This window comes from Gopherus evgoodei, chromosome 9 (genome assembly GCF_007399415.2).
Source record: "Gopherus evgoodei ecotype Sinaloan lineage chromosome 9, rGopEvg1_v1.p, whole genome shotgun sequence".
Classification (NCBI taxonomy): domain Eukaryota; kingdom Metazoa; phylum Chordata; order Testudines; family Testudinidae; genus Gopherus; species Gopherus evgoodei.
In genome coordinates, this window is record NC_044330.1 from 35,558,324 (window position 1) to 36,066,247 (window position 507,924).

At 42.1% G+C, this 507,924-nt stretch overlaps 5 protein-coding genes and 1 long non-coding RNA gene across 22 annotated transcripts; 1 reads left to right on the forward strand and 5 right to left on the reverse strand.

Annotated features, from left to right (window-relative positions):
• Window positions 1-43,004: 43,004 nt before the first annotated feature.
• Window positions 43,005-51,432, reverse strand: MRPL44 (mitochondrial ribosomal protein L44). The gene is made up of 4 exons (XM_030575523.1): window positions 51,221-51,432; window positions 48,521-48,989; window positions 45,233-45,411; window positions 43,005-44,357 (listed from the first exon to the last, which is right to left on the reverse strand). Exons 1-4 carry the CDS (start codon window positions 51,382-51,384, stop codon window positions 44,186-44,188), a joined length of 984 nt encoding a protein of 327 aa, XP_030431383.1. The 5' UTR covers window positions 51,385-51,432; the 3' UTR covers window positions 43,005-44,185.
• Window positions 51,433-52,747: 1,315 nt separating this feature from the next.
• On the reverse strand, window positions 52,748-86,310 carry MFF (mitochondrial fission factor). Of its 5 annotated transcripts, none has more exons than XM_030574741.1 (9): window positions 86,134-86,310; window positions 83,072-83,237; window positions 80,281-80,498; window positions 78,332-78,504; window positions 75,636-75,724; window positions 66,431-66,589; window positions 58,747-58,809; window positions 54,196-54,280; window positions 52,748-53,639 (listed from the first exon to the last, which is right to left on the reverse strand). In XM_030574741.1, exons 2-9 carry the CDS (start codon window positions 83,107-83,109, stop codon window positions 53,508-53,510), a joined length of 957 nt encoding a protein of 318 aa, XP_030430601.1. In that variant the 5' UTR covers window positions 83,110-83,237; window positions 86,134-86,310; the 3' UTR covers window positions 52,748-53,507. The 5 variants fall into 5 exon arrangements, with proteins under 5 accessions (XP_030430601.1, XP_030430602.1, XP_030430603.1 ...); XM_030574742.1 differs by lacking the exon at window positions 86,134-86,310 and adding an exon at window positions 83,376-83,392; XM_030574743.1 differs by lacking the exon at window positions 83,072-83,237 and having other exon boundaries at window positions 86,134-86,309.
• Window positions 86,311-94,725: 8,415 nt separating this feature from the next.
• Window positions 94,726-202,646, reverse strand: COL4A3 (collagen type IV alpha 3 chain). 3 transcript variants are annotated; one of them, XM_030574732.1, is made up of 52 exons: window positions 202,559-202,646; window positions 176,930-176,986; window positions 175,180-175,269; window positions 169,423-169,467; window positions 168,915-168,959; window positions 168,623-168,685; window positions 167,200-167,253; window positions 166,307-166,333; window positions 164,525-164,602; window positions 161,871-161,933; window positions 161,269-161,304; window positions 161,106-161,147; window positions 156,128-156,205; window positions 153,530-153,592; window positions 153,243-153,299; window positions 151,180-151,224; window positions 150,353-150,406; window positions 150,057-150,098; window positions 148,547-148,634; window positions 147,377-147,412; window positions 142,883-143,047; window positions 141,537-141,629; window positions 140,249-140,344; window positions 136,997-137,067; window positions 134,133-134,321; window positions 132,596-132,764; window positions 131,633-131,725; window positions 130,355-130,459; window positions 128,467-128,564; window positions 126,557-126,698; window positions 126,293-126,406; window positions 124,054-124,221; window positions 122,740-122,829; window positions 121,136-121,270; window positions 120,247-120,345; window positions 118,515-118,604; window positions 115,524-115,663; window positions 114,097-114,223; window positions 113,728-113,808; window positions 112,947-113,045; window positions 111,862-111,912; window positions 110,626-110,811; window positions 109,860-109,990; window positions 108,348-108,420; window positions 106,555-106,626; window positions 106,328-106,447; window positions 103,869-103,967; window positions 102,598-102,810; window positions 101,801-101,978; window positions 99,215-99,329; window positions 97,471-97,643; window positions 94,726-96,031 (listed from the first exon to the last, which is right to left on the reverse strand). In XM_030574732.1, exons 2-52 carry the CDS (start codon window positions 176,942-176,944, stop codon window positions 95,941-95,943), a joined length of 4,887 nt encoding a protein of 1,628 aa, XP_030430592.1. In that variant the 5' UTR covers window positions 176,945-176,986; window positions 202,559-202,646; the 3' UTR covers window positions 94,726-95,940. The 3 variants fall into 3 exon arrangements, 2 of the variants coding, with proteins under 2 accessions (XP_030430592.1, XP_030430591.1); XM_030574731.1 differs by lacking the exon at window positions 202,559-202,646 and adding an exon at window positions 202,105-202,200; XR_004001929.1 differs by lacking the exons at window positions 94,726-96,031; window positions 97,471-97,643; window positions 202,559-202,646 and adding exons at window positions 100,088-100,232; window positions 202,105-202,200 and having other exon boundaries at window positions 99,271-99,329.
• On the forward strand, window positions 202,432-339,925 carry COL4A4 (collagen type IV alpha 4 chain). Of its 4 annotated transcripts, none has more exons than XM_030574727.1 (47): window positions 202,432-202,561; window positions 203,713-203,752; window positions 216,325-216,402; window positions 247,046-247,180; window positions 248,574-248,618; window positions 250,739-250,855; window positions 254,862-254,930; window positions 257,943-257,978; window positions 260,676-260,738; window positions 261,282-261,317; window positions 261,489-261,530; window positions 262,024-262,104; window positions 262,898-262,951; window positions 264,312-264,371; window positions 265,037-265,081; window positions 265,938-265,991; window positions 267,773-267,842; window positions 269,783-269,887; window positions 270,916-271,080; window positions 273,735-273,827; window positions 274,239-274,402; window positions 285,138-285,210; window positions 288,579-288,685; window positions 291,138-291,321; window positions 295,116-295,184; window positions 296,637-296,744; window positions 297,379-297,597; window positions 298,735-298,887; window positions 300,485-300,655; window positions 301,936-302,079; window positions 302,827-302,934; window positions 303,260-303,441; window positions 304,879-304,942; window positions 308,387-308,461; window positions 309,727-309,834; window positions 310,201-310,308; window positions 315,506-315,577; window positions 316,308-316,436; window positions 316,935-317,042; window positions 318,881-319,036; window positions 323,506-323,604; window positions 325,437-325,445; window positions 326,742-326,876; window positions 329,392-329,508; window positions 335,252-335,440; window positions 337,364-337,650; window positions 338,973-339,925. In XM_030574727.1, the coding sequence occupies exons 1-47, from the start codon at window positions 202,524-202,526 to the stop codon at window positions 339,234-339,236; spliced, it is 5,028 nt and encodes a 1,675-aa protein (XP_030430587.1). In that variant the 5' UTR covers window positions 202,432-202,523; the 3' UTR covers window positions 339,237-339,925. The 4 variants fall into 4 exon arrangements, with proteins under 4 accessions (XP_030430587.1, XP_030430588.1, XP_030430589.1 ...); XM_030574728.1 differs by having other exon boundaries at window positions 310,201-310,245; XM_030574729.1 differs by lacking the exon at window positions 254,862-254,930.
• Window positions 311,121-316,393, reverse strand: LOC115657240. The gene is made up of 3 exons (XR_004001931.1): window positions 315,272-316,393; window positions 312,288-312,334; window positions 311,121-311,620 (listed from the first exon to the last, which is right to left on the reverse strand). It is a non-coding gene; the product is annotated as an uncharacterized LOC115657240 (long non-coding RNA).
• On the reverse strand, window positions 327,247-452,646 carry RHBDD1 (rhomboid domain containing 1). Of its 8 annotated transcripts, XR_004001930.1 has the most exons (9): window positions 452,440-452,642; window positions 436,294-436,362; window positions 433,538-434,056; window positions 432,458-432,590; window positions 417,234-417,322; window positions 415,470-415,520; window positions 403,840-403,959; window positions 384,449-384,740; window positions 356,029-356,075 (listed from the first exon to the last, which is right to left on the reverse strand). XR_004001930.1 is itself a non-coding variant. In XM_030574739.1 (8 exons), exons 3-8 carry the CDS (start codon window positions 433,968-433,970, stop codon window positions 327,262-327,264), a joined length of 882 nt encoding a protein of 293 aa, XP_030430599.1. In that variant the 5' UTR covers window positions 433,971-434,056; window positions 436,294-436,362; window positions 452,440-452,643; the 3' UTR covers window positions 327,247-327,261. The 8 variants fall into 8 exon arrangements, 7 of the variants coding, with proteins under 7 accessions (XP_030430599.1, XP_030430595.1, XP_030430600.1 ...); XM_030574739.1 differs by lacking the exons at window positions 356,029-356,075; window positions 384,449-384,740 and adding an exon at window positions 327,247-327,317 and having other exon boundaries at window positions 452,440-452,643; XM_030574735.1 differs by lacking the exon at window positions 384,449-384,740 and having other exon boundaries at window positions 353,200-356,075; window positions 452,440-452,639.
• Between the last annotated feature and the right edge of the window lie 55,278 nt (window positions 452,647-507,924).

A 507,924-nucleotide genomic window follows, 5' to 3' on the forward strand; every position in this document is an offset into this window, starting at 1 on the left:
GCTGGCCTAAAAGGAGGTGGGCTTTCCTCCTGTGGATACTGTTGACAAAAATTACATCTTTCACATTTCCAAACACCTTTTTCAGAGTGTCAGCTTGTTGGCAAAGCATCAACAATCAAAACATTTTGGCAAACACCCCCCCTCCCCCGAGCGCGCGCACGCACGGTTTTCACGTGTTTGGCATTTTGATTGAATACCAACGTTTTCTGCAGAAATCAGATACTTTTCCCAAATGTAACATTTAGCTGAAACTCCAGCTTTCCATCAAAAAACAGTTTTGAAGGAAAATTTTCTACCAGTCAGCACTCCCCTGAATGCAACCAGCGCTTGCTGACATAAAACAGAGACAGGGCTCGCTGGAAGTTTTTCGGGAATGTGAATGTCATTGTCATGTTTGCAGTGTTGTTGGCGTCAAATGAACTGCCACAGAAAAATGATAAAAGACAAAAACACCACGTCGCTTGTGGGCAAACACTTTTCACAAAATGTTCACTCCATATCTGAATCACAGTCCTCAGGAGAAACCTACATAACATGGTTAAAAGGTGAGCCTGGGAGCTTAGGTTCACAACATTGCTAGACACTAACAATCACAGTTGTAATAAAAACACTGGATTTATGGTGTATTAAAACAATTTGTAATCCTCCTTTTTTTGTTAGACTGCAGAGGTGTTATCAGGTCACTTCACTTGTAAAACCTCTTAGGGCTTGGCTACCCATGCAAGTGTGCAGCGCTGGGAGTTACAGCTGTTCGTACAGCTGTGTAGGGATAGCGCTGGAGTGTGGCCACACTGACAGCTACCAGTGCTGCAGTGTGGCCACATTTGCAGCATTTGCAGTGGTGTTGGGAGTGGTGCATTATGGGCAGCTATCCCACAGAGATCCTTGTCCCATTTTGGCGCCGTGGGTTGTGGGAAGGGGGCAGAGGGTGCGGGTCATTCTGCTTCCTGTCCCAACGCCCCGTGATGCATCGCTTCACATCCCAGCAATCCCTGTTTTTCCGTCCACATTTGGCGCCATCTTGACTCTCTCAACGGTTTCTGTGCAGCGCAATTTCTGTGGGAAATGGAGCCCAAACTGCTGAGGAGTATGCTGACAAGTCTCACCAGCACATCACGTTTGGCAGTTGAGCTATTCCTTAAGATACAAAGTGATGAGTCCGACGATGATAGCGAGTCGCCTGACGCGTACAACACAAAATTGCTCCTGGCATTCACGGAAATGCTCAGCACCGTGGAACGCCACTTTTGGGCTTGGGAAACAAGCATTGAGTGGTGAGAATCACATTGTAATGGAAGTCTGGGATGACGAGCAGTGGCTGCAGAACTTTCAGATGAGAAAAGCCACTTTCATGGGATTGTGTGCTGAGCTCGCCCCGACCCTGCAGCGCAAGGACACGAGATTGAGAGCTGCCCTGACTGTGGAGAAGCAGGTGGCTATTGCAGTCTGGCAGCTGGCAACTCCAGACAGCTACCGATCGGTCGCGAACCAGTTTGGAGTGGGAAAGTCGACCATTGGAATCGTTTTGATGCAAGTTTGCAGGGCTATTAATCGCATCCTGCTAAGAAGAACCATGACTCTGGGGAACATGCAGGACATTGTGGATGGCTTTGCACAAATGGGTTTCCCTAACTGTGGAGGGGCGATAGATGGGACGCATATTCCTGTTCTGGCACCACCCCACCTGGCATCCAAGTACATTAATCGGAAGGGGTATTTCTCTATGGTTCTCCAGGTGCTTGTGGATCACCGTGGGTGTTTCATTGACATTAACACAGGCTGGCCTGGAAAGGTGCATGATGCACGCATCTTTTGGAACACTGGCCTGTTCGGGAAGCTGCAGGCAGGGACTTTTTTCCCAGACCGGAAGATCACAGTAGGGGACGTTGAAATGCCCATTGTGATCCTTAGAGACCCCGCTTACTCATTAATGCCTTGGCTCATGAAACCTTATACAGGGAAGCTTGACAGAAGCAAGGACCAGTTCAACTACAGACTGAGCCAGTGCTGAATGACTATGGAGTGTGCTTTTGGCCATTTAAAAGGGCGCTGGCGATCTCTGTATGGAAAGTTAGACTTAGGGGAAAGCGGCATCCCTGCGGTTATATTCGCGTGCTGTACCCTCCATAATATTTGTGAAGGGAAGGGTGAAACATTCAGTCAGGCATGGACCTCCAAGGTTCAATGCCTGGAGGCTGAATTTGCACAGCCAGAGAGCAGGGCTGCTAGAGAGGCCCAGCACAGCGCTTCAAGAATTAGGGATGCCTTGAGGGAGGAATTTGAGGCTGAAACCCAACAGTAATGTTTGGTGCCTTGCACGGGAGTGAAGTGCAGTGGTTACAATGTTAGTAGGAATCTGTTTTTCCTAAGCTGATTTGTAGTGTCTGTTTCTTTCCTGGGCTAAGGTATCTTTGACTTTCTGCAATAATAAAGACTGTTTTCAAAGCCAAGAATTCATTTATTGGAAAGAAAATAACTTTATTGACAGACACACAACATTTTGGGAACCTAAAAGGGCAGAGGGGTGTGGTGGGGAACTGTACAGTCACAGATTTGAATATGTCCTGTCTGGAGTGCTGTGCAATGACTGCTGCACTTCAGGATGCCTATACTGCATGATGATGGGGGTTGAGTGCAGAGGGTAAGGGTCGTAGTTCTCAGGGCTGGTTGGTAAACGTACGGGTGTTGGAGGCTGGTGGTGGTAAGAACCTGGATGCTGGGGAAGGGGGGTTTGAGCTGACATTGGGGCACAAGGGAAAGAGCTTTGGGGTGGGGGGGGCGGCGCGGTAGTGCTCTGCCTGCATGGCTATGAGCACCTGGATAGAGTCCGCTTGGCGCGCCAGGATGCATATCAGCTGCTTTGTGCTTTTCTTCCTGGCCCCTGCATTTCTCTGGCGGATCCTGCTTTCCCTTTCCCTCCAGGCCTGCACTTTTTGATTCTCTCTGGCAGAGTGATCCATAACTGCTTGCAGCAGGTCGTCTTTGCTTTTTCGCGGCTTCTTCCAGAGGTTTTGTAGTCTTTGAGCTGTTGATAACACGGATAGCCGAGAACTCAAGGTTGCTTGTGGAAAGGCAAAAAAGGCAACACTTAAGAGAGGCAGCATTGTTTATATCTCAGACAGTTATTCTCACATAGTGAAGGAGTTTACAGTCTTCACTTTAGCATAATTTTCCCAGACCAAAGAGAGAGTGCACAACCCACAGGAGCCCCAAAATGGTGAGTAAGGGGGACTGATTGCTTCAGGGCTGTACTGGGGTTTCTAAACTCTGCCAACATTTTCCACAGGAGTTGATCCTGGAAGATATCTCTCTGCTGCGGGTCACCTGGGAAGAGCGGGAGGGTCTTCTACAGCAATGCGGATTCCGCCCTGGCCCCTATGCAGCTTGCCTGTGTGCAGCAATGGTCCCCCCACCCCTGGCGGCACAGTGGCGTGGACGCGTTAGCCTGACTGGGACAAGGACCACAGTGGCTCTCCCTAGAAACTAGCACAAGCGCATTGTCCACGCTCTGGCTGAAACTTTTGAAAAGATTACTGAGGCCAATTACCGCGACGTGATAGACCACATCAATGGGCTGTTCCACATCTAGACATTTATGCATGCAGCCCTAACCCTCCCTCCTCTCCCGAAACATTTCCATCCCGAAAATAAAAGCCGCTTACTGGGAACCCGCACCTCTGCTTGTCCTTCACCAAGTACCGGCTGCTGCGACTGGCTTCCTTCCTCCTGGCTCGAGAAGAGCTCCTGGCTGCATGCCTCCTGGGACTCCAGGGTGTCTCCCCCCATCCCAGTACCCTCACTCTCGGTTTCCTCCTCCCTCCCCTCCTCCTCCCCTCCCCACTCTGAAGAGTCCATCGTAGTCCTCGGATTGGCGGTAGGGTCACCCCCAAGTATCACATCCAGCTCTTCGTAAAAACGGCTGGTCTTGGGGGCAGCACCGGAGCGGCGGTTTCCCTCATGGGCTTTGCAGTAGGCACTCCGCAGCTCCTTTACTTTAACCCTGCAGTGCAGCGCGTCCTGGTCATGGCCCCTTTCCAGCATGACCCTTGATATCTACCCATAGGTATCGTAATTCCTACAGCTGGAGTGCAGCTGGGACTGCACAGCTTCCTCCCCCCAAATACAGATGAGGTCCAGCAACTCGCCATTGCTCCATGCTGGGGCTCGTTTGGCGCGTGGAGGCATGGTCACCTGGAAAGATTTACTGATTGCACTCCACACCTGGCTCAGCAAACAGGAAGGGGATTTTTAAAATTCCCGGGGCATTTAAAGGGCAGGTCACCTGAGGCCAAGGCAGTAGAGTTCAAACTGATGAGCAGAGTGGCTGAACAGGCATTCTGGGATACCTCCGAATACCTCTGGAGGCCAATAACAGCGCTGCAGTTGTTATTCCTCAAGCAGAGGTAGAGTATATGTAGCACTGTAGCTAGGGAGATACAGCGCTGTATGTGCCTTGCAAGTGTGGACAGTGAGTAAGTTGAAGCGCTGTAAAGCCACCACCAGCGCTGCAACTCTCCAGTGTAGCCAAGCCCAGAGTGCCTGGCCTTTGCAGCTGGAGCGCTCCTGGTAATCCACCTTCACAAGAAGCATAAAGCTTGCTGCGCCCTGGCTGAAACGCCCAGGCATCAGTGTGGATGAAGTGTTGCATTACTGCACTGTGATTGGTCTCTGGAAATGTCCCATAATCCCCTGAAGTCAAGTGGCCACTCTTCTCATTGTTTTGAAATCGACTGCAGGCATGCGGATATCCCCTTTCAAACCTTTGTTTCTGACATCCAGAATGCTTATCTGCTCTAGGACAAAGCAAATCATTAGTGTGGAATGCTGTTGTTGGGAGTGGGGGGGGGATTGCTGCAGTCTGAACTTACAAGACAGCATGCTGACACACTCAGCCCCCCAAAACACACTGTCTCTCCCCCCACATACACACAACACACTCCCTGTCACACTCCACCCCCCCACCCCCATTTGAAAAGGACGTTGCAGCCACTCACATACTGGGATAGCTACCACAATGTACAGCTCTTCGTAGCATTGCAAGAGCTGCTAATGTGGCCATGCCAGTACGCTTGCAGCTGATAGTGTAAACACATGACAGCATTTTCCCTGTTGCAGTCTCTGAAGGCTGGTTTAACTCTCAGCGCTGTACATGTGCAAGTGTAGCCATGCCCTTATGTCAAGGTTCCTCCCCCACTCTGAACTTTAGGGTACAGATGTGGGGACCTGCATAAACACCTCTAAGCTCAACTACCAGCTTAGATCTGGTCTCACTGCCGCCATCCAGATTTCTGAGTACCTGGACACTCTCTTTCCCCCAAAAACCTTCCCCTCCCTGGGTAGCCTTGAGAGACTTCTTCACCAAGTTCCTGGTGAACACCGATCCAACCCCTTGGCTCTTGATGCAAGGAGAATTTAACCATCCCCCCTCCTTTCCCCCACCAATTCCTGGCGAGTCCAGATCCAATCCCCTTGGATCTTAAAACAAGGAAAAATCAATCAGGTTCTTAAAAAGAAGGCTTTTAATTAAAGAAAGAAAGGTAAAAATCATCTCTGTAAAATCAGGATGGAAAAAAACTTTACAAGGTAATCAGATTCATAAAGCCCAGAGAAACCCCCTCTAGACTTAGGTTCAAAATTACAGCAAACAGAGGTAAAATCCTCTCAGCAAAAAGGAACATTTACAAGTTGAGAAAACAAAAATAAGACTAACACACCTTGCCTGGCTGTTACTTACATGTTTGAAATATAAGAGACTGGTTCAGAAAGATTTGGAGAGCCTGGATTGATATCTGGTCCCTCTTAGTCCCAAGAGCAAACAACCACAAAAACAAAGAGAACAAACAAAAGCCTTCCCCCCACCAAGATTTGAAAGTATCTTGTCCCCTTATTGGTCCTTTGGGTCAGGTGTCAGCCAGGTTACCTGAGCTTTTTAACCCTTTACAGGTAAAAGGATTTTGGTGTCTCTGGCCATGAGGGATTTTACAGTATTGTACACAGGAGGGCTGTTCCCTTCTCTTTATAGTTATGACAGCTTAGAATATGCGCTAAATATTGATGCCAAAAAATCCATTCCACGGCCACCTTGTATTTAGATGTGACACTCTGACTACCTTTCCCAGAGCTGAAGAAGAACTCTGTATCTCAAAAGCTTTGTCTCTCTCACCAACAGAAGTTGATCCAATAAACAATACTATTGCACCCACTTTGTCACTCATGACATTTTCAGTTGTCAGAGTTAGACTCAGGACTCACAGTTTGTCAGACCACTCTGTTTTATTAGCACAGCGCTCTGCTAATAACACCCAGATAATGTGAGCACCATGCAAGGCACAAACTATCTTATTTATACAGATAAAAGGGCGAGCACTTAACAAAATAACAAAGGAAGCAGAATCTGATAAATTTACCTGGGCTAGGCATGCATATCTTATTTCCTTACTAACTATTACCGATCCTCTGTTAATGTTTCGCCATTAGCACCCTTGTTTATGCCTAATGTTTCTTTTCCTGGCACCTGTATTTCAACATTTCTTATTTCTGCTTAAAGGTACATACAACATTTCTTTAATCCATTCTTATTTTTACAATTTAATTCATTCTACTTTCACAGAGTCATTCAAAGGATTATAAAATGTTTGCCTTATTCAAATCTTATGGCTAAGCTTAATGCTGAAGTTTGTTCATCCTTCTCATATAAAGAAATAAGGGATACCAAAATGTGGGATTAGTAGAGTGGCACAAAATGAAAAACACGTGACAGAATGTACTAGAGATGCCTGTTTTTCAACTAGCTCTACTTTGTACACCTTACATATGCAAAGATTTTCAAATGTGTAGTTTGAATTCATGTTAGAGCTTTCCAGAGCAAGAACAAATAATTTGGGTCTTTCAAAGTAAGTCAGAATTTTCAAGCAGAAACTAAAGGAGAGAGCACACCTCCAGTGAGGAAGCTCTTTATAAGATATCTGGTTCATAACTCATATCAGCTGTAACTATTGAAGGTTTATAACAGGGGTAGGCAACCTATGATGCGTGCCGAAGGCGGCACGCGAGCTGATTTTCAGTGGCGCTCAGGTCCGGGGGCCTCTGCATTTTAATTTAATTTTAAATGAAGCTCTTAAACATTTTTAAAACCTTATTTACTTTGCATACAACAATAGTTTAGTTATTTATTATAGACATAGATATAGACCTTCTAAAAACGTTAAAATGTATTACTGGCACGTGATCTCTTAAATCAGAGTGAATAAAATGAAGACTGCACACCACTTCTGAAAGGTTGCCGACCCCTGGTTTATAATCTAAACAAATTTATGCTACCATATAAACACTTTAGCCTGTCACACTGTCTGGAGTGGTTCACAACTGTGAGTGCCAAACTCAGGGCAGACTGCCAAAAAGCAGGGCAGAGACTCAAACTGGTTGTGTTTCCTACAATTAGATTTCACCAGCCCAGTAACAAATGTGAACTCTAAAGCACCATAACAATATTACCAAGGAGTTACAGACAGTGCCCTTGGGCATTCCAGTCTGTTTTGCCATTCAGGCAAGTTGGACTTAAAGTGATAGTGGATTGCTATATACCAAAGATCGCAAAAGATTCAGGTATCTCCCATTCCCAGTCATTTACCCCAGGTCATTTTATACCTTAAATCTCTCACATCAAAGCCAACTCTTGTAGCCAATCCTGTAATAAACTAACTAAAGATTTGTTAACTAGGGGAAAAAAATAAGAGAGTTATTACAAGGTAAAGCAGGCAAACATATATACACAAATGACTTGTAGTCTATGGTTTCCAAAAAGTGACAGAGTTGTAGTAATCTGTCAGCTCTGAATGTCTTTTAGGGCTAACCCAGGTTGACCCTGGGAATTGCTGTTTCTGTTTCTGTTCTAGCTCCAGCCTGTAAGAGTCCAAACAGCAAAGAGATGAAAAAATTTCCTGTCAGCTATTTTTATTTGTAATAAAAAATAAATATAAAGTGAGCACTGTACACTTTGTATTGTGTTGTAATTTAAATCAATATATTTGAAAATGTAGAACACATCCAAAAATATTTAAATAAATAAATAAATAAATTAAATTTTGTCCTTTCAAGTGCCAAGTGCTATGTAAATAATAAGAATAATCCCTAGCTTTTTCTGGCTCTACTTGTCTCCTGCACTTTCGCTTTATCAAATATTTTTCTGTCCTCTTATCCTCAAATCCTACAGCCTCTTTGTCCCCATTTCTTCTGCAGTTTTCCTTCTTCAGGGTCAGCTTTAGGCTCCTGCAATTGGTAACATGCGGTCACCTGTTCATTTTAAAAGTACTTAATCCTATCTGCACCTGCTATGGCTTTTAAAATTATTCTTAATAGCAATAGGTAAATAAGCGATTTCTTATGCCTGTGAGTTTGCTTTTTTAAACAAAAAGCAAAATTTAAAAGCTAGTGCTGCCATAGGTCATCATTTCTGAAAGCCACACCTTTCATAATGCACAATATCAGTACATAGTACAATTTACATTCTAAAGGAATTCTTATCAAGAACAAAAGAAACAAAGATTCAAGAATTCACAGAGGCAATTGTGAGATGAAGCAAATTCTCTGTGCTTGTCACAAGAATTGAGGTCAATAACATCCATTTTAAAGCAATTAACCCAGTAGGCTAAGTGACAAGGAAAACAATCATGCTGGAAGACTAATGGGCTATTAAAACCATCCTGTCTCACTACTGACTGGCCTACAAAATTAAGTTTGGGATTAGGTATAGAGGATCCGGGGCCAACTGCACGTGCCATATTTGCATGTGAAGAATTCTTTCAAAACATAAGCAAAAATTACAGCAAGTCTCTCTGATAGCAAGGTTGCTATTATACTCCATGAAAAATTCAAACTAATAAACATAATAAGCTAATTGGTCATGTCTGGTCCCATTTGAACAGATGTGTTTACTTTTTTAAATTAATGTAAATATTCCAATGGATTATTAAATGCAGAGAAGTCATGGTAACATTTCTATAAATCATTATCAGAGTTGACCCTTTTTCAATCAAGAAAATGTAGCTACGGGAAATAGTCAAATAAAAATGATTGAATTACAATATTTGTACTTATAAGAATTTTCTTTTGATATTTCCCATGCACTGCCATGACATTAACCTAATGAAAAGGGAAAATTATTTATAGCCTTGCTTTTTCCTATAACAGGAAAGCGGACTGCATTGTAGAGACGAAGGGAGTAATCACAGCAGTTTGGTTTTCATTAATCCAAAGCCAAACTTTAACTTTTTAAAAAGAAATTTTGAATTCCTGTGCTAGGTGCTAGACTGACATCTCAGAAGACTGAAGAGCCTTGATTACCCACAGACAAAGTGCAGCACAGACATCAGAATACTACGGTTCCCAAATTTGCCCTACTAAAATATTTTAAAACGCATTCCTATAGAAATCACTTCTACTGATTGACAGGGTAATTCATTTTCCATTTCTTGTCGACCTTGGCAGAAACAAGAGTGCTAATTGAGTGCTAACAGAACTCCATAATGAATTGTTCTGAAACCCCCAATTTATTTCACATAGGCCACTTAAAAGCTGTCATGATTAAAAACTTCCAACTGGAGCTGGATTTGAACGTGAACTTTGGTTTTTCATTTTTCTGAATCATTTTGATGGAAAGGAACAGAACGCGAAAGATGTATCAGGAAAAGCAATTAACAGGAGGATACAAGATGTGTTAGTTAATGTAGGCCATCAGCTACTCCTAACATAGCTCAGTTCCTCTTCCAGCTCCTGGGTGTATAAGTTAGACTCACATAGATTTCCTTACCAATATGTAATGTATGGCCATTATTTTGAATCTGGCCCTAAGCCAAGAGAAAATATTACTTGACAGGATAAATGAATGAGCAAAAGAAAACTAGCAAGAAACCACTACCGTGAACATGTACAAGGCCAAATGTATCACCTGAGCTCACGGATGCAGTCACAGGCTGAGGCATTCAGAGCAGGAAGAATTTTTCTGTTACACTACATGGGCTGCTTATTGTGACTATGTTAGTTTGTAAAAACACCTAAAGAAAGGAGCTAGGGAAAAGAGGGGACAAGGATTAAAAGACACATAAGTAGCAAATCAGATCTTACTTCCAGATGATCTTACAAGGACTCATTTTAGATACAGAGGCCTACAGATGTCCTCTGTCCAGCCTTGAAGAAATGAGCATGGTACTTCTCTCCCTGTTAAACACCTGCTCTTGGGTGGTTCACACCAGCAGGAATGTGTGGTCTGCCCTTCTGTGTGTGGAGGATGCCAATGACCCTTGTGACATTGCACCCCATAATGCTTTATATAAATATGCTTAAGTAAATATGACATAACTGGAATATGTTTTTTGCTAGATATGCCATGTAACATATATCTGAAAAGGTTATTATCTGCTAGATATATTCATCCTATTTACATGCATGTATTTTTTTTGTATTTGAAGTTATGAATATTGGCTATGTACTTGTTTGATTTTAAGTAGCCTCAGTGAAGCAGTTGGTCAGCTTCCTGAGTAAAGACTGTTCTCAGTAAGTGCCCCATCAAGAAACACTTAAGCCAGGGGTCTGCAATCTTTGGCTCACAGCTCGCCAGGGTAAGCACCCTGGTGGGCTGGGCCCGTTTGTTTACCTGCCGCGTGCACAGGTTCCGCCGATCGCAGCTCCCACTGGCTGTCGTTTGCCGCTCCAGGCCAATGGGAGCGGTGGAAAGCGGTGCAGGCCGAGGGATGTGCTGGCTGCCTCTTCCCGCCAGCCCCATTGGCCTGGGATGGCGAACCGTGGCCAGTGGGAGCAGCGATCGGATGTACCTGCGGAAGCAGCAGGTAAACAAACCGGCCTGGCCCGCCAGGGCATTTACCCTGGCGAACCGCATGCCAAAGGTTGCCAACCCCTGACTTAAGTTAACAATGAACTTTTGAGACGCCAATCCACATCTGAGCTTTCCTGGGAACGTGATTTGTGGAGAAAGAGTCAACATGGTTTTAGTAAAGGGAAATCATGCTTCACCAATCTACTAGAATTCTTTGAAGGGGGTCAACAAGCATGTGGACCAAGAGGATCCAGTGGATATAGCTTACTTAGATTTTCAGAAAGCCTTTGACAAGGTCCATCACCAAAGGCTCTAATGCAAAGTAAGCTGCCACGGGTAAGAAGGAAGGTGCTCTCATGGATTGGTAACAGGTTAAAAGCTAGGAAACAAAAGGTAGGTATAAATGGTCAGTTTTCAGAATGGAGAGAGGTAAATAGGGTGTCCCCCAGGGGTCTGTTCTGGGACCAGGCCTATTCAACATATACATAAATGATCTGGAAAAAGGGGTAAACAGTGAAGTGGCAAAATTTGCAGATGATACAAAATTACTAAAGATAGTTAAGACCCAGGCAGACTGCAAAGAGTTACAAAAAGATCTCTCAAAACTGAGTGACTGGGCAACAAAATGGTAGATTAAATTTAATATTGATAAATGCAAAGTAATGCACATTGGAAAGCATAATTCCAACTATACATATAAAATGATGGGGTCTAAATGAGCTGTTACCACTCAAGACAGAGATTTTGGAGTCATTGTGGATAGTTCTCTGAAAACATCCACTCAATGTGGAGTGGCAGTCAAAAAAGCGAACAGAATGCTGGGAATAATTAGGAAAGGGATAGATAATAGGACAGAAAATATCATGTTGCCTCTATATAAATCTATGGTTTGCCCACATCTTGAATACTTGGTGCAGATGTAGTCACCCCATCTCAAAAAGGATATATTGGAATTGAAAAAGGTTCAGAAAAGGGCAACAAAAATTATTAGGAGTATGGAACGGCTTCTATATGAGGAGAGATAAATAAGACTGGGACTTTTTCAGCTTGGAAGAGAGACGGCTAAGTGGAGATCTGATTGAGGTCTATAAAGTCATGACCAGTGTAGAGAAAGTAGATAAGGAAGTGTGTTTACTACTTCTCATAACACATGAACTAGGGGTCACAAAATGAAATTAGTAGGCAGCAGGTTTAAAACAAATATAAGGAAGTATTTCTTCACACAATACACAGTTAACCTGTGGAACTCCTTGCCAGAGGATGTTGTGAAGGCCAACACCACTACACGGTTCAAAAAAGTATTTGATAAATTCATGGAGGATAGGTCCATCGATGGCTATTAGCCAGGATGAGCAGGAATGGTGTTCCTAGCCTCTGTTTGCCAGAAGCTAGGAATGAGTGGCAGGGGATGGATCACTTGATGATTACCTGCTCTGTTCATTCCCTCTGAGGCACCTGGCACTGGCCATTGTCGGAAGACAGGATACTGGGCTTGGTGGATCTTTGGTCTGACCCAATAGGTTCATTCTTATGGGTACAGAATGCTCAATTAGATTGGAGAGGGGAGACTCAGTGGTTGGAGAGCTGAAGCAGGGTTTTGTTAATGGGGAAGGAGTGAGTGGATTGATTCAGTGAGTCCCTATGAGGAGTGAAGGAGAAGGAGGAGTGAAAGATAATCCCAGATTCAGGCTTGCTCAAACTAGGGGTCATCCTTTGGACAGGGTCTGGGTTTTTGTTTTTAACTTAATAGCTAGAAGAAAATGCAAAAGGATGCTTGTTCTAATGCCTACAAAAGTCTTCCACAACCCTCAGCAGGGATTCAGTATTCCTTCTGGCCACCAGAGGTTAATGTGGTCTAGCACTAAGAGCAGGAGGACTGTCTTTCTCTACTCCAATGCGCCCTCTGGAGTGACAGGGGAAAATAGCAGGAAGCTAGAGGTGCCAGCGGGCAGACCCAGGGTCTTGACAGCAAGAGTGAAAGTGAACAGAAGGGGGAAGAGGCTAGAGGGTCATGGACTTCAGGCCTGATCTTCCAGTTTTTCCTAAGCATTCAGTCCTGTTATTAGTATGAATGTGATCTTCAAAAAGCAAGTCAGCCGTGGAGCCTGGCTTCCCCGGTGATTGGCTCAAGAATCTTAACCTTAAGATGTACCTCTAGTAGGTCATTTACAACCTATGCCTAGAGACCCCATAGGCAGCTTAGAGGGCACGTGTATCTTTATCTGTAGAGATCCCAACTTATCTCAAAGAAACTGTATATGAAGCTAAAGCAACTTGATAACTACCAGTAGTTACTCTCACACTCAGGTGTATGATTTGGTAACTTGGCCAAGCACCTCTAACTAAATGGAACAATTTGGACAGTTTGGGTCATTGCTACAGGACAATTATGTTGTCTTTAGGGTACCCAACTTTGTAGTAGTTGGAGTTTAGGCCCCTCCTTTATGAAAGGTTTCTTTTCACAAGGGAAACATTTACAGCAACTGCAAAATGAGGATCCAGGATTATTTGTATATTGTGCCCAACTTACATGCATGGTAGCAGGTTTTAGAACAACCTGCATTCAGCATCATCTGCTTGCAAAGGGAACTGAAAGTTAAGGGGAAATTTCAACCCTTATGCTGCCGGATACTGGAAATAGATATTTGACTTCTCACTGGCTGAGACACATGTTAAATCATCTTCATATCAGTCATCAACTGTTTCCACAATAGCAGCAGACAGACTCTCAGCTACTCTGCTACTGCTGGGTGTGGCTGTATTATTTAGGTAGAAGGGATTTTTAAAAAAAATAAAAATAAAAAACCACGCACACCACCACCACAATTAAAAGTGTAGTATTGCAAAGCTAAAACAAATGTAAATGGGTGACCCTCATATCCTCATTGATATTGCACGTGGGAAGCAATGGCTACCAAAATCAAATGACATTGCTTGTACCAACTCTTCAGTAGAACCACCATAATGCATCTACCTGTACAATACAATTCCATAGGGAATAGAGAGGGGGTATTTCTCTCCTAAATCCCTCTGCTGAGCAGTTTATGGCCAAAAGCTTTGTTATTATTATTCAGTAGCACCTAGAGTTTTCAAGTGAGATGGAGAGAGGCCCTTATGCCAGGCTCACCACATGGATAGCAAGATACATACCCTACCCGTCACATACTAAAATGAGAGCTTGTTAAAATAATCAAGACAAACAAGTGAGAAAAAGGAAAGAGACTCAGTTTCATTCTATTCTAGACAAGACCATGAAGATGTAAAGTAACTTGCCCGAAGTTGCACAAGTTTGTGCCAGTGTTGGCAAGAGTCGACATGCCTCCTGACTCCCAGCTCAGTGCTCTATGTACTAGTTCATATGCCTCTCTGGGTGGAAGCCCTTGTAAATGTTACCTTAGCTGGGCAATCAGCTAAATAGAGGCTCTTAAAAGACACAAATTCTTTGCTTTAATATCCCACAGCAGTGACTTCCACAAGTTAAAGTATGTTCTGTTAAAATTACAGATGTAACCCAGATGAAAAGAAACACTTATATCCTCTTGTACGTTAATTACTGGAATGGCTAAGTGGGATTTCCCAGCTGGCCTTCTGTATAACATTAATTATCTGATATACCTCTCACATCTCCTGTCTTCTCTTTTCCAAACTAATTAAGTCTACCCATTAAAATCTCCTCATAGAAGCACCTTCTCTCTCCCCATCCCACTCATATGCCTCTATCATTTTGATAGTCTTTTGCTGACCAGTCTTCTTTTGCCTGGTCTTTCCTTTAAAAGACAGATTAAGGAGGAAAACATAAATCAGAGCAAGGAATAGAGGAGATTGTTATTGAACTTTGAATAAATATTTTAAAACAGTCCTGTGACATACCAGGATGCAATCCAGAGCAATAGGGGCTTTAGCACCCCTGCCATGCAACAATATACAGCAGCTTACCACCTTAAATAGAAGTACCCAGCCACTTCAGATTAAACACTGGATTAAATAAAACAAGTTTATTAATAACAAAAACATTGCTTTTCATTACTTAATATCTATGAAACATAAGAGTCAGAAATGATACAAGAAAAATAAAGATAAAAATGCTTTCTAGCACCTAGTTTACCAAACTTGGCAAGTTTCTCACCACATGCTTCCAATAGCATTACTGACTAAACTCTTCAGATTCAGTGACTGCTTCTTTTGTCTTCTCAGTTGCAACAAGTGAGATGGATAGGGAGACAAAGGAGGGGCAACAGTGTTTGCTCCTCCTTTTTATAATTTCTGTCCTCTTTGAAAAGGATTTCCAGCTGAGAAGCAAGAGACAGGTGATCTGGTGGAGGAAGGATGGCAGACAATAGGTGATGGCCCATCAGCTTTGTTGACACCTAGAGGGGACATCAGTTTGCCCTTTGTCTTTGAGAAATGGCTTTAATCACTCCCCAGACTTCCCCAGAAATTTCATTTGTGATTTCAGCTTATGTTCACAATGATGTTGCTACATGCATTTTACCATGATATTACTGATGAGTTTTTTCTCCCCCAAATGATACCTCGCACCTTGCTCATAAGGCATGCCTTGTACAAACATTACTAAAATAGTATGTAGGATGTAATTAAAGGGGTGCATTCCATCACAGGTCCACAAAAGTAACCATCTAATCCTTTCCATCTTCAGAGTGTTTATAGACATTAAACTAAATGATGTCATCTTCTGAAGGCACTGGGATGAATGGCAGGGAGGGAGGGGCAAAAGCTTTTCAGGAGGCCCTGCCTACAATTTAAGTTTTATTGGCATAAAGCATACAAGTGGTGCCAACAAGTATCTTAATGAAGGAACAGATGCCATGATTTCCATGAGGAGTTCCTGAGTGTGTCTATTTTATAGTAATAGTCATTTCTGGTTCAGCAAAAGACAGTCACATATTGGGAGGGCAGTTCTGACATCTCTCTTCACTCCCAAAGCTAGGGTTTTTCTTCTTGACTTTTTAGTGAGAAATCTGTTCTTACCTATGATTGCTCAGGAGGCACTTCTCATCTGCCCCCTGCCCCTTTTGAGGTTTAGCCACTGAAGAGAAAAAGGGATCACAATTTCAGGATCTCCTCTCATGTTACAATGTCCTTGGATTTCTACCATGCCTCATGGCTCCCAGATTCTATTTACAGACTGTAATTAGAGACTGACTGTATTTTGTTGCAATAAGTTTGTCTGCAAAGGTGGAGCTTCTGCGCTGGGAACTGTACCACTAGAGGCTATTGTGTGGGGTTTATTCCCCCCCATCCATCCTTGTAGCATCTTTTCATTTTAGTATGTGACCAAACCAGTTCAGAAATGATAGTTTTGTTATGGCTCTGGATGTTCACATGGTTAAGTGTCTGAAGCAATATGATGCAGAGTGCTGCCTGTTCTCCTGACCTTTCACAAGAAGGCTGTTATGGGCTGCCTTTTAGAAAATCCTTGTGGAGACTTTTTTGGATGTGAATCCTGGAATCCTCTCCATCTGAAACAGGAGCAATTCACATTTGTTATCTTAGGCAGCAATACTAGAATAATGGGGAGCCATTAGAGGATCATTGTGCCCTCAGTGGATCTGCCATATTGGAATGTTAAGATGCAAACCAGTCTAGAGTTTTGAGGAAAGAGACAGGTATTAATAGAAATATTAGGAAATTATGTGGACTAGAGTAAAGCCCCTGATGGAAGGAAAAAGTGCCTTGTTAGGATCCCAAGATCTGAATCATAGATTTTAGAGATGGAAAAACATTTTAAGTCATCTAGTCCATCTTGCTGCTAGTCCTGAATTAAAGGGGGGAGGAGGAAGAATTGATGTTACAATTGATAAAGCTATAAAAATCAAAATCCATTTTGGGCAGTTTGTCTAAGCTATGAATACCAACGTGACAGAAACTCATCCAGTTTCTCTGGACAGGAACCACTTAATTTCCAGTACTAACATTTCTCTAAGCTAATCCATTCTATGAATTTAGGATGGGAAATTTTCTGTGTAAAGCATTTCCAAGTCTATTGCGTGGGCTCCTGGATCTTTTCCATTTGTTGATGGGCATAAAATCCATGCCATGTCAGGGGTTAGTTAAATAATGAACACTGAGGAAGTCGGATTCTCTCTCTTGTTGCAAAAATACTAGCTGGAAAAGCAAAAACAAACAATGAGAATAAAGAAAGACCTTTGTTTCCGTGTGTTAATAAATCTGTCATGTTGCCTCAGCAGCCTGATTTATGGAAACCACCAGTACCAGCTACTGTTGGGTCGCAACAGAACCAGATTTGCTGAAAAGAATTATAGATAACCTCACATACATTTTGACTGAGGGACATGTGATATCAGAATGGACAATGGGATGACGGTTTTTTAAAAACAAACAAACAAGACTCTTTATATTTATCCATATCTTACAAAAATGCATGGATCCTGTCCAAAGCCCCCCAGGATAGCTGGGCCATTCAAATGAAACTGAGCTCAGCACTCCTGTTCCAGTCCAGATGCTCCCAGTTGGGCCAGGCCTTCTTAATTGGCAACACCTAGGGAGCTATAGGTGTTGCCAATTAAGAGAAGAGAGCAAACTGAGTCAATCAGGAGTGAGACAAGAGAAGGACAGGAGAGAAGAGCTGCCATAGAGAGAAAGTGGTTCCTGGGAGAAGACTGAGGGCTCGGCTACTCTGGAGAGTTGCAGTGCTGGTGGTGGCTTTACAGCGCTGCAACTCACCACCGTCCACACTTGCAAGGCACATACAGCGCTGAATCTCCCTGGCTACAGCGCTGGCTGTACTCCACCTCGGCCTGGGGAATAACGACTGCAGCGCTGGTGATGCAGCACTGCTCCACCAGTGTGGCCACCAAAAGCGCTGTTATTGGCTTCCAGAGGTATCCCAGAATGCCTGTTCAGCCACTCTGCTCATCAGTTCGAACTCTACTGCCTTGGCCTCAGGTGACCTGCCCTTTAAATGCCCCGGGAATTTTAAAAGTCCCCTTCCTGTTTGCTCAGCCATGTATGGAGAGCAATCAGTGAATCTTTCCAGGTGACCATGCCTCCACGCGCCAAACAAGCCCCAGCATGGAGCAATGGCGAGTTGCTGGACCTCATCAGTGTTTGGGGGGAGGAAGCTGTGCAGTCCCAGCTGCGCTCCAGCCGTAGGAATTACGAAACCTATGGGCAGATATCAAGGGCCATGCTGGAAAGGGGCCAGGACCAGGACACGCTGCAGTGCAGGGTTAAAGTGAAGGAGCTGCAGAGTGCCTATTGCAAAGCCCGCAAGGGAAACCGCCGCTCCAGCGCTGCCCCCACGACCTGCCGTTTTTACAAAGAGCTGGAAGCGATACTTGGGCTCTCTCCCCACCGCCAATCGAGGACCACAATGGACACTTCAGAGCGGGGAGGGAGGGAGGAGGAAACCGAGAGAGAGCTAGTCATTGTTGAGGAGAATGTTATATGATATACAGAGAGAGCAGTTTTCAGTCTTTTCCTGGTATTCTAAACTTTTAGAAATAGGCGTGGTAATGGAAAGCTATAGCAACTTATAGTTGACACCAACATTGTTTTTCTTCACTAGAGTTTGAAATGCCATTGTCACTCCTCACTGTCCCCTCTTCAGACTGGATAGCCATGGTTACCAGGGGTACTAGTCATATCTGCTCTCAACATTTCCATCATGTTTCCTGTGCTTCCAAATGATTATTGGGACATCGTGTATCATTAATCCTTCCTATTACAATTCTATCATAAGAAACTTCTTCCTCAGCCATTCTGCTCTTCCCACCCAGAGCTCTGACAACCTCTTTGCTGGGAGTATACACCTTTTGCTGTTCCTCTCGCTCCAGCAAGGAGATGTCATCAGATAAGCTGCTCTGCTGCTCCTCCTTCCTTCAGTCCTCTCTGGCCTTTGGCTCTATAGCTTAGTCAGCAGGCTGCTCCCTCTGCTGCTGCTGCATTCAGTTCTGACCCTGGCTCTCAGGTTTGCTGGCTGATGTCCCCAAGTCATTCTTGCTTCTCTCTCTCCTATCTTTAGGGTTTGGCTACACTTGCAGGTGTGCAGCGCTGGGAGTTACAGCTGTCTTCATACAGCTGTGTAGGGAAAGCGGTGGAATGTGGCCACACTACCACAGCTACCAGCGCTGCAGTGTGGCCACATTTGCAGCATTTGCAGTGGTGTTGGGAGTGGTACATTATGGGCAGCTATCCCACAGAGCACCTTGTCCCATTTTGGCGCCGTGGGTTGTGGAAAGGGGGTGGAGGGGGCAGGTCATTCTGCTTCCTGTCCCAACGCCCCGTGATGCATCGCTTCACACCCCAGCAATCCCTGTTTTTCCGTTCACATTTGGCGCCATCTTGACTCTCTCAACAGTTTCTGTGCAGCTCGATTTCTGTGGGAAATGGAGCCCAAACTGCTGAGGAGTATGCTGACGAGTCTCACCAGCACATCATGTTTGGCAGTTGAGCTATTCCTTAAGATACAAAGTGATGAGGAGTCTGACGATGATAGCAAGTCGCCTGACGCGTATGACACTAAATTGCTTCTGGCATTCATGGAAATGCTCATCACCGTGGAACACTGCTTTTGGGCTTGGGAAACAAGCACTGAGTGGTGGGATCACATAGTCATGGAAATCTGGGATGACAAGCAGTGGCTGCAGAACTTTCAGATGAGAAAAGCCACTTTCATGGGACTGTGTGCTGAGCTCGCCCCCACCCTGCGGCGCAAGGACACGAGATTGCTGGCAACTCCAGACAGCTACCGATCAGTCTGGAACCAGTTTGGAGTGGGAAAGTTGACCGTTGGAATCTTGTTGATGCAAGTTTGCAGGGCCATTAATCGAATCCTGCTAAGAAGAACTGTGACTCTGGGGAACGTGCAGGACATTGTGGATGGCTTTGCACAAATGGGTTTACCTAACTGTGGAGGGGCGATAGATGGGACGCATATTCCTATTCTGGCATCACCCCACCCAGCATTCGAGTACGTTAATTGGAAGGGGTATTTCTCTATGGTTCTCCAGGTGCTTGTGAATCACCGTGGGCGTTTCATTGACATTAACACAGGCTGGCCTGGAAAGGTGCATGATGCACGCATCTTTTGGAACACTGGCCTGTTCAGGAAGCTGCAGGCAGGGACTTTTTTCCCAGACCGGAAGATCACAGTAGGGGAAGTTGAAATGCCCATTGTGATCCTTGGAGACCCCGCTTACCCGTTAATGCCTTGGCTCATGAAACCGTATACAGGGAAGATTGACAGGAGCAAGGACCGGTTCAACTACAGGCTGAGCCGGTACCGAATGACTGTGGAGTGTGCTTTTGGCCGTTTAAAGGGGCTCTGGCGATCTCTGTATGGGAAGTTAGACTTGGGGGAAAGCAGCATCCCCGCGGTTATATCCGCGTGCTGTATCTGCCTCCTGGCTTGAGAAAAACTCCTGGCTGCATGCCTCCAGAGACTCCAGGGTGTCTCCCCCCACCCCAGCACTCTCACTCTCGGTTTCCTCCTCCCTCCCCTCCTCCCCGCCCCCCCCCCACTCTGAAGCATCCATCGTGGTCCTCAGATTGGTGGTGAGGTCACCCCCAAGTATCGCGTCCAGCTCTTTGTAAAAACGGCAGGTCGTGGGAGCAGAGCCGGAGCAGCGGTTTCCCTCGCGGGCTTTGCAAACACTGATGAGGCCCAGCAACTCGCCATTGCTCCATGCTGGGGCTCGTTTGGCGCATGGAGGCATGGTCACCTGGAAAGATTCACTGATTGCAGTCCACACCTGGCTGAAGAAACAGGAAGGGGATTTTTAAAATTCCCGGGGCATTTAAAGGGCGGGTCACCTGAGGCCAGGGCAGTAGAGTTCGAACTGATGAGCAGAGTGGCTGAACAGGCATTCTGGGATACCTCTGGAAGCCAATAACAGCGCTTTTGGTGGCCACACTGGCGGAGCAGCGCTGCATCACCAGCACTGCAGTCGTTATTCCCCAGGCCGAGGTGGAGTACAGCCAGTGTTGTAGCCAGGGAGATACAGCGCTGTATGTGCCTTGCAAGTGTGGATGGTGAGTGAGTTGCCACCACCAGCGCTGCAACTCTCCAGTGTAGCCAAGCTCATAGACATTCCTACACTATTGGGACAGTCAGGAAAAAAGGCTCCTCCAGAAAAGCTAGGTGACAAGCAGCTAAAGGTTCACCCCCACCCTCCTTTTGGCCAAGAAAGATTTCATTCTGATTAGCTAGGCAATGAGATCTACATGAAGATCTGCTTTTTCATTAAAAATACGTATGGTGGCTTCCAAGAGGTGGGTCCACCCCCCATTATCACTTCACCAGAGAGGAGACTGTTAAAAGGAAGAAAGGTCCTTTTCCAAGAATGTGTCTGGAGTGATGACTAGTAATACTGTAACACTGAGCACAGGAAGGGAAATCAGAGGGCACAATTGTTGTATTTCAGGCTGTAGCAGAGGCCTAAATACTACTTACCAGTCACTTCTCTGGAGAAGCTGTGAACAAGACCACAACCAAACAGCCTCAGAAAAGAGGGGGATCATAAGAAAGTTAGTCTGACAAAAATCTCTTGTGGGTGCTAAACAGCCGTTCCCACATCATGTGACCATCCTGCAGCTCTGATTGATGGTGATCTCTTAACAATAAAGGCTGCCTCTCCCCTTACTGAAGCCTGGACAGAATGGCCCTTCTGAATTACAGTCACCAGCTACAGGTAGAGATCTGGATGCAGCAAAAGGCTAATCTTGGCTTGCAAAAGAATGCACTTACCAGCTGTGCTGCTCTGTGGAGCCCCACTCACTGAGGTTGGTTACTAGGGAGGAAAAGAAAACTCTCATAATACTAAGGTAGGGAAAATAAACCCACGGTCACTTTTCAGTTAGTTGCCTTAACCAGAGCCTACATCACTAGTCTGCAAGTACATCTTTCTTGTGCATGCCACAGGTGGATTCCGCACCTGGTCATGCGAGAACTAAATATTTGCTACCTGTTGGTAATGAGGTGTTTCCCATGGCTCTTTTCCAACTGAAAAGGGCCCTGAACATGCAGTGTTTTTTTAATTCTGCCAGGGAAACACTGCTTAATCCAGATGGGCAAACAAACAAATGAAATGCCAGAGACCAAAGTGCTACAATAAACTAAACATAATAGGGAAAATCCCAAAGGCCTCCTTGGTTTGAGTCAGTCCTTGTTCAGGCAGGGCCAATTCCTGAAGATGCTGAACACCTGGAGCTCATTTATTTCACCACACTACAGCCACAGCCCTCCCAGCTGCTAACCCCCCTCTTCTCCACCTCCTGCTACAGCCACATCCCATAATACTATATACAGAGTTTTGGCCCTGTAAGTGGGGGAATGGTCCCGCTATTGTGGGGAACTTTCCTGGCTTCCGCACTACCCCGGTGAAGTGGACTAGCAAAAGGATCTGAGTCCTCTCTCCCACTTCCTTTACCCAGAGGCCTCCCTGCCCTTGAGGACTCCCCTTCCACTCTCCTGTCTGGGCCCAGGATTCCTGGTGGGCTCAACCCCCAACCCTGCTGTGGTCACCCAGGACAGGAGCTAGGGTGTCCCCACTCCGGGGTACTCTGTTTGCACTGCACACCTCCCTGACCCACTGATCACATCATACAATTTAAAGCAAATACAAGTTATTTAATTAACATTTAATTTAAAAAAAGAATAAGGAAAAATGGGAAAGGTTAAAGGAAAACACATCACCCTGCTCTGTGGCAGAGAACAACACAAACAGTGTCTCTGAAATGTCAGGGCAGTTCACAGTCTGTTCCTTGTAGGTCCCAGGCCTCCTTCTCAGGCCCTGACTGTGCTGCAGGGATGCTGCGGGTTGGACACTTGCTCTGGCGGTGGCCACACACTCTCAGGCTGTGGGTGGCAGAACCCCAGCGTCACCCCCGCTCTGTCAGGGTTATGATCCCCCTCCAAGTCTGGCCTACAGGGCCTCTTGGCTGAGACATCTCCCTATGCTGGGCTCACTGCCCAGGGTCCCCCTCACTCTTCCCAGCTGCTCACCGCACCCAGCTCTGGACTGCTCCAGCCCCAGCTCCACACTGCCTCAGCACTGACTTCAGCTCCCTGGGCTGCTTCTCTGACTCCAGTTGCTACCGCTCTGCTCCCAGGGCAGGGCTGCTCTGCAGGCTGCTTCTGTGACTCTGCTCTGGGTCTCATCTGCTTCCTGGGCTGCTTGTCTGGCCGCTCTGGCTCTGGTTGTTGCAGCTCTCCTCCCAGGGCAGGTCTGCTCTCTCTGGGCTGTGCTCTGGCTTTTTGGGCTGCAGGTCCGCTCCCATCAGCTTAGCTTGGGCCTTGCTCTCTCCTTATCTCGGCCCCACTCCATCTGACTCAGACAATTCCAGCTCACAGGGAGGATGGGACCCCCTGGCCTCCTGACTCCTTGATTAGCCTGCCCACCCTGTCAATCAGGCTGACCTGGAGCATTGGCCTCTCCACATTGTTCCTAGAGACTGTCAGTCTCAGGCTCCTGATTTCCCATTGACCCCTCCCTTTTTAGTGCTGGGAGCTAGCAACCAAACACCCCCACTGAATGTTAGTAAGGGGGCAACAGTCTCCTTACATTCCCTCTTGCTAAAATTCTGCCACAGCCACAATATTCACACCAGTACAGGCCCTATGGAGAAGGGCAGTTGGGGAAGCTTTGTACATTTCAGAAGGGGTACAGACCTGTCACTGGACTGCATAGGGCAATTGCACTCACTGGAATCACTACCTTCTCCCCTTTCTCCTCCTCCTGTTGTGCTCCCTCTGACTCCCTAGGAAGGGCAAATAAAACATTTTTGATTATTATTCCAGTTTTTTATTTTAAGAGCAAAACATAAACCAAATGTGGTCATGGAGAGACACCAATGTCCTCCCTCTAACCAAGGAGCAAGCATAGCAGGGACAGCAGCAGCTCTGCAAGTTACTCCACCAGTTTAGAGGGACTTCATCAGGGGATGGTTTACACTCTGAGCCCACTTAAAACCATGACCTTTTTACTGAGCCAGCCAAGAAGAGGGGCCAGCATTCATAAGGGCAACTGCACACTTAGAAACTGTCTTTTCTCAAAGACCACTGAAGATGACTGTTTTAGTGATTGGCCAGCCAGTCACCACTTAAAGATGAAAGGATTGGAAGCATAGATTCTTTTCATTCTCTTTTAGAGAGAAAAGTCAATGGTAGGAACACTCTGATCCATGTCAGTTCCTTAAGATGTTTAGCTTTTTGAATGAGATTGCATTACAACTTGCATGCTCTTCTGTAGCTTCTGATGTGATGCATTACTGACCAGTCTCCTGTTACCAGTTCTGCCAATGCAGGAGGCAGCAGTCTGCCTGAAGTCATCCTGGTGGCAGCTATTTTCCACCTCAAGATGGAAGGAGTTTGCCTTCAGTGCCCAGAGGAACCAACAGTTAGGCTACCAACATCTACTGTTTCTCCCCCATCTGGGCTGCATCTGCAATTAGCATTTATAATTCCCTGGGCCTCCCCTCAGGTGCAACTGTGAAGGTTAATTGACCCCTCCTGGGCCATAGTAACCCTTTCACAGCTGGTGTGAGGTAAACACCCCAGCACAATGTAAAATATTATGACGCCATGATGAGTCAGTTTCCCAGATGACAAGAGCCTCAGAGAGACACATGTTTTATAAAATGGTCTGGAGGAAGCGCATGGACAGTTCTAACAGCAAGAAAGGCATTTTAAAGAGGACTCTGAAGGGACTAGGGAGCCAGTAGCTGTGCTTTCTTATATATATGTGTAAACCAAGAGATTCCTACAAAAATTTTAGCCCCTTGAGTTAGTGTTTGTAAAACATTTTGTACATGAACAGAGCACCAGAAGTGTTTAGTATGATGATGATTAGTTGAGTTTCTTTCCTGGAAGTGGGAGCTGTCAGTTTTCAGAATTTCAGAAAATTAGGCCACTTACTTAGGTGCAGACTTTGGGCATTTTTTGCTTCAGTGATGCTATGCCGATTTATATCAGATGAGATATTTCCCCTTCTCACCCTCTTTGCAGGAACTGCTAAGGTTACAGGATACAGCCTCTATCAGAGATATAAAACTGATACTATGCTTTATCTTAGCTAAAGGATCAAGAAGATACTTTTCTGGAAAGCACTATGTAATTTCTCTTCTATAAAAAAAACAGCTGTTCTAGTTGGAGACCCAGCAACAATGGTGTGCATTGGATTCTTTCAATACTTTTTGGGCATTAACTGCTGCAGCCAAACCATGACAAGTTTTGTTGTGCTAACTGACTGGGTTCCTGGCAGTAGCCATTGAGTCAGGATGAAAGTAAGGGTTTTAAGTTTGTTCTTGTCTCTTTTTTTTTAAATAACGAATGACAAAGAGACAAAGTTAAGCTGTCAAACATTGGTCATTAACAAGAGTGGTACCATGGCAGTGGCTGTGGTCCATAGTTGCTGGACCAATTAGTAGAAAATGACATGTAATAATGAGCTATGAGAGCTGAATAGTCTTGATCATTCAGTCAAGAATATAACAGTGTCAATTGCAATATTAAAAATCACATAATCACAACAAAAGAGTACAAGTTGGATAACATTTTTAAGGAAGTCATCATATTTAATCCAGCACCATAGTAAAAGATGAACTTCAGATCCAGGATGAAACTTTCTGGTGCTCAGGAAAGAGTGTTTTCAGTCAAAGGCCCCCCATCTGTAGAACTCTGATGCTACAGAGTGGAATGGACTCATAACTCACTTGGTATTATTAATTATACTTGGACTATAGTAGTGCCTTGAGGCCCCAACCCTGTTGTGCTAGGCAGTGTGCAAAAGTATAACAGACACAGTCCCTGCCCTGAAGAGTTTACAGTCTAAGGACAAGGTAAGAGAAAACAGGTGAATGTATACTCAGGGAACACAAGGTAACAATGAGAGAGATTGATCCACATGATAGAATGTGGTCATAGTACACTAGCTGCCTAACCACTGTTGATTTTTTTTTTGTTTGTTTGTTTTTTGTAGGCCCCATAGCAAAGGAAATTTTTAAGGAAGGATTTAATGGAGGACAATGTAGTGGTTCTGCAGATTTTTAAGAGCAATTCCCATGCATAAGGGGCAGTATGGGAGAAAATGCAAATGTGCTCATTAGAAAATGGTACAAATGGGCAATCATGAAATGAGGAGAAAATAGTCTGCAAGTAGACATCAGGTTATTCTTTTAATCTCTTTCATGCATTAGAATAGACGTAGGGTAAATAAACAAGAGGCAGAAATTTTGCAGTATAAGCTTTTGACATTGCTGAGCACAACATACCACTTACTTGTACAGATGCTGATAGCTGGGAAAAGGCACATGCCAAATATAAACCTTTGAGCTTTACCATCGGGAACAGAGTTAAGCCAATGTTGAGAATGTTTGAAATCCCATTCTTTAAACCCTCCCTATTTCCCTTGATTTATCAAAGCTCTTAAGCAGTTTGATGAATAGACTTACCCTAATGGGCCAGGAGCCAAAGTTTGCCAATCCCTGAAATATAGGGTTGGCTTATGAAAAGGTCATACAGTTTTTGCTATTTTTACCTAACCATCTTGAGGGGTCGGCTTATAAACGAACGGGCCAATGAACGAGTATATACAGTACTTAGATGCCTAACGTTAAGCAAATGTTTAAGTACTTTGATGAACCATAGGCCTTACTGTCATGAATAGTTAAACTTTCTATTTACTTCACTGGGAACACTCACAGTACTGAGAACTAGATTTAGGAGTAAGTACTGGCAGCACTGGGCCCTAAAGTCACATATTCAGTGGGCCTGACCCTGCAACATTGGAGCAAAAGGGATTTTTGCCATTGATTTCAAGGGGAGCAGGAATAGGCCTTAATCCTTTATATTAATTTGTGTTGTGCATCTTAATCACTTCTGGTAAATACAGGAAATCCAACTCATTTCTGAAGATATTTCTCCTCAAAACAAGCAGATATTTCTGCATTACCAAAGAAACATGCTGACACCACAAAAAGCCACATACTGGCTATTGAGCAGAAGCCAAGTAGTGAAATGCAGAAACTGTGTCACAGCACACCGCAGAGCTATAGGAGAGGAAGGGAGGATCAGCTGATTACCAGATCCAGCTAGAACTAACGGGAGGCAAAAATATATTCAAACTGGAGCTTGGTCTTACTCAAAGTTCCACAGGACCTCTAACAACTCCACGTGGAGATGAGCTTAGTAGTGTTATGAAGTCAGCAGTTCAAACTTTCATTCCATGGTAGGAAATTAGTTCAGGTCTGATTTGGAGCTTCTAGCAGTACTCATATCCCTAGATTCACCCCATCGTATTCCTGTTTAGTTTATAACAGCTAGTAAGAAAAGTATGACCTGAGCATCAGGCAATGTGTGAACGGCTTATGCTTCCTGTTCTGGTTGCAAACAGAAGTATTGGTCTGCTAAACCCAGGGTTGTGAGCTCAATCCTTGAGGGGGCATTTAGGGAACAGGGGTAACAAACAAAAAAAACGGTCTGGGAATTTGTCCTGCTTTGGGGGGTTGGACTAGATGATCTCCTGAGGTTCCTTCCAACCCTGATATTCTATTTATTCAAGAACATTCACATTCATGTCATGTATCTCCATTGCCTGAGTTCTTTTGAAAGGTTCCTGGATTACAAGCACTGGAGCCAGGGAACAGACGTGTGGATGACCTTGTAAAAAGTGGCAACAAAATTAATTCTGAAAATAATTGGAAGCATCACTCATGTCTCATCTGCAGCTTTACTAGAGATGGGCCAGTTAGTTATTTCATAGGAAAATATTACACCACCAAAAAAAGGGGGACAAATACAAAGTAGAAGAAATTTGAAGACGTATTACAGATATTTTTAATGGAATCACTATCCTTTAAAGGGGATAATTTTAGCTTTAAAATAATAGTCATGTCTCTTCATACTAATTCACAATCTACTAATAATAATATTTAGTCACATAATCCCAGAATGTTTCAACATTTACATGAAGCTAGCTATCTTGCACCATCATCTACTTTTGGTCCATTTTGTTTTTTTGATTAGACTATTTACTCAGTATGTACTTATTCTTTTTCTACTGGGCCCTAAATCCTGAAATGCTGAGCCCCACCAACTTTCAGTGAAGTCAATGGGAGGCTAGGGCTTACTCAGTGCTTTGTCAGATCAGACTGAATTTGTGTAATATTTCTTTGCAAACTCAAAATATAAGACCTAAAAGAAAGGACCTGATGAACATAGGAATGGTTAGCATCCTTTAACCTAGCTCCAGTCTGTTTCCCTGCAATATAAAAGTTAAGAAAGTTCTCAAGTGGCAGTAACTTAATCGGGGGAAGATGCGTAGTATACTGAGAACTGTGCTGGAATTGCAAACTATTGCTCTAAGGATTTATCTCGGGGTGGGCAAACTTTTTGGCCCAAGGGCCACATCTGGAAATAGAAATTGTATGGTGGACCATGAATGCTCACAAAATTGGAGTTGGAGTGTGGGAGGGGGTGAGGGCTCCTGAGTGGGGTCAGAAATGAGGAATTCAGGGTGCATACGGAGGCTCTGGGTTGGGATGGGTGAATGGGGTTGGAGGAATGAGGGCCCCAGCTGGGGAAGCAGGCTGTGGGGTGGGGCTGGGGATGAGGAGTTTGGGTTGTAGGAGGGTGTTCTGGCTGGGACCTAGGGGTTCAGAGGGTGGGAGGAAGATTGGGGGTGGGGTGCAGGGGGAGACTCAGGGGGTGCAGGCTTTGGGTGGTGCTTACCTCAAGCGGCTCCCGGAAGCAGTGGCATGTCCCTTCTATGTCTCCCAGGCAGAGGTCCAGCCAGGTGGCTTTGCACGCTGCCCTGTCTGCAGGCACTGCCCCTGAAGCTCCCATTAGCTGCAGTTCCCACACAATGGGAGCTGTGGGGGCAGCAGCTGGGGCAAGGGTAGCTTGCAGAGTGAAGCCCCCTGGCTGCCTCTACACATAGGAGCCGTAGGGGGGCCATGCTGCTGCTTCTGGGACCTGCGTGGTATGGCCCCCGACCCTGCTCCCCGAGTGGAACACCAGAGCGGGGCAAGCCCCAGACCCCACTCCCCAGCGGGAACTTAAGGGCCGGATTAAAATGGTTGGCTCGCTCGATGTGGCCTGCGGGCCGTACTTTACCCACCTCTGGTTTAGCCACGCTGCAGTTAAAAACCCATAGCTGTGCCAGCTGACAGAGGCTTGTGGGGCTCAGACTAAGGGGCTGTTTAATTAATTGCCGTGTAGACATTCAAGGTCATGCTGGAGCTGCAGTCTGGGCTCTAAGACCCTGCGAGGTGGAGGGTCCTCAACCTCAGGTTGCAGCCTGAGCCTGACTGTCTACATCACAATTAAATAGCACCAGAGCCAGAGTAAGACACCCATGGGCCAGTCATGGGTGTCTAACTGCAGTGTAGACACACTCAAAGAGCAGCGGGTGTGGGAGGGGTTCTGGGTCTGCTTGTAGGCTAAAGCAGGGGTTCTCAACCTTTTCTTTAATCTCTGTGTTTTTTCACCATGACAGCAACATAAGGGCTTGTTAGACAACAGCTAGAAACTGTTCTTAGTGTCATCAGTAAGGATGAAAAGTATCTATGTTGTTAGCTTTGACTATTTGTTCTGTGATGTCACATGCATAATAAATCAAGAGACATAACTGGTTAGCTGGAAGGGTGGAAGCACAATGACTCAGCACAATGCATCAGTGGCTGGTACCAAGGTCTTTTCCTCAGGGATTAGTGATTATATCAAGAAAGTAAAATAATATAACATGATCAGCAGTAAACGGAAAAATTCCCCAGCTGGGGCTTCTCACCCATTCTTATGACCTTTGGATGTCAGCCCCACCTTCCCCAAAGAGGCCTCCGTCCTCTGTCTCCCAAACAGCCATTCCTATGGCCCTTTTATTGAGTAGCAGTGACTGGAAAGGGGCAGCAGTGCTGGAGTTAATTGCTTGTTCACCAGCTAAACAGATGTTAGCCCCTCCATCCCCTCGCAGAGGGCTCCTTTGCCTTGAAATCAATCTGGCAAGTCAGGGGGAAACCTCAGGCTGCAAGAGTCTGAAGCCTTCCCTCTTCTTCTAGGGACTTCAAAGGTATTTGGAGGGGGACATTAAAATAAGGCTAATCAAAATTCATACTTACAGATACAAGGTCATTATTGGCATGGTTTACAAAGCACCTTTCCATACCCACTCATGTAAAGCCTCACACAAATGGTGAGGTGTACTATGTATGAGGTTTCGTTCTGTCTATTTTTTCTTAACATTGGGGTATTGACTGCTACAGAAGGCAGGAGACAAAGACTTCTTAGGGTACGTCTACACTACGGGATTATTCCGATTTTACATAAACTGGTTTTATAAAACAGATTGTATAAAGTCGAGTGCACACGGCCACACTAAGCACATTAATTCGATGGTGTGCGTCCATGGTCCGAGGCTAGCGTCAATTTCTGGAACGTTGCACTGTGGGTAGTTATCCTGTAGCTATTCCATAGTTCCCGCAGTCTCCCCGCCCCTTGGAATTCTGGGTTGAGAGCCCAGTGCCTGATGGGGCAAAAATCATTGTTGTGGGTGGTTCTGGGTACAGCCTCACCCCTCCCTTCATGAAAGCAACAGACAACCATTTCGCGCCTTTTTTCCTGGGTGAACTGTGCAAACGCCATAGCACAGCAAGCATGGACCCTGCTCAGATCAATACCGCTATAGTGGACGTTGTAAACACCTCACGCATTCTTGTGCAGTCTATGCTGAACCGAGACCTGCAAAGCCAGGCGAGGACGAGGCGGTGACTATGGCAGAGCGGCAACGAGAGTGATGAGGACATGGACACAGAATTATCTCAAACCGCGGGCCCCTGCGCTTTGGAGATCCTGCTAGTAATGGGGCAGGTTCTAGCCATTGAACGCTGATTTTGGGCCCAGGAAACAAGCACAGACTGGTGGGACCGCATAGTTTTGCAGGTGTGGGTCGATTCGCAGTGGCTGCGAAACTTTCACATGCGTAAGGGCACTTTCATGGAACTTTGTGACTTGCTTTCCCCTGCCCTGAAACGCCATAATACCAAGATGAGAGCAGCCCTCACAGTGGAGAAGTGAGTGGCAATAGCCCTCTGGAAGCTTGCAATGCCAGACAGCTACCAGTCAGTCAGGAATCAATTTGGAGTGGGAAAATCTACTGTGGGGGCTGCTGTGATGCAAGTAGCCAAAGCAATCATTAAGCTGCTGCTACGAAAGGTTGTGACTCTGGGAAACGTGCAGGTCATAGTGGATGGCTTTGCTGCAATGGGATTCCCTAACTGTAGGGGAGAGATAGATGGAACCCATATCCCTATCTTGGCTCCGGCGCACCAGGGCACCCAGTACATAAACCCGCAAGGGGTACTTTTCAATGGTGCTGCAAGCACTGGTGGATCACAAGGGACGTTTCACCAACATCCACGTGGGATGGCCAGGAAGGGTTCATGACGCTCACGTCTTCAGAAGTACTGCTCTGTTTAAACTGCTGCAGCAAGGGAATAACTTCCCATACCAGAAAATAACAGTTGGGGATGTTGAAATGCCTATAGTTATCCTGGGGGACCCAGCCTACCCCTTGATGCCGTGGCTTATGAAGCCATATACAGGCAGCCTGGACAGTGGTCAGGAGCTGTTCAACTACAGGCTGAGCAAGTGCAGGATGGTGGTAGAATGTGCATTTGGCCATTTAAAGGCGCGCTGGCGCACATTACTGACTCGCTCAGACCTCAGCCAAACCAATGTCCCCTTTGTTATTGCTGCTTGCTGTGTGCTCCACAATCTCTGTGAGAGTAAGGGGGAGACCTTCATGGCAGGGTGGGAGGCTGAGGCAAATCACCTGGCTGCTGATTACGCGCAGCCAGACACCAGGGTGATTAGAAGAGCACACCAGGAAGCGGTGCGCATCAGAGAAGCTTTGAAAATGAGTTTCATCACGGGCCAGGGTACGGTGTGACTGCTGTATTTGTTTCCCCTTCATGAACACCCCCCCCTTTATTGACTCCTTCCCTGTAAGCAACCCACCCTCCCCCTTTGATTACAGCTTGCTTAAGGAAATAAAGTCACTACGTTTAAAAATTATGTATTCTTTATTAAAAGTCATTCTCTGTAATCAACCCACCCTCCCCCTTCGATTACAGCTTGCTTAAGGAAATAAAGTCACTATCGTTTAAAAATCATGTATTCTTTATTAAAAGTCATTCCCTGTAAGCAACCCACCCTCCCCCTTTGATTACAGCTTGCTTAAGGAAATAAAGTCTCTATCGTTTAAAAATCATGTATTCATTATTAAAAAGTAATTATAAAAAGAGGCAGAGAATTGACAAGGTATCCCGGGTGTGGTTTGGGAGGAGCACAAGAGGGAAGGAAAAGGCCATTAAATACATTTCAATGTAATGACAGCCTTTTGGTTGGACTGTCCACTGGGGTGGAGTGGATGGGTGCACAAAGCCTTTCCCCACACGTTCTTACACGTCTGGGTGAGGAATATATGGAACATGGTGAGTGGTGAGGGTGGTTACACAGGGGCTGCAGCGGCACTCTGTGACCCCGCTGCTCTTCCTGAAAATCCACCAGACGTCGGAGGATATCAGTTTGCTCACGCAGCAGCTCCAGCGTTGCATCCCGCCACCGCTGGTCTTCCTGCCTACACCTCTGATCTTCCTGCCGCCACCTGTCATCTCGAGCATCTCTCCTATCCTCACGTTCGTCCTCCTATCCTCACGTTGGTCCCTCCTGTCCTCACGTTCACTGGCATCTTTCCTGTACTTTGCTACCACGTCCTTCCAGTCATTCAGATGAGCTCTTTCATTGCGGGTTACTTCCATGATTTCCAAGAACATTTCATCTCAGGTCTTCTTTTTCCTCCGCCTTATCTGAGAGAGCCTTCGGGATGGAGTAGGGAGGCTTGAAAAATGTGCAGCTGCACGAGGGAGGGAAAAAAGGGAGAGAAGTGTTTAAAAAGATACATTTTACAGAACAATGGTTAAACTCTTTCACAGTGAACAACACTATTCATCTTACATAGCACATGTGATTTCACTACAAGGTCGCATTTTGCATCTTAATATTGAGTGCCTGCGGCTCTGGTGTTACAGATCTCATAGAGGCAGGTCCGGGCATCACAATTCAGCTTGCATGCAGACATGGTAAGACATTGTCTTTCGGCTTCTCCAGCCTTCATATACACAGTGCCCTCTGATGCTTCTTCCTGTTAACATGCAGCAGCAGAAGCCAACCCCCACATCCAATTCTCTAGGATGATTGCTTTACCCCTCTCCCCACCGCTTGGCTGGTATCATGGAAGATCACTGCTAATCACCCCTTCCCCCCCCACCGCATGGCTGGTAGCTGGGATGATTCCTGCTAGCCAAACGCAAAAAAGCTTAGCGCTATCCTTCCTCCCCTCCCCCCGCTTGGCTACGTGCAAGGAAGGATTTATTTTAAGCAACAGCCCAGTAGGAAAATGTCCATCTCTGTCCCCTTAATTAAATTCCTGACTTTCAACCAGGTTACCATGAAAGATATCACTCTGCTGAGGATAACAGAGCGAGATAAAGAATGGATGTTTCTTGAATGCCAGCAATCACCGGGACCATATGCAGCTATGCTTTGTCATGCAATGATACCCAATTACTTGCTACATGCATGGCGTGGTAAAGTGTCCTACCATGGTGGACGGAACAAGGCTGCCTTGCCCAGAAACCTTCTGCAAAGGCTTTTGGAGTACCTCCAGGAGCGCTTCATGGAGATGTCCCTGGAGGATTTCCGCTCCATCCCCAGACATGTTAACAAACTTTTCCAGTAACTTTACTGGCTGCGAATGCATCCCAAGCCTTCATGGCAAATCAATCATTAAAAAACGCTTGCTTTTAAACCATGTTTTATATTTACAAAGGTACACTTACCAGAGGTCACTTCCAGGGCTTCACTGTCTGGGCTATTGGCTTGGGAGGGCTGGGAGAGTAATTCTGTCTGAGTCACAAAAAGCTCCTGGCTGTTGGGGCTAACGGAGTGCTGTGTGCTCGCTGCAAGGTCGTCCTCCTCTTCTTCCTCCTCCTCCTCATCTTCCCCCTCTGCAGAATCCTCAGCCATGTTGAGATTACAACCCCCACCTCGGAATCCACGGACAGGGGTGGGGTAGTGGTGGCACAGCCCCCTAAAATTGCATGCAGCTCAGCGTAGAAGCAGCATGTTTTTGGCCCTGACCCGGACCTTTCGTTTGCTGCTTTGGTTTTCTGGTATGCTTGTCTGAGCTCCTTAACTTTCACTCTGCACTGCACTGAGTCCCTGGTTTGGCCTTTCTCCAGCATGGCCTTGGAAATTTTTTCAAATATTTTTTCATTTCGTCTTTTGGAACGGAGTTCTGTTAGCACGGAATCCTCTCCCCATATAGCGATCAGATCCAGTACCTCCCGTGCGGTCCATGCTGGAGCTCTTTTTCGATTTTCAGGAGACTGCATTGCTATCTGTGCTGATGAGCTCTGCATGGTCACCTGTGCTGATCACAGCTCCACTCTGGCCAAACAGGAAATGATTCAAAAGTTTGCGGGCCTTTTCCTGTATACCTAGCCAGTGCATCCGAGTTCAGACTGCTGTCCAGAGCGGTCACAGTGGTGCACTGTGGGATACTGCCCGGAGGCCAATACCATCGATTTGCAGCCACACTAACCCTAATCCGATACGGTAATACTGATTTTAGCGCTACTTCTCTCGTCGAGGAGGAGTACAGAAACCGATTTAAAGAGCCCTTTATATCAATATAAAGGGCCTCGTAGTGTGGACGGGTACAGCGTTAAATCGGTTTAAAGCTGCTAAAATCGGTTTAAACGCGTAGTGTAGACCAGGCCTTAGACAGACCAATCAAACTGTAGGGATATTAAAGAAGGTACTAACAGTGATTCCCCCAAGTGACAGTGACACCCCCCCCCACCCAGTTTCACCAAGTACAAAAATCTTTTAGTTCTGTTAAAACTTGTAAGCTCCTGTCTGCAGAAAACATTAATTGTATCTGTCCTGTGAAAGATACTCTATTACTATGTAAAACTTACAAACAAGTTAATTGACTTGTAAACACTATGTTAGCTTTAAGCTGTAATTGATACAATGTAAACAAACAGATTCCTACCCTCTGTGATTACAGGACTGGGAATCTCATAGGAATTAACACACACACCAAAAGTGGTGGAGACAGTAAATTAAAATATGGTTAAGATATGGAATGCATGTTGATAAATGTTTGATGTACGTGAGTGGTTAGGGAGGCGCCAGCCTGGCAAGAATCCATCAGCCGAAGAATGTGTCAAGTGGACCACCAGACAACCCCCGGAGGGTAAACTGGGATACACCCCAAACACCTGGGAGGAATGTGCCCCTTTAGACAGTGTGGATCCTCCAGGAATGTGCCATCTGCTAATTGAGCCAACAACAGCAGGATGAAACAGTTCCCATAGACTAACATAGGAATTGATTCCTATAAAAATGGACTCTAAAAACTGAGGACTTTGATTCCCTGGTTCTGCTGCCAACCTCCAGGAGCATCAGGTGCATCTGACACAGACTTGGCTCCATCCTCATGACCAAGATACCTGGCCACTAACTTGGCATGAGCAATTTCTAGGCTGGTAACTATAACACCCATACAGAACCTGAGTGAATGATTGTGTGAATGAAATGTGTGTGTGTGTGTGTGTGTGTGTGTGTGTGTGTGTGTGTGTGTGTGTATGTGTGTGTGTGTGTGTGTGTGTGTAAGGAATAAGTAGTGATAGGAATAAGCAGTAAAACAACATTGTTTGCTTTTATCTTTTGCCTTATTATTATATTTACAATAAATGTGGCATCTTTGCCTTAACCCTCTTAATAAGATCCTGCTGATTTTTATTATATTGGTATAACAAAACCCATGGTCTGATGCAATATGGAACAGCCTGTGTTAAGATTGCCTTTTGGCACCGTTTTTGCTGGTGAAAATTGTGCAGCTCTTAAAAAGATGGCAAACTAGTGTAATCTGAAGAAGCTGAAAGCATTCTGCACTACAAAAATTTGTCTTTCCACAGTTTTGTATGAAGAAAATAGAAGATTTTCCCCAGCACTGAATATTATGCTGGGCTATCAGGAAATGTTATTAATCTAATTAAATTAGATGATAAACACCTGAATTGTTTTTTATTGCTCATGTATGTTTCAGCCTGCTAAAAGGCAGACAAGGTACTAACTCAGAGGGTAAGAGTTAGCATTGAATTCTTGAGTCTATGGTGTGGGAGGGGAGTAACAGGTGGAATATTTCAAAACTTTAGTATGTTACCCTATGAAACTGCTTTTTAGAACAGATAAAATGGATGGAGACCGAGGTGGTAAGACTAAACTGAAGGTAATAGCAGTTATCTATGTTAGACAGGAAGAAAGCATGGACTTCATCACGCTTGTTTAATGAGTGGAACTTCTTACTATATTACCAACTCCAAATGTTCAGGAATCGGGCTTCAAAATAATCAGGAGATTGGCTTTAAAATTGTAAGGGATTTTTAAAATTAAAAAAAAATTTTTTAATCCTTTGAGTTCACATATTCAAGTTTTCTCTGAAACCACAAAAACAAGACATTTACATTTTTAAAGAACGAAGGCTGAGATTTCCATGTAATCACTTAACTCCAGGAGCTGGGGCTTTAAAGGAAATACCAGCTATCATGACAGTTGGCTCCATAAATCATGCTAGCATTTTTTAAACTTCCAAGCTATAGCTCTGTAGAGGACAGAAATTCCATTTTGTGGTAGATTTTGAAATTTAGCTTCGTTCCAAATCAGAACAAAACCCAATTTTGAAACTCTCCAATATTTTTTTAAAAAGTCTTTTGACAAAAGATTTAATTTTGACTTTTTTATTCTATTCTATAATATAAAATTAGAAAATTCAAAATGAAAAGTAGTTTCAGAATGAGAAATTGAAATGTTTTATTCCAAAAAATGTTGAAACAGGATCTTTTGACATTGGTGGAAGTTTTTAGTTTTCCATTTTTTTTTCCAACAGACCTGCATTTTCTGATGGAATATAGTTCTGTCAAAGTTTTTCCAACCAGCTCTACTCTAAACCAGTCAAACAGTTAGGTGTCATTATCACACCATAAATGTGAGCACCGCTCGTTATATGTGAGAGGTGGTGGAATGGCATTGGTACACAAAGAGTAGAATCTTGTTAAGTCAGAAGGTGAGATCATGAAGTTTTTTGCAATCTGCACCTTTCTGTCTATTATTACATAAATTCCCTTACTTCCGTAACTGCTCCACAGATTCCAGATTTGGGACAACTCCTGAAGCCTCATGTCCAATAGAGTAACAAAGTGTCATGTAAAAAAAAAGGCATACGTTAAAAAAAAAGGCATATGTGCTGAGGGTATTACAGCATATAAATGCTGGAGAGTATTTGATGTCAACAATAAAACACACTAGATTATAAGTGTTCAGGGTAGGGACTGGGTCATTTTGTTTGTATGTAAATTGCTAGCATAATTTGTTTCTATAGCCATAAATCATCACAGTAATTATATTTGTCTAATATCTTCACACCTATGATGGGTTGTAAACCATAACTGAATTCTGAAAGACACGTGCCTTCAGATATCCTAGATATGGTGATGTCAGACAGAAGCAAGCAAGCGGTATGCAAGAATCATTTAATCTCAAGTTTCAGGGAATATACTGACCATCTAAAGGGATCAGGAAGAACTTCTTTTCCCACATATACAGCTCTGAAAAACTGGTTAGGTGCATTCTGTGGGTTTTTCACTTCAGGTATTGATCACTGCTGGCTGCATCAGGTTACTAGACATGATTAACAAAAAGTTTGAACCAATATTTGTCTAGGTAATATATGGCCCATCTTACTGTAGTATCTGCTACTAAATAGAACTATAGATTTTTACTAAACTAGCCTGTATTAACTTGCTGAGTTTTCTTTTCTTTTCTTTTTTTTTTAAGTAATGGTGGTGAAAACAGATTATTTTCTGTAAATTCTCAAATTTCTAGGTTTAGTAATGCTATTATGTTCATAACTGGCCCAAACTACCTTTGGGAATGCTGTTTTTACACTATACATTAATCATGTCTAGTGAATACATTCTTGTCTATTGGCCTGATTAGTTTTGGTTTGCTATCAAGTTCTAAACTGAAGTCAGAGTTAATCTAAAATCCCCATCTTTAATGCCCAGACAGCAAGAACAAGATTACATATATGAGCATTTATTCCAGCCTTAAATTAAGCCAACTGGTACAATGCAGTCAGGCAGACACGTGAGTGCCACACTGCATTCGGCCTAGGAGCATGCCATGATAAGGGTGACCAGATGTCCTGATTTTTATAGGGACAGTCCCGATTTATACACTCCTATTACCCCCACCCCGTCCCGATTTTTCACACTTCCTGTCTGGTCACCCTAGGCGTGATGGGCATCCAGAGGGAGCCTCCAGAAACACAAGGTTAAGGAGCTGAAAAGGCTTGGAATCACCCAGGACTTACATGACTGAGTGAAATCTTGGCCCCATTAAAGTTAAAGGTAAAATTCCAAATGACTTCAGTGGGACCAAGATTTCATCCTATGTATTTTCCATATTCTAATCAAATAGATAACATGTTTGAACATTTTAAAAACAGGCTCATTAATAGTAGTGAGTTTCTTTCTAAAAGCAGGCATCTGGCCTACACCAGAGATAGACATATCATTGGGTCTATACAAGTGGGAAGGAGATTATTAAATTTTACTTTCTCCCCAGGGCTGCCATTTTCCTATCCTTGCCTCTGTGTGCACTGTGAGCAGCTGCACCATCCATGTGGCTAAAGAACAATCAACAGGCTTCACTGCTCCGATTCTGTCACCAGGATTGTGAGTTCACAAAACATCTTTCTATCACAAGAGCAGACTACATTGCCTACATCACACCAGCTAGTTTTCTTTTTTTGGATCAATTTAGCAACACAAATGTCATAATTTGTTTTAGTCAGTAGCAATTCAACCAAAAACAAAACAGCAAAACCCAAAACACACTAAAATCATTAGATTGATCGAATCATTTTGGAAAGATAAAGCCATCCGCAAAGGGATGTTTATGCCTTTGCAGTAAAGCCATATCTCAGTATTAGACTTCAAAGTCTGTATGTACTTTGGGAGGCACAAATGAGGTATTTCAGAGCTTAGCACTGCAGTTAGTAAGAGCTGACAATGAGTAAAATTAGAGCTCTTCTGAATTGTAACACCTCATTTAAAAAGGAATGCCAATGCAGAACAAGATTCTTGATGCTTTGTATTCTTCATGGGGTTTAGTACAAAACAGGATGGGGCTGCAGTTTAGTTTAAGTTTTCCATTTAGCACACAAGTCCCTGATTTTAGGAATTGAAAAAAAAATCACAGCATTGCAGTGTAACTTTCAAACTCCAGTTTAACAAGAACAAATGTATAAGGCAACCATATTTTAGTCTTTAAAAAAAAAACACAGTAGCAAACATTTTATTTATTGTTTCCATGATATATTGGTGCTCCCTGCAGTGGCAATGTCTTTGGCTGCCAAAATCAGAGCAAGTTGCATCTTCAGAATAGAGGTATGTACAGAGCATAGGCTGTGATATTGAATGGTTTAAGGTGCAGCACCAGCAACTCTTGAGATCAGACATAACTTGTTAAAGGTGCACAAAGTACTGTGTGCAACAGCAATTTACTCATTTTAGATGCCCAGCCAGGACTTCAATACAAGGAAAAGTGTCTTCCCTTTTTTAAAATAATATCAGCTTCATAATATGGTGAGAGAAAGGAAGGAGAGTTTTCATGGTTACATATAAGGAGAGATGAATCACAATCAGAATATTTGATCTTAGAGATGAATTCCTGATTCCAAACAGCAAAACTTCCTACTGACTTCAGTGGATTCAAGATTTCCACCACTAATATTCAATCCACTTTGTATATTTATAAACTGACTTAAATCCACACTAAAATACATTTGCATGTTAAATATAAATAGAAAGTTCAAGGCAGAGTATTATTTATTAAAGAAACTGGAAAAGAACCAACACAGAATACTGTGCTTTAGGCAAATTTGATTGTTAAAATAGAGATGACACTGAATATTGCAGGTTATGCATACTAGAAATTATTACTGTGACCTGATGTATTAATTGTAACTGACTGTTTTATAATCCTTACTAAATGCGAGGTTTGAAAGAGTTAAAGGAAAATAAATATAAAACAGAAATCAGTCTTTATCAAATGAAAAAGAAACCATAAAAAAATTTAACAAGTTGACTCATTAGGTGATTTTAAGAGATTATATATTTCCATGAGTGCTAAGTATCTAACACGTCTTTAGTTAATGCCAAGTTAATTTAGTGGCCATGATAATTTCCATAATGAACATCAGTGATAACGGAACTGGATTGCAGTAATGGACTATTGATTTTTTTTAAAGTGACACGTATGTTTTAAAAGCTGCTTGATTTAATATCTTCTCTGCCTGTCCCATGAGAAATTATATGAGGGAGGATACATTGGCTGAATGCAACCTATGCAGTTGTGCTGAACACATGCAATCCGAATCTTTGCCAGCTAGTTACATGCTCCTTCCACAGGGCTTAATCCTGCAGCCATGGAAGTCAGTGGCAAAATTCCCACCGACTTCAGTCATGCACAATCACTTCTGTGATCTTCATTTTCAGAGGAAATGAGCATTTTTATTAGACTCTGGAGAAACTGACAAGGTCTTTTGAAAAATGTTTTAAAGATATTTTCCCCTAGATATTTCTTATGGCCTGATTTTGGCAAAACACTTAAGCATGTGATTAATTTAAAGCATGTGAATTATCCCATTCCTATAAAGTGAAGCATTTAAGCACAGGTTAGTCCCACTAAACCAAATACATTAAGCATGTACTTAACTGGTTTGCTAAATTTCAGTCGATCTCAGACTCTTGGAAACTGAAAATTATTATTTTTTTTTATACCAGAAACCCTCTTTTCTGTCATCATATATCCACACTCTAGTCTGTTATGACAGGGCTATTTTGGGTGCTGAGCTATTGACCCACATAATACAGCATAGTAACATTTGATTTGAAAAGTGTGTGGGGGGGGAATGTAAAGCTCTTGCTTTCCAAACATTAGCTACATGTGAAGTAATACATAATGGGGTGGTGTGGGCTTAAGCTTTTATTAACATGAGTTTGGGATAGCTTTTACTAGACCTGAGTTACTGCAAATTATGACACCCATGAAACCAATGAAATCATAAATAAAACAACAAACAAAAAAAACACCACCACTGGGAATTCTGTATATACCCTGGGTCCTACCCAACTACTGTCTAAATGAATAGAGACTCCTATTAACCTGAATAGGAAGCAGAACGGGCCCCATGAGTCCTACTGTCTCAGAGGAAAAGAAAAAGAACATTCTGGAAACCTCAATTACTAGAACAGCCTTTTAGACATAATAATGTTATAGTTTTAAAGTCTAATATCTCAGGATCTTCCAGAGCTAGAAACAATAACCTGTTGGAAATTTAGGCATCGTTGGTTTTCCAATGGCATAAATCTTATAATGTTAGTTCTTCACCGTAAACCTTCACTGGCCCACCGCTGAAAATTGCTTAACCTACATCTCAGATCAGTTTAACTATTTTTCTGAAGAATAAAGGAAGCCTCACTTCACCAGGTTGTTTTTAGACATACACATGTGGCATATGAGACATTGCAAAGCCAATTGAAAAGTTCTTGCTTTAATATCTTCATTTTGTTTGTTTCATTCCTTAAATCCAATGCTTCCTTCCTTCCTTAATTCTGTTTCCATTTCACTTCCTGTTCCCAAACTGTCCTTTACTCTTAAATCCAGGCTTCTGACTGGAGCAATTCTACATACTTATTACACGATAAATTAAATATACCCCGCAACATTCATTTTCTCACCTGCACTCACCCCCAAACTCATTTCTATTATGACATTATAATTTTCTGAACTGCCGGGTAGCTTCCTGCAGTACTTTTTTAAAGCCAACATGCTGGCAAAATGGTTTCTCTCTCTCTCTCTCTCTCACACACACACACACACACACATATAAAACTAGTAGGCATATTAACCTTTTGGGGGAAAAAATCCTGACAGAGTCCTTTTAAAACAGAAATACTTCTCAACTGAAAAATAGAAGCATGAATTAGTTTCCTCTTTTCAGGTGCTATCATCCATTCTGAATGGAGTGCTGCACTGTGTGTAGATGTCTATTCTTTTTCAATGGACCTCAAGTTTGTCATAGTGAGAGCAGCATTTTCTTTAGCTGTAATTTTTCAGCTAAACCTAAGGTAGGCAACCAGGCCTTTCTGAGCCCATATCTTATTACTCTCATTTCATGCTATATTGCTATATATGATGCTCTGCATTTTAGTAAGAAACTATTTTTTCCACATAAGTAAATTGCAGTACTAGAAGCAAGCAGAAAGACTACACTTATCTACTCACAAGCATTTCACATGTGCAGAAGTACATGTCGGATATTTGAATGAGGACACATTTGAACAATGACAGACCTGTGGCTTTCTTTGAATTGACTAACTAGGCTACAGTTTTATTATAACATATCTTAGGGCCAAACCTTCACCTCTGAAAAACAGCCCTGGTCAGTAGGACTTGACCAGGGAGCTCTGTGGATATTGTGGGATGGAATTCTCATGCCCAAGCTATAGAGCTGCTTCACAGTCACTACTGAAATCTCAGGACGGTGGAGGATTTTGTACCTGCTTTGCCACTGCTCCCCCACCATACACTGGGGTTTTGGCCAGCAGATACATATAGCTACTTGCCTCCTCCATCAGGCAGCACAGCCACCCGTAACTGCTCAAGCAGATTCACCTAACGAATGCATTTCTTAAGTACCATCAGCATGGTATCAGGCAAGGGAGCACCAGTGAACTGTTCTCTGAACTTCCCACACATTAGGACTCCCTCCACCAACACTACTATACTGGTTCTCTCCTTTTATGGGTGTTTCATGCATAGATCAGATTTTGGCCATAAATGTCCATTTTACCTGGAGTAGAGTCTTATTTGTGACTGAGATGAAAAGCTCCATATCACAAAACCAATCCTCAGTTATCTAGGCCTGCCTGACTACCCCTGTTCCAAACTGTAGGTAATCACAGACTTATCTGATAAAAGAAGAGAGTTAGACTAAAATGAATTCCAGATGCAAATCTTTTATTCACATTGGGAATGTACAGATGCAAACTTTCAGAGATTCAACTGCAGACAACAGATTCTGAATGTCAAACAGAAAAAAGTTATTTTCTGTATGATCAACAATACGCACTGCTAAACCATCAGACTGTACTGAGCAGCTAATGATATAGTAGCATCCTCATTAAAGCAGCTTTTTGAGCCAAATGTTTTGAGTGTTAGAAAGGGGTGGTGCAAAGGCAAATAGATTTTCATATAATCCAATATTGTGCATGCCTAGAAAACTGTTCAGTCTGAGCCGTTCAAAAGGGTGAATTCTATTGGATGGGTAAAACAAAAAATTAGCGAATATGAAGCACAAAGATCTTTTGTCAACCTAATCACCAGGCCAACAAGAAAAGAAGGTACTCTGTTGATTTTCTTTTATATCATGTAGAAACTTAAGCTCTTTCCTCCCTGACACTCCAAACACAAATTTTTCTAATTAAGAATACATTCTCTTTCAGGGTCTAGAAACAAATGGCAAATGTCTATGGCAAATGAACAGTAAATTACCAAAATTAGCAAGCAAACTGTTGGTAAGGCCTTAACAGCATCAGTGTATGCAACTGATGTCAGAGCATATCCTTTATTCTGATCTGTGGTGATACCGATGAGGTAGACATTATATTTCATACAGATTTTACCACAACTCAAGGCCAACTGAATTCAGATGCAAGTCTCATGCTAATGTTACATTTTTAATTCAATGCTGATTTGTTAATACTCTCAAAACTGGTCCAGATACCTGTACAAAAGTTTTTTTCCTATATGGAGACAGTTTGCTTTTAAAAAGCAGTCACAGATTACAATACATTTCTAAGAGTTGTGTGCTTGGACATATGATCAAGTTCTTAGATAAATAGTGGGAACTTAGTGTGGAAACCGCCCCTGCTTTGTTTACTTACAAGAAATATCACATTTTCCTCAGTTACTTTATAATAGGAAACATTTTACAGAAGGAAAATAAATCTATTCAGGTGTGGAGAATTCTAAAAGTATATGTGATGGCTGGAATTTTCAAAACATATCCTTTATACCAAAGAGCTGAATTGCTGAAGTTTGCTTTTCTGAAACACATTTTATACTTAGCATGCAGAACATGGCTTTTGTGGATAGAGAGAAGAAGTAGACTAAGTTGTTTAAGTGCTGCTAATAGCCTTTTCTGCTCTCCATCCCTCTCTTGGTTTAGAGTAGTCCCATGGTTGCCTGTTCTCAGTGTACCCATACAGTTTCCGCAGTGCCACACGGGCAGCTTCTTCCTCTGCAGCTAACACTGTTTCGCCAGGACCTTCAGCTATAAGCTTCTTATCGCTGGGAGAAAAAAAAAAATCACAATTTTCTCATTAAGACATTTACTTGAACACCACCATGCAAAGTTAATATATAAAATGAGTCCTCTAACCAGCATTTCATATTTATTGGAGGGAAAACATTTAGATTATGGTGGTCTTTTGGGCAACTGTACATGAGTGTATACTTGTTGATGGACACTCAAGTAAGAATTACACTGAATTCCTGAAGAAGTACAACTTGTGTTAATTCAGATTCACATTCCATTACCAATTGCCTGAACTATCCAATCTCTGTTAGAACTTTTAAAAAATATACAAGTACATCATCTTGATATGCCTCTCTTTTCCTGGTAAACAATCATTTTAAAGTGTCCTGTCTTGACACAGTTCAGCAATAGATTTATTCAAAAATAGTTCAATTAGCAGAGAAACAATCTTTATGGCTACATAAACGAGGCCATGATTTGGCCTTAAATACTCTAAAGTAACTCTTGTACTTCGAGAATTCTCTTGTCAATCCCACTTCCCTTTTGCATCCTCCTCCCATGGTACCCCTGAAGCATGGGACAGTTTCATTCTTTTCCAAAACTGTTCAACAACATCTGCAAGAACCCTATTAAAATTTGCACCTGCATCCAATGTACGGCATATGTCTATACTAGATTATAAACTCCTTGAGACGGGGACTGTCTCTTTATGCATTTGAAAGAGAAAAAAACATGTCAATCCTCAAACGTTTATGTAAGTCCATTGAATAAATTGCATCTTTCTTCTAAAATTATTTTTACATGGCATCTTTAACAAGGGCAACTTGTGAAAAACAGACCATTTCCTTCCTCCCTCCCTTCCCAAAAAACTGAAAGCCGTTTGACTTCGGATAAAAGTTTTACTAACCAGTACAATCCAACGAAGTACAGTGGAAGAACTGTACTGGCTCCTGACTGCCTAGTAAGTCTTGGTTCTGGAGCAGACATATTCCTCTTGGCCAGTTCCTCCACTAGCAAACCCATTGGGTTTGTAACATCCCAGATTTCAAAAAGGTCTTTTCCAATCAGCTGAGGAATTAAGAAGTCCTGAACAAAAACATTACAATTAACAGAAAGGAAGAGGAATGAATGCTCTGGTGCCTGGTGACACTGCCAACAAAAGTAATATAAGGGGGAAGGGAGGAGAGGAGAAGTTAATAGTAAGCTGTTAGCTTCGCTATGTGCAGTGCCTTTAAATTAAGTTTGATGAATTTTTATGGTACCAGAGTCTCCCATGCATTCTTATAGTGAAAGACAACACAGCTCAGCAGATCTGGTGCCAACCCATGTGCCAAAATACATACTCACGTAACTCCCTAGCTATAGTTCCTACAGAATACGCTGCTACCTCGGAATAACACGAATTCGGATATAACACGGTAAAGCAGTGCTCCGGGGGGCCAGGGCTGTGCACTCCGGTGGATCAAAGCAAGTTCAATAAAACACGGTTTCACCTATAACATGGTAAGATTTTTTGGCTCCCAAGGACAGCGTTATATTGAGGTAGAGGTGTACTTATGAACTAACCTGTAGGGATATTTTGCGTTTTCTAAATATACATGTCTGAAATAAATGGTACTTTGAGTGCTCTGTACTTGTGAGGCACTTTAGATTTTAATTCACTTTTAGCTGGGTCATGCCTTTATTCAGAATTACATTACGAAACCACCCAAAGCTAAAAATCACTGCTATATAAGGAATTCTAATTAAAGGGAGAACTGGGATCAGACCACCTGGAAAATAAAAGCCTTCACAAAATCCAGATTAAAATCACAAATATTGGAAGTGCTACTCAGGGCTTATAAAGGATGGTTGAGAACTACAATGAGACCTCTCACCATCTGAGACATTAAAATTGCTAGGACTTAACATTAAAATAGTCTTTACAAACTGTTTTGCAAAAAGATTAAAGACACTTCACTTTGTTTCTTTTCAAATATTTTCCTAAATAATAATATTAAGAAGGGGGGAAGGCTAGCTCAGTGGTTTAAGCATTGGTCTCCTAAACCCAGGGTTGTGAGCTCAATCCTTGAGGGGGCCACTTAGGGATCTGGAGCAAAAAATCAGTACTTGGTCCTGCTAGTGAGGGCAGGGGGTTGGACTTGATGACCTTTCAGGGTCCCTTCAAGCTCTATGAGATAGGTATATCTCCATATATTACATTATTTATTAAGGATAACTACAAAAAATTAATTCTTAACATGATTATGAGACCAGCAGGGCTTCCACTACCCTCCAATTAGCCTGCTACCTGTTGTCCTGTTCTGAAAGGTAGCACAAGCTGAAATTCCTAGGCAGCAACTAAATTAGCATATCTTGTAGCTCCAGTTCATCACTGGTGACAACGACAGCAGATGCTGTAGTATAGACAGGACTCGGGTGGTTTAGACAACAGTGGAAAAAAAACATGTTCAAGTCCTCTAAACACTGCAGCTTCTACCATTGCTACCACTGGAGAAACAGAACTGATGCTGAATCATGGATATAAAGCTAGCTAGTGTACCCAAGCCCTGGGCTTGACTCTGCCATTGATTTGCTGGTTGGCTTGGGCAAGGTCACATAATCTGTCCCTTTTATTTCCCCAATTATAAAATGGGAATACCACCACCTGCATTCCAGGGATGATGTGGGGATTAGCTACACAGTACTGAGTGCTTTGTAAGTGCTAACTAACTACAGAGTTCCGGTAGAAAATCCAATACAGAAATGTTGCATTATAAGATATTTTGAATGAAATTCGTGATCCCTTAAACAATGAGACAGAATTTTCTAAATAGTTGCTTTTTTCCTACAGACATATCTGAATGCTATGCAGCAGAAGTAACATGGTTTTGATTGTTTCATATTATGTCTCTTAGCTGACATTTCTCTGAGACAAAATAGAAGTAAGTAAATGGCATATACTGGAAGGATAGCAACTACTAAAATGACTTCCTTCTCACAATATATTTTAACAAGAAACCTTTTGATGTTCGATTCCAGAGAGAGACTTGTTAACAGATCTCTAAACTGATTTAACTTTCTATGTATAATGTTAAGAAATTGCAGAGTTTTTCTCGAACAGTTTCATGACTGTACTAACCATCAAATAACTGTTTAAAAAGTTATACTGTAGCCACTGATTCAGCCATAAAATAGCTAACAAACCAGGACAAAAGTAAACAGTGCTATTTAAATAAATAAGAAGTTGCTATTCCTTGAAAAGTAGGGGTTGGCTTAGGTAAAGTAGAATCATAGGACTGGAAGGGACCTCTAGGTTATCTAGTTCAGTCCCCTGCACCATGGCAGGGCTATGTATTATCTAGACCATCCCCAACAGGTGTTTGTCTATCCTGCTCTTAAAAATCTTCAATGATGGAGATTCCACAACCTCCGTAGGCAATTTATTCCAGTGCTTAAGTATCTGACAGTTAGGAAGTATTTCCTAATGTCCAACCTAAACAGCCCATGCTGTAATTTAAGCCCATTGCTTCTTTTCCTATCCTCAGAGGTTAAGGAGAACATTTTTTCTTCCTCCTCCTTCGAACAATCTTTTATGTACTTGAAAACTTATGTCCCCTCTCAGTCTTCTCTTCCCTAGACTAAACAAACTCTGTTTTTTCAATCTTCCTTCATAGGTCATCTTTTCTAGACCTTTAATTATTTTTGTTGTTCTTCCCTAGACTCTCCAATTTGTCTACATCTTTCCTGAAATGTGGTGCCCAGAACTGGACACAATATTCCAGCTGAAGGCCTAATCAGCGCAGAGTAAAATGGAAGAATTATTTCTCACGTCTTGCTTACAAAACTCCTGCTAATACATCCCAGAATGCTGTTTGCTTTTTTTGTAAGTGTTATTCTGTTGACTCATATTTAGCTTTTAATCCACTATGACCCCAGATCCCTTTCTGCAGTACTCTCTCCTAGGCAGTCATTTCCCATTTTGGATGTGCACAACAAATGGTTCCGTTCTTAAGTGAAGTATTTCTCCTAGCTCTTGCATATATTAGACCTGAATGTGGGAAATAAGTTTGTAGGGGGTCTGGCTTTTGCTGGCTGTGAGTGATAAGATACTATTTATTTTTATTTTTGGTCTTATAATTTGAGACTAGGATCCCTACAGCCTCAGAGAGGTGCCAAAGAAATAAAAATAATATCTGTAACTGGTAGTACTTACCCTGATAAATATCCCTGTTTTCTGAGGCCCACTGCTTTCAAACAATGCCCCTATTACAGCAAAGAAAGTCTGCTGCAGCACACTGGGTGGGACAGGAAATTCTGCACAAAGCGTTAAATCCTGTATGGCTAGGTTTCTGGCCACATAAGACACAAGTTCCTGGCTTGTAAGAAAATCAACGAGGGCTCGTATCCCTTCAGAGGGCATCTTTGGATAAGCATCTTCAAAGCACTGAGTGAGATAAGAGCGTGAAAGAGATAACCCTTGTTCAGAAAGTTTGTGATTATCCTGGAGATTGAGGGCAACCGCTTCTTTGTCTAGCCCAAGTTCTTGGCGTCTGGCCTCCTCACTTTTAATATAACAAGAATTAACAAATGCAGTTTTGAGGAGGTCCAAGGAAAAGGTTTCATGTAGTCGGTGGCTAAAAGCCTGTATCTCTGCATGGTAATCCCAGTTAGGCTTCTCTGAACTATAAACATACAAGAGAGAATGAACTCAAGAGTAAAACAGACCTTCCAGACAGGTAGTCATCTGTTCCACTAAACAGCTTACATATGAAACCATTTATTAAAAGGAAATGTAAAAATAAACAAAATATTTCAGACATTTTCAAGTAGGCTTATTGCTAGAGCCCTTCAAATCTGTGGATATCTGCATCCAGACAGTTTTTGCGGATTGGATGCTGATACAAATTTTGTATCCACGCAGGGCTCTACATATAGCATCTCAAAGGCTGGGAAGATGTCTGCAGCTCATAGCCTATGAGGCTGCGGTCCCTTAACCTGCCCTTATCCTTTCTTCAAAAGGCATGTCCCTGTGTGAACCCTTTTGACAGATGCCATGCAGGGCTGCCAGCACCTCCTCCCACCAGATCACATGCCCCCCAATATTATTATTATTTGTTGTTGGCATTACTATAGTCCCTAGGAGCCCTCGATCAGGATCCAGTTGTGCTAGGCCCTATACAAACACAGAAAAAAAGACAGTCACTGCCCCCACACAGCTAATAATTTAAGTATAAAATAAGAAATGATAAATAGAGAGGGGAGTAAAAGGAAACAATAAGACCATATATCTCAGCACCATAGGTCAGGGGAGGCCAAATCACTGCTTGAGAGCCAAATGCAGCTCTTTTACAGTTCAAGTGCAGCTCATGGAGCCCCCCACAACTTCCCATTCTCCATCTATCAGACGGGGGGGAGGGGCAGACTCAGGGCTTCTGCCCTGCAGCAGAGTGGTGGGACTAGGGCAGAGGTGGCCAAACTACAGCCCGCGGGTCACATCCAGCCCACAGGACCGTCCTGCCCGGCCTCCGAGCTCCTGCTATCCCACCTCCCTCACAGCCTCAACTTGCTTGCTCTGGAGCAATGCTCTGGGCGGCAGGGCTGTGAGCTCCTGGGACAGCGCAACTGCAGAGCCTGGCCTGACTCGTGCTCTGTGCTGCGTAGTGGACACCACAGCTGTAGCGCTGCCAGCCATCAGTGCTCCAGGCAGTGCGGTAAGGCAGCATGGGGGTGGGGGTGGGCGTTGGATAGAGGGCAGGGGAATTCGGTGGTCAGGGGGTAGAGATGTGGATAGGAGTCGGGGGGGGGAAACAGGGGTTGAAATAGGGGCAGGGGTCTGGAGGGGGCAGTCAGGAAGGAGAGGTGGTTGGATGGGGTGGCAAGGGGCAATCAGTGGGCAGGGAGAAGGGGCGGTTGGATGGGGCAGGGATCCTGGCATGGGGGGTCCATCAGGAATGCGAGGAGAGGTTGGATGGGGCAGCGGTGATCTGGGGGCAGTCAGGGGACAGGGAGTGGGGATGTGTGGATGGGACAGGGGTTCCAGGGGGGCCATTACGGAATGGGGAGATTGGAGGGGGCAGGAGTCCCCTGGGGGGGGAAGCGGAATAGGAAGTGGGGCCAGGCCACAACCCCCTCCCCATACCAGGCCTCCATACAATTTACAAAACCTGATGCAGCCCTCAAGCTAAAAAGTTCGCCCACCCTGGGCTAGGGAGCTTCTGCCCCATGGAGGGTGGGGGTTTCAGGCCTCAGACCCGGGGGCCCCCCCCTCCCATGCGGCGGACACGCAGAGCCTCGGCAGGCTACTCTTGCGTGATTGATGCACTGAGCAGGCGCGTGCCCCCCTCTTGAATTTCTGAAGACTGTTGTAGGCAGCTCAGAGTCAGTAAGTTTGGCCACCCCTGCCTCAGGCCAGAGTCTCAGCACTCTAAATATAGCCAAGTTTTGCGCTGGCATTATGCAAAAGGAGCCTGTGCGCCAGGATTTTGAACGAGGGGCCCGTGCACCTTGTCTGCACTAAAGCTGAGCTGCAGGGGGGTAGTGACAATAAACAACAATGTTGGTCTGGGCCAGGCGCCTCTGCGCCCTGTGCTGGTTCCCGATGGGCCGCGGGAGGCCCAGCAAGAGGAATGATGGTGATAAAGTCACGGTGCGGGGTGTGTGTGAAGGGAGGCAGAGACCCGGGACAGCCTAGCCTGGGCCTACCAATGCCCTTCCTCCACCTGCGCGCGGCCTCGGGGCCCAGGAGCGGGGGGAGGGGGCTGCCATGGCTGGGGCGACCAGCGCAGACGGGGAGAGGAAGAACGGAGCAATCGGGACCGAGGCAGGGGAAGGAGCGGGATCCTCAGAGGGGGATGGGGGCCCCCAGCACAGGGCCGGGGGGACCCAACCCGGGAGCGCTGGACCCGGCTCTTACCGGCGGGTAACGGGCGCCCGCAGCCGCTCCTGCTCCAGGTAGGCGCGGAGCCAGAGCTTCTTGTTCCGGCGCTGCTGATGCTGGAGGGAGAGCGCGGCCCGCCCGGCCCCGCCGGCAGCGGCCAGGAGGCGACGAGGCGCCCGCAGTAGCAGCCCAGTCGCCATAGCTGCTCGACGCGGACTGGGAACAGGAAGGAGTCGCCATGAGAGCAGCCGCGGGAAACAGTCCTCGGCCCTTCAGTTCCGGGGAGAAACGTTCCGGGCGCGCCTTAGCGCATGACCCCTCAGAGACAGGGCGGCTCTGGGGACTTCAACTCCCAGCAGGCGCCGCTCTAGCCACAGCCTTCCCCCCCCGCCTGCTGCATGCCGGGAGCTGTAGTGCTCTGGGCCCACCTCCCCCTGCAAGGGCGCTTGGGCCAGCCTGTGCACGGGCTGGGACAACGCCCTAGGCCACGGTAGCCCGATGCAGGGCCAGGGTCACCTATAGCCAGGGGAAGAGGAGAGACCTGCCCCTTTACATTAACCTCTTCTGGCCACTGCCCTGTCTAACAGTTGCTTAGCTTAGGGCATATGCGCCTGGGTGCCAGTTTAGGGTTGCCAACCTTCCAAGATTGTCCTACAATCTTCAGGAATTGAAGATTGTCGTGTGATGAAACTTCCAAGAATATGTCCAACCGTAATTGGCAACTCAGACCAGAAAGCTGCAGCGCAGCCTCATCCCAGCACACATCAGTCTTGCAATTGCTGCATTAATGAAAACAGCAGCACAGCACCCAGCTAACACTTCTCAGGAGCTCTAAGGCACTCACTGCTGTCCTAGATCAGCATCCTACACTACCAGTGAGGGCTGCACTCTCATCCCACCCTCTCTCAGCTGATCATACACATTTTAAGATTAAAGACTGGTGGGAGAGGCCAGGCTGTTTAAATAACTAAAAATAAACACACTAGCCAATTGCTTGTAGCACAGTGTGGATAAAACTCAAAGGGTGTGCATGAGTAGGGTGTTGATAAATATATAACATTCAACAAAATAGGATACCTGCTTCCAACCACAAGTTACTGAGAGCTAAGGTATTTTGCCTTTAATACAGACCCCTACAGATTTTCTTCCGCTTCTAAAATTTCCTTTTAGAAAATTCTTTGCCTTTTAAAGTTAAAGTTAAAGATAATTGATTTAAAATTTAAGAACTAAAAAGCACGTGCTGAATCTCAGTAAGTTTCCAAATTGGATGTTATGAATAGCAAATTCAATAAACTTCTGTTTCTACCTATGAGAGAGGTAGATGAGATATATATGAAGACACTCAACATCTCTCGTTTTACATAATGAAACGAATAAGTAAATGTGGGACAGTGATTCTGGAAATGATGACTGGCTAGAGGAAGTGAAGAGGAAGCATATTTAGCATTTTGAAGGAAGAATACATTTTTGTCTGAAAATACAGGATTCCTGCACATTTGAATGAAACAGCGTTTAAGAATTCCCAAGATAAGACCAGTAATGAAAACCTTTTAAAAACGTACATTAAATTTGTGTTGGTTTGACAGATTTATTAAATACACTACATTGGTACCTTATATTTCATAATCTTTAGATCACTTACAGACAGACTCGCTTAAAAATGTCTTTTATAGAAAAACATCTGCAAAATTAAAGCTAAAATATGAAAATACATATTACACACTGGATAATCTGCTGAATCATGTTAGCAAAGAATGCCTTTCATTCAATCTGTACATGTGCATAAACAAGGGATATATTCACGAACTAAGGTTGCTGGGGTTTTTTTGTTTTGTTTTGTTTTGAAATCTGGCACACTGCTGTAACTAGTTTGGCTAAAGGAAAACTAGTGCAATAATGTTTAACCATAAAATTACTGCATCTAACAAGAGAACAATAAAAAAAACTTCATACTTGTATTATGTACTTTGTTTACAGAGACTTTCTTTTCCAAATCCATTCTCTTCCTACCACAAGAGAGACAATGATTATTTCTGCAGATCACCATCCTTACAAAGCAGAAAAGCAAATTCCTTTCCAAAATGAGTCTATCTATATTTACATTGAGACATGCAAAGGGACAATACTGTAAGTATGTGAGTACAAACTGATAAAAATAAATATTACTGAGCAACAGAATGTCCCTTTAACACTGTAACTCTACAGCCTTTTTCTGTGGCAGAAGTTCTCAGTGCATGGATTATAAAACAGCATACCATTTAGAGAGAAAAATTTTTGCAAATTGTTTCTATTTCCAGCTATTAAATCTTTTGGAGACCTGTGTCTAGCGCCGAAACCACAGCCAACTATTGAGTAGCCAGAAAGCTACAGTGATTGAGTACATGATCATTTCTCTTTTAGTGCGCTCTTTGTTTTCTTCTTCCAGAAGCTGTAGACGGCGATTAAGTTTGATTATCTAAAAAAAGAGAAAGTCTGCTTTAGTGTCTGGTATAAGACTGCTAGATTCTCTAAAGAATATATAAAAAAGTATGTAGAATGCATTATTCTTAAAGATTAGATTGCACAACCTCACTGTTTAGGAGGTTCATTGACTGAGGACAAAATTTTCCAAATTTTCTGTTCAGTTCTTTATTAGGGAAATAACTTGCATTGATCTTGTAGAAAGCTGGGTCCCCCTCCTTTTAACTGTTACATAGTCATGCTATATTTAACTCTTTTCTTCTTTCCTCATCAATCAGTCAATCCTTCAAGACCACTATACACCATACTTGTTATTCTTCTATGAATTCCTTTGTGTTTGCCAACATCCCTCTGACACTGAGATGCCCAGAATAATAGAGTATTGTAGGTGCAGTTGCGCCAGTGAATACGGAGATGACCAATTACCACAGATGTGATGTCAGAGATATTCTGCCTTTGCAAATTATAGTGAAATCACATATCTAACCTGTTTTCCCATTTTCAGCTCTAAATCTTTTTCTTTATGTCACCAGCAAGCATATTTTAAATACCTGTCTTCTTAAGGAAGCAGCATCCACAACTGACATGTCATCTGGAGTTCCCTCAAGTGTTGTGTCCAAGTTTGAAAGACCGTACCTATCAGAGGGGGGAAAAAGTTGAGATGCGCTACATGTTCAGTGAAGAGTAACTGGTACAGTATTTGATGTTTTCTGTAAGAAACAGGAATTTTCAGAAAAAAAGCTCTTTTCCAACTTTTAAAAAAGCATCTGATGCTTTAGGCCCTAATTCAAGAAAACACTTAGACAGGGGCTCATGTCCCATTTACTTTAATATTTGCATGTGCTTAAGTGCTTGGCTGAATTGGTGCTTGGCTGAACTGGGGTTTTAATGCTTTCCAGGACTAAGTGTTTTGTAGATGCTCCACAAAAAGAGCTGGGGGAAGTAATCTTTATTGTGGCTTGGACCGTACGGTAAATCTCTCAGAATTGCTTGATTTAATATTGAAACCTGCAAAGAGCTTGAGCCAAAACCTCAAAAATATAGTTGAGGCATTTAACAGATCTGATAGATCAGATATGGTCAGATATTGAAATTCTACATGAAGGCACAACAAATAAATACAATATTCAAACTAAATGTTTATTTTAACAAAAAAATAAACCTGAGAATGTGTATTAGCTTAGAACAGGGGATCTCAAACTTCACTGCACCACAACCCCCTTCTGAGAAAAAAAATTATTACATGACCCCAGGAAGGGGGACCAAAGCCTGAGCCTGCCAAAGCCTGGCTGCCCCGGGCTGGGGTGTCAAAACTGAAGCCCATGGGCTTCAGCCCCAGACAAGGGCCCTGTATCCTAAGCGCTGCCATCCAGGGCTGAAGCACAGTTTGAGAACTGCTGGCTTAGAAACTTTGCAAACAAAGAAAAGCCGCTATCCCTGAGGTCATAATCCAACAAAGAGCCTTCTAGAGAAGAGTTCAGAAATAAATCATTTTTATATAATTCTGAAGAAGCTGGAAGAGAAGAGGGTATTTTACCCCAGGGAGCTAAGAATAATCTCCCCCAAACTGACATCTGTTGAGGCTGGAGCTCCTGATACTCTTAGCTCTCAGCCAGAGACTGGGAAGCTATTAAAGCCCTTGCCAATGAGTTCTGAATCACTGCCGCTGAATTTCATAAACCCTTAGGGTACAGCTACACTGCACACTTCTTGCAGCAGCGTTTAGAGTACATATGCTACATGCCTCCCTAGTATGAATATAAAGAACAGGATAGATGATGAGGCACTGCTTACACAAGTGAAGACTTGCCTGAACACTGTGGGTGTGTACTCTACCAGGCTTTCTACATGCTCAAGCAGTACCATCTCCATCTGAATTGCTATTTTTAGCAGTGTAGAGTCCCACTGCCGCCCTGCTGCCAGAGCAGAAAGAGAGCTCTTCACCGCCACAATCTTTGCTGCCTCTCCCCTGACAGAGTTTTTCACTGATGTAGCTACACACCAGAGCGTGAATGCAGCGTGTAGCTACATGTACCTAACTGCCGTCAGTGGCATGCAGTATAGACGTACCCTTTGGAAAATAAGTTAGTTTCCAGGCCACTTCCTGGACAGTCTGCCCAATATGGTGATTATTTTATGCTTTAAAAGAAGGACAAAGTGCACTAATTTAACTCCAGTGCAGATTTAGCTAATTAACTATACATTAAACAAGAAGGGTTTCTATCCAAATTAACCTTGATCAAAGCACATTTATTAGAGGCTGGCGTGGTGCTGACAGTTCCAGAAACCTGATAAATGAATGTGCTTTGACCATCAAAGTCTACCTCTTAATCGGATTTTCTTACAGCAAATAAGAGTTACAAGTAATCTCAGGTACTATACCTTCATCTGAGTGTCTGACTTTTTTTTTTTTTAAACTTTAAAATCACATTTTCCTGTTTTATTTATTTATTTCTCTTTCCTGTGGTGGTGATATGATGTGAGGAAAAAAATCCTGCAAACAGCATGGGAAACTGACTGCTTAAACTGGGAAAACAGCGAGCCTTACGATACAGAGTGCTGGTAAATGCAGAAAAGAAAAATTAGAAAATGAATTTTTGTACATAATCCCTCAATTATAGTACCTGTAGGTTTCACTTAATAAAAAAATCAGATTCAAGTGGGATTCTTTTAATTGGCAGTGTCCCTTTAAATAAGGGAAGTGCTTTTGCATTTAACATTCTCTTGGGCCACTTATAGTGAAACAAGTTTCTGTAGAGTGCAATTAGCTGAATACACAATTTAACTAGAATTCATCATTTCTTCTAGTTACAGATCAGTTACCCTGTAGTTTGTCAATATTTTGGTGGTTTAAAAAAATGAAATTGAAGCTTTGATAACAATGAGAACCCTGAGAGATGCTGGGTCTGAAAGAGATTGGCTGGATTATCAATTGATATGTGAAAAAACTAGTTTTTAAAAGGCAAGGAACTGCAGTGAACTTTGTTAAGGGACAACCTGATTAGGCAACCTCCTGTCAAAGAGCCACTGTCATCCTCAGTCACTAAAAAACAAACATTTCCTTACCTATAAGGACAATTAAAACAGGGGGACTTTTAAAATTCAATTTACTGTGGATTATTTATGCTGTTTACTATTTACATTTCTCTCAGCTTGGATTATATGAAAATCAATGAAGTGTTTCACTTTCAGGATCTCTCTACTGCAGCAATCAGGTTGCATATACAGCAGAGGAATGTTTAAATCTACATTTCAGTATGTTAAAAACCACTGAAGATTTCTGCTGGTCTAGGTTTTATAAAACATTGTAGAAAAAACTAAATTTTCTGCCAAATTTGAATCCAAGGATCCTTTCTCAGAGATAACCAGTATCCATAGACTTGATGAGTACAATTCTGTTTCATCTTTATTGGGCAGATTTCCTGGAGGAAAAAAAATATGAACTAGGCACAGTCCCCTAAACCAGAGAGGGAATGTATCCGTCCTGGAGCTGTTTTAAGGGGATAATCTCACAGGGCATGAAGGAAATGAATCCTCAGGTTTTACCTAACTATAGCCTGGAGACAATAAAAATACACATTCTTGATGGGCCTAACTGCCCCAATCCCTTCCAGAACTGCAGGAAGTGACACTGGCTGGAATTCAAAGACAACTCTGCATTAGTCCCCTCAGGATGGTGCTGTTATGCCAGAGGCAGAAAGTTCTATCTGGATTGGAGCAAATTTATATGTGCAGAAACTTGAAAATCCCTCGCAGCAAGGAAGACTTGATACTGAGGCCACGTGGAGGCAGCTTATATTAAATGGTTCCACATGGCATTATTTCCTAATGTTGTGATGACACAAAGGCCTTTTTCTTGCTTCCGACATAGCTGTGGCATAATACTTAAATGGTATAAATCACTCAGACTTTCCACTACAATTGCTCCAGCCATCTCCCTTTGCTTAATCTGTCACAGGTAATTTGTAATGGAGTAGGGAGCTTTTAAAGGGGCTACTGCATCAATGGCTGAAGAAAGAAAAAAAAAAAAAAGGGCATATAAAATTCCCACTAGACCACTTGCAGACCAGTCTGTTGGCACCACAATCCTAACCCTCAGAGCTGGCTGAAACTGCACTGGTTCTATCATTCTCCCCAGATGGCATATTGAAAACAGATCCATCACTCCAATGACACAGCTGCACTCCAACCTCAGACTGCAGCAGTTATGGTAAGTCTATGACAAGTGTATCATTAATCACCTCACCAACCTCCAATCCCCTTCCAAATATTAGATCCAGATTGCAATCAGCTATACTGGCAGAGCCAGAAATCACTCAGTTACGAAAGCTATAAATTCCCAAGTCAACCCAGAAGAATGATCTGTATGGATCCAGACTTGGAGATCTGTTGCGGTTATTTTTATAGACCAATTTTTCTGACTTTAAAACACTAATGTTTAGATAACTGAAAAAGGAGTTACTGTCTCTACTCAGCTTTTAAATATCTTTATAAACTTTTGTATATTCATGATGTCTACTTTGGGAAGATGGCAGGGGTGGTAAAGAGTGGGAAGTGGAAGATGTGATATTTACATAATATGCAGAAAGAAAGCTTTATTTCTCAGAGTCTCAGCCATCAGATCAGAAATTAGGTTTTTACCCACTTACATTGAAATGACACCCATCTAACAGAAAAATGGATGTGGGAAACCCCATGAAAAACAATAATAGGCACATTATTGAAAACTTCTATATTTTACTGTTCACACCAGTTTATTTACTTCCTTCAGAGAAAAGCAGAGGTCAGAAGCCCAATGGACGTACTACCACATGTGCTTCTATCATACATTAAAAGCTTCATTTGACATATTGAAACTGAATTCTAATGCTTACAACATATTTTAAGGACCTGAACCTTAATGAGAGCTTTGCTAATGACTGTGATGGGCATACGGTCATGCCCTACAGAACATCTCCATGCACAGAAAGGATGTTGATCAAGTGTTATGTTAAGCATAAGTAGCCCAAAAACTATTCTGAGATTCAGTAATCAAGAACAATTAAGTCATGAAATTTTAAAGCCTAAAATAGTGCACCCTGACTAAAAAGAAATACGTTTACCTGGTGTTTTCATGATGAAGGTTAGAGGAAGTGGCAGCAGCCGACCCACCTCGTAACACAGGCCTACGACCGGTTATTGCAGATAGGAGGCACAAGACAGAAGCAGGAAACAGCATAAACACAGAGAAAAGATACAACAAAGAAACAAGGACAAAGAAATGTCAAAATATTTTCAATTATATTGTATAGTATTTCAATACAATATAATATCTAGTTAATATTGTGTTGTAAACTGTATTTTCAAAATACCCCATATAACAGTCTTTTTATTTAATATAGCACTAACAATAAAAGTATGCAGCTATCGTAACAACCTAGTCATTCTTGATGGTATAGACTGATTTATGGGAATATATGCTGTTGAGACACAAGTCTGTGAATAAAAGCTCTTGATATAGGCTTTTTAAATGCTAATAATGAAAAACAATCTCAGCTCCTTCTCTTCTCCCCTTCACTTACTGTCTTTCTTCCCAAGTTCTTTTTTTAACTCTTTACTTTCTGTCCTCTTCCATCCCTCTCAGGAGAAATTGAAGAGCCCAGGCTTCTCAAGTTGCTACATTCGTGTCTAGTATGTTCATGGCTGCTGAACAGGTACTAAGGTCCTGATTTCCAGAACTGCTGAGCACCCAAAGCACCTCCTAACTTACTGTGGAGTTGCAGGTGTTTAGCACTTCTCAAAATGAGGCTGTAACTGACTCTAGCATCTGTCTGTTTGCTGAAATATCTATGATGTGTAATCACTTCTCCAAAGGCTTGAAGTCTCTCTTTTTCACTCTTATCTAACTTATGGGCAGCTGCAGACATCTGCACAACATGCTAGTCCCAAGTATATACTAGGCTCTATAATAAGACTAAAGTGATGACACCTAGAGCAGAAATGTGTGGGCAAGAGGCTATACACAGCCCAGAGGTCTGGTGCTGAGAAAGCTGAGAGAACACTCTCTGGGGAAGGAGCAGAGGTAGCTGCCATGTGCACAAAAGAACACACAAAAACCTCACAATTAGTAGTTTCATTTCAAGAAGATGAAGACTGAGGTGCACAAGCAGAATTGTGCAGAAACCTTGCACTGTGCTTACTTGCACTAGGCCTGGCTCTGATCAGTAATATTGGTGCTTAACTTACATCAGCAACAAACTCACCTATAAAATTAAAAATAAAAAAAGTTTGCACAACATACTCCGAACACTAGCCAGCAGAAGTGAAATCAGTGCAGAAGTAGGGTAGCCAACTTTCTGATTGCTGAAAACCAAACACCTTTGCCCTGCCCGCTTCCTCGCAGCCCCACCTCCACTCACTCCATCCCCCTCCCTTCCCTTGCTCATTTTCACTAGGCTGGGGCAATGGGTTGGGTGCAGGAGACAGCTCCGGCTGGGGGTGCAGACTCCGGGGTGGGGCTGGGTTGAGGAGTTTGGGGTGCAGGATGGGGCTCAGGGCTGGGGCAGAGGGATTGGGATGCAGGAGGGGTTGTGGGGTGCAGGCTCCAGAAGGGGGCGAGGGGAGCAAGCTCCGGGCAGCACTTATCTCAGGCAGCTCCTGGAAGCGACCGGCATATCCTTGTGGCCCCTGGATGCAGGGACGGCCAGGCAGCTCCACGTGCTGCCTCGCCTAAAGGTGCTGCCCCTGCAGCTCCCATTGGCTGTGGTTCCGAACGGGAGCCTTGGAGTTAGCACCTGCAGGTGGGGAAGAGCACTCGGAACCACCTGGTTGCCTCTACACCTAGGGGCCGCAAGGATATGCTGGCCGCTTCTGGGAGTCATGCAGAGCCAGGGCAAGCAAGCAGCCTGCCTTAGCCCCACTGCACCACCAACTGGACTTTTAGCAGTCTGGTCAGCAGTGCTGACTGGAGTTGCCAGGGTCCCTTTTTGACTGGGAGTTCCGGTCAAAAACTGGATGCCTGGAAACTCTATGCAGAAAGTTGTTTTACAAAAGAAAACAAAAAGGAACCCCACCCGCCCACATAAAAGGACAGCATTCTTGCCCAAAAGAATGAGGTCTGTTGTATTTGATAACTATCATTTGCTCCAGTTTTATAGGTGCTAACATTTCCTCTTCAGAACAGAGAGTTTATTTAACAAGTTTATAAAAGACCATAGGAACCGCCATTCCTGATCAGACCAGTGTTCCATCTAGTCCAGGATCCTGTGCTGACAGAGGCCAGAACTAGATTCTTCTGAAGAAACTGTAAGAAACCCTGTAATGGGCAACTGTGGAATAGATTGCCAAGACAGGAAGTTTCTTTCCACTCCAGACAGTTAGTGGTTAGTTTACACTATGAAGCATGAGTTTTGATAGCCCTCATTCATTTCTTATCCCACCTAATATAATTTTGGCTGTTCTCATTATCCACAATTCAAGAATTTTCAAAATCTAAGTTCTTGGCCTCCATAATAATTTGTGGCCATTTAGTTCTGTAGCATCTGCAATACCGTGTTATCTAACTGATCTCAAACACACTACCCTACTAGAGGTAGCTACATTTTCTAGGAAACAGCTATCTGGGGGCTAGAGACTGGGAGCTAGAACACCATGAGTTCTAATCCAATATTCTGATTTAATCTATGGACAAGTCTCTCAGGCCCAGATGTTTAAAACTATTTAGATGTTGCTTTGTTCAGTATTGCAACACTCAACTGCATTAGGAGTTTAAGTGCCTAAGTCACTTTTGAAAATGAGACTTCGGCCTTCTAATGCTGAGCAGAGTAATGCCTAAATACCTTTCAAAATCTGGACCTTAATTCCTCCATCCAGATCAAATTAAATGTAAAGCTGTAAGTGAATTAAGTTCCTGGGCAAACTGGATGGGTAGAACCACCAGCAGTACTTTGTCCTGCCATATCTTCGTTGATTGCATATTTCAAAAAGATAACATTCACATCAAGTACACATTCCTTATATAGCACGCAGCCGCCACTAAAATCAATACAACTAACTTTTAGGTCTCTTTGCACTTCATCTAAAACTAGCAATTAGTTTAATTTTTACAGATCTATGAGTACAACACGCAGTTAGTCTGGTTATTAGCTTTCTATATGGGTTTCCTTAATGACAGGAGTAACTTTTGTCATAAATTATTTAAAACTTTGAATTTCCTCTCCGATATCATTTTGGTCACAACATTAAGTAGATTTAATACTAATACATGATCAAAATTAAGCACATCCCTGATGCCATCTGTACGTAGCCTATCACAATATTCCATTGCAAACACAATAGAACATGGAGGAAACCATGCCGCAATATGTTGCGACACAATAGGGGAGGCGAAAACAGACAGTAGTACAGTAGCTGAAATGGTCAATCTGAGCTCATGTTCCTTTGTTTCTTGGCTTTCAGAGAGAGAGAGAGAGAGAGAGAGAGAGAGAGAAAATCATTAAAGGTTTTGGTTTGACATCCCTGGAAATCTATGTCTTCTCTTATATACAAAAAAGTAGCAGTAGTGTCAGATTCCCTATGCTGACCCACCAATGCTGACTTACAGGTCAGAGTGGCTTAAGTCTGATCTGGAAATCTTAGGGGGAGTGAGGTGAGGAGGGAATGATGCAAGGCCATAGGGGAAATGGAGGTGAGTTGGGTGAGACGCTCTGCTCTGATTAATTGCTTACAGTACATCAGAGAGGAGCTGTGAATTGACAGACTACAGGCATCGAACTAAAGCTGCTCTCCCCTGGCTCCTTTCAGCACCACCAGGAAAACCCTTAAAGTGCTAATGCCTTGGTAGAGACATTAGGGGTATGTCTACACTGCAATGTCAGCCCAGGGCTAGTAGAACTTGAGTGAGCAGAACCTGGGTTTGTTAACCCAGGGCTTGAGCACCTACAATCATCTGTAACACCGGGCTAGGAATTGCTGAATACTGGATTCCAGCCTGTGGCTCCAATATCTACACTTCATTATGCAAGCCCGAGTCCCATCACCTGTATCCCAGACTTCCTGGCACCCTCCCAAAATGTGGTCACTCTAGACCTTTGTTCATGGTGCAATGTGATAAAACTTGACTGTCCACCAAACTTGACTATCCAGAGGATAAAGAAAATAGGCCTGTGGGATACTTTTGTGAACTTCCAGAGCACAAGTCCAGTGGGGCTGCATCTGCACTGCAAAACAATAAGGTATGAACCCTGGGTCCCAGCTTGACTTTGACCCTCTCCTCCCATGAGGTGCTCGGTCCCTGGGTCTGAGTCCTGGGTTAGTGTAATTTGTATGTAGATGGAATGGGGGTTAGGCTTGAGTCTGAGTTCAAACTCTGGGTTTACACTACAGTGTAGACACACCCTAAGTTTTTACCACTTCTAGACCCTTATCCCCCTGCACCGCCATGGAACTACAACTCCCCACTCTAAATATACCACCCTCTAATCTCCATAAAACCTCTTCCTGTCAATCCAGTTTTCCCTAAACACTGCCAAATTCACAAAGCCCTTCTCAACTCATCATGCCCCACAGAACCCCATTTACTCTCCCCTCTATGGTCTCATCTCAAATCCTGTATCTGAATGGTTCTGTCAGCTAATCTTACCTTTGCTAAAAACAGTTATGCCAAATAAGGTGAGCAATTGTTTGTTTAATTCAAACATTTCAGAAGTGGCCTGTTCTGAGATGTTGAGTGAGCATGTTACATTTGTCATCTGTGGGGGACAGTGGTTATTTAGCTAGACCCTAAAGGATTCCAAAGAAGTGTGCGGAAAACAGAGCAGAACTTCGAAGAAGGAGCATTTTTAAAATGTTTCCTCTGCAAAATGTTAGTAAATATTTTACCTTAAAAATTACATAGAAAATTCAATTTCCCTCTGAAAAGTTATTGGTCCAAATGTAATGACAAAATTAACATTATTAGAGTTGGAAAGAGTTATTTTAATTCTGATGCAAATACAAATCTCAGCTCTAACTTAAATATAGAGTTGCTACCAACATTTTAGGGGGTGTTGTTATAAATGCAAGTCAACCTAAAAGGAACACTAGTTTTAGGTCCCAAGCTTAAGTTATACCAAAAAATAAAAAAAGGTTTCTCAAAACTTAATTAAAAAAATATGGTTGCACTGAAAATTTAAACATTTTCCTATAGCTTTGGAAACACAAAACAGACATTACTGCAGGAGAACCAGAAAGTGAAGACTTGTTATGAAAGAAAATGAAACGGACCTATTTTCATTGTCCAAGCTGAATAAATGCAAAAGTAAACAGGTAGTATAAATAGTGAGAATTAAATTCTATTTTCAATTTAAAAGTTTAATAGATTAGTAATACTGATAACATTCTAAGAATAATTCCTTATCTACGATAGTATAAAACTACCATCAGTAATTTTACTAGACTGGGACATCAACTGGCAATATTTTGAAACTGAAAAGCGAGCCAAAACCAAACCAAAGAGTATTTCCAGTAAACAGAATAATCAAAACTTGTTCATTTTAAAAGATCTCTTTCACTGACACCAAATGACAAGAGTATATCATTAATATTAAAGTAAGAACAGATATGCCTTGAAATACATAGGGAACACTATACTACATAAAGCAAAGAAAAACAGTAATCATGCATATTGATTATCCAAATTTCACATTCCCACTTTAGTCACAGAATAGTCTGGAAGATCTAACCATCTGAAAATATGTTTACTCAAAAAAACACAAACAAAAAGCCGCCCCCCCAAAAAACTCCCCAACCCACCCCTTTAGTCCATCAATAGTTTTATATTTGAACCCTGCCAAAATAGTAGATGGATAGTAATAGTTTACGGTTTCCTTTAGAAATTTCCATAAATAAATATGTCAAAACAAAATCCAGAAACAGTAAGGCTGTTCTCTGAAATTTTCAGGGAAGCTCGTCAGATAATCATGAGACAGGCAAACAATATTTGAAGGTTCTATTTCTTCCATAAATCCAAGAGAATATATGTGTGTGAAATCCTGCCCCATTGAAATAAAAGACAAACCTCTCATTAACCTCAATGGGGACAGTATTTTACCATATATTTTTATGGAGTCTTCTACATGCTATAAATCTTTAAATGTTATTTTTTTTCATAAGCTGAAACAGTTAACTCTGCCTTACTTGGGAGGGGCAATTTTGCAAAAGTAAAACATACTACAGTTATGTTTAACATTTTCATATCCATATCAATAAAAGGTTAAGTCATTACTATCCACCCAACTGTTGGACAAGGATCAAAATCTTGGTAAAAATTATGGGTGAGGTTTTAAAAAGACCCTAAGGGAGTCATTAGGTGCCCAACTCAGTGGAATTCAATAGGAACGAGGTATCTAATTAACTCTTTTAGACCTCTTTGAAAATCCGTCTTTGAGCATAAGACCAACAAGTCTGGAGTGCTTTAGAATTATGTGACCTTGAGAGAGAGAGAGACAGAGAGTTCTGTATGAACATGTTGACAACTCTATTAACTATAGGAGAGGTCAGTTTGAACACTGACCACATACAATAAGATTGTCTTGACAGTCACGATACAATCCCTTACCAAAATGAATGGGAAAGAAACAGTGTAACTTAAGCCTTGTCTACACCAGGGAATATTACAGAAACATTTCATTTGGGATGCTAAAATCGAGAGGGTGAGAGGCAGTATTTTAAAGAATTCCGTGATGCAGACAATTCCAGTGCTAAAATGCTATTCCAAGAAGAATTCCCCATTAATTACTCAAAAGGCTTTTGGGTCAACTCCTCAGGAACTAGAAGCAAGTTGTGTGTACCTCTCTAATGCAGCCCATTAAATTAACAGATGAAGTTTGATAAATTAACATCATCATTATTAGTCTTTATAAGTGATGTTATATTGTTGGATGCATCAATCTTACAGTACTAACAAATTAAGGATAAAGGATCAAATTCTGTGTACAATAAGTGGCACAAATGGGCTAATGCTAGCCAAATAACTACCCTTTATAAACCAGCTTATCCATAAAAGTGTAAAACATATTACAATAGTATATTTCTCAATAAGACAGTCACCAAAGAATGGCAGTACTGAACAAATGGGTCTCAGAATACCATCCAGAAAGTATTTCAATAGCAATGCAGTTAATACCTATCACTTGAGCACAACATGTAGACAAAATGACAGTCATCGGTTACATAATTAACTTATCTACTATTTGGAATAACAACTGTCACAGGTTAAAGGTCTCCTAACATTTTTTCCAAATATATTGCATGTGAATTCTCTTAGGTAAGTTTCCAACTTGCTCCTTCATATTAGGTTCCACTGAATCATGACAACGTCAACCCAGTCTTATTGATTTGTTCCAACAGTCAGCCACAGAAAGGTCAAGGATGTTATAAGAAGCCTGCAGACTTGTGATCTATCATCATTTGGATTGCCAAAAGCCACAGAAAACATCTCACAAATTAACAATTTACAAACAGCCCATAAACCAAGCCTTCCAATCACCAGATTAGCCTTTCCTATTTTGATTTTTGCATGAATGGAAACAGGAACCAAACACACACTCTTTAAATGCTATATTTGATTGAAGTAAGGTACTAGATAATGGAGCCTTTTGAAATGTGAATTTTGGACAAGTTATTTATAAACAATGAAAGCAAAAGAAAGCAAAGCAAATTAATATCATCCCATATTAATTAGTAAACAGATACCACACTCCACTAAAAAGGAGAAAAAAGCAAAAAAAGAAGCAGTAAGAGCTGGCAGAATCACTGATGGCCAATCACCTGCGATTTTCATCCAGCACATCCAAGACCTGCTGGTAAGCCCTACGAGTAGAAGACTGGATAAGCGACAAAATGCCACGAGCAGAGTAAATATTAGATCCATCTTCAGGTAACATATGAGGAGGACAGACACGAGCCTGTTGTAGTGATGATGTCACACTGTTTGTACAAGCACAGCAAATGAAGAGAAAAACACTGTTGTCAGATTTTAAATAAAGAACTTCTTCAGCCAGCCCCAGTTCCATTTGATCTTATCCCTTGCCCACCAATACCAGGTAAACACTGTCAAAAAAAAAAAAAAAAAAAAAAAAAAAAGAGTAGTGGATGGATTCACAATTACATTTGTTAACGATCTTAGGAACCAAATATAAATTACAGGCTGTGATTTTGGTACAGATATAGAGGGTGTTTTTTTTCAGAAGTCCTCAGTATTCACCAACATCAATGGGAGCAGAGTTAGGCCAACATTTGACAATCCCACCCATAATCTCTTTTGAAGTATTACTTCAAAAGAATTATGTATTACTGCAACCATGAAAACCTGTCATAAATCCATCTCTTGAAGCAAAAAAAAGTCTCTCATGTTTAACAATGAAAGAGTGAGATTAACGATAGTATTTTGATTTGATTGTGTCTGATGGTTAAAGAACCAAGGTTTAACTGTAAGAAGGTAGAATAAAACTACAAAATTCATCTACCAAAGATGACAAAGTATATGATCTGAAATTCTGACCATTCTATCAAACAAAAGTGAGCTGAGTTAAAAATGTAAGCATTACAGGGGGTTTTTTGGTACATGATTTATTTTACAAACATTTTGCTGGACACTATTAAATTCTGATCAAACATCTTTGTGTTGTACATATATTCCTCTTATTACCTTGCCATTAGCCATATAGGCCTTTACACCAGGATATTTATTTTTAAGAAAATAAAAACAAATTTCAATTAATAGCGACATGCTTGTTTAGCCTGAATTCATTCTTAAGTTGATAATTTAGTACAATAACTCCTCAGTTAAAGTCGTCTCAGTTAATGTTGTTACATTGCTGATCAGTTAGGGAACATGCTTGTTTAAAGTTGTGAAATGCTCCCATCTAGCGCCTGCTTTGTCCACTGCTTGCAAGAAGAGCAGTCCGTTGCAGCTAGCTGGTGGGGGCTTGGAAGCAGGGTGGATCAGCAGCCTCCTTATCAGCTCCCCGCTCCCCTAAGTTCCCTGTGCTGCAGCTGCTCAGAAGGTTATTAATCGGCAGTTCAGCTGTCCCTCCCCACACTGCCATATGTTGCTCCTACCGTCTGCCTTGGAGCTGCTCTCAGACACTCCTGCTTCCGGGGGGGGGAGGGTGAGGAAGAGGGGGCTAATGTCAGGTTGTCCCCCTTCCCCCTGCACCCCACTTATCCCTTCTCCATATAGAGCAGGGAGGGGACAGACGGAGAGAGCTTGGGGCAGCAGCTGCTGTCTCAACTTCCTGATCCACTTAAAAAGACAATGCACTTAAGAGTGGGTCAGCTTACTTAAAGGGGCAGTTTGCATCTCTCTCTCTCCCACGCACAAGGTGTGTGTCTGTCTGTCTGCTATGCTGTCTCCCCTCTGTCATGTTCGTGCTGCCTTGTGTGAGAGGCTACATTAACAACGTGTTAACCTTCAGGGCTCAGCCGAGTGCTAGTTCATCATTTCGCAGCAAGGCATTCCCTGGGAAATATCCCTCCCTCTTCCACCCTCTAACTTCACCACCTCACGCAAGCTACACAATCATCATCGCTGTGAACAGTATTCAATTGTTTGTTTAAAACGTATACTGTGTGTATGTCTATATAATATATAGTTTTTTGTCTGGTGAAAAAAATTTCCCTGAAACCTAACCCCCCGCATTACATTAATTCTTATGCGGAAATTGGATTTGCTTAACATCGTTTCACTTAAAGTCGCATTTTTCAGGAACATAACTACAACGTTAAGCGAGGAGTTATTGTAATTATATTTGAAAGAGTCTGACTCACTCTACTCTTTAGAATTCTGGGATGGTCTGTAACTCAAGACGATTGCTCATGACCAACACTGGATATTCCTTTGATCTTCTTTGTCTATCACTCCTGCTTTACTGCTACAATATTCTGAGTTTGAGTTCCATTCTTTCTGAGCTTTTGCCTGTGTTCCCAAGAAACAGTAATTTAAGTAAAGCATTAGCGGTGGAAATGAGTACACTTGATGTTTGGATCCCTCCTTTGCCGGATCAGAGATTTTCATTGTACAGTTATTCTTGGACTGTGGAAGGTGTGATCAGCTGATGCGGAGATTAAAATAATGGGTGGTACAAAAAACAACTATTGAAAAGGAGGGTCAGCATCACACTGGCCATCAGTCCATTCACAGCAGTGGCACAGCCAGCTTGAGGAGCAACAGGAATGCAAAAGTTAGATTTCTGACTCCCACTCCAAAGATGAAGACATAAGGATAGATGAGATGAGTGGTAACTTTTACTGCATAGTATCCTGACAGATGTGATAAGCTTAGTTCACAACTGAAGTTTTGTCCTAAAATCATGAATTACCTTGGTGCTTGACTGACAATGGCCAATATAGTGTTTATTGGGAGATACTTTCACAAGACATAAGAGATGTAGCACTTAGGCAAGAATTTACAGAAATAGAAACAAAGACTACAGCAAACATTTATTTTGCCATTTTATGGTTTTGGCTGTGTTCTTCTGTACTTGAAAAAAAAAAATCACCTGCATGTTCTTTTTCCATACTTAGGATTACTTTTGCACTGTGATTACATATTATAAATATCCAGGGTGGAAAAAAAATCAATGATTAAAAAACACAAAACAAGAACAAATAAATCAGATTTTTTAATATACATCAGATTTTTTTGATAAAATGTTTTTTGAGGAAAAAACCTATATAAAGATCGTTTTAATTAAGATACATTATAGCTCAAAGATATCTCATCATGGAACAGGGATTATAAAGTCTAATTTTATAGTATGAGACAATATATTCATGTAATGTTTAAGAAAAGTTTTGTAAATGAATTCCAATAGTTCATGGATTAGGGATCCAATCGTATGGGGTTCCAGGGGCTTCTGTACAGATTATTTAGGTTAATCTTTCTATCTACCCAATGGGACTCAGTGCTCAGTCTAGAACACACCATCGGAGATGCTTAGTTTTGCTGTTCTCAAACTGTGGATTTGTCTCTCCAGAGATAACATGCTTGTTAACAGCAAAAATGTTAAATAATAAATAAATAAATAAATAAATAAAGAGAGGCGAGAAATAAGAGACTTCAACCCTGTTGTCCCTCTGCAAACTTGTGTACACAGAGTCAATCACTTATCAAATCTCTAGAAGTGCAAAGTTTCAAAAAGTTCAGTGAACAGAAGATTGTTGGGGGCGTAATAGATCTGGGCAAGGAGAAGTCTGGAGATAAATGTGAGAAGGGACAGGCAGTAGAAACAAAAGTGAAACTGTTTGAGCAGCATATTTCAGAAGTCTTAAGATCTTTCTGAGGCCATGTCTACATCTAAAATTTTGCAGCACTGGTTGTTACAGCTGTATTAGTACAGCTGTATAGGGCCAGCGCTGCAGAGTGGCCACACTTACAGCAACCAGCGCTGCAAGTGGTGTTAGATGTGGCCACACTGCAGCGCTGTTGGGCGGCTTCAATGGGGGTTCGGGGAACGAGAGAGCAAACCGGGAAAGGAGACCAGCTTCGCCGCGGTTTGCTCTCGCGTTCCCGGAACCACCCAGCAAACCTCAGGGAAGGAGACCTGCTTGCTCGGGGGTTCGGGGAATGAGAGAGCAAACCGGGAAAGGAGACCAGCTTCGCCGCGGTTTGCTCTCGCGTTCCCCGAACCACCCTGCAAACCGCAGGGAAGGAGACCTGCTTGTTCGGGGAACGAGAGAGCAAACCGGGAAAGGAGACCAGCTTCGCCGCGGTTTGCTCTCGCGTTCCCCGAACCACCCTGCAAACCGCAGGGAAGGAGACCTGCTTGCTCGGGGGTTCGGGGAACGAGAGAGCAAACCAGGAAAGGAGACCAGCTTCGCCGCGGTTTGCTCTCGCGTTCCCCGAACCACCCTGCAAACCGCAGGGAAGGAGACCTGCTTGTTCGGGGAACGAGAGAGCAAACCAGGAAAGGAGACCAGCTTCGCCGCGGTTTGCTCTCGCGTTCCCCGAACCACCCTGCAAACCGCAGGGAAGGAGACCTGCTTGCTCGGGGGTTCGGGGAACGAGAGAGCAAACCGGAAAAGGAGACCAGCTTCGCCACGGTTTGCTCTCGTGTTCCCGGAACCACCCAGCAAACCTCAGGGAAGGAGACCTGCTTGCTCGGGGTTCGGGGAACGTGAGAGCAAGCCGGGGAAGGAGACCAGCTTGATTACCAGAGGCTTCCTCAGGTATGCTGGGATACCTGCTTATTCCACGGAGGTCAAGAAAAGCGCTGGTAAGTGTCTATACTTGATTACCAGCGCTGGATCACCAGTGCTGGATCCTCTACACCCGAGACAAAACGGGAGTACGGCCAGCGCTGCAAACAGGGAGTTGCAGCGCTGGTGGTGCCCTGCAGATGTGTACACCTCCTAAGTTGCAGCGCTGTAACTCCCTCACCAGCGCTGCAACTTTCTGATGTAGACAAGCCCTGAGTGTAGCCTTCATTGATTTGAGATCTAGCATGCAATTCTCTCACTAGAAGGGAAAACCTATAATGGCAGCAGGCAGTAAGAGAGACCCAATTTGGGAATAAGAACCATTCCATAAATATATGTTTGCTGCTGATGTTTTAAAGAAAGTCACACCAGTAGACATTTTGCATTAACAGCTGTACTGAATAAATTGACGGTTTCACAACAACTAGCTGTTTGAATTTGTATACCATCAAATTATTCTGAATTGTCTCCGAGAACATCAGTTGGCTTTACAAAGTGGGTAAATATTGTCACTCAATTTAATGGAGGAAAATGGAGGACCAGAGAGATTAAGTGACTTCCACAATATCACAGAGCAAGCTAAAGTCCAAAACGAGAATATAATCCAGAGCTACATGACTCTTAGTCCTTGATCTAATCACTAGTCCACTGTACTACATCCAGTTCAGTGAGCCCCAAACTGGCTACAAGAAAGAATTGTTTTAGAGGCTGCTTGCAAGGACAGTCTCAGAGATTATTCAAATCATAAGATTTATTTGCTTTTGGATAAGGACCGAACTATACAGGCAGAAAGAGACACAAAGGCAATTTGTTAACTTATTTGTTAACCTCTAAACTAGATAATCAGTGTAAGGGAAACCCTTCTGTTTTGGTTCTGACCAAGCTTGGGAATTATTATAGAGACACACTTGAAGTTTCTGGGGCAGAAGATGAATTGTCTGTGAAAACAAAAGTTAAGGAAAACTGAATTGAGTTAATTCCCCTTCTGTGATCTTCTCTTGGGATTCAAGAGCATACAGCTATAATTGATGCATTTGTTAAGTCTCTGAACGTACTTCTACAAAGCAATTGAACGCTTGTGGCTGGCCTGGGTCAGCTGACTGGGGCTCGCATCGCTCGGGCTACAAGGCTAAAAATTGCTGTGTAGACATTCTGGCATGGGCTGAAGCTTAGACTCTGGGACTCTGTGCTGTGGGTCTTCTATTCTAGTGTAGATGTACCCTAAAGTATTCTAAACACAAAGTTGAGTAGATAGTATGGAGAAGTGGTATATGGAGTAAACATTTCATGTACAGCTCTGCCAAGGGAATTACATACAAAGTGCTCCTACATTTCAGTGTCTCACACTTGTCATTAGTTACTCTAACTACTGTACTATCTACAAAAGCTTTTCCTGCCTCTCTTTTATCTTTTCTATTTTTGTAATTAAACATTCTTGGGATTTAATACTATTTTGCTGCAGAGATTTCACGAAAGGCATTTTCAGGAAGCATTTTAGCAGGTGTGTAACTATATACTGCTTAAACATGTGAATCAAGGATTTGCATTTGGGATGAAATTGAAGCAAGTGGGAAATTATTGAAATAATTAACTGTAGTAGAGCTCAGCAACACTGTAAAATATTTAAGGTTTATGGTTAAACAATGTTTGCAGGAAGGCCAGTTAGACAACTATGGAAGACGTAGAGGCGTCTTACTTATTATTCAAACTTGGACCTGCCTCATGCTTCTAAAGGAGCAAATTTCCAGTAAATAGATTTAGATAATCAGGGTGATTAAATAGCTTTAACACAGATTAATTAAGATGTATTAGGAGTTAAAGCATTTTCCATTTCTAAAATGTAAACTCCATCACCTCCTTCCCCCACAAGTTGCCAGAAGAACAGCATTTCTCATAGTCTCCCTGAGGAGGCACCATCCTCTTCCAGGGAAAAGGAGAGAGAGAGAGTATAGAAAAAATTAAATACTCTCCTCTGCCACATATTCTTGGTGGACCACTTGTTTTAGAATAAAAAGTAATCAATCCTTGGAATCAGTGTCAGTTGGTAATAACCAACATAAAGCTCTGTTTCCCCAACTAAGCAGAAATGGCCAAAGAATGTCCATACGTTGAACATGTTCTTCCGTTTTTTGCTTTGCAACTACGTTCTGAGTGGAAAGTCTCCCCTCTTAACTTCTGCCTCTGCTTAAATTGAGAGAGAGTTTCCACTAATGTAAGCCCAAACATTTCTTTACTCCAGTACCTTACAGGAAGAACGAGGTGTAAAGTTTGAGAAATCCTGCCACAGAATTACAGCTAGAAATCAGGTTCTCAGCATACTAAGAACTATTTCAAGTATTACGCACTGAATTACAGACACTCTGATTATAAGATTAGTAGTGCAGAGAGCTACATAATTAAAAATACTCTTGATTTTCATGTACTGTAATTAACTATTAAGCTTATGTGTAGTCCCTAGTCAAGAAGGGTGACTGGAATTGTGACATCTTATTTCTTGGGACAGTATCTGATCTGTGCCACCTTAAATAATAATTGTGATTCTCTTAAATAAGCATCCTATTAAATAAATGTAAGGTAATTTAGAGAACCATCATTACTGCTCAACAGTTAGTACCAACACGTGCCTAGTCCTTACCATGTCAACTGGTCTTACAAACATTTGAGAATCTAAGTATTACTGTCACTGTTCAACTCCCATCCAGCCACAAATTCTTATGACAGCCACTGCATGCAATAGGGTAACAAGGAGATAAATGACAACACATTCAGCAACATCCGTCAACTCCACTCCCCCCTCTCCCCCGAGACCTATACAAAATCAGGAGTAGTGCCAACTCCTTCCCTCAAATCTGGGCTGGCTCTTCCAGAAATCTTTTTATTTCTGTCACTCTCACAGCACACATACTGGAATGTCACACAACCCACCAGCCCATCTTTATTCCAAAATACTATAGCTGTTTAAAGTACATTAAATATCTGAATCTTAAGACAAAACCTCTCTACATTTTTAGCACTGTAGGGTTTGAGTGTACAATGACTCTGCAAAGTCATTTGTTTATGTGATGTTTTGGAGGAAAAGATAAAAGCCCAAGCTGCAATTTGCAAAGGAACCTGAAAGTTAGGCACTCAGCTCCCATTGACTTTCAATGGGATATGGGTGCTTAATTTCTCTTAAATTCCTTTGAAAAATCTCAGCCATAATCTGTACAGTATTATACCTATTTGAGGTACAACATGCTCCCAGAAAGCTTTAAAAAGCAGAAAACAAAAATCTTTAACTCTCCCCTTTCCTGTTTTAAAAATAGTTCCTAGAAGTGCATGAGAATCATCTTATGCCCTAGTTATGTAAGAATTATACCACGTTAGCAGGACTAGTTTAAGCATGGTATAAACAGTTTGTCTGGCCAGAGTTGATAGGGAAGAAGATTTAAAAATACAGTGTTCCAGGCTATGCTTCTGTCACCACGTTCTAGTCTAGAGAATATTTTTAAATTGTTTTGCTCCATCTGCACTAGTTATACAAACTGTATTTACAATGGATTCTGCAGATTAATCTCCAGGTTAGATAGAGCCTTGAGATGCCAGAGTGGACAGTGCACAATGATACTTGGCTGTCAGTCAAATCAGCATGTAAAGTTAGACCAAGAGGACAAGATAAGCAAGGGTTAAACATCCTAAGAGGCAAAATGCTTTGACAGGACTGTCTTTTTAATTAAAGGGTTTAATGTAACTTGAATTTAAGCTGCAAAGCATGGGCTCTTCTCCTGTTTGTGGAGGAAAGTGAATCGGACCCATCCGAGGGCAAGAATAAAAGCCTACAATGACTCAAATAAGCTTCTGTCAATAATTCACTATACCATGGAAACTGTGATCCTTACAGCTGAATAGAATGGAGAACTAGCACATATTTCATACAATATATAGGCTTATTATCCAAGTCACATTTGCTTAGATCCAGCAAACACATTCCTAATTCTAATTAGAACACAGGGGTGGAATCTTCAGACAGTAGCAGAAGGAATAAAAGGGGCAATTGCAATGATTAAAAAAGCAGCCAGCCTCTTGTGAAAAAACTTAACTGAAGTATACTCAAAATTTAAACTGTATAAATGTTCTATTAAATGTCATCAAAAGGGGATGATATGTATATGATTACATTTCAACATCCACCCACACCCAATAAAAAGGGGTGTCTGCCACTCATCCACTTCTCAACATGAAGATATAGTGATCAATTCCAAATAAATTATATTTTTATTACGTTAGAGAAAATTACTTTGCTCTTATTCAATGTATAACACAAAAGGGTGGTGACATCTTTGACACACAATGTAGAACTCAATTTCTTTGAAGAATAACCTGAAACTAGGGAGAAAGTATTGCACACAAAATCATCATCTGAAAATCACTTTCAACTTACAGGCAGACAACTAGAAGTCACATGGAAAAGCAGTTGAGCTAGAGTTGTGATTTGAAGCTCATGGCAAGAAGCAGTAAAACCACAACTGAAAAAAGATACCAAACTCTAAAGAGAACAGGGAGATTGTATCATACATGAAGTCAGCCAACTGCACAAAAAAACAAGGTTAAAGAGTTGATTATTCACGAAACATATTGCAGTTCTATAATGTTCAAACTTGTGTTACTTACCTGGGATTAAGTGTTTGAAATGAGTACACAAAACATCATCAGGAAAAGCAGACAGGAGGAAAGAGAGAGAACAAAGTACTAATCAAGTAGCCCTTAAGTCACTGCATCCCAGATCTCTACTCACATGGAATCGTTTCTAACCAATTGACCATTTTGACGAACAGCGTTTTCACTCATGGAACGTTCTCTCTTCAATCTTCCCACTGAACGAACCTGCAAAAACAAAAAGAAGTGGAAGAGGGAGACAAAGAGAGGAAGAGAGAACGTTTTTCAGGAGTGTCCCACAAGCACTGTGCTAAATGCTGTTCACCGAATCTCTCAGAAAACATTCATAGCTCTCGTTGATATCAAAGTGAGTGCCGAAGTGCACCTGATGGCAGAATCTGGCCCTGTTTACAGTATCAGAAGTGAGTTTGTAATACAGTTTATTCCAAATGACTTGGTGCTGTCCAAGACACTTGAATAAATGGAATTTTAGACAGACAAACTGAGTGAGGTAATATCTTTTACTGGACAAAAGTTTACAAAAGTTGGAGACAAAGTGGTGAGGTAATATCTCTTATTGGACAAACTTCTGGTGGGGAGAGAGACAAGCTTCCAAGTTAAGTTTCCCAGACCTGAAAAAGAGTTCTCCATAACCTCGAAAGCTTGTCTCTCCTCCACCAGAAGTTTGTCCAATAAGAGATATTACCTCACCACTTTGTCTCCAACTTTTGTGGGTGAAACAGACAAACTTTTGAGCTACATAGAGATCTTCTTCAGGCCAGGGAAAGGCATTCAGTGTCACAGCTAAATGCAAGGTAGAACAGATTGTTTAGCATAAGTAATTAACACATTCTAAAGCAGTGTTTTTCAACGATCGGTCAATGGACTGGTGCTGGTCCCCAAGAGCTCCCTGACACAGATTAGGAAAGCAGCAAGACGGTCCCTGGTATCAAACAGGTTCAGAAACTGTTACCAGGGGCTATTCAAGATGAAGTGGCCTGTTAATACCTCTGCAGTCACAGGACACCAAAAAAAAGGGGGGACGGGGGATGAAGACTAGTGAGTTACACATTGTTGTAATAAGCCATTAATCCAGCATCTCTCAAGACCATGATTTTTAGTGTCTAGAGAAGTTATGAATTTAAGCTCTCAGGCTTGTCTTTTGAAGCTGTTGTGAAGGCTTCCTTTGAAGATGAGGACAGAGGTCAGATATGGAGTGATTGTTTTGTGAAAAGTGTTCACCTGTGGATGATATAGTGTTTTTGTTTTATTTTTCTGTAAGAGTTCATTTGAGAGTGTAGCAATTGTCTGGTTTCACCCACACAGTTGCTATTGGGGCATTTAGTGCACTGGATGAAGTACACCACATGTTGTGATAGGCATGTGTAGGACCAGGGATCTTGAAAGGTGTGTTGTGGAAGGTATTGGAATTTTAGATGAATGCGGAGGCAATCCATTATGCCCATTACTGCTTCTATTAACCATCCACACAATTACTGTTAGAAAGGACAGTAGAAGCCCACCAAGTCTGAAACAATAAACAGTAATTCTGTGTTTTACATATGCAGTTTAATAACCGTTTGGCTGCTTAGAAAATTGGAGACAGAACATATCTATTAAGTCATCTTATCTATCCCTAGGCCAGTTCTGTCTTGTTCCCTGAAACATATTTTTACAGCTTTATTAACAACATTTTGCTTACTGTTGATTATATCAACAATGGATACTGGTTTTCATGAAGATCTGATACTTTTTTAATCCCACTATTCTCTTGCTCTCAATAATATCCTGTGGCAATAGTTACACTGGTTAATTATATACTGCATAAAAAAGAATTCCCTTTTATCAGTTTTAAATTAAATTAGTTGTCTTTCAGTTTCATCTGTTGTCCCCTTGTGCTAGTATTATAAAGAAAGGGTAAATAGGAGCTCCTGATTTACCCTCTCTACACTGCATTATTTTATACCTTTATCATGTCATCTCTTATTTAGCTGATCTCAAACAAAGTCCCAATTCCTTTTTAATCACTTCTATTACTGAAGTTTTACATATCTCTCTCTAATCACTTTCGTCGTCTTTTGCTGAACCCTTTCTATTTCTGCCATGTTCTATTTGAGATGAAGTGACTGGAATTGAAGTATTCAAGGTGATGATTTAAACAATCTTATGTCATTTGCCTTTTTGACTACCAAATATTTTAATTGAACTGGCTCTAAGGACACAAAGTTTCCTGAGGCTCAGATTTAATTTAGAACCTACTGATGCATTTTCAACACACTTTGACATAAAGTTCTGCATTGACCTGGACACCAACATTTTTCCTGGTGCATTTTAAATATGGCCAAGTTAAAGCTTACGCATCTGGAAAATAGGAAATAAAATGAAAATACTGACAGCCATGGCCATAAAATAGATACTTACCTATTAGTGCTGGTTAGGAAATATATTTTATTTCCCACCAAATAACTGAGATTTTTTTTTTTGCTTTCACTGAATTTTTAGGTTTTCAGTTTTTTGATAACCTGAAAAATGTCAGTGAAAACAGAATTTTCTTGTGGAAGTTTCCCTTTAATCAAAAAAGGCATTTTGATCTTTTATTTTTAAACTAGTTCTAATGATGGTATCTAGATTCTATATTCACTTCAACTGACAAATGGTTAGAAGGTTATCTTATTACTAGTAAGTGCACACAGAACTTTGTAAAACATTTTTATATCTACCCATTTTATGGTAATAAACTGATCTGGATAACAAAATGTAGGGATCATTCACCATTCCATTTTTCTTCTTCAGTAAACTTTCACAACTAGGAAAAAGTTAAAATAAAATACTAGCCTCTTCACTTTGAGGTGTCTGCGTTGGGGGTCTTTCTAAATCCAGAAAATCTAGTGGTTGCTCGCTAAGTGAGATAACCCGGGGAGGAGTTTTCAATGACAGAGGTTTGAATGGAGCAGACTGTATAAGGTCCAGATCTGATGGTCTGGAAAATGGAATGTCTTCACTATTACCTGCAACAACATAGTTGAGATTACTTTAATCAATATCAAGTAAACACATTAACAGGTGAAAAGTTAGTGAAAAAGTTCAAGAAGACAAAGACATCCCTCACACTTCCACGAATAGACCCAAAGTTTGCAAGAAAATTTATGCCATAGGAACTAAGGAAATATATCAAAATATAATCAACTCAGAAAACCAAACAATTATGAAAGAAGGCTGCTAGCAGTCCTGCAGTTAAGAATATACTGAGATTTTTTTTTTTGAAGTATTTCCCTTAACTATATTTCTGTGCTCCAAAATGTCCTTATCACAACCTGTTTCTTCTAGACCTAGCTGTTATTTGCCTCTGTATCCCCACTGAGATATATTCCTGTGAATTCCTGTTGACCATGATGAGTGTGGCCACACATTCTACAACACCTGAGGAACATAACTTCACAGTCACCTTTAAATCTGCTGCGTGATAATTACTGAGTGACTTGACAACACTCTCACCATCCAAATAACCTGTTCATACAACTCAATTTTTAGACAGTTGTTTAAAAAAAACCCCAAACATCTGAAAGGTTTCCCTTTGTTGCCTTGGCAAATTATATATAAAGATAGAAATGCAGGAGGGACATTTGACACACAATTTTAATGAGAATTTTTTTTTTTGGGGGGGGGAAAGGGGGTTAAGATAGCCATCATATACATAACACCTAACTTTAGAGAATATGATTAAGCCCACCTATCTCTCACATGGTTTTTGCTTATTACAAGCCAGGTTTATAGCCCTTCGACACACTTACAGCTTTTGTTCACTCTTACCTGTGCAGTATTCTCTGGACACATAATTCATGATCCTGGAAGCACCTGATTCACTGAGAGCATTCTCTAACCTGCAGAATTAGGTCTTACCAAAACTCTCTTTATTCAGATATAAAGATGACTAGAAATTTGAATGTCTGAGTATTTCCAACTGTGGGACAAATGCATACCAGCAACAAGCACAAGCTTTGAAAAGATGTAAGAACTGCAGATGTTCTTAAGCTTTATCATCATAGTATGATCAATGCAGATTATTATACGCCATAAACTTATTATCCATAAGGCCAACTCAGTAGCAGAGACATCATCAATATGATGTTGATGCTCCTATTAATCAGAATAATTTTGCATTATATCTAACAGGTCAGACAAAGTATACTTTTAGAATATACTGCAGCTCCTGTAGCTTATTCCTATTATATTAAGAGTCAGAATAATAAATTCCTATTATATTAAAGAGTCAGTCAGTAGGTAAGGGTGGGTGAAATTCTGTGGCCTGCATTGTGCACGAGGTCAGACTAGATCATCATGATGGTCCTTTCTGGCCTTAAAGTCTATGAGTACAATGTAAATTTTGCTGGGGTCCATTTGTAGTACTCATAATTCAGGCATGAAAGACACAGTAAAAGATTGGTGCATGTAATTATTTCAGCTTATTGTCAATATACATTCAGACACAGCACATCAAAATTATGAAACAGTGCATGTCAACATCTCACCTTAATAATTAACTCAATGTCTCTGGTCAATAAAGCATTTTTCATATTTTAAGAAACTTTAGAGGTCACAATTGATCAGCAGCTCCTATTTGGAGGATTGGGATACATTTCACAAGCATTTGTTTTTGAATAATAATTTTTTTTCCCAAAAGATCACTAAATTATTTTTTAATCCCCCAAAACAAGCTAAATTGGACACAGAGCAAATCAACATAATGCTTTAGTTGCTATTTTTACCCTACAACATACACATACCTGCCACTACAATCCTCTCTGGAACCTGCATAGTTACACTGGCATTTGGAAGTCCTTCTTGGATGCCTTGCTCAAGGTCAGCAGTTGGTGGAGCTACCTTTAATTTTTCTGGTACCCTCATTTGCTGGCTGATCCCTTCAGTGTACTCAATTTCATACTGAATTCGATTAATTTCTGCCATCTCAGCAGCTGGAGATGGGAACACTGCCCCATTCATTCTGGTGAAAGAAAACCAAAAAGCCTGAATTATTAACTGACAGCAAAACTAAACATTAGGTGGGTTTCTTTCTCGATGCACAGTAGAGTTAAGGGGATACATTTCTCCAATAACTGGGCAAGAGTCAGATCCCCTTGAGTGAGAACACACAATATTTATTGAGAATAACTTCAATGTAAATTCAAAGAGCAAAGGACTATAGCAATGCCCCATATGCTACCCAAACCCCACACTGGGGCTGTGCAGGTGATCATTTGGCTCAGTGGTGACACAGGGCTGCCTGCAACTCCTTACACAACAATGATAAGGTTTCCATGCTAGCCTGCACATAGGCTAGGACAGAAAGCTACATTGAATAAGAAGTCAGGGGCAGACATGTGTTTGTGCAACACCAGTATCCCAGGCAATGGGATAACAGGGGCTGTGGCTGCTATTTCAGCCTATAGGATGGAATAGTGACTGTAGGCTGCTGGGTGGCAGATAAAGGAAAGGGACAGGGCTGCACAGCAGCCTCACAACATGGCCCTGAGTTGGGGTGGGGGATGGGGGAGAATTCACTTACACAGAACCCAGTTTCACCAAGAAGGAAGATTCTCACCAATAAGCTGTCAAATCAGTTTCAGAAATTCAGCATTCCTACAACATTTCTATTTGATTTATTCAGTACTTCTAGTTTAAAGACAAGTTACTGTATTTTTTAAACCTACAGACCTTTTACTAATACGTAGCTGATGATCTGGACAGGCTAAAAATATATCTACAGTATACAATCGGAGTGCTCCTGAAAGTGGAAATCTTACGTTTACAGAACAGATACACCATGGGAAGAAGCAGTAAGAGTTTTCCCACACTGCCAAACCAGAGTACAGTATTTCCACCCTGAGATGGCGGGCCCGCTCTACGGGCAAGAAGGGAATTCAGTCTGCTTGACCATGCTCTCTTGCCTCTGTGATGAGACCAACAGTAATGGTGTTTTTTACAATATGGATAGTACAGATCCTAGTGGCCCAAATGAGACTACTCACTTATATCACATTCTCAATTTAACAACCTTCTGAAAGGAAAAGGTATCTGACCATTTCCATAAAGCTATCAAGCACTGGATCCAAACACACAGACATAAGATAGTTTCTCAAAAGAAACTAACATCTGTAAATCATTTGGGTACCTTTAGTTAATTTGCATATTAAACCTCATATAGAGAAGTCAGCCCATTGCTGATCTGTAATTATAGTGAAACAAAGTTATTGATATATTTACTAATAATATATAGGAGAGATGATTTCCCGCATGTCCATTCATATCCTATCACCAAAATTAATCTCTGAGTTTTGTATTTTGGGTGACTCGAAAAGATAGTTTGATTGAGTTAGTTTGATGACACAGGAGACAGGATTAAATTATGAAGTGGAAACAAATGTAAGTGTACCAAAGATAAGATCCATTTTGGAACCAATACAGGGATACTCAGGGTTGTGATGGGGATTCCCCAACACACTATACTCCTGGCAATTAGAAGGAATCCCACCAACCCGAAAACATAACACAAGAACCAGTGGTCAGGTCACCCACCCAATGAAATTAATAGGGAGTAGATTTAAAACAAATAAAAGGAAGTACTTCTTCACACAATGCGTAGTCAACCTGAGGAACTCGTTGCCAGGGGATGTTGTGAAGGCCAAACTATAACTGGATTCAGTAAAAGAATTAGATAAGTTCATGGAGGATAGGTCCATCAGTGGCTATTAGCCAAGATGGTCAGATATGCAATTCCATGCTCTAGGTGTCCCTAACCCTTTCACTGCCAGGTACTGGGACTGGACGACAGGGGATGGCTCACTTGATGACTGCCCTGTTCTGTTCATTCCCTTTGTAGCATCTGGCATTGGCCACTGTCAGCAGACAGGATACTGGGCTATCTGGACCACTGGTCTCACTCAGTATGGCCATTCTTATGTTTATCTCTTATACGTTTATATTTAAAACCTCACACCAGCAATCAGAGAAGGAAAAACACCCCGGTTTATGCAAGCTTGCAAACAAACAAACAAACACCACATTTCTTTTCCTTCATTGAGGCTGAGAACCATGCAGAGTTAGGCTGTCTGTATTAACTCCTGCAGGTTCTACAGCTCCAACAGAAGGAACTGACAGAACCCAAAAATTAGGAGCAGAAGTGAGTCCATAGCTCATTGACAGGCGCTCACCAGCTGCTCAAGCAGCTCTGCCACACTTAAATGCATAGACTTTAGCCTCTCCCTCCACCTCACCCTTTTGGTCTTATATAGCAGATTTACCCTTCTTGCTACAATAAAGTAGCCAGATGTACTGTGGCCAAAGTATATACTGCCTTCTGAGATTTCCACATCCCCAAAGGCCATGTACAGTTCAGGCAGTAGAAGCAGTAACGCACTTCAAGATCTTTTGAGCTGAGAGTCCCTATGCAAATGAAAGTATTTAATTTTAACAAGAACTTAAAAATACCAAGAGTATCCTATGGCAACAGCCTTGTTAAATGGCCACAATATATTAAGTGTTACATGTACCAGATGAGTTCTATAAGATTTCACTAACCTCCCTACAGGTGATTCACTGCTTGTTCTTTTGTTCATTTTGAAATATTTGCACAGATATAATTTTGTAATCAAATATCACTACACTGCAGCACAGTTTACTTTACAACACAGTAAAGTTTGGATCTGTTTTTGTACATAAGACAGCATGACAATAGCTTTCCCAGCTGTAAAAAAAAAATAAACAAAGAACAGCATTAGAAGAGTCAACTTCATAAATATTTAGAATCTAAATATCAGTTCCATAATGTGAGTCTGACAGTAATTACCACATATCTACAAATACAATAGTTCAATATGCTCACATGCGTCTTAGAATTCAGACATAATTTCTGGAGAATTCATTGATTTTCTAAATGGCAGAAGGGAAAAACAGTGAGATTTCAGCGGCTGAATCCTTACAATGCTGCAACTTACTAATTAAACTAGACATGTATATGTATGGGGGAAAAGAAGAGGAGGTCCATAATAAAAGATGTTGCTCCATATTAGAAAGCAGAATAGTTAGCACAGAGACCTCAGGCTGAGATCCTGCAATCTGCTCCATAGTAGGCAGATTCCTGTACCTGTGCAAAATCCTAGTGTATGTCTACATTACAGTTAAGAGTGAGCCTCCCAGCTTGGGTAGACAAACCTGTGGTAGCATGCTAAAAAGAGCTGCATGCCCCTGGGTCTGAGCCTGGATGGCTAAACTGAGCCGCCATTGGTGCTACAATGTCCACACTGTTATTTTTTAGCATGCTAGCGTGAGTCACACTAACACAAGTCTTGTTTAGGAGGCTTGTTCAGGTGCAATGTAGACAGCCTTAGTGACCCCAATAGCAGTGCACTTGTACAGAGAAGTTTGCAGGATTGAGGCTTAAGTCAGAATATGTAGATGCCCATTCCACTCCTGACTTACAGTGTGACCTTTGACCTATCTGTGCCTCAGTTTCCTGTGTAAAATAGCGATAATATTTAAACCAACTTTGTAAGCCATACTGGATCTTAAAATAACAAAAAGTTCATTACCATCAAGAGATCTCAAACTGAAAGCACAAATCAGAAAAGTAAAATTCTTAACTCTTTTATGGTAAATGAAAAGCAGAACTGTCATTATTAACTGGAAAAATCTGAGTGGTTGAACAGTATTCAAAGTCAACAGGTGAAAGGAAGTTTTAAGATGACATTTACAGAACTCAGTGGTTGTAAAGGTAGGGGACGAATGAAAGTTTGAGAAAGATAAGTCATCACAAATAAAAACATGACTAAACTATACAGAATCATGGAGAAGGGATAGAGGAGGCCAATGAGAGAGTGCATACAGGAGTGTAAATGGGAACCCAGGAGAGCTATTTTGAATGGGATTTGGAGATGAAGATTAATCAAGTAGATCGAGGAGACAATATAATATGACACTGACTTCTTGGAGACAGAAAGTAGCATGCATATCCCATTCTGGATCTCCTGAACGGGACTGTCATTGTAACGGCAGTTTGTGATTAAGGAGCATATATGGATGTGTGCATAAACTTAAACAAAGGATGAATTTGGACACCATGATACGGCAATCGCCAGACAAAGACAAGAGAGATGAGGGAGAGAAAAAGTTTGTCATAAACGACATGATAGTTTTGGGCTTTGGAAGCAAAGTTCAGAGGATGTATTACGGGACACAGAGGTTTGCTTAACTGTCAGTGCATCAGTCACGGAAGCATTTAGAATTGGAAGCTATGATGTAACAAAGCACTATCAGGGTGATTGAAGTGTGGGGAATCATATAATACCAGGGTTGGAAGGGAACTCAGGAAGTCATCTAGTCCAACCCCCTGCTCAAAGCAGGACCAATCCCCAGACAGATTTTTCCCCAAATCCCTAAATTAGCAGAGCTAAATATCATCTTCACGCAAAGGATAAATACTGAAATGCATTCATCATGATACGTGTGTCAAACCTATTTATGCACATCACCTCTTCACATCATATACATGGAAGGAATGAAAAAATGTTAGCGAGGCTTTGGGTTCCTATAATATTTAATGAATGCAAGAGAGCGAATGCCACTCTGCCAGCAGCAGCTCTGAAGCTGCAACATATAGCGAAGATCCCAATTGGGGCAAAGAGGTAGCTTTACAAGCAAACATCTTTATTTTTCTAGTAGAAGACAAGTAGTGTAAAATTAGCATGAATTAGAAAAAAAGGCTGCAGTTTGATAAGCTGCTACTTTGAAATATCCAGGTTGTCACCGAGAAGCAACACTTCAAATAATGCTGCTGACAGAGTGACAACTACTAAAGTTAAAACAGAGTAAAATGGAAATTCACTGGGCCTGAGTCTGAGCTAATATTGGTATCACTGTTTTCTGCTGAATGTGTCCTGATTTACAAGGGCATAAATGAGAGGGAAAAAACAGGCCCAGCAAGTTAGAGTATTATATAATTCTAACCATTCAGGTCTCATAACTATTTAAAAAGACATTTTAAACTATTTTGTTGATAGAGGGTGCCATGTTTAGGGTCTTTCAAAATGTGAAGTCTGGGGCATCCAGTCCCTGAGGGGGCTACCAAAAGCAGCACCCCGTATTAAGCTAATATATTAAAATAAAAGTGTGGGCAGAGAAAATGGAAACACGTGTGTGTGTGGGGGGGAGGGCATGAGAAAAAGAAAATGGCCCAGCTGGCGGTATAAAAGATAGTAGATAGGCAAAGAGGAAGTGAGAGTGGCAGAGAAGATGTGATGAGCATAAGGAAGACGGGGGGGGGGGACGCAAAGCTGGCTAGGCAGTGAATGTGAGTGGGCACAGCTGGGGGGGCAGTAACAGGCTATGGAACAAGAAATGGGGGATGGGCATAACAGAGGGCTAGAGCAGGCCGGAGTAGGGCTGGGGAGGTGTAGCTGGGAGGGGCTAGAGTAGGCGGGGGGGGGTAGAGCAGGGAGGGGCTAGAGCAGGTAGGGGTACGTCCGTGGAGTCTATAGTTGGGGGTGGGGGAGCAGAGTAGGGGGGTACTGCTGGGGAGGCAGCTGGGATCTTCCCACCCTGGCTGCCGGGGTCCGGCGGAGCAGGCCCCAGCGTTACCTACTCACCCAGAGGCCGGCGGGAAGCCGCCTGGCAGGCCCCTCTCGCGATCCGGGCACTCAAGGGCTCTCTCTCAGTGATAAGGAAGCGCAATGCAGCCCGGTCCGCTTAGAGGGGAAAATGGGCTGAATTGTCCCCATCGAACCGCCGTAGCCACCGCTCAGCAGGGAGCCACGTAACGTCACGTGACGTAAGAAAGGCGGAAGTGCCTCTCTGGCCGTTCACCCGAGAGCGAGCCATGGGGAAGCCATCTTTACTGTGGTCAGACAGCTCGTGAGCGCTGTGCGCCTTTGTGATGCTATTGCTGTAATTGCTACTACAGGCGCCTAGCGACCTTATACAGTGCTGGTCGGTAGCGCTGAGGGTGTCGTGTTAGGTGATAACCCTTAATGTCTATCACTAGTTATATTTTACTATCACCAGCCACGTGGACCCATTAACCCATTACTAGAGACCATTAATAGCGTAGTACTAACAGTGGTGCTGGAACAATTTTTATAGTGGGGATGCTGAGAGCCATTGAACCAAACTGTAAACCCTCCCCCTGCATCCATTAATTCCATCAGTTTGATACCAGGATAGTGCTTCTCGGCTACTAAGAACAAAGATGCAGCCATAGGTGCCAACTTCTGCTCCCGCTGGTGGGTGCTTGACCCCCACCCTCTGCCCCTGGCCCTGCCCCTATTCCAATTCCTGCCCCAAATCCCCACCCCAACCTGGCACTTCCCGTTCCTGCTGTGTGGCAGCCTGGTGGGAAGCGCTGGTAGGTAGGCAGAGGAGGGGGGATGCAGTGCGCTCAGGGTGAGGGGAGCTTGGTTGCAAGTGGGTGCAGAGCAACCACTAATTATTCCCCAGGGATGCTCCAGCCCCGGAGCACCCACAGAGTCAGTGCTCATAAAAGCTGCATGCCTAATGGATAGGTTCCTGCATCTATGACTAGTACTCTTAAGGTTCTAGTCCTAGCTTTGCCACCCAGCAATTGTGCAGGTCACTGCACCTTTCTCTGGGTGTTTCCCTTCCTATCCTTTATCTGTCCTGTCTGTTCAGATTGTGAGCTCTCTAGAAGGCCAGTCTTACTGAGTATATGTAGAGGGCTTAGAGCAATGGCGGCCTGATCATATTGCCACCATAATACAAATACCCATCAAAATAGCAATGTAATATTTATCGGTAATATAACAAAGTTAAGACTATATTGATATTAGTTAATATTACTACTCTAATATAACAATAATTCAGTATTAATGTTACATAGCTTTTGATCTTGCAATATAAAATCAATGGGACATCACATGTGTAGGGGACCTAGTAGTGTGCATTCCATGATCAGGGCCAAAGTAATGGTGCTGGCTGATAGCAGCCCACTCTTTAGCCAGATTTAGCTACCAACATTGGCAGCACATTCATATACTTTTGCCAATTTTCTTAGTTAAAATCATTACTTAAAATTATCATCTCAGATGTCTTAATTTCTCCATGGTGCAGACCTCATACTTCCTTATATACCAGAAAGAGACCCTAAAAAGTTGAAATTTGATTAAAAACAACTGAGTGCTCTATGATGACCTCTAATGAAAAGATCAAATTTCAGACTGTATCCAGTAGTCCTTAGAAAATGAATTTCAAAATTATACTGCAATAGGAAGATGGAAATTAATGTTGTCAGTGATCCATATACAAGCACCTGTTTATTATTAGACAATACGTAACTAATATTAGTATAACATTGATAATATCAATATTTTTATTAGTGGGGATCTTTAAATTTGCTCTTATTGTCTTTTTTCCTCAGTAGGATACTGCATATTCAATTCAAATCACTACTGTTTTCATCACTTGTACATGCCAACCTAGAAGCAGCCTCCTGTCAGGACTGATTTGTGTGGGCTGTTGTGATGCAACCTCATGTCTTGCTGATGTTGGGTCTTAATGGTTCTGCAGTACGGTATTATGCCAGTACTTGAGGACACACCGCAGCATAAAGGTGTAAACATTGCACTGTTACACTATAATGATTTTGTCTAAAAAGTAGAACACTCATACAGAAACCATTTACCTGTACCCTGCCCTAACTGCTATAACCATTGACATACTAAGAAGTACTGTATAGAAATCCAGTTGAAGCCAGAAGGGCTGCTCGTGTACAACATTTTCAGCATCTTCTCATATCTTCATGTTATGATGACTTGATGTAAGGTTGTATCGAGGAGACGTGAATATCTAACATCATCAACATTGAGATGGTTGGAATCTGGCTCCAGGTGAACATATAGAGATGATGAGACCTGGAACAGATTCTGGATCTCAGCAGAACCCCTGCGATGTCACAGGTCCAGTCATTTAGTTCACACTTTGTGTTTTATCTATTAACTGATACACATTACAAAGGAGTTTCTGTACAAAATTATATTTCTTCTTGTCTTAAGCATTTCTATAGCATTCATGACCATAGTATCAAAGCACAAAATTAAAGATGGCCACCAAATGTGATTACTAGTGCATTTACTCTCTAACCTTAAAACCCAATTTATTCAGGGGTACACAAAACATTAGCGAGACATCATTTTATTATATTGGTTTTAGTAATACCCCTGTAAGGGCCAGATTATGCAACCATTACTGAGGTTAGCAATTATTTACTCACAGCACAGGCTGCAGCTGCTCAAAGCCAGCTATTTTCTTGTGGTCTGAGTAACTCTAGGTTTGCCTGAAAACCTTGTTGCAGCATGTGCCTGTAATAGCTAAAGTTCTAAACTAATAGATACAAAAGCATCAACAGCTACTTATGAACTAAAATTGTGGTTTGGTTAATGGCCACAGCTACAACTATAGATGTCAGAGTGGGAAGAAATGCCATAAACAAGCATTGACAATTACACTGTTCCAAAATCTGGCGCTTGCTGTATTCAGTCCTGCACATGTGCCAAAAGCATTGAGACAGAGGCAGTTACAGGTATAAAATCTGATCTCTCACTAGACATCAGACTGAGCTAGAAATAAAGGTTTTAGATTATTGAAAAGCTGGAAATTTCAGCTTTCTAGATGTGAAAAGCATTTCTGTCTTACTCTGATAAGACACAGGACATTGGACCGTCAAATCACATAATTTTTACTACCATCTTGATCATCTTCCTACTTTCATTTCCAACTTGATTGTAGCAGCTGCTATCTTGAGATGTGCTACATCTAGAAACCAGTTGCAACTGTTACAATGTATAGTGCCTTAGGGCTCCATCCCATTGCCAATGCAAGATTCCCACTGATTTCAATAGAAGCTGGATTGGGCCCTTAATCTTTAACTCTAGCAGTCATGAGGATATTAGGTGTCATGGCCCAGATCCACACAGATACTTCAGGTTTCTAACTTCCATTGAAAGTTAGGAGCCTAAATACCTTTGCGGATCTGGGCCTGAAAGACTGTTGCAAAAGGGGCTTACAGTAGTTTTTGGCCCAGCTCTAATGCTTTCAGAACCAATAAACTTATCCAACCACTCGTTCTGGATTAGTTTTGAAAACACTAAAAATCAGTCCGGTTTAAACTACTGGAAAAATAGGCACTCTGAGTATTGACTGGAAGTTACTTTAAAATTTAAATACTAATTGGTACCACCTACCACTGCTTAAAGTGTGTGAAATACAGCAATCTTTGAACATTTGGTCCTCTATTTGATTATGAGGTTATGTAGTACTGGAGCTAACATTTTAAAACTATAACAGAGTAAAACCAATTCCATTCTGTTTTTCAAACAGACTCTGCAAATTAATGTTGACTTTACAAAAAGCCAGTATTTTTTTTAATTAGCTAGAAATCAGGAAAGAGAGTAAATATACAAATAACACAGGGACGATTCTTTAATTTCTGCTTACTCCTCCCACACAGCCAGTAAAAAGTATGCAGTTTCTTTTAGCAGCTTTCTTTATTTGCAAAATGCATAAAGATTTTCAATCAAAACTGAGAAGGCAACAATCTTTTCAAAAATGAATTTTAAATGAACATATGATAGCGTCTGATAGGTTATAAATTAAGGTATGTCTACACTGGCAAGTTTCTGCGCCACAAGTTATACCACTTTTATTAAAATGCTGGAATTAAATCACTGCTGCATGTCCACACTGTGCTCGTGATGCTGGAGCACATCCACATTAGCAGCTCTTGCAACAGCAAAGACGGCAGTGCATTGTGGTAGCTATCCCACTGTGCAACCAGCCGCAGGGTGCTTTGGGAAGGGTTTACAATGCCTCATGGGGCAGGCACAGCGTCACATGATGCAGGTTTCTCAATCCCATTGTTCCATCCTACTACATTGTCAGCTGCTTTTCAACTGAAGAGTGGGGGAGGAGAGAGAGAGTGTGTGTGTGTGTATGTGTATGGAGGGGGGTGAGAGAGACTGTGTTTTGGGGGACAGAGAGTGTGTCAGCATGCCATCTTGTAAGTTCAGACAGCGTCAAGAAGCAATCAGTACTGAGGCAAGGGGAAACCCCAATATCAGCTTCTGCCCCCTTCGTGCGCGCTCTCACTCCCCGCCCCCCAGGACACGCCCCTACCTCTCTACCTGCCTCTGTGTTAAACAGAATGAGCATTCCACATTAATGGTTTGCTTTGTGTCCCAGAGCAGATCAGCACAGCACACAACTTCTGTCAGAAACAACAGTGCTTTGAAAGGGGAAAGGCACGTCTCCAGGGCAGCCAAGTTCAAAACAATGAGCAGAGTGGTCACTTGAGGCATTATGGGACAGCTCTGGAGGCCAATTACAGTACAGAAAGCAATCAAGTGTCTACTACTGGCAATAGAGCGCTAGAGCCTCTGTGCAAATAGCCTTAGGACTCTCCTCAAGGTGGTTTTTTTGCAGCGCTGCAACTGAGGAGTGTCTGCGCACAAAGAGGCTTGGCAGTGTGTACACATCTGCTGTTTGAGCACAAAAAGCTGCTTTACTGCGCAGAAACTTGCCCGTGTAGACAAGCCCTGGGTTCAAGCTGGCGCAACCCATTAGGCAACCTAGGCAGTTGCCTAGGGCGCTAACATTTGGGGGGAAGCGACCGCAGCAGCCAGATCTTCGGCTGCCCTGGTCGCCATCAGTATTTCGAGGGCGGGACCTTCCGCTGCCTAGGGCGCCAAAAAAGCTGGTGGCGCTCCTGCCTGGGTTAAGTACATTTAAATGCTTTCCTGCTAAATATGTATTTCTTAGGAATCCTGAATGTTCACATGAGGCTCCAGTTAAGTCTTACATTCTGAAAGCTTCTGCGGAAGGATGTATAATTGTTCAATGCAGAGGCCAGATCCTGCACTAACTCAAGCAAATAGGAGTTTGCCACTGACTTCAAAGGGCCATATTATAACTTCACTCATACTGAATGGGTGGTCCTACTGAAGTCAACAGGACTACTTAAGGAGAAAGGTACTGTGCATTGTAAGTAACGGTATCAAAGTCTAGTTCAATGAGAGCAGGATGAAGGTGAAGCCCTACAATAGATATTAGAGCTGGATGGAAAACTAGGAGAGAGAAAAATTGCCAGCATTTTTGCAAATTTTTCTGCTTTTTGTTGAAATATAACTTAGACATTTCTACAGACAGCTACTGTAGTTCTTAATGTTGTGCCAAATTCTGCTCTCACTTTTCTGTCTTTAATCCTGTGCAACCTTAATTAAATCAATTACATTGCACAGGGTGTAAGCCACGGCAGAATTTGGCCCATTCCCTTAAGTGACACTGAAATATCAGTATACAGCAGTTTTCATTAAGCAAGGGTTACTCTACAAGGGATCTGTGACCCCCAAGAGTCCAAAGGGTAGGTGCTGAGAATGCTGGTGTAGTCAATTAAATGAGAAGCCCAAATATCTTTTATTGCCTGGTATAAGGGGAGAGAGAGAGAGAGAGTGTGAGTGAGTGTGTGTGTGTGAAAGAGAGAAAGAGAAAGAAAAACAGCTGGAAAAAATATCATTCCAGGAAAAATATTATCTTCTACATCCACATGAAGAGTAAATCTTGCCCACAAAAAAATCAAGGGGTAATTGTGCAGCGTGAAGCTCATTCAAGACAAATCATTACATGCTTTTTCATTAGTTTTCAGTAAAAAAAGACACAATTGCTCCAATGTGCAGAATAACTGGAACCTGCTATTCTCAAATCTTCACTGACTGGGAAAGTAACTGACCCCTGGGAGTCATTGATCTAATTTTATGAATCCTTCAGGGAAATATTTAAAAAGAAACTGGGAGATGGGAACAATTTTAGCTACAGTGATTTCCATGGTCAATGAAAGGTTCAATGTTTAAATGAAAGACAGCATAAATCCAACAGATACAGTGAGGGTTTGGCTTGAATTTATGGCATACATTAAATGACATGAAACTATCGAACACTGTAAAGCACCGCGACATCAAACCAACTATAAAAAACAGCCTCAAGTTAGGAAACATTAGGTTGGCTGCATTTCCTGAGGGCACTGAGACAGACAGGGCTTGAAGTATTCTTACTGTAACGGATTATACAGGTGGATGGCAGGCAAGGCTTGTTTATGTTTCTCTGCTGGTGAGATATATAGCAGACTGTGCATGTACAATAGTGGAAATGGTTTCAGAGGACTCTGCTTTGCAGGACTTTCTCTCTCTTTTTACTGTGAACATTGTTTTATTCTCCCTTCCAGATGTCTGACATGAAATAACAAAACTTCCATTGACCTCAACGGAACCAGGATTTCACCCTGTTCTAAAAGCAACCAGCACTATATTTATTTGAAATATCAGATATCATAGGTGTCACCCTTTTGTGATTTATCCTTTTTACTTTGTTGTCCCAAGCTGAACGTTGTGATTTTAAAAAGGCAGTTCAGCTCAAAAACTGGTAGAATGATATAGCCCCACTTATGGTTTTTAATCAGAAGCCAAGCTATTTTTAGATGGATATTTTTATTTTACGTATACACATTGGCAAGGAGGGAAAGAAATAAGTTTAATGAACTTTTCCCTGTACAGTCAGAGTTACTTATTTGGTTGCATTTAGTGAAAGGATTTCTTTTCCCTAGTCTTTTTGATTATTTGCTCATTATTTCTGATTGCTGGTAGTGCCACTTGCATTCTTTTAGTACACTATATTAACACTTTGCACTTCTTTAGCATCTTTTCCCCAAGGCTCTCACAGCACTTTACAGACATTAGCTAGCTAATATTCACACTGCTGAATGATAGGAAAGTGAGGCATAAAGATATTTTTAAGGCTAACATTTTCAAAAAATGGCTTTGATTGTGGGTGCCCAGTTTGAAACCTGCTGGGTTTGATTTTCAGAGGTGCTGAACACTTTCATCTCAAGTTGCAGTCAGTGAGAGCTGAGAGTGCTTGTCACTTATGAAGAGTCTGAAGCTGCGCAAAATATTTTAGCCAACGTGACTTATCCAAGGCCACACAGTGAGCGGCAGAGTCCAGAACTGTGAACAAAACCCTGATCACCTGACTTTGTCACATGCTCTAACTGCTAGAATACATTCACCATCTCTTACTGCTGAGTTTAAAACTTTGTAATAATCCAGGTAATATACATGTTACACTGTATATCATACCCTACTGTGCATCTCCAGTGGACTTAACTCTGATGGACTTAAGGTCTGGATTTTACAATTATGCTCTCAGAGAGGGACTCAGAAACTGATATAATTCCTTCATGTGCACCTGGTGATGCTGAATTTATCCTGACCCTAATAGTGAATAGTTTTCAACAGAAATGGTGGGTATTTTTCCTGTATTTACAGCAGAATTTAGTACTCGGGGGGGGGGGGGGGGGGGAACCATGACATGTGATTGTCACATTTGAAGACATAAGCAGATTTGAAGGAAAGACTTTTACACCTCACAACAGGGCCGCCCGGGGGGGGCAAGAGGGGTAATTTGCCCCAGGCCCCGGGCTCCGCAGGGGCCCCCACGAGAGTTTTTCGGGGCCCCTGGAGCGGGGTCCTTCACTCGCTCAGGGGCCCCAGAAAACTCTTGCGGGGCCGGGCCCTGGAGCTTCTTCCGCTCCTGGTCTTCGCTGGCAGGGGAGTCCTTCCGCTCCGAGGCGGAAGGACCCCCCGCCATCGCATTACCGCCAAAGCGGGACCTGCCGCCGAAGTGCAACTCGGTCTTCGGCGGTAATTCGGCGGCGGGGGGCCCTTCCGTTCAGGGACCCGCCACCGAAGTGCCCCAAAGACCCATGGCAGGGGCCCCCCGCCACCGAATTACCGCCAAAGAGCGGGCTGCACTTTGGCGGCGGGTCCCACTTTGGCAGTAATTTGCCGGCGGGGGGCCCCCGCCGCGGGTCTTCGGGGCACTTCAGCGGCGGGTCCCAGAACGGAAGGGCCCCCCGCCGCCGAACAGGGCCGGCTCTAGACATTTCGCCGTGCGGGGGCCCCCCTGCCGCTTGCTGGTCCCACGGCTTCGGTGGACCTCCCGCAGGCATGGCTGCAGAGGGTCCGCTGGTCCCGCGGCTCCGGTGGACCTCCTGCAGGCATGCCTGCAGATGCTCCACCAGAGCCGCGGGACCAGCGGACCATCCGCAGGCACGCCTGTGCGAGGTCCACCGGAGCCGCCTGCCGCCGATGGCCCCAGGCCCCCGGAATCCTCTGGGCGGCCCTGCCTCACAATGCCCTCTTATCAGCAGCATGTGTCTACTGAGAGTATTTTATAATAAGTGTTATATTTTGATTTGTGGTTTGCAAACAGAGATACTGTAATCTGTTTAAGGAAACAAAAATCTTTAATATTCATTCAATTATTGTAAATTCTGTGTTTAAATTAGCTTAAATCTGATGACCATGGCATGTTACATATGGGGAAAACTGTTTCTAGTTAAATTAACAGAAAATTCAAGTATTAAAACAAACATATTGGAAATATTTTAACAAATACATATAAAATATTTTACTTGCCAAAAAATAGGCCTCAATGAGGAATCCTTCTTACTTCAACTGATTTAAATCTAGACTCTTCAGCTGACTTCTAGACCCTACATTTAAAATGATGCATTTATTAAATTTGTCAAATTAATTATGCTTTATCTATAAAATGTAATAATTGAACTGGAATTCTGATAGTTGTGTGCAAGTATTCAAAGTTATTCACTTTTTAAATGTCAACATTACAATTTTAAATAGTGCTGCATGTGCAATGTCATAAATACCAAAATATTCAGAGCTACAGTTTATATAAATTAAATGACTAAATAAAAGTGCTTATCAAGTACTTAAATCCATTTCCAGTTTAATTCACTAGTGTAAATTAGTGCTCAGCTAATACCATTTGAATATCACTCGTAACACACATTTTATTTTAAGATACTTTCACCTGACTAGATGGAATAGGAGGTTTTATTTCTGCAGATGTTCGTGACAAATATTTAATGTTTCAAATACTTTATAAAAGATGTAGATTTTATGTATCTTTTTGCAGTGTATTTTTAAAAATAGACTTATAACTGAAGGATTGCGTTCACTCTGGAATGCCATGGAAGCTCTTAAGTCACGGACTTAACTCTACGATCCACCTAAATCCCAGACATTTTTTTACTCACCCAGAGAAGTTGGTTCAGTAAAAGATATTACATCATCATCCACCTTGCCTCGCAGTTCAGAAGATGAAGATCTGTAGTACTGCCATTACAACAGCCTTCTCCGAAAAAGTGCTTTGCAATTTGTTTAGAAAGAAGAAAATCAAAATGCTGCACTATCTCACCATAGTGCTGCACTAGCATTTTAGAGCTCATTGTCCAAAAACAGTTTGGCTTTAATAAATGCACATTCTGGAGAGTTAGGCTATTCTTTGCAATAAAAGCAAAGTTTGATGGTCTGTCAAGAATTTCTGTCTCTCTTCATGCAGACCTGACAGCGGCTGATGATGTTTTCCAATTCCCCTGCTTTTAAAATCTGTGGTAAAGGCTTCCTAAAAGGAAGAGAATAACATATTTACTTTTCTGTTTAAAATAGGAGTGAGGTGGTGGGAGTTTTCTATATTTGCACTCTTGTCTCTGTCCCCACCACCCCAGCTCTCACATAGCTCTTAGCCAGCCTCACCAGAGCATGTGTCACAAGGGCTCCCTACACTAAGCACTGATTTTGAGTCAGAGTAAGTGGGGTAAAGTACCACAATCCCATTGTTACTTAGACTGTTAAGGTCTAATCCAAAGACCAAGTCTTTATATTGGGTTTTGGATCAAGGCTTTAGATTCTCCTATTTTAAAAATCTGTTCTCATCTCCTTAAGCAAGAGGTGAAAGGTGATGTCAATGTAACCTACGCAGCTCCTGGGTGTAGTGTTCTGTTCCATCTAGTGGCACTGAGAGCACTTACAGAGAGAGAGTTAAATGAGTTTGCTCTACAGCCTTAGCTAACAGCTGGTTGGCTTTTAGCTCATGTGGTAGAGACTCTTGCACTAAGCTCCAGAAGTCCCGGATTTGATCCCGACCGACGATGACCGGGGTCTGTCGGCGTTACATCGACATTGCAACTGACAAGACTGGGGTATGACCATTAGCTGCCTTGAAGAATGAAATGTGTGTTAGTATACAGTGAGCATATGCTGACAGTGCAGCTCTCAAGAGCATAGGGATACGTACAGCAACACACAATGCATGTGCCTAGGGTTGCCCCTGAATGTGTACAAGATGACCACAAGGCACAAAGTACACACCAAGAAAAGATGGAGGGATTATAAACGACACATTCTTGAAACATCAGTGCTGTTTATGGTTGTAGGAAGAAATATAAAAAGCTTTCTGGGATATATGAACTTGAAAAATACTTTTCTCTATATCAATATTTAGCATGACGGGGCCAAATTCTGCACTAATGTACACCTTGGAAATCCCACTGAAATTGCTCGGATTGTATAGGGTAGAAATCAGTATAGAATCAGGATTGAGAAGTTCCAGTGCATTTTGGCTTACTTATAGAATCATAGAATCATAGAATATCAGGGTTGGAAGGGACCTCAGGAGGTCATCTAGTCCAACCCCTGCTCAAAGCAGGACCAATCCTGCTCTCTAGAAAATTCACCATTGACATAAGCAAGGGAAATTGCTGAAGATAATGGAATTGCACCTGCTTATATTAGTGGTGAATAGTTCCCTGTGCATTTAAAGACTTGCTTTGGGAAGGCCGAGATTTAAAGAAATAAAGGCTGTGATCCTCTGTTAGACCCCTTTGTGCTGTTCCAACACTGCAAAATGACCCTAAAGCCAACTTAGCCACTCTTGCAAGGATGACTAGCAGGATGTTAAGTTACGTGTACACTATCTGAATGCTCCTATGCTACCCCTGACTGCAGCAATGGTGGCTGGTGTGGATGAAGGCAGTGGGTCATAGCTGGGAAAGCAAAGGTTACCTGAACATTCTTCTTGGATCTAGTGAAGCCAGCCAGAAGCTGTAGGAATTTGTGTAGTAGTTGCATGTCCCTCTACCATGACATTCTATGAATGGAATGGCACGGAATTCTTCCAAGCAGGATCCAGGTGATGCCAATGCTTGGCCAGAGGCTTCTGAACCGGCACTTGTGTACTGTAACCACAAAACTATTTTTAATGAACATCTGCTAAACACCTTTTACTGAACAGAATACAAGAAATATCTTTCTAAAAAGCACTGTGTGAAGTACCATTCTAGCAAAGTACCATTGTGCAGCCGAGCTAAAACAACGATCAGCACAGATTAATTTTACTGAATGATGGATTATAATATTTTGGGCTGGTATTATTTTGACATTATTACAATTTACTACCTTGTAATTAAATCCAGTACAGAAGCTTTAGGACAATTCAAAGGACTTTGTGGTATTTCTCTAATCCCTGCAAAGGTGTTTTTCTCTGTTGGGTGAGAGGTCATGAGAACCAGGACCAGGACAAAGATAGAAATTCCCTGGAAGAGGTCTGGCACCTGCTTAGTTAAGGACCATAGTAACCTGATTTCAAATGAGCCATTTCTCCAATTTTAATCTGTGCATCGTTTTCCCTTGCATTGATTGCTTCTTTCTTCATAGAAAGTGGAGAAGGAACTTTTCTTATCTGCAGTGGGAAATGTGCTGGTAGAAATACCCATAAAATGACCCTTTACAGTAGAACACTTTGGATGGAAACCTCTTGTAGTTGATAAAAACCTGCATGTTTAAAATCAGCACATGGTAGTAACCGCACCCTAGAAACAAGCTTTCTTTCCTTTCTTCTCGAAGCAGCTTTACATTACGTAGGGACAAATCCTGGGAAGACAGCAAACCCCTCTCCATGTCAAACAGTGTTGCTCCATGTGAAAAGGTTATGGGGCAGGAGGTTGGAATTTTTAGCCTCGGTCAGTCATCCACAGCTGCTAATGTAGGGTATAAGGATTCGGAGGAGCAGCAAAGGTTGTATGATAATCCCCGCACCCTCAATATGGACACACATCTACCCCCTTACCCATCCCTCTCCATGTTAAGTCACAGAGGATGTGCTCTCCCCCTTGATGAGGTCTATGCTGCTGCTGTCCTGCTCTGCAATCAGCAAACAATTTTTAACCAGATTATGGATTTTCAATGGAGTTTGGCCCTTACGCTTAATTTACACTAACACTGCCTGGTATTGTTAAGGCTATAACTCTAGTTTCTAAAATGGTGTTGAATATGTTTTGCCCTGGGCTACACTTGCTCTGCATCTGTGTTCAGGAGCAGTTCAGCTGCACCATTGATGACACCTGCTGTCATCGTAGTCTAGACAAGTTGTGAAAAAACAGTTCATTTACTTTTCATCTGTCCACAATAACCAGAATCCCAAAGTTCTCCTTTCACTACTTCCCCTTTTCTTCTAGAGGGTTGGCACCTATTGCTGAGATAGATCTGAGACCCTTCCTGTAGCTGGTTGTTCTGGAGCTTCTGCCATTAGCATGAAAGTCAAAAGGATTAATAAAAGTCTTGCCTGTTTTTAGCAAAAAAAAAAAAATTATGGCGTTCTTAAAACAAAACAAAAAAACCCATGGGCAAATGCCAGCAATACTGAGGGGACAGAAATAGGGAGTGTTCTTTTCAGGTAGAAGAATGCATTAGCTTTCCAAGCTGCATTAGCAGCACCCAGTAATTATTTTTTGTCTATTTTCCCCCTTACCATAACAAAGGAAAAACCCTTCCAGAGAGATATCCAGCCTTGAGGACATGAAGGAACTGCAGTTGTTTGGCTGTGAACTGCTATTACCACTGCTGGTCCTTCACAAACAATACATCTGTAATACGAAACACATAAATATTGGGTGAATTATTCCAGACATTTATATACAATTCCCATCCCATTACAGGCACTGGTCTGAATTTTGGAATTTGCACTCATAACATTGCCTCCATGGAAACAGGTATGCTAGTAACCAGCTGTCAGGTACTAGACTATGCAAAATACATGACTTTACAATTTCCATCCACTGCAAGGAATTGGTGAGGCAAGGAGATTAGCCCTAGAACACTTTGATCATCCTAATGCTGCCATTACTGAAATGAAAGGTTAAACCTTGCTTGCTTTAGATGCTCACTGCTTGTGGTGTTATATATTTTTACCCTGGAATACTCAGAAACTTCATTTGCCATTATTAGAAAAATCTGTTTCATCCACTAATGAAGGAATATGGACCAAATCTTGGGGTGTGACTGAACTGCACGGAGTGCATGCAAAGGGGGATGCGTGTGTGCAAAGCTGATCTAAAGCTTGCTTTCACACCCTCTGGTCTTACTGATGCTCTGTGCAGTGCTGCTGATGTTTTAAAGTTGCCCGAGGGCTTCTCTAACTTAGGCTAGGCTGAAAAAGGCCATATGGGACCAAAAATGCAGCTGAGGACTGACACAGTACAGAAGCACCACATCGATGCTCCATTTCTTCCAGCCACATTCTCTTTTACCTGAAACTCTGATTCTCTGTTACTCTGACAGAAAGGACAGAGATCTGCTGTCAGCTATATATCTCTCAAGAATCATCTGTGCATACTGTGCTTACAATAGTGTGATTCTCCCTGGTCCAGTGAAGATGGCTTATGGGGCAGATTACATGGGTGGCATGGTACCAAGTGGCTGTGGAGAATCTGGCCCTGCAGGTGCGGGAAGTCCCCAAACACTATGGTGACAGAGTCTTGAAGATGGGTCTGTAAACAGGATAAAGGCTGTAAAATGAGACCCTACACTGCATAACTGCCTTGGGACACTGTGCACAAGAGTTCTCAGCCTTAGGGCTTGTCTATACTACCTGCCAGATCAGCGGGCAGTGATCAATTCAGCAGGGGGCACGATAAATCGACTGCTGAGCACTCTTCTGTCAACTCTGGTACTCCACCAGAACGAGGAGCGCAAGCGGAGTTGACGGCAGAGCATCAGCTGTCGACTTACCGCAGTGAAGACACCGTGGTAAGTAGATCTAAGTATGTCAACTCCAGCTACACTATTCACATAGCTGAAGTTGTGTATCTTAGATCGACCCTACACAGTAGTGAAGACAAGCCCTCAGTCTGTAATTTTCCTGCACCAATCACAGTAACTATGGTTTATTACAGTATATGTTCATTAAAGTAAATTCAACTGTAAGAAGACAACACATGCCTAATGTTGAAATGAAGTGTTTCCTTTCAGCCTGTCCAAATCTAAGAGCTTGTCTACACTGCCATGTGGGGTCGATCTAAGATACGCAACTTCAGCTATGTGTCTTCACTGCAATAAGTCAACAGCTGACACTCTGCCGCTGACTCCGCTTGCATTCCTCGTTCTGGTGGAGTACCAGAATCGACAGAAGAGCGTTCAGCAGTCAATTTATCACGTCTATACTAGACATGATAAATTGACCCCCACTGGATCGATCACTGCCTGCTGATCTGGGCCCTACTACACCTACACATGGAGCAGCTGATCATTATGTAACTATTGCTACTTCATATCATCAGGGTGAGTGAGACCTTGGGCTGTCTTTCTTATGCCAGTTATGCAAATTAAACATACCCTCGCTTTAACTAGGATACCTGAATGTTTAAATGAACATTTCCAGTGTTGTTGTAGCCATGTTTGTCTCAGGCTATTAGAGAGACAAGGTGGGTGATGTAATATCTTGTATTGGACCAACTTCTGTTGGTGGAAGAAACAAGCTTTCGAGCTACACAGAGCTCTTCTTCAGGTCAGGGAAAGGTACTCAGAGATGTCAGAGCTAAATACAAGATTGTCTAGCGTAATTAGTTAACACATATTCTAAGGGATCATTTAAGTTGAAGTGGCCCATTAACACCCCTGCAGTCATAGGATGGTAATAGGGGGTAAGTGAGTTACAGATTGTTGTGATAATTCATGGCTTATTACAATCTGGTGGAAGCTAAACCATCTGTTTCACCTTGTATTTAGCTGTGACATCCTGAGCACCTTTCCCAGACCTGAAGAAGAGTTTTGTGTAGTTCGAAAGCTTGTTTCTCTCATCAACAGCAGTTGGCACAATAGAAGATATTACCCCACCCATCTTATCTCTTTAAATGAATGTCTCAGTTTTGGTTTCAGGGTCTTCTTGATATTTGTTCATTTAGGTTCTAAATTATTCACCATTTTGGACTTTGGTACCATATATCAAATACATATTCAAACATGATCAAATATCCAGGTGGCTGAATTCAGAGCTTGTATTGGCTAAGACAGGCAGGCTGATCGGAAAAAAAACAAGATCATATTACAAAACTCACACCTGCTAATATAGGGCTGTAAGGCTCTGCCAGAGATTGGTGCCATGTCTTCTGGCATTGGTGCTGCAGTTGACAGCCAGTATGAATAGTCATTGCGAGAAGCAAAACTGCAAACGTCATTGGTGTTACAGAATAAAAATGGCATGGTGGTAAATCGCTGCAGGCAGCTACCAACTGTCCCTGAAAGACATAGGATGGCAGCCTTGTGAAAGACATGAGAGATATTTAGCATAACAAATGAACAGCCACATGATAAGATCCAATCTACAGCATTAAGAATAAATACAGATAGAGCATGTAAAGAAAAGAAGCCACTTCTCTGTACAGCAGTACCATAAGTAAGGGACTCTGATGATTATATTAAATACAAAGAGGCTACGTTAAAATAGCATGGGGGCTAAGAGCAAAATCTGTTGAAAGCAAGGAACTATTTCTTTTGATTAATTCTGCAATAATATTCTTCACCTAGTCCCTGATACTGAATGGCCATGGGGAGCAAAGGAGATGGGGATGCTGGGAAGGAACTGTCTCCCTGAGCCAGGATTCCTTCCCTGGGTCTCTCGTGAGGTACTAGAGCTACTTACTTCCCCTTTTATGGGACTGGTTGCATGAGCACTATCTAGCCCTTAGTGTACAGTGGAGCTTAGTATCTCTGACTGGTATTTTCATTTCAGGTAAATGATGAGATATCTACTGCACATTTGCCTTTCTCATCACTAGTTTAGGCTTACTGTCCTATTCAATAAGGTGGCCATGGGTTTTACAGATAATGGTTTTAAAATTCTTTCTAAGATGATACCAAGGTCTTGGCCATGTGCTTGCTCATTTCCTTGTACAAAGAGAAGAGAATAACCACTGTAGATCAGAGCTGTCCCAGATGGGCATGAAGGAATCTTTGTTGACTGGCTGTGCCGGGTAAAGATGAAGCCTCTTCTTGTTGGACCAGGTATGGAAATACCTGGGGAACCAGGTAGGCCCCGTACTCCTGGAAAGCCAATAAGCCCAGGAGGTCCTGTAAAAAAAACCAAAACACCAAAACATACATATTTTTATCCTATTACTCTTTAAACAGTATGTCTCTGATTGGTTTCTGAAGTGACTGAACCCATCCGGAAACAAAATTTTCAATAGTTCAACAATTTAAATATTGTTATTATCTGCCTTCCAGTAGCCTCTAGAGTCCCCACCAGACAAACAACCCTGTCCCAAAGAGCTTGCACTCTAAAGAGACAAGACAGACAATAGCAGGGAAGGCAAAGAGACTTGAAATGACCTGTGGAAGGTAACACAGCAGGAGAGTCGGGAATAGAAACTTGAACTCCTCACTCCCACGTGAATGTCTGATCCCCTGAAATACACTGTCTCTCTGCATCAAGCTATTGTCCCATATATATCTACATGTATCTTTCTACAAAAACTCTATTTTTAAATTCTCACCTAACTTGAGAAATTTGATAATTTCATGTACATTATACAAACAGATATTGTACAAAACCAATACATGTTTTAAATCCTGTTCACCGGAAAAGGTACGTAAATAGCTTTTGTATGGAACAAATAAAACAATATTAATTATAAAATACAATGCAATTTGATTCTATACAGCATTCTTCCCAAACGCACAGTGCTAAAAAACATGGTTTCCTTTGCAGGAGAGTGGTAAATGTAAAAACATTTTATGGTGAATGACTTAAAACAAGCAGTTCTAATTTGCTGTTCTATAATTGACTGTTATATAAGAAGTAAGGAGCCTTGGTGCTTGGTGATGGACATGGACTTCTAAATAAACAAACAACCATGGTCAATCACAGAGGGACGGAGAAGTTAAGCAGCATAACCAAGGGAGGAAAGGTATGTTTTCAAATGAGATCTGAAAAGAGATGATTTTAATGGAACTTCTCATGTGTTTAAAGTTAAGCATGTGCATAAGTGCTTTGCTGAATCTAGGCCTGAGTGAGGGTGTCATAATGTAATTTGTATCTGAAGGGAAGGATCCCCAGAAACTGGAGTCCAACTTATCTACAACTTCAGTATGATGGGACACAAAGAGCTATGTCTCCTTCACTGTACCTCTTTGTCCTTGAAATCCTTTGTCTCCTTTTGGACCAACTGGTCCAAGTATGCCTGGATTTCCACAATGGCCTGGTAGGCCTTTCACACCTTGAGGTCCTGTGTTGTATACACAAGAATATATATATGTTAACATAACAATAATTATTCTACATATGCACAATTACCAATTACAAACAAACAAACAAAACAAAACCAGCCAGCCAGACAAACAACACCTGAGTGCAGCTTCATAATAGCAGATACTGTGGCACAATTTTCTATAGAATCCAATGCTTTAAAGTCAGAATTCTATAATATTTCTGTCACCAGATTTTGCATCAAATAAATTAGGAAGATGATATAAAAATAGTAGCTATATGTAGAAAGTTTTAATTTTCACAATAGATTGTTACAAAACTAACAATAAAATTAACAGAGTCAGGCCTCGATGTACATGGGTTTTTTGCACGGTAAATTAATTGTGGCCCTTTATTTTTGTACATGGTATGGATTCTCTTTTACATGGTGTGGCGTGGTAACCAAGATGCGCAGATCAGTGGCACAGCCAGGATGGGACACTTGGGTGGGCCCTGACTTTGGGTGAGTGGGCAATGACGGGGGTAGGAGAGGATAGGCAGGAGGGAGGCTGCCTCCCCTAACCCCCTGAAGCCGTCCTTGCTGGGGGGTGATGGACATTCTGGCCAGCCCCCTCCCCCCCGTGCCCCAGGTGCACACCCGGGGGGGGATGGCACCCCACTTCACCCACCTAGCATTCCAGCTGGGGAGTAGGCAAGCCCCTGCACCCCGACCCACTCTCCGACTGGAGGGCTGGGCAGGCAGAATGGAGCAAGCACCGGGCCGGTGGAGTGGGGTCCCCTGCACCCTGACCCTGCTCCCTGGGTGCACCACTGGGGTGTAGGGGCTCCTGAGCGGAGTGTCCATTGACCCCCCACAAGGTCAGCTGAGGGGGTGAGGGGCGGAGGCCCTGATCCTTCCTGCCTACCATGCCTGCCCCCATCAATGCCCACCCACCTGAAGTTGGGGCCCACCAAAGTGTCCTGACCTGGCTATGCCACTGCTTCACGCTCCCTGGCCTCCCCAGACACCCCAGATGAACCGTCGGCATTCTGACTTAAACCGCATTATCATTATCATTATCATATCAAGTTCATCCTCAGCATCAGTAAAGGTTAGTAGCAAGTTTAAATTTCATTAAAATTTTTAAATAAAACCGTATTGGATAAATTAGGGAGGTCATCTTGCGAACCTGGAACCTAACCTCTTATTTCCCATAGACCCTTGGTATCATTTTATGCAATTTCTATTTGTACGATGTTTTTTCAAGATCGTAACCATAGTGTAAATCGAGGCCCAACTATATACCTTTTGCAGCATTTGTTGTTTTATTGAAATTTTCCAAAAGTACAATAGCAATCCAAAATGGTACGAGTTGCTGCTCTTAGATGCATAAATAATTTAGATTCCAATATAAGATAAATTTTCTTGTAAGAGACAAAAATGTTCCTTTATTCTATGCTTTTGTTAACCATCAAGTAACCGGCTAAGTCTTGGGAAGCTTACACCTTAAGGACTGGCCAGATTTCAGAGGACGACCACAGCATGAAACAGAAATTGATTTTGGTTGCTAAGAGGTGCTGGTTCAGGATTTTCAGTAGTTCTAACTGGCCTTATGTGCTTCTGCTAGGAATACCCACTTCTCTGGCATGCCTGATCTGCTCCACTTCCCTGCTGGCTGGTCTCATCCCCTCCTTCAGTCTGAGAGATATCTCAGAGGCAAGATCAGCTAAGCTAAAATGGAAAGAGATCAAAAGGCTCTCCACTCAGTGGGAGGAAGGTCTCCTTTGGAACTTTCTGACTGAAATGGTAAGAATCAGAGGTACGTTGTCGGGAGAGTGAAAACAAAAAAGGGAACAGGAGTAGAGAGGAAGTGGGATGAGTTTACTTGGCTCCTGTCTTTCATTTAAGAACCTTTGGGATGAGAATACTCATCCTGATGGGGGCCAGGATACTTCAAAAAGCAATTTCTGAGCTGACATGAAGTAGACAAAAACCCCAAACAAATGCCTCCACATGACAATCATAAACAAAAATGCTGTGAGGTCAACCCCTGAAAGAGATACACATTTCGTTATGTATTATAACAGGTATTTTTTGTCAAGATGAATCACCTTTTACAACTATAACTGTTATGAATCTGCTCAAAAGGAAATTGTGAACAGCATGACAAAAATGTTTGTGAATTGTTTTTTGCACAGGTCTATGTTAAGGGAACTGCTCACCAACCCAGTGAACTAGGGGTAAAGTTATGAACAGGAGCCTGTCAATATAACACTAAAAAACAATAAAAAAGGAAAGTGATATTAAGAGAGATAAATGTGTCTATGCAAAAATTCAGGGTGCCAGCCAACCATGAACAAGTCTCATCAAGTAGCCTAGGCAAATGGTAAAACATATACCATGTAATCCTGGTGGCCCTTGAGGCCCTGGATCTCCTGTTAGTCCTGGGCTTCCAGGTGACCCAGCAGGTCCTTGGTTTCCTGGGATATATGTTGCTTTACTAGGTGCTCCAGGCTGACCTAAAAGTGGAAATACAACAAAGAGCTGAATGCTTTATATTAACATCCCACTCCCCAAAAACAAAGTTTTGGGGCACTAGAATGAGAAGGACTGCAATAATGGTTACCAGGGGGACCCTTTGGTCCGATAGGTCCAGCTGCACCCATTGGTCCAGGGGGTCCTCGATTACCCTTTTCTCCTAAAAAGGAAGGGTAGACACATGCATGATTGTAGAAGCCAAAAGAACTGTCGGTGGTTTCAGAGATTCATTTCAGAATCCTCCAGGTACAAGATCTCACAGAGTCTTAACAAAAAAGCTACAGTGACTGTTTACTTGGTAAAAATGGCACTGTAGGGTTCCATGATTACTGATGCTCAATTATTTAGTCAATTTACAATACAGAATAAAATATACAATACAGATATTTATTTTTAACAGCTGCCAAATATGGGATGGAATCCTGGTCATTTGCCCAGGGCTGTGTTGGCAATAAAATGCATTATCCTGTATTAAAATAGCATACAGAAGCCCAACCAGGTGCTATGCAAACATAAAAGACAGTCCCTGACCCGAAGAACTGGGGTTGTGGCAAACTAAAAATGTATCCTCATCCCAACCCCCATAACATTTTTACGTAAAATCAATCAGCTATGGGTGGAATGTATCCCAAAGAATCATTTGGCAAACCTTCCCCCAAATTCTTACAGTGTTCTTGTGCATAGTGATGGATCCTGGTGGATAGGAATAGGGTAAAATTGGCTGTGCTGACTAGAAACCATGGCTGAAAGGTCTCAAACTCATAGGAGTCACCCTGTTTTGTATTATGAGTTTATTGATTGAAAAATTGCATAGAGGGAAGGCAGATGCTTTTTATCAGGTTGGGCTAAACCAGAATCTCTGCAATAAAACAACCCGGAGAGGATGAGTTGTGAGCAAACCTGGTCTTCTGGTGAACTTTCCATCTCTGACCCTTCTACAGCCACGTTTTACTAAGGGTATGGCTACACTTACAGTTGTACAGCACTGGGAGTTACAGCTGTCTTCGTACAGCTGTGTAGGGAAAGCGCTGCAGTGTGGCTACACTGACAGCTACCAGCGCTGCAGTGTGGCCACATTTGCAGCGCTGTTGGGAGTGGTGCATTGTGGGCAGCTATCCCAGCGTTCAAGTGGCTGCAATGTGCTTTTCAAAAGAGGGGGGTGAGGGGGAACGTGGGGGAGAGAGAGAGAGAGAGAGAGAGAGAGGATTTTTGCATCTGTCAGCTCCCTGCTGCAAGTTCTAAGGACTAGAACATACACATCACCAACCTGCAATCAATTTAAAAGTTTCGAGCCCTTTCCCCACCCCTCTCTTATTCACTAAATGCAAATTATGCACTCCTAAATAGCCTTCAGACCACATAAGCAGCTGCTCAACACGGACTCCCCCCTCCCCCTCTGCTGTGTGACTTCTGTCTTCAAGCAAACAGCTGTGAACCTTCCACAGCAATTCCCCTGCCTGCCTCCGCTCTCGCTGGAGCAAACAGCAGCTGTGTTTGTTTTTTAGATAAGCAGCTCGAGGAAGCTTGGAGTTCAGCCATTCTTCCGGTTTGTTGTGAGCAGGCATTCTGGGATACCTCCTAATACCCTGGAGGCCAATAACAGCGCTTCTGGTGGCCACACTTGATGAGCAGCGCTGCATCACCAGTGCTACAATTGTTACACCCCAAGCAGACCAGGTGTACAGCCAGCGCTGCAGCCAGGGAGTTGCAGCGCTGGATGTGCCTTGCAGGTGTGGACAGTTACTAAGTTGCAGCGCTGTAAACCCACCACCAGCGCTGCAACTCTCCAGTGTAGCCAAGCCCTAAGAAGGTTCCATGTCTCCAGTTATACAACTGGTACTGTGCTGTCCACAAAAGTTTGTTTAATAAATAGGTGAATACCTGTTACACCTGGAAGTCCTGGAAAGCCAGGTTCACCGCTAGGGCCTGCATTGCCTGGGATGCCTTCAACTCCCTGCAAGTCAGACAAGCATGAAGAAAAATCATAGCAGTACTCAGACATTGCAAGATATACTGTCTGGGTTTTTACTCAGAATTTGATATGTTACTGACTATGCATTTTTCAGGCAAACAGAATGACATAAAACATGTTCAATAATTTATACAACTCAACTAAAAATTGAGAGAGAATGTCCAAAGGGGAAATATCTGAGCTATTGCAAAATGGGCCTACAAACATACTATAATCAGACAACAACTGACCGTACGTGTTTGCAAGCACACTAAAAATATTCTGCCCACTGTTAAGAAGTAAACAAGTAAACAGAATTTCGTCCATCAAGAGCTACACTCAGGAATGATAAAACAGCAAAAGCAAGGAAACTACTATAAATTCATGGTGATGTGTTCTATGCTGTCAAGGCTGATTCCCCACTCTGGCACTCCAAGTGCAGAAGGTGGGGGCCTGCAAGGATTCTAACTATTAATACTGGCCACGCCAGGCTTGTATTAAACTTCCAAGGTTACAGCTTCTCTCTGATCTTGGATGGGTGGATGCTGCCACCACCCAAATGCAAAAAAAAACAACAACTTTGAACACAGGAAGTACACTTAGGAATTCCTCCCCGTGGGGTACCCTTAAAGACCTTTCACCTCTCATCTGGGGAAGAGTTGAGAAAGAAAACAAAGCAAATCACCTGTTGCCACCAGCTAATTAAACAACATATGCACAAACCTCTTAGGACACAAAAAACCCAATCCTGTTCTTAAAAAAAGATAAATTTTATTAAAAACAAAAAGAAAATACATCTGGAACTTTGGCTATTGCTAGATTTAAAAAGAGGAAACACAATAATTAAGCATCAAGAATGGTTTGCTTGAGGTCTAGCTTAAAGGTTACAAGCAAAACAAAAGCATTTGGGGATTAGCACAGAGGAGTAAATAAGCCTTACAGAAATAAGAGAGAGAAACCAAATTGCGTCTTCCTAGACATTTCCTGATCTACTTACATATCTGGGGTTTCAAATGAGTAGTTTCTAGGTATGATTTTTCATACCTGGCACAAGCTTCTTACAGCATTGCTGCTCTGTCTCCCCTCTCCAGGAGGACAACAGACAGACAGACAGACAAAGGGAAAGCTTTTTCCCCCCAAGTTTAAAAAGTTCTAGCCCTCCTATTGGCTCTTTTGGTCAGGTGCCCACTCCCTTCCTTTTACCTATGGTTTTTTTTAACCCTTTACAGGTGAAGCAAGTAGAGAACAGCTAACTGGCTGGCTGGGTGTCTATAAAAGGGAGCTACCCCCCATCCCTTCATTTATCACAGATGCCCTCTGAAGCTTATGCACAAATACTTCACCTTAATTTCTTTCTTACATCACAACTTTTTGCGGCGTAATTTTCACCAAAACTGTGAAATTAAAAAGTGAGTGAGAAAGGAGTATTCATTTTCACTTACTGTTAAACCTTGAGGACCAATATTGCCTACCAATCCTGGTGGTCCTGGTATGCCATCTATACCTCTAATACCTTTGTTTCCTTTTATGCTGTACACAGGGGTTCCAGAAGATCCTGGAATACCAGGAATACCTACATTAAAAAGTGCTGAATCAGTAAAGGCAACCAGTAGGCATATTTCATGGCAGCATTATTTACAGCACAGCTCTGCCATGGAAATTGACTCTGCAGAAGTGGCATCATGGGGCTCCACATTCATTGTCCCTCGATGATTCCAGAGCAAGAAGCATAAACGTGTATTTTTTCCAACTGCCAGCCCTGCACATACAACCTAAAGTCTGGGTTGAAAGCTGGGTTATTTCCATCCTGCACCCAGCATCAGTTACCAAACTAGGCTTTAAGTGACACCAGTGCTACCTCCTTGCCTTTAAGTAGGCTCTTGCTAATACCTGTGCAAACCCACTGGCCCAGGCCTGGTGCAGGATCCAAGGGAAAACAAGTTTATGTAGGGGTCAGGGGAGGTATTGCGATTTTAGCAAAGATGTGGTTCATGGATTGAGATCCATTATGTTATTTTGATTTTATGTTTCACTGTGTGGACGTACGTTGGGTTCTGCAGTGGGAAAGATACACCAACTGATAAAGCAATTATCTGTTTAATCATAAAGTGCATAAGCCCCCGTCACCGGTGAGTCTAGATTTGCCAAACCATCTCCACTAGATACTAAAACTTCTTTTTGCATCAATAAGAAATAAGAGCAACACACCCTGTCTCCCATCCACTCCGGCAAGACCTCTATTTCCTTTCTGGCCGGGAATCATTATGCCTGGTGCACCTGGGAATCCTGGCTTTCCATTCAATCCAGGAGGTCCAATTGGTCCTGGATCCCCCATTAGACCTTTAATACCTTCTGGTCCTGGACAACCAGGAATCCCCACATCACCTTTGATTCCTGTGAAACATAAAAAGTTGCATAATAAGTTCTGAGATAATTTTCAGGAAGGCAGCCATTACTTTCAGAATCCCCACAACCAAGAATACACACATTTATTATATGTTGAAAATGGGACTGTTGTCAGAGTAGGTGTAGGTGCCAAGTGCCCGTCTGTTACACAAGACAACTTCTTGTTGTAAGGCAATGTAGCTCAGGGCAGGCAGCACTAACTGTGGGACGGGTAACATGCTGCTGTTCCTCTGAGACTGCACTGGAGAGCTTGGCTGTGCAAAGGAGTTATTTTGACAAAGGAGTGGAAAGATTTGAGGAAGAAAGAACAGCATGGGATTCTTGGTTGCCATGATAAAAAAATGCTATAGTTTTGCAGATGGAACTGGCAAATCCTTTTAAACCAAGCCACAGCTAAAAATATCAGGATCCAGAACGGACTTATTTTGTTCATAGTGCTGTTCTTGAACTCCTTATTTTACATGTGAAGGGAAATCTTTTAATTACTGAGGGATGTTATTGGATCTCTCTCAGTACTAGAAAAACAATGCAAAATACAGAGACTGGGAACTGCTGTTGTCACGCTCAGGAAATCATTTCCCCTCTTGCAACTCCAGCCATGTAGGTACAAGAAGAGAGAGCTGAAAAAAAGTGAAAAGGAATTTACATGAAAAGAAATGGATGTGGCTTTCTTTTATTCTGGCAGACAATGGTTAGTGCACAGTAGCAACAGCTACCTGTGTTAGAACATTTCCTGGTAATCAAACTGCAATAAAAAACAAAACTGGACTCCTGTGTTTGACTACACCTTTATAAAAGCAGAAAATATGTCCCTGATTTCTCTGTATTATATAGACTTAACTGTACAGGTAAGACATCTTGAAACCTAACCAATACGGCCAGATCACTGGTTTTAACTACAGCCTCACTCTCCCTCTTTTTAAAGAGCCTAAGTGACAATTTAAGCATCCAAGTGCAGAATTTGGCTTAAAAAAGGAGCAAAAAAATCCCCAAACCTGTTTAAAAACCAAACTTATGGTATCTGAAAAGAAAACTCACCTTTAGGACCAGAAATACCTTGCGGGCCTTTAATCTGCCACCCTGGTGCACCTGCAAAATAACATTTCACGTGTGACTCAACAGACCCTAAGCACTGGTGGAAGATACATGTTATATTTGTCTAACATTCCATACATTTGTTCAATATATACTAGATCAAACATCACATTTTAATTATCTGAAAAATCTTTATTAGTTTGGATTTGTGTTATGCTGCTACTCGGAAATACGAATGAAGTACCATCTTTTTTTATGTGGGAGGCACATTTTACAGTCATATTTAAGGCTTATTTTACCAGTGCTAAAGCCTATTTTCACACACGCACGCACACACACACACACTGAAGAAAAAGCAAAAGCCAGGAAAAACACTGACTTTGTTTTAAATCAGCAGCTAAGAAAAACGAGAAAAGAAACTTGCGTATGTGAAAAGTGAAAATAATATGACAGTCATTATTAAGAACTCGATATGAAGAAAAAATACTGAATATCTGTTTTTATACTAAAACACAAACAAGAACCTTGAGGCTAAAAATATGAAAACACTTTTCTTCTGTAAATGAGGAAGAACTGTAACTTTCTGTGGCTGCTGGGGAAAAAGATGAAGAGCATCTAACTGAAGTATTTGAGAGCTGAAGGGCTGGATCCTGCAAAGATGTAGGCAGGTGAATAATTTTATTCATACGAGTAAACCCAAGATTGGCTGCTAAGCTCTTATTCCATCTAGAAGTTGAGGCTGTTGCTTCATCATAAACGTGTAAAATCTCTAACTCTTAGAGCATTTTTGAGGTCACCTAAGACGTTAGCAGCAATACTCTGACCTTTGTAGAAGCAGACATTAAAATGGACTATGTAATGATCATGATAAACCAGAAATGTCATTCAGGAGTCATGTGTATATACTGTATTTTGATGTCCTATGCAAAATCCATACAGAAAGTTCGTGAAGTGTGAAAGAAACCTTTTAGTTACCAACATAATTTTTGTACTTCAGGGATTTCTCTTTTAGCCCACAGGAGTGACAAGAATTGTGAACAGGAAAGGAAATGAGTTTAAAATACAATGAAAATATTATACTGCAGTACCTCGTTCTCCCTTTTCCCCTGGGGAGCCAGGAATACCATCCCGTCCTTGATTCCCTCTTTCCCCAACAGCTCCGTCAGCTCCAGGGGCTCCTATTGCACCTGAGAATTATAAACTGTCATTTTCATTTTTACTTATCTGACCTCTCTTATACTAGTATAAATCTAAAGTAATTTCATGGAAGTCAACAGCACTACTTCAGATTTACCTTGGTGTAAATGAGACCGGAATCTGGCCATGACAATACTCAATACTAATTTTGTTGATAATGGCTATTTCCCCCATTGTTTTCACTTCAATAAAATGTATAGTAGATACTTATACAACTCCCTCTATGTATCAGTGTTCTGATCTTGATTACTCTAGCAATGAACTGTCATGCTCTGTCTTTTTCGCTCTCTTCTCTGATAGCCAGAAGTAGAAAAGAAGCTAAATCTTGGTTTTTTCATCCACTGTGGATATCTCAATGATCTTTCATAAGGTAGAGCAGGCCTTTCTCACCACTTGTGAGGCTATTACAACTCCCTGCTATCTTTAGTGTCCGGATTTTTTAAAAATCCTTTCTCTGGGTTTAAAACTGTACTAAAACTTTATAAAACTGTACCTATAGCTTTATCATGGAAATGTTAAAAGAACCTTAGAACTCAATTTCAAAAATATATAAAAGTAATTTGCAAAAAACTCAGAAGAAACTGAAAATCTCAACTATCTCATGCCAACAGAGAAAACAAACAAGAATGCAGAGAGCTGGGAAAGAAATGAGAGAGAGGATAAAAATCCAACCTGGAGGGCCTTCAGTGCCTCTCAGTCCTGCCATCCCCTTGCAGCCTTTAGCGCCAGTATCTCCAGCACATTTAGATGGCCCTGTAAATGGGGGGAGAGTTTGGGAGAAAAAGAAGAAAAAGCTGCATCACCCTGAATTTAAGTCAATACTGGATCCAGAGTTAATGGTTTTCTAGATCTACTGTTATTTTATTTTAACCAGATTCTCAGCTGATGTAAACTAGTACAAGCTCCCTTAATTTCAATAGTCCTTTGCTAACTCTCATCAGCTGAGGAACTGGCCTAGTTATTTTTGCTGGAGGATTTGGAGGAGATTCCCTTTTGCTAAAAACATGTAAAATCTCACCATTTTCCAAAACCAAAACTCACCTGGAGCTCCTGGTTTTCCACAGTCCCCCCTGTTTCCAGTTAGTCCAGGTTCTCCTACAAGTCCTGGCTGACCTGGTGATCCTCTTTCCCCTTTTCTTCCCATTTCTCCTGGGGGACCTGGATCACCCTAAGAAGCAGCAGCCAAATACATTTTGGATAAGTGTTTCATTAAGTTAAAATGCATATTGAATTAGTAGCATTTAAAAAAATCACATCTATTAAAGCTGATGTGATATAATCATGGCTATCTGAGATGATCTGCAGACAGAAAATAATATAAAAGTAGGCATATGAAATGTTGCTCCTAAAATTTTATAATGCACCACTGATGGTTTCAAAGAGAGATCTTAGTTTCTAAAACACATGTCCAATGTATTTTAAATATCTCACAAAGCAGTTCCTTGAACCTCTGGTCTCTATTTTCCCCCACACTCAGTATCACCAGCAGCACATACACTTTATCTGCATTTACACTAGTTGGTTTAACAGCTCCTGAATATAAAACGGTCACCCTCTGTGGGGCTGGGAATTAATTTCTCCATAATATATAGTTGTACACAAATGTCCAGATGAGTTTTTTTTTTTAAATTTCCACCTTCATCTGAATTATCTGGTTTAGGCCACTGACAAAAACAAGGCTCTGAAGTAGATGGATAGTTGGTCCAACCCAATATAATTTGTATGTTCTTACATATAGGTCCAGGATAATAAGTAATGGTGCCTAGATAGAACAGGCATGATCATGGTATAAAAATCAAGACTCACAGATTGGATGGAATGCCTAAGGTATAATACAACATACAAGATGATCCACACATTTCAAATTATCTTATGCAGCAAGTAAAATAGATTACAGTTAATTTGCCTTTGAAAAAGTGGGTTTTAGCTGCTCCTGGACCTGAATATGTGATACTGAATTACAGTCACATGGCCTAAGTTTTCTAGAGAAAGTTGAACTGTTTAAAAAAAGTAACAACTCATGTTTCATCATGACATTACTACTTTGTCAAAAACCGATGCACAACTTTAAAACTGTGCTATTTTCTTTATATGTGAAAAATTGTTTTTTTTTCTGTACCACTTGATAATAGTCAGTAAACATTTTAAGAACCAGTTCTTATTCTCGAAAGGACCAGTTTTCATAAATAAAAATATGAAAATTATTCCAAAAGTTTCCATCTTTACAAATATGAAACTCTTGGACCCAAGGGAAAAAACCCAACTCATTGATTTCTCCTAAAATGTTGACAGAATAGGATTTCAATATTTCTCAACAACGGGAGATTATTTCCCTACAGCACTGAATGGGTTGGTTTGCTCCATAATAATTTTCTGCCCTTACTTATACTTCAGATTATTTCATCCGCATTCAAAGGTGCTGCCTATTGTGTCATTACCATAGCTTATCCGTTGTCTTCTTGCTGTACCTTTGGTCCTGGTTTTCCTGGAGGCCCAGATGATGAACTAGCTGGTTCTCCTTTATCACCTGGAAAACCAAGAAGGCCTGGAGGGCCTTGTGCACCGGATGGTCCTGGTAAACCTTGAGATCCTCTCTCCCCTTTAGAACCTGGAGTGATGCAAATATAGGTATCACTCTCAAAAGCATCACCCTTACATATCATACTAGATACTTCCTATGCTTTATGGCCTATTTTTTTAGTTAGCAACCCTTCATTAAAGAAAAACAAATAATTGACAGTACACTTTATTTTCTTACATACATATTAAAAGAAATGGTTGCAATTAAAAGTAGTAAGGGAAAACAGCAAAGTTGAGATAGTATAGGTTATGAGTTACAGAAGGTACATTGCATTTATTAGCTGCTATCACAAGCAATCTTAACGAGTTCTGTCTTTGTTTAACTTCAGCAAATCAAGACATTTTCCTAATACTTTAATAATAGAAGTTTGGGGGAAATATCCCTGAAATAACTCTTGGATCAATTTTCGAGCATCAGACCTGAAGTCTTTGAGATAATCCTAGAAGAGTTTTCCTCTATCATCACATTCCCCCAGCATTTTCCTGTGAATTTTGTGTCAATCATGTTTTGCAAGATTGGTGTGATGCCCTACATTTTTTAATGGCTTTAAATTCTGTGGGTGCTGTTTTGTGCCTGCTATTAATTGGATTTGCAGAAATTATAGCAGTTAGGCACAACATTAATATACATGGAAAATCAGATAGTCACACTGCTAAATTGTATCATTTATACCTCCAGTTAATTGCAGGCACACCATTTGAGGTTAAAATGAGGTCTGCTTAAAAAATAGCGCATAGAGTAATAAATTTAGCCCAAAGCGTAAAACAAAATTTTCTTCTGTAATCTTATACAAATTGGTATATCATCACATATTGGGTCAGTTGACAAAAATACATAGTGATATGAAGAGACCATAAGGCATAAGGACAAGAAAAATTAAATTTGAGCTTTCAGCTTCACCTTTTTGAATACAGTAACTCCTCACTTAAAGTCATCCTGGTTAATGTTTTTTCATTGTTATGTTGCTGATCAGAGAAATGCTAGTTTAAAGTTGTAGAATGTTCCCTTATAACATCGTTTGGCAGCCGCCTGCTTTGTCCACTGCTTGCAGAAAGAGCAGCCCGTCGGAGCTAGCTGGTACGGGCTTGGAACCACGGTGAACCAGCAGCCCCCCTAGCAGCTCCCCACTCCCCTAAATTCCCTGTGCGGCAGCCACACAGCAGACGATCAATTGCCAGGCAGTTCAGCTGTCCCTCCTCCCACTGCAGTATGCAACTCCTGCCCTCTGCCTTGGAGCTGCTCCTGGGAGCCTCTTGCTTGCTGTGTGGGAGGGCGGGGGGTAAGAGGCGTGCTAATGTCAGGGTGTCCCCCTCCCTCCGCTCCTGCCCCCTGTTCCTTTACCCCATCTCCACAGGGAGTGGGGGGACACAACAGGGCTCAGGACGGAGGGAGCTTGCTGGCAGCAGCTGCTCTCTCAATTTGCTGATCTACTAAAAAGGCAAAGTACTTAGAGTGGGATCAGCGTACTTAAAGGGGCAATGCTCATCTCACACACATGGGGTGTTTCTCTGTCTCTCTCTGCCATGTTGTCTCCCCTCCCTCCATTCGTGCTGCCTTACAGAGTGTGAGGCTGCATTAACAACCAAGTGTTAACCCTTGAGGGCTCAGCCGAATGCTAGTTCATCATTTAGTAAGGCATTCCCTGGGAAATATCCTACCCTCTTCCACCCTCTGACTTCACCATCTCAACCAAAAACCTAACCCCCCTACTTCCATTCATTCTTATGGGGAAATTGGATTAGCTTAACATCATTTCGCTTAAAGTAGCATTTTCAGGAACATAACTACAAAGTTAAGCAGAGAGTTATTGTATCTTGATTTCTGAGAGCTTATTTCTCAACTTGATCATTGCATTTTGCATGAAATTAATTGTAAATTATGTATATTTGTGTGTGTGGCTCCCAACACCCTTGTGGGATCTTGACCATGAGTTCTTTAGCCAGCCTCTTACTCTTCCACAACAGCCCAAATATCAGCACTCTGCAGCAAAATCTGAGCTGTTCCTCATCAGTGCTCACAGTGGATTCTCAGGCTTCTCTCCCTCACTTTATAGGTCTCTAAATACACTTGAGGGAATCATTTCTGCTTTCACTCCAAGCAGGAGTTCCCTCAGAGAGACCCATGAACACATGGCTGGCATGTGACTATATGTCAAGATAAAACTGCTACATATCAGCCCAATTCTAACTGCATTCTCCAGAAACACTGTACAGGTCCTGCATGGCACTTCTGCTAGTCTCCACCCATGCAGAGACATCATGCTTTTCTTCTCACCTTAGAAAAGATGAGTCAATTGGACGAAAAAAAAAAAAAAAAGGCATAGCAGGAGCCTCATATGAGTCAAATTGTACTGCTGTTGCTATAACAATATCGAATAGTGTCTCGGCACATCTTTCATAACTGATGAAAACAGTAAATGAAAGCACAGGAAAAAATTTGCAAAGTAACATTATTTAGCTGGATTTGAATCTTGTTTTCAAGTTGATCAATCTCACTTTAATACGTTGACATGTTATTCCAAAATACTAACAACATCTTCAAGCCCCGTAAGAAAGTTAACCACAGATGCATAAGAGCAGGTTTTAATTACTGATTTAGTTAAAACAGCTAAGTTAAGTTAAAATACTATTCAGTAAATTTATTACAAGATTTGCATGCTAAGTACATACGTAGAACTAAATTTAGTATAAGCATGTTCCATATATACAGATATAGGGCTCAATCCTTGCTGATTCAAATAGTCCCAATAAGGTCAATAGGTACTTCAGGGGGTAAAGATTACTTGTCTGAGTAGGTAATGCAGGATTGTGCCCACAGTAAGTGTACAGCTATTTCTATGTAGTATATGAATATGTAACAAGATTTTATGAAGACTCACCTGGCACTCCCATATCACCTCTGTCTCCTGGAGGTCCTGGTAATCCTTGTCTTCCAGGAATTCCCTGCAGACCTACAAATCCTTTGGGACCTGTCAGATGACAAAGTATCAACATTGTCTCAACATGTGTGCCTCAGATTTAGGCTACCTGGTACATTTATCATGAGCACAAAGTATCCATTCCCATGCTCACTGCCATGGCATCTCAGAAGTGTATAAATCAATTAATAGTCTAAATATAATTTCTTCCTCTGCCCAGCACATGTATAGATTTTTCATTACTACTACTATTTTTGGAAAGCTATGGCAAAGAGATGGATGTTGTATTTCAACCTGGAGACTGGCAGGTTAGCAGTCGTTCTTAGTTCCTGTGGATGGCAGTTCCATAGCTGTGATATCCCAAGTCTAGTCCATCAGGGACTTCAGAGATAAAGATCAAGATTTTGTTTTCACTTTGGATTTTTCTTCCCTTGTAGGTCTGAGACTGGTGACCTTCTGGCACATTGCAAGGGCCTACATTATCTATCCACCAAATACTTTGCAATAAGATTAGAGAGAATTTGAGAGTTTCTTGTGTGGTTTGTGGAGTTTCTTCATGACCTTATCTTGTGTCAGTGTGGACACATTTTAGTTTGGTGACTTTTCAATTTAATATAGTTCAGAATTGCCACCCATATGCCTAATGTCTCTGATAGACACAATGCATACTTTGGCTGGTTCTGCTGCATATAGAGACAGGTGAAGTTTGGTTCTGCTCTACATGAGACATTAAAAAGAGGGACAGAGCTGGAGCACCAGCATTCTTTCCTGCTAGTTACTGCCTTCTCCTATTATTGGTACTGGTCTCTTCCTGTTGCCTACTAGATATCAATAATGATATCTAACATGGACTATTTCTCACCTGGTGTGGGCTATTTTTGTGAGCACAAGTCCAGATATATTTCTACTTATTTAATTATTATGTGATTTCTAAAAAGAAATCTCAAAGACACAGTTAAAAAGAACACATGGTGATGCAGCATATGGCATCAAACTTTTATCCACATGAACCTAAGAAGACTGCGCAACTCATAAGTAGCACAGCCACAACCGAGTAAATAACTATGTCATCTCAGTCCAGGCTCAATAAACCCTTTTCAATACACCATCCCTCAACATCATGTATTGGGAGAGAAGAATTGTAATTAAAATAAGAAAACTTCTAAAGTATCTAAAATAGCTTTTCTATCAAACTTAATGCCACAATACTTTAGAAGTTTCTTACAATTGCTTTATACCACTGGGGAAACAATGGATTCCAAACATCTCTCCAATAGTACAAAGCACCCATTTCTAGCTCTGCTGGCTCATGAGGTATTTGGATCTTAGACATGTCATTGGTTCAGGACTTAATATTGCTTGTCCTGCATATCAAACCCATGTATTCTGGTGGAATTCCACATCTGGGAAGAAGGGAACCTTGGGGGGGGCAGATTTTTTTTTTGTAAATTAGCAGCTTATTGAAGCTGCTCATAATTTTGGAATGCTTGAAATAATCACAGCAGAGGTAGATTAATAGAGTTCAAGTGAAGTAATCAAAGTTTTAAGGTTATAATAAGATAAAATAAAATTATTAATAATATGGTTTTGCACTCTTCTTTGTGCTTACCACCATCTCTACAGTCTATGTAGTACTGTAAACATGCTGCTATAGAAATTTAAGCTTTTAGTTTTCATAGCAGATGCTGTATACCTGGCAGACCTGATATTCCTGATGTCCCATCAAGCCCTGCTGATCCTTGAATACCTTTATCTCCTCTTTCTCCTTTCAGACCTATTCTTCCTGGAAATCCTATAGCAGCAATTGTATGGAATAAAATTAAAAACAGTATCTCATAATATCATTAAATCATCTCTTAAAAGCAGCAGAAAAGGAAAAATGGAGCCTGATGTGATTAATTTGGAGTTATCCTCTTACAAGCCAACACATCACAAAATACAAGGGCCCTCTGTTAAAGTTTCCAGTATTTCTCACATGGAATTAAAAAAGAGTATCTGAAGATCTATAAAACACCACAAGCCTGATTGTAAAGGTTAAGTGTATGCAGCTTGTGTACATATGTGCATGGCGCTAGCAAATACCAGCGTACCTTTGCAAATCGGGTATTTGTGAGCACATTCCATCTGTTGCTCACAAATACCCAATGGGTGGGCACACATAAGTCTTTGCGTGCATGGGTTATTAAATGTTTGCAAATGCATGCATACCAAAAGCACATGACTAAACTTCATACACTACTGACATGACAGCATATCACACCTGATATAACATCACACTGATATTACTTTTTAGGATATGGATTGTAATAAGTAATTTAAAAGAGAAAATAGGTGGGGAAGCCAAAGTTCAAGGGCTTCAGCCTGAGGCAGGGGGCTGTAACCTGAACCCCACATCCAGGGCTGAAGCCCTCTGGCTCCAACTTTGGCCCTGGGCGGTGGGGCTTGGGCTTTGGCCCTGGGCCCCAGCAAATCTAAGTCAGTCCTGGCAACCCACAAGCTGTGGGTCGCTGGGCTGTTTGAATTGTAATTTGGATGATCTGTCTCTAATTGTTTTCAAACTAAATAGAAAAAAAGAGATGTACCTTTTGATCCTGGTTCTCCTTTATCCCCAGGATTCCCTGTGGTCTCTAATGGCCCAGGAAATCCTTTATCACCTGGTTCACCCTTTGCCCCTAAAAACCCTTTTTTTCCCTTCAGTCCTGGAAGGCCAGGAGAACCTGCAAAGCAATATAATGAAATATGCGGAGGAAATATGACTAGCAGACAGTAAATGGAAAAGGAACAAAAATATACTACTGTTTTCAAGAATGACTGTATGTGACTACCCTAAAGAGGTGGAAGAACAAGCTTCTTAAAAGCAGCAGTCTTCAACAAGACTCCTTTTTTCACCTTCAGCTGAGAAGACAATGGCAACTTGGTTTCTTCCATTCCCACTATTACAAGGAAATGGCAGAATGCCAGTGGCCTGATCAGTTCATCATGAGAAATTCCCATTGGTTTTAATTGGAGTTGCCTGTGCACAAGTGTGTGGCTAACCAAATGATGTTATTTAGATCATTATTTAACCAACGAATGGATTCATGGTGAATTGTTTAATGAGATTGCTGAGGTGAAATTAGAATGCCCACATCAGAAATAATTCACAAATTGTGTAAATTAAAAAAAACAACTCTCATACGAAGAGAGATTGAAAAGATTGGGATTGTTTATTTTAGGAAGGAGATGAATAAAAGGGACTTGATAACAGTATTTTTAAAAGTTGATGGTCTAGAGAAGGTAGGTGAGGAACTTCTGTTCTCCTCATCTCATAACACAAAACAAGAGGACATTCAATGAAATTAAAAGGTTTCAAATTCAAAACTGATAGAAAGAAATACTTTTTCATTCAATTTATAAGTGGACTGTGGAATTTGTTAAGGCCAAGAATTTAGCAAGATTCAAAGACTGGACATTTATCTACATAAGAAGGCATAGGTGGGTGCTCCAAACCTGGAGCACGCACAAAAAAAAATTAGTGGGTGCTTAGCACCCACTGGCAGCCAGCTCTTCCCCCTCGAGTGCCTTCCACCCACCGGCACCCTGCCAGTCAACTCCTCCCCCTCCACCCCAGATGTTTTGTGGCATACAGGAGGTGCTGGGGGTAAGGAGAGAAGCTGGGACAGGGCACACTTGGAAGAGGGGGTGGAACTGGGTGGGAAGAGGTGGAGTGGGGACAGGAAGGGGTGGGGGCAGGGTGGGAAGAGGTGAGACAGGAGGTTTCAGGGAAGGGGTGGAGTGCAGGCAGGGCCTGGGGTAGAGTGGGGATGGGAAGAGGGGGGGTGGGAGTCTGGGGGAAGGAGTGGAATGGGGCTGGGGCCTGGGGCAGAGTGGGTGCAAGGAGGAAGCTGGTGCCTGTGTAACAAAGTTATAATAGTTAATGCTAAGAAAAAGCATTCTGGAAGTGATAGAATATTACGTTTCAAGTTTTAATTAATCTCTAACTATTAGGGATAAGGATTAGACCTTCCGGGGGGGGGCAGATTATACCACATTTACCTAGTCTGGGGTTTCTTGCATCTTCTGAAACATATGATTCAAGCTAGTATGGGTGACAAGATCCTGGATTAAACAGACCACATGTCTGATCTACTATGGCAATTCCTCTGTTCTTAAATAATTAGATATGGTAAATATTATAGCAACTCACCTCTGTTTCCTGGAATGCCTGGATGTCCAAAGACACCAGGAGGTCCACGAATTCCTAAATTGCCCATTATACCTCGTTCTCCTCTTTGGCCTGGGGAAATGGAGAAATATAAAACATGTTTCTGAAGTGTTTGATTAGTAAAGTGTTCCCAGAACATTAGTTTTGAAAAATAAATGTCTGTAAATATGTATGTATGTTTGTGGCTAATTACTTGTAGTGATATGTAAATATCTAACTATGTAATCACTTTCTCTTTTATTTTCAATTATTTTCTCATTTACTTAGCATTCTTTAGGGACCAGTCTTGCAACCCTAAGTAATGTGAGTAGTCCGTACATGTATAATATCCCCAAATGTTACTGATGTGAGTATGGATTCAGCATCTGACCCTTGGCTTTTAACAGACTATATTTAATGAGATAATTTGCAGACACACTATATTTCTATAATTAATTTTATGGGTTGCATTTTACAAAAGATATGCATAATATATTTGGCATTGAAAATGAAGCATTTAGTCTGGCTGTAAATAAGAAGCAGTGCACACTTGACTTCTTCCTTTCTCCTCACAAATATTAAAACCATTAAGAATATATTCCTTATCAACCATGGTGATGCCCATTCCAAGAAACAGGGGAAGCTCTGGTTAACTCTTGGAGGGAGACAGATTCTAATCTCAGTTATGTCTTTATAAATCCATGCATCAGATGCAGTATTTGAACACATCAAAGTAAGCAGATGAATAATGGATTTCCTTTCACTGTACTGAAATTAAGAAAAAATAAGGATGATGGCATTTACAGGAGTAAATTTTATAAGGCAAAGAAGGCCTCTACCACAGCAGAAGTCGGAAGGAAGGACATATACTAGATGAAAAGCTAAACAGATAGGGAGAATTCATGTAAAACAGAAACTGTTTCTTGTACAGGGGGATGGGCCAGCAGAAAGTTAGGCTTGGCAGCATCAATATTTCAATAATTAGCAGCATACTGAATTTACAGACTGCACGATAAGTTTTGGATTACTTCCTGGGAAGATGGAGGAACACAGTTAATAGGAGGATCCTGGAACATCCTCTTGGCCAAGATTGACTGTATTGAAGCCTCCAGACATTTTGTACCAAGGACTGCTGATCAGTCTAGGTAGAACACACTCATTTGTTTTCTGTATAAATCACAACACCATCCAGAAGCATAGCTGTCAGAGTAGCTCTGTCTGTACTGGGAGGAACCATTCTTCTGTTTCTATGTGAAAGAAAATGATAGCCAAGTTATAACAAAGGGTGGTATAAACATGTATCTGGAAAATCCTTACCTGGTGCACCTGGTATTCCTGGTCTGCCAGGCTGACCCTTGAGACCAGGTGATCCTGTGTCTCCCTGGTGACCTGGCAATCCAGGCAGCCCAAATTGTCCAGGGAATCCTGGGACACCCAAGCCTGGAATACTGGGGTCTCCTTTTGATCCTAGTACACCTCTTTCTCCTAAGAAAACAAATACATGGAATACAGTAAATACCACACCAGACTGGGTCCTGTAGTCATGCCTGTGAAACTCGGCTGGAGCAGAGGCATGGCAAGTGGCCAGAAGAAAAGCTGGTGGAGGGGGTCAGAGCAGAGCCCTGTTGGGGCAACGAGCAAGTGGAAAAGGACACTGCCCAACTTACTTGGGGGTGGGTCTTTTGTTCATGGTTTGTGTTTATGAACCCTAGCTGTGATGTTTTCCCAAATTAACACTGAGTTAATTCCCTCCTTTTATTAAAAGTTTTTGCAACATTCAAACTCTGTGCTTGCGAGAGAAGTATTGCCTTTTAGAGGAGCCCAGGGGGTGGTGTGTAATTGTCCCAGGTCACTGGCTGGGGGCTTGAGCCGGTTTTGTGTTGTACTGTTGAAAAGGAACCCCTAGATACTGAATCCGGCCCTTGTTGCTGCTGTTTTAATCGCACTGTTAAACAATAGTAGAATACCAAGTTAAATTTATTATAAATATTTGTGGATGTTTTTCTACATTTTCAAATATATTGATTTCAATTAAAACACAGAATATAAAGTGTAGAGTGCTCACTTTATATTATTATTTTTGGATTACAAATATTTGCACTGTAAAAAAGATAAACAAAAGAAATAGTATTTTTCAATTCACCTCACACAAGTACTGTAGTACAATATCTTTATTGTGAAAGTGCAACTCACAAATGTAGATTTTTTTTCCACATAACTGCACTCAAAAACAAAATAATGTAAAACTTTACAGCCTACAAGTCCACTCAGTTCTACTTCTTGTTCAATTAAACAATAAGACAAACAAGTTTGTTAACATTTACAGGAGATACTACTACTCACTTTTAATTTACAATGTCACCAAGAAGTGAGAACAGGCATTTGTATGGCACTGTTGTAGCTGGCATTGCAAGATATTTGCATGCCAGATATGCTAAACATTCATATGCCCCTTCATGCTTCAACTTGTAGATTTTTTACAGTGCAAATATTTATAATAAAAATAATATAAAGTGAGTACCGTACACTTTGTATTCTGTGTTGTAATTAAAATCAATATATTTGAAAAAATTGGAAAACATCAGAAATATATATAATTTAAATTGGTATTCTCTTATTGTTTAATAGTGGGATTAAAATGGATTAATCTGAACTATTTTTTAAAATCTCACAATTAATTGGGATTATTTTTTTAATTGTTTGACAGCCCTAAAAAGTTATATATTAAAAATCTTTTGAGGTCACCTTTAAAAGGTACAGAAGAGGAGGACACATCTGCATTGCTACTTTGCCACACTGGCTCCTTTAGGAAGGGAGGTATTCTGCAATAAATGTAGCTAGGAGCCACAGGTGACAGAAACATGGATCTGGTTTCCCCCTAGCGGGACTCTTTTTCTCTGCCACTTCTGTGCCCCAACTCCCATTCTGGACAATGATATTGCTTCATTTTATTTCTAGAGTCATCTATCCACAAACCTTTCTCCATGGCACAGAGAACTATGGAAAGGGATTTGGCCCAGCAGCAGCAAATTCTATTGCTTAAAGTATTGTAATTCCCAATTAACTTCAATAAGAACATGTTTGCACAGGCTCTGTGACTCCTCACCCTAGGCATATCCCTTTCTGCCATACAAAGTTGAGCTGCATCTCATGTGCTGGGGAGGGGGACCATGTGACATTCCTTTCCCCTCTGCATGACACTCCCTCTGATCTTCTATGTAATCTGAGCTACTCTGCTCCTCTCTGTGTTGTGTAAGCAGCAGGGAGCATATGGCTGTATGTCACTAATATGTTAGGACCCAGCAGTGAAATGTGTGATCCCCTGGCCTATGTGAAATCCAATCAGACTCCATGCTGTTGTTAAGGTCTGCCTATGGAGATCATATTGCAGAATTGCAGCCTTCAACCGGTCTAATATTTTCTGCATAGTATTATATCAAATATCCATAAGACCTTTTCACCATAATTTAGGCAACTGTAGGGTAAAAATTAAACCAAAACCCACTCAGTCAACTATATATCAGGCAGATCTGGCAGGTATTCTGTGTATTCCTACCTTGTTGGCCTGTTAATCCACATGCACCTGGGAGACCTGGTGGACCAAGAAGACAATCACCAAGCTTCCCTGGAAGTCCCTTTTCTCCGGGAGCTCCGGGACAGCCAGGTTCTCCTAAGAGAGAGAAAACATTAAATTAATTATTACTTGAATTTTTGTAGGTGGAAAATAAACTTGTCCTTTCCCCCCTTTTCTTAGAGCCTCGCTTAACAAAATGGGTGTAAAGTAAAGAGTTCCTTGGCTGTTTTTTGTTAATGACAATACCTCTTGACCCATCAACACCGTTATGTCCTGGGAATCCTGGTAGACCTGGAAATCCTCTGTCACCTTTTACCCCTGGAAAGCCGCCTTCTCCTGGGGAACCTAATCCACCCTGTTGGCCAGGAATAATTAATCCAGGGTCTCCCTGAAACAGAGGAAAACCATAAATGCAGAATGTATATTACATTTTGTAAATCTGAAAATATGACTCTCTCTGTCCTGTCAATAGTTCATGTCTTCTGTCAAATTATTATCTCCACTCCCAGAGGATCTTTCACATTTATGTCAAAGCACTGAAAATACATTTCTCTCCTCCCCACCAAACATCCCTTTACACCTCTTGCTCTTGTTTTAGTATTATTCTTCTACATGAGCAGGGCTTCCCCACACAGCTGGAAGAATCATTGTTGAACAAGAGAAGATAATCCCGTCCCTGCTCTCTGCCTCTGCAGCTCTCAGATATCCTGCTGAACCTGTACTTCGGACAACTCAAGTATCTGTCAGCTGCTTGAAATCCACTTAAGTTCTACACTTAACTTCACATTACCCAGCATTCACACTAAAGGCTAAATATACATGTATAATAATGGGCCAGCAAATCAAGCAATCTCATTTAGTACTAGCCCTGCCACTAACAGAGAATGAGAACAAGGTTCAGTACATGGGTCAGCACCACGGGTCCCGTGGATTCGGCAGCAGTTCTGCGGGTGATCTGACAGTTCCATGCGTTTGTCGTACCCGCTGCTGAATTGCCGCTGAAACTGCGGGACCGGTGGACCTCTCACGGAAATGCCGCAGAAGGCTGCCTGACTGCCACCCTCACAGCGACTGGCAGTCCGTCCCCCGTGGCTTGCTGCCCCAGGCACGCACTTGCTGCACTGGTGTCTGGAGCCACCCCTGGTCAGCACTCAGATACCATGCCTCAGAAATAGCCTCACCTAACATATGTCAGGGTGTTTTCTTCAAAAGGAAAATTCTATGAAAGAAAAATTCCTGACAGGAAAGTCTGACCTGCTCTTTTTGACAAGTTGACTGAACTGCTTTGGACTGGCTTTCAAATAAGCAGGTAAATGCAACCATTTATTATTAATTATTAATTATTATTATTACCACCACCACCACCACCACCGAACCTACAAGCCCTGGTCATAGCCCAGGACCCCACTGTGCTAGATGCTGTACAAACACAATAGAAAAGGGCAGTCTCTGCCCCAGAGAGCTAAATCACATCCAGAGGAACTTAGTTTATATGCAGTTACTGACTGTGTATTTAGACCACAAAGGCCTTTCCGAAGGCTGCCATAAACCAAAGTAAGCCCTACATTACTGTGGCAGGTGGAATCTTGCTGACTAGTTCCATACCTGGACATTTTATGGCTGTATGTGTTACCTTTTTAATCTTTTACGTTCAGTTTAGGTGACTTTAAGCAATCAAACAAATAATAAGAGTAGATAGCAAAATAGGACCAAGCAGAAAAGACAGAATGCCATTCTGATGCAAAGAAATGTGTTTTATTTTCTTAAAAACAAAACCACTTTTGGGGCTTGATGACACAGCAAACAGCAAAGCCCTAAACTCACAAATGGTGTTAGTAACTGAGCTCTCATTTATCTGAAATTTTTATTACACCTGTGGCCTCTGACCTTGTTTTTTTTTTTTTAAGGTCCTGATTCAGGAGAGCACTTAAGCATATGAATGACATTTGTGCTTAAGTCCCATTTACCTGAATGGGATAATCATAAGCATGTGTTTAATTGCTGTTCCCGAACAGTGATGCTTTCAGGAATTGTGGCCTTGTAGATAGTTTTCACAATTAGAAACCAAATCCTGTGCTCCTTAGACCTCTCATTTGTTTGGAAACATGCTTGCTGACAATCAGCCCCGATTAAGCTTGGATTGTTTCTAATCAAACCTTTTCTCCTGGGTATCCAGGCTGTCCAGGCGAGCCTGGTTCTCCTGCCTTTCCTGGCAAACCTGGTGATCCTTTAGACCCTCGAAGACCTTTATCTCCTGCAAAGCAAACCAAATGGCAGATGAAAACACCCTGCTTATCCATCTATTTTGCTGAATAAGCACATAGAGATTTTTACTTTCTTGTTCGTGAGGCTCTGACTTTTGTAAGTACTAGCATAAGTTATGTGAATTGCTGGCAGCATTCTGACCCCTGACTTGAATTAGCATCCACTAAAACCTGTTCACCTTGGTATTCAGTCAAACATTGATTGTCACACTGCCTAGTTTTAGGGCTCATTTAATTAGCTCTCTTTTAGTTGCCTTTACAAGTTAAATTGATGCTAGGTAGAAAAGAACTTGAGTTATTTTGCCCAATTTCTGTTTGCACTCATCTAATTTTAAATGAGGCATTTCTATGGTCAATTTCTTGGTCATTCACTACAGAAAGTGCACTTATGATTTCAGTATCAATGCTCTGAATGGGTTTTCTTTAACTATGGAGGGGGGAACACAAAGGGCCAAGGGCGTCTAATATTTCTGGAATGGTATCTGGAGATATTTTAGAAGTGGAGCTTACATTTGCATGGAGAAGGACTAAATTCATGGTAAACAAAACACCGTCTATTCCCTTTACCAAGAGAGCTGGTATGGCATGAACACAACTATATACCTTATAACTAAAGTACTGGTACTTACGAAGGCCCTATCAATGTAATATGTAAGTACCTCAATGATACAATAGTATTAGCCATCATAGAATCAGAAATTAGGGTTGGAAGAGACCTCAGAAGATCATCTAGTCCAATCCCCTGCTCAAAGCAGGACCAACACCAACTAAATCATCCCAGCTAGGGCTTTGTCAAGCCGGGCCTAAAAACTTCTAAGGATGGAGATTCCAGCACCTCCCTCGGTATTCCATTCCAGTGCTACAGCACCCTCCTAGTGAAATAGTGTTTCCTAATATCCAACCTAGACCTCCCCCACTGCAACTTGAAACCATTACTTGTTCTGTCATTTACCACCCCTGAGAGCAGCCTAGCTCCATCCTCTTTGGAACCACCCTTCAGGTAGTTGAAGGCTGCTATCAAAACCCCCCTCACGCTTCTCTTCTGCAGACTAAACAAGCCCAGTTCCTTCAGCCTCTCCTCGTAAGTCATGTGCCCCAGCTCCCTAATCATTTTCGCTGCTCTCTGCTGGACTCTCTCCAATTTGTCCACATCCCTTCGGTAGTGGGGGGACCAAAACTGGATGCAATACTCCAGGCATAGCCTCACCAGTCGTGAATAGAGGGGAATAATCACTTTCCTCTATCTGCTGGCAATGCTCCTACTAATACAGCCTAATATGCCATTGGCTTTCTTGGCAACAAAGGCACACTGCTGACTCATATCCAGCTTCTCGTCCACTATAATCCCCAGGTCCTTTTCTGCAGAGTATCTAAGCGCTGCACAGAGAAATTAGATCTGTGTGGCAAGTGTTTTAGTCTCCCTCTCCTTATAGGAAGTTTTATATTATATGTTTGGTATGTCTCTATATGCATTTTCAAGATGTTATAGTAAGGCAAATTGTCCAGCTAAATCCTTGTGCACATCTTTCCAAACGTACTCCATTTTTTCAGTTTTGATGCCTGACTTTTGGAAAATATAAAATAATATTTTCATCTATTTGCAATGTATATATACTTTAATGTAGACAACCATATGAGTACTGCAATACAGACCTTTTCAAGAGTTATTTGCCTGAACTGTGTATGGTTTAAAATAGTTTTTTTTGTCAGTTTCTCAAATGATTTTATTCTCCAAAACAACTAAAAAAGAATTATAAAAAATCGTAAAGGAGCATTCTACCTTTTGGCCCAGGATCGCCAGGAAATCCAGTCCCTGAAAATCCTGGAGCACCATCAGACCCAGGTAATCCTAAATCACCATATCGTCCTCTAGATCCAACATTACCTACCAGAAGAAAACAAACAAACTCACTCTCAGATATTTTCCATAGATCTGCATTTAGCAATTTGGTGTTTGCCACCTTAACATACCCCATAATAATGTCCTAGACAATTGGTTTATTAGAACTCAGACACCATTTCTACTTCTCACTCTAACACTTTCTTCTAAGTGAGCTTTTCCCAGATAAAATGCTAAATGTCAATCACAGGGGCATGAGTCTGCAAGTCAGGCATATGCAAAGCCTTCTGTATGTGCACAGGTCTGGGATGCATCTGTGTAGCTATGTGCATATACAAATCTTCGACTTTCATGTTCTTACTGACCACATATGAACATGCATTATGTGTGTGTGCGTGTGTTGGGGGGGGGGAAGATGAGAGAGCTATGCTGCCTGCCTCTATGTCAGCCGAGGATTCCCCTATGCTGTTTAGGGGCTGCTTTAACGTCCCTTTGTACCATGGGAGCAATGCAAAGGGACTTTAAGATGGACAAGAATCTGGGCCCACAGTCTTTGAAATCATTTTGTGTAACCTATAAAGCATAACATTTTATAAAAAAGTAACAGTGGAGCAAAACCCCCAGCAACAATATAGAACTATGTTACATAAACAAACACTTAAAACAAAAAGAAGCTAGAAGCTTTGTTACAAATCTGTTCTTTTCAGCAAGCTCAGAAACAGTAGGTGAGGTTCTGTGCTATGCTTCTTTACCTTTACCTCCCAGTCCAGGGCATGGGGGCAGAGGGAAAGGGGGATAGCCAAAGGTGGCTCAATTACTGCCTTCAATTACTGCTTTCTCTGGGGGCTGGAACATCCTCAGTGTAATTCAGACAGTGCTGGGAACCAGTCTCCCCAGACTGCCTTATGAATGGCAACATTGCCCAGAATCTCCACAGCACTAAGTGTTCCGGACACCCCCCAGAATGATGTTCTTGACCCCACCTACGCCCCTACACCAGGGCTTGTAAGGGGATCCTCGGAAGCCAATCTTATGGCTGTCTCTACACTGCCAGTGCTGAGGGAATTCACTCAGCTGGACCCAGAACTTTTAGGGTACCTGTACACTCCTTTGGCCCTTTCACCCAGCATAAAGAAGCCAGACTGGGGGTTAGAATTTCATGTAGAATCTCTCTGATGTGCTTAGTTTTATTGCATTTAACCTAGAAGATGCTCTCACCCATTGCTCCTGGGGGTCCTGGAAAACCCTCTGGCCCCCGAGGTCCTGGTGGTCCAGGTATTGTATTTACTGCACTAAGTTCTCCTTTTGGACCTTCAGAAAGTATATATAACAAAAGGTTAAGAAGGTTTGTGGAGATACAGTGTGTGCTCTTGTGCTTTTTAAAACAATAATCATGGAAAATTCTGTTCAGTTAAAAAATACTGTGTTGCAGGAGTTTCTAAAGCTTAGAAGTTCCAACAAGCCCATAGAAATGGGCTACATAACAATTAGAGAGCATTTTACTGCCAACAAAAAATCCCCTAGACACTTCTTCAAATATTAGAAAGTATGGAGTTGTGCACCAGGGGGACACAGCAAAGGAAGCACGCAAGCAATAGGACAGCTTAGAGATGCTTAATCCTCAGATCAATTCCAAAAAGATCTAACTGTCTCTCTGGCTGCATTGATTCTGAAACCTCCAGGAATAATTCCCAGGTTTGTCTTGGAGATTTCAAGCCAACGAATAAGAGTTATCATCAGCATGGATGTTGAAGTCCACCAGGACAATAAATATTGAAAAAGCCAATGCAAGACCAAAAGAGACTCATTTAGACTGGGTACAACTCATGATGTGCTAGTCTGTTCATTACAAGGATTCTCAAATGTATCTCATCCCCAGGATCAACAACCAAATTGATACTATCAAATAATTTCATTTCTGGGAGAGGAAACCTATGCCTGATAGAGTCAAAGTATCTTCTGGACATCAGCTAGCTATTAAATCTTTTTACTGCTAGGGTCCTGGGAGTTTAGTGTCTATTAACTTATCTCAGAAACGTTGACTATCTTTCTATTGTAAACTACTTTGCATCCTTCCAAATCACATCACTTGCCACCATACAGGTCGGTTCATCAGTGTGTTTAAATGAAAGTCAAACACTTTAAAAAGCGAAGCTAGTGATAAGATATTAAATTACAAACCAATTGCTCCAGGCAATCCAGGCAATCCAGATACTCCCTTAGCGCCTTTGGGACCTATCATTCCTTGTGGTCCATATCCTGGTGGTCCAGTGAGTCCCATTTCTCCAGGAAGACCTGGGTTACCAGGCAATCCTGATAACCCTCTGTCCCCTTTCGAACCATCCATTCCCTATTAATAGTCAGACACATTTGCATAATGTACATTACTTATTTTTCCCTGTTAGTTCCGGCAGCAATGAATTTTGATACATTGGACTGATTATGATCTCACGCTATTTAACAAAAGAGTAACTCCATCATCTTAATCAAAGTACTCCTGACTTACATAGCTTGAGACACAACATTGTCTGTTTATTGTATCCTTATCTAATCCTGTGCCTTTGTAAGATGCTAAAAAAAAAAAAAAATGCAGTAGTACTGTAAGAATACAGGAGGTATTTGCCCATTCTGGGATACTGCCTTCTGATCCTCCCAGGGAACCTACTTCTTCCAGTCCAAATTCTTAGAGACATTCCAGCAGTGAAAATTAATGAATAGGACCTTTCATGCTCCAATTTATGTATATGTAACAGAGACTATAAAAATGATTTGCTCAATGCTTTGATTTGACTAAATTTGCCCATGTATAATGGAAGCTGCCCACACAATTCCACGCAAAATGCAAATGAGTAAGTGTAATCAAAGCTTTACCACTTTGCCACCATTTTAAGCCACACAGAAACCTGTAAACAACACTATGTAAAACATTAGTCAAAAATAAAAATTTCTGTCCTATAGGAAATTCTGGTACTTTAATATTTTTGTCCAAATTGGGATGAAAAGTTGAAATATCAACATTTTTTGCAGAACAAAAAGTGCTGAAAAAGTTTGCTTCTCCTACCCTTGTAGCTACAGAGCAATCAGCGTTAATGCCTGGATATCTTTTGTAATGTATACATTTTAAGACCAGAAGGGACTGTTTGATTATCTCATCTAAACTCCTGCAAACATACACCAGAGAATATTACCCAGTAACTCCTGCATCAAGACTATATCCTGTGGTTGGGTTAGAGCAGAGATTCTCAACCTTTTTCTTTCTGAGGCCCACTCAACATGCTATAAAATCTCCATGGCCTACCTGGGCCACAAAACTGGTTTTCTGCATATAAAAGTCAGGGCTGGCATTGGGGGATAGTAAGAAGGGCAATTGCCAGGGGGCCCTGCAAAGCTACATTGCTCAGGCTTTCGCTTCAGCCCTGGGTAGTGGGGCAGGGCCCCAGGCATCAGCCCCATGTGGTGGGACTTTGGCTTTCTGCCTTGGGCCCAAGTGAGTCTAATGCTGGCCCTGCTTGGCAGACCCCTTGAAGCCTTCTCGTTGCCCCCTAGGGGGCCCTGGACCCCTTGTTCAAAACCACTGGGTTAGAGCATGTTTAAGTTTACTCAGCTATCTTTACAGATGTTACAGTGTTTTAATTCTAATGAACAGGGCTGTGAAATGTACAATTATTTACTTAGCTTTCTGTTACTTCTAAAATAATTGAAAATAATGTATACCAACCCGTTCGCCTTTAGAACCTTTTGAGCCTTTTGAACCATGTTTTTTGTGCAATCCATCTGAACCTTTCCTCCCTGGATCTCCTCTGATCCCTGGATCTCCTCTGTTTCCTTTTTGACCTTCTGGATACACATATCCTGGTTCACCAGTTGGCCCTTTCAGTCCTTGATCTCCTGGAAAACCTGGAAGTCCCTAGGACACAGCAGTTAAGAATTTCCATGTTAGATTTATGTCAAGTAGTTTCTTTATATGACTAAATGACTAAGTTTCTTTCTTTCTTAGGCAATTCTTTAGAGGGCCCCAGGATTTTAATTGCATTTTGTCTTCACTAATTTCACTAGTCAAATAAGAATTATTATTTTCATTTGCTTGTTGTCCCTGAGGCTGATACTTTAAGTTAGGGGGTCCTATCCTTGGCCCCGCTCCTTCCCCTTTGCACTGCTTTGGTGGTGGAAAGGGATCACAGAAAGATGGCTTAAACCACTAACGGTATGTCTACACTACCCACTGGATTGGCGGGCAGCTATCGATCCAGCAGAGATCGATTTATGGCATCTACACACAATAAATCGATCCCCAATCCCTCTCCCATCGACTCCTGTACTCCAGCGCTGCGAGAGGCGCAGGCAGAGTCGACAGGGGAGTGGCAGCAGTTGATTCACCGCAGAGAAGACAACACAGTAAGTTGATCTAAGTACGTCGACTTCAGCTACGATATTCACATAACTGAAGTTGCTTAACTTAGATCGATTGCCCCCCCCCACCCGGGTAAACCAGGGCTAAGATGGGAATTTCCTGTTGCATGCTAATGCTGACACAGATGGCTCTATGTCACTCACTATGGGTCCCCCAGTGTAAGGGACATTTGGGGACTGGAGCACACTGTATTCTGGTGATCCTGGGCTGGTGAACTGATGATTGTATGCAATTTGGGACAGAGATGATCAATTTGTTCAGTGTTATATTTAGGGCCCTACCAAATTCATGGTCCATTTTGGTCGATTTCATGGGAATAGGGTTTTAAAAACCGTCAGTTTCATGATTACATGGTGTTGTAATTGTTGGGGTCCTGACCCAAAACAGAGTTGTGTGTGTCTGGGGGGGGGGGGGGGGGTTGGAAGGTTATTGTGACAGGGGTAATACTGTTACCTTTACTTCTGTGCTGCCTTCAGAGCTTGGCGGCTGGAAAGTGGTGGCTGCTGTTTGGGAGCCCAGCTATGAAGGCAGAGTTGCTGCCAGCAGCAGCACAGAAGTAAGGATGGCATGGTATGGTATTGCCAATCTTAATTCTGTGCTGCTGCAGGTGGGGTGCTGCCTTCAGAGCTGGGTGCACGGCCAACAGCTGCTGCTCTCAGCCACCCAGCTCTGAAGGCAGCACAGAAGTAAGCATGGCAATACCCATACCCCACTAAAATAACCTTGTGACCCCCTGCAACTCCCTTTTGGATCAGGGTCCCCAATTTGAGAAATGGTGGTCTCCCCTGTGAAATCTGTATGATATAGGGTAAAAGTACACAAAAGACCAGATGCCATCGGAGAAGACTAGATTTCATGGTCCGTGACGCACTTTTCATGGCTGTGAATTTGGTAGGGCCCTAGTTATAACTGAGTCCAGCAAAGGGAGTCCTGGTTTATGACTGGGGCTCCTGGGCACTACTGTAATATGTATAATAATAAAATAATATTAATTAATTAATAGGGAGCCACTACTGCTGGTGCAAGTTGAAGCAGACACAAGGCAGATCCCTTGAAGATGCTTTGAAGGAATCTTTGTCTCTTGCCCCAGCCAATGGAGCTAGGGTTTTACACCCTCTGAAAGGGCAGCATAAAGTTAGCTTCGCCTGCACTTTCTGGGGCTTGAGGAGCCACTGTGCCTGCTTGAGGGAACAAAGCATCCCAGAATTCCTAAGAATCAGAGCTGCCCTTAGCATTTTGGGGTGAGCCAGTCAAACATTTCCAGTGCTTTGTAGGGGAAATGGAACCTCATGGGCTTGCACTGGGGTCTAGGGATAATCACCAGCATTAAGAACAGGTTTATAAAGGACAATTATCTGAATAAATTTGTGGTTTGGAGTGCATGCAGTGAATTTTAACATACACACAATACTTTAAACACATTAACTAATTAGTCTCCACAACCACCTTTGACTGTGAGATAGGTATCATTGTCATTACCATCTTTATTTCATAGCTGAGGACACTAAGATAGAGAGATTTGACTAAGATGATAGAGGAAATCAGGGTCAAGCCTAAATTTGAACACAGGAGGCTCTTGCTCTTAGTTCCCTTTAAAATTCAATAGGTCATGCTGCCTCTGACATTACCTAGATAAGTCATTATAGCCTCTGGTAATGGGTTTCAGGAGATGGTCTATAGGTGGTTATCTGGGAGAGGACCATATAACAGACATAGTACCATGAATGACAATGGGCAGCACTGCCCCTATAAACATGCACTGATCTGGAGAACTTCTAAAAATCAAAGGACCAGTGAGCATGTATTTCCTGAAGCTCAGTGGCCAGACCAGGCATTGTAGTATTCATGGTGATGTGTTATTTCCTTGTGATATTCAGGAAAAATGTATGTTACACTTTTCACCCTACTGATTGGTTTACACTGGTTCATATTTCTGAGTATATCTTTACAAGGAAAAAAGCTAAAGCACATTTTTTCCACATCCTTCCCCATTTTTAATTAAAACTGAAATTAGCCCTAATTCTAGACTCTGAAAGTACCACCTTCCTGGAACCATGAAGCTAAAATAGTAACAGTATATCCTGCATATGGCAATACAGCTAGACACCACAATTCTCAGCCCACGAAAATTCAATATTGCAACTGAAAGATCCATTTAACTTAAATCTTACTTGAGGACCTGAAGGCCCTTGTGCCCCTGGAGAACCTCGAGATCCTTTGGGACCACTTATTCCTTGTCTACCTGTGACAGGTGAAAGATTAAAGGAATGAAGAACTGATTTGACAGGCTATGGTACTAACATACAATACAGAGAATTGCTGCCTTTCGGATACAACGCACATCAACAAACCACCTTGGAAGAGACGTTGATGAATTGCTGGCTGGTGGGTGTATAAAGAAATCCCTCTTGTATACTTGTTTAGGAATTTCTTCCTCCCCATTATTAATTTCCTAGAAAAATTATAATACAGGCTCCCTACTAAACATTTTCTAGGTAAACGTTTTCCCTGCCAGAAAAACATTTTCATGTATTGACAACTTCCCTGAGTTTCTCACTCCCTGATACTGAATTAATTGCATATACTTCCCCAGTGTTCTCAAGGAACTGAACTCCTTCAAGATGCAATACTCTTCCTCTTGGGGTAGTTTCCTTCTAATTGTTCCACTGGAGAAACTGTGTGCGTGACGATGGTGGGCAGAGAGTTCACCCTCTGTGGAGATTAAAAAGGACTGGAGTTTGCCCCCCTAAATCAGCAGCTTATTCTAAGATCGAAAGGCTCCACATTCAGCTCCAATCTGTAGCGCATTCATAGAATCTAAAGCCAGAAGGAACCACTGTGATCATCTAGTCTGACCTCCTGTATAGTACAGTCCACAAAACTTCCCCAAATTAATTCCCAGAGCAGGTCTCTTAGAAAAACATCCAGTCTTGATTTACAAATTGTCAGCCATAGAGAATCTACCATGACCCTTAGTAAATTTATTTACAGCTGCCTTAAATTTACTTTTAAATCAGGTTTGTTTTTTAACCAGCAGAACTTTCTTCCTCTATTGTGGGTTTTTGGGCATCTAGTAAAGCAGGGTGGGCAAACTTTTTGGCTCTAGGGCCACATCAGGTACAGAAATTATATGGCGGGCCAGGTAGGGAAGGCTGGGGGAGGCTATGCCTCCTCAAACAGTGAGGTGTGGTGTGGCCTTGCCCCCGCCTCCTATCCAACCCCTGGATCTCTCACCCCCATCCAACTCCACCCGACTGCCCCCGGGGACTCCCAAATCCTATTGAAACATTCCATCTCTCTGCCCTGACCATCTCCTCAGGACGCCCGTCCCCTATCCAATCCCCCCTGCTCCCCACCCTCTGACCACCCCACCTCTATCCAATCCCCCTTGCTCCCCCACCCTTTGACCACCCCCGGGACCCCCACTCTAGCCAATCTCCCCTTCTCCCCACCCCTTGACAGGCCCCCTGGGGCCTCCCCACTCCCTATCCAGTTCTCCCTGCTCTCCCCACCCCACATTACCTGTCGGGTGAGGGAAAGGGCAGCTCCATCGTTTCCTTGTGCATTTCCTCATTTGGTTGCTCTACCTGGCAGTCAGGCAGGGCTCACTCCCTTTCTGGGCTTGGCTGCTGGGGACAGGGTCCAAGATTGTTGGGGGCAGAGGGGAGCCATGGCAGCAGCAGGGCTCAGGCCCCTTAACTTCCCCGCTGCAACCCTGCTCTCCTCCCCACCCCCACCCCCAGGAACTCTCCCCGCTCCCCACTCCCTGAAGCACTAGGTCTGGTGGCGTGTATAGCTGTGTGGCCTGGCCAGAGCGGAAGCCATGCTGCCCAGCCGCTGGGGGAACTGTGACTGCAAGGGAGCAGAATGGGAGAAGCCAGGGGCTAGCCTTCACCCTGCTCACTGTGCTGCCAGGGAGTTGGGGTGGCTCTTCACATGCCCATCCTGACACTGCTCCCTTGCGGGAGCTCAGGTCTCTCTCTCTCTCTTTTTTTTTTTTTTTAAAACAAAGGAGCCAAGAAATCTGCGGAAGGTATGATTTCAACACAGATTTCCCCCAGGACTAATACATAAGCTACCATTAACTTTTAGTTGTGTGATCAGTTCCACTTTATCTATTAAGACAAGGTCTAATAAAGAATTCCCCATGTGTTGGCTGCAAAGCTTTATTAGGAAATTGTCATCCATAATGTTTATAAATTCAAAGGATGTTTTAGTACTAGCAGCATAAGACCTCCAGCATATGTCACTTAAATGGAAGTCTCCCATGATCACACAGTTTTCCCCCATGAACATTATAGATAGGTGTGTAAGGAGGCAGGCATCTTGTTCCCTCGTGTGATATGTTGGTCTGTAGCAGACACCAATAACCCATCTTGTGCTTTATCTCTTAGGACAGTGGTTCTAACCCAGGGGCTGGGGGGGACTTGCAAGCAGGTTTCAGATGGTCCAAGCAGGGCCAGCATTAGACTCGCTGGGGCCAGGGCAGAAAGTCAAAGCACCACTGCAAGGGGCTGAAGCCTATGGCCCTGAGCCCTGCCATCTGGGGCTGAAGCCAAAGCCTGAGCAACGTAGCTTTGTGGAGGCTCATGTGGCATGGGGCCCTATCCCCTAACACTGGCTCTGACTTTTATATAGAGAAAACCAGTTGTTGTGACATAGATGGGCCATGGAGTTTTTAAAGCGGGGGGTAGTAGGGCTTGGAAAGAAAAAGGTTGAGAACCCCTGTGTTAGGACATTGATCCATAAGCATGAAAGTTTATTTTCTTCTGTGTTAACAGTGACTTGGAAACAGGTAATGACAGAGTGCCACTCCCTCTCCTCTTTTCCCCACACAATCCTTCCTAAATAGGTTATAACCATTGATGTGGGAATCATCCCACCAGGTTTCAGTGATACCACCTAAATCAAATTTATGCTCATAAATGAACAATTCCAGTTCCTCTTGTTTGTTACCAGGCTCCTAGCATTAGTGTACAGTATAGGCAATTGAAGAAGTCTTGTTTTCATGTTCTCTGGTTTCTTGATTTTGTTGTCAACATCTCAGTTTTGTGCAGAGTGCTCATATCCTTCCTCTTTTTTTACCTTCTCCTTTTGCTCTCAGTGTAACCCCTCCTGACTACCTTAGCCAACCTATCCCCAAGGAGACTGGTTCCCCTGTTATGGAGATGGAGGCTATCTAAAAACTGTACAGCCTGCTCTTCCCATAGAAAGTGAACCAGTGGCCACAAAATCAAAGCCCTTCATCCTGGATATACAGTCCCTGGCCCCAAACCTCCAGTGTCAGACAGTTTTGAGTATTGTTTAAAAGAAGCATCTCATTGTAATTGAGTAAATGCTGTTGGATTTGTGCAGCTAAAGATAGTGCATGAAGAAACACTGGCATTTCCCAATAACAATTTAGTAAAGCCAAGATATTTTACCAGTAACTCCTTCTTGACCATCTTGTCCAGGAGCACCAGGAAGTCCAGGTCCTCCTGGTATATAACTGCATTGATTACAAGGACTTGCTTCTTCACCTGGAACAAAATTATGCCTTCATTAACTGTTATAGTGGGAAATTACTTCCGTATTCAATGAATAGCTTGCATCAGGCCCACTCAACTACCTAACATATCTCCTGAGTTAAAGAGGTGCGAAAACACTGGGAATACAGCTTCATTTTAGTCATTATTCATCAATAATCAAGGATTTACAGATCCTTTTAAATACAGTCTGGTTTATCTCTTGGCACCAGAGACTATAACACTATCAATTAAAAGACAAGATCACCCAATTACAATAGCTTGGTTTTTGTTCACTATTTTAGTATTCTGCTGAGAACACACTGTCATTTTAAACAATAAGCCAAATCCTATTACGCAGGAGGAAAGCATGCCCAGGCCTTTAACTCCTGTGCATGGTGGTTCCACCATAGGCTGGCTGACCCTAGAAGTTGTCATCATGAGCATGTTGGAAAATACAGAGCTGCAGTGGTCCCTGTGGTGCAATCTGCAAGGAGACACAGACAGGCCCAGGCATGGGGACCTCATTTCCAGCCTCCTCTCTCACATGGCAGGAAGAGGTGAGGATTGTGGGATGTGTGACTCTTCCTTCCCCAGACTGTCCTGAGAGGAATTGCCCTTTGTCTCACTGGAGCAGTCATCTGGCTCCAGTATCTTGGCAGAGCAAGGGGGAACTTGGCCCTCTTGCTTTTCCAAAAAGAAGACATGGAGAAGTCCTGCTAACACAAATTAATTCATTAATTAATCTCTAATTGGTAATTCCCAAGGAGTAGCCAGAATCAGCATAATAATTTTTAATCCCTCTACAGATCTTGTTTTTTAGCTGAAAATAAATGATCAGTTCATGTCAATCACAACATAGCCCAATCCTGATCTCACACGTGTGGGTGTATTGCAGAAACCCTGCTGCACTCAGTGGAGTTACACTCACATGAAAATGAGGTACAGCAGAATCGGATGCAATTATTTAGTCTGACAAATAGTAGAATGATCACATTCAGTTCTGTACTGAATCTTGACTGAATCTGACTTTTCAGCTCAGTTGTTTTCTGTAATTTACAGCAGCTTTCTTGAACATGGAACAGTTTGTTGTTCGATAGAAAGGTTAAATGAAATTTCTGCATCTCGTTGCTCCATATGAATCAATAGTAAATTAATTCTAGGAACATATTTTCACACAGACACAGACACACACACAATTGCTGACCTTTCACTCCACTATCTCCTGGAGGTCCTGCAGGTCCCACACATCCAGGGTTTCCTGGAACTCCTGGTGGGTGCGTTTCAAACGTTACTTTACCTGATGATAGGATGAGTATGACAACATTAATTTAGCAGACTGTTCAAAGAGTTTTAGTTTTTGCAAAGAGAAAGAACAATAGACACCACCATGATGGGTTGTAGAGGATATTCAGGCTCAAAGGAAGAACAATCATATGATAAATACATCTGAAATCTTGGAGAAAGAACGACAAGCCCTTGTACATGGAAGTACAAGAGGAAAAATCTGGTAAAGCAGCAGAAAATCTCATTTGGTCTGGTGGATATGTTTGTGCTAATGGGGTGATGACCTTTAAAGAACACAGTTCTGTGACTCCAGACAAAGATTTTGTACTTTTATTTTGAATGAGAAGTAAATAAATTAAAGCTCCAGGTATGAAAGGGGAAACTTTGAACCCCAAATTTATTTGCTCATGTCTCTTCATCAGCGCTGCTTTTGGCATTCTCAGCTACCTCAAAACAGAAAAAGCCTTTAGAAATAGCACAATGTATTACCATCAGTAACACTTGGGTTAATACAAATTGCAAAGCCCCAATGTTTATAATACAAAGTAGGCTTTATTTGGCTTTACTATGAATGGCTACTTTGAATAAAAAATTGGTTCTGTTGCACACCCATTTGAATCCCACTGAGTCTGCATCTTCCTCAAATTTTATAACCTGCACTTAGCTGATCACCCCATTTCTCACTTACCACTTACCAGCATTGCAAGGGGCGTATTCTCACACAGAATTACTGTCTCAAAGCCCACTGTAGTCAGTAAGAACTTTGCCATTGATTTCAATGGGGTTTCAATTGGGCCCTGTTGAATTTACTGTTCCAGATTTACAGAAATTTTGGAAAGGTCAGCCACATAAATAGGCTTTCCTTTAACATAGCCAGAATATTCTTCATGATTATTATTTCTTACTCACTGTGCAGCAGATGTGTCACTCTTGTACAGAAAGTCCAACTCCTCTGTAATGCTGGAAAGTCCTTACATTTTTCATACAGAATCTCAGAATAATGATGGATCCCAGCACTTTGTTTCATGCACTGTTTCTGTTAATAATGTACATAATGTTTGCTCTTTGGAAATCCCAGTCAACCAGGCTATTCAGAGTATTCTCAAGAAGTCACTTCTCATGAAGTGTTAAGACACTGGCCCACCTTTCTGATCTCTGTGATACCAGCCAATTCCACACATGTTGAAATTACTCTGGATTTGTGCCAGAGTAATTGAGACCATATTGTGGCCCATTATATACAGTCACATAAGATTTATGCTGTACCTGGCTGTCCTGGAGGACCTGGTGATCCTACAGAGCCAGGTCTGCCTGGAAACCCATGAAGTCCTGGAGACCCCACAGCATTCATGCCAGGCTGTCCTCTCTCTCCCTTAATTCCTTTCAGTCCTGGATATCCTTGGGGGCCATTTACGCCAGGTCTCGATACACCTAACAAAAGATAAAACTGTTATTTAATTTCAAGGATCCTAGATGACCTTAAGAGTTTTTTAAAAGTGTGTTCTCTAACAAGGGAAGTGGGCCACGTTAGAACTTTTGTTTCCACCATTCACATGTGTGTTGAGTTTTGGCCATTTAGAGTATATGTACACTGCTGACTTTACATGTATCCAGGAGTGAGAATATGCCCTACCCTCCCCACCCCACCTTGTCCACACTCAAAACACCTGAAACCTGCATCTCAGGATGGGTAGATTCCGAGCTAGTTATCTTGTCTTGTGTGGGTTTGTGTTCGGGTCAGCTGTAACCACCCAACTTTGCTGGCTGATGTGGCAAAGGCGTGGTAACTAGGTCTCAAATCTCACTAGTTATCCACTCCCATGCCCACAATTCCCTATACCCATATCTTTCTAGGACCCTAGAATTTTAATAAATATCTGGCAGAAGTACAGCTGGCAGCACAGTTTTACCTGGCGCAGCAAGGACAGCCCCATAAACACTCATGTTTCTAGAAGGCTGGTGGAGTATGGCATTGACTATTCTGCTGCTCTGTGCCGAAAAAGAACGAAGCACTTAAAACAGCAGTACAGGAAAGTCTGGGACTTGAGCAAGGGTAAAAATTTTACAAATATTTACTATATTATCAATCAAAGGCAAAAAATGAGAAATTTTGTAATTTCTTTATTACACTTCAGGCAAGTCACAAGCAAAATCCAAACAATCCTCAATGACGATAACTGTCCCCAGCATCAATTCCACCCCATATTACAAACACATTTCAGGAAATCTGTTTAGATGGGTTCAGTAGTGGGTGAATTGGGGCAAGCACTTACGTGGTTACAAACTGAACAATCATGCAATTATTTCAACTGCCCCATCCCAAAGAGTAAACACATCACAGGAAAACTGTTAAAAAGGATTACATACTAGCATGAACTGTGACAAGCACAAACAGTGACAATCCCAGTAAGTGCAAATCAGATCAAACTAAAATAATAAAAAGCCACTTGTGGCCAATACCAATATTGGCATGTACCTTCATTTAAGGTTAAATCAGATTTACGAAAGGCTATCAAAGTGTTCCCCGGTGGCAGCACAAGTCAGACATCATCCTCTTTCTCCCAGCACTGCTAGAACCCATCAACTCTTATTTTCCTTGCCAATCTGGACCCAGCACCACTTTGGAACTGGTTGCCTGCACTGGGCTTGCATACAAACAATGTCCTGAGCCTACTCCAGGTGGAAATACTTGCCTTTTGCCTCACTGATATTGTGCAGCAGCCACGACTATATAAATGGCATTGAGCACACTGGCATCCAGACGTGTTGGAAGGCTGGGCACACTCCACTACCATCCTGCAGCTGCTGAGCTCGAAATTGAATTCTCTTTTCCCAGAGCCCTGACGTCACTATACAGTTTCATGAGTAAGGCTACCTTTTAATCACGGGTAAAAAGTAAAAGTCATGGAGAGGTCACAAGCAATAAACAAAAATTCACAGCCTGTGACCTGTTCATGACTTTTACTAAAAATACCCATGACTAAATCTTAGGAGCTCTGGGGGGTTCTGAGGTGCTGCTGTTGCTGCTAGGGGAAGGATGCTGCTCAGGGTCCCATGGCTGCTCCGTGGGGTGGTCCAGGGCCATGCCTGGGACCACTGCTGCTTCGGCAGCCCCCAGGGCAAGCTGCCTGGGGCTGCCTGAGCAGCGGCCCATGCAGCTGGTCCTGGGGCTGCCCCAGCTGCTCAGGCAGCCCTGGGATCAGTCGCACTGCCGCTCTAGAAGTCACGTAGGTCCCGGAAATTCATGGAATCTGTGACCTCTGTGACCTCCATGACAGACTTTCAGCCTTATTCATAAGCCATGGCAGGAGTTGGTATGTGGAGTTCCCCATAATAACTATTGGCACAGATACACTTTTATAACAATATTGTTTGTTTGGGAATAAAGTATCTGCTTCCTCCTTCAAGTACCAGTCAAATCTCCTCAGCCCCCTAGCATCGTGAACCTTTGTGGTTCACATACTCACTAGACCCCTTTGTCGGGCAAACTATGGGCATCTGAGTGCCACTGATGGACCTAGTGGAATTTGAATGCCCCAGCGTAGTTTCAGTCCCCCATCCTCTGAAAGCCAGCTATTATTTAAGGAACATTTATGTCCGCCACCAGTGAGTAAACCACACCATTAATTGCTTCACAAACCTCCATTCTCACAACCCCAACAGATGACTTGCCAACACCAAAGCAGTTTGCTATGTACCTCTAGTTGTCTGTACCACTAAGCTGGGGTTCTCAACATTCATTGCATCGCAGCCCCCTTCTGACAATAAAAATTACTACATAACCCCAGGAGGGGGAACTGAAGCCTGAGCCTGCCCAAGCCCCAACCCCGTCTGTGTGGGACAAACGCCAAAGCCCAAACCCGACCGCTCAGAGTGGAGAGCCAAAGCAGAAGCCCAAGGGTTTAAGCCCCAGGCAGGTGATCTGTAACCTGAGCCCCTAACCAGGACTTTTTGGCCCCAGCTGGTGGGGCTCAGGCTTCAGGCCCAGGCCCCAGCAAGTCTAATGCCAGTCTGGGTGACCCAACTAAAATGGGGTTGTGACCCACTTTGGGATCCCGATCCATAGTTTGAGAACCATCACGCTAAAACTTTCCTCATCCAGTGGTCAGGCACTAGAGGTCTGGTGCTAGTTCCTCACATGGCCCCATGAAGGTCTGTTTCCTCATTCACAAGTTCTGGAGCCACTGCTGGTTTCCCCAAGTCTGCAAGATGATGTGATCATGCCACACTGTGCTACTTCTCCTGCACCAGAAGTGTTGGTAAACCAAAGGGATTTCATGGCAATAGCAGCATTGTTCATGTCTTTTCCAGTCTGCCATGAATTAATTGGTCTCATCTCCCAAGTCCTGCTGTTTCTGACATCTCAGAAAATTCTCCTGAAATGCAATCCAGCATCTCGCTGAGCACCTATTCCACTGCATAAACGTTTCACCCACAGAAGGAGCAGGAGCAGTCCTCCAATGGATCCATGACTTTGACCAGACAGAAGTGAGAGGTGACATGACCTGAAAGTGCCACTGGTAAATGTAAGAAGGCGGGGAAAAACGTCTTCTGCACAGGGGTTTAGGAAGGAAAGGAACATGGTACCAAGAACTCACCACAGATCAGTTCCTGGAGTGGCTCTATCTGATGCAAAGAATACTGGAATACGACCCCTGAAATGGTAGCACTAAACTCGGGTACCTAGGGCAGCAGTGTGGATGTGGTTTTCTACGTGTGACCAGCACAACAAAGGTGCACTCTCAGGGTGGATTTGCCTGGATTACACCTGCGTGCACATGATCTAGTACAATAACTCCCCACTTAAAGTCATCCGAGTTAACGTTGCTTCGTTGTTATATTGCTGATCAATTAGAGAACATGCTCATTTAGAGTTGCGCAGTGCTCCCTTATAATGTTGTTTGTCAGCTGCTTGCTTTGTCCATTGCTTGCAGAAAGAGCATCCTATTGCAGCTAGCTGGTGGGGGCTTGGAACCAGGGTTGACCAGCAGCTCCCCTATTAGCTCCCTGCTCCCCTAAGTTCCGTGTGCCGCAGCTGCCCAGCAGGCTATCAATTGCTAGCAGTGCAGTTGTCCCTCCCCGCACTGCCATGTGCTGCTCCTGCCCTCTGCCTTGGAGCTGCTCCTGGGAGCTTCCTGATTGCTGTGCATGGTGGGGATGCAGGGGGCTAATGTCAGGGTGTCCCCCTCCCCTCTGCTCCTGTCCCTCACCTACCCCATCTCCATAGAGCAGTGGTGGACACAACAGAGCTCAGGACAGAGGGAGCTTACTGGCAACAGCTGCTGTCTCAATTTGCTGATTTACTTAAAAAGGCAATGTACTTAGAGTGGGGTCAGTGTGCTTAAAGGGGAAATGCGCATCTCTCTCTCTCTTACAGGGTGTGTGTCTCTGTCTGCCATGCTGTCTCCCCTCCCTCCATTTGTGCTACCTTGCAGAGTGTGAGGCTATGTTAACAACAAGTGTTAACTCTTGAGGGCTCAGCCAAATGCTAGTTCATCATTTAGCAGTAGGGCATTCCCTGGGAAATATCCCACCCTCTTCCACCCTCTGACTTCACCAGCTCAACCAACCTTCACAATCATCATTGCGAGGAGTTACTGTACTCAGGTATGCACATCAGTGTAGACATACCCCTAGAGACGTCCATTTTCAAGCATGAGAAATGATCACTGCCTTCATAATACTAAGTAAGTAATACTAAGTAAGCAAAATGAATACTGCATTAGACTTTTTAGTGTGCTGTAGGTTCATGACACATACCTGGTCTTCCTGTCCCACCCAGAGGGCCTCTTGGCCCTGCAAAAGCAATATATTAAAAATCTGAATTAAACCACTGTATAATTGGATTTTCACTATTCAAAATACCTGCGCTGGTGTTTTTAACTACATGCTGGATTGTATAATAAGGCTGAACAACAATTTTGACTTAAAAACCAAAATGTTACACATATTTAAACTTTGAGTTTTAATCTGATTTTGTTTAATAGGGATTTGTCACTTATCCAGTCCTGCAATTGGTACATAAAGAACTGCCATTGACATCCAATGACAGCTTTATGTGCACAACAGTTGTGGGATCAGACCATTACAATAGGCCGAGTGTTGAGCACCCCCACAAGGTATTGGGTGCCCTCACTTCTCACTGGCTTCCATAACATGAGTAACTATATACAGGTGAGTAGCCCCCATTGAACTCTATGAGACCACTTGTATATATAAAGGTTTACAGGATTGGGGCTCTAAAGAATAAAGTCAGGGTTGGTGAGGATGGATATGAGGCAAACAAACTGCATCTACTGTGTCAAAGTTAAACACACAAACCCTTCACTGCACTGTGATGTGTCCTGTATGACAAACTGATCAGGGTTTGTTTTTGATTTTTGGCAGTATGTTTTCATTTTATAGCATTACCAAATTAAAAAAAAAACAAAACACTTAAAATCCATGTTGATGCCTTTATCATTTCTGAACAGCATGCATTAAAATCAGGAAGAAAGGGGAGAAATTAGTGTGAAATAAATGTTCTTTCTAGGGACTGATTACGGCCTTCATCTTTCAATTCCTTGCCTGGTGTGTGGCAAAGATGTGTTGATGTTGATGATGATGTGTTCCAGTGAGAGTGTGAGCAGGGGCACACAAGTAAGGGTGAAAAGAACAGAAGTAAGTGTCAGGGTCCTTGTGTCCCTTCTCCCATAGTCTGAATATGGCCTTCATGGTGATGCTCAAAATACAAGTCAGGCACTTAGCTCTGAGCCTCTTCAGTCTCACTTCTACACTTGATGGCAGTAATTTGATGGCTGCACAGTGGCACTCTCATGAGTGCAGGCTCAGGTTCCATGTGACAGCTCTTCCTCCCTGTGCTGTGCATGATCAAGCCCTTGGCATAGATTTCTTTTTCTGTTATGTTTATAGTTTTCAGAGCACTCTCACCAGGTATGCCAGGTTGACCTTTAAGTCCTGGGGGTCCTGGGTATCCTTCATCTCCTTTTTCACCAGCCACCTCATCATAATACTTTGTCTTAAAAAAAGAGACGGCAAGAGAGAGAGAGAGAGAGAGAAAGAAAGAAAGAATAGTAACAATGAAGAGAAAAGCAGTCTTCCATAATGAGTGCTTGACGTGAGTAATTTGCTTTTAGATACACCTGATTTCTTCCATTAACTCTCAAACCCCAGGTCATGTAGGCCGAGGGAGGTTCCTGTATGTCAGGATCCTTTGGTTTACTTGCAAGACACAGGGTCCGGAGAGGCTGTGTGATGCTAAACAGCAGCTAAACCAATACTGATTATTCCTAGACTGGCTGTTCTGTTGGGAGAAATATTGGGACCTAGCCCATTCTTTTGACCTTATGACATCACGAGACCTGGTATTTGCTCATTGCTAATTCCAGAATAATTGTTCACAAGCCACCATATTTGAAGTTAGGATCTATATATGTGTAATGATCTATGGCCACATACACGCAGACAGTCCTGGGACTTTCAGCACTACTTGCATTGAAGGAGAAATTTCTCACCTGTGAGTATAGTCACTAGGGCAAGCTGCAAGGTGGAGACATTCACAAACATTAAGCCAGTGTATTATATGTTCATAAAGGATGGATGTTCCCATAAAATAATATTACAGTGCTACCAAGTTTGCATGAAACATGTGCACGAGCAAAAGTGGAACTTGGAGAGAACAATAAGTTATTGCTCCTTTGTGGATTATTTTCCAGGTGAATAAATCAAGTTGACCATCAGCCACCTTTCAAACCATTGTATGTATTTCATTCAACAGTGGCCAGGTAATAATGATCACCATTGCCTAACCACATGCAGTATAGTGTGGCACATATAAATCAAACAACATAACATGAACGTTAGCCCTGAAATTAAAGAAATGTCAAAGACTGAACTTGAAGCTCACAAACAGTTTTCATTTACTAATTTCTTTATTTTGTACAAAGCTCTTGCTAAGTCAGATGCTACAAACAGGTTAGTGTTTTAAAAAAAGGACTGCGTGTAAGCAACTGGGGTCAAAGGTTGCCCTCAGATATGTACATGGGCTTCAAGGAAAGTCAGAAACCGCATGCATGCAATGAGATGATTTTGCTTCTAGTTTACAAAGTCTTTTGGTATTTAAAAACTAGCAGCAATTGTTCTAGACATAATTATGGTTTCACTTCAGAAATTTAACTATTGTGAACTTTCATGACTGTTTCATGACAATTAACTCTCCAGTTGAAATGAATGAGGTGGGTGCTTCTTATGGCCCATTCTTGCAATGAGCTCTGCCCATGGGGGGAGAGCCCCACCGACTCCATATTTTGACACAGCAGTGCTTTAGCCATGGCACCATGGTGATTTCACTGTGGCAGCCTTCAGTCAAAATGGCATTACTTTATGTGAACATTTAAAAAAATGACATTACAAGGTTAATCTAAGCACAATTTGCACTTACGGGACCAGGAAATCCTGGTGGGCCAATGTCTCCTTTGCTCCCCTGCATGAGAAAACAGAAATGGGCCATCAGTTAGATAAAAACAACATACTCAGAAAACTTCACAGACTATGTTAATCAGACAGATCTCTTAGACGAACTTCATATTAAGTAGAGCTGAGTGGATTGCTGTTTATGGTGTTTATTAAATGATTTCACTTATGAGGAACACTGTATGTCTAGTGATATATGAGCCAGAATCCAATAAACAAACAAGAAAACCCAACCCCAAAATAACAAGTATTTTATGTAATTACCTTAGTGCCTGCTATTCCAGGTGATCCTGGGTAGCCACGTTCACCCTTCTCTCCCTGTAGAGGAGAACATAGAATTATTATTAGGGGTTAGTCTTCTACCTATTTCATAATAAAATCAACATTAAAAGCTTAGATCATTCCTACTGATGGAAAAAAAAGAGAGTGTGTCTCAGGGGAAGGAAATCCCTGTGAGAATTCCTGTATGGAGATCTCCCCATATCATCCTATTGAGGGTGGGGTTTACATGCCTATAAGCCCAACCTTCAAATCTGGCAGATCAAAGGATATCTTCAGGAGGACAAGTACATCTGCATGGAGGCCCTCTATCCCAAACTGGCTATAGCCACCTCAGGGCCTCCTCTCAGTGCACTGCAGCCCATTTGAAGCTTTGCTACTTGGACATCTCAGATTGTGGTTGTCCCCATGACTCCCAAAAGTTTTGAAGCAGAAAAAATAATGCATTATCAGCTGTATTTTCTTTTCTGACTCATTTTAACAGAGCTGGATGGGGGACAATGTGAATCTCCCCAGCCCAGCCACTCCTCCCTAGAGACTTCCCAGGTCTGTGAAGGGTCTGGAAGGGAAAGAAGGCTACAGAGGCAGCCAGTCCCCTTGTCTGCATGGAAGGCTGCATGCAAAGCATCCCCTCTGTGCTTGGATCTCTGGCCCAAAGCTTGGTGTATACAAATACAGTTTCAAAATGTATTCAGATATACATTTCAAGTGCAAATCGAAGTAGAGAAGAGCTGTAACACAGAGATGCAGTTCTGTCACACTTACACAGCTCTTATTAATATAACAGAACAATTAAAAGGTGTCTTCATTACCAGAAAGCCATGTGGACCGGGGGTACCATCTTTTCCAGGTTTACCCTACCAAAAAAACAAACAAACCCCACATGCACAATCACAAAAGGTAATGAGTGATGCTGCATTCTGGAGAACAAATGGCCAAATTCTGCACTCATGTTTGTGCTTTCTACCCTTACAGCTCTAGGACAGAGATTTAAGTTATTTTAAAACGTACATTATTGCTGCTTATCACTTATAGCTCTGCCAATGTACACAGAGATTTACAATACATGGAGCAAGACATTCCTCTGACTAAAGAGCTAATAGTCCTACAAAGCGGTGGTAAATGCAGCCTCTTTCACCAGCAGAGTCCCACTGACCTGCAGGATGCTCTTTGAAGTGAGGTAAACAAAAGACAAGATAGTAAACAAGACAACAGCTCTAATAAAGGAGACAGCTCAGGAAATAAGGTAGAAAAGACTCATGCAGGAAATGGGTTTAAGGAATGATTTGAAAAGGAGAAAAGTGAGAGCAGCCATTTGGTGAAAAAGAATTGGGAGACTGTTCTGAATGTAGCGCAAGCAGGAAATAAAATGTAAAAGTAAGAGTGGAAGAAGACGATGACTAAACTCTTTGGGGCAGAGACTGTAATTTATTGTGTGTAGGTACAGAGTTTGGCACAACAAAGCCCTGGCTTGGTTGGTCTCTAGTTTGTACTGCAGTATAAATATCAAAAATATTAACAATAATTAAAAAGAGAGGCCTAGGAAGGAGAGTGTGTGTGCAGAAGGAGAAGAGGAGGAAACAGGAAGGCAATGAGATGAAGGCAATGAGATGAAGGCAAATGAGAGATTATTTAGCACTTTGAAGGTGAGCATGAGGAACTCAAATTTGATGCAAGAAAGACAGGAGTCAGTGAAAAAATACGAGATGGGTGGAAAGTGAGTCAGTCAGAGCAGTAGGGGAGGAAGTTGAGTTTAGCAGCAGCTTTTGGATATACTGAAGAGGGGAAAAGATTACATGGCAAAAGATGGCCAAGGCATGAGCACTTGCAATAGAGAGAAGAGGGGAATACTGAAAGAATGACACGACTTAACAAGAGATAGTTCAAGCCTCACTGTGCTGGCCAAGAGGGTAGCCATCACAAATGCACTTGAGAAGAAGCAGTGGAGGCTGAGGAGGAATCATGAGAAGCTCTGCCATGTTGGGCAACATAAATATTGACTATTTTGCACTAAGAAGTCAAACAGAAAAGAGATTTTTTGTAATTTACCTTTTTATAAAAATAGCCCAGTTTTGCAATTGTTACTCGTATGAATAAACTATTGTAGCCTTTGATGTGAGGAAGGGCTGCTGGATCACACCATAAGTAAGTGGTACAAAATTAGCAGGCTCAAAGGCTGAAAACTGATTCTTTGAATACATTTCCTGTTTCTTTCCAAATCTATATGCTTCCTACAAAGATTATAAAAACTAGTATTCGCACCTGTCTATTAAACTCTTTTCAAAATGTGCAGAGATAAAATTAACCTCTCATACCTTCATTGCTACCAGTCTTATTATTTATATGCAATATTTTGAACACTGGAATCAGTCCTTTGAAACTGCATGAAATACCGATATGGCAAGAAAAGTAACTAAAGATGGCTCCTTGCTCCACAGACCTGTTGGATTGGAGTGTATTCAGACTCATGTCTTCTGCCTTCATTGACAAAAATAGGTCTACTTAAAATATCTTTACTCCTGCTAGCACTGCACAGTCATTACAACTATTGGAGAGCGAGCAGGATTCCTTTCTGGCTCATGCATCATAACAGAACTGTTCACCAAGTTCCAATCAGAGAACCTTTGCCCTACGATATGCAGAAGTGCACCCTCAACTGAGCTTTAAGTACAGCTGGGGAAGCATGTGCCAGAAAGAACACTCACTTGACTTTCAGATTCCAGGTTGAGTTCATTGGACAAAAATCTCTTTTCACCTATAAGACTAGTAAATTTGCTCTCCAAGTCATTGAAAGACAAAGCTGGAACTCCACAATAACTCAGAAATGTTTTCAGAGAAGAATGACACTTTAAAAGATTTAATTTTTCACACGTACCTGCAGGCCAGGCTCTCCTGGGTCACCTTTTTCACTTTGAAAATCTCCAGGAAAACCCTGTAACAAATCCACACATATTTTCAGATTCACATTTTTGCATCTTAATCCATTTTGTATTATTTTATTACCTTGTACAATAAAGTCTGATTACAGCCACTGTTAACAGATCTTAAATTGATGTCTAGACGAAGTAGTATAAATATGGACTCCAAATAGCAATGTTTTCAGTGTGACTGTGATGCTCTATGAAGGTCCTGGATTTTGAGAGATTTACTTTGATCACTTACCAATGACCCAACTGGTCCTGGGAGACCCCTTGATCCTCTCTCTCCTTTATCTCCTTTCAAGCCCTGTCACAACAAAATAAAAGATTTATTTAGTCTTTCAGATTTTTCAGTGCCTCCAAAAAACACTCTACGTGTTTTATACATAGGGAAACCCAAATTACAAACGAGTTTTAATAATTAAGTAAATTAAAAGCTTTATCTGGGTAAGGCAGAGATAATGTTAGTAGCTTGATTAAGCAGGTAGAAAAATTGGCAATTTTTTATCACTATCTGTGACTGAGGTGATTTCCCATTTGCAAATCAAGGGATCAATCATTTTCTCAGATGTTTGCCTCTTGGACTGAAATTTTCCAGGTTTGTTCTTAACCTGAGTAAAATATTTTTGAGAAGTTTGAACAAAAACAGTTTAATCGTTTTCAAGTGAAAAAGGGGGAAAAATCCTTTTACCCGTATAAAAATATTTTTGTGAGCCTTTTTGGAACAGCTCTAGTGACTCAGGCAGCTAGATACCTTTGAAGATCTGAGCCTAACTCCCATTGATTTCAAAGGAATATCAGTGCCTAAATAAACACCTTGGAGGATCTGGGCCTCAGTGATTTGGGACAAAAATTTGAAATTTATCAGGGACATGGGCTATGTGTCAACACAGCTTTTCGCAGTCTACTGAAAATCCATTCGGTTTGGCCAAATTGAAAGCGTTCTACTTTGCACATACCCACTGGTTTTTATTTCCACAACAGGTTTTTTACAAATGATCACTAACATCCCACTGGCACTCTGCACATGTGCACATTGGTATCATTGCCTCATCTTTGACAACTGTATGAACATATAATAAGAGTTTGCTATCTAAATAGAGAAGATAAAGGGTGGGAGAAATACATTATTATTATCCCCATTTTCCAGATATGGAAAAGAGGCATTAAAGGACAGATTTTCAAAACTATTTAGGCACCTAGTGGGATTTTCAAAAGTGCCTAAGCAAGTTAGGCACCTAACTCTGAACTGAGTTTAAGTGACTTGCCCAAGGTCACGCAGGAAGTCTGTGGCAAAACTGGGAACTGAACCTAAATTTCCTGAGTCCCAGACTAGTGACTCAGTCACAGACTGTCCTTTCAATTGCCAAGATAGTCTCATTCAATTCATAACCTCTCAATGTTCTATTGGTTTGGCACATTTATTCTTATAGATAAACTAGGAAAGTACAATTTAGACGGGGCTACTATAAAGGTGGGTGCATAACTGGCTGGATAACCGTACTCAGAGAGTAGTTGTTAATGGCTCCCAATCCTGCTGGAAAGGTATAACAAGTGGGGTTCCGCAGGGGTCTGTTTTGGGACCGGTTCTGTTCAATATCTTCATCAACGATTTAGATGTTGGCATAGAAAGTACGCTTATTAAGTTTGCGGACGATACCAAACTGGGAGGGATTACAACTGCTTTGGAGGACAGGGTCAAAATTCAAAATGATCTGGACAAATTGGAGAAATGGTCTGAGGTAAACAGGATGAAGTTCAATAAAGATAAATGCAAAGTGCTCCACTTAGGAAGGAACAATCAGTTTCACACATACAGAATGGGAAGAGACTGTCTAGGAAGGAGTATGGCAGAAAGAGATCAAGGGGTCATAGTGGACCACAAGCTTAATATGAGTCAACAGTGTGATACTGTTGCAAAAAAAGCAAACGTGATTCTGGGATGCATTAACAGGTGTGTTGTAAACAAGACACGAGAAGTCATTCTTCCGCTTTACTCTGCACTGGTTAGGCCTCACCTGGAGTATTGTGTCCAGTTCTGGGCACCGCATTTCAAGAAAGATGTGGAGAAATTGGAGAGGGTCCAGAGAAGAGCAACAAGAATGATTAAAGGTCTTGAGAACATGACCTATGAAGGAAGGCTGAAGGAATTGGGTTTGTTTAGTTTGGAAAAGAGAAGACTGAGAGGGGACATGATAGCAGTTTTCAGGTATCTAAAAGGGTGTCATCAGGAGGAGGGAGAAAACTTGTTCACCTTAGCCTCCAATGATAGAACAAGAAGCAATGGGCTTAAACTGCAGCAAGGGAGACTTAGGTTGGACATTAGGAAAAAGTTCCTAACTGTCATGGTAGTTAAACACTGGAATAGATTGCCTAGGGAAGTTGTGGAATCTCCATCTCTGGAGATATTTAAGAGTAGGTTAGATAAATGTCTATTAGGGATGGTCTAGACAGTATTTGGTCCTGCCATGAGGGCAGGGGACTGGACTCGATGACCTCTCAAGGTCCCTTCCAGTCTAGAGTCTATGAGTCTATGTGTGTGCCAGAAAGTTGAGTGGAATTTCATTTTTAATGTGTGGGGGTGTGTGCAATATAAGGATGTGGATGGAAAGAGGCCGTACGTCTAAGCTGCCCTTCATCATTCTATATGACATATGAAGGTGTGCCTAGGAGGCGGCTGGACTCTGAAGGAGAAAAAAGAATAAACATAAAACATCAAAAGTATAAATTCTGAGAAACTTCTGTCTTGTGAGCCAGAGCAAAGCAACTGTATATATGACCCACAGTAAATGTGGCCCAAGGTAAAACACACAAATTAGTTTATAAATGATTATTTTACTACCTTCATATTATCTGGTCCGCTTAATGTCACAATAACTGTTCCTGGAAGCCCAGGGGGTCCTGTTGATCCAGGATCACCCTGAAAATAAAAAGAAAGATGATTCAAATAAAGTTAATTTTCTGCATTCAAAATCCCTAAAATCTGATTTCCAAATTAAATAAATTTGCATGACAATGGTTATTTATTCACCCACCCCTCCATTTAAAAAGGCACACAAAAAGCATATGACTTTGAATGCTATTTCTATCTTTTCTACATGCAGAAGAATAGAGATGTGTATGCTTATTTACATTACAGTACCGAGAAATAGCTCACCGATATAACTGTTGTTTCCAATGCAGTTTCTACAAAACCGATATAGCATCATTTTCTCCTTAATCGTTTTTTAAAGAATCTCTCCTCATAGCAGTTGGAGTTCTTCTCCCACTCTAACAAAGTTAACCTGTCAGTAAAATACATAGTCCCTTTGCTAAATTCTTTTCAAGATTGCACCCCAATATAATACAGATAGATGCTTGTAATAGATTGCTGCCTGACACAATCGACTTTCACGTTTGACCTAAAATGTGGGAATTTTAGTGCACTCTTTCACTGAGGGCTGCTGAGAAGAGAAAAAATCCTAAAAACTGTCAGCAGTCATTTTAAACAGCCATTCATATGTTATTTTGCATATGTTATCAGTAACAATTTACAACAAATATAGTAATGTCTTCTGTGAGGCTAGCTAGCTAGAATTTGGAAGAGTCAAGGTCTCCTGAGGCCATCAGTTCCATTTATAGGAATTTAGCCAAGACAATTTCAATAAATATGTTTACCAGCTAGGTGATTACATAAAAACGGCTACTCACTTTCTCGTAACTGTTGTTCTTCGAGATGTGTTGTTCATGTCCATTCCAACCAGGTGTGTGTACACCAGCCGGAAGATTTTTCCCTTAGCAGAGTCCATAGGGTCAGCCTGGGCCAATATAGTGCCCCGTCGACCCCCCACCCCCTCAGTTCCTTCTTGCCAGCTACTCCGACAGAGGTGTAGGAGGGTGGGTATTGGAATGGACATGAACAACACATCTCGAAGAACAACAGTTACGAGAAGGTGAGTAACCATTTTTTCTTCTTCGAGTGCTTGTTCATGTCCATTCCAACCAGGTGACTCACAAGACAAAGTTCTGGAGGTAGGGTCGGAGTCATCCACAGACTGGAGCATGGCTCGCCCAAAGGCTGCATCGTCTCTGGCCTGCTTTGTGATTGCATAGTGTGTTGTAAGCGATTGTATCAAGGACCATGTCGCTGCTCTGCAGATCTTCTGGGTGGGGACCTGCGCCAGGAATGCAGCTGAGGAGGTCTGAGCCTTGGTGGAGTGAGCGGTGATTGGCAGAGCTAGCACCTTCATTAGGCCATAACACTCCCGAATGCAAGGTGTGATCCACCACAAGATGCACTGGGATGAGACAGAGGGGCCCTTCATCCTGTCTGCCACTGCTATGAATAACTGGATGGACTTTTGGAATGGCTTAGTTCTCTCTGTATAGAAGGACAGTGCTCTGCTGATATCCAATGAGTGAAGCCTTCGCTCCCTGTTGCAGGAATGTGGCTTAGGATAAAAACACTAGGAGGAAGATGTCCTGGTTCATGTGAAAGTGGGAGACAACTTTAGGGAGAAATGCCAGGTGTGGTCAGAGCTGAACTTTGTCTTTATGAAATACTGTGTAAGGGGGCTCAGATGTAAGTGCCCTGAGCTCTGATACTCTCCTAGCTGAGGTTATTGCCACCAGGAATGCCAGCCTGGAAGAGAGATAAAGGAGGGACTATATCACCATTGGCTCAAATGGGGGGCCCGTAAGTCTGGCGAAGAGCAGGTTAAGGTCCCAGGTTGGGACAGGCTGATGATTTTGCAGGCAGAGCCTGTTGAGGCCTTTGAGGAAATGGGTAACAATAGGGTTCACGAAGACCGAGAAACTGTCTGTGCCCGGCTGGAAGGTGGAGATAGTGGCCAAGTGGACCCTTATTGATGACAAGGACAGAGCCTGTTTAAGATGGAGGATGTAGTCCAGTATGAAAGTGACCGGGGCAAACATCGGTGACTGATGGTGCTGCTCCGACCAGAGAGGGAACCTCTTCCACTTGGCAAGGTACGTTGCCCTTGTAGAGAGCTTCCTACTGCCAAGGAGAACTTGTTTGACTTGATCAGAATTGGACAGTTCCATGACATTTAGCCATGGAGCATCCAAGCTGTGAGGTGGAGCGACTCTAGGTTTGGGTGCCAGAGGTGGCCGTGATCCTGCATGATCCGGTTCGGGATCAACGGTAAGGTGACCCGGGCTTGCCACAGACATTTCCAGGAGCGACGTGAACCAGTGCTGGCATGGCCATGCCAGAGCTATCAATATGACCCTGTCCCTGTGGGCCTTGAAGACCAGCTTGTGGACCAGCGGTATTGGTGGGAACACAGAGCAGACGGTCTCCCCACGGAAGAAGGAAGGCATCCGTGATGGAACCCAGACTGTGATTCATGAAGGAGCAAAACAGTTCACATTCCTGTTACTGTGTGTGGTAAACAGGTCTATCTGGGGAAAGCCCCAGAGATGGAAAATTGAGCCACTTGTGGCCATAAAAAGTTCAGCTGAGGCTGTCCGCCAGCTTGTTCTACATCCTGGGAAAGTATGAAGCCTGCAGGTGTATTGAGTGCTCTACTGAGAAGTACCAGAGGGCTTCCTGGCACAGGGGAGAGGAGTGTGCACCCCCATTTGTGGATATAAAACATTGCCGTGGTGTTGTCTGTGAGTATTGATACCCATCTGCTTATATATGGGTTCTGAAAACCTGGCACACCAGACGCTCCGCTCTCAGCTCTCTGATGTTCACATGCTGAGCAAGGTCTGCCTAAGACCAGAGGCCCTGAGTTCTGAAGTCTCCCAAATGTGCTCCCCTGCCCAGATCCGAGGCATTTGTCACTAATGAGAGGGATGGCTAGGAGCTGGCGAAAGATACTCCCACACAAACCACCTCTGGGTCGAGCCATCACCAGAAGGAGTTTAGTACAGGGCGGGGCAGGGTTACAATGCCGTCCAGAGCGTCCCAGGCCAGTTGATAAACCAATGCCAGCCATGACCGAAGTGGGTGAAGTCCGAGTCTGGCATGCTGTACTGTATAGGTACACACAGGCACGTGCCCTAGCAGTTTCAAGCAATTCCTTGCTGCAGTTGTAGGGAACTGTCCGAGGCCCATATGATGTCCCCTCTGGACTGAAACCTAGTTTCCGAGAGGTACGCCCTGGCTTGGGTCGAGTCCAGCACTGCGCCTGTAAACTCCATCCTCTGCACTGGGGACAGAGTGGATTTGGCCTCCTTGAGAAGTAGACCTAGTCCAAGGAAGGTCCTTCTTATGAAGCCAACCTGCTCCTCCACTTGGGATCTGGAGTGGCCTTTGATCAGCCAGTCGTCAAGATAAGGGAAAACCTGAATCTGGCGCTTGCGCAGGAACGCCACAATGACTGACGCATTTGGTGAAAATACAAGGTGCTGCTGGAGAACCCGATCATCCTCCAGAGCTGGGGCCACTGACGTCCCCGTGACTGCTTCATCTGGTGAGGATGATGAGGAGAGAACTGGCAGCAGACCTTGCTCTCACTGCCTTCAATGGTCTTTGGGTCTCTCGGAACGCAGTGTTCGATGGGATGTGGCAGGGCCATTGGAGGTGGGAGCCTCAGTGCTGCGGTTGGTGTGAGAGCCACTAGATCCGGCGGTGCCGACCTTGTTGACACCAGTGGAGTCAGAGCTGAAGCAGTCGTCAGTGTTATTGAAGGAAGGGTTGGTGCTGGAGCTGTTTTGTAATAGCGGGGTAGGCATTTTGGTCAGCAGTGCCACTGTAGGTGGTGCCGGCATTGCTGGCAGTGTAAAAAAAAGATGCCAAAAACACCGATGCCGACTAGGACCTTAGGCTTGACCCTGGCTCTTGTGGTACGCCCAGGATGTCAAGAGGGCCATTGGGATGATGGCTGCCACTGCTGTGGCCACGATGTGCCAAAGCGCTTGCCACAAGAGTGAACAATGTTCCAGCTAGCCATCACCAGCGGTAAGAAGGAACTGAGGGCGTGGGGAGTCGGCAGGGCACTATAATGTGCACCATGAAGGCGCGACTCCAGGGGGCACCCAAGCCGACCCTACGGACACTGCTAAAAGGAAAAATCTTCCGGCTGGCATGCACACAGCGTGCACACTCCTAATTGGAATGGACATGAACAAGCACTCAAAGAATTAACATTAATTTCAGTGTACCCAACTCCTGTAATCAGATCTGCACACAGACAAAATATTGCATTCATGAGGACTCCAATGACTAAACTAGGACTCTGCAAGGATGAACAGATCCACTTGCCTGGATCCAATTGCAAGATTGGAGTCTACGAGACAATACATTTGCTTATGGTCAACTGCAATGTGCATTGAGACACACTTGATCATGGGGTGATATAACAGTGAAAGTGACAAAATATCCTATTTTTATGGTATAACATTGGAGGTTTTCTTGGAAGATATTCTTGGAGTTTCAGATAGCATCATGAACACTTAAAAAGGCAGGATCAGAGCATCTAAGACTGAAGTCTATAGCAGCTATTATTAGTTTATTTATTATTCAACTCCTTGGCTAGTAGAGGAACAGCATTTCCAAACACTGTATGCTAATGTAATGTAAACCACATTTCTGCTTTCTATTAGTAAATACTGATGCCTGGCTATAAGAAGTTAAGCTTCCTCTTAAACTGTTAGTCTGCTTCTATCTTTCACTGTTATGTGAATACAGTTTGTCCTTTGATGTCACCTTGTCCCCTATTCTAGTGAAAGTCACCTGCAAAGATACTTCATTAATATATGTAGCACAAATTATTTTTGCTTCACAGTACTTCCTCTTCAAAAGATTTCACCATAGTAAGAAGAAATCTGAAGCAAAACTTTCTAATGTCATAATTATATTACATAGTTACCTGTATTCCTTTGGTTCCTATGATCTTAATCCCCATGACACCCTACAAAAGAGTTTTAAAAACATTACTTTTTTCTTGTTTTAAAAAGCACCCACAAATAATGAATGAAAAAATGTTACATGAGATTTAAAAGTTTTAATTTTTATAGCAAATCTCAAGCTACCTTACGTCCTGGAAGTCCCATTCTCCCTGGAACACCCTAGAGAAAACGAAATTAAATGAAAAGGAAAAAAACAGCACAGTAAAATAACAGTAGAATTCTCAGTCCTGACATACAGTCTTATTCAAAGCCCACTGAAGTCAATGGGAGTATTTCCGTTGACTTCAATGGGTTTTGGATCAAGCTTCTAGTGCCAGATTTTCAGCCAGGTCTTGCCATGGTTTATTTTTTGTGCCTGCAATTCATTGTGGATACAAATATCTGTAGTATGTCTAAACACCTGATTTGCAAGTGCAAACACTATGTGTATAACTAGAATTTAATGCAAATTAAAAAAATATATGTGCAATTATTTGAAGATGCAAAATTATGCCCACACAAATTGAAGCTACTCTTGAAAATCTATACTTTAATTAGCAAACATAAAAAAAAATAAAAACAAATCTGTCAGACACATGAATTCACAGATTTTATAAACTCAAGGAATTTTCAAACTATCTATGGAGTCAGTGGCCCATATTCTTGGGAGATGGGTGCCTAACTCCCTTAGGCTCCTTGGAAACTCCCAGCCTTAAATCATAAAAATATACTGATTTTATACTCACTGAAGAGCCTGGAGGGCCTTGTGGTCCAACTAGCCCTTGGAGTCCTCGAGGACCTGGTTCACCCTTTATATTAAACAAGAAATGAGAATAAATTTCCTGATGGTAAGAAAATGCAAGAATATAAATGATCCACTATGCATTGAAATATCTGGGCACTAGAAGGTGAGTTACAGAAATAGAAGTAATGTTATCTCTGAATTTCCTTCTTTTCATGTCTCAGTGCAGTGTTATTTAATCCAGGCTTTTGTTTTTAATGTCTTTATATTAATGATAAAAATCACCTTTTAAATATAGGTTTTTATAACTATGGAACCAAAAACGCTCAATGGAAAAATTACAGTTTTTCCATAGAAATCATTACTGCTATTTCACAGATATTACTTGTTCAAATTTGCGATAAGTTGGGCAGGTCCACTTATGAACAAAAGAATTGCCATCCTGGACTAGACCAGTAGTCTTCCTAATAATCCTGAATCCTGTCTGTGAACACAGTCATATCCACAGGAAGGTGCCATAAATCCTTTAGAGTATGTCTACGCTGCAATGTCAGCCCAGAGCTAGTAGAACTTGAGTTAGCAGATCTCAGGTTTGTTAGCCTAGGCCTTGAGCATCTACACTCATTTGTAATCCCAGGCTAGGAATTGTTGGACTCTGGGACCCAACCTGGGGCTCCAGGATCTGCACTGCATTATGTGGGCCTTAGTCCAACCACTATTATTACAGACTTCCTAGTGTCCCTCTCAATATGTAGCCACTCTAGCCCTTTGCTAGCAGTATGAGAAAAATCTGTCTACCAAACTTGACTGTCCAGACCACAAAGAAAGTCAGCCCATGGGATTGTGGGATACTTTTGGTGGACTCCCAGAACATGAGTCCAGTGGGACTGCATCTACACTGCAAAGCAATAGGGTTTGAACCCTGACTCCTGGCTTGACTGAAGCTCAAATCCTTCACCCCTGGAGGTCTTGGCACCCTGGGTCCGTGACCTAGGTTAGTGCAATTTGTATGCAGAGGGAAGAGAGAACAGGCTTTAGCCCATCGAACCCTGAGTTTACCTTGCAGTTTAGACATATCCTCTGCAGACACTTATGGAACAACCACTCAAATGGAACATTTCTTCCTAACTCCATCAGTTACTGGTTGGCTTGTGCCTTGTAACATGAGGCTATACACCTTTGTATACCATTACTATATTCTCTCTATTTATTCTTCTCTCTAAACAGTCAGGATCTTTTCAGTCTCTCTTCATATGGAAATTTCTCTAAGCATTTTTGTTGCCCATCTCTCTATTTCTAATATATCCCTTCTGAGATTGGGTGACCAGAGCTAAATAAAGTAATCCAGGTTAGAGCATCTCTTTGAATCACAGAAAGGCTTAAATAATGGATTTGAAAATATCAAGTACCATAACATTTTGTTTGCTTCTTGACCTCCACTGCAGACTGAATAAAGGTCTTTATCAAGCTGTCCACAATGTTGTCCAGATGTTTTCCCCCAGTGGTTATTTAATTTATAAACCATCAATGTATATCAGTAGATCAAATTATTCCATCCAAAGTGCATTCATCAACAATGAATTTTATTTATTATAATGCTGCCTATTCAAGAACCTTTATTAGATAATTTGGAAGTACCCTACACTCTTCTCCAGCTTCAGTTACCCTAATTCAGAGGTTCTCAAACTGTGGTCCGCAGACCACCAGCAGTTTGCAAGCTTCATTCAGATGCTGCAGATAGTTCCCTCTAAGGTATGTGCCTGGGTGGCCACACACAAAAGAGAATGAAGGGCCATCCACCTAATTAGTGGAGCTGCACAGGTGTGGCTCTACGAATTAGGTGCCTGGACCCTGGAGAAGACTCACATGTAAGGTGAGGTGGTGGCCTTGAGGGGAATAGGGGGTGGCTGGGAGGAGTCAGTGGGGTGAGAAGAAGGGATGGAGAAATTTGGAATGTGCAGGGCTGCAGCAGCCAGAGAAAAAGGCGATTTTCCCCAGTTCCTGGGCTGCGGCTGCCAGGGAGAGACAGCCTTCCTTCCCAGTCTCGGCTCTGTGGCTGCTGTGCAGAGGGAGAGACCATGCCTCTCCTTCCCAGCCCAGCTTGGTTGCTGCCATAGTGGGGGAGAGAGGGCACATCCACTGCATTAGAAAGGTGCAACTACTGATATTAATATGAGTTGTGTGCTTTTATTTATAGAACAAATAAAGTTAATAATTAAGGTTTTTTATATAGTGCTTTTACCCAAAGCGCTTTACAACAGTTAGCTAATGGTACAAACATTTGGAAAGATCAATGAGTGGTCCACCGAGACCCTTCAGCAATTTTCAAGTGGTCCGCAAAAAAAAAAACAAAAAAAAGTTTGAGAACCGCTGCCCTAATTAATGCTGTCTCATCTGCAAATACTGCCACCTCACTGTTGACCCCGTCCCGTATACTTAACAAATATAATAAACACTACCAGTCCTAGTAAGCAAAACTAACCCCTATTGACTTGGGGAAATTTGAATTTTGAAGGGGATAAAAAGAACTTTATATCTCTCACTTTTATAAAATAAACCCAATATCACATTGAGAACTGAAGTTATTTTCTGATTTAAGAACAATATATTACTTTTTAAAAAATATATACATAACACCATGTAAGTTCTTTTAATTACCTGGCGTCCAGGTACTCCTGGTAATCCAGGGTCACCTCTTCCATCATATCCTGGGTTATAGCCACTTGCAGGGCACCCCTTGACAATAAGTAATTAAAAAAGCCTCATCGACTGTTATATTATGAAACTCGTTTGTATAAAGCTCACAATAAGACATACAGTGGAGAAATCCAACATCAGAAATCTCCTAATGCTGGCTATTGTTCATTATGGACAATTCTACCAAAAAATCATTGTTCAATACATACTACATGATATGTACATATGATCTGTACTTCTTGGTCCTTATGAACCTCCTTCTTTTTAGACCTACACATACTTCCTTCACACACATACCTGGTTTTATCTAAAGTTTTCTTTTAATGATATGTTTATTGGATTCTATTACAAGAGTTCTACTATTGGCATTTTGCATGATCTCCAACAGAATACAGAGAGCCTCTTTCTGACCTGATCTGAGTTACACCTCACTTCACTAGAGTTACTGTGGACTTACACTGGGGTAACTAAGATCAGAATCTGGCCTAAAAGGAATTGCATCATGTAACTGATGGTGTCAAGTTCTCTACATAAGAACAGTTCCTAGAGTAAAACATTCAAGCAGGGGCCAAAATATCTTGTTTTATTTCTTTATATCACTTACATCAAAGTCATCTTTGCTTTATTGTTTATTTATTTGTGTCTTTGTTCCCACCAGGGTAAGAGTGCTGCTAACAGGATGAAAGCAATTCAGACCACATTATCATGGTCATCTGCAAAGTCTTTGTACAACACTGCTGCATTTTTTAAAAATTGTGAGAACTTCTTAAAGGAAAAAGGTCTGATTCACTGCTGTGTTACTCTGGTTTTCATCTGGTGCAACTGCACTGAAATCAGATTTACACTGATGTGAAATGAGTATAATGTAGTGAAGAATCAGAACCAAAATATTCAGATTCATGTTGTGTTCAACCACTTCACTAGGGTACATGAAAGGTGGAGGGCTCAAGGAGCTCCCTTTGATAATCTGTGCAGCAGTCAGGCATATTTGCCTGAACTCCATGGAGTGTGCAGATTGCTATCTCCAGGTAAGCGGGGCTGAAAGACACCTTCAAGGAGGTGCAGCAGGAAAAAAAGAGTCATGGCCTTGGTCCCTGTGCACAGAAGAGAGTACTGCATTTTCATAAAGCCATGTAGCAGAACGGGCATTCTGCAGGCTACGTGCTTGGCTATTCTGGGAAGAATTCTGCCTCAAGGAAGATTTCTTCCTGTAGCAACCCCTGGGGTGGGCAACATACAGCTATGTCTAAATGAAATAGAGCCCATATTAACTAGACTCAGAACTTGACTTTTCACAGTAACTCATCTTCATGCCTCATTTCTTCCTGCCCCTGTAGTTAGAATGATCTTCCTCTTCAAACACACTCTTCTGAAGCTTTCAGAAAATGACCTTCCTGATCATTTCTGAACTCCTTTGATCTGAACTCTTATCCAGTGTCTGCATGGCACTTACAAGCTCTTTGGGAGAGGGACCTGGTCCTTGGTGTGTTTGTAAAGAATACTCTTACAACACTCAGTAAGAGTAACCACAGAAAAAAAGAAATATTGAATTGTAACCAAGGATGAACGTGGCAATCATATACTAAGTTCTGGTGTAAACTGCATTGCTCTTCTTCTGAGGAAATAAACTCTCTAGCTTCAGTGGAGGAAGATAGCTATTATAGATCTTTTACCAACAGCTGTACAAATTCAAAGTTTTGCTCTTCAAAGAATATTCAATACAACATACTGTGAATAACTTACCTTATCTCCTTTGAGGCCACCAATACCCTAGGGACAGTAAAAATAATGAAAAAAACATATTGTTAAAAATGGCAACTGGTAACATAGGTGATAAGGGCAGTCAAGATGTTTAGTAGAGGCAAACTTAAGAAAAATGACTTATTTTCATGAATGCATGGGTGAGTAACCTTGGTTGGTTCTGATGCACAAGGATGAATTTCACGCCTTGTGCACCAGACTTCAATCTCAGAAGAGTGGACTACTTGCTGGAAAGTGGCCCAGCCTACCAGCTGAGATTTCAAAATTATTGTAAATTTGATTTGTGCAGCTGACTCTTTTTGGGGTGTAGGAGGACTTTTAAAAATAGAAAAATATATACATCTTTAGAGGGATTTTGTGCCAACAACAGTGCTCCATTTTTATTTCTTGTTTATAGTTTACCTTTGATATAATTTCTGTAGAGCAAACCAAGCTCTAGTGGTTAAAGCAAGAATCCTGGGTTCTGCTTCTGTCATTGACTTACCTTAGGTAAATCACTTAGGTGTACACTTTTAAAGAGTATTTTCTAATGTTGGGTGCCTCCTGTTTTTGGATGCCCAGCTTGAGACACCCAAAGCCTGATATGTAGAAAGTACTGAGCATCCACAACTTCAATCAAAGCCAGCAAGAACTGCAGGTGTCCATCACCTGTGAAGCTCAGAGCCAGTGTGTTTCAAATTGGGCCCCCAAAATCAGGTCACTTTTGAAAATGTTCTCTTAACCTTTTCACTGTTTTCCAGCCAGTGGGGATACTAACATTATTCCACCTCACAGGTGTATTGTGGGGCTTAATTAATTAACAACTGTTTTAAGCTTTAAGGAATTAAGGGCTTTATATGGTAGAAATGCACATTATGTTTAATGTTACCACTTACCGGTTTGCCTGGAGCACCTCCTGGCCCTGGAGGCCCTGGAAATCCTTGTTCACCCTGACAGTAATAAACATTGTAACTTGTACAAAAGCCACTGATGCATTTTCTTTATTTATCAATGATTAACTAGTCCTTTCCTGTGCTCCTAGAGTATTACAGAATATTCAGTTTCCTTTACTGTAAGCATAGGTGCAATTTGACTGTTATATTTGGGTGGGCAAAGTGAGCCCCGGCACACGTGCATACTGAAGCCACTCCCCTGGGTTCACTGGCTGTCTCCCCCCACCTACAGTGGTACGTAGGCTGCCAGTGCTGGGTGGTGAGGGGGGATGGCATAAAGGGGAAGCCCCAGCTGCTGCTGGCGGCCATCCGGCACTGGCTGCTGCAGCGATGTCTCTGCTCTGGTGCTGCTGCGATTGTATTGGGGCTGGGACTGGGGCTGGGGCTGGGGCTGCCCAGGGTCCACCACATGCCGGGTTCCTGCTTCCTCCTGCTCATTCCCATATCCCTTTCTCTTCCCCATCCCCTCCTCCTTCCTCTCCCCTTCTCATCCCCTGCTTCATTCCATCCCCCTTTCCCACTGCCTCTTCTCCTCACACATACACACACACACACACACACACACACACACACCCCCCACCCCTGTGGGCACTCATGGTTGCAGAGGAAAGAGGTAGACACTAGGACACAGGAGGCGGCGCCCACCTGCTGATGGAGGGCCGGGAGTACAGGGGAAAAGTGCTGGTGGGGTGGGGCTGGGGGGCAGAAGGGGAAGTACAGCATGGGAATGACAAATCCACCTTCTCCCTCTACCCCAGACTGATCAACGCAAGCCCTGCAGGGCAGAGCAACTCAGTGCTCGCAGAAATGGAGGGAGGGGAGCGACGCATAACCCCCCCCCCATGCCTCCCATCTATTTGAGGAGGGGCAATGCCCCCCGGCACCAACCAAACTACGCCTATGACTGTAAGACTAGATGAAAGCGATTTTGGGGTCAAATAAAATGAAAACTTAAATTACTTTATTTCAACTACAAACTAACTTTTCCTCAGGCTGCATCCAGACTCATACTCATACCAAGAATAGAGGCTCAAAGCACAACACAGAACACAGAATTTCAAACTGCTGAGTGAAATTGCTTATGATTATTCCACTTCCCATTATCCTGCATCTTCGGGGTAGGTAAAACAATATAGAAGACAAAGAAAAGATTGCCACACTAGTACTTGCAATACTTTTGCTTTCCATGCTATTCTTGTGAACATAATTTCTCTCCGATCAATCAGTGAAGTTGCAAGCTGCAACAAAAGAACTCTGCCGTGCATTTGAGAAAATGTTTGAGAATACTTTTGGGCAGTATCCCCACTAATTTTTAAGCTTAGCTCCTGGCAATCCCCATTGTCATCACATTCTACTTGATCCCTACCTTTAGGCCATTGCATCCTGGAATTCCTGGACCTCCAGGAGGACCAATGTTTCCTGGTTCACCCTAAACAAATTCAAAATTGACACAGTTTTGTTACTGAACATTTATATTTTCCTGTTACTACACTGAAATAGTTTACGTGGATACAGTATGGTGAATAAGAATTGCTGATACCAAGATTATTACCTCTAGGTTAATTGACAGAGACAATGCTGATATTGACACTGGGTTGGGAAATACTGAGATGCTGTATAAGTAGAGGACTTGGTTTATCTAGTTTTATTTTACTTACTGGAAGACCTGGGAGACCTGAAAAACCAGGTAATCCTAGCATTCCCTAATGATACAAAAAGAAACAGAGAAAGAATAATACAAATTAATAGAGTAAAAAAAATTTATTGCATGCATTTTTCCTATTGGGGGATTTTCATTTGACTACTACACTTTACCTAACCAACTATTCCACGGGCACACTTCATATGACTGCAAACTGTTACATGGAGATTAACAGATTTTAAGGCCAGAAGAGACCATTATGATCTAGTCTGACCCCTACATAAAACAGGCCAATACTTCATAAACACATGCATGAAATCTCATATATGCAGCACAGCAAATTGAAAAACAGCAGCTATCGTTCTAAAAAAGGAAAAAATGGGAGTTCAGTGCCACCTCTTTCAAAAATATAGCAACATGATATGGTGTTTTTATATGATTTTATAGAAAAGGCAGTTATTAAATCACTTTAATAATAAACAGGATACATAATACATTAGAAGATTGCTTAAATATATATTTACCCTTTCACCTTTGGGTCCAACTAAACCTATCCGCCCTGGAAAACCCTAAACACCAAACAGAAAAAAAGCATGTATTAAATCTTTGTGCAATCTTTATAATGCCAAGATCAGAACATACAACTCATTTATTTTGTTTATTTATATTGTTCACATCTGTGCATTACAGAAATTAACATGAACAAAATTCATAACAGTTGGCACAAACCCCAGCCTCTACCATTCCCTCTAATTATTCAAAAGGTATGTATCCCATTACAGGTACAAAAAAACCCCAATAAAAACAACAGTGCTATTCGGGGAGGTGTTCACTGACAGAGTTAAGTTTCAAGTCATTTAGGATTTTATAGACAATAACCAGCACCTTCCATTGCACCCAAAAAGGAACCGAAAGACTGAAAAGGCTAGAATACTGGAGCATGTGTGTTTATACATTACTTTGAGGCCTTAAAGTATAAGTAAACAGAATGCATTACAACAGTCCACCGAACGGATAGCAAAGGAATGCATAACAGCAGAGCGGTCCATGTTGGATAAGACCATCCTTATTCACAAACATTCCTACTGAAGTTAATATTTGTACTTTTGAGTCACTTCCCCTTTGATAAAAGTACATTGGTTCCACTTAACATTTTTTTAACCAGTTGAACAAAATACTTTTGCAACATTCTTGTAAACACAGCATGGATTTATATCAAATATTGAAACAGTATCGAAACAAAAATTACAAGCAGGATTTATTTACACAAAGTAATTTGTTGTTTGAGGAGGTGCTTTCCTGATAACAGAACTCTTTGTCTGAGACAAATTTGAATAAAATGAATTCGTAATGAACTAATTAAATATTGCAAATGTTTCTTTCTACACTTCCAGGACACAGTGCAAATCCCTATGCAGCTTGACAGTTCCTATGAATCAATAAGAAGAGATCATTGCAGAGGCTTCCTTCTCCTTTTCCCCATTTTCTTTTATTATTTGTCGCAGTACGAATTTGGTTTTATCCATTTCTAATGATGATAGACAAAGTTCTTGGATAGCAAATTGTTAAGAAATCACTCCACATCACAATCTATGGCTCAATGTTATTGTGTTTGTCTTTTATGGATAGTCTTTACAAACACATTGCTCTATTGCGTTGAAAATAAAATTAAAATATTACATATAAAAACATTCTGGTTAAATGACAGGCTGCAATAATGCCAACTGTAAATACAGAGGGCAAAATTTAGATGTGACAGATGCAATAAATGCTATTGTGGTATTCGGGGAATGTGCCCATACAACTTATGTATTCCGGTTAATATTGTGAAGTTGTTATGAAAATTATTGTACCATGGAATGAATGCCTCTATGCCTATGTGTATCCACCATGGGCTGACAGGACCTGTAGCAAATACATACCAAACTAAGCACAATGGAGAGTACTTAACTTTAATGACTGCACTCTGACCTATGTGCTACCTCCTCCAGCTTGTCTGTTTCAGGTATTGGTGGTGGGACATATATAGAAACTCACAGGGCCACAAAAGAAGCTTTGAGCAGGAGGAAGGAAGGAGACAGACCAGCCAAAGTCAGAGAAGCCTAGCTGGGGAGAGAAGGCTCCATGTTTCAGAATACAAGTGTAAGCAAAGTCAGGATGAACTCTACCCTGACATCTGGTGGTGAATTATGGGAAGTGTGGAAAGAATTTCAGGAAGTGTGAAATCTCAGATATTTGCATGGGCACGCCCAGCATAGCCCAAGGCAGCCTGGGATGGTTATTTTGATAGCTCTGGGATCCCCAATTTCTTTGTTATTGGGGCAGGATAAATAAAGTGTTGCCATCTGATTATGTGAATGAGGAACTACGAGACTGCTTTATGACAGAGATGTCTCAATATAAATTAAGTGACACGGGTTCCAAAACCCAGTGAATTGAGAGGGGTTGGGGACTGGTGTGTGTACCTGATGGCATGGGCCCCTTTTGAGGGCCTGGAATACCAACTGCACATCCTCCTCTCTCCACTGTAAAAAAGAGTAGAGCTAATTTTGATTCTATTAGGAGTCCATCTAGAGACTGCTGAGCTGAATTCATGTTAGGCCAATGGTGCACCAGCATGAGGGCTCCCCTACTAAGAGCTGAAATCACTGACAGAGCTGAGCTGAGATCACTGAGTGCTGTGTTAACTAGTGGGGGAACCTGAAGACCTATCGTTAAGTGGCTGGTAGAGCGGAGCAGTTTGCAGCATGTTGGAGCAGCCCATGGGACAGTGAGCGGAGTGGAGCGGTTTGCAGGGACGGCTGGAAGAGTGGCACAGCTGGTGTAGTGGAGCTGGTCGTGGTGAAGGCTGCAGCAGAACTCCACAGAGAGGCGGAGCAGTTGGCCCTGGCCCACATAAGGTGCCCCGTAACACCTTATGTGGACTCCCCCGCCCCATTTCCACCCAGGCTTGGGGAGTGAAACTCTGCAGATAAACTTCTGAATTCTGGGGTGGCACTGACCAGATACTTTCGGATTGTTGGGCTTTGGAGTGATTGGGCTTAAGACCCTAAGGGGGAAAAGACATTGCCAAACGTGTTGGAGGTGGGGTTTTGCTTATGGTTTGCGTTATAATCCTGTTTGTGGTGCTTCTCCAATGGGATGCCGCATTGTTTCCTTCCTTTATTAAAAGGATTTTGCTACACTCAGACTCCGTGCTTGTGAGAGGGGAAGTATTGCCTCCTAGAGGCGCCCAGGGGGGTGTGGTATGTAAGTGTCCCAGGTCACTGGGTGGGGGCTCGAGCCGGTTATGCTTGTGTTATTGAAACAGACCCCCTGGATACTGAACCTGGCCCTTGTTGCTGCCAACTCAGAGGGGCAGAAGGATTACACAAGCCATGCACTGCAGCAGAAAAATCCTGGATGCCCCTGATCACTGTGACCAGAGCACAAAGAATGTGCTGGAGTGGTGAGGAAACTGAAGCAGGGAAACTCATGTAGGGTTTATTGTTTTGGTATAGACCTGTGTATTTCTCATGCAGTTAAGTGCAATGGTATTAGAATCCTGTGCAAAGCTTGTGTGCACTGTACGTGTAACACCTACCATGTATCCCTTGAAGTGGTAAACTGTGGGTTCAGAACTCCACAGGGCTGAATCTCTGGGAAAGGGCGTGTTTAAACGACAAGGGAGTCTGAGTGGGCTTAGCAGTGGGCTGTGTGGTTGCATCTCTCAGGATGGGGTGCTAGACAAAGGATCTGTACCCCAAGAGTGTGTCCAGAGGCCTCAAGACCGGAACAGTATATGGGTTCTGTTCAGAATTTAGAAGCTAAAACACACACAGGATCTTGTGGCTGTACCCCTCTCTGCAGTCTGGTGAGTGTTCAGCAGCGGGAGCTTGACTGGACCTGTGACAGCCCTCTTGCTGTTGTAAACTCCCTTACACTCGGACTTCTTTATATCTCTTTAAACCTCTTAATGTTGTGTAAGTTGAACTTACACAATGAGGAGGTGGAAGAAGGTGTAAGTCCCAGCAGGAGATGATCTACTTCAGAGACATTATGGCACATTCCTGTTAATTGTTTTGCTCCATCCCTCTCTGCTAGCCTCTTGGCATGAATGTTACTTATGGTAGTTACACTGAAGGAGCCTGATCAATAAAATCAATCAGTCAATCCTCTCATAGAAAATTTTGAGCAAAAAAAATACCCTTTGATTGACATTTTCCACAGATAGTTGAGTTTTCTGCCAAGAACTCAAAACCCAAAAGTTTTCAGCAGAAAGCTACAGATTCTATAGAAAGCAGTCACTTCTTGCAAAAAAAAATTGTTCAGTATAGAAAATCAAATTTTCTGTCAAAAAACATCTTTGATAGAAAATTTCAGCTGAGCCGTATCCCTCTATTACACCCTGGATATATGTCTACACTGAAAAAAACAAACAAACAAAACCCTGCAGCGGTGTCTCAAAATCTGAGTCAACTGACTTGGGGTCTTGGGGCTTGCATCATGGGTCTACAAATAGCAGTATGGGTGTTCCCACTTGGACTGGAGTCCAGGCTCTGAGACCCTCCCCTATTGCAGAGTCTCAGAGCCCGGACTCCAGTCTTAGTGGGAACATCTACACTACTATCTTTAGACCCCCAAGTGAATCCCATGAGTTGACTGGGCTCAGAGACTTGCTGCCACAGGTTCTTTTTTGCAGTGTAGACGTACCCTCAGTATAAGAAATTCAGAGATGATGTATGCAGTGGGGACATGTAAATGATACAGTGGTGCAATCAGCGGGTAAGAGTCAAAGGGCTTGTCTATACTTAAAGTGCTAAAGCTGAGTCACAGGTGCCAGCTTCCTCCAGGCCATGGGGGTGCTCAACCCCCCTGCTCCTCCCCAGGCCCTGTCCGAACCCCTCCCCCCAAGCCCCCACACTGCCCAGTCTCTTCCCACTCCCACTCCACCCCCACTTCTTCCTGCCCAGTTCCAACCCCTCCCCCAAGCATGTTATAGAGGGGTGGTCACCCTACTACAGCCTCAGCAAGGGTTAAAAGCCAGCCCCTGGAGAGGGCTGGGGCTGAGAGCCAGCCAATCAGGGCCAGACTCGGCCCTATAAAAGGGCTGTATGGCCAGAAGGAAAAGAGAGTCTCTTCTCTCTCTCAGTCTGGAGGGAGAAGGGCCTAGCTGCCTGGGAGCAGGCTACTGGACACAGCAGTGCTGGGGAAAGGCAAGAGGAGGTAGGGAGCTCCAGCCTGGCAAATCTACAGGATGCAGGCCTTGTTAAAGGCCAAAGCAGATACTGGGATTGCAGAGGTGCAGCCTGAGGTTAGGCAGAGGCCGTTGGTCCAACCCCCCTTGCCAATGATGAGAGGCCATTACACTGCAGTCTGCCCCAGTGAATGGGAGCTAGATGATGACTGACGGTAGCCACTGAGGCGAGGTGGGCTTAAAGGGTTCCCCTGGGAGGGGAGACCCAGAGGGTGGGAGTACTGCAGGGCAGAACCCCGAGGTAAAGGATCCAGGAGGGACACAGGGCCTAAGGCAAGTGAGACACCGGCCAGAAGCAGGTTCTCTGTCAGGTGGAGAGCTAATTCCCGAGATGACCAGCAGGAGGTGCCACACTGATGAGTCTCGACCTCGCTACACATGCCTTGTCACTGCTCCTCCCTCTCCCCTCCCCCCGCACATCACAGAACAGCTGATTGCATTGGTCAGGAGGAGCTTGGGAAGGGGGGAAAGCTGGAGCATCCACAGAGTAGGCGCCTATGAGCTGAGCTGCGGTAGCACTTCAGTATAGACCCTACTAATGCTGATGAGAGGTTCTCCCATCAGAGTAGGTAATCCACCTTCCCGAGAGGTGGTAACTAAGTTGATGGAAGAATTCTTCCATTGACCTAGTGCTGTCTACATGGGGACTTAGGATGGCCTAACTACATCGCGTGGCATGTGGATTTTTCATACCTCGGAGCAATGTAGCTGGGTCAATCTAATTTTTGAGTGTAGACCAGCCCCAAGTGAGGCTAAGTAAATAAGTCTATGAAGCAATTATCAGAGGGATAGCTGTGTTAGTCTGTATCCACAAAAACAACTAGGAGTCCAGTGGTACCTTAAAGACTAAGGGCTTGGCTACACTTGCAGATGTAGAGCGCTGGGGGTTGAACCAGCAGAATGTTATTCCAGTGCTCTCATCAATTACTTTCAGTAATTAGCCAAGCAGCAACTCTGTAGATCCTGACTAAGTACATTTTACAACATCTTTGAGCAAAATTGTGAACTCTGAAATCACATACACACACGCAGGTCAGCAACCTACCGTGGGTCCTTGTGGCCCTGGAGGTCCCTCAGGGCCACAGAAACCTGTCTGGCCAGGTACACCTTGAGCACCAGGAAATCCTTTTTCACCCTTCAAAAAGCATAACAAACAAGCCCTTAGAACCATCCCTGTGTTTTCCTTCTGATCATTTATTTCAGAGATACTAATTATTTGGGGCATCACTTAGCTTTTATTTGCCCATCTCGGTGCAAGATGATGATTTACCCTTGTTCACACTGAATAGTTCCTCATCCCATGAGTAGTCCCACTGAAGTCAATGGGACTGCAAGAGATATTTAATGCGAGTATGGGTATCAGAATTGGCACCTTTGTGTTTAATCTTATTGTAAAGCACATAGATTAGCTGGCAGAAGATGTGGTCTTAACAATGCAGCTGACACACATTTCTTGCAAACAACTCTATAATTTGCTTAGCCTCCACCAGCCCCAGAATTCTGATCCTACTGAAAAACTCCAAAGTCCCAGCTGGCAGATCTGATAGCTGCTGCCGTGTTATTGGGTCGGCAAACCATTCTACTCCACTCTATCCCCATATGCGAACCATGTAAAGAAACAAAGTGATAGTGAAATATAATGTAGCTGTTTAGGTACAGTAAAATAGCAGTTTGCTTTAAAAAGTGATGTTTTTATTGTTCCAAGTCACATAGATTAAGTGACACAGCCAGTTTAAATGCAAATTTTGACCGAAAACTTTCAGATTAGCCTAAGGCCAAGTTCAGACTACTCCAGGAAACACAGGAGGCTAAAACTATATGAGCAGAACATTTCTTTGTTGAATATGCTGGAGTTGTGAGGTGGACCACTGGCTGAACACAGCACTCCAAGGAGCACCAGTACTATTCCAGCAGCAGTTTAGAGCCTTTAGGCTTGTTCTACACCAGCTTGAGAGGTGGCCATTTCCATCCACTTTTAGGCCCCTTTACTCTGCCAGAGCAGCATTACACGGCCTCAGGGCAATGAAGAACTAAGCCACATAGTATAAAACTATTTGACATTGTCATCTATAGATAACATGGGCCATTCACTGTCATACAACACAAGACAACTGCTAGACCATAGATAAAAGAAAGTCAAAAAAAACTTAGACATGCATGTAAAAATACTCCCAGTCAGTTCCTTTTCAATACCACTTTACATGAGTGTAGGTTGCTTGCAGTGCTGGATAATTTCAGAACCAGATACGGAGCTAAAAGTAGTTATGTGATTTTTTTAAAGGAGCCTTGGAGGATTAATTTGGCTGGGTAAAGCTATTTAATACATTCTTGATCTGAAACATTTGGTCTCTTTGGATATGTTTACACAGCGACTGGTAGCGAGTCTCAGAGCCCAGCCCAACAGACTCAGGCTCATGAGGCTAATGTTACAGCACTGGAAGTAGCTGTGTAGACAATGTGGCTTGGGCTGGAGCTTGGGCTCTGAAGTACTGGAGTTGCGACTACACAGCCACAGGTAAAGCTCCCCTGCAGCAGCGCTTTAACATCGGCTGTGTAGCCACTTCCATTTAGTTAGGGTTAGTTTTTAAAACTTTTACATTCTTCCTAGTTAAACAGAGTGTACAGAGTTATTCTGAGAGATGAATGTGAGGTAGTGAATCCATCTGAGGGTTGTCTTTATCAGAAATATATTTGTACCATCACCCAGTAAATGCATTCTGTCTATCATTCATTTCCACCAATGATTTATCTTGGGAGGGGAGGGTAGGAACAGGGTAACATATTTAGTCTCTTACCTTATTACCTTTCATTCCATCACAGTAGCAGTGGCTTTTACCTTTGCAGACACAAATCTGGAAAAAAAAAAAAAAGATAGAACTTTACAATAAAGGGAATTAATTATTTCAATATGCTGTCTCACGAAGGACAATTGCCTTGAAAATATTAGATCTATGAGGTATTTAAATGAAGTAAAATAAGTAAGTATCAGGGCTGGGACTGAAATTCAAGAGTTTCTGGCTCACAGGCATGGGCTGTGACCATTCCTGGTAGATCCTTTAGAAACTGAACATAGAACCAGAGCACAAGTACCGACATTCCAAAGTGCTGCGGGTGCTCGACCCCTGGCTCTGTCCCAGGTCCTGCCCCCACTTCACCCCTCCCTCAAGGCCCCATTCCACCTCTTCCCACCCTTGCTCCACCCGACCCACCTCTTCCTGTCCCCACCCTGCCTCTTCCCACCCAGTTCGGGCCCCTTCCCCAGAGTGTGCTGTGTCCTCGCTCCTCCCTCTTCCCCCAGCCTTCTGCACACCACAAAACAGCTGTTTGCGGCCAGTGGGAGGTGCAGGGAGGGAGGAGGCGGCATTGATCTGCAAGGCCTGCCGGCAGGTGGGACACACTGGAGGGTGGGGAGAACAGATAGAGGGGCTGCCCGTGAGTGCTCAGCATCCACCATTTTTCCCTGTGGTGCTCCAGTCCTGGAGCACCCACAGAGTCAGTGCCTATGAACCAGAGAAAGAGTAAGCCCCAGTCTACACTACAGAGTTGCGTCAACATAAGGTAGCTTACACTGACCTAACTCTGTAAGCATCTGCACTAAAATGCAGCTCCCACCAATGCAACTTGCACACTACACCGACTTAACTTCACCTCCACAAGAGGCATAGCTCTTAAGTCAATGTAATTAGGTTGATGCAGTGTCAGTGTAGACATTGAGCTGCTTACACTGATTGCTGCAGCTTTTCAGAAGCCATCCCACAATGTCCCACTCTGGCAGTTAAATCAGTTCAAGCGCTCCTGGTGAGGACACACACTGCTGGAACAAGGAGCGTAGTGTGGACATGCAAAAGCATTTTAACTATCATGGTGTCTGTACATCTACGTAACTTAGGTCGACTTAATTTTGTAATGTAGACTTGCCTTGAGAGAGAGAGAGAGAGAGAGAGCGTGTGTGATGGGGGAAGATGGAACATGGTTCTAGGTTACAATGGTATTTTTTTTCCCTTTTGGCTCAATCTAGTTACAAATACTTTTTTCTGACTTCCTCATGTTGCACCTACCTATCCCCAGACCTATGTACATCATAATAACCAAGGACCTGATCAGTAAGTGCTGAAGCCAATTGAAAGATTTTCACTGACTTCAACGAGTGTTGAATCAGATCCAAAATGCCCAATCACTTCTGTTGGAGAGATGGACACTGTCCAATACCGATATAATGAATACACAGTATACATTCTGCTGCTTATAAAACACACAAAATACACCTATAATTTCAGCCTTTGGTCTTCTTTAATCAACTAGGCTCTAAATACAGTACACTCTACAAAAAATAGTTTTCAATCATGAATTACGGCTAGAAATTAAAACCAAAATTTATTTTTTTAAAAAGGACTGTGCTTCAAACTGGCTTAGAATAACTTGAAAACTTTAAATTCTTGTTGAGATTAGCAGGTGCGTAATAAATTATGATTGCAATCCATGGAAGCACATTTAGTCTTGGTTACAGATTGCTATGTCTCTTCATTTTAAACTCAGTTTTATAGCTAATTTTTAAGCTATACAAAATAGTGATTTCTAGTAGAAAAACAATGAAGATCATCTCACTTTTGACAGACAATAAACAATATCTGTTAGATAACTGCAACAGTAGTTTTTTATATAAGTATAATGAAAAGCAGAGGGAAGACTAAGCTTAATTTTTTTTGTCTTATAAATTTGTACTTGGACAGCAAGTATTTGGAAAGCTATAGAGTTATTATTGTTATGAGATGGTTACAGTGGAGCAAAAGGGAACAAACAGAGAATCAGCATATCAGAATATTTTAATGGACAGCTTTACACTGGAGACAGGGGATGTCATAAACATACAGCTAAGGGTAGCATAAAATCTCTTATTTACCTGTAAAAGGTTCAGAAGCTCAAATAATCTGGTTGGCACCTAACCAAAAGGACCAATGAAGGGAGAAGATACTTTCAGATCTGTGGGAGAAGGTTTTTGTTTTGTCTCTCTTTGTGTTGTTCTGTCCAGGTCAGTGAGGAATCAGGGCAGGGAAAATACATCTCCCAAAGCCATATCTAAACTAAGCATCTAAGATTACAAACTGTAAGTAATAGGAAAAAAAATGTGTTAGATTATCTTTTGTTGTATCTTGTAAATTTTCCCTATGCTAAGAGGGAGGTTTATTCCTGTTTTTTTTTGTAACTTTGAAGTTTTGCCTAAAGGGGAATCCTCTGTGTTATAAATCTTATTACTCTGAAAATTACCTTCCATCCTGATTTTATAGAGATGCTTCTTTTACTTTTCTTCTTTATAATAAAGTTCTGCTTTTAATAACCTGATGGGTTTTTAGTGTCCTAAAAACCCAAGGGCTGGTCTGTGCCTACTTTGTTAACCTATTTGGTTGGTATATTATTCTCAAGACTCCCCAGAAAAGTGGGTGAAGGGGTTGGGGGCATATTGGGGAAAACAAGAACTCCAAGTGGTTCTTTTCCTTAAATCTTTGTCTAACTCACTTGGTGGTGGCAGCAGTACTCATCCAAGGACAAGGAAGGATTTGTGCCTGGGGGAAGTTTTAACCTAAGCTGGTAAAAATAAGCTTAGGGGGTCTTTCATGTGGCTCCCCACATCTGTACTCCAGAATTCGGAGTGGGGAGGGAACCCTACCAGGGGGTAATTAATATTAGCAAGCACGGCATTCCAATATCATGATGAGTGCAAGCTGGTTAGACAGGTGCCTTTATTCTCCATTTGACAGATGCTGTCTCTTCCTAGGATTTTTTATTTTCTTTTTCAAATATGTTTAAATTCCATCAGTCAGATTTTCTTATAATTTATACTGCCTAGAATTTTAATCAATTAGGATTCATGATTTTGAGAATATCAAGGTCTAAGATTTCCACCCATGATATTAGAACTGTTCCTGAATTCCATACCAATTCTACTAACTTTAAACTACAAAAATTAAAACAAAAAGTGTTTCTCATACTGCATTTCAGTCATATTCCAAACTGGCATTACATTAAAATTACTACAGTCGGGCCTCGATTTACACAGTGGTTATGTTCTCGAAGAAACACTGCGCAAATAGAAATTGCGTAAAAAGATACAAAGAGTCTATGGGAAATAAGGGTTTAGGTTCCAGGCTCACAAGATGACCTCCCTAATATATCCAATACAGGTTTTCTTAAAAAAAATAATGAAATTTAAACTTGCTACTGACCTTTCCTGATGTTGAGGGTGAACTTGATAGGATAATAATGCTGATGTTGTTGAAGTCAGAACTCCGAGGGGTAATCTGGGGAGGCCAGGGAGTGTGGCGCAGTGGCATAGACAGGATGGGACACTTGAGTGGGGCCCCACTTCGGGTGGGTGGGAAGGGGTGGGGGAGATGAGACAGGCAGGATTTGTACCGCCTCCCCTCACCCTCTCCAGCCGACCATGTGCAGGGCGATGGACACTCTGGCCAGGGCTCCCCCCGGGCCCCAGGTGCGCACCCAGGGAGCAGGGCCAGGGCATGAGGGCATGCCCGCTTCCAAGCTGGAATGCTGGGCGAGCAGAGTGGGGTAAGCACCCGTGCCCGGACTCCACTCCCTGGCTGGAATACCGGGCGGGCAGGGCACACCCCCAATCCCCTCCCAGGCAGGAGCGCCAGGTGCAGCAGGGCTTGGGGCATGGGGGCTTACCCATGCCCCAACCCCATTCCCTGTTTGGAATGCTGGGCAGGCAGAGTGGGGGAAGCCCTCGACCCCGCTGGCCGGCTGGAGCCTGGGGTAAGCGGGCCGAGCAGGGCAAGCACTAGGGCTGGAGCATAGCTGGAGCTGGGTGGGCCTGGATGCTAAGGGCCAGTCCCACCCATGGCTATGGAGTGGAGTTGGTGGCAGAAGACGTGAAGAAAAAAAAAAAGCAAACAAAAAAAAAACTTGATTATGGTCAATCGTTTGGCTTTCTTCTGCATGTCTTTGTAAATTTCCCTGTAAGGAGTCAACACACCCTCAAGCTCTCTCTTGAATTTCAAGCTACGTTCCATGAATGGATCCTCAGCACAAAAAAAAATAAAAAAGGTCTCCCAAGTTCCTTGGCCAGTCAAAAAGCCTTATCCAAACTCTCCATTGTCAACTGCAGCTTTGGGGCCGCCTCCTCACTGTCCTTGTCACTGGTGCTTGACTGAATCAGCTCCTCCAGCTCTTCCTTGCTGAGCTTGGTAGTGTGGGACTCCAGTAGCTTCTCTATCTCCATTGCCTGGAGACTGTCAAATCCCTGCCCTCCCACATGACAACACAGCTCTGTAATTTCTTCCACCTCACATCACATTTCGGGGAAGCCACAAAAATCATTCACTGTCTTTCGACACAAGTTTTTCTACTGAAGAACAGCTAGCCAAAACCTCAAAAGGTAATAAAATGTTTAAGTACATCAGAAGCAGGAACCCTGCTAAGCAACCAGTGGGGCCCCTGGATGATCAAGATACAAAAGGAGCACTTAAAGGTGATAAAGTCATCGTGGAGAAAGTAAATTAATTCTTTGCTTCAGTCTTCAAGGCTGAGGATGTTAGGGAGATTGCCAAACCTGAGCTGGCTTTTGCAGGTGACAAATCTGAGGAATTGTTACAGATTAAGGTGTCACTAGAGGAGGTTTTGGAATTAATTGATAAACTTAACAGTAATAAGTCACCAAGACCAGGCATTCTGAAAGAACTCTAATATGAAATTGCAGAACTATGGTTTGTAACCTGTCCTTTAAATTGGTTTCTGTACTCAATGACTGGAAGATAGCTAATGTAACGCCAATATTTAAAAAGGGCTCTAGAGGCGATCCTGGCAACTACAGACCGGTAAGTTTAACGTCGGTACCGGGCAAATTAGTTGAAACAATCGTAAAGAATAAAATTGTCAGACACCTAGAAGAACATAAACTGTTCGGCAAAAGTCAACATGATTTCTGTAAAGGGAAATCATGTCTTACTAATCTATTAGAGTTCTCTGAAGGAGTCAAACATGTGGACAAGGGGGAATCCAGTGGATGTAGTGTACTTAGATTTCCAGAAAGCCTTGACAAGGTCCCTCACCAAAGGCTCTTTTGTAAAATAAGTTGTCATGGGATAAGAGGGAAGATCCTTTCATGGATTGAGAACTGGTTAAAAGACAGGGAACAAATGGTAGGAATAAATGGTAAATTTTCAGAATGGAGGGGCGTAACTAGTGGTGTTCCCCAAGGTCAGTCCTAGGACCAATCCAATTAAACTTATTCATAAATGATCTGGAGAAAGGGGTAAACTGAGGTGGCAAACTTTGCAGATGATACTAAACTGCTCAAGATAGTTAAGACCAAAGCAGATTGTGACGAACTTCAAAAAGATCTCACAAAACTAAGCGATTGGGCAACAAAATGGCAAAGTAAATGTAATGTGGATAAATGTAAAGTAATGCACATTGGGAAAAAATAACCCCAACTATACATACAATATGATGGGGGCTAATTTAGCTACGACGAATCAGGAAAAAGATCTTGGAGTCACCGTGGATAGTTCTCTGAAGACATCCACACAGTGTGCAGCGGCAGACAAAAAAGCAAACAGGATGTTAGGAATCATTAAAAAGGGGATAGAGAATAAGATGGAGAATATCTTATTGCCCTTATATAAATCCATGGTACACCCACATCTTAAATACTGTGCACAGATGTGGTCTCCTCATCTCAAAAAAGATATACTGGCATTAGAAAAGGTTCAGAGAAGGGCAACTAAAATGATTAGGGGTTTGGAATGGGTCCCATATGAGGAGAGATTAAAGAGGCTAGGACTTTTCAGCTGGGAAAAGGGGGGATGGGGGGATATGATAGAGGTATATAAAATCATGAGTGACGTGGAGAAAGTGAATAAGGAAAAGTTATTTACTTGTTCCCATAATAGAAGAACTAGAAGCCACCAAATGAAATGAATTGGCAGAAGGGTTAAAACAAATAAAAGGAAGTTCTTCTTCACACAGCGCACAGTCAACCTGTGGAGCTCCTTGCCTGAGGAGGTTGTGAAGGCTAGCACTATAACAGGGTTTAAAAGATAACCTCCATGAATTTATCCAGTTAAGTCCATTAATGGCTATTAGCCAGGATGGGTAAGGAATGCCGTCCCTAGCCTCTGTTTGTCAGAGGGTGGTGTTGGACGGCAGCAGAGAAATCACTTGATCATCACCTGTTACGTTCACTCCCTCTGGGGCACCTGGCATTGGTCACTGTCGGTAGACAGGATTCTGGGCTGGATGGACCTTTGGTCTGACCCAGAATGGCCATTCTTATATTCTTAACATGCACTGATTGATGATGAAGGCTTTATTTCATCCAGATACTCTTTTATATTTTTAACACACTCTACTATGGTGTAATCCTTCCAGCACTGTGTCACTGTTAAGCCTGGATCACTGTCTATAGTGTCTAGGATGTGGCGAAAGGTATGTGGAGTAATAAACTTTAAAAGTTGTGATGATACCTTGGTTAAGGAGCTGGAGGGAGTGATGTGGTGTTTGGAGGCAGAAAATCCACCTTTTATTTGGGCTGCACAGCCTGAAGGCTTGCAGTGTGGCCTGGACCATTATCAAGGATCCGTAGGACCTTAAATGCCAGGTTCTTTGATGCCAGGTAGTATTCTACTTCATGCACAAAACAATTATGAAACTAGTCCATAAAAAGAACTGAAGTGACCCACACATGCCGATTAAACCTCCAAAACACTGGTAGCTGATATTTATCTTTGGCCTTGAGTGCACGGGGGTTTGGGGCTCGATAAAGGAGCATTGGCTTTACCATAAAATCCTTCATTGCATTTCCACACATGAGAAGGGTAAGTCAGTCTTTCGCAGCCTTGTAACCTGGAGCAGATTTCTCATCTTTTGAAAGAAAGGTTCTCTTTGGCATCTGTTTCCAAAATAAGCCAGTTTCATCTGCGTCAATAACTTGCCCTGGCTTGTAACCTTTCTCCTCAATGAGTTCGGCCAGCTCGGGTGGAAACCTTGCTGTCGCTTCATGTTCTGCAGATGCACCTTCACTGATCAATTTAACATTATGCAGCCCATACCTCCTTTTGAACTTCTCAAACCATCTCTTGCTGGCTATAAAAGTATATTCCTTGCTCCACCGCTCTTCCCCAAAGTTGACACAGCATCCTGTTTTAAGTGATCATACAATTTTTTTGCTTTTTATCTAATCACTGGCCCATCCAATGGAACTCTTTTCTGTGTTTTGGTCCCCAAACCATATGTTCATTGCTTTCTCCATCTTATGTATGGTAATATCATAAGTATAGAATGACATTTTAGCAGCTTTAGGTGCATTTGCAGCAACACTTGCTCTAATTTTTGCCTCATTTCTCTTCACTATATGCACAGTCGACTCATTAAGGCCATAAGCCCTAGCTACAGATGATGAACCTTCACCCTTAGCGAGCTTATACAACATTTCCATTTCTGTACTAAAGACAACCCTTTTTTCTGCTTCTTCGCATGTGATGTATCACTTTTTGAGTCACTTTCTTTCAATTTTCTCTTTGAGCTTACGCTAAACACTTATTAAGGGTGATAAATAGCAGGCAAAGGCAAATGGACAATGTGATGTTTACGAGACAATATCCGATCACACAGAGCAGCGTGGTGGTGGGGGGGGGTACGAAGCACCCAGCTGATTCTAGACTCATCTGCTCATCTTGGCGACCGTGCTGCACCATGTAAAAGTGAATCCATACCACGTACAAAAAGAAAGGGTCACAATTAATTGACCATGCATAACTGAAACCATGCAAAAAAATACCATGTAAATCGAGGCGCGACTGTAATCAAAATTCAGTGCAGAGCTCTGGATAAGAGAACAAACTGACACTTTGTAGCACTTTCTGAACTGACATAGGGGCCACAATGCAGGCTATTAAGTGTGCTGTGACAAAAGTTTGCACATAAGGAACATTTGGAGCATGAGTTGGATTTTTCATTTTATACCGTTTGGGTGGCTTTAATATTTTCCTTTTATCAAAATGTTCAGCCTGCAGCTAACTAATATATGTCAAATTCTGATGTCAAGAACAGAACTCCTTCTTGGTGGTAACGTCAAATTAGGAAAGTCTAATAATAAATCACGTATTGTACAGGCTTACAAAGTATGTAAGAGTGTGATCCTGACTGCTGTTCAATACCTGTAATTCCTACTGAAGCCAATGGAATTGGAGGGTGCTCAGCACCTAGTAGGACCAACCTCTAAGGTACCTTGGTGAAGCTAGGAGGATACACTGTATATTTATAAGATAATTGCACATTTGGAATGTAGACGTATTCCCAGCATAGTTCTCTCTCTGATTCACACACAGAGATAAAAGAAACTACAGATTGTTATGTTAAAACTCACAAAATCATAAAATGTAGGGCTGGATGGGACCTGAAGAGGTCATCTAGTCCACTCCCCTTTGCCAGACCAAGCATACCTACACCATCCCTGACAGGTGTTTGTACTATCTGTTCTCAGAAACCTTCAATGAGGGGGATTCCATAACCTTCCTTGGTAACCTATTCCAGTACTTAACTAACCTTATCATTAGAAAGTTTTTTCTAATTCTAACCTAAATTTCCCCTGTTGCAAATTAAGCTGATTACTTCTTATACTACCTTCAGTGGATATGGAGAACAACAGATCATTATCTTCTTAGTAGCCCTTAACATATCTCAGGACTTTTCAGGTCCTCCCCTTTTGTCTTCGTTTTTCAGGACTAAACATGCCCAGTTTTTTTCCCCACCTTTCATCATAGGGCAGGTTTTCTCAATATTTTAATCATTTTTGTTGCTCTCCTCCAAATTATCTCCAGTTTGTCCACATTCTTCTTAAAGTGCGGTGCCCACAACTGGACACAATAGTCCAGCTGAGGCGCCTCACCAATGCTGAGTAGAGTGAAACATTTACTTCCCATGTCTTTATTATACTACTCCTGTTGATATACCCCAGAATGACATTAGCCTTATATATTTTTACCTCTACCACAGTAAGGAAAACAAAATAATCTATTATATATAATATACATACTACTAACATTATACACTTCATATAATACAACTATAGGGTTAAACTGCATTTATCATGCTCCTTTGACCACTTCACTTCTTACCCTTATTTATCCACTAAAAGCTTTTAGTGCATTTTCTTTTATTCTACTCTTTGAGAAAAGGTATTTTTACTGTATCCTTTATTCGTAATTTAAAAAAAATGCTATGTACCTTTCATTATGGAAGATGTTGTGGATTGGTTTTTCAGAGACAATAAAAGGAGAGAATGTCACATAGAACGTTTCTAAATTGTGCAAAACTCAAAAAGTGAAGCAAGTATTTTTTCTTAAGAGATACAGGCATTTAAGACTTAGTAATATAAAATTTCCATTCGGATTTTGAAAAGAGAATTAGGCTATGTCTACACTACACAGTTTTGTCGATGAAAGTCAGCTTTCGCTGAAAAAACAGTGGTGTATACACATTGCATTTAACTCTCCTGCTACGCTGACATAATGAAGTCACCTGGGTGAGAAGCAAAGAGCATGTGCGACAAAGTCAGAGTGACGTAGTGTCAGTGTAGACAGTGTGTTGCTTATGTCACCTCCAGGAGGTGTCCCACAATGCTCTGGTCACCAGTTTGAACTTCACTGCCCTGAAGCCAGGTACACAGGAATGCACACCTCCCCACATAAAGGCTGGGAATTTTTGAAATTCCTCTTCCTGTTCACTAAGCATGGACAGCTCACACTGCATCTTCCCAGCTGACCCTGCCAGGTCCCCGCAGGAAAAACGCTCCCGCCTGGAGTACACCAGAGTTGTTGGATCTTCTAGGTCTGTGGGGAGAGTAGGCTGTGCAGTCACAGCTCCGCTCCAGCTGTAGGAACTTTGATACCTACCTTTGGTCCAAAGGCAGGAAATTTTGTGAGAGTAGCTAATTTCATGAGATCATCATGAGACTGGCCAAGCACTGGGCTGCCCAAGAGACAGTCCTGGCAGCTCTAAATTGTCCCCTTCTGAACAATCACACTCTGAAATAAAGACATGCATATTAAGTGACTCTGATGAATGCTTGAGCAATGGTTGGGAAGGGATTTTCTGACAGTATCTGATTTTGTCACAGAAATAGTGAGTACTGGAATTAGCTAACTGATTATTTAGAAAAAGTATGATATTTTAAAATTGCCACATGGATGCTTGCTGATCCTATACACAGTCAGTTACTGAAGATTTAACACAACTTTTTAGAAGGTGATTATTTTTATGTTTGGTGCAAAGTGACTTTTGTAAAGAAATCTGCAAAGTAAATTGACATCAATGATGAATGACTGGTACAGAAATATGACAGAAGTTTTTGCAGATTGAGTAGTTAGGGTCAGATTTACACACTTTTTTACTGATGTCAAATCAATGAGTATACTAAAAGCTCTTTTTAATATCAGATGCTCAGTAAATACCTTTAGGAGTGTACTTTTCATTTTCTAAAGTAAAATTCACTATGTGGCAACAATCTTGCAATCCTCTGGCCAACTGTCTTTATTCTAACTATTAACAACTATTGTAAGAAAGGAAGTAAACTGTAGAGTCTCTAAAATGAAATAAAATAGAAGACAACAAAGTCTTCAGCAGATTCCTATCTCGTACATAAATATTGTAAAAAGAGGCAAGTTATGGCCTACAATGAGTATATACAAACCTCAACAACAAACTTGGTCTCAATCCTGCAATGTACGATATGTGAGGGAATTGCTGCTTCTGCATGCCACATGCTGCAGGATCAGGGCCTTTGTCTTGTAAAACTATTGTAAATAATAACTGCACAGTACATCACTTTCATTAAATGCCTTTTCACAACATTTCATACACACCTGCTCCAATCTACACCTGGAATTAATTTTTAAAATACCCTTTAAGTTGGTGCCATTCAAGCCAGTCTCTTTTGGTAAACATGATGAGGGCATTTCTTAACTGCAGTATTAACCTGAGTTATCAACACTCGAGTTAGCCTAACTCAAGTGAGAGTGGCCACACTGTAAAATAACACTCGCTGCTGTATCCATGCTGTGTTCACTCAGATGAGGAGGTAAGACTTTTGGGGGCATATCCCAGGCTTCTTTACATTGTAGTAAACTAGAAATTCTTTCCCAGTGAATTGTAGGAGAACTTGTCTCTCATTTCTGCACACACGGGTAAGTGCGGGAAGGGACCTGAATGGCTAGCAGCACTTGCCTGGAGCTAGCCCTTATATTGTAAGCTCTTAGGGGCAGAGACTGTCCATTGCTCTGTTCGTACAGTGCCTACCACTACAGGGTCCAACTCTTCTCCCCATGCACTTCAGTAACAAACTTGATTAATAATAATAATAGGCTGCGTTACTACAGAGTGGTTGTGTTAGCAGCAGACAAGCTCTGCTAACTCTAGCCTTTACCCCCACTAGACCAGCCCACTTGAGATACAAGTTCTACCATATTCAATAGTGTTAGTGTGTGGACAAGACATGAATTTGAGGCAAAACTCAAGTTATAACTCAGAAGTTAACCTTGCAGTGAAGAAAAGTCCTTCGGGCCTGATTAACCACTACATTACTTCAGCTTTAACCAGTGCGATACATGGATATCACCTAGACCCACAAACCATTAATAATCACTTGTGGAAGCCTCGATATTTTAGTGAAAATGATAAATAATCCTTTCTTAGCCCTGCATGGGAAGTACATTAGAGATCCCTTGTACGAAACTAGGACTTGGGGAAACCATGAAAAAGCAATTAAGTAATTTGCCCGCTGCTCAAGGAGTCAGCATCAGGATTAGTACAGAGTTCCCATGTCAGTTCTCACACCATTAGACTAGACCACACTTCTTTGCAAAGAGCGGTAGAACTGTGACTGTCAAAATAGAAACAGAAACCCTGACTTTTTACTACCATCACTAAATCTTCTCTCAAAGGATAAAACAACTCCCAGTGTAATCAATGCCAGTTAACATACCCTGATTGGGGTGAGGGGCAAGCAGACAAAATGATGGTCTATTATAGTTATTTTTTCTCCTAACACTTGCATGATTAGTTATTTTCAATGTTCATACCACTACCATAGCCCCACATTCTTGGATCTTGTGACTATTAAATGGATAGATTTGGGCTTATTTGACATTATTTATTAATCTGATGTTTTCATGAACTCTGTGGTTTGTGTTCCACTGTACTGACTGAAATTTTAAAAAAAACGAACTATAAACACATGAAACTCTATAGCAATACAAAATTGTATTTGCATAAGATTTTTCAGCACTACCTCCATGGCCAATGCAATTTTTATAGCATTGATCCTGGAATATAGAGGTAATAAGTACAATTATTTTTCCTATATATTGTATAATTATAGCGTTAACAAATCTAGGTCATGAGAATTAATGAAGTTTAGTCATCAGCTAACCATATGGAATAAAGTGGTGGAAATGTCTAAACCTTAGTCTTAGGGATGCTACGTATAAACTGAAAAGTGTTTGTTTAGCATGTATGCAGATTTTGTTATGTTTTTCTGATAATCTTCTTACCCCAAATAAAATGTCGTATGATCAGATATATCAGGTTTCAGTGGTGTATGTATTAATACCATAGCAAATATGTGTTTGTTATATATTACCATAGCAAAATATTGCTAGGTATACCTAATTTTTCTCTTGATAACCCCACTCCATCTTCCCAGTCATTAATATTTGTGCTTTATGGTGACGCTTATTACATAAGATGACACTAAGGGAAATAGGAACTGCAAATTGTGTTGGTCTACCGCTAGAAACACTCTGCCTCAAACATATGGTGTTTAAATCTATTTCTTTCTCTCTAATGAAATCCAAGGTCAATTCCCAAGGAGAAATCACATTTGATGGGGGTCCTCCTGGTGATATCTTTTTATACAGGTATTTGTATATACAGGATCTGAATCTGCTCAAATTTAAACTGGGTTTATACTTGTGCAACTCCATTACTACTGATATACACCAGTACAGGAACAGAATCAGGCTCGGGATGTTTAACTGTGCGGTTGGAGAACACCCAACACTCTCTCTTTCTCTCAGATTTTGCCTGGAGTTCATGTGTGTGTGCAGTGGAGTCAGAGGAGGGCACAATGATCCTTCTTCCCAATTTACACAATCCTCACAAGGACATGATAGAATTGCCATTGCTGTACCTGGAGGATGTCAGGGACCGTTCCCCAAATGGCCACAGAAGAAGCAAGCCTATGGCTCTATACACCCAGTTCTTCTCTATGAACCAGCTCATGGAGCTGGCTGTCTGGCCTAGAGATACTGAGCTATACCACACACACAGATGTAGCATCAAGGCAATTCACAGCACACTATACACCTGTTAGGCTTGGTGTCCAGCTCTGGCGTGGGTGTCAGTTAACCCTGATAAAAATGATTAACATAGTTTGCATGTCTTCAGTCTCAGAGATGCAAAGAGACATTTCCCTAGGTTCTACAGGGCCTAGCCTGTATAACATAATATGAAATGAGCATGGTATTAGACCATGTTATTGTAAATTAAATTTAAATAGTAACCGTACATCTACTCCACTTAGCCCAAGAACATGAAGATCATGTTGTCTTAATCTTTGTTTGAATAACACGTACTCCTTCAGAAAGTTGAGTTTGCCAAGTATATTAATTGAAGACATAATCCCATTTAATTAACATTATGTACATCAAAGTTCACACTATCTTGATTTAAAAAGCAGAATCCCATTCTGGAATTTCCTAAACATGTTTTACATATTATGATGCATGCCTGGAACCAAGTATCTAAGAGGCACAAAATTAAGCTAACTGCAGTATATAAAAATACTCAAAAAAATATAATTGTCTCTGTTGTGCTACTTTATTGCTAAAATCTAATACTTCTCATTTTTTAGTGGTTTTCCCACTTCAATTTCCATTTATCCTAATTTATCATAAAATTAAATAGTAGTTACTGTTCCTTTAAGGTTTAGGAGTGAAACCATCCTCATTCAGTACTACCACAGCAGGTTTCCTAGATTAATACTGTGGCAGTAGGGGGAGCAATCACAGAGCGGGAGGGAGGGTTTGGGTAAAGCAGTCTGGGAACTTCTAAAGAAACAGATGGTGCTGACTGATCTCAGGACCCCAGGCTGGAGTTTCATGAGTAATAGGCTAGAACCTCCTGCTCCTCCCTATGGTAAGAGCTCAAGTGGGCAATTCTGAGGGGTTACAGCCAGCCTCTTTTTCAGAATCAGAAGAGCAAAGCACTGGACATTAAGGGGTCTTTATAAATAAGAGCCTTCCCGAAAAAGGAAGCAGGTTGGGACTATGGGTCTCTCCAACAGGCAATTGTGTATTTTATTCTATTGTGTATTCTTTGCAAAGACTTTCAGGCAGATCTCTCTGACAATGGTCTCTGATATAGTTTTATTATTGAGGGGAAAATGAACTGAAGCCCAGAGCAGGAGGAATTTTGTTACAAATCCCAGAGATGTGCTTTTTATTTTCATGCCGCGCCTGACACAAGCAGTAACAAATCAAAAGGAGACAGTGTGTGTGAAGTTAAGTGTAATATACATATTTCAGTTTCTATTCTCCTTAATAAAGTCCATAATAGATTTCCTGGTAGCACCTGAAGTTCACATATTAAGGATCCTACTCATGCCCATCCTGCTGCATTTAATATGATGGGAATTGTATATTATATTTAAATCAAGGCAAGATAGAATGTGCAGATAGTCCTGGAGTTTTACTAGTGGTGCTATTGATAATGCACCCCGCAGTAGTGCCTAGGGGTGCCAGTTATGGATCAAGGCCCCATTGTGTTAGGAGCTGCACAAACATATAACAAAGACAGACCTCGGCCCAAGGAGCTTACAATCTAAGTAGGTGTGCCGCTTCTCACTCTCATGTCTATTACAGAAACAGGAGGTGAATTCATGCATCAGTTGATGACGCTGTCAGAATGGCTTAAGCGTTTGTTGGACAAAAGTTTCTTATTTAAACTCACTGTAGAGCTTTTCTGGTGAGAGTGAGCCTGCTTGTCAGAGAGTGAATGGGCACTGCTGTAAATAAATAAATAAATAAATAAATAAATAAAATCACACTTTTATTCTTCTCTCACAATATTATATATATTTCCAAATATCCTTTAATTAAACCAGCTTAGTACCTAATCAATTTCAAAATTTGCTTTCATTGTTACCAAAAGTTCAAAAAAATCTCTAAATTGAAAAAGCAAATTCACATGCTTCAAAATATATATCAAGCTAAAAAAAATGCCTTTCATACAGCTTATAAAGTATAATACATTATGCTTTGTAACCAAAACTGTACAACAACCTCATCATATTATTGCTATAAAAATATTATTGCTTGCATCGTTATTAGTTAAAAATTATGTTATTGTTGTTATAAAAAACATAATAATAGTAATACCTTTCATGTCCATGCTAATCATGTATTGTCATTACATCCAGTAAAAATCCCTAAAATTAAAACATCTAATATAAAATCAAAAATCCATGGCTTAATGCAAATAAAAATTTTAAAATATCCATTGTACTAAAAGTACAAAAGGGGAGAGTGTGGAAGAAGGGAAAGAATTGACAAGGATTTGTAGGGGATCTTAATGCATGTCAGTCTGTTAGCAAGAGTTAGGCCAGCTGTAACCCTAATAACGTGAAATTTGTAAAAGCAAAAATAGTGTGAGGCAAGTAAAAAGGAATGTGATAACTTCTCACACAGAGCTTGCACTGATAATCAAATATGTAAACTGGCTCCCAAAAGTAAAAAAAATAAAATAGCAAAATAGCCCATGTATAAACAAAATGCAGCTGTTGCTCATTATTGTCTGTATTATTGCTTGTTATTGTCTGTAACAAAGGTATAAATGCTTGCTGTAATTGTTTACCTGTTGAGAGACCTGTCCGGGACTGCGGTGACCCAGTGTCCTAGGGCACTCCCTCCCTCTATTGCAATTGCTGGAGAAATAATAAGGTATTTAATTTTGCTGCACCCAAACAAAAAAGCAAGAACTAAGTTTTTCTCCGACAGTACTATTCAGTGTAATTAAGGGTATCAGAATCTGGCCCAAAGTGTTTAAATTGTCAAGCTGGCAGAGTTTCCAAAGGCTGTTCAGTAGCCATGTATCCCTGGGAGTTCCTTCTCCAAGGCTTTTGTCCTTGAAATCATTCAAAGCAGAAAGTCCCATTAGGCTAAATAAATGTAATCTTCAATAAGAACTATGTTGGAAAGTGTTCAAATAAATCCTCCTTCCTGGATTAGCCAAAACAGTCTTAGAGAATTTGGTTTTGTGGAGAAACTTTGAAGAGGTTTTGATTAGGTTGTTCTGCTGCCAACCTTTGTGCCGCTTTACCTCCTCACTCCTTTCCTAACAGGGAGTCATTTTAATAGAGCAACCTAATAACCAGGAACTATATTATCCAACTGGTGAGATGCAAAATTTTACTAACAAGTGCCATGCATAACATCACCTCAAACACTGTGCTCGTATATGGCATCCCCTTACTCCCCCATCCATTGTCCAGTGGACACAGGGGGTATTAATTTATATTGTAGGTCTTCTGGTTCAAGGACCTGTTTTTCTGCATGTTTATACAATTCCTACCATGCTTCTGGACACTATATAAATAACATTTTAAAAATCAGTTCCTAAAGGCCACACATAAGGAAAAAAGAGGCTATGCAATAGCATGCCATACCACTGAACAGCCAAAAACCTTCCCTTCCACAAGACATAACTGGTGGAAATGCAATGTAGGAAAAAGGGTGCTGGCCTTCTGAAAATAGATGGAGTCAGGGAACCACCACTATATGTAGCATGATCCCCTTGCAATGCGACGCAAGTTCTGACATAATGATAAACAGTGCTAGAAACTGACTATAACAATATTAGCTTTCTCAGAACAAGCCCACAATACACATCTTGATTTCTGTTATTACCAATAGTTCTGGAAGCGCCAAAGATGTGCAGGTTACTTTTTTTTTAAAAATGGCCACTAATATTGTGTGAGTCTCAAGTTGGGCTCCCAAAATTAGAGACCACTTTTACAAATTTTTGCCATAGATCAGTTGATTTTGTGGCAGTCTGTTTGGTATGCAGATGTTAAGGAATGATATAATGCAACCTACTGCTCCAAATTCCAGTAGATTTTGTTATGTCAGCTTTCTATATGTTGTTCTGTGTAAAAGTGGAGCACACATGGCCACAGTTGGTGAATTTTCATTTGAACAGTGGGAAAGAAAGGCAAATAAATTAGAAAGTTAGCCTCTCTGTGTCAGTTTTGACAGAAGCTTCCCTACCCTATTACAGAATTGGTAGGTAAAAAAAAAAAAAAAGAAACAAACTACAAATATAAAGCTGAAAAAATACAAAAACATAATATAAATGATCAGGCAAAATGGAATCTTTTCAATGTATTTAAGAACTGTTGTGGTTTTAAACAGTTAAGAAGAAAACCAACAGCAATTGAGTTTTGCACCTGATTTCTGGAATCATGTAATCTATGCCAACATACTGAGTTTATTATTATTACTTTGTTAAATGAGGATGGCAGAGTGAAAAGGTGCCATTAAAACAGATAACCAGATATCCTGTAATACTTGCATTCAACAGCTGAGTATTGTGTGTCAAAGCCATGTTATGATAAGACATCCTTAGGTCTAAGTAGCCACTGTAGTTCTTCCACAATAAAATCTGAGTATGTTTGTGACTATCTAAGCTGCAAAGCAGTGGAGAATATGACCAAATTTTTGCTCCGCAAGTGTAATAATTTTAATAATCTCTAATAAGATTAACTTGGATTATAGCTTTGTTTTAACATATACCTTGTGTATTTGTAAGAACAAGACTATAAGTCAAGAGCTGACAATTCGTCTGTTATGAATTGTATCATGGCACAGTAATTCATTTGAGTGTCTTACTGCAATTATAAAATGCATCACAGACAGGATTTTTAAATTATATCCCTGTTAATATAATCGGTTCTGAGCAGGGAATTACCGTAGTTGTAGTGATGTAATAGTTTTGAATTCCAGATTTCCAGGCAGAATACTTAATTTCTCTTGGCCAAGAGATAATAATAGGTCAGATGTCAGCTGGTGTAAATAGGCATAACTCCGCTGTTTCAATACGTTGACTTCAGTGTAATCATTGATTAACACCACATGATCTGGGCCAATAAGAGTAATTTCACACTCCAGCACTCAACATCCTACACAAGTTGTAATCAGCATTTGCTACACCTAGCACTATACCTGTTGCTTTTTATGTGGTTTGTGGTGGACTGGTGACAGCTAATTATAGAGACAATCAATACCAGTGCAAGCCAGCCCCTGGAAGACAACCACATTTAGATGCCGATCCTGCATATCATAAATAGGTAACATTCCTGCTTACCTCAGGAATGAATTATATAAGAATTAACCAACCCAACAACACACTTAACCAAGAGTGTATTATTATAGATTGGTTGATTAACTGTTATACATTTTCAAATGTACTCTCAATGTCAAATGAGGCAACTATGCAAACCAGGGTAGATAATTCACAGTACCTAAGTGTTCCCAAAAGAATGTCTAAGGGCAAGTGTTATAACTTTGACAACACTTTGCCCCTCCCACAGCTTGGCTCATTGTCAAAGCATATCATTCTGCATGATATTTCTAGCAGACATTGGTATAAGTTTGCTTACGGACCAATTACAACATAATTGTGTTAATTTTTTTCTTCTGATATAAAACTTTCCTGTTTCATATTTTGAGACATATTTTATACTATCAACTTTATTTCCAAAAAAGACAAGTCATCATCAGAAAGAATCATAGAAACGTAGGACTGAAAGGGACCTCAAGAGGTCATCTAGTCTAGTCTGCTCCGCTCATGGCAAGACTAGGTATTATCTAGAAGACCATCCATGACCAGTATTTGTCCAGCCTACTCTTAAAGATCTCCAATGATGGAGATTCCATAAGATCTCAAACATTTGTTTTTCAATGCTGATGTAGTAAAAATTGAATTAAAAGGGAAATATAAGCCTACTATACTAATTTAGCTCAGTTACAGATGATACACATAGCTGGCCAGGAACATGATGTTAAAAAGACCTTTCTAAGCTGACCCTAGGGCTGTAAACGAAAGAACTAGAGCCAGTATTAATTTCAATGGGCTTCTTGTGCAGGATCAAAGTGGAAATAAAATTTAGTTGTTTTTAATTATTTTAAATTAAAAATTAAAGCTTCAGCAGCAGTCTTTTACAAGATTTACATCTCTCCATTTCTTTTAAGCAGAGATTTTTCTGAGCTAGAAGAACTGGACTAATAAATATTGAGTATTCTGTTGACAAAACTTTTGTTGGCATCTGCCATGAATGGATTAATTTTGTATTTATGTTATATTATGTTATGAATACACAGTGTGAAGTGTTTGTCTTCAGCAACTGGATCAGCTAATATGTCTTAAGCAGGCCAGTCACAGTCTGAATGGAAAGCATGACAGTTAGTCCCTGGTCACCCCTTTGCTCCAGGGAGAAGTTATCTGCATCAGCCCTTCACCTGGTGCGTATTACCTTCCCATTTGCATCTGCTCTGAAAGCACTTTAGGGGGCTGAGTAAAGTTTCTACTCACTGCACACCTTTACCAGCCTACCTGCACAGGGAGGAGAGAAGGCTGCTATCCTCCCACACAGTAGCCCACAATGTAGTTAGCACACACATGGAACTAGGGAGTGATTTTATTTTTCTTATGCAAGCGTCTAAGGCATCTATGAAGTTGTAGGCATCAATCATGGAAATGTGTGCAAAGTAACCTACTCATACTTTGCTTAGTCCTTGCCCCAAGGAACTCATAGCCTATCTTTTTTGTTCTATGTTGCACAGTGCCTAGCGCTATGGGGCTTTGATCCATAACTAGTTCTCCTATGTACTATTGCAAATACAAATACTACACTTTAGTTAGTTAACTTACTATCGTCATTTTGATATAGAAAATCATGAGTTGCTTAGATTCTTGTGCAATTTTAGAGTGCATATTAACTGTGAAACAATTAAGAGGCAAGTGCACTAATAATTACTTTAAGAACAGGACTCACAGTACTATAAACAAGCCTTCTAACTTTCAAGTATTATCTGAGCAGATAAAGTAAAATCATTCTGAATGTTTCTGGAAGTAGATATTTCACAAGTGAATTAACAGGGAAACTTGGTTATCTATGCCAGCCAAGCTTAATCTTAAGCAACAGGAGCTTCAGTTTCCACTTGCAGAGAAGAATAAATTCTTTAAAAAAGATTTTCTACACAAACTGACCTCTGAAGGACAAATGCACTGAATTAATGAGATTTCATTTCACAGTATAAAATATGCTTAAGGCAATAATTTGACATCAAAGATACTGTACATAAACTGAGTGTACAGATTGCTACTCATATCTGACTTTGGTGTATCATATGACTCTGGTCTGATCTGCTACTGTTTCACTGAGCAAAATTTGACCCTCAAATTTCTTCAACACAATGGAAAAAAAACTACACACATTTTTGGTTACAGTAAGACACAAAGAATGAAACATCGTGGACCCACATAATTTTGCAGCCTACTTACAGATGTTAGGGACATAAACACTCTGGAAAAATCCCACCAGATGCCTATCTGCATCTTTAAGGCCATAAATATCTGGCACTTATATACCACGATGATGAACATAGTACAAGAGCCTAGAAAGACAAATTAAGTTTTCTGAAAATTGATATATATAAGTGCAGATAACACTGTTGTATTAACTACTTAAAAAAAACAACAGAACTGGTATTTACTTCTAGAACTATTTGATAAAGTATGGAAGTAGATTAATAAGGCATAAGAGTGCCATTTATTGAAAACATTAAAAAAATGAAAAATTAGCTGTTTTATTCTTAAGGACTTTATTATATTCTCCACAGGAGTTCATCACTCAGTACTCCCAGATTCTAAAGCTTTCTATCTTAGGGCTTTATCCTGCCTCTCATTACCATAATATCAGAGCAGCTTCCATGTAAAATTGGTAGCTATAGTGAAATCTGTAGTGGACTTCATGGAGTCTCTAGTACTTCTCCTGTCTTGGGGTCAAAACACTGCTTTCGGTTGGAGATTTGGTTTTGATTTTTTAGACTGTACTAATTTCCTCTTTGGGTTTTAGAGGTTTATTGGGTAACAAGGGTTTCAGTACTGAGAATTTCATTCTTATAGTAGAAAGGCTTTTTCGACAGGCACGGTTTTGCAGCATTTGCTAAAGATGCTCAGACTCCAGATTCACCTCATCTCCTCTGGAAGTTTGTTCCATAGCCAGATGCCCTCACCCTACTCTCACATGCTTTGTCTACTGTTTATGTTCTGCATTGTCCCACAGGAGCACAGTGGTTCATAGGTCAAAATTTGGTTTTTAACACAGCAGGGGACTGATCCACTAATTGCGCTGAAAATTAGTAGCAAGGCCTTGAACTGGCATCAGAAGGTAACAAGGACGGACTTGAACATGGGTTTGATGCAGGGACGGCTCCAGACACCACTTAAGCAAGTGCTTGGGGCGGCAACTCCGGAGAGGGGCGGCACTTTCACGTATTCCACGGCAATTCGGCAGAGGGTCCCTCACTCCTGCTGGGAGCAAAGGACCTCCCGCTGAATTGCCGCAGATTGCGATCACGGGGTTTTTTTGTTGGTTTTTTTTTTGGCTGCTTGGGACAGTCAACCCCCTGGAGCCGGCCCTGGTCTGATGTGCTCACAAAGGCCTAAGCCATGGAGAAGGTGGGCTGCCTTATTCTGTACCAGCTGAAGCTTGTGCATCAGCTTCATATTCTTAGGATCTGGGGACCATTTTTTTGTCACATTTTTGTACAGTTACCTCCACAATGGGGTCCAGACATAGACCCCCTAAAAAACATTTGAGGCAAAGAATGCAAACAACAACATTACAGAAAATGAGAAAACTCCCCAACACATTCCAGAAAGCTCAAGCTCCTCAGGGCAGGGATTGTGGCCTCCTACTTATTGCAAAGAGCTGTGAACATCACTACTGCCACATAAACAATAAATGAATACCACCACCACCCATTATAGTTTTCACTCCTATCTCTGGATAAACTGTTTACTGACATACTAAAAGAAACAAACCCGCAAATCCTTCTATTAACATTTTACAGCTTACGTCTACAAGAACAAAATGTTCACAAGTAGTTGAACATTGTTCACTAAATAAGTTAAATATTTTACTTTTAAAATGTAAACAAGGATTTGTCATAATAACAGCCCAATCAAGATGAGATGGTTCACTGATAAACAAGCTCATACCAGTTGATATTAGCAACTAAAATCAAATTATTATTATTTTTAATAATCTCAGGTTAGGGTGTCTCACTTTTGATACAAATTGTCATCAGCTGGAAATATCTACGTAGAACTGATTTCCTCACTTTAGACAATACTGGCATGCACATAAAAGAACAGCAATTGAGGTGACTTTGGGAAGGAACCTGATCTCAATTAACCTGCTGTAAACCAAAAATAAATCTATTATAGGTCTCTCTCACACAAACAAAGTTGAAATCAACTGAACTGCCAAAGAAATATTGAACCTAGTAGAGTTCTGAACAGATCTATGACAGGTTTGAAACAAGTCTGCAGAAAAATGTGTAATGTATTGAAAATACAAATACAACTGCGATGCTGGATCTTCACTAAAGCAATTATTAAGTATGTCAATCTTGATTAAATGGTTAAAATTTGTCTGCAAGTTCCTTGTGTCAGAGAAGAAATAACTGAATATGTAGAAAAAGTCACCTGAGAGTCATTTATTTAATTTTACATACTTTATCCAGAATGGTTTAACAATAAAATAGCCAGAATATTTTAAGATAGAAGCAATGACTAAACAATCTTGTGCTAGGAATCTTTATACCAGAAACTGTTTAAATCAATGAAAAATAAAAGGAACAACATATTTTTATTTACATAATGGACTGCTGAATATTTTGTAATTCCATCACAACTATAAAGCATTACTACTTCTCCACTGAAGAACTAAAAGATAATTGTGACTGTTTTTTAAAAGGGAAAATAAACTGATTACTATAATGCAAGAAATTTAATATGGAAATTCAACAGAAATCGCTAATTTCATCAGTTTACAATTTGACATACAGCAGAAATGCTGCTGGCTAGCCACACCTAGGGTTACATAGTAGCATCCACCCGCAAAGTAGTTACCTCCTGCTCCACTGTCAGAACAGATGCATTTGCAGGGATTAATGGCCAACCAGAGAGGACTGGAAATCCCTCTAGTCAGCTTGCTCTCAAGGGAAAGTTGTGTACTAAATTGCAGAGTAGGGTAATGCAGATGGTACCAGGGTTAAAATAAGACTCAAATAAGCAAACTGTATATTATAAAAAGTTCAAACTGAGGCTGATGTAGATCGTAAATGGTTGTGTGTGTGTGTGTGTGTGTGTGTGTGTGTGTGTGTGTGTGTGTGTGTGTGTGTGTGTGTGTGTGTAGACAGATATGTAGCTATGAATATACCACAAAAGGAAGAAGAATTACTATTATTAACTAAATAGTCCTGTACCGCAACCAGATTGATGCTGTCCAGGTAAAACTCCGCACTGGAAACAGAATTAAGGCTCTTGGTCTTTCTGGTGAAGAAAGCTGATTACTCAAATATTGAAGAAATAACAATACTGAGTCTCTCAACAGGTACAAATTGCATTATTTGTGAAATCTTGGGAAATGAGTGGATTATTAATGCAATCAAATTTGTTCTGGGTCTCTTATTTTTTTATTTTTAATATTTAGTATTATGTATCTGAAATAGCCTGAAATAAAATACTGACATTTAGGTGCTTAGACATTAGGCTGTTTTACATATTACAAGTTTTATCCCATGGCTGCCCTTGTGCATTTTATGTAACAATGTTTCACGTGTGTGTGTGGGGGGGAGTATCTGAACTATGAGTGCTTGAAGCAATATTTTATTTTAATAAAATGCCAATTCTGAACTGTAAAACCATTGTATTTTGACAAAGAGAACATTTTGTTTTAATAATTAGGTCAGATCCTGCATTCCTTACCATAAATCAAGGTGGCCTTCAGTGACATGTTTAATTCTGATACATACACATCCCCAAAATAAAAAGTCCTGGTGGATTTCATCTCTGTTTTCTCTGCATAAGGCCATGATTCAGGAAAGCGTCTCTATCCAGGAAGGGCATTTAAGTACGTTTAAAGCAAAGCATGTGCTGAAGTGGCTTTACAGAATGAAGCTCTAAATTACAAATTAATTACCTCCTCTATATTGGTTACTTCCCTTAAGCAAAAGCCCCAGGTTGCTGCCACTGAAGTTAGCGCTTCCATTGCCGTCAGTGGCAAAGGTATCCAGGCCAGCACCAGTTCCTTTCCACTGCATATACCAGTAACTTTGCCTATGACAAAAATGTCGGGTTTTTGCAAGACACTAGTTGAAAGGCCAGGGTCGGCAGGGTCGGATCGCAAAGGCTCGCAGACCGGGCCAAGAGAAAACAATATCCAGCGGGGCTGCTGAGTGGCGCCCTTGCAACACGGTTTGAACCAAATTTCTGACCCTAGAGTCCGACAGCGGCTGTCAAACAGCCGCCTCCTCCCGTCACTTTTTTTCAGATCACTCTGAGCGCTGCTTCAGCACAAACAACAGCTACAACCAAGGGCTGGCTGCTTTTTCGCTTGCAAAAAATAAGCCACAGCGAAATCGCCGGCACCTTCTCCGTCACTTCTGGCCCTCCGCACCCCCATCATTACAACACGTGCACAGCCGGGGCCAGGCACTGACTGGGGTGGGTGGGTGAAATATCACCCCCTGGCACCACCTCGAGCCCGCACACAGCAGGTCACAGCCCAGCGCCAGGGACAGGTTCCCCCGCGCGCCCCGACCCTCACCTTGGCGGCGGCGAAGCCGTCGGGCCCGCGCAGGCTGCAGAGCAGGGCGAAGAGCAGCAGCAGCCGCAGGCAGCCCCAGCGGGTCATTTCAGCACCAGCGCGCCCGGCCAGGCTGCCCCGCGTCCAGCAGCGGCCGCTCCGGGGCCGGGGTCTCTCGGGGGAGCCGGGGCGGGGCCGGCGAGCCCCCCTCGGCGAAGGGGGCGGTGGCTGCCGCGGAGGGAGGCCGGGCCGGGCCGGGCGGGGAGCCAGCCGGGGGTTGGTCGCCCCCGCGGCGCCGGGGGCAGACGAGCCAAGCGAAGGGGCGGGGGCAGAGGCTAGCGGGTATCTCTGGCGTCTTTCCCGCAGCAGCGACTCTGCCTCCACCTGGAGTCCCTCCACAGCAGCCCTGCCAGCGGGCCCGGGAGAGCCGCACCCGCGCCATGCCCAGCGCAGGGCTTCGTCTAAATGCTCCTACCTGGTGGGTACCGTAGCACACAGGGCGTGGCGCCGCCGCCGGGGGTTCGCGGGGACCAAGCCCTGAGTGGCTTCTTTAGCCTCAGTGCGCCTTGCTGCGTGCTAAACGGCACAGTGTGTGAGGGGACAGCAGGGTGGGAGGTAATATCTTGTGTGGACCAGCTTCTCTGGTGCCCCACGGAGATCTCGCCTTCAGGCTGAGGACCAATAGCAGCCTGTGGGAACAGTAATGGTCATGCTTTGGTCTGAGTGATAAGGAAGAGCAGAATGCCAATAGTTTTGCCAGTGGTCACCACTGTGGTTTAATTACTTGATAACTTCACCTTGCTTAACCATTTACTTGTTTCTAATGCAGCCAATGGCAGTATAGTTTGTCTTTTCCTGTGCTCACTATTCCTTTAATTCTTTCCACAGAATTTTTGGTTATATACACAACCTGTGTAGTACTCGTGCATAGCTACTCCCAAGCATAAAGGCTTGAAGGATCTGGGCCATATTGTGTATTGTAGTTGTTGGTCAAGAACTTTTCCCTCTAATTTTACTTAACTTTTCATTTGTGCACGTCCAAGTCATTAAGGGCTGGGTTGTAACTTTATAATTCAGCGCCAGCAAGGTCCAGCATGTAGCCGTGCTGCCTCAGGAGCAGGGCAGGAACCAGATTGTTAGTGCCTGCTAATCTGGCCCCTGCTGCTTTCTTGTTCTGGGGGAAACTAAATTGCTCTAGGTGTCTTGATGGTGTAATATCGCACTGCACAGGTGCCATTGTGCTAGATGGTGCATTGTGGGGGCAGATGCAAGGCTCTCCCTATTCCCCCCTCTTCTTGCTCACCTGAGCATGATGGGGAGTAGCAGTGGGGGTGGTGGCAGCTGCTCTTCTCACATTCTAACTTTGGAGATGGGGGGGGTGCATTGAACTCCTTACCTGCCCCCTGTAAACAGGTAGCCAGGGTCACTGCTGAGTCTAAACTGATGAAATTACACAGTACAGTGGCAATTACCTGATGGCATGTAACCCATTAGATATATTCCTTTTCAGTTGATAGTCATTTCAAACCTATCTGAATATTTAAACCTTTACCACTTTTTAGAGTTTGTGTTTTGTAGTGGGTTTGGTACTGACGTTTTAAATTAATGTAGCCCTTTTCTTTCTACCAGGTGGCTAGTGACAGTTTTTTCAGTGCAACAAATTTATGGGGTAAGTGTCTAAAATTAGCATCCAAATCAATCAGTCAATGTTGCACACTTCAACCAGGTGGCATTCCCTACCAAGATGAATATAGCTGTTTAGTAGTACAGAGCTGAATCTCTCCCCACATCCAAGCTGTGGCCAAACCCTATTACTTGCCCCTCCACATTATTTCTAACTCCTCTCTTTCCTTTCAGGCCTGTGGTCAAGTTGCTTGTCTATGCCATAACTATAGTAATCATCTGCTGTCCAGTATCATTAATCTTGACCTTGGTGCCCCACCCCTGCCACATCCATCCAAACCCTGCTATCCAAATCATCCTTCTTACCTTTTGCTTCAAGTATGTCACCTGCCTTTTCTAATCACATCAGCAGTCCCCGATCTTCCCTCTAATTTTTCCCATGCACGTGCAGAATTAATTTTATGTGCACCAATATGGAGGTGATGCGATGAGGGGTTTGGAGTGTGGGAGGGGGCTCAGGGCAGGGGGTTGGAGCACGTGGGGGAGGAGGAGGCTCCGACTGGGGTGCAGGGTGTGGGAGAGGGCTGGGGCAGAGGTATGGTGGTGTGAGGGCTCCAGATGGGGGTGTAGGCTCTGGGCTGGGGCCAGGGATGAGGGGTTTGGGGTGAAGGCTGCCCCCGGGCTGCAGCAGGGAGAGAGGACTCCCCCCAGCCCTCTCTCACGTCAGCAGCTCCGGAGCTGGGGGAAAGCGCGTCTCCCCTGCCGCCATAGCTCCGGAGCTGGGGCCAAGGGGAGGTGTGATGCCCTTGATAGGCTGCTTATGTTTGGAATGCACTTGATAGGCTGCTTACCTTTGGAATGCCCTTTCCTTTGGAATGCCCATCTGAATATTTTTGCCAACTCGTGTGCTTTACCTCATTTGAATACCAACTAAAAACTCACTTTTGCCATGAAATGGGGAAGATATGTAACCCAAAAAAAGAGCAGGACCCAAACTATCAAGGCATATATATGCCTTACTGAGTAATCATGGGACAACCCTGCTACTCTAGTCCTTCCTTTCACTTTTCATTTCCTGTCCTATTAAATATAGGCTGTATGGGTAACCCACTAAAGCAGAGTATCTACCTTTTTCCCTTTCTAGAAGCTTGTTCACATAAGTTAAAAGCTTATTACTTCTACTTGCTAGAAGAGTATTCCTTTAGCTCAAGTGATAGCTCAGGCTTTTAGTGCTGAAAGACTTAGCATCAGACCCTGTCGAGAACCAAATGTGGGGTTATTATATATGCGTCCTGGGGAAAGGAACATGTCCACTATATTTTGAAGCGATTGGTACATTTTTGGGTACTAAAAGTAAAAAAAATTGTTTAAGGAAACAATTTTAAATCTTTTTATCCCAAAGACTATAATATTTTGATAGAATCCTTATTTAGAGCAAATTTGAGAAGAGCTTACAAAAATATTTTATTGTAATTTGATCTTGATACGGAAAGCCAGAGAAAATTGAAGGAATTAACTTGGTAGTTAGCAGAATGAGTTCAAAATTGCCAAACCACAGTTAGTCATTACCATTAAGATATCAATATTAACAATTTGAGATACTACATTAGGATTTTTTATGAAATAGGAAATAAAGAAACACTTAAAGCTACAAAGTGAAGCACTCAAAAGTTTGTAAATGCTAGAATTAAGATAGGCTTTGCAACTTTAATTCTGCCCCACATGCTTTATAATGTAGTCGTACATTATCTCATACTTTTTTTCCTCACAGCATTCCTCCCTTATGGAGTTAGAATCATAGAATATTAGGGTTGGAAGAGACCTCAGGAAGTTATCTAGTCCAATCCCCTGCTCAAAGCAGGACCAATACCAACTAAATCATCCCAGCCAAGGCTTTGTCTCTTCAGGCCTTAAAGACCTGTAAGGATGGAGTTTCCACCACCTCCCTAGGTAACCCATTCCAGTGCTTTACCACCCTCCTAGTGAAATAGTGTTTCCTAATATCCAATCTAGACCTCCCCCACTGCAACGTAAGAACATTGCTTCTTGTTCTGTCATCTGTCATCACTGAGAATAGCCCAGCTCCATCCTCTTTGGAACCCCCCTTCAGGTAGTTGAAGGCTGCTATCAAATCCCCCCTTACTCTTCTTTTCTGTAGACTAAATAACCCCAGTTCCCTGAGCCTCTCCTTTTAAGTCATGTGCCCCAGCCCCCAAATCATTTTTGTTGCCCTCTGCTGGACTCTGTCCAATTTGTTCACATCCCTTCTGTAGTCGGGGCACCAAACTGGATGCAGTACTACTCCAGGTGTGGCCTTACCAGCGTCAAATAGGGGGGAATAATCACTTCCCTTGATCTGCTGGCAACGCCCCTGCTAATACAGCCCAATATGCCGTTGGCTTTCTTGGCAATGAGGGCACACTGCTGACTCATATCCAGCTTCTTGTCCACTGTAATCCCCAGGTCCTTTTCTGCGGAACTGCTGCTTAGTCAGTCGGTCCCCAGCCTGTAGTGGTGTGTGGGATTCTTTCCTCCTAAGTGCAGGACTCTGCACTTGTCCTTGTTGAACCTCATCAGATTTCTTTTGGCCCAATCCTCCAATTTGTCTAGGTCACTTCTGGACCCTCTCCCTACCCTCCAGTGTATCTACCTCTCCCCCTGCTTAGTGTCATCTGCAGGCTTGCTGAGGATGCAGTTAATCCCATCATCCAGATCATTAATGAAGATGTTGAACAAAATTGGCCTCAGGACAAACCCCGGGGCACTCCGCTTGATACCGGCTGCCAACTAGACATTGAGTTATTGATGACTACCCGTTGAGCCTGACAGTCTAGCTGGCTTTTTAGCCACCTTATAGTCTATTCATCGAATCTGTACTTCTTTAACTTGCTGTAAAGAATACTCTTGGAGATCATATCAAAAGCTTTGCTAAAGTCAAGATGTATCATGTCCCCTGCTTTCCCCATATCCACCAAGCTAGTTATCTCAGCATAGAAGGCAATCATGTTGGTCAGGCATGACCTGTCCTTGGTGAATCCATGTTGACTGTTCCTGATCACCTCTCTCTCCTCTAAGTGCTTTAAAATGGATTCCTCAAGGACCTACTCCATGATTTTGCCAGGGACTGAAGTGAGGCTGACTGTTTCCCCAGTTTCTCTTTCTTCCCTTTTTAAATATAGGCACTATATTTTCCTTTTTCCAATTGTCCAGGACCTTCCCCGATCACCATACATTTTCAAAGATAACGGCCAATGGCTCTGCAATCACCTCAGCCAACTCCCTCAGTTCCATTGGATGCATTAGATCTGGACCCATGGACTTGTGCACGTCCAGCTTTTCTAAATAGTACTTAACATGTTCTTTCAATACTGAGGGCTGCTCACCTCCTCCCCATACTGTGTTGCCCAGTACTGGAAGCTGACTTTGTCTGGGAAGACCGAGGCAAAGAAAGCATTGAATACTTCAGTTTTTTCCACATCATCTGATACTATGTTGCCTCCCTCATTCAGTAAGGGTCCCACATTTTCCCAGACCACCTTTTTGTTGCTAACATACATGTAGAAACCCTTCTTGTTACCCTTCTTATCCCTTGCTAGCTGCAACTCCAGTTGTGCTTTGGCCTTCCTGATTAACCCCTGCATGCTCTAACAATGTTTTTATACTCCTGCCTAGTCATCTGTCCAAATTTCTACTTTGAGTTTAAGCTCACCGAAGATTTCACTGGTAAGCCAAGCTGGTGCCTACCATATTTGCTATTTTTTCTGCACATCAGGATGGTTTGTTCCTGCATCTTCAGTAAGGCTTCTTTAAGTTCACTTGCTCAGTGAATGAGGCAGCAGTTCAATATTTCTTTTTAGCTTCATCCTCCAGTATATGCCTTCATTCATTATCTAGGCTGCAGTTCAGCAAGGTGCTGAAGCAGGTGTCTAACTTCAAGTGCATAAATAGTCCCACTGAAGTCACTGGAACTAATCATGTGCTTAAAAAGTTAGGTATATATTTCAGGTACCTTGCAGAGTTGGGGTCTTACTGCACATCATCCAAACCCCTCTGAGTAAGAATTTGTTAATTTATTCTTTACTATGGCACTCTTCTTTGTAGACTGAGTTCCTCAAATATTATTAAATTTTCATAATTCCTCTGAGAGGTTGGGAAGTATTATTATTACCATTTGTTATCCCCATTTTACAGATAGGCAACTGAGCCACAAAGATTAAGGCCCAACTTTGCAAAAGAGGACACTAATTTTGGGTGCCCAACTCAAAACATTTGAGGTCTGATCTTTTCTCCCCAGAGGTGCTGAGCATTCACACTTCCCATTTAGTTCAGTTGGATGTGAGTGCTCACATTGGGTATCCAGAAAATGAGAAACACCGAATTAGTGGCTACTTCCAAAATATTTACCTTACATTACATTGAAAGTAATGTAGAGAGCCAGGATGCAACCTAGTTCTCACAAGTTCCCATAAAACATCATTTCTCTTCTAGCATCCCCTACCACATAGCGGGAGGGATAGCTCAGTGGTTTGAGCATTGGCCTGCTAAACTCAGGGTTGAGTTCAATCCTTGAGGGGATCATTTATGCATCTGGGGCAAAAATCTGTCTAGGGATGGGTCCTGCTTTGAACAGGGGGTTGGACTAGATGACCTCCTGAGGTTCCTTCCAACCCTGATATTCTAGGATACTCATTGATTTCAACAGTGGGACTAAGTATAGAGTAAAGTACTTCTCAGCTGGGGTTAAGGTGGCAGAATCTAATCCTAGGTTATTAAATCTGCTGCTCCAGGTCTCCAAAGGAGTCAAAAATAACTGCAAAGATGTCATTTTTCTAATATATATAAAATATTAGTAAGAAGGAAAATTTTAATAGTTTAAGTTGTTTAAATAAAGGAAATTTGCAGATATCCTGCTCATGATAGAGGTAACATTGAAAAAAGGTATCTTGTATATAAAAAAAGGGCACCTGTGAGATGTCTGTAACTATTGGTGTAGTGCACTCTCAATGTTCTAAAAGTCTGGTCACTACAGAAGGCAGCTGTCATTTTCTGAGGGCAGAAGTTGATACAAAATGTTATAGAGAAGACACATACTGTTCTGTCACAGAGGCTTTACTTTTGTTGTTCTATGTTTGTTATAAACTATGTATGTTTTAAAATTTAAACATAATGAAAGGATTTAGTTGTTCTTTGACTTTGGAAAAGTGTAACAATTAGAAAAGTGGTTCCCAAACTTGTTCCACTGCTTGTGCGGGGAAAGCCCCTGGCGGGCCAGGCTCCATTGGCCTGGAGCAGCGAACCACGGCCACTGAGAGCTGCGATCGGCCCAGCCTGCGGACGTAGCAGGTAAACAAACTGGCCTGGCCTGCCAGAGGCTTTCCCTACACAAGCGGCGGAATAAGTTTGGGAACCACTGAATTAGAACATTTTGTTTCAAGGGAGAAAAAAACAAACAATGTTCAAAATTCAGGAAATTTGTATCTGCACCCACCTTTTATTTAATGAAGACAAGGATGTTACAAACTACAGATGAAAGCGCCTCTCTCGGTCCTTGACTTTTCTGCCCAGAAAATAGTAAGGTCTGAGCCCGTCTTGGTGAACATGTACTCGAGCATGTGTAGAATGGAAGAGATTAAGCTGAATCATCTGAGTTCTAGCTGTTCGATGGGGGCCTCTCAATTGTATCAGTGTGGTAATTAAGTTAAACACTGAGGTTTCAGTAAAGCATTTACAAACACAAAATATCCTCATCACACCCAAGAATCTGGCTAAGTAATTATCTGTATTAGAATACTAAATCTCATGCAGTGAAGTTTGAATAAATAGGTACTTAAACTTTAGCTATATGGTACTCATGATCTAACAGCTGCTAGTCACTAAGGTTTCAAAATAAAGACTGATTGTCTCCTTTAGAAAGGATGTCCCTAAAAATAGGGAAATGCTGGAACGTTGAAAATGTGGTTAATTTGAATAGAAGAAGGTGCAGTGAGTGCTACTATAGAAGTACATATTTATGTAAGTTTTATCATTTTATATGCACAGATTGGCCATCTGCACTTAATATTCAGATCTACAAATGGTTATTTGTGTGCATAAATCCATTTACGATTTTTGCCGGTACAGGGAATGTTTTCATTAGTTTTGCGGGTGCAACTGTTGTCTGTCCTTGAAAGGTTAATTTTCAGACATTCCACAATTCTGTCTATACATCTTTGTTTAAAGTTAAAAAGAACGGAACCAAATAGTCTTTATTCACAAAGGCTATTTCATATGAAAACCATAATTATTTATGACACTGTTAAGGTAAATTTCTTCCAACATCCATCCAGTAAATTAATCAGATGACACTTTGCACAGTGGCTTATCAATATGGAAGAGAAAGACCATAAAATTCAGAGCCATTGGCATAATTGTTGTACCATACCTGGTTTGCTGTCATGACCATGACAACAACTGAAAAGGTGGAGTAAATCTGAAGTATTAAGATACTATTCTTATCTCATGAGAAAATGACCACAAAATAGGACACTAAATCTCTGTGAACTTAATAAATTAGTGTTAGAGAAGCAATGTTAAGACAGTTTTACTATGAGGCAGATTATGCTAATTTCTAATAAGTAGGGCTGTTGATTAATTGCAGTTAACTCATGCAATTAACTCAAATTAATTGCAATTTTAAAAAATTGCAATTAATTCCAGTTCTAATTGCACTGTTAAACAATAGAATATCAGTTGAAATTTATTAAATATTTTTGGATATTTTTCTGCATTTTCATATATTGATTTCAATTACACAGTATACAAAGTACACAGTGCTCATTTGTTTTTTTATTACAAATATTTGCATTGTAAAAATGGCAGACAAATAGTATTTTTCAGTTCACTTCATACATGTATTGTAGTGCAATCTCTTTATGGTGAACTTACAAATGTCAATTTTTTTGTGTTACATAACTGCACTCAAAAACAAAACAATGTAAAACTTCAGAGCCTACAAGTTCACTCAGTCCTACTTCTTGTTCAGCCAATCATTAAGAAAAACAAGTTTGTTTACATTTGCAGAAGATAATACTGCCTGCTTCTTATTTACGTCACCTGAAAATGAGAACAGAGTTCGCATGGCATTTTTTTAGCTGGCATTGCAAGTTATTTAGCATGTCTGACACGTAAACATTTATATGCCCCTTCGTACTTCAGCCAACATTCCAGAGGACATGCTTCCGTGCTGATGACGCTCATTAAAAATAATGCATTAATTAAATTTGTGGCTGAACTCCTTGGAGAATACAATATCTCCTGTTCTGTTTTACCTGCATTCTGCCATATATTCCATGTTATAGCAGTCTCGGCTGATGACCCAGCACATGTTGTTCATTTTAAGAATACTTTCACCGTAGATTTGACAAAATGCAAAGAAGGTACCAATGTGAGATTTCTAAAGATAGCTACATCACTCGACCCAAGGTTTAAGAATCTGAAGTGCCTTCCCCCCAAAAAATCGGTGAGGAACAAGGTGTGGAACACGCTTTCAGAAGTCTTAAAAGAGCAACACTCTGATGCGGAAATTACAGAACTGAAACACCAAAAAAGAAAATCAAACTTCTGCTGATGGCATCTGACTCAGATGATGAAAATGAACATGCGTCAGTCCGCACTGCTTTGGATGGTTATCAAGCAGAACCTGTTATCAGCATGGACACGTCCTCTGGAATGGTAGCTGAAGCAGGAAGGGATATATGAATAGTTAGTGTATCTGGCACATAAATATCTTGTGATGCCTCTGCAACAGTGCCATGCAAACGCCAGTTCTCACTTTTCAGGTGATATTGTAAACAAGAAGTGGGCAGCATTATCTCCTGCAAATGCCAACAAACTTGTTTGTCTGAGAGACTGGCTGAACAAGAATTATGACTGAGTGGACTCTTAGGCTCTGAAGTTTTATATTGTTTTGTTTTTGAGTGCAGTTATGTAACAAAAAAATCTACATTTAGTTGAAGTTGCACTTCCACCATAAAGAGATTGTATTACAGTACTTGTATGAAGTGAATTGAAAAACACTTTTTTTATACAGTGCAAATATTTGTAATAAAAAATATAAAGCGAGCACTGTATAGTTTGTATTCTGTGTTGTAACTGAAATCAATATATTTGAAAATTTAGGAAGTATTCAAAACTATTTAAATAAATGGTATTCTATTATTCTTTAACAGCCCTACTAATAAGGTTTATAAAGCAGCTATTTTGTTAATCTATGTGGTGATTGCAGACATATTAGCATCTTTGGTACGAGGTTAAATGCTGAACTAATTATTTAAATAAATACTTTTCCTAGTGTGATAAAGAAATGTTAGTGGAAGCTTGCAGTCCTTTGACATTCCAGAAGAGTCAAGTTTTTAATAACAAGGAAAAGGACTAACGTGGAACAGATATGTATTCTCAGGGGAAATTTAGTGCATGATAGAGAAGAAGTCTGTCAGCAATTCCTTCTTGTTCTGAAGTTCAGTATCACCAGACGTTTTGAAAATATTTGAGATAAAACAAACTGACTCCTCCTCCTCATCTAAAGTTTGATTAATTTTGTCCTTGAAAAAAATGAAATATGAGCCCTATTGTTGTCTCCCTCTTACTGAAACCAATGGCAAAACTTAAGCTGATTTCTATGGAATCGGGATCAGGCACTGAATCAGTGTATTTCATGCTGTCATTTTTTGAATTCATTTATCTACATTATAGTTTATCAGCCTTTTTAATATTATGCCTATTTTTTCAAGGCCACCTATGGCATTTGGACACTCATTTCTAATTTAAATTAATGGAAACTGGGTGTTCAAATTACCTAAGCAGCTTTGCAAATTTTATTCTTAATCTGCATCTTATATAGGCATAGTCAGTCATTGACCTAATACTGCTCATTTGCTGGCAATGTTGTCACAAAATTAAATACCGTAAAAGTTACCATTATGGGACACAAACTAAAAAGAATGTTTGTTCTACTTATTACATTGTAAATCAGTTGAATGTATGTGTCCTGATATATTAGGCTCCTATTAAACATACACTTCTATCCCGATATAGTCCTCAGGAGACAAGAAATCTCACCGTGTTATAAGTGAGACTGCATTATATCAAACTTGCTTTGGCCCCCTCCCGTTCCTTGTTCCCTGACCGGGCATCCCCTCGAGAGACCCCTGTCCCTAATCACCCACAGGACCCCACCTCCTGCCCAACCCCTCTGGTCCCTGTCACCTGACCTCTCCGACCCCTATTCACACCCCCTACCGCTTGACAGGCACTCACTGGCAGCGGCGGGAAGCGGAGCAACGTGGCCCCAGCCCACTCCACTCCGCCACCTCCCAGCCGCGGAGCTCCGCTTCCCACCGCCGGTGCGTGCGGGGAGGTTGGGGAAAGGACGCCCTCCGCACTCACTGGCAGCAGGAAATGGAGCAACATGTCCCCAGCCTGCTCTGCTTCCCTTGCCCTGGCCCCAGCCATGTCGCTGGGTGAGAGGAGGGGGTTTGGGAAAGGTCCCAAACTCACCTGTGGTGGGAAGCAGAGCACCGTGGCTGGGAGCTGGCAGAGCGAAGCGGGCTGGGGCTGGGCTGCTCTGCTTCTGCCACTACCGGTGAGTGTGGGGGGCGATGGGGGGGGGAAGGGGAAGATCCCTTCCCCCAAGCTCCCTCCCCTGAGTGACACGGCTGGGGCCGGGGTAAGGGAAGTGGAACGGGCTGCTCCCGGCCCCCCCGCTAATCCCCTAGGCCACTCTGGGACCTCCAAAAGTGCCCCCCAAGCTCCTGCCTCCCAGACCTTTGGGGAGAGAGCCCCTGACCACCCCCTGAGACGCTTTGCCCCTTATCCAACCCCTCGGTCTTGGGCCTGGCCCAGCCCGGCACCCTTAACACGCTGCTCAGAGCAGCATGTCAGAGCTTTACGGCGTTGAATGCGAACCCATCATATTGGGTTGCATTATGTCAGGGTAGAGGTGTATTTGTTTTCAACATTACATCAGCGTCATGGAAAGTCTTTCACCTCCTTGTTACTAACAATATAATTTTATTTATATTTTTATTATTATAAATATTATATTTATTAGAAAGGAAAGAGCTCCATTATGTCAGTCTGTCCCCAATTCTATGTAATGCAGTATTGCTTTTTGCGGACACTTAAAAAGTGCTTAAGGCCCAGATCCTCAAAGGTATTGGTGCTTAATTCCTACCGTGGAGTGACTTGCCTAAATACCTTTCTAGATCTCAGCCTAAGTTTTAATTTTGACTGGCCTAGGCCTGAATACTTATTGTAGCAAAATTTTTCCTGACATTTAGCATAGATTTTGTATTCCTTAATTACATCCAATAATACCTAGTTAATAACCACCTGATACTGCTTGTCACAGGGTCACTCACCACACTGGTGTCTCATGCTGGGCCTTTCGGGAATTAGCTCAGTCCCAGTGGGTGCGTCCTCGGGTGGTGGTGGCTTTCCTGTCCTCACCTGCAGACTTGTTACAGCTCCTTCCTCTGGGCATCTGCTTCATGGCACAGTCCTCCGACTGTGTCACCATCTCGTTCACCCCCTTCCAGGGGACTCCTCCAATAAGAGTCCAACCACTCCTTGCAGCAGCTTGGCAGGCTTGGCTGGGTGGGGGCACCCACTACTCTGGGCCCCAGCCCAGGGACCCTGCAAACAGCAACTTCCTGAGGCCTCTTCCTTCCAGCTCACTGTCTTTATTCCCTGGGCCACTTCCCCACAGCCTCAGTTCCTTCCGCTCCTGCCTCTGGCTCCAACTCCCTTTGCTCTCTTCCCAGGGCCTTGAACCTGCAAGTCATGGTGTAACACCGACAGACCCAGGTTGTTGGCAGGTGGGATCCAACCGGGGACCTCTGGAGCTTAGTGCATGAGCCTCTACAGCATGAACTAAAAAGCCAGTACCTCTTAGCTAAGGCCGTAGTGCAGACTCATTTTCTCTCTCTCTCTAAGTGGTCTTGGTGCCACTAAATGGGACAGAACAGCACAGCCACAAGGTGTGTGGGTTACATACTTCCCCTAGCTGAGGAAGCGTGTCCTGAGCTTCAGAGACTTCCCAGCTGAAATCCTGGATGAGCCCCACTTGTAAAACCAACAGGCCCTGGTCGGCGGTGGCTGGGATCGAATCTGGGATCTCTGGCGCTTATGCACAGCTGCATTGCCCTCAAAACAGTCTGGAGAATTAATTGAGGTTCTGAGTCCCCTTTGCTCTGGAGAGGAAATTCTTCACCCCTTTTTCTGGAGTGGCTTTATTTCCCCCCTATGTGCAGCCAACCAACTACTCTAACCAATGAATAGAGGGGCGGAGCCTAGACTTCTACCACCCCTCTCCACCACTTCCTGGCCACCTGCTTAACAGGGGAGTATCAATCAAGTAGGTTCTGCTCTCTCACCTGTGGCTGGAGTCACAGGCAGAGCAGGGTCGAGCAGGAGAGAAAAGGGCCTTATTTTTCCACACTTCCCTGTGTAACTGAGAAAGGGTTGTGACAACAGAGCTCTCCAGAGGCTCATTTTAATAATTCTGCATTTTCAACTATTCTGTAAAATGCACCTTCAGGCAGACACCAAGCCTGGCACATTTCAGCCTCATAAGTGAATGCTGTAAACATTTCAGAGAAGCAGGTCTTACAGAAAACTTTACTTGCACTAACCATGTTAAAGAATAGTAATCTGTTGTACAGTACAGAAGCTGTACTGAACTGCTCACTCTAGCTAGTCTCCTATCTAATGATAGGAAAGGCTTGCTTTGAAATTTGGTAAGCTATAGCATTTTAAAGATTATTTATTTGAATTACTGTAGTGCCTAGAGGCTTTGATTGAGAAAACAGCCCCCTTTTCCTAGGCACTGTATAAACTCCTAGTAAGAGATGGACCCTGACCCAAAAAGCTGACAATTTACATTAAAAAAAATGGAGAAAGCGAGAGGGGAAACAGAGGCACAAAAAAGTGAAGTTACTTGCTGGAGGTCACACAGGAAGTCAGTGGTGGAGCTGGGATTAGAATCCAGGGCTCTTGATTTCCAGTACAATGCCCTATACACCAAGCCATGCTGCTTCTCCTATTTCTATTCTGCTATGAAAACATTTATCTTTTCCTGTTCTTGGTTGTGATAGGTCCCAGGTATAACACTGCAGAATCTAAGGTAGTGGTGGTCTTCCCCAAGATCAAAAATATTGTTCCTTTAATATGTCATTTTATACCACATTCTCAAGATTGCTCCTAAACCTTGTTTTTGTGCGTTGGGAAATCACTGTTGACATAACATCAGCATAGCTGAATTGTGTCTATAGAGGTTGGGTATCAAAATCCACTAGTAAGACATTTGGACCAATGAGAGAGCTCCGTTTTTTCTCTGTTATTTAAGAATTAATAACAGCTTTTTTTGAAAAAAATGTTTGTATAGAATCCAGGAATCTTCATTAAATTATTAGCATTGGTTCATGTAATTAAATAATAGTTTCTTCTTTATATTATGGTTTACATCTCTACTTCCATGAAATCTGGAGCTGTTCATTGATGTTGTTTCATTAAAATGTGTTATATTGGATAACAAGTATACTGTATATAAATAAACTAAACTAATAACCTCTTAATTTTTAGGGCAGATATTCATATATTGGTCCATGTGGAGGACAAGACTGTTCAGTTTGCCAGTGCTTTCCTGAAAAGGGATCAAGAGTAAGTGATTTAATATAACAATAATTGTTATTGCAAAATATTGCTCATTTTGTGTACATCTCTCATTTAAAATCATTAGGGCTGTTGAGCATTGGGACCTCAAAAAAGCAAGTCCCAACGTGGCAAGATAGGAAACAGATCTAAATCTGCCTATTGGTGTGAAGTACAAGCACTTGCAATATCAAAGACCATAGGTCTGCCCAAAAACCTAGACAGATTAGCACACAGAGAAGGTAGGGTCGTAACAGCATAACTTTCATTTTAAAGCGATTAGAGACTTTTCAGGATGAGCAGGACAATTAGAAAAATGTCATTTTAAGGGATCTTCAGTTTGGAATCTGTCCACCTTCTCAGATGTCCTCTGAATGGCCAGTCAAAGGAGACTGTCTTTGCCATTTTATAATGTATTTTTGCAGAAACTTAGGTTCTTTTTTATCTTCATGTTGATCTGAAATTTGTTTTGCTTCTCCTACTCTTTTATTGCCTTTTCATGATTTTCAGAGCACTGGATAAGTGTCCTAGGTATAAGAAAATTTGAGCTATTTCATTGTATTGGAATTAAAATGTGAAATTCAGCAGGTGTGGTTTTTTAGCTAATATTGGTTAGGACTAGTAATTTAAGTATCTTCTTAGAGATGTTACATAGTACTCACTGGGTATGAATATTGAAATGCTACCGGTTTTTGGCAGTTTATACAAGTTGCTATTTGTTTATAAGTATGTGGGCCTGCTGTTACTGGTTTGATAAAGACAAGGTAGGTGAGGTCAATTTTTTATTGGATGCACTTCTGTTGGTGGAAGGTATACTTCTCCGTATACTATATAGAAATAGTTATAATATGATTATAGCATATCTAAAATATATTTTATGCAAGATGGGTCTTGTGCGGTATCATTGGAAAGGTTATGGTTTATTGAATATTATCCTATTTGTACACATGTATCTTTTTTGTATCTGAAGTTAGGAATATTGATTATACATCTGTACTACAGAAGTGTTTGCATCTGGGAAACACCCACCAGACAAAATACAATCAGTCTGGCTGGTTAGCTGGGGACAAGTCACTGAACCACTAGGGAGGACAATAGGTCTTTGAAGATGCTAATGTCCCACCTTCCTGAGAAGTTTCCTGGGATGCTCCAAACAGCCTTTGACGCATGTCTGCTTTGACACTGCAGGATCATGTGATCATGTCACCTGGTACTGGACTCCATGATAGAATACCAGTATTTTTCCACTTGGGGAAGGGGGGAAAACAAAGGATTCCTGCCATATGTAAATCCTTTTTAAGACGGGGGTGAGTTGATCGGGGTTCATTCTTCACTGAATCCCTGCCCAGGATGACTGCTGGAAACATCTAAGAAACAAAAACAAGGTTGGGGATGGGGAAGGACTGAGCCCAGTCTGGAAAAAGTGTCTGGCCTGTGAAAGAAATACCTAGAGTTTTAAGCTGCAAGCAAGAGCAGCCTGTCTTCAAGAACCACGGCAATCTGCTACAAACACTTAGCATGAGAAATGACTACTCGTAGCCAGTTTCTTTAGTGTATTAAGCTTAGTTTGCGTGTTTGTTTTATTTGCTCAGTAATCTGCTTTGATCCGTTTACTATCCCTTATAATTACTGAAAATATATTTTTTGTAGTTAATAGATTTGTTTTTGTTTTCTCTAAAACAAGTTTGTGGAATTCATAATTGGTAGGGGGAGGGAAAGCTGTGCATATCTTCCTGCACATTGACGGAGGGGACGAATTTCATGAGCTTATGCTGTACAGTTCTCTGTGCAGTGCAAGACAATATAGTTCTGGATTTGCATCCCAGAGGGCGTATGCACTTCAGTGATGGGCAATTCCCTAGTTGAGTCTTCCCATGCAGAGCTGATTTCAGTGTCTGTGTCTTTCTGCAGCTGAATGTGGCCCTAACTGTGTGTGTGCTGGAGGAGGCTTGAGGGCCTGGCTCAGCAGGACAGTGTAAGGGAGCCCAGGCTGGTGGAACATGCAGGCTCAGTGGTACCCCAGTATATTAGATGGCACACTGGAATGGGGGGCAACCTGTCACAGAAGGTACAAGTTTTCAAGCTACACAGAAGCTTTTCTTCAGATCTGGGGAAGGAAGTGGAGTATCTGAACTAAGTACACATTGGGACAGCTTGTTAAGCAGAAAGGGTAACACATTTGAGTTGAACACTTGAAATGAAGTTGGCAGTGGGGGCTAGATTTTTATACAGAAAAGGTGTGAAGTGGGCAAATAAGAGTAGCAGGCAGTGTAGTGTGTTACAAATTGTTGTAAAGAGCTAAAAAACCAGGGTTCCTGTTAAGTCCATGGATTTTGGTGTCTAGGAGAGTTATGAAGTAAATTCCCAGGCTTGCCTTTTGAAGGTATTGTGCAGGTTTCGTTTGAGGACAAGTATTGAAAGATCAGATATGGAGTGATTGCTTTGTGAAAAATGTTTGCCTGTGGTTTTTGTTTTTTATCATTTTTCTGTATGAGTTCATTAAAGAGCATAGTGATTGTCTGGTTTCATCTGCATAGTTGTTACTGAGATACCCCATGTGATGTGATAAACATGTATAGGACCCAGGAATCATGAAAGGTGTGATGTGGGGACTATTGGTCTTCGTAGTCATGGAGATATGTTCACAGGTTCTGCATCTGTTGTTCAGGCAGGGTCTGGTGTTGCTTAGAGGTGGTGTGTCCCAGTTGGTGAGGAGCTTTCTTCTGATGATGAGCTTAGCAGAGTTGGGAGTTTGTTTGAAGGCCAGAAAGTGGGGGGAAAAGATTTCTTTTAGGATGTGGTCCCCATCAAGTATGGGTTACAATTGTTTGTTACCTATATGGGTTCCAGTGTGGTATGGTAGGTAACAGCTAAGGGTGTGCAATCCGTAGTTTTTGGTTTTTTTTCTTGGTCTGTCTGGGGTGGTTGCTCTAGCTGTGGAGGTAAGTGCTATCATCGGTGGGTTTCTTGTAAACAGCTGTCTGCATTGTTCCATTGTTTAAGATAATTGTGATGTCTAGGAAGTTAATGCTGGTATGGGAGTTTAATGGATGGGTGGTGGTGGTTGAAGTTGTGGTGGAAATCTGTGAGGGAGTTTAGGTTGCCTGTCCAGAGGATGAAAATTTCATCAATGTAGCTCAGGTACATCTTTGGTTGATGGTGCATTTTCCCAGAAATTCTTCCTGGAGGTGGCTATGAAAAGGATGGCATAGTGGGGCAACATCCTAGTACTCCTGGCTGTTCCCATGGTTTGGACAAAGGGTTTATTGTTGAATGTGAGATTGTTGTGGATGAGAATAAAATGGATAAGTTTGGCAATGTATTTTGACAATGTAAAGCATAAGTTAGGAGTGTGATTGAGTTAGGCAATTCAGAGAGTAATACCCATGCTGTTGTGCAATACAGTATACTTAATATGCTTCAGTGTAACTGTAGCTATATACTTTATTTCTATCACAAGTCAATTGTGGCAGAGCTCCGACCTTGTCCCCATAGGTCCAATGCTTCTAGGTGGCATATGCTAGGCTCAGTGGCTTACTGCAACCCTCCACATATCCCTTCTCTCTCTAGGGCCAGAGATACAGTCTACTGAGCCTTCTTCCTCATAAGCCAGCAAGGAGGTTGGTGAGAGAACTCCCACAGTCTCTGTTGTCCCTGGGGGCTTGTTTCAGAACAGTTTAGCCCCCTGTCCTGACAGGGGCCTGACTTCCCCTCCTAGAAGGTGTTCCTCTAGTGATGGGTTGGGGGGAACCCAGGCCCACCCTCTGCTCTGGGTTCCAGCACAGGGACCCTAATGGTAGCAGCTGTTGGTAGCCAACCTTTCACTGCCAGAGTTGCTATATTTCCCTGGGCCACTTCCCCACAGCTCTCCTGCTTCTCCCTTCTTTACTCTTACCTTAAGGTTCCCTTATCAATGACTTGAGGGTGTCTTCATTAACCAGCCCTTCAGCTGCACTTCCTCTCCTCTGGCTCCCCGGCACTTCTCTGCCTGACTGGAGTGAGCCCTTTTATAGTATCAGAGGGGCCTTAATTAGAGTCAGGTGGTCACATTATCTTAATAGCCTTACCTGACTCTTTGCTGGTTAATTGGAGTCAGGTGTTTTCATTAGCCTGGAGCAGCCCCTGCTCTGGTCAGTTAGGGAACAGAAAACTGTTAATCCAGTGGCCAGTATATCTACCTTCTGCTACTCTGCTGTACCCAACTGTCCTGGGTCTATCACACAATATTATATGCAAATTGTGTAATTTAAGCCAGCACACACACTGAAAGATGCAAACTGTACTAGGAAATGCCAGGAGGAATCTCAGCTAGAATCTCAGAGAATGCATGCTACAGCACTAACATTACTATCCTTTCAGCTCTTGCTCCTTTCTGCTTCCAGCAAGCTCTGCTAGCCAATGTGGAAGGGGTTCACTATCCTTTCCCTGTGTCTCCCTATGCCCTTAAGGGCTCAGACCAACTTCCATTAAAAGAAGGACTCTCACTTCCTGCTCCCCCATACACCAGCATAAGGACAGGTACAGTTGAACTCTAGGGACCATTTGAGGATCCCACTCCATATTTTGAATTTTATGGAGTAATTATTTAAATACTTATGAGAAAAAAATAAAACCACAACTGACATGAACGACTGGCCTTGCAGGCAACCTCAGCAGTGTGACTAAGGATTGAATGAGCATGGAGTCTGAACTCTTCCTCTCTGACTCATACAGATAGTCCCCAGGATTAAGGCTCATTCACAGGATGATGCAAGGAAACATTCACTGCCACTTTCCACACTTGTACTTATTCAGAAGACTTCAGCCTCCTGAGTTGTCAATCTCAGATCTTTCCATGTTTTTTAAAATAAAATATAACATTTAATCCATTTCTGTTTCTTTCCCAGAAAGGTTTTACCTCATTCTCTTCTAACATCTAAAACAGTCAGGTCGAGACATTTCTAAACTGGAAAGGAAATAAAACATTGCAAATGAGCTCTAATTAATATAAGAAAACATCATAAGAAGAGCTACCACTGTAATGACTAAATAATTATTTATTCAGAAGTTACTGGAAGGGCACATCCTCCTTTTCACTATAAATATTATACAATAGTGGATTAAAACGACGTTGTTCCCAAGTCTACCAGAGCAGTCACCGTGCTTGCTAGTCGCACCAGCTGGGTCAATCCCACTGCTCCAAGCTATTGCCTATCTCTTTTTTAGGTTCATGTTGCAAATTAAGGCAGACACCAGAGAATCAGAATGCACCTTCTTGGGTGCTGTACTGATATCAGTGAGCTTACATGCTCTGCTGCCTGATGATCACTGATGCTCTGACCCTGGATTCTACCCTGATCCATTCTAGACTGTGTCTGTACTATTGTCCTCTGTGCTATAGGATTTTCATAATATGGGAGCTAACATATTTCATACTTCAGTAATAGTATGATAACTTTGAGTTACCCCAGAAGATCTATTTATGGGGATTAACGGCATCCACAGTATCTCTTAGTGTTACTGAGTATCATGGTTTGGATAAAATAAAGACTGATTTGAAACGTCATTTAAAAACCAAACTTTGTCAAAATACCATGGGAGAAGATTCTTTGACTGTGTCTGCTAGAAGCTAGAAGTTGTACTAATTCTCTCTCAAGAACCTGTCCAAAGTTTTTGTCCATACCAAACCTCTGAACCTTTTAGGGGCATACTCAGCACTAGTACCAAGGTTTCTAGATATTCAGTGATGTTGCTGTCACTATGTTCCATATTGAATATATTGTAAACAATAGACATTTTAAAAAGAAAATTGAATACAATTAAGCAGCTGTAAATCTGTGAGAATTGCATTATGTGATGTAACAACTTTGAAATCTATATACTACTTGAAGGATTCCCTCAAATGTAATAAACTTATATTTCATATAGCTATTACTGTTAACCTTTATGCAGGCAGCAAAAGCATCCACTTTATGGACGATAGCTACAGTAAACATCAGTTGAGACAGACAATGTATTGGAAGAATGAGATCCTGATATATGTACATATTTTCTGAAATAACATATTGCATAGATTTATATTGTGCGGAATAATTTCAAATCTTCCCCTCTCCCCAACGTACAGTCCTACTTATTTTGGGAGATATGTCACTGCATACAGTAAACCAACAAACCTTTATGTTTTTCTCTTTAAACTTTGGCACACTGACTGTGTTTGGTGCCTGTTTGGATTTTGTGAAGGCTGCTGATTATAAAGTAACAAAAACATATATCTTATTTCTGAAGTTTGCTCTCCAGAAGCCAAAACATCAAATTTTATTTACATTTCACTCTGAATTTGCTGGAGATACCATCTGTTGTTCTTCCTCAGTCCTTCTACTGGGATGCAAAAACAAGAGATGAACATTGAAATCCCTTAGTGTGGTACAGTAGGTAACCCTCTCCAAAACTAACCAAAATGTACATGCCAGAAGTAAACATCTTATCAAATATGTCTATTTATTCCAGTTTAGTTCGGGGCAACACAGTAGAGCTCAATTGTTTATCACAAATTTTTTCCATCTTCAGTATCGCACCTGAGACAGACTGTCTGGTAAAGACAAAGATATTTTTCAGTTTCAGAGTCCTAAGTTAACCAGTATTAAATATATCAGCTTTTCACAGGAGCTTAGATTTCACTTAGCCCACAAAGACACCAGGCTTTTTTCAATCTCTGTTTTGCTCTAACACCCATTGTATATATTGACAAAACAGTGGGTCAAACTCACCACTGATGTAAGCAGGTATAACTCCTTTTTAGCCAATAAAGTTGTACCTATTTACACTAGTGATGATTTTTGGGTTAGTTTATATTTTCTAAAACTAAACTGAACCAAAACTAAGATTCAGGGGGTACCAAATTGAACCACCAACTTAAGACTGTTATAATTAACCCTACTTTACTAACAGGAAAAATAGTTCTTTGACCCAGCTAAATGAAATGGTAAATAATGCATCCTAGTGCTGAAGGCGGGTCCTTGACCTGAATTGGCTTATGCAATATAGACCTGCTGACAATGCCCATTTGGATGTTTTTGTTTTGTTTTGTTTTTGTAATCTATGGAGGTGATATAACCAATCCCAAGTAAGGTTCCAGTTTCAAAGTAGAATTTCAAAGGATTCACTACACTTTTCAGTTCACTTGGTATGCAGATCTCAGTACTCATTCTATATCCCTAAGTAAGGGATCTATCCTGAAAGAAGGCAAAAAATAGGAATCACGTCTTTACTTTGGAGGAAATTGTCTGGTTATTTACTAAAACATTTCCAGGCTTTACTTTGACCCCTTTGTCTTGGCATGACTTTCTTCTGGTTATTACAGTATATGTTGAAATATTTAATGATTTCTCAGTTTGATAGTCTGGTTACAACTCTATACTTCATTGTTTTCTAATACTTTCCGAGTGGCTACCTATTGCTATAAAAAGAAGGCACAATACTTAAGGTTTCATACCTTATCTTTGGTAAAACATACGGAAGAACAGATGGCCTAGAAAATTCTGTATCATTCATTTTATGTAGAGTCCTTTTAAATTCTCAACTTGAGGAGAGGGAATTCGGGGACTGCAGAGAGTGCAGGTGCTGCAGCCTCTAAAGCTTGTGGATCCCAGGATTGATATTGGCCTTTCTCTAGTACCAGTTGCACTCCTCCAAGGCTATATGAATTCCTTATGATTTGTGCTGCCATGGTCTTAAACCTTCATGACCCCACCAGATTTGCTCATCTCACTGCAGAGCATGCCATGGAGTTAATGTGGTCCCCCTGCCCAAGACATCCTGTTTCCCAGAGCCCCAGTTATCTGTTTTTAAATGCCGGTTGGGGCTCAGAACTCTGGGTGGGAAAGCAATAGCCTAGTTGCTGATGTTTGTTTACAAATCATAAATAGGCTTGAATTTAGAGAGACAAATGATCAAAGTTCATGTGTGAGATAAAGGCTGTGTTTATTTGACTTATTCTCCATTAAACAGCATGGTATAGTTTGCAAGAAAACAGGTTTTTCATGGAAAGCTATCAGTTAAATGTGTTGTATTTTAGCCTGTTTTCATTAAGTAGTTAGTTTGTAAACCAGTACAATCTGAAGCAAACTTTAAAATTTAACTGTAGAATTAGGAAGGGTAGAGTTTAGAGAATATCAAGAAATGATTTTCCTGTGTTCATTACTGACTTTCTGGTTGACTAGTCTGAAAAAAAACAAATGCTTGATCCAAAGTCCATTGAAATCCATGGAAAGATTTTCACCGACTTCAGAAGTGTTTTGGATGAGGCCCATACATAGTAAAATGTTATTGTAGTTACATGGATTTTGCACAGAGATTTAGCAGGCTTTTGGGGTTCAGCTAAGGATTCAAGGACTGACTGTCTTTAACTGGACTTTCAAGACATCTCTAGATGATTAGTGTCTAGTGAAAAGTCTGGCCTGGTCCTTGGTTCTTGCAGAATCAGTTTTTAAACACAAGGTATCTGTGAGTAAACTTCTCTGATGATCTACTTTTTCTTTGTGCTCTGCACAGTTAGGGCTGTTTGTCATGTGGTAAGAACACACATGGCTTTTTACATCTCATGCTCCACAAGTAAGACAACCCTGTACTTGATTAATTAATGTTATTTGCATTCAGTAATGTATTTTAGGTTATAGGTTACATTGATTTGACTAACTAGTGCTTAAGCTTGTTAGCTAGTGCCATTGATCTATCACAGTGGTTTTCAAACTTTTTTATTTGCAGACCCCTAAAAAATTTCAAAGGTGCCGACCCTTTTGGAAATCTTAGACATAGTTTTCGGACCCCAGGTTGAAAACCACTGTTCTCTGTAGTGACAACCTTTTGTGGACATTTTAGACATAGTCCATAGACCCCCAGGGGTCTGCAGACTGCAAGTTGAAAACCACTGATTGATCATAAAAAGGTGCATTGGGGTGAAAACATACTTTCTGAAAGTGCACTATTAGTGATACACTTTCTTGAATGCATAGGAATGATTTTTTGCAGAAAAGATGTTACTTCTGTCATTGTGGTGACTTTGAGTCCAAACCCATCATTGTTTTATACTTGTCCTTGGGCCAAACAATGTTTAAGTGTTAGCTGTACATCTGACTGAGTCTGAACAGTTATCACATGATTAATCAACTCTAGTACGTGAGGACAGGTGTTCTAGCTGAATGCAGTGTGCTCAGACTGCTGTCATTCCTGAGTTAGTGCATTTTGTTAAAGGGATTTTCCATGTGTAATCCAATTCTTAGCTTGAATAACTGTCAACAAAAATAGCTGCTATTTTCCTTTAAGGGAGTTTTTTGTGGCTATTTAAAATAAAGCACAGTAAATGGAATATATAAAGCACTGGTGGCATTATAAACTTCAGAATGTAGCCTGTTTTAGACTTTCTTCAGTAAACTCTCACTATAATGTGTTTTGCTAATTAGATGACGAGACAGTAGAGCATTTTTGACATATACTCAGTACAGGGCTGTTGCACTTTTATTAGAAAACTGCTTCCATTAAAAGCAGCAAAGAGTCCTGTGGCACCTTATAGACAAACCGATGTATTGGAGCATGTGCTTTCGTGGGTGAATACCCACTTCGTCGGATGCATGTGACATGCTCATGCTCCAGTACGTCGGTTAGTCTATAAGGTGTCACAGGACTCTTTGCTGCTTTTACAGATCCAGACTAACACTGGATACTCCAGACTAACACAGAGCCTACCTCTCTGATACTTGCTTCCATTAAGCAATCACTATTAAAATGGAGATAACAGACTTGTACTCATTACATTTGGAAATAGTTCTGAATGGTTCTTCAAGACAGGCAGTTGGCTAATAAGAGTGGTCTCTGTGACTAATAAATCCCTCCAGAACACTGACAATGCAGTCTCCCATCACACTTAGGGAAAAAGCCTGAGTAAACAGAGGAGTCTTTCAACCATGTCCTCAAGGTGAAAAGGCATAGGCTTCATCCGATCAACATGGGAGTAAATACTATCAGGCTGGTTTTCCCCAGGCTCCAAGAACTCCAAGTTTGAGTAGTCACCGAAGACAGGTTTGCTATGTTTGTATGTGCGCTCAGAGACTTGGGGCTTGTCTATGCTGTGCATTAGCCCGCATAGAGGGGTGTAAATTCTAGTATACGCACACTAACTAAGCCATATCTGGGTACTAACTGACCCTGCTGGCACTCACTAAAAGTCCCCTAGTCCATATTAATGTAGTACTTTTGGGGTCGCAGCAGGGTCCCCATGGGACAGTTAATGTACGTGTGATGTAAGTCACTGAAAAGATAGAATTTTAACACTCTCTTTCTCTCTCACACACACACATGCTAGAATTAAACTAATAGAGGGTAGAGACTAAATAATTATTAATTAAATAATATTGGCCCAATTCTCCACTTTGTCATACCCGCTACTTCAGTGTAATGAAATGGTGAATTGGGGCTAATGCTTTTAGGATCTAACTTTACTTTACATTTCTAAAACTGAAGTGCATCTGCTCATAGAGATGTCATTGTTGAATTACAGGTATTTTCTATGCTTCCTTAAAACATGTTTTAATTTGATTTGTGACTTTTCTTACTGCACACAAGTGTAGATCAACATGATTTAATTGCAATTAATAGTGACAGGTGAAATATATTTAACTTTGTAAAATTAAGATTGAAGTGAAGCTATCTTCATGCACTGTATGATAGCCTAAAGAAAAGACTAAGGTAACATTTTAGAAGAGAATAGGAGCTTGAAATTAGGCTCCTCCATGTTTAGGTTACTGATATAAGTGGCCTGATTTTTCAGAAGTGCTGAGCACCTGGAAGTTCCCATTGATTTCAAAATCTTTATCTTACTGTTTTTGACATAACATTTACTGGGTATTTATCTCATTTTTATACAGTGCACCTACTATTAATTATGGCTGGGATTTTCAGAGGTTTCTAAAGGAGTTAGGCACCCAACTCTCATTGGAAATCAAAGGGAGTTGGGCCACTACCACCATTTTTGCCTGTGAAAAGAAAATCTCCCCCATAAGATGACAAGTTAGGAAGGGTTCTCCTCTGGACAAGGATATCTTGAGAAGTGGGAGCTGAATAAAGGAAAGATGAGCCAAGCAATACCATGGTAATCAAGAATGGAAACAGTGATGGGCACGCTTGAATTAATAGAAACTATGCTAGGTCGAAGAAAAGAACAGAGAAGTGCATACATGTTAAAGTTCAGATAAAATAGAAGCAGATGGACAAATATCTTGACAGCCTAGTTGCCAAACAGTCTTTTAACAGAGCACGAAAAAACACCAGTATATCCTCCTGCTCCTTGATAGACGAGACCTACTCACAATGTCCAGACTGTAATCCCTCACTGGTCTTAAAGCCATGAATTGTGGTACAGATCAGCATGCTGAGTAGATCCACCAATTCTTACATCAGGAGAATGGGCCAAATCACAGGAAAACTTCAAGGTCTGCTCAGGAGACGTACTGGTCTACTAGTGTGTAGGAATTACTCTTCCTTTATAGCAACCAGATGTTAAACTTCTGCCTGAGTTTAGAAGGCCTCTTTTCTCCGGAGGGCCTTGTCTGACAGTGCCATTTAATCCCTCTGCAAGTACTGTCTGGTATGGTGTATACGCATCTAATGACTGTGATGCAAATAAACACAGGAAAAGAAAAGTCACTAGTACAAGTAAATAAGCAGCTAAGCAGCACGTTGCACATTACAGGGATGGAATGTGTACTGCACTCACTTGTATAGTACAAGTAAAGAAAAGTTTGTGAATTTTATATATATAATATATATCTAATATATATAATGGTCCTTTTAGTGACGCTATGCAATAACCATACAATCATGATTGATATATATTAGGGCCGCAGTCAGGAGTCTAATTTTAGGTTAGATTAAAATGTTTTTTAAATCCAGTTCCTGATTAGATTAAATTGACTTTTAAAGACACATTTCTCTTTTATTGTCACCACAGGGCAAAGTTAAGGTTGTTTGGATGTCTCTTAACTGCATTTTCATACCTCAGCATGTTCAGATTTCTTTTAAGGTAACCTTACTTGAATTTCATGGATTTGCAGTGTTTATTTTAGGGATGATTACTGTAGTCCATAGCCTTTATTCCAAATTACTGATACTTACCCTCATCCTGAATTCCATCTTATTGTAGCTTTTGTCTAAAATAAATAAAATTGCTTTTCCAAATTTAAGAACATATAGTCACACACTGCCAGTTTAAGCAAGGAAAGATCCTAAGTATGAACACAATTCAATTGCGCACACATGGCCATTTGTACATGCAAATACTTGATTTCCATGTGCACATCAGGTATTTGCATGCAAAAATTAGGCAGTGCAATTGTATATGTTTCATTATGCATGCATTTGGGTCAATCCTGCAAATGCTTATGTGAGTAATTTTAATTGGATCACTAGTCCCTTTGTCAATGGGAATACTCACACAAGTGGAGTTACTGACCTATGTGTTTGCTGGACCACACCCTAAATTTGAAAATCTTGCTGGTTTTTTTTTCATGGTGACATTATTCTGCAGACACTAAGTGAGGGGCACTTTTATAAACTGAAAAATAAAGTCAATAATTAAATACAATAATTAAATTTAAACATGCTAAAGCGGGAAATGGTGCCTGTAACATGATGAGTAGAATGGGAGAAGGAGGGTCAGATCTCAGGAGGGACCTATGCTGAAGAAGGACCAGGGCCAGAGTAGGCAGACCAAAAGTGCAGAGCCCCAGCAGCGCCTCCTAGCATATTTAATAAAGTTTTGTCTCCTATCATTCTGCCTGCTTGCTGCATCATTTGTTGCTAATTAAACAGTCACCTTTATAATTAGTTTCCTACTTTGGGACTAGCTTGTGCAACCCTTAATCATGTGGGTATGCACTTATTCACATGAGCAGGCGCTCTGAATGGCCCTGACTATGCAAAGATTTTTGCATGTGATTAACATTATGCACATGACACTATTTGTGTTAAGTAAGTGCTGCATAACCTCAAGGGTTCTGCAGTCTAGCCTTAGGTTTTAATTGGTAAAATAACCTCTAAGCTATTTTTCATGGTTTTTTCCTCTCACTAAAAAGAATGTAAGCTATTCTGAATTTTCAGCTTCTCTGTTGGAGAATGTCTCCAAGTATTTTGTTGAGAAGTTGTCTAATTCAGTAGACATGTATTAAATAGGAGAACATTTTCTGAATTGAAAATTTTAACTGGGAGAAAATTTGGACTGAAATGTTTTGGATATTAGATTTTTAAATGAATCAGTCTGAAAATGGGTCATAGTTTGCATAAAATAAACTAAAAACTTTACACCAAAACCCAGAAGCCCTATTTATAAAGAAACATTTTAGAAAATGTGCCAAACTTTCCATCTTTGACAAGTGACTTTCAGCTTCAATTTTCACACCCACAGCCCTTACACCATTTTGGTGTAATCCAAATTGCGGGAGCTATCAACAAGTCGCTTTTGTTTTCCACTCCCAGTACCTTCTTCCAGTGGGTTCAGAGGGAAGCCATAGATGACCTTACACTTGGGAAGTCTATTTGTTTGCTAGGGTAAGCAAAACTACTTGGTTCAGGCTGGCATTCCAGGAACAGGCATGGCCAGATGCAGCTCTTCATGCTAACTCTCTGCTGTACAGCATCTCTTGCCCTGTCAACACAAGTGAAAAATCTTCAGCTACTCTTGCTTTTTTCCCTCCCTCAAGCAGGTGTGTGGGAACACCGGACATCACTCCTATTGCCATTGTGGAGGAAAAACAGGCATTTTCCATATTGCCCAAGTGATTCACTGTTTATTACTTACATTCAACATCCAAAGAGGAAAGAATGGGAAATTATCAGTTTATGAGTCCTGACGGAATCCATATAGAAAACCAGAACTTGCCAAGCTATCCACCAAGAAGTCAGAGAACATCCTATGCAGGGCCATTGAGCTGCCTCCAGGGCTTTATTATTCCTGTTTATTGCTGGAAGGAGTCTGTGGGAGGGATCATATTAGCATAAACTATCCTAATTACAACAAGGTCATGAAGTCACTGGCTAGATCAAATTCACACCCACCATCAGGGAACAACAGCTAGAGCTAAATTCTGTCCTAATCTATAGCTTCTTTGCACTATCCTAAAATTGCATTAAATAAGGAGCTAGGGATCCTTGCAGCATGGAGGAATTAAGCCAAATCCTCCCCTGACACAAAGGGAGGGAAGGGTGTGGGCAGAACACACTGCATTCCAGTGATGCCCTGTGGTGTGGCAGTCTAGATATTAAAAACAAACTATTAATGGTATCCAGTTATTAAAAAAATTAAAGCATTTGTCACATCCCTAGTAGGGATTCTCTTTTTGTGATCATATAGGAAAGCATGGAAGTTTAACACAGAGAGCTAAATTCTGCTCTCAGATACACATGTGGCTCCTATTTGAGTTCAGTGGAATCTGTGCACATACAGCTAAAGATCAGACTTGATCCCAAATGTACTCTTCAAACAAAGGCATTCTCTGTTAATGTGTCATGCAAGGGGAATGTTTCATAGTACTTTTAAGTAGAATTGGCTCAACACGCTTAATCCATGCAGATAATCCTTTTCTCCAGTTCTACTGCTTGAAGAGACTGCTGCCTTATTATCCTTTTCAGATGCCCAGTTTGCTTGTGTGTGTGTTGGAACTAAGGAGAGCATCCCACCTTTCACAGGTCAAGTTGGGAATGAGGAAAAGCAGCATACTAAAAGCTGTTTGACTTTGCTGAGTTCTGAAGTGAAATCCTGTAAATAAACAAAATAAGGGTGTAGAAAAAGATTCCTGCACACCAGTTTCACCCCAAGCAGGGGCGGCTCCAGGCCCCAGCACGCCAAGCGCGTGCTTGGGGTGGCAAGCCACGGGGGGCGCTCTGCCGGTTGCGTGAGGGCAGCAGGCAGGTTGTGTGAGGGCAGCAGGCAGGTTGCCTTCGGCGGCTTGCCTGCGGAGGCTCTGCTGGTCCCGTGGCTTCGGCGGACCACGCGCAGGCTGCTGCCAAATTTGCTGGACTGGGGACCTCCCACAGACAAGCCGCCGAAGGCATCCTGCCTGTCGTGCGTGGGGCAGCAAAATACCTAGAGCCGCCCCTGACCCCAAGTACTTTGTGAGGTGGGAGAGCTCTTAGGTGGTAGAATAATTTAGCAAGAAATCAAACACAGAGATAACATCAGCAAGGTCTTTCTCTAACGTAGCTCTGTTTATAACAAGAAAGAAAAATATATTAACTTAAGCAGATACGGAAACAAAGAAATCCCCACTTTGGAGCTTAACCCAGACCTGTGACTTTGGATGCTTAATGTGAACTTCCCAATGATATTCGCTTGCCTCTCCCAACCAGCCAATTTATAGTCTTGAAAGGGGTGGGGAGCAGCAAACATAATTATAAAGGAGTTAAACTGTGTCTATGGCAGGTATTAAGAGGCAGTTCAAATAATGTTGGCTAAAATGATTTTTTAAATCACCTTTTCTGGTCATCTAGACAGGCTAAGGTGTTTGTTGTGAGAGAAGAGATCTTGGGTCAAATTCAGACGTGATGTATAACAAGGAGCTTGACCTCTTTTTGCTAACTTTTTGCTAACTTGTCTAAACACAAACTTGCACTAGTTTAGTTAAATTTGTTTAGTTAAATCAGTACAAATCCCTGTGTGGACACTGTTATTTCAGTTTAGTGTGTAAATCGATCCCTAATCGATTTAAGCCACACCAGAATAAGTGTGTCCACTGCTTTTTGTACCAGTTTAATTAAATTGGTATAACATCACAGCTTGAGATAAACCAGAGCAATTCTGTTTATAGACATGCTGTAAGAAGCCCTTACTCTGTCTGAGGGAATCCAAGGGCACATGGGGCTGCTTTAATGCGCTCTAACTCACAATGTGTTCACGCTGGCAAGGCACATAGAGCGCTCTGACTCAGCAGTTGGAGCGCTCCTGGTAATCCACCTCCATGAGAGGCACAATGCCTGATGTGCCCTGGCTGGAGCACCGCAGCGCCAATGTGGATGCCCTGGTCTGTTAATGTGCTCTGATCAGCCTCCAGAAGTGTCCCGCAATGCCTGTTCTAGCCACTCTGGTCATCACTTTGAACTCTACTACCCTGCCTTCAGGTGACCAACCATTAGACCTGCCCTTTAAATTCTCTGGGAATTTTGAAAAACTCCTTCCTGTTCGCTCAGCCAGGCATGGAGTGCTCTCAGTTAATCTTTCCAGGTGACCATGCCTCCACGCACCAGGCGAGCCCCAGTATGGAGCAATGGCGAGGTGCTGGACCTCAGTGTTTGGAGGGAGGAAGCTGTCCAGTCCCAGCTGTGCTCCAGCCATAGGAATTACGATACCTTCGGGCAGATATCAAGGGACATGATGGAAAGAGGCCATGATGATCAGGACACACTGCAGTGCAGGGTTAAAGTGAAGGAGCTGTGGAATGCCTACCACAAAGCCCGCAAGGTAAATCGCTGCTCCGGTGCTGCCTCCGTGACCTGCCATTTCTAGAAAGAGCTGGATGCAATACTGGTTGGCGACCCCAGCACCATTCCGAGGATCACCATGGACAATTCAGAGCCCAGTTCACCAAGGCAGGAGGAGGAAGAGGAAAGTGGGAGCAAGGGTGCTGAGGAGGAGGAAGACCCCGGCATCCCTAGATGCATGCAGCCAGGAGCTGTTCTGAAGCCAGGAGGAAGGTAGCCAGTCTCAGCGGCCGGTGCTTGGGGAAGGACAAACACCAGAGTATGTGCCCAGTAAGCGGCTTTTATTTTGGGAAGGAAGTTATTCGGTGCAGGCTCTTGGGGCAAGGAGGGTTAGGGCTGCATGCATGCCTAGATGCGGAATAGGGTGTTGATGTGATCTCTCACATCACAGTAATTGGCTTCAGTGATCTCTTCAAAGGTCTTATCCAGAAGCTGTGCAATGAACTTGTGCAGGTTCCTGGGGAGTACTGCTGTACTCCTTGTCCCAGTCAGGCTAACATGTCCGCACCACTGTGCCGTGAGGGGTTGGGGGACCGTTGCTGCACACAGGCAAGCTGCATATGGGCTAGGGCGGAAGCTGAATTGCAGTAGAAGACCCTTCCTTGCTTCCCAGGTCACCCTCAGCAGCAAGATATCTTCGGGGACAAACTCCTGTGGAAAATGTGGGGACAATGTGCAGTATAGGGGCTCCCTGCAGCTCTTGACTCTCCCCAAGGCACAGAAACCCAGAGGACAGTACGACAGTGAAACAATCAGTCGCCCTTGACCTTGTGCTTACTCACAATTTTGGAGGTCCTGTGAGTTATGTGCACTCTCTTTGGGACAGGAAAATTCTGCTATTGTGTAGACTGTGCTTGTCTTTAAGTACGGGCAAATCATTGCTCTGTCTGGTGTGAACAATGCTGCCTCTGTTAAGTGTTGCATTTTGTCTTTACAGATGCAACCTTGAGATCTCAGCCGTCCGTGTTATCACCGGCCGAAAAACTCCAAAGAATTAGGAAGGGGTCATGTAGAAGCAAGGAAGACATGTTGCATGAAGTAATGCACCAGTCCCTTAACAAGAATCTAAAAGTGCAGGAGTGGAGGGAGAGTGACGGAAGGATCCGCCAGCAGAATGAGAAGTGCTGGTACCAAAGCGCGGAGCGACGGCAACAAAGCACAGATTGGCTGATAAGCATCATGGAGCGCCAAGCGGACTCGATCCAGGCGCTTATAGGTGGAGCATTACTGCACCCACACCCCCCCCGCAGCCCTTGTCCCAAAACTCTTCCCCTTGTCCCCCCCGTCTCCTCCAACCCACTTTCCCCAACAGCTGGGTTCTTATTGGCACCAGCCGCCTCCAACACCTGTAGCTTCACCTCCCAGCCCAGCAAACTACGACCTTTAGTCACTGCACTCAACTGCTATCACCATGCATGTTAGCCATCCTGAAGTGCAGCACTCATTGCACAGACAGGAAAGGCTGAGTATGAGAACAGGACATAAGCAAATCTGTGACTGAACCGTTCCTCACCCCATCTTCTTGCCCTTTTTGTTTCCCAAGCAGTTGTGTTTCTTTTCAATAAATGAATTTTCTTTTAAATAAATGGCTTTTTTGGCTTTGAAAACATACTTTATTATTGCATTAAATAAAAGATGCCTTAGCCCAGGAAAGCAGCAGGCACTGCAAGTCAGTGTAGCAAGTACAGATTCCTACTAATATTGGAACCACTGCACTTCACTCCTGTGCAGGGAACCAAACATTACTGGTGGCTTTCAGCCTCAAATTGCTCCCTCAAGGCATCCCTAATCCTTGCAGCCTCACACTGGGCCCCTCTAATAGCCCTGCTCTCTGCCTGTTCAAATTCAGCCTCCAGGTGTTGAACCTCCGAATTCCATGCCTGAGTGAATCTTTCATCCTTCCCTTCACAAATTTTATGGAGGGTACAGCACATGGATATAACTGCAGGGATGTTGTCATCAGCGAGGTCCAGCTTCCCATACAGAGAACACCAGCAGCCCTTTAAACGGCCAAAGCACACAGACATTCTGCACTGGCTCAGCCTGTGGGTGAACCGCTCCTTGCTGCTGTCAAGGCTCCCTGTGTAGGATTTCATGAGCCATGGCATTAAAGGTTAAGCGGGCTCTCCAAGGATCACAATGGGCATTTCAACTTCCCCAAGGTGATCTTCTGGTCTGGGAAAAACGTCCCTGCTTGCAGGTTCCTGAACAGGCCAGTGTTCTGAAAGATGCATGCGTTATGCACTTTTCCGGGGCAGACTGCGTTAATATCAATGAAACACCCATGGTAATCCATCTGGAGAATCATAGAGAAATACCCCTTCCAATTAATGTACTTGGAGGCTAGGTGGGCTGGTGCCAGAATTGCAATAGGCATCCCATCTGTCGCCCCTCCGCTGTTACGGAAACCCATTTGTGCAAAGCCAGCCACAGTGTCAGGCGTGTTACCCAGAGTCACAGTTCTTCTGAGCAGGATGCAATTAATGGTCCTGCAAACTAGCATCAACATGATTCCAACAGTCGACTTTCCCACTCCAAACTGGTTTAGCGACCAATCGGTAGCTGTCTGGAGTTGCCAGCTTCTAGATTGCAGTAGCCACCTGCTTCTCCACTGGCAGGGCAGCTCTCAATCTCATGTCCTTGCTCTGAAGGGTGGGGTCAACTTCATCTCACAATCCTATGAAAGTGGCTTTACTCATCCGGAAGTTCTGCAGCCACTGCTCGTCATCCCAGACTTGCATGATGTGATCCCACCATTCAGTGTTTGTTTCCTGAGCCCAAAAGCGGCATTCCACAGTGCTGAGCATGTCCGTGAATGCTACAAGCAATCTCGTGTCATATGCGTTATGTTAGTGGATATCATGGTCGGACTCCTTACTGACAGTTTGTAGTTTAAGAAGTAACTCGACTGCCAAACATGACATGCTGTTGAGACTCATCAGCATATTCCTCTGCACTTCGGGATCCATTCCTGCAGAATGAAAGGGAGACAGAACATGGAGTACAAAAAACGTTGAAAGATGGTGCCAAATGTGGACTGAAGCACAGGGATTGCTGGAATGCAAAGCAATGCATCACAGGGTGTTGGGACAGGACCCAGAATGTCCCACACCTCCCGCCCCCATCCCACAAGCCACAGAATGGGAAGAGGTGCGCTGTGGGATAGTTGCCCATAATGCACTGCTCCCAGTGCCGCTGCAAGTGCTCCAAATGTGGCCACGCCAGTGCGCTTGCAGCCGACACTGCAGACACACTGCAACGCTTTCCTGTTGCGCTCTCTGAGGGCTGGTTTAACTCACAGCGCAGTACATCTGCAAGTGTAGCCATGCCCTAAGGGCTGGTTTGTGTACTCACTTAATTCCTCAGGCATCAGAGCCCACGTCCAGACTACCCCGCCGTATCGGCGGGTTAAAATCGATTGCTCAGGGATCGATATATCACGTCTAATCTAGACGCGATATATCGATCCCCGAGCGCGCTTATATCGATTCCGGAACTCCATCAACCCCAACGGAGTTCCGGAATCGACACGGAGAGCCGCGGACATCGATCCCGCGCCGTCTGGATGGGTGAGTAATTCGATCTTAGATATTCGACTTCAGCTACGTTATTCATGTAGCTGAAGTTGCGTATCTAAGATCGATTTTCCTCCCCTAGTCTGGACGAGCCCAGAGTGTTTACATTAGCAGCACTTCCATCGTGGATAAGAGCAGCGTACTAGGGCAGCTATCCCACAGTGCAGCTCTCTCCATTTTGACAATAGGTCTTGTAGGAAGAGGGTGGGGTGAGCGCATAGCATTCTGGGTCCCCTGCTCAGTGCCCCGTGATGCACTGCTTCATGTCCCAGCAGCCTCATTACTTTATTGCTTCTTTCGTGGTATTTTTTAACACCCCTTGCTGTCTGGCTGCTTTCCCCGCCACATCTACAAGCAGGAATGGATCCTGCTCTGCTCTGATAGCTGTCACTTGCACATCGCGCGTGGCAGTGCAGCTGTTCTTAAACTTCCAAAGAGAACTGCAGTCAGAGATGCCTGATGAGCTGCCTGAAATGGAAATAAGTAACATTCGATTGCTTTTGGCATTAGCTGAGGAGCTGAGCCCTGTGGAACAGCGTTTTTGGGCTAGGGAAACTCACTCAGAGTGGTGGGATCGTATCATTATGCATGTCTGGGTTGATGACCTATAGCTTCAAAACTTTTGGATGCAGAGAGCCACCTTCAGGGAACTGGGTGCTGAGCTTTCCCCAGACCTACGTCGCAAGGACACCAGACTGAGAGCTCCACTCACTGTAGAGAAGCATGTGGCAATCGCATTGTGGAAGTTGGCAACTACAGACAGCTACCGGTCAGTTGCAAACCAGTTTGGTGTGGGGAGATTGACCATTGGTGCCGTGGTAACTCAAGTGTGCAAGACCATTAATCACATCCTACTGCGCAAGACTGTGACTCTTGGTAATGTGCATGACATTTTGGATGGCTTTGCAGAAATGTGCTTCCCTAACTGTGGTGGGGTGATAGATGGAACGCACATCCCTACTGTTGCCCCGGCCCACCTTGGCACCGAGTACATAAATTGTGTGTTGAATGTGCATATGGCCATTTGAAAGCATGCGGGAGATGTTCGTACGGTAGACTGGAAATGAGTGAGGAAAATATTCCCATGGTTATTGTGGCGTGCTGTACTTTACATAACATTTATGAGGGGCAGGGTGAAAGGTTTATTCATACATGGAGCATGGAGACCAAACGCCTGGCTGCTGAGTTTCAGCAGCCAGATACCAGGGCTATTAGAGGGGCACAACATGTGGCAGTTAGGATCCAAGATGCCTTGAGGGAAAAGTTTGAAAATCGAAATCATTAAACTTTGCTGCTGTGTTTGGGAAAGGAAGCGTTAACAGCATGTGCTGTGCTACATGGCGGTTCTGTCTGTAATTTCAGTGAAGATGAAGTGCTAGTTAACTTGTAGCTGTGATGACATGTAAAGAAATGTGAACACACAAATGAAGCTTGTTTCTTTTTGAAAAATGTGGTTTTTATTTTTTAAAAAGAGAAAACACCATATGCACATATCCTCAGTGATGGTGGTGAACAGGGTGGGGGGCCCGTATACATCACAGCTGTGTATAACTCCAGCTGTTGTTTGATAAGCTGTCTGGGGGTGTGGATTGTTGAGGAATGGAAAAATTTGCAGCGAGCCTATAAGAATGTGCAGTGGGAGTTTGGGGAGTGCATGGAAAAGAATTCTGCACTTGCTGCAATGGGGGTCGGTCACGAATCAGGTCACTCGGCAGTGTAATGAGAGAATGCAACATATTTGTCTGATGCTCCAGAACGCTGATTAGCCTCTCTGTGGCTTCCCTTTGGAATGCATTATTCTCTTTTTGGTCTCGGTTCTCTCCCTCGTTTCACTTTGTCATGGTTTCTCTCCATTTATTTTTATCATGTGTCTCCGCTTCAGAGTGCAGAATCACCTCACGAAACATGTCTGTATTAGTGCATCTTGGCCGCTTTTGTGTCGCAGATGGTCTGCTACAGTGAGGCGTGGGTCTTTCACAGTCATTTCTGGGGAGACAGAAGCAACACATTGCTGTGAAACATACATGCAGGAATCACTAGGTACATTGCAATACACCACTGGTAAGAAATCACTGTCTTGGTGACAAAAATCAAGCACCCATGGTGCACAAGAACCCAACAATGGTGAGGGAATGCAGGGTTAGAGGGTTTATTGCATACACCCATTCTGAAAAGGGCTAGCATGAAGGGAGGGCATCTAGCACACAAGCACAGCCACCTTAGTACTTTTCTGTGCCCCCAACCTGCTTTATGCATTCTAAGAGCAAAGCAACTTACCAGAGCTCTGCTCTCTTGTCTCTGCCTCAGCAGACAGTGGCTGCTCACACTGGCTAGACACCTCCAGAGCGGAGAAGGGGTCCTGAGTGCATGCAGCAATGGACTCCACAGCTTCCTCAGCCGCCTCCTCCTCTTCATCTATGACCTCTTCCTCCTGGCTAGGCCCACTTTCCACTGCCTCCAGATATGCAGAAGTATCCACTGGCCACTTTGCAACGGAGGTGGGGGTCACCATTTAGGCTTGCATCCAACTCGCTGTAAAAACAGCAGCTTTCGGGTGTAGCACCAGACCAACAGTTTGCCTCCCTCACCTTGTGGTATGCGTTCCTCAGCTCATTCACCTTCACTCTGCACTGCAGTGTGTCCCTGTTATGCCCCTTCTGCAAGCTGCATGCAAGCTGCTCATAGGTACTAACATTCCTGCGTCTGGAACACAGCTGGCACTGCACAGCCTTCTCTCCCCAAACAGTGATCAGGGCCAGTAACTCGGCATAGCTCTAAGCGGAGGATGGTTTGCTACATGTAGCAGCCATAATCACCTGGCCAGGTGAGCACTCGCAACAGTAAAGGGAGTTTCAAACTGCTCGGGATTTACATGGGGAGGGGCGAACGTCCATTTACCTGGAGTTAGAGCAGCGGAGGTGCTGGCCAGAGTGGTCACTTTTGGCACTGTGAGTATCCTCCGGAGGCCCAAAGGTGTTTACACAGAAAGAACATGTCTTCACTTTCACATCACCGAAAAAAGAACAGCGGTAAGAACTGCATGCCTCTCGTAAAGGTGGTTTTCTTTTTGCGGTGAAACTTCTGAGTTTTACCGCAAAAAGTCATTATCAAGTGTAGACGCTCCCACGGTTTTTGCACAAAAAAGGGACATTTTGCACTGTAAATGGCAAGTGTAGACATGCCCTAAGGTGATGCAATTGATATGGTGAGTGACTGGAACAAAGCTACATTAAAGTAGGGTGGGGACTACTCTAAATGTACACACTCTTCTGGCTCTTCAGCATAATTACACCAACTCAGTTCCTATATCTTTTCTCTACTGTCCCTCTTTTCTGCCCCACACTCCCCCTAGCAGTGGTCTGGCACACTTCCACATACCTGAGGTGTGCCACCTCTTGTTTTGCAGGGAAGAGGAAGTTCTTTAATATCCTGCAACACATGTACCCATGTTAGTGGTTAGTGGAGCTCTTCTTGCTATTAATACAATGTTTAAATTGTTAAAGAAGAACTCAGAATGAGAATGCATGCATGCCTGATATTTGAAAGATATAAGTACATGGGTAATGCAGAATACTGAAGCAATTAAGCTAGTTTATCTATGCAAACATGCTAATAACCTTGGCAGTATTGTGAAGGTCAGCAAGACCTGGCTGATGAGAGAAGCATGCACAGCCATGAAAATGTTTAAAGACAGTTTTAACTTATGCTCCAATTTGTTCAGTTTCAAAACATCTTGAGGAAGATCACTAATTCTTGCCAACCTCACACAGATCAAGGTTCTGTTCTGAAACTTCTATAGACCTTTTACTGTTTCCAGCCTTTCCATTCTACAGCCTCCTTAATAATCCTCTGATTCTTGACTGGGTTCCCAGCATGCTGTGAGCCCCTTCCTCTAATTCTTCATCACCACCACATGACTTTCTCTTCCACTGATTTCCCCCTGCTGATTCCAGACATGCTCTTGCAATGCTTTGTAATCAGATTGGCCAAAATGATTTACAAGAATCCCAGGTCCTGTGCCAGAATGTAAGTGGTTACAACATTTTCAGTTAACAGTAAATAATTAAAAACCTGTCCTGCCCCGACCCCAGAGTTGGGTGCCATTCACTTCTTTTGGTGTCGATTCTGGAGTTAAGTAGATTTAAAAAGCAAGCATCTATTCATGATCTGACCTGATCGGCTTCTGTTAAGAGATCATGTCAAATGCCTAGTTTAAGATGATAGCAAGTAAAACTCAACCTGTCTGATGTTCATTCTTTTTCTTTTGCAGTTGAAACAAATGACCTGTTTTCAGATGAGTAAAACTGGTGCCTTTAAAAAAAATATTTTAATACTTTATGGGAAAGAGCCCCACAGAATAGAAATTGCTAATTCAGAAATGTGAGGGGGATGGGTGGCATATTGTGCCATGTGACGTGAAAGGCATACTACACGGGCTTTTGTAGCTCTTCTACCCTAACTAGGTTCTTCTATGCCATGCCACTGGATAGACAGCACAGCACAGCAAAGCTAGAAAGTCATCTGAACTTGGTAGAATCTAATTTTGTAATTTGAAATGACTCCATTCTGTTGAACCTGTTCTCTCTTCCAGATCTATTAGACCCATTATATAAAAAGGTATAGCTTGTTGTAAATAAAGCTGGCTGAGTAGGATCCTCCAAATACAAAATTTGGTGAATTTTGGCTCTTTCTGGTATTGTTAAGCATTCACAATGCATTCCCATTGTTTGCGTGACCCATTCCTATGTATTTGGTATTCAAAAATACTGGACAAATATTACAAGCGAACAAAGGGCAGTCTATGTGATATATTTGAAATCTGCATTTGAAGTTTCAAACTGGACACCTAAGAAAGTAGTAAGATGAACTCACATTTGATAACAAATACATGTATTCTCCTCACTCATCAAGGCCAGTTTTGAAGGTCCACAAATTCACAGATACAAGAGTTTAAATAGAACTGAATCTGTATCCTACTATTTGTAAATCACTTTTCCCAGTATTAACAGCTGTAGTAATAATAATAGTTTTTAATATTGAAAACTCCTGAGATCACCAGTTATACATTGTGCTTCACATAAGTTATCTGAGAACAGCATTATGGATACAGTTGTAAAATTTCACCTTGAGGGCTAAATCCCAGGAAGAACACAAACCCTAAATAACTGAGCAGCATACTGGGGAGGCAAGGTTGAGGGTGATGGAATCTGCGTACCAGCAGACAGCAAAGTAACTGAACAGCTCCAGGGCAGTTATCGCAGTCCCAGAGCTTCCCAGTCACCCTCATATGCTCTCAATGGAACAAAAGTCAGTGGATCCACATAGGTGTAGATCATTTAGCCCCATGTTCACCTCACTACCTGCCTCCCCATAGAACCAAATCTGGGGTGTACCAGGGAACTGCAACCCGGCTCAGAATACACTTCAGTGGCATGCAGGGTGTATGCACAGCATCCCAGTATCCCTAGTGCCACCCTGTACACAGAATGGCACTTCTCCCACAGAGTGTTTCCTATTGCAAGCCTTTTGCACAGCACAGATCCTGCTCATTTTCTAATCAAATTTGAATCAAGCAATATAATTTTAGTTGCATGCCAGACTAATAGTTCTGCAAAGAAATATGGCAAGAGGAAATGTACATTTTTAACCAAATTATTGCCCTCAGAAAAACCCTTTAAGGCATTAGCCCCAGTGTTGATTAAAATATCCTAAGCAGGACAGACAAGATACCTGTTTCATTAGAACACTAACCGCATGACAAAACAAAGTAGTCAATGGCTGCTATCCCAAGTATTTGGCACTATATATTCAAATGCAAGTATCCTTTTACAGCTACAGAAAGCCCATACCAAGTTCTGTAATCTGTTGCAGAAAGAAATGTTTTCTCTCCTGGGATTTCAAAAAAGAGGAGGAATAAATGCATTTAGTTATTTATATTTGTGTACAAATTAAATAAAAGGGGAAAAGAATCTGCAGTTTAACTTGCTGAGGGCCAGTCTGCCCCTCCTGCAGATTTTCCCAGTGGCCAGGTCCAGGTGGAGGGTTTTTGCCTGGGGTTCCTCATACACGTCATCAAGTCATTCTGTCAGGAGGGTGGGTTCCCCTCTATGGAACAAATGGGAGCTGGTTTTGCCACAAATTCAAAGGTCTCTCAAGGACCACATGGATTTGAATAACTGCACTGCTCAGGTCATCCTTCAGCCATACCCTAGCTCAGTTGGTTCTACTGTACTTATAAGGTTCATTTTGCACTCACGCTAAGTGCCTGATCCTGCACCACTGAAGTAAATGGGAGCAGGGCTTACTCATAGCTTTTTTAAAAAAAAAAAAGACCAGAAGGGACCATTATGGTCATCTAGTCTGACCTGCATGACAGCAGCCCATGGAAAGTCCTGCACTGAGCTTAGTAAATTGTGGTAAATTATATTGTTGCTACCTACATTTCTTCTGCTATCTCAGTTAAACATGATACTTTACTTCTTGCCCTAAGCTGTTGTGCACAGTTGCTATGCAATGTTGGAGAGCTGCTGAGTACCACATGAGTGGGGGGCTGAATTTCAGCAGTGGTCGAAGTGATCCCTATTTCATATCCTTTCCATAGCTCACAAAGGTGTGCTGTGGTTTAACTGATAAATGTCAAGATCCTCATATCAAAGTCAGTCAAAAAATGCAAAATAATTACTGTTTTATTTGTGGACTTATATACAAATATCCTACATCATCTCTAAAAGATGAGGAGGCTTAAACCATGGTCCTTTTAATTTAAGAAAAAAGAAAGGAACAAATATAAAGAACAACCCCCTAATTGTAATTCAAGGAAAAGATTGTGTTCATACAGAATCAGTTCAAGTTAAAAAGTCTAAACTGGGTAAAGTTTACCTCTCTTCTGCCACTTATAGAAATAATTTTACTACCGAAGCCAACAAATATCTGGCTACATCCCTTGTTAATTGACATTTTGCGTTCTTCCAACCATTAAAATGAAGTGAATGTACTGGCTGTTGTTTCTGTGACTAGAGATTGCATTCCAGAATTCTTTGCTGCCCTCAGGTGGTCAGCTTTGAGCCGTACACTTTCCCTTAGGAGACTGGGCTCAATTCTGCCCTTGAATTATGTTAGATACAGTATTAGATAGGCTAAGTCAGAAAAGAAAAAAACAGTCTTCAAAAGGAGGAGACTATGTTTCAGAGAAAAACAAATATAATAAAATAGTGACAGTGAAAAAGGTACACAATAGGAAGTGTAGGAATGAAGGGGGGGGAGAAAAAAGAAAAACCTATTACAAATATAATAGAAAGCTTGCTGTATTCAATCTTTTGAATATAACATGCGTTAAAGTTCATTAGGCTTCTTGGAGAAAAAAACTCAAACCTTGAAAAATGTTGCTAACCTTTTGCTAGGGAAGGGAATAGACACCATCTTTGAGCCTTTTCCCTTTTGGAATATATATTTTACCTAAAATATATATACAGGTGATCTGTGTATTATTGCTAGGCATAGACATTAGTTACAGAATAGTTTACAAAGAAGTTACCTAATAACCATCATATTAATTTGACAGAAATTTAGCAATTGTTGAATGATACATTTAACTCTGGGAGAAAATGATGGAAGATATATAAGCTAGAAAAACTGATAGAAGTGCAAATATCACTTGAAAGAAAGAACACTCCCAATTCACTCTGACTTTCACAGTCTCTTTGATTGTGCTAAAATCATGAGTCTCTGATTATGCTTCTGAGAGACTAAAATGTGGCACCCATTGGGTTCTAAAGCTTACAAAAGGTAGAATGTGCATTGGCATAGCCAGCAAAAGTTGTAGTTGATGCTAGGCATCTCACAGAAGGTATTGGAGACCCGATGAAGGTTCCAGCGAGAAACAATTATCTTGAGGAACGTATTTTTCCTGGAAATTAAACTCTATTTTCATAGAGAACTAAGCACAGGGCAAGATTGCACATTTTACTGCAAGCTGTCTTTGAATTATGAGTAGGCCCAAAAGGTTAAAATAACTTTAACAAATAGGAAATCTAGTAATTTTTCAAAGTCCAGCAAACTAGTGCAGCTTCTTTGATTTACTGTCAGCTCTCCTGACCCTGGCTAAGCATCAGGTCTTTCAGAAAAAGAGAACAGTAAGAAGGGAGTAAAAAGCAGGGTGGATAAAAATCAATGATTTAATTAAAAAAACAACTGGATTTATTAAATTTAAATCAGATTTTTTTGATAAAATGCTTTTTGAGGAAAAAACTATCTAAAGATACTTTTAATTAAGATACATTATAGCTCAAATATATCTCATCATGGAATAGGGATTATAAATTCTAATTCTATAGTATGAGACAATATATTCATGTAATGGTTAAGAAAAGTTTTGTAAATCATAGAAAATATAATCATAGAAATGTAGGGCTGGAAGGAACCTTGAGAGGTTATCTAGTCCAGGCATCTGTGAAGAGACAGGGCCAAGTAAACCCCTAGACCATCTGTGACAGGTGTCTAAGCTGTTCTTAAAAACCTCCAACAACAGGAATTCCAAAACCTCCCTTGGTAAGTTATTAGAGTCCTTAACTGTGCTTACAGTTAGAAAATTTCTCATAATATTTAACTTAAAATCTCTTTACCTTCAGTGGACATGGAGAAGAATTGATCACAGTTTTATTTACAACATCCCGTAACATATTTGAGGACAATTATCCGATCAACTCTCAGTCTTCTTTTCTCAAGACTAAACACACCCAGTTCTTTTAATTTTTTCTCTCAGCTCAGGTTTTCTTTTGTAAATTTTGGGTGATCTCCTTTGGACTCTCTCAAATTTGTCCACTTTTTTCCTAAAGTGGAGTGCCTGGAACTGGACACAGTACTCCAGCCTTTTTTGCAACTGCAGCACATTGTTGACTCATATACAATTCACGATTTACTATAGCTCCCAGATCGTTTTCAGCAGTACTACCGCCCAGCCAGTTATTCCCCATTTTGTAGTTGTGCATTCAATTTTTCTTTCCTAAGTGAAGTACTTTGCGCATACCTTTACTGAATTTCATCTTGTTGGTTTCAGACCAATTCTTCCAATTTGTCAAGGTTGTTTGAATTCTATTCCTGTCCTAAGCTCTAGCAGCCCCACCCAGTTTGTCGTTATCTGCTAATTTTATAAGCACACTCTCCTCTCCATCATCCAAGTAACTAATGAAAATGTTGAACAGTACCAGACCCAAGACAGACCACTGACGGATCCCACTAGATACATTCTCCCAGCCTGGCAGAAAGTTGTTTCAACCAGTTTTTCACTCACTTTATAGTAATTTTATCCAAACTACACTTTCCTACTTCGCTTATGAGACTGTCACATGGAACTGTGTCAAAAGACTTACTTAAACAAAAACAAAAATCACATCTATAGCTTCCCCCCTATCCACTAGGCCAGTAACCCTATCAAAGAAGGAAATGAAGTTGGTTTGGCATGATTTGTTCTCGACTAACCCATGTCAGCTATTACTTATAACTTTATTATCCTCTGGGTGCTTAATAATTGGAATAAATTATCTTTCCAGCTATTGAAGTTTGGCTGACTGGTCTATAATTCCCTGAGTCTTCCTTGTCCCATCCCGTCCCCCTCTTATAGAAAGAGACCTTCTAAAAACATTCAAGTATATTACTGGCACGCGAAACCTTAAATTAGAGTGAATAAATGAAGACTCGGCATACTACTTCTGAAAGGCTGCTGACCCCTATTATAGACTAACAGAAGTATTGGAGCATAAGGTTTTGTGGGTGAATACCCAATTCATCAGACTTATGCTCCAATACTTCTTTTAGTCTATAAGGTGCCACAGGACTCTTTGTCACTTTTTACAGATCCAGACTAACACGGCTGCCCCTCTGATACTTAAGTTAAAGAGAGACTGTCAGCTGAACAATCACTTCTTCCTCTAATAATGTTGTATTTGCTAGTAACACCTAGAATGACTATGGAGGAAAGAACTTAGTGAGCAAACCAGTTCTTAATATTTTTCAGTTTTTTTTTTTTTGCACAGCAGTACTTTGTGTATTGCCATTTTACTGATTCCCCAGATAGGTAGTTTCTCTCTCACTGAAACATCAACACGTAAAATGAGCAGATATACTTTTTTAAAAGGTACTTTAAAAAAAAAGCCCAACCATTCTAATGAAATGGTACTCTGTTGGAACCTAGTTTTTTTTTTTAAATTCGTCATTATAAAATTATTCAGATTGACAGGTAAAATTTTCAGAAGTGGACAAGTGATGTAGGAGCTTAAATCCTATAGGGCTTTAGCACCTTTTACATTTTATTCAAATTATAAACATGCCAAAAGTGTAGTATTTGACTGCAATATCAATAGAGAGTAACCACAACAACATAAAAGTAAAGTCATTACCAAACTATTTTTCAAAGTGACTATCTGAAATATTGGTAATTATATTACTAAACATACAATTTATAGATATTTCAAACTTTGTTCTACTCACAGTGTTCTCAATACCAGCAGCAGCAGCCAGAGGGAGGTTAAGTATATTTGTTTACTGAACTACCTCTGAATTATTTCTTCTGTTTCTTTCAGGGTCAGCCTGGTCACCTAGGGGCTCAAGGTCCAATTGGATCTTTGGGATGTACAGGGCCAGATGGTTTGCAAGGAGAAAAAGGACAGAGAGGTGAGAATGGGCTGCCTGGGCCCACTGGAGAAAAGGGTGATAAGGTAGGAAATACCATGGGAAGGGCTTTTTTAGTATATAAAATATAATGCTGAATATTGCAAAATGAAACAAATCAAGAACAATAAAAGCCTTTACTGAATGTTAAAATTACATGGGCATCTCCTGTTCCTACTCATGCAAAACTTCCACTGAAATCAGTTATAGAGCTGCCTGAGAAAGAACTGCAGAATTTGGCCCCATGTTATTAAATCGAAGTTGGCAGTAAAAAAGTTAAAATTCAAGGGTCTAAGTGTCCATTTGATATGTCCCACCTCACTCACATTAGCATCAAGAAGGTTACGTGCACATATGTGGGGGAAGAATAGAACTTTAAAATAATACCGTACAATAGGCATAACTTTGCCACCTTTGGTTATGGTGAGTAATGGAATCATAAATGGTGCCTTTTATTATAATTCAGCCTTTGGTTTTACACAGTTCTACAATCCTTGAACATTTACCCTGGCTTTCACTGGTCTAATTCTATTGACACCAGTGTCAGTGAGATCAGAATTTAGCTTCTTGTGTACAACTCCACTGAAACGTAGAGCTTAATCCTCCTCTGGAGTCAATAGAAGTTGTGCCATTGATATAAGTGGGAGCAGAAGCCAGCCTGTAATATGGCACATACTATTATTTTACACATTATGGCTAAATTCATCTTTTGAATAATCCTTTGTGTTTAAATGGATGAAATTGGCCCTAAGAATTTAATATTGTGCCCCAGTACCATTTGTGGCATTCATAGCTATCATTGATCATTGTTCAAGATACACTAGCTGGATAACCTCAGGCAGACTCTGTCCACTTTATATCAGAGATGCAAGGTGGGTGAGGTATATCTTTTATTGGACCAATTTCTGTCGGTGAGAGAGACAAGTTTTCAAGCTACACAGAGCTCTTTTTTAGGTCTGGGAAAGTAGAGTGTCACAGCTAAATACAAGGAGTTTTACCGTAACTGGCCAGTTGACCTTGAATGGTCTCTTACAATGTGTGTTAACTATTTATGCTAAACAATCTGTTCCACCTTGCATTTAGCTGTGAGACACTGAATATCTTTCCCAGACCTGAAGAAGAGCTCTGTGTAGCTCAAAAGCTTGTCTCTCTCACCAGCAAAAGTTGGTCGAATAAAAGATATTACCTCACCCACCTTGTTTCTCTAATATCCTGGGATCGACACAGCTGCAACAACATTGCAAACATCTTATGTAGCCATTTATTCTGCAGTAAGATGTTAAATTCATGATCCAAATGTGACTTTATTTCCTAATAGTTTTTGACCTAATTTTACAGTACCACATCCCCATGTTGTCTTCAGTTTATAAGTGTTCTCAAAGAACAAAATTGTAAAAGTGATTTTTTTTATTATTATTATTATTTATTTATTTTTTTTAGGGCCCAACAGGAGTCCCAGGATTTCCTGGTTTAGATGGTGTGCCTGTAAGTACACTGCCAATATTGTGTTATAAAGATTACAATTTGTCTGAACCCATAGGGAAGTATTTTAACAGATTACCTTAATAATCAGATATGGTTAGTTTTATATCCTTCATTACTGTATCACCTGGAGAGCTGCATATTTTGTACATGTGTGAAAAACAAAGTATACCATTATTATATTTAGTATTGATAATACTTCACACTTAACATGTTTTCCAAAAGACAGTACAAACCAACTAATTAAATCTATTAACACTCCTTTGAGGTAAGTAAATATTATTATTCCCATTTTACAGAGAGTGGACTGGCGATAGATAGGTTATCTGAGACTTGCACAAATCCATGCAGCACGGAAATGCCAATGCCAGGATTAAAAACTAGTAGTCTCTAGCTCCAGGCTCTAAAGTAGACCACACGGCTTCTGAATACATTCTTAAAATAGCAAAAAGGATCCCAAGTAGTAGTTCTTTTTCTGTTGAAACATTTTGAGCACCGTCCAGCAGTCCTTACTCAAATAAAAACCCCATTGAAACCTGCAAGAGATTTCCTGAATAGGAACTATAGATCTGGACACCTCAGTATTAAGGTAGATGGATATACAGCTTTGTGTACAAGGTGTCATAGATTATCAGGGTTGGAAGGGACCTCAGGAGATCATCTAGTCCAACCCCCTGCTCAAAGCAGGACCAATCCTCAGGCAGATTTTTACCCCAGTTCCCCAAATAGCCTCCTCAAGGATTGAACTCACAACCCTCGGTTTAGGAGGCCAATGCTCAAACCACTGAGCTATCCCCCCTCTCTCATATATAAATGGAAATGAGTAGGATGAAAGGATAGGATGCTCTATTAAATCCAATATTTTGAAAATGATTTTCTATTAGAGTTAAATCCTGAGAGGCCCTTTATAACTACACAGGGATCAACCAAAGTGGAAATAGTGCACTTTGGATGTTCATGCAGGCCAGGAAGCAGAGATCCTGTGAAGGGGATCTCTGATCCATTTGTGCTCTGTGTATGCTCTCCATATCTGTCCATGTAGTTGGGGTTGTTGCTAGAGGAGCTGTAAAATACATGGCTCCCATAAAACCAAAATCTAGCATAGAGAAGACAACAGGGTTGTGTATGCTAGAGTTGTCTGGAAAATAGAAATCCCTTTTCATGAAAAATTGCATGTTTGGGAAAAAAAATTATCCTGAATCAGGATAAAAAGTCAAGAATGCAAAATTTTTCACAGGAAGGGATTTTTAAAAAAGTATTGTTTCAGAAGCACTGAAATGGGATTTTTTGATTTGCCAGCCAGCTGCTTGGAAGGTTCTTCTGCCAGACAACAATCTTCAAGGTTGGCAGCTGAGGAGTAGTCATTTCAGTTTTCGCAATGGAAAACCTAACTTTTTTTTTGGCAAAACTGAAATTTTCAATTTTGCTCAAAAGGCATTTTCAGTAGGAAAATTATTCTGATGGAAAATTCCCAACCAACCCCACTGTCCGGTACTCTTCCCATCCTATATAATACTGAATAGTCAGTGCATGGGGGCGTTGAAAATCAGTTCCTCCATCCCAGAATTTGTGTGTGGATTTTCCTGAGCTCACAGTATGTTTGACTCAAGTTGTGCCCTATTTACTTGAATTGCATCCTAACAGAAAGAAAGGGCCTAGCTAGTTTGGGATGACCTTAGTGTATGTCATTCACAAGGAATAAAACCTTTCCATGTTTCCCCAAATGTGATAGCTCTTTATTGCTTCCAGAAGGAATTTACTCTCAGAGAGCTTGATTTTGCTTCCATTGAAGAAAAACTTTTCATATTGATTCTAATGAGAGCAGCATCCAGCCTAATTCTCTGTGTCACCCGGCAGAGCTACTGTGCATTAAAGAAGGGAATGTAAGAACTATCAGACCAAACACTCTAGTTTCAAATTACAGCCCCATTGAGCCTATTGCTAGGTGTAAGGAAAATTCTCATAGATTTCAATGGGAGGCTTTTCCACTGTAAGGACTATAGAAGTGAGATCTATGTGGGTGATCCTCTGTCCCAGTTCTGGGTTACCAGTGTCACTGCTGTGTTTAGACAAAACCTGAACCTAACATGTCACATCTTTACATGTAATTAAACCCTCACTAGGGATATCCTGGAATTGACGGGTCCAGGGGCAAACCTGGCTTGGATGGCTGCAATGGTTCAAGAGGAGATACCGGATTTCCAGGAGAGAGAGGGTGTATTGGACCAAGAGGCTCATTTGTAAGTTATGAACTTTATTATAATACATTTAAACTTTCTCTCCAGGTTAACACCTTTTAAAATTAAAGGGGCATTAGACTATGGCACTAGGCTTATGGCTCTGCCTACCTGAGCTCATGTCCTGACTCAGGCTGCTTCTACACTGCACCTTTTTCGAGCTGCTGACTGGGCTTCCCACTCCTGTTAGCTTTAGTGAAGTGGAGGGTGCTCAGAACCTTGCAGGATCTGGTGTTAGGTTAAAAATGAAATTAAGTTTGCTAACCCTTAAACTGAAGTTCTGCAATACTCGATCACACAAGAACTCCTTCAGGCTCAGGGAACACAGTTGTGTCTGGTCTGGCCTTTATGCAGGGAAAGTTCCCTATGCTACATACCATTGGTGTTATAGTATAGAGAGCTGTGTAGGAAACATACTTGCATATATTCCCACACCCTTTAGGCGTGCCTTTACTCTACTTGCCTAGCTATGCCTCACTGGCTACACTACTGTTTATACCCATGCTAGGGGGGCTGTATGGGTATGTACTCCATATGCAGCTGAAAGAAGCATGCTGTGTAGACATACCTTGAGACACACACAAGCACCTTGTGCTCCCATGTAATAGCCAGCCACAGTCTGGCCCCAACGTACATTTTATAAGATTGAAATATTAAAAACTACCTCTAAGTTTATTAGCTTTTCCGTCTGAAAACAGAAAGTGTGTCTGAATTAAAATTGGTCCAATATTTTAATACTGGCTAAAGGAGATTAAAAACTCAGAACCCGATCCTCAGTTGGTGGAAACTGGTATAGCTCCAGTGACTGCAATGGAACTATGCTGATGTACGCCAGCCAAGAATCTGACCCACAGTCTTTGACCTTTTGCAAAAACACGGAATGGCTACCAGGTCATTAGATTAAGTGCTGCTCTAAATTTTCTAAACTAAACAATAAACAGTTCTGGATGTTATGCTAAAGTCTAACACATTTAACTGAAGGTACTTGGTTGATCACCATGTATAAGCATTATACTACTTGAAAGACATTAGAGGTCGCCGTGTTTGCTGTATTTGAACCTTAGTTTAATAGAAAGATCATCTGAGGGAAGATGCAATGAATTGATTAATCTGTGCCAAAATTAGTACTGTGCTGTTAGCACCATTTCTGAACGTTACCCTATGGCCTTATTGTTAATTATTGTTTGTAATCCAGGAATGCTCCACGACATGGAGCCTGAGGTCCTAACTCAGCAAGTTACTAATGCACATGCCTAACTTTAAGCACGTGAGCAGTCCTATTGAAGCCAGTGAAACTATTCAGATGGTTAAAGTTAGGCATGTACTTAAGTTCCTTGCTTAATCCAGGCCTAAGAAAACAAGCAATATACAAGCAAAGGTAAAGCAGAGGGATAAAACATGATCCAAATATGATAATTAACCCTTCCGACATTTCTGGTGGTGCAGTTTTAATAGGCTGCAACGTGACTCCAGCACACAATTTGATAAAAATCTAACCCACTACACCTTTCAGAACAATAGAATAACTTCTATTCAACATGGTAACGGTAGCTGCTAGGAAATCTCTGACTGTACTAAGTCTCATAGACTAGACTGTCACCTACAAGAAGTAGAGGGATGAGATAAAAGAAAAAGGGAGACCTGGAACAAAATTATAGCCTGAATCCAGCTGGTTCAAGGAAATCTGAGCCTTTGCAGACTTATCACTCCCAGCATATAAAAGAACATAAAACAACAGACACGCAGCCTTGCATCCGAACTAAAATACTAACACCAATAAATTGGGCTTTCTAGGAAAACATGACAAAGTCAGAGCAAATATCTTAATTATCTATTTGAGTATAATAATGCCACATTAAACTCTGTATGTAGACTGACTCCAATTTGCTAACTGATTTATTGCACCAAATACCCACTTGATTACCTACTACCAGTATCTCAATGGACTGTTAATTTCCCTGTTACTTCCTGTTTATATCATTTTCCTGTATAATTTCATATATAAACTAAATACATGTTAATTTCACTTATCTTAAATATATGCCTATTACTGTCCCTTTAAATCACAAATAAATGGTTGGAAAAATTAAAGGAAGGGTTGACAATATAAAATCCTAGCTTAAGAAGCTAAAAAGGTGACAAGATTCATTTAATAAAAATGTTTTGTTGTACAAAGAAATCAAACTTGCAATTTGTTGAAGTGTAAGTGTAAATAAGGCAGAGGTAAATATAGTTTTCAGTGTGACAGTTCCAGAAAGGCTTCTGTTTAACAGGTCCATTCTGCTATAGCAGCATTTTTCAAAGTTCAGGTTGCTACCCAGTACTGGGTCGTGGCATGTAAGGCACTGGGTCACTCTGGTCAGCACCATTGACTGGGATGTTAAAAGTCCTGCCGACGGTGCTGCCCAGCTAAGGCAGGCTAGTGCCTAGCTGTTCCGACACCGCGCTGCACCCCAGAAACGGCCAGCAGCAGGTCCGGCTTCTAGGCAGGGAAGCCACAGGGCTCCACATGCTGCCCTCGCCGCAAGCACCGCCCAGTCAATGGGAACTGGGGGGTGGGGCCTGCGGGCAAGAGCCGCGCGGAGCTGCTTGCACCCCTCTGCCTAGGAGCCAGACCTGTTACGGCTGCCTCAGGTGTGCAGCACAGTCCACAGTGCCAAGATAGGCGGGAACACTGCCTCTGCACCCCGGCTGCACCGCTGACCGGGAGCCACTGGAGGTAGGTCCGTGCCCCAACCCCAAATCCTGATCCCCTGCCCCAGCCCTGAGCCCCCCCAAACAGGAGCCCCTTCTACACCCAAACCCCTCATCCCCGGCCCCATCCCAGAGCCCTGACCCCCTCCTGCACACCAACCCCCTGCTCCGGCCCTGAGCCCACTCCCCAAACCCAGAGCCCCTCCTGCACCCCAAACCCTTCATCCCTAGCCCTGCCCCAGAGCCTGCACCCCCAGCTCTGAGCTCCTCCTGCACCCCAATCCTTGCCCCAGTCCAGAGCCCATGCCCTGCCCCCCCCATTCCTGGCCCAACCCCGCACCCCTGCACGCGAACCCTCTGCCCCAGCTCTGAGCCCACGCCAAACCCCTCATCCCCAGCTCCGTTGTGGGTCGTGGACATCAACAGTTTTCTTCAACTGGGTTCCCAGAAAAAAAGTTTGAAAACCACTGTGCTATAGCTACCTCCAGCTGTATGCAGCTGCTGCTCTTCAATTTATTATTGCATTCCTGTGATAATTACTTTCCTATTCATTTCTGACCTCAAGCTTTAGAATTTCGGTATACGACTGGGCTGACACTGTGATTCACTGAGTACAGATTCTGGATATTTATGTTCTGTGGAAGATGATATCCTGGTTCTATTGAAGTCCAGCCCTGGGTCATCCACAGAACAAAAAACAGTGGGTGATTTTGCTATCTTTCAACGGCAGTAGGGCCAGGATTTCACCAAGCATGATTTTGGTTTATTGTGAGGGGTATGTGTTAAGGGATAAGTGTTCTGTTATATCCATTCCTTCTGTGTACATCATGCTCTTCATAGTTAATTAAGCACAGACATTGTTTTGCAAGAGCAATGAAATGTGTTCCTGCTGAAGCAGGTTAAGATTTTGTGGGTACCAAGACAAGCAAAATTATGTGTGGACTCTACAGCAAGTCCCACAGACATCACATTAGATATCACATTGATTTTTGGTATAAAGTGTATGTACTAATGATTGAAGAATTTAGTTTCTTTAGATACAGCAATCGGTAGCTCCAGATTTCCTACTTTAAACAGGATACCACTGGCTTCTTACAAATCCTGGTATGAATTTCTAGGAAGGGTAGAGAACTTGCATGCCAGTAGCCACTGCATCCATTGAAATTAAGTATGGCTGGGAGTTATAGAGAGTATTAATGCCATCAAAACTGAGAAGTTATCACTGAAACTGTACAATAGCTTAGAGTATCAGAGGACAGATTATAATATTATTACATAACATAATCTGATTTTTAATTACTGACTGATTTTTCAGGGTGTTCTTGGGCAAAAAGGAGAAAAAGGAAACTCTGCATATATTTCAGATTTCATTAGAGGTGCTCCAGTAAGTATATTATTGTGGAAATAAAATGTAGGAAGATATGTATAGCAAATGTGAGTATTCTAATAACTCCAAATTGTTTAATAAAAGCTAATTTATCTCTTTTAAAAACAGAAATTAAATGCAAATATGTTAACCGCAGTATACAGATTGAGATATTAATTGTCCTAAAGTCAGGAAATTCCCACAACAGCTGTAAGTTGCTCCCCAACTCTCTAGGGACATATAGACAGGCATTAAATTAACATTGTAGACAGTAATGGAAAATTCTACAGATGTACAAAAGAAGCTGAATTAGGGCTGCTGTGGGAATCAGAACTTCAAATTGCCGTGGACATTTATGGAAGTATAATCTCAGACTTGTATGTACACAGGGCCGAATCCTGACGTAGAGCCAAACACTTGTTGAACTTTGAGGCTGATGGGTAACACAATTGGCACAGTGAGTTGACATAACACATGGATGAAAGCTTTGTAGCTGATTCTCTCAGTAAGATGCCTTTCTGCTCCCTAATTGCTTCTAGTTACTGCTTGCTGCTGATTGCAGGTTTGGTTTAGTATACATTTGCTTCCTGCACACCACATCCATATTATTGTTTCTAACAGTGCCTACAATGTACTAAGTGCTTTTCAAACATAAAAGAAGGCATGGACTCTGCCCCAAAAGAGGTTATACTCTGGCTCTGATCTTGCAAACACTTATGCACAAATTAACTTTACCCACCTTTGCAGCATTGGGATCTAAAAGACAGTAGAGAGAGAGAGAGAGAGGGATGGAGGTTCAGGGAAGGGGGAACAGCAAACTAGTAGGATGCTGATAAACAAAGCAATAAGGTACTGGGGTTGGCCGCATCATGATAATGCAAAATTTTAACAATGCTTTAAAAGAAAAAACAAACTTAGGAACATATCCTTAACTGATGTAAATAATATAGTTCCACTGACGTCTGTGGAGCTATGCTGATTTGTACCAGTTGAAGTTCTAGACCTTTGTATCTCAAGAGAGAGAAACTAATCCTTCACTGCCCTACAATCATGACAAAACTCTCATTGAATTCAATCGAGCAGAGCTAACACATAGTGAGTGCTCTGCCATGGTAGTCATGCACATCTCTTGGTGGACTCACTCCTTTGTACTCTGGAGGGATGCTTGAAGGTAAGAAGAACTTTTCTTTTTCTCTTCCATTCTCTCACACAGCGGTACACCAGAATGCAGGCTGTGGCTCATTATCTTTTGCATTTAATCTTCAGTTCATCTGGAATTAGATTAATAGTAAAAACTTTACTTAACCTTATGTTTAAATGTAGAGAGTTTTGCTAAATTGAATACAGTACAGTGAAACGGTTGAGTGAAGAGCTGGAGCTGTCACACTTTATCAATAGTTCATTTTTCATACATGCAGTTTGGGAGTATTTTTATGATTTAAAGTAAAATCAAATCAACAAAAGTATAATCAAATACATGACTTCAAGTGCTCTCCTATGAACTGTTCCTTGTTTTAGAAACCCATAGGTGCATCTGTATATGAAGTCAGTTATTGTTTCTCTGTATTTTCCTCATTATTGGACATTTTTGTGTTTTCATAAAGGCTTTCTCCCTTAATGTTCCCTCTTTCCTTTTAGTTGACCCAGTACTGACATCATAATCCTGTACTAATGACACTAGTCTGTTGCCCTGGAAATCATTGTGTTGTCACTAATTCATCATTGTGTCATAACTGTGAGATCAAAAAGAAAATTTGGGCTTGAGGAAGCCAGTTTTCCTTTAAAATACTAAAACCTTTAGTATGTAGATAACATAAAATTTCTTAGAAAAATTCTCTAGAAAATATTTAAATGTATGTTAATAGTTAAATTATATATCTAAATGTTGCGATATCAAGTTCTTTAAACCCAAAGTTGATGTCATTTAAATTATTATTTCTTTGTGATGAAAAATCACATGTTGGCTCACAATTCTGTGATAAAGTGAAAGTGTGATCCTTTACAGTAACCCCTTGCTTAACGTTGTAGTTATTGTTCCTGAAAAATGCGACTTTAAGCAAAACAATGTTAAGCGAATCCAGTTTCCCCATAAGAATTAATGTAAGTGGGGAGGGTTAGGTTCCACAGAAAATTTTTTAACCAGACAAAAGACTATACTATTACACACAGTATAAGTTTTAAACAAACAGTTTAATACTGGTACACAGCGATGATGATTGTGAAGCTTGGTTGAGGTGGTGGAGTCAGAGGGTGGGCTATTTCCCAGGGAGTGCCTTACTGCTAAATGATGAACTAGCAATTGGCTGGGCCCTTAAGAGTTAACTTGTTGTTAATGTAGCCTCACACTCTACAAGGCAGCACGAATGGAGAGAGGGGAGACAGCATAGCAGACAGAGACAGAGACACACATCTCGTGTGTTTGAGAGAGATGCGCATTGTTCCTTTAAGTACACTGAGCCCACTCTAAGTACATTGCCTTTTTAAGTATATCCTCAAGTTGAGACAGCAGCTGCTGCCAAGAAGCTCCCTCCGTCCTGAGCCCTGTTGTGTGTCCCCCCTGCTCTATGGAAGATGGGTAAGCGGGGGGCAGGAGATGGGAGGAGAGAGACACCCTAACATTAGCCCTCCTCATTTCCTCCCCCTCCGCACAGCAAGCAGGAGTCTCTGGGAGCAGCTCCAAGGCAGTGGGCAGGAGTAGCACATGGCAGTGGGGGGGAGAGACAGCTGAACTGCCGGCAATTGATAGCCTGCTGGGTGGCTGCTGCACAGGGAACTTGGGGGAACGGTGAGCTAATGGGAGGCTGCTGGTCCATCCTGGTTCCAAGCCCCCACCAGCTAGCTCCAACGGGCTGCTCTTTCTGCAAGCAGTGGACAAAGCAGGCGGCTGCCAGACAACATTATAAGGGAGCACTGTGCAACTTTAAGTGAGCATGTTCTCTAATTGATCAGCAATGTAACAATGAAACAACGTTAATCGGGACAACTTTAAGTGAGGAGTTATTGTATTTAGCAAAATACTTGTCATTCCAGGGAGCAAGAGGTGAACCAGGCCTCCCTGGCAGACCTGTAAGTATCTTCCTGCAGCTCATGTATATGCTTGTTTGTTTTGAACAACATACTGTAGCATGAGTACATTACTTCCATGTATTAAGAGTGAGTAATCCTTACTTATGAATGGTCTAATTGAAAATGTAATAGTGAATGATAGTAGGAGAGAGAACAGATCAACAGCTTTTAGCCTGACTTGCCTTCATTATTACCACCCACACATGAGAGATTAAAGATAGTGTAGGAAAAGCAGAAGATGATAGAGTGCATCATGAGTGAGGCTCAAGCTGATGTGATTGGAGGTGCTAGGCTGCTTCACTTTTGGAGCACACTAGACTAAGTGAAAGAGGACAAAAGTCACAAGAATAGATGAGCAGGCCAATATAGCCAGGTCATGTGCATCAACACCAGCTGTGAGGAACAGAAGCAGAGGTTGCCCATGCTTCTCACATTGCAAGTGGTCTTGGTCCAGTGGATCTGCAGGGTACTGACCAACTGATGCCCTGTCACATTCACGAGCCGCAAGAAATCTCTGTGTCAAGTAAGCAGTGGATGGCAGAGCCTCACTGTGGGGCTGCTGGGTCTTCCCAGAGTGTGCCGAGCATCCTGGTATTTAGCCATAAAAATAAAATCCCAAATGAAATATTTTCTGTTTTTTTGTTAAGCAGTCATCTTCCCTATCACTCAGGGAGCCTCTTTTTTTATATACCGAAGGCTGTAGCATTTCCAGTGCTTTGGTAACCTGAGCTTAATTATTTTCGATGTGCTATTATTTATATACATGACTAGTATGTACTAGAGCAGGGGCAGGCAAACTTTTTGGCCTGAGGGCTGCATCAGGTTTTTTAAATTGTATGGAGGGCCAGTTAGGGAAGGGGGTCGTGGCCCAGCTCCCACTTCCTATCTGCCCCCCCCCCAGGACTCCTGCCCCATCCAACCCACCCTATTCCCTGTCCCCTGACATCCCCCGGAACCCCTGCCCCTGACTGCCCCCTGCCACCCTATCCAACCCCCCCCCTTCCTGACTGGGACCTCTGCCCCCATTCAACCCCATTTCTCCCCCAGACCACCCCACGCCTATCCACACCCCCATCCGCTGACCACCACCCCAAACTCCCCTGCCCTCTATCTAACCCCACCTGCTCCCTGCCTCCTTACTCCACTGCTTGGAGCACCTGGCTTGAGCTGGGCCACACCACCACCACCACCACACAGCTCAGAGCACCAGGTCAAGCCGGGCTCTGCAGCTGCACTGCCCCAGGCGTTCACAGCCTCGGCTCCCAGACCATTGCACCGGCGGCAGGGCGAGGTGAGGCCGTGGGGGAGGAGGAACAGCGGGGGAGGGGCTGGGGGGCTAGTCTCCTGAGCCAGGAGCTCGGGGGCCAGGCAGGACAGTCCCTTGGGCCAGATGTGGCCGTAGTTTGCCCATCCCTGTTGTAGAGAGACTAGCGTGTACTGTATGAGGTAATATCTTTTACTGAACCAACTTCTCTTGGTGAAAGAGACAAGCTTTTGAGCTACACAAGCTCTTCTTCAGGTCTGGGAAAGGTAGTCAGTGTCACAGCTAAATACAAGGTGGAACAGATTGTTTAGCATAAATAGTGAACACATTTTGTAAGAGATCATTAAACATGAAGTGGTCCGTTAATACCTCTGCACATATTCACCAACTCCATGGGTGCTCCAAATTGGTGGGTGCTGAGCACCTACCGGCAGCTCCTCATGGCCCCGCCCCGTCCCCCTGCTCCAGCTTGCCTCTGCCTCCACTGCGAGCATGCTGCCATGTCCTGCTTCTCCTGCCTCCCAGCCCTTGCACTGCGACACAGCTGATTCACGGGGCTGAGAGGGAGGGGGGAGGAGGGGAAACGCCATGTGCTGGGGCTGGAGCGGGGATTTGGGGAAGGGATCCAATAGGGGCAGGGAGGGGATGGAGTCGGGGTGGGGCCAGGAGTGTGGGGGTCTGTGCACCCACTGGCACCAGAGAAGGTTGGCGCCGCTGCCTCTGCAGTCATTTGACAAAAAAAGGGGGATATAGATTGTTGTAATAAGCCATCAATCCACTGTCTTTGTTAAGACCATTTTTTTTTACTGTCTGGCAAAGTTATGAAGTTAAGCTTCCAGACTCATCTTTTGAAAGTGTTATGCAAGTTTCCTTTGAGGATGAGGACTGAGAGGTCTGATAAGGGGTGATCATTTTGTGAATCTGTTCCACCTTCTAATTAGCTGTGACACCCTTACCATTTTTCCCAAACCTGAGGAAGAGCTCTGTGTAGCTCGAAAGATTGTCTTTCTCACCAACAGAAGTTGGTCCAATAGAAGATATTACCTCACCCACCTTGTCTTTCTGATATCCTGGGATAAACACGGCTACAAGACCACTGCAAACAACAATAGTCTATACTAGTATAACTATCTACAAGTTATAGTGTATATAACATACTATGTACTAGTACACATAGCCATATACATAGCATGTGTACTGCATTACCTCGGAGTTGTTCTAGAACATCAGTCAAATGGGAATAAACAGGCTGCCAGTTGTATATGACTGGAATAGTGCCAATGGGCCGTAGATGGACTCCAAGTGATATAGACATTTAGGAGCTTAATGAGAATTTGGTGCCACTATGTGACATGTTGAGCAATTCTGTGCAAGGAAGAAATTAAGATGCTAGTGTTTTCACAAACAAATACATTTTTTGTCCTCTTTTTCAGGGACCTAGAGGAGCTAGGGGGCCAGTGGGCCCACACGGATTGCCAGGCCAACCAGGCTTGCAGGTAAGACTGGCACTGTTCTGTAATACTGCGTTTTGAGATCATATATAAATGCTTGTCCACTCATCTAAAAAGTTCAGCCCCAGCGTAAATTCAAGCCTAGACATTTGCTATAAGGCAGTTAATTAAAGGGCCTGATTCTGCCTGGCACTTACACAGGTCTGCAGGAGAATGAGAGTTCAAGAACCCTTCCACATGCTTGTGCACACACATGTAAGGTCCAGGCAGAATTCCACTGGCACAGAGAAGTGTTGGTAATGCTCTCTCCCGACTCCTTCCCTGCAACTAAAGCCCTAAAAGAGGCAGGGAAGATATGAAGCCAGAGCTCCACAACACTAAGGGTGGACAAGTGGAGCAAGGCATGGGTTGTGCAATCCCAAAGGGAGATAAGGGACAAGGGGCACAGCCTGTGTACCTCAGGTGAGCTCTGGGAGAAATTTTTGCCTTCGGGTACTCCCTCTAAAGAGTTGCAGCTCTGGATCATTCTCAGTCAAAAGCTTTGCTTTCAAGTCAGAATATTAAGTTGTTTGACTCTCTTTTTTAAAGGGAGTTCCAGGCCTTCCTGGTTTGCAAGGTGAACAGGTGAGTGTCTGCTTTCCATGGAGTTTGTACAGTTTCAGTGAAATGCATATTTATGCTGATATTTAAAGTGTTCTTTGACTATTTCTGTTAGCAAAGTTTCAAAAACTTTAATTGTTAAATTATTTTGCAAGGATGTTACTCACCATCACTAGTTTTAATTTTTTTCTTTAGGGCAATCCAGGTATTGGAGTGGATGGACAAAAGGGGGAGCCGGTAAGCAAACAATTAATGGTATTAAAGGTGGCCTGGATGTAGAATTAAATATATATATTGCTTAGGAAAATACATAGTCCATATAGTTTTACTTAGCATACAGTTTCTATGGTTAGTTACAGATGTACATATAGTTTTACTTATGAGACAGTCCCTCGCGCCCTGCACTGATCCTGCACAGAGATCTGCGTAGGCAGACTGAGATCTGCTTGAAGTCCTACTGACTTCATTGGTGCTTGAGGTACCAGGGTATAGTATGGTATCGTATATACTCCTGTAATGGATATAGGGAGCATTACCTTCTTTTGATTGAAAGAGTCCCGGCTGGTTGACAGGTCTCTGCAGAGCTCTTTGTATCCACAAATCAGCAGAAGCTGTTCAATCAGAGTAGAGATATTAGTGTTGTAAGTAGGAGATTTAAATGCTTTGGAGCCTTGCAGAGCCAGTGTGTTGAACCAGATGTCCATTTCTACTGCTTCTCTGGCTTTTACAGGGTGATGTTGGACCTCCTGGATCTCCAGGACAGCCATTGTTGGTTTGGCCACCCGGTACTTTCCTGGTTAAAGGAGAAAAGGTTTGCAAATGAAAGTCTATTTTTAAACATTACTGTACTCAGTTTACTGGAAGTGCTATCCCAGGATGCATTTTTGCACAGAGTTTATATTAAGGACTTTTATTTTATTGAGTACCACCATTATCAATAGAAATGCTGTTATCCAGTATTGTACTGGCAGACAGAGGCCAGGCCAGCCTCATGTTACTGCTGCAGCCCACCTATTCCCTCCATGAGGTGCCTCTGTGCCATAGCAGGAGGGTAAAAGGCAATACCATTCCCCTTTGTCCTTTCTTCCCACTCTGCAAATATTATATACAAATGAAAAGATTTTTTTTGCTAATGGCCAGCTCAGAAAAGACAAAGTGGGTGAGGTAACATCTTTTATTGGGCCAACTTCTGTTGGTGAGAGAGACAAGCTTTCAAGCCACATGGAGCTCTTCTTCAGGTCTGGGAAAGGAGCTCCTAGTCTCAGAGCAAAGTGCAAATGGAAGAGATTGTTTAGCATAAGTAGATAGTATGTGTTGTAAGGCACCAATCAAGTCTACAGCACATATCGTAAGGGACCAGTCGAGTCTGCAGCACATATTGTCAGGACCATTAACACACATTGTAAGAGTCCATTCCAGGTCTGCAGACTCAATCTTGGAAATGAGAGTCAAGCTGTGATCTTTCCTGCTGTGAATCACCCACAGTAATTTTGTCCTCAGTTACAGCTGTACAACTCTGACTTTTCAGAACAAAACTTCAGAGTTATATAAGACAAATATATTCTATATGCTAAAATGAAAAAATTCTACATATTTATATTTAGGGTGTAAAAGGAATGCCTGGGTTGGTAGGACCCAAAGGATCATCTGGGCCCAAAGTAAGTAACATATTTTGTTATGCATTGTTCCATTTCCTTCTAGCAATAAAGATATTTAAGTACTGCAATAGGTTACCAAGGGAGGTTGCAGTATCCCCATCATTAGAGGTTTTAAAGAACAGGGATGGTCTAGGTTTACTTAGACCTGCCTCAGGGTAGGCAGATGGACTAAATGACCTCTCAAGGTCCCTTTCAGCCCTAAATTTCTATGTTTTGATCATTCTCTGATTTCCTAAATAATGCTGGCAGAGTTTCCTTTTGTGTTACTAAAACAAGCTTTTCAATGAGTGAATGACTTAGGAAATAACATAGCATTATACTGTGGAATCATCACGCAAACCAATGTGAAAGCATATATGTTGCAAAATCTTCTGGAAAAATCTGTCCACCAACAATCTCTTTTACAGCTGACTATCAAATGTTGCCTCACACAGGCATATCAGTCTTTTTTCAATTAGAAGGTAGGGAGGCAGAAAGGACAGCAAACTCCAGGTTCATCCTTTGCAGATGCAGTGGGATTTTAAAGGTGTGATATGCATAGGAAAGGAAGCCTCCCAACTCCACAGGTCCTGAGTATCCTCAGGAAAGCTCACTGCAAAGTTGCTAGTCCCCCCGCCCCCAGCGTAGTTCCTTTAGCATTTGTTCTGCCCCAGGAAGAGTTCCATGCTGCTGTGCAGTAACAGTCAGAGAGCAGACTCAACAGCATTAACATGTATTTCTGAAGGGAAATCCATAGGGCCTTATGGAAGCAGAGACAATTCTTAGGGCCAGGATCTTTTTAGGAGGAAGGAAAGGAAGAGAAGAGTGCACACGGTTAATATCTGCTAAGAAGTAAATTATAATCCAGAGTATTAATTTCTGTACTTTGAGTCCAGGCAGCACCCTTTTCTTTCAACCATTTCCTGCTACAGAGAAATACAAGTCAGTGGAACTACTCTGTGTGGGTTTGGGAGGCAAAACTGGGGCTTCGGGGTGTGGAGTAAGAACTGCATTTTCTCTTTATGTATTTTTAAAAACTTGTTTCTTGTGTTTTGTCCCTCCTTGAAAATAATTTTATAAATAAATCTGTTCTTGCTTATTTATAACTGATAAATGCGCTGGTGCCTTAAAATCCCAAAGGTTATTCTTAGCTAGGAGTACAGCAGGTGTATCTACTCCTGGGTAGCTAAAGCCAGTGGACACTTGGGTGGATGGAATGTGAAGTCAGTCTGAGATATCTGCCCTAACCAGGGGCTGTAGATAAAGTCCATAACACTGATAATTGTGTTTTTACTTTTTCTGCCCATTCCCATATTGCAAATTCTCTAGGACTGTCATCTCTGGGTAATCTGTTTAAACAGAGTGTTTTAAATGATAATAGGGTGCACCTGGAAATGGAGAGAAGGGTGAAAAAGGTATTCCTGGAGTCCCTGGAATGCAGGTAAGGAAACTTCAGAATAAACCATTTCAAGTACTTATCATAATTAGTTTATAAAATACTAGGTAGTTAGTAAATATGTTAAGATAATTCAAAACAGGATTTTAAGATGCTTTAAATTAATCTTCATTGCTTTGTACATAAAGTACTTTGATTCCTAAAACAAGGTATTCATGTGTTCCAGACTCAAAGCCAAATAGATTTTGATGTCCTTGCAAAGACAAAAAATTTGGAATCTGATCTTGTAAATATTTACTACTGGACAAAGTGTGGGCTGCTCTGGGCAGCCTTGACAAATTCAATGGGACTGTGTCAGAGTAGTAAGCACTTCCCCAGAAGTGTTTTCAGGACTGTACCCTTAATATATATATAGTATTTCTCACATCAGACTTTTCTGCTCTTCATGATACAGTATAGTAGAAATTAGAATTGGGCCCAATCTAATTTGGCTTTGATCCATTGTTCAAGGTTATATCCATCTTTAAAAAAATGTTTGAAAAGGTGTTGCAGAACTAGATACTGGGGAACATTATAGCAAGTAAATAGTTCTTTCACACAAACTTGTGCAAGAAAGAACATTTATATTAAATAATTTGGAAATAGATATAAGCAATAATGTAAGACTGGCTTCTGTTGTTTTGGTTTTCATTCTACTTGCTTTTAATTAGGGTAGCCCTGGTTCTTGTGGATCTCTTGGTTTTCCAGGAGTAAAGGTAAGGCAATATAAAAATACAGTGACGCAGGCATGGCACCTCATGCATGTTGCCATTCACTTTTAGGTACATTTTTCTTTTTACATTATATGGTCTTCTGGTTGATGAGATAGCAGTTTTCCAATATAGTCTCCTGTAAATCTGAGTTTTGAATCTATGCACCACACCATATTTAAAACAGAATAGACACACCTGTATTTGCATAAATCTCTCTCCTTTTCCTGCTTATACTCTCCAAATCTAGTTAAGGCCACAGTTACACTAGTCATGAATTGTAACTACTATGCAAATTACTCACTCCTGAATTGCATATCCAAGTATCTGTTTTGCCTGTATTACTTTCCTTTATACATGGCTAATGAATTAAACCCACTATCTACCCAGAGAGTCTTTGTAGCGTATCGGGTAGACATATTAATAGACCTCAACAAGAAAGGGGGCACTGTGGCTTCAGATGACGCTGAAGTGAGGCTGCTTCCCACCGACTTGTTCTTGTTAAGGGTGGGACCTCAGCAACCAATCAGCCAGTCCCAGCTGGATTAGGCAATCATTGTCTGCTCACGGCAAAGACATGCACTGTTGACGAGCTTGTGCTCTTGTCCTGCCACCAGGGGTCCCAAGGCACTGTCCAAATAACTGGGTGACAGTTAAAAGATCTTTTAACATAAGAGATCCCTTAAAAATGTATCATCTACAAAACCAAATCCTATACAGTGCTGTGAAACAATGTATAATTATGAACTGATGACAGTATTGTATAGTATGACACGTGCACTAATTTCTAATACACATTTAACTATATGACATGTAGTCCTATCAAATTAATACACAGAGACATTTGTATCATTGGTTCCAGGGGAAAAGTGGAGTTCCTGGTGTTCCTGGTCATGCTGGTTATGCAGGTATAAAGGTAAAAGTGCAGAAGCCCTTTATGTTTTGGTTAGCTAAGATCATTATCAACTGTAGAAGCTTGTCAAGCCACAGCCCTCTCCTCATTCAAATTACTCTAAAACTCACTTCTTCCATGATGTCTACAACAAATGAGGCAGCAATAAGTATTAAAAAACAAACGACTTTTGAGTGAATCATCATGGTGTACACATATCTAACCTAAGTAATTTAATATTAGTATTATTATTTATTTGTAGTATTGTAGCACCTAGGAGCCCCAGTCATGGACCAGGACTCCATTGCACTAGACACATTACGAACAAAGAACAAAAAGTTAGTCCATGCTGCATACACTTTGCAGTCTAAGTAACTATGTGATCTTGTTGCTGTAATCCTCACTCTTCCTCTCCCCATCCATTCTGTCATTTTAAAATTAGCTTGTAAGAGTATCAGGGCTGGGGCCACGTCTTTCTATGTGTACTGTAGAGATCTAGCTACTTTTGGGCACTGTACAAATACTACATAATAACAAATATTCACCGTCAGCAAATAAACCTTAAGTATATGTTAGCAGATCTTAAAATATTTTGCAAGTTTGAAAGCAGAGAAATAAACCTATATGTTTTGTTTTTCTTTTTTTGCATGATGAAAACCTTTTTGCTTTATTATCAAAGAAGACAAACTTAGGTTGCTATTTAAAATAGCTAGAAAGGCCACAATTATAATATTACAGTCAATAAAGTAAGTTGAACGGAAAAAGTTCCTGCAGCTGTTGAAAAGGGGAGCAGTCAACAAAGCTCCCACACTGTCAGAGGCTCAGATACTACAGAGATGGCAGCAGGATAAAAACTTATGAAAATGAGCATCCAGTTTTATAGTCCCAGTTTTCCAAGTCTCAGTGCTAAAGAGGCCCGCAGTCCCATAAATGGTACCTCACCAGGCAATTCCCAGATTTCACAGAAAGAAATTGTACATTCTTAGGCACACAATTCCTGTTTGTCACAGAGAGCTGGATTGATGCCTAGTCTACAAGAAAGAGGAAGTTGCAAAATTCCTCCATCACCACTTCATTGATTTAATCTGTCATGTCAGAGGGTCCTTTAACATCTGAAATTCATTTATTCCCAATTCAAAGTAGATAATAGTACAAGCTAATTTAGAAATTCTCAAGACAGGCCCTGAAAAGATTTTCATTGCAATTATGCTTATTGTCTTTGTATGTTTCTCTGAAGCAGTTGGCTAAACTATCTGTAAGAATTTTGGGTATCTCTTAACATGTCATTGTCTGTCAATCTATGGAAGATCTCTTTCCATTTTAGTGCTTACCTATCATGAAAAACCATTTCCTAATTTTTGTATAAAATTTTAAATCAAATCACTACATTTTAATGGCTAAATCATAATAATTTTAATTAACTATATTTATAATAAGCCTTGTGCTATTGAATTTCCTGTAACTGACTCAGTATCACTTGTGTTTAACACAATATACTAATGTAACCAGATATGACAGCCAGAGCTCTGAAAATTCAATCAGATAAGCACATTTGAGCAGTCTATCCCAGTTAACCACTGATTTCTTCAGAGATATTGAGTAGTTTTTATAGTATTGTATTAAAAAAAAAAAGAAAAAAAAATTTAAAAATGTTATGGTTTCAGATGCAAGCACTCAAAAATTAAGATATGCCAGAATTAAGGTTGCCATGCCCCCTTGTGTGTATGCCTTATGATACCATCTTTAATTACATGGTGGCACACTGTACACTACTATCTATCAATAAACGCAATGAATTCTTTCAGGGGGATCGTGGAGAACGAGGGCAACCAGGCCTGCCTGGAATTTTTGGAACACCGCCTGTTGCTATGAAAGGTTTCACTTGGTTTTAACTACTCTTTATATTACGTAATGCATGCAGGGCCCTGTGCTCTGAGGAGCTGAGAGCAATTGATGGGCGCATACTAAGCACCTCAGAACACTGGATCTCTGCTGGCCACATTCTGTCATTGCCTGCATCTTGTTGATGTCAGTGGAATTGGATAGGATGTATGAGAACAGGATTTGGCCCAAAGCATGTACTTCAGATATATACATGTTAGCAAAACCTCAGTGCACACACAAACACACCCAGATCTGTCAATTTATTTCTGGTTCTTAGATCTAAGAATATTTTAAAAATAGCTGGGAAGAGGAGGGCCATTCTGGGAACTGGCATGCAGATGAGCAGAGCACACCTCCGATGGCATTTCAGAATTCTTATATCCCGAATTGCCACATCATGTGGATTCTTGGCTTCAACTGAAGTCTGCGGTTGCACACTTTGGTTGATAATCCTGTCCCTAATGAATTTGATGATAAAACTCCCATTGACTTTGATAGGGCCTGAATTTCACCCCTAGGTTCTACCAGTTTTAAAAGTTATACCAGATTATGTATATATTATATTTCAGTGTAATTTTATGTGCTGTCAATTATATAAGAATAATGTGTTTAATACAGTATTATCATTAGCAGTTAAAATGATCTCATATTTGCAACATTATTGCGATAAAAACTCACAGACCTGCTGCAGCGAGTCTCCGAGCCTGGGTCTGCAGACTTGGGCTCCCAGGGCTCCCATTATAGCGCTGAAAATAGCAGTGTAGCCGTTATCCACTTAGGCTCGACTTTGGACTCTGAAGCCTGGGTAGGGGGGCTGGATTTCAGAGCCCAAGCTCCAGCTGGAACAGGAATGTCTACACTGCTATTTTTCATGCGGTAGTGAGATTGAGTCTGTATATCTGGGCTCTGAGATTTACTGCCACAGTGGTTGTTATGTGGTTTTTTGTTGTATTTTTTCAGTGTAGACAAACGCAGATATAGAGTGGGACAAATTCTTCTCCCGTTGATTTATTAGCATCCCCACTCAGGCCCCAGTTCAACAGAACATCTCTATTCTGCAAGAGCCTGATCCAAAGACAGTTGAAGTAAATAGGTGTCTTTCTGTTGATTTCAACGGTCTTTGAGATCAAGCCACAGAGTACATAATCATGTGCTTAAATGGGATTTAAGGTTAAGCATGCGCTTAATTGCTTTGCTGAAGTGGGGTCTAAATGAGGTTGTTCGGATGTTAACCAAGAGCAGAATTTATACCAATGTTTTGCTATTCCAGCTTAACTCCATTTTCTTCAACTGTGCATGATCAAATATAAATGTTCTTTTATTGATATATAGCTACAATAATAAATAATACGTCTGTTCATGGGCAGTGCCGCTCATAGGCTAGGGAAGGATGTGCCAACACAACCAACCTGACGTGACCCGGCCCACGCTCCTCCCAGAAGCCCTGCTTGTCCTTCCCAGTTGTCCCCAGCCCAGGCAGGCTGCTCCTCTTCCGGGAAGCAGCGTGCTGGGGCTGGGGTGGGGCGGGCAGAACTTGGGATGGCTGGGGCCGTGACTACATATGATAAGAAAGCCATTTTCTAAATGAAAGTGAATTCTCAATATAATCCTAGGTGAATGCTTTGAGAAGAGAAGTATTTTTTAAACAGAATCATGGGCGGTGGCACAAGATTTAATAGACAAATGGTGAATGGCACAAGATTTAAAATAATGTATGTAATAAAAGGGAAGGGCTCCAGTGATAAAAGCAACTAAATTCCTCTCCTTTATAATTAAATTATTTCACACTGAAACCAATGTAATAAAGAAAAGGTGATGTATTTTAATTATGAATGGTTCCCAAATCATAATTTCAACTGCATTTTAAACCAGGACTAAAAGCTGTCTATTGCACAAGGTTTTAAATTGACATTTCCTGTAATCGCATATAGGTCCTCGAGGGGATCCTGGATCACCAGGTCCTTCTGGAGAGGAGGGGTTGATTGGACTAACTGGTCCTCCAGGCCCATCAGGAAGACCTGGTGAAGATGGAGCAAGTAAGAGATCATAGATTTATAAACATAAACTGTGAGCTCTGTATACTGTCCTTGATCCACCTGCCAACAGAAACTAAGCACAGACCCAGGGAAGTCATGTGTTATTTTAACCTTTGCAACATTCAATGTGGGGAGGCCGTGTGAAACAGGGAAGGTGATAAGAGAAGGAGGATTACCTGGCAGTAGAGGATTAGCTGGATCCTTTAACTGTTCATTTCAGACTTTCTAATGTTGGAATGTTTTAAAAGGTGAAGATGACTTTTTGTAAAGAAAGGGTAACACTGGTTTTTATATCAGCAGAACTTCACTGAAGCACACTTTCAACTTTAACTTCTTTTTAATTTTTGTTGTTATTGCTCACCTGTGTGTCCCCCATACATACACACACTCTCTTATATATAATGGATAGGACTTATATTAATCTCTGTCAGAAAATACCATAATGAAGAGAGGGTAGCAGGACTAATGTGTTCCTCCTCTCCCCAGGAGCCTGTAACAGCTCTTTAGAGCCAACATCACATGGTTAGGTCTCTGGCTTTGCAGTGGAGTAGCATGTCCAGGTGGGGGAAAACATAGCATTCACTTTACAGGGCATCCTCTCCATTGGAACTAGTGAAAATATAACCTTCTAAACCACTAGTAGTTAACTCTGCTCCTTGGTCTTCACGTGAGGGTGGCTAGCACATGGTAGCACATGGTAGCAAGAGCAGCAGAGAGGGCACTGGAAAAGGGGAAACAGTTTTTCCACAAGGCTGGAACTTCCTTTCCCCATGGATCCTGAGGAACCAAAGGATTTGAAGGCTATGCTCCTGCCTCCTCAGTAGCCTCAGAAACCCATTTCCTCAGAGGGAAATACGAGTTACAAATTCCACAAGATAAACTTCAGAGACCTTGGCTTTTCTAGCCTCCCCCACCCCCCATGGAGGCTTTTCATAGGAAGGTTCTCTATGGCCCATAATTTCTTCTTCATATCTCTTAAATATTCATAATTGCTCTCTATAATTTATACTTACCTATTTTCCCGATAGGCCTCCCTGGTCTGCCAGGAGCATGTGGGGAACAAGGTCCTAAAGGTTCTCAAGGGGACCCTGGTCACCCTGGAACAGCTGACTCAACTCCAGGAAGACCAGGGTCTCCAGGAGCACCGGGATTACCAGGAGCACCAGGAAGACAGGGTTTGCCTGGACCACCTGGTAAGAGAAACAGTATAAGTGTCTTGTGTGAGGAACATTGTAAATCATTAATAGATTTATGGAGTCAATGAGAACATGCTAATAGAAATGATATTTTCTTGTAGGCCTGCTCTATGGTGTTGCATCTTGTATACAGTAAATACAACACTTTATTTCTGTTACTCTCTTTAGAATATTGTTGATTCTGTTTGAGAGGATAGGGTCCCATTGTGTGTGTGTGTGTGTAGCTTTTGAGTGGAGGTCTTTCCCACTCAATTGGATTAATTAATTTTACAGTTAGGACTCCAACTGTTAATCATTCTTATGTGAGATGCAGGGAACATGTTTTTTACTATTAATTTTTTCATAGGAATCATTAGCATAGAACTAATTTCTCTCATGTCTTTATATATTAAACTAAATCTAAATGTTCAACAGTAATCTTTGAGGTGTCAAAGTTTAGAAAAAAGCCAGTGTAGTCATTGTAAATAGCTGATGGGCTAGTGCTGATGGCTTGGCTGGATGATAGAGAACAGTAGAATTGTTGGAAGATTCCAGTGGAGAAAGGACAGCTGTAGGTATCCTGGCTTTTTAAAAAAATATGCTGTGCCTGATTTTCTATTGTCGTGCACCTGGTACAGCCATTATAGCAATGCAAAGAGGGTGTAAAAAGTTACTGTGTCTGAACTGTGACGTTTTGCAGTGGTGCAAAATGACTACACGACAGGGCCGCTGCAAGGAAGTTTCGCACCCTAGACGAAACTTCCACCTTGTGCCCCCCCAGCCCTGCAGCAGCTCTCCCCCTTCTCCCCCAAAGTGTGCTGCCAGTCCCCGTGGCAGCTCCCCACCCCCTGGCCTGAGGAGCCATGCAGTACCTCCCCACCCCAGCTCACCTCTGCTCCGCATCCTCTCCAAGCAGGACTGCGCAGTGGAACCCCTGGGCTGGCGGCTGCTGGCAGCGGCGTGCTGACGCAGGGGACCTCCCTGGGTTACCAGCGGCACACCAGGGCAGCCCAGAGGATTCCGGGGGCCTGGGGTCTTCGGCGGCAGGGGGCCCCTGCTTTGGTGGTAATTCGGCGGCGGGGGGCCCTTCCGCTCCGGGACCCGCCGCCGAAGTGCCCCAGAGACCCGCTGCGGGGCCCCCCCATCGCCGAATTGCTGCTGAAGCGGGACCAGCTGCCGAAGTGCAGCTGGGTCTTCAGCGGTAATTCTGTGGCGGAGGGCCCCCGCCACGGGTCTCTGGAGCACTTCGGCGACTGGTCCCAGAGTGGAAGGGCCCCCCGCCGCCAAATTACCGCTGAAGACTGGGCTACACGTCGGCAGCGGGTCCCGCTTCGGCGGTAATTCACCGGCGGGGGGTCCTTCTGCCCCAGAGTGGAAGGACCCCCTGCCAGCAAGGACCGGGAGCAGAATAAGCTCCAGGGGCCCGGGCCCCGCTAGAGTTTTCCAGGGTTTCCGGAGCGAGTGAAGGACCTCGCTCCACAGGCCTCGAAAAACTCTCATGGGGGCCCCTGTGGGGTCTGGGGCAAATTGCCCCTCTTGCCCCCCTCTCTGGGCGGCCCTGCTGGCGCGTTGACCCAGAGGAAGCCCTAGGCTGCTGGCTGCCGCAGCAGCGCGCTGACCCAGAGGAATCCCTGGGCTGCCGGGAACGGCGCCCTGACCGGGGGGACCCCCTGGGCTGCGGGCTGCCGCGGCGGCGCCCTGACCCGGGGAACACCCTGGGCTGCAGGCTGCCGCCGCGGCGCCCTGACCCGGGGAACCCCCTGGGCTTCCGGCTGCCGCGGCGGCGCCCTGACCCGGGGGACACCCTGGACTGCCGGCTGCCGTGGCGGCGCCCTGACCCGGGGGACACCCTGGGCTGCTGGCTGCCACTGGCAGCTCAGACTCCCTCTCTGTCCCAGCAGCAGCGGCTGTGCAACCATTTAAAAAAAAATTGGGGGGCACTTTTTGGTGCCCCCAAATCTCGGCGACCTAGGCAATCGCCTAGTCCGCCTAAATGGTTGCACCGGCCCTGCTACATGAGGTACATGACAATAGTGAATAGACACACACTCTGTGTTCACTAATCATTTGAAAAGTATTTTTTCTTCAGGTCAGATCCTCAGCTGAATACCTGGCTCTAATATTTTAATAGTTATTAAAATGCAATAATTATTTGTAGGTTAAGTGTTCGAGTTTAACTTCTTTTTTCTTTAGTGGAGGTACTCTTGATTAACACCAATATAATTGTGATTAGATTCAGAACCTTACTCTCAAGTTAAGCCTTAACTAACAGAACCACATCAATTAAAATGCATGGAATGTATGTGTCTAAATTGCCTAGATTGCTTTGAAAATCTCAAGCTAAATCCAGAAGTCATGATCAAAATGGGGGAAAATGCCCCAAATCAATATCCATTAAAAGAGATATGAACCCAATATTCTAATACAGAGAAAAGCAGTATCGGAAAGTAGAAGTGGGCAGGAGCATTGCCTATAATCTTATATTGATCTCTTCCATCCTCTAGTCTTACTCCAAGAACAATGCCATACACAGTGGCTTGTAAGCCATTTTGTAACATCCCTAGCTATTTATTGAGGATCCCAATGAATGAGATAGAGGGTGGAAGGGAGAGAATATGTCACCTAAGCTGTAAAAATATTCAGTCCAAATAAGTGCCCTTTTTCTTCTTAAGGTATAGTTTGTCATGGCAGAGGACTTCATGGACAGCAAGGAATAAAAGGCCAAATGGGACCCCTGGGAAGAAGAGGTGAAAAAGGAGAAAAAGGCAAGTATGCATCAACAGCCGATTTTAACGCAGAGGAGATCTTAGCTGAGCTCCATCCTTTTATTTCACCATTAAAGACCAGAACTTGCAAGCAGAAGTCGAGGACAGCTCCCTAAATGGAGGGCTTGGAGGATCAGGCCAAGTCATGAAAATACAGTCCAGATTTTCAACCAGCTTAATGCTATTGAAGTCAATGGAATTACTTCAGTAGAGAATTTGTTCCCGAGTGTGTAAAGATTCCACATCTAATATAGGGAATCACATGACTTTTGTTTCCTGGGGCTGTGGTGAAATATAACAGGGCTTTATCCACTTACTTCCCCACCTGCATACAGAAAAAAGAATGAATGATATTTCTGTTTATCTTGTATATCATAACCAGTTCGAAGTTGTTTTCCTATTTTTGTGTAGGGAATCACGGCCACTGTTCATGTGACCTTGGTCCTGCTGGCCCACCTGGTAGACGAGGGCCACCTGGTCATCAAGGAAGGAAAGGACAGATGGGACTTCCTGGAAGCTATGGAGAAAAGGGTGATCCAGGTTTCTCTGGCACAATAGGACCAACAGGACTCCCAGTGAGTAATTCTTACAAGTTTCAATTAAAAATAAAGCCAACAAAAACTCACTTCTCTAGGAGGAGAAGTGTCTCTTTGGAGGAGGAAGGGGCAGAAGACACTTGGTGCTTGTACTCTTGTATTGCATGCAGTATCGATTGGGGACCATACTCTGGGTTTTTTTCAGCATTATGACTAAGGCTCTTCAAAGGCTACATTTTTCGCTCTTATTTGCTACAAAGACAGTCCCCGTTGTAGGTGTGAGTTTTTAATTTTTTTTATTTCTCAGTTTCTTTTGGGGAGTTGATATTTTTTTGTTGGTCTGTAAAGAAATCCTGTCCTGTGGAAGGCTGGGCTAGAAGAGAAAATGTGGGTTTTATATTAATTGATCGGGAAGATTTTGGATGGGTTATTTTTGTTTTATTTGGGTTGACTTTCTCTTGTGCTTCTGGTTTAGAGAAACCACCATTTTTCTTGGAAATATTTTAGACATACACTATTTGCCACTGAAGATTGTTGGGCTTTACTTAGTTAAATGATGGGGAAAGACTCCCTACAAAATGTTTAAAAGGCAAGAAATATCAAACGGGAGTCATGTGACGTCAGCAGAGGAAAAAGCAAACTTAAATCTACACGCAGCCACAGATTTTTTATAGTTATATTCAAGATCATCAGTCAAAAATAATAAAAAAAAACCCTCCCAAAAACTCTCTCTACATGACATATACTTTTAATACAAACTAATGCTTTCCTTAATAAAACATAGCAAGAATTTATTTTTGGAACTTACTGTTGATTGGTAGGTAGAACTATCATGAAGTTGGTAATTTTTATTCTGATTTCACTGTTATTTCAAAATATTCCATTAATTTTTTTCTAAAAAAATATTTGAGGTGCTTAATGCAGCATTCGCTGAACTCATTTGTTTAATGAGCCAAACTGAATTTAATATAGAACTTAATGTTCCCTACAGACATCATAATATAAAATGGTATCCAAGCAAGCCAATAGTATCCATATGCAAAAAGTGCCTGAAAATGACTAGATCCAACAAATTAAAGTGTCTTCACTTGCCTACGTGGCATCACTGCTATATAACAATTTCACCTAAAGAAAATAAGTCTTACAAAATAGATGAATGAGTTACTGGTAATAAAAGATTTCTGTACTAGAATCATTTGATATCTGCACACAGCAGTTTATATTTTCTAGTATAACTTTGTTCTAATATTATCAAATCTGGCATGTAATTTAGCATGAACCACTTTTATAAAGAAAATAGCAAGGTGAATTAATTCATCATTACAAAACACCTCAAATGTGTGTGTCCACCTCTATCTTATTTGTGAGCTTTTTCATTGGGAATGGCTGCCAGCAGGACTAACAAATGAAAGGAAATCCCAGCTGAAGACCTAGATATTCAGTGGGTTGATTTATATGAGGACATTTGTTACCTAATCCACAGTATATCTATTAACTCTAGACAGAGACTTATTTTCTTTAGTGTGCTTCAGGGTGTGTAATTTACACCCCACAGCTAGCCACAGTGCAAAAGCAGACTTAACCTAACTGCCTTCTTTGTACGTTTCAAGAAAATGAGCTATTACACATTCTGATTTTTGTCCCACTGTAGACAAGTGTCTGCCAGATCTGAATTTCTGTATTTTGTTATGTGATACAGTTACTATGAATAAGTATAAACAAAAATATGTATGTGTGTGTGATCTTACTGTGGCTGACTCATCATAACATATATCACTTTGCTGTACATATTTGGATATCGTAGAACAGTAGAGAAATGACTTAAGAAGTTTCCAAAAAAGACGGTTACTCACCTTTGTAACTGTTGTTCTTCGAGATGTGTTGCTCACATCCATTCCAGTTAGGTGTGCGCGCCGCGCGTGCACGTTCGTCGGAAACTTTTTTACCCTAGCAACTCCAGTGGGCCGGCAGGTCGCCCCCTAGAGTGGCGCCGCCATGGCGCTCTATATATACCCCTGCCGGCCCGCCCGCTCCTCAGTTCCTTCTTGCCGGCTACTCCGACAGTGGGGAAGGAGGGCGGGTGTGGAATGGATGTGAGCAACACATCTCGAAGAACAACAGTTACAAAGGTGAGTAACCGTCTTTTCTTCTTCGAGTGATTGCTCACATCCATTCCAGTTAGGTGACTCCCAAGCCATACCTAGGCGGTGGGGTCGGAGTGAGAAGTCGCGGCCCGGAGCACTGCAGTTCCGAAGGCCGCATCCTCCCTCGACTGCTGGACCAGGGCGTAGTGGGAAGCAAAGGTGTGGACCGATGACCAGGTCGCTGCCCGACAGATTTCCTGGATGGGCACACGGGCTAGGAAAGCCAGCGACGACGCCTGCGCCCTGGTAGAATGCGCAGTCACACGGCCCGCAGGGACATGGGCCAAGTCATAACAAGTCCTGATACAGGACGTAACCCAAGAGGATATCCTCTGGGAGGAGATAGGAAGACCTTTCATACGATCTGCTACCGCCACGAAAAGTTGGGGGAATTTTCGGAAGGGCTTAGTCCTCTCTATGTAGAACGCGAGAGCCCTACGGACATCCAGCGAGTGGAGCTGCTGCTCCCTGCCTGAGGAGTGAGGTTTTGGGAAAAAAACCGGAAGGAAAATCTCTTGGTTAATATGAAAGGCTGAGACCACCTTGGGCAGAAAGGCAGGGTGTGGCCTCAGCTGCACCTTATCCTTGTGGAAGACCGTATATGGGGGGTCTACCACCAGAGCTCGGAGCTCCGACACCCGTCTAGCTGAGGTGATAGCCACTAGAAAGGCAGTTTTCCAAGAGAGGTAAAGCAGGGAGCAAGTAGCTAACGGCTCAAAGGGGGGTCCCATGAGCCGGGACAACACCAGGTTAAGATCCCAGGTTGGGGCAGGGGGACGGACGTTAGGGAATAAACGTTCCAGCCCTTTAAGGAATCTCGACACCGTCGGGTGAGAAAAAACGGAGCGACCGTCCGCACCCGGGTGAAAGGTGGAGATAGCTGCTAGGTGGACTCGCAATGACGATAAGGCCAGACCTTGCCCTTTGAGGGACAAAACGTAGTCTAATATTTCGGAAACCGAAACTTCCATAGGGCGGAGATTTCTCTCTACGCACCAACAGGAGAAGCGCTTCCATTTCGCTGAATATGTGGCTCTTGTGGACGGTTTCCTGCTGCTCAAGAGCACCTCTCTTACAGGCGTAGAACAGCGCAGCTCTGAGCCAGTCAGCCACGCAGGAGCCACGCCGCTAGGTGCAGCGACTGCAGGTCTGGGTGACAGAGGGTCCCGTGGTCCTGGGTAATCAGGTCCGGATGAAGGGCAGGGGAACTGGGTCGGCTATGGCCAAGTCCAGCAGCATGGTGTACCAGTGCTGCCTGGGCCACGCCGGGGCCACCATGATCACGAGCGCCCTGTCCCTGCGCACCTTCAGGAGGACCTTGTGGACCAGAGGGAACGGGGGAAATGCATAGTACAGGTGGGTCGACCACCGGATGAGGAAGGCATCCGCTATCGACTCCGGCTCTCTGCCCTGAAAGGAGCAGAACGCTGGGCACTTCCTGTTCCCCCTGGACGCGAAGAGGTCCACCCGGGGATAACCCCACCTCCGGAAAATGGAGAGAGCGACATCCGGGCGAAGGGACCACTCGTGTGACAGGAAGGATCTGCTCAATCGATCCGCCAGAGTGTTCCGTACTCCAGGGAGGAAGGAAGCCCTGAGGTGAATGGAGTGGGCTACGCAAAAGTCCCAGAGCCGTATCGCCTCGTGGCACAGGGAGGAGGACCTGGTGCCGCCCTGCTTGTTGATATAGTACATCGCCGTCGTGTTGTCCGTAAACACGGCGACACAACGACCCTGAAGCTGATGACAAAACGCTTGACAAGCAAGGCGGACCGCTCTCAACTCCCGTATGTTGATGTGGAGCCCCACCTCCTCCTGGGACCACAGGCCCTGTGTCCGCAGGGTCCCTAGGTGGGCCCCCCAGCCCAGATCTGAGGCATCCGTTGTCAGGGATACCGATGGCTGAGAGGGGTGAAAGGGAAGACCCGCACATAATACGGACTGGTCCAACCACCAGCCGAGAGAATCTAAGACCTTCTGGGGGATTGTGACTAACATGTCTAAAGGTTGCCTTTGCGGCCTGTAACGGCTGATAAGCCACAGCTGGAGAGGCCTCATGTGGAGCCGAGCGTAGCCGGTCACAAAAGTGCACGCTGCCATGTGGCCTAACAGGGTTAGACATGTCCTCACTGACGTCAACGGGGCTGACCGCAAACGCTGAACGATCGCCGCCATGGTCTGGAACCGTTGCAGAGGTAGCGAGGCCCTGCCCACAGTGGCATCCAAGACCGCCCCGATAAATTCCACCTTCTGCGTGGGCCTCAGAGTGGACTTGTCTGTGTTTATCAAGAGGCCCAGACTTGCAAATATGGCGGTGATCAGGCGGACATGGCTGCTGACCTGCTGTTCCGACGTGCCCCGAATCAACCAGTCGTCCAGATAAGGGAACACGTGGATACGGTTGCGCCGAAGATGCGCCACGACAACTGCCATGCATTTTGTAAACACCCTCGGGCCCGTGGACAGGCCGAATGGGAGGACTGCAAACTGATAATGAAGAGCCCCCACAACGAAGCGGAGAAAGCGTCTGTGGCGCGGCCAAATGGCAATGTGGAAATACGCGTCCTGCATGTCGAGGGCGGCGTACCAGTCTCCCGGATCCAGGGATGGAATAATGGTCCCCAGGGATACCATGCGGAACTTCAACTTCACGAGGTATTTGTTGAGTTCTCGCAGGTCGAGGATAGGCCTGAGGCCCCCCTTGGCCTTGGGGATCAGAAAGTAGCGGGAATAAAACCCCTTGCCTTTCTCGTTCTCCGGAACCGCCTCTATAGCTCCTTTGCTGAGGAGCGTCTGCACCTCCTGTCGAAGGAATTGCTCGTGAGAGGGGTCCCTGAAGAGGGACGAGGAAGGAGGGCGGGAAGGAGGAAACGAAACAAACTGCAGGCGGTATCCCGTCTGCACCAGGCTTAAGACCCAGCGGTCCGATGTTATTTGGGACCACGCCGGGAGGAAAAACGAAAGGCGGTTTGAAAACGGGGGGAAAGGATCCATAGGGGAAACTGTTACCGCGCCCTCGGGCGCACCTTCAAAATGAAGGCTTAGGACCAGGCGGGGGTTTCGAGGAGCCTTGGTTCTGCCCCCCTTGGTTCCCAGACTGCCTGCGCCTGCCGTTCCTGCCGCGGCGCCTATAAAGGTCCTGCCGCTGGCGGAACTGGGAAAACGGCCTACGGTGCTGCTGTTGTTGCGGCCTAAATGGTCTACGCTGCGTCACGGGGGTGTGCATCCCGAGGGACCGCGCAATGACCCGGTTGTCCTTTAGATTCTTAAGTCTGGGGTCTGTCTTATCGGAAAACAGGCCCTGGCCTTCGAAAGGAAGGTCCTGTATCGTGTGCTGGAGCTCTGGCGGAAGGCCAGAAACCTGCAGCCAGGAGATGCGACGCATCGTGACTCCTGACGCGAGGGTACGGGCAGCCGAGTCCGCAGCGTCCAGGGAGGCTTGTAAGGCCGTGCGCGCGACCTTCTTGCCTTCGTCCAGGATGGCCGTAAACTCTTGGCGAGCATCCTGTGGCAGCAGCTCCTTAAATTTGTCCACTGCCACCCAGGAGTTAAAGGCGTACCTGCTCAGCAGGGCCTGCTGGTTAGAGACCCTGAGCTGCAGCGCCCCAGCCGAATACACCTTACGGCCAAGGAGGTCCATCCGCCTGGCTTCTCTGGATTTGGGGGCCGGAGCCTCCTGGCCGTGACGCTCCCTATCGTTCACCGATTGCACTACCAGTGAATCGGGAGTCGGGTGAACATGTAAATATTCGTACCCCTTAGAAGGGGCCATGTACTTCCTCTCGACTCCTTTCGCCGTCGGAGGGATGGAGGCCGGGGACTGCCAGATAGTATTGGCATTGGCCTGGATGGTCCGTATGAACGGCAGGGCGACCCTGGTGGGAGCATCGGAAGAGAGGATGGTGACAATTGGGTCCTCTATCTCCGAGACCTCCTCTGCCTGCAGACTCAGGTTTTGAGCCAAACGTCTGAGGAGGTCCTGGTGCGCCCTGAGATCCATCGGGGGGGGACTGTTGGAGGAGGTACCCGCCACCGCCTCATCCGGGGAGGAGGATGAGGAGACCCCAGGCACGATAGTGTCCAACTGAGGGTCATCCTCAGCCCTCGCCTCTGCCTCCGGAGCCACAGCGGAGTCCTGCTGTTTGGACCCTTCCTCCCCTTCCGGGGAGGGAGCGGGGCGAGACAAGGAGGCTTCAGGGGCCCTACGCTCCGCAGTTGCCGGTCTGGCAGGGAGCTGCTGGGGGCCCTGGGCCTGATGGTATGCCCAGGGCGTCCAGAATCCCCACTGTTGTGGGCCTCGGTCTTGCAGCGGCGGATCCCCGAACAGCGCCGCCTGCCGGTCGGTGCCGAGCGCATACCCACTGTCCGTCTGGGAAGATACGGACGGCTGCCTCGAGGGCCACGGCGGGGCCGACCCCGGATGGTATGGGTCTGCGCGGGCCGGCATCGTTTCGGTGCCGGGGACCGGTTCCGGGAGTCGTATCGGTGCCGGGACCGGGATCGGGACCGGGATCTATCACGGTGCCGGGATCCTGATCGGTACCGGGTGCCGCTTCGGTAGCGGGACCTGCCACCAGCTCGGTGCCGGGAGGTCGACCGGGACCTGCCACCAGCTCGGCGCCGGGAGGTCGACCGAGACCGGGACCTGCCACCAGCTCGGTGCCGGGAGGTCGACCGGTGCGGCGAGTAGCGACGGGACCTGCTCCTGGAGTCGCGGTGCCGGTGACGCCGACTGGAGCCTGACCGCGACCGTCTCGATGCCGACCGTTGCCGCGAGTGCGACCGGTACCGCTGAGGGGAGCGGTGCCGGGACTGCGAGCGGCGTCGGGATCTGGAGCGCCCAAGACGTCGGGACCTGGATGGCGAACGACTGTCTCTGGGCGGCGCCGACAGCATGGGCTTGCCTCTGGACACAACCCGCACCGGAGGTACCGGGGGTGGCAGCCGAGTGGGCTCAGTCAGGGCAATAAGGTCCCGAGCCGAGGCGAAGGTCTCCGGAGTGGATGGGACCACTATCTCAACCCCAGATCTCATGGGGGAGCTCGGCGGCACCGGACTCAACGGACCCGCCGGGCCCGGAGTCAACGGTGCTGACGGTGCCGGCGGCGCCGCGGCCGATGTCGAGGCCGGGCGCTCAAGCCGGGTCTGCCTGGCCGGAGTATCAGACTTCGACGGCCTAGGCTCTGATTCCGGTGCCGAAGACGGTCGGTGCCGGGGAGTCTTCTCGGTGCCGGAGCGATCCGGTGCCGGTGCCGATACCACGGTCTGCGAAGCAGACGGGTCAAGTGCCGCCTCCATTAGGAGAGTTCGGAGCCTCTGATCCCTCTCCTTTTTTGTCCTCGGCTTAAAAGCCTTACAGATACGGCACTTGTCAGATCTATGCGATTCCCCGAGGCACTTCAGGCACGCTTCGTGGGGGTCGCTGGTAGGCATGGGCTTCTTGCAGGCCGCACACTGCTTGAAGCCCGGCGAAACAGGCATGAGCCTGGCGCCGGGTGCCGGGAAGGGCTAAGCCCCCGGCCAAGAACTACTTAACAACTATTTACTAAACTATCTACTTAACAATACTAATTAACAACTATATGGAACTAGAGATAAGCGATAGACAAGCGATAGAAAACTAGGAGAGCTAGGGACGTGGAGGACAGCTAAGCCGCGCTCCACAGTTCCAACGACCGACACGGCGGTAAGAAGGAACTGAGGAGCGGGCGGGCCGGCAGGGGTATATATAGAGCGCCATGGCGGCGCCACTCTAGGGGGCGACCTGCCGGCCCACTGGAGTTGCTAGGGTAAAAAAGTTTCCGACGAACGTGCACGCGCGGCGCGCACACCTAACTGGAATGGATGTGAGCAATCACTCGAAGAAGAATGTTATTTCTCAGGCTATATCTACACTACCATGTATGTTGGCAAAACTTATATAGCACAGGGGGATGAATACTCCACCCCTTTGAGTGACATAAGTTACACCAACGTAAGCATTAGTGTGCACAGCGCTGTCGGCGGGGGAGCTTCTCCCACCGACATAGCTTATGCCATTCTCAGGAGTAGATTTTTTATGCCGACAGGAGAGCTCTCTCACGTTGGCATAGAATGTCTTAGCCATATGGCCGGTAGAGGTGCTGCTGAAGCACTGTACATGTAGACAGGGCCTCAGAAAACATCACTGTGATTCAGATGTGGAATTTAAAGAAATGGCTGCAGAATTCAGCATTGTCAACTCCCTCAATTTTATTACTGACCTCACACAGGGGCACCAGGTTTGTATAATTTTTGGTGGTTCCCAGAACAGGTCTAAGTCCTGCCCGCCAACATCTGCCTTGTAAGCCGATATGTATTTTTAAAATAATGTAAAAATGTGAGGGCTCTGGGCTGGGGCTAGTATGAGGGGTTTGGCTCAGGCAGAGGGTTGGGGTGCAGGCTCTAGGATGGGGCCAGGGATGAGGGGTTCACGATGCAGGAGGGGGCTCAGGGCTGGGGCAGAGGGTTAGGGTGCGGGGGGATGAGGGCTTGGGCTGAGGATGAGGGGTGTGGGAGGGGTTCAGTGCTAGGGCAGAGGGTTGAAGTGTGGGAGGGTGAGGGCTCTGACTGGGGCTGGGTATGAGGGTTTTGGGGTGTGGGAGGGGCTCAGGGCTGGGGCGGAAGGTTGAGGTGCAGGGGGGTGAGGGCTCTGGCTGGGGGTGAGGGCTCTGGGGTGGGGTGAGGCTGAGGCTGAGGAGTTTGGGGTGCAGGCAGGCTGCCCTGGGGCTGGGGCCAGAGAGGACGACTCCCCCCAGCCCTCTGCCCCCCCGGAAGCAGCGAGCTCTGGGGGAGAGGCCCCCCTCTCTCCCCTGGCAGCACACTCACCTTGCACCACTGTCACTGCATGTGTTCCTAGTGCCCCTCTCAGGTCCAGAAAGCCCCTTCGCCTCCCCTCTGGTGGGTGCCGGGGGGGAGGGCTGCCTCCCCTGCTGCTGCCCCTCACTGTAGCCTCACTAGGAGTGGGGGATTGGGCTGCCCCTTGCCCAGTGTGGGGCAGGAGTGGTGACTGTGGGCGAGGTGAGGGGCCCTGTGCCAGAAGAGGGAAAGATCCGAGGCAGAAGGGCAGGGGCAGCCTGCCCTGGCACTAGTGGATAGGGGACAGTAGGAGGCAGCACTGAGCTGCAGGGTAGAGGTAGGGACATTCTGGGGCACAGGGGAGGGGCGTGGATGCAGCAAGTGGAGGTCGTGGGACACTTGGGTGAGGTGCGTGGGGGCAGCAGGCAGGGCCGGGGGAGAGGCCGAGCCCCAAACATTGGTGAAGCCAGGCCCCCAGACCCTGAATATTGCTGTAGCCTGGACACCATGGGCCCATATAACTTGCTGCCCTTGGTCTCACAATATTTATTTTTTCCCCCTTCAAATCCGAGCTCCTGGAGTCAACTGATGATGCAAGAATCATCTTTCTTTTTTTTTTATAAAGTACATTTTTAGCCTTTATTAAGGTTGCAAAGGAAACTTTTGAAGCCATGACCTGAGTGTTCCTCAAAGCTCAGAATCGGGAAGGCAAAGAAACACACCCATAAATTTATTATTTTTAAAAACCTCATCATGTTTAAACCAATCTGATGATTTTTTAATGTTTTGGGTTGGCAATATGAGTAATAGCTCATCTGCATTTATTGACTATCTGAGGAGCTGTAGATATGCACGTTCGAGAAATGTGCATCAAAGAGACATTTCAATATAATCATAGATTTCTTTTAGGACAAAATGTAATTTTTTCTTTAATGTTTTTTTATTTGAAATAACTTTTTTGCTCTCAAATTTAAGCCAATTATAACAACAAATAAATAAGATCAAAATCCAAACAAAATATTTCAAAATTATCAAAACAAAATGTTTCAATTAACTCCAATTGACAATTTGTTTTCGGATTGTTGGCTTGTGAAAATGTAAGTTTTCAACTTTTTTTTTTCCAATTTGGGATGGGAACATTTTTTTGAATTCTCAGACTGTTTCCCAGCATGGGACCATCATTTCCTACCCTGTTCCAGAAAATGCTTTGTTTCCTCTAATCCATTTCAGTTATTGAAGTATTTCATTTTACTTGTAACAAAGTAATACTTCAGCAGATACAAATTTTTCATACAAATGAAATTGTAACTTAATTGCATCCGTTCAAACGCTGGTCACGACAAAGCAAATCAACTTCAGCTGGCACAAAAGATTTTATTTACCCACCCATGTGCTCTCACATAGCATGGGCCTGATCCAACAGCCATTGAAATCCTATTATCATCAGTGGGTGCTGGGACAGGTGCTTTAACGAGAACAGCATCTGAACACTACAGCTTGCTTTAGTCTTAAGACTCTTAAATTTACATGCCCCGGTTGAATAAAGACCAGGGGCCCGATTCCTTGCTCCATTACTATTATTTTACATAGTTGTATCTCTCTGGACATCAGTGGAGTTATTAAAAATGATACAAAAACAATGAACCTCCTTCTTTAAGGGGATTCCATGAGTTACAGTGGTTTTTTCCCCTCAGTGTGTTGCTTTGATTGCTGTATATTTGGAAAAATTATAGAACACCAGAGATATGCTATTTATTGTGATTCATTGCTTGAGCTTAAATCATTAAAAATTCATATTTTTTTTAAATCATAAGGGCAAACCTGGTTCTTCTGGAATAACTGGTGAAAAAGGAGAAAAGGGTGACCTGGCCAGAGTGAAAATCAAAGGTAAACCTGTATTTATTATCATCCACTGTATTTCATGTACTGCATGCAGGATAACAACAGGAGAGGACTCCATGCCTGTAAAACTACACAGACTCTTTACTAAAGCAGCCCACAGGTGCTAGCACTGAAGCCAAGTTCACACAGATTGATTTCCTGGTGCATCCTCCAAAATCTTTCCTCCTGCAACCTGTACTCCTCCCTCCAACTTCTATGCAGATATCATAATAGCTTGCCATTGCTGCTACCAAGTAACTATTAATATGTCACATGAACGTTATTATTCAGGCACTTAGAGAGACGTACACAGTTAGGACTGAGTAAAAATGGGAAATGACTGCATAGGAAGGAGTACTGTGGAAAGGGATCTAGGGGTCATAGTGAACCTGTAACGGGGGGTGACTCACCACCGTGGCGCCTCCTGCTGGCTGTCCTGGGAATTAGCTTGGGGTTTGCCAGTACACCCTTCTCAGATGGTGTGTCGCCCGTTGTCTCATCTGTCTCCACCTCCAGGACCTGCATCACTCCCCGGACTGCGTCATCCTCTTCTGGACACAGGCCTCCAGCTGTGCCCCACATGCTTCTTTTCCCGCTTCTGGGGGACCGACAGTTCATAGTCCAACCACTTGTCTCAGTGGCAAACTGCAGTCCCGATTCTAGCTGCTCATCTCAGTGGCAAACTGCAGTCCATTCACTGGTCACTCGCCTCAGTAGCAAGTGGGGGTGGCGGGGGAGGGAGAAACCAAGGCCCACCCACTACTTCCGGTCCCAACCCAGGGACCCTATAGCCGGCAGACTCGTACAGCCCCTCCAGCTCTGCCATCTCCTTCCCTGGGCCACTTCCCCACAGCCCCAGCACCTCCTCTGCCCTCTGGCAGCCATCAACCTGGAGCTTTCTCATACTCTGCTGACCCTGCCCAGCACTGCTCTGTCCAAGGTGCTCCAGCCCTCTAAGCAGCCAGTCCTCCTCCCTCAATTTCCAGGGAGTGATTGCCTCAGCTACCCCATCACAGGACCACAAGCTAAATATGAGTCAACAGTGTAACACTGTTGCGAAAAAAGCAAACATAATTCTGGGATGTATTAGCAGGAGTGTTGTAAGCAAGACTGAGAAGTAATTCTTCCGCTGATTAGGCCTGAACTGGAGTATTGTGTCCAGTTCTGGGCACCACATTTCAGGAAAGATGTGGACAAATTGGAGAAAGTCCAGAGAAGAGCAACAAAAATGATTAGAGGTCTAGAAAACATGACCTATGAGGGAAGATTGAAAAAAATCTGTCAGGGTGGTTAAACACTGGACTAAATTGCCTAGGTAGGTTGTGGAATCTCCATGATTGGAGATTTTTAAGAGCAGGTTAGACAAACACCTGTCAGCGATGGTCTGGATAATACTTAGTTCTTCCATGACTGCAGGGGACTGAACTAAATGACCTCTTGAGATCCCTTCGAGTTCTATGATTCTATGAAAATGCAGTTACTGTGTGCATATAAATTTCATTGGATTTAAATTGTTTCCTGAAATGCCCTAAGCCTGCCTGTCACTGCTACCACTCCCTAAACTAAGCACACTTCCTCACAGAGAAATTTAACATCTCCATGGCCTTTGGAAACCATCCTTCTATTTGTTAGAGTTACACTTAATCACTCAGGGATCAAAACCAATAGGTGATCAATCACACAACTTGAATTCTGAAAAAAATGTTGAATGAATTATTCTATGAACAAGAAATATAATGAATAAAGAATACTTCACAAATAATTCATTATCTGTTTGCACGTGTATGTGCTGCAGGGTGTTTGTATGCTCTTATACACATGCACAGACACTGAAGCAGCACAAATTATTCCTGGTTTATTTGCCATAGATTTCCTGAGATGGCGTGAATCCTTTGGAGTTATTTTTTGCGAAGTTTAATTTTTGCAAATAGTATATTTTCATAAATGTTCAGAGAAAAATATACAACTCTTGCAATTAAATTACTCCACATTATTTACCATGCTCCAGCATAACACCATGTGTGAAATCCTGGCTCCACTGAAGTGGATAGCAAAGTTCCCACTTAATACAATATATATATAGAGAGAGACCCACCTCCCGTATGTCCTTCTGATATCCATATGATAAACTGCAAAGCCATGTGACAATTACATTTAGTTGTTTCATCTGCATTCTGCCCATAAATGCATCTCCCCAAAGATATATCAACTATGCTAGCATCCTAAATCTTGAGCAGTTATGTCAGTCACTTAAAACGAAACAACAACAAAAACTATCATAAAAACATTTCTGCCTTGTGTCCAAATATCCTCAAAACTACATTGCTTGGAGGTGCAGTTGACACCCCTGCATTACTCTGTGGTTTAAGCTTCAATATCTTATAATTATGCATAACTAAAAACATTAATCTTACCTCATTGGAAAAGGGAGATTCCCAAATTGCTTCTAGCTCTTGCAATGTACTGCAATATCTGATTTTAAAGATGTGACATTTTTATGTACATAAAAGTTATTTTAGATCATTTCTAGAGGCTTCATTAGTTTTAATTTGTCTCTTCTTCTGACCATCGCACAGATAGATTATGCTAAATAATAGATCTGTCTTTAAAGGTAGAAGAGTGGAAGTCACAGTTCCAATAATGAAAAAAAATTCTCTAAAGCATTTGTTGGAAACCGAATATATGCACAAACAGGACACATGGTGGTGTGATGTAGTATATTGGTTTTACTGACACTCATTTGGGTTGCATAATGTGGCCACTCCAAACTCACGGTAATTACAATCATGTAATCTAACCTCTTGCATATCACGGGCTAAAGAACTTTACCCAGTAATCTCTGCATCAAGCCAGTAACTTCTGTTTTAATTAGGATGTACCTTTGAGAAAGAGATGCAGTCTTGATTTAAAGACTTCAACCCACCACAATCCTAGATAAATTGTTCCAAATTAAGAGAGATTAACAAATGGGGGGTGGGAGCAGCGATAACTCAGTGGTTTGAGCATTGGCCTGCTAAACCCAGAGTTCTGAGTTCAATCCTTGAGGGGGGCCACTTAGGAATCTGGGGTAAAATCAGTACTTGGTCCTCTTAGTGAAGGCACAGGGCTGGACTTGATGACCTTTCAAGGTCCCTTCCAGCTCTATGAGATAGTTATATCTCCATATATAACAGAGGAAGAAACTTAAATCTTTCATTAAAGAAATCCAACTTTATGAGCTAAAGAAAATTTTTGTAGAGCCTCAGACATTTTGTCCAAATATCAATAATGATTACCTATCATTCAGATGAGCAGAAAGAAATAGACAAACAGCTGCTACATATATTATTACTATATATATATATTACTCTAAGCTTCTTTTTAATTGTTTTAAGGAATAAAAGGAAAAAGAGGCCCTCTGGGGGCTCCAGGGCTTCCAGGCCAAAAAGGTACTGCTGGCGGAGATGGAGATCCAGGATTGCCTGGAGAGAGAGGAATTCAAGTATGTTTAACTTTGTTAGAAGCTGTTGCATTCTTTGTTTTGAATTAATTTCTCATTTTACTAAAAAATCAGTAAATTTCCAAATTATTTACAGATTAAACTGTTTTCTATTTTCCTAGTAACCTGTAGCTAACTGCTGACAAATGAAAAAATCTAACTTCCTTATACAGACACTGGTCTTTATTTTAGGGATCTTAGGTGTATTTTCTGAATATACTGTATCTGCATGATGAGACTGTGAATACACAAACGCTACTCTGATCCCATTGCCTTCAATCTCTCTCCATTAACTTCCTCCTTCATGCCCTAAAATTTGGCTTCTGCCCCATCTACTCCACTCCAATGAGTTCCTCTGGGTAAAATCCCAAGATTCCCTTCCCCACCCTTCTCTTCCTCTCTGTGGTCTTTGACTGGTGAAATCTTTGCTGTGAAAATCACCTACCTCATTCTGCCGTGATTGCTTTCAGGCCTTCATGAAATCATTCCACTCACTCCCTTTTCAAGTCAAATTCAAGGCTTGACAATGTAACATCTCCTTAGCTCTATGCTTTGGTCTCCTTTTTGGTCACAGTCACCTCCTGTGATTTCTTTGCTCTACCCATCTACTCATCTACATCTCCCCTTTGTCCTTATCCTACACACATCTATGCACCTTTCACATTCTGTGTATGGAACTCCCTTCCTGACCTCAGCTGCTAGTCCACCTCCCTCTCATTCTTTAAGTATCTTCATCAGGGTGTTTTATAAAGGATAGCCCTATATACAATACAAATAATTATCAACCCAGTTCCATGCACTAGCCTCTTAGTAATGTAATACCATGGCTATCACAATCACGCAACTTCTCCTGACATTTACTGCTTGTGGATTGGCATAAAACAGTTCATATTACAGTATGTGATTCACAGACTTCTATAAAGTAAAACAAATATCTCAAAATGATTGTTATTTTAAAAATCTATTTGCAGCCTTCCACCCTGTTTGCCACTTCTGTTTTACTCTTGTACATCTTGGTGTTCAGCGCACACACACAAACTCATTTTCCTCTGAAGCCCAGCTTAACCTTCCAATCCTGCAGGAGTGTGTGGTGCTGATACATTCTAGTTTGTGGCCATTCTCCATCTTAATTTTATTTTAATTTGCTTAAGCAGCAGAAAAGCCAGAGGCATTCAGATCATGGCTTTCCTTTCATATTCACCTTCAGGGAAAAAAGGGCCAGGCAAGGCGGCCAGAGAATTAGGCTAGCTAAGGCCATTATTTCATTAGCCAAGCAGTAAACTGGTGTTGGAGAAAAACAGAGTTCTCACTCTCAGGCTGGGTGCAGCAAGTCAGATACTTTATTATCTCTAGCAATTGCGTGGAGGGAGAGAGCTAAACAGGTCTCTCACTAGGTAAACAGTTACAGCAAGCATTTATACCTTTTGTTACATACAATAATGAGCAACAGCTGCATTTGTTTATACATAGGTCATCCTGATAGCTTATTTTTCTCACCTCTATTTAGACTATAGTCTGCATTCCATACTTATCTAACACAAGGTCGCATCAACTTCTCACACAGTTCTTTCCCACTTGCCTCACACAATCCTTGCTTCTACAAATCTCATGTTATTAGGGTTACAGCTAGCCTGACTCTTGCTCACATAAGGAGACTGCGTGGATTTGAAATCCCCTTCTAATCCCTGTCAGTTCTTTTTCTACTTCCACACTGGTGTGCAGTCCATTGAGCCATGGAGGCATAGCTTCCATGTGTATCTATCTACCAGATATTCTTATTAAGACAACCTTGTTCAGAGCACAGACTTTAAGGGTTTTCCTTTAAGTTGTACACCAGGTGTACAGAAATATTTAGCTTTGATCAGGACTACAGTTTCAAAACGTTTATCAAAAACTTGATTGTAAATGATCTTAGACAAGATTCCATGCTCAATTACTCCTCATCAACCCCACTGACTGCAGTGTAACTAAAAGTGAAACTCACTTGGTGAACGGCTTTCTCAAGGTTTTCCAAGCCATTAACTATCTCCAATACTCATGCATGCGTTGAGCCAAGCAGTCCTGTGGTCTGTCCCAAGGAGGATTCTAGCCCCTACAGCTAACTTCACCTAATTCCCTGCACGAAGCCCGTTCACTCAGGCTTTGTGCAGTCACTGTGGAGGGCAAAGGAGAGATTGGATCTTACCCAGAGAAGAAATTGTTTTTTTTATTTCAGGGATGACTACATATAGAGTACTGTAAAGTTACTGAGCCAATATTGCAGTTTGTAAGCCTACCACAAGATTAATTTTAAAAATATCACATGTATCATCAATTTAGTCATTTCGTTGTGTAACCAAAGAATGAAAGCAAATGGGCTAGTCTTATGGAGCTTATATATATATATATATATATATATATATATATATATATATATATATATATATATATATATATATATATATATTTTAAATAGGGTGATGGTGGATCAGCACTGCCAGGTGACAAAGGATTTCTTGGGGCACCAGGACTTCCTGGTTCAAGAGGGACGATGGGACCATCAGGTTTGGGATTTCCTGGCCCACCAGGAATCAGGGGTCATCCTGGAGACCCAGGAAGTACTGGTATAAGTGGGCCACCTGGTCAAAAGGGTCAAAAAGGTAAGTTTGAATCTTAATATTAAAAATTCTCTCATTGAGTATGTGCTTGGTAGGATTCAAGTAATCTGCATTTCAACTGGGATATCTGCATTCAGGAGCAGATAGAGGTGAGGCACAAGAAACGTGAAATATCTGTGAATGTTGATTCACTGAGGCCCTGAACCTATAAACCCATACACCTCTACCCCGATATAACGCTGTCCTCGGGAGCCAAAAAATCTTACTGTGTTATAGGTGAAACCGCTTTATATCGAACTTGCTTTGATCCGCCGGAGTGTGCAGCCCCGCCGGAGCACTGCTTTACCGCGTTATATCCAAATTCATGTTATATTGGGTCACGTTATATTGGGCTAGAGGCATCCTTGTGTGATGCTGGTGGGACTACTCTCTGGAGTAAGGAGTATTAATCTGAATAAAGATGTGCAGGGCTGGATGAAGGAACAGGGAAAAATGACTCAGTATTTACACAATATAGAGCCATTGCAGATTCACAAAGCAGTGTTAGAATAATTTATTGGAAGATGTCAAACAGACAGACAGAGAAGGTGGAATAACATATGAAAAAGAAATAATAGATTAAAGTAATAAAACTGAGATTAGTAAACACATTGTAAATATGATTTCCATATGCTAAATTTTAAGTATATGTAGTACAATATTTAATCTAAAACTGCAGTTCAAGTTAGCTATGTGATTCCAAAATTCCTAACTTCTATATTCTCAGTTCTTTTGCTTTCAGGATATTCCTGTTAATCTTGTGAATAAATCTTGTTTATTAATACAAATTGCTACACGTGGAAAGCTAATTCTGTCTAAAAATTACTTGGTTTAATCTGGTTAACTTTTTCTCGATTCTAATAAATTCAGGTACACCTCTGCTCTGATATAACACGACCTGATATAACAGAAATTCGGCTATAACGCGGTAAAGCAGCGCTCTGGGCTGGTGGAACTATACACTCCAGCAGATCAAAGCAAATTCGATATAATGCGGTTTCACCTATAACACAGTAAGATTTTTTGGCTCCTAAGGACAGTGTTATATTGGGGTAGAGGTGTATAAATGTTTATTTCCTTAACTGATAGGGATTCTCATTTGAATAAAGTTAAAAAGATTTGGTCTTTATCAAATATTTTATAATTCCAGTTAATGTAGACTTTTTTAAAAAAGCGAGTATGTATTTAAATGTTAATACTGAAGTTGTTACACTCTCCTGCACTTTATGGTAGACCAGGGGTTGGCAACCTTTCAGAAGTGGTGTGCCGAGTCTTCATTTATTCACTCTAATTTAAGGTTTCGTGTGCCAGTAATACATTTTAATGTTTTTAGAAGGTCTCTTTCTACAAGTCTTTATATTATATAACAAACTGTAAATTTTATATATTATAAATTATATAACAAATTGTAAAATAAACAAGGTTTTCAAAATGTTTAAGAAGCTTCATTGAAAATTAAATTAAAATGTTGATCTTACACCGCCGGCCTGCTCAGCCCACTGCTGGTCTGGGGTTCTGTTCATCTAGACCGGGAGTGGGCTGAGTGGGGCCTGCGGCCGGGACCCCAGCTGGGAAGGGTCTGGCAGCCAGAACCCCAGACCAGCAGTGGGCTGTGCGGGGCCAGCAGCCGGGACCCCAGACTGCTGCTCAGGGGTTCCATCCACCGGCTCCTGCCAGCCAGGATCCCGGCTGCCGAACCCGCTCAGCCCGCTGCCGGTCTGGGGTCCCGACCCTGCTCACATAAAGTGGGTACCTACCTTCTCCTTGGTTCTGGCCCATTCGCTTCCTCTCTCTGCACTGAGCTGAGAGTGGGAGTGGACCGAGCACAGGGCTGGGAGTGAAGGGTTGGGGCAGGACGTTTGGGTGTAGGGGCACTTACCTGGACAGGTCCCATTTGGTATGAGGGGTGCAGGGGGGAATGTGAGTGGAGGTGCAGGAGCTCCCATTTGGTGCTCAGGGTGGGGATGGGGATATGCGGGGTGCATGTGATGTGGGGAGTGCGAGAGTCAGGGCCGAGGGCTAGGCACGTGGGAGGGGGGTGCTGGTGTCAGGGTACGGGGGCTGGGGATGTGTGGGGGTTCCAGAGTCAGGGCTGGGGTCATGCAGGGGAGTGAAGGAGTCAACAGAGGGCTGGGTGATACAGGGCTCAGGGCAGGGGCCTGGGGTGTATGTGGGGGTGCAGGGCTCAAGGCAGAGGGCTGGGTGACTGTTCCCCGCCAGAACCTCTGCCCTGACCCCTATCCACCCCTCACTCCCTAACAGACCCCAGGATTCCCATGCCCCATCCAACTTCTACCCTCCTGCTCCCTGACTGCCCCTAACCACCCTCCTGGGATCCCATCCCCCATTCAACCCACCCTGCTCCCTGACTGCCCTCACCCCTTATCCACCCCCCCCCCCCGGACCCAGACTCCTTACCATGAGGCTCCCCCCCTGATCCGGAGTCCTGCCACCGCGCGCGCAGCGCTCTGAGGGGCGGGGCGGGGTGGGGCTGCGTGTGGCAGCGGGGCTCCGGATCAGCAGGGAGCGTCTTTTCCTCCCCACGAAGCCAAACACTGCCCCGTGGGAGCGCGCAGTCCAGACCCCCAGAGCAAGGGGAGGGGGAAGGCGGGAGAGGGGCCGGCAGCTTGCCATTAAAAATTGGCACGCGTGCCTTAGGTTGCCGACCCCTGTGGTAGACAAACTATGGTTGAATTTCAGATTTCCGTCATGCAGACTCCTTCCCTTATGAACCTTTGCATTCTCCCCTGATCTTCCCAAACCACCTCCTCTGTTACTTCTAAAGATCACTTACTTTGTGCTAGAAACCTTGACTTTCAATTAAACAGCTTTATTGTTTTATCAAATATCTTGCGTATGACAAACCTTTTTCCATGTTTGACTTACACAAGCACCAAACCATAGTGAATTTTCCAGTTCTTTAACTTTCTTGGGGCCCTCTTTCCAAATACCATAGCTTAATGATACATAAATTCTATTTTGAACAAGCAACAGCTATCACACTCACCCCCATTTGCTATAACAACCCAGACAGGGTTAAGGCTATTAATGAAGTGCCCTTTTTGGTTCTATACTGCATTCTCTGCTATCACGCTGAATTGTTTCTCCGCAGAACGTAAAGCTATTTTAGCAGCTAAAGGAAAATTTTAATTAATTTTTAAATGATCACTGCTACCTCTATGTTGCTGACACTATTGGTCCCGGAATACTTTACTTATCTGATATGCATGGGGTCAAAACTTGTTTTGGGAATTCAAAACTAATCTTAATCTGAACATCACAGGTAGCAGATCAGTAGAGCCTGTCATTTCAGTGTTAAGGCAGCTTTAACTAAGAACAAAATGCTTTGAGGCAATATAGCATTTAGTGAATATTGTGGAATTGCCTTAATTGTAGGCAAAGCAGAAATTTACGTACTTGAGATTAGAATGTCATCTTCAAATTCTCTGGACCTCATCTCAGAGAATATTTTAAAGACAATATTTTTACTGCCAATACCAGAGAAAATAAAAATATATTATTTAATCTCTGTAGAATATATTCCCCATACCAACATTACAGTTGATCAAGTTACTAATATAACCTTATACCAAATGTATAACAAGAACATTACAATTAAAATACCCCTAAGCTTAAAGAATATGGAAATAACTATTTGCATAAATATTCTATAATTCTTATAATTTGTACATTTGGTTAATGACAATATTGACATGTTTGCAAACCTTACAGAAGATATTCAAACTTGGTTTATTTGCATACAATATTTGCATAATGTTTTTTTCCTCTTGTTTCAGGTGACATCCACTGTTATGTTCCACCATATCCTGGAAATCCAGGCCCTCCAGGTTTTCAAGGGGCTCAAGGTCTGTTTATTCAGAGGGGGAAATGGGAGTGTTCTGATATTTAAGGAATTTGTTATCAGTGTTTAAATGATGGTGAGTTGCTACTAAAAACTATCCAACTAGGAAACAGTCAGCCACATGGTGAATGCTCTCGTTCAGGGGTTCTCAAACTGTGGGTTGGGCTTCGGTCCCCCCTCCTGGCGTTATATATTAATTTTTATTGTTAAAAAGGGGTGCAATGCAATGAAGTTTGTGAACCCCTGCTCTGGTTATTGAAGCGGAACACAAAAGGTCTCAGAATGGAAGATTGTAAATAGACAGGAATAGACTGTAAACTAATTATAACCACAAATAATTAAGGACTAGGTTATGACCCAGTTTGTGTGGCCCCAAAGAGCATGAGTGGGTGGAAGCTCCCCCCTTGCAGGGTCACAAGTGGCCACGTGAGGAGATCAGCATATGTGGAGCTGCTACAGCCACAAATTTAATTAGCGCATTATTTTTTTTTAAACAAGTATCATCAGCATGGAAGCATGTCCTCTGTAATGGTGGCCGAAGCATGAAGGGGCATACGAATGTTTAGCATATCTGGCACGTAAATACCTTGCAATGCTGGCTACAAAAGTGCCATGCGAACGCCTGTTCTCACTTTCAGGTGACATTGTAAATAAAAAGGAGGCAGCAGTATCTCCCGTAAATGTAAATAAACTTGTTTGTCTTAGTGATTGGCTGAACAAGAAGTAGGACTAAGTGGACTTGTTGGCTCTAAGGTTTCACATTGTTTTGTTTTTGAGTGTAGCATGTAACAAAAAATTCTTCCTTTTTATAAGTTGCACTTTCATGATAAAGAGATTATATGTACTACAGTACTTGAACGAGGTGAACTGAAAAATATTATTTATTTTATTTTTACAGTGCAAATATTTGTAATAAAAATAATATAATAAAAGTGAACACTGTACAGTTTGTATTCTGTGTTGTAATAGAAATATGCTTGAAAAAGTAGAAAAAAGTAGAAAACATCAAAAAATATTTAATAAATTTCAATTGGTATTCTGTTGTTTAACTGTGATTAAAACTGTGCTTAATCACAATTAATTTTTTTAATCACGTGAGTTAACTGTGGTTAATCAACAGCTCTAATTTATTCTGCTGAAGTTGTTTTACTGTCAGAGGGGCCCAGAGTAACCTCATTCTGGAGATTTACAGACTAGTGCACAGCCCTTCGGTCCAAGCTGTCAACTGTCAGACCTTCCTGTGCCAACTTGGTTGGCCCTTCCCACAATGTTCAGAAAAATATGAAAGCACTCGTTCTTCAAAGAAGATAAAAGAACGGCTTGCTTGTAAATTATACACAATGCAGCATACAGTGAAGATGCACCACTATTTACTTACATCTTCTTTTAGTTCACAGAGAGGTTTGATAGGTTATAAGCAGATCCTTTAAAATCTGGATTCTTTCTATGTTCTTAGGACCAAAGGGATTAAGAGGACCCCCTGGTCCTCCTGGGCCAAATGGCTTTGATGGGCAAAAGGGCCAACAAGGAAAACCAGGGACATCAGGAGATATAGGACCAGATGGTAAGTGAGAGGGAGACAGTATTTTTTTACCCCTAAAACATGGAGCTGCACAGACTGTTAATACATATGCATGTATACTTACACAGGATAGAGTAAGCTGCCTTGCTAGTTTTAACTATCCCAGCCTCTTTTCCCTGAAATGCAGGATGTGTGTCTAAAGTTCAGTTGTATGGTTGTTCGGGTTGGGATGGAAGTTTTATCTCCAGCTAGGCTGATGTATAGATGAATCCCTTCCAGTATGCTCTGTTACTAACACAATAGAAGGTGCTGCTGAGACTTGATCAGTTCAGAACCTGTAGCAGGAGCATGATTGTTGTATGTAAACCTTGCAAGCACATGGAGAATATATTTACTTACCAAAGGGATTGGAATAAACAAGGATGGGGAATATACAAAACAAATATATGCTGCCCAAAACATGTAGGTATTACCCCCCAAGCATAACAATTCTCAATGGCTCATTGTTTTCTTGTGCAATATCATTATCCAATGAGAAACCTGAAGTATGCAAATATTATTTTGCATATAAATTGAATATATTTTCATTCTATTACATTTGCATTACAGTAGCCCACACCTTTAAAACATACCATCTGAATGGTTGTCTATGTTGTGTGATTTTTAAATTCAATAGGCTTTCGAGGCAGTGCTGGTGATCCAGGTGATGAAGGTGAAAGGGGTTCTTCTCCTGACGGTGCCCCAGGTTTTCCTGGCACTCCTGGACTTACAGGCCAGAAAGGTGTTCCAGGTGATACCAGTTATGGTCTTCCAGGAATTCCAGGCCACAGAGGATTGCCAGGATTATCTGGTTCACAAGGAATACGAGGTGAATCAGGTGCTCCTGGGCCACAAGGTATGAGTCATATTTCTTCTGCATTTAAAGCATAAAGACAGATCTGCTGATCTCTCTCTTATGTGGCTTCACTGTGACTGATGTGAAGTTATTCCTGATTTTTACAACAGTGTAAATGAGAGCAGAATTAGGTCCCTATATTCATGCTTTCACATAATAATATTTTAATCTGCTGTCCAGGACACATGCACTCGTACAGCCTAAAAAGAAACAGGGCTCATTTGATAGAACAGGGAATAGTCAACTAAGCAACTCATCCACCTGTGTTTATAAACATTAGAAATATGGTGAGACCATTACACAGTCCTTGAAAGTTATGGGCATTTAGAAAGTAGCAGGTATGTAATGCAGACAAGAAGATATAATTACTTACCTGCAATAATTCTTCTTTGAAGTAATCATGATACACAATGTCCTCTATTTGATCTCTCATTGCCTGTGTGAGAGCTGCCAGGTATTTTGCCCACGGTAGACATGCACAAGCCTCTTCTCAAACATGTTCAAAATGCAGGTACCTTCGCCCTCTTTGAACTCTCCAAGTTGGCTAAAAATCTGTCTGCATCCATTGATCAGTACCTATTGATGCTAACTGGATTTTTCCCTAGAGGAACTGACTGGACAAGTCCAATGGGTTTTACAGTCAAGAATTACACACACTCTCCCTGGAGAGATCTACAGGGTTGGAAGCAGGAAGAAGCCCTCCCCAATGCCACGGCATGGCAGTGGAGCTTCCTATTATTATTTGTATCACAGTAGCACCTAAAGGCCTCAGCTGAGATTAGGGCCTGTTGTTCCAGGCACTGTATGTACACATAGGAAAAGCCAGTCACTGCCCCAGTCCACACTGCAGGGCCATGTAGGTGAGCCTGCCCTGGTTTTGCCGCCAGAAGGCCCTCATTATCCACAGAGGCAAGAGTCAGTATTTGCCCCAGAAAGCAGGATGCAGCAGTTCTCAATAACAGCCAACTCCAAAGTGCAGGAAAGTATCAACATTTTTGAAAACCTACAGAAAAGAACTATCCATGCAGGTGGGTAAAATATAATAATAATTGAATAAGTTGTTCTGAACTCTACAGGGAGGTTGCTGGGGGAGTGGATGGGAAATTTTTTGTCAGGAGAAATATTGCATCTTTTTAGGACAGTCTGGCAGACCAGGATTTCCAGGTCCTAAAGGTCTGAGAGGCAGAAAAGGTGAAATAGGCGCTCCAGGCTCACCCGGTCAGCCATGTGATAAAGGCTTGAAAGAGCCACCAGGACAGCCAGGAGTTCTTGGACACCGAGGCCCTCCAGGTAAACTGTGCTCATAACATTACATCCCAGCTCTGAACGTTGAGCGTCTTTTTCGGGTGAATATTTACAAACTCAGTAATTCCCCAGACCATTTATTCTCTGTTCCATTGATTTTCTCTCTGCAGATAATCACTTTGAACCTCCCCTTATTCTCAGAGAATGACAATAGCTAAGTTCCCATTGATTTCAGTGGTACCAGAGCAAAAACCTTTGTGAAGCTGTCATTTTGATTTAAGAAAAACATCAGCTAAGAATGACTGAATTATGTGTCTAGTGAAAACTATTCACTATCTTAAGGTGTAGTAAACTGAAAGTGTCTCCCCTTTCTCTGAGCTACTTCTCCCCCTCATTTCTACAGTGGTGTCCTCCTGCTGTCTCTTTGGGCATCACATAAGGAAGTGCAAATAAAATAACCATGGCTGTCCATCTTATATTGAGGAGCAATTCATGTGCCACCATGTTAAAAGTTAACTACTGGAAACCTTCTAGTTTGGAAGGCTTGTCATGATGATATTTAAAAAAAAAATTAACCCAACCCCAAAACTCTGGGACTCTCACAGCCACCCTTCTCTCATTGTGCTCCCATTTGATACGCCTCACTACAGTTCAATCACATTTTTAATTGTTGTTTGTCATTTTACCCATATTTGGGAATCAGAGTAATGGTCTCCTTGATAGTGGAAGACAAAGTTATAGAGTTCAGAAAGAGAGAGGATCATGAATTCTGTGTCTTCCATACAATTACACAATTGACTTCTATTAATGCAAGACACGGGGAGTGTGGGATTCATGATGTAATTGGTCTGAGCAGAGCTCTTGAGGTTTTCACTTGTACTTTTATTCTGACTATTGTGCTACATTTAATTCTCTCCTGCATACTGACCACCTGGCTGGCATGTCGGAGACAGTCCAATGAAGATCTTTCAGCCCACTGGTGCTTAGTGCTGCGTGTTCTGTACCTTCCCTTTACTCAGCATGATCTCATCCCAGCCTGGTCAATGGAGTGAAAAGCTCCCAAACCTGCCTCCGATAGTATAATACATTGCTAACTGGCCTCGTAAATATGCATACATTGTGGTTTAATACTATGGAAGAGTTAAGTATTTCCTATTTTGTAATCTTCAGTATCTTAAAAGTATGCTGTTTATTTAGCATATAGTTACAGCCCAGGCTTAGGTAAAAGTGTCACTGAGTGAGACTGATGGAAAAATTGCTGGTGATACTGCTTTTCGGTGGAAAATTGGATTTTCAACTGAATTACATTTTTCAGTAATTTGTAGAAATTTTTTTTAGAATTTTTTTTTTTATCAAAAATACAAACACTCGAAAAATCTAAATATTTCATCTGAAAACCAAAATATTGCAGCCAGGAATTCCCATGATGTACCATCTCCCCACTGCCAGGAGGCACTGTGGCAGTATTTACAAATCAAAATATTTCAATTTTCAGCCCAGTATTTTCAGTATTCAAGTTTCCACCAAAAATCAATAATGTTGTATAAGATCCCTGCCCCCATCCTTCTTATGACCATCTGTATTGCTGAATCTTCTTTTGTGCTTCTGGTTATAAAGTGAGTAAAATAAATTGTTTTCTCAGGCTTACCAGGTTTTAAAGGCCAGAAAGGAGACATGGGCCCACCAGGGCCAGCTGGAATGAAAGGCCTACCAGGAACTCCTGGTGTCCCAGGGTCCCCTGGTCCTCCAGGCCCTCGAGGATATCCCGGGCTTCCTGGGAACGATGGATTACCTGGAGTCCCAGGCCAACAAGGTATATGAAGCCTAATGTATCTATCACCCTATTACATGTAATTCTTTTAAAGAGATGCTCTTTCTCAAGTGATGTCAGTGAGAGTACTTTGCACTATTCACACCCTTCCAGCCTCTACTACCTGGATCTGTGAAAAACAATGAGAATATCATCACCTTTCTTATGTCTCTTGGAGCAAAAGTCAAGCAAGTATAAAGAGTTCGCAGCTTGCAGGGTGCACCAAAGATTCTTTGGTTTTGGTTGTTTTATGAAAGCTACAGGCAAATTTCTATGGACTATTTCATTCTTCCTGTCTGCAACTGGTCATTATTGTGGCCTGGTTTCAGCGCAATATTGTATGAGAGCATACTCATGTGTGCCTAAGAAGTATGAGGTCATGTGAGTGAGGAAACAGCTTCCCCCAGCTGGGAATCCTTTCTAATGCTACCAGCATTTGGGGAATTGTTTAGTAAAACCTTAGCAACAGTTTAGATTTGAAAGTAAGAAACATTTACTGAGGCACTAATTAAGTGCTTTAAAAATGCATAAATACATTTACAAAAGACTGAACTACTTTCCTCAGACTTAAAAAGAAATAACCATTTGGCTTGAACCTAAGCATGAAATAAGTGTTTAATCCCCAAAAGAGGAGAATTTTCCAGAAAGTTATGAGAGAATGAAAATATGGGAGGTTAATTATCTATGGGCTGGCTGCTCCACTCCGCTAGGCCACTTTATACCCCATAATGTCACAAAGTGGCTTTAAAATGTCTGGAGAGGGGGACTCTGCCAGAGGAAATCAGGCAGAGACAGCCACATGCCTCGTGCTGGAGGAAAAAAAGAGAGGGAGACCCAGAAGACCCAGAGCAGGGGCAAGGGTAGGCAGAGCCCCAGTATGCTTGATCTTGCACTAACGTAAAGTCTGAGTGGAAGTCAGAGCAGCGGAAGGCTAACACTTTTGCCAGGGCTGGGTGGGAGAGTATCAAGGAAACTCTATTGGCTCCCTTCCATTACACCCGAGTACAATTCCATGTGTAATCTTTTGTAGCTCAGACACCAGTCATGAGCATCAGCTTAGTACCTAGATAGTGAATGTCTGCTACTGCATGTTCTATTGTTACCCAGCTTTACCTTAGTATTACTCAAATACATCTGCTGTTGATTCTCATATATTACTAACTTTCCAAAACTCTCTTTAAACTGTCTCCCTTTTGCTTTGCACTCTTTCTAACAACACCCTTTCTAACAGCACCACAGTAGGCTGTTAGATAAGCATATCAGTATCTTAACATTATTACCAGGTAGCAAAGGCATCCAAGGCATCCAAGGTTTCCCAGGAATCCCAGGAAAAGAAGGACAGACAGGAATCCCGGGTGGAAATGGTGAACAAGGAGAAATGGGTCCAAGGGGGCCTCCTGGAGAATGTGGGGATGGAGGGCAAAAAGGTATGGAGAATCCATATGACTTCTGCCTTTCAACTGGCTTTTTTCATTTTTGTTAATAAAATTGTTTTAATTTCCTGTTTGTTATAAAAGGCCTTTAATCAATTCATTGCCATTTTCCAATGGGATCAGTGGAGGTAAATCAGGTGTACATGCAAGCAGAATGAGATGGTCTTTTTAATGAGTCTGCTTTTTCATGCACCTCTTTTTATGTGCCCTTTACACACACTGCTGCATCTGGTGCAGCTCTCTCTCAATAGGGGTGATGAGCAATTGTATGCCATCACCAACAGATTTGAAGCAGGGAATTCTTTAAGGTTCTGTCATGTTTTTCTCATTGTTCAATGTAAATATGAAGGTTATTGGCAATATCATGTCCCAGCATTAAAACAAGGAATAAAGATCAACCTGCCAAATACATAGTCAGTGAGAACCAAAAGATCTGCACAATGGCAAGTCCAGTAGGCCCCAGGCAAACTACTCCACCCACACCAGAAGCAATTCCCAACTCACACAAAGAAAAGAGGTTTACAGATTAATATAAAGAGGGGAAAGACAAAATAACTTCAGTGATAAACTTGTTGAAAGAAATGGGACTTCCATTATGTTATAAAGAGAAGAGAAAAGGGCACTCTGGTAAGACTTTGGGAGAGAATTCAAGCACTTAAATGTATTTTTAATGACATTTTATGATACAGTGTGGTCAGCTAGCATTTGTATGTATTATATTCACCGTGTTCTTCTTCAAAGGTGAAAGAGGTGCTCAGGGAGACAGTGGCTTCATTACCTTATGGCTGGAAAAAGGACAAAAGGGAGAACAAGGGCTTCCTGGTGAGGCTGGGTTTCCAGGGGAAACAGGTGAGCTCATGAGAGAGAGAGTGTGTGTACATCCACCTTGCCTGATTTTTAAAAATGTCTACAATTTTTTTGTCACGGTGCCACAATTAATATTAGTTTCAAAATTTCAGGCATAACTGTGAACACAAATAGTAGCATTTGAATTTTCCACTACCCCATTATGAGGACATGTCCTTTAGTTAGTTGTATACATTCTACAGTTTATGTCTACAAATTATTGTGTACTTCATGAATTGTGAGCGCACAGGTGTACCCACAAAAATGTACTAAAATGTATCACCCAAGGGTCAGTATAAATTTACAATAATCTTTTGTTGTGGAATAGGTGAAAAAGGCAGTCCTGGAATCAGAGGGATCTCAGGATTTCCAGGCAAAGATGGACTCCCAGGAACTCAGAAGGGTGAAGCTGGTGATAGTGGACAGACTGGGTTTCCAGGGCTGTCAGGCTCCCCAGGATCGGCGGGTTTTGGAGGAATTAGTGGTTTTCAAGGGCAGCCAGGTGACCAGGTAAGCTAAGAGGAATAGTGCAAGATCATGGATATATAGTACTGAACTGCATTTTTATACTTCTTGAGAGCTCAGAATCCAAGAAACTGATTGTGGTACACAAGCCATACGAGCATGCGTATAGAGCTCATACGCTAGATTACACCTAAACCTCTGATTGGCAGAAGCTGGGACTGGATGACATGAGATGGATCCCTCAATAAATTGGCCTGTCCTATTCATTTCCTCTGAAGAATCTGGGACTGGCCAGTATAGGAAGATAGGATACTGAGCTAGATGGACCATTGGTGTGACCCAATATGGCTGTTCTTATGATCTTATTCAGAAGACAGCATTGGCCTAGCATGTAAGGTCAACAAATGTAAAATTTGTTTGTTGCTTTTATTTTCACTTATTTTATACTGGGGCTGGATGAGGTCCTTTGTCACCTCCATAGTGCATAGAGTTGTTTGGTTCCACTCTCTGTAGTTGGGAACCATCATCAGATTTCACTGACTAACAAGAAAGGTGCATGAGCAGTCTGTCCTCCGATATTATTCCCAAGGACACATGAGTGGAGTCACCTACTCTACCTGTAATGAGATAGCAACTGAATGAGGCTGAAGCTTACAGAGCCACTTCCAAGAGCATCCTTCTTTTGCACAACAGGGAGCAGTCTGCTTGTTTGCATGCATAGTCCAGGAGCATCCCTTGGTCTTTGCCACCCACAGAGGCAGCTTACAGTGAACAGAACCCTGGAAAATACTATCTCCAAAGGAAAAATGTACAAATATGCATGATATAGATGAAATTAGAGGCAAATTTTTCACTATCTTGCATCCCATGCAATGAGTCAATGGGATTGCACAAATGTAAATCTGGGTTGGATTTAAGCCGTTATATTTATTTATCCTTTGTTTTCAGTGTTGAGTCTGTGTTTTACCAAATTATTTCTGAGGGACAGTGTAAGCTTTCTATTGCTGACTACAAGTCCGTGTTTACAATGAAAAATTAGATTATCTTTTTTTTTTTATTAGAGGGTCAACACTAATTTCTTGGGGGTCAGCAAAAGAGGAAATAACATGTTTTTTATTCATTTGTGTTCTTGTGTAATATACATTACTGAAGTACCATTTTTGAATTAAACTGGAGTTGCATTAATTGGATCACCTAGAGGGAATTTAAAATATTTGAGTCAAATTCTAGCCTTAGTGATAGATACACAGATCTAACTCAAGACAATTGGCGTTTCCTGCATATATCAAAGGTCAGCATGTAGTCATTATTTGACACAGACTAGTGGATTACTCCACAGAAAATCATGCAGTGAAAACACAATAATATTGACATTTAGTATCAGTCTGTTCATCAGTGCAACAAAGTCGTATGGTTTTACAGATTGTGCCTGTTATGTATATTATATTTTAAACAAATCGTGTTTTTTTAATAATGTATCAGGGTGAGCCAGGTTTACCGGGAATTCCTGGATGTCCAGGACATGATGGTACAAAAGGACTTAAAGGTAATGAGCTGAAACATACAAGCTATATGAAATAAACACTATTTTGTTAGGTTGCTGTATACTTTGATACATTCATTGCATCCTCTGGGACAGTGTTTCCCAAACTTGGGACGCTGCTTGTGTAGGGAAAGCCCCTGGCGGGCCAGGCCAGTTAGTTTACCACTGGGAGGGCCGAGGGATGTACGGCTGCCGCTTCTAGCAGCTCCCATTGGCCTGGAGCAGCAAACCGCAGCCAGTGGGAGCCGCGACTGGCTGAATCTGCAGACACTGCAGGTAAACAAACCGGCCTGGCCCGCCAGGGGCTTTCCCTACACAAGTGGCATCCCAAGTTTGGGAAACAATGCTCTAGGAGAAAGAGACAGAGATAATTCACACATGAAAATCGTTAAGACACAAGACTGTTTTATGTCTAAATAAAAAGTTTTCATTTAACTATAGTAGGACATTTGGTGATTTATCACTTGAAAAAAAGGCTCTCAGTGACTTTGAAGATGACTGTGTCTTAGTTAAATTTCACAAGATCACAGCTTCATCCCAAAAATGAGTAAAACACCAATATATCTATAAAATAGCATGGGATCAAATGACAGGACACAATGGTTATCTAGATGGCTTTTGTGATTAAACTTGTATTAGTTTTCAGATACAGTATGTGCGTGACCTAAGGAGAAAAGGGAACATCACCCATGAGTGGAAGAGAAGACAGAAGGAGAAAAAGTACTTGCATGAAAAGATAAACATGAAACTATTTTGTAGACAACTAAGGGTCACATTTTCAAAGGTGGCCTCTAGATGTGTGCCTTGTTTTGGCAAAGTGTTGCCAACTCACAGTTTTATTGCAAGTCTCACAGCAACAGCATGGGTTTTTGTTTTTGTTTTTTAAAGTGTCTCGTTATATTTGGATTTCTGCCTCCAGACTCATGCAGTTTATCTTGAAGGGGACCCAGGGAAATGTGGCATGACAGAGTGGGAGAATGTGATGGGGAGGAGAATGAGGAGAAAGGGAGGGAAATATGTATGTGATAAATTTAAAGAATAGGTGGGGACAGTAGACTGCGGGGGAGCACTGAGAGGAGAATTAGAATGAGGACAGCTGCCTATCTAGAGAAGAGAAGAGAGAGAGAATGGCAGCTCTCCACACCCCTGGGGATAGACGAGGATGATCAGTAAACAAGGCAGCCTGATTTTTGCATGTGTATTTCTGGCTGAATTTTGAACATGAGATGATCTCACACCAGTTGAGATGGGGGATTCCCTAAAAAAGGTGACATCATCATAAAATAGCCAAAAGACAACACAATTTATAATTATTTTTAAATCTCATGCTTTTGGGTCATCTGTATTACGATTTTTTAACGTTTAGGACATCTGTAAATCTGATTTGTGTGCACAAATTTGGTAGATAGTTTACACACACACACACACACACACACACACACAACCTTTGACACCAACAAGTTTTCATGTGTAAATTTTGACCTATTTTGAGGATGAGCTAAGACCACTTTGAAAATTTGATCTTGAATATTAAAGGCAGTTTATGAAGAGCAAGAAGTATCACCTGAATTGTTCTGTTGTTTCAAACTTCTGTAGAATATGATTTTCTTCTTAAAACTAGTTTGTACAAAAATAAGAGTAAAAGAATGTTAAGACCAGTGATTTATTTGGAAGAAAATACAGAGCAAGGGAAATTCCTTCTCCATATTATCTTTTCCATGACTCTAGCAATTCAGCATCTTCCTAGCCAGGGAATGTATTGTCACAAAAAATAAAAAAGAATGTATGAACAAATATTTGAGATAAAGAGAAATCCTTTATCAGAAATGGGCTAAAAGGGGGTTAAAACACATGTAACTGATTTTTCTTTAAAAGAAGTTGGCTGAAGTGGCAATCAAGGCACTAAACAGGATCTGCTCTAGTCAGGGAAGATTGCTGTGACATAGAATCCCTGATAACACTTGAATTCAAGAGCCTTGTCTATGTGTTTCACAGCAGTCTCAGACAGAGAAGCTAGAAGCCAGCAGGAGTGAGTGAGAGGTGTTAGACTCTCTTTTTGTTGTTGCTATTCCTCAAACTCCTCCCACATCAAATTCATGGTTCCACAGCCCTTTCACCCTAGAATATTATGCAGGTGTCTGTTACAAAGGGAGGAACTGAAATAGAGCGGAGAAGGCCAGGCACAGCATCTGTGTTGGCTCAGAAACCCAAAAATTGTTCTTAGGGAGCCTTTTCTGAGTAAACAGACTGAAACTGTGCTGATTTTCCTTGCTTTTTCAAAATTATTTCTGTAGGAACTGTCTGTACTTTATTATAATACTTGGTATTTATGTAGCAGTTTTCAAATCTGGGAAATTAATGAGATCTTTACTGAGTTTTTATTCAGGCAAATTCCCATGGAATTTAATGGGAGTCGTACTGAATGTCAACTGAGTTGATACATGCAGATGTGGCTTTTGAGCAGACAGTCTGAGAATTAAATGATGTATTAGGGAAATGGGGATATAGTATCTCCACCTATCTAGACTTTTACACTGCACCTGTCACAAGCTATAGAATGCCATAATATTCAGTAGCTAATGAAACTTGCCCCTCAAAAACTGTCCTTAAATATTCAAGACCATCATTATCTAATTAACTAGAAATAGACAAGGATATTGTACTCATGCTGTGTCTGCGTCCATTCTCATTTGTCTCCTAAAGCAGAAATGAACCACTTACTGCAGTCCAAAGCTTCCTGATTTTCAGGAAGTGATTTCAGTGTTTCTCATCTATGTATTTTTCTGTTAATTCCGTTATCATTTGCCAAATGTTTTATGATACACTACTTACCTTAGTCCACAGCTTTAAGACATTTGTATGCATCTTGTTATACTAGAGATTTCACAAATAAATCACTTATGAAGGCTAAAACAAGCTTACAAAAGCAAGTGAAAGATTAAGTCTTCAGTAGACTCTCAGTTATGATGATGATGGGGGTTGTACAGAATACCCAGGCTCCTGAAGTTTCCAAAAGGTTGATTGATACAGTTGTTTTTAGAATTCTATTGGCATACTTAACAGTCTGTTACTGTGCATGTATAGGACCTGGCACAATGGGGCCCATTCCCAATTAGTGCTTTAGTGATACTGCAGTATCAAAAATACATCTATATTGTCCATATTTAACATAAAATCTTAGCACAGTCACTTGCAAAGAAGCTTTCCCTTAATCCCACATTCTATTTCCTAGTATAAATTTATCAAGGACAATCCTCTAGTTTTTTGTGTTCTTTTGGTCCAATGTAATAAAATAGTAGAATTTGTTTTTTTGTTTAATTGAGAATTGTTTTTGTAATTTTAGCTATTAATATTTGTAAGTTACTTCAAAATTATTTATCTTTGGTTTTGCAGATGAAACAGACACTGATGTCTAATGAAAATGATTTGTATTTTTAACTTGAATAGGTAACAGAGGTGAATCAGGCAGTCAACATGGTCCGCCTGGTCAAAGAGGGCCTCCAGGAGATCGTGGATCACCAGGTACATTTAGGTTATTAAGAAAAAAAATAGTGCTTAAATACATTTGAAATTTGCTATAGGATTTTTTCATGTTTTGCTGCTTTCAGTATTTGCAGCTTAATACTAATGACTAACGTAAAACGATGGCTTTGGGGCTTTTGGAAGCCCAGGACCAAAAAGGCCGCACAATTTATAATATAGTCCACAAATGAACACAAGTGTTAGGGTCTGCTGCTGTCCAGATACATCACTGATGAGCACTCCGCTAGCCACCAGAAAGTTCTGTCTCTTGCTGTCTCTGGGAACAGACCCTCCTTCTTCAGCCACATTGAAGAGGAAGGAAAAAAGGAAAATCTGTCAACTTCTTCCCAATCACATTGAGGGCTTGTCTACATCACAAAGTTGCAGCGCTGGTGAGGGGGTTACAGCGCTGCAACTTAGGAGGTGTACACATCTGCAGGGCATCACCAGCGCTGCAACTCCCTGTTTGCAGCGCTGGCCGTACTCCCGTTTTGTCTCGGGTGTAGAGGATCCAGCGCTGGTGATCCAGCGCTGGTAATCAAGTGTAGACACTTACCAGCGCTTTTCTTGACCTCCGTGGAATAAGCAGGTATCCCAGCATACCTGAGGAAGCGTCTGGTAATCAAGCAGGTCTCCTTCCCCGGTTTGCAGGGGGGGTTGGGGAACGCGAGAGCAAACCGCGGCGAAGCTGGTCTCCTTCCCCGGTTTGCTCTCGCGTTCCCCGAACCTCCGTGCAAGCAGGTCTCCTTCCCTGCGGTTTGCAGGGGGGTTCGGGGAACGCGAGAGCAAACCGCGGCGAAGCTGGTCTCCTTTCCCGGTTTGCTCTCGCGTTCCCCGAACCCCCCTTGAAGCCGCCCAACAGCGCTGCAGTGTGGCCACATCTAACACCACTTGCAGCGCTGGTTGCTGTAAGTGTGGCCACTCTGCAGCGCTGGCCCTATACAGCTGTACTAATACAGCTGTAACAACCAGCGCTGCAAAATTGTAGATGTAGACATACCCTGAGAGTAAAAGGAATATCAGTAATTCCATGGCCTATCGCTAATTTAAATAAATTCACAGTCCATACATCAGAGAGACCAGAGAAAAACAGCATAATTAACACATCTGTGTGTCTGAAATGCTGAACTATTTGTGTAAAGCTTGGTCTTTATTCAGGAGTACGACATGAGGGAGCATACTGAGCTTTGCATTTTTTAAACATACCACAGTGTGAGGCATGGATGGCTTTAAACCTGAAACTGTTATATTTATCTTTCTTTAAGGACCCTGTGGATTCTCAGGAGAGCAGGGTTTACCCGGTTTCCAAGGGGAACCTGGAAGACAAGGACCCAAGGGGATGCCTGGATCCCCAGGAGCAAAAGGCTTTCCAGGTAATGTCAAATTAAGAAGAAAAAAAAAAAAAGGAAATGGATGAGAATTACTTCAAAATGGCCAAAAGGTAGGCAGTCTGCAGTGCAATTCAAAACCAGGCAGCTGATGAAGCTGGCAACAGAGAGTAGGTTGGTATCAAAGGCAGCATGAAGGTTTGTATCAGAAACTATTGGAGCAAAGTAGCAGAGATTCTTCCAAGAGGGGCCATAAAGGAGCTTCAAGGAAAGCTGACAATGCTTTTGGATAGAATTTTAGGCCCCAGATGTCTTTCAATAACCATTGTGTACTGAATAGTATGGGAGAAATAACAGCTAAGGGGGCAGGAGTTAAAAGGTTTGCATATTAAAAATATTTTCCACCTTCAGGTGCCATATGTGATTCAGGATTGCCAGGAGTTCCAGGTGAACAAGGTAATATCGGGCCTTTAGGGGCTGCAGGGTTGCCAGGATTACCTGGTCCCCCAGGCAGGAAAGGTAAGTGCTATAAACAGTGCAGCATTAGTCACACATTATAGTTCAAGTAATGGTGTCAGAAATTACTGGGAATTTTGTGCAATAACAAATGTAACTGAAAATAGAGAGGATTTTAAAAAGTGCTTAGCATTGGCCTAAGTCTGCTCCCATTGAAATCAATAGTAAAACTCCCCTTTGACTTCAGTAGTTAGAAGAGTTAGGCACGTTTGAAAATCTCACCCTTAAAGCATAAATGTTGGCCAAAGAAATCAGGCTACAATCTAAAGTAAATAAGGAGGCAGAGACATAAACCATAAATTCTGGTTCAACTGGTGTAACTGAGGGCAGAGTTTGACACAAGAACAGTAAAATTCTCTGAAGATAGATATTTCACTAACGCTTCAGTTACACTGTAATTTATTTTCTGGCCATGTAGTGCCACTGTTACTCTGCATACAGCAAACATGAATACCAATAGCAGAGCACACTGAAGTGGAAAACATTAATACTGAAAAAGGTGGCCAATTCAAATATAGAAAATCTCATATGATTGGTGCGTTTTATCAAAATGTGATAATAAAATAAGTACTGTTTGCAAGACAGATGATCTATTGGCAGATTACTTTTAAAAATACTTCCAATCAATGATAAATTACATCTTTCATGGCAATCACTGTGTTTAGATTGAAAAAACTGTGCATTTAAAAATCTCTTCCCCCTTAAAGGATACAATATAAATGTTATGTATTGTAGCTAATTAAAATTTAGCATATATTATATCAACATTATACTAAGATAAATTATATAATCAGAAATGAAGCTAGCTTGTTTCTTTTTACTGGGTGGTACTGAGGTACCACATGCTGCCCCAGATTTGGGGCTCAAGTCAAAGCCACCCTTGAGTCCATAATAAATTTCCCCAAAAGGGATCAATTTTTATAAAGAAAACATTCAGTTTTTCAGTTTCAGTCTACGGCAAACCTGGACAGTTCAAAACTGAAAACCGAGGTTTACATGCAAGCTTTTTCTGATTATCTGTGGGAAGGTTGGCGGTGCTCATATAATACAATAACAAATTCCTTGTTGCTGTGTAATCTGTAGGAAAACAGTTTATTGTGTTGCACACAACAGTATACCTATTAGCTACAGCACTGGGAGTCATGCTGCAATGACAAGGATTTCCAAATTGCCCTCCATTTGAAAAGGTATTTACACACCTGATAGTGAAAACTTGTTAGTTGCAGAAGTGTCCTGCTTTTCTTTAGGAGCAGGCATTTTATTAGTTTTATGCAGCTAACTTCACTCATTCATTTTATGGAAATCATTTTAGGCCCTACAAAGGAAACACAAGAGATCAACAGATGCACAGGGACTGAAAAATAAATAGCTCAGATAAAAATGGAAATTCAGTAGGGATCAAGCCACCCAATAAAGATTAGCTCCAGTGTGGATTAATTCTACCAATATGTTTGAAAAGAAGGATTATAAATTTTAAAATGTATCCAATTACAAGGATTTAATGGAATTGGTATGACAGTGTACTATGAAGCATGGCTTTTAAATAATATTAATAGTTCCATGTTTAATAATGAAGAAGCATTTGTGATCGTCATTAGAAATGAAATGGTTAATCAGTTGTTCATTATTAAGGACTGAGCCTTGTTAGCCTAATTGCTTTTCATTTACATTAAAGATCTCATGCACGACCAATTTTCAGATTTAGGGATTGAAGTTACAGGCATTCATCAAAACAAAACAAAAACAACAACAATTGCTTTATTACAGAGAGAGAGTCTCACTAATTAAGGGCCCAATCCTGCAGTCTGTACTCATGAGTAGTCTTTATTCAAGCAAATAGTCCCATTAATTTCAGAAGGATTGCGTGAGTAAAGATTGCAGGATGGGGTCCTAAAATTTAGGAATCATGGTTCATATATAGGTCAGCCAATTCAGCTGTAGCTGGAAGTATGGGACTGTAACAGTCCAAAATGTAGACTTACCAGTGTTAATGTTATAATGAAGTGTTGACAAATGTGTTAGAAATTTCCTGGAAAACAAAGTAAACCAATATCAATAATGACTGAAAAAACAAAGCTTCAAAAATGTTTTAAACAAAATGGGTTTCCAAAAATTGTTAGCGTTTGTGATCATTTAGGTAAATTCTCAGCATTGGCAAATAACTCGTACATAAGCCTTTCACAAGGAAGTCCCTTGAAGTATAGATGAGGCTGTAGTAAACAGGATTGGAAAGGTGAACAAGTGTCATGAAAAGTTACTGTACAGTAATTAATTAAGGGCAGAAAGAATATTACACGTGGGGCTGGCACCACCATGTAGTATTGACATTTCTGACATTTCCAATTATAAGACCATGTTTTAATTTGCTTATAACTTTACTAAACTTTAACTGTTTCAGCTGAAATTTTCCATGCCAGCTGTCTGCCTCAGGTTGAACTGTTCTGAAAAGTTTAAACCAAGATTGTTCAGCCTTTTGAGGACAAGGCTGTGAAAAGATACATTATGCCCATGTTACATTCTGCCAACCTTTACTTTGAAAATTCTTAGAGCCCCCATAGTTTGGAGCAGGGACTTGAAATTCAGCAGGGGCAAGGCCTTTGTGTCAGGGATATGCCTTTGTTTGTCTCCATGAAAATCTGCCCAAATTTGGCCAAGTTATAAACCTTTGAGAAATCAGTTTGGGTATGCTCAATAGAGACTTACATTTTAGCAGCTAAATTCCCAAAGTTTCTATCCAAAATGGGAATGCTCCTGCCTGGGGATGAAGGTTTTTCCTTCAGTTGTAGTTCTTGGCTGGGCAAAGAGTCTGGGACAAGAAGACCTAAGCAGAGAAAACTGTGACTGTCTAGGGGAGAAGAATGGGATTGTGAGGAGAAGCCTGGGTAGGGAAAAGACTTGGAGAATGGCAGGTTGGAGGGGATGGGGCAGAAGGGAGTCATGCTTATGGGTGGAAGAGGGTGTGTCCACCAGCACCAACTCCCCTTCTGAGCATAGAATGACATTAAAGATTCCTGAATCTCAGTAATTTCTCTGCTGTCAGCCAATATCTGTGAAACCCACTTAGAAAGTGTCCCTTCTCTCTCCAGTGTTGGTGCATATGTAGGATAACAACTACTGTCAGTTACTCCATTAGCTCCAGTGGTTAGACATCAGTGCAGTGGATCTAAAGCTTTGGATGAGATATGTTGGTTCCAATATGATGTCACACGATAGAATTTCGGGGGGGGGGTTGAGTTTCCTTTTTTAAAAACCTAGGAAATTACATACCAAACAAACTAAACAAACACCCAGTATGTTAAAAAGAACATTATTAAGGTTGCGAAGTCAAGCACTCAAATTTGACAGGACACTAAACATACTACCATTCTACTAGAAAAGACTCCTAATGCAAAACTGTTTGACTCCATATAACCTCGGGAGGGGACAAGTAGGCTATCACTATGACTGAAGCATACTTCAGAAATTATAACACTTTTTTCATAGCAAGCTCTGTACCCCCCTGTAGTGAGCATGAACTTCTACCCCATCTTAAAATGAAGTACTTTCCCTTGCAGATATTTATTGTTTGAAATTTAGACGGTAAGGCACAATCAAGAAAGTTCTTAATTTCAGCTACTAAAACAAAACTTAAAGGTTATATTAAAGCCAGCTAAGTAATTAGCTTGTGTTACTATGAAAGTTATATGCCATTTGATTCAGCAAGCAGCTTTGCTAAGCAAAAATTTAGACATAAATGCCAAGAAGGTGTGATTTGTAGTTAATTTAAATGATTGTAATTTCTATCCTGAAATGATGAGTTTTGTCGATAAGTTTTAAAATCTATAAATAAAACTTCAACAAAAAATATTATTTTACTCTCCAATAAAAAGGGGAAAGAAATTAGAGTATTTGTACTCTGAAGAGAGACTGTACAAATGGCATCATAGTATTATCTCTTTGTTGTGTTTCAATTATCTTAGCAAATGCCCTCAGTTTACAAATAAAAGATGATGTTCTTTCTACCTGCCTATCCTGAAACTCAGCCTGATCTTTCCACCTAGTGCATCACCACGAGAAACAATGAGTCTGCATACTAATTTAAGTCCTCAATTACACATGTTCAACCCCATTGTCTTTAAAGGATTTGCAAAGGGGCAGCTTGTAATGTTACTAATTTGTAATGTTACTAATTTGTTACCAAATAAGGATGTTAGTAAGGTTTGAATTTATTCAGTAATTAAAGAGACCTCAGGATAAATCAGCTGGATTTGAGTTATTAAAATAATTAGAACATAACAGAAAGAGATGTACATCACTACAATCTGTGAGAATCTCTTCCTGCATTTGTAGACAAGACAGTTAGCTTGTACTATTTGTCTGGTTCTGAAGTTAGCTTACAGCATGGTACTATTATAGTAGAGGGGCCTATAGTTTCAATTTCACTTATTTCCTGTTTTTCATAGACATATATTACTTTTATCCCCAAAATTTCCAGTATATTAACATCTGTTGTTTATCTCTGTAAATCCTCCTAAGCTAAGTGGCTCTTACAGTAATTAGTACATCTAAAATAATATTTATTGTTTAACAATTCTTGCAAAGATTGTCAAATCTTTTAGTGGTAATTCTTAGGCAAGCTATTTTTCCCTTCTTAATAAGACTCCCACAACACTTTGAGAGTTTAACTCATAAATAAGCGATAGGCCTTACAAAAGTCTGGCCCAAAGGTCAACAGTAAATAATCCTGCACAAAATACGACAGAATCAACAGCTCATTCTGTTTTAGCTGTGTTGGTTCTCCAGGGTTAACAGGAATAAAAAGCAGTAAAATCTCATTTTTATCAAGTTGGTAGATGATGGTTATCAGTGCACATGGAGCAGATGCAATGCATAAAGAAGTGCCATATTTCTAGTCACTTTTCAAATTAAAATCACACTAAAGATTAAAGGTAAATGTTCTGATTTCTAATATATGAAAAGAAATTACCTCTGCTACTTTCATATTTCCTTCACTATCCAGCAATCTAGAAATGATGCTCCTTTTTCAAAACAGTCTTCAACTGTTAATGATGTAGTTCATTCTTCAGTTGTCAAAACACTTCCAGCAAACACTGTACTGAACCAGAAATGTATTGTCAAGTTTTATATATTTACTTTTGTTAAATGAACATTTTCAAGTCTTTTGGGTCATGCTTCTAATAATGTTTACAATACTTGTAAGGTTTATCAGGGTTGCCTGGATTAGATGGTTTGAATGGACTGGAAGGTCAAAAGGGCTCACCAGGAGTTCCAGGTAAAGAATGAAAATGTACAGAATTTCTTTTAAATGAAAATGAATATGAAATGATCCATGCTATGTTGATATTTATCCTGTCATTAAGGATAAGACTGACCTTTAAAACAGTGCTGATAGTTAATGGTTTAGAAAGAGACACCAGCAATCATTTGTGGGGAAAGATTTAAAATCCTCCATTGTCTAATAGTCTTGCTGGAATCGTTTGAGAATATGTTCAGTGCAGATGATTCAAAGTGAAGCCAAGTCTCAAACTTTTATATGTACAAGATAAACAATAGCAAATAGATTAAAAGGAGACTCATGGGGGAAAATCTTGGCCTCAGTGAAGTCAGTGGGAGTTTTGCCACTGACTTCAGTGGAGCCAGGATTTCACCCATGGTGATCTATTTGAAGCTTTCAAAACACCCGACTGACCATTGTTAAAATCAATGCTAAGAGCCAGTCTAAGAGATCATAAGACATAAAATGAAAATTAAGAAATTGAAAGCAAAGAATTTCAAATTAAGGACAAAGACTATGCCTTGAATCAAGGAGCTTAATACCTTCAAAAGGATGAACGAGGGCCAGATTCAACAAAACTCCACCCAGCTTACATATGAGAACCAGACCATTAGAGATAGACTAATCACAAAAAGAACATCATCATCTGCAGCTGGTATTTCTATTCTGTACATCTGTATTTGCATTCACTGTAGACTTCATGCCCTGTAATTGTTTTCCTCTGGAGGTCAAAGTGAAATAGGGTCTCCAGGATACACAGGAGCACCTGGACCAAAAGGAGACAAGGGTGAACCTGGACTCCCAGGAGTTTCTCTTCCAGGACCTCCTGGAGACATTGGTTTTCCAGGACACCCAGGTAAGAAACATTTTCTCCACAACAGTGAACTGCAAAGCTGAAATGAAAACTGAACTAGTTCCCTGCCACTTGCTTAGCAGGCCCATGGAGCACATACATCTGGGATCCCTTCTTTAAGAAAATTATTTTTCTCATCCAAGAAGTATGCTAGCATTTCCTGACTTGCTACAGATATCCCAGAATGCATCATTCTGCTACATCACTAAAACCATGGGTTGCATGAGACTTGTGGAATCAGTGATGTCAACGAATGATACATTCTGGGACCTCTTTAGCGCTAGTGAATATTATGGAAAGGAATTTGAATTTTTTTAAAAAATAATTATATTTTCTGAGCCAAATGCCTCCCACAGTCTATTTAGCAGGGAAATGCAGCACACAGCTGCATGTTCTGCATGACCTTGCACCTCAACTCCCTTAAATTAATATTTTATTTTTGTTAACCTAAGTATAAAATACTGAAAACTCAAACATTTAGCATATGATCTGCTCCCTCAGGTAGAACAGGAGGTCCCGGGCCGGCGGGACCTGTGGGAAGATCTCCTGAAACTGCAGCTTCTGGTCCTCCAGGTGATCAGGGGCCAGCTGGCTCACATGGCATCAGAGGTACAAGAAAATCAAACATGATCAATTAACCAAAACAGTAAAAATTGTGTTCTAATCATATATATATGCATGTGACATGGGAAGAGGCAAAGAGGGTAATAAATATATGGCTGTTCCATGAATACATGGAGAGAGGCTCAGCGCAGCACAGTGGATAGTGACTCAGGAGGTCTGCACTCTAGTCCCATTTCTGGCCTGCTGGGTGACCTTGGGCAAGTTATGCCACCCCCCCGTGCCTCAGCTTCCTGTAAAATGGGTATAACAATACTTATCTCCTTTTTAAACTGCTTTTGATCCATAGATCTCAAAGCACTTCACAGAGGAGATAAATATTATGATCCCCATTTTACTGGAAATAGGTATTATCATGATAATTATGTAGTGAGGTATAAAGATTTTATCAGGATGCATTATGTAGGCTTCCATACAAGTTCCAATGAAACCTTTAAACCATACCACCATGTACTCTGTATAGGCCACATATGTTACAGGGAACAAAAACTATTTTGCAAGCATATTAGAGTGTGTTTAAAATTTTATTGGGACTACTTTTGTATTCCTCAACAGATACATGTAAACACATTCACTATGAATGCAACTCTAGAGGGCTAAAAAGACCTCTAAAATATCCTAAAACAGCTTTTCCATTCATAAGTGTCATGATTTTGAGATCCAGCATCTCAGACCCATCCAGGGTCAGAAACAAGAGTTGCATTTTCTGTTGGAAAATTGGGAGTCTCTTCCCCCCCACCACCCTATTTTAACGCTCCTCTTTCTAGCTCTGTAGGATCGCAGGATATCACACCTTAAAACTGTTACTGGTCTAGAACTGACTACCTCCTGTCCTTTGGTAGGTGTAATTTTGGGAGGTGCTAGCCCCGTGATAATATTGAAGACCATGTGATAAACTGGAACCATTGTGTACTTCTGTCCAGTTGCACTCCTTCTGCTTATAAATCTCTGCCGGGATTACTTCCAGCCTTGTACAACTCAGAACACTTCTGACAATAGACAGTTTTTAAAGCATGGGTCATTCTTTCCCCCTAATGATGGAATTTTCCCATTAAAACGGCACCAGCAGGAGGTGAAGGATAGGCAATATTTGGTTTGGGGCCATTTTCCTACAAGTTTTAAGTTCCAGTATCTTACAACCCAGCGAAGCTAGAAAGATGAACTTTTCATCTTTGCAAAAAGGTGAATTCACTGCTCTCCAATAGGCTGCAGAGCACTTGCTTGTAGTCCTGGAAAGTGATATTAGGCCTTAAAACGATGACACTCATGTATAGAAAAGCCATTTACAAAAAGAACAGAGCTAAAATAGCTTTTCTGTCCCTGGAAGAGGGAAGAGAAGAGGGAAGTGGGAGCTGCATGTTTATGCATATAACCTCTGTAGATGAGGGCTGTTTTCATGCAAAGCTTAGACCGTAGTCAGTTCAAGAACCAGTTCAAGTGAAGTCAGCAGAGTTTGTACATTCCACAAGCTCAGTTACATTGGCTGAAGGAGTTAAACACCTTAGTCATAGTAGCTCTGCATCACCAAACAGCTGGGAGTTGAGGAGGGGAGGGCAGCCAGCAGTACAAAACCAACATGGACACCAATGCAGATAGCATTCACCTGGCCTCTTACTGATTGTGGAGGACCCCAGTGGTTTGGGAGGGTCTATCCCATGGAGACTTCCTCCCCTGTATTATCTTGAAGTAGGACTTAGGACAACATTTTCTAACACATCTCGGTCACTTAGGATCCTACTTCCCATTGAAATTTGGTGGAACTTAAGCATCTCTGAAAAGATTACCCTTTTTTGAGTGCATTATTAATATCCATTGTTTTGTTTTAGGCCTGCCTGGCAATCCTGGCCCCCCCGGAAAGACTATCTTTGTGAAAGGCGATCCGGGGGAATTTGGTGTTCCAGGTGCACCCGGTATTCCTGGCCAGCCAGGGCAGCAAGGAGCCAAAGGCTTTCCAGGAAATCGAGGAGGAGGAGGCCTGAAAGGTATGTTTTCAAGTGTATGGTTTTGTTTGAGTGAATACCTGACTTCAGGCAGATTTTTCTGAGTATCTGCTTTATGGTAACTTCTCATTTTTGAGAAATTACCTACTCAGTCTTCACATTTTTCAACAGTAAGAATTGTGGGCCAGATCATACACCATAGACCCATGTGCTCTTGGGGATCTGCTTCCAACAAAGTGAAAGGGAAGGGTCAGACTCCTCTGGTCACTGTCCTGTTGTGGATCTCCACATGGGGATAGGTGCTGGGGCAGGAACAGGAGAGTCTGGGAAGGAGCCAAGTGAACACACAGTTTGTTCCCCAACAAACTCTGGGGATTCCACTGGAAATCTAATGAAATCTGATTGATTGATGTTTCCTATGGGACTCTCCCACCCCCACTCCTCTAAAGGAGGTTTTGGGATCTTCCACAGGTGGGGCAAACCCCGGCAGCTGACTCCAGTACAGTGGTGGGCAACCTGCAGCCCATCAGGGTAATCTGATTGTGGGCTGCAAAACATTTTGCGGACGTTGACCATTCTCGGCCAAGGGGAGCTGCGGGAAGTGGCAGGCTACAAGGACATGCTGGCCACCACTTCCCGCAGCTCCCATTGACCGGGAACAGTGAACTGCAGCCACTGGGAGCGCAGCAGGCTGTGCCTGCAGATGGACAACGTCAGCAAAATGTCTCGCGGCCCGCAATCAGATTATCCTGATGGGCTGCATGCATCCCGTGTGCTGCAGGTTGCCCACCATTGCTCCAGCAGAATCATAGTGCCAGGGAGCTGTAAAAGCTGCAGGGTGCCATGGAACCAATGCAGAAGCACATTGTGACATTGCACTCTATATGATTTTATGAAAATATGCTAACAAGTTTGAATATAATGTAACTGGAATATGCTTCATGCAAAAGGTCTCTTGTAAGGTATCATTACAAAGCTTATAATCTACTGAGTGTGATCATCCTATTTGTATAAATGTACCACTCTTGTATCTGAAACTTGAAATATAACTCTGAGGACCTATTGTAAATGCAAAGTGTGGGCCATTAATGGTGGTTTGGAATCTTGATGGCTCCCATTAACCAGGACAATTGACTGTAGATGGCTTTGTTTTACCTGTAAGCCTTCCTGTATACGTGTGTGCTGGCAAGTGGGTTATGAAGTGTTACAGTGACATGTGATCATGTCACCTGAACTGGAATCCATCTTTAACCTAGTGCTTTTCTATTGAGAAGGAGGGAGTGGGAACCCAGAGAGGGACAAAGCATCCACACCTTATGCAAAAGATATATAAATGGGTGGAACATAATGAAATGGAGCAGCCATCATGAAGAATCTCTTGACTACCACCTGAGGTGGAACAACGGCTGTACCAGGGGAAAGAACTGTGCCTGGACTAGGAAGGTGTCCAGTCTGTGAATGCAGCAAAGAATCCTGTGGCACCTTATAGACTAACAGATCCACAAACCTGGAAATCCTGGACGCCCCATCATCTCAGGCATTGGCACTCTCACTGAAGGACTGTCTGGATATATGGACTCTCTACTCAGACCCTATGCCACCAGCACTCCCAGCTATCTCCGTGACACCACTGATTTCCTGAGGAAACTACAATACATTGGTCACCTCCCAGAAAACACCATCCTAGCCACCATGGATGTAGAGGCTCTCTACACAAACATCCCACACACAGATGGAATACAAGCTGTCAGGAACACTATCCCTGATGATGCCACAGCACAACTGGCTGCTGAGCTCTGTACCTTTATACTTACACACAACTATTTCAAATTTGATGACAATACATATCTCCAGATCAGTGGCACTGCTATGGGCACCCGCATGGCTCCACAATATGCCAATATCTTTATGGCCGACCTGGAACAATGCTTCCTCAGCTCTCGTCCACTCACGCCCCTTCTCTACCTACGCTACATTGATGACATCTTCATCATCTGGACCCATGGGAAGGAGACTCTGGAAAAATTCCACCACGATTTCAACAGCTTCCACCCCACCATCAACCTCAGCCTGGACCAATCTACACGGGAGGTCCACTTTCTAGACACCACGGTACAAATAAGTGATGGTCACATTAATACCACCCTATATCGAAAACCTACCGACCGCTATGCCTACCTTCATGCCTCCAGCTTCCATCCCGGACACATCACACGATCCACTGTCTACAGCCAAGCACTGAGGTACAACCGCATCTGCTCTAACCCCTCAGACAGAGACCAACACCTACAAAATCTCCACCAAGCATTCTCAAAACTACAATACCCGCACGAGGAAATAAGGAAACAGATCAACAGAGCCAGACGTGTACCCAGAAGCCTCCTACTGCAAGACAAACCCAAGAAAGAAACCAACAGGACTCCACTGGCCATCACATACAGCCCCCAGCTAAAACCCCTCCAACGCATCATCAAGGATCTACAACCCATCCTGGACAATGATTCCACACTTTCACAGGCCTTGGGTGGCAGGCCAGTCCTTGCCCACAGACAACCTGCCAACCTGAAACATATTCTCACCAGTAACTGCACACCGCACCATAATAACTCTAGCTCAGGAACCAATCCATGCAACAAACCTCGATGCCAACTCTGCCCACATATCTACACCAGCGACACCATCACAGGACCTAACCAGATCAGCCACACCATCACTGGTTCATTCACCTGCACATCCACCAATGTAATATATGCCATCATATGCCAGCAATGCCCCTCTGCTATGTACATCGGCCAAACTGGACAGTCTCTACGGAAAAGGATAAATGGACACAAATCAGACATTAGGAATGGCAATATACAAAAACCTGTAGGAGAGCACTTCAACCTCCCTGGCCACACTATAGCAGACCTTAAGGTGGCCATCCTGCAGCAAAAAAACTTCAGGACCAGACTTCAAAGAGAAACTGCTGAGCTTCAGTTCATCTGCAAATTTGACACCATCAGCTCAGGATTGAACAAAGACTGTGAATGGCTTGCTAACTACAGAACCAGTTTCTCCTCTCTTGGTTTTCACACCTCAACTGCTAGAACAGGGCCTCATCCTCCCTGATTGAACTGACCTCGTTATCTCTAGCTTGCTTGCTAGCATATATATACCTGCCCCTGGAAATTTCCACTACATGCATCTGAGGAAGTGGGTATTCACCCACGAAAGCTCATGCTCCAAAATGTCCGTTAGTCTATAAGGTGCCACAGGATTCTTTGCTGCTTTTACAGATCCAGACTAACACGGCTACCCCTCTGATACTTGACAGTCTGTGAATGAAACTTATTGAAACATTTCTGAGGATGAGACTTTATCTGTACTCAGTGTATTACTGTATTAGACTTAGATTTGCATGTTTTATTTTATTTTACTTGGTAATTCACTTTGTTCTGTCTGTCACTACTTGTAACCACTTAAATCCTACTTTCTGTATTTAATAAAATCACTTTTTACTTATTAATTAACCCAGAGTATGTATTAATACCTGGTGGGGCAGGGGCCGAACAGTTGTGCATCTCTCTCTATCAGTGTTATAGAGGGCAAAAAATTTATGAGTAAAATGGATTTATTTGGGGTTTTGACCACATTGGGAGTTGGATATCTGAGTGTTAAAAACAGGAACACTTCTGTAAGTTGCTTTCAGTCAAGCCTACAGCTGTTAGGGGATATGGTTCAGACCTGGGTCTGGGTTTGCAGCAGGCTAGCGGGTCTGGCTCAAACCAGGCAGGGCACTGAAGTCCTAAGCTGCCAGGGCAGGAAAGCAGTACTGCTCCAGTAGAATCATAGTGCCAGGGAGCTGTAAAAGCTGCAGGGTGCCATGGAACCAATGCAAAGGCATATATCTTCACTATGGAAGGCTCTGTGCCTCCAAACAGGTTCATAAGTGTTGGGGTATGTCTACAGTACTCGAGTGGGTAGTGATCAATCTATTGGGGATCGATTTATTGCGTCTAGTGTAGCTGTGATAAAATCGATCCCTGATCGCTCTGTCATCGACTCCAGAACTCCACCACACACGAGAGGTGGAAGTGGAGTCGATGGGGGAGCGGCAGTGGTCGACTCGCCGCTGTCCTCACGGCCAGGTAAATCAACCTAAGATACACGGACTTCAGGTACGCTATTCACGTAGCTGAAGTTGCGTATCTTAGGTCAATTCCCCCCCTAGTGTAGACCGAGCCTTGCAGGGCTTGCTGCTTCTATTGGACAGGAGCAATACATAGAGCTAGCTCTCCCCATGCAGGAGTCATCACAGGAAACTCCTTGAGGGGTTTTCCTGTGGGAGAGCAAAATCTGGCCCCCAGCTATTTTGCACAGAACAGTAACTAGTCAGGAACCTGATGCCTGACCTCACTGCTGTTGTGTTCTGTGCTTTTAGCATCACAGGGGGGTCACCAGATTTAACTGTTCAGTGTAAGTACCAGTGACAAAAACTCACCTCTCACTTTTTTTTTTTGTTTTTTTAGGTCCAATGGGAAACCCTGGCCCCCAGGGTCCTCTTGGCCCTTTTGGGCCATCTGGGGATCGAGGTTTTCAAGGACAACCTGGCCCTCTAGGTCCCGAAGGTACTTTTGAACAACACATGTTTCTTTGCCATGCAGCAGTGTGTGTGCCAGCCACTCAGCCTTGATAAGCTTTGATCTTAATAGCTGTACAGAATACTTTTATATAGTGTTCACTTGCATGAAAAGGGTTTATAGCAACCTGACAAAATCCTAGCTGTCCACTCACTTAGGATGAGGAAATATCATTGAGTAAGTTAGATATAATTCTTCTTCTTCTTATTTATTATTATTATTGTAATCAGTCTTCACTGATGAAGTATGTGCCTAGTCTAGTACATTTTCCTGAGTTGTGCAAGGCTGGTTTAAAATGGTAGTTGTAGCCTTCAGTTACATAGAACATTTTTGAATCACTGAAACAATTTAATAAATGATCATTTTCTTCTGATACTTGCAATAGTTTGCAAGACTAGAGAGCATGAGCATGTCTGGCGAGGGCTCTTGCAAAGATGTACCAAATGTAAACAGATGCTATTTGCTGTAAAAGAGGCAAAGTTCATACTGCGTATTTCATCACCCACTTTTCCTTTCCTATATTATCTTTCTCAAGTAACATTCATTAAGCACAATATCTTAATATCCAAAATACTACATACCACAGTATCAAGAATTCCAGTACACAGTAAGAAGTCTTACCTTTGCCTGTTGCATCAAAATAAGAAGCTCTGGGGAAAATTAATATATTCTAAATCGATAAGGGAGTTTCTCAAGATTAGAAAATGTAATATATATTTTATTTACCAATTAAAAAATTCTTAGCGATAAAGAACAGATGCTTTGTAATTATGCAAATCTGAAAAGTAGTTTAGAATATAGTCATTTCATCTAATCATATGTGATGCTTTCTTTGCTGAGTTCTGTACCAGTTTCTACCCCTGTGGGAATAAGGGATGAATACAAAGTATTGTGGGCCAAATCCTTAGGTCCTTACTTAGTTTTTAACTCAGCTGTTATTTCATACCCCAAGTAAGTAAGAGTTTGATTCAATACAGACTAAGTATATAGTAAAAGCTGAGACCCAGATCACCTTCTATTACAGGAGGCGGCCAGAAGGGCAGGAGAAAACAGATTCCAATCACAGAATTCCCTGCAAATCATTCATTGTTTAGGTTTATGAAGAGGGGATGAACTGATACAGGGGATCAGTGAGAGAGGGCAGCCTGAGGCTAACTCTTGCCTATGTTACACCAATTCTGCCCTTCTGGCTTTTCGGTAACAGCTGTGGGGAGCCACAAGGAACTATTTTATCTCCCTGATATAGCTATATGGAACGCAGAGGTCAGTCCACCAAAGAAGGCCCTGGAGGCATGTTCTGTCCCTGCTCCTACTTCAATCATATATGCAGCACCTTTTTGTACAAAACCACAATGGAGGGGCATCTCGGGGGTATGTAAATACATGACAGAGGTGGTATCTCTGCTTACATATAGTCATGGGGAATTCCTCACATAGAAAGGCCTCTCCCCATGTGGTTCCCAGTAAAAGGACTTAGCCCTGAGCAAGGACCTTGGGATTTGGCACTGTATGAACTGGTCATCTAGAAGAGTTTGCACATCACACAAAGCACCTCACCGTTCAACAATACCATATATTACAAAATCACATTGATTTTGGATTCCTTTTTGTTCTTGTGAAAACTATTTGCAGGCAGCATTCTAAGACATGTACTTTATATTTTGCCATTATTATTTATATCAGCATGAATAATGTCAGGTTCATACAAACTATTTCAGTTCTCATTCCATCCTTTGTTCTCTTTTATATGCCTGAAACTTGTTTCAATCCTGCCTGGCAATGGCTGCCATGGTCTGCTTTCCATTTGATGAATCCTTCAGGTTGCAGAGGTAAGCTGGAGAATGCCTTATTAACCAAATATTTGTTCTGCATGTCTGGGTTTCTTTCTGTACATTCCACACTCCCTGGATAGTAGTGCCATAGCTGGCAGCTAAGAATGACAGATATCATTATAATAGGCTGATTATAATCAATTTTAACATAGCTTGGTTGTGTTTACAGGCAGAGTGATCTTGTACTATGCCGAGGAGCCCCACAATAAAGTGTCAAATATGTGTGCATAGAATTCTGTATGCAAGTATATAAAATACAGGTGTTTTCTCTTAAGTGATCTGTCACATCTATTGTATTTCATTTTATCTGCTGTCACAGCAGACTCTTTCTAAATGAAGCCAACTAACCAAGACCCCAATCCTGCTATCAGATCACTAGAAGCTGACATTGACCCACCCCCTGACTTTGAACTAATCCAATAAGTCTTCTAGACCAGTGTTTCCCAAACTTGGGATGCCACTTGTGTAGGGAAAGCCCTTGGCGGGCCGGGCCGGTTTGTTTACCTGCCCCATCCACAGGTCTGGCCGATCGCTGCACCCACTGGCCACGGTTCACTGCTCCAGATCAATGGGAGCTGCTGGAAGCGGCAGCCAGTACATCCCTCGGCCCGTGCCGCTTCCAGCAGTTCCCATTGGCCCGGAGCAGCAAACTGTGGCCACTGGGAGCCGCAATTGGCCAGACCTGTGGACGGGGCAGGTAAAGAAACTGGCCCAGCCCGCCAAGGGCTTTCCCTATACAAGCGGTGTCCCAAGTTTGGGAAACACTGTTCTAGAAAATGTACTTATTACAGAATGCAAATAGTGAACAATACTAAGCAACAAACAATACATAAACTGTAGCCATTCGCTCGTGGCTTTCATTTAAAGTGAGTGAGTAATGTGGGATAGAACCCCTACTCCTTTACGCCCAGGCTGTATGTGGAGACATTCTCAGCAGCCTTCAGAGCATAGACAATGCAGTATATACTTTAACATGTGTTCAATGGAGTTAAAGGCTATGTTCTACCCAGGCTTCAACTCAGCCAGTTTAGCACATATTAAGGGCGGTGGTCCCTTGTCTACACTAGATTTTTAAAATGTATTAGCTAGCACATGCTAACAATACACCTTTAAATCCTAGGCTAAACATGGTCTGAAAGGAGAGTTAACCCCTATGTATCTCATGGATTAAAGATTTGGGAACCCAGACCCAGAAATGCAGTATAATATCAAAAGCAATGAAAAGGGGAATGTTGATCTCCCAGAGATTTTTGTTCCAATTTGTGTTATTTTAATTTTATTGCATAATTCCAGGTGACCCTGGTGAACCGGGAGAAACAGAACACTCCCTATGTCCCAAGACACCGGGTCCTCGTGGAGTAATAGGACAAAGAGGAGCTGAAGGGTCTGTAGGATTTCCAGGGCCAATAGGTTACCCTGGACCCCCAGGTAAGGCCTGTGATTTAAACACTTGGTAATTTAAGACAAACAGAACATTTAAGGCTTTGAGAAGTGTATTCTCTGCTCTCTTCATGCAAAGCTGTGTGGAGTGTACAGGGGTAGGAAGAGGAGGAAGGGGTGTTTAATATTTTGCCCAAAATGTTTTAGGCATTTTTCTCCTCTTATTTCTTGTATATGGCACAATGGCTAGGCTCATCAATAAGACAGTGAGAGATTTATTTGGAATTTTAACATATAAATGTCATTCTTGGTCAGTAAAATGAAAGCAAAAAAAAAATCCCTACAGTATTAGGTTTTATGACTTATTGAAATTCAGAATTACTATAAAATCTCATTTCTCATCATACCCCCGGTCATGCTGAAGAGTGCCTTCTTATGCTGCAAGTAGATTCATGGTAAGCAACCTGTGAAAGGGCAGCAGAATGGAGTCTGTAACAAATAACAAACATCTGTGTAATAAGCTTTTTGTGGTTTTGGAGGTTTGGAAACAAGACTGGGAGAGAGAAAATTGGGTAAGAAACATGACAGCTTCGTTGATCTTAGAACATCCTACATTGGGGCACTATGCAATACTGTGTATACCCTGAAACTCCTTCCCATTTGGTGCCAGCAATGATGATAATGCTGAACTAACTCATAAGAGTATGCGTGTCAGAGTAGAGAATTTAGTTACCGGGCTCTATCTTGTGCATGCTCCCTCTCTATCTCTAAATTGAGGAATCAGACTTTACAACCTCCTTCCGCTATTCAGATCTTGCATTAAAAAAAATAAAGCAGCACACCACACCAGTGGCTTCCGGAAACATATTGTTTAATACTGAGATACTTCATGCAGATAGGCATGCAGAGTGACTGAGAGATTTGGCTGCCAAAGTGCATTGTACTGTTTGAATCCAGAAGTACAGGGCATCATGCAATGGGGATGCCAACCTGATCAATAGTGTTCCTCCTTTTTACAAACACCCTCATGTAGCATTTATAAAAATGCTACCCAAGTTACTGGGCTAGGGAAAAATTTATTTGGAAAACTTAAATTTAACAATAATTATTAGCAGGCTAATGCTACTAAAAGGCCTGAAAGTACCCTAAAATGAGTTGGATGCATACTACAGTGTTTTGTGTCTCCTGGAACTTGGCAATGTAGTTACAATAGAAGAAAAATAGCCAGAGAAAGAATTTAAAAGGCAGCATGCAAGAGGCTGACATTCAGTGATTTTTTCTGGCAGATAAAAGATTATGCGGTAAAACAGCTGGTGGTGATTCCATTTGGCAACTTGATAGAAATGTGGAGGCTGTGTCTTAATTAGCTCTAGATAATGGGATACAACCAACACTCTTAGGCAGTTATCACCTAGGGAATTTGTGTTTTTCATCGTGGTATTACTGGATATCTTCATATCTTCAGAGGAAGATGCAAAGAATTAAGCATACAAATCTCACTAATGAGAATTGACCCTATCTCTAAGGAAACATGTTCCTCTTGAAATTCTCTCTCTCTCTCTGTAAGGAGCTGCCAAACACCACAACATCTGACATATGGAACTGTATCAAACTCAGAAAATCATCTGCTTAAAAATATCTAGTAACCATATCCAACGCTGTCTGCTGCCTTTGCAATCAAATATCAAGCACTCATTGGCACCATCTACTAATCAACAGTACATTGACATTAATATGGCATTTGTTGCACATCTGAGAAAGAGGTGATGCATTCTTTGAGGGATATCACAGGCTTATGGTGCCTTCTTTCTTCTCAACTGAACAAACAAGCCCAATTCAGCAAAGCCCATCTCTATTTAGCAAAGCATTCAAGCACATGCATACCTTCAACTTGACCTAAAGAGACTCCAGTACATGCCTAAATAATTTGCTGAATGGAGGCCTGAAAGACCAAGACCTGTTGTGAAACTAGTGATGTAAGAACTAAAGATACTTTTGATAAAAGTGGTACCACCTACCTGATTGGACCTAGGACAATCTGCCACCCAGTTTTGGAGAAGGGTGCAGAATCTAAAAGCAGCTTCAGGTCAGGAAAGCAGTGAGCTTGTTCTGAGGGACTGTTCAATTAGTCAAGTGGAAATAGACATTTTGGTACAGGCTTCCCCTGGTTTCAGTTTTTATTACAGAATTTTTTGCAGAGCTCTGCAAGATTGTAAACTTTGAGATCCAGAGGCAGACACATTTTGGAATAGGGACATGAACTCCAATTGGTGATAGCGATATCATCACACCACTGTATCTAACCTTGCAGTCACAGGGAAAGTGCACAACTCTTACACTCCCCCCATCATCCCCAGTACCAAGTTCTGTAATACTTATGTACTCTGCCTGTGTCATTTTTGAGTATTTTAAGAATATTTGGGGCAGGACTAGATACAACATTGTAAAGCAGGCCCCTGTGCACAGTACTATTAAATGACTCTTTGTACACTACGTGTTTGGACTGTGTTTACCTTTATATGCAGCCATATGAAGATAAAGTGCATTCTTCATTTTTGTCTAGGAAGTAAAGGTGAAGAAGGGTTGTTTGGCTTACCAGGTCAGGATGGCTCACCTGGTCCACCAGGACCCTCAGGTGACAAAGGTGTCATAGGAGAACGAGGATACACTGGTCCAGAAGGTAAGAATGATCACTTTCTGCTGCAAACATTTGTCAAGTTGACACAGATGAAAGGCAGAGTAATACAAAATATAGCTCCAATTCAGGAAAGCATCTAAGCATGTAGTTCAATTAGAGCTGTCAAGCAATTAAAAAAAAATCACTATTAATCACACTGTTAAACAATAATGAAATACCATTTACTTAAATATTTTTGGATTTTTCTATATTTTCAAGCATGTTGATTTCTATTATAACACAGAATACAAAGTGTACAGTGCTCACTTTATATTTATTTTTGATTACAAGTAATTGCACTGTAAACAAACAAAATATATAGTATTTTTCAATTCACCTAATACAAGTACTGTAGTGCAATCTCTTTATCATGAACGTTGAACTTACAAATGTAGAATTAGGTACAAAAAAACCTGCATTCAAAAATAAAACAATGTACAATTTTAGAGCCAGCAAGTCCACTCAGTCCTACTTCTTGTTCAGCCAATCGCTCAGACAAACAAGTTTGTTTACATTTGCAGGAGATAATGATGCCCACTTCTTATTTACAATGTCACCTGAATGCGAGGAAAGGCGTTTTCATGGCACTGTTGTAGCTGGCATCGCAAGATACTTACATGCCAGACGCGCTAAAGATTCATATGTCCCTTCATGCTTCAACTACCATTCCAAGGAACATGCATCCATGCTGATGACGGGTTCTGCTCAATAACAATACAAAGCAGTGCAGACTGACGCATGTTCATTTTCATTATCTGAATCAGATGCCACCAGCAGAAGGTTGATTATCTTTTTTAGTGGTTCGGGTTCTGTAGTTTCTGCATCGGATTGTTGCTCCTTTAAGACGCCTGAAAGCATGCTCCACATCTCGTCCCTCGGGGTATGTCTACACTACAAAATTAGGTCAATTTAATAAAAATCGATTTTTTACAAATCAATTTGATACAGTCGATTGTGTGTGTCCCCACTAAGTGCATTAAGTCAGCAGAGTGCGTCCACAGTACTGAGGCTAGCGTCAACTTTTGGAGCGTTGCACTGTTGTAGCTATCCCACAGTTCCTGCAGTCTCTGCTGCCCTTTGGAATTCTGGGTTGAGCTCCCAGTGCCCGATGGGGCAAAAACATTGTCGCAAGTGGTTCTGGGTACATGTTGTCAAGCCCCCCTCCTTCCGTCCCTCCCTCCTCCATGAAAGCAATGGCAAAAAACCATTTCTCACCTTTTTTCCTGGGTTACTCGTGCAGATGACATACCATGGCAAGCATGGAGCCCGCTCAGCTCACTGTCACTGTATGTCTCCTGGGTGCTGCTGACGGACGCGGTACTACATTGCTACACAGCAGCAGCTCCTTGCCTTTGCAAGTTAGCAAAGACAGTTAGCAGCAGTACTGCACCATCTGCTGCAGTCTCCTGGTTATTCCTGGCTGACCTCGGTGAGGTCAGTCGGGAGCGCCTGGGCAGACATGGGTGCTCCTGGCCGACCTCGGTGAGGTCGGTCAGGGGCTCCTGGACATAAATGGGAGTGACTCCAGGTCATTCTCTTCTTTAAGTTTCTTCTAATGGAGATTCAGTTCTGCCTGGAATATCATGCAGGCTGGAGGCTTTTGTCTCAGGCTGCTCTCCCAGCCAGCAGCACTGCGCGGTTGCACCTACCTCAGCCTATCCCTTGCTCCCATGGCTCATGAAGCCTGGACAGTAGTAAGGAGGCAGTTCAACTATAGGCTGAGCAAGTGCAGAATGGTGGTAGAATGTGCCTTTTGGATGTTTAAAAGCTTGCTGGTGCAGTTTACTGACTCAGTTAGACCTCAGCGAAACCAATATTCCCATTGTTATTACTCTTTGCTGTGTGCTCCACAATATCTGTGACAGTAAGGGGGAAATCTTTATGGCGGGGTGGGCGGTTGAGGCAAATCGCCGAGCCACTGATTACGCACAGCCAGACATGAGGGTGGTTAGAAAAGCACAGCAAGGCATGCTGCGCATCAGAAAAGCTTTGAAAACCAGTTTCATGACTGGCTAGGCTACACTATGAAAGTTATCTTTGTTTCTCCTCGATGAAAACCCACTCTCTTAGTTCAGTCTACTTCCCTGTAAGCCAACAGTCCTCCCCTCCCCCCTTTGATCACCGCTTGCAGAAGCAATAGTCATTGTTGTTTCAAATTCATGCCTTCTTTATTAATTGGACAAAGCCACATTGCACTTCAAAACTTATTTATTGAATGCCAGCTTTCTGTTGCTTGGGAAGTCCTCTGGGGTAGAGTGGTTGGGTGCCCGGAGGCCCCCCCCCACGTTCTTGGGTGTCTGGGTGAGGAGGCCGTGGAACTTAGGGAGGAGGGCGGTTGGTTACATGGGCTGCAGTGGCAGTCTGTGCTCCTGCTGCCTTTCCTGCACCTCAGCCATACGCCGGAGCATATCAGTTTGATCTTCCAGTAGCCTCAGCATTGCTTCCTGCCTCCTCTCCTCATGCTGATGCCACCTATCATCTTGCTCCCGCCACCTGTCCTCTCACGCATCCCTCCTGTCCTCGCGTTCATTTTGTGCTTTCCTGCACTCTGACATTGTCTGTCTCCACGTATTCTGCTGGGCTCTTTCAGTGAGGGAGGACTGCGTGAGCTCAGAGAACATTTCATCGTGAGTGCAATTTTTTCACCTTCTAATCTTTGCTAGCCTGTGGAACAGAGATATACAAGGAGTGCTGAAACATTTGCAGCTGCAGGAGGGAAAAAAAGGGAGAGTAGTCTTTAAAAAGACACATTTTGGAAAACAATGGGTAGACTCTTTCACAGTGAACCAAGCTGTTAACATTACATAGCATGTGTGCTTTCTTTACAAGGTCGCATTTTGCCTCTTATATTGAGGGCCTGCCGGTTTGGTGTGAAAGATCTCACACACAGTACCGGCAGGCAACAGAATTCAGCTTGCTGGCAGCCATGGTAAGTCAAAGTCTTTTGGCTTCTTTAACCTTCATAACATGTGGGAATGGTTTCAAACAGCAGCGCCCTCATTTCACATACCAAGCACCCATTGGGTTGGCCATTTAAAAGGAGGGTCTGCGGTTTTCGGGTTAACGTGCAGCACAAACCCAACTAAATCTCCCCCCCCCCCCCCGCCACACACACAATTCTCTGGGATGATCACTTCACCCCTCCCCCCATCGCGTGGCTAACAGGCTTTGGGAGTACATCCAGGAAAGCTTCATTGAGATTCCCTGGAGGATTTCCATTCCATCCCCATACACGTTAACAGACTTTTCCAGTAGCTGTACTGGCTGCAAAAGCATCCTAAGTCTTCAGGGCAAATTAATCATTAAAAACGCTTGCTTTTAAACATGTATTGTATGTACAAAGATACACTTGCCAGAGGTCCCTTCTCTGCCTTCTATGTCTGGGAGCCCTCCTTCGGTGGATTGTGAGGGTACTAGATCCAGGGTGATAAACAGTTCCTGGCTGTCGGGGAAAACAGTTTCTCTACTTGCTTGCTGTGTGCTATCTTTAACTTCCTCCTCCTCATCATCATCTTCCTCGTCCCTAAAATCTGCATCTCTGTTACTTGAGAATCCATTGATGAAATCCACGCACAGGGCAGGGGTAGTTGTAGGGGCACCCCCTAGAATGGCATGCAGCTCATCACAGAAGCGGCATGTCTGGGGCTCTGACCCCGAGCGGTCGTTTGCCTCTCTGGTTCTTTGGTAGGCTTGCCTGAGCTCCTTAAGTTTCATGCTGCACTGCTGTGGGTCCCTGTTATATAGCCTCTGTCCTTCATGCCCTTGGAGATTTTTTCAAATGTTTTGGCAATTTGTCTTTTGGAATGGAGTTCTGATAGAACAGATTCCTCTTCCCATACAGCGATCAGATCCAGTATCTCCCGTTCGGTCCATGCTGGAGCTCTTTTGCAATTCTGGGACTCCATGGTCACCTGTGCCGATGAGATCTGCACGGTCACCTCTGAGCTTGCCACGCTGGCCAAACAGGAAATGAAATTCAAAAGCTCTCGGGGCTTTCCTTTCTGCCTGACCAGTGCATCTGAGTTGAGAGTGCTGTCCAGAACGGTCACAATGGAGCACTGTGGAATAGCTTCCGGAGGCCAATACCATCAAATTGTGCCCACACTACTCCAAATTCAACCCGGCAAGGTCAATTTCAGTGCTAATCCTCTTGTCAGGGAGGAGAACAGAAATTGATTTTAAGAGCCCTTTAAGTCGACAAAAATGGCTTTGTCATGTGGACAGGTGCAGGGTAAAATCGATCTAATGCTGCCAAATTTGACCTAAACTTGTATTGTAGACCAGGGCTCAGATTTTGGAAGGCACTTCAGATTCTTAAATCTTGGATTGAATGCTGTAGCTATCTTTAGAAATCTCACATTGGTACCTTCTTTACATTTTGTGAAATCTGCAGTAAAAGTGATCTTAAAATGAACAATGTGTGCTGAGTCATCATCAGAGACTGCTATAACATGAAATATATGGCAAAAAGTATGTGAAACAGAGCAGGGGACATACAATTCTTCCACAAGGAGTTCAGTCACAAATTTAATTAACACATTTTTTTAACAAGCGTAATCAGCATGGAAGCATGTCCATGGTGGCTGAAGCATGAAGGGGCATACAAATGTTTAGCATATCTGGCATGTAAATATCTTGCAATGCCAGGTAAAAAAGTGCCATGCAAATGCCTGTTCTCACTTTCTGGTCACATTGTAAATAAGAAGAGGGCAGCATTATGTCCTGTAAATGTAAACAAACTTCTTTGTCTTAGCAATTGGCTGAACAAGAAGTAGGACTGAGCAGACTTGTAGACTCTAAAGTTTTACATTGTTTTGTTTTTGAGTGCAGTTATGTAACAGAAAAAAAATCTACATTTATAAGATTTCACTACTTGTATGAGGTGAATTGAAAAATACTATTTCTTTTGTTTATCATTTTTACAGTGCAAATATTTATAATATAAAATAATATACACTTTGATTTCAGTTACAACACAGAATAAAATATATATGAGAATGTAGAAAAACATCCAAAATATTGAATACATTTCAATTACTAAGCTATTGTTTAGCAGTGTGATTAAAACTGTGATTAATCACCATTAATTTTTTTGAGTTAATCGCATGAGTTAACTGCAATTAATCGACAACCCTACATTAAATCCATTACAGTAACCCTGTGTTAAAGTCCCATTAACTTTAAAGATAAGCATGTGCTTAATAGGGGTGTTTTCCTGAGTTGGGGCCTAAATGGTAACTTTCTGCAGATAATTAAAACTACATCTCAGATATGACTTTTGTTAACAAACTCGTCTTACTGATACCTGTTGTTGGTCACAAACATTATGCCTTTTCATACTTGTTCAAATCCAGCCCAGACCAGAAAGTCCTCATCGTGATCAGCATCTATGTGAAATTACTAGCTGGCCTCAGTCCATTTCTTAGTGGACATGTATCCATGCTGAAAAAAATCAGAGGCACAATTGGCACTGCTGATAGTCTCACAGCTCAAAGGATTCAGCGGGCAGGTGAGGGAACTACGCTTCAAATCAGGGTTGAGATGCAATATCAGGATAGCATGAACCACCTTGTGCTTGTACTGACCTTGACAATCCCTGGATAAGAACAGTACTTCAATGCGAATTGCATTCAATCTGGAACATTTGAGCATTAAAATTCATTCTGAAAAACGAAGTTGACACCTGTCTTGGCTGAAATATTTAAATGTTCAAGCAATCATCTTTGTTTTACCTCTTCTCCCTAAGGTCCACCTGGCCAAGCTGGGATCCCAGGACCACCAGCGCCTAAAATTAGAGCTGCTAGTGGGTTCCTCCTCATTCTTCACAGTCAGTCAGATAAAGAACCGTTTTGTCCTGAGGGAATGCCAAGATTGTGGATAGGATATAGTCTGCTGTATCTGGAAGGACAGGAGAAAGCTCATAATCAAGATCTTGGTAAGTATTGCAGTAAATGATGGACATTCTTTATTCATTATATCTCATCCAAAATGTTTTTGCCAGATATGTACTGCTCATAAACAAATGATGAGTGTATTGCAGCATATTGTATGAAGTTTTATTATGCAATAGTTGATATAGGAAGTGAGTGTATGATACTCAAAATACTGATCTTAGTGTCTAGGTGTTTCTTACGCTATTGGACTGTTTCTTAAACCACTATAGAAAATGTTGCTATAATAGCATCCTGTTACTTGATAAATTACATGGTATAATATAGATTAAAATGACTTTTTCAAAACAACCCAGCATCATAAATCCCATGTATGTCAGAGTGTCTATTCTTCTGAGCGCCTGACGGAGCCAAAATTCTCCTGAATTCTAATGCTAGCTCTGAAAAGGCTCTTTTGTGTGCTGTGGGTCACTTATATTGACATTTCAAACAGAGTTGACTAAAGAGAGGCACCAAATAACTGCCTATCTATTTAGAAGGTCTGAGCATCTGCAGCTATTGAGGACAATTCCTGGGCTCATCATCTTATGTATTATGTAAGAGGCAGAGGAGTCATCTTTTTTCTTTTATGGAGAAAAGGCTAGAGGTTTAAAAAACTTTGCATGCAAAGGTGTTTTTAAGCAATGACTTTTGTTTAACAGCCAAGATTGGCCTCCTCTTGTTTTACATTTTTTTGTTTTTAAATAGTTTCATTTTTACACAGGGTAACAGAGAGATCTACAAAACAGTCATAAAAATCCTTAAAAGTCAACTAATATAACATCTCAGTACCTTTTATTCATAACCACTACTCCCTACCTCTGACCTTCTTTTCAGGTCTTTTCTTTATTTATGCCCCCATACTGCAATAAGATCTGCTAGCCCAGACCTTTATACTCACTCGCATTAGCAGATGCTATTGCAGGATCAGAGAATAAAGAGTGCTGTTTGAGGCGGTGATCATGCCTTTTGTTTGTCCATGAAGCACATAGCACACTTCAGGGTGTTATAAAATAATAATCAGCTTATTGTGTACAGGATTCACCTTTAGGATATGTACCTGTTGTCATTTTTACAATTCTTCTTTAAATAATAGACCATTATAGGTACAACACTTTTGGGATCCAGTCTTTGCAGGAGAACCCACACCAAATGCTGAGTACTTTTTAATTCCCACTGAAGTCTGCTTGATGGTAATGCTCAAATGTTGCAGGACTGGGCCCTTTCAGATGGTCTGAGACCTCTACTATAATTATAAATCCTTGTTAAATCTTTGCTGGGAGGCAGTAAACTTGTTATTGAGGTTTAATCTTATTGAGTAGTAGCAATGGCCTATTGGACTTTACAAAATTAACTGATCACAAGTTGTCATTTACGTTTCCATTGCTGATAATGAGTTGTGTATGAATAGCCAGTCTCTCTCCTAACCCTCCTCCTCTTGCCCAATTTTTTTTAGGATGTCACAGTCCAAAGTATTTGTTTTCACAGTTGCTTTCCATGATGCCAAATTGCATCATGTTTAATTGACTCTCCACTAAATGGATTGGTAGGAGCAAGCTGATTTGCAAGAAGACCAGTTTAGGAGACTGGCTGATAATTCGGTGAAGATTTCTGACATTTTAAAGTTGGCCAGGCTTGCAATAAGGCAAGCTAGAATATTTTCAAACTGTCTAGAAACAAACTTTATACTATGACAATGACTTTAGCACAGAGGTTGGTCATGAGGGTGGAATTTACAGTGCTATTCATTGAAAAAAAATAGGGAAAATTTGCGAAGCATTGCAGGATTCATTGCCTGTGGGAGACTTGTAGGGTCCAACAGCCTTATACTAACTTTTCCTGATGTTTCTACTTCTTTGAAATGGATGGTCCATTTGTTGGGTGACTATGTACAGGTGCTGGATTTTCAGGATATGTAATTGTTTTAGGTCTGGCTGGATCCTGTCTTCCTGTCTTCAGCACCATGCCATTTGTCTACTGCAACATCAACCAAGTTTGTTACTATGCCAGTCGAAATGATAAGTCCTACTGGCTGTCAACTGCTGCTCCTTTACCAATGATGCCGCTCTCTGAAGATGAAATAAAACCCTACATTAGCAGATGTGCTGTTTGTGAGGCCTCAGCCCAAGCTGTAGCAGTTCATAGCCAAGATCAGTTCATTCCCCCATGCCCATTGAACTGGAGAAGTCTTTGGATAGGCTATTCTTTTTTAATGGTAAGAAACTACTTGGTTATATTCAGGTTTCTATTATAAAACTTTACATGCTTTTCCTTAGCGATCATCAAGATTGGGAATGATAGCCTCTGGATTATATAGCTTATATTATATTCTCACACAACTTTAATAATAGAGCTGGCTGGAAAATAGTCATAAAAATCTTAATCATGATTTCAGTGTTGTCCTGTGAGAAATGGAAGCATCACCTGTTTGCACTTAACTTCCATTTTTCACTTTGGACCCTCATTGTTTGGAAGGAAAAGCAGTGGGAAACAGCTGAAAACACATCTGTAAAAGTTACAGATTTGTAATATTACAGCTATAATACAAATCATTGTGGTTCTGGAAACAGTAATGTTTTGCTGACTTCATTATTTACACAAAATCATAAATGGGCATAGCACTTTACAGACAATGAGAGACAATGGACCTGCTGCTTCTTTCAGTTACAGGAATATAAAAGCTGGATAATATCATTTACTTCAATGGAATTACTCTATTTTACACTGGAGCATAACAGAGCATTATATGTCCCAGGCCCAGAGTGTCAATCATCATTAGGGCAATTTCCCGCCCTTCTCTTTATAGCCTTTGGACACTTCATAGAATCACAGAACTGGAAGGGACCTCAAGAGGTCATCTAGTCCAGTTCCCTGCACTCATGGCAGGACTCGGTATTATCTATACCATTCCTGACAGGTGTTTGTCTAACCTGCTCTTAAAAATCTCCCTAGTCAATTTATTCCAGTGCTTAACCACCCTGGCAGTTAGGCTCTCCAGGTTTTTGACACCTTGGGAACTGAGCAGTTTTAAACCATGAGGGCAAGGAGGCAGGGTTTGGACCAGTGGAATCTTTTCTACAGTGTAGCTTCTGCCTGTGCTATAGTTAGGGGAAACACCCATAAGGAATTACTGTTCCAAGAAAACCTGGGGTAGACAAGACTTGGGTTTTTAAATCATGTCATTTAACTCTGCTTTGAGCAAGTTTAGATAATACTATTGTCAAAAAATCCCAAGCCCATCTAAACTACAGCTTCCCCCAAGTATGACATGTACCTGGTGCTGACCTGCAAGGGTGGTCTGGACTTTTGAGATAAGCTAGTCCCAGAATGACTAGATCTGATTCGTCCTACCATGAAAGGATATTTATTGAACGTAAGTTCTCCAAGTATTATGCCTCTGCAGATTCACGCATCTGGGAGCATTTGCCTTGGTGCAAAAAGTCCCAAAACTAAATAAAAGCAGTATCCAAGACTGTTTGCACATCTCTTTCCTGTTTTTCACATGCAATTATTTAATTCTTTCATTATTTTTTCCAGCACACCGGGTCTGGAGATCAGGGAGGTGGACAGTCCCTTATGTCACCTGGAAGTTGCCTTGAAGACTTTAGATCAGCACCATTCATCGAATGCCAGGGTCAGCGGGGAACATGCCAATTTTTTGCTAATGAATATAGCTTCTGGTTAACAATCGTCCAGCCAGAATTGCAGTTTGTGTCTGCTCCTCTGTCAGAAACCCTTAAAGAAGGGCAGGAACAGCGCAAAAAAATCAGCAGGTGTCAGGTCTGCATGAAGCATGGCTAAAAGAGGAAACAAATCTGAGGAGTTATGCTGAGGGACCTGCTGGAGGAAGAAGCAAATTGTGCTAAAGATTTAAACGGTGCTTACTGTTCAATTTCAACTGAAGTGTGCACAGCTCTGTTCCATCTGTTTAAAAGTTTGCTACCTGTACAGTACTGAAAGATAAAAATGGTGTTTACACACACACACAAGCATATGAATAGTGAAACCTAGTGTAAGTGACCAGCCAAAGGACCAGCAAAATTAAGTTATATTACATTGTGTTCACCAGCCTAGTATATAGGTGACATGTACAGTTTGGTCTTACATTGAAGTATAATCAAGTTCATCTAGAAACCTTTGGAAACTTTAAAATGAGTGCTCACAATAGCAGATTTCCTGTTGATGCTATGTGCATCTCTCTATGAGATGTATAAACGTGGTTGTGTTCACACAATTACTTACGTATTTGGTTGAATTTACACTCATACATTCTTAAATTGTGGGAGGACAATGTGATTTTGTTGCAAACTTCTGCCAGCACATAGTAAAACAAACAAGAGATCAATGACCATTTTTACAAGTTACAGAACTAACCCAGATTGCAAAATTAATTTGTTAATGAAATTTCATAAGCAATGAATAGCAAAAACTTGTCAAAATATGCTAATGGTTGATTGTTATGCAAGAAAATAAACAAACCAGAAAATGAAGGAGTAAAATGCTGTTTATATTTTCTTTGCAATTAGTTTCTCAGCACATTTAAATGAAAATGTAAAGCTGTAATCCATATAGCTGAAGATGACAAACAGTTGTCAATTCTAATTAAAAAGAAAAGTGAAACCTCCACCACAGGGGCCTGTAATAAGAGAGCTCTAAAGATGACTTTATATTATTGAAAATGATTTAAACGATGGCAAACTAAAACACAAGCCACATTTTTAGCCAGTTGAAAACCCACAAGTCTTTTACCTGGCTGTAAAAGAATGGAAATGTCCATTATAGTAAATGCCTGTTTGAATAGCGCTAAAACTACTGAAAAGCTTGTTCACAATAGAGGGGAAATTCATTCCAGCACAAAAAGCCCACAAAGGTTCTATGCTAGAGCTGGTTTTGTCAGAATTTGCCAAAATGGAAACATTTCTTGGAGGCTATTTGAGATCGACAGTGTTCTAATAGAACCCTGCCTGCCAAGGAAGCCTGCCTAGTTTCCTGCCAACTTGTCCATCTGGCTATTTAACAACTCACGCTACCAGGGTTTGTGGACCCATGGTAAAATGTCAAGAGATTTGCACTGGAGCCAGGCCATTTCCTTTCATGGAGAATTTTGAAATGTTGGGTGATCCTTCTTAACTGGAATGAAACCAAATGTCAAAATATCAAATCCTCTGTGAAACAGAACTACCCTTCTCTGCCCAGTTGTACTCTATACACCACTTAAATGAGGTAAGAATCTACTTCTGTGGTAAAGTTCAGAGCACTGAGAAACAGACTATGATTCAGAGGGTTTTCAAACAGACTAATTACAGAGACATATCCCTTTAAAGCCAATAGCAGTGTAAGCAACCACCCTGGGAGTTGAGCTCATGGCCTCTAAATTAGGTCCCAAAAGGAAGGGCAAAGTACTGGCTCAATCTCAGTCAAAGGAAAATAAAACAGTCAGGAGCAGTTCCTTTTGGCCCCAGAAAGCAATTGCAGGGCAACTTCTGTCTGCCTCATCCAACTGCATACCCCTTCAGCCAAACCGAAACCTGTACTGCTTTTGGTTACCATGTCTGGGGGTCACCTTATCTCGCCTCTTTTCCAGACAGGATCTGGGTGAGGAGTTTCCTGAGTTATGAAGAGAACTGCTTCTCTTCCTCCCCCACCCCACCCCCTACACTTCTGGGAGCATTTTTTCCCCTTTTATGACTCTATCTGATTAGCAGGCATAGCTATCAATTGCTCCTCCCAACGGTCGAACAATCCACAGCTGATCCCTCTTTTTTTTGCAGATATGGTATCTCAGGCCATTCTTGAGAGATAGTTTCCACCATTTTGCCCAGTGAAGGACTTTAACTCCATCCAACCTTATACAGACACAGGTCACAAGTGCCCAGTTCCAGGCAGTTTGAGTGAGTAATGGTTGAGAGCTTGATGCTGCAAGGTGCTGAGCATGTCAGTGTCCTCAGGATTTGGTCCATGATGAAGACACACAGAGGGGGAGAACAGACCATTAACACATATCACTTAAATAGTGCAGAGCACATCCTTTATGTGAAAAAAAGATCATGGGTGTGATTTGCAAAAGCAATTTAAGAAGTTAGTTGTCAACTTCCAATCATCTTCCATGGGAATTGCTCACCTAATTCCCTTAGGTATTTTGGAAAATCCCACCCCATGTTCTTGCAAATAATGACACTTTCCCTTATGTGCATAACACCACTGTCATGCACCGGTTGTCCCGTCATATGCTTAGATTGTAAACTCTTTGACACAGTGTATGTACTTTTGGCTATGTGTATTGTCCTAGGTGCTAACTACGATTAAAAACACATAGGTAAATAATGAAATGAGCCAAATTATTAGATGATTTTTACAGTTCCATTAACCTTGGTAAAATGGATGAATTAGAGAGGATTAGGATTAGTTTTAAGATTATTCTGTGCATTAGTTGAATTGAAGTAAATATTTTTGCTATGAAAGTCAACAAAAAAAACCCCAAAGACTTTATGAAAATCTCAAAGCTGATCGGCCTTGATACTGAAAATGCCTTGAACTCACTCTATCCTTGAAAGATGGGATATTGTTTCTTTGTGTGTATCTGTGGGTATGTCTACACTATGGGATTATTCTGATTTTACATAAACCAGTTTTGTAAAACAGATTGTATAAAGTCGAGTGCACGCGGCCACACTAAGCACATTAATTTCACGGTGTGCGTCCATAGTCCGAGGCTAACGTCAATTTCCAGAGCGTTGCACTGTGGGTAGCTATCCCATAGTTCCCGCAGTCTCCCCCACCCATTGGAATTCTGGGTTAAGATCCCAATGCATGATGGTGCAAAAACAGTGTCGCGAGTGATTCTGGGTAAATGGCGTCACTCAATCCTTTCTCCGTGAAAGCAACGGCAGACAATCATTTCGCGCCCTTTTTCCCTGGATTGCCCTGGCAGATGCCATAGCATGGCAACCATGGAGCCCGTTTTGCCTTTTGTCACTGTCACCGTATGTGTACTGGATGCTGCTGACAGACGCGGTACTGCAGTGCTACACAGCAGCATTCATTTGCCTTTGCAAGGTAGCAGAGACCGTTACTAGCCCTATGGCACCGTCTGCCATTGTAAATTGGCGATGAGATGACGGTTATCAGTTGTTTTGTACCGTCTGCTGCTGTCATTAGTGCTCCTGGCTGGCCTCACTGAGGTCGGCCGGGTGGCGCATGGACAAAAATGGGAATGACTCCTCGGGTCATTCCCTTCTTTATGTTTTGTCTAAAAATAGAGTCAGTCCTGCCTAGAATATGGAGCAAGTGTACTAGAGAACCAGAGAGCACAGCCGCTCCGGGTCAGAGCCCCAGAGATCCCGCAGAAATGATGAGCTGCATGCCATTCTAGGGGGTGCCCCTGCAACAACCCCACCCATTGCTTCCTTCCTCCCCCAACCTTCCTGGGCTACCGTGGCAGTGTCCCCCCATTTGTGTGATGAAGTAAAAAAAAATGCAGGAATAAGAAACACTGACTTTTTAGTGAGATAAAATGAGAGGGAGGAAGCCTCCAGCTGCTATGATAGTCCAGGCAGTACAGAATCTTTTCTTTAGACAGGTAAGCGGGGGGGGGGGGGGGTCTGATGGAGCTCAGCCTCCAGTTGCTATGATGAGGACGGTTACCAGCCGTTTTGTACCAGCTGCCGGGAACGACCAGGAGTCATTCCCATTTTTACCCAGGCGCCCCAGGCCGACCTCACCGAGGCCAGCCAGGAGCACTCACGGGCTGATGATGAAGACAGATATCAGTCATAGTGTACCATCTGCCACCAGGAAGGGGATGCTGGTGTTCAGCGCTGCAGCACCCCGTCTACCAGCAGCATGCAGTAGACATAGGGTGACATTGAAAAAAGGCGAGAAACGTTTTTTTCCCTTTTCTTTCGGGGGAGGGGGAAGGGTATAAATTGACGACATATACCCTGAAACACCCGGGAAAATGTTTTTGACCCTTCAGGCATTGGGAGCTCAACCAAGAATGCAAATACTTTTCGGGGACTGTGGGATAGCTGGAGTCCTCAGTACCCCCTCCCTCCCTCCATGAGCGTCCATTTGATTCTTTGGCTTTCCGTTACGCTTGTCACACAGCACTGTGCTGTGGACTCTGTATCATAGCCTGGAGATTTTTTCAAATGCTTTGTCATTTCGTCTTCTGTAACGGAGCTCTGATAGAACAGATTTGTCTCTCCATACAGCGATCAGATCCAGTATCTCCCATACGGTCCATGCTGGAGCTCTTTTTGGATTTGGGACTGCATCGCCACCTGTGCTGACCAGAGCTCCACGCTGGGCAAACAGGAAATGAAATTCAAAAGTTCGTGGGGCTTTTCCTGTCTACCTGGCCAGTGCAGCCGAGTTCAGATTGCTTTCCAGAGCGGTCACAATGGTGCACTGTGGGATATCACCTGGAGGCCAATAACATCGATTTGCAGCCACACTAACCCTAATCCAATATGGCAATACTGATTTCAGCACTACTCCCCTCGTCAGGGAGGAGTACAGAAATCGGTTTAAAGAGCCCTTTATATCGATATAAAGGGCTTCGTTCTGTGGACGGTTGCAGGGTTAAATCGGTTTAACGCTGCTAAATTCGGTTTAAACGTGTAATGTACACCAGGCCTGAGTTGACAAATCTTAGATCTAAATGTAATGATTATTTGGATACAATGATCAAAACAGGAGTTGCCCAGCTCTGCCTTATAACTGGATCCCACTGTTGTGTCTACAATTTCAAAAACTAGTCAAAAAAAAAGCATCAGTGAAGTACAGTCATTCATACCACCCAGAAATCTTGCCAACTAATTACACTAACCAGAGAAAACTCTACTTCTACAATTCAAATAGCTGTTCTAGCACTTTCTTACTCAGATCTCAAATTAATAGTCTTTATAAGCCTTCCACTTTTCTAGCAACTTTGTATGGAACCTGTGACAAAGTTCCTCTTCTACCTTGGTGGGTCCTGCGCTTATTGGCAGATTTGCTCACCTCAGTGATCTTCCCCAAAGTCTGGGTCAACTCCTCCTGTGTCTGATCAGGAGTTGGGAGGTTTGGGGGGAACCCGGGCCCGCCCTCTACTCCGGGTTCCAGCCCAGGGCCCTGTGGATTGCAGCTGTCTATAGTGCCTCCTGTAACAGCTGCATGACAGCTACAACTCCCTGGGCTACTTCCCCATGGCCTCCTCCAAACACCTTCTTATCCTCACCACAGGAACTTCCTCCTGGTGTCTGATAATGCTTGTACTCCTTAGTCCTCCAGCAGCGCACCCTCTCACTCTCAGCTCCTTGTGCTTCTGTTCCCAGCTCCTCACACACACTTCCTCTCCTCTGGCTCCCCCTTGCCTGACTGGAGTGAGCTCCTTTTTAAACCCAGGTGCCCTGATTAGCCTGCCTTGATAGGCTGCAGGTGTTCTAATCAGGCTGTCTGCCTTAATTGGTTCTAGCAGGTTCCTGATTACTCTAGTGCAGCCCCTGCTCTGGTCACTCATGGAACAGAAAAGTACTCAGCCACTGACCAGTATATTTGCCCTCTACCAGACTCCTGTACCCCACTGGTTTGGGTCTGTCACAAACCTCAAGAGCTAATTAGAGGTCTAGGTTGCAATGCATTGTTCTTTGAAGCAGAAGAAAAACAGTAAAACAAAATATGAGCTAATTTATCACTTTGGTTTGAGTATCTTCAATAAATAGGATTGCGTGAGTATAGCTAAGAACAGAAAGTAGCCCAATACCGCTAAAAATACCGTGATGGAAACTGCACATTCTTAGCCACAACAGATAGCTTTATATTCCCCAAAGGAAAAAAGTTCTGCACTTCAACAAAGTGTTAACTAAATCTCCCTTCATGTTTCTTCATGTAGACACCCTGAACATTCATTTCATTCCAGCAACAGTAAAATGGGAACTCAAACTCTAGGAATTGAGAGTTAGGATTTTCTAAGTATCAGGGCATAGCCATGTTCAGGGCTGGCTTTAGGCCGATTCGCCCGATTCCCCAGAATTGCGCCCTGCGCCTAAGAGGGCCCCAACGTCTTAGGTGCCTTTTAAAATTTTTTTTTACCCACCCGGCAGCGGTCCACTCCAGGGTCTTCGGCAGCATTTCAGTGGAAGGAGGTCCACTCCGGGGGTCTTCGGTGGCATTTCAGCGGTGGGGGGTCTGCTCCGGGGGTCTTTGGTGGCATTTCAGCAGCAGGGGGTCTGCTCCAGGGTCTTTGGTGGCATTTCAGCAGCAGGGGGTCCACTCCGGGGGTCTTCGGTGGCGTTTCAGCGGCAGGGAGGGGTCCTTCAGTGCTGTGGAAGACCCGGAATGGACCCCCTATCGCCCAAGTGCCACTGAAGCCCCGGACCGCCGCCACGTATTTGAATCAAGCCCCGCAGTTAATAAAGCCAGCCCTGGCCGTGTTAGTCTGTGTCCACAAAAACAACAAATCCGGTGGCACCTTAAAGACTAACAGATTTATTTGGACATAAGATTTCATGGGTAAAAAAATCTTACTTCTCCATGCATCTGAAGAAGTAAGGTTTTTTTACCCATGAAAGCTTATGCCCAAATAAATCTGTTAGTTTTTAAGGTGCCACTGGACTCGTTGTTTTTGAGGATTTTCTAATTGCTAATGAAAGAAAACTGTATTAAAATCTTGATTTTCCAGTTTAAGACAGCAGACCAAGGAACAACTGTTCTGTATGCTTATCAGCAATTTCAACAGTTTTTGGAATATTTTTCCATATGTAGTGTATACCAGAAGTTCACATCCTGTGGGTCAGAAATAGAACAGATGGAAACCTCCTAGTACCTCAACAAAAATATTGGGATAGCTTCTACGGATATGGCTCTCAGAGCAGTGCTTTGGGATTTTGAATAAATTATTTACTGAATTTACGGAATTTACATAGTTTGTGGGGATTATTAAAACAAAGTTACACTACTATGCAATGGATCCTGTGGGGGATTTTGTCTTTTATATGCTGCTTACTAAAAACATTCATATATTACACAGCTAACTTTACAACCTTCTGCAGTTTTGCATTGTGGAAGGCAGATTTGTTTTCATTTAGGATAGTGGAGATGGTTAAAATTCCCCCTGGGGAGAGAGTAATAAAATTCTGCATGGAACTGAGGAAATCTACATCACAATGTTTACTCTGAGACAGTCACTACTGTAACACGTCAGGACTCCTGCACATGGAATTTACTGAGCTAAATCCCAAAGTGGCTTCCATGGAATTTCTTCCATTTATTTAAGTGTTATTTCATTGTTTACATCAGCAGCACTGAATTTGGCTCATTAAGAGCAGCATGATCCATGTGTTAGCTGGAACAAAAAAAAATACATGGGCATCTTCAGGCATACATTCAACAGAGAACTCTTTGCTTAAATGTTATTTGGCACATTTGAGCTCATTCAGAAATTAGCAAAAAATCTGAAATACTCAAATTCCATCCTCAGTAACATTATGTAAATTTGAGATCTTCCTCTTGTCCATAGAGAAATGTACGGTGTACACTCATCCAGATACTATATGTGTGGACAGATTTTCCAAACTGTTTAACATGCTGCAATCCAGGAACTGTTGAGTACTGTGCACTTGTGAAATCAGCACCTGTAGTGCTTTCACTTGTGCAGATACACTATGGACATTAACTTTCATTTTATAAGCAATCCAAGTTAGTATAAAAAGTTACCATTGTACATTTGAAATATTTTATTTAACAGACCGTGAGTAATATTAAGGCCAGAAAGTGAAATGAACAACTCTATTTTCTTTGTCAATGCAGAGTCAGTAATAAAGATCCTGTCAATTAAATTTAGTTACCATTTCTGTTGATGATGCAGAAGCCAAAATAGAATCCATCTTACTAAAGAAACCAAAGTACTCCACTCATGAAAGAATAATTAGTTGCACGCAGACAAATTGGGAAATGACTGCCTAGGAAGAAGTACTGTGAAAAGGGATCTGGGGGTCATAGTGGATCATAAGCTAAATGAGAGTCAACAGGGTAACACTATTGCAAAAAAAGCAAACATGATTCTGGGCTGTATTAGCAGGAGTGTTGTAAGCAAGACACAAGAAGGAATTCTGCTCTACTCTCATGCTAATTAGGCCTCAACTGGAGTATTGCATCCAGTTCTGGGCACCACATTTCAGGAAAAAAGTGGATAAATTGGAGAAAATCCAGAGAAGAGCAACAAAAATGATGAAAGGTCTAGAAAACATGACCGATGAGGGAATATTGAAAAAACTAGGTTTGTTTAGTCTGGAGAAGAGAAGACGGACAAGATAACAGTTTTCAAGTACATAAAAGGTTGTTACAAGGAGGAAGGAGAAAAATTGTTCTCTTTAACCTCTGAGGATAAGACAAAAAGCAATGGGCTTAAATAGCAGCAAGGGCAATTTAGGTTAGACATTAGGAAAAACTTCTGAACTGTCAGGGTGGTTAAGCACAGGAATAAATTGTCTAGGGAGGCTGTAGAATCTCTGTCATTGGAGATTTTTAAGAGTAGGTTAGACAAACATCTGTCAGAGATGGTTTAGATCAGTAATTCTCAAACTGGGGGTCGGGACCTGAAAGTGGGTCGTAACCCCATTTTAATGGGGTCACTAGGGCTGGCGTTTAGACTTCCTGGGGACCGGGCTCAAAGTCTGAGCCCCACTGTCTGGGGCCAAAGCTGAAGCCCAACCTCTACCACATGGGGCTGAAGCCCAAGTGCTTCAGCCCTGGGTGGCAGGGCTCAGGTTACAGGCCCCTCACCTAGGGCTGAAGCTCTTGTGCTTCAACTTTGGTCCCCACCCAGGGTGGTGGGGCTCAGGCTTTGACACCCCTTTCCCCCTCCCACCCACCCCCAGTCATGTAGTAATTTTCGTGGTCAGAAGGGGGTCGCAGTGCAATGAAATTTGAGAACCCCTGACTTAGATAATACTTAGTCCTGCCTTGAGTGCAGGAAACTGGATTAGAAGACTTCGAGGTCCCTTCCAGTCCTACAATTCTAGAAAAAGGTGGAAAAACTTTTTTTTTTTTAAATGGAAGCTCCAGAAAATTCTACAAAAGGAAACAAACTCCATAAGAAGCTATAAACGAAACACTAACCACTAGGAAGAAGTAAGTAATCCAGATTGCTACCCACTCCATCTCAGGCCAAGGGTGGTTGAGAAGGAACTGAGTACGCTTCGCCTGTGCAATGCTAGAAAGCCGCGAGGCACAGCAAGAGGGAGGGAGAGCGCATGTGCAGACAGAATGGACACAGTTACCTAAAATCTCCAGTTAGAGGCGCATGGGTGCAGACACCCTGTGATAAATGAAGGAGGGAGGGTTGCTTCCATTTATGGACACCCAGCCAGCCAGTTAGCTATAAAATCCCTCTTGATAGCTGTTCTCTACTTGCTTTACCTTGTGGAAGTGGAGAAATAGATAAAGGGAATTTGAACATAGAGATCTTAGTCTCTAGGAATGGCGCAAAAGTCAGGCTAACAAAGTCAGTCTGACACTGACTCTAATAATACGAGACTTGAGGGCCTAGGCAAGTAGAAAGTATAAAGACTGTAAGAGATACTGTTCTGACCCCATTTTAGATTAAGAATGGAATGTAGATTGTGGCAGAAATTAATGAGAAAAGTGAGCTATCAGGAAGAAAAATGTATAACAAAATGCAGCTGTTGCTCATTATTGTATTTAATGAAAGGGATAAAAGCTTGCCTAAATGTTTATCTACCGGAGACCTGCCCACGTGCACTCTCCCGTGCATGTTGCAATTGCTCAAAAATAAAGCTGCCTCTGACTTGTTGCTCCAAACTCAGAGTGAGGACTCATTTTTCTCCCACAACCTGTAAAGGGTTAAAAAAAGGGAGTGGGCACCTGACCAAAAGAGCCAATGAGAGGGCTAGAACTTTTTAAATTTGGGAAAAAACTTTCCCTTTGTCTGTTTGTTGTTGTTCTCCAGAGAGAGGAGATGCAGTGCAGTAACCGGGCTGAACTCTGATGTAGGAAGCTCTAAGCCAGGTATGAAAAACCATCAGATTATACCTAGAGATTGATTATCTGAAACCCCAGAGATGTAAGTCAGTCAGAGAAGGTCCAGGAAGACGCAATTAGAGTTATTTCTTATTGGCTTGTGGACTCATATGTGCTAACCCCAGGTGCTTTTGTTTTCCTTGTAATTTTTAAGCTGAACCTCAAGACAGTTACCTTGATGCTTAATTTTTGTAATTTTTTTTTTGTCTAGCAAAAAGCCTAAATTCCAAACGTATTTTCTTTCTTTTTGTTTTTAATAAAATTTACCTTTTTTAAGAACCGGATTGGATTTTTGTGTCCCTACAAGGTTTGTGCATATGTTGTTTAATTAGCTGGTGGCAACAGCTGATTTCCTGTTTTTCTTTCTCAGCTCTTCCCCAGAGGGGTATGTGTGAAAGGACTTGAGGGTACCACACAGGAAGGAATTCCCAAGTGCGCCTTTCTGGGTTCTCAAAAGGGTATTTTTTGCATGTGGGTGATGGCAGCATCTACCCATCCAAGGTCAGAGAGAAGCTGAAACCATGGGAGTTTAATACAAGCCTGGAGTGGCCAGTATTAATTTTTAGAATCCTTGCGGGCCCCCACCTTCTGCACCCAAAGTGCCAAAGTGGGGAATCAGCCTTGACACACCCCTAGAGTGGAACACCCACAGGGACTCTACTCAAAGAACTCACATCTGTACTATACTGTCGAAGTATTGTAGCTATGTTGGTCCCAGGATATTACAGAGACAAGATGTGTGAGGTAACATCTTTTATTGGACCAAATTAAGAGTTGGGAGACCTGGTTTTTACTTCCAGATTTTCCATTAAAACTTATTTGTACTCTTAGGCACCTTATTAAGGTGGTCTGATCAAAAGCCCATTGAAATCAATTGAAAGACTCCCATGGACCTCGATGGACTTTGGATCAAGCTCTTATAAGATGGCAGCATGATCAATCAACAAGAATATGCTGACTTTTAAGATATTAAATTTGTTTTCTAGAGAGTCCAAGCTTTTCCTGTGCACGTGAGCCTGACATACTTAAAATGAGTTAACTTGTGTGGCAAGTTGTGTGGCTTTCTCCAATTTACCCAGCTCCTGACAAAATACAACTCAATTATAGTAATTATTACAAGATTTACACACACAAAAGTTTCTATAAAGACATTCTTATAATTGTTGCATGTTATTTTCAAGCTAAAGTCGTCACTGTACATTTAAACACCCTAGAAGACCATGACCAGCAGTCAGATGAAAAACTACAAATTAAATATTTGTTTTTATACAAAACAAAAAGGAGAATGTTTAAACCAGTAAGGGTGAATATGTCAGTGCAGCCGTAGGGCAACAGTTACTCATGCATTGACAATTTCTTCTGGTTTTATAAGCCAATTTACTCCACTGTCATGATAAATGAATTGTCACCATAGCAACTTCCACAGTAGATACTTAGATTGTCACTGAAATACTATCCACTTTCTTAAATGCACAACATTATTTCATGGCATTCTGAAAATGGTGTTTTACGAAGAAAATAATGTGGTGTTACAAGGGGAACAGTTTTTTCCATTTATAACATGCCAGTTTCTCCTTAAAATGAATAGTATCCCCTTCTATATGCTCACAAATTACCACAATTTTTTTAAATAAAAGTTTGTAATTTTTATGAACTTGTTTTTTTTAAACTCAAGTGTTTTTTGTCCATGCTTTTTGTCTGACAGTACATACACAGAAGAGGCATCATTTGGAACTGTGCATGTCAAATCATGATGATTTTTCCCCATTTTAAATTAAACTGAATTTTGTTTTTATTGCAGGTGTCTGCGTAACCCACACACAAAACATTGGGAATGACATGAAAAGGGAAGGCATCAGCATCGTGAGAGTTCTGAGCAGCAGAAGCACAGCAAAGTCCGTCGTGCACCTGCTGAAAACTCAACCAGCTGTATTTAAGGCCTCATTCAAAGCCCATTGACTTCAGTTTGCTTTGACAATTACTGCAAGAGTTCTGGACACTACTAGCCTATTATGCCACCCTGTGCATGCATGACAAGTTGCTGAACACAATTAGCAGCATGTAACACCACCACAAAAACATTCTATCCAGCAACTCTAGATTTCCATCGGAACATGCAGAGCTCCAGAATTAGTATGTGTTAACCAGCTGCCTATTTCAGGGCAGTTCAGACACAGCTTTTTCATGTGCCAGACACCAGTATTTATCAATCCTGGAGTAAGACATGCTTAAATAAAGATCAGCCTCCATGAGGAGGGCCGTCAAATGGATGTCTCACTTTTTCTGAGTTCTGAGACGAAAGTTCTTACAGAGGCGACACTTGGAGTGGCAAAAAACATAGAGCCGCCCCTTTGCGGACGTGTGTAAGTGCTTGAGACTAAGTAAAGTTTAGCTTTAAGTGAAAGCACTCTTGTATTGTCCTGTTTGTGCCAGCCATCTATCGGTTGGACGGTCATGTCTCCCCTGATTTATTTCCTGACATCACCTCGCACAGAGTAAAAGTTACCAAGAACTTTGGGTTGAAAGAACCCCGGGTAACAGCCACCACCCACATACAAAACCCCTTGGAACCCAAAAAAGTGCACTTGGGAATTTCTTTCTGTGGGATACCCTCAAGCCCCTTCACTGACCCCTTCTGGGGAAGAGCTGAGAAAGGAAAACAAAGAAATCAGCTGTTGCCACCAGCTAACTAAAAACATGTGCACAAATCTTTTAAGACACAAAAGTCCAAATCCTGTTCTTAAAAAAGGTAAATTTTATTAAAAACAAAAAGAAAATACATTCGAAAACTAAGTTATTGCTACATTTTTAAAAGCAATTCCAAAAATTAAGCACCCAAAATAGTTTTCTGAGGGTTCAGCTTAAAGGTTACAAGAAACAAAAGCATCTGGGGTTAGCACAGAGGAATCCACAAGCCATATGAAATAAACAAAATAAACCTAATCACATCTTCCTTCAAATTTTCTTATCTATTTATATATCTGGGCTCCACATCAGCAATTCTAGGTATAATTCTGATGGTTTTTATACCTGGCCTTCAGCTTCTCACAGCATAACCGCTGCCCTTTTCCCCTCCTCCCTGGAGAACCACAACATACAGACAAAAAGAAGTTTTTTCCCCCAATTTTAACAAGTTCTAGCTTTGGCTCTTTTGATCAGGTGCCCAGTCACTTCCCTTTACCTATGCATGCAGTCAGACTTTTTAACCCTTTACAGGTAAAGCAAGTAGAGAACAGCTAACTGGCGGGCGGGCTGGGTGTCTCCCCCCCCCCCATTTATCACAGCATGTTTTTGCAGGAAGTTCTGAATTTCAAATTCTTACTACCTCACCTAGGTATTGAAGAACCAAGGTAGCCTTAGATATTTAATCCATGACATCACATCTGCAATCAAGGCTCTCCAAGCTAAATGGATTAATTTTTAAAAGAAGAGTTTAGTTCCATTTTGGGAAAGTGCAGGGTAAAACCATAAGACAGAAACAGCATTTCTTTACTTATTTAATCAGTGAAATGTATCAGAGATTACTATTCATGACAGTGTAAGGACCTGATCCAGCTCCCATTGCAATCAGCGGCAAACTTCCGTTGCTTTCCATGGGAGCAGATACAGGCCATAATGCAGGCAATTTGTTTCATCTACATTACCTTATAATGAGCTTTGACTGAATGTACAAATATGGTATCTTCTGTTCTGATCTTTTATTAGATATTACGATTAAAATGGAGAAGAAATTGACAGGCTGAAATGTAAAAACAAGTATTTATTTCAATTTCCTAGTAAGAAAATGTGAAGCTATATATTTAACAATCCGTAGTTATTGCTGACAATGTTATTATCTATGAATATTTCGTGACAGTGGTGCTTACTAAGGCAGTAAAAAGAAAGACAATAAAAAGACCCAGTTCATGAGATTTTGGTGATCACGTGGAGTTTTGTTTTAAGGGAGCACAGGACACCTCTAGCACTAAGTTGCCGTGTGCTGAGATTTCTAAACCAACATTACAAGAGTAAATAAATGCTATAAAATGTGATTTTTTTTGCTTTGTTTAAATACTTTTAAATACTTCCAAATAAATACATGTATGAAAAATGCCACAAGACTCATTCTTTTACCATATATTTTCTGGCTATATCAGTCTGACTGCTTTAAATAACTGAAATTATGAAGCCTCTTGAACATGACCAACTACACTGGAAACTAAATACCACAGCAATGAGATCAGTTTTGGAGGGGACAATGCTATGGTGAAAGACAAAAAATATGCACAATCACAAATATTCAAATGTATAATTTTGCTTGCTTTGTTACATTATTTACTCAGTGAAAATGGCCGGAAATTATTAGAAAAATCAACCTATTTAAATATACATGAATATCAGCCATTCTAGTTTGTGGCTAGTATGTATAATGTATACAAAACACAGATAGCTAACAAGAAAAAGTCTTTATACCGACTGTTCAATCCTGAAGGTGATCAAGAAAATGGGCATTTACAATACAATTTTTCTGGTATTGAGGGTACTCCAGAAAGCATTGTGAATAATGGGTATGAACAGTATCTGCAAGTAAGATTTCTAGCACTTGAAAAGCCAAATGTTTGGCATGCCCATTTCATGCTTCTCTATGGCATGAAATGGACAAGGAAAGAGACAAGCAAATGATAGGAAGCAGCCTGATGGAAACATATGTATTTACTTGTGCATCCAGTAATTTAACTTTCAGCTATTTTATTATTAAAATACATACAGGTCAAAACTCCCTGGAGAGGCAGAGGTTTCAAGATTTCATAAAGCCCAGATCACTGACCCTGATAGGTCCCTGAAAATAATCTATACAAGGACTTTTCAATCCAACACTAACCCAAATCAATGCTCAAGAGGTGCTAGTAGTTACACACCATAGGATGGTAATGAATTGTGTTTCATATGGTAACACCTGTTGAAGACTGAAAAGAACAAAACAGAAGAGGTTTGGCTTGTTTGGGCATTTCACTGCTCAAACTTTTTGTTTTTAAAATACAGTTTTTCTCAATATCAGCAGACAAAAAATGAACACAGCTGTTTTTATTAATATTAGCATATCAGCTACTGCGTGTGAACAATGACGTATTTCTTTGTTTTTCCACCTGCAAAATTAACTGAAAGACAGCTCTCTACAGTCCACAGCAAAGATCAACTTATGAATGACCTGGCACAGGTGTGCTAGTGTAGGAACAGAGCATGCTGAAACTTTTGTCCTAAGTAGGCCCCAGGTAGGACAGCCATTACATAATTAGCTGTGCTGAGGAGTAGGACGGGCAGGTAATATTGCCAGCAGGCTCCAGTAGTCCCACAGGCTTCAGATCTCAGTGGGCTCACTGCTCTAGAACAATTCTGGCTACATCTTTTCCAAGATACATCACGTCCTGCTGCCATGTGCTTTCCAAGGAGGCAGAATGCCTCCAGGCACAAATATTTAGGCAGTATACTTCTTCCTTCTCTCCCTAACACAGCTCATTTTCTTATGAGCTATAACCAAGCTCCAAATGAGCCAGTGTAGTCCATCAAGAGAGACAGTCTGATTTTTAAAGTTGTATGAAAAAAGATTTGCATGATGGAGTTCCTATAGTCTACTGAATACAAAGTATTCTTTAAAAGGGAAATAGGTGTCAACCACACACAGTGACTTCTTGGATTCCAACTTACATCTCTTGCCTTGAAAATGTTTCAGTTTTGTTTGTTTAAACAATCTCCCTCCTCCCCCGGAAACAATATATATATGAAAGTACAATAACCCCACAAAGGGAAGAACTTTCAGAGTTAAGGCCGCAATATTAGGATGACCATATTGGTCATAGGCCGGGAGTCTCAAGATAGTGTGAAGTGTTACAAATTAGTTGATTTGAGATAGGAGTGACCAAATTCTGCAACATTAAAGGCTGGGCTGGAAATATATGTACCTAATTTACATATCTGCTCAGTCATTGTGATGCTTTAAAATTACCATTTTACTCACCAATCAGAAAGATTACTTGTCACAGGCAAAGAGAAGAATTTGGAAGGATGATTTATATAGTTTTAAAATCAAGGACACTCGCTAACATGGTATTTGTATTTTCCCTTTTCCCCCTTGATAGGTGAAGAGAAATTGTTGATTGAGCTCATCAACAAACAAAAAGCCAAGGCATTCACAAAGCCTTTGTAGAGAAATGTCAGATGGGAGTTGCGGCCTGTTATGATCATTAGTCCACCAGTTTTCTTTCATATTTTAAGTACAGTGAAATGGAGGGCAGCCATAGACCAAATTCTGGCTCTTGGACCACAACTTAGGGCACTTATTTTAAGCCTAGATTTTCAGCCTTATCTTGCAAAATCCTTGGCATGTTTTGCTGTTGTTAAATTATGTAGCCAGTAGTAAATAGTTCTGAACGAAATAGAAACTGTATAAATCAACAGATCTGCAAACATTTTGGCAACTTTGAAGAGCACTTTACATATTTTCATGATACCCTTGGCAATTTCACCATCTGTCAAATCTATTAAGTCTTTGCCTTCTCACTTCCTCTTCTGATAGCTGTTCAGGTGGAAACCAAAATCCATAAGGTCGTCTCTCATTGCTATGACCTCCTGCACTAAAACCTGTAAGACAAAATGAAAAGCAAATGTAAACCATTTTTATCCTCTGCTGAGTGCAGAACCATACATATCCTATGATTTAAACAGTGATAAAACTGTGCAGTGTAGTAAGGTGTGAGCATTGTATACTTTTTTGTTTACTATTATTACAAAACCATATTAAAATAATGGTATTGGTTTTGATATATAACAAGGTTGGTTTTAATACAGGCAATCAAATAACTTACAATATGTGGCTGAAATAATTTTATGTAACTCATCTTCTGATTAAAACTTTGACCAGTAAAGGATAGAATCTGAATCATAAATTGCAGTGGAAAAAATAACTGTCATAGAAAAAAAGAAAATATGTAGAACCAAAATAACTAAACAAGAGCAGAAGTTTTCATAACTGAGACCATACTGTAATGAACTAACTACTGAGTGTGCAGTACTGCCCTCTACTGGACTGAACCAGTTTTGCTCAATTGAGTTACATGGGACCCTATCTGTGCTAACACTACCCATTATGATTATACTCAGATTACCATTGTAACAGAAGATCTTTAATCTTCCTGGAATAATTTACCATGGAAATATCTTTGAGGGATTTCTGTACAGTTTTCGTACATGAGAAATTTTTGGTTCAACAGTAAGGAATCTCTTAAATCAGGGCTTAGTTAGCAAATTAGTTGGTCTCCTTGGTCTTGGCATTTCTGTATTACTTGATTTCTTAATTGTCTGTACAAATACATTTTAACAAACATGAAATAATTGTTGGTCCTTTATGTAACTAGGTAAAATTTCCAAAATTGACACTGACAAAGCAGATGAAAAAAAATTTCTGCTAGTTTTGGAGCAATCCCACAACATTAATGCTCATTAAAAATGTACACTTTTAATACAGCAATTACTCTTTAAAAAGCCCATGACTTCACATTTTTCATCATCCTTGTTTATACAGTTAACATCTAGACTTTTAAACTATTTACAAGTCCTCAACAGTTACTTTTGGCAAAGCAAGCTTTTTAAGCTTTCAACTTGTACTACAGTCCAAGATGTGGTGACCCATACCAGATGCACATGTAACTCCATCTTTAGTTGGCAGCAAGCAGATTCAGAAATAAACTACACGTGGCAGTTCAGCTATAGAGAAGCACAGTGAGTAAATTAATCTGAACAGAAATAGTACACACAAAGACAGAACAGGCTATAGGTGGTTCTCTCTCCTGGCACTAGAAAGAAAGAAAGAACCTCCCCCCTCACCAACTAAAGAATTCACAGAATTCAGATTCTATGTCACATAATAAGGAAAGAAAGAAAAGCTATAAAGGCTGTACCTAAGTATGACATCAACTGCCTATATTCTAAGGGTCCTTGGGGAAAAAAAAGGAGAGATTGGCTTTGAATCTAGCTACACATATTATTAACGATAAGGAAGTTAGTTCTAAGATTAAGGAATAGTTGAGTCAGACTGCATATATATTTATAATATTAGTATTTATTAACTTTTCATCTCAGGATCATGTTTTAATATCACTGTGAATGGCTTGCCAATTACAGAACCAGTTTCTCCTCTCTTTATTTTTACACCTCAACTGCTAGAACAGGGCCTCATCCTCCCTGATTGAACTGACCTCGTTATCTCTAGCTTGCTTGCTAGCATATATATACCTGCCCCTGGAAATTTCCATTACATGCATCTGAGGAAATGGGTATTCACCCACGAAAGCTCAGGCTCCAAAACGTCTGTTAGTCTATAAGGTGCCACAGGATTCTTTGCTGCTTTTACATGTTTTAATAGTAATAGTAAATATGTAAAACCAAAAACAAGTTGTGTACTATACATATAGTGGAGCTCATTTTCAGATGTGGGAGTGCTTAGCAACCTTAAATACCAGGGGCCAGTTTGTATAGTACACTGATGGCCTATTTACACTGCAGTGAGTAAGGGAGACCTAGTTATTGACCTCTGACTCAGTTATGTTCTAATTTATAGTACAGACAGAACCTTAATAATGGACAAGTTTAAGATTCTATGCAAAGACTGGAAGATGCAGAAGGATTTTTTGTCCTTGCAAATAGCTCAAACTCTTGGGAAATGCTGCCAAGCCTAACTAGCTGCTCAGGCACCAGTGGTTAGCTATAATAACATGGGATATTCACAAAAAAAACAGAAATAGTTGAAGAATGTTTTAATTCACGTTAAAATGCAGCAACTCAATATAATGTGCATTGTAACACTTTAACCTCAACATGCCCTTGCACCACATTACTTCTTCAAATTCAGAAACACAATCAGTATTTTCAAATAGAGGCAAAATTCAGTCATATTTAAGAAACATTAAATACAAACACTGCAACTTGTCAATTACTCTTCAACTCACTCATAAGCACACCCACCATTTCAGAACAAGATGCCACTAATCAAGAGCTAAGTGATCCTGTAAGTGATGAAATATTGCTATCTCCTTTTTAAATACTTTCCTTTAGAAACAAAGCATTCTTCCTGCTAATGTGAAAAAGCCACCTTCACTCCCCAAAGGCCATGGAATAGCTCATAACTTGTACCTCCCCACATCCTTCTGTCAAAAGGAGACTGATTGAGACACGTCAAGACTGATAACATAGCGGTTGTGATGTTATGACCTAAACCGTTTCCATTCTGGATCTGGCCTAATCCCTTCCACCACATGACCCAAAAGAGAAGGCCCACCTTAACTAGGTGACCAATAGGTGTCGGTGCATGGCCAGGAACCCTAAACCATGGGGACAGTAATCCTGTAAACACACACAAGTAGAAACAGCCATGTGCAGACATTAAAAAAATAAAATCATTCACTTCAGGAGGCTGAATATTTTGTGAGTATGAACCTTTGATTTCAGGCAGCTAAAAAGCATTACAGATCATTGAATTGAAAGCAGACCACTGACTGGCATACTAAGGGGATGTTTATGCATTATACAAACTGGCTATGGTTCATTTGAAAAGAAAGAAAACAGTTGTCCCAGATGCGGATGCACAGTGGCAGTCAGGTTTCTTATACATGCACTGAGCAAGGAAGCTCAATGATGGTTGTAAATACACCTTAAAGGCCTAAATATGCCCGTGCAAAGGGGCTGAAAGAAAAGACCTAGGGTCTGATTCCTAAAGCTTTTAAATCAATATTACTTAATGAAAGTGTGTCTCAAGAGCTGGACAGACTGGGGTAAAGAATTCTTTTAAAAAAATTGTAGAACATGTTAAAATAGCATCAAGTTCATTACTCTGTCACTAATAATGATGTCAAGACCACCATGATGGCAAAGTTTACCAGATTTTCAAACTGAAGCTGTGAGCACCTTAAATTTTTCTCAACTGAATGGATGGGAAGGTATGATGAAAGTGAGCAGTGGGGGCTTTTCAGAGAATTGTTTGGTTTACATACTGGTACAATTTGTATGAATTTTTAATTAATATTTTGTTCAGATGTCCAGACTTTTGATGGGCATAAATACATGTAATATATCAAAAACAGTCAAAGCATGAATAAAATATTAAAACCACTGCATGTAGAGTCAATGTAATAAAGGCCCTGATTGCAAATAACGCTTCATGGGCACACCACAAGGCCACACAGACACCTACTGAAATCACTGGAGCTTTGCATGTGAGCAAGGGTGCAACCACACAGGTAACTGCACAACTGGGACTTAAATCGTATGGCAGCTTTAACTAACATTATGACATACTTTTCTAGATTATTGCTACTTTCTGAAGAAAAAAAAAGTTTTTCATTTTCCTTCTTATGTATCACAGTAAAACGGTTATCTAAAAATCAGGGTCTTCCAGGATCCTGTCTACAGAGTGCCCATGTCCAGTTTCAGTATCTGGAAGATAAGAGACAGCTACATTAGAGTTAAACAAAAACTGGGCACAGTACTCGCAATCCCTTGAAGTCCAGCCCCTACATCATCACCAAAACAAAAAAGAGCTGATGAAAAAAGTAGGTACAATTGCTCAATTTTATAGTGACCCAGAATGAAAGGCCTTGAGCCTTGAAGATAGCTTCAGAGACATCCTCCAGGAAAATGTCCTCACTGAGAGAATTCCATAGATGAATTCCCAGAAACATGAATGCCCTACTCCTGGTCTTATTCAGATAAGAGATAGAGAGCTGAAATGCCCTTGTACACACTGGGGGAGAGGTGGTTGCTCACGTCCCTTCTGTTAAGGGTTTTATACGTTATTAGAGTACGGCTGGATACTGATTGCTCAAAGCCACATTTTGACTAGCTAGTTGGGCCTTTTTGATGAGGTCATAGTCATGCAACAACTCCTCTGCCCTGGTCTACATTACAAATGAATGTCAATATAACTATGTCATTCAGGAGTGTGGAAAATGGATACATCTGAGTGATATAGTTATACCAACCTAAGCCCCAGTGAAGACAGCGCTATGTCAGGGTGTCTCCTGTCAACATAGCTCCCACCTCTCTGAGAGGTGGAGTACCTGCGCCGAAGGAGAAGGTAGCATCTTCACTAAAATTTCATTTTCAAAAGTGGTTTGGACACTTAGAACCTTAAATCTCAGATTGTCAATGGAATTTGGACTCAAGTGTCTAAATCCCTTCTGAAAAATGATATTTAGACTCCTAAATCAGTTAGGTGTTGCAACACTGAGCATAGCAATGCCTAAATACCTTTAGAAATGCCTTAGCCACTTAATCCTTGCCTACAACTAGAGAATTTTACAAGAAAAAAATTCCACCAGAGCTACCAGTGTTTCAACCGAACCTGTACAAATAAGAGCCCAATGTATAGACAAAGCTGTGGCAGCTTTTGGCATTTTTATCACCATGTTACATAAACCTGCTTTTCAGCCATTAGCTACCTCTCCTTCAGCCCAGCTACTGCAATGAAGCATACAATTCTGAATCTATTTTTTTTTATAGAAATGATCATGTAACATATGTGTTGAGGACACTGCAGATACACTCCATGCAATGGCTACTGGGCATGTCAGACATCAAAAAGTGGTTAATTAACATATATGAAGACAATCTTCAGATGTTTTATGTTACAAAATCATTTTCTAAATACAAAATAATTACTATTATCCAGGGTAATATTTAGAGAAGGAATCATTGGCATGGCAGCATAAAAGGAGTTTTGAAGAAGGCATGTTAAAAAACCTTGATGGCTGAACTTGGTTGACATTTTTATTAACAAAAGATAATGCTGTTATTTAAAGTTACTTAAATCAGAGAATAAGATATGCAGAAAACTAAAATTTTATGCAGAAATATAATTTGTTGGTACTAATGGAAGTTGTTAAAACAAAAAAAAATAGTAACATAAAACCTCAGGAGGTTACCAGCTTATTTCATTTTAACAATAATAAATTCAATCTGACCTAAACAGATTTTCTGAGTTTGGAAGCAAGTTACAGGCATTTTAAACACAGTCATTGTATGATGTGATCACCTAAACCCAATGAGACAGACAAAAATACATAGCCTAGATACTTAATTTCTTTTGTATTCAACCACCAGTGATGGTTAACTCTCTGTGCTGAAAACGTGAAGCCCAATATTGATTTCTATAATGCCTAAGAAGGTAAAAGCTGTTGTTTTATATTCAACTCCAATTGTTACTCTTGAGAATTAAAAATACAACAACTGAAAATGTATTAAAAAGACTTGTATTCAATCCACTACATCCAAGGCTTTAGAGCCAGATCCTCAGCTTCCACAATTCCAAATGACTTCAGTGTGCTTGCTCATGCTTATCACCTCTATAGGTTAGGCTCTTAAACTGACATTCTTAAAATACTCCATTATATAGTGCTTATCTTAACAATCCTGGCACAAGAAACACTAACATTCTAAGCTCCTGTTTCTTCCAAAAAAGGAATAAGCTTCCTGCTGTATTCTTACACCAAAGGTATAAAGGAAACAGATCATTTGGGATATTCCACTACAGCAATACATGCAAAGAATTAACAATTGTTACCAATCCACAAAAATAATTTTGCTTTCTAGTTACAGGGTTTTCTTCTTTGTAATTCATGTAGAAAGGTTTTTTTTGCTTTTCTATCTGACACTGTTAACTGTTCTCATTTACATTTTGGGCATTGTAGGACTTGATATTGCCCAAAACTGCATCAGAGCAGTCTATGATACCAGAATGAACACTCATATATATATATTTGATAGATTATATATGAATGAAATTATCCCAAATATTAATGCAAAAGGCACAATTGAACACTTATGAAGCACTCGGGGTTCAGTAATGGAAAGCCCTTCAACCAGACTGAACTGTCTGAAACAGATCATTTAAAGTTAAAAGGAAGATTTCATAGTTCGGTATTATCATTTTCCTACACAGACCAGTTACTATCAATTAAGGAATAGATCTCTCTTCATTGTTTACTTTCTATCTGCCGTCAAATCACTATTATCTTGTTAACAAAGGACGAGTAAATGAGAAACCTGGACCACAGAAGCCCTATGCATTTTATATATTAAATATACTTTCATTATTCTATTATTATATATGGCTTTCCAGTTTGTTAAAAATATATATATATATACACCTAAGTCACCATGGCAACATAAAGTTTGAAGGTATTAAAAATTCTGCTGTCTTCATCTGATACTGAGTATAAACACTAGGAACTAAAGGCAGCCCTTACCACAGGAGCTAACTGTAGACATCTAAAACAACTAGCAGGAGCTTCTACTGTAGGCTTCTAAAACCAGAAATCTGGCTCACAACAGTTCAGGGCTACCCAGAGTGGGGGGGCAAGTGGGGCAATTTGCCCCAGGCCCAGGCTCTGTAAGGGCCCCCATGAGAACGGCCAAGGCTCTCTCCCCGGCCCCAGCCGGACCCCATCCCGCCTCCGCCCCTCTCCGGAGCATCCAGGAGCTTCCCTGGACAGCGCTGCAGTGTGACTCCGGCGGGGCCCCTGAACAACGCCCCGCTCAGAGCCACACGGTAAGGGGGTGGGGCTGCGAGCTCCCTCCGCTTGGCCTGGAGCTCGCAGCCCCGCCCTCTTACCACATGGCTCTGAGCAGAGCGGGGCGGAGCTCAGGGGCCCCGCCGGAGGCACGCTGCCACTGTCAAGCAAAGCTCCTGGATGCGCTGAGGCTCCAGTTGAGGGGTGGAGGCGGGGTCGTGTCTGGCTGGGGTTGGCTAAGGGGCAGGAAGTCTCAGGGACAGTCAGGGGGCAGAGGTTGGGGGGGTGGTCACCGAATTGGGGAGTTGGATCTTGTGCATTCCGGGGATCTGTTAGGACTCAGCGGGGGATAGATAGGGGACAGGGAGCAGGGATGGGGTCCTGGGATGGTGGTTGGGGGTGGGGTCTCTGGGGGATGGTGAGGGGACAAGGAGCAGGATGGGTCAGGCATTCTGAGGGGGGCGGGCAGTTGGAGGGCAGGAAGTGGGTGGGGGTCAGATGCGGGCAGGGCCAGGCTGTTCGTGAGAGGCACAGCCTTCCCCACCCTAAAGCTCATTCAGCAGTTTGAGGCTTGCAGAAGAGCCAAGCTGTTGGCTTTTCCATTAGGGCTACCATCCCTTTCACTTCTCAAATGCCAAATTATAGTCTATATTTAATTTCAGTGTCATAGGGAGATTCATGTCAGCAGAGGGTAGCTTCATTTAAAATTAGCCACTGGGGGAGGGATCATATGAGAAGAGCAATATCCTTCCCAACCCTACCAAGGGAGACTCCTCCTCCCTTGCATTCCCTGAGCCTTCAAAGGGGTTAATTCAGTGGTTCTCAAACTTTTATACTGGTGACTCCTTTCACACAGCAAACCTCTGAGTGCGACCCCCCCCCCCTTAAATATATAAAAAAGTGTTTTCAATTTATAACACTATTATAAATGCTGGAGGCAAAGCGGGGTTTGAGGTGGAGGCTGACAGCTTGCTATCCCCAGTAATACCCTTGTGACCCCCAGTAATAACCTCGTGACCCCCTGAGGGGTCCTGCCCCCCAGTTTGAGAACCCCTGGGTTAATTTAATTTTAGCACCCTGTGTCCATTCACATGCATGTGCTATTTTGAGCATTTCAGTTTTCACAACATAGGTTCATCCCAGATTCTGGAACAAGCTCAAATGCTCAGTTCGTGGAGTATGTACATAAGCTATACTAAAGACAAACCCACAGTAACCGTCTCCAGTTTGTGAGGGACCCCATGGAGCCAGTCTCTAGGAAACAGATAAATGCATGGAGGTTAAGTCCATTAATGGCTATTAGCCAGGATGGGAAGGAATGGTGTCCCTAACCTCTGTTTGTCAGAGGGTGGAAATGGATGGCAGGAGAGAGATCATTTGATCATTACCTGTTAGGTTTACTCCCTCTGGGGCACTTGGCATTGGCCATTGTCGGCAGACAGGATACTGGGCTGGATGGACCTTTGGTTTGACCCAGTGTGGCTGTTCTTATGTTCTAACCTAAATGAACCCAAAGTTATGGAGACAGATGTGAGTCAAGGAAGCCAGCAGAGTATCAGAAACCTGGAAAAATATTTGACTGGATGGGCTCGGGCGTTTGGTCACAAGCTGAGGTGGTTCAAAAGTTTTGGATTTTTGTTAAGCAGAATTTTTTTATTGTTTCTTTAAACAATCAAACACAGCAAGCAGCAAATACTTCTGAAACCCCAAACAATATTCAGATTTTGGCAGACTAATTTCAGCTTTTCAATTAAAAAAACCACAACAAATTTTGAAGGAAAGCAGACATTGTCCGTGATTTTTTTCTGCCTTTTAAACAGTTTTCGATCCAGAAAAAGTTTTGACAGAAAATATTTGTCCAACCCTTTTACTGAGCTTTAATGCCTTTTAGCACTAGTTGATGCTGAGAACCAGTGATACCTTGCAAAGAAGTTCTCTCAAAACTGTGTTTGTGCTGAAATGCAGAAGATTTATTTTTCCCAGGGCCTCCCGTGGGTGTGGAGCAAGTGGGACAATTTGTGTCGGGCCCCACAGGGGCCCCCATGAGAATATAGTATTGAATTTTTGTTTATGGAAGGGGCCTCTGAAATTGCTTTGCCCCAGGCCCCCTGAATCCTCTGGGTGGCCCTGCAATAGTTACACTGGTCCAACCACAATGTCTAGCTCCAGAAATGCCTTGTTCATGAACATCAAATTCTAGTCACAGTGATAACTACAAAAGAACTGCTATTACTGGGCCAAGAACAGTTTGACCTGTCTAGCCTCATCTCTTGCAAAGAGTTCCACAATGTCAAACTGCATTTTGGAGGATCTAACAGTTTATCATGCTGTAATGCAAAACCTAAAAGCTAATAAAAACTATACGTGTCTTTCAAGCACATTGAATTTCCCTTGACGATGCTGATTACCTTTACTGTAAAGTTGGCTTCCTGGAGAGCTCCATTCTGGACTTTGTAGTAGATAACATCACTGCGACCCCATGCAATATCACTGATCTCATTAGGATTGCATGGGATATATATAAGGTAGCAGTCGGCCCACTGTCTCCAAACCAGTACACCAGTCTACATCTGGACTACTATAATTTTGGGAAGAACACTTTTCATTGTATGTGCGATGTTCCACAAGCAAATACATGGGGTATCTAGAAAACAATAAGATTTGAGATCTTTCCATCACCTCTAAGAGTTGAATGGATGACTGCTGAAGTAAACAAAGTGCTGATGCTGTTAGATTTGAAATATTAACTCAATGGCATACTTCATATTTATCCAGGAGATGGCACCAGAGTCACATAGTCAAAACATTCAAGGAAACTAGGACAAACCCTAGACAACAAAGCATTCCGCATAGTAAGCAGAATTAGGGTTATTTTGAAACAGATGGGCTCTACAGAAGCTGCTGCACTGAATATTATAGAGTTGTTTATTGTCTGGCTGGTTTGAAACCCAGAGATTATTCACAAGCATCTAGCAGTTTGTGTGTCACATCAGGTTTCGTGTGAAGCAGCATAAAGTTAAAGCCCATTGGAATACATTACACACACAAACAAATCCAGTCCTGCATTCAGTTGTGCCCTGTACTTTGTAACCCAATGTTTGTTCTGGAAAGATCAGCATCATAACCAATATTCTAACTCTAATGCAGAGCAAGGAGCTAACAGACCCAATCCGCTGGACTACATTTAGGAGACCTGTTTTGTTTTGCATTTTTAAATCCTTGTATTCAGTGAAAAATGTATATACCTCCAACATCTTTTCCAGTTTAACAAAATATATCCTGAGCATAAAATGTTGTCCTTGGAACACTTGTGCAGGAGCAAAGATTTTATAAGAACATCATGTTGCAAAGGACTTATTAAAGCCGGAAGCCACTTAACATCCATCTATTGCAGGTGATTATAGGCAACGAGGAGCCATTCTTCTAAAAAAATTTAACCTGTACATCACTGCTGAATATTACAAGCATGAACACAGTAACAAGGCTCAGAGTAACAGAGTATCATCTGAAAATAATACATTTGAAAAAAATCTAAAGAAACACATACTTAATAAACTATATCCAGAGTACTTGGTAAATACTTTCATAGGGTTCTATTAGTGACATCCTATAAGTCGCCGGAGGGAGATCTGAGTCACCAAAGTTAATGTATTTTTGTGGGAAAGCAGACTGCACGAGGGGGAGGTGGATTCATTATTTAACACAATGGATGATTCTAAATAACTAAGTGCCTCAGTGTCTGGCTTCTTGTCTATCATCTTCTTGTATTCACTTCATAACTTCTCACCAGTGTCTCTTTTCCACCCACTTGTATTTTACATTGCTGTCCCTCAAATGACACAACTAAACAGTTTTAAAAATAAAGCTCATAGTAGGGAAAGGAGAAACTGAGGCAGGAAGCAACTTCAAAAATTAACCGCCCAACAAAAGCAATTTTATATTTCATTAAGGTATTTTGGTGGGAAAGGAAAACATCCAAACAGGGAGACAGAAGAGCTGATTCTATGTAGAATCCTGAGAAGAATATTTCCTGTTGAGAAGCCTGGGTAAAATCCCAACCCTACTGAAGTCAGTCAGGATTTCACCGTGCGTCTTAGCTAAAGAACTTTTGCCATGAATTCTGGAGAGCAAGGACAGTCTACAGAAAGTCCTAGCTTAGGATATGGTGTAGCAATGAGTGACAGGAAGACAATAGCATGTCCAAGAAAGCCCTAGCATATTGCTGAAAAAGGCATTTGGGTTCTGCTTGAAGAGATTTGAGTTTTAAGAGTTCCTCTTTTCTGGCTGTTTAATTCCTTGCCTGAAGTCCTAATTCAATATTTGTGGCATAACAACTATTTCCAGCTACCATTTTTGGCGTCTCAATGAGGATTATGACATTTCAGTTCATTGTTGTGGAATGTGCATAGGGTGACGAGACCACAACACTGAAATATTGGGACACACTTGGGTGCCATCAGCCCTGCCCACAGTCCACTCCCTGCTCCTCACAAGTCTTGCCTTCTCCCTGCTCAGATCCCCCTTGCACCCTTCCTCATCCCCTGGCCCCCTGCTGGCTTGCTGCATCCCTCCTCAGTCCCCCACCCACCGCTTGCCTCCTCACCCCGCCCGCTACTCGCTCACCTCTTCACCCTCCCTGCCCGCCACTCACCCCTACGGTGCCAATTTCCCCTCTGCCGGATGGGTGCTCGCCCACCCCCTGCCTTTTTCCACCCAAGCATCCGCTCTTGCTCTGTCCCCATTCCATCCTCTTCCTCCAAGTCCCTACCCTTGCCTTGCCCCTTCTCCACCTCCTCACCTGAGCATGCCACATCCCCTCCTGGAAAGCGCTAAGTGCTGCCAAACAGCTGGTAGGCGGTGGGAAGTGCTGGGAGGAGCAGGGACGCGGCATGATGGGGGGGAGAAGGTGGTGAGCTTGGCTGCAACCCAGGAGCACCCACAGAGTTGGCGTTTCCCTCCCGCTCGCTTCCTTATCTGAATATTAGGACAAATAGCGTCCCGATCATACATTGACTGGGACACGGCACAAAGGGTTAAATATTGGGACAGCCCCAATTTTATGAGGAAATCTGGTCACCCTAAATGTGCATGACATAAGGAACATAGGATTATGATATCACTTTAAGCAAGGAATAAGCAGCAGGAGCAGGCAAACCTGTAAGAGACAAATATCCTGTTTTCATACAAAATCCTTAACAAGCCAAGAAACCCAAAGAAAATGACCTATAAGCAGAATGCTTTCTTAAAGAGAATGTTTTCCCCACTAGTGCCAAACGGATTTTAATGCTGTATAAAATCTCTCTTAAAAAATTGTATTTGTTATGGAAACTGCAAAGCATATTTTACAATCCAAACAAATTTAACATCCAAATCATCATAAAGGGAAGATTTGTAAAACTGTAGGAATGAAACACAATAACTGTACACAAATCTAATTAAGAGATTTGCTTAAAAGTGCCTAGTGTTAGCCTATTTTTGCTCCCATTCAAGTAAACAGAAGTTTTAATGCATTTGGAAATACCTCCCTAGGTTTCCAGTGTGAACCTTCAGCTCTTAAGCAGCTCAAGGTTCCTTATGGTGGTTTTAAAAAAGTTCAAGGAGTCTGTAAACATTCTGGAAATAGAGGTTCCAGTTTATTTACCAGTTTGACTTAGCAACAACAGTTTGAGAATTATTTGATGTACTATCATCAAAACCTTAAATTCATGCTTGGCTTTCATTTACCTCACATGACAGACTGTATTTCTTCCATAGCAACATACAGTAGTTTGGTCTGCTAATTATGCTGTAATGTCAGGGCACTATTTCATGTGTTTCAAAGTTCACAAATCGCTCCTGCGCATGGTACAGATTATACAAAATGCATTACACAGCAGTCTCTGTAGCATATACTTGGTTTGGCTTGCTTTTCCAACATAAAATGCCAATATTTAAGTAGTTTTATTATAACCACCATAAGGGATTCTCTCAGATTATAAACATCTGAAAACATAATTTCATGAAAATCTATCCATTTCTAGCACATGAAGTATGAAAAGGAAAGTTGAAAACAAAGCATACGAAATAAGGGCCAAATGTCCAGCCCCTTCCTGCCATTCAGGCATTGCGGAGAAGTCATGAGTTCAGCTTAACTGGGTACCTGAGGATTCCTCCAGTGTGGTGAGAATGCAAAGAAGACATAGAATGCCCAGACTGCTTTAATTGCACTGGGAGCCAAATGGCCAAAGAATTGGAAAGTCACAAAGGTAGCATAAAACTTCCCACCTCCACCCCTGTGTTGAGTACAGCTGAGTCATACCAAATGGCCTGGCCATTATCATTTAAAATCATATTGCCTTGCCTAGATGATGTTGCTTCTACCTAGCTCACAGAGTATCACTTTCAGCAATCTATGCTGTCATTTCAAACATTCTACATGAAACTTGTGCAATTCCAAAGTGTGAAAGAGCTTTGTCACGCTGCTGCACATTTGAATACATCCAAACGCTCACAAATTCTTTTTCCTGACAACGTCTATAGACATACTCTAAAGATTGGAAGATGATAGAGGCTGATGCAAAGGAGAAAAGAAAATCCAGCTAGATAGTGGACCATACTTTGGAATGGCTGACAGTTGGCAACTGAAGTTGGCAGGAAATTAATCACAGCCTAAGGAAGTAGGCTGAAAAAGCAACTTGTAATGAGTTCAGATACAGCTAGATTCTTATAAGGAGAGCAAGTGAGAAATACTCAACAAAGAACACATTTAAAAAGAATATGAGTGAGAGATAAAAATCAGGAACATGGAAAACATTTTCCCTGAAAGGAGAAAGCAAGTATCTTAATAATTATTAGTTCGTGGAAAGGGTGCATGGGATGAATATTTCCCTCCCCCCGCAATCCCTCACAAATTAGGGTTTTGCCAGCAGCTAGGCTTCTGGAGTTTTACTTACATAAAAATAAAGACAGCTTATCCATAATGTTATTTGAGAATTCTGGTGATTCGGATCCCTGTTCTTGCAATGTTTGTGCCTTTAAAGATGCTAGGTCAAAACCGAGGAGAAACCACATCCCTGTAATATCTCAATCTAAATTGGTACCAGTTGGTATCGTCTCTTTTGGAAAAGTATCTATGTAGGGTTTTTACCACATCTGGAAAATTGTGTTAACTAGGCATGTCGATTAATCGCAGTTAACTCACACAATTAACTCAAAAAAATTTATTGTGATTAAAAAAATTAATCGCAATTAATCACACTGTTAAATTTATTTTCAAATATACTGATTTCTATTACGATGCACAACATAAAGTATACAGTGCTAATTTTTTATTACTGTTATTACAAATATTTGCACTATAAAAATAATAAAAATAAATAGTTTTTTTTAGTTCACTTCCAAGTACTGTAGTGCAATTTCTTTATCGTGAAAATGCAACTTACAAACATTGATTTTTTTTTTTTGTTATATAACTGGACTCCAAAACAAAACAATGTAAAACTTTAAAGCCTACAAAAGTCCACTCAGTCCTACTTCTTGTTCAGCCAATCACTAAGACAAACAAGTTTGTTTAAATTTACGTGAAATACTGTTGCCTGCTTCTTATTTACATCACCTGAACGTGAGAACAGGTGTTTCCATGGGACTTTTGTAGTCGGTGTTGCAAGGTATTTACGTGCCAGATATGATAAACATTGTATGCCTCTTCATGCTTTGGCCAACATTCCAGAGGACATGCTTTGATGCTGATGATGCTCGTTAAAAAATAATGCATTAATTAAATTTGTGACTGAACACCTTGAGGGAGAATTGTATGTCTCCTGTTCTGTTTTACCCGCATTCTGCCATATATTTCATGTTATAGCTGTCTTGGATGCTGACCCATGCACATGTTCATTTTAAGAAGACTTTCACTGCAGATTTGATGCAAAGGTACCAATGTGAGATTTCTAAAAATAGCTATAGCACTCGCCCAAGGTTTAAGAATCTGAACTGCCTTCCAAAATTTGAGAGGGATGAGGTGTGGTGAATGCTTTCAGAAATGTTCAAAGAGCAACACTCCAATGAAGAAACTACAGAACCCGAACCACCAAAAAAGAAAATCAACCTTCTGCTGGTGGCATCTGACTCAGATGATGAAAATGAATATGCATCAGTCCACTCTGCTTTGGATCGTTATCAAGCAGAACCCATCATCAGCATGGACGCATGTCCTCTGGAATGGTGACTGAAGCATGAAGGGGCATACAATATTTACAATGTTTACCTTGCAACGCCAACTAGAACAGTGCCATGTGAACGCCTGTTCTCACTTTCAGGTGATATTGTAAATAAGAAGCAGGCAGCAGTATCTCCCGCAAATGTTAGCCAACTGTTTGTCTTGGTGTTTAGCTGAACAAGAAATAGGACTGAATGCAGTTGTAGGCTCTAACGTTTTACAATATTTTGTTTTAGAGTGCATTTTTTTTGTACATAATTCCACATTTGTAAATTCAACTTTCATGATAAAGAGATTGCACTACAGTACTTGTATGAGGTCAGAGCTGACATAATACCTTGTAGCAATATAGTGAAGATCTATAATGATTTGCTATTTATCCAGTCAGTAAGCTATGAGTGAAAGCTTCATCACTGTTAGTAACAGTACATTTAGGTGAAGTTGGGGACTTTAGACGACCCTACACTGTAACTCATTTAAATAAGCCCTCCATCTAAGGCAAAATGCATCCACATCAATTACAGATGCAGGAAGAGGCAGTGGTGTCTCCACAAAGACTGGGGGAATTAATCACCATAACTTGGAATTCAAGACGCACTCAAGGTACGATAGCAGGGACTGAATATTGTTCTGTTAAGTTGACATGGCAATAGCAATAGTAGAGCTCTGGAGGCAAGGAATCTAGAACACCCTTAGAAATGTAAATATCTGAGTTAATGTGAAAGTAGACTTTTCTGGAAGAAAGAACAGTTTCTGGAGGAGGACTGAATTCCTTGAGGGGAAAGAGTCCTAGTTATATCTACGTAAAATCCTAGTGGAGACAAGGTATGGTAGGTTTTTCTGTCAATGTAGCTGGTCAAGGTAAACTCCAGGTTGGAGTTATAAGGTTTACCTTGTCTAGTTACACTGAGGATGCAGTGTCATGAATGTCTTGCCTCCATTAGAGTTCTACATAGAAATAGCTATCTCGATGTAAAAATCATGTTTTTTTCCCCCAATGAAGACACAGTCTAGATAAAAGACAGGATGTGAGAGGCAGAACACACATTCAAATGGGGAGGGGAAGAGTTGAAGGTTGAGGTAACAAAATGTACAGAATTTAACAGAGAAACAGAATAGAAACCCTTCTCTCAATATAACTGAAGGCTTCTATTACTTCCAGTTTGATAGAGGGGACCAGTTTTTTATGTATGTTCCCATGAGAGGAATCCCTGAGAAGGGATATTGAAGGGTTTTGGGAGGCACTATAGGAACGTAATTGAAGAGAATAGGTTCTCACCATATTATGACCCACCAATCTGAGGAAATAAATGAAATATGGTTCCCCAAAAGAGCAGTAAGAGGTAGAGATCTGCCAGAAAAAAATTGGTAGAAGGCTCTCGTGCAGCCTGTCAAACATGCTGCCTTGCAGTGGATGTTGTAATTGGGCCAGAAGATGCAGAGGAGGTTGCCTAATATAGCTGTCTTCCCCTGCATCTGCCAAAATACACAGAACTAGCAGCAGAACTTTGGTATGAAGTCCAAACCAGCGTTGCCAGGTTCCAACACCAAAAAAGCATAACACACTCTTTAGTAAAGGCTAGAGTTACAGACATTATTTTCTGCATTCTCTCAACAAGATTTAGGAATTCCATGCAACATTTAGAGGAAAAAAATTATTTAAAGAAATATCTGATATAAACTAGTTCATATATCATGTAAGCAGAGAAAATGCAACATACCTTTGGAAACTGGTATTTTACTAAGGAGTTATGCAGCAGAAATTATGCACAACATAATTATGATAAACAATCTCCTATAAATAGTAGATTAGATTCAAAGCTCCTTCCATCACAATCAACAGGTATCCTCACGATTGCTACAAAACTCGAAAGTATTTATTTTTATGATCTGCCAGTACATACAATTGCCAAAACAAATACATTTTTCTTAGAAAAATTCTGAACTATTATCATTGTGGTAGAATTACAGTTTTCTAAGATTAAAACATATTTTGCTTTATGATAAATGCTGATGAAGGCGGCTTTGACTTGTTTTGCAGAATAAACAGTTTTAGAATGCTGTTTGTGTTTGTAATTGAATTCTAGTTTTCATTCAGATGCAGCTTGACACCTACTACAGTTACGAAATCAATCATCTAGTAAATAAGAAATGCACTATTAACCATTTTAACATTAAAAAACCTGTAAACATTAAAAATCTGAATAAATTTATGTTAAGCTAGATAGTTGCTTAAATAGATATGTATAGATATAAACATTACTTGTTATCAAAAAGTACCAAATTCTGCCAACCCATTAGGATTAACCTGTCTTTAGTAACACTAACTAAAAAGAACAAAGGTAAAACAAGATTAAAATCAGATCACGTTACTGTCTTGGCCAAGTCAGGAAACTGAGGTTACTCACCACATAGTAACTGGAGTTCTTTGAGATGTGTAGTCCCTATGGGTATTCACTGTGGGTGCATACATGTTCCATGCACCAGAGGGCTTGTCTACATCAGAAAGTTGCAGCGCTGGTGAGGGAGTTACAGCGCTGCAACTTAGGAGGTGTACACATCTGCAGGGCACCACCAGCGCTGCAACTCCCTGTTTGCAGCGCTGGCCGTACTCCCGTTTTGTCTCGGGTGTAGAGGATCCAGCGCTGGTGATCCAGCGCTGGTAATCAAGTATAGACACTTACCAGCGCTTTTCTTGACCTCCGTGGAATAAGCAGGTATCCCAGCATACCTGAGGAAGCCTCTGGTAATCAAACTGGTCTCCTTCCCCAGCTTGCTCTTGCGTTCCCCGAACCCCGAGCAAGCAGGTCTCCTTCCCTGAGGTTTGCTGGGTGGTTCGGGGAACGCGAGAGCAAACCGCGGCGAAGCTGGTCTCCTTTCCCGGTTTGCTCTCGCGTTCCCCGAACCCCCGAGCAAGCAGGTCTCCTTCCCTGCGGTTTGCAGGGGGGTTCGGGGAACGCGAGAGCAAACCGGGAAAGGAGACCAGCTTCGCCGCGGTTTGCTCTCACGTTCCCCGAACCACCCTGCAAACCGCAGGGAAGGAGACCTGCTTGCTCGGGGGTTCGGGGAACGCGAGAGCAAACCGGGAAAGGAGACCAGCTTCGCCGCGGTTTGCTCTCGCGTTCCCCGAACCACCCTGCAAACCGCAGGGAAGGAGACCTGCTTGCTCAGGGGTTCGGGGAACGAGAGAGCAAACCGGGAAAGGAGACCAGCTTCGCCGCGGTTTGCTCTCGCGTTCCCCGAGCAAGCAGGTCTCCTTCCCTGCGGTTTGCAGGGTGGTTCGGGGAACGCGAGAGCAAACCGCGGCGAAGCTGGTCTCCTTTCCCGGTTTGCTCTCGCATTCCCCAAACCCCCCTTGAAGCCGCCCAACAGCGCTGCAGTGTGGCCACATCTAACACCACTTGCAGCGCTGGTTGCTGTAAGTGTGGCCACTCAGCAGCGCTGGCCCTATACTGCTGTACTAATACAGCTGTAACAACCAGCGCTGCAAAATTTTAGATGTAGACATGGCCTGAGATGGAAAGGTTTTTCAGTAGCAGTGTCTGTTGTCCACACACATGCCCTACGCCTCCTCATGCTCTGAACCGAGAGCACAAGGGGCATTGCAGGCCGACCGCCTCTCCAGTTTCTACTCTTCTGTGAATCAAGTGAGGGTATGAGCAGAGGGGAAGGAAGGCAGGTCGTGGAATACCCATAGCGACCACACATCTTGAAGAACTCCAGCTACTTTAAAGTTAGTAACTCCATTTCTTCTTAGGATATGTCTACACTGCAATGTAAGCCCTTGCTTCAACCTGGGCTCAAGGAAACCCCGCTTGCGACTACAATGCAATTGTATAAACCAGGGCTAGGGTTCAGGTCCCAGGACCCTGCAGGACTGGAGGGTCCGAGCTCAAGTCAAGCTGGGACCCAGGGTTGCAGTGTAGACGCAACCCTGCTTGACTCAGGTCCCGGGAATCATCTGGAAGTATCCCACAATTCCATGGAACAACTTCCTTAGTTCTCTCTATCCGAACAGTCGGTAATCCACTCTATTGAAAATGGAAGCCACATCCCCTTTGCAAACAGCAGCAGTTCAGGTTAGCATTAACCCATTCTGTTCAAATCACTCATCTGCAAGTGCACTATCAATGAGACTCCTGGACTTGCAATGGATGCTTGAGAAGGCTAACGTGTAGTTTGGGTCGCTTCCAGAAGCCCTGCCTATCTGGTCATCCAGATGAGTTCTTGAGCCCAACAGGGAAGCATTCATAATGCAAGTCTTTATGTGGTGGGTTTATGATGGTGTGGAAATGAAGGGAACCCTTACTAAGACAGATATGATTGTTCCCTGAGCAGTCACTGAGCTAAGGAAATACCAGGCTGCCTCGGTGACGCAGACATGTCACTACCACAGAAAGAATCTTTGTGAAAACTCAGTGCCATCAAGAGGCCAAATGTGAGAATTCTGTATTGAAAATGCTCTTGGGCCACCTTAAAGAGCAGGAATGTCCTGCGTGCTGGATGGATGTCTATATGAAAGCAGGCATCCCTCAAAGTGAAGGCCACAAGCCTGTCACCTTTGTTTAGGGAGGAGATCATTGAGGCCAAGGTGATCATCCAGAATCTTGAATGATGTATGTAGATGTTCAGCTATGTGAGGTCCAGGTTGGGTCTCCAACCTCCCCTCCTGCCCTCACTGCCCTTCTTTTTGGAAATAAGGAAATATCATAACTAAAAACCCGTGTCCGTGTTAAGGAGGCACTGGGTCTATTAGTTCTAGTTCATTTAGGGATTCTCTAGCTGATCTCTACCTCCTGTATGACAGGGGTTCCTGAAGAGGGATTTTGGAAAAGGAGTAGAAAAGGAATTATATTGTATAGCCAGTCAAGATGATGCCTAGGGCTCATTTGTCCACAGTGACAGGCCACCACAATGGGAGGAAACAGGCCAGACACCACCATAGGGGGTGGGGGGGTAACTGGTGGTGCAGAGACTTGTTGATGGCTCTTGAGTGGTCCATCAGAAGGCCCTGGCAGGAGGCTCAGGCTGAAGAAGGGATGGTGGCAATACATTGTGCCTGCTGTATTGTACCCTCTGGTTCTTCATAGGGGGTTCACAAGCTCTTTGATGATATATGGGCTGAGGTGGCTAGGAGGAGGCAGCTTTCAATATTTCCTCCAGCATGTCGGGGTATATGCCCCAAGGAGCAGAGAGCTATGCAAGAATTCTTAAGGGCGTAGAGTGACTCATCTGTTTCCTTACCGAACACGTTGTTACCCTCAAAGGGAAGATTTTGTACTGTTGTTTGGACCTCCCTGGCAAACAGAGGCATCTAATGGGAATTTCAGGAGTAGCTGCAGACTCTGTGCTTGCAGGTGGCAGGACGTGGTAAGTAGTGCATTTGGTCCATTTGTGGGTTGACTGACTGACTGTTTATTCTCTATGCATGTGCTGTACAGCTGGGTTGTGTGCCGCTGAGTAACCAGGGTGCCTTTGTAATGCTGCAAGGCTCTAGCCCTTGGCACTTTTTTCAACTACCTGTTTGGTTAATCGCTCTCTGGTGGTGAGAGACTAAGCTAAGCAGGGAAGACTTGGTACAAAAAGTCACTTGCTCAAGAGCTGCAGAGGAAACTAACTGAGGTGTTTCGGAGGAAGCATGAGAGGCTCTCTTTCCAGACCCAGCACTACCTATGATACCAAGATGGCCAGTGATGAAACAGTGGTGGTGACGTACAACAGATGTGCCATGTTCTCTTTCCTGCCTGAAGACAGACAAGATTTCAAGAACATGGTAGTGCAAGTTCATGGTTGTACTGCAGTAAAACTTTATTGAATTGAAGAGGCTAACAGAGATGCTATTGAGAAGCTGAGGAGTACATAGACAGCCCTGTTTGGGAAACACGAGTACCTCAGGTTCAAGGAAGAATGGAGTTGGATACAAGCCATAGAAGAAAGAGAAAGTAAGAGAGGAGGCCTGGCAGTTCATAACAACGAGAGACAGGAAATCATGGCAGCATTCTATGTGGTTGGAGACAGATAAGAATGAGCAGGATGTGGCCACCAGAGAGAAGAGGACCAGGAGGAATTCCACACTGCTACTAGATACGAGGTTCTCAATGTGGAAACTTTGGAAAATACCACAAGATCCAGCAGATCCAAGGGAACTGAGAGATGTATAGGGCATCTACATGGATCACAGCTCATCCAACCTGTAAGAAAGTTAACCAAGCTTGCCCATAAAGAATTCTCTAACCATCCAAGAAGACAGATGATACTTGCTGGAGACTCAGTACTCAGGAGAACTGAAAGAACATTCAGCAAGGGACACGGGGGCAAAGATACTAAATGTCACTTAGGCATGGAGTCTTACTTGGCACCAGGCATAGGGAAGAAGCCATCTCCATTTTAGAGGATTTATGAGGCAATTTATCCTTAAGGAGGTGTGTACCCTCCACGTGCCTCTGTTTAAACAAGTCTAATTTGAGGGCTAGATTGAGGAACTGGAGCATTGATGCTGGAGGGACACTACCTAGAGGCTCTGGTCACTGTGCCAGGGAGCAGGAAGGCCCAGGACCAGATCAGGGCCACATGGAAAGTGCCATTACGTGCCTGTGGCACTAGAACTCCCAAGATGGTCTAGTCCAAGGGGAAAAGGAATGGCAGATTTCATACTTAGAGGAAATGTATGATTCCCCAAGACTGAGCTCTTGTGAGGGTCACTAATTGGAAAGACGTGAGGCCAGGCCACGCAGGAATTAAAAAATGGCTTATTGGGCACACTCGTTTCCCCAAAAGATGAGATAGTAAGGGTGAGGGAAAACCCTTAAGCCCCAAAATTATCTAACAATGATCTAAAAATCTATTTTCTCTCTCTCTCTCTCTCTCTATATATATATATATAAATAAAGGTTCAAGCAGAAACACTAGCAGAAACTGCAGTTAAGAACATAAGAACAGCCATACTGGGTCAGATCAAAGATCCATCTAGCCCAGGATCCGATCATAGGGACAAGCCCTCAAAGAACACCAAGTTTTTATTTTCTAGTTGATGCAATTTACATTCCTAATAAATATGAATATTTATTTAACAACCTTTCCAACAAAGAAACTTTGAACAAAATCCTCTCCCTAGTGCCAAGACTGAGAAACTCAGCTGGGTGCTGTCAAACTCCAGAGTGGAGTCATTCCACAACTATAATTGTTCATGCTTTCTCCATAGTACAAGAGAGAGCACCCTTCTGCAGCTCCCACAGAACATCTCTTAATTATGCCCAGACTCATTCAGTAGAATTGCATGCTTGACAGGAAGGTGGTCCTGTCAAGGCCATGGTAGAAGGGGCAGAATTTGTTCCTCGGTAATCATGAAAGCTATTACTGAGATAAAATCTGTCTTCCAAACTAGGGGCCTGATTAAAAAACAAACAAACACTGAAATGAACAAAAATTCTAATTTACATCAGCGGGCACTGGATCAGACTCTAGGACCCAGACTTTATCTTCAGCTCCAAACCATGCATCAGTAAAAATTATTCTTTGGAGGGACTAATAGTGATTGCCAAACATGAAACATGACCTACTGTTATTAAAGATCTTTTTTAAAACAACAACAACAAAAAAACAAAAAAATATCCATGGACAGGTATCCTTGTAGTTGTATGAGTCTGCTTGACAATGAATACATCTTTTTTCTTTGTAAAGAAGACAGTAGAAGCATTTGGGAGGGTTAAAATACCATGTTGGAAATGCCTACCCCTGGGGGGGGGAGGGCGGGGAGAGAAGAGAGAAAGGCCTCCTTAATTAAACCTTTTTAAACTACAAAAAAAATTGGATTACATTTGATTCTAGGTGTGGTCTGAAGGTTCAGAGATCCTTATTTTGACTAAAACCTGGTTGCTTGTACCTAAGGAATAAATAGGAAGCAATTATGTAGAAATGTATATCTTTGTAGCACTTCACAAACATGCAGCAATAATCAGAGCATGCAATTCTGATGCTGCTGTTTTAAAAGAAAGTTGCTTGCTGTATTCACAACCTTTTTAAAAATATTTTTACAACAGATTTATTATCCCATTTTCTTTGGGAATGCAGACTCCCCACAAGAAGGGAAGCATCCAAAAGGAAGTTGAACTGGCAAGCCACTTTAAAAAGATGTGCTCTCACTTTAAAATTACAATAAGAAAAAGTAGTAACTTATGCACATTTTAATATACAGTCTACAAATTCAAATAAACACCTACTGTGTCAGTACTACATTTACACTTTTTTCAATCAGCAAATGTGTACCACATTGTATGATAACATCTACTTCAGTGAAAGGATACTTCTTTTACTCAGGTTTACCATCTGGAATTCAGAAACATTAATCAGAATGCAGAGATATATATGTCATAGTCAATAGCTTGTCTTTTAAAGATTCCGTTAAAGCAACATGAAAATAATCCATTAGGGCATCAATCCGAGAACATGAAATTATATTCTAAACAATGTTTCAATGTAAAAAATGTTTTAATGTTTTACTCTTTCATAATGTCTCAATTTAATGCTAAGTGCAATCACATTATTGCTTCTCCACTGAGCGAAATGAGCCCCTACTTTCAACTTGATGACATTACTGTGTGTCCATATGTAACATAACAACTTTGGAACCATCCAACCAATTTCAAAATGTTGGGGAACATTCTAGAAATCAATGGGCAGGACCCTATTTATTTTATCCTACTTCAGAGGAAAATCAGAAAACTAGAGTGTGAAAGTGGGGGACACACAGAGTCCCTGTATCTGCTTAGCACTCCCATTATCTCTAACCAGTTCTGTAGTTACTATAGAACAGAGAACCAGCTGATAGCAGCCATTAATGCCTTTGAGCGTAATACACAACCCCGATCTCAGCTCTGCCTCTGGGGTTTTAAATGCTGACACCAAGAATGAATTATCTCCAAAAGACAGAAAGAGAAAAAAATACTAGCAGTGATTGCCAGAAAGAGGAGAAAGCAATGGAGGCTTCAGTTTCTTCCTCATAGCATGTTGCCTCCCCAAAACCTGATCTATGGGGTGTGTGAGAGAGCCAGTGAAGACTAGCCATCTGCCCATCACTTCCAATCTGGGACAATTAAAGGAAACTTTAGGGTGGTGAAAAAAAGTAGAGCCCTGGCACAGAGAAGGAGTATGGAGGACCATGATATGGGTAAGACATAGTGTATAAGCTGAGGTGCAAGTCACGGGAAAACATGCCCACAGTAGTTTGTGTAGCATTTGATAAATACACAGACTGAAGTTCCCACACCACAATTACCTAGTGCTGGAAAACCAGAAATGTAGCTTGCTCTCAAAGCCAGGTTCCTCTGCTTTGGGCCTGGGCTGTGACTATTCATAAGTTGTCGGGGAGGGGTTCTCACACTATCAAAAAGTAGTACTTGTTGTCAGACAACATGAACTCACAGCTGATTACATATATGCAGCCCTTTCAAGGGTCCAAACATTTGAGGGGTATTATTTTGGACCCTAGGCTCAATTACCAACAGACACAAAATATAAAAAAATCTGAAACGGATAAACAATGAAGAAGAGATAAATGGTTTAGACAATTTAATCAAAATTAGATTTAGAAGCAATACCCTGTGAAACTGCCAGATGTTACAGTCTATCCATAGATTCTCGCTGTTTATGTTATTTTCAGAAAAAACAGAAGATATTTTTACTTAAAAATTTGAACACACAGACTTCAGTCTACATAACCAATGAAATGAGGATGGAGGCATGCAAGGACCACCTGGTACATGCAATGAGCTTGGCCTAAAGAAGCAAAGCATGCAACCCTCTAGTGATTAAATACCCATCTGCACAGCTGCCCAAAGGATTCCGAGGGCCTGGAGCAAAGCGGGGGAGCTGCGGCGCTTGTACTCACGTGGCGGCGGTCCGGGTCTTCGGCGGCATTTCGGTGGGGGGGGGCCCTTCAGTCACTCCAGGTTTTCAGCGGCATTTTGGCAGCAGAGGGCCCTTCAGTGCTGCCGAAGACCTGGAGCGACTGAAGAGCCTCCCACTGCCGAAATCTGCCGAAGACCTGGACCGCTGTCGGGCCAGGGCTCGCAGGGCATTTCGGCGGTGGGGGGGCCCTTCAGTCTCTCCACGTCTTAGGCAGCACTGAAGGGCCTCCTGCTGCCGAAATCCCACCGCCAGGCCAGGACTTGTGGGGCCCCTGCAGGGCCCAGGGCAAATTGCCCCACTTGCTCTCCCCTCTGGGAGGCCCTGCCCATCTGCAGCTAACAAATTGCTTTGACCATGTAAATAAAATCTTTGTAAACAAGATAGATTTAATTGCAAAAGTACAACTTGGAAGTTCTGACTGCTGTTAGCTGCATTTTGGAGAAGTCTTAAAATATCATTATAATTTCATCTCTAATGTCAACATCTCCAAAGTGACTTAATCACTATGAATGATTAATACTATCATAGATGCCCTATATCTGTATTAGATAACATATGTTATCTTTAAAAGGTACTTCTTGGCACAATTTTATCTTTACTATTTGTTGTACAAATTACTGAACCTGCGAATATTAAAAGTTGGAATTATTATTTGTATTTTGGCAGCTCCCAGAGATCCTACTTTGCAAGGCACTGTCAACGTGAACAAAATTTGATTGGAAAAGACCAATTAAAATGGATTTATTAAAATACAGATTTATTTTTAAAAAATTAAGCCTATTTAAATTTAATACTATGACAATGTATGTAAAGACCTAAATGATAATCTATTAGAATCTTTTAAATTAACTTTAAAAAGAATATTCAAGCAGTATATGTTTACTGAAGTTTTAAAGAAAGTTATGCCACTGAAATGGTCGAAGTCACTGGGTAAGCACCTGAAACTACATTTTGTTGAAGAATAGTGCTAAACCAAAAGGAAATACTGTATTGCCTTGGAGCTAAAGCTTCAGCCAGGAGGCGGGGGCTACAGTCATAGGGTGGGGAGGTCAGGGATCTAGGTTAGGGTGACCAGATGTCCCGATTTTATAGGGACAGTCCTGATATTTGGGGCTTTGTGTTATGTAGGCACCTATTACACCCAACCTCATCCCAATTTTTCATACTTGCTGTCTGGTCACCCTAGTCTAGGTGGAGCTTGAGGCTTCTGACCCTTGGGAGCACCAGGGTTCAGAGCTTTAGACCAGCTTGGCGAGGGAGGGGGGAAGAAAGTGCTGGGACTTGGGGCTTTAGCCCCGTGGCTCCACTCCCACTTTCAGCCCCATGAGGGGGACACTGGGGCATGAGGCTTTAGCTACAAGGGGAGCACTGGTTTCAGCCCGTGCTCCCACCGTAGCTAAAGCCCCAAGCCCTGGTATGCACTTACCCTGCTGAAGCCAGGAACAGAGCCGTGGAGCTGAAGCCCTGAGCCTCGGTGCCCCCTGCGAGACTGAAACTGGGAGTGGGGCCAAAGGGCTGAAGCCCTGAGCCCCAGTGCTCCCCTCAGGTCTAAAGCACTGAGTCCCAGTGCTCCTCTAGGGCAGAAGCCCTGACTCCCCACCTGGAGTCCCAACGCCCCGAGGGTCAGAAGTCCCAACTCTCCCCCTCCTGCCCGGAGCCCTGACTCCTCTCCCCACCCTTCATGCGGCTGCAGCCCCAACCCCCCATGTGGCTGAAGTTCATAACCTCTTCTTCAGAGTTACAGACAACCTCCATTCCCAAGGTGTCCATAACTCTAAGGTTGTACTGTACTGGACAGTTGGCTAACAAATATCAATACACTTCTTGCCCTGCACATAAAAATACAGAAATAATAGTTCCTACTGTAGATCTACATTCTCCTAACTCAGTCCATCTTGACAGAAAAACTGGACTCTTAGTTATTTTCTTGCCCTTCTGGAATATCAAAAAGGAACTAAAAGAAAGTCAGTTCTGCAACCTTCACAGCAAAAATTGTTACAATGCTAACTTTCAGAAAGAAAACATCTAACGCTCTAAAGAAGAGACACACAAGTGATGAAGAGCCAAATTAAAGCTTAAAAAAAAAAAGCTGTGAAATGTAACTATATATAAATGTTAGTTGCTGTTCTGAGAAACCCAATTCTCCCTTAGAGAAAACTTACGAAAAGAACAAAGTTCAGTCCTTTTGTAAGGATTCCAAACCACAGACAGATAAAATTTGGTAGGAGTTTTCCAGCAATTCTTTTAGTAACTTACAGTCCTGAAAAGATCAAACAGAACATAACTCCTTTGATACAGACTGTCTCATAATACCATAGGAGGGTTTTTGTTCTCTGAGCTCATCTACCTGCCCTGTAAAAAGTCAAGAAGTCTCTCAGTAACTACAACAGAAATGAATTGCTGATATAGATTTTAAACTCCTGGCAGAGTCTGGTGGCTTCTCCTCTGAGCCACTGTTTTACTTTAATCCAGTCTAGATGATTAGAATCAAGGAATTTGGAATACTTCTCAATGTACAATGGAAGTGTTCGATCAAAGGATCGATATAATAAAAAGTAGAATGCCACTTTTGGTTTTACTGAGTTGCAAATTGTCTAAAGTAGGCACATGCCCAAACCATCCTACCCTGCACATGCACCTTCCTGAAAACTAACCAACACAGTTTTATTTCTCCAAGGAAGAACAGTCTACCCTTTTGTTTAGTTATTCTGTTCTCAGTTTTAAATTCTCAGACAGTTACAAAACAGGAAGAACTATTTGACTTTTTCTTACTCAGTTCAATATTAAAAAGGTTTTTGGTAGACAAACATCTCAAAGATTGTCCCTAGCTCTGGTGAGATATATAACTACACAGCAGCATATTTTAATTTATTAGGCTCCTTAGGTTTGCACTGAGTGTAAGTCATTCAGAAACCAGCTCATTATCGGCTCTCAGTAAAACCCATTATCTGCCCTTCACTCTATATTTCTCTGCAGTTTTCAGTCCCGCCACGACTGCTTGCTCAGATTGTTATTTAGGAACTATGACTATTCCGGTTCCAAAAAGGATAATATTTTAACTAACTATTTCGTGGTCTCAAATCGAGTTAAGAAGGTGTTGACTGAGTCCTAGGTTGTTTGTCTCCGCTTGAGCTTAAACTTGACCATGCAGAACATGTGCACTATCAAGACTAACTCCAACAAAGATTATCCTCGAATAACTTTTTTATGGTCAGAACAAATTTCCTCTGCACAGTATACAAAAGTTGTTTGACCTTTGTTTTAGAATATGTATTTTACTGAACATTAGGAAAAAAAGTTTTCCAAATTTTTTCAACATAGTTCACTTAGTAAAAAGCAAACTTGTTCACCTGTTATATTTGTCCACCATGGAAGAGAAGCGATGATCTTGGTGGGAATTGTCATTCTGGTGTTTGTGTGGTCTCTGTCTGGTGAGTAAATGGACTGGAGCCAGGCTTGTAGGACATGTTGCAAGGATGCCACAAGACGTTCCAGCAAACGCTGTTCTCCGGGTGGCTTATAACATCTGGGATAAAATTCCATCAACCAAGGGGTGAAGGCAGTCCAGAGGCAGACCCCCTATTACATGGGTTCATCAAGTCTGTTCCAGTGTTGGACTCTCAGGCCGTCAAAACTCTGTGGCTGTGCAGGAATGGACCAAATGGTGAACGATCGCTATAGCTGACTGTCTGGCTAAGCACTGAAGAAAGAGGAGGAGGCAGCGGTGACAGCTTGTAGGCAATGTAGGTGAAGTCTGGTGAATAGGTTGTAACATGATGCCATGTGGCCTAGCAGGGAAAGCCAGACCCTGAGGAGGTTTGTGGACAGAAAGTGACTTGCCTTATCCAACTGTTCATAGTCTGGAGCACAAGGATAACAGCTGCGCACATTCAGACCAATGGACACTACAACTGCTAGAAATCTATGAACTCGGGCACATGGTGCACATGTGTACTCAAGTGCAGAATACGTACAGGGACCAGCACTTGAAGATACAAAACAAAGTTATTAACTTGTTCTGTAACTGTTGTTCTTCTAGATGCATTGTACATTCCATTTCATGTGTGGGCAAATCCACTGCACCAAAGTCAAAGATTGTTCCCATAGCAGTACCCCTCAGGACAGCACATGCACCCTCTGCTGCCTTGTTCTGCTGCATGATGGCAAAAAGCGTAAAGCTACCTCAGAACCCTCTCAGTTCCTTCTTACCAGTCAGACTCAGATATAGAGGGGAAAGAGGATGCGTTGTGCAATGGGTGTGTGCAACACATCTTGAAGAACAGTTAAGATTAGTAACCATTTTTTCTTCTTTGAGTGATTGCACATGTCCATTCTATTTCAGGAACACTGATGGAACTACTTGATAGGCCTTGTTTCAAGTAGAACAAGTAATCCGAAACATGTTGGATAGAGACCTGAACTGGGAAAACACCCTTTCTGCTTTGACTATAAAGAGAATCGTTTCCACTTCAAACAGATAAGCATATCACGTAGGTGCCTTTCTGCTATTCCTGAAAACATTTTTCACATTCCCCAAACACACTTACTCTTGAGGCACTAACTAAGGAGCATCCAGGCCATAAAATAGAGAGCAGTTAGGTTGAGATGTAGCAAGCAACTGTGGTCCTAGGAGATCAGATCAGATTCTGGAGATAGAATCAAAGCAGCCCTGGCTAAGAACAGCAGCAGACTGCAGAAACAATCCTGGGGAGACCATGACAGTGTTATGAAGATCATGTGAGCATGAACCTTCTAGATCTTGACCAACAGAAGGAGTAGAATTGGAGGGGTTGGCATACAGAAGTTGTATTTCCAAAGCAGCAGGACAGCATCCATCAGAGATACCTGACTGTTACCTGTCCAACAAAAGAGCTGGCACTTTCTTTTGAGACCAGTAGCAAATAGGTCTACTAAGTGATGGATCCCCCCAGCTGTTCTGAACATCAGAAGGCAGAAGGCTGAGATGTATTGTATTGGTGATACAAAACTCCCAAAGATGTATTGCCGCTTGACAGAGATGATCTGACCTGGCCCCTCCCTGCCTGTTCAAGAAGAACATTTCAGCATTGTTGTCCATGAGAACTTGTAGAGTCTCTCCTTTGATTTGAAGGGCCTGAAGAATAGCCTTCAACTCCGCACATGTCTCTGTGGAAATCTAAATCCTGTTGAGACAACTGACCTTGAGTTCATAGGTTTCCTAGGCCAGTTCCCCAACTTAGAGAGGAAGTACCTGTAACTAGAGTCAATGTGGGTAAGGGAAGGGTGGAGGGAACTCCCATACATGCATTGGCTGGATCCAATGAGGCTACTATTCTTGCAGGAACTCAAATCAGCATGTCCAGTGGGTGACGAGCCAGAGTACACTGACTTTAACCATCTCTGCGACTTTCTAAGATGAAGTCTGACATGACAAACCATAAATATGCAGGAGTCCAAGTTGTCCCAGTAGTCTTACACAGTTTCTCACTGTTGTGAACAGATGGGTTTTGAGATCTATATAAGTTTTAATGTGTGGAATCTGGCTCGCAGCAGGAACACCCTGGCTAGGATTGCCCCTATATAAATTCTATTCTCTGAACTGGAGAGAAGACTGACTTTTCCTCATTGACCAAAAGACCCAGAATACTGAAAAGAGATCAGATCCTGCATAGACTGCATACTGAAAAGAGATCAGATCCTGCATAGACTGAGTTCTACTTAAAACTTGGATTGCCTTTTTACCAGCCAGTTGTCCAAGAAAATACATGCACTCATATCTTCTTTAGGAATGCAGCCACTAGTCCCATACATTTTGTGAATACTCAAGGGGAAGCAGACAGATCGAAGGGGAAGAACAGAAACTGATAATGGATGTTGTTGGCCAGAAATTTTAGGAATCTCTTGCGGTTTTGATGGATTGCCACATTAAAATATGCATCTGTCAAGCTGAGGACAGCATATCAGTCCCCCGGATCCTGGACACTAGAGTGACCATGTGAAACCTTATTTTCTTTACATATTTGTTCAAATTTCACAAGCCCAGAATGGATCTGATACTTTTTTGCCTTTGTCTTCTCTAGCAGAGCCACATCTCAGCTCTTTCAAGGAAAGATTCTATCTTTTGTGCTTCTTTCTCAGCACCAGAGAAGAGAATTGGTACAATGTTCAGAAGCAATATCTACAGGGCAAGCCTCACTGATGCTGAAGTACCTGGTGCCCAACCCAAGAAGGAAGGTTCAGAAGGCAGATATAGGACAGCCTTTATGGGAATGTGGTGCAGTCTCACGTCTCTGTCCTTCTTCGTCCAGTGTTTGAAGTCCCTGCAAAACTGGCAGTGGTCTTGCATGTGACCCTCAGTGGGGTGCTTCAGGTAGGGTCATGCTCCAGTACAGATTTCTTGCAGCCAGCACACAGCTTAAAACTGTAAAGACCAATGCATACCCTGGTACCAGATGCTGATACCCCAAAATAAGAGGGACCCCACATTCCAGGAAAAAACAACAAAAAGATCTTATACTAATCTAACAAATACTAATTAACTATTTACAGAAACAGAAGATAAATTGCCTGTGAAGGGAGAAACTTGCAGAAGCAAATTGATGTGCTCTGACTACTGTTCACAGGCCATCAGAACAAATGGAGGGAGATCTGGGGCAGCTGCACCTGTCATACCATCACGCAGCAACATGAGGCAGTGGAGAATGTATAAATTGCCCCACAGGTTCTGCATTAAAGAGAAAATCTCCAACTCTGGGCGCACACACATCTCAAGTGGAATGGACATGTGCAAATCACTAGAAACTGAATGTCTGTACACAAATTAAAACAGCTTGATATTTATTCATCAAACTGGAAGACCAAGGTATTAAAAAGCTTAGCTATTGTCAGAAAAACAGGAAGATCATTGTAAGACAGTGGTTTTCATACTTTTTTCACTTGTGGACCCCTAAAAAATTTTGAATGAAGGTGCAGACCCCTTTGGAAATCTTAGACATACAATAGGACCTCAGAGTTACAAACACGAGAGTTATGAACTGACCAGTCCACTACACACCTCATTTGGAACTGGAAGTACACAATCAGGCAGCAGTTGAGGCAAAAAAAATGCAAATACAGTACAGTACTATTAAACGTAAATGACTAAAAAAAGGGAAAGCAGCATTTTTCTTCTGCATATTAAAGTCTCAAAGCTGTATTGTCAGTGTTCAGTTGTAAACTTTTGAAAGAACAACCATAATGTTTTGTTCAGAGACACAAACATTTCAGAGTTACAACCAACCTCCATTGCTGAGGTGTTCATAACTCAGATTCTACTGTAGTCTGCAGACCCCAGGGTCCGCAGACCACAGGTTGAAAACCACTGAATAAGAGTTATTTGTGATGTATTAAGTAGTTTGAACACCTGAAAATGCAAGGAATTTTTCTTTTTAGTGAAATGTGAAAATTAGAAAAGGAGATGTTCAAGTCAAACACACGCTCTACGGAGATGTGGCTGCAGAAAAATTGCACAGTGAGGTGGCCACAAAATCAGCACAAAACAGAAATGAATAGCCAGAATGTTTTATTTTCACAATATAAAACTTAAGGATGGAGGATGTTACTGTCATCACAAATTGTTATTTTAAAATCTCACAGAAGATTCAGATTTCTGTTTATAAGTACTTATTACATACCAATCTTTTTCTATGTTGTATTTGAAGAAATCTGTGATTTAAGTTTATGGTCAATATAACATTACAATAATGATAATCATAAATGGAAATAAAATGTAAGAATAAATCACCTAAAAACAACATATAAAAGTAATCTCGGACAATCTTTAGGACAATATACAACTATCATTTTAATATTGAGACTAGCCATTCTAAACTTAGTAATATGAACAATCTACACAGTGGCTTCTATTATGGAATACCACGCCTAAGCACTGTATGTCAGTTTGATAATACAAATTAAAACAGATATATACAAAAATAGAATACTCTTTTAAAAGCTCAGATAAATAAACCTAGCATTCATTTTGTAGCAAGAAACAACCCTTATTTTTGCTCTAGAAATTTCTAATGCTTTTAGAAAACACTATGTAACTGAACTCTTTGTATAGGTTGGTGAGATACCAACACAGAACTATACAAAGGGACCAAAATTCTCTCTCTTTACTCAGTTTTCCAGGACCTAAAATCCTGATAGACTTATTTCTCCAACTAATAGGACATTAACTGCAACACCACCTTTCGACCAAACTGCAGAGCAATTATAACAGTAGCAGAAGCTGAGGTGAACCAATTGCAGCAGAAGAAAGAGAAATAAAGAAATTAAGGTAGCTTTAATTAAGTGGTACCTGTCTTTACATCTATCCATCTGTTTCCAATTATATGATTTAATTTTTACTGTGTAAGTGGCTGTTTCACCATTCATGTAATTGTAAACAGCAGAGAATTACATGCTTTTTGGAAATGCACATCCTTTGAAAGGGCAGTGCTTATTCAGGCTCATTATTCTTCAAGTTAATTGACAGGGAAGAACATCCTAATTGCTCGTTATCACTTTAAATGTACTCAGTGTCCTGTGGCAGGGTCTAAGGAGACATACAGAGCATGCAGCTGCATATTACTGATTTTTGGAAAGGAAATCACTGCGCTTACATAGGCAGGTAACTGGAATATTTACATTTTAAGAAAAATTATTTTAAATACTGTAAGTTTTTAGCTTTAAACATCTTTAGTTCTTCAAATGTAATGGTAGATTAAATAAATAATAAAAATGAAGAAAATCTTACTGCCAATGTATGCAATGGGTGCTTGCCCAAGTGGCAGGAAGAAAAGGAATGGTTGTCCCATTAAAGGCTCCCTCCGCAACTGGTAGCAGAGGGAGAGGAAAGAGAAAGTTTATCTGGTTAACATTCATATGAGGCAAGAGCTACAGGGTCCCAGCAACAGGGTAGATGGAACAAGGTCGGAAAGGGGGAAGGCTGATGGCAGCCCCTCCAAATAGGTAGAAATGATCAAGACTGCCTGCACTGTGTACTTTATTGCTGGGTATTCCCAGGTATTTGAAGTTAATATTTTAAGACATAAAATTGTGGCCTAATTAAACCACATCTATTGCCGCCTATCTTTCTTCTAGCATGGCTGGACAATAAAAATAATGTTGTAAAAACAATACAAAGACAAAACAATACTAAAATAAGTTCTACAGGACAGAGTTGTATTGGAAGCAATACATGGTGTTTCCCATGTTTTACACATCCATGATTATTCACAAGTAAAATTAGCATTAAAACACTAAGAAAGGGACACTGCCATAGTCTGATAAACGTTGCTGTCTCAAGCTAAAGTTTAAAAATGTGCCTTGCCATGCCAAAGCTATCTACCAGTCAGACACCTCATGCCTCAGATACAATCTGAATTGTTTCTCTCTCTCATGTCTCGCCAAAGGGCATTCTCCAAATAAGAATAAATTACCTCTTACAGTTGAAAATTTATCTTTGTTAAAACCCGATATAATATAACAAAATGGTGGTCGTGGTGGAAGAGGATATAGGCTGTTAATCTGCCATGATGCCCATTATTTAAAGATTGTTGAAGGTGTTTCAAGCTGATTTAACAACTTCTTTCTGAAGTACATATTAAATTATTATTTATTTCTATTACCATCATTTTGTCTTGGTTATTATAGATTGAACTCACTTTGTGATAGTGCAAATACAAACAAATGTTTTTAAAAAATGACATCCCACACCATATATCTCTTCTGCAGCAAGATTAAAATTAATGTATGTCCAAATCTTTTTATAGTAATATGTAAGGATCTCATAGTATTTGCCATGGTTTCATTTTACAGCATGACTTATAAATCCACTCCAGTATGAGAAAATACAGATTTAAGTCCACACCTCCTAAAACACCATTTATTCATTAGCTATCTATAGCTTTCTATTTATAATAATGGTCCAATAGCAGTAGGATTATTTATAATTCTGAATCCTTAGAGATATGTGAAGAAACAAGACTATTTTAAGAATCGTAATTTTCATTTACAATAGAAACAGCAGTTTTCAGTTTCCTCTCACTAGCAACACAACAAAATAAAACTGATGTGAGAGCATATGTCATTATTAGTTATGCAGCTTATTTCAAAAGTTTTAAAACTAAAATAAAGTGAATTTTACTTTAGACACGTCTTTACAATGAAACAGAATACCCATCACTAAAGCTTTTATCAACCCCTCCCCAAAATCCATATAATGTTTAATGCTACAACGCAGTGCTGTGTATTGGTTTCTTTAGTTTGTTTTTAACTCCAGAAAGAAGCATGTGCAGTAGCTGATTTTGTGATTTGCTGGTAATTAGAATATTATATTGATTAGCTGAATATCAGCGCTGTAATAAAACATCAGAGCAAAAAAACTACAACAATATATAAAGGCTTATGAGGCAATATCTTGTATTGGACCAACTTCTGTGGGTGAGACGCAAGCTTTCAAGCTTACACAGAGTTCTTCCTTAGGTCCTGACCAGGCCAGTAAAAGATATTACCTCATCCAACTCATCTCTCTAATCTCCTGGAACCAACATGGCTACAACAACAATGTATATATACAAACTTGGCAAGATTCCATTTAATCGTATGGAAATATGGATTTCAACTGATTCACTGAAACCGATAAAAAAAAACCCCAAACAAACAGCTATCAGTTAGTATGTGTAGCCTCCTTCCACACCTTGCACCTACACGGATTGGGTGTCCCTCAGGGAGCCCTCCGTAGCCCTGCTGCCATGGGGGTGAGGGAGCAGGGCGGTCCAAGCAGGGTTGCAGAGGGCTCCCTGCACTGCTGCACAGGTGAGACAATCGATCTCTGCAGGCACAAGATGTGGAGAAGACAGTGGTCCTAGTGGGTAGACGAGAGACTCCTGGCCAGGACTTCAAGGAAGACGATGAAGAGCCCCTGGATGAGGGAAGAGGTCACCCCGCTGCTGAACAGCTCCATCCCTGGGCAGGAGTCATTCAGCAGTAGAGTGGCCTCCTCTGCTTTGCCCTGCCAGGACTGCAGCCTTCCTCACACCTTGCACCTGCATTGATCCAACGTCAGCAGTCCCGCACACTTGCAGGGAGCCATCTGTCACAGCCCTGCTCCCTCACTCACCAGCCAGGAATGCAAGGGCCATCCTCAGGCAGAGGAGTGGCCTCCCCTGCAGCCAGGGGCTCATCCTCCATAGAATCCTGGCCAGTGTTTCTATGGTACATGGCCAAGACCATAGCTTTCCCTACACTTTACGCATGCATGTCTTGGGACCCTTGGCCGCACAGGGAGGTCCCTGCATCCCCAGTGTCAGCAATGCACTAATCCTAACATTTACCCTATCCCCCCTTAATTTCCAATGCTGTAACAATCGTTACAATCAATTATTTTTTTTAACAAATCTGTGGTGTTGAAATTGCCAAAAAAAAATTTTTAAAAATCAAGTTCTACCAAACCTACATATAGACCCCTCTTTTTTAAATTAAAGATTTATGATCAGATACTGACACATTTACTCGCATTAAATAATACCTTACTTTGATTTTAATAGAGCCTCTGATTTTAATTGAGCTACTTGCAGAGTAAGATGTTACTTGATACAAGGATATCAGACTCTCGTCCTTTATGTGTAATTCATAATATAGCACATGGCCATTTGTGCAGTTTAATCAACTTTGCCTTCTTGGGAATATGCATTATGATTTTATCTTAAGGAATAAGACAGAATTGTTTTAATAAATTTGGAATACTTGAGGGTTTTTCCAACATTCTCCTAAGAGTTGGATGACATCAAATGGAGCCTGAATTAAGCTTATTACCTATACAGAGAAGACAGAATATTATTATTCCTATTTTACATATAGGCAATTAAGGTGTAGAGAGCTTGAATGACTTGCCTAAGGTAACACAGGAAGTCTATAAAAGAGCTCAGAATTGAAACTAGATTTCCTGAGTACCAATGCAGTCTCAACCACAAGACCATCCCTATTCTTTTTTCCTGAGAGAGAACAGAAGAATTGAAGAGCCCAAAGACTTAGCAAAATTCAAAAAAGAACTGGACAATTTAAACGGATAAAAATAAACCAGAGTTTTAATAGTTTAATGCCAATAAATCTCATGCTTCAGGATTTAAAACAATGTAACAATTAGGGATTAGGATTAAACCCAATATGGGGGATGGGCGAGATTAACAGAAGATATCTGCCTATTAAGAGATTTCTTCCACCCTTCTTTGAAGAATCTTGGCATTAGTGATGGTCAGAGATAGGACATTAGTTCTAGACAGACCCCAGGTATGATCCAGTCTGTCAAAAATGCCTATATTCCTAAAACTGAGCCGTCACACTTCAGGGGTAAAATCCTGGCCTCAGTGAAGGCAACTGCAAAACTCTCATTGACTTCAATGGGGCCAGGTTTTCACCATAGGTGTTTTCATTCAGAGTCCACAATCTTCTCTGTGGGTTCAGAGTTGATATATCCTTTTTATATTTCATTTTGAGATGTTATTATTTTGACTAGAAGAAAACTATGATCTTGTCAACACTTCCCTTGAAGTTAATCTGGTCACTAATGTTCTCAGGCATAAGAAACAGTCATTGTCTTCAGATTCAAAGAATTTTGAAGTGCAAGCAGAGAGAGGAGGAGATTTCAATGTCCTTTGGAAAGTAGATTCCCCTGTTGAAGCAGGAATTAAATAGAAGACAAGACTTCAAACCTGACACCAAGGAGCCGAGGATTCAAGGGAGAGAGAGATGGGTGTTGTGTTTCTTTCATTTTTGAGAGAATTTTCTTGGGGGTAAGGAAGCCTGCCAATAAGGAGGAAACATTGATCTTGTGTATGTTTCCAGATATATAGGCGTGACCTAAGAGGCATCCAAGAAAGATTCCTGAAAGACACTGCCTCTTCCATAAGCAGATATCCACCTAATTGAGAACATGGGGGAAGAGGAGGATCTGCTTTGGAGGAAGATATACTTTGGAGAATGAGCTCAAGGAGGGATTAAAATGTATGTCAACTCAAAAATGCTATTTGAAATGAAAACATTACCTCACGTTTTAGCTTAATTTAAAGGGGAAGGTAACGGCTGTAGGAGCCAGTGAAGTTGGTTGGAGCAGGGAGGGAAGGGTAATGGGAGCCTGTTCTGTACCACAGAGCTGCTTCTGTAAGTTGGTGAGCTGAATGGGAGATAGAAGAGCTTCCTGCAATCTAACCTTGGGATGTAGGTGGTCACTGGAGGGCTAAAGGAAACCAACAACTGACAGAGATTGTGTAAAAATGACAGACTGTACATTTCATACCCCTTGTGCCAGCATTTTTCTTAACCATCTTGGGAAGGCACAGAAAACTAGGTGGGTGCTTCTTACTATACTTCTGGTGGGAATCAAACAGCTGCAATTGCTCTCCAAGAAAAGTTGTTCATGTCACTGATGTAGCAAAGAGCCATTACCTTCCTCTGCAGCAGGAAAACAGCAGGGTGACAAGATATGCCTATTCCCCTACTGGAAAGGCAGCCCTAGGGGAATTCTGTGCCACTGAACATGCGCAGAATTCATATGACCTGCAGACTTTTTATCTCCTCAGAAAATATATTCTGCCAGCGAGGCACTGCAGTTACACCTTTCACCCACCAGGGGCTGCTGTAGTGCCAGTATAAAGGCAGCTAGCTCACCACTCATGGGCTGTAGAAGTCAGCAGCCAATAGGGAGAGAGCGCAGCGCCCTTCCTGCAGGGCTAGGACGGTGGGAAGGCACTGGATATGGGGAGAGGCACAAACAGAATGGGGCATATAGGGGTGCTGGGGGGGGTCATATAGACTGGGGTTCAGAAGGGCTAGTGGGGGGGACAGACTGGAATGGGAGTTGAATGGGACTGGGGATGCAGGGACACATGGGGATGAGGGAGTGAAGGGCGACATGGAGGTAGGAGAAGCAGGGACACATGGGGACAGGGGGATGGGGTTCAGGACCACATGGGGAAGGAAAAGGAGGGGTGGCTGAGTGGGGGTGCAGGGACACATGGGAATGGGGGAGAAGGAGTGTAGGGCCATATTGAGACGAGACAGATGTGCCTGACTGATAGGGAGAGGCTAGGGGTCAGCCAAGGTCTGCATGGGGGAGATTCCTTCCCCTCAACCCAAAAGACACCTGTTCCATATTTCTCCCACCCACATCCAACAACCCTCCAGGTTCACTCCCAGGTGCCTTCCCAGCAATTACTTCCTTCTCCCTCAGCTCCTCCGTTACCCCTGATTCCCCGAAGCCTTTGCATTGCTTCTGAGGGGTCCAGGAAATACGTTCCCACTTTGTAGTTTAAATGAATTATTACTCAAAGTTCTGTATTAATATGCCTAGTAAGGAATCTGTCAAAAAACATTTTCTGGATCTTTTTTCATGCCTATATTGTTACAGACATAATTTGTTGATAGGTATTTGAAAGAAATTACCAAAATAATTGAAACTGGTGTGATTATATTGTGTTATTTTGACAAATTAATTTTGCAGAATTTTTAATTTTTTGGCACAGAATCCCCCCAGGAATATTGCTTATGGGAAAAGTAATATTTGTCCTCTAACATACATTAAGTAACTACTTTTATCTGTACCTAATCCAGAATATCAAAATTAGATATCAGATTACAATGGTCCTTTAATTCTGTTTCTGGAAAATGAACTATTCATGTATTCACACTTCATGGCATGGAATGAAAACATTTATCAACTGATGTGGTTGTTTTTTCAGACAAATCTGTCTGATAATTTCCATCAAGATCATTAAAAAATTAAGCAGTTGTGTAAGTGTGTCTGTAAAAAGACAAGTTCACTGAAGAGTCTCACAAAATCTGAATGTGTGACTATTCAGCAATCATACTAGGTGAAGCAAAGCACAATCACAAGTTGCTACATGTGAAATGTTTCTGGCATGAGTAAAAATATAAAACTAGTCTTGCAGGCATAAAGATAAGAAGGGCAAAATTTTATGAATACTCCAGCAGGGGAATGTGCCAGAGCACAAAAAGGTTAATTATTCATTAGGAGGCAGAAGGAAGGCGCTGACCTATTATCATCAAGTGGCATCTTCCTTTTGTTCAAAGATCAATATGACATTCATCCAATCCTTTTCTTCTCGAGTCTTTTACTTGGGTTCAGTACCCCCAAGGCCTGTGTAGCATATGCATACAAACTCAAAGCTGCTGACAAGAGAGGACAAATTCACAGAAGTGCATTCAGACTACCTGCAATCTGAGGCACTCAATATCTTCTGCAAGTAAAAACTGCTTGGACTAGAACTGTTCTGATTATAAACATTTTTCCCAGATTGCCTCAAATATAGTACTTAAAACAACAGTCTGGCTCTGGAAAGTATACTTGGTGTTCTAAAAAGGCAAATTTCATAAAACTGAAAACAATTATTGGGAGAAAGAATTTAAACAGAAAAAAGTGAATGGTAACAGGACACCATTTTAAAATATTTTACTAGATGCCCAGAATGCCATAATTCCACAAATGAGAAAAAAGGTCACAGTAGGGAACTTCTCAATAAGTGTTGGAACACTGGGAAAGTTCCAGAGCTTGGAAGAAAGCTAGTGCTTTGCCTGTATTTACAGGGGTAAAAAGGACAACAGAGCTAATTATAGGCCTGATCAGCCTGACATGAACTCTGAGGAAAACAATGGAATGGCTGATATGAGACTCAATTAATAAAGAATTAAAGGAGCATGATATTATTAATGCTAATCAGCATGGGTTTATGGAAAACACATCTTGTCAAACTGATCTTATATCAGGTAATAGTGTTGGTATTTAGATTTCTGTAAGGCATTAAAGTTGGTGCTGCATGACATTCTGATTAACATACCAGAACAATATAAAATCAGCATGGCACATGCTAAAATAGATTAAAGGTTGGCTAACTGATAGGTCTCAAAATGTAATTTTAACGGGGAATCATCGAGTGGCTGTATTCTTGTGAGTCCTGCAAGGATCAGATCTCACCCCTATGGTTTCTAACATTTGTATCCGTGACCCGGGAGAAAACAAAATCATCACTGACAAAAATTTGTAGGTGACACAAAAATTGAGGGAGTAGTAAACAAAAAAGAGGACAGGTCAGTGATACAGAGTGATCTGAATCGTGTGGTAAACTGAATGTGAACTAATCATATTTTTAATAGGCCAAGAATAAGGTCATACATCTATGAACAATGAATAAGGCTACAATTTAATCATGGGTATTTTTAGTAAAAGTCATGGGCAGGTCAAGGGCAAGAAACAACACACCACGGCCCAAGACAGGTCCATGACTTATACCATATATACCCCGATTGACTCTTGGGGCATGGGAGGGGTGTTGCCAGGGGGGAAGAGGGGTGAGCCTATGGCACCAGCTGTGGGCGGGGGGCAGGAGGAAGAGCCCTGTGCCGTGGGAGGGGGGAGTTCCAGGGGGCCAGCTGCTGCTCTGGCCACCCCAGGATCACTGCCAGGAGCCACTGAACTCCGGTGGCTCCAGCTGCCCCCTGGACTGCTGCTCAGGCAGTCCCCAGGGCCAGCTGCACTGTCCGCTGCTTGGGTGGTCCCCAGGACCAGCTGCTTGGGGCCGCTAGCCACTCCAGCAGCAGCTGGTGTGTTTGGCTGTGGGGTCACCCCAGCAGCTGGCTGCAGAGCCGCTCCAGCAGCAGCCAGCGTGGCTGTCCCCAGGGCCAGCTGCTTGGGCACCCCTGGGGTCAGCCACACTGGCCGCTGCAGAAGTCACAGAGGTTGCAGAAAGTCATGGAATCCACGATTTCTGCCATCTCTGTGACAAACACGGAGCCCTAACAATTTATGACAGGTTTCAGAGGGGTAGCCATCTTAGTCTGTATCAGTAAAAATAACGAGGAGTCCTTGTGGCACCTTAGAGAGACTAACAAATGTATTTGGGCATAAGCTTTTGTGGGCTATAACCCACTTCATCAGATGCATGGAGTGGAAAATACAGTAGGCAGGTATAAATATACAGCACATGAAAAGATGGGAGTTGCCTTACCAAGTGGGGGGTCAGTGCTAACGAGGCCAATTCAATCATGGTGGGTGTGGCCCATTCCCAACAGTTGACAAGAAAGGGTGAGTATCAACAAAGGGAAAATTATTTTTTTGTAGTGACCCAGCCACTCCCAGTCTTTATTCAGGCCTAATTTGATGGTATCACATTTGCAAATTCATTCCAGTTCTGCAGTTTCTCAATTAAGTCTGTTTTTGATGTTTTTTGTTGAAGAATGGCCACTTTTAAGTCTGTGTGATATGTTGACTGTATGAAGTGGAAATCCATCAATTCGTTCAGATATAGACAGACATCATCTTCCTTTCCAAAGGTAAACAGATGGACATCATATCAAAAGGACTGAAGGTAAAAAATCCATTACAATCAACATACCACGCAGACTATGGTGAGACATTATGCCACACACTCTCAAAGAAACTGCGGAACCACTGATTAACATCCTATACAGCAAACAGGAGAAGATCAAGAATTAGCTCTCAAAACTGGAGACTCTCATAAAAAACAACCTTCCACACAAACTTCCTCATGGCTGGACTTTACAAAAACTACACAAGCCATTTACAACACACACTTGGCTTCTCCACAGAGGAAAAAGGACATTAAACAATCTAAACTCCTACATGCCACAGGGGACCACCACTGTGGTACCCTTAATTCACCCAACAATACTGTTAATCTATCCAGCTATACTATTAGCCTGGCAGAAGAGTTTGTCCTATCTTGGGGCCTCTCCTTCTGCCCTACCATCCCCACGAACACGATACAGTTCTGCGGCGACCTGGAATTCTACTTTCGCGGTTTCCGACTCAAGGAATATTTCCACCACACCACTGAACAGCACACGAACCCACAGAAATCTTCCTACCAATGCTACAAGAAGAAGGATTCTGCATGGACTCCTCTTGACAGTCAAAACAACATCTGGACTTCTACATAGAGTGCTACCACTGATGTGCACGAGATGAAATTGTGGAAAAGCAGCATCACTTGTCCCATAACCTTAGCCATGCAGAACACAGCACCATCCACAGCCTCAGAAACAACTCTGACATTATAATCAAAAAGGCTAACAAAGGAGGTACTGTAGTCATCATGAACAGGTTGGAGTATGAACAAGAGGCTTCTAAGCAACTCTCTGACACCACATTCTACAGGCCATTATCCTTTGATCCCACAGAGGATTACCCAAAGAAACTGCACCATCTACTCAAGAAACTACCTGAACAAGCACAGGAACAAATCTACACACATACACACCTCTAGAGCCCCGACCACAGGTATTCTATCTGCTATCCAAGATTCATAAACCTGGGAATCCTGGATGCCCCATCAACTCAGGCATTGGCACCCTGACAGCAGGATTGTCTGGCTATGTGGACTGTCTCCTCAGGCCTTATGCTAACAGCACTCCCAGCTATCTTTCAGATACCAGTGACTTCCTGAGGAAACTACAATCCACAGGTGATCTTCCAGAAAACCTCATTATAGCCACTATGGATGTAGAAGCTCTCTACACCAACATTCTACACAAAGATGGACTACAAGCCGTCAGGAATGGTATCCCCAATAATGTCACAGAAAACCTGGTGGCTGAGCTTTGTGATTTATATCTTCAAGTCAGCAGCACTGCTATGAGTACCCACATGGCCCCACAGTATGCTAACATTTTTATGGCTGACTTAGAACAATGCTTCCTCAGCTCTTGTCCCCTAGTGCCCCTACTCTACTTGCACTACTCTGATGACATCGTCATCATCTGGATGTCTGTTACAGCTATCCCCCTATTCCATTTTGTTTCTTACAGCTGTCCCCATATTCCATTTTGTTTGTGTTCTCCTCCTGTGGCCGCCCTTCCCTGGCTATTAAGTTGTTTACCAGGGCCACTGCCCTTCTCAAAGGGAGGGCCCCTTAAGTTGTTTACCAAGAGCCATTGCCTTTCTCAAAGGTATGGCCACTTGTGCTGCACGCTAAGTGGGACCACTGCCCTGTTAAAAGGGTTAGTCCTGTTATCACCTTGTTGAACCTGGGCTTGGTGTAGGGCAGGCAATGTCCAGAGCTGCAAGACCTATTGTGTTTTTAAGATCCTGGGCATGAGTCATAGGCCTCATGTGCTTTTGAGTAACCTATTGCACAGGACTCTGCCCAGGCATGTCTCTGGGCTCACCTGCAGTTTTTCCCTGTGCCTCCTCCCCCGTGACAGAGTGAGCCTATCAGGATCACTGGCGGGAAATTGCCTAAGTTTGCCTTTAAAAACAGACATTTTTGAAACAAACATCAGAAAGGTTCCTGCATTGCTGCCTGGTCTAATCAGCCAGGGGTTTTGAGGGGTCCTTTCTCTGCTCTTGTTTTATTTTTGAGCGTACCCCCGGTTTTTACCCCCCCCCACAAAGAACAAATTGCTGCCTGAGACATGATTATTAAGACCGTACCGAGCCCTCCTTGCTTCTTCTGATGTTACTGCTGCTTCTGCCTTTGCTGCTGCCTTGGGGACTGGTAAGAATCCCTCTGTAAAACTTTCCATACTTTTATTCGATTACTTTAGCTGCTGGCTCTGTTTTCCTAGCACACAGACTCAAGCTAAACCTTGGTCTGTGTCTTAAAACCTCTCTTAAACTCCGCTGCGCTTTGCTGCTAAAAATAAGCTTGTGCTGCTGCTAAGCTCTGCTCCCTGCTTTCAGCTGTATCCACTGCTGCAGCCACCATCCCTTGGCTTCCTTGGGGGCTGCCTTGGGAGCTGTATCCTGGGCACATACCACTCTGCCCTCTGTGACTTCCCCATAGCATAAGGTGCACCGTAGGTTTTGCTTTTTAGTTTAATAAGTCATAGTTTGCTAAGATTGTAGAGCTTGTAAGTTTCACCTCCCTTGTTATAGTTTGGTGTTTTGTTGCTCTGTATAGTTGCTTGTTATAGTTTGCTTAGAATTGTGATATTTGTTGTTTTGCCTAGTCCTTGATTAAGATAGATTTAAAAAAACCATTGCCTGGTTGTATTCTGTACCTGTTTTATTACTTTGTATAAGCTGCTTGTAATTTATATAAGTTTAATTAAGTTAGAGGATAGATAAGATTTTTACTGCTTGAATTCGTCTTCCCGCTGTCCCAATCTCTCCCTGAACTTTCCCGTGTCTGTTTTTCCCCCGCTCCAGTCTCCCCCTCTGTGTACTTCTCCGTGTCTCCCTGTTGTAACCCCTTGCTGCTCCGCTCCCCCTCCTCCCGTGTAACTTCCCAAACCCTTTGCCACTTCTTTCCCTTTTTTTTTGGGTGTCCCTCTAGCCCTTCTTTACACTTCTCTGCTGCCTCTCCCTGTATCCCCTGTGTTCGTGCCCCTGCTCCTCCGCTGCCCCTCCCCTACCGAAGATCACCATCACACTGCTCCGTTTGTCTTCACCCCACTGCTCTGCAACTTCCCTGAAGTGCTCTCCACTGCTGCAACCTGCTTCTTCCCTCAGCCGTCTCTCCCATTCTCCACATGCCTTCCCATCGCTTACACGTTCAGCGCCCTCCCCTCTTGCTGCTCCGAGACTCTCCTTAAGTGCGCTCCAGCTGCTCTTGTCTCCCATACCTCCAGCCCGCAGGATCCTGAAGACTGCTGCTCTGGGCTTCACCCCACAGGGCTTCAGAGTCTCTCGCTGCTTGCACCTGCACTCTCCTCTCGTTAGTTACCACTAATCACTCACTCCCCTCCCCCTCCCGCTTCTTGACCCAGCTTTTAGGTACACTCTTGCTATCACAGCCTCACAAATTAAATCAGTAATTTTCTACATTGCATAATTTTACTTATCACCCATACTGTATTATTGCACTGTGACTCACATTTTACTTGTGGTTATAACACCCCATTAGTTGCCTCCATTTTTCTAATATACTTTGTATACCATTTTTATATAGAAGCTACCATTTTATTTTCCATTCCACACTGTATCTAGAGTTGTTCCTATATAAAGTTGAGTTGCTTATTGACTGTACTGTATCCCATTGCGCTGAACCCTACTTACTGTACTCCACTGTTAAAACTCCCTACACTGTTCAATAAGAACCCCCTCCTTATCATTGTCTATTGTAAACACCTTATACACCCCATCCCATCGCATTTCATTGTTAAATTCCCACCACTTCCTTTCTCCTTTAATAAAGAAATTAATTGGCACCCCACCTGTGTGGTAATTGCTCCCCAAGGTCCCATATACCTGCAGGCAGGGACACTGGAGACATGGGAAAGTGGCCCTTGAGGAATTCCACCAGGATTTGAACAATTTCCACCACACTTTCAACCTCAGCCTGGACCAGTCCACACAAGACATTCACTTCCTGGACATTACAGTGCAAATAAGCGGTGGTCACATAAACATTACCCTATACCGGAAACCTACTGACTGCTATATTTACCTCCATGCCTCCAGCTTTCATCCAGACCACATCACACGATCCATTGTCTACAGCCAAGCCCTAAGATACAACCACATTTGCTCCAATCTCTCAGACAGAGACAAACACCTACAGGATCTCTATGAAGCGTTCTTAAAACTACAATATGCACGTGGGGAAGTGAAGAAACAGACTGACAGAGCCAGAAGGGTACCCAGAAGTCACCTACTACAGGACAGGCCCAACAAAGAAAATAACAGAACGCCACTGGCCATCACCTACAACCCCCAACTAAAACCTCTCCAGCACATCATCAAGGATCTACAATTTATGCTGAAGGATGATCCCTCACTCTCACAGACCTTGGAAGACAGACCAGTCCTCGCTTACAGACAGCCCCCCAACCTGAAACAAATACTCACCAGCAACTACACACCACACAACAGAAACACTAACCCAGGAACCAATCCCTGCAACAAACCCTGCTGCCAACTCTGTCCACATATCTATTCAAGGGACACCATCATAGGACCTAATCACATCAGCCAGATCATCAGGGGCTCATTCACCTGCACATCTAGCAATATGATATATGCCTCAAGCGCCAGCAATGCCCCTCTGCCATGTACTGGAAATCTCTACGCAAAAGAATAAATGGACAGAAATCAGACATTAAGAATTCTGCACTTCAATCTCCCTGAACACTCAATAACAGACTTAAAAGCGGACATTCTTCAACAAAAAAAACTTCAAGAACAGACTTCAACAAGAAACTGCAGAATTGGAATTAATTTGCAAATGTGACATCATCAAATTAGGCCTGAATAAAGACTGGGAGTGGTTGGCCACTACAAAAAATAAATTTTCCCTCTGTTGATACTCACCCCTTATCATCAACCATTGGGAATGGGCCTCGCCTACCATGATTGAATTGGCTTCGTTAGCACTGACCCCCCCACTTGGTAAGGCAACTCCCATCTTTTCATGTGCTGTATAGTTATACCTGCTTACTGTATTTTCCACTCCATGCATCTGATGTAGTGGGTTATAGCCCATGAAACCTTATGCTCAAATAAATTTGTTAGTCTCTAAGGTGCCACAAGGACTCCTTGTTGATTTTACTAATGATCAGTATAAGCCATATTTACAGAATGGGGAACTTTATCCAGTATAGCATCACACTCCATACTGTGAAAACTCATTCAAGCAACTTTTCTTGATTTTGCTTGTAAAAGGACTGTTTACTTCCTATACTTTGAAAATTATGAACTCGGAATGAATCACTCTCTGTCAAGATAAACGATAGCTTAGGATATCCAATGCTAAAAAATTCCTACCTCTGTCGTGAAGACTGTTTCTCAATGCCCTTTCAAACTGTTCCTCTTCAGTAAGCCCACCAGTGTACATGTCGTAGTCCCCTGGTGTGTTGTATGGGTAACTTGGGTGTCTAGAATACCCTATAGAATGAGAACAAAAAAGCTAAAATAAATAAATAAAATGCTGGCATTGCACAAAATATTTGATTTTACTGTCTATCATTGCCTCAAGCAGGTTTTCCTTTTGAATTAGAAAAGTTTCAGAGGGGGAAAAATGTGATTAATAAAGAATCTGCTACAAGCATATATGCAGTAAAACAAACTGTTTGCCAGTTTTGTATGTTATAAATGATAGACTATGGTAGCAGGCAAGGCCTCCAGTAATTAATATTTTAAAGAAAAATGTATTCAAATTTTTTTAATTACTTCATGGTTTATAAAAGTACAATAATATGCTCCATTTTAATAAAAGACTTTTACTCTAAAATTAAAAGGCTGAGTTTTAATGAGCTCCTTTTAAAATTTAAATGCCAAGAACTGGAGACCATATTAATGTGACAGAGTTATAAAACCAAACTAAACTGAATTTTCAGTTACCTTTCAGGCACCTTTTTACCTGTACTTCATTTCACTTCTCTCCACAGTCCCCAGCCCACAATGTTTGCAACCATCAGAACTTTTCAGAATTGTTTTTGAGACCTAAAAAATCCCTGGCTCAAACTCCTGCCAGAAAACCCTGCAATTTGCACAACAATCCAGAATTTAATATCTAACTGCTGCTGTACAAGCCTACTGATAGCACTGTGCTACTTGTACAGAGTATGAGTGAAAATTAGCATGATATTCACAGCCAGATCCAGGAAACCCCCCACTATTAGATCTTCTTTAACATCCCAGCCACCACTTGTGGTCCGTTCTTACCATCAACCACCAGCCCTCACTTGAGTACTCAGAGACTAATCCAGGGGTCAGCAACCTATGGCACGCATACCAAAGGCAGTATGTGAGCTGATTTTCAGTGGCACTCTGCTGCCAGCTGGGGTTCCGTCCACCGGCCAGCTCAGCCTGCTGCTGGCCTAGGGTCCCGGCCGCCGGCCCAGGGCTCTGCTCCTGGCCTCAGCCTGGCGCTCTGCAGCCCTCCCCAGCTGTGGCCCACTGGCCTCAGCCTGGGGAAGTGAGGGGTGCAGAAAGGGGCAAGAGAGGGCACAGCTCAGCACCCCCACCTTAAAAATATCCCAGTGGTGCTTGAACAATTTTTAAGTCCTGATTTGCTGCTTATACCACACCATGTGGAACAGCACACTGCGTTTGACATTGTGCGTGCCTTCTGTTGCGATTTTTCCCCCCCTGCCACTGTGAGTTGAGGGGTACCTTGACAAAATGTCAGCTCCTAAGAAAGCGAAGTTAGATGTCCATTCATTTCAGCTTTCTTGGACAGTCACATTTGGATTTATTCAAAAGAAGGACCATGCTGTTTGTGCTTTCTGTTGTGAAAGTGTTGTTTGTCGCACATCAAGTGTTCAACGACATTTTGAAATGAAGCACAAGAAAACCTTTCTTGATGAAGCAGACAAGACCAGATCGATCAAAAAGGCAGTAGAAGGATATGAGGAGAAAAGCAGTGTTTTAAATGCTTAAGTATAAGTAAAAATCAAACTACAGAAGGAAGTTACAAGATTGCACAGTGCACTGCAAAAAATGGAAAGCTGTTTATAGATGGGGAATATAAAAAAAAGTTTCTCTCAGCTGTTCAGAGGTTTTGTTCAATGATTTGCCAAATAAAGACAGAATCGTATCTAGAACAAAAGAACTGCCTGTCTCTGCCAGAACAGTTGAGACACGCATAAGCGAAATGGCAGACAACATTAACGAAAAGCAGACGACTGCATTAAAAGACTAAGCAGTGTTTAGTGTTGCAGTGGATGAGAGTGTGGATATAAACGACGTTCCACATTTGGCAGTTGTTGAAAGATACTGTGCTTCCGATGAATCCAAGAGGAACTCTGTTGCCTAAAACCCCTGCATGGCACAACCAAGGGGGAAGATATAGTGGAAAGCTTTGTAAACCATTTTGAACAACAAGGAGTTGACATCAGAAAAATATTTTGTGTGACAACAGATGGTGCTCCTGCCATGGTTGGAAAACAGAAGGCATTTGTAAAGTTACTTAAAGTCAAATTGGCTGCTCAACAGCCAAATTTCACTGCATTATCCATCAAGAAAACCTGTGTGCTAAAATTTCTAATTCAGAGCTTAATAATTTGATGAATAGAGTGGTGCAAATTGTGAATTTCCTTGTTGCTCGATCTGCTCTGACTCACAGACAGTTTCAAGCACTGCTAGAAGAGATGGACGGTGCTTATAAATTCCACTTCACAGCAACATTTGGTGGTCTTTTTGTTGGAAAAAGCACAACTACCCTGAACTGGATAATGCCAAAAGGCTGTGTAAGATCATGTTTCTGACATCACCGCTCACCTAAAAGAACTCAAACTCTGTCTCCAAGGTGCAGGGAAAACAGTTCTGAATCTTTATGAAGTCTGGAAGGCATTTGTTGTAAAACTAGCAACTTCTCTGGATATTTGAATTTCGACTTTCCATTACTTCCAACACATAAAAGAGCTATTGACACGTTGCACTGTCAGTGTTGATGAGATTGGAATGTACATGCAAGAACTGGAATCAGAGTTTTCTGACAGATTTCAAGATTTCCAGCAATGTGGCCCAATACTTTCTTTTCTAATTAAACCTGAAAAGTTCAACGAAAGCAACTTGGATTTGTCTGTATTTCAGTGGATGGGTGTTGAAGATTTCGAAATGCAGCTCATTCAGTTAAAAAGCTCAGAATTATGGGTATCAAAGTTTGGAGAGCTGCAGAGTGCACTTGAAGCTACCGAGAGAGATCATGGGGCCTCTGTTCTGACCTGCTGGACGTCCCTGCCAGTGCAATTTTACTGTTTGAAGAAAATTGCGTTTGCAACGCTTTCAGCATTTGGATCCACATACCTGTGTGAGCAGGTATTTCTACACATGAAATCTGTCCTCAGTCCCTCTTGGAGCCGATTAACAACTGATCACTCAGAAGCCTGTATGCAGCTTAAAAGTATCTAAATATGTGCCAGACACTGGAAATCTCAGAAAGGAAAAGCAAGAGCTTTGATATGATCTGCATTTTAATTTAATTTTAAATGAAGTTTCTTAAACATTTTAAAAACCTTATTTACTTTATATACAACAACAGCTTAGTTATATAATATAGACTTATAGTGAGAGACCTTCTAAAAACGTTAAAATGTATTACTGGCACGCGAAATCTTAAATTATAGTGAATAAATGAAGACTTGGCACACCAGTTTTGAAAGGTAGCCACCCCAGCCTAGTTCAAGACAAAGATCCACAGTTCATTGCCCAACTGACCATATGGAAGCAGAAAAAGAGGAAAGGAAAGGAACTTAGAGGGTGAGGGGACAAGCAATAGAGTATTTCTCCCTTCCAAAACAAATTTATAATTTTGGTGGACCCCAGAAATCCTCAAGCCGGCCATTCACCTTGATGCTCCCCAATATGAAAAATGTTTGAGTTACAGTAAGTTAATGTATGAAGATGCAAAACAAAAATGGTTACTAACCTTTCGTAACTGTTCTTCTTCAAGATGTATTGCTTATGTCCATTCCATGCTAGATGTGTTTGTACCACGTGCACGGTTTTCCTCAGTGGTATCCGTTGAGCCGGCTTTTCTGCCCTCTGGAGTGGCACACATACGTACCAGTATAAAGGGTGCATTATTAAGGCCTCACACCCTCTCAGTTACTTCTTGCCAGTAACTCTGACAGAGCGGTAGGAGGGTATCATGGAATGGACTAAGCAAAACGTCTCAAATGAACAACAGGCAGAGTCGACGGTGCCATCGCTGGATCGAGGGAGGAAGAGTGGCCCAGCACAGGTCTCACTTTATTAATCTCTCCCGGTTTGTCTCTGTTCTGCACCAGAGAGCATCCTCTCTAGGTGTGCTGTTTATGTTTCTTCCACCACACCGGAAATGGTAAATGGTAAGGCTTTGGAGTGGAGCCCGGAACTGGAGCAGAGCCGGAGCATAGCTCCAAAGCCCTGGTAAACGGCATGAGAGGAGTGCTCCACACAGATGTTGAAGTGCATGGCACCGATTCAGAGGGGCTCGGCTCTAAGACTGTTCTGAGGCCAGCCTCCATGAGAATGGCCTTCAGCCAAAGGTCCCTGTCCTTTTCATTGTGAAGTCCCTCCTGATCTGGCACTTACTTCACGTGAGTTTCCCCAGATACTTTAAACAGTTAGAGTGCAGGTCACTGGCATAGGCTTGCCGCAGGAGGCACATGGCTTGAAGCCCGGGGAATGGGGGCATGCTCAGTCCCTGCCGCAAAGAGTCCCTTGATGACACAGACCAACTATTCCCACTCCTATATACATTAACACTAAGAAGTATATACACTAACTACAATAACTACACAAACCACGCACAAACTGTCCAAACCACTGGGAAAGAAGCCTTGCTGCAATAAGGATTGTTCCAGCAACCATCATGAGTGGTAAGAAGGAACTGAGAGGGTGCAAGGCCAGTGGAGCCTCTTATATTGGTGCATATGCATGCGAGTCAAGAGGGCACTAGAACTGGCCCAACGGATACCACTGAGGGGAAAATGTCTGGCTACGCTTCACGCACACATCTAGCATGGAAAGGACATGGGCAAACACTCAAAGTAGTGAACTGCCAGGAAAACAAAAAAACAAAAAACTTAAAATCTTCCCCATCTTGCCTCTCAAAAACACCAAATATTGGTTGAAAACATTCTCTCAACTTATTCTTACCATATATACAAGTTCAAAGACTACAAGTTAGCTCAGAAGCATTAAAACCCAGTGTGACACTAAGTTCCCATACTCTTCAGAGATATTGTTATGATATGATTGTGGCATAACTATGATGTATTTTATACAAGACAGTTCATGTGACATATCATTGAAAAGATTATGATTTACTGAGTATGATTATCCTATTTGTATGCCTGTATCATTTTCGTATCTGAAGTTTGGAATATCATCTATGCTTCCATTACAAATGTGTTTACACGTAGGGAACACCCACTAGACAGAATGCAATCAGTCTATATGGCTGGCTGGGAAGGGCCATTACGGAAAACAACAAGACTTTGAAGATGCTAATTTCCCCTGGGGAGCCTTTCCAGGAAGCTTTCCTGAGGACCTTACAAACAGTCTCTGTCTCACGGCTGCTATGGCCCTACAGAGGCATGTGACCAAGTCACCTGGTACTTGATTCCATCATAACACTAGTGTTTTTCCACTAACCAGGCATGGGAATCAAACTGGGAGACAAAGGGTTCCCGACATATGCTAAAGCTATTTAAGGCAGGGGAGTGACATCATCCCCGCCCAAGATGACTGCAGTAAATATCTAAGAAACAAAGACTGAAATGGGGGAGAAAGGCTGTACCTAGACTTGAGAGCTTTTTAGCCTGTGAAAGGAATACCTAGAGTTTTAAGCTCCAAGCAAGTGCAGCTTGCCCTCAAGAATAACTGCAAACTATCTAAAAACAACTGTTAGGATGAGAATTTGCTACTTATGTTCAATTTCTTTAGCATACTAAGCTTAGATTGTGTTTTGTTTTATTTGCTAGGTCTACTTTGATATCTTTGCTATCCCTTATAATCACTTTAAATCTATCTTTTGTAGTTAATAAACTTGTTTTGTTTTGTATCAGAGGGGTAGCTGTGTTAGTCTTGATCTGTAAAAGCAGCAAAGAATCCTGTGGCACCTTATAGACTAACAGGCGTTTTGGAGCATGAACTTTCGTGGGTGAATACCCACTTCCTCAGATGCATGTAGTGGAAATTTCCAGTGGCAGGTATATATATGCTAGCAAGCAAGCTAGAGATAACGAGGTCAGTTCAATCAGGGAGGATGAGGCCCTGTTCTAGCAGTTGAGGTGTGAAAACCAAGAGAGGAGAAACTGGTTCTGTAGTTGGCAAGCCATTCACAGTCTTTGTTCAATCCTGAGCTGATGGTGTCAAATTTGCAGATGAACTGAAGCTCAGCAGTTTCTCTTTGAAGTCTGGTCCTGAAGTTTTTTTGCTGCAGGATGGCCACCTTAAGGTCTGCTATAGTGTGGCCAGGGAGGTTGAAGTGCTCTCCTACAGGTTTTTGTATATTGTCATTCCTAATGTCTGATTTGTGTCCATTTATCCTTTTCCGTAGAGACTGTCCAGTTTGGCCGATGTACATAGCAGAGGGGCATTGCTGGCATATGATGGCGTATATTACATTGGTGGATGTGCAGTGAATGAACCGGTGATGGTGTGGCTGATCTGGTTAGGTCCTGTGATGGTGTCGCTGGTGTAGATATGTGGGCAGAGTTGGCATCGAGGTTTGTTGCATGGATTGGTTCCTCAGCTAGAGTTACTATGGTGCGGTGTGCAGTTACTGGTGAGAATATGTTTCAGGTTGGCAGGTTGTCTGTGGGCAAGGACTGGCCTGCCACCCAAGGCCTGTGAAAGTGTGGAATCATTGTCCAGGATGGGTTGTAGATCCTTGATGATGCATTGGAGGGGTTTTAGCTGGGGGCTGTATGTGATGGCCAGTGGAGTCCTGTTGGTTTCTTTCTTGGGTTTGTCTTGCAGTAGGAGGCTTCTGGGTACACGTCTGGTTCTGTTGATCTGTTTCCTTATTTCCTTGTGCGGGTATTGTAGTTTTGAGAATGCTTGGTGGAGATTTTGTAGGTGTTGGTCTCTGTCTGAAGGGTTAGAGCAGATGCAGTTGTACCTCAGTGCTTGGCTGTAGACAATGGATCGTGTGATGTGTCCGGGATGGAAGCTGGAGGCATGAAGGTAGGCATAGCGGTCGGTAGGTTTTCGATATAGGGTGGTGTTAATGTGACCATCACTTATTTGTACCGTGGTGTCAAGAAAGTGGACCTCCCGTGTAGATTGATCCAGGCTGAGGTTGATGGTGGGGTGGAAGCTGTTGAAATCATGGTGGAATTTTTCCAGAGTCTCCTTCCCATGGGTCCAGATGATGAAGATGTCATCAATGTAGCGTAGGTAGAGAAGGGGCGTGAGTGGACGAGAGCTGAGGAAGCATTGTTCCAGGTCGGCCATAAAGATATTGGCATATTGTGGGGCCATGTGGGTGCCCATAGCATGCCACTGATCTGGAGATATATATTGTCATCAAATTTGAAATAGTTGTGTGTAAGTATAAAGGCACAGAGCTCAGCAGCCAGTTGTGCTGTGGCATCATCAGGGATAGTGTTTCTGACAGCTTGTATTCCATCTGTGTGTGGGACGTTTGTGTAGAGAGCCTCTACATCCATGGTGGCTAGGATGGTGTTTTCTGGGAGGTGACCAATGCATTGTAGTTTCGTCAGGAAATCAGTGGTGTCACGGAGACAGCTGGGAGTGCTGGTGGCATAGGGTCTGAGTAGAGAGTCCATATATCCAGACAGTCCTTCAGTGAGAGTGCCAATGCCCGAGATGATGGGGCGTCCACGATTTCCGGGTTTGTGGATCTTGGGTAGTAGATAGAATAACCCTGTTCGGGGCTCTAGGGGTATGTTGAGCTAATTAAGCCAAACTGCATGACCCTATTGATTTGTGCATAGTTTTGATGCAATCCTTACATATTTTTCCCATCCATTATGTTCACTGAATGAACATTTTCCCTCCTGTAAATGTAAGTTTATCTGGATGTAATTTTATGTTGAACTGAGCTGAATAACTGCTTACTGATTTGTAGGCTTCAACACTGCACATTTAAACATTATAAAAATAATTCTGGCACTAAAAAAATGTAAATATGTTCCTTGTCATACAAAAAAGAACATATGTCATGTTTTATGTTTGTTCCATAGCCAGAGTCTTACACACTCAAGGTACTACATTTGATTCATTACCTTCATAAAGCCTTCAAATTGTAGTTCATAATGAGAAAGGGCTCCAAAACAACATCCGAGTTATGTGGGGTTCCTACTGTTCTAATTCTACTGTTCATATTTTCATGAGCTACATTTCTAAAAAAAACTCAACATTCAAGTACTTATCCTAAACAAATTAAATAATGTTTACAACTGCAAGTAGTTTGACAGTCACACAGGAAAAGGCAGCTAATGCACACCCCTTTATCCGGCTACCGTCCACACAGACTCATGGGCAGCAATAGCCTGAGCTGATGGTTTATAGAGATAAGGAGCCCATGGCACTCGCTTCTCCCAATCAATCACAGCCCTGCTTGATGTAGGGCTACACCAAAGATTGCACCTTTAGTGATAAGGAGCCTCTCTTACAGCCTAGTACATGGAGATGCAAAGGTGTAATATTCTGCACCCTCCTCCTTAGTTGTGAGCTGGGGGAGGAATCAAAGGACCATTCAGGTGCTCCTTCTCCTACAACAAGGTCTGCCATCCCACCTACCGATATGCTGGGGGAACGGGGGAAGACAGCTTAAGAAAAGCAGTTGGTAGAGATGGTATTGGTACATAATTGCCAAATGTAAGTTATTATACTGATTGATACAGAATTGTGTCAAAGTTTCCATGTGTTCTTATGATGCAATTTTGGTGGTGGATGTATTCTTTGCAGGGAGTACATTTGTTCTGCTCTTTGAGCCAGCATGGCAAGAAAGGGAAGATGTATAAAACTCCCAGAATTGTGGTTCTTATGTAGCTGGGACTGATACTCATAAGCAAAAGCTGCCTGGAGTCTGTCCTGTGTTGGCTCTAATCCTCTCTATCGGGGTAGAGCATGGCTTGGTACAAGCTAAATGTCCAGGCTCGGGTGGGACAGAGCATCTCTGCCTAGTTAGCCATTTTTACTTTGAGGTCTGTCAATCATGAAAAGGGGTGGTTCATACTGAGTGGCTATAGCTACTCTTTGTGGCATATCCCTCCATTTTAAAAAATATTCTTCTTATTTAATAAATGTGCAACCTTTGTGCCATAAACTATTCTTAACTTGTAAAAGTGTCACTGTGGAGATCCTTTGAGCAAATCTTAGTTGTTACTTATAAACAACCATAGGTAAAAAAAAATTTCATATGCAAGAGTTTTTAAATTCATGGTGTTCTTTTAACTGAACGCACTGAGAAAATATGTCTTTAAATGGCTCTCATCACCATTCAGCAGGAAAAATTTGGTCAGGAAACTAGACTCACTCTTGCAAAAAAATTCTATGGGATCTTTAATTGCCACAAGTGCCAGGGATTACCAAACAAAAAGATATTCTAATATGGAAAATACCTAGAGCTCTTATTAGGTGGGAAATACTCAGAAAAAATATTAATGGAATCCAGGACAAAATAAAAATCATGATGGACAAAATGGTGTGGAAAGTATCAGCACTGGAAATGCAGGCAGCGAGGCAAAGAAATTCGAGATAGACTTTTACATGTGGTGAGTGACAGCTCCGTCAAGAGAAGTCACTGGGTGAGTGGGGGTGGGGAGAGGAGAAAACATGATACATAGATAACCTCAAGTGGGCCATAAGCTGGGCTCACTGTGGGAATGATAATGAGATGTGTCCTGGTTCCTCTTTTGTCTGCTACTACAAAACAGGCTGTGGAGACCTACAAGTATATGCACTACAACAGGGGTTCTCAAACAGGGGGTCGCGAAGTTATTACAGTGGGGGCACGAGCTGTCAGCCTCCACCCCAAACCCACTTTACCTCCAGCATTTATAATGGTGTTAAATACATAAGAGGGGCCGCACTCAGAGGCTTGCTATGTGAAAGGGGTCAGCAGTACAAAAGTTTGAGAACCACTGCACTATGAGGAGGACATGGATCAATGTACTGAACCACATATGAAGTCACATGTATCATGTTCAAAGAGTTCTAATTCTCTAACTAGTACCTCCGTCCATACACACTGGCATTGGCCTACAGTTACTCTATGTCCTAACTTCACAATCCCCTGATAAAATTTAATTTTTCTAATCAAGTAACGCAACATGTAACACGGGGTTCCAATAGATGCTCCTGTCCTGTAAAATTATACTGGCCATGAGGTTATTCTGCAGAATGTCTTCATTTTCCTCAATTACTAGTAGCTTCCCACCACAACAGAAGCTGTGCGCTGCAGCAACAGCGCCTCATAGGATTGAGGATGTGAACAAAGCAATGGATAGTGCACTAGCGTCCAACATTAATTGCTTTTACCTTATTGGTCCCATTGTCAGTGATAAAGCAGCTAACTTTAGACTTCCCATCTAGAGACATATTCAGGTTTCCCTGTAGTTTGTCCATTCTGTTTAGGAAAACATCTTTGTTGAGGAGGGTCATATGAAGCAGAGATAATGTGTAGGGGTTCTGGGTCACACATTGGCTGGAGAATTAAAAGAGCCTTAGGAGGAAGGAAGAAGGTAGTAATTAAGCTGTTAAGTGTCCAAAGATAGGAAAGGCATGCATGAAAAATTTTATGATGATCCAGATATTAGTAGCGTAGTAAATGACACCCCCAGAGGTTTCCTTGAGAAACTTTCTTTGGGCCCTTCAATAAATACATAGAAAAAAAGCATCTCAAAACTGTTTCCCTAGTTAGCTGCCTGATCTGCTCTACAGTAGCATTAAAACAATGTTCCTTGTCCATTGGCGTCACAAAACAATTGCATGCCAAGACTAGCAGTAAGTGCTAATGCAGCTGCTGCTATTGCTAATCTGACTTTGCTTTTGCTTTCTCCAATAGGGGCCCATCCCAGAGAGGAGAACAGAGAATTTAAGGGCTGTGTTGTTATTGCTGCTGCTATTACTACGTAAGGGGAGAGAAAGAGGAGAAACACACTTAGTAGCAGTGGAGAAAATAGCATGACAGGAAGGAATAGAGATAGTGTCAAGTGTCATTCCACAACCACTACTGTTTTTAATAAAAAATGGCAATTTGAAATTCATACTCAATCTGAATGTAGTGGGTGGAGTATAGTAACTAGGCTCAGGTTGCACAGACCATTTCTTTTGCTACACTGGTGCATGCTCATCACCCAGGAAATGGGAGAGTTACAGAGATAATTCCACTAAGGGTTGTCATCCTTTGTAGGTTTTCACCATGACTAATATTATGCATATATACAGCATGTATACCTTGTGAGGTACTGGCTATGTGAAGCAGAAATCACCACCTATAGCACCTGTCTCAAACACATCTACTAATGTCTACATACTCCTCACACTTCCAGAATTTACATCATGCGACATGGAACAAAAGACTGCACTCTAACCAATATCCTCTACTGAGGTTTTCAGTCTCTTCATAGAGAAACTGCAGTTGAACTACCTATACAGTCATCTAAAGAGGAAGGAAAAATATGGTACAGTATCACCAATGTATAGTCTTCCATCCTGAATGCTTTGAATTTCATATAATTTAATAAGAACAATGTTCAAAGTTGCTATTTTAAAATAAACCTGGTTATTTTATTTGTATATTTTGAAGCCAAGATACTTTCTGATGTACATTTATCATTTTCCCCACTTAACCAAATTTCTTCTTCCAAATAACCAAATATTTTACAGTTCATAAAGTGATATTTATTTTTTATTATTTTAAAAGAAAAAATACAAAGTTGAAAGGAAAAGTGAACAAAGTTTTTAGACAACGGAGTGAAAGTGCTCACCTGAGTAGTAGTCTCTCTGTCCTGCAGAGTCATTAAAGTAGGAAAAGTCACCTACCAGGAAGAAATGTAATACACTTAATATTTGTAAATAATGTTATAATAATTCTACACAAATTAAAATTGAGTTTGCAGTATTACCACCTACAGAATCTTGGTCTTGTGTGATAAGGCTCTAGAACAGTGGAATTTCTATAAAATTTTGCCCAGCAATAGTCAAAGTATTTAATGTTTATAATCTTAATATTTTTCTCTGAGTCTCAAAGTGATGTCCGATATAATAAAAAGGAAAGACTCATGCAGAAGAGAAGATACCCAGGAAACATTCTGCAGAATTAGTGGTTGGGAAATTTTTGCAGGTAAATTGTGCACTGTGGAGTTCCTCTGGAGTGGAGAAAGGAGCTAGCTGTTCAGTTTCAGGCCACTCCACAGAAAACTTATGGCTAGAGTAGCCCCTGTTCTGTCTGTGCCCTGCTACATAAGAGGAGGAAGAGAAGACTTGTGGATCCAGGAAACAATCAGTTGGCCCTGCCCCCAAATCCTGGCTGTACAGCAGTGTCCAGGTGATATCTCTGCAGCAAAGAGCTCTCTCCAAATCCTGCCTCACCCACTGTACTACACTGTTTCTACCACCAGACAGCACCGCTACAGATGGGTGAAAGATTCATGCTTAAAAAAGGTGTGAACTGTCCCATATCAACCAAGTGGGTAATGAAATCTCTCTCTCTTAGTTTTGCCACTTAAAAGTCCTATATCTCTAGAACTTGCTGAGGCTTCATCACCAAACCCTGCATGCACTTCAAGCATTGACAGCAAGTAGGATAAATCTTCAGGCTACTGACCTACTGGATTATTTGTTCAGGATTTATTTTACTATTTAAAAATAGAGCTAAACCAAATCATTTAATATAACAGCTTCAGTGAAAAGTAGAAAGAGAACAGATTTCTGAACTGATAATGTAGTCTCAATACACATTAGCTATGGTCACATTTAACAAGGTATCATGAATAAATATATTACATTATCAACTTTATCATAGTAAATAAGCTACATATCCATATTTATTATTAGTTTTAGTTTATACAAATATTTATTGTGAAAAGCTTCTGTTATGCTGAGAACATCAGCTACTATACAAAATTCAAAGCACTACTTTTGACTATTTACATTTTTGAATGAACGCATAAAACACACTATGTCATTGGACCCAGCCCCGCAAACTTTCAGTTATGTGGCCCTTGTATTTTTACCTGACTGAAACAGTGAAGTCAGTGGGACTACTCACATAAGGATTTGCAGGACTGGGTTCATGGTTTGTATTTCTAAATACATGGATGTGCAGTATTTGCATTTTCCCTCCATTTAACCAGCACCACATATAAACTTGTAGTAATACAATACCAAAATCAACAATATTGGAAATTCTTTAGACAATTGTCTAAACGCCCAAAGCTCACTTTCAAAATGTGAGTATTTCCAATATAATGTATACAGGTAATAAAAAGATAGAAATGTACCATACTCAGCATAATAGAACAACATATTTCTCTGGGTTTACTGCATTTCATTTAAAATGGAGGTTTTTTAATGGCATTTTAATTTTATCCCTAATTTAAAAAAATAATGATTTATTGTCTTAGGAAGTACAAACATTTGAAAAATATTTGATCCTGTTCTTGGCTCCATTTATTTCTAATAACCCAAATCTTAAATTTAATATTAAGCCATACTGTTAACTTCGTCAGCCAAGAGTGTTCACTATGCACCTGCAGTTGCTTTCATGAGCATCTTCAGAGGCCCCATCGTATACATCAATCCAACAAGAATACCTGCCAGATGCCCAGCAAAAGAAGTCCTAGGAGAAACAGAATCATTTGAGAGAGTTTGTATGCCTGATGATTAGATATAGTCTGTATTCCCATTATTCCAATGTATGTCAATGGGTCACAGTTTGCAGTCTTTTCTCCATATGTCTTTTATTCTGTGCAGTTTAATACATCTCAAAGAACAACATTTTCCACCTTTTTTGACCACTGAAATGAGTAACAACCACAATATGTTTTAAAGGAACATCTCTGACCAAATGAGGAGCTAAAAGTGACTGATGTATTACAAGAATCAATATGCCTCAAACAAAAGAAGAAGAGTTGGACAAATTGTATAAATTTCATTCAGCTTTAGTTTGTTTCTGTTGTACAAAAAACATCTAAAATTAGTTCTCTTTTAGCTCTTGAAATTCCTGATTCAGCATTACACTGCTCCTGTTTTACATCAGTGGAACTTTACTGAAATCAGCGAAGCTACAAAGGCATAAAACTGGAATAAAGCCATGGTAAATCAGGTCATTGTAAGAGGTAAATTAACACACTGTGTTTATAAAATAATTCAGAACTACTGCACATTTTAAAATATTAAATATATATGTAATGAGTTGCACTACAATTGCAACAATAGCTTTTGTAAGTAAACAGATCTGGCTTTGTTTCTAAACAAGAGCTTTATATAACTAATATTTTTAATTTTGGTGATGGTTTGGATAATGAAGTTCTCTTTCCCATGAACTCACTATAAACTCTGGCTAGCGGTGCAAGGTTTCTTCAAAATTGTATGCGTGAAAAATGTGGTCCTACTTCTTAGTTTTCTAAGACCCTCCAGCCTGACCCCCGTCTAAAATCTCATGTAGTAGTAATAAGTAGAACTGCAGAAAAGGATCGAATGCAGTGTCCCCAAACTTTTTTCTGTCGCATCCCCCCTTACCCATAATGGAATCTGTCCACGCCCCTCACCCCCAGGAGCTGTAGTCAGGAGATGAGGCCAGGAGCAGAGCCACAACCAGGCTCGGGGCCATGGCCAAGAGTGGGAGCCAGGCCCAGGAGCACAGCCACGATGGGCTCAGGTGGGGTCCAGGAGTAGAGACACGATCAGGGCCAGGAGCCGAAGCTGCAGCTGGGAGCAAGGCTGTGGCTGGGGGTGGGGCCAGAGAGAGCTGGAAGCAGAGCAGGGCTGGGGGGGTGCTTCCTCCCTGCCCCCTACTGGGGTTGGCTCAGTCCCACTGTGCCCCCCAAACATTACTCTGCACCCTGCCACAGGGGTGCATCCCACAGTTTGGAGATTATTGGGGGGTTATTAAAGTGGATCAGAAGTTGCATATAAGCCAACATTGTGAAAAAGACTAATATTCTGGGTTTATTAACAGGAATACTGTATGCAATTCACAAGAGGTAATTGTTGCACTGTACTGAGCACTGGGCAGGCCTCTGCTGGAGTACTGTGTCCAGTTTTAGGCAACATACCTTAAGAAAGATGTGGACAAACAGAAAAGAGTTCAGAGGAACAACTAAAATGATAAAAGGTTTAGAAAACCTGAACTATGAGGAAAGTTTAAAAGAACTAGGCAAGTTTAGCCTTGAGAAAAGAAGACTAGGGGAAAAGGAGTAAGGAACTTGAGAACAGTCTTCAATTATTTTAATGTCTATTATAAAGAAGATAGTAATCAACTGCTCTCAGTATCCACAGCAAGGCAGAACAAGTAGTAATGGGCTTAATCTGCAGTAAGGGTGATTTAGGTTAGATATTAGGAAAAGTTTTCTAACTATAAGGATAATTAAATACTTGAATAGGTTACTAAGGGAGGTTATATAATTGCCATCATTGGAGGTTTTTAAGAACAGGTTGGACAAACTCTTGCCAGGGATGGTCTAGATTTACTTGGCCCTGCCTTAGCACTGGGGAGGTGGTGGGGGAGGCTAAAGGGCCTCTTGAGTTCCCTGCTAGCTCTATTTCTATGATTCTTTGCCTGTGGTTTTTTCTAGGAAGCACTGATTTGTTAAGTAATTTGAATAAGGAATTTTTCTTCGGGAAAATCCCTAAATTCCTGTCAAGGCTGTAGTGCACATGGTTTGAGTTGAGTAATCCTTATTATAAACTTTCATATAGTGTTTTTCAGCTTTCAGAGCTATTGTTCCGAAGAGTTCTTCCTGAAGCGAAGATACTAAGCCCTGATTCAGTGCTGGTCTATTTCCAGTTAATATATGAAGGCAAATGAGCCACTGTAAAGACTGCAGACAGAGGGCACACAATGCCAAAATGTTCGTTTTACAGTTTATTCACCTAGATCTCTGTCAAAGAATTTTTCCAAACGCTATAAAAATCTGAGGTGAACAACTCTACCACTAACAAGGTCTAGTTTTGGCTATTACACCCGCATGGAGCATAGTTAAGTTACAGCATTAAGATTTAAAAAAAAGTCGAAGTGTAGAAAAAAAACCAAACCTTGTTTTAGCTTGTCACAACATACAGCTGGTATCCAACGTATTGAAGGATAAGATAGACCAGTTCCCAAAGATAAATGAAACCCTGGATTTTGCTAGTGGTCCTTCTGCTTATGTGAAAACAGGAGACCTGAAGTCTTTGTAGACTGAGCTCCTCCCTTGGGAACCTCTATTCCCCAATCCTTTTGCAAGGGAGGTAGGAAGGATTCAGAAGCAAGCTGAGTCATAGGGGTGAGCCAAAGCGGGATGACTCCATGTTACTGGTTCTGTGTTGAGAGTCCTGAACACGATTCTGGACCCAGTTAAATGCCTGGTATGAGAGAGCAGGAAGTGGAGTGCAATGCACCCCCTCCCAGTGTTAAATAAAGTTGCGACCTGCTGCTTAAATCCATTCTCTGTATCTACTATTTTTTCACCTGCATGTATTGATCAACCACATTGGCATTTACAGCAATTGGGTCTGGACCTCCAGTGTAAGTTTCTTTTCTATAGGTTTAAAGCACTACAAGTACTCTCTCTAGGCTGGAATTTGACTTAAAATTACTTGGATGCCAAAAAAATTTAACACACATCCTAAAGACATAATGTAATACCTGCACATGAAAAATCTTTCATAACTTACAGTAAGATCATCCTGGCTGAAGATTTTTAATTAAAAAGAATTGCTTAACAGTAAGAGTGTGAAATCTCTACTTCTTTATTGTTTTGCTTTTATGGTCCCTACTTCTCTATTGTTTATCTGTATAGTTTCTGTCCACTCCTTTGATTGTTTCTGTCTGTTACATAACTAATTTTGCAAGGTGTAAATCACGTAAGGTGGTGGCAGGGCTCTGGAGCTGTGCTCTGGCTCCAGCTCCAGGCAAAAAGCTGCAGCTCCACTGTTCCGGAGCTGCTCTGCGCTCCAGCTCCAGGCTCTGCTCCAAAGCCCTTGGTGGGATAGGATTGGGTAAAGGATTATTTTGAAATATATTAGGATATAATCAAATAATTATTTTGTAATACTTTAGTAAAATGATTGGTTAAGGTATAGCTAAGCAGGACTCAAATTTCACTATATCAACCGAGGTCCAAAAGGAAGTTCTTTGGAATCAACTCCAGGACACAGCCCCAGGATCAGAACTGCCAGACCTCAACATCCTGTCAACTATATCGTGCAGAAGCTGGAGGCCCCGGATGACCTGATCCTGACTGGTCAGCAGGAAAAGTTCGTCTGCCTTATTGGGACTGGTGAGCATTGTATGCTTAGTGTGTAAAATTCTGTTTTGATGATTGTTAATAAACACAGGTTAGAGATTTCACTGCAAAGACCCTGCAAACGGTAAGGGTTACGCCTTGAGCCTTAGGGTATGTCTACACTTGTAGAGTTTTTGCACTGCAAGTTTCACTGGTGATAGGGAACCAATGAAAGAAAAGTGCTGATTTATGTACTCAATTTCCCAGGAGTCGGAGAGTGTTTACATTAGCAGCACTTCCATCGCCAATGAGAGCTGCACTGTAGGGCAGCTATCCCACAGTGCAGCTCTCTCGATAGGTCGTGTGGGAAGGGGAGGGTGAGAGGAAGGCATTCTGGGTCCCTGCTCAGGGCCCCGTGCTTCATATCCCAGGAGCCCCATTACTTCCTTGTTTCTTTCATGGGTGTTTGTTTTTTTTTTTTTAAATGCCTGCTGTCTGGCTGCTCTCCCTGCCATATCTACAAGCAATGGGAAAGGGAGTTTCAAACCTCCCCGGGCTTACGGGGGAGGGACGGAAGTCCATTTACCTAGCATCAGAGTAGTGGAAATGCTGGCCAGAGTGATGACTTTTGGAACTGTGGGATATCCTTCAGAGGCCAAAAGATGTTCACACTGGTAGAATGTGTCTTCACTTTCACAACAGTGCAAAAAGAACAGTGGTAAGAGCTGTATGCCTCTCGTGAAGGTAGTTTTCTTTTTGCAGTGAAACTTCTGAGTTTCACTGCAAAAAGTCATTAACAAGTGTAGATGCTCCTATGGTTTCAAAGGGACATTTTGCGCTTTAATGACAAGTGTAGACATGGCCTTAGGAACAGGGTAAAGGTGGTTGCCCTAAAGCGTGAGGTTACGCACTGAGTCCTATGAACTGGGTAAAGGTAGATGCCCCTAGAGTGTGCAGGTAACAAAAATAATTAAGAACATGACAAGGAAAGCAAATGAAATCCAAATGACTTGTTTGCATATGAAAAACTTTTAATTTTCCCCACAACTTTATTCTAATTGTATACTAATAATGTACTTCATTTTTTAATTGGAAATAACTTCTCACCAACATTGCATGATTTATCTTACATTTTTTCAATCCTTCTTACATAACATTTTTAGCTTTAATCATCTGAAATATCTAACGTTAACAGAACAAATATTTGTGTCACTGGGCCGCCACTGTCTCTTATTAACAGTGTTCTGTAGTTAAAAAAAAAAAAAAAAGGGATTGGCATCATACACATAAATTATAGGACAGCACATCAGCCAATTATTTAGTCCAGAACTCTTAGCTCAAACCACCATTATTACAGTCTTTTGGAGAAACAGCTTCATATTTGTTTTCATGTATTTCTTACTTTTGTCTACTGAGAGGCCACATTAGATAAAGTGTGCTTTTTAAAAAAAAAAAAAAAAAAAAAAAAAAAAGCAGCATTAGCAAACTGACATACTGTAAGCTACCACTTTCTTTAGATAAAGTGATGAATTTCTCAAAACAATAAGTGCTAGTTCAACTAAATCAATAGCACATACAGCCAAATACACAAGCCAATTTACGTTTTTCATTGCTAAAATTAAAATATGCTTAGCAAGTAGGCCCTATTGCTAATTTAAGAATTCAAACTGTATGAATGCATATCAGACCATATTAAATCATCACACAAGAAGGAATTAACTACTGATTTAGAGCAGCACTGCACAGAAAAACAGTTGAGTTTTTTTATTAACAACAAACTTTCCCCTTTCAGGTTATTTTGTACTAAACCTGGAATTTTGAATTACCTGGTAAATCTTTACCAGCCACGTCTGGCAAAGAACAGAAGCCAGGAAACTGGCTCTCACTGGTTAACATCACTTCTCCAGACACTTATGAAACTAATTTCCTATTGTAACAGAATGTTAGCAGGTCGGAAGGCACCAAAGAAACTAGACATTCCATGCAGCATACTGTACCCCTCTAAAACAGAGTTTTTCAAACTGTGAGTGCGCCCCCCCCCCCAAGGGGAGCATGGAGCAACATTCGGGGGGCCAAGCAGCAGCAGCGGGTGACTCGGGCCAGCCCCACATGGTGGTGCAGGGAGAGACTACCACCTTCACCCCCGACTCACCTCAGCATGCCACCTACCCTGTGGGTCAGTGTCAATATCTGCCATGGGTGGGCTGATTTCTACCTCCATTAGCCTCCATGCCGAGCGCTGCCTCTGCCCCCAGAAACCATTGCATGTGCCTTCCCCCACCTTGAAAACCCAAGGCAGGAGGGGCAAAGGGGTAGGTATTGGCCCTGCCCTAGCAGTGCAGCCTGGCTGCAAGGTAGAAGCAGCCTGCTGCTGAGGAAGCCTTGGCTGTGCCATTGGTAAAGTATCTGTGTATTTGAAAATTACAGGTGTGGGCAATTTAAAGTTGTTACAGTCTCTGTTAGATTTATGAGTAGGCTATCAAGCATACTTTTGCATGTCTCTATTTTTGTTTGGGTTGTGGGGGCGCCACCAAAAATTGTAACTCAAATGGGGGAGGGAGGGGTCAGCTCAAAACATTTGCAAACTGCTGCTCTAAAGAGTAAGTTTTTTTTATTTAAAAACAATCCAATGATTCCCTGTTCCCTAGTTTCAGTCAGAAACAAATTTCAACAGTGATTACATGAACTCTTCTAAGAAACATTGATATATTTCAGGCAAGTACCAGAAGCCTCAAATCTGAAAGTTCAAATCTGAGAGTGAGGATCCATATAACGAGTCAGTGCAGAAGTCAAGAGGACTGGGCACAGAAGTGGGCAAAGTAGTCCACCCAGGAACAGCTTGTAGGATCAGGTCTGAATTAGTCCTGCAGATTTTCATGACAACCAATTCGCACAAAACCATTTGAAATTCACTCACGACAACCAACACAACACAGAGCCCACATGAGACCAGAAGCACTTCTGGCTTTACATACCTCAAGGCCTCCCGGTGTGACACCAGGCTGGAAGTTGCCATCCCCATGGATGTAGGGTGGGATTTTATTTAAGAGTTTGGGCACAAAGATAATTTTGGTTATGATTTTCAAACTTGACCAAAGATTCCAGGTGCTTTAGTTTTCTAGAAAGGGCTGAATATGCCTCCTGAAACACCCTTTTTGGGTGTTCACCTTGGCACCTAATATTCAGGTACACAATTGTTAGTTCTGAAAATCTTGACCTGTGTAATTTTATCAATAGGTGTATGTACAATAGTTGAGGAAGGCGGCAAATTTGTTTTAAAAAAATGCTGTTAGGCTAGGTATAACACTGAAAACAATGCACACAACTTGGTAGTAGTAGTTGTAGATAGGAGTATCTACATAAAATGCATATAGACAAAGACGTGTTGTGTGTTTTATCCCTTCCTCACCACCACTGACAAGGTTTGTTTTACTAGATTATAAGTACTTCAGGGCACAAAGTGTATCATATATATATGTATATAGTCCTTGCACAACTACTTGATTTGTTTTGTGATGGCACACAGAGGCTTCAGCAATGACTGGGGACCCCAATAAGAGCTGCTGCACTACCAATAAATTATTATTAATAAATAAGTATTTATGAAGCAGTGTAAAATTGTAAACAACTAAATACTTCAGCAGAATGTTAGACAGCTCCAACTATCATAAACTGTTGCATTTAGATTGTTAAAATGAACAAGTATAAATGTTTAATTGATTAGTACCAAGCAACATGCTGATTAATATTATCTCAGTATATTTCTATATGTAGGAAACTACATGATCCTTATGATTTACTTTATGCAGGAACAGTGACACTAATTTTACTACAATAAAAAGGGGAAGTACTACTTTTTAGAATAATTTTTAGAGAAGGTGCTGGGGTGAATAGCAGCACAGACAACTGTTTTCCCTCTAATGAGAAGTCAGACAAAAGATAAGCTTCTCACCAATAAACTGTGTTGCTTGAACTACGCCACAGTTAACCTGCATATCTCAATCACACTCTTGAAATTCCCAGTTGCAGGATCAATTACAATAGGGGCTGGTCTACATTACGGGGGAAAATCGATCTTAGATACACAGCTTCAGCTACGTGAATAACGTAGCTGAAGTCAAAGTATTTAAGATCGAATTACTCACTGTCCTCACGGTGTGGGATCGATGTCCGCGGCTCCCCCTGTCGATTCCGCAACTCCGTTCGGGTTGGTGGAGTTACGGAATCGATATAAGCATGTTCGGGGATCGATATATTGCGTCTAGATGAGACACGATATATCAATCCCCGAGCAATCGATTGTAACCCGCCGATACAGCGGGTAGTGAAGACGTACCCTTAGTCACTTCTTTAAATGTGCCCACGACCAGTTCAAGAAAAGAAAAGGAAAGGAGATACTCTATCCATGCGCCTCCTGAGTTGATTTATATTGCTGTTACAGCTTTCATTGGCATGACATTACTGTGAAGACACATATTAAAAGTACTGCAAGCAAGAGAAAGGTGGGGGAAAATGTACTGAAAGTAACAGAAATGTTTGCCATGCAAGGATAAGTTGGCTCATTGATTTAGCAGCTCTCAAAGATGAAGCTATAAACTAAAACGTGAAGCAGATGGAAAGTTTTTTAGCATCAACAACTCAAATAATAAGTCAATAACCATAACCACTATTAACATGGCAAAGCTGTAAGACAGCTCTCATCAATAAAGCAGCATTTAAATACAATGATATTAACAATGTGGCTCCCAAAACTCAACTAGTGAGCAAAAATACAAAGCTTTTAATCAGACTACACAGTAATATAGCAAAATGCCAAAATCTCATGACATAAATCTTTAATTTACAGCTGTACAAATGGCTGACAATGATACCTGAAACTACACAAAGCTCTCCTGGTTTCATGAAAAACTCAAAATTCAAATCAGGTTTGACAAATTATTCTTCAATATATGAGAAAATTAAGCCCAGTTTTGAGCAAACCTGGAATGGTTTATGGCTTTACATGAAAAATTGGAATTCTCAGTTGTGTGTGTTGCCAAACTAAAAAAGTAATACTGCATTGGCAGTTCTGGCTGGGTTGGGTTTTCAGATTTTAGCTGTCTCTGAAACTCAGGGGGCTTGAAACCACATAGAATGAAACCAAAGAAAAATGTTCACATGGTTCTCTAAGAAGCGAAACCACCAAGGTTTTTTTGTGTGTGTTGCTTTTGTTTTTTTACAATTCTGTTAAGTCTTACCACACTATAGGATTGACCCATTATACAATACTCTTATTTTTCAACAAATAATACACTAAGACTTCACTGTAAATCTCTGACATTTGGTTGTGTGTTTAAGAAACTGATTGAAGCCTCTGTACCTAAATAATAATCTGCTAGCATGCACCTGCTCTTCAAAACTGGGATAGTTCTCATATCTTTCACTTTGTGCACCTCAGGGGTACCCAGTGAGAGTCTGGTATTACTGAAAGTGGGCAGAACCATCTTAAATCCATATTAATCAACATAGTTGAATTAAAAAACAGGCAGATATGAAGGGAAAAAACTTTGAACATATGTTAATGGCAAACTGAGCTAGAAAAATCTTCCTTTTCACCATCAGCCATGAACCATATTAAATATGACAAATGTATTACATTTTGTGGTATATGCCAGCTTACAAATCTGGAAAAATTTACCAGACACCTTGGGATGCTGTATGATTGAAATATGACCATTTATATCATTGATATTCCCACTATTCTACAAATGCAACAACTCTTGTACAAAGGCTATCATGCAAGGTGTCCATGGAAAAGTTATGATTTGCTAAATAAGATGATACATGGTTTTAAACAGGATAATCACTGTGTCTGAAGTTATGAATATTGGCTATGTTTCTGTATCTCAAATGTGTCAAAGTAGTTGACATCCAGTCTAGCCAGCCCATTATGAATGAACTATTCAAGCTTGATGACCCATTAAGGACACTTCTCTCTAACAATGGGCCATAGAAGAAACAGTAAGCCCTCCCAGTAAGCCTTCCTCCTATGGATGCCTCAGCCAGAATATGGGTAATAGCTACCTCTGGGAGTCATCAAAGCATGTAAGGACATGTGATACGCCCATACGACTCCAGATTCCATCCTCAAAAAGATGCAGAGTTCCACTTATTTGTCTCTCTCCCTCAACTAGCTAGTGAAAGGGAGAGCATTTCTCCAGCCACACCATCCTGAAAGGGGCAGAGGATGGAAAGAGTCTACACGTGCTTTGATGAGGCGTACAAATCCCATACTGGACAATAAGGTGGTTAAGGATCTGCTCTGGGCTCAGGCAGCTCCACCTTGCCACTCCTGCTTGCACAGACTGGAGGGAGAACTTAAAAGGGGAGCAGAGGAGCTCTCTTGTTGGCAGACAAGGGAAGCGAACAGATCTTCAGCCCTCAGCTCCTGAGGAAAGAGCTGACTGAAGGCAAAAGCTTCCTAGACAACCATTGCCTGAAGGCCCCGCCCTGAACAAAGGGAGGACCAGATTTTGATGCATCCTGAGAGGGAATTATTCCCCTCTGTTTCTTATTACCTCAGTTTATTTGCTTTTTGTTCATGGACTGCCCCAGAAGGGAGGAGACTTGAAAGTGACCTGGCCAAAGGGCCAAGTAACAGGAAAAGGCATGACACTGCAGAAGCAGAGCAGCTATCAGCAGGAGACACCCAGCAGGTAGGGAGCAGCCACTCCTGGCCACAAGGAGTCAGTGGTCAATCCCATGACACTGCCCTCAACAACTTCCTGGCTGCTGAAAAGCAAGGTTCCCACTCTCTTCCTCATTCCTCCTCTCTCACCCTCCAAGTATTTTTGGAGTCATTCATCTTCCTTCCTTCATCTTTCTCAGACTCTGTTTCACACTGCTTCTCAATTAAGTAACTGAATAGAGCACCCAGCCCTGAACCCATACATTTTTCCTCTACCAGTCTGGCAAAAGTTGGGGTTTATGTCAGAAGGAGTAACATTCTCTCTTCTCCTGGTGATAAGCTCAGGTTAAGGGCTTATGTGGCGTCGCAGATAAATAATCTTGGCTATCATTGACCATAACTGTTTTTGAAGAGGGTAGGATAATTCTTCAGTAAGTGTGCTCATTGCTCTCTGCAAATTTCAAAAAGGCAAATCTTTCAAGGATCCTTATGTAAGACCTTCATCTCCTTTTTTTAAAATCAAACCCAGTGTCCGCAGTTTTCTATTAACAGAATGAAATGGAAGAGTGGAGGTGACCAAGCAGGATAGGTGTCAATCTGAATAAAGACAAAAAAGTAATGCTAATAAAAACTGCACTCCCCTTCTGCATCTTAAAGTGTGTTATCCATCCTTCTCAATAGTCTGCAATCTGAGCGTTATTTCTGGATCCATCACGCCTGGATTCTCAGGTGATGCTGTGGCATATGGTCCCTTTTTCCTCTATATCAGGCCTAATTTGAGTCCATGTCTTTCTGAGATGGACCTTGCTCCAGTGATCTAAACCTTTGTAGCTTCAAGACTAGATTACTGAAATGCACTCTAACCAGCTACTACAAAACATCTTGAGAGCGGAAGGCCATTTTAACCCCATAATACCAGTGCTCCGAGATCCACACTGGTTTATCTGTTCATTTGACTACAACTGGAGATGTTAGTTATAATGTAAAATCTTTAAGTGGCCTTGGAGGACATGATTACCTGAGAGATCATCCCATTTTCCATGTCTCACAATAGGAGGGCTGCTGAGTTCCGGTTTTTAATTTTCACAATCAGTGGCAACGTTATTAGATGTCCATATTTCTTGAACCTGCCTCCCTTGGAAATTCTTCATATTCCAAGATGGACAAGCTTCAGGAGACAATGTAAGATCTATTTGTCTGGACAGGCTTTCGACTGATGTTTTATAGAAGGAAATGGAGAACAGTTGTTAATATGCAAGGGGCTTCATTATGTTCTATTGATTTGTAATTAAACGAAAAACTTGCAGATTCTTTGGACTGGGCACTAATGTAAACTTACATACACACAATATTTTTGACAAACTGAAAAATTGATTTATATTCGTTAATTTGAATACGATTTCTAATTAATCAGGAAAGTTTCTCCGATTCATCATTATTTCCATGATGATAATAGGCAGACTCCGCCATGGGCTTACAGTCTGCTACAACTCGGCAATCGGCCCACATGCCAGACAATATCATATACAGCTGACAGATCCACAAGAACAGCACCAACTTTCTTGCCCTTCTTGAAGCCATCTTCAATGTCTTGTGTTAGGCGAATAATTTGAACTCGGGTTGTCTGAGCACAGCCTGAACAAAGGGCACTTGTGGTTCAATAACCTTGCTAATTGCATCAGAATCAGGCTCTCCACAAGCTTATATGTGGACACAAATGAGAGATATGTTGCTGATTATTCCCTCTTAGCCTTGGTCTGGTTCATCGTGGAAATAACGAACTGCAGTTTCATCTCGCAAGCTAGAGACAAAAAGTCAGCTAGCTTCGGCATCTCCATAGCAGACTCCCAGAAGTATCTGTTCTGGCTCCTCTCCTTTTCAACATATATACTTACAACCTACCAACAACTAAAGCCAGTAAGTATATCTACACAGATGACATCTGTCTTGCGAATGTTGGTAATTATCTATAGAATATAGATGGGTAACTCACCCAGGACATTAATTCTCTGGCCGTTGACCTTTGTCAGTGGAGTCTTAGTTTAAGTGACTCTAAGATGATAGCCACAACCTTCCATCTGAACAATCACCTGGCCAATCAACTCCTTACCGCCTATGTTGAGGATAGTCCACCTCATTTCCAGCCAGTTGCCGCTTATTTAGGAGTCAATCTAGACCACAGTCTAACACACCAATCTCATCTACGACACAAAGAAGAAGAAGATCACCTCCCATACTGCCTAAACCCAAGAACCTCCTGGGAAGTAGAGGCAAACGTTATACAAAGCTCAGTCCTGGTGCTGATATTCACTCCAGCAAAATATTTTGCAGCAGTATGGGGCAGAAGTAGACATATAAGTCTTGTTTATTCAGAGCAGAACACAACCACCCATATAATTAGTGGTTGCCTTAGCCACACATTAACATTAACTTCATGTGTGTTGGCTCATATAGCTCCTTAAAAGTGAAGACAAGATAATATCACCCTAAAACAGCATGGAAGGCTATGACAGATTAAAGCAACGTGCTGCACACACGGCTGAAAATAATTCCAATATGTACAAATAAGCAATGTATACTTCTACAAGAAGATCTGCCTGTCTCTAGGAGAAAACACCTACACCTGCAGTGACAATGACTGATTTCACGACATCCTTTTAAAATAGGCATTCATCACTCATGTCTAACGCTGCCAAAGCTCAGCTGAACAATGGTATATCAGGACCGACAGCTGTGTGACAGACTTGCAGCAACTCTGGGAGAGACAGACAGGCATGCTGACTAATTTCAGAAGGCCTTATATAGATCCAATGGTTTGTGATCTGGGATGCAGATCCTAGACTAGGCTTAACAATTTGTGGCCTAGGAATGGCTGCCACAACACAGAAATTTGGCCTGGTCCAGTCTCCACAATGTGACTACCAAGCAGCAATGCAGATGGTCAAAAATGTGGTAGAGGAGCGCACCATTAGAAGACAGAAAGGTGAACTGCATACCTTGCTACCCTCAATAATGCAACAGTTAGATGGCCGAACAATCTAGACATTGACTTGTGATGCGTACAAAAGTAGGAAGGTTTTTGCAATAATGTTGAAGAAGTGGTATACTAGTTTTACAATTTAATTAGCACACAAAAACTACCTTCACTGACAGTAAAATTGTGCCAGGGGAAATCCCATCCATCACCTTAAAAGCATGGAAGAAAGAAATTAAGGGGGGAAAATCTGTGCATTCTTTTCCATCTTCATATTGCATATCCCACAGATAACATTCTATTGCCCCATAAGACTTTCAATTCCATCTCCAAGATACCCCAAAACAATCCGTATCCCAATTTCAAATGTGCACTTTAAAGCACAATCTTAACAGTGATCTCATATGCTTTTATATCAATTATATCAATAGATTAGCACATAGGGATTCAGGAAGTTTTCTGCCTTAACACTTCTGGAGTTACTGCTAAGATTTTGCATTAGAGTACAAGTTTGAGGAAGTTGGTGATTGTGATGATTGACATTATGATTTACATATTATATTTTTAAATAAACATCTGTTTTAAAGTGGTCTTCTCATGGTGTGAATCACATGCAATCATACCATTCCCCCACACAGATCAGCAGCAAGGTTTGAAATCCCTGACCTTCAAGACTGCTAAATTAGACCCTTACTATTTGAGCTACAGGAGTAATTGCTAGACACTTTCCAGATCAGCCACTGGAGAAGGACTTGACACACATTCCGAGTGGATACCACAACTATTTTATTATTAAGCAGTAGAATATTGGTAATCAGGAAACTAGATTCTATCCTATACTCAGGGAGAGGAGTGTGAGTAATATAGTGGTTAGAAATAGTACAGTAGTTTAGACTCAATGAAATGCAGTATAGTGCAATGGTAAGATTTGGGTTGGTCATGTTAGAAAGCTTCACTCTATGCCTGCAATGACCTTGCATGAGCTCTCTGCCAATTTAGTTAAGAATTGTGGGTGGTACAGGAATGTTCAGTAGCTCTTCCCTGTCTCCTAGACTGGGGCTCATGCAGTCATCAATAGTAAGGGTAGTAAATTGCACAGGAATGTAAACATCACTAAGAGTGGAGATTTAAATTCTCAGTTTCCTCCTTTCCAGCTCAGGGAACTTTTCTTAAACTATCGTACCATTTGATTAGGGAGTGTTTTGTTGTGTGTCTCATGTTTTAAACCACCCCCTGAAACATGTGATGGTGCTCACAGACTGGTAATAAAATTAAAATTTGGTGGATTTATCATTTTCCATTATGGTTAAGAAGCTACAAAATACCTAACACTGTTGACATATAACTGATTTTCAGGAAATCTGCACAAAAGGAAGAAGATTCTAAACCAAGAAAGGGATGGGATGGGTTGGGAGGATTGAGCACAGGGTAGAATGGAGTCATGTGGCCAGTGAGATTGTGGTTTAATTGGTGTAGGGTTTGGGAGAAAAATCAGATAAGAGATAGATCTGGGAGAAGAGGAGACTGGCATTAGGAGTGAACTGTTAAAATGTGACAGATGGATAAATATTTGTTTTACCTGCCAGGCCCTTTCATGCAATATATCCCAGTTTTTCAAGTGAATGGGAAAATAAAGAGTGTGTTCCTTCTTTTTCTCAACCAATCTTTGTTCTTTTCAACCAGAACACTTCTCAGTAACCCTCCCACGAGCAAGGTGTCCCATCTTTTTTTCCTTTGACAAGCATGATCAACCTACAAGGTGTGAAGGAGAGAGATGCAGATTGCTACCTACAACTCCACTATTTATTTTGGGTACCAGACATCATTGCTCATGTGTCACAATGTATACATACTTAAATGGATCCAAAAATATGAATGTGACTTGAGAATGATTAATCAACTTACCCTGGGGAACATAAATGAATGGCCACAAGCTCCAGCCAACAAGCATATCTGCTGGATATAGGAATTCCCATGATGTTGCTGGTCCCTCCTGGATGATAATGATTGTTAAGGACTTTCAAAGCAAATAATACTCCTAAAAACAAAAAAAACAAACAAAAAAAATCACACCAAGAAAGAAATACTTGAGTTCAGATGATGTGAAAAACTCAACTGCAAAAACAAAAAAAAATGGCTGAAAACATCTGGGGTGTTTTGAGGAATCCCTGAACTTGGGAACAAGTATACTCAGTGAACTGAGAAATGAAATTGGACAAACGCCAAAATAAATGATTGTGTCTGATTAGGCAGAGATATTACAGAACGTTAAGTAGCCTGGGCCGGTAGAAAAATCTGAGCAGCAGCAAAGGATAGAAAGTGAACCATTGATCAAAAAATAAGTAAGATTGGTTCTAGAGAGAACTGAGACACTGGCTTTTTGAATAAAGAAAGAGAGGTGTTTTTCCTCCACAGCCAGTATCTTTGAGGACTAATAATCTAAAAGCTAGTGGAGTTCTCAGTTTGCCCTGCGTTGAAAGCACAAGGCCCCCAAGAGTGGTAATTTTAAGATTACAAGTATTCTTAATAAAAATATTTCTACAGTATTTGCTGCTGACTTTGATTTGCACAAGCTGTGAACTTATATATATATATATAGAAAATGAAAATTATTCACACTACAATAACTGTAATTTGACAAAACATGTTGCCCATATATATCCCACTCTTGGTGTGCACGCACTGCATGCATTCAAGTTTAGATTCTTTTGGCCAGCAGCGTACATTGTGGCTGTACCTCTGTCCTGAGAGTCCTCATGCCTCCACCCAGAAAATCTAAATTCAAGTGCATGCACACACATGCACCAAGAGTGGAATATATACATATATATGAACAAGCACTCAAATAAGTAGTGATGCATATTACCTGTTCCAATCCATGTTCATTAGAGAAATATTTCCATTTTCTATATTATAAAACATTACTATACAGAATCTATAAATGTGCACTTCAATAAATTAACCTGTACCTCCTGCATACCTTACCTGAAAAGCCAACAGCACAATTCATTTTGTATGAAGGGTCATTCAGAAGTTCTGCAAGTGCAAATTCCAACACCATGTACACAATGCCAATCAGCACTGAAAATACTGCAATTATATACCCAAACAATATGCTTCCAAGCTTACGTTCCAACTTTATACCCTTCCAAAGCAAGGAGACCATGTTAAAATATAAATGCCAATCATCTGCATGGTGAACTGGAGCAAGCAGCAAACGCTGCCAGTCTTTCCGGTGATAACCTTGGTCTACACTGATACACACTTTCAGCAGTGGTTTCAGAGGTTTCAAAAAAACAAAAACATTCAGTGCTAGGGTCCCAAGTGTTACAGGTGGAATGTTTTCAAGCCCAACTTGAAATACTTGAGAAAGTAGCAAGATTAGTCCAACGTCTACTCCCCTCCGTCTTCGCTGCATAATCACTTCTTATTCTGAGAAACTATAGGATTGTTCCAATTTCCAGTCTATTGTTGGAATCCAGAAATACACAAGGTGAGGAAATTCTGAAAGAAAAATAAATCTATATTAATTGACAAACAATTATTTTATCAATAACTAACCAAACACACAAGGGGCATTTTCAAGCTCACTGGATGTTTTCTAAAAATACATGGACTATTCACAAATTCTGCAGAATATTTTCAACTGCAACAGATGCAGACAGCGCAGTTAAAAACAAAAATACAATTTACATTAATAAAGTTCAAGCACACAATTTTACCGTAAATACAGGATGATGTTCTGCATCCCTTTGTAAGGTCTGAGTTAAAGGACTTCACACAGTAGATTCATAAAGGCATGAAAGAGAGAAAAGAACCTACAAGAACAGCTGCAATTTGCATCTCACGGCCCTATGTAGGGCTGCAGTTGATTTCTGCTGCCATGTCTCCTCTTCCACCCTGATCTACTCACAACTAATTTGTGACCTCAAACCATCATGAAGGAGTTGGAAAGTTCCGCTCTGCAGTCTAACATTCTGGCATTCCATTTTTAGTTTTCCATAGCAGTTTTCCTAGAGACAGTCACAGTATTTGATTCTCATTCTATCTGAAATCCTGCCACTATCTTTTCTTCCAAAATTTTACAGATATTCAAGAGACACCAAGAATGGTAATCTAAATGACTATGTCAGGTTGCAATATAAAATAATTCTGCTCAAATAGTTAAGTGGTTCCACATAGGAACTTACTTTAAAAATAGAGTATTAATGTTCTTGGAAAAACTTTGTAGAATGGTGAAAATACTTACTTCATATTTTCCTCAATACCATACTTCTTTAAGATATAGTAGAAATGAGCCAGAGTGAAAGTAACATTCAACATTTACTGGAGCAGGGGCTAGTTCTGGCCCCTGGAAGGGGCGGGGCCTCGGACAGAAGAGGCGGGGTTGGGGGTCAGCATCCCCCAGCCAGCCCATCTGCGCTGCCTGGCCCACACCGCCCGGGGCTCCAGAGGTGATTTAAAGGGCCCAGGGCACTGGCCACAGCCCCAGGTCCTTTTAAATTGGCAGCCCCGGGGCAGCTGCTCCTTTTGCCTCTCCCTCATCCTGGCAGCGGTGGCCCACGGGTGCAAAAAGGGCAGTGATGTTAAAGCACTGCCGTGGCAGCGCTTTAATGTTGGTGGAATACAGGCTGGTACCAGCAGCCACTTTTTACCGGTATGCCGTACCAGCTTACTTTCACCCCTGAAATGAGCACAGAAGAAAGAACAGTAGCAAAAATAACTACAAATAAAAATTCCACATAAGTATATGCAATGGGAGAGATTCTTGCTCCCTCTCTGCCCCATTTATGTCAAGTAAAATGATCTAGAGGCTCTAAAAGCCCTTGGTGTGGCTGGGGGCAAAGGAGGAGGAGAATTCTTCAAACATGGGAAACTGAGGAAGACAGTCACAGACTGTCCTTTGAGGACTTTTGTAAGCCCTAGCATATGTGTAGCACTGCAGAGATTCTGGAAAGCAGAGCAGCCTATAGGCAGGTGGGGACAGGCTGTTACAATTCAGACAACACCTCATGACCGTCTAAATTACACTGGGGGGGACACCACAGAATCAAGAGGGCACAAGAGTAGTTTAAAGCCATCCTTTTCCCCCCACCTCCTGGCATGTGTGTTCTGTGCAGCACCTCATTTCACCCAATATATGTATTAATCATACAGAACCAGGAACAAAGATCAAATTCATCAGTCAACCTTATCTTTCAAAATTACACCATGAAATCATTTCCATGCTTTCCAAAGTTCTTATCTCAAACTTAATACTCAAGACGTTTTCCAGATAAAATCAATTTTAGAAAAATGAATATTTATATATGATATAAAAGTAGAGTGGCTTATTTTGATTTAGCTTAAGTCTGTATTTCACAGTTCTGCATTAGGATTATTAGAACTGGGAGCCTTAAAAACCATTGCGATTGGGAAGAATTCCAGCTTCCTAACTGGACCCGGCACTTGCTAATACTCTTGGAATTGCCAGAGATAAGCCCTTTTTTAAATGTAATATTTTTATTTTCAAAGAAGTTATCTGAGGCCATTTGAGAGTTTATGGCTCCCTCTGCTCCCCATAATTTGGATTCATGATGTAGTGACCTCATGCAATAACCACAGTATTAACATTAAACCATTTCAGTGTTTGTGGTTCTAGATTAGACATTTTACAAGACATAGTAAACATTTTTCCCCTCATGGAATCACTAAATGGAAGATTTAAAGCTGTTTCAGTTTCTTAACCATCCATTTCTTACCTTAACGTGTTTGGATTTCTCTTAAATGCAATCTCAACTTTCAATGTCCTGGGTATATAACACTTGGACCTAGAGATAAGTACAACTTTACTTTTTTCTTTTTTTTTTTTTAAACACTCACCAGTTACTAATACATACTCTCACCTTTGCATAGATTTTTTGCCTGGGATGTACTGAACAGTTTTAAATTATTAAAATATCATACATGAACACAATACAAGAAACCCAAAAAGAAAAAAAATATTAATTTCTAACAATCTGAAGATATATAGTATGAATCTTAATTTAAAAAAAAAAAAAAAAAGTCTAACTTTCACCAGCAGATTCACTGGTACACTAGAGTTGCCAGATTCTACCAGTTAAGCTGGGTTTACATCGCAAAAGGAACTTAAAGCAACCAAAGTGCACTGGGTGAACCAGGCTCTTATTCTGCAACTGATTTATTGGTTTACAGTAGATGGTTGTGTTAGATGAACGAGACACAGGGAGAACCAGTCCCAATGTCCATGTGTGTTAAGTGCTCCCCCTGTACTTCTGCTTAAGTTCCACTGGCAGTGCTGCCTAAGTGTGCAGTGGGACTGAGGTAGCAGCATTATGGAGAGTCTGTTAAGCACTGATGCACTAGCTACCATGCAGCGAAAAAAAATATATATATATCTTTAAACAGCGCTAGTGAGTCAAGTAATCTAAACAATGAGAACTTTTGACGGAGGCCCAACCGCCCTCTACCACTAAGTCATTACAACCAATAGAATCATTGTATGCAAAATAGCTACAGAAAAATGATAGGGATTAGTTACTTAAGGCATCACAATCTCTCATTTAATAGAGTTATTGAGATGTGACCTGAGCCTGCCTGTAGCCTGTAATAGATGCAATCATCAATAATTTGACTTAATTGCAACCTATTTTCTTCAAATACAGTATATGAACAAGATTTCAATTAACTACATGACAAATTTGAAGTGTCTGCATTAGTCCCTTGATAACATCATTCAGGACAGTACCCTTACTTATGCAAGCAAAAAGTCCACAAAGACCCAGATCAGTAATTTCACAGTAACTCATGCATCTGCTCCTCTGTCCCCTTTCTGGTGTCTGAGTGCACATGGGCTGCAGTACCCTACATATCAATTGTGCTTATCCAAGAGGTCTGACTGGTTTCAGCTCCTGCAATTCTTCTCTTTGGGAATCTGTGAGTAGTGGTAAATATAGTCACCAAACAGTCTTTTTAAACCCAAAATATTGTTTACTTTAACAGTAGGCAAAAAGCAGAAGACATAAAAGGCTTTCAAAACAACAAAATTTATAAAAAACTCTTACCTAAAGTCTTACTATTCCCAATGGTAACGTAGCCCTGACTTCTTCAGACATCCCCAAGGAGTGCCTGTGTGTCAGTCTTGTTCCTGTTGAACAACTCCCTGAACAGTCAACCCCTTTTGAAGCAGCAAAGAATCCTGTGGCACCTTATAGACTAACAGACGTTTTGGAGCATGAGCTTTCGTGGGTGAATACCCACTTCTTCAGATGCATGTGGTGGAAATATCCAGGGGCAGGTATATATATGCTAGAAAGCAAGCAAGCTAGAGATAACGAGGTCAGTTCAATCAGGGAGGATGAGGCCCTGTTCTAGCAGTTGAGGTGTGAAAACCAAGAGAGGAGAAACTGGTTCTGTCATCTTGACACCATCAGCTCAGGATTGAACAAAGACTGTGAATGGCTTGCCAACTACAGAACCAGTTTCTCCTCTCTTGGTTTTCACACCTCAACTGCTAGAACAGGGCCTCATCCTCCCTCATTGAACTGACCTCGTTATCTCTAGCTTGCTTGCTAGCATATATATACCTGCCCCTGGATATTTCCACCACATGCTTCTGAAGAAGTGGGTATTCACCCACGAAAGCTCATGCTCCAAAATGTCTGTTAATCTATAAGGTGCCACAGGATTCTTTGCTGCTTTTACAGATCCAGACTAACACGGCTACCCCTCTGATACTTAACCCCTTTTGAGACAGAGTACCTTTTAAAAACTACCATAGGTCTGTTGATCTTCAGGTTCCCAGACCATGCCCCAGGTCATCAAAAAACAGTTTTGTAAATTGGCAAGAGTAAGGAGTTAGAATCTTAAAAGTTAATAGTTTGGGCAAAGTGTCTTAAATGTTATTAAGTGTTAGCTGAGAAGTGGCTTATCTTGAGCCATTCTTATTCCCTTCCTACTTGTTCTCCTTACAGTTCCCCATTAAACTAAACCAATATATTCATACAGTTAACACGCTCAATTACCAGGTCAATACATACTACTCATAAATGATTGCAGAGCATGTCTCTCAAAGACATTTACAGTAATTTCTCTAAGAACATAATATAAGAGCAGCCATACTGGGTAAGACCAAAGGTCTATCTAGCCCAGTATCCCGTCTTCTGACAGTGGCCAATGCCAGGTGCCCCAGAGGGAATGAACAGAACAGGTAATCATCAAGTGATCCATCCTTGGCACCCGTTCCCCACTTCTGGCAAATAGAGGTTAGGGACACTATTGATGGACCTATCCTCCATGAATTCATCTAGTTCTTTTTTGAATCCTGTTATAGTCTTGGCCTTCACAACATCCTTTGGCAAGGAGTTCTACAAGTTTACTGTGTGTTCTGTGAAGAAATACTTCCTTTTGTTTGTTTTAAACCTGCTGCCTATTAATTTCATTTGGTGACCTCTAGTTCTTGTGTTACGACAAGGATAAAACAACACTTCCTTATTTACTTTCTCCACACCAGTCATCATTTTATACACCTCAATCACCTTCCCTCCCCCCATCATCTCTTTTCCAAGCTAAAAAGTCCCAGTTTTATTAATGGCTCCTCATACGGAAGCTGTTCAATACCCCTAATCATTTTTGTTGCCTTTTTCCGAACCTTTTCTAACACACCTTTTTTGAAATGGGGAGACTATATCTCCACACAATATTCAAGATGTGCATGGGTTTATATACAGCCAATTTAGACCCCATCATTTTATACGTATAGTTGGGATTATGTTTTCCAATGTGCATTACTTTGCATTTATCAACATTTAATTACATCTGCTATTTTGTTGCCCAGTCACTGAGTTTTGACAGAGCCTTTTGTAGCTCTTTGCAGTCTGTCTGAGACTTAACCATCTTGAGTTGTTTTGTATCATCTGCAAGTTTTGCCACCTCATTGCTTACCCCTTTTTCCAGATCATTTATGAATATGCTGAAAAGTACTGGGCCCAGTACAGACCCATGGAGACACGACTATTTACCCTCTCCACTGTGAAAACTGACCTTTTATTCCTACTCTGTTTCTTATCTTTTAAGCAGTTACCATGGATGGACCAATCCTTCATTAACTTTAGTTCTTTTTTGAACCCAGTTATACTTTTGGCCTTTACAACAGGGCCTAGTTTTACATTAAATGAATACATAATTGGTTAAACAACTGCAAACAAAAACTATTAATGGAATGTTGCAGATTGGAGGGAGGTCTTAAGTGGGGTTCCATGGGAATCTGTTCTGGGTCCAGTGTTATTTAACATCTTTATTAATGATCTGGATGTAGGAAGAGAGAGCATACTGGTAAAATCTGCAGATGACACAAAGCCGGAGGTGGCAAATATTTTGGAGGATAGAGCTACAGTTCAGAGGGATCTTGATAAATTGAAGAACTGAGCTATAGTCAACAAAATTAAATTTAACAGACAAATGTAAGGTGCTACACTTACGGAAGAAAAACCAAATGGACAAATAAGAATGAGGGGGGAAATAGCTCGGCAGCAGCGTGCTGAGAAGGATCTGAGGTGGATCACAACCTCAAAATGAGCCACCAAAGTGATGCTGTTTGAAAAAAAATCAAATGCAATTTTAAGTTGCAATTAACAGAGGCATAGCATGCAAGTCACAGGAGGTGATAGTGCCACTCTACTCAGCAATCGTTAGGCCTCAGGTGGAGTTCTCTGTCCAGTTTTGGTAACCAATGTATAGAAACGATGTGGAGAAGCTGGAAAGGATCCAGAGGCAAGCGACAAAGATGATCAAAGGGATGGAATGCAAGCCATATGAGCAAAGGCTGAAGGAACTGGTATGTTCAGTTTCAAAAAGACATTGAGCGGAGATATGATAGCAGTCTTCAAATACTTGAAAGGCTGCCATAAAAATGGTGGAGAAACTTGTTCTCTTTTGCACAGAGGGCAGGACAAGAGGCAATGCATTCAAACTACACCATAGCAGATCTAGATTAAATCTCAAGACAAAACTTCCAAAAACTGTCAGAACTGTAGGACAATGGAACAGACTGACTAGGGAGGTTGAGAAAACTCCTTCACTGGATTTTCAGAAGACTGGCTAGCCAACTCTCTTGGATGGTTGGTAAATCCAGCATCTTGACAGGGGGTTACACTAGATGATCCTTGCGGTTCTATCTAACCCATTGATTCTATGATTTTAACGTCTCCGGCAACAAATTCTACAGGTTGACTGTGTTGTATGAAGAAGCGCTTCCTTTTGTTTGTTTTAAACCTGCTGCCTATTGATTTCGTTGGATGACCCTCAGTTCTTGTTACATGAAGGGATAAATATGTGAAGAAACTAGAGGTAGCTACTAATCCTGAAGCTGCAATGAAAAAAAGAATTTGAATCATTTCTATAAATCGTTTTGAGGCAAACAGGGCTACAAATGTATCAGATATTCAACGGGAAGCAGGGATAGAGAAAAGTGGTTAATGCAGGAGTGCTGGAACCAGGGGTGCTGGGGGTGTGGCTGCCATCATATACAGGGTTTCAGTTTTGTTCAATGGCTTTCAGCACCCCCACTATAAAAAGTGTTCCAACACCACTGGGTCCACGTGTGTAAACTCCAGGCAAAAACAACAAATTTATACAGTCTAATTTTAGCTTATTGAAAATAAAACCTGTATGTTTACAATTCACAACCTGTTTATTATATGATAACATTTTTGCTGTCTATATCTGAACACAGTATTTTGCTTATCTAAAGCAAACTAGCATTCTCTCTTACAAAACAGGTCTTTATTTAGAAAGTATGCATTTGAATTAGTAAAAATATGACAGCTACTCTACTTAAGTACATGAACGTTTATTTTATATTTTTAGTGAACTGTAAAGTTTAATAGCCACAATACTGGCAAGTTTGTTAAGGACTATTTTCTTTCATTGGTGGATTTTTTTGATCCAGGAAGCTTGATTTGGATGTAAATTTCTACACATTTAATTGCAAGTTGTTTAGAGCAGTGACCCTCTTGTTTTGTTTGTATGATAGCACAAGAGAGACCTAATCATGACTGTACTATGCACTACTATAATACCACTTACAGGTAAAATTTTCTAACCAACATTCCTGCTTCCTCTTTACCCTTTTAAAGGACCAGGCGTTACTATTCATGAGTTTTTTTAACTAATCTAAGAATATCTATAAATTTATGAACTAGAGACCATTCACAGCTTATTTTTCTTAAATATGATACCAAAATACATTTTCAGAAGAATGCATGGATTACAAACACATTGGCTCTAGATTTCTAAATTGTGGCCCCCATCCTGCATACATTTACATGTGACAGTGTAAGTATATAAACAGTCCCACTGAGTCCCACTATCTGGAAAATTAAAGTGTCCTGTACATTATAATATCTCTTATCAAATTTGCAGAAAAAAATGGACTAACAGACTGATAGAATAGTTCTTATAAAACTATTTTTCCCCATCAATTTAAATGAAATTTACAGTTTATTTTTTAACAAATTTGGTCTCCCAAAAATTAAAATAAGAATTCTTATAAAAACAGAAGAAATCCCTGGGTCAAAAATAAAAAGGATACCATAGAATTCTAAGAAATTCCTTATAGAACTCTAAGAGAGTAACCCAAAATATGACAACAAGAAACAGGATTACTTTAAGGATCAAAATTCACTTATGAGCATAACATTTAAATTATGAAAAAAAAGTAACAACAAATATTTGGCATTGGTTAGTATATGATGAAGTAGAACACCATGATAGTGCGTGTAAAATGGGGGATACCACCCAAGTGCCCCCTTGTCATGGTATAAATCCCCACTCTGAACCTTAGCATCCAAAAGATGGGGTACCAGCATGAATTCCTCTAAGCTCAATTACCACCTTAGTACTTGTAGCGCTGCCACCAACCAGGAATTTCAGTACCTGGTACACTCTGGTCTCCCCCGCAAAACCTTGCCCGGGGACCCTCAAGACCCAGACCCTCTGGATCTTAACACAAGGAAAGTAAACCCTTTCCCTTACCGTTGCCTCTCCCAGGCTTCCCCTCCCTGGGTTACCCTGGAAGATTACTGTGATTCAAACTCCTTGAATCTTAAAACAGAGAGGAAAATTCACCTTCCTTGCTCCTTTTTTATATCTCAGGGAGAGTCTGGGAGGGGGTAGAGAGTAATCCTAACACAGACAGAAATTAACCTCTCTCCCCCCCTTCCCTCCTTTCTCCCCACCAATTCCCTGGTGGATCCAGACCCAGTCCCCTAGGGTCTCACTAGAATATTTAAAAAAAAAAAAAAAAATCAGGTTCTTTAAAAAGAAGAGCTTTTAATTAAAGAAAGAAAAAACAGTAAAAATTATCTTTGTACATTTAAGATGGAATATATTACAGGGTCTTTCAGCTATAGACACTGGGAATACCCTCCCAGCCTAAGTATACAAGTACAAAGTAAAATCCTTTCAGCAAAATACACGTTTGCAAATAAAGAAAACAAACATAAGCCCAACTCGCCTTATCACCTAGTACTTACTATTTTGAATCTATAAGGACCTGTATCAGAGAGATTGGAGAGAAACCTGGTTGCACATCTAGTCACTCTCAGAACCCAGAGAGAACAACAGCCAAACACTAACAGCACACACAAAGACTTCCCTCCCTCAAGATTTGAAAGTATCCTGTCCCCTGATTGGTCCTCTGGTCAGGTGACATCCAGGCTCACTGAACTTGTTAACCTTGTACAGGCAAAAAAGATATTAAGTACTTCTGTTCTATTAACCCCTACTATCTGTTTATGACACCCCTCATGGCCAAAGGTCACGCTGAGGCACCCTGCCTCTGGTTTTCTGCCTCCTTCACTGGACACCAAAGAGCCATCTCACTCTCCCCTTATATCAGGGCGGATCGAAGTGCACACATTCTCCACCATATATAGGCTTGTCAGAATTCTATTTTAATCAATAACTATCAGTAAATGTACATTTCAGCTGACATACAAATCACACACACACCAAAAAAAAACAAAACACCACCACCACCACCACCACCTGCAATTGGTAACAGTTACCTCACCTGCAGTGATAGCCTGCCTCCTTGCAGTCATGGCCAGGGGGCTCAGCTCTACTGAGCTGGGCAACTGCAGCCTCCCCTGTTATATCTTGTGCCCCATACCTTGAGCTCCTCTGCCATGCAGGGAGTCCCCTGCAATCCCACTCATAGGTCTGCCCTAACCATAAACCCAACCATAAATCTCCTTTAACTTCCTACAACTGTAAAAATAAAAATAATCAAATTTAGAAAAAAAAATCAAGTTCTTCCATGCCTAATCATATGTGGCACAGCATGACTTCTCCGCAGATTAATAAGCACTCATTGCCATGCCCAGCCTCCTTTAAGTAGGTTTATTTGTTCAAACATAAGCACATAACAGACAAAAACAGTTCCTCAACAGATCTTTTGTCCTAGGGTTTCACGGTCTGCCCTCCCAGGGATCTCCAGTAATCCCGCTTCTTGCAGCTTCCCAGTCACAGCCAGCTCTCATTTCCCTTCTGGAACACTGGCTCCAGGGCTGCCCCCCTTAGCACCTCACCCCCTGTTCCAGGGATTCACCCCTAGAGTTAGCTCCACTCCTCTGTAGTTCCTCTCCCCAGGCATAGCCTGCCCCAATCACTCTTTTTCTCTTCTTGCCCTCCAACAGGCCTTTATAGCCACAGGTGTAGCCTTGTCCCCTTCATTGGCTGAACTGGGCTCACCTGCTCTGACACAGGGGAAATGGACCTGGTCTACTCACAGGGGGCTTTCATTAATTGGGGCAATACTTGGGAGCATTATATTGCAATAAGATGGTTATTTCTCCTTCCTCCACATCTCTTACACTCTGTTTACTCCTTTCCATTAATGTTCCCTTTGTATTTTCCTATCATTTCTAATTCTATACCTTTTTTACATCAGCTCTTTATGTCCAGAACAGGTGCCTTCCTTTGTGTCAAAGACTCTTCCGCTCCTCCTTCAAAACACACTTCTTTCATCAGACTTTACATCCCTAATCTCAATTTCATCATTCTTGCCCATTCATAACAGAACAAAAAAATAAATACAGAACAGCAACTGATTAAATTACCCGAATTCTCAATAAATTTTCCTCTTTACCACAGCATTCCATTTTACCTACTTTTTCAACCTTGTTTCCTCTGGCTCTCATCACTTCTGATAATGATATTAATCTAAGGTCCTTACTATAATTATCGCTGTAAGGTCCTTGATTCAGAAATTTTGCCTATTTATCTTTTTAATTGTTTAACTGGTTAACTTTTTAAATGATATTTACATCCCTAACTACAACAGGGCCCCAATCTTACTGGGACCTCTGAAGCTTATTATAATGTGAATAAATAATAATAATGGTAATGTATCCTCAAAAATGTGTCATCCAAGAAGCTTTATATTTGGCCCCTATAAGTGAAACACACAAGAAAGATAGCAAGCAGTTTCTAGAGAGCCTTTTGGAATGCAATTCATTTAAAACATATAGTGCTTTCAACTGTTTGAAACATTCTTCCTCCAGCCTCTACTGTGTTTATGAAAAGGCTAATGAGACTTGAAACAATGAAGGACTTATTCTGTTTTTCTCCGATATCCAAAACATGCCACCGCCTCCAAAATGTACAAATTTTCAGAATAGACTTGAACTGGACGTTTGTCTTTAACCTAGGCTGCCACGTGTCTGCATTTTTTTGTCACCTACTCAAGATAAATGTATGAACTAAACATTCTAGGAATTTGTTTTTGTTTGTTTGTTTTGCACTAATTCAGTGAAAAGCATTTAAGGATTTATTTTTAATTTGAATAGAACCCCTTCTGCTTCAGAAAAGTTGTTTGACAGCCATAGGATATTATACTGTGATTAATGGATTACCATTATTAAATTGCCTGTTAGTAACATTCCTTAAAATATTTTTATAAATAACAACTAACAATTAATTCTATTACTGCTATGTTATTGACTGTCCCTGAAGTAGCAGAGTGGATGACACATCACATTAAAGCCCCAGTTTCTGGAGAAAGGACTGAGTTACAAATATCTAACAACAAGGACTGGGGCTCTGCTTAAGTGAAATGTATTTTTAAGGAGGCAAAAACCCAACTCTTGCCTTGGGTCTTACATTCTGCAAGTAAAATAGAGAAATAAGACATTGCTGGAGCATCCTTTCCCCTTACCATTACCCAGGTTAGGTGTTGTAGACAGGGTATGTCTCATTGCAGCCATATTTGAGGCTTTGGAACTGCTTCAGTAATTATGGGGGTGGGAGAACTTGAACCTTGGAAGAGCTGTCATCAGTCTCTCAAAAACCTAAGAGTACTGCAATAAGAGCAGCCTAGAGCCAACAAAATTGATTTGTAATGAGAATTCCTAGTTAGAACACGTGCAGAACCATTTGTAATAAAATCAATGAACAAACAACCTTTATAAAGTATTAGAGTTGTATCTACCTTAACACTGAAGCAGAAATTCTATGAAAGAAAAGGCTGGTGGCCCAATGAGGCAAATGCTACTCTGGATGTTTATCTTGATTTATCAGGAAGATCTAATCAACTAGGGTGCTAAATCTGCAGTATAAAACCAAGCATGTGTTGCAAAGAGTTTGTCTACTCTACAGGAACGATACAGGCATAGCTATGGTGGTTTAACCTCGTAACACAGATGCAGTCTACACAAATGGAAGGGGGTTTTCCTGTCGCAGAAGGGACACCATCCTCCTGAATGACAGTAGCTAGGTGAACGGAAGTATTCTTCCATCGACCTAGCTGTGTATTAGGTCAGCGTAGCTACATAAAAGTCAGGAATGTGGATTTTTCACACCTTGACCTAAATGTTAAGTGTAAAAAGGCCAAAGTAATAAGTTAGGCCACTTTCTTTAGCATTACCTTCAATACCTGGAAAATCATCTACTAGTGAATTAGAAATGAGAATGCAAGTAGAGAAAACTGAACCAGCATGAGAAACAGCTCAAAAATTTGAAACAGTGTGAACTTCCTTTATATATTCAATGTACATGCTTAATTTGAATGTAAACAGAAGGCCAACCCACTACCTATAAATTTCACAGCTTATTGTAATTTGCAGTCTATTTCGTGGTTAATAACAAAAGACAAGACTCTGACATCATTATAGTTGTAATTAATTTACACAGAGTGACTTCCGGTTAATCAAATGGCTTTCGAAAGGATTTAATGATTTTTCATTTGTAAAGCAATACCCAGCTTTGTTAACTGAACAAAGTTTTAAATTTAATATGAAAAAGCTGTTATGAAAAGGAATATGTTCCTAAAAACACACACTTATAATACAGCCACTGCTATCTTGTTCACAAGAAACAAGACAGGCAGGAATGCCAACACAAAATTAATACAAAACAGTACAAATAACAAAGATTCTTTTCAAATAGCTTAGGCCCAAAATTGAGGTTTAATTTATTTAAAAAAAAATTGAACAATGATAAATAATACATCATAAAATGTAATGGAAAATTGGTAATTATATTTTAGAACATTTTCACAGTAGTTTATTTTAAAATTGCTTCTGCAAAGTATTTGAAACCATACAAGTCCTGTTTCATTGTCCTAGCTTAATGAATATTTTAAATAGCAGACAGAATACACTTTGAAAAAATAAGGCTATGTCTACACTGCAGACTTTACAGCAGCTATGCTGCTGTAAGGTCTCATGTAGCCACTCTATGCTGGCAGGAGAGAGCTCTCCCGCTGACATAATTAAACCACATCTAATGAGCGGCGGTATCTATGTCAGTGGGAGAGAGTCTCCAGTTTTAAAAACACCAATTTTTCTCTCTTAAACTTTGATTTCCTATACTTAAACTCACTGGCTCCATATAGCTGACCAATGATTTAAAATCTATTTAGTGGTTATGAAAGTTACCTACCTTAGCAAGCGATGTCTCGTTAATCCACAGAACAAGTACACAAAATACAGCCAGCATAACATAAGCTTTCTCAAATGACTACATCAACACGATTCAATCGTAGGTGTGGTCTACACCACTGCTTCTCAAAATCAGGCCGCCACTTGCTCAGGGAAAGCCCCTGGTGGTCCAGGCCAGTTTGTTTATTAGCCGCGTCCGCAGGTTCGGCCGATCACAGCGCCCACTGGCTGCAGTTTGCTGCTCAGGCCAATGGGGGCTGCGAGAAGGGCGGCCAGCACATCCCTCAGCCTGCACCACTTCCTGGAGCCCCCATTGGCCTGGAGCGACGAATCGTGGCCAGTAGGAGCCATGATCAGCTAAACCTGCAGACGCAGCAAGTAAACAAACAGGCCTGGACCGTCAGGGGCTTTCCCTGAACAAGCGGCGGCCTGACTTTGAGAAACATTGGTCTACACTACAGAGTTATGTCGACCTAAGGCAGCTTAGGTCGACCTAACTTTGTAAGCATCTACACTATCATGTAGCTCCTACCGATGTAAGTCACCCACTACATCGACTTAATAACGCCACCTTCACAAAAGGCTTAGCTCTGAGGTCAATGTAGTTAGGGGTGACACAGTATCAGCATAGACACTGCATTATCTACATCGCCTGTTGGCTGTCAGCTAGAGCCCCCAGCCCTCTGCCCCGCCCTGACAGCCTGTCCCAAGGCTCACAGCTGGAGCCCTGCCACCCCAGGGCTCAGAGCTGGAGGGCCCCCCCATTGCTGTCCCATGCTAGCAGCCCCACATTGAACTCACAGCTGGAGGCCCCCACTGCCCTATGCTGACAGGCCAATGCTATCAGCCCTGCACCGGGGCTTATGCAGAAAAACAAGAAAAGTGACTAGCTTGCATCTCTTTACGGTAATATCACCTCTCTAACCACTTTTTGGTCAGACTGCCAGAATCACTTGCTCTCTAGACACTCTTTCTTTGGCTCCCTGTGGACACATATGGGGGTCAACCTAACTACTGTCTTTGTGAAGGTGGATTTATAACAATGACAGAACCCCTTCCATTGCTGTAATGCAGAGGTGGGCAACCTTTTGGCCCAAGGGCCATACTGGAGTTGCAAAACTGTATGGAGGACCAGGTAAGGAAGGCTATGCCTCCCCAAACAGCCTGCCCCTGCCCCCTATCCACCACTCCCACTTCCTACCCCCTGCCTGCCTCCCCAGAGCCCCCACCCATCCAACCCCCCCTGCTTCTTGTCCTCTAACCACCCCCTCCCAGGAACCCCCATCCCTAACCACCTCCAGGACCCCACCCCCTCTCCAACCCCCCTGCTCCCAGTTCCCTGACTGCTCTGACCCCTATCCACGCCCCTGTCCCTTAACAGGCCCCCTGGGACCCCACACCTATCCAACCCTGCCATTCCCCATCCCCTGATCCAAACCCCCCCATTCCCCGTCCCCTGACACTTATCCACACCCCCACCCCCTCACAGGCCCCCTGGGTCTCCCACGCTTATCCATCCTCCACCCCTCATCCAATCGGCCCCTGCTCCCTGTCCCCTGACTGCCCCACAGGACCCCCCCACCCCTTATCATGCCCAGCCGGAGTCAGACATGCTGCTGTGCTGCTTGGCAGGTGTGCACAACCCCACTGCCCAGAGTGCTGCCCGTGCAGCAGCGTGGCTGTGGGGAAGGGAGGACAGAGGGAGAGGGGCTGGGGGCTAGCCTCCCCGGCCAGGAGCTCAAGAGCCGGGCAGGATGACCTCGCGGGCCAGATGTGGCCAGCAGGCCATAGTTTGCCCACCTCTACTGTAATGTCTACACTGCAGCTGTGCCAGTGTATCATTTCTACATTGTCTGATGTAAACAAACCCTTAGACCAGTTCTACACTTCAAGTTTTACCTTCACAGCAATAACATAACGTTACATTCTATTGGAAGAATGAGTAGAGATAATGGGGTATAATTATGCTCGAGGCATTAATCGGTTCCATCAAACAGTTGTTTGATCTATAGACAACTGAAGACGTGCCTGAAACTGTGACTAAGCTAATCAGGAGCTCCATGTCTCCTCCATTTCTGGTTTTCTCACTGCCCCCTCAAATCAGTCGGGTTCTGGCCATTGATGCCCTCAACACTACCTGATGTTTTAGAATCAGTTGGATGGATGCCATGTCTACATACATGTAGAGAGACGGAAAACTTAATCCCGGGATGAGAATATTAATCCCCTGCCCAGCTTTCCCCAACTTTTCTGAAGACAAAGCAGCACAACAGAGTTGGATAAGTAGTTTCAGTATCCAATTCCCAAGAGATGGTCCACTGAGAAAGAGAAAACCTGTTAACAATGATTAATGGCCACTTTCCAAAGGTTTAGACTGCAGCACGTCTACAAATGTACTGGGAAGAGTCAGTGCTAACATCCCACTGGACATAGTTATATTAGTATAAATGTGTTTATATCAGTATATTTTATTTGCATATAAAAAACAAAATAAACTATACCTGTACAAATTCATTTATATCAGTTTAACCACATCAACGCTGGGGGACTGTATAGTATTGCTTCTCAGCTGTATGAGCAAATATGTGAAAAAATTATCTAAGTTATACCTTCTGTGTGTTGATAAGCCCTCAGACAGCATCTTTTAGGGCTGTATCCAGTTTTGGTCAGATCTCTTATGACTTGTCTTCACACAAAAATTGTACCACTTTTCAACTAATACCAAGACAGTTAAAGAAGTGTAACCCTAGTGTGTGTACAGTTGTTTCAGTATAAAAGTATCTCAGCACTTATCTACAGCTGGGGACGGTAAACGTGACTCACATATTGAAAACTTTTTAAAAGCATGTGAACTACATTAATCAGCTATTTGCATGAAACAGAAGAAATAAGAAATGGTAATATGGCATTTTATCTATTCCTTGTTTCTTTTTTTTTTTTCCTTCAGTGCTATTTGACAGTCTGTTAAAAATATTTATTACCTGTTGAGAATGAGACATCTGTCGTAACTTGTGGTGCAAAAATGTAGTAAAAAAAATCTTCCAGTTAAAATGTTTAAATAATTTGTAAGCATTCTTGTACTTCACTCAGGTAGAACCCACTGTGAACAGCAATTTAGTAGCCACACAAACTGATGAATTTCATCACACAACCACCACAACCACCTAAAACTCAAGGGCCAGTTTCTGTATCAAATTTTGGTAAAATATTTAGTATTTGAAGGCCCAAACATAAAAGTCTCCTGCTCTCGTTTCATGTCTGCCACTGACTTGCTAAACAGTCTTGTGCAAATTACAATCTCTCTTCCTCAGTTTCCCTATTAGTAAAATGGAGAAATAAAATAAAATAATAATTAAAAGGAATAAAATATAATCATGACTGGTGTGAAGGAAGTAAATAAGGAAGTTTATTTACTCCTCATTATACAAGAACTAGGCAGTCACCAAATGAAATTAATAGGTAGATTTAAAACAAACAAAATAAAGTATTTTTCACACAATGCATGACCTGTGGAACTCCTTGCCAGATGATGATGTGAAGGCCAAGATTATAACAAGGTACAAACAAGAACTACATAAGTTCATGGGGCATACATCTACCAATGGCTATTAGACAGGATGGACAGGGATGGTGTCCCTAGCCTGTTTGCCAGATGCTGGGAATGGGCGACAAGGGATGGATCACTTGATGATTACCAGCTCCATTCATTCCTTCTGGGGCACCTGGCATTGGCCACTGGTGGAAAACAGGATATTGGGTTAGATCAAGGGTTGGCAACCTTTCAGAAATGGTGTGCCGAGTCTTCATTTATTCACTCTAATTTAAGGTTTCGCGTGCCAGTAATACATTTTAACATTTTTAGAAGGTCTCTTTTTACAAGTCTATAATATATAACTAAACTATTGTTGTATGAAGTAAATAAGGTTTTTAAAATGTTTAAGAAGCTTCATTTAAAATTAAAATGCAGAGCCCCCCAGACTCGTGGCCAGGATCCAGGCAGTGTGAGTGCCACCAAAAATCAACTTGTGTGCTGCCTTTGGCACGCGTGCCATAGGTTGCCTACCCCTGGATTAGATGTACATGTGGTCTGATCCAGTATGGCCATTCTTACATGTAACACAAATGGGTTGGAAACAGTAAAGTGCTACATAAATGAAGAGTTTTATCTTTGCTATGCAAACTGTCTACACGTCCACATGTTTTTTTGCATAATACCAGGGCACTAGGCTACCTGTAATTCCAGAACCATCAACGTAGACCTACTAAACCATCAGTGCTATGCTGCCATAATTACGCTTGGAGCAGGATACTGATTTCAGAAGAGCTTTTATTAGAAGCCTATTTTCAAGTGCTTAGAACTGGAGGGGAAATATTCCCTTTGGTGGGGATTGCCCATGGCGCTTTCCCCAGGCCGAGGAGCTCATCTGAACTGTGGGGGAAAACAGCTAGTTACCGCCGCCTGGAGGAGGTGCACAGGCGTGTGGCTATTGCCGGGCACTGTGGCAGCTGGCAGAACTGGGACGGAAAGCTTCAGGCCTGGCCCCCGAGGGCAGAGAGAACAGGCTGAAATGGTTGCAGGCAGCCCCCGGTTCCCCGGGACACAGCAGTGCAGGCTGGCGAACTTGCTCGGCCCACAGCGCCGAGCGCCCCCGAGGTTGCGCCAGGAGAGCACGACAGACACCTGCCCTGCTGCCAGTACAGGCTGGCTGAGGTGGAGGTATCCTGGGCCTAGAGATGGGCGGGCCCCAGGCCTGGCCACCGCCGTGAGCAGCAGCCAGTGGCCCGTCAAAGCCCCCGAGTTCCCGCCGGGGAGGGAGCTGCCCCAGGCAGACAGGAAGCAGCAGGCCCCCCCTCAGGGGGAACCGCGCGCGGCCTGAGGCACTCGGGATGCCACGGGCGCAGGGTCACATCCGGGAACCGCCCCGAACCCCCTCGCCCCACACTCACGTTTTCCGCCGCACGCAACGCAACAGCGGCCCCTGCCCAACAGCCTGAGCACGTGACCCTGAGTCGGCTCAACCACAGGCAGCGGGACTCCCTACGACTCTGCCAATCCCGAACGCGCATGCGGGCTTCTCTCTTCCTCCTGCCACTTACGAGTGGTGTATGAGCTCCACCTTGGCCCCTCCCGCTGGGGAGTTGTACCCGCTCGGCCCAGGTGTTGGGGCGGGCGATCACTGGGAGGGGGGGGGGTTGTAAGAGGGGCAGCCCCGCCCTGAGGCGTTGGGAAGGGGGTGGCTGCGTCCTGCTGGGACTCCAGGGGCGCTGTGGGGCGGGAACTGGTTTGCAGCTGGACGCACCCAGCTTAGGAACGGAGAGGGAGCCCCAGGCGAGAAGCGAGTGAAGCGGTGTGGTGCTGGGAAGGGAAAGCGGCTTTCCCGCGCCGCTTCCCACCCCGTGGGCTGGCTTTATTAATCACTTGTTGTGAACTAAGCTCCAGCCCACGCCACCTCCTCAGGCATGTCTGTTGCTAGCGTTTCGTCCTTAGCGCTACTCACCCTCGGGCCCTAGATCCCTGTGAGCAGAGAGCTCCTTTCCACCCACTTATATCCATCCACCTGGTGAGCTGCACTTGCCACCCCGAGTCACCAGGAGACATCTCCTTGCCGGTTTCCAGAAGTTAACCTGCGAATAGGTTGGGTCAACAGAAGACCCTATCCAGCTTGTTATGCTGGCCAGCATGAATAGAAGTGAGTCGTTAAATTAGGAAAAAATGTCTTTAGGGGGAGTTCTGTGTTGAAGACATACATTTTAGCTCTAGTGTAGATGTGGGCCTAAAAACTACAAGGCTTCACTGAGCAAGTCATTCATTTCTCCCTCATACCCTATTTTTTTCTAGCATACCTGCTCATCCACATCACAGATGTATACCCCAAGCTCTTCCACTGATTGGTTCACAGTTGCAGTAACATGCTCACCCTGTTAAAGCAAGTTTAACCTCAGGATGCTGCCTTCCAGTAGCCAGTGTCAGCTCAGTTCCCACTGGGGAGATCTTCAGGGCAGGCTCTAGAACTATGTCTACAATTAAACTGAGTGAAGAAACCACTGAAGATACCTAGTGCTATTTCTCCTAGCAGGGGCTTCTGAATAATTGCAATATGAGAGGCACTGTATTGCAAGACAAAGTTAAAACTGACTGAACTGGTGCTGCTGCAATGCTTTTGGCTTCATGTATGTTCTGGGAAGAAATCAATATAGGTTGCACAAGCCCAGCCAGATGAGTTATAGACCACATCCCAAAATGCCTGGCAAAATTGTTGGCATGGACACAAGAAGTACAAACATTGCAAGCTCCATGCAAAAGTTCTTGTTTTATAATTTCCATCTTCTTGTTTACCTCATACCGCATAGCATGGAGATTATTTTTTTCTCTTTTGGGGGAGCCTGAAGCTAAGTTGTTACATATTCAGCAATCGAAGAATGTAGAATTTTTCTTTTATCAATACAATTGTGTTTCATACGCTTTATTATAAGAAAGGAGCTGTGGAGGCCACTGGGGAGTGCCAGGTCCTTTGGCGGAGGTGTACACAGTCCATGCTGCTATAGGCCAGAATTTTAGATATGGGATTCTTGCCAGTTATGTTTCCGCATATGTGTCTCTGCTATGTCTACACCTTCTTACAGAACAGAATTTGTCATTTTTTACTGATTTTTATACACTCTACATATCCCATTAATTTCCAGTACAACAGAGTAGCAAAGCAAGTACAACAGAGACAAGCTAAGAGAAACAAGTGTAAATATAGTAATATTGATTTGTTGAAAGCTTCACTCGTATGTAAAAGCTCATTGGAATCTTTTCTGGCAAATACAAAGTCATGATTGCTTTTAATTTGGTTGCTTTTAATTGACCACCGAAATATCTTACGAAAGCCCTTGTGGGGAGTACTCAAGAAAAATAAAATCCATAGGTAGAACAAGAAACAGGTCATCAGCCCTTCACATCTAAAATTTTAGGATGACTGCACTAGCATCTTTTTCTTGTACATTTTTTGTAAAATGAATGTGAAAATACTACCTTATAAAACAGTTAAATCCAATCTGGGGAAATAAGCATGGTCAACAGCAACAAAATTCCCTCACCGCACCATTAAAAAAAAAAAGATTGTCTGTTCTCACGCAAAATGCTTGCTTAAATATATTAATACTACTTGATTCACCCAAATGGACTTGTTAGGATGATAAAACAACTTTTACCTGTAGAAATCTCTTATTTTTTAAGATATTTTCTTTGTCTCTATTAGTTCATTCAAATTTGAGACACTAAATGAGAGTAGAACAAGGAGAAAGTTAATCTTTCTGTTACAACCTCTGCTTTGTTCCAGGGAGGAGGGACTTTTGAGCCTTATGAATTACAAATTTCTGTTCTGTTTTAGACCTGCTTGTCCATGATGATCCTTTCTTCCTTCCTACAGTTTCTTTTGATTTCACAAAACCAACTAATTGTGAAAGGACAGGAGGTGCTCACCTTTCTGTTTGGAAGGCTCCTACATCATTTTTACCCCAAAAAGTGAGAGTTAAAATATCAGCCTTACTTGTGCCTATTCATGTTAAAAAGGGGTAATAAGGATCCTTATGAAAAATATTTAATGCATATATGCAGAACTAACCAATTTTCTAAGTTTAATAATTCAGCTGCTTTAATTTTTTCCAAACACTAAAAACAATTAGACCAACACATTAGTAGAATATCAATAGCTGACCTTAAGGATGAACTGTTCTTTCAATGAAATTGATATGAATATCTGGACTGCAAGCTTAGTCATCCTTGTTCAGGATAGAACATTTTTTTGAGAATTTATAAATGCCTAAAGTAATAGTTTATCATAGAAATTGACATTCCCTTTAATCTGATGGTTCAAATTTGTGACTATAAAACCCAGACAAAATTGCACGTAAACAACTCCATTTTGCCATAATTTATGTGGCACTTACATTGGACTACCAAAGGAAATTTTAGCAAATTATAAAAGTATGTCAGAAAAGTTATATGAAAATTGTATTCTGCCCTTCCAAAAAACATCCCATGGCTCAGAAGACTGGCAGGAACAAAAAGGGATGAATTCCTAGAAATGGGGCAGAGATCAAGTAAAAGGAGTTGAGCTTGCCAAAATAAGCAATTTGGCATATTCTTCTCTTCCAAAAACAAAAAATGCCAAAAGAGCAGGGCAACTTCAGCTCTACCCTCACTTAAAAGCACATTATCTTAAACTCTTGAATTTTGCAAAAAGAACAGGAGTACTTTTGGCACCTTAGAGACTAACACATTTATTTGAGCATAAGATTTCGTGGGCTACAGCCCACTTCATCAGATGCATAGACTGGAACATATAGTAAGAAGATATATATACACATATATAGAGAACATGAAAAGGTGGAAGTTGCCATACCAACTCTAAGAGGTTAATTAGTTAAGATGAGCTATTATCAGCAGGAGAAAAAAAAATGTAGAGATAATCAAGATGGCCCATTCCAGACAGGTGACAAGAAAGTGTCAGGATACTTAACATGGGGAAATAGATTCAATTTGTGTAATGACCCAGCCACTCCCAGTCTCTATTCAAACCCAAGTTAATGGTATCTAGTTTGCAAATTGATACTAGTTCAGCAGTTTCTCATTGGAGTCTTTTTTTGAAGCTTTTCTGTTGCAAAATTGCCACCTTTAAGTCTGTTAATGAGTGACCAGAGAGGTTGAAGTGTTTTCCTATTGATTTTTTAATGTTATGATTCCTGATGTCAGAATTATGTCCATTTAATCTTTTGCATAGAGACTGTCTGGTTTGGCCAATGTACATGGCAGAGGGAAATTGCTGGCACATGATGGCATATATCACACTGGTAGATGTGCAGATGAATGAGTCCCTGATGGTGTGGATGATGTGATTAGGCCCTTTGATGGTGTTACTTGAATAGATATGTGGACAGAGTTGGCATCAGGCTTTGTTGCAAGGGTAGGTTCCTGGGTTAGTGTTTTTGTTGTGTGGTTGCTGGTGAGTATTTGTTTCATGTTGGGGGGCTATCTGTAAGCGAGGACTGGTCTGTCTCCCAAGATCTGTGAGAGTGAGGGATTGTCGTTCAGGATAGGTTGTAGATCTTTGATGATGCACTGGAGAGGTTTTAGTTGGGGGCTGAAGGTGATGGCTAATGGTGTTCTGGTATTTTCTTTGTTGGGCCTGTCCTGTAGTAGATGACTTCTGGTTACTCTTCTGGCTCTGTCAATCTGTTTTTTTCACTTCAGCAGGTGGGTATTGTAGTTTTAAGAATGCTTGATAGAGATCTTGTAAGTGTTTGTCTGAGGGATTGGAGCAAATGCGGTTGTATCTTAGAGCTTGGCTGTAGACCAGGGGTAGGCAACCTATGGCACATGTGCGAGCTGATTTTCAATGGCACTCACACTGCCCGGGTCCTGGCCACAGGTCTAGGGGGGCTCTGCATTTTAATGTAATTTTAAATAAAGCTTCTGAAACATTTTGAAACCTTATTTACTTTACATATAACAATAGTTTACTTATATATTATAGAATTATAGAAAGAGACCTTCTAAAAAGATTAAAATGTATGACTGGCACGCAAAACCTTAAATTAGAGTGAATAAATGAAGACTCAGCACTCCATTTCTCAAAGGTTGCCAACCCCTGCTGTAGACAATGGATCATGTAGTGTGTCCTGGATGGAAGCTTGTAGATAAGTATAGTGGTCAGTAGGTTTCCGGTATAGGGTGGTGTTTATGTGATCATTGCTTATTAGCACAGTAGTGTCCAGGAAATGGACCGCTTGTGTGGATTGGTCCAGGCTGAGGTTGATGGTGGGGTGGAAATTGTTGAAATCTTGGTGGAATTCCTCAAGGGCTTCTTTTCCGTGGGTGCATATGATAAAGATGTCATCAATGTAGCGCAAGTAGAGTAGCGGCATTAGAGGCCGAGAGTTAAGGAAGCCTTGTTCTAAGTCAGCCATAAAGATGTTGGCATACTGTGGGGCCATGCAGGTACCCATAGCAGTGCCGTTGAGTTGAAGGTGTATATTGTCCCCAAATGTGAAATAGTTGTGGGTGAAGACAAAGTCACAAAGTTTAGCCACCAGGTTTGCTGTGACATTATCAGGAATACTGTTCCTGATGGCTTGTAGTCCATTTTTGTGTGGAATATTGGTGTAGAGGGCTTCTGCATCCATAGTGACCAGGGTGGTGTTTTCTGGAAGTTCACAGAAGGACTGTAGTTTCCTCAGGAAGTCAGTGGTGTCTCGAAGATATCTGGGAGTGCTGGTAGCATAGGGCCCACATAGTCCACATAGTCAGACAATCCTGCTGCTAGGGTGCCAATGCCTGAGATGATAGGGCGTCCAGGATTTCCAGGTTTAAGGATCTTGGGTAGCAAACAGAATACCCCTGTTCGGGGTTCTAGGCATGTGTCTGTAGAGATCTGTTCCTGTGGTTTTTCAGTGAGTTTCTTAAGCGGATGGTGTAGTTTCTTTTGGTACCCTCAGTGGGATCAGAGGATAATGGCCTGTAGAATATGGAGTTAGAGAGCTGCCTAGCAGCCTCTTGTTCATGATGACGCACATTTATAACTGTTACTTCAATTCATGCTAATCTTATCCATTCTCAGAAACTGCAGTGATGAGAGAGAGAAAATTTCTAACAAAATTTCTGATTTTTAATTGATACAGATTTCTATAATAGTCTCATCTATTTTCTTGCCATCATACTTCAAATGCAAGTTTCATTTAAAAGGACCACAAATCACTCATTCCTAACAATATAATGTTTTGCTGCAGACTGAGGGTCCAATTCCAGATCCCATTACTGAATATTCAAGTTGTACTTAAGGAGAAAGGGTGGTTAAGGTTTTGGACTGGGACCCAGGAGATGTGGGTTCAGTTCCTAGCTCTGTTACAGACTTCTTGTGTAATCTTGAGCAAGTCACTTAATCTCTCTGTTCCTCAATTCCTTATCTGTAAAGTAGGAATATTAGTATTTTCCTACCTCACAGGGATGTTGGAAGGATAAATTAGTGATTATGAGGTGTTGAGGTATTATGGTAATGGAGCAATATATTAGATACTGTAAATGGGTTAATTCCTGTGCCAAAGGGCCATGTCCAAATGCAAGATTAAGCTTCCTATTAAGGTGTGAAATTTGAGTACTTCCTTGGCACGCAGAGAAGTTAATTTTAAAAAATATGCAGCAGTCAACATAGACTTCACCAGTGTTATTTTATTCTATTTACATTATCTTATCTTTTCAGACACAACCTGCCTCTTCAAATCATGCTTGCTTTTGAGGAAGATGATTGGATTATTTTGTGCTCACGTAGAGCTAATCAGAAAATAGCAGCATAGTGTTTCTGTGGAAATGTTGATTTATCTTTGAAAAACTAAAAAAATTCAGAAAACCAAATTTTTCAGTCAAAAATGGGGGAAAGTTTTGGCTAAAAATTGTTTTGACTTTCAGTTTATGAAAAATCTGTAGTATAAATGTAACCTTAGTAGGGAAGGGGATCGGGGGGCTGAGATACAGGGGAAGGGTGTGAGGGCTCCGGCTGGGGGTGCAGGCTCTGAGGTGGGGCCGGGAATGAGGAGTTTGGGGTACAAGAAGGGCTGGGATTGAGAGATTTGGAGAGCAGGGGGGGATCAGGGCTGTGGCAGGGGATTGGGGTGCGCTTAGGCTCTGGGCAGCACTTACCACAAGCAGCTCCCCTCCAGTTCCAAGGCATGGCCAGGTGGCTCTGCGCGCTGCCCCGTCCACAGGTGCCACCCCCTGCAGCTCTCAGATCCTTCTCAGCAGTGCTGCTGCCAGGCCAGTTATCCCCCATTCTTATTTGTGCATTTGTTCTTTTTTTCCTTTGTATAGATAGCACTTTACATTTTTCTTTGGTGAATTTAATTTTGTTCGCTATAGTCCAGTTCTTTAGTCTATCAAGATCCCTTTGAATTGCAGTTCTATCCTCCAAAATATTGGCCATCCCCTAGCTTTGTGTCATCTGCAGATTTGATCAGTATATTCTCTATTCTTACATCCAGATCATTAATAAAGATGCTAAACAATGCCAGTCCCAGAATGGATCCCTGTGGAACCCCACTTGAGATCTTCCTCCAATCTGACATCATTCCATTAATAGTTATTTTGTGTGCAGTTATGTAGCAAATTATGTATCTATGGGCTTGTCTACATCACAAAGTTGCAGCGCTGGTGAGGGGGTTACAGCGCTGCAACTTAGGAGGTGTACACATCTGCAGGGCATCACCAGCGCTGCAACTCCCTGTTTGCAGCGCTGGCCGTACTCCCGTTTTGTCTCGGGTGTAGAGGATCCAGCGCTGGTGATCCAGCGCTGGTAATCAAGTGTAGACACTTACCAGCGCTTTTCTTGACCTCCGTGGAATAAGCAGGTATCCCAGCATACCTGAGGAAGCCTCTGGTAATCAAGCAGGTCTCCTTCCCTGCGGTTTGCAGGGGGGTTCGGGGAACGCGAGAGCAAACCGCGGCGAAGCTGGTCTCCTTCCCCGGTTTGTTCTCGCGTTCCCCGAACCCCCCTTGAAGCCGCCCAACAGCGCTGCAGTGTGGCCACATCTAACACCACTTGCAGCGCTGGTTGCTGTAAGTGTGGCCACTCTGCAGCGCTGGCCCTATACAGCTGTACTAATACAGCTGTAACAACCAGCGCTGCAAAATTGTAGATGTAGACATACCCTATGTAACAGTAATTCCGCTGAGCCTGCATTTCTCCAGCTTACTTATCAAAATGTCATGTGGGACTGTGTCAAAAGCCTTGCTGAAGTCCAGCTGTATTATATCCACCGCATTCCCTCTATCTACCAAACCAGTTACCCTGTCAAAGAAGGAAATCAACCTGGTATGGCATGATTTATTCTTAGTAAATTCAAACTGGCTGCTAGTGATTACCCCTTCATCCTCAAGTATTCACAAATTGAATGTTTTATAGATTGCTCTAGTAGCTTCCCAAGTATCAAAGTCAGGCTGACTGGTCTATAGTTGAATCTGAAGGAATTCAAATCTGCAGGGCAGTCAGAAGTTCTCTGATCTGTTCTTTGCTTGCCCCCAATCTGCATCCCTTTCCCCTTATTGTCCATGGTAGCTTTGCTAGTCGTCCAGTCACGTTATTTTTTCTGAGAAAACTGAAGCAAAGTAGGCATTGAGCAGTTCTGCTTTCCTATCATCTTCTGTTACCAGCTCACCTTCTCCATTGAGCAGCGGACCCACACCATTCCTGATCACTCTTTTTCTGACATATTTGAAAAAACTCTTTGTGTTGTCACTAACATTTTTTGCCAGCTGCAACTCATTCTTTGCCTAAATTATGTCTACACCATGGTTGAACACCTGCAGCTGGCCTGTGTCAGCTGACTTGGGCTTACGGGGCTCAAGCTGCAAGGCTGTAAAATTGTGGAGTAGACATTTGGGCTCCACACACAGCCCAAACATCTACACAAAATTAAACAGCCCAAGCCCCATTAGCGTGAGTCAGCTGACACAGGCCAGCAGCTGGTGTTTAACTGTAGTATAGCCCAAGTCACTTTTGAAAATGAGATTGATGCTTTTGAAAATCCTACCCTTACTCTGATTGCTTAACATATTTCTTCAGCTGAGAAGACTAAAATTCTACAATTAGATGACACAGATAAAAAGAAGTCACAGATAAGAAATGCTTTGGTCTTTCAGAGCACGAAGAAGGGAGATGCAGAAAATTTATTTTTGCTGACGCGTTAGTAGAAATTTTTGGATTACAAAACTTTGCTGGGTGGGGATTGATCTTGACTCAGATGGCTGTTTACTTTTGAAGAGGTGGGCCAATTCTGCTTGAGGGTGATTAGTCTGGTTAACGTGCAGTTCCCTTGAAATGAACAACAAGTTCTTATTAGAAGTGGAACAGTACCAAAACCCCAGATCTGAATGCTCTAGAAATTTGTTTTATAAATTGATGTGGTGAAGAAAGAGGTCAGTTCAAGAGGAAATTTGAGTCTATCAAGGTTCTGGAATGACCACCATGATGTTAGTAGCTGAGTGCCTCCCAAATTAATAAAAAAGATAAACAAAAAAACTTTCCCTTCTTTTCCTGCAGGAATAGCTTGACAGAAAGGAGGTGACTGCCCCCACCCCTTCTTCCTCCCACTATGCCTGTGTGTGCATTGTCTGTGAAAAGAGTGATTGTGGGGAAAACTAAGCTGAAGAAGTACTAAGATTAGGAGGCTATTATAAGCATGGGTGGCTGGTAACCCGCAGGCTCGGGGAGGCTAGTCTCCAGCCCAGCCTGCCTTTTCTGCCCAGGGCCCCTTCTGCCCCTCTCCCTCTGACTCACTGGAGTTATGGAAGGAAAATTAGGATTAAACTGGGACATTCTGTATAGCCTAATAAAAGTTAGAATCTTGAAACCTCTCCACCCTGAGACTGACTGAGAAAATAAAGGGGTGGGGACTGGAAATTCCTCAAAGGATCTATAGAGATATTAAAGATTAGATAAGGACTAGTGATAATTTTTGGTAAATAAATTTAAGTATTTTTTCTTTGTATAAAAATATTTATGTGTAGTGTATATATAGGCCATGCCCTGCTTGAAACAATCTTTTGTGCAGCTTATACATCTTATACTTAGTTTTAGATTTAAGGATAAACATGGTTTACCTTTTCCCCATTCAGATGCTTTTAGGTAAAGACCACTGATTTGAAGGAGGCAAACAGTACACTGTGACTGCTCTCTAGAGCAGTGCTTCTCAAAGCCATTCTGCTGCTTGTTCAGGGAAAGCCCCTGGCGGTCCAGGCCGGTTTGATTACCTGCTGTGCCGCGATTCGACTGATTGCGGCTCCGACTAGCCACGGTTCGCCGTTCCAGGCCAATGGGGGCTCCGGGAAGGGCAGCCAGCACATCCCTCGGCCTGTGCCACTTCCCGCAGCCCTTATTGGCCTGGAGTGGTGAACTGCGGCCAATGGGAGCCGCGATTGGCTGAACCTGTGGGTGCGGCAGGTAAACCAGCCTGGATCGCTTTCCCTGAACAAGCGGCGGCCTGACTTTGAGAAGCATTGCTCTAGACCAGTGGTTCTCTACCTTTCCAGACTACTTTCAGAACTCTGATTTATCTTGCGTACTCCAGCCACAGGCACTGACTCCCCTGGTGGGTTTTCCATTCCCACTCCGCCTCAAGGCCCTTCCTTCACTCTGCCTTTTCCCTCTACCCTCTCCCTCAAGGCTCCTCTCGTATGCCCCCCACTCACTCCTCTCTGCCTTCCCAAGTCTTTCTGGCAGCCGATGGCTGCCCCAGGGGCTCACTGAACAGCTGATTAGCAGCCAGCCCTGGGGTTATAACCACTGAGGCTGGTGGGTGCTTAGCACCCCCTATTTTTTTTCCTGTCGGTGCTTGTGCCCCAGAGCGCCCACTAAGTCAGCACCCATGACCTCAATTTTCACCTCACTTAAAAACTACTTGCTTACAAAATCAGACATAAAAATACAAATGTCACATCACATTATTACTGCAAAATTGCTTACTTTCTCATTTTGTCTGTATGAAATTTTAGTTAGTACTGACTTTGCTAATGCTTTTATGTAGCCTGTTGTAAAACTAGGCAAATATCTAGATGTATGTCCTGGAAGACCTCTGCATTGAGAACCTCTTCTCTAGACAAGTTGTTATAATAAAAGAGAACATAACCTTAGCCCTAAAATTATGTAAACAAAACTGAAGTTATTTGAGGTAGTATAATTAATTTTTAATTCTCTCTCTAAAATTCAAAGAGAAGATTCCTTTGATAAAGGCAGCTTTTGGATCTGCAAGAGCCAGCAATGACATGGTTACCAAATTATATTTTCCCCAAAAGAAGAAATATGCCATTCATCTTTGCATTTGCCTAAACGAATAAGTTACTTACTGTATGGTCATTTTTTTTTCATAATAGGATTCTATACAGTTGTTATGAAAAGTTCCCTGGAGATATTCCAGGTATGGAAGCAGGCTTTGAAGTGCTTTCCAATGAGACAGACCTTCTCTTTTCTCAAAAAATCAAGGAAGAGCTCCTCAAGGGATTCCCATAGAGAAGTCCTCCCCTTTTACTACAGGAGATGGTGATGCAGCCCATAATTCTCTTTCAGTCTGAAATATAGATATGGACATATCTGTGGTTCTCAGATTCAGGTGTCAAACAGCATACAAAAAGGTATCTTGCTACAACTTTCAGATTTATTTATTTTTGAATTTGTGTTCATTTTGATTTGTGTTCAGTGAGCTTTGGAAATGCATATGTATTATTTTTAATCAATCAATTACTTTGCTTGTTCCCATAATCACCTTTCCTTTTGTAAGATAATGATTTGTCGTAGTTTTTTGGCTTTTGGCATAACAAAGTATCTAGATTGGTTACAACAAGGTGACTCAGGCTACGTCTACACTGCACTTTCATTGGTAAAATTTTTGTGGGTGAGGGGTGTGAAAAAAAAAACACCCCTGCCTGACAAAAGTTTTACCGACAAAAAGCATTGGCGTGGATAGTGCTTTGTTGGCCGGAGACACTCTCTCACTGACAAAGCTACCACGTTGCTGGGGGTAATTTTATTTTGCCAGCAGGAGAGCTCTCTCCTGCCAGCAAAGAGTGGCTACACAGGAGACCTTTCAGCGGCATGGCTATAGCGGCACAGTGTAAGGTACACAGTGTAGATATAGCCTAAGTATTCTGCGCATCAGCTTGTGACTTCAGCAAGCCTTCCCTTGATTAATGAGCACTGGCCTATTCTTCAGATGAATTCACATTAGATGTTGCCCAATGGCTACAGCATGGACATCCCAGGGAATTTATTGAAACAAATCTGTACTTGAAGCAACTTTTCTTGGGGATCTAATTAATCTAAAAGCAGCTTGTTTGAAGATAATGCCAATGATAAGGGAAAGAGCCAGTCAACAATATAAAAGGAAATCTGTTCATGAAAATTTTCCACAAATTGAAACCAATCATTTCTCAAGTTAGGGATTATGTGAGACATTCAACACTGGGCCTACTCCTCATGTGAGTGGGAATTCCCATTACATTGAAAGATCTGGCTAATGTCTGATACTAGCTTGCCCAGGTGTACAAGTGAGGGACAGTTTACAAGGAGCATCTCCCCATTCTGTGCTCTTCTAATTGCTCCCCTTTACTGTCCTCTGGGACACCAGCCACCCAAAAGAGGTTGGGAGGGGCAGTGCTCTGGACTGAACAACAACAAAAAATGCTGCATGTTTCAAAAATGTGAAGTGTCCCCACTCACCTTGGTCACTAGGCAAGTACTCCAATATAATATTTTTGTATGAAAACTGAACGCAAGTTTTGATGCCACACTGGATGGCTATGGAGAACTGAAATATCTAGCAAAATACTTGGCATGTGAATACAAATTCAACTACTTTCTCTATGTTGACAATTCACAGATATACCTCTACTCCAGACGTGTTGCCTTCTGTCCAAACTAAAAATTTTGGCCAGTCTCTGACATCTCCTTGTGAATATCTAGCCCTCAGCTCAAGCTAAACATGGCTAAAACAAAGCCCAACCCACCACCTCCTTTCTCAATCACTGTGGACAACACCACCATTTTGTCAATTACTCAGGCTGTAACCTGGGCATCATCTTTGACTCAGTCTCTCTCTAAGTCTTCACATCCATACTGTATCTAATCTTGCTGATTCTTTCTGCATAATATCTCTAAGATACAGCCTTTCTTATCCATCCACACAGCTATAACTCCTGTCCAAGCTCTCATCATCTCATATCTTGATAACTGCATCATCCTTCTCCCTGGCCTTGACAAATGCAATCTTGCCCCACTTATATGCATTTAGAATGCTGCTGCAGAGATCATTTTCCTGGCTTATCGCTTTGACCATGTCACTTCTCTCTTTGAGTCCCTCCACTGACCCCCCCTTCTCTATTACATCAAACATAAGATGCTTGTGTTCATTTTCAAGGACTTTCACAATCAATCCCCACCCTACCAGTCACCTCTCATTCACTGTTGAGTGGGTGATGCTCATCTCCAATCAGTTCATGATGCCAGATTTCATTGCCACTTGTTAAATTTTCAAACAAGCACCTTCATGCTTTCTCCCGTGATTCCCTGCATGCTTGGAAGGAGCTCTCCATAAACATCCACAAAGCTATCTCATTATGCACTTTCAGATCTCTCCTCAAAACTCTCCTTTTCTGGGATGCCTACAAAAAACTTGATAAAGGTTAGGCTGTGTGTGCTTAACATGCAGCAGTAGTTGCAAGAGAGTGTGTATCAAGGGAAAATATCCCCCTAAGTGATTTTGCAATCTCCATGCTCATTTTCGGGAGGAAAAGAGACTAAAACCAAAATATCAGCATACCAAGTGAAAGGAAACAGCAAGAAATGAGAAGCACAACTCCATGTGTATTTTAGAATGACAATAAATTTAAAATAATAATAATAAATAAACATGGCTTATTTAATTTTTGAAAGGTAATCCCATTCACAACTGAATTAACAAAGACATATCCCTATGAAGATAACTTTCATTATGTAAATCAGTGCACTGATGTCTTTTTGAGTTTGCAGCCAAACAATAGCACCATCAAAGATGAAAAGTTCTCTGATCATCTAAATAAATTGATAACTTCAAAGCCTAGTTGTGACAATCTAAATGTCATCACTATTAAACAAGTAGCCAAAATGCAAACAACCATCTTAAATCATTAAAATGTAATTATAAGAGACAGCTGGGTCCAGTATTAATTTAGACTGTGGGGACTCATAATGAGGAAAAATATGAAACTTTCACATAACCAAAATTAAACTGCTGAATGTGCCAGCCAGAGCTGTACACCGAGAACATGTGAAACGTGTTTTGTGTGTATCCAATTGTAACAAATGCTTATAGAAGACTTGCACTATTATATGGATATTGAATGCAACACAGTGATAGCAACAAATTCAACCATCATCTTTACCCTCCCTCTATTTTATATGCAAAATACTTTTCATGTAAACAACTGATGCTATGAGATAGCCACCTGTTGCTAAAAAGTGAGGCAGCTGAATTGGATAGGTAGTTGGAAAGTGGTAGTGTCATATAAGATCCAGCAGAAATGGCTGTGAAATAGAGATTCAAATCATCCCTTTGCAGAATTCCAGCACAAGGTTTATGCACCACAAATCTAATTTATGCCCAATTAAGATCAAGCAGAATTTAAGTGGTGCAAATACTTTAGGCTGGCTCTCTGCATGGGATGAATTTCATCCCAAAGCCCTAACGAAGCACACACAAACATAAGTAATCCCAGTGGGTCTACTCATGGGCAGAAGGATATACACGTAAACATTTGTAGGATTAGGCTGTAAATGTGTAATATGAGAGTTGTTTTTAGTTAGACTTCTGGTTGTAAAATTATGACACTACTTTGTATGTCTCCTGTATATTTTACTTGATTTTTATTGGTGGCATTTTGAAATGTAGACTGGTAGTTTGCAGGGCAGAGTATGTTACTGGCAGGAGTAGGCAGCTAGTAAAAAAAAAAAAAGTAATTTGGGCACTAGTATAGGAGTTGGGAAATGTAAGTACAATTCCTTGCTCTGCTACAGACTTCCAGTTTCACAAATGTGGCTAACAACAAACTTCACTATCTCACAATAGTGTTGTGGGGATAAATATGGTCAAGATTGTCAGGTGCTTGGATACTACAGCACTGAAAAACTATCTCAGATGGATAGTAACTATAGGCTGAACCCAGAGAGCTAGATTATTTTTAAGAACATAAGAATGGCCATACTGGGTCAGAGCAGAGGTCCATCTAGCCCAATATCCTTGTCTTCCAGCAGTGGCTGGTGCCAGATGCTTCAGTGGGAGCAAACAGAACAGGGCATTTCATGAAGTGATCCACCCTGACCTCGGGGGGCAAGAAGAGTCACATAAAACCCCTTGCATGGGTGGGAGAATGGATACCCTGGCATGGGGGAAAAATGGAGGCCTGACAATGAAGTTCACACCAAGCCCCTGGCGCAAGGGAGAGCACGGGGGGGAATGACTGAATAGAGTGGAGGGAATGGAGGAATGCAAAGAGCTCCTGGTGTGGGCAATGAACTTGGCCTATATAAGCAACAAAGTGTGCAACCCTCTAGTTTATACGTAGGGGTTTACTACAAAACAGTATTACAATATGTATTTTGAAAAGCACTGAAAACTCCCCTGACTTTTATACTATTTCATTACACATGGGGAATCATTATATATAGCTTAGCATCTAAAATAGGTTCCACAGTCTGAGTGTCCATTACTTGTGTGTGAAGCAACAGCAACCAGCTTCCACTAATGAGCCCTGTTTTCCCCAGACTTTTGGAAGGCGATGGGATGAAGGTAGGATGACTTTTGGTTTTATTATTATAATTATATTTGCTGATGGATATTTAGTTCCCAAAAATGGACTGAGTAGTCATTTTCTATTGTATTGTGTATTTTCATGTATCTAATGGGTATCCCAAGCATAGGATGGTTGCCTATTCAGGCTTATATAAATTTATATAAAATGCAAATTGCATACATAAATAACTTTACACGTTGTCAATATTGTGCATTTTTCCTGTAATACATTTTCCTCAAGAAACAACAATTGAGTGTTTTTGACAAAAATATCCTAGTCATTTAGATACCAAGTTGTAAATAATAAACATATCTTTAAAAAAAAAAATCAATGAGCCAAGATTGCTTGTTGTGACTATAGCAAAGCGAGATTCACCAGTGCGGCACCTCCTGCTGCTTATCCTGGGAATTAACTCTTTTACAGCTCCAGAGCACCCTCTGATGTCTCGCCTGCCTCAGGCCCCATGTCCCTCCTGGACCCCGGTGCCCTTTACCTCAGGGTTCTGCCCCTGCAGTACCCCACCATGCTCTGGGTCTCCCCTCCCAGGGGAACCCCCAGCCCTCTCACCCACCTTGCCTCAGTGGCTACTGCCAGTTGTCATCTAGCCCCTGCTCACTGGGGCAAACTGCAGTCTGTAAAGGCCACACATCTTCAGCAAGGGTTTCGGACCAGCTGCCTCTGCCTAAGGCCAAGCTGCATCCTCTGCAATCCCAGTACCTGTTTTGGCCTTTTAGCAAGGCCTGCAGCCCAGGGATTTACCAGGCTGGAGCGCCCTAGCACAGCTCTGTCTCAAGTACCCTTCTTTCCCAGGCAGCCAGGTCCTTCTCTCTCAAGAGCTAGAGAGAGACTGACTTAGTTGCTGGTTCACAGCCCTTTTATAGGGTCAGCTGTCTCCTAATTGGGCATGGCCCCAGCTGTGGCTGCCTTCCCAGTCAGCCTTTTCTTATTGGCTCTCAGCTTTTATGCCTTTCTGAGCCGGAGCAGGGTGACCACCCTGATACAGTGACATAATGTGCATTTATTTAGCTGGGTTAAGAACAATGAATTTTGCCTAGTGGCTAGAGCACTGGACTAGGACTTGAAATATGGGTTCTAGTTCCAGCTCTATTCTGGGCCTGCTGGCCAGTAGCTTTATCTCTCTGGCCAGGGCCGGCTTTAGGAAGTGCAGGGCCCAATTCGAATACCCGGCGGCGGTCTGGGTCTTCGGCGGCACTTCAACGACGGGTCCTTCACTCGCTCCAGGTCTTCCATGGCACTGAATGACCCGCCGAAGACCCGGGGCAAGTGAAGGACCTGCTGCTGAAGACCCAGACTGCAGCTGGGTGAGTAAAAGTTAAAAAGTTAGGTACTCTTCTTTAGGGCGCGAGGCCCGATTCGGAGGAATCAGCCTAAAGCCGACCCTGGCTCTGGCCTTTATTTTCCCTTCCACATCTATAAAATGGCATAATGATACTGACCTCCTTTGTAAAGCACTATGAGATCTACTGAATAAAAGCATGATATAAGAGGTAGATATTCTTTATTACGGTTTGATCTGTTTTCTTCTTTCCTTTCAAGTGCTTGTAAATGATATAAGTTGGTACATCAGTATAATTATCAACCTAGACTGTTTTTTTTAATTAAACTTGTTGTTCTTAGCATATGCTGTTGTACAAAAAAATCTGGTTTGTGTCTATATGACTTCAGTTGGTGTGAAGTTTAGACAACTATTTAAGATCAGTAACTGTTTCTAGTGAAGGGATGTGCTTTTTGTAATGCAAATGGAAAGCCAGCTTGGCAGATTTTTTCCCCTTTTTTCCCCCACACAGAAGGATACAGCAGCTCAGACTTTGTCCTAATTTTTTTGGCAGATTTGGACTGCCCTACTCAAGGGCATAAAGAAGCCTCTCAACATATCAACAATAAAAATAGGACAATGACCTGCTAAATGTAAGAAATTAATAAACTAAGGAACAGTAAAAGTCACTGAAGTAGGAAACTTCAAGCAATGAGGAAATGATTTCCTATACAATATAAGCAAAATGTTCTGCTGCTTCACTTTCACATTGCTACATTGAGGGCTAATACATTTTAGTATCCAATTCTGTTATGAAAACCAGTTCCATAGGTAGATCAGGTTGGCTTATGGATTGAGCAGTTTGATTATTTTGAAAAGGAAAAAAACAGTCGTACTTTCCTCCTATTTGCATATATTCTTAACGGAATGAGACTAGACTCCTAATTCAGAATATTCAAATGAAATGTTAAGTCTCCAAGCATAATTAAAGGTCCTGAATTTGTGCTAGCAAAAGGTAAAGCTACATTAAATTTGTCACCACGTAGTAAGAGTCAGCAAAATGAGATTGTACAACAGGGGTCAGCAACCTTTCAGAAGTGGTGTGCCAAGACTTTATTTATTCACTCTAATTTAAGGTTTTGCATGCCAGTAATACATTTTAACGTTTTTAGAAGGTCTCTTGCTATAAGTCTATAATATATAACTAAACTATTGTTGTATGTAAAGTAAATAAAGTTTTTAAAATGTTTAAGAAGCGTAATTTAAAATTAAATAAAAATGCAGAGCTCCCCAAACCAGTGGCCAGGACACAGACAGTGTGAGTGCCACTGAAAATCAGCCCGCATGCCACCTTTGGCATGCGTGCCATAGGTTGCCTACCCCTGTTGTACAATATCCTTAGCACTACTCAGTTAGAAAGTCTGCCGGGAGAAGGTCAAAGAAAGGTCAACTGTTAAGATCAAATCAGGAGCCAGATGTGCTGACCCTTAATCATAGGCTTTATAAACTGCAATTTAGCAGAACATTATTGAATTCACCTCTAGATTAAGCTGGTCTGCTTTGACATATACAACCCCATAGGCAAGTTAATGGCTGTGTCATCTACTTAATTATGCAAGCTTGGATAACAGACCAGTGAGGCCACTTCTGCAACTGAAAGAAGTCTTTAAGGTCTTAATTGTTTGCATTTTCAACAAAGTGACATTCCCAGTGTAGCTGATGTTTGGTAATTAGTTATATGTATACAAATTAAAACTTGAGAACAATCATAGTGAGAGAGAGAATTTTTTAAAAATCAGGAACAAAGGCAGTGAGACTACTCAAGGAAATAAAACTAAGCATGTATATACATGTTTGAAGGGATGAGACCTCTGTAAAGAGAACATTAAAGTTGCAAGTTAACCACACAAAAGTCAGGAAATGCTAAAGTTGAGATTACACACAAAGCCATAAATCTCTCTCTCTGTCCTTTTGTATTACTATACAGTCTTTAATTACATGATCACATATCATTATTTCCATTGAATCCCAATATTAAAACAGAAGTGAAGAAAAAGGCTTCTCACAATACAATTTCTGTGTGTTTATCAAATTTTAAAATACTTACTTTTTGGAAATTAAACTATGTATTTTAATAATTTGTTCAATGAATGTGCTTCTGATTTATTCGCTGCACATTTTTAAATCTGCAAACTGCATGATAACTAGTGACTGACAGCCAGCCCTACCTCATTTACTGTGCACTACCAACCCATGAACTGAGGGATACATTTTTCTCCAAGTTGCACCAATGTAAATTCAGAGTGACTCTTCTGACGTCACTGGAGATACTCTGATTTTACACTGTTGTAAATGAGAACAGAGGATGTACAAGAACATGTCAGGGATCCTTATGGCTCATTCATTGAGTACATGAGGTAGAGGTGTGACAGAAACTGTATTTTGTGATCGTATAGGGCTTGATCCACCTTCCACTGAAGTAAATAGAAGTTTCTCCCATGACTTTAATTGGAGTTGGACCAAGCCCATAATGAAAGGCTATATTCTGTCTATATACGACCTGCCAACCCACCCAGATTTTTATAGTCATGTCCATTATCACAGTGCTTCAGTACATCCAGGGGCGACTCAAGGCATTTTGCCATCCCAAGCACGGCAGGCAGGCTGCCTTTGGCAGCTTGCATGTGGAGGGTCCGCTGGTCCCGCAGCTTCAGCGGACTTCCCTCAGGCATGCCTGCGGGAGGTCCTCCGAAGCTGCGGGACCAGCGGACCCTCTGCAGGCAAGCCACCGAAGGCAGCCTGCCTGCCGCCCTCGCGGCGCTGGCAGAGCGCCTCCCCACAACTTGCCGCCCCAAGCATGCGCTTGGCGTGCTGGGGCCTGGAGCTGCCCCTGAATACATCACAGAGAATTATAAAACACAAACCAAAAAAGCCCAATGATCTGGTTTCGTCCCTACTTCTGCCAAGGCAGTGAGGGCTATATAAGTATATACATGGGTTTTTTTGTTGTTGAGTATTTCCTTCGTCTCTGACTTCTCACAACTCATACTACTTTTTTCTCTTCATTATTGACTTACCTCTTTCATTTTCCTCTTTCTCCTTCTCTCTTCCTTCTTTGCTGTTATTTGTGTAGCTGTGGGAAGCTCAGTTGAAAAAAATATTTTTACACCTAGGTCTGAAGGCAGTGAAACTTGTGGTCATTTTAATCTCTTCCATATGTGCAATGTGCCTCAGGTGGCATGTGACCAAGATTCATCATTGAATTTGGTCCACTGGTTGGATCATTAGCTTCCCCGTCTTGGGCTGGGTGAGTTCCAAAGCCTTGACCTTAATATCTCCTGCTTGCATGAGGTTCATTCTGGGGACTGACAGCTTCATCATTCCTGAGGAACATAGCTGCCAAGGGACATTGTCTTCACAGACAGAGAGGGTCTCTTTTAGCTACACTTCCATGGAGGGCCTTGAAAATTAGAACTGAGATTTTGAAATGACTCACTATTATATTGTTAGCCAGTGTGCTATATACAGAGCACTACAGTGATGTGCTCTTGGTGTTGAGAAGATAGGCTGCTGCAGCGATTTTAGCAGCGTTAAACCAATTTAACGCTGTACCCATCCACACTACGAGGCTCTTTATATCGATATAAAGGGCTCTTTAAATCGGTTTCTGTACTCCTCCCCGACGAGAGGAGTAGCGCTAAAATCAGTATTACCATATCGGATTAGGGTTAGTGTGGCCGCAAATCGACGGTATTGGCCTCCGGGCGGTATCCCACAGTGCACCACTGTGACCGCTCTGGACAGCAATCTCAACTCGGATGCAGTGGCCAGGTAAACAGGAAAAGCCCCGCGAAATTTTGATTTTCATTTCCTGTTTGCCCAGCGTGGAGCTCTAATCAGCACGGGTGACAATGCAGTCCCAAATCCAAAAAGAGGTCCAGCATGGACCGTACAGGAGATACTGGATCTGATCGCTGTATGGAGAAACAAATCTGTTCTATCAGAGCTCCGTTACAGAAGACGAAATGCCAAAGCGTTTGAAAAAAAAATCTACAGGCTACACAGTTCTGTGTGACAAGCGTAACAGGAAGCCAGAGACTCAAATGGACGCTCATGGAGGGAGGGAGGGGGTACTGAGGACTCCAGCTATCCCACAGTCGTCAGCAGTCTCCGAAAAGTATTTGCATTCTTGGCTGAGCTCCCAGTGCCTGTAGGTTCAAACACATTGTCCAGCGTGGTTCAGGGAAGAGCTCGTCAATGTACCCCCTCCCCCCCCACCACATGAAAGAAAAGGGAAAAAAATCATTTCTTGACTTTTTTTTAATGTCACCCTATGTCTACTGAATGCTGCTGGTAGACGCGATGCTGCGGCAGTAAAGAGCAGTATCAGCTCCTCTTCCCTCCCCGGTGGCAGACGGCACAGCATGCTTGATAACTGCTGAATACCCCTGGCTGGCCTCAGGGGCGCCTGGGTAAAAATAGGAACGATTCCTAGTCATTCCCAGTAGATGGGACAGAACGGCTGGTAACCATCTTCATCATAGCCACTGGGGGCTGAGCTCCATCAGCCCCCTCCCTTTCCTGTGTAAAGAAAAGATTTTGTCCTGCCTGGACTCTCATAGCAGCGGCATGCTGGGCTCCTCTCCCCTGCACCGCTTAATGTCCTGCCTGGACTGTCATAGCATGGGGAGGCTGCTTCCCCCTCATTTTATCTCACTAACAAGTCACTGTTTCTTATTCCTGTATTCTTTATAACTTCATGACACAAATGGGGGGGACACTGCCACGGTAGCCCAGGAAGGTTGGGGGAGGAGGGAAGCAACGCGGAGGGTTGTTGCAAGGGCACCCCCCGTGAATGGCATGTAGCTCATCATTTCTGTGGGATCTGACATGGAGCAGCTGTGCTCTCTGATACACTGATTGTCTAGTACACTTGCCCCATATTCTAGGCAGGACTCACTCTATTTTTAGAAACCATAAAGGAGGGATTGACTCGGGGAGTCATTCCCAGTTTTACTTTTGCGCCCCAGGCCGATCTCAGCCAGGGGCACCCATGATAGCAGCAGACAGCACAGAAGGACAGATAACCGTCATCTCATTGCCAAATTACACTGGCAGCAGACGGTACAGAACGACTGGCAACGGTCTCTGCTATCATGCAAAAGCAAATGAATGCTGCTGTGTAGCGCTAGAGTATCGCCTCTGTCCGTGGCATCCAGTACACATACGGTGACTGTAAAAAAAAAAAGCTCAACGGGCTCCACGGTTGCCGTGCTATGGCGTCTGCCAGGGCAATCCAGGGAAAAACGGCGCGAAATGATTGTCTGCTGTTGTTTTCCCGGAGGAAGGAATGAGTGACGACATTTACCCAGAACCACCCATGACAATAATTTTTGCCCCATCAGCCAGTGGGTTCTCAACCCAGAATTCTAAGCGGGAGAGACTGCTGGAACTATGGGATAGCTACGGAATAGCTACCCGCAGTGCAACGCTCCGGAAATCAACGCTAGCCTCGGACCATGGACGCACACCGCCGAATTAATGTGCTTAGTGTGGCCGCGTGCACTCAACTTTATACAATCTGTTTTATAAAACCGGTTTATGTAAAATCGGAATAATTCCGTAGTGTAGACGTACCCTCAAAGATGAATGTTGAATACCAATGGCAGTTTGTGAGGCCACTGGCTCAAGAGAAAGTTTCTTGGGGAAAGGCTAGACTATTATATCAATGGATAATTATGACAATCTCTGGCAGCACACAGTATGGCAGAGTTGAGATTGTATAAGCAATCTTACCTTTGGCATTTGTTGCCTTTTGACTGATTAACTTTGCAGCCTTTTTATAACTTTTTATATGGAATGTATTTTAATATCTACCATTAATAATTTCTCTCAGATGTATTCAAGACAATTTAGGTATTTGAAATGTAGGGTTTATTTCCAGGGATGCCATTCAGAAGTCAGCTCTTTGTTGTTTATTTGATGAGAACTTATAGGCTTTGTACATTGAACATTTGTCCATGATCTTGCACACGACACCATCTTCTTCACATCCGTCCTTGTATCTCACTTCTTTCTACATTGGACATATGTACTGTGTAAAAGCAAACATGGTACATTTGAAAAACCTAATTTTCAAAAATGTCTTCCTCTTTGAATTATTTGAGCTCTCTGCATGTCATGTTACATAGTATCTAATTAGACTGTAAACTCATTGGAGTATGGACCATGTCTTTATTGTCTAGGTAAATGCTTTGATACATCACAGTGTGATATTAAAATTACCATAAATATAAAAATAATGTTGTCATAAACAGATAAGTAAGAGTTAATAGAACAAAAGTGCTTCATATCTCTTTTGCCTGGAAAGGGTTAACGAGAACAGTGAGCCTGGCTGTCACCTGACCAGAGGACCAGTCAGAGGACAGGATACTTTCAAATCTTGAGGGAGGGAAGTTTTTGTGTGTGCTGTTAGTGTTTGGTTGTTGTTCACTCTGGGGGCTCAGAGGGACCAGACGTGCAACCAGGTTTCTCTCCAATCTCTCCGATACAGGCTCTTATAAGGTCAGAATAGTAAGTAGTAGGTAGATAAAGCAAGTTAGGCTTATGGTTGTTTTCTTTATTTGCAAATGTGTATTTGGCTGGAAGGAGTTCAAATTGGTATTTTGCTGAAAGGATTTTAATTTGTACTTGAATACTTAGTCTGGGAGGGTATTCCCAGTGTCTATAGCTGAAAAACCCTGTACCTATTCCATTTTAAATTTACAAAGATAATTTTTACTTTTTTTTCTTTCTTTAATTAAAAGCTTTTCTTGTTTAAGAACCTGATTGTTTTTTTTTTTTATTCTGGTGTGAGACCCCAGGGGACGGGGTCTGGATTCACCAGGGAACTGGTGGGGAGAAAGGAGGGAAGGGGGGGAGAGAAGCTAATTTCTCTCTGTGTTAGGATTACTGTCTCTCTCAGGGAAAATCTGGGAGGGGAAGAGAGAAGGAGGGGGGAAGGTGCATTTTCCTCTCTGTTTTAAGATTCAAGGAGTTTGAATCACAGTGATCTTCCAGGGTAACCCAGGGAGGGGAAGCCTGGGAGAGGCAATGGTGAGGGAAAGGGTTTACTTTCCTTGTGTTAAGATCCAGAGGGTCTGGGTCTTGGGAGTCCCCGGGCAAGGTTTTGTGGGGACCAGAGTGTACCAGGCACTGTAATTCCTGGTTGGTGGCAGCGCTACAGGTTCTAAGCTGGTAATTGAGCTTAGAGGAATTCATGCTGGTACCCCATCTTTTGGATGCTAAGGTTCAGAGTGGGGAATTATACCATGACAAATGTACTACATGAAATTAACAAAAGTTAGGGAAGAATATTTTTCATACATAAGACAAGGTATCTCATACTATGAATTGCTGTTCACATAAATATTATCAAGCACCTACAATGCATACTTTATTTGTAAAAGTATATACATATAATTTCATCCTGTATTGGATCTCTTTTCATCCTTGTCATACCAATGTGGTCAGAAAACAGCATTTCAGCTGCATCAGAGTAACAGGCATCCTAACACAGTCCCACAATTACCCTGAGATGCCTCTTCTGACTGCTTTGGTCAATGCTTTGCACCTCCAATCAGATATGTATCACCTGTAAATTATAACCTCTTAAACGTTACATGTATAATTTGTTTAACTTTTATATGTGTGCAGAATATTCATATGAACATTATAGATATAAAATATAATAATTTACATTTTATTAGGTATTCAGAATGAATTGCTGTGGTATTTGTGAAGATTGCACTGTGTGAATCTGAAACAGGATGGCTTGTGTTGTGGACATTGCAAAATTCACCAGTTCAAATACACTAGTGCAGATTGCAACAATGCAGTTCCCATATGGAGAAAACTTATAAAATAAACTGGGATTGCATTCTAGTTCCTAATTGCCAGGTATCTGCATCACAGTTGACCATTTCAGCAGAGGTCAAGGAATGAATGGACACCGAGTGATTAGACTGTACCTTTTTACTCCATGTCATCCTTCAAGAACAGAGTGCATTGATGTTGCAATACATGGAAGCTTGCATTACTGCTGCATCTATAATGAAGGCCCCATGTGCAGTTTAGCAAGGCGAACCTAAATTCTGCAGCAAGTCCCTGGATTCTGTAGCACTCCTGATGGCAGAAGAGACTGAATAATTTAAATGAAGCTGCTGTAGACTAATTACAGTGTTCACTTTTTAAATATGAAAAAGAATGATACAATCAGGTTGTTATCTCCTGAATGTATATTTTGTTAAAAAATTATCCACCAGTTTGCCAGCTTTAGACTATGGTTTAAGAACATTAGCTGGATGTTTCTGCTAAAATGATCAGCAGTGAAATAGTCAGTAATATTGACATTTAAACTTATCTTTAGATTCCAGACTTGTCAACATATTGAGATGAATGGTCATACCCCTCTGAAAAATTGTTTCAGACTGTCTGCAGACTCAGAAAGACCTCACTGCATTGGTTTACATTCAGTTCATGTTTTGAAGGTGACCTCTGTGATGACGAGGGCTAGAAACTTTTTTTTTTTTTAATGGAAGATGAGATTCTTGAGCATAACTCTTCAGGAAGGGATTCATTCAATGACAGACTCCATAGCCATGGAATATTGGAATATATGGGACCCTGTTAACACTATGAATAAATTGAGGGTTTCAGATTACTAGGCTATCAGTCTAGCACCTTGCACGAGTAATAAAAACTCTCTATAAAAGGATTTTAAAAGAGTGGGGGAAATTAAATTCAGAATGCATTAGTTCATATGTATCTGGTGCAATTTTTAAAAGTAACAGAGTAATAGAGTAAGTAGATACATTACTTCTAGCAGTTATATTCATGTTTATCGTTTAATCCTATGAAAGAGAAAGGAAGAGAATCAATTGCATTCATCTGCATAAATCTGAATTTTCTTAGAGGGATGTTTAGGTTTATTTTTAGTAAAAGTATTCAAGTCAGAAAGTAATTTTATCCTTAATATGTCATCTCTGTGCAGACTGAGCATAGAAACTGCAAATGGATATATTACCAGGCCTTTTGGAGATAGCTGCTGCATTTGCTGACACAGTCACTGCATCACAATTTCTAGAGTACAAAATGCATTGGATCAAACCAAATTCTATTTTATTGTGTATCATAACCCGTAAATTCATGCTTGCACCAGTTGAACTACAAATAAATATAAAATTATTCAAATAGCTTCTACTTGAGATAAACTCAGTATCTGGAACTTGGAGAGAAACTGAATTAAAGGCTAGGTGGAGTTGCTCTACCTCCAATTGAAGTCAGGAGGAGAAAAGATTGGAGAGCTACATTCCTATTGGGGGCATTCCTTATTCATGAAAAGTTTCTGTAGAATGCCCAGATATTACTGAGATAAGCACTTAAAATATGTATTTATTAATAGTACTTAATATTATGAGATACAGCCAAAGCAGTCAATAATGTATAACAAAGTGTTTAATTTTCTCACAAAAAAGGAAAATCTTTTTCTGAAAAAAAACAAAAACATTTTATTAGCACTTTCCTAGCTGCAGGCTGGCCCATAACATTTTCGCACCTGAGGCAGAGAGCTCAAATGACACCCCCATGCCCATGCCTTCTTGGTTGCAAAGATTTGAACTGCTTCCTGAAGGTCCACAGTCCGCGCCAGCTCATGCTCTACTGAGATGGTTGCAAGACCGACCAGCCTCTCCTGTGTCATTGTGGAGCATAGATGTGTTTTTATTAACTTCAGCTTGGAATGACTGTGTTCTCCATTGGCAACTGTTACAGGAAGTGTTAGAAGTATGCGCAGAGCAACAAAAGCATTTGGAAAGAGGATGGTCATCTTACTTGTGCACATATATTCCAGAACAGCCTTTGGAGTTGATCCTGCTGAAATGTATCTTGAAAGGGCTTTCAGTTCATCACTTAAATCACTCGCATCAATATCGCGCATGTCATCATGTGTCAACACTGTCTCTAATGCCCTGCATTGCTGGTGTAGGTCTTCTTCAGATACAGTGAGGAGTTTTGGAATATAATACAACATCCCAAATATACTGCTGTGTTCCCTGAGCTGCATGAAACATTCTTTAACTGACTGTATTGCACAATCTAGCACCTGATCAAAGAATTAAACTTTGCATTGTTGTTTGGGGGTCTCTTATGGGATTATCCCTTGCCTCATAATCAAAATGTCATCTTCTTTGGTGACTCTTGTATTCTTGGATGGGTGGGAAAATAGCTTCAGTGTGAAGTTCCTCTGCCAACTTCAGAATGTTTTGAAACCCCTTATCTGACTGTAAAACTGTAGGTATGACTTTGCTTTGTCCAGTTGTTCCATTGCTCCAGATATATCAAGGTCAACACCTTGGAGTCTCTTGCTTACAACATTTATTTCAAACAGTATGTCATGCCACAACACTAAGCCACACAGAAATTTGAAGTTATGTATGTTTCTGGTGATTCCATTTCCCTCTGCCACTGTTCTCCTACAAACAGTTCCTGTCATAGCATTATCGTCCATAATGGTAACTATGGCATCATCTGTCTTTCCAGTTTGGTGTTTGATAGGCTTTATCACCTCCACTCGACTTTCCTATCATGTGGCACTCAGTGGTTTCATTGTCAGAGGATGTTCCCAGATGTTACTTCAAAATTTGCTATTGATGAGTTGATGCAGAGAAAAATACATAGATGCTTTGAATTACATTAAAAAATTCAGCAGCCTCACTAGAAGCTGATGCTGCATTACTGACCACCAAGTTCAATGAATGAGAACTGCATGGGATAAAAAAAGCTCAAGGGTTTAACTCTCGGATCCAAGTCTGCACTCCTCTGTTCTTTCCTCTCATTTTGGCACCATTATCGTAGCCCTGACCTCTCATGTCAGCTATTGCAATTCCCATATCTTCCAGCTTTTTAAGAAGCACATTTGTTATACCAGCTCCTATAGTATCAGCAATGTCAATAAATTCTAGAAAATGCTCTCTGACAGTCACCATTGCAGGGACATGGTCTCCTCACCTCAAAAAAGATATTCTAGCACTAGAAAAGGTTCAGAAAAAGGTAACTAAAATGATTAGGGGTTTGGAGAGGGTCCCATACGAGGAGAGATTAAAGAGGCTAGGCCTCTTCAGCTTGGAAAAGAGGAGATTAAGGGGGGGATATGATAGAGGTATATAAAATCATGAGTGATGTAGAGAAAGTGGATAAGGAAAAGTTATTTACTTATTCCCATAATACAAGAACTAGGGGTCACCAAATGAAATTAATAGGTAGCAGGTTTAAAACAAATAAAAGGAAGTTCTTCTTCACACAGCGCACAGTCAACTTGTGGAACTCCTTACCTGAGGAGGTTGTGAAGGCTGGGACTATAACAATGTTTAAAAGGGAACTGGATAAATTCATGATGGCTAAGTCCATAAATGGCTATTAGCCAGGAAGGGTAAAGAATGGTGTCCCTAGCCTCTGTTCATCAGAGGATGGAGATGGATGGTAGGAGAGAGATCACTTGATCATTGCCTGTTAGTTTCACTTCCTCTGGGGCACCTGGCATTGGCCACTGTCGGTAGACAGATACTGGGCTAGATGGACCTTTGGTCTGACCCGGTACGGCCGTTCTTATGTTCTTATGACATTTTCACTAGGTTCTGTTGTTGTTACAAAACACACCATTAAAGTCATTTGTTCCGTATGGCCGTCATCGGGTGTGCAGTCAAGAATAACAGAGTAATATCTTGCTGACTTCAGATCTGCCACAATCTTCTGTTTGACTTTTGTTGCTAGTAGCTATATGATCTCATTTTGAATTGTTTTTCCAGGGTAGTGGCATGTGTACATTTCTTGAGTGTGGCTCTTCTTAGATGCTCCTGGAGTACAGCATCAAACTCAGCCATCAGCTCCACAATTTTAAGGAAGTTTCCATTGTTTGGCACATACAGTGGATCTGAAGTTCCATGCCGTGCTAGGTTTTGGGTAGCAAGCATTCTCGCAATGGCAATGAACCTTTTTAGGACATTTTTTCAGTAAAGAGACTCTGATGCAATCTTCTCTTGATGTTGATCATCTATGGTGGCCTTTAACCTTAGTCTCATCTCAAGCTCTTTCCACCTATGAAATGCTCTCTGGTGATTTGCTGCCTTCTCAAGACATACCAGATTTCTAGACAAACGTTTCCAGTCTTTTGTTCCTGTAAAACCCAATGTGGCTGGAACATTAGACTGGAAGAGTTTGCAACAAAAACAGTATGCAGCATTCTGGGTTTTTGAGTACATAAGCCATGGCCTCTCTACTTTGTCACCACTGGGGATTTTATGCCAGTAATGTGTTGGATGGAAACTTCTATTTTCATTGTCTTTAGGGAACATGAAGTTTTTCACTTGCTGTGGCCCATGCAGTACAAGGAAGTCCCTCAGGCTACTGCTCAAGTGGGTCCACAGTCCTGGATCATCTAGACTTAAGGAACTAAACTTAGCAGCAGCTGTTTCTTGCGCCTCCACCACACTCTTCTCTGATCTATATTTTTCTTCAGGAATGTGCATTGTTACATCCATTTGAGAAGGACATATGGATGCTGCAGTAGCTGCCAGGTCATCTGCACTCTGACTAACTGGAAGATCAGGCATCTCCTCACCACTCACATCCTGGCGCTGGAAGGCTCACCATGAACATTTATGTCTATGTATCTCAGGAGAGCTCCTTCCTGCTTAGATAGAAAAGCTTCCTTTGCTTGCTTTCTTTTTCTGAGGGGCATTTTCTTCTTTCACTCATGACTGCTGTTCTGTGCCAGCTATAGTGGCTCTCAATACTCAGTTGAAGGGGATAAATAAGCAGGTTGGTAGCAGGGCCTGAGTGAGGGAAGATATCAGCATCTTAAGGGGCTAACTGACTCCTACTACTTCAGTTGACTGCCTGTTCTCCTCAAGTGGGTTCAGGGAAGCAGCAGGAAACAGGAAGTTCCCTGACAGGCTGGTGTTAATCGGTCCAGGAGGTACTAGAGAGATACATAAGAGGCTACTCCTCCTCTCTCTCCATACAGCTTCTGCTGCTTTCTGTTATTCCCTCTCACTTTTTCTCCTCCCTGCTTGCTATGTCTCTTGTGCCCTCCTTCTTCCAGCACAGCACTCCACCATCTCTGTGCATCTAGAACAGAGAGAATACATATGCACCAGCAGCAGACACAATTTTCTACACACTGGGTCCTAGTGGCGCCCCCACGCACATACACACAGTCCGGCACCTGAGGCAGCCACCTCAGTTCGCCTCATGGTAAGGCCAGCCCTGCCTAGCTACATTAAAGCCTCTCTCTGTATTGCAGTTGGTAAACAGAATTAACTAACCAGATTTGTCTATTATTGTTAGCAAACAGATTTTTCACTTCAAGTTGCAGGTCTCACTGTAACTCACCTTTTACTTTTTCTCCTCGAAGCAATCAGGGAGAGATGCAGATTCTGTTCTAGTTCTATGATTCCTGCCTCTAAGCAAAATAAAAGTAAATATAAGTAAAATTTTTAGAAAACATAATATTTGTAAAATAGCTTTTCTTTAAAGTAAATAGTAGACACAAAATACTTCATGACATTGTTTTATAAACATACTTATAGGTACAAACACCGCTTTGGTATAAATTATGGCTGTCAATTAATTGCAGTTAACTCACGCAATTAACTAAAAAAATTGATGGTGATTTAAAAAAATTAATTGTAATTAATCATGGTTTTAATTGCACTGTTAAACAATAGAATACCTATTGAAATTTATTAAATATTTTGGCTGTTTTTCTACATTTTCAAATATATTGATTTCAATTACAACACAGAATACAAAGTGTACAATGCTTACTTTAAATTATTATTTTTTATTACAAATATTTGCAGTGTAAAAATGATAAGAGAAATAGAATTTTTCAATTCCTTTCATACAAGTACTGTAGTGCAATCTCTTTATCGTGAAAGAGCAAATTACAAATGTAGATTCAAAACAAAACAATGTAAAGCTTTAGACCCTATAAGTCCACTCAGTCCTACTTCTTGTTCAGCCAATCACTAAGACAAACAAATTTGTTTATATTTACAGGAGGTAATGCTGCCCACTTCTTATTTACAATGTCACCAGAAAGTGAGAACAGGCATTCACATGGGACTTTTGTAGCTGGCATTGCAAGATATCTACGTGCCAGATATAAAAGTTTATTAGAGAATGTTTAAATAAAAATGATACAAAGAGTTCAAAGCGTCAGTTGTTGGTCATTGGGGGCAACATACAGAGTATAGGGGGATGCTGGTATGTGGGAATTGGTTAGCACACAACGTATACAGTCTGCAAGGTCCCCCAATGCGGGGTGTATGGTGGGTGGGATCAAGAAGCAGTAAGGAAGCAGTGAGGGTACATCGCTCATACAGTGGGTTACACGCAGTCATGGGTATAAGTAAGCGGGCCAGGTAATGGGGACAGGATGACCCTCGCATGGTGGAATCTAGTTCGGTGGCTTTAGGGCTTAGGGGATATGGTTCGGTAGGGGGGGGTTTATAGGCCTCCTCCCCCCGTGGGTGCATAGAACCACGCCGGCTCACTCTTGGTATTGGCGGTGGCCGGTGATGTGCTCTATGTAAATGTCCCTAGACTACCGGATAGTGTCAGAGACCATCAAACGTCTCATGAGCCGTGCATAGCGACGGCCCACCCCACAGGCCCTAAGTACACATTCATTACAGGGATCCCAGGCACCCAGGGCCCCGACAATCAGGGCATCGGTGTAAACCTCGTAGCCCTTTGCCTGCAGGGTGTCCACCAATGGCGCATATTTTTTGAGTTTACGGGCTAGGGCTTCACGGAAGCCTGGGGTCCTGTTCTCAAACGGGATTGTCACGTCGACGAGGATGATCTTTTTCCGCTCCTCGTCCGTGATGATGATGTCCAGGCGCAGCAGGCTGTCGGTGTCGGGGATGGTGTGGTTGACTGCGACCTCACCCAGGTGTGGGGCAATGGCCTTCACCAGCCGGTCCTGGCCGGCGTTGTGGCGCAGCTGCCAAGCTCTGGCGTGGGGCCTGCAGCTGCACAGGATGTGGGGCAAGGTCTCCAGGGCGTACCCACACTTCCTGCAGCGCTTGTCTCGGTTCCCGTGGCGGATGGCTCCATTGAGCGGGACGCAGTTCAGGCGGGCGCAGTGTATGAACCGTCAGTCGGCGAATCGGGCGAAACTGCCCGCGGGGAGAAAGTGGTTGCTGGAGTCCCACTTGCTGGTCACCTCAAAGGCCTTGCCCTGGTCAGGATTTTTCCTCAGGGTGTCCGGGTAGAGCGCGTGGACAGCGGCCTTCAGTGACTTCTCCAGCACGCCTCTGGCTCCGGGGCTGACGATGGTGTTGCCCTCTGTCTCGATCCATGGCACCAAGACTCCCAGCTCCTGTCGCTCCTCGCTCCATATCCAGCGGCAGCCCCGTCGTTTTCCCAGCCGGCGCGTGGCGTTGTGGGCGCGGGACCACAGCGAAGTAATGTCGCCCCCGTCCCGGGCGAATTCACCGTCCAGGGAGCCGCTCAGGAAAGTGGCTACATCCGGGCCGGAGGGAGGCCTGCCAATTCGCTTCTCGATGACGGTGCGTAGGGCGGCCGCTGCGACGTTCTTTACCATGGCGTCCTGGCACATCAGGAGGCGGAAGGCGTGCGTGACGACCGCAATGTTGCAGAGGTCGCTCATGCGGGGGACGTTGGCACCACCGTGCCTGTGGGAAATGTATATGAGCTCGTTGCTGGCTCTCTGGGGCAGGGACAGCCACTGCTTAACCAGCGGCCGGATGGTGTTGTCTGCCCTGTTGAGGGGCACCTTTGCCACAGCAGAACCTCTTAAGACGAAGGTGTTGCGGGGGATCAGGAAAGTGTTGAGGGCGTTGATCTTCTGTCACGGCGCCAGCAGGGATGCGTCGATCTTGGCAGCGTCCTGTAGGATCTCCCGGATGGTGTCCTCAGGGGTCTGCCGGACGCGGACACCAGTCGGCGTGCCGAGGTGTTGGTACGCCTATCCTTCTGCCAGGGGAACGACAGACTCGCCCTGGATCTGGAACTCCGTCGTCTGCACCGAGTCTCTCTTGCTCCCGTCGACATGGAGGGACGCGCTCTTCTTGGCGTTAAAGCAGAGTCCCGTCCAGTCCGCGACTCCCCCGATAGTGTTGAACATGCTCTGGAGCCTCTCGGGGTCTTCCGCGATTAGGACCAGGTCATCCGCATAGGCCAAGATGCTCACCCTCTCGCCATGCAGGTCGAGGCCGTCAGCGCAGTCCAAGATCGCCCGCAAGAGTGGCTCCATGGCGAGGTTGAAGATGATTGGGCTGAGGGGGCAGCCTTGCTTCACGCCGCTGTGGATCGGGATCTCGGCGGTTTCTCTTTCTACTGAGCGGATGGTGGTGCTGCAATCCTTGTAGAGTTCCCGGATCAGGCCAAGGAAGGCCTCTATTTCAGAGGAAATGCTTCCATACTGATGAAGCACATTAAAAAATATTTCATTAATTCAATTTGTGACTGAACTCCTTAGGGGAGAATTGTATGTCTCCGGCTCTGTTTTAGCCACATTCTGCCATATATTTCATGTTATAGCAGTCTCGGATGATGACTCACCACATGTTCATTTTAAGAACACTTTCACTACAGATTTGACAAAACTGCGAAGAAGGTACCAATGTGCGATTTCTAAAGATAGCTATAGCACTCGACCCAAAGTTTAAGAATCTGAAGTAACTTCCAAAATCTGAGAGGGATGAGGTACGGAGCATGCTTTCAGATGTCTTAAAAGAGGAAGACTCCGATGTGGAAACTACAGAACTTGAAACGCCAAAAAAGAAAATCAGCCTTCTGCTGGTGGCATTTGACTCAGGTGATGAAAATGAACATGTGTCAGTCTGCACTGCTTTGGATTGTTATCGATCAGAATCCGTCATAAGCAGCATGTACTCTGGAATGATGGTTGAAGCATGAAGGGACATATGAATCTTTAGTGCATCTGGCATGTAAATATCTTGCAATGCTGGCTAGAACAGTGCCATGCGAACACTTGTTCTCACTTTCTGGCGACATTGTTAACAAGAAGTGGGCAGCAGTATCTCCTGCAAATGTAAATAAACTTGTTTGTCTGAGGGATTGGCTGAACAAGAAATAGGACTGAGTGGATTTGTAGGCTCTAAAGTTTTACATTGTTTTGTTTTTGAATGCAGTTATTTTTTTTCTACATAATTCTACATTTGTAAATTCAACTGTCATGAAAATGAGATTGCACTACAGTACTTGTATTAGGTGAATTGCTTTGTGCAGTGCAAATATTTGTAATAAAAAATAAAGTGGGCACTATACACTTTCTATTCTGTGTTATAATTAAAATCAATATATTTGAAAATGTGGAAAACATCCAAAAATATTTGAATAAATGGTATTCTATTATTGTTTAACAATGCAATTCATCATGATTATTTTTTAATCACTTGACAGCCCTAGTATGTATAGTTTATTGGTATAAAATTAGGTTGATGACATTACTCACAAACAGGATGCATTGAAATGTATTAAGTACTGTTTGAACAATGAATTGAAGCTTATAATAATTGCCTTATATACTTTAGGGCAATTGAAATGTACACCTGAGAAAAATCTATGAAATGCTAAGAAAAATGGTGTTTCCCTAAAATGTTCCTTAAAATAAATCACTGTCCCTTATTTTTCAGTTGAATGTCCCTTTTTTCATCCAACAAAGGTGATCACCCTACTCACAAATCATAAAATTCAGAGTCTTGTCAGTCTCTGTGCTATCTCAGATGGAAGGTAGTCTGAAACCACCTCAGAATTAGTAGTTTCTCAAACTCTGGAACATTCAAATTTAGATGTCCATAACATTAATATTACTGAATAATTTTCTTCAAACGTGGCTTGTTTTGTCCGTCTTCTGGAGATTTAAAGATCAATACAAGTCTGAAGACTCTGTATATTATGGTAACTTCCTGTAGTAAGATTTTAAGAAATTCCAGAATACCTTTACGAATTGTCAGCTAACTGATAATTTATAAGTAGGGCTTTTGATTTTAGGTTTTAACTGATAAAATACCCCAATACAAAAGAAAAAAAGAAAATCAATGTTTATCCAATAAACCCTGGAAATGGTAACTTGCAGTCTAAATGTCTGTCTACATGGAGCAGTAATGCAAACTATGGGAGTTTGATTTCTAAAGTGCACTAATGTGTTGGGCATTAATTGGTTCACAGAGACCCTACTGGACAGCACTAAAGCTTCCATAGAGTGCTTTCACATAATAGGGCTTGTCTACATCACAAAGTTGCAGCGCTGGTGAGGGGGTTACAGCGCTGCAACTTAGGAGGTGTACACATCTGCAGGGCATCACCAGCGCTGCAACTCCCTGTTTGCAGCGCTGGCCGTACTCCCATTTTGTCTTGGGTGTAGAGGATCCAGCGCTGGTGATCCAGCGCTGGTAATCAAGTGTAGACACTTACCAGCGTTTTTCTTGACCTCCGTGGAATAAGCAGGTATCCCAGCATACCTGAGGAAGCCTGTCTGGTAATCAAGTAGGTCTCCTTCCCCGCAGTTTGCTACGGTGTTCTCCGAATCCCCCCCCAAGCGCGTCTCCTTCCCCGCGGTTTGCAGGGGGGTTCGGGGAATGCGAGAGCAAACCGCGGGGAAGCAGGTCTCCTTCCCCGCGGTGTGCTCGCGCGTTCCCCGAACCCCCGTGCAAGCAGGTCTCCTTCCCCGCGGTTTGCTCTTGCGTTCCCTGAACCCCCTCCCTGCAAGCAGGTCTCCTTCCCCGCGGTTTGCAGGGGGGTTCGGGGAACGCGAGAGCACACCGCGGGGAAGGAGACCTGCTTGCTCAGGGGTTCGGGGAACGCGAGAGCAAACCGCGGGGAAGGAGATCTGCTTGCACGGGGGTTCGGGGAACACTGGAGCAAACCGGGGAAGGAGACCTGCTTCCCCGCGGTTTGCTCTCGCGTTCCCCGAACCCCCCTTGAAGCCGCCCAACAGCGCTGCAGTGTGGCCACATCTAACACCACTTGCAGCGCTGGTTGCAAGGTGTAATACAGCTGTAACAACGAGCGCTGCAAAATTGTAGATGTAGACATAAAGTACTGTTTGAAACAATAGTACATTAATACACACTAGAGAATATTATAAAGAGATTACTCATTGCAGTGTACACAAAAGAAGTCCCCTCCCCCTCACCTCCAATTTTTGGATATCTATATAAAAATAAAAATTTGCTAAAAATAAACCCAGAAAAAATAAATTAATAAACCTTGAAAAACAGAAGTCCTGTTTTTAAGATATAATGAGATTTTAGGCTTCTAGAGACAAATATCAAATTTTCTTTCTTGTTTGTAAATTATCTAGCACACTGCTGGCACTACACAAATAAATGGCAATCATATTAAGGGAGGCTATATTAAGGTTAGGCTTTCAACATTAATTCTGTGTTACTTGACTTTCGAGTCTTAGATTCCTCAACTAGGTGTTTGCATTAGTGCTAGTTTTTTAATGAATAAAAATTGCCATTAGACCCTATTAATTACATTTTATGGATTTTTTTAACTGAATAAGTCCTGAACGCAACTACCCTTTACCAAGGCCAACAGAACTCAGCCTCATTTGATTGAGGCCTCCTGGGCAAGCAGGAAAATGTAACCCTTAACCTTTATTTGTCATTTCCGTAGTTCAAACACTAAAACCAGAGTTTAGAATTTCACACCAGTTTAACAACTGGCTGAACACCACTTTGGTCAAAATTCCTAAATTTGGCAGGTCAGTTTGAGACACCTAAGTTTTTCTAGTGGTATACACAAAATTTGAGGCATCCAGAATTGGTAAACACTTTTGAAAGGGTCAGTATTAACTACTTGGCATTAATTAAAACTGACCCTATCACAACAATTTTTTGTTAACATTGTCCCAGTTAAGTAGCAGTCATTGTCATTCACTATTATTTAGCTAAAAATCAGTTTCTAGGGAAGTGCCCAGTAAAGTGACTGTCCCAATTTAGTATGTCCCATTTAAGTAGCACCAACTGTAGTAAGATTTTAAATGTATATAGAATCTTTCATTTTAAAGCTTTACAGTAGACTGGGGAGTGGAGGAAAGCTGCTAGATTGTGAGTCGGATGCTTCAAAACAGTCAAGGAAGGGAAAAGTTTGTGCATTGGTACCAATGAAAAAGGGTGTATTTTTGTTTTTTCACAAATGTGGAACTCAAACAGGTTGCACAGGTTTTGCTTATACATTTCCAAAATAATTTGCCAGCTTCTTGTCTGAGATGAGTCATGGAATTTGAGCCTGAAAAGCATTTGAGAAAGTTGTGAAGCATGGGGCTAAAAGGAGAGTTAAAATTTAAGCTTAACACCAGTTGCTATCACTACCTTTCCAGATATGATAAACCATATGAATTTACAGAAGTGCTACACTCAAAACCAGGCATATTCCAATAACAGCTGTCAATGCTGGAAGATTAATGTAAATCCTTAGCAAAAAATCTAAGTCACCTTTATTGGCAGATGGACAGAACTAAAATGAGGACTAAACACAATAATAAGTATGATAAAGCATGGTTATATCATATCCTTGCTATAAAATTTTTGAAAAGCATTTTCACTGAAACAACCCCTAGATAATGATAATGATCTGCTATTTGAGAATCAACTGGAGAACAGGAATACCTGTGCACTTAGGATACCCAGAGTAAAAGAAGCTTCTGAGGACATCGTTTTCATTGAAAAAATTATTGCTGAACTACTTGATCCTAGAAGTAGAGTTCAAAGTGCTTACCAGGAACCTAGATGTGGATAGAGATAATGGATATATTCTAATAACTACTTTGTCAAATCAAGATGACTGCAAATGGATTTTAAGAATATCCCAGAAAGGTAGTCTAATGTTGGAAAGTAGCAAAGTTTTATTTTCTTGCACTGAAATTAACCATACAAAGAGAGAGGGTTTTGTTGGCATGAACAGTGTTTTTCTAAAGAAGTGAAATTGCTACACCAATACTGCCTGGATCACACTTAAACTACAGCCTCTTCATAAACGCAAGGATATTTTCTAGGACTCTGCCTCACCTCAGAAACTGCTCAGAGAGTAGGGTTTAGGAGAAGTATGGGACTCTAAATGGATTACTTAACTAGTGCTTTGAAGTATTTCCCTTTCAGTGGCTCTTTTTAGAAGGCATTTATTGGATTCTTCAGTGTATTGACATTTTTTAAAAAGTTCTTGGCAGCTTTGTCCATGTTTTCTGTTTGAACTTTATGGGATTAATACTACTGTTTACTAAATGTATGTCTGATTTCCCTTGAATCTAGAAAACTGTTTTTCATTTCTGTTCTGTTGTGTTAGGTGTATAACCATGCAGTAACTGCTAAAAGACTGGAGGAGATGTCCTCATCTGCACTTCTTTCATCATTAGTTATGCTTTTATCCCTGGAGACTGTGCTTACGGAGACTGGATTTGATTCTACTTGCCTTATGCCATGCTACAGGGTGCCTAGAGGATTACTGCAATATTGCTGAGTTTGCATTTTGCAATCTTAACTTCTCTTTAGTTTGTCAAAAACCTTTGGAGAGTTGGATTCTAATTAACATATCTTGTAAGATGTAAAATCAATAAGCAGAATACATAAAACTATATATTAAATAAACAAAATGTGGGTTCCAAATGCAAACACAAAGGAAGCACATCTAGATGATTAGTGTGATTTCAAAAAATTAATAGGATGTCACACACGATTTAACATTGTAATTAACTATTTTAAAGCTGCTACCTTTTCAGTATTAAGTTGGCATGTTTATTATGGTCCATATTGACTAGAACCTAAAGGCTAATAGATTGTCCTTTTCAGTGATCAGAAGCTGAGGTGTTTGGCATGATGTAATTTAAAAGAATACAACACACTTAGTTTACTAATCCTTGTTTAATAGCCAGTAAGTAAGAATTTCATTTAGCTACATATCTGTCTGAATTTTTAAAAGGGACCTTAACCCAACCTTCAGTTTTGCACTCTCAATCAACTGTGCGCAAAAGTTAGCTGATGCAAATAATCGTGGGTGCAAAAGACTCCCCCAATCCTGACTCCCCAGTTAATCCCTGTTCCCCCAAATCTACCTCCAATCCTGCCCCTCAGCCCATTCAAACCTGCCCCCACTCCCTCTTGCCCCTGAAATCTGATCCCCCCAAACCTGGCCATCTGTGTCCACCCCAATCTTGCCCCTAGATGCTCAAGCCCCAAAATGTGCCCCACCAGGTTTAGACAAGAGTAGAAACAATTCTTACAAGACTATACCACTGCATAAAAGAAGGTAAAAAGCCTTCTACTCCTCTACATTCAAGGCAGCAGAAACACAACTGGCAGAGCTATTCCACCTAGTAAACTGGCTAATCAACCAAGGCTACATAACTCAGATGTTGGACCAAAGCATTGACCATTGTGAAAGGTTATCAGTGTACTTTGTTAATAAGATCAACCAAATACGTATGGAACTAACTTGGAAATAAAACTTGATTCTTGGCCAGACTGTACTACTATCCATCCTGCCACCCATGATTGATTTTGTCCCCATCACATATGCTGAAGAACAAGAAACCCTCCAGTGTATTAGAGCCACAACCTGTGAAATGGGTCAGTGCTCCTCCTGGCTGATAAGAGTCACTGAAGAACAGCCATACCCACCACTAATGGAAATAATTAATGCCTGCTTTAGAGAAGCACACCTGCCAAACTTGAAAAATGCAATAGTCCATCCTCTCCTCAAGGAACCATCACTCAAGCCTAATGCCCTCTCTAAATACCATACTACCTCCAACTTCCCATTGCTAGGCAAAATAATTGAGAAAGTAGTAACCACCAAGCTCCAACAGCATGCCTCATCACCCATCACCTTGGAGTCAGCACAATCAGGATTGAGATGCACAGCACAAACCCTAGAGGCACTGAAAGACAGCTTCCTTATAGTCATGGACACAGAGAAGATATCCATGCTTATACTGCTAAATCTCTTTCTGGCACAGTAGACCTCCAGGTACTACTAATCCACCTAAATGATATATCAGGAATAGATAGCACAGCACTACAATGGCTCTAATCATTCCTCTCCTGCAAAACTCAGAGAGTAGCGATGGATAACTGCTCCTCCTCTCCAAAGACCTGTGAGTTTCCACAGGGATCCATACTATTCTTCCTCTTTGATATCCACAGGAGACAACTATGAGGGATAGTGAGACACCAGTATGAAGATAACACTCAATTGTATATCTCATTCACAAATGATACAATCACTAACACTGCTAAAGATGTCAGAATACATACAAGAAATCAGCTCTTGAATGAACAGCAGCTGGCTTATGCTGAACCCAAGCAAGATGGAAATGATGTTGGAAGAAAGAAAGTATTGACCAAGATACCGTCCAAGAAGCTGTACCCTGCCCCCATTTGTCCAAATGGTGCAGAGCCTCAGGGTCCTCTTTGATGCTTCACTAAGCCTGAATGACCAGATAGCATCAGTGGGAGGCATTCAGATAAAGTGGTGATGAACAATCGGTTAAAAGGAAGACAGATACAGTGAGAACACATATTGGAATTCAACAAGAGGAAATCTAGCAGAAATTAATAAAAAAAGATAAGTGGAAAAATAAAAAGCAGAATGATACAATGCTAGAGTGACTGTCCCTTTAAAGAGAGGGAGATCTCAGACCTATCTGTGATGCAGCAAATTCTCCTTTGTAGAGGACAGGGGGGAAATGAAGGTCATTTGATCAGTGGGTCATAAGACCCAGTTAGGCCTCTGGGGTAGTGCCTGGGCTGGGCCAGCTCCAGCTTTTTTGCTGCCCCAAGTGGCGAAGTGGGGGAAAAAAAAAGATAAAGCCACGATCGACAGCAGTTTGGTGGCAGCTGTACCGCGCCGCTTCATTCTTTGGTGGCAATTCGAGAGGGACAAGGGATCCGCCGCCGAATTGCTGCCGAAGACCTGGACGTGCCACCCATTTGCATTGGCCACCCCAAGCACCTACTTCTTTTGCTGGTGCCTGGAGCCAGCCCTATGCCTGGGCTTGTAACAGGGCAGTCTGACCTAGTGGTCAGAGCCAGGGAGCAATGTCAGGGTCACAGTCAGAAGTCACACCAAGAATTAAAGTCAAAGTTCAATAGTTAATCAACAATCAGGGGACACACCAAGGGTCAGTACTAGTGTTGGAGTCAGTAGCCACACCTAGGCTTAAGCCAGAATCAGAGTTAGAAGTCAAGCCAGAATCAATCACTGGAATTAGAGCAAGGAAGCAAGTAATAGGAGCAATGAGTAGAAACCACATAAAGAGGCAGAAACTAGGAACAAGGATCAAGGTGTGGTAACAAGAGCAAGGAGCACCAGAACTTGGTCTCAAGGAGTCTAGTCAGCAGCAGACCTAGCAATTAGTTTCTCAGGCAAGGGTTGGGATAGGATTAGGAAGCTTTATGCCCAGTCAGCAGTTTGCTGCTAGCCACTGGACCCAGCCTCTGGTGGTGGGGTGTTAACTGCAGTTCCTTCACATGTCTTTGCAGTGTTCTGGTGCAGCAGGTAAGGCTGTTGCTTAGTAACCCTATAGGCCTAGGTTTGGGACCTGTGATACTTGACAGGTAGATAAGGAAGAGGCCTGTGGAAAGATTCAAGGTGGGAAGGCATACAAGTGGGGATGAGAGGGCTGCAGAGAATTAGAAGGTTGGGGTGAGGGGTGGGAGCCTGAAACACTGTGGGAGAAAAGATGCTAGCTAGATTGGGTGAAAAGTGACCTATCAAGGCAGAGAATACCAGGTAGGAAGGCTTGGGAGTGGCTTGACGAAGAGCAGGGAAATATGACTATATAGACCTTAAAATACTTGGACTTCGAGGATGCATTTTGGAACTGTTTATGATAATAAACCAGTCCAAATAAAGCTGTTGTTGGCTATGAGAAAGCCTTTCTGAAATTAAGAAAGGTGTCTTACAACTATATCAGTGCAAACAGAAATAGGTCTATTGATAATTAGAACTCAGATTATAAAAGTTTGAGGTGGAAAGGATCTGTCCAAATCATCCTGCCCACCCCTCTGCCACTGCAAGGTTTTATATATATATATATATATATATATATATATATATATATATATATATATATTGTCCAGTCTAGTTTTAACTGTCTCAACTGGTATGCCTTCCATACATCTAATTGTTAAGAAATTATCCCCTGATATTCATATTAAATTATCCTTTACTTCTTCTAATGGTGTCCCTGTGGGTGCTCCACTTTAGGTGTCATTGCGCCCCTGTGCTCGTAGCCAGAGATTTATGGTAGCAGTGCCCCGGTTGGGCCGCACATGCACAGTCCCATCTTGCACCGCTTCAGGCGGTTAATTGGCACTGTGTGACCAACCCCTCTGCCTCCACTTCCTTCTTTACCACTGTGGGCTTGAGTCGGAAAACTCAGCAGTGCCTTGTAGCTAGAAATAACCCTTTTTCCTGTCCCTTTAGCAGTAGTTCATAGTTCTTAGGCCTGGTCTACACTATGGAGTTAGGTTGAATTTAGCCGTGTTAGGTCAATTTAAAAATGAATGCGTCCTCACAATCAAACCCGTTCAATTGATCTAAAGGGCTCTTAAAATTGACTTCTGTACTCCTCCCTGGCGAGGGGAGTAGCGCTAAAATCGACTTTGCTGGGTCGAATATGGGGTAGTGCAGATGCTAATCGATGGTATTGGCCTCTGGGAGCTATCCCAGAGTGCTCCATTGTGACTGCTCAAGACAGCACTTTGAACTCTGATGCACTAGCCTGGTACATAGAAAAAGCCCCAGGAACTTTTGAATTTCATTTCCTGTTTGGTCAGTGTGGCGAACTCAGCAGCACAGGTGACTATGCAGTCCCACCAGAATCATAGAATGTAGAATGTTTCTACGCTCCCCCTATCATCTCCGTCCCTGAGGTTATCACAGATTAGAAGGCAAAAAAAATGCACTCGCAATGACATGTTTTCTGAGCTCATGCAGGCCTCCCGCACTGATAGGGCACAGCTTAGTGCATGGAGGCATTCAGTGGCAGAGGCCAGGAAAGAATTAAGTGAGCACGAAGAGCGGAGGCAGGATGCGATGCTGAGACTAATGGGGGTGCAAACGGACATGATGAAGCATCTGTTGGAGCTGCAGGCAAGCCAACAAGAGCACAGACCCCCCACCCTGCTGCATCCACTGTATAACTGCCTACCCTCCTCCCCATGTTCCATAGCCTCCTCACTCAGATGCCCAAGAACGCAGGGGAGAGGCTCTGGACACCCAGCCACTGCACTCCAGAGGATGGCCCAAGCAACAGAAGGCTGTCGTTCAAACAGTTTGATTTTTAATGTGGCTACAATAAGCAATGCGGCCTTGTCCTTCCCTCCTCTCCCCACCCCGCCCTGGCTACCTTGTCCGTTATCTCATTTTTTTTTAAGTAATAAAGAAAGAATGCATGGTTTCAAAACAATAGTTATTTTATTTCAAAGGGGAGAGAGTGGTTGGCTTACAGGGAATTAAAATCAACAAAGGGTTCAGGTTTGCATCAAGGAGAAACACACACAACTGTCACACCGAAGCCTGGCCAGTCATGAAACTGGTTTTCAAAGCCACTCTGATGAGCAACGTGCCTTTCTTTGCTCTTCTAATTGCCCTGGTATCTGGCGCAAAATAATTGTCTGCCATTGCTTTCATAGAGGGAGGGGCAACTGACAACATGTACCCAAAACCACCCGCGACAATGTTTTTGCCCCATCAGGCAAATTCCAATGGGCAGCAGAGACTGCGGGAACTGTGGGATAGCTACCCACAGTGCACTGCTTCGTAAGTCGATGCTAGCCACGGTAGTGAGGACGCACTCCGCCGACTTACTGCACTTAGTGTGGACATAATCAACTGCATAAAATCGATTTCTAAAAATCGACTTCTATAAAATCGACCTAATTTTGTAGTGTATGCATACCCTTAGAATACAATAAATTATTTCCCCTCCTACCTTATCCCCATCCTGAAAAAAAATAAATTTCCTCCTAGGACCATAAGTTTGTCTTCCTGATCGCAGAGGCACTATATTCTTCTATCTTTCTACATCACTGAGAGAATATGCTCTCTCAGGGGCATGCCTGGCTTCCCAGGCTTCCAATGCTGCACTATCTGCCGGCTTTCAATACCCCTCTCAGGTGGACACTCTCAGTGAGACTGCTGTCTTGGTGAAGAACATATACCGCAAAAATGCTCGCACTATCACAACTTAAAAGCCCACATGAGAAAGGCAAGAGATTTATAGCTAAAGCTTCTCCTCATGGAGAAATCTCTTCACCAGGCATCTGAGCCTGAGGTATGAACCACTCCTGGCTAGAAATCAGCGACTGCCGCCTCAGACAAAGGCCCCTCTTTCAGGGGAAAAGATCCTGAACAACTTGCTAAGAAGGCAGCAAAGAAATGAGGCACCAAATCCCCGACTCTGGAGTTGGCCAGGAAAAGGCATTCTCGTAGTGGCCAAATGCTACCGGTACTGACTGCACCAACCATATTAACAGCTGACAGAGCAGGTCCCTCCGGTACTGATGGGATTAAGAAATCCAGAGCTCCTAAGCAGCTGAACTCTGCCACAGGCATTAAGGGGAAAGTGAAACCACATGCAAGCAAGCCATTGGTACTGAGCAACCAGGCACTAATGCTACCACCTACTGCTGGTACTATGCATGCCAGCCACATACCTGCGCTGATAAGCTCACTCCAGCACACGATACTGAGCTCCACCATCCCACCGGTACCAAGACCAGGCACATCACAGCAGTTCCTATGTCACACAGACTTATCTGTCTCATCGGTACAGTAGTCTCTCCTTGGCACTGACGGTACACGCGATACTTAGCCAATCCAGCTCTCCACAGCTTTCAACACAATTCTCTAGTGGGGAGGATGACTGAGAGGAGGATATAGGACACTCTCAACAGCTTTCCTCTCCTGTGGCTACTTCTGCCACACAGCCTCCACCAAGTATGGGCTTCCCTGTAAAGTTTACAGACCAACCCTGAATGCCCACAATGCCCTTCCAACAGCAATGGCCATTCTGGCAGCCATGGGCTCCATACCCACAACAGCAAGAACAGGGAGTACCCACTGCTCTGCCCACAACTGGGGCACCTCAAACACTCATATTGCCATCAAAGACACCATCTGCCATTTCTGAACAAGGGGCAGAAGAACAGGAGCAATTCTCGAATTCAGACGAACCAGATGATTTCATTTTCATCTTCCTTACTGGATGATCCAATAATGCCTCCACCTCCCACCACAGTGGACAATTTCAAGCAGTTTCAGGATCTCTACATCTAGACATCTTTCTGGAAGAGGTCCAGGAATCTCACCACAAGCTAGTGGACATACTATACACGTCCACTTCATCCAAAATTGCCCTTCCCATGAATGATGCGATTATGGACCCCATGAAGTTGCTTTGGCAAACCCCAGCAATGATTCCACCTACATGTAAAAGATCTGATAAGAAGTATTACATGCCAGCCAAGGGTACTGAATTCCTTTTCTCATCCAACGCTGAATTCACTGATTATCAACATGGTGAATGAATGGAGTAAACAACAGTACTGTAGAAACACCCCGTGTGATAAAAGCTGGAAATGGCTCAACCTATTTGGCCATAAAGCATATTCGGCTGTGACCTTACAATTGAGACTTGCCAGCTATGAGGCCCTACTGGCAAAGTACAATCACAATAATTATGCAAGTCTCTCGAAATTGATAAACTTTCTTCAGATGACAAAAAGGATCAATGCAAAGCACTCGTCAGAGAGGACCAACTTATCACCAGAACAGTGCTACAAGTGCTGCATTGATTCCGCAGCAAGATCCATAGCAAAAGCAATTATTATGAGGAGAGCCTCCTGGCTTCATCTATCTGGTTTTCCAAAACCAGTGCAGTCCACTGTAGAAGACTTACCCTTCGAAGGCGCCAAACTCTTTGCGGACAAAACGGACGAGTCATTGCATACCCTGAAAGACTGGAGGGCTACCTTGTGGTCTCTGGACAGCCACACATGTAGGAACAAGAGATGGGAGACCAATTATCAAACTCCTCAATGGTTCCACCCCCCTCTGTATACTCAAGGAAATAGGTATTATGACCAACGGGCAGAAACAGAAAACTTTGAGGAGAAGGCAATCCATTTCCTTGACTACTACCTCTTAGCCATCAACCTCTGGACAACATATTTGAAACCTTGGTTGAGGGCTTGAGAATCCCATCTCTCTCAATGCTGGTCCCATCTGTCACTGGCAACATTTTTGGAGATTGCCTACTTCCATTCTACCCCATCTGGCAGTCCCTCACCATGGACAGATAGGAATTAGAAATCGTCAAAACCGGTTACTCCACCCCCCTTATCTGCAAACCTCCTACCCACTCCCCTTCCCCATCCCTGTTCAAGGACTGCTTTCACAAACATCTACTGCTGGAAGAGGTGAACCATCTCATATCCCTGGGAGCAGTGGAACCTGTAATGACTGAGTACAGAGGGAAGGGGTTCTATTCCTACTACTTTCTCACACAGAAAAAAACAGGAGTTTGGAGACTTATTCTCGATCTATGGTGACTCACAAGTTTGTAAAAACACAAAGATTCAAAATGGTCACACTAGGCACCATAATCCCAGCATTAGAAGGGGGAGGGGACTGGTTCTCAGCCCTCGACCTACAGGACTCATATTTTCATATATCTAGCCATTCCTCACATCAGAAATTTCTGCAGTTCACAATAGCACAGGACCACTTTCAGTACAAAGTTCTACCCTTGAGCCTTTCCACTGCACCGCAGGTATTTTCCAAAGTTCTCGCCGTATAGCAGCCTACTTACGCAGAGAGGGCGACTGCCTGCCTGCCGAAAGCACAAACACTGCAAGCATTTCACTGCAAGATTCCACCCAACATATGATACACCTCTTTACCTCCTTAGGACTTCAGATAAACTTACAAAAGTCCACGCTAACACCTGTCCAACACCTGGAATTCATTGGAGCAAACCTCAACTCCCTCGAAGCAACTGCCTCCCTTCCAACAAAATGCTTTCTGACTCTAACCACCTTAATCTTAACAGTGCGGAACAGCCCACAGGTGTCTGCCAGAACTTGACTGCAACTCCTAGGCCACATGGCCACCACGACCTTCGACGTCCAACATGCAAGATTACACACGCGGTGCCTTCAAGCCTGGTTACAGACAAATTATGCTCCCCACAGGCATGGCATAAACAAGCTCCTCATCATGCCCAATGCAGTCCAGGACTCTCTGCTGTGGTGGACTAATCCAGACAATGTCTGCAGGGGTGTGCCATTTCTGCAGAATCCACCAGTGCTCACCATCACCACGGACACCTTCCTCCTAGGCTGGGGGGCACATTCTATACAGGCCCACTGGTCTCCAGTGAAGTTCTAGCTTCATATCAACCTGCTGGAACTACAAGCGATTCAAAATGCCTGTTCTCATTTCCTACCACTAATCCAAACAAAACAGTTCAGATCCTTACGGATAATGTAGCCACCATGTTCTACATAAACAGGCAAGGAGGAGTGTGGTCACACTCCCTATGTGTGGAAGCCATGCGTCTTTGGTAATGGTGCATCAAACACAATGTCTATGTTATAGCTTCGTACCTACCTGGCTGCCAGAACAACACAACAGAGGCCCATAGCGGGAAGTTTTATCAAGACCACGAATGGGAGCTGAACACATGGGTCATCCAAGATATTTTCCATATGTGGGGGGTTCCCAACAATAGACCTCTTTTTGCAACCACAAAAAACTCCAAATGCTCCCAGTTCTGCTCAGGAGCAGGATTCGGTTGACACTCTCTGGGCAACACCTTCCTCATCAAGTTGGAGTGCCCTCCTCCTGTACGTCTTCCTCCCACCCTCCTCCTTGTTCGCGTACTCCACAAGATAAAGCAAGATGGATCCAGAGTGATCCTAATAGCCCCCACATGGACATGTCAGATGTCGTACCCTTACCTTCTCCACATGTTGGTCTGTCCCCCACGCATGTTCCTGCTTCTGCCTAGGCTTCTATCACAGGATGCAGGTCGCATCCTCCATCCAGATTCCATCTCAAAGCCTGGTTACAACATGGCTCTTAAGATCTGCAATGACATGTTCCACAGAAGTTCAGAACATATTATTAAACAGCTGTAGGGCAACTACCCGACACACATATGGACATAAGTGGAAACAATTTAAATCATGGTACCAGTGCAAACAGACTGCACCTGTGTCAGCCTCCTTACCTCTTATTTTAGACTATCTACTGGAACCTAAACAAATGGGATTTTCCATGAGTTCCATCCACGTACACCTGTTGGCCATCACAACATTTTATCATAAAGTTGATGGATTCTCTGTTTCCACACATCCCATTACTAAACACTTCCTAAAGGGTATCTTCAACTCCTATCTGGCAGTGAGAAATCCTACCCTGCCATGGGACCTCAACCTAGTCCTCCACGCCCTCACCAGGCCCCCTTTCAAACCCATAGCCACAAACTTGTTATTACACCTCTCTGTGAAGGTTGCATTTCTAGTGGCCATTACATCTGCCAGGTGGGTGGCAGAACTAGCTGCTTTCATGACGGACCCACCCTATACGATCTTTTTTAAAAATAAAGTATTTCTCAGACACCATCCTAAGTTTTTGCCTAAGGTGGCTTCATCATTCCACCTTAACCAACCTATATACTTACCTACATTTTTTCTGAAACCACATATAGACAGTAGACAATCCAGACTACGCTCCTTGGACATCTGCAGGTCTCTTGCTTTTTATATCGATAGAAAAAAATCTTTCTGCCATTTCCAAACAACACCTATCCAAATGGATATCAGACTGTATCAAGCTCTGTTATCTCCAGCACGAACGACAACCCCCTACAGGGATCTGCACACATTCTACTAGGAGTCTCTCAACCTTCATAGCATTTCTCAACAACATCCTTATTGCGGAACTCTGTAGGACCGCAACCTGGACCTCACCGCACACTTTTACACAACAATATGCATTGCAACAACATGCATCTTCTGATGCCCTGTTTGGTAACACAGTGCTTTTATCTGCTATGACTTCACCTCTGAAGTCCCCTTCTTCCACTGGAGGGCACTGCTCTGAAGTCATCTAAAATGGAACACCCACAGGGACACCACTTGAAGAAGAGAAAGTTACTCACCTTGTGCAGTGACAGAGGTTCTTTGAGATGTGTCCCCCTGTGGGTGCTCCACTACCCTCCCTACTCCCCTGTGCTTTGGAGTTCTATCAAATACAGACTCTGCAGTAGAGAAGGAATGGCGGATGGGGGGGTTGGTCGCACAGCGCTGGTTAACCGCCTGAAGAGGCGCGAGATGGGGACTGTGCATGTGAGACCCAACTGGGGCATTGCTACCATAAATCTCTGGCTACGATCGCAAAGGTGCAATGACACCTAAAGTGGAGCACCCACTGGGGGACACATCTTGAAAAACCTCTGTTACTGCACAAGGGGAGTCACTTTCTCTTTATTTCACTCTATTACTCCTAGCTACATCCCTTTGAACAATACTTAACAATTCCACTCTTCTTTATGGCATTAATACCCTTCAGGTTCTTATAGATGCCTACCCTATGACAAGATATCTTCCCCATATGCTACCATCCTGGGGCAAGACCATCTTCAGTACTTTGGTTTTTCATGTCCCTATTGATTTCATCATACTTTTATTGTAAAACATCTATGTAGATATGTGATTCCTTCTTCAATCAAGAACTGCTTGAGACTGTCACTTTTTGTAATACAGAAATAAAAATACTTATAAACTGGATTAAAAACTGCACCATCAGTATCTCACTTTGGAAATCAGTGTCCCTGGGAATATTGTTCCTAGAGGGGGAAAAAACCACCAAGAATTAGAAGTGAAAAAGTTTCTATGAAGTGTGGAGGCCCTTTTTTAACTTATTACAGAGAAATCTAAAGGTAATAGATCTAGGGATTCCAGGTTGAACAGTGTAATTTGGGAATTAACCCATCATATTCTTTAGTTTGCTCTTAGGTTCATAGTGCAGCACTGGAAATTCCTTGTTACTTAGTAGGAAGAAATGGGAGCAGGGATCCATCTTTCTCTCTCTCTCTTTAGTTAGGGAGGTGGGAGTGAGATAGGAAAAATACAAAAATTACTATAACTATGCAACGTTATTAACACACAGTTCTGAAGAGAAAAGATGAGTTAATTGATTACTGTTACATAATTGTTTTACAAATTAACTGAACAAAACACAAGAGAATATACAGGAAAAACCATCTGAATAAACAGAAGCATGGACAAGATAATTTAATAGGACTCTTGCAATTCTAATTTCTGTGATTCTGTGAACTATAACTGCTAACAACTGGATAAAGCATTAAAGCTTTATGTAATAGATCTGAAGAGTCTCATTACTTATTCTACGTGTTCCTTATATACAATATGTTTCTGCCTCAGAGATGTCAGTGGAAGTTGTGGGTGTAGAAGGAATGCAGGATCCAGCACAATTTTTCTATGTGTTTTGTATTTGTGCTACAAACATTGCATTTGTAGCATTCCTCTGATAGGAAAAACAACCTGTTTGCATAAAGAAGTAATTACTAATTTATCATGTAGAATAAAGCTACTTCAGGAATGTAACGATTCTGATCTTAGGGAAGGAGCTAGGCAAGTATCATCTATGCTGTAGGACATGGAAAAGTCAATACTATCAGTCAACTTAGAACAAATAAAAGATGTAATCAAATCAACTTTGAAACAAAGACTAAATAATGCGTACATATGCCATCAAATAATATTTAGCAAATAGTGGTTTTATGGTCAAATTGTTTTACAACACTGTATAAGTGTGAGCCTGTGCAATTCTCAGGAATAGGAAAGGGAAAATCAGGGGGGGAATATAAAGGAGCTAAGAATATTTACAAGCTGCAAAAGAAGATGATGCAGCAATCAGATCAAAAATGGTCAGTGCTTAGTCCTGCCAAATGTGAAAGGCCATCTCCAGAATGGCATGTTGTAAAAAGGGTTCCTAAACAGCCTTATACCGAGAACTGAAGGACACCAGGGAAGGTGCCCATGTGCAAGGGGCTACTACCATAAACAACAAATGTAAGAGAGTAAAACCTGCTTAGTATAAAAATGTACATAACATTTAAATTTTTCAAAACCATTTAAGTGGTTCAAGTGCATAAGAACATTGACTTTCAACTGGACTTGAGTACTTTTGAAAATTTAACTATTTTGTCAAAATATTTTTTTAAATTTAATTTTTAGAAAATAATAATAGGAGAACAACTTAAATATGCTCCACAAAATACATCTTCATCTGAGAATTAAAATGTCACAGAATGAAGCTGGAGTCTGTGCCAAAAAAGTGGGATGTCAGTGGCAAACACATGGCTTCCAGTTTTAAAACCCTGTTTATTATGAAAAGTCTGATGAAGAAAAGAAATGCATGGTTAAATATTATTTAAATGGGAAACTTCATAGTTTGTATAGCTCTTGCCATCAGATTTGCTATGAGTCAGTTTGTGAACTGATTGGTAGCAGTGTTCATATGATCATATGATCAATGGGGGTTGGATCAAGCCATTAGGACATGAGGTGAAAAAAATGCCCAGAAAATGTGGCTTTCCTGATCTACATTTTTTCCCCCAGTGGTGCCATTTAGGGTTGGAATTTTGTGAGTCTCTTCAACAGGAGAAACAGGACAGAGAGTTGGGAGCAGCAGCTGGTATAGGACAGTCCTGAAAAAAAGTTAGGAATAGCAGGTGGAATTAGAAGCTACCATGACAGTTGGGATCCGAAGGTCTCTTTGCAGTTGGGAATAGCAGTTGGGACCAGAAGATCCTGCTATATTTAGAATTGGGATAGCTGATGAGAGAAGACTTGATTCTTATCTCACACTAGTTTACAACTGTGTAACTCTGTTGATTTCAGTGAAGCTACTCCTGATTTATGCCCCTGTAAGTGAGTCTGAATCAGCCCTAGAAGTCTGAAAAAAAATTGACAGGAGCAGGATCCTTTTTATAAGGTGAAAACAGGAACAGTCACTTAGGAAAGGTCAATAGAAAAGAGAGCAAAGTATGTAAGAAGTGTCAAGGGAGTGAAAAGGAGTTGAGAAAAGAGAGAGCAAAAGAAACTTGTGAAAGCTGGGGGACAAAAAGCAAACTGAAATTCATCTGAATAAATATAAATAAATAAAGATAAATATGAAATAGGCTTTCATTGCACTGAGGGTATATGTAGACTTTGAACTACTGACTGACCTGTCAATATTTCAAATGCAAAAATTAAACATATTAGGCTAAAAACTCATGTATGTCAGAGCTCTGCTTGGTGCTGCTGGTGTGTGTGTGTGTGTGTGTGTGTGTGTTTGTGTGTGTGTGTGTGTACAGACGTGGATTTAGGCCAAACTAGTCCCCACAGTAATTTACACTATAGCTTCTCTAAATTCTGCTGGCTTGCAATGGCCCTCTTATAGATTGTTCTACCTGCCCAGGACCACCAACACACTAGGTTCCTCTGGCCCATGACCCTCTCCTCAGCATGCCCACTATACTGGGTTTGGTGGGGATTGGTAGGAGTTGATGGCATAAATCCCCATGCCACATTAATCCTCAGCTACCTATTAGGGCAGCCTTGTAGACCCTTTGTGCTCACAGAATGATACAATGAAACTTTAGCATGGGCCAGAATCTGGTACATTATTATATTTCCTTCATTTCTCCATAATGAATACATTTATTGTCTCCATAACAATAGTTAGTTCTGCCATATTTAAATAACCTCCGTGCAGGGTGAAGGTGTTTGAGAAATATAATTGTGTTGGTTTAAGGATCCTGCCACAACCACCAAAATGGACCTCTGCATCATCCATGTGTGCTAAAACAGACCTAGCCCCACATAAAGAGGATAGAAAGGGTACAGACACATCCTGCTTGTTTGGTTTGCTGTCCTGCACACTTGAATATTGTGAGATTATAAAAAAATTGAATATTTCAGAGTTTAATATGCTACAGCTCCAAGTTACAACAGCTAGGAAACTCCTCCAAGATGGTGTCTGCTGGGATGTAAACTGTCCACTAAAGTTGTAGCTTTGAAAGCCTGATAAAAGTATAAGATGTTCCCTTTTATAATGTATCAAATGAAAGGCTCAAATCTGTATAGAAATATTTGAGGACATTTATGGAAACACTCAATTTGAAAATCAGAAATAGAATACAAGTCTTGATATCTGCAAAGTAAGTTTTTTGTTGGTGATAAATGAGTGGACAATCCTGCCTGCTGAGTGTGGACATTAATGATCTCATGACTCCTTTTTAAAGTTTAAAGTTTAAAAGTTTACCCCATTATTCTTGTTCCAAATCTCCTCTCGATCATTCTTGTGCAGCATGCTGCATGCCAGATGTCTGTCCACCTAAAAGTGACTGTATTTCAGTGTTGTATATCCCAATATCACTTATGAAATACAATGGGATCAATTGGAAAGAAAAGCACTATATACAGTAAACGTAATACATTGTTATATATTACCAGAAACATAACACATCTTCAAAACCTATCCACTCAACAACAATATCCAAATCTATGTTGGGTGTCTACACAGCTGCATGTGCCTCTGGGGGCAGGGAGAAGGGGTACGGAAGTCGTACTGTCATAGACAGCTGCACCAGTTTGAAAAGCAGCAGTGTGCACCACCCACTAGCACAGGCTGTGATATGCAGGATGTACACTAGCTGGCTTTGGGGTCTGGCCTTGCCCTATGGTCAATAAGCCATACCCCCTTGGAATTCTTCATTGACTGGCTGGCGCGGTAGCTAATCACTGTTCTCAACAGATATTTAAGGCTAAAATTCTGCCAAGGAGCAGCTTCATGAAGTTTGGGGATGGGGGTGAGGAAGCTCCTGACCCTGTCCATATACAGCATAAGGTAAGATTTGGTCCATAATGTGCTGAAATCCAGTGTACAAGAAGCTGATTTATTTTTGGTTTAACTTCTTGCTTAACTATTTTGCAAACGGTGCGTATTTAGGGCACTGACAGTGGGAAAGAGAAAGCCATATAGGTGCATTCCTGACCACTTCTTAACAATTTGACTCTGATCCTAGGTATTGCACAATATAAATAATAATATAATAGTTATGTAACTGGCATTTTATCTAGATTATTAACTCTAAGAGGAAAAGACATTAAGGCTGCAATGATGCCTCTTGTCATCTCTAAGCTCTCCAAATTTTGCTGAGAATATTTCAATAAGAACATTTCATTTTTTGTTTAGATTATTCATTATTTAAAATTATTTTACAACTAATGATAATTTGATAATATTCCTTGCAGTAGATGAACATTACCTAATGATTTTACATTAGTTATTCAATGTTTGGCCCCACATAAATGCAAATAAAATTAAAATTCTGCATTGTAATTCAATATTGAAAGTAGTTATGAACATTGTTATTGCATTTTCTCATATAGATTATCAAACTAAAAGTATCCTATCAATAACAGTCTGTTCACTAAATATATTGCCAGCAACATGCATATTAAAGAACTTTTAAACTGTATAGAATATGTAGATTAATTCATGTTCCAATAAATGTATAGAGACTATTAAAAAAACCCAACCCAATCTGGAACCTATAAATATGCACTCTATATTTGGAGTGGAAAAGAGAAAAGATGTTCAAAGATGTTTTAATGAACTGTCCTGGAGATGGCAGCATTGAGTAATTAATTTTTTTAGAATTGGCTTGCAACACTTCTCGTATCGTCTTTCACCTTACAGTGAAATAAAAGTTACGCATACAGCACATTTCAGTACTGTAAACGGCAAATCATGTTGAATATTCAGTTTAATGTAGCATATAATGATTTCGGGAAATATATTTAACTGCTTGACACCACATTGGAGACATTCTACAGGGAATCTCTACTACACAATCCTTCTGTACAATATGATAGCAAAGCTTTGCATCTCCAACAATGATAAATCTCCACGCATCAATAAAAGTCTTTATTCAGGGCCCAACTGCGTCGACAAAAGATAAAATCTGTGATTTGTGGCTCCATGCTATCAGGAAACAAAAATAAAATCAGTCACTGCTGAGTTTGAACATCTCCAAAAATGAAAATCACACAAAAATCTTCTATTGTCAATGTTGCAGTCAAAATAGGTCTCAAAACTATGCATGCTTGTGTATGCTTATTTTCAATTCCCAGCCCCAAACGTGTCTCTTCTTTTAATTTCTCATACCCTTTTGCTATTACTGGTCTTCTTTGGGCTTATACTATTTAAAACGGTACCGAATGTTCGGATCCAATTTATATGAAAAACATTATGCAACATAAAGTTGCGTTATTTATTTTAATTTTTTGCTCACGGGGATAGTCTCAGCTTAATGTTCTGAGCCGCCCAGAGGACAATAATCTTACTTCGGCAGAGGAGAGTCACTGTGTTGTTACAGAAATCTCCAATGCCACAGACATTCATGAACGGTTTGCGGCTGGATTTTATTTGTTTGAGTGGGAAGGAGTTGGAAAAAGGGAGGGGAGGTTGGAGGACTTTTTTGTTTTGAATTCAGCGGTTGCATTAACTTATTTCGATCTTTACCCTCTCTGAAAGGGAAGCCTCAATTGCACTAATATGGTGGAGAGCTGAGATGGATGCGGGGGGAGATGATTTTCAGCACCCTTATGTCTATATT

Bases quoted from the DNA above. Each gene is read 5' to 3' on its own strand.
- RHBDD1 (XM_030574734.1), bottom strand. From the start codon at position 433,970: ATGCAGCGAAGACGGAGGGGAGTAGACGTTGGACTAATCTTGCTACTT. The intron at 417,323-432,457 runs GTAAGTTGATTA...TGTTTCTCCTAG, and splicing joins ATTCATTTATGTTCCCCAGG to GACTTCTTTTGCTGGGCATC. The intron at 415,521-417,233 runs GTGCATAGTGAA...TCTTCCTGGTAG, and splicing joins GCTCATGAAAGCAACTGCAG to GTGACTTTTCCTACTTTAAT.
- MRPL44 (XM_030575523.1), bottom strand. From the start codon at position 51,384: ATGGCGACTGGGCTGCTACTGCGGGCGCCTCGTCGCCTCCTGGCCGCT. The intron at 48,990-51,220 runs GTAAGAGCCGGG...GTATGTTTATAG, and splicing joins CGGGCGCCCGTTACCCGCCG to TTCAGAGAAGCCTAACTGGG. The intron at 45,412-48,520 runs GTAAGTACTACC...GTTTTTGTTCAG, and splicing joins AAACAGGGATATTTATCAGG to GACTTCTTAATTCCTCAGCT.
- COL4A3 (XM_030574731.1), bottom strand. From the start codon at position 202,191: ATGACCCGCTGGGGCTGCCTGCGGCTGCTGCTGCTCTTCGCCCTGCTC. The intron at 121,271-122,739 runs GTGAGTTGCTAT...ATTGCTTTGCAG, and splicing joins AGGCATTCCAGGAAACAGAG to GTTCTCCTGGCCTTCCAGGA. The intron at 120,346-121,135 runs GTACATCTCTTT...TTGCTGCTATAG, and splicing joins AGGAGAACCAGGATCAAAAG to GATTTCCAGGAAGAATAGGT.
- COL4A4 (XM_030574727.1), top strand. From the start codon at position 202,524: ATGCCCAGCGCAGGGCTTCGTCTAAATGCTCCTACCTG. The intron at 271,081-273,734 runs GTAAGAGAAACA...TTTCTTCTTAAG, and splicing joins GGGTTTGCCTGGACCACCTG to GTATAGTTTGTCATGGCAGA. The intron at 302,080-302,826 runs GTATGGAGAATC...TCTTCTTCAAAG, and splicing joins TGGGGATGGAGGGCAAAAAG to GTGAAAGAGGTGCTCAGGGA.
- MFF (XM_030574741.1), bottom strand. From the start codon at position 83,109: ATGAACAAAAGAACAAGCAGTGAATCACCTGTAGGGAG. The intron at 80,499-83,071 runs GTTAGTGAAATC...TTCTTTCACCAG, and splicing joins AGTGAATCACCTGTAGGGAG to AATGAATGGGGCAGTGTTCC. The intron at 58,810-66,430 runs GTGATTGGCCAT...AACCGGTCGTAG, and splicing joins GTGCTGGATGAAAATCGCAG to GCCTGTGTTACGAGGTGGGT.